The following is a 576,716-nucleotide window of genomic DNA, read 5'->3' on the forward strand; positions in this document are numbered from 1 at the left end:
GGCCGTGGCCTTAATTAAGGTACAGCTCCAGCATTTGCCTGGTGTGAAAATGGAAAACCATCTTCAGGGCTGCCGATAGTGGGGTTCGAACCTACTATCTCCCGAATACTGGATACTGGCCGCAATTAAGCGACTGTAGCTATCGAGCTCGGTGTTTCCCATTTTCATACCCGGCAAATGCTGGGGGTGTACCTTAATTAAGGCCACGGCCGCTTCCTTCCCACTCGTAGCCCTTTCCTGTCCTATCGTCGCCATAAGATCTATCTGTGTCGGTGCGACGTAAAACAACTTGTAAAAAAAAAAAGAAAAAAATGGGAGTTCTACTGCATCTGGTGGTACTTGTACAGAATGTTTATCAGAGCAATATGGCAACTGTTTGGGTCAATCAAGCTATGTCCAGAAACTTCAAAGCAGAAGGTGGTACAAGACAGGGCTGCATTCTCTAACCCATCCTCTTCAATATCTACACTGAACACATAATGGGAAAAGTGACCGAGGACTGAGGAGGAGATATTTCTCTCATGGGTAGGAAAATCAGCAACCTTGGGTATGTTGATGTCACGCTGATTCTTTGAGCTAGTGCACAAGAACTACATTTCTTCTTGGAGAAGCTGATGTTAATTAGTGGTGAATATTGCCTGGAAATCAATAGAAAACAAAAAGACAGTTGATGATTGTCAACAGACAAAAAGCCAACCAATCCAGTGTGAGGGATATTGCTGGTTTTAAGATCGTTCAAAAATTTGTCTACTCAGGCTCCACATGACACCTCATAATCTGCAGGGCTTCAGGCTGAGCAGTGGTCGCTTGATAGGCCAAGGCCCTCCCAGAGCTGTTGTGCCATGGGGTTTGGTTTGGTTTTGAGAGCTATATTTTGATAATGAAGATGGAGAATATATAGGGAGCGATACTGAAATACAAGAAAGTAGTAATTATGAATCTCATGCGGAATTGTCACCCCCTCCTCAGATAAATTATTTTTTCCCCAAATGTCAATGATTTTGATAATGCCAGTTCTTGGATGAACAATTTTGTATTATATTTCAGTAATAGTATCATTGAGCAGAGCAGCTGTGCGTGTTAACATGCTACAGCTATGAGACAATCTCTGCACTTGGCAGGCGAGTGGGTTCGAACCCCACCGTCAGCTCTCCTGAGAATGTTTTTTTTTTTTCCCTTTTGCACTCCCAAGCAAATGCTGGGACAGTTCCTATCATAAGCCACAGCTGATTCCTTCCATTTCTTTAGCCAGTTTCATTCACTACCATTCATTTCATATTCATTATCTTCTCAACTGAGGTTGGCATCAGGAAGGGCGTCCGGTCGTAAAAACATGCTGTAAAATATAATCTCACTTTATCGCCGACACCGTATTGGGCTAAGGGGACTATATGAATTCCATTAATAGTATCAGTAAAAATTATCTGTAAAAGTGCTTCTTCCTTAAAAAAAAAAAAAAAAAAACTGTCCCAGAGGGTTCACCTGGTCAACAAAACTCAGTAGTGAAAAGGTTAATTGCTGTCCTCAGTGACCCGTGTTTGTTTCCCAGTGCTCTCAAAGATTAAAGAATGACAGGAGAGCTGGTATGTGGCTGAAATAGTTCATGCAGCTCACATCCATTGGGGGGGGTGCCTGTTAAGAGCTACACCACCTAAGGAACAGGAATTTACTTTTAGTTTGAGATTAATGGTAGAAATGAGCGAATCTAATCCTTCAAGTCAGTTAATTTTCTTTGCATATTATTGATGCATTGTTCTACAGCCCCATGCAACTTAATTGGAACACAACCAGCTTATATGTTTTATCAATATGTAAAGTAGAATCATTGTATGAATGACCATATCAAATCAAAAATCTATAGCAACATTGTCTGGTATGTCATGCTCTATAGGCCTGAATATTTGCTGGTAGCGAATGAAGTAGAATTTTTTGACTAAGAATCATGAATTTGAAGATTCTCAGATGATCAGCTGGCATTGCTAGATTGGATTGTTTTTACAACGTAATCATAGTCCCAATCCAGGAGAAAATGCATGAAAACCTACCACAGTGGTTTGGACATGCTCAGCGAGCAAAAGCTAATACAATTGCAAAGATACGTTACACACTGTAAGTTGATGGAAAGAGACTACTGTATATGGGTGACCTAAGCAATGATAGCTATATGGTACACAATGATATGAACAACATAAATCTACACTCTTAACTGGTCCATGGTCATATTAAATGACAACAACAGTGTCTCATAGTGGTTCTCTTCTCTACTGAAGGAGAAGATTCATATCAGAAGCTACAGAAAATTGTTTGTTCCAGAAAGTTGGTTATTTGGTATTGAAACCTTCTGATAATTGGAAAGATGGTAGAGAAAGATTTAGGGAACATTCAGCATCAAGAGCAGTTTCCAAAACTGTCAGTAGAAAATTTTCTCATACAATTAAAAACTTATATAGTGTGCAATTAGTCTTCATGCTTTCTAAATGCATGTTTTAGATGTGGTTTCAGTATTCATTGTACACACTTTTAAATTCATTTACATGATAACATTTGATAATATCCTTTGTATTTTAATTTAATTACTATTGACTGATTCACTAGTTGAGCCACGTGTTTTAAATTTTAATCAAGTGTTTTAAATTGTCCTTATTCCAATTACTTTGTCTTTTACTAGTGGCTGATGTCCAAAAATTGACATAACTTGTCCTATTTTATAAAGTATACGTTATCTTGAAATGAATAAAATAACTTTTGTATTATAAAGGTGGAACTTTTTCACTAAAAGCATTATAACACTTATACAAGTGACAATACAGTCTTAACAATGAATTTTGTATCATGCAGTAATTGTGATTTGTCATTTAGTTTTCAATTACGGCAATGAATATTAATAACAGTTTATACAAATGAATTGTGGAGTGTAGGATGATCCTCACATTCTAAATGGAATAATCACCACTGGACATCCTAGATTAAATTAGTTCAACAAAACAGTTAAGTGAGGGATGGAGAGATGACACTATTTCCTTCTACTTGTTATGGTTCAAGTATATAAGTTACCATCCTAATACTTTGCAGTTTAGGTCACTCTTTTTCTACTGGTAAGAACTTCATAACCTTCAACATTCTGGTATCTACTAGGAAGAAGATGGGAATAAGAAGAAGGAATCAACAAACAATAGATCATTTTTTTGAAAAAGTAAAAATATATAATTATAACTTGGCATATCATTGTTCAGGTCAGAAAAGTCCCTCTTGAACTGAACAGTGATTTTTTTTAAGGACAGATTCTATAAATACATAATACTAAGTACAAACAGTACTCCAACTCTGTTACATATACTGTAAATATATATATATATATATATATATATAAATTATGTACAAACAATATACTATTGGCAGTGTTGTCAGCTATGATTAGAAGTTGTCATGAATATGCCTCATGTGTGAAACTGAAAGAAGCACCTTGTTGATTTGATTTAATGCAATGTTTTCTGATCTCTTTGCTTAGAGATTTTGGACCACAAGCAAATACAGAAACAGCTTGCCTGAAACAAAAGAAAAGAAAATCTATTTTACTGACTGGTGCTCAGTGGAAATGAAACATAAACTATAAAAGCATATATTTAATTTCTTGCTGATCTATATTTTGTTTTGTAACACAGAAGTAAGTAACTAACAAAAGACTGATTGATTGTGTTATAGGGGAATTAAAAATTTTACCAGTCCCAAGAAGGGGATGAGAAGGACCCAGGTTTCTCAAAGAATTTTGATATTGGGGTTCTCAAGATGTAGAAAATGAAAGACAAGTTATGATAATGAACAAGATCCGTTAATTATTGATCTTCATACTAGAAAGGCAATAATAATAAATTAACCAAGGGTTGTTGAAGAGGAGATAGAGACTGACTTGAGTTTCAACTTGGCTGACATTTCTGACATGTCTTACATATTATGAGCTCCCAAACACATTCATTTTTTAAATTGTAATTTGTCCAGTCACAAGTCATAATGACCAACTAGAGAAACTTGAAAACACTACTAACTGCAGAAAAGAATAAAGTTTGTTGATTAATGTCCATGATTTTAGAAAAATTTGGAATTCAGCTTTATTCAGAATATATCAAATTTTCCAATTCCCATCACAGCTTGTGAGACACCTGTAGCATTAACAGCACCCCAACGGAGCCTGACATTGCTTGCAAGGGACTCCTCTCTTCCATCCTCTGTCTCCAACCATAAAATTTCCTTTGATAAACTGTTGTTCTTTTTCCAACCCCAGTAGTATTAAGATGGTAGTACCTAGGAATCTTTTCATTTTGCTACTTTTCATTGCTCTTCCCTTTCCTTACCTGAATTCCTTATTCTTCAAGGAATCAGAACTTTTCTTTCTTTACCAGTCAGGGGGTTGTTGACATCAGTGTTAATGCCTTTTAAACTGATCAACAACAAATAACTGAAAGATTTACATCTTGTAAGTTGAGTTCTTTCCCATCGTCTCCTAAGTTGGTCACTCTGCAGAAGCATATTAACCACTTGACGTACTTTGACGGATCTCTCCGTCCTGGCTCTCGACTGCACTCCGGTACAAAGACGGATCTCTCCGTCCGCGCATAGTGTTTATTTCCGGAGCCGCTCCAAGCCGGTTTCCTTTGTGAAAGGATTTGATATTAGTAAGGTAACCTCTTGACAGATGGAAGCACTGTTTTATTACATTGATGTATTTGACAAACACTTCTGTGCATTTATTCTATGTAAAGAATAACCTGTATCTTACAATATTATTATTATTAGAAAAGCGCACGAATGTGCATTACAAAGATTATTGAACCGTTTTAGTCTTTGCTATAATCGCATAGAGATTTGATGTTGTTTTTACATCTTGTGATGTGATATATGTCACAGAACTGATCACACAGGGAACACTCACATTTTTCATTTGGGTCGTGATAAGACATATTTTTACATATTTTATGGTGGTACCTGTATACTGCTAGTTTTATTATTACATGTCTTAGCTTCTGGTTGGCGTTCATCCAATTTCGATCCAACATGGCATCTGTGCTGTAGAACTCTAGCGGAATTTCTTCTCTCTTCTTCCACCTCTCCGCTAGGTGTGCTTCTACATACTTTGTAGAAAGAAGACATACTCCAGAAACTCATGTCCAAAATAGAGGGCATCATGGTAAATAACCCAAAGATAGAAGAACTGATACTCAAGGTGGAATTATTGACGGAATATATACAACAAACTGGATGCAGTTATAGAGCAAAAAGTACAGAAAGCAATCAACCGATATTCAGCAGGGGAACCGGCACCATCTGTGACCAAACAAAAAAATATGAAAACCAATGAAACAACCAATAGGAACAAGGACGCCGTGGATTCCAAACAAGAATTCCCCCCATTCCCAGAAAAAGGAAACGATGAGCAACAACCAAGAAACAATAACACAAATGTACAAACAAGAGCGGATACGGAAGAAGAAAGAAATACACAGCAGCAGCCACAATTAAAATTAAAAGGCACTCAACAACGCCGACCAGCACCTAAAATATTAATTGGCACTGGAACAGTAGAAGATGACCTACAAGCGGCCGACAAGAAAACCTGGCTATTTATTGGGAAATTGAACCAAGAAACGACTATAGAGATGGTGACAAACTATCTGAGGAAGAAAGGAATCCGAGGAAACATCAGTTGTGAAGAGATCACAACAAGAGGAGAAAACAAAGCATATAAAGTTGGAGTCTCATTCGAATGTCTAGAATTAACATCTAATCTATGACTTCTGGCCAAGAAGAGTAACTGTGCGCCGATTTCGATCTCGTTTCTCCAGGAGGAACAAAGGCGTATCTCTTGAATAATCTCATAAGCATGCTCCTTTGGAATGTAGAAGGGCTAAATGGACTACTGAAACTAGCGCCAGAAAACGCTCTACAACCATCAGACATACTAGACCTCACAGAAACATTCCTCACAAAACACATAGATATACAAGGATTCTACTCTGTCCACTCCCTAGCAAGGAAACTAACAGAAGGAAGGCCACCAGGAGGTGTATCTATCTACTACAAACCATGGATAGGACCTATGAAAACCCTACATACAGAAGAAAATCTAATAATTGCAAAAACAATCAAGTTCACTGTAATAGGCATTTATATAAGCCCGAACACCGACATAGAAGAAATAATGGAGCTCCTAACGCTTTCCCTCAGGAAAATTCCAAACACAGAAGAAAACGTCATACTAGCAGGAGATATGAACTGCAGACTAGACAAACCCGACATGAAATGTAGAACTGTCCTCACATTTCTTGATGAAGAAAATTTCAAATTAGTGAATGACCCAAAACATAAAACTTATTTTGCCCACAATGGAAGTAGCACCATCGACCTGGTATTCCATAAAGGAGACGATATACAAATTCTAGAACAAAAGGGATTGTGGACTTCACCAGTAACCCCGCTGAGGAAACACATCCCCATACATACCAAATTCTCACTCAAGATTCCAAATAAAGTTATAACAACAAACGTAAAAATCACCGTATCCAGAAAGATAAATTTGGCAGAACTAGAGAGAGTATTAGGAAATGTAACTGAAGCAGAAAAGGCAGTCAAGGAGAGTGATTTAAACAAAGCCCTAGCAACAATCAACAATATGCTAAAAGCAAGTATAACCCACAAACCGAATACAAGAAAAGCTCAACCGTGATTCGACAAGGAGTGCTACACAGAACGACAAGTCACATTAAATGCGTTGCATAAAGCCAAGATGACGTCAAAACCAGAAGACCTACAAATATACGGCGAAAAACGAAAATATTACAAGAACCTACTAAAAACTCAATACATAGAGAAAGAAAGTGAAAAAACCGCTGAAGAAGCAATAAAAGACCCATATGTAGCCATTCGACCCAGAAGATCATCAAGACCTAGCAACGTAGAAATAGGAAACTGGGAAACACACTTCACTCATATTCTTAACAATGCAAGGAAACAAGCGGCGTACGAAATTAAATACAACAACCAGCTTGAAGCGATACCTCCCATCACCAAAGGAGAGGTGTTAGACACTATCAAAGCTACAAAATGCAAAAAAGCCACTGGACCGGACAAGTTTTATAATGAGCACCTTAAAGAATCCGCGCAGCATCTAGTAGAAATATGGTCCAAACTGTTTAATAAATGCCTAGAATTAGGAAATATTCCCGATGAATGGAGAAAATCAACAATTATAACCCTCTATAAAGGGAAAGGTGTATCTTACAATAGCAACCTCATTGTAAGCGAAATCATGGCTGCCTCCGTGTTGAATGACGAAGCGATTATAAGAGAATTTTTAGAAGAGAGTGACATTGATATAGAAATAAGCAATGAAGAATTTAGTAGAAGTGAAAGTAGTTCATGTGACAGTGACGTGAGCGCTGGTGGGGATGAACAAAGTGCTGTTTTGCCGTCAAATGTGTCACTGAATTTTAGGACAACACCTGATGCCACACGAACGGCTTCTAATCATATTTTACACAATAGGGAATGGAACTGGGAGCACGTAAGTAATACTCCAGACTATCATCATTCATGCATCAAAACTGGTGAAATAAATAGTCTTGTTCAAAGGCACCTAGGACAATGCCCGAATAAACTGCAAGTTGTGAACAAATTTCTAATAGCAGACTTTTGGGAACATCTAACCAAAGAGACAAATGCTTACGGGTAAATGTCTTGTATCAGCTGCCGAGGATATAAATAGGGTAATGTCGTATGAAAAGGAACACTGGTTACCAGTATCTGTGGATGAAATGAAGGCCAGATTACCTTGAAGTGGTGATGTATGATGGCAAGAAGAAGTTCAGGCCCAATCTTGTTTATGACTACAACTGTGGAATGGGCAGTGTTGATTCTCATGACCAAACTCGCATCATTCTCCTTGATGAGAAAGTATGTAAAAGGATTTAAAAAACATATACTTCTACATTCTAGACATGACACTTCTGAATTCCAACATCATTCATTGCCTCCTCAACTCTGACAAGAAGTGAGTAGGCTTTACCAGCTTCCAGATCAATTTGGCTGAACAGCTGTTGGCAAGTGTGACCTTGCCTAACTATCCAAAATGAGGAAGCCCAAGCCCTGGTAATACACCACTGAGACTTCAGGGGAGGCACTGGGGACACTTTCCAATGAAAGTAACCCCAACAATGAAGAAGGTTATCCTATCACGGAGAAAAGTCTGTGTGTCACTGGGTCTGAGGAAGGGATCTTCAATTGAATGCCACCGGTGCAAGGTAGCGCTGCACATAGATGACTGTTTTATGATCTACCATACACATAAAGACTTTACAAAGTGCATCTGACAGTAGTTTGGATATTTCCTCTCATTAGGTTGCTGTAAAGCATGCTTTTTCAGTGTCGGTGATAATATCATGTAAAGTAATGAAAATAAATGGTACACCAATGGCTGAAATCTCGCTCCGTAGCTCACTTCCATGTTACTGGAACCACATGGTGTGGTAGTTAGTTAATGATTTGTGTTCTGAGTGAAGAATCATCAGTGGTAACAAGTGATGCATTCAAAACAGCGTTTGCAGTCAGAAAATATTATACTGATGAATCATGTATTTGCAATTTTGAGGAGGAAGGAAATGTTATTAAAAAGTTACAGTAATTGTAGAACTTTCTGAGGGCAGAGCGCACAGTTTCCTGAAATTGAAGAATGGCTTTATACGTGATGCAAGTGCGATATCAGATATAACTTGAAAACAATATTCTCTCACCGATGGGTAACTATCACAAATATTGAGCTCAAATTATTATTATTATTATTATTATTATTATTATTATTATTATTATTATTATTATTATTATTATTATTATTATTATTATTTTACGATTATGATTATGGTTATTATTATTACTTGTGATGTATAGCTATGAAGTGTACATCCATTTAGTATTAGTATTGTTATTATTTACATAGTTGAATGATCGTATTGTGTGTGAAGTTATGTCATGAAAGTATTAGTATTATTATTATTTACGTAGTCGAATGATCGTATTGTGTGCGAGGCTATGTCATAGAACACGTGTTGTACATAGACATTGATATCAGTTCTGTTAATGTAAATACCTGTAAATTAATATTATAATTTATTCTTACGTGTATAATTATATAAATTGTAATCCATAATTGTGAAACACTCTGTAATTTCCAGAATGGTATAGGCGCTAGAAGGATTGAAAATATTCTGTACATTATGATCCATGTATTGGACACTCTGGAATATTCGAGAAGGCAGTTTTTTTTGTAATGTATCTTTCTGGAAGCCAGGCACATATATATAAAGAGATGATCTTGACAGTGAAGTGAGTTGCTGAGGTCAGTTATTGGTAGTTGTTGGAAGAGAGTTGTAGGTTTGACATGCCGTAAACGCAGTCTCCATATTGAAGTGATATGCTTGTATGCAGTCAACTGTTTTATTTGTGTTCCAAGGTTGTAACCTCTATGTGTTGTGTTGGCAGTTGTTTTTAATAATGACAGCTTTGTTGATAGTCTCTAAGTGAAGTATTATGTTGTGATACAGTGATTAAGGTAAAGTGTGTGTTAATTTGTGGATATATGTAAATAAAATTCATTGTACCAACTGACAGCATCTTGTGTGCCTCTGTGTGGATACATTATACGGTAAATGCGTGAATTAAAGATGTGAACTATGTTATGGTGTATCAACTGAAATGTGTCGACTAAAATCATTAGAGATCCCAAAGAAACTTAAAAAAGAGGGTTTTACTGCAAACCATGGGTGGATAAGGAAACAGATTGTGTATGCGAAGACGTACATCTATTTCACAATGTCTCTCTGTTGTCTATGAAGAAAAGCTGACGTCCTTTCACAGCCACTACATGGGATTGCATCTCCAATGGCATGATGAAGAAAAGACTATGTATGGGAAGGTGACAGTGATCAAAGTTCCAATTGTGGTAGTTCTGATGACAATGAATCATTACTGATTTGTACATTTAACTAGTTTTATTTCTCACTGTGCTGTTTTTATTACTTTTAAAGTGTTTTAAATGAGCAATTTTGTGACACATTTGTAGAAATTTTTAAAATTATTAAGTAAACATGTGATTTACTTTTTCCAAATTTTGTCATTAGAAATTCATGTGTTCGGGTCTTACTCGGTGGCAGGTGGTATTCAGGATTATATGGTAAATGAAAGCTCTGAATGATTCTCTGAAATCAGGACATCATTGTCTGCAAATCTCAAGTTGGATGGTCTTTAGTTACCGTATTGTTGTTAATGTATTTTTCACCCTAGTCCAAGTCTCGTAACACATCTTCCAGTAGACAGGTGAATAGGTTAGGTGATATGAGATCACCTTGGTGGATTCTTCTCCCAATTCTAAATGTCCTTCCAGCTGATTCAAACGTGACTCTTGCTTTACTTTGATGATAGATGATTTTTGGCATTCCTTGCTTGAATAAAGCACTCAAAAGACATATATGTTCAACTGTATCAAAAGCTTAATTAAAGTCAAGAAAGGCTACATACAGTTCCTTTTTATAATCCTTACATTGTGTTTCTTGGTGACCTGAATAACAACATAAAGTTGGGGTTAATAAATCAGCTGATCATTCATAACATGGGTCATCATCATCATCATCATCATCATCATCAGTGTCCCACTACCGTCGCCCGGGTGTGGTTAACAGGCCTCCTCCACTCCTTTCTGTCCTTCCACTTTTCTTGCTCCATTACTTCCGCCACATCCAATCCAGCTTCTCTAATGTCCTTCGAAATCTGATCCATCCACATTCTTCTCAGTCTTCCAACTGGTCTCTTTCCCTTAACTTCTCTTTCTAATTCCCTTCTTGCTACCCGTTCCTTTCCCATTTTTTATACATGTCCGAACCATCTCAGTGTTACTTTCTGTATGTTCTGTACTAATGGTTCTATATTTAGCTCTTGTCTGATTTTAATATTTTGAATTCTATCTCTTCTTGTCTTTTTAACCAATGTTCTTAAAAATTTCATTTCTACTGCTTGGATCTTACTATCTTGTCTCTTATTAGTTACCAGAGTTTCTAGTCCATACGTTACAATTGGTATGAAATACTGTTTATATAATCTTAATTTTGTTCTCTTGGGTACTTTGTCATCCCATAAAAGCTCTCTGACTTGATGATAAAATGTTGTACCTTTACTTAGTCTGTTATTAATTTCAGGGTTGATTTCATTACTTCCATTAATAATGCTGCCCAGATATGTAAACTGTTCTACATTCTCTAACCGTTCTCCTTCTATGTTCACTTGGCTTCTCTTTTTCTCTTTTCCACGGTGTACGACTAGTTTTCTTTTTACTAATTACCATTCCAAACTCCTTCAGATTTTAATTCCAAATGTCCAGTTTCCTTTGTACTTCCTTTTCTCCCTTTCCCCAAATCACCACATCATCTGCAAATACCAAAGCATTCACTTCATCACTACTGATACTCTGTTTTACACATTTTATGATTTCATCCATCAATATAATAAACAATAATGACAACGGTGCACTTCCTTGCTTGAGACCTTTTTTCATATTAAAATGTTTCAGAGTCACCACTCCCCACTTGTGCACTGCTTTTACTCTCATGATACAACATTTTTATCTTGTTAATTAATGATTTTGGTACATTCTTTTTCAGTAGGCATTCCCATACATGTTTTCTGTATCATAAGCTTTTTCCAAATCCAAAAATATGAATATGATTTCCTTGTTCCTTTCCAGATGTTTTTCCATTATCATTTGCACTGTAAATATCAAGTCTATTGTTGATATATTTGGTCTAAAGCCACATTGTTCTTCCTCTGTGTTTCTATTATATCCCTCAGTCTTTTGTCGGTGACTTTCTCCATTATTTTTAGCCCATATGATAATAGGGTTATACCTCTATAATTTTCACATTGCTTCCTATTTCTGTTTTTGAACAGTGATACAATGCTTTCTTGTTGCCAATCTTCAGGTATTCTTTCATCCTTCCATATGGCATTGAGGGCTCTGTATAGCCACTGTAGTCCACTGCTTCCTGCTGCCTTAATCATATCAGCATTGAATTTGCCTCTTCCACTTGCTTTACCTTTGGTCATTGCTTTCACTGCCCTTTCAAGTTCCAACCATGTTATCGAGTTCTCTTCTTTTTTCTCCATCTATTATTTCCATTTTCTTATCTCCTTCTTCCTCCGAACAGTCATCCTCATTATAAAGTTTTTCAAAATACTTTGCCATCACCTTCTGAAGACCCTTTTCGTCATGTACTATGGATGCAGCCTCCCTCTCTAATGCCTTGATTTTTTTCTTGATTTATTCTTTTCGATTTTAATACTCTGTATAATAGTTTCTGATTTCCTCGACTATCTTGCTTAATTTTGTTGGTAAACTCTCCCCAACATTTCTCCTTTTCTTCCTTGATAGTCCTCTTTACTTGTAGTTTCAATCTTTTGTATTCCACATGTAACCTTTCTATCTTATTCTCATCCCTCTGATACGTTTTTTGCTTTTCCTTATCCATTTTTTCTTCACCTTGTTCCTTTCTTTTATTTCTTTATTTTGCCTGTCCACCACCGTGTTTTCTTTCCCTTAACCTTTGCTTTTGTTTTCCTGCATACCTCAATTGCTGCTCCCACAAATGTTTGTCTTAAATTGTCCCACTCTTCTTCTCCACTTTGTATTTCCATGTTAGGCAACTTACTTTTTATACAATCTTGGAACACCATTCTTTTATCCTCCTCCAGTTCCCAAATACTGAAATTTTGTTTCTTCTTCAATACAATTTTAGGGATTTTTACTTGTTTTAATTCCACAATCAATAATCTATGATCACCTTTCATACTTTCACTGGGGATTATCTTCGTATTCATGACTTATCTTCCCCATTCTTGGTCTGTTATTATAAAATTGATGATTGTTCCATACTGTCCATCCCAACTATATTGGCTGATCTTATGGCTATTCCTCTTCATAAACCATGTGTTCTTTATTATCAGGTTATTTCTGATACAAAAGTCCAATAGTTTCTCTCCATCTTCATTTCTATCGCCATTCCCATGTGGGCCTAGAACATTCTCATATCCCATTCTGTCGGTTCCCATATGAGCATTCAGATCTCCCATTATCATGATCCTATCTCCAACAACACGTGTTTCCATTTCATTGAGGAACTCTTCTTTTTCTTCCACACTACATCCTGTCTGTGGAGCATACACCTGTATTATCTTCAGTAGTTCCTTGTTTACATGTATGTGCATTATTAGAGATCGGGCCAGCTAGGAAGACATCTGGGAGCGCATGCGCACTTTGGACTATCTCGCGTAGCGTATCCCCTCCTAACAGAGCTCCTGTTACAAGGACAGTTCAGTGCATAAGTTTACACTCAGCTGCCGCGCTCTGCTTTCTAATTTCCCGTTGAGTAGTAACTGTAGTTAGTAGTGGTGTACGTTAGGCCTATCTGTGACAGTATGGAAGGCGTCAAAAGTACGGTGCATCGTAAGGTGCTAAAGAGTCAGACTTGTGCAGCAATCTTGAATGTTATAGACCTTATGGAAAGGGAGGAAATGGAAGAAAAGTTAGTGACAGATAGTAAAAAAAGTGCAGGAAAGAGTAGCAGCAGCTTTTGGAGTGTCAGAAAGTTCTTTGGTACGGATTAAGAGCGAAAAACGAAAGAATTAGGAAAACATATGGATAGTCAGTTTGAAACACCAAACAAAATCTGAATGCGCACAAAGAATATTACTGGATTGGACGACTTTGACGAAGGTGCCGTATGTCTTATCGTTAGCAATTTTTATTTAGATGAAAAATGTTTAACTTACCTACAATTTCAAAAATTCGTGCAAAGTTAGGTAAAGACTTAAAGTTCAAAGGATCCAATACTAGTGTCAAGCGAATTCTTCGATCATTAGGATATCATCAGAAAAAACTAACACTAACAAGCGCATCCTAATGGAAAAACATGACATAAAATACAAAAGGTTTGTTTATTAAAAAAACTGCCCAGTATCGGGTGGAGGATAGTTGTACATGCTGGCGGTGAAATGGGTTTCATCGAGAACTGTCTGCTAATCTGGAAGTCTGGCAGCAAGAGTGGCGACTACCACGATGACATGAATAGTGGCTTTTTTTAAGAGAATGAAAGATATGAAAGATAAGTTCCACCTCGTGATTGACTACGCGTCATATCACAACAAGGAAGTAGATCGTGCTCCAACCTCCAGCTCACGTAAAGTGACGATGATCTCCTGGCTAGTGAATAGGAACATTCCACACCATGAGACGATGTACAAACACGAGCTTTATGAGCTTATCAAATTGCACAAGCCGGCACACAAAACCTACATCCTAGATGAACTCATGGAACAGTACGGACACTCGGTAATTCGAGTGGGATATACAAGGAAGAGGGAAGGAAGCAGCCGTGGCCTTAAGTTAGGTACCAACCCGGCATTTGCCTGGAGGAGAAGTGGGAAACCATGGAAAACCACTTCCAGGATGGCTGAGGAGGGAATCGAACCCACCTCTACTCAGTTGACCTCCCGAGGCTGAGTGGACCCCGTTCCAGCCCTCGTAACACTTTTCAAATTTCGTGGCAGAGCCGGGAATCGAACCCTGGCTTCTGGGGGTGGCAGCTAATCACGCTAACCACTACACCACAGAGGAGGACATTATTATTATTATTATTATTATTATTATTATTATTATTATTATTATTATTATTATTATTGTTTCGTTTCACCCTCTTTGGGGTATGTTGAATCAATTCTTTCTCTGGGTGTTGTTCTTTTCTTAGTGCCCAGTATTTCTTCATTCTTTCTGATCTTCGTTTCTTCTCGTCTTCCGAGATAATAAATTTGGCTTTTAATGTAGATTTGTTTTGGAACGTTATGTTTTCTTCTTTAGTTATTACTTTAGCTATTCGACCGAATAGTGAATTTTCTGTAATTTATAATTCTACCACATCTTTTTAAGTTTCTTTAAACCTGTTCGGTTTTGTTTTGGGTTACGGAAGAAGTCAAGATTTGTTCGGTTAATCATAGAGTTCATTCTGAGGAGAAGATGACCGTAAAAGTTTATCCTCCTTCTTCGCATAGTTTCTGAGAGTTTTTCGATTTTCTTGTAGATTATTATTATTATTATTATTATTATTATTATTATTATTATTATTATTATTATTATTATTATTATTATTATTATTATTATTGGCATATTCTCCCAATAATGGAAGACGTTAAGCAAACAACTCAATCAAGCTTTCTTTGGGTTCTTCTTGTTCTTCCAATAGGCTTTCATTCTCTCTGAAAAGGCTTGTTTACGTTCTTCCGACCATTTCGGTCTGCACTGTTTTTGCTTTGGTTGCTCTGATGTAACTTCCCACTTGTTGACTTTGTGTCTGAAGGTGTCTCTTTCTAAAATGTCTGTTGCACATATGTTTGCGTTTTTGTGGTCCTTTCGAAGTTCGTCCAGCCAAGGTGTTGAATTCTTAAGTGAGCTAACATAATTTAATATTCTTTTTGACAGTCGATTTTCTGGTAATCTTGTGAGGTGTCCAAAGAATTTCATTCGTCTTTTCTTAATGTCAGTTTCAATGTTTGAAACTTTTTCTGTTGTTTTGATTGATTGTAGCCTGTAACCATCTTGGGTATATCTTACTCCTAGGATTTTCCTCATGATCTTCCTCTCTTGCTTTTTTATTTCTTCTAATTCTTGTTTACTGTTAAGTGACAATGTTTCACTTGCGTAAAGGACTGTTGGTTTTATGACTGTGTTGTAATGCCTAATTTTTGTCTGTCTTGACATGCATTTTTTGTTGTAGATGTCTTGAGCTAACCCTAATGCCTTCTTGACTTTTTGGAGACGGTTTTGCTGTGAGATCTTCTCAAGGCCTGTTGGTTCGATGAATTCTCCGAGGTATTTAAAGTATTTATTATTATTATTATTATTATTATTATTATTATTATTATTATTATTATTATTATTATTATTATTATTATTGAGTTATTTTACATGACGTGGCTCAGGTTATGAAGCCTGGTGTTATAGCAAACCATATTCTACACTGTACATCTACAGTATCGTAAAGTTAATTTTACATCAAATTATAATTTTAAAATAAGGACTACGCAAATTGATACACGGAAACGATTTTGACAGCTACTGTAATAAGAGGTTAAATTATGTTCTAACTCCTTCAATCTATCTGTCATCTGTAACACGTCTAAATGCATTCATTTCAGCTAGGTATGTCTGTAATTTACAGCCGGAAGGGAATTCCACTAACTGAAAATCTGGGGAGTGTTACATGTCAGTTATAACAAATATTTCGGGTCAACTGTACGTCGCCACAACGCTGAGCGAGAAGGGGAAGTCAGCGTTCTCGCTCCCACGGCTCTGCTTTCTCACTCGCACACTTCCCCTCACCGGATGTCATCCTAGCTGGCCCGATCTCTATAATTCTTTCATTTACATACTCAACTTCAGCTATTGGTTCGATATTCTGATTCACTACAAATCTCACTCCATTTCTTTTCTCTTTACTGTTACCCATCCAGTACAAGGTGTAACCCTTTCTTAGTTTCGTCATTCCTTTTCCTTTCCATTTTACTTCACTTATTCCCAGGATGTTGATTACATAACATGGGTATTCTTATAAAAATTCAGTCATGTTACTTCCGCCGATTATTAAAATTGGTACCTATTTTTCCTGTTTTAAACAAAAATATCTCCTTCTTTATTCAATACATAACGCCCATCTTTGTCAACTAGAAAATAATTTGAATTCATTGCCATATCAATATACTTGCATTTTAATATTTTTCACCGCCACCAATGAATGTATTACTGCACATGTCGAGTTAAATCTACCCACCTCTTTACGCGGAGTAAAAAGAGTATACTCTGAGTTAACTCAAATGCATTTTCTGAACACCTTGTAGAGTTAATTCTTTACTTTTGCGAACAGATAGACTGAACTCTGAGTTTACTTGGAGTTGGAGAGTAGTATTTTGTGAACACAACCCAGTGGAAACAGGAGTATAATGTTATAAGTAATAGTAAGTTATAGTAATGTTAGTAACATAGTATATATGGTAATATATAGTAATATATAGTAATATCTATATATAAAATAACTTGTGCTGACTGACTGACTGACTGACTGACTGACTGACTGACTGACTGACTGACTGACTGACTGACTGACTGACTGACTGACTGACTGACTGACTGACTGACTGACTGACTGACTGACTGACTGACTGACTGACTGACTGACTGACTGACTGACTGACTGATACATCATCGCAGAGCCAAAACCACTGGACATAAAGAAATGAAATTTTGGAAATACATTCATATTACAGTGTAGGTGCTCACTAAAGGAGGATTTTTGAATATTCCTTCGCTAAGGGGGTGAGAAGGGAGTGAACTTTTGAAACGAATGGATCTATATCTCGAAAACTGAACAGTTTAAAGACATGAAAATTGGTATTTGGAATCTGTTTTAAAAAATAAACACGTATTTTTGTTTTCGGAAAATCATGTTAAGGGGTGAACAAATTGAAAAAGGGGTTGAATACCTATTATGCGGATACTTATATCTCAAAAACTGAAGATGTTACATTATGAAAATTGGTATTTGGAATCTCCTTTAAAAATAAAGAAACACACATTTTTTGTTTTTGGAAAATCTACTTAAAGGGTGGGGAACAAGAGTGACAAACAGGTTGAATTTTAAAATGAGTACATCTCATAAATGTAACAAGTTACAGATGTGAAAATTTGTATTTGGAATCTCCTGTAAAAGTGAAGGAATATGCACAATTTGTTTTTTTTGAAAATCCACTATAAGCGGAAGTGTTCAAGGGAGTACATTTTTAAAATGAGCATATATACAATATATATAAAAAACTTAACATGTTACAGACATGAAAATTGTTACTTTTAATCTTTTAAAAATGAAACATGTATTTGTTTTCGAAAAAAGAAAAAAACACTTCACTGGGGGGGTAGAAGGACTGAAAAAGGGGTTGAATTCTTTTTATATGGATACTTATATCTCAAAAACTGAAAGATGTTACAAACATGAAAATTAGTATTTAGAATCTCCTTTAAAAATAAACACGTATTATTTTGTTTCCGGAAAATCCACTTAAGTGGGTGAAGTGAGTGAAGAGAAGTGAACTTAGTTGATTTCGTTTTATGGGGATACTTATACATCAAATACTGAAGATGTTACAGACGTGAAAATTGGTATTTAGATTCTCCTTTAAAAATAAGGAAACACACATTTTTTTTTGTTTTCAGAAAAATCCTCTTAAGGGGGAGGAAAAGGTGAGAAAAGAGTTGAATACCTTTTTGAGGATACTTATATCTCAAAAAATGAAGATGTTACAGTCATGAAAAGTTTTATTTGGAATCTCCTTTGAAAATAAAGTAACATGTATTTTTTTATTTAGGAAAATCTACTTGGGGAGGGAATGAACAGGACTGACAAAGGGGGTGAATTTAAAAAATGAGTTATCTCAAAAACGTAATATGTGACAGACGTGAAAATTGGTATTTTTAATCTTTTAAATATAAAGTAACACATACTTTTTTGTTTGTGGAAAAATTACTTGGGGGGTGGGGGGTGTAAAGAGGAGTTGAATTATTTTTATTCGGGTATTGGTATCTCAAAATCTGAAGATATTACAGACATGAAAATTGATATTTGGAATCTCCTTTAAAAATAAAGGAACACTTTTTTTTTTTTTTTGTAAAATCCACTTAAACTGGATGTAAAAAGGACTGAAAATCAGTAGAATCCTTTTTATGAGGATACTTATATCTAAAGACTGAAGATGTTACAGACATGAAAATTTGTATTTGGAATCTTCTTTAAAAATAAGGAAACACGCATTCTTTTGTTTTCGGAACATCCAATTAAGGGTGGGTAAATGAATGAAAAATGAATTTAATTCTTTGTATGAGGATAATATCACAAAAACGAAGGATGTTACGGATGTGAAAATTGTTGGAATCTCCTTTAAAAATAAAGAATCACGCATTTTTTGTTGGAGGGGGGAGGGGAATCAACTTAAGGGGACATAAAAGGAGGATACAAATAAGAAGTGGACTTAATACAATACACCGCTAAGGAGTTTTGACTGGGGGATGAGGAATGATGCGAATTTGTTCCTAGCATGAATTCTATAGTTCGGCTTTGCTGTGCAAACAACAACAGTACTAGTACGTAAAGTGTATGCCAGATGTCCCACGGTGATGCATAAGCAATTCATAGTTTGTGTTTCAAAGGTTGCCAATACGAATCTCGAAGATAACCGAGGTTTACCGATTCAGCACTAGGGAGCCCAGGTATCACTAAAAGTTGCGCGAGTAATATGTATTTATTTATTTATTTATTTATTTATTTATTTATTTATTTATTTATTTATTTATTTATTTATTCAGCCTGAAGGCTGGTTTGATCCTCAAAAGCTCTGCCATCAGCTGTCACGGATGGGATGGCCTAGGTGTCACTGTAGAGGCATTCTAGAGAAATGAGGAGTGAGGTTACTTTTCTCACCAAGCCAGAAGTTGATTACATATCAATCTGCTGAGCCTACTGAAATGCACACACCAGCTAATCTTGTGAGTGACATTTTCATACCATTCGTAACAGGGACTGGCTGCATTACTAACATTGCTCATACCTCAGTCACTTTCATACCATCAATCAATCAATCAATCAATCAATCAATCAATCAATCAATCAATCAATCAATAAATCAATCAATCAATAAATCAATCAAATCAATCAATCAATACTGATCTGCATTTAGGGCAGTTGCCCAGGTGGCAGATTCCCTATCTGTTGCTTTCCTAGCCTTTTCCTAAATGATTTCAAAGAAATTGGAAATTTATTGAACGTCTCCCTTGGTAAGTTATTCCAATCCCTAACTCCCCTTCCTATAAATGAATATTTGCCCCAGTTTGTCCTCTTGAATTCCAACTTTATCTTCATATTGTGATCTTTCCTACTTTTATAAACGCCATTCAAACTTATTCGTCTACTAATGTCATTCCACGCCATCTCTCTGCTGACAGCTCGGAACAAGTATGAGACAGGCAGGTCAATGAAAGTAACAAATTTGATCTAGCCCATACCAGAAGACAAAGTGCACTGTAAACATTAGGTCTCACTGGCTAAGGCAAATCTCAGATGCTGAAATGAGGATAGGAAAATATATCAGGATAAACACAATGATGGATCAGTATGTGATGAGGGACAAAAGAAGAGGGAGAAGGAAACACACATGAACACACAAATGGCCCATTTAAATAGATAGGTTTATGATTTCCTACAAATTGTGCACAAATTCCCTTATGCAAGGAAGGTTTGTTCTGGATGGTTGCCTCATAACTTCATAAAGCAACAAAGTAAGCAAGGATGGAATGGTGTCAGTAAATGGTCTGTTATGATGATAATGAAGGCTTCTGAGTTGTTCACAACTCCATCATGGGCAAAGAAAGTTGACATGGAACCAAAGAGTTGCCAGTTTGGGTCTTCCCAGATTATGGTTCCCCTGTCAATGAAAAATGGTGTTGGACAGTAGGGATAAAGATAGTTGCTGTTTTCTCTATTCTCTGTGAAGGACCTTTACCACGATTTCCCCTTCAGGAATAAAAAGCTGTCACTAATGACTGGTACAGAATATTTGAAAAAGAAAATTATATCCAGATTGCAAGGATTTCTGTTTCACCATGACAATGCCTCTACATACACAAGTATTTAAAAGAATACATTTCTGCAAGAGTCTGGAGTGTTACTGATGAACCATCCACATTACAGAACAGACCTGTTTTACTTTGATATTCTGTCCCCAAAAGAAAATGGAAATCTGAGGGTTATCAATTTGGAGGTACAGAAGTCATTGCATCCCTTAAAGCAGAGATTGGTGCTACCTCTAAAGAAGCATGGTACAGACGCTTCCACGATTGGTTTCAGAGAATTCAGGATTCAGGAAAGTCTGCCTCCTTTGCTGCATTGTGCAGCATTGTGGCCTTTGGTACAATGTCTCCTGTTCGATTCATGGCCAGGTCAGGTATTTTAACCATGTCTGGTTAATTCCTCTGGCTTGGGGGCTAGGTGTCTGTGTTTGTCTTAATACACCTCTCTGTGAATACATGCCTCCACCTAGGGTTGGCGTCAGGAAAGGCATTCTGCCATAAAACTGGACCAAATCCACATGAAGTGCTGACCCCAAGTAATTGGCAAAAAGACCAAGAAGAAGACAACTGAGTGATAGAAGACTGCTTAAAAAGATAATAGACAAAGCTGGTGAGTTATGACTTCAGTTATAACTAAATAGAATCTGAGAAATTAAACAGTCACATCTATTTAAACTGGCTGAACGTTTGTAGATGTAATCCTATGGTGACTTTGAAAATACACTTAATAGTTAAATCTGATGTCAACTGCCTTGAAGAAGTGTAAATTTAAATATATGTAAGTTGCACATTCTCATCAAAATATTTAGTAGAGTTAATAAGATTTGAGAAACCATTGAGATGTTGAAAAATCTCAAATGGCATATGGCTTTTAGTGCCGCGAGTGTCCGAGGACATGTTCGGCTCGCCAGGTGCAGGTCTTTCGATTTCATACCTGTAGGGAACCTGCACGTAGTGATGAGGATGAAATGATGATGAAGACAACATACCCAGCCCCTTGCCAGCGAAATTAACAATGATGGTTAAAATTCCCGACTATGCCGGGAATCGAACCCGTGACCCCTGTGACCAAAGGCCAGCACGTTAACCATTTAGCCACTGAGCTGGAACATTGAGATGTTATTACACAGCAATAAACAAATGATGGTCTCATGGTTATGGCTGATAACACTGACATCACTGAAAGAGAATATTTGAATGCATGCTTATTTATATATTCCTCTATAATACAGAGGTAAACAAAAAGATAATCTCAAAATGTTTTAGTCTCCTGGTCTATTTGTGACTTAACTCTGTTGCCAGCCATCTAATATTACCTATCTCCAACAGTTCGTAGCAGTGGTCATGAAGTAAAAATGCATCTGGATAGATGTGTGCTTATATGACAACAGACAGTTGATACTCACCTGTGATACATTGTTCTCCACTGATGAAACATCTCTATCCAGTTAGGTCTCCCTCGCCACAGACGTTGCCTCAGAATGGAATGCTTGTCTTCCAGTATATTCTGTGTAAGAACCAAACCCAAACATTTTGTTCCATTTATAGTTAAATTTGTTACAGAAATTAAGGTAAAGAATTCAGTAACAATACCTACATTTTATCCTTTAGGTACATGCAAGAGGAAATATAAAAAAATACAGACAAGTTTCATTGCAAATTAAAAATCTAATCTTTTCTATACACCAAGTCAGTTAACATTTCTGTTGTTTTGCTATAGGACTAGACAGTTCCTCATGTATTTGAAACTGAACACAATAAAATAAAATGTGGGATTGGATTCAATGGTATTAGCAATATTTGAGGAAGAGGAGAACAGGATAAAGATATAGGAGTTTATTACAGATTTTTGATGATGCTTGGTGTTTTAAGGGGCCTAACATCGAAGGTCATCGGCCCATTACAGATTTTTTTTAAATCTATAAAAATCTTTTTAAAAAAATACAGATTTTTAAAAGGCATTAAAATGGTAGAGCAAAGAGAAGATTATTCCTTTTCTATGTTTCTAAACAAATTTAAGGAACATAAACTAAAATTATGTATAAATCATTCTTTTTTGCATATAAAATAGTGATAATCAGCAGAAAAAAATCATTTTCAAATCATTGGTGTGGTATTTCTATGATATGCTAACCCATTAGTAATTTCAAAATGTTAGTCTTACATTTAGTGTAGAATATATCTGCTATACACAGAGTTATATTTAGTTCCTTTATTCATTTTTGCCTGTGAGATGATATCATACATGAACTATCTAACAGTATCAATATACAGAATAAAAATATGAAGACCAGTATAAAGTGTATTCAGATGTGAGAGATATGAAAGGGAAAATAGATGAGTCCCTGGACAAAGACAGACCTAAATCTTTAGGATAGTTGTGAATTATTCCTCTGATAAATCATCACCTTGCACAGCTTCCCACAGTTTCTGTCTTCCCACCATCTCTTTGTTGTCACTTTGGTCCGTCATCCACTATTTTCTTCATCCTCTCTTCCACTCCTTTCAGACATCTCTCTCTTGTTCTCCTGCCTTCCACTCCCATCTCATTCGTCTTCCTGGGTATCCTCTTCTTCTCCATTCTCTTCACATGCCCATACCATCTAAGCCTTGATTCCTCTATCCTATTGTGCAGATGTTCCACATACATTTTGTTACCCCTATTCTAACTGAGCAGGTTAGCTCAGTGCATTTCAGCAGGGCCAGTTACAGTTTGCTCACTGTGTACTTGGGAGACAGATGGGTTTAAATCCCTTGTTGGCCATCATTGAAGTGGTTTTCCATGGTTGCCCATTTCAGTTCCAGGCAAAATGCTGGGATGGTACCTTTTTCAAGGCCACTAATGCTTCCTTTCCGTTCCTAGACCATACGATTACACCCACAGACAATACCCTCATACGGCGGTACATGTAACTCACCCTTGTGAGTTCCTGCTTTTCTCTCTGGCCCTAATTACCCAGGTTTGTGAAGCAATGTCAATACTGGGATGTAGTAAGTCTAGTACTGTATATCTGTCTTTTGCTGTTTTGGGAGACATCTTTACTCCACACTAAGCTTCCAACATTTTTGAGGAATGTTTCTGCTCGTCTTTCCCACTCACTTATTTCCTTATAATTTCTTCCACTTTCCTGTATTAAGCTGCCTAGGTCCTTCAAGCTCTCCACATTGCTCAGTGGGTCTCTGGCAATTGTTACGCCAGTTATTGGTCTATCCTTCTTGGCTGTAAGCATCATCTCAGTCGTCTTTCATGTGATGTCCTTGTACTATTTTATCCTGTGCATCCAGCTGCTCCTGGAACTTCCTCCTCTCTATTTCCCCACATCATCAAATCGTTTGCAATCACAATTGCTCGCATCTTTTCTTTTGCAGTTTCCTCCATCACTCTTATCATTATATCATTCATTACTCCCTTGTTTCAACTATTCTTCTGTTCTAGCCAATCAGTTCTTTCTCCTCCCGCTTTCATGCAATTCACACTCCTTTGATTAATCTCCTTTACCCTCCATATAGTCTGTTTTCCAGGGCCTTCCATATTTTGCTTCTGCATACACTATTCCTTTTCAATAAACAAGAAGGCAATCAGAATTTTTCTGTACTCATAATGTCATTCTTGTAGATCTAGAGTGAACCTTCCCTAGTTTTCTCCTCTTTCAGCTTTTGTACTTTTATTTGTGTCTTTTGATTTTGTCTTCCTCTTGTCCTTAGTCCCTCTCTGGTTCATTACCAGCAGTCAAGGGTCACTGTCCAATGACATTGATGGTAGTACTCTGATGTCTGTAATTCCCCTCTTCTTTTTACTGTCAAAGAGCTTTCTAGACCAGTTTGTGCTGTACCAGATTATTTTTAGCCTTTTTGAACCAAGAGCTTCCAACCAACAACCCATTCCTTTTGCAGAAATCCAGCAACTTAATACTTTCCTCATGCCTACTTCTACAATCCTCTATTCCAAGCACAATCCTTGGCCTTCTTTGCCAACATGTGTATTTACATCCCAATACCATCATGTTCATTCCTCCCAGCTGCTTCTGCTTTTTATCTTCGATGTATTTAACAAGATAGGTCTTAATGATTGAGTGACTCCACCTTTGCAGTACAGTACAATGCTGTCCAATGGACACACGAGCCAGCTGAGAGATAAACAGGGAGGAGAAAATCTTTCATACACCAATAATATATGGATCGCACAAATTGTCTGGCTACATAACCAACATATTGAGTAATTCCACCTAAAAACAACCCCTGTTTAACCAGACACAAACATATTCAAGCTTCCAACTTGAGATGACATTGACCTAATTTCAAGATTTAATTCCAATTTTAGAACAGTGTGTATCATCATATTAATTTTATTTTGAGTATCAAAACTCAATGGGACTCTCATCATTTAATAATTGGTCTTAAGACAATTTTAACAACATGAACTGTTTTTAAAACTGTGTTTGCATATGACAGTCGTCTTGACTCTTGAACATTTTAGGGATATGTCATTGTTTTTTAGTGTTAAGAATATCATGTGTTTATCATAATATTGTAGACTGAAGATGTCTCACAAGGGAGACGAAATATGTCCCTTTTTTTAAAATAAAGTGAAAAAGGAATAATATTGTACTGTATTGTAAAGCACTCAATCATTAAGACTTATCTTGTTGAAGCTGGCAATATGGATTAATTATGATATTTATTTCCTGTGGTTCAAAGTATTTGTTTTTCTTGTGATGTGCAGCCTGCCTGTGGGGCATACACTTGCACAATCTCCAAGTTATTTCCCTTTAAGCCATTATAACTATGACGGTGGAAAAGTGCTGCATTCTAAATTATTATTTTTGAACATTTATTTCATTTTATTTTATTTTTCATCGTTTGGTTTTGTATACACTTCTTGAGCACCCTGTGGTATTCATGTTGTTTTCAAAGTCTATCGCATCCAGTTCCATCAGTTTGAAAAGTTTTGAGAAACTTAAATTTAACTGATATCTGCAAGAAAGAACGAACAATATTATTGGTTAGAATAAAATTCAATGTTATTGTTTAATATGTTTCAGCGGGGTCAATCCTGCACACTTATTGGGTATTCAATTTTGATGCTCTAATTTCCTGTTTCCTGACTTGCTTGCTGAGTAATTTATGAGTTTTATATTCTGTATTGAAGGTATGTATAAATATAATATTGGAGGATGTTCCTCCTAATCAATACAAGTTCAATTAGTACACAGTTATAGTACGCGCACCTTTTAGCGATACATAAACATCCTAGTGCTGAAACGGTCGACCTCGGGTATCTTCGAGATTCGTATTGGCAACCTTTGAAACACAAACTATGAATCGCTTATGCATTGCTGCGCGACATCTGGCGTACACTTTACGTACTAGTACTGTTGTTGTTTACACAGCAAATCCAAACTATAGAATTCAAGTTAGGAACAAGATTCACATCGAGAAATGTTATATAATGTTAAATAATGTATGTGTGACACAGTTGTTGGCGTAAGATAATAAATGTTTAGAAAATTCATATCGATCGATCATATTATCGATTCAATTCAGATTTCATTTCCATTCAGTTGGCAGTATAACTGGAACTGGGAGAGCTCCCTCCTTACTCCTCACCCCCGTACAAAATAATACCGCTAAAAGGTGCGTGGACTATATATTATTGTGTACATGGTACTAGTTTTGGCCCTACATTCTGGGCCATCTTCAGCCACAGAACCATAAGATATCTTAAAAAACTAATTAGCCTATGAAAAATGAAAATCCACAGCCTGTTTCCAGCCATACGACCAGGTCAGGAATGGTATGAATGAAGCCCCCATCTAGCTGTGAAGATAGGAATTGTGCTGGCTGCCGAAGCCTCTGGGGCAATGATTAATGACTGACAGATGAAATTATATTGGAGTGTGTTGCTGGAATGAATGATGAGAGAGAAAACCGAAGTACCCAGAGAAAAAACTGTCCCGCCTCCGCTTTGTCCATCACAAATTTCACATGGAGTGACCGGGATTTGAATCACAGAACCCAGCGGTGAGAGGCTGGCGCTCTGCCGCCTGAACCAAAAAAAAAACAAAAAAAAAAACCAACTCTAATTAGCCTATGCATAAAAATATTTCTGAAAGTATACACTTAAAGTCTGTGCTTATGTTGACAACATTATAATAGTTTGCACACGCTTGAATTCTTGCAATGCAGATCACTTGTGGTGTTGAGCTTGATGTTGGCATTTTATAGTTCATGTTGTCCATATTATGATAGATAGATAGATAAAAATTCACAATGTGGTGCAAGCACACATGTAGATATTAACAAGTAGTTCTACATCATTGTGTCGTAAGTGTCTCGTTTCACCCCTTAACCAGGTACTAAATTCTCCACATGCGTAACCTTCCCTGGTTACTTTTTTTTCCCACTTTGTGATATTTAAATATTTCCTTCATAAATGTGTATACAATTAGTTTAATGTAATACGACAATGATTATTATCGTACTTCACTAATGGGTTACTAACATTATTTACATTGTTATGAATCAACATGGGTTACTAATATTATGTACATTATTTACATTGCTATGAATCCAAATGGGTTACTAACACTATTTACATTATTTTCATTGTTATGAATCCAGATCATCACAGGTTTTGTAGATTGTTATCTGCGTGATATAGGTGAAAACAAGGTGTTACACACAAATCCTTTTCACAGTCAGGACACCAGTATGATGTTTCTTTCCTCTTCTCTTTGGACCAACACACAACACATCTTCGGAGAAGTTTTTTCTTTGACGCTGTGCTGGGAATATCTTCTGGGAAGCAACGGCTGAGGAGACGAGATGACCTTGGTGATTTAGAAGGTCGACCCGTTGTTGGCTGCACCACCCCTCAAGACGATGACAATATCTCACCAAGTGTCAATTGGAAATCGAGTCTCTAAAGTTTCCTGCCTTGTTTCTTGTAGAGGACATAGGCATTTAGGCAAACCATATCAATCAAGTATTGGAACATCTTTTGGTAATACTTCTTGAGATGTTCCCGAGCATTTTTATAGCTGTGGAGTTGGCTGTCATTCTTATCCATCCCTCCCATATTCTTATTATAGTCCAGGACTAACAGTGGTTTCTAAGTTATTCCCTTTTTCGAGTATATCTTCTCCATGGATCATGCAGAGTGCTTACAAGAGTGACTTCACACTTATCTTTCCACTTCATGATCATCTGTTTCTTTCGATTGCCTGAAACTCTTTCGCCCTTCTGTAATTTTGCCTTCTTTACAAAGTCTGGAAACTCCTTTCTTTTAGTCCTCATGGTCCCTACAACATCAATTCTTCTTTCACAAAGCGTATCTACCAATGTCAGGCTAGTATACCAGTTGTCACGGTACAAACAATATCCCTTGATAATGTAACTCATGAATGAGTTCAAGAACTATTCTTGCAGTTGTACGGAGTACTCTCTCCTGGATGGTTCTGACCATATACAGTATCCTTACCAGTGTACACAATAAATTTCTAAACAAATCCAGAACTACACTCACACAATTTGTAGAGTTTCATGTCAAATCTGCTGCGTTTTGAGGGTATGAACTGTACCCAACTTAGTCGTCCTCTCCAGAGGAGAAGGTATTCATCAACACAAACATTTTGTTCAAGAGTATAGATGGAGGAAAATTTGTTTAGGAGATGGTCAAGGATTGGCTGTATTTTGTACAGTTTCCTATTGTGCATCTGAGGATCAAACTTGGAATTATCTGCAAAAGTGAAGGAATTTCAAAAGCAGGTAGAATATTTTTCTCAGAAATAATTTTGGAGAAATATGGCATAGCTATACTTTCACGTTTTGTGAAGTAGAGACGGTTTTTCTGTGTTTTGAACAACACCCTGTAGAAGAAGATGTCCAAGGAGAGTTTTCATTTCAGCAGCATTTGTGTCTATCCAGCTTCTCGCTTGGGATCATCGCTTGAGGTTACAGTTAGCAGCTAAAAATTGGCTAGCATACAAGTTAGTCTGCTGAGCTAATAACTGGAATATATCATTATCTACGAATGTGCTGAAATATTTGTGATATTGTGTATGTTACTAAAATCTACATTTATCATATTAACCCCTGTAAAACCAAACCTTGGTCTTGGGGCACCATTCACAACGAACTGAGCCGGCTGAGTTACATTCTGAACTTCATCCGCGTCACTTGCTTTGTTTGGAACCACTTCACTTTCACTTTCAGGTTCACTTTCACTGTCTTCTTCTTCAGTATGTATCCACTCATCATCAGGTAAAGAAGATACCTCATCATCACTCTCTGCTTCTAAAACTGTCAAAATACCCGCACAATCAAGCCGATCCACTTTATGTTTGGAAACCATGCTTCGCGACATAAACGGCTGCGTGAGAGCTTCGTGCAAGGCGCCAATACAAATATATTTTAAGAAGTTGTGACAGCTCTATAAAACAATACACAGTGTGATCTCGTGGAAAACGTATCAAATAATACGATAGATTCCATAGTGACATCATATGCCTTCACTCTCAAGATAAATATGTGATCAATTTTAGATCGACTAATGCCGTCATACTCACCGTAGAAGGTTAGCGTGAAAACGTCTAAAGACGTCATACCCATTTAACCCATATGCATTCACCTGCCCTGTGTACTGACATTGCCAGGAATACGCCAACTTTTTAGTGTGTAACCTTGGTGTTGCAATCTTTCGGTTAAAACAGTGTAGTGGGTGATCAACTGCACGTATTATCACGGGACCTGTTTTATATTATTTGAAATTCCACGCTATTGCTCATGACACAAAAAACAGAACAATACAGAAATATAACACACAAAAAATCCAGGTGCAACTTTCTAAGAGGATTGGAAGTATCAGCTACCTCATTGTTAACCAGATGTAAATATTTGCTCAGTTCGAGAAATCTGCCACGAGGCATGACAGTTCTAAAATAGGGTGTATCAACACTTACATCTTTGCACCAGCAACTATGAATTGTTGGTTTTTGTACCAGTCCCATTTCATTTGAGTTCGTCTGAGAAAAGTTGGGATCAGCACTGGCATACTTATTTAGTTTTGACTGCTTTGAGCTGTACAATGTTGTCATCTAAGTACTTCCTGCAAATGAAATCCCTACTTACATTTCTACATATACCACTACCAGGATTCACTTCATTTGCTCCAGAAAAGTTGTGAATAATTGGAGAATTCTCTCCAGGAGCCCAATTCCATTGAACAGGTTGCTCATCATTTTCACTAAAATCACTTTCACTCTCGCTTGAATCATTCGATATAAAATGCACAGGATCACTAATAACTTCTTCCTCACTATCACTGCTGAAATCAGAGCCTAAAACATCAAGTAAGCCTTGAATTTTGCTATTACTGAGCATATCGCGCAAGCAAGCAACTTCCTTCTCAGCCATCTTGTCAACAACAGAATACCAATTTCTTGATCGATATTTTAATCAATTCTCTTTGTCAAAGAAGCATACCAGAGCACTCTGGTGACACTTTGAGACACCAAGAACAGTTTTCAAGTACATATGTTTCCAGAAAAAGCCAACAGATGTCACAAACGTCTCCAATATGCGACCTTGCACCCCGGCGTATCAGGTCGCTTGTGGAGTCAGGGCCCAACCGCTCGAGCGTATATCAGTCCGGTTACGGGTGCATAGGAATTAAGGGGTTAAATCGGTTAATGGCTAGGAGGGAACATCTTTCTCGGTACTGTTTCATTTAGTTGAATGGAACATGTAATATTAAAATCCAGTTGTCAGGTGTGTATGGCTAGATTGGATGTGCTGCATGTCTGTAAATATTGAAAATTTATGTAAGAAATTGGACTACGTAAGGCTAAGGTAGGAGAGATGTGTTAGGTAATATACTTACTCGCTCTAGTTTGTGCGAATCTTCTGATTACCACGTTAGAGTCACATTGTTAATTGTCATCTGTGGAGATTTGCTGTGTTGTAAGAGGCCTTGAGTGAGGAGAGGGGAGGGTGCGGTAAGCAAGCTTGGAGTTGGAGCTTGAAGTAGTGGTGGGGGTTGATGTATGTTGTTTAGGCTGGATACCTTTTTAAGAAATGTGTTGGCAATTAATGGAATAATGAAATCAAATAAAGATATTTGTTTTTCAGTTTACCTACTCATTTAGATTATGATTTGGATTGGTGTACTGATTGACTTGAATGGAAAATTCCTTGAAATGTTGAGCAGAGTGTCTTTTTGTAAAATTCTTAAGATGTGTAAATCTTGTTTTATCTTGTTGAAATTGTGCTTGAGGTCTGTCATATGCTGGCCCATAGCCAAAAACCTATTGTGTTTGATAGCGTCGGTATGTTCAGCATAATGTGTAGCAAAGTTTCTTCCTGTCTGTCGCATGTAACTCGCTTTACATTCTTTACATTCCAGTCTGTAGATTCCTGGGTTGTGAAATTTATAAGTGGGATTAATTGTATTAGAATTATGAAAAAGTTTTAAATGGTATTTTAACATTTTTTCTTGAACAAGTTAGTTATGTGGTGGATATTGTTGTGGTTGAAAATAAAGACTGAAAATACATTTTTGTTATTTGATTTCTCGACTAATTTTTATTTTTGTTTATTTTTTACTGTAGATAATTACTTGTTGATGAAGTCTTTGTTGAAGCCATTTTTGTTTGCTATAGATCTAACAGTGTTTATTTCTTTGTGTAGATTATATTTTGATACTGGTATGTTATGTGCTCTATAAATCATGCTATAATACGCTGCTCATTTTTGAGATGCAGGATGTATGGAATCTTGTCTTATGGTATTTGCTGTTTGTGTAGGTTTCCCATAGATGTTGTATTCTAAATGGTCATTTATTCTGGTAACTGATAAACCCAAGTAGTTGAGTGATTGATTAATTTCCGTCTCTACTGTGAACTTAATGTGTGGATCCAATGTATTTAGTTTCTCTAATATTTGGTTGCTGTTAGTGAGACGTGTGTCTAGAATTATGAACACGTCATCCACATATCTCGTCCAGTAATAGATGTTATCAATTTTGTTGATCTTAGTGTGCTCAAAATGGTCTGGGTATATTTCAGCTAATATACCAGATACTGACAAACCCATTGTCAATCCTTTTTGTAGGTAGATGTTGTCATTAAATTTGAAATAATAATTATTGAGAATGAACTGGAGAATAGTAATAAACTCACCAATTTCATTTCTGCTAAGTTGACCATGTGATTTGAGATTGTTCTCTGTTAGTGAAATAGTATCTTTAGTTGGTATACCTGGGCACATTTTCTTAATGTGTTATTGAAAAATTCTAATCTGTTTTTAATGGTTTTATTAGCCTTAAAAATGTAGTATTTTTTCAGGAATGTATGTACAAATTGTGCTATTTTGTATGTGGGACTGGATCTGCAGTTTATAATAGCTCTAATGGGTGTGTTGTCTTTATGAATTTTAGGAAATGCTTATGCTGTAGGGATTTTTGGATTCATAGTTATCATTTTATTGGGTTCTTGATCACTTAGTAGAAAGCTGATATTTTTTACAAGCGTTTTTCATTTGTTTTAGATTTTAACAGTTGGGTCTTTTTAAATGGTTATGAACATATCATTGTTAAAAAATTGCATGGTCTTATTAATGTAGTCTAATTTGTCCATAATTGCTGTCGTATTGCCTTTATCGGCCTTGGTTATAATTAGGGTGTTAGTTTTTATTTTATTTTTGAGGTTTGTTATTTGTTGCTTGCTGGAGTTACTAATGGCATTGCTATTATGATTACCGTTTGTTCGATTTTCAGAATTTTTATGTAGTGAGGTAGTTTCCTTTTAACTTCAACTCTAACCTCATCCTGTTGTTCAGTAGGTGATTTATTTATCACTGCTTCTGTTTCAATCAATCAATCAATCAATCAATCAATCAATCAATCAATCAATCAATCAATCATCTGCATTTAGAGCTATCGCCCTATTGGCAGATTCACTATCAATTGTTTACCTGGCTTTTTGTTAAATGTATTCAAAGAAATATTTGTAAGCTGTGCAGAGAACACCTGTGTTAGAATATCTGCAAGAGTAAAAGAAAAGGAGACACCATGGTGGAGACAGTAAAGGAAGTTGTGAAAGAAAATAAGAAAGCAAGCAAGAATGGAACAGAGATAAAAAGGAACAATGTAAAAGGAAGTATCAAGAAATTAAAAAGAGATGTAAAAAATTTAGTAACTGAAGAAGAGGATAGCTGGGAGATATTCACAAGAGAGATACAAGAGGATGTAGAGGGGAGCAAAACAGTGTTACATGGGCTTGTAAGAAGCAAGAGAAAGATTATGCACAAAGATGAGGAACATATCATTGTGTTGTGAGTTACTAACACAGCCAAAAGAGAGAAAGAAAACCTACTATAACAAATTGACAAAACAAATAAAACAAATCTTTTTAAGTTTGTAGGCTACTATTTTAATGCCATCACATAAGCACAGACTTGTTTCATCATCCATTAATATAACAAACTGACAAGACTTTAAGTGTATACTTTTAGAAATATTTTTAGGCATAGGCTAATTAGTTTTTAAGATATCTTATAGTTATATGGCTGAAGATGGCCCAAAATGTAGGGCCAAAACTCGCTCGCCAAGGATGCGCGTTAGTGAGTCTTCTTTCAGATTCGGTTATCTTGGAGAACAGACATGATCCGGGATCACTCTCTCTCAAGTAGGGAGTTCCAGCGTTCCTTGGGGAAGCACTTGCTTTTGTCTTTAAATCATGGTAATGTAACTTAACTTTAAGTGCAGGCATTTTCCCCGCTGAGCTCTATTCACCATATATTCAAATTAAAGTGTCAAGGGAGTGATTTGCAAATTACTGCCATTCCATCTTTGTGGTTGAGGTCTTTTAAACCAGTATCATCTGTGAAGTTGTTTCCCTTCGCCCTTCTACTTTATTTCTTTTTTGTTTAAAAAAATGTAAACTTGAATATTTAACTTTGCTAACATTGGTTTTTAAAATGTAGATTTTAATCATAATCATTTTTCAATTTTAAATGTAGTTATGGGATGAGCTCACTGTAAAACAAATGTTAAACATCTAAGTAGGGTTTCTGATAATTTGCAAGGACCACATAATTTTTATCCTTTTAAGATGTAACTTGTACCGGTAATCAACCTACTTACCTTTGTTATTTGGCATATTTGTAGGTTAAGTGAGACACATACAGAGTTTGTTCTAGGACTATGTAAGTTTTATTTTATCTGTTGATCTTTGTTTTAATCCTTTTAGTTATCTTGGTTAATTTTACACAGTTCTTTATTTTAAAATTTGGTATATTACAGAAAAAAATTGTTCACTTAGCTAATTTCTTTTCTTGAAGTTCAGTTCACAAAAGTCCTTCAATTCATGCCTCATGTCGTTTGATTTGACCTCATGTAATTATTTGTTTTTAATTTGTTTAAATTGCCGCCACATTCCAACAGCGCTGTTGTCTATTCAGAAATTGCTGAACTTTCTTATATTGTGAAAGTTTTATCTTTTGGGACCAGATGTCCCTAGCATCAATTTTCTAGTGCTACCTGGTGTTCAGAAACTCTAACTACCAACGAGAATGTTTGTTTAATCAATGTTCAGTTCTTCATTTGGCTTATTGGAGTTATTGACACTGTGATTAAATTGATCTGCCAATGATACGGCTTAATATCAAAATATTATCAGCCTATTAAATTTGATTTTACTTCATTTATTCTAGAACTCTCTGTCAGCTCCCTGTAAAAGAGGTGTACCTTTTGAATCAAGTGTCTTGCAGCAGTATATTATTGAGTATTCTACGTGAGCAAGAAGATCTCCTTCGGGAGATTGATGGAGCAGGGGGTAGCATGAAAAGGCGGCAATGAACAAAGGTATGGCAGAATTTTAATGATGTGAACTTTGTGAATCTTGCTGCGTGTGAAGATAGGTAAGATTCCAATGTTCATGTAACTGTTAGGTCGTCTGGTGTTTCTTTGACTTTAATGTAGGGCTTTCTGTTTCAACTTTAATTAAATGTAAGTTTATCTGGGCAGTCTTCAAACTTCAAAATTTCTCCCCTAATGGGGATTTTGTAAAATTTGAGGATGCACGAGTGTTTACCCTCATTTCCCTTCTTCTAATTTCATTTTGGGTGAGTAAGTTTTTCAATTTTCAAAATTTATTATCATCTTTTTGGCCTCTTAATTTTTCTTCACTTAATCACCTTGTAGTATGGCTTAGCCCCTGTATCATTGGGCCTTATGTCCAACTAGGTGTTTTCTGTTGGACCTTAACTTTGGAGTGCTTCGGGTTAGAGCCTCCATTCTCATTTTGTTCTCGGCCTTTCAAGTGTAACCTTTCTTTCTTTCTCTCTCTCTCTCTCTCTCTCTCTCTCTCTCTTTTCTAGCCTTATGCCTCTGAATACTTACAGCTCTTTTGATTATTTTTCTTGTTAGATAAGGGTAGTGAAGGTATTGACTGATTACCTAATGAAAACATGGGTATTTTCTGCTTCAAGTGTCTGTGGTATCAGACAACTGCTATTAATGTGGACTACTGGCCCAATAAGGCATTTGTAAAATTTATTGTACAGTGGACTCCAGGGTTCAAGACCTGTTTGATGGAAAGTTGTAATAGAAGCTTCTTTCTCTGTTCTCTATTGACTCTGCCTTCAAATTATGTACAGGCTAGCCTTTTTTTCTGCAAGTGTAAATTTATGAGACCTATGGATCAGAATGTATGACTATTATGAAAAGGGATTTCTCCTCCCCAAAATTGTAAGGTTTCTGAGTTTAAGAGCTCCTCTATGTAAAGTTTTCTGAGCTTATGAGCTCCTCTTGTGTAAATATCAGAACTTCTAAGCTCTTAAGGTGATACTTTCCTTTGGTTATACAGTTGTTGCTGTTGTTGAACAATATCAATCCATAGGAAAAGAAGGGAATACAGTTTTTCATTGATTTTTGTTAGCAGTACTTAAAGTTGGTTTACGCTTTGTCCAGCTATTCACCCTCATGCTTCTTTTTCTGGACCATGTAAATAATCTTAACAGAATTAATAATTTTTATTTTAAATGTTGCTGTTAACTGCTCATGGTTACAATAAATTCTATTATTCTGCCACTTATTCCATTTACTTCTTTTAAACCATCACTATTTCCACTCCTTCCTTCCTTCCTTCCTTCCTTCCTTCCTTCCTTCCTTCCTTCCTTCCTCATCTCCTATCCAGTTTAACTTAAAACCTCATCTCAGTTCATTCCTGCCTTCTCCTTTCCATCTTGTTTCTACCAATCAGAGCATCACATCTATTATCTTCCCTCTTTAACTGTCAGTGTTCTATATTTTGTGTTCCAATCCTCAGTCTTGGAACACTTCTTTTTTATATTTCCCAATCCAGGTGTTACTTCTTTTCATCATTCCCTGGTTTAGCTTCAGGCTCCAAGGAGTCATCATTTGTTCCAAACATATGAGAGGAACTGGTCACAGTCTGTGTTTTTCTAATCATTCCGAGGCTCTGTTTCCTTTTGAAAGCACATTTTTCTCCCTTTCTGCTGATTCACTAGGCCTCTCATAGTCAAAGGTTTTCTCTTAGGGTGAACTACCTTAGCCTTTAATAGTCCTTCATCTCCAAGCCAGGAGATGCATTTTATACCTATTGCCAGGTGTTGAATAAGGCCGTTCCTTTGGAGTACAGATACGTTTTGCAGTCACTTCAGTAAAGTACAGATGCCTCTAGGTCAGGGTCGGCCAACTGGCTGGCGTGTGATGTAAGAGAGACCGTTTGACGTCGGAGAGACCATGTGACGTAACAGCGCAGAAGGTGGGGAGCCGCTGTCGTAGACTGGAGACGAAGAGACAGCCTCGCTTTGTAGTAAACACGTGAAGTGCCATACATGCTGGTGGCTACGGCTTTTAAAGACACTTTTCATAAAAAGCCACACAAATCCTTCTTATTCAAAAATTTATCTCTAGTTCTCTATCACACTGTAAATCTAATAACTCTAACTGTAGGTCTAGATCAACGTTATCTGCAACAACTGAAAATGGCGTGGTTAAAAATTGAATATAAGTTTCCAGACACTCCAAAGTGTTAAATCTAGGATCAAATTCCGATTTAAAAGTTTTTTTAATGATTTTGACATATCTATCAATATCCTCAGCCGTATGGTGTTAGTGGTACAGTACAGTACATAAGTATGGACGAAGCGGGCACATCACGGTGCGAGAAGCTATCCACGCCTCCGATCTTTTTATCTATATGGGAAGATCTATATTTATTTGTTAAAAATGATAGGATTGCTACAGCTAGTTTGTAGAAAAGAGCTACAGTATGTAAAAATATATAATTTACAACGCCACTACTGTTTGTATCACGCTGCAGATTATGATCAGTATCAAGGCGAGGAAAGGGTACGTGTAATTACAGAACTAAAAGGTAAATTAAATAACCATGTCGAGCATTCGATCAGTGAGTCAGCAGTTCGACTGAGTTATAAAATTTCATATTTAATTGCAAAGAAACTTAAACCGTTCAGTGGTGGTGAATTCGTAAAGGAATGTTTAATTCTAGCAGGTGAGGAGTTTTGTCATTCAAGAGTTCGAAGCTACCAGCTTGTCTGTGCACACAGTGTCGACAAAAATTCAAGACCTATCTGATGATGTCCACCTACAATTATTAGAACTGACATAAAGCTTCTGGGCATACACCTTAGCAATTGACGAGGGCACAGATACTTCTGACACGGCCCAGCTAGCCGTTTTCATACGAGGGGTTGACAAAAACTTTACAATTTGGGAGGAAATACTGGATTTAGTGCCTATGAAAAATACCACGAAAGGCATCGAGATTTTCAACTGCATTGTAAGTGTTGTTGAAAATGCTTCTTTGCCATGGAACAAACTAGTTTCAATACCTTCTATGGTAGGGCACAATTCTGGAGTAGTTGGGCTCATAATGTTTTTTAAAAAATGGTTTCCCCGATTGCATAGGTTTGCAGTGAGAATGTTGAGTATATTCGGTTCCACGTATGCCTGTGAATGAATCTTTTCTATTTTAAATCACCAAACCAAAACACTGAAGCCAGTTGTCAGACCACGATTTGAAGTGTGCTCTTAAACTTAGTGTTTCCTCAAACATTAACATTAAATTATTGGTACATCGATGATGACTTAGTGTTTGAGGACGAGTTACCTATTCGTCAACATGTCCAACGAAGTTTACCCATAATTAGTATTAGCATTGGGGGATTCCAAGTATCATCATTAGTGGACTCAGGAGCGCAAGTGTCCCTAATTTCTGACAAACTGATAACATTGATTAAGGATAAATGTGATCTTCTGATTTTGCCCGTTGCACAAGTGAAGATCAAGGGCATTATTCCTGACCGGAATATCAAATGCAAGCAGCAAGTATTCCTTGAGTTCACCATTCATGAGGAAGTGTGTGAACATGTCTTTCTGATAATTTCGCCTATGAAATTCAACCTTATTTTGGGTTCAGACTTTTTGTCTAAATATAAGGCTACAATTGACTACTCTGCCAACACCATTCATCTATGTAGGATTGGATCTGTAGAGTTGCAGCTGGTGGATGGTGAAGATTTTTGGCTTCAAGGGATTGATTTACCCTGTACACAAGTCGATGGTGTGATTAGCGATGCCGCCCCAGTCGACCAGATACTGAAAGAAGAGGGTGATCCCGAGGAAGAAGAGGGACCCGTGTCAGAAGAAGAAGGAGATCCCAATGAAGAGGGACCCATTGATGAAATTTTAAATGACAAAGGGCCCGATTTTCTCACCTACATCTCCAGGGTAACTGAAGCCCCAGATTACCACCCTGACATAGCACCGGCAGAGGAAGAAATCTATCAGGCTTATCCGGACCTCTTTGATGAGAAGCCCGGAGAAATTAAGAATTTTAAACACCACTTCAACGTCAAGGATGCTTCGCCTTATAAACGCAAACCATATCCAGTGCCCGAGAAGTACATCGATGAAACCAGGACACTGATTCGTCAGATGGAGGCTGACGGAATTATCTCAAAATGCGTTACGCCCTATATTAATCCACTTACCATAGTAAGGAAACCCGATGGTAATCTACGTTTGTGTTTGGACGCTCGTGCCTTGAATGACCAACTGGTCCTCGAATATGACCACCCTACTCCACTTAAAGATGTCATTAAGCGATTTTATGGAAAGAAATATTTTTCAGGATTTCTAGATCTTTGGACAACGGTGCTCACGAGATCACAAGATTAGATGGCAACCTTGAAGGCATCTACAATGCTTCCAATCTCAAAAAAATACTTTGAATAAGGTTAACTAAAGAAAATCCTCATCGTATTTTCTTTTCCCTGAGAGGGAGGGATATGTACCGGTTACAACCCGTACACGAGTATTTTTTGAGTATAAATTACATTTAATTATCACGCGTGATGTTCTGAGCACGCCTGGTTTGTTTACCGTCAGCGGGGCAAGCAAGTGAGTGAAGGACAGCTGTGAGCTGTGATGTAGCCACAGGGGCTAGCTAGACCGCCCGCCCGTCACACCACGTGTTCCCAGCCTGGACTCGTATATTCTAGACTCCACGTCACATCTTCTGGATTGTTCGACGGGGAAAATTTTGTAACTCCCGTAATAATTATGCTAGCGGCTTGAGCGATATGTCATCTTGTTTGGGATCACCTGAACGTCGCAATGCTCAAGTTTCAAGTAAATCCATCAAGGGATTCAGGAGATATTTAGTCAAGCCGCATTGTGACGTAGACGTCCCGGATCGAATAAAAGGAGGGCCCACTGTAGCCTGTTCACTCAGTTACAGCTGAGTAGTCAGCGTGGACACTCTCGCTGCTACTATCGTCATGTAGTGACAGTCCCGACGAGGAACTCTGTAATTTTCTAAGTATACATAAAGTGAACTTGTATTTTTTTCGAGTGTGGGAGAACGAATTCTTCCAAGTATTCTCAAGTGGACTTGCAATATTTCGAGTGTTAAAGAACATTTTCTAAGTCTTCATAATTGAACTTACAATATTTACGGGTGTTCGAGACTGAAATTTTTCCAATTATTCATGAAATGGACTTGTATTATTTACGTGTGCTAAATTCATAATTGGACTTGTATTATTTACGTGTGTTAAAGAACGAATTCTTCATAAATTGAACCTGCAATATTTGCGAGTGTTAAGAGACTCATTCCTCTAATAAACAGTGATTTATAACCTTTGCTAGTGATGATCTCTGAATGTGCTTTAAGTTCCTGTAAGCATAAATTTGTGATTTTGCTGGTACTGGATCAAAGACTTATAAACTTTGCCGGTGATGAACTCTAACTTCATTCAACGTCTTTAAAACATAAATTTAGGATTTCACCTGTGTTTATTCAAAGACTTATAAATTTTGCCAGTGATAGACTGTAAATTTATTCATGTGGATGGACTTGTGTTTTTCGTCCATATTCACTCAAAGACTTGTACATTCGCCAGTGTTGATTCAAAGACTTACAAATTTTGCCAGTGATAGACTGTAAATTTATTCATGTGGATGGACTTGTGTTTTTCGTACATGTTCACTCAAAGACTTGTACATTCGACAGTGTTGATTCAAAACTTTATAAATTTCGTCAGTGATGAACTTTAAATCTATTCAGATTTTCATGTGGATGGACTTATGTTTTTCGTCCGTGTTCATTCAAAGACTTGTACCTTCGCCAGTGGTGAACTTAAAATTTGGTCATAGTTTCATGAGAAGGGACTTGTGTTATTTTTGCCAGTATTTATTCAGAGACAAAGACTTTTGCTAGTGGTGAACTTTGAAAGTATTCATAATCCTCGTATACAGAGACATATCATTTTACGAGTGTTAAATTTTGAAAGTCTTGATGAATAATAACCAGTGACTTCACTAATAGGTTAATCACCCAAGGTTTTTATAAACTCAGATTTATCAGTACTGCGAGTGACCTTGGAGACATCAACCCTCTCAGTCACATTGGACTGAGGTAGCAAATGATTATCTGCAACATCACCAGGATCATCGGGGTTCAACCTGGGCCTCGAAAGTTTGAGGCATCTCTACCTTCTACCAACCCAGACAGACCAGCCGCTTCTGTACGGAGTTCCTGGAATCTTCTGGAGCGTGATCCAACCTGCTCGGCTTGGTGAACTGGAGAATCTGAGCCATATTATAGGACTATGTGGAAGACAACTTATATCTACCTGGAGGTGATGTGCAATTTCATGTCTTATATGAATAAACTCATGTTCAGTCAAAGTCAAAGTTTTCTTGTAGATAGGACCCTACCTCCTGTACCGAGCCCTAGCTACTAGTCACCAGTTTTTGCCCTGAGAACTATTTTTTGCCCTGAGAACTATATACTTGCTTACTTTAAAATATAATCTGAGAGTCGGGCTCTTTTACCGGTACTGTGTGTGTGTGTGTTCTTTTTTTTTTTTTTTTCTTCAGCCCAAAGGCTGGTTTGATCCTCCACAGTTCCACTGAAAGCCATCAACAGATAGCCTAGGCGTCACTGAAGAGGCATACTAGGGAAATGAGAAGTGAGGTACTTTCCCGTTGCTTTCCTCACCGAGCCAGTAGTTGCTACTGCATATCAGCCTGTCAAGCCCACTGAAATGCATGCATCAACTGACCCTACGAGCAACATTTTCACACCATTCATAGCAGGAACTTGTTGCATAACGAATGTTATTACTAGCATCGCTCATACCTTGGTCACTTCCATATTGTCAAAGCCAAGGATGAGACTGAGACAGGTCAATGAAAGTAACAAATTGCTCTAGCCCATACCAGATGACATAGTGCAGTGTAAACACGACATCTCACCAGCAGGGGCCTGTCAAAGTAATATGATTATATTTCAATGGATTCAAATGGAAAGTAAAATTTGCTTTTATGAGCTTTCAAAATTTGTTTGGAAAAATAACTGTAGTTTACAGTAATTGTAAAATAAATTAAGCTTAACAACTTACAAAAACCTCATTAACAATGTTTGTTAATAACATTTCATAAATATTTCATTTTTCATGTTAACAGATGTGGTTTGCTAAATAGTTTCTTGATACTTATTATTTTCTACTGTTGTAGTCTCATTTGTTAATTTGCATACCTCAAGGTTTACGGATCGGAAACCCCTTGTCAGGTGTATCCGGAATTCCAGTCGATCAGGATAATTAGCAAACCAAAGCTGAAAGTAATATTAAGTTACAAATTATTAGTATAGGAAAAATCCACTCCAATCAATTTTGTCAAAATTATATTTATAAAAGTAACAAAAAATTAAAAATTAAAATGCACACGCAATGATCAAGTAGACAAAACATTTCAGTAAGCTATCAAGCAAAAGTCATTTGGCCTTTTACTTGATCGTCTCCCACAAGTACAACCCCTTGTCCACATCATGGGAGACGGGCAACGGCATGAAATAGAGAATTGCCTGTGGGGCTGATATACAGTGGGAACTTTGTGTGCCCTGTAACTGCTACGGTAACTATGAGGGCCATACAGGAATCCTGAGAAGTGATGACTAATAGGGTTCCAGCAAGCCGGTGATGGATTAAAAGTCATTTTAAAGAAAAAGGAACATTAAGCTGGACAGATCCATCAGAAGAAGACCTTGGTTGCATAGCCAACAGACTATGATCTGGAAAATTGAACATTATGACACTAACGAACAAAGTGGAGGAAATTGTACATGTGGTGGAGGAAAAGAAATTGGATATGCTAGGTTTGGCAGAGACAAGGTGGAGAGTAATGATGGGATATTCAATTCATTTTACTGAATCAATTAATTTGATTCTGTTCACGTTACTGAATCAATACAGTGATCCAATTCACGGCACATTAGAGTCTGGCAGCCACCTCTTTGCGTCAAATTTTGATGTTACAAAGCCTTTCCCACACAGTGACAACTCCATACAGAATAAGATGAAAAAATATCTGTACGCCCAATCAACAGTGATCTGCATTTAGAGCTGTCGCCCAGATGGGAGATTCCCTATCAATTGTTTGCCTAGTCTTTCTTAAATGATTTCAAAGAACATGGAAATTTCATTGTACGTACAGTAAATACACAATATAAAACAAATAAGTTCAAAATGAAATGTAGGAAAAAATAAGGCACTTGTGCAGTACTATACATGCTTGTTATATTACAGTACAAAACTTACATAGTTAATAATAACAATAATAATAATAATAATAAGAAGAAGAAGAAGAAGAAGAAGAAGAAGAAGAAGAAGAAGAAGAAGAAGAAGCAGAAGAAGCAGAAGAAGAAGAAGAAGAAGAAGACCTGACATAACTCAAATTTTATACACTAACTTATGGTTTTCCCTCAGTTCTCTGAAAGTCATAACTCTATTATATATACAGAATTAGATGTAAAAATACCTGTGTTTGCAATAAGTAGCCTACATATTGAATATAAATCAAATAAGTTGCTTTACCTCGCACCAACACACACAGGCCTTATGGTGACAATGGGCTTGGAGTGGAAAGGAAGCAGCCATGGCCTTAATTAAGGTACAACACCAGCATTTGCCTGGTGTGAAAATAGGAAACCATGGAAAACCATCTTAATGGCTGCCGACGGCAGGATTCGAATCCACCATTCCTTGAATGCAAGCTCATAGTTACGCAACCGTAACCACATGGCCAACTCGCTTGGTCATCTTTGAAAATGTGTCTCTTTCTATCAGCAGAGGATTTTTTAAATTGTCATATTTTGTATAGGCTGCTCAAGATGTAGAGTAGCCCTGTGGTTTTCTGATTCAACATCTTTTTATTTAAGTTATTGCGTAAGTCAGCTCACTTACCCACTGTCCTCGTACACCGGTGATCTCGTGATTCTATTATTGAAGTCTTGTGCAATGATGTGGCATACGAACTGAGAAAATATTGAGCGGTTCTTCCCAATATAAAACAGACAATTTTGAGCGGTTACGAGCATGACTCAGAGGCATAAGCTAGGCTAGATAGTTGAGTTGAATTAATTGTCGAATGTCGACTAAGTTATAATACTGATTCATTACACTAATAAATAGAAGAACCAAATAGCCTATCTATTTACTAGCTACTTACTTTGGAATTACGTTTTGACTACCTTTTTAACACTGCAAATAAATCCATATATTATTTACACCCCCTGTAAGAAGAAGACAGTGAATGAAATTGGGTATTATTTTCAAATGAGCTGAGAGTGAGAGCCCTTCTTAGCGTACGATTCTTTCAGTGTGCTATGGCTCTGTATGTCTCGCCCCAGCAGAAGTTTGGCTGCTCGCCAGTATGCAGTGTGCTGATAATGAACCGTGTGTGTGTGTGTGTGTGTGTTGTGTCTCACTGATCTGTGAGTGAGCCACTCAACACTGTCTGCTGCGAATCAACTGAATCGTGTGCCATGAACTCGCTGTTCCTGTGAATCGATTCACTCCGACACTTGAATTAATCTATGCACTGCTTCAAATCATACACTCAGTAGCCAACACTAGTGGAGAGGAGAAGTTAATAAATAAATAAGGAATGGATTCCAGCTGTACTGGAGTGGAAAGGAAGAATGAAGGGATAGTGGAATGGTAGCAGTAGTGAGAAAGGGACTGAAAATGGAAGTTAAAGGCATAAGTGAGTAAATTATGAAAATGAAAATATTTGTAATATTTGAAATACTTCAGGTGTATGCACCTCAGGTAGGCTGCACTCAACAAGAGAAGGAAGATTTTGGGGATTATTTGCAGAACCAGCTAAATGGCCAGCACATTATAGTTATGGGAGATTTAAATCCCCACATAGGTACGGACAGGATGGGCTATGAGAATGTGCTGGGACCTTAAGGTTGGGGAAAGAGGAATGAGAAAGGAAAGAAACTGCTGGAGTTTTGCAAGAGGAGTGGGTTGGTGGTTAAACTCATGGTTTAAGAAGAAGTAGAGCCACAAGATAACATGGTATAACAGGGATTGGTCACTGAAATCAGTTGTGGCGTATATGCTCTTTGTCTGTGAGATGAAGAGGAGCATCATAGATGTGAAGGTAATACCATCAGTGGCCTTAGAAAGTGATCACCGGCTGCTGATAATGAATTTTCGAATACTGAAAGAAAGAAAAGTACAGAAGACAAAGAAAAGTATGAAAATTGAAAGAGAAGAAAACCAAGGGAGAGTAACTGGAACTAATAAGGAAGGAAGACGAACCAAGGATAGGAGAGGAGGAATGGGAAACATTCAAGAGCACGTTGATAAAAGCTGCAAAAACAACATATGGAAGGACCTGTGGAAGGAATGGAAGAAGATATCATGGTGGAACGACAGAGTGAAAGAAGCAGTAGGGAAGAAAAACAAGGCCTTTTGGGTGTGGTTCCAACAAAGACCACCAGAGTGAAGAGAAGACTATAGATGATGGGGAAAGATAGATAAAGTTGATTAAAAAATATTGTATGGAATGTACGTTGTATGTTGGGTATTCAGTCCGAAGGCTGGTTTGATCCTCCACAGCTCCACCAACAGCTGTCATAGTTAGCCTAGGTGTCACTGAAGAGGCATACTACAGGAATGAGAAGTGAAGTAGTTTCCCATTGCTTTCCTCACTGGGCCAGAAGTTGGAATGGCAAGAAATAAAAAGAAGGTCAGGCAGAGTGAAGTGGAGAGAATAGAGGATAAAAATTGTAACCTAGTGGAGAAAAAGGAGGAAATTAAAATTATCTGGATGGAATACTTTGAGGACCTCCTGTATGTGGTTGGATCAAGTGAAGAAGAGTATCGTATTGAGGAAATTGATGACAAGCGTGAGGAGAAAATGGAAAAGTTCACCTGGATAGAATTGGAGGAAGCCATAAAGAGGATGAAACAGGGAAAACCATCAGGAGAGTATGAGTTAAGTGTGGAGAAGATAAGAGTTGCAGAGGAAGCGGGTACACAGTGGCTATACAGGATGATGCGGTTAGTGTGGAATGAGAAAAAAGTACCGGAAGATTGGAAGAAGTGTGTGATAGTACCCATCTTTAAGAAAGGAGACAGAAGAAAATATCAGAATTACCGTGTCACCCTGATGTGCCACTGTGTCAAGATCTATGAAAAAGTACTGGAAAAGTGAATAGAAAAGTCAGTGGAAAACAAATTCAGAGAAAAACAGTATTGACCTCATATTCACAGTGAGTAGCTACAAGATCGGCTCTAGGAGTATGGGGAAGATTTGGTGATGGCCTTCATGGACATAGAGAAGGCATATGACAGTGTCTGTAGAAACAAGATCTGGGAAGCTGCGAGAGCAAAAGCAGTAAATGAACAGAAAGTGACGAGGGTGAGAAATATGTGATGGAAGTGAAAGCTGTGTCAAAGTTGGAACTGAAGGAATTGGATGGTTTCAGTTAACAAATGCTCTAAAGCAAGGAAGTGCCCTCTCTCCTCTACTATTTATAGTGGTGATGGATGGATGGTATAATATGGAAGGTAGCAAGCACAGACCATTGGGGAGAGAAGAATGAAAGCAGTGCTGTTTGCAGATTATCTACTAATAGTGAGAGCAAAGTGCAGGAACAGCTAAATGTTCGGGAGGAAGTTGTGTCATCTTATGGAATGAAGTCTTGGGACCCAAAATGGTCAAATTTTGTCAAATGCTGGTAACATCACGAAACAAGAATTGAATGCACAATGGCATGACATTAGGAGGAGAGCACTTGAAAAGAGCTGAAAGCTTTAAATACCAGGAAAATGTAATTGAAGGAAATGGAGGAAGCAGGATGGAAATCAGTGAAAGAGGAAGGTGTGCAAATGGATTTCTTAAAAGAGTGTGGGAGGGCTGATACAGAGCAGAGATGTGCCACTGAGATGAGAGGTGTAAAGGAATTATCTACGAGACTTATTTTGTACCGGTGTTTGATGTATGGATCAGAAATGTGACTGATGAAGGAGAGGGACAAAAGTAGAATACAAGCTGTGGAAATGAAGTTTCAAAGGTGTCGAGAAGGTTTAATGAGAATGGACAGAATAAGGAATGAGAGAGTTTGGGAAATGGTAAATGAGGTACCCCTACAGGAAAAGATAGAAAAAACAAGGTTACAGTGATATGGACATGTTAAGAGAATGGGAGAAGAGAGGATACCAAGAAAGATGTTAGAAATGGAGCAGAAGGGATGGAGACCTGGAGGAAAACCAAGGCACAGATGGCGGAAAGGTGTAAAGAAGAGCATTGAGGCAAGAGGAGAGAACTGGATGACAGTGACAGAAAGGAAGTGGTGGATGGACAGAAAACAATGGAGAGGCTTACGTTTCAAGCAGACTCAACTTGTAGTTGGAAACTGTTCCAGATGATGATGACGACAATGATAATGATGATGACTTGATTAAATTTACTGGTATACAACACTTTTGAATTATTTCACTGGAAGTCTGTTTGATATTTAGCTCAAATTTGAATTCAAATAATTTTCACCCTAATAATAAGCTTCTTGGCAAGGCAGGGAAAAAATATCTTCAAAATGTTATAAATTTCTAAAGACAGAAATATATTATAATTGCATGTGTAATTGAAGAGCATTTGTCAGTTAATTTTTGGATTGATCTGTAAGAGGAGGATGGTTGTCCAGTTGTGCTTATTCTTACAACAATAATCACCATAGCCACCACCACCTCCTCTCTGTTAGAAAATACTAAAAAAAATGAACAAGTTTTAAAAATGGCTATATCAAAATGGTTTATATAATAAGACTATCAAGGAGGGAGCCTTGGATTTGGTTTCTGATTCTACCAAACACTTGAAGATTTTGATGTAATCTGTGAAACCAGTTGGGAGCCTATATTATCAGACAGTTTTTTATATACATAGGAGCATTTAATATATATATATGCCAACCCCCTAAAAACTCATTGAAATGAACAGCTTTTGTCACTTCTCTATGGTAGGGAGTCCTCCATATCTTAAAATTCATGACTCACTACTATTAAACAATTATTTGTAATAATAATTTTTGGGATTATCAATGATTTGTAGAACAATTTTGACTCCAAAAACTAGGAAAGATTTTGTCCATTGTAAGTTTAGTAATGTATTGTGAGCTCGTCTCCTAATTTATTTACTTCAAAAGAATTATATGCTGCCAGGACATTCTGCACTGCATTGTTCATGTACCATGTGCGGTTTCTCACTTGGCAAAATATGGAACTGCAAAATGACCTTGATAATGTTGTGAGATGGGCAGTAGGCAATGGTATGATGATAAACGGAGTTAAAAGTCAGAATATGATTGTAAATAAAGGGTACAGATCTCTGCACATGGTTAAGAGGGTATTTAGGGGTTGTAGTAAGAATGTAAAGGAGAGGGCATATAAGTCTCTGGTAAGACCCTATGGGACCCTCACCAGGATTACTAGATTCAAGAACTGAAAAAAATCCAAAGAAAAGCAGCTCGATTTGTTCTGGGTGATTTCCGACAAAAGAGTAGCGTTACAAAAATGTTGCAAGGTTTGGGCTGGGAAGACTTAGGAGAAAGGAGACAAGCTGCTCGACTAAGTGGTATGTGATACAATTCCTTTAGTTTTGCCAATTGCCACCTTTTCAATACAATAAAAATATATTACACAAACTTACATTCGAACTGCAACCACATCATGAAATGTGTTGATATGATATAACTAACATGTACCCTTGCATACCGATCAACGAAACCATTAATATAATCAAAATAAATTTATTCAATCATAGTAAATTAAGTAAATGTGAAATAGAAGAATTCATAAATGTATTAAGATTTACTTTAAATAATAATTACTTCACATTTAATCAAAAGATATATCAGCAAATGTGCTTAGGAATGGGTAACCCTGCATCAGGTATACTAGCTAACATTTATATGGATCATTTAGAACACGTTAAAATTTTAAATAACATAGATGGACTAAACCTTTGGCTGAGATACGTGGATGACATGTTTGTTATAATAGACAGTAAACTGAACAATAGTGATAATATTTTGGATTTCTTAAATAAATTAGACAGTAATATAAAATTCACTAAGGAAGATGAAAGGAACAATTCATTAAGTTTCCTAGATATAAATGTAAAGAGAGCAGGAAACAAATTTGACTTCCAAATTTATAGAAAACCGACGTTTACTCCAGAAACGATCAAAAACGAGTCACTCCACTCCAACTCTCACAAACAGGCAGCATTTTTTAGTTTGGTTTACAGAGCCCTAAAAATTCCACTAACAAACAAGAATTTAAAGAAAGAACTTGATTTTATAAAAGATCTAGCACTCAATAACGGTTACAAAATAGAAATGATTAACAAAATCATTAATAAGGTGAAAATAAAATTGGCCACTAATCTTGTACCAGATAAAAATAAAAAATCCAAATTTGCAACTTTCACATTTACTAACCCAGCTATATACCAAATCACTAATACCATCAAAAAACAAAATATTAACATTGCCTTCAAGACCCAAAACACGAACCAAAACGTTTTCTTCAACCACAATAAAGTTAATGCAAATAGTAATCAATATCAAGGATCTGGAATATATAGGCTCACGTGCGCAGAGTGGAATTTTTCATACGTTGGCCAGACTGGCCGAAGCTTTATAATAAGATATCTTGAACATGTAAATGCAGCCAAACACAGGAAACATTCTGCAATGAGTACACACATGCAAGAAACTGGACACAGTTTTACAACTATTGAAAGGGATTTAAAAATCTTAAGAAGAGTAGAAAAAGGAAAAGAAATGACGGAATTGGAAAACATATACATTCATTTAGATCAACAATACAATAAAAATAAAAACCTAAATGACAAAATAGAAATAAAGAATCCCATCTTATTACAATTACCGGAACTAATACAAATACTCAAATCAGATATAAATAAATTCTATAAACATTTTAATCCGATAAAAGTTAATGGCTTATTGACACAAACAAACTCAACTCCTCCCCTCACTTCCCCTAGACTATCCCCTCCACAGTCTACTGCAGCTACCAATGCGCCGCCTACCTTAACTTCCCCTTCCCGCTCCCCGCCAAAACGTAAACTCATCCACACTCACTCATATAACACAAGAAGTGCAAACAGGAAAACAAGTAGTTCTCAAGAGGCTAGGAGTAACACCAAACAACTACACAGCAGAAAGGAAAGTAAGTGACAATTCTTCCAATAAGATGTTATACAGAAATACAATCAAAACCATAAACATATAATTTTTATCTTTCATTACAGATACACCAACGAGCCATTATGGAACGTTCGAGAACATTTTAAATCCAATATCACATCAAAAAGTGTTTCATCAACAAGTTTGTTCATGAACAATTTTACCCCATTGATAATATAAATTAATACCAATACATTTTATAAATGTTACTCCAGCAATGAGAACAAGTCTATCGACCATAATGACAATTATCAACTGCAGAAAATATTCAGTACTGTTATGAAGTTTTAATGACAATTATACAAGTTAAGCAATGGGAATCAACACAACTAGCCAGATTTCAAAAGTTTTTTATTTTATTCTTATTTTTAAACAATTTTAAAAGATTTTCACTGGATAAGTTTCGGCGATAAAATGTTTGGACTGAAGAAGATTTTAGACAAAAAGTGTTAACTTAAGACATAATTTTATTGTTGTGTGACTTTTAAAATGTTATAAGATTGTCAATTAGTTTTATAGGAGTAATCTTGAACCAAAAGAATTGTTTTATGATCTTACACAATCTTAGATTAATGATAGTTTGGCTGATGATGCTCACGAAAAGGAGCGAAACATGTACCATGTAAACATCATAATAAATATGTAAGTTTGTAATATATTTTTATTGCATTGAAAAGGTGGCAATTGGCAAAACTAAAGGAATTGTATCACAAGTAGATCTTCAATACGGACAAGGAAAATGAAGTTTATAACCTGCAATAAGTGGTATGTTACATGGAATCATTCTCATTGTTGGTCCGTATTGAATTTTATGTTAAGTCCAAGTATCGTGTATATTTATTAAAATCCTCCTATTCAATACAATATAAAGTTCTTATAATTAAGATTTATATCTTGTCATAATATCATTATTGGGACATGTTTCGCCCTCTAGCTGGGCATCATCAGCCTTTATCTTGTACCTCTTAATTATTTATCAGGATCCTGATTTTGTACAAAATGTTACATAGATAATACATTATACAGAGTTAAAGAAGTCCATATTACATGTTCTTAATTAACAGTTTGAGAATTTGTATATTAAAAACATCTAAGAAATCAGCTTGGCTGAGATGGTTAATTACTGTTAAAGAGATCGTATGAATAAAAATTAAAATTTATTGACTGTCTTGTCCATTTTTCCAACTTAGTCTGAATGCCTATGGCTAAAACTCTGTTCCTATGTTGAATTTTAAAAAATACTAGAGAACATTTGCATTTGTTTAGGACACTGAATAAAATCTGGTTAAAAACTTTTCAAACTGGTTGTGGTCGTAATAAACTGTTGCCTTCTCAAAACTTTTTGCAATCTTGAGTACAAATTGTTGATGTTAAAATGTCTCTTGTGCCCGTCCTGTGAATGAGTGTTTGTTTTAAGATATAAGGTTGTTTAAAAATCTAGAAAACGGTATGTTGACATATTATTATTAAAGCATGTATTATTTGAATTCAGCATTCTTCTTAACTTCTGTTGTAAAAGTGAAGAATGGATATTCAACAGAGCAAAACTGGTTGTTTCCTTTCATTGAAATTGCGGTTGCTGCCTCTTGTTATGCTACTGGTTGAAAGGGGACACTCAGTCTTGATATTAGGTGAGGCGTGAGTGTTGATTCTAATTTGTAGGAAAGCATGTTGATAATGTCTACAACGAGAGGGAAAGTGTAAAATTTAGAAATGCTGAAGACTGCTAATATGAGGAAGTTGCTTATATGCATATTACTTGCCCCCTTGGCTATTGTGAAAGAGATTAGTTGTTCTGGCAATATGCTTGTCAATTCTGCCTGTCATTAATCACAATCAAATTGGAAAGAAAAAAATATATCATCAAAATTTAAGAAATTACGGTTATTCGTGACCTTGAGCTTAGCTGGAAAGCGCGCCTGCTGTACAAGTCAAAACGAGTGCGAAATGATACAAACTTTTAAAATGTAATGTGCGCAAATGAAACAGCTGCAGATTTTATAACATTTTAACACAAATAGGTGAAATTTCCAGCCTTATAGTAGGACCAAAACAGTAATAGGCAATCCCAAAACCTGCCATGGCTTTATGTATGTAATGTACAACATCTGTTCTGGTCTCGATAACATACCAGTAATCGTATACTACAATAATATAAAAATACTAAATTTGTGTTAAGAAGGAGCAGTTTCGATTTGCCTGAAAGCCCAGTGACTAAACAGTGCCCTGAAAGAAGTGCCGAAAACAATCGAAAAAAGTAACAAAAATAAACATCTAACCCTGGACATAATGTAGACGTTTTGCAAGTACGAACATTTGACGAAACTCATTCCGTCTTCAAGTAGAGCTGTCAAAATGCGTTCTATCTCCTTCCAATTGTCGTGGCAACACTCTGCTTTATGATTTCTGAGGATTCTCTAAACAATACAACCTGAATGCGATGCTAAGATGTCCCTTATGCAAGTTCACCACCGATCGCTTTTCTAGTACAGTACTTCCTCTGATTATCACAATGATGGGATTTTAACACCGAGATCCATAAGTATGCCGTAGCTGTCCTTTTGTGAGATACAGTTTCTTGAAAAAACACATGATCGAAGATTTAGAGATGATGGGACTGAAATTTCTGGACAGTTGTTCCAGGAAATCATTTCTTTGAAGAACAGATAATGCAGGATCTTTACAATGTGATTTAGTTAGGATGCTCGTGGGACCACATAATCTGAACGAATAATGCGGGGAAACATAGTTTCCGGGAATGTATATTCAAGATTCTACTGTATTATTTCCAGGAGGGGGGGCATGGGGGGGCACAATAACACTTTTTCAAATTAACTTTTCTGCTATAGAGAAGAGATTGATTTCTTCAATTTCATTACTTACTTGTTGCCAGATGATGATGAGATGCCTTTCCCGCTCTTATTTTTTGTTTCATTACTTACTTTCTTTGTTAAATACAGAATTTCACTGCTCTGAAACCAGTGGCTACTTTATGGCAAGAATAGATTAATATTTTGTCTTTGACCATATTTTTGACCACATAAGTTTGCTTTTCCAGTTCTGCAGATCTGCCTTTTTCAGAGTGGGGGAAAAAAAAAAAAATTGATGGTATCTGCTGCATTATTCACAACTAAGAGTTCAATGAGGTCATTAAGTTTATGACTAACACAGTGACAGAAAATAACATTTTGGTACCTATCTTGTACTAATTTTGCAACACCACCTTCATGTTCTGCCATTGTAGCACAGTCGTTGTATCCTTTACTACATAGTTTGGTTAAATCAAGACCACAGCTTGTTAAAAAATTCAAAATTGTGGTTGTGACTGATTTGGCTTTCTTTTCTTCCAAAGGCTGAAACCCAACAAATTCTTCACGTACTTTCAAATCATCACTAGATATATTCTTTATGAACCGAATTCCAGTAGACAGCTGCTCGATTCCAGATATGTCAGCTGTCTCATCAGGAATAACAGAGAAGGCATTCCATGAATTGCTTCTGTAACCAGTATTCTCATAATTCCTGTTCTCAAAATGCTATAATTTCATTTAGAATTCAATAAGAAATGTACTTGGTATTGTTTGCAGGATTTGAGAGATGCTGTTATAGTAGTAATATTATTGTTTTTACATCCCAATGACTACTCTTTCGGAGATTCTGGTGCTGGAATTTTGTCCTGTAGTAGTTCTTCTACATGCCACTAAATCTACTGACATAAGACTCATATATTTGAGCACCTTCGAATGCCACCGGACTGAGCCAGGATTGAACCTGCCAAGTTGAGCTCAGAAGGCCAGCGCTGTACCATCTGAACTACTCAGCCCAACTGTTTTCGTAGTATAACATGTCCTGCTTCCAGGCAGAATTCCAATCAATCATGAAGAAACTCCGCTGTCTTCCCTTGAAGTGAACAGAAAATAGATGGAGACAACTATTGATTTGATCAGCCACTGTGAGTTGCCTTCCTTTTTAGATACCCAGAAATATTTTGCCTTTTCTGATGATTCTCTGTGCCAATTCGATTTTATATGACCTTTGGCACTAACATTGAAGTCCTTGTATTTTGTGAAACGTTTCATAATGAATGGTCCTTGAAGACCTCTTTTAACACTTGGCTTAATCAGAAAACAACACGTTTGACATAAGGCGCCCTTCAGTTTGTGAAAATAGCATAGCCACATTGAATGATCCTTCAACCACTGATGTCTGAAAGCATGGCTGGCTCCAGCTCACAAGTTACCTTTAAAATTGTACGTTAGTTGTGGATGGAGCACATGCTTTTACCAATAATTCATACATATATTTTCCTGCGTTGAGAACATGCCATTGTCTTTTCTGTCACTTTCATCTTTCAGAAACACATTGTTACCAGTTATAAGAGTTGATAGTTGACTGTCAATAACTTCAGTTTCTGAAATAATCTGGTAAGATATGACATTAAACTATCGAATATCAACTTTTCTGGCAGGGGGGATTGGGGGGGGGGGGGGGAAGAGGGAGCCCCGCCCCCTTGCAGGCACCCATGTGAGACAGTACGTACAATAAGCAACTAAGGAAGATTCCTTTCAGATACAACCAACAAAACACAAAATATTTCAATTCCGCACATAATGCTAATGGCAGTAGTAGACTGTTATGATAATAATTAGGGCTCAGATTTTATGTAAATTTTTTTTTTTGCTAGTACTTATGACTTCCATACTTACAGAAAAGCTGAACTGAGACCTCTCAATTCAAAATACCATGTTTCATATCGCATACAAACACTTAACTTCGATCTTTTAAATTTAAATAAATATTTTTGATAAAGTAAATATTATTACATATTTTTACCACAAAAACATTGGTAAACGAATATTTTGACTGTTTTTTTAAGTTCCACCGCATTTAGACACTCCTGTTATGATACCGCTGCTGTTATCCTTCCAGCCAGTGCAACAATGCAGTGCTTGCATCATTATCAGGACTTCCCATCTCTGGAATTCCCTACTTCACATGTATCTCTAGTCCACTGCTTTACCGTTGTACCAGTCAATTCATTTCCAGTAATCACGACAGATGTTCGTGGTTCGGAATGGGAAAAGTAAAGAGTAGCGACGCTGCACGTTTATGACAATATGTAAGTGAATTAAAAGATATATTCAGAACAGATAACAAAATTATTTTCTGTAAGGTATGTGGAAAGAATGTAGTTGCAAAACAACATTCTCAAGTCAATCAACAATTAAGTGGACACAAGCATATAGCCGCAGTGAACCGTTTAAAAAATCAACCAACTAGGCAAACTCTTGTTGGTGAATTGTTAGCTTCCTCCTTGTCTTCTTCAGAACCGTCACAAGTTGCTGAATACTCCACAGATATATGCAGTGTATTTATGTCCACAGACATTCCGCTTTCAAAAATCAGTAATCCAATATTTAGGGAGTTTCCATATGTAAATATAGATCGTCCAGATGAATCAACATTACGTAAGTACTACCTACTAAGTGCTACGAGGAAACAATAAAATTGGAAAACTGTGTGAAAATGAAAACATTTGGGTGTCGTTTGACAAAATAAGTGATAGGAGTGGAAGAAAAATTGTTAATGTTATAATTGGAGTTCTAAAAGATGATGAGGGCTGTCATATAAATTTTTTCTTTCAGCATGTGAAGAAATTTCTGCAGTGAATCACACAATATTGTAGCATGCATCTTCAATGATGCTATGCCTATTCTCTGGTGGAGAGTGGGTGGAATAAAATATGATAATGTGTTGTTACTAGTTACTGACGCTGCTCCTTACATGATTAAAGCTGGAGAGGGTGGAATAAAATATGATAATGTGTTGTTACTAGTTACTGATGCTGCTCCTTACATGATTAAAGCTGGAGAGGGATTTTCAATGAGCTACCCTAAAATGATCCACACTACATGTTTAGCGCACGCTGTGCATAGAGTCTGTGAAACAATTAATGTACTTTATCCAAATGTGGATAAATTGATTGCTAATACAAAAAAGTATTTGTGAAATCATCAAGTAGAAGAGAACTATTTAAAAGCACGGCACCTAATATTCCATTCCCTCCCGCCCCGGTCATTAACCATTGGGGTACTTAGGTAGATGCTGTTAAGTATTATGCAATGAATTTTGTACAGGTTAATTCTGTCATTAATGAACTTGATAGAGAAGATGCATCTTCAATATCAATACTGCAGGCCATATTTCAAACTCCAAGTGAATTAACTGCACTTAAAACTGATTTAACCATCATTAGTGCAAATTTCTGTTTTCCCTCGCACTGCATTACTAAGTTGGAAAAAAAAAAAAATCTACTGTTGACAGAATCATTTTAAAAATCAACAAATTTGAAAACAAACTTAATGAAGTCTATGCTTCAAAAGCAAATAAAATTAAAGTTAAATTTCTTTCATGCCTAAATAAGAAGAAAGTTTACATGTGATACAAAAAATTTCAGATACTTTAATGGGGAAGAATGTGGAAAACTTTGAGCAGACGGAACATCTTAGTGTCAGTGACACTGCATGTTACAAAAATGCAAGGCTAACATCCTGTGATGTTGAATGTACATTTTCAAGATAACTTATAGGACATTGTTCCATGAAAATCGTTACAGCTTTAAGATGCCGAATTTAACCTCTACTTTTGTGATTCACTGCAACAGTTCTTCACTTGCTGACTAGTGGACTAGGTGAGTATTTTTTAAAATTTCATATACTGTAGATAATACAAAGAAAATATTTTTGATTCTGTGGAACATATTTTTGACATTTTAAGCACATAAAAAATAAAATATTTTTCAATTTATAAGCACCTAAAATCCGAGCCCTAATTAATAATATATCAAATCCATTGTCCAAACAAAACATTTATCAAGACTCTTTAATAAATGAATAGAAACATATGCCCATGGCTAATATACCAACACAATAAATAGCAAAGTTTTTATATACATGTAGCTTTACATTTAAAACAGATTATTTCATGATATCAGCATGGCTTAATTTATGGGAAATATTATTTAAGTTACCACTGAGTTAGGAGTAGTTACGGATGTGAAGAAGGAACATCCACCTTCTTTTTACTTTCATGAGACAGCTTTCACTATAATGTCTATGAACCTAGCCTGAACTTTTCTGTGATGTACCTTCTTATGGACAGCACAAAGAAGATCTGCAAACCATACTAGTTGGCGAGGATCTCTCAGCAGCCACACAAGATGCAGATGTTGAGGCCTCTCAGGTAGAGTTGAGCAAGTCCTAAACAAGAATGAAGGAATAGTATGACTTGACGATGAAATTTGGTGGAAAACATGGTACTGCTAAAAGCACTGATTGGAAAATATAAATTGCTTCACATTGTACATATACCAGAGTGTCCAAGCAAAATTTTATCATGATTTTTCCTTTCTTCTAACTTTGTTGAAGATATTATTGCTATTGCATGTAAGAAAATAACAATATTGCTAATGTAGAATATGATATGTTAAATAGCAGTTCATAAAAAATGATTAAATGCATAAAACATTGTATGAGGTTGCATTATCATTTAATTTGTACTTACAGCAAAACAAATAGTACTGGTACGGAAATTACAGACATACTCTGAACATAAAAAAAGTACTGAATATTGCCAGAAACCTACCACTGCAACGACAATGGATGCAGCAAGATGGAGCTACAGCTCACACCATGAAGGTGTCACTTTTTCTTCTGCAACAACACTTTGGAGATCACTTAATTTCCCTTACTCTTCCCACTCCCTGGATCTCTTGCCCCCAAATGCCTACAAATGGAGCATGCTGAAAGAATCCATTTTCCAGTCAGATGACTCATGTAGGAATACTTCCAAATTACTAGAGAAGATACAAAGTCCTTGCAGCAACCTGTGTTCATCAGCTTGTTCGACAGTGTACAGGAATGTTATGAACAATGGACAAGACATGAGAGTGCACATTTTGAACGCATGCTGTATACCAACTCAGTTAAATAGGCCTATGTGTTGCTGTCATCACCTGCAAATGTCACTACATGTTCAGAGCATGATTGTAATTCCAGGCAGTACTGTTTGCTTTACTGCATTCTGTACTTACATTAATGGTGGATCCTGAAATCTAAATATATTAAGAATAATTTTATTATATGTTATATATAGGGTGCAGTAACCATAGGAATTCAATGAACTTGATTTAACATTTAGCAGTTGTGTAAGTTTGGCTGGTTACATAACTTAACTCTTTATTTTTATGGATTTTTATGGATTTTTATGGAAAAGTGTAAATGTATAACTAGAAAGTGGAATATTTTATGGTCATGAATTTAGCAAATTTTGAGGAATCATAGATGACAAAACATAGTTTTATATGTGTAATTACTACTGATATACAACCTCCAAATTATTTTTGAATTATTTGAACTAGCAAAACATCACAAATAATTTCTTACAATCTAATGACTTTGCTATGTTTTTGCAAAAAAAAAAAAAAAATGCAATTTTTGAAGCAATTAGTGATAAGTATATGCAAAATTTCCATTTGGAACAATTTAACAGATTTTTTTATAGTATTGAGTTTGTGTTCAACAATCAATCATTTGTAGAATGCTGGTCATTAAATCTAAATTTATAATCACTGGTTGAAGGAAGACCAAGAATCTGTGAGATGTTGACGTCATAATGGGAACAATCTCCACTTAGTGGGTTGCTTGCAATTAAGGAGCAGTTCATGGTTGCTTCTTGAAGTAGATGGAAGTGATCAAGAAGCATCTCATGCAACTATAGAGGTAGGTATCAGGTTTATGAGCAGTGGTTTGTAGTCTAGTAAATGTTTGTCTATATTTTTCTTTCTATTTCTTTTCTTAATTTCTGTTTCCCAATTCTAGTCTCGGTGGTAAGACTAAGGGAGAATGGCAGCAAGTAGTGAAGACATGGATCTTAAGCCACCTGACACTAATTTAATTGAAGTAGTTTCATTAGATAACAACAAGTGGAATTAGAGAAATTTGTAAAATGAATGCAAGATGATGGCTGTGATGCATGTGAATGAACAATGTGATACAAGAACAGGGAATACAGTAAACAAGTGTAGAATAATAAAACCCCCCAACAACTGAGTGTAGCAAAAAACTTTCATATCTTTTTATATAAGAATGGTGTACCATTAGAAGATAGCAAGGGAAATTCACCTGAAGTTATTGTGGAAAACCGTTTACCAGTATTGAATATGAATGGGAATGTTTCTGAAACTAACATAGTAGTAAAATCAGCTTCATCTTCATTGCTGTGTAACAAAAATTATGCTTTAGCTAACTTTCAACTCCATAGAAAGGAAGAATGACCATCAGAAGTATGAGACCTTCAGTGTGTATTCGATTCAAGCAATCCAGGAATTTAGCCAGAAGTTGTAGGAAAAAGCTAGTTAAGGAAGCCCCTATAGATGTCTGTGATAAGAATGCAATATTTCCTACAGACAAAGAAACCAGACCCTTTCCAGTTGTAAATCAGAAAACATCAATTGAATTCAGAATAATCATATGATTTTCAGAAAATGTCAGATGCAATATAGATTAGTCAAGTGTAATTCAGAATGCATCAGATGTAATTCAGATTTTCAAATGTTATTCAGGAAATGCCATAAGTAATTCAGATTAATCAACTATAATTCAGAAAGCATCACATGTAATTCCTATTAACGACTGTAATTCAGAAAGCATCACATGTATTTCAGAAAACATCAGTAATAAACCATTAGTACTACCTAGAATCATTATTCAAGTAACACACTTTACATTGCACCAACACAGATATAGTATGCGCACTTTTTAGTGATAGATTTTTGTACTCGTTGGAGAAGTAAGAAGGGCTCCGTCAATACTGCCAACTGAATGGAAATGAAATCTGAATTGAATCGATAATATGATTGATCAATATGAATTTTATAAACCTTTATTATTTTAAGCAAAACAACTGTGTCACACACACAATATATAATACTATATAACATTTCCCGTTGCAAAACGTGTTCCTAGCATGAATTCTATAGTTTGGCTTTGCTGTGTAAACAACAACAGTACAAGTACTTAAAGTGTATGCCAGATGTCACACAGCGATGATAAGCGATTCTTAGTTTGTGTTTCAAAGGTTGCCAATACGAATCTCGAAGATAACCGAAGTCGACCACTTCAGCACTAGGGTGTAAATCTATCACTAAAAAGTGCGCAGATAGTAGGTCTTATGGCATCGATGGGATAGTAAAGGGCTAGGACTGGGAAGAAAGTGGCCGTGGCCTTAATTAAAGCCTCAGCATTTCCCTGGTGTGAAAATGGGAACCCCCAGAAAACCATCTTCTGGGCTGCCGACTCATAATTGAATTGAAGCACACTGAATCTTAAAGTATTTTCTTGCATGCCACATAGGCAATCACTCTCTACTGTAGTTTTAATACAGGATAACTATGACAGTATTAAACAGGGATAGGTTTTGAATTACTTTAAAGAATAAATTATGATTTACATAATCATTCTCTTGCAAACAATTCTTAGTTAGGCAGATCTGAAAAGGAAGACATAATACCAAATTCAAAATCCCAATACTATTTATATCTTGCATATTCTTCTTAGGATTTGGTCCTTTCTTCTTTGTAATCCAAAGTTAGTGCACGCCAGTCACTTCCTGTCTACTTACGAGACACTGTTACGTCATCATCATTGCTGCCAACTAACACTTTTCTAAGACACGATCATTGATAAATCCACTCGTTAAAGATACTTGTTGAGTGCTCAGCCCAGAGGCTGGTTTGGACCTCAACAGCTCCGCTATCAGCCGTCGTAGGTGGCCCAGGCGTCACTGAAGAGGCTTACTAGGGAAATGAGGAGTGAGGTACTTCCCGTTGCTTTCCTCGCTGAGCCGGCCCCGCGGTGTAGGGGTAGCGTGCCTGCCTCTTACTTCGAGGCCCCGGGTTTGATTCCCGGCCAGGTCAGGGATTTTTACCTGCATCTGAGAGCTGCTTCGAGGTCCACTCAGCCTTCGTGATTACAATTGAGGAGCTATCTGATGGTGAGATGGCAGCCCCGGTCTAGAAAGCCAAGAATAATGGCCAAGAGGATCTGTCGTGCTGACCACATGACACCTCATAATTTGCAAGCCTTCAGGCTGAGCAGCGGTCGTTTGGTAGGCCAGAAGTTGCTATTACATATCAGTCTGTCAAGCCCACTAAATGCCCACACCAACCAACCCTATCAGCAACATTTTCACATCATTCATAACAGGGACTGGCTGCATAAGGAATGGCACTGCTTGCATCACTCATACCTCGGTCACTTTCATGCTGTCAAAGCCAAGGATGAGACTGAGACAGGTGAATGAAAGTAACAAATTTGTTCTAGCCCACACCAGAAGACATAGTGCAGTGTAAATACTAGGACTTGCCAACAAAGGTATCAAAAGATACTTGCCATGAAGATACTTACATGGAGAAAAATGCAAATTATTCAAAGCTTTTAATAACCTACTGACTTGTTTTCCATTACCGAAGCTGCAGGAGTGGTGAACAGTAGTATGCTGTGCTGCATAACCACAATCTCTCTCCCCCTCCCATAATGATATTTATTGCTTGATCAATAACTTCCTCAAAGTAGACAAGGCTTTGCTCTTGAACTCCAGCAGCTGCAACATGAGGTATTGTGAGATGGGTCTTGATGTAGGATCTTACTTTGGCCCATATCACCTCCATGCGATTGAGCATGAGTGAATATGGCGCTAACCGCTACAGTGCTCTTCGAGTGCTATAAAACTCTGTTTCCAATCTCAAGTGCCATGGTTCGTTATTATTAGAGGAAGGAATTTTAGGTGCAAAATTTGGGTCAAAAAGGTGCAATAATTTAGTTTTAAAAAGTGTGAAAAAAAGGTGAAAATTTAAAATGTATATACTCATTACAAACTGCAACAAAACCAATAACATATATTATGATGCAAATCCACACATATATTAAAAAGGCTGCTAAAAACAGCCCCAAAACACAATCTTTTATTTAATTTTTTTGTACAGTTTGCTTTGCTTTATGGGATAGGAAAGGGCTAAGAGTGGGAAGGAAGCAACCGCAGACCTTTGTAACATACATATCTGAGTGTGTTTAAGTGTATATATTATGACCATTTTGTTGCAATAAAATTTATTATTATATATCTTTTTTGTTCCATAATCTGATTTACAGTTGTTTCCTGAATTACAATTCATGTTTTCTGAAACACATGTGATGCTTTCTTCTGATTAAATTATAAATTAACCCAGGGAGATAATGTACCCATCTATAATGGTCTTAATTAATTGGGAAAAATCATTATTTTATTTGTGGGTACAGTGAACGTGTTCTATATTTGAGAGGCGACCCGGTCAAACAGCTGAAGCAAGTCCTTGAGCCAGGGGGAGGCAGGCTGCAAGGAAGAAGGTCTTACTTCTCTATTTTTGTCGCAAGCCAGTGCTAGCTGCGGATGTCAACCACATGATGAGGAGAGGCAATAACCCATGCTCACGCTGCATTGTTAAGAATAAGAATTCTAGAATTATCCACAGTGCTGGGAATTGAACCAATTATTGGTTAAACTTGAAATATGAGTCAAGAGGAAGTGGTAATTCAAGGAAACACCCACTAAGTGGAGTTATTATACGAGGACGGTTTGAAAAGTTCTCGGAATCAACGCTAGATGTCATTGCTAGAGCAACGAGGTTCCCGCACAATAATCACACATCCTTTGTGAGTGAACACGTGGCGCATCAGTGCTCTAGCTGCAGGAGTGTGGTAGTGACGACTCTTTATTGTTGTTCCCGCGTAGTGATTTGTGACAATGGAAAAAACTGAGATTCAAGCAGTGATTAAATATTTCGTAAAGAAAGGTATGAAAGCAAAGGAAATTCATGCCGACTTTCAGAACACACTGGAGGACTCTGCTCCTTCATTTTCAACTGTTTCCAAGTGGACCAGTGAGTTTAAATTTGGTCGGGAGAGCTTGGATGATAATCCGCGTAGTGGACGGCCAAAAAGTGTTACGACCCCAGAATTTATCGCAAAAGTACATAAAATGGTCATGGAGGATCGTCAACTGAAAGTGCGGGAGATTGCTGAAGCTGTAGGGATGTCTTCTGAATGGGTATATTATATTTTAACTGAAGAATTGGGTATGAAAAAATTATCCGCAAGATGGGTGCCGCGGCTCTTGACAATGGACAATTGGATTGGAAATGTCCGAACAAAGTCTGGCCCGTTTTCAGTGCAACCAACAAGATTTTTTGCGCTGGTTTGTGACTACAGATGAAACTTGGGTCCACTACTATACCCCAGAGACAAAACAGCAGTCAAAGCAGTGGAAACATGCTGATTCACCACCACCAAAGAAAGCAAAGGCAGTGCGTTTGGCCGGAAAGGTCATGGCCTCAGTTTTCTGGGATGCAAAAGGCATTCTGCTGATAGATTATCTTCCTACTGGCCAAACAATTACGGGGCAATACTATGCACACCTCCTAGACCAACTACAGGAAAAGATACGCGAAACAAGGCGTGGTTTGGCAAGGAAAAACGTCATCTTTCATCAGGACAATGCTCCGCCGCACACAAGTGTTATTGCCATGGCAAAACTTCATGAACTGGGGTACGAATTGTTGCCACATCCACCTTATTCACCTGATTTGGCACAATCAGACTTTCAAGTTGAAAATTTTCCTCGCTGGATGGAGATTTTCTACAAGGGAAGAACTGACAGCCGAATTGGAGAGGTATTTTGCAGGCCTGGAGGAATCTCATTTTCGAGATGGGATCAAGGCATTGGAACATCGCTGAACCAAATGCATTAGTCTACAGGGAGACCATGTTGAAAAATAAAAGCAGTTCCACCGAGGTAAGATACTTAATTCTAGTAAATTCCGAGAATTTTTCAAAGAACCTACGTAAGCCATGTAAATTGCTGTACGAAATCTCTTACTTTCTTACTACTATTCTCTTACTCTTATTCTACGAACATTTAACTCTGTTACTACTGTTCTCTTACTCTTATTCTACGAACATTTAACTCTCTTACTACTGTTCTCTTACTTTTATTCTACGAACATTTAACTCTCTTACTACTATTCTCTTACTCTTATTCTACGAACATTTAACTCTCTTTCTACTGTTCTCTTACTCTTATTCTACGAACATTTAACTCTTACTACTGTTCTCTTACTCTTATTCTACGAACATTTAACTCTCTTACTACTATTCTCTTACTTTTATTCTATGAACATTTAACTCTCTTACTACTGTTCTCTTACTCTTATTCTATGAACATTTTTGTGAAGGCACTCTGATTTCAATGAACATTCAGATGTACGTGTAATTTTGAAGGAGTAGTTATTGTCCATAATCTTCAGTACAAGTATTCTATAATTCATCTACAAGGTGGAAGTCTTTTCATGTGTTGAAAGAAGATTGTTAGACAAGAGCAAAACTTAACTCAACAAGGCACCGAAGGAAGCAAGCCATGTTTGATTCAAAAGCTACAGAGAGGACAGCTAAGACAGGAAACTTTGTAGAGATTCAACTCAGCATTATTTAATAGTTAACATTTTTCTCATCATAGTTCAAAGAATCCTGAAAGTCTGTGCGTACAGTGAAGTATTATGTAAAAATTCAGTTCAACTTAATAACCTACATAAAATCAAAGTTTAGTACAATTTACGAACTTCATCGTATAGATCCCTATTGATACAGTTAAAACTAAGAAACAATGTTAGGTTTTGGTCCATCCAATCAATACACGTCACTTTACGAGTGAACTATTTAATTAAAAACATATTAAAAACATTCAGGGACATTTTTTGTCTCTATTTGAGACTTCATCAGCCATAAAATCATGTAGTACATTACCAAACTCAAATCAGAAACTGAACAAAATGTAAATATGGAAGAACTCAATATCTTTTAAAGACTATTTGGGAAATGCAAATATATATATATATATACACATTATTTACACAAATTGACCTCACTTCTTGCAAAAAAAATTTGCCTTCAATGTTAGAAATGAAATTAATTTGAATTCGACAAGCCTGCCATAACGTCTCGTACAGAATCAATGTCCATTTTTGCTGTCTGTATTTGAAACGGAAGTTCCATTTTTAAACTATTGAGAAAACATAGGAGAACAAATTGCATAATATTAAAGAGGTAGCTTAAAACTCTTGCAAACAATCTTACAGCCAAGTTAAATATGAACGATCTTACTCGAAAAATGTTGCAAGCATTGTTAGAATCTGGTAGTTTCAGTGTGTTGACTGGAGAGATCGAAATTCTGGCCTCGGAAATGGATTGGTACTAAATTCATGTCAGAACAATTAAAAGCATAGACTTGTAGAAAATTCATTCAAAATTTAGCTAATTTGGTAGAAGAAATCTGAAGCCTTATGAGACCACCTGTGGTATGGCATGACCACCATTCGAGTTCCGTATCTGTCCTGTGAAAGTGCTGTCTCGATAGTAAGTGATGGATTCAAAACGGCGTCTGCGGTCATTTACTGTGTGTGAGAAACTTAAAGTTATAAGCAAAGCTGAAATATACGGAAATCGTTGACAGAAAGTACGATATTGATGAATCGTGTATTCGTGATAGGCTAAAGAAGAAGGAAAACTTCTAAAAAGTAATGGCGATCGCAGAGCGTTCCGCGGGCAGAGTGCAGTGTTTCCGGAAATTGAAGAACGACTCAACAAATTTTTTATAGAAAAACGTGAGTTAGGATATGGTGTTTCTAGTGAAATGTGTCAATTTTTTTTTTTTTGCTAGGGGTTTTATGTCGCACCGACACAGATAGGTCTTATGGCGACGAGAAATGTGTCAATTGAAAGCACTAGAGATCTCAAAAGAACTCAAAAACACAGGGTTTTACTGCAAGCCACGGATGGATCCCAAACTTTTATTGGAGAAAGGGATTGTGTATTCAGAGACGTACATCTATTTCACAACGTCTCCCTGGGGCATACAACAAAATTAAATTCTTTTCAAGGTCCACCTATTCAATACAATGACGTTTTATTGTGATTTAATCACATGTCAAATAGTCAAATGGTACCAGTTTCGGCATCTATGTGCCATCATCAGCCTTGGGTACAAATTAAAACAAGATATACATTCCTAAAACATCTAAAACACATTTTAACACATTATAAAATAACATACAATTAATGTGGTGATACATGAAATACGATAAAATTATGATACAATTGGTATGATATAAAATTCTTAAAATTCCGGCTGTTCGTTACATAATTCAGTCTGCGTGCATCCGGGTGAATTTTTACAGTTGTATGCTGTCTATGTGAATGACATTTGTTCCTTTAGATATTAGGTGGTTCCAGGGAAGTTTACTTTGATCATGTAAGATCGCGATGTATGTTCAATGGGTACAACAGGCAGTTTATAGAACAAATAATAAACAAATATAGGTACCGGCCTAAAACTAAACTCATAAAAGAAAAAGAAAAAACTCATATTTCAACCACCTTCACTTATAATAATGACGTCCACAAAATCACCAACCTTTTCAGAAAACATAACGTAAGAATTTTATTCAAAACTAACAATAGAACTTCCGAAATTTTACACAACTCTGCATCAATCAATACCCCCAGTATCTACTCCAAATCTGGAATATATAGACTAAAATGCAATGAATGCAGCAGCTCCTACATAGGTCAAACAGGACGCAATTTTATGATTAGATATTCGGAACACGTCAACGCGATGAGACACAATAAGTTCTCCGCCATGGGTGTACATATGCACGACACTAATCACAAATTTACCGACATTGAACAAGATATGGAAGTTCTTCAAACAGTAAACAAGGGACCCACAATGAATATCATTGAAAGTTGTTACATCAACTGCGACCAATATTTTAACCCCAATTATAATTTAAATGAGATTTACGAGAAACCCAATATTCTTTTTGATCTTTTAATCGATTGGCTTAAAAATACCAAACTATCGAAAAACAGTTCGATTTTCCAAGTAATCCGGAATACACACTCCCGTCAATTACCCCCACTACCCCATCCTTCCGCCCCGCCTTAGTTCCATTCCCCCGCAAGCGCTCCGCCTCCTTCCTTCCCCTAGCCTCCTTTACCGTTGCTCACACACTTCGTCCGGCTCCGTCTGTGTAACAACACGTTCACATGCTGCTCAAGGTGAGTCAATCATCATTTAACGATTCTAATGTTTCCAGTAACTTCCATACATTGCTTCCAACATCTAACTTAGCTAATTTCTTCTTCAGGTTCAAATTGAAGTGGGAAGTCATCTCTAAATACATCGCGATCTTACATGATCAAAGTAAACTTCCCTGGAACCACCTAATATCTAAAGGAACAAATGTCATTCACATAGACAGCATACAACTGTAAAAATTCACCCGGATGCACGCAGACTGAATTATGTAACGAACAGCCGGAATTTTAAGAATTTTATATCATACCAATTGTATCATAATTTTATCGTATTTCATGTATCACCACATTAATTGTATGTTATTTTATAATGTGTTAAAATGTGTTTTAGATGTTTTAGGAATGTATATCTTGTTTTAATTTGTACCCAAGGCTGATGATGGCACATAGATGCCGAAACTGGTACCATTTGACTATTTGACATGTGATTAAATCACAATAAAACGTCATTGTATTGAATAGGTGGACCTTGAAAAGAATTTAATTTTGTTGTAATCCCACTTCAATACGGAACCAATGAAATTCATAACTATAAGTCCCTGGGGCATATGAAGAAAAAAAATTAACGGCCTTTCATAGTCACATTATTCATTTGAAGAAGCAAAATTCCTAGTTGCTATCGCAGATTGGGAATGCTGACTAGACACCTGTCTATTTTGAAATGCCATTGGAAAATACAGTGGATACGAAGGGTTCTAAAAGTGTAACCATCAGAACAGGTGGTAACGAAAAGCAACAATGCACGGTAATGTTGTACGTATTAGCAGATGGAACAAACTCCCTCCGTATGTGGTTCTGAAAAGGGAAACACTACCAAAAGGAAACTTGCGTCCGGTGTTATTGTTAGAACACGAGTCCGGCTGGATGGACAGTGCGTTAGTTGAGGATTGGGTGAAGTGCGTTTGGCAATGTCGCTCAGGAGCTCTGTTACAAAAACGAAACATGCTTGTGTTGGACAGTTACCGAGGACATACAACTGACGCCGTAAAGGATATGATGACCGGGCGAGTTAGCCGTGCGCGTAGAGGCGCGCGGCTGTGAACTTGCATCCGGGAGATAGTAGGTTCGATTCCCACTATCGGCAGCCCTGAAAATGGTTTTCCGTGGTTTCCCATTTTCACACCAGGCAAATGCTGGGGCTGTACCTTAATTAAGGCCACGGCCGCTTCCTTCCAACTCCTAGGCCTTTCCTATCCCATCGTCGCCATAAGACCTATCTGTGTCGGTGTGACGTAAAGCCCATAGCAAAGAAAAAAAAAAAAAAGAAAAAAAGGATATGATGAGCAAAGGAAAAAAACGATCTTCTGAATTCCGGGAGATCTCACTTCTATTCTACAGCCATTGGATGTGTGCATGAACCGGCCTTTCAAAACTACAATGAAACACTTGTACACCGAATGGATGTCTGATGGTGATCACACGTTAACCCCAACCGGACGAGTGAAGAGGCCTGAAGTGGGACTAATATGCAGCTGGATCAAGACCGCATGGGCGTGAATTCCCGACGATCTAGTGTCCAAAAGCTTTAAGAAATGTGGAATTTCAAATTCAGTGAACGGTAGTGAGGACGACTATTTGTGGAAAGATGCCAACGGCAAAAATTTCCTATGGTGAAACTTCAGATGACAAATTGTTTGAATTTATATTTGTGGTATATTTGAAGAAATTTAAATAGGTATGTAAGTTATTTGATTTTTAAATTTTTTATTTTTTCCGTATTTTGCTATCTCAAATTTAGGGTGCTGGTCTTATTCGATGGCCGGTTTTATTCGGGATTATATGGCAGTAACTATCAAAAAAAAAAAAAAAAAAATTCAGAATTCGATTGTGGATATGTAATGTTCGATATGGCAGTTTCTTATGTCACACCACCATAACCCTGGTCATCACTTCATTCTATATTATACCCTTTAATATGAAAGTCGTTATGAGAAGAAAACCAGGTTTCCTGTAAGGCTACAATTTGCGGAGTGGTTTCTGCAAGAAGGAACTTTAATTCATACTGCTTATTGAGAACACTCCTGGCGTTCCACTGTGTGATTTTGATCACAGAAGGAGAGAATATTATGTCCACTATCCCGTAATTGATATACAACACTGGAGAGTTAAGGTTTGTCTCCCAGCATTTGGAGGAGGTGTAGTAGGATTTGATGGAGTTCATTTTGTAAATGAACCCTTTGACGACAATGAAATGAAATGGCATATGGCTTTTAGTATCCGAGGACTTTGTCTCGCCAGGTGCAGGTCTTTTGACTTGACTCCCGTAGGCGACCTGCACATCATGATGAGGATGAAATGATGATGAAGGCGACACGTACACCCAGTCCCTGTGCCAGGGGAATTAACCAGTTATGGTTAAAATTTCCCACCGTGCTGGGAATCGAACCCGGGACCCTGTGGCCGAAGGCCAGCGTGCTAAACATTTAGCCATGGAGCCGAACAACCCTTTGACGTACATTATGAACCACTGGAGGGAGAGGAGCACTAGTGGGCATCTCTTGTGCTCTGGATGTGGAAGGGGGGGGGTTGAATGGGGGGCGTGGAATGAGGCTGAGAGAAAGTGGAGTGATATGGAGGCATTGAAGGTGCCCTAAGGAGATTAATGTATCCCTCTCTATCGTATCCAGGTGGGGGAGTAGGCCAGAGGTTTTGCATAATAACCTGAGTAAATTTGCGTTTGCGAGGATTTTTGGCCGGTAGGAGAGGTGTCTCTCGAGTAAATGGTGGAAAGACTTGGGGGTTCTGTTCTGGATAAAATGCTGGAGGATGGATTTTAGAGGCAACTTCCTGAAAAGTGATGTTTTCTGTACTCATTTAGTTTTTTGACAAGTGTCTGATGTTGATGTGCCGGGCTTTCTGGAGATCCAGTTGAATGGGCCCTTTGACAATGTAAACATTTGCGAAAGTTTCAGTACACTCTGCTGTGGGGTGTTGAAGCGAACAGTGTCCGCACCGAGGTGCCATGGCTCTACAGTTTCTGTCAGTGTGTCCATAGCGTTGACATTTCTTGCAAATAAGTGGTGCAAATTTGAATGGTTGGATGTCTAAACGAATGCAATACAATGAAACCTGTTGAGGTAGATTTTATGCATGGAAGACAACTTTAATTGATCCTGTAGGTACATAGTCAATATGGTTTTATCGAGTAACCTTACGATTGAGTCTTTGAGTAGATTTAACTGGTAATGATGATTTAAGATTTTTACATATTTCGGAGTCAGATAAGTCCTTGTCCACTCAACGAATGATACCAACTCTCAAGACGTTGGAAGTAGGAATATAAGCTTTAGCATTGATAGTTGCAAGTATAGGATGGTGCAAAAATTCATTTCCTTGCACAGCATACTGAAAGTCTACCTGTAAGCAGTTGCGGCCTTTTCGTGAAATAGATTTAACACCAATATTAATTTCATAGAAAATGCAACCCAAAGCCATTGGGTGTAAGCGGCCAATGTTCTGAGCACCATTAGATTCTACATATACAATGTAAGGGCCATAATGAGATTATGGGTACTTTTCTTGCTCGACTGGGGTCGTAGGAGGTGTATGATTGCTATCACAGAAATTAGTAGGTGTTTGTATGTACTAGATTATTAGGTACTAGGGGCGTCTTAACTGATGAATCGTCTTCGATACAAACAATTTCTTATCTTCCTACTACTAGTGGCGTAGGATCGGGGGCTTCCTTCTCCCATTGTTGGCTTCCATTTCGCTCACTTTACACTACCAGAATGTGTACGTAGTCACACGAACTGCTTAACACTACTCCACACACGATACTGAACACGGCAATTACTGCACACTCCATGAGACAACCTACTTGATGCGCTTTCAAGCAGGAACTGCTAAGTTCATCACTTTCATGGTCACTATCCATAAATACAATCGAAATTGTCACCAATATATCATCCTCCGGCATGCCGGGCACCGCCACTTTTCCGTGATCGCTTTCCTTTGAGCATATACATCACCAAGGAAAAAGAGTAATATTGCCTTCACATTCTAAAATAAGTTGTCTGAAATTTGTTCTCACAGTGCCCAGAAGGTAGCAGCACTCATTGAATAAAAAATAGAAGTGTCGACCATGAGTGTTAGCGCTACATTACCTATACAATATTCTGATTATTGCCCCCATGTGCTAAACAAGTGCTCATTAGGTTTTATAATAATACTAGCAAGATACCCGTGCTTCGCTACGGTATTATACTGAAATTCATAATTGATGCTTATTGTTTTAGATATATAGTCCGCTGAAATTCGCGATCTGACTCGTTTTCTGCGAGAATACGCAAAATTTGTGATCTGACTTGTTTTCTAATAGATTACGGCAAGATTCCTCCCATTTTTCAATCTTTCTTTCCAGCAAACGATTTCGTACTTCCCGGACTTGGTCCAGGTATTCCACCCGGTCAGTTGGGTCCCTAAATCTTTGCCATTTTTTCCTATAAGAATTTTTAATATGGATCAAATCCTTGAGGAGATCCAGCGTGGTGTCGTCTTGGGTGCCTTGGCGGTACTGAACCCGCGGCCGGACTGCGTTCTTGGTCATTACCCGTCCAGGACCCGTTTCCGGTGCGATCCGCACATTTTATGACGGCCCAGAACATTATTATTATTATTATTATTATTATTATTATTATTATTATTATTATTATTATTATTATTATTATTATTATATGTTCTGGACACCACAGCAAGAACGTTCTCCGAAGGAAAAGATGGCTGTTGAAAACGAACCCAGGAAAGATTAAAAATGATCGATTTATGATCAGAATAAGTACATCGAAAGTCTACAGCCTGTTTCCAGTCATTCAACAGGGTCAGGAATGGAATGAATAAAGCCCCATCTAGTGGCGACAATAGGAATTGTGCCGGCTGCCGAAGCACTCCCCTGGGGCAATGATCGATGAATGACAAATGAAATGAAATATTGGACAGTGTTGCTGGAATGAATGATGACAGGAAAAACCGGAGTATCCGGAGAAAAACCTGCCCCGCCTCCATTTTGTCCAGCACGAATGTCACATGGAGTGACCGGGATTTGAACCATGGAACCCAGCTGTGAGAGGCCGGCGCGCTGAAGCCTGAGAAACGGAGGCTCCTTATAAGTACATTATGAACAGTAAGATCAATTGGTCTCACCTCCTTTTACACCCCACCGCCGTTAAGTTTATTTACCCCCCCCCCCAAAATTTTTTTTAAAGAAGGCGTGTTTCTCTATGTTTAAAGGAGATTCCAAACACCAATGTTCACGTCTATTACCTTCAGTTTTGAGATATAAGTATCCCCATAAAAATTATTCACTTTTTACACTTCTTTTCACACTCCCCCCCCAAGTGAATTTTCCGGCAAAAAATACTTGTTTCTTTAATAGTAAAGGATCTTCTAAATACCAATTATCACGACTCTAACTTCTTCTGTTTTTGATTTATGTGTCCTCTTGAAAGGAATTCAACTCCTTTTCACTCCCACCCCCCAAGATTGCCCACCCCCCACCCCCCGCAACGCGTTTTTCTTTGTTTTTAAAGGAGATCCAAATACCAATTTTCACGCCTGTAATAACTTTAATTTTTATTAGATGTACAGTAGAGTCTCGATTATCCGACCTAAACGGGACCTGGAGTATGTCGGATCAGCGAAAATGTTGGATAATACAGAATACCTTTGAAAATGAACTAAAACAAACAGGAAGGTCATACTGTATTACTAAAACAATGACATGTTTTACGGTACATTATTTATTGAAGTATCAATTGAATTGTACAGTACATGCAGTACTGAACCAAAATATTTCAAATGTCTTACGAAAAGAAACTTGTCAACAATTAAGGATGAAAGGAGTTTCCGCCAACATTTCCTCTTCAGTGTTTCCAGCATACGTTGGAACATGAATTTGATGTCACCACTTCTAAGTTGCTGCTCATTTGGGTGTGATGGAGCGTTGTCTAGTTGAGGAAGAGGTTTGGTAGGGAGATTGTTTGAAGCTGGAAATGTTTCTACATCTGGAACAAACTGTGTAACGAAACAGTCTTTAAAGATGTCAGCAGACATCCAGACAGCCTTCTGATTCGTGTTATGGACTGGAAGAGAAGAAATATTTTTAAATGCCCTAGGCTTCTTTGATTTACCAATCATAAGCAATTTTCCTTTTAAGTTGCCACTAACATTACTACAGCCAAGAACAGTAAATCTGCGAGGGCTGCGAGAGTTTTTGATGGCAGCATCTTGAAATTTCATCCAGTCTCATAACAATTAAAAATCTGATTACCGGTTAATCCTTCAGCAAGTATTATTACTTGACGTTCCTTTTAGAATGTCACAACCTCATCGGAGTTTTTCTCCACAGATATTAAACTGCCTAATGCCGTACCGTGTTTTCCACTGATGAAGCCAACCAGCACTGGCAGGCAGCAAATGTAGGGTCGGTCCCCTTCATTAAACTCCTTCTGGAAATACACTGCCTTTTCTTGCAGAATGGGGCCAGATATTGGCAGGCCCTTTTCCCGGTTTTGAATGAACCAAAGAAACAGTGCTTCACTTACTTTTTCATACACACATTTCTTCATTGTTTTTCTAATTTCCAGTGCTTCACTTGTTGCTCTGGTAGAGCACCATTTTTAAAAACCTTCCCTCTTTATTTTTCCACTCTCCCACTGTAACACGCCCAATACCATATTCTGAAACCACTTTTGAAGAGCTTCCCTTTTGTCCAGTCTCTTTAACGCACTCAGCTTTTCTTCCATAGAAAGAATCACTTTCATCCGTTTACTCGCCATATTCACAGAGGAAATGAAAAGTATAACATTCGCACCCAACCGATACTACACTGAACAATGACTGAAGAATCGCTCCACCTGTTCTTGAGAAAAAATCGGTCCTACCGCCAGCAGTCAGGCCAGTGGTGTTCCCATGGCCGCACCCTCCACACCGGGTGTCCCAGAATTTAGTCTCCATCAAAAGTTCTAAATTAAGTCTACCAGTGTCGGATAACACGGACCGTCGGATAAGCGAAGGTCGGTTGAGCGAGACTCTACTGTATGTATTCTCATACAATTAAGTCAATTAATTTTCAATTCTTTCACCCCCCACCTTCATTGGATTTTTCGAGAATACGTGTTTCTTTATTTTTAAAGCAGATTCCAAATATCAAATTCCATGTCTGTAACATCTTCATTTTTGAGATATCAGTAGCCTAATTAAAAGAATTCAACACCATTTTCAGTCACTTATACCCCCTCCTCCACCCAAGTGGTATTTCCGAAAACTAAAAATACACGTTTCATTATTTTTGATAGAGATAAAAATACCATTTTTCACTTCTGTAACATGTTAAGTTTTTGAGATATACTGTAGAAATTCTCATTTTAAAATTTCACCCCTTTTTAGTTCCCCTTAAGTGGAGTTTCCAAAAACAAATCACCTGTGTTTCTTTACATTTACAGGAGATTCCAAATACCCACTTTTTACGTCGGTAACATTTTACGTTTCTCAGATATTCTGTAAATTTAGATTTTCAAAAAATTCACCCCAATTTGTCACTCCTGTTTAACTGCCATTAATTGGATTTTCCAAACACAAATAATATGTGTTTCTTTGTTTTTAAAGGAGATCACATATACAAATTTTCTGTTTTGTAATATCTTCAGTTTCTGAGATATATGTATCCTCATTAAAGGCATTCAACCCATTATTCACCCTTTTACACCCTTCCTATTGGGATTTTCCGAAAACAAAAGAATAGGTGTTTCTGTATTTTTAAGGGAGATTTTAAATAACCAATTTTTACATCTATAAACTTTTAAAGTTTTGAGATATAGATACATTCATTTTAAAAATTCACCCCCTTTTCATCCCCCGTTAATTGGATTTTCCAAAAACAAAAAAATACGTGTTTCTTTATTTTTAAAGGAGATCCCAAACACCAATTTTCAGGTCTGTAATATCTTCAGGTTCTGAAATATAAGTAACTTAGCCTCTTTAAAGGCATTCACCCCCTTTTCACTCTTTTCCACCCTTCCTATTGGGATTTTCCAAAAACAAAAAAATATGTGTTTCTTTATCTTTAAAGGAGATTCTAAATACCAATTTTTACATCTACAAACTTTAAAAGTTTTGAGATACAGATACACTCATCTTAAAAATTCACCCCCTTCCCTCCCCCATTAGTTGGATTTTCCAAAAACAAAATGTATATATTTCTTTATTTTTAAAGGAGACCCCAAACACCAATTTTCAGGTCTGTAATATCTTCAGTTTCTGAGATATAAGTATCTTCATTAAAGGCATTCAACCACTTTTTCACCCCTTTTCACCCCTCCTATTGGGATTTTCCAAAAACAAAAAAATACGTGTTTCTTTATTTTTAATGAAGATTCTAAATACCAATTTTTACATCTGTAAACTTTAAAAGTTTTGAGATATAGATGCACTCATTTTAAAAATTCACCCCCCTTTTCACTCTCCCATTAATTGAATTTTCCAAAAATAAAAAATACGTGTTTCTTTATTTTTAAAAGAGATCAAAATTACCAATTTTCAGGTCTTTAATATCTTTAGTTTCTGATATTTAAGTACCAGTATCCTGATTAAAGGCTTTCAACCCCTTTTTCACCATTTTTCACCCCTCCTATTGGGATTTTCTGAAAACAAAGAAATATGTGTTTCCTAATTTTTAAAGAAGATTCTAAATACCAATTTTTACATCTGTAAACTTTTAAAGTTTTGAGATATAGATACATTCATTTTAAAAATTCACCCCCTTTTCACCCCCCATTAATTGGATTTTCCAAAAACGAAAAATACGTGTTTCTTTATTTTTAAAGGAGATCCCAAACACCAATTTTCAGGTCTGTAATATCTTCAGGTTCTGAAATATAAGTAACTTAGCCTCTTTAAAGGCATTCACCCCCTTTTCACCCTTTTCCACCCTTCCTATTGGGATTTTCCAAAAACAAAAAAATATGTGTTTCTTTATTTTTAAAGGAGATTCTAAATACCAATTTTTACATCTATAAACTTTAAAAGTTTTGAGATACAGATACACTCATCTTAAAAATTCACCCCCTTCCCTCCCCCATTAGTTGGATTTTCCAAAAACAAAATGTATGTATTTCTTTATTTTTAAAGGAGATCCCAAACACCAATTTTCAGGTCTGTAATATCTTCAGTTTCTGAGATATAAGTATCTTCATTAAAGGCATTCAACCACTTTTTCACCCCTTTTCACCCCTCCTATTGGGATTTTCCAAAAACAAAAAAAAATACGTGTTTCTTTATTTTTAATGAAGATTCTAAATACCAATTTTTACATCTGTAAACTTTAAAAGTTTTGAGATATAGATGCACTCATTTTAAAAATTCACCCCCCTTTTCACTCTCCCATTAACTGAATTTTCCAAAAATAAAAAATACGTGTTTCTTTATTTTTAAAAGAGATCAAAATTACCAATTTTCAGGTCTTTAATATCTTTAGTTTCTGATATTTAAGTACCAGTATCCTGATTAAAGGCTTTCAACCCCTTTTTCACCATTTTTCACCCCTCCTATTGGGATTTTCTGAAAACAAAGAAATATGTGTTTCCTAATTTTTAAAGAAGATTCTAAATACCAATTTTTACATCTGTAAATTTTTAAAGTTTTGAAATATAGATACATTCATTTTAAAAATTCACCCCCTTTTCACCCCCCATTAATTGGATTTTCCAAAAACGAAAAAATACGTGTTTCTTTATTTTTAAAGGAGATCCCAAACACCAATTTTCAGGTCTGTAATATCTTCAGGTTCTGAAATATAAGTAACTTAGCCTCTTTAAAGGCATTCACCCCCTTTTCACCCTTTTCCACCCTTCCTATTGGGATTTTCCAAAAACAAAAAAATATGTGTTTCTTTATTTTTAAAGGAGATTCTAAATACCAATTTTTACATCTATAAACTTTAAAAGTTTTGAGATACAGATACACTCATCTTAAAAATTCACCCCCTTCCCTCCCCCATTAGTTGGATTTTCCAAAAACAAAATGTATGTATTTCTTTATTTTTAAAGGAGATCCCAAACACCAATTTTCAGGTCTGTAATATCTTCAGTTTCTGAGATATAAGTATCTTCATTAAAGGCATTCAACCACTTTTTCACCCCTTTTCACCCCTCCTATTGGGATTTTCCAAAAACAAAAAAATACGTGTTCCTTTATTTTTAATGAAGATTCTAAATACCAATTTTTACATCTGTAAAATTTAAAAGTTTTGAGATATAGATGCACTCATTTTAAAAATTCACCCCCCTTTTCACTCTCCCATTAATTGAATTTTCCAAAAATAAAAAATACGTGTTTCTTTATTTTTAAAAGAGATCAAAATTACCAATTTTCAGGTCTTTAATATCTTTAGTTTCTGATATTTAAGTACCAGTATCCTGATTAAAGGCTTTCAACCCCTTTTTCACCATTTTTCACCCCTCCTATTGGGATTTTCTGAAAACAAAGAAATATGTGTTTCCTAATTTTTAAAGAAGATTCTAAATACCAATTTTTACATCTGTAAACTTTTAAAGTTTTGAGATGTAGATACACTCATTTTAAAATTTCGCCCCCCTTTTCACCCCCTTAGTGATGGAATATCCTAAAATCCTCTCTTAGCGAGCACCTACATCTTAATATGAATATATCCCCTAAATTTCATTTCTTTATGTCCAGTAGTTTTGGCTCAGCGATGATGAATCGAATCAGTCAGTCAGTCAGTCAGTCAGTCAGTCAGGACAAGTTATTTTATATATATATAGATTTTGAAAACCACCCACACACCTGTACAATGGAATTATTTTTTCCTACTTCCCATCCTCAAACCACGCCAGACATCATCTGAACCTAATAGCTATCATGGGATAGTGGTAGGAACATGCCTCCGAAAAACATTTCTAGAAATACTTTTGCAGAGATTTATGTGGGCATTAGAGTATTATAACCTTGTTCCAAAAAATAAATATGCCTATCTTAAAAGGCGGAGCCCTCATGATGCCATTAATACCCTTATCATTGATGTTTTATTAACAAAACGCCGTGAATACAGTACCATATCTATCTTTTCAGATGTCTAAAGAGCATATGATTCTGTGCCACTTTACCTTCTCTGGAACAACCTCACTTTAAGAGGAATCCCAGTTTGTTTTTTGCATATCTTATGACAATATTGCTTATGTACCGTAAACTCATTGTCAAATCGGCACAATACCTTATCCCTAGTCGCCAAACTTCTCATGGTCTGCCTCCAGGAGATATCCTGAGTTGAATATTATTTGCGCTCTATATGAGCGACTTTGAGCCGTTAATTACGCGCTCGGCCCATTTACTTGCCTATGCTGACAATTTTGTCATCTACTACTCTGATGATAGCATAGATACATGTAGAAATCACTTGTCACAAATCATGGTCGAAGCAATAACATGGCTAGATTCGCATGGCTTTTAACTCTCCATTGCAAAATGCTGGCCTATGACTTTTACTCATAAGCATAGTTATAATCGCTCTCCTATTGCTTTTGCTAGGTATGAAATACCCATTTGCACCCACCATAAATACCTCAGATTAATACATACATACATACATACATACATACATTATCATTATAGACTGTTATGTCTTTCAGCGTTCAGTCTGCAAGCCTCTGTGAATTTACTAAACGTCGCCACAATCCTCGATTTTCAACTAGTGTTGTGGCCTCATTTAGTTCTATACCTCTTATCTTTAAATCGTTACAAACCGAGTCTAACCATCGTCGTCTAGGTCTACCTCTACTTCTCTTACCCTCCATAGCAGAGTCCATTATTCTCCTAGATAACCTATCCTCCTCCATTCGCCTCACATGACCCCACCACCACCGAAGCCTACCGGGCGAGTTGGCTGTGCGCGTAGAGGCGCGCGGCTGTGAGCTTGCATCCGGGAGATAGTAGGTTCGAATCCCACTATCGGCAGCCCTGAAAATGGTTTTCCATGGTTTCCCATTTTCACACCAGACAAATGCTGGGGCTGTACCTTAATTAAGGCTACGGCCGCTTCCTTCCAATTCCTAGGCCTTTCCTATCCCATCGTCGCCATAAGACCTATCTGTGTCGGTGCGACATAAAGCCCCTAGCAAAAAAAAAAACACCGAAGCCAGTTTATGCGTACAGCTTCATCCATCGAGTTCATTCCTAAATTAGCCTTTATCTCCTCATTCCGAATACCATCCTGCCATTGTTCCCACCTGTTTGTACCAGCAATCATTCTTGCTACTTTCATGTCTGTTACTTCTAACTTATGAATAAGATATCCTGAGTCCACCCAGCTTTCGCTCCCGTAAAGCAAAGTTGGTCTGAAAACAGACCGATGTAACGATAGTTTCGTCTGGGAGCTCACTTCCTTCTTACAGAATACTGTTGATCGCAACTGCGAGCTCACTGCATTAGCTTTACGACACCTTGATTCAATCTCGCTTACTATATTACCATCCTGGGAGAATACACAACCTAAATACTTCATTAGACAATAAACTAAACTGGAAGCAGCATATCACCCACTTATGTCACAAAGCTGATGTCTATCTCAAAGTACTTAAAACTGTTACACGTCAGCATTGGGGAGTTGATCCAGTTACAGCCATATCATTATACTGTATAAGGCTACAATTAGATAGTATATGGATTACAGTGCGCACATTATCGATACCGCGTCAATCTCCACCTTAATACAATTTCAAGTACTCTGCATTAGTCTGGGAGCACTCAAATCTACCCCGACAAACGCTCTCATTGTAGAGTCAGGTGAACCCCCATTATTAATTCGACAACAAATGCTGGCTAAGAAATACCTTCTTAAAAAATGTGCAATTGCAACCAACTTGCTTGTCCCAAAATTACAATTACTACATGAATATTATCAATTGCAAAGCCCTAGATGACGCCTAGCACCAGCGATATATTTCACTTATCGATCACTACATATCTATCGTGATTCACTATTGAGAACCATTATGCATCCTCCTTACTCCTTTTCCTTAGCTAGTCTATATTTTACACCTCATATCATTACCCCACCAGCTTCCTGTTTTCGATGGACACAACATGGCAAAGCAAATATAGAACCGGCTATGAAGAAATTGAGATTACCCCTTTCCAAATGAGGAATTGATATATACACGGATGGATCTAAAACCCTGCACGGAGTTGTAGCGGCATTCTGTGTATCCAATACACATGTCACTGAACAATATCACTTACAGAATTACTTTTCTATTTATTCAGCTGAATTTATAAGGCAGCCCTTATTTTTATTAAGATGCAGGCTATTACTAAAGTCAGTATCTACACTGATGCTCTAAGTGTGTTACAGTCTCTATCTTCCTTCACTTTCTCACTAAATTAGTGTCTCTATAATGTTAAGTATCTACTCTACACACTGGATCAATCAGGGGTCTGTCTCACATTAGTCTGGGTGCCTGTGCACATCGGTATATATGGCAATGAACAGGCAGATTATTTTGCCACACATGCTGCTTGACTTTTGATGCCTCCCCTTCATGTAGCTGAAGCTCCAACAGATTATTACCCAATTATAAAAGATAGTGCATATTGTTCTTGGTAAGAGGATTGGCACAAAACTGCCAAGAACAAAGGAAGATTTTATTATCATATACAACTTCACATCCCTCCCAAACCTTGCTACATGAGAGGTTCATATTCCCATTGCCACATCACAAATATTATTAGTTTACGTTTCAACCATCCTCTCACACCTCAATACAAATACAGATTTCACATTAACAACCTGCCTAATTGCATATGCGGTGACCGAGATGGGGATGTTAACCATTTATTTTTTCAACGTCCTGTATATTCTTCCGCTCGTCAAATATTTTTGTGCCATCTTGAGCGCCTTAAACTCCCTTTTCCAACCAGGGTTTCCTGTTTGTTACATAATCTGACACCTGTTATGATTGATACAATCAATAAGTTTATTGACGATTCCAAGCTTGTTTTGTAAACTTCCGTATCACATTAACCTTCTGAAGGCCATATGCTCCGGCTTCCACTAGTGTTTTCTGTAATTCATTTTGTTCTCTTTGACACAATCTTATTGGTGTGCAGTTAGAGGCGAGCTGCTGTGAGCTTGCATCCGGGAGATAGTGGGTTCGAATCCCACTGTCAGCAGCCCTGAAAATGGTTTTCCGTGGTTTCCCATTGTCGTACCAGGCAAATGCTGGGGCTGTGCCTTAATTAAGGCCATGGCCGCTTCCTTCCCACTCCTAGGCCTTTCCTATCCCATCATCGCGACGTAAAGCCACTAGCAAAAAATCTTATTGGTGTGTTACTATGTAATGTAGTGTTAGTTGTCTACGTCCTTTGTGAGAGTGTATCCCATAAAACAAGACTTGTGACTGGGCGAAATATAGGAGCCCATAACCAAAAAGAAGAAGAAGAAGAAGGTTAGCGCTGAACGGCGGCTGTTGGCCTGTTGTCAACACGCGAGCGGAAAAAGTTAAGAGAAAGAAATATGGATTATTATTAAAAGTTGTTTGTTATGGTATAAAAGTGCACAGAAAGTTATAATGGTTAATGACAGAAGCAATGTTGAATTGACAGCGTGGTCAAATTTAGAACCATAATTTATGTAGCAGAAATTAAATATTTCTTAACCAAATTTTGTACTCAGTTCAAATATTTGAGAGGTCTAAAACAGGATTTTACCACTGGTAAAATTGATTTTTGTCAATTGAAGGCAAAATATTTATTTGTGAGATTAGTGAAATATTACCACTATTAGAAATTTATCTGTGTCATTTCATTTGTTTAAATCTGTACCTATTTTTCTGATAGAATTTTCAGTTTTATTTAATGGTGGAGTGACCAGCGATGAAGGAGAAACATTTAATAAAATCAGATTTATTGCTCATTTGTATAGATTTACAACATGAGAAGAATTCAATTTTGTCAAATAATTTTATAAATGCAGCAAGAAGAATGATGTTAATTTTGATATTTATTTGTAATAAAATCCACCAGTGTTTTTATATTATCATTTCATTTTTTGCCATGAGCCTAATCAACTACATTCTCCTTATAATATAAATTTCTTTTAAAAAATGTCCTAAATAGTGAATTTGACCTCTCACAAACGTACCACACTGAGGTACCTCATACTTGTTGATTGAGTGACTCCGGAAAGGGAACAATATCGAATGATACTTACAGTAGACTCATACTGACTTCTATAGAAATTTGTCTGTGTCCTTTTATATATTCAAATCTGTATCTTATTTTTCCTTCTTCTCACATTCGTCTGTCAAAATGTTCACTCTAGGATGTATTCCTATCCAAGTTCGTATCATTCAATATATCACTTCATGTATCACGTGTTTGTTCCTTTCCATTACTTATATCAACCCGTTGGGCTCCTTTTCTGTGTGTCACCATTGTTCATAGACTTTTAGTATTTTACTACCTATGTTCATCTTTATAATTTTTTTAAAATTATCTTTTGCTGAGTTTACCAGCTTTCCTTTTATCCCACACCTGAAGGCAATGGCTGCTACTTTCCCATTACTAACCCTTTCCCATCACACCATTATCAAAAACCCATATATGTTAGTGCATCATTAAACCACTCAAAAATAAAGTGTAATAATTCAACAGCCTGTTTCTGTTGGTTGTTGTTTAAAGGGGCCTAACATTTAAGGTCATCGGCCCCAACAGCCTGTTATCAAACTGTATGTACAAAGGATTCAGATTTCTAAGAATCAGATATGTTCAACACAACATGTTTAGCAAAGGTATAGACTACTAATTTTGATAATATAGCTGCTATTACAAGCATGCACACAAAAATAGATCAACACTTGTGTTAGCATTGCTAAAATACTGGATAATTGCTTTAATGTTGTAATAGTTTAAAAAACAGTATTACTTACAACAGGTGGTCTAGTGCTGCAGAAAAAGGTGTGATGCCTACTCCAGCAGCAATGCATACAGCCACAGCAGTATGCAGAACACCTTCCAGGGGGCTTCGGAATGGACCATCCACTAAAAATCTGAAGTACAGATTGTCTGGTTTAGAAATAAAGTGCATAAACAAAATCAAGATTAGTACTAGGTTTTATCAATCAACTGAAAATGCCACTCCATACTTTGTTAACAATATTATACCCTTCTTATTTGTCCCTACTTAACTACATTCACTGAACGCAACCTGGAAAGTTTGACATCATCATTAAAGAAGATAGATGTGTCACTGTGACTGCAGTAGGTCAGTGCAATGCAGGAAATGATTGCAAGCTTAGGCTGTTGAAAAGTTTGTAATCTATGAGTCCTATATCTGTTTGACAGAAGACCACAAGTCAAATATAGAACCAGCTATGAAGAAATTGAGATTACCCCTTTCCAAATGAGGAGAAGTTGGCTGGGAAGTTCTGCAGCATCCTGCCTACAGTCATGAAATGGCACCATCTGACTATTATCTTTTAAGTTTTGTGAAGGACCACTTCAGTTTTACTTGGAATGTCAACCATTTCATAAATTTTATAAATACCACTAGCATTGGTTAAGAATTGAACCACAAGCACCTGATGAGAAGTCAGTGGTAATGTCACTGAGATACTGAAATGAAGGAAATGATTTTTTATTGTGTATTATGACAGGTGATTAAAGCTGGTTCCATAATTATGAACTGGAAACAAAACTGCAAGGCATGGTTGGGCACCACTGGAATTTCCAAAGACAAAGAACGCAAAGGCAGTGCAGTCTGGTAGGAAAGTTATGGGCGATGTCTTCTGGGATGTAGAAGCTTGCATAATTGCCCCCCTTTATTGTTCAAACACTTCACAAGTTTCATTATGCATAATGTGCAATAAACAGCCTGGAAAGAAGTGCAACCTTCAGCACAATAATGTTTGCCCTCACTATGCTCTGTTCACCAAGGAAGTAATTAGGGAAGTTGGCTGGGAAGTTCTGCAGCATCCTGCCTACAGTCATGAAATGGCACCGTCTGACTATTATCTTTTGAGTTTTGTGAAGGACCACATCTAAGACCAATGGTATGTGATGACAGAAGACACACAGGAAGCAGTGTGTCAGTGTCTGTGGACTTCTAGAATGGAGTTCTATTGTAAGGGGACTTCCAAGCTTGCAGAATGGTATGAAAAATTTGTGCAAAGAAATGGAAATATTGTGCTATTGGTATTGTGATCACAGCCGTAGAAACTTCAGTTTTACTTGGAATGTCAACCATTTCATAAATTTTATAAATACCACTAGCATTGGTTAAGAATTGAACCACAAGCACCTGATGAGAAGTCAGTGGTAATGTCACTGGCCTATCTTGCCTGAGTATGATATGGATGTAAATCTAGAACACAGTCAAGTACTGTTTTATCCCTTGTCGCATCTTCTTTCTACAACAAGTTTGCTTCCTTTCTTCTTTTCAGTCATGCAGGAATTTTATTATTTGTAGCCCACATGAAGTTCTCAGATTGAACAAAATTTGCATAAGCAATAAGGCAAATGACATTTAACTTACATTTATAAGCTTTATCTACAATTACAAGAGAATAATAAGTCAAAATGTTTATTTATCTTTCTTTCTTTCTTAATCTGTTTACCCTCCAGGGTTAGTTTTCCCCTCAGACTCAGCGAGGGATCCCACTTCTACCACCTCAAGGGCAGTGTCTTCGAGCATGAAAGTTTGGGTTGTGGGTATACGACCAGGGAGGAGGACCAGGACCTTGCCCAGGCGACCTCATCTGCTATGCTGAACAGGGGCCTTGGTGGGGGGGGGGGGGGAGATTGGAAGGGGAAGAGGGAAGGAAGCAGTCGTGGCCTTAAGTTAGGTACCATCCCGGCATTTGCTTGGAGGAGAAGTGGGAAACCACAGAAAACCACTTTGAGGATGGCTCAGGAGGGAATTGATCCCCCTCTACTCAGTTAACCTCCCGAGGGTGAGTGGATCCCATTCCAGCCCTCATACCACTTTTCAAATTTTCATGGCAGAGCCCGGAATCAAACCCAGGCCTCCAGGAGTGGCAGATAATCACACTAACCACTACACCACAGAGGCGAACATGTTTATTTATACCAAGATAAAAGCTGACTAAGGGAAACATAAGAAATACTGCAGACAGTACAGTAATTGACCAACTAACGCTCAAATGGAGTATTCTATCATCCAATTCTCTGCACGCATGTACTGTAGGAAACCTATAATGATAACTTAAGCAAATGATGAGTTAATTTAACAGTAGCAATGTAGATAATTTAAATTTAACCTGAAAACAAAGAGAAAGAGATAATGGATCAATACAATAAAAAGTAATAATGATACTAGCATTAAAAAAAATCCAGAGCTACCTTGGAAAAATACAGAACCTATTCTCTAGACATTTGGTGGGAGTTTGAATATTTAGAATATCCAGTCATAAAAATAATGTAATCGGATCAAGACAAAATCTCAGTTTCCAAAATGGCTGATGATTATACCTTCCATTACCAGACCCATATTTGCCATATTTCATAACTACAGACGGGCTCAGAAAAATGTAGATACTCTTTGATAGTTAATATCTTTGTAACAAAATGACATATCGTTGCAATTCTTGCACAGTAGCATAGTCCATTGTTTTCTCAACAGATGATGAAGGTCACGTGAATGGTGTGACAATCTTGGCACGCGTTTTCCAGCAGATAACAGTGCAGAAATGAATGAAGTAAGATTGTTGTTTAAGCAATGCAAGGATGTATTGAAGTGGTTCTGGAAGTATGAAAACATGATGGTGTATGACGGCAATGGCATAACGTGTACGGAACTCAGCCACCAACACGTACAACAATTTATCATATTCGGGATAAATTTGAAGCAGATGGTACTTTTCAGGATGTGCATTAAAAAAAGTCTGGCCGACCAAAAACATCAAGTCCAGCTTCTAGCACTGCTGTGTTGCAACACTTTGCTAGGTCACCTCAAAAATCTGTGAATGAGGGTGCATGTGAAAGCGGGTTAAGCCGATCAACCGTACAACAAATTCTGAAGACTGCAAAGTGGGAAGTGTACATTCCAAGATCGCCGCATGCTATGAACGAGGACGTACTGGATTGGAGGATGGAGTATTGCGAGTGGTTTGAAGGCATGCTTCGTGAGGATGAACGGTTTGCAGGGATGGTTATCTGATCTGACGGTACTGTAAACCACCACAACTGCGTGTACTGGGCTCCTGAAAATCCTCATGTTCACGTGGACAAACATGTTAATCTACCCGGTGTTAATGTGTGGTGTGGTCCGTCATTGCGTGGTTTGATTGGCCCATTCTTCTTTGAGGTGTATCTTCATATGCTGCAAACATCTATTTTACCTGCCATCCGAGAGGTTTGGAAAGGAAAGATTTTACCTACAACAAGTTGGCACTCTGCTTCACTACCACAGAGATGTCAGAGCCTACTTGGATGAAAATCTACCTGGAAGATGGATAGGTCAAAGAAGAGCTGTTGAGTACCCACCACATGCTCCAGACCTTACACCTCTTGACTTATACCTATGAGAGACCTTGAAAAATGAAATTTATCAACAGAAGCCAGCTACACTGAACAAGCTACGAGAAACCATCGAAGCGTCCTGTGCGGCTATCACACCGGCAATACTGACAGCCGTAGTTTGGTCAGCAGTTCGGTGGCATCAACATTTTTTGACTACTAATGGGGGTCACTTTGAACACATAAAAATAACCTTCCCCCGTGCAAGGATTGTAACAGTATGCCATTTTGTTCCATTAATACTGACTATCAAAGAGTGTTTACATTTTTCTGAACCCCTCTGTATCATTAGGGCCACTAATTATGAATGACATGAGGATCACAAAGCTGAAAATGGTAATAAAAATCACTAGCATTAGGGGTACTTTTTCCTGCCAGAAACCCACCCTCTGCCATGCCTTGATCAAACATAAACTCCACACTATCTAGGAACAACACTATAAAATGACTACATCACAAGACAACCTCATTACAAATGGTGAAAATGGTGGAGTAAAATGAAAGAAAACTATAAACTAAACACAGGAATTAAATATTGGTAGCATTAAAAAAAATTACAAAACATGTGCAGAACTGTTCCGAATTGCAATGGATAAAGCCAGAATTGCCATGTTGATTGCCAACATCTGAGGCGGACAGGCACGCAAAGAAGAAGAAGAAGAAGAAGAAGAAGAATCCATTATATTAAAAAAAAAATTACAAATGAATGTTTCACAATATGAAATACCTTCATCAAAATAATCATAATAATTGAAGCATAACCAAAAACAAATGTCAATGTTACATTTTGTATGTATTTAGAAAATCAGCAATGTTTGTTGTTGTCAGCAGAGCGTTCACTCATGCACACTTGAATAATGAAATAAATAATGAGGTACTTTCAACCTACTTATAATTTATTCTCTGAAAATTGGTTGCTTTATATATAAAACTTGAATGAACACACACTTATCTGCACTGATTAGAGTGTTTTCAGATTTAAATAGAAACTATGATGCTCCTTCCTTAGGAATTTCACCAATATCTTGCAATTTTTTCTATTCCTCTATGTACTTTGCAAATCATCACCATAACAGAAACAGAGACAAAAATTGAAAATTTCTTACCAGTTGTCACATTTCTTGGTGACAATTCTTGGATAATATTGGAACAGAATTATTGTGTTGTATCCTGGTGTACATGCCACTTAACTTACTTTTGCTTTTCCTGCATCTGTTTTTCATCAGTTTGTTTATTTCACTTGGCAATAATTTTACACTATAATCACCTCTCATGTCTGACTGCATATCCATTTTGCTGAAGAAAATCAAATAAACGTAAATACTTTACAGTTGAAAACGTCAAAATAACCTCTTGATAGAGTCATAATGAGCAGCTGCTGTATTCAAAATAAGATTGTTGTAGCTTGCATGGGAAGTGGATGTAGTATAGACTTTTGTTCCAAGTTTTTAAAAGTGCATTTTTCTTCAGAATTTTGGAATACTGAGACCAACTGTTGCAACATGATCAAACTAACTGCAATTACAGATCAAAGATACATCGTAGATCTTTGTTCTGTAAAAAGTGTCATTTTCACAAAAATGTAACATAAAAGTTTGTTTACGAATATGCTTCAAATGAAGCCTGTCTACTCCATTCATATAAAATCCAATGCATCATCCAAATACCTAAGAAAAAGGGCCTTTTTGAATTTGGTGCCTGCCTGGTGCACTTGTAATTCAAGGACGTTGGGGGATGCAATGAGGGGTCCCTGGGAGGGGCGTCATAGCTCGGGATGTCTCGTCCATGCTGTATTCAGTCACTCTCACGATGAGTGAGAGAGAGGTACACCCGCATGTTGAGGCTCTGGTCATGGCGGATTCCATAGTTAGACATGTGGGAAAAGTGTGTAGAGGAAAGGGAACCAGGGTAGGGTGTTATCCAGGAATTAGGTTAAGGCAGATGTTGAGGAAAGTAAAAGAGAAGGAGGAGGGAAAGGAGAAGGTGGTAGTGTTTCACATTGGTACCAACAACATAAGACAAGCAGGTATAAGTACCAACATAGTTGGGGAGTGTGGGCTCTGGTAAATGTAGCATAGGTGAAGTTTAAGGAAGCGCAGATTGTTATCAGTAGAATACTGTGTAGGAGGGATACTGACTGGAAGGTGACTGGGGATTTAAATGAGAGGATCATGTGGGTATGTGGGAAACTGGGAGTGAGATTTCTTGATCCTAATGGGTGGGTAGGAGATAGGGATCTGCTCTCAAATGGCCTTCACTTAAACCGCAATGGTACATGTAAGTTAGGAAATTTGTATAGAAGGGTTATAGGGAGGTACATTCAGGGAAATGGGGTGGCCTACAGAGCAGTGATAAGGGAACAGGGAACTGGAAGTCAAGTTGGGATGACATAAAAATGTTAGTGTTGAACTGTAGAAGTATTGTAAAGAAAGGAATAGAATTAAGTAATTTAATAGATAAATACTTACTGGATATTGTAATAGGAGTTGAATCATGGCTGGGAAATGATATAATGGATGCAGAAATATTCTCATAGAACTGGAGTGTGTATCGTAGAGATAGGATAGGAATGGTAGGAGGGGGAATATTCATTCTGGTGAAAGAAGTTTGTAAGCTACGAAAAAGTTAAAGATGACAAACATGAAATTCTAAGTGTAAGGCTCACCTCTAAAGATAATAGGCAACTTGATGTCTTTGGAGTGTACAGAGCGGGAGAGGGTAGCGCTGACGCTGATTCAGAATTATTTGATAAGATAATCAGCTATGTGGGAAACGATAAGGAAAGGAACGTGATTGTAGCGGGTGATCTCAATTTACCAAATGCGAATTGGAGAGGTAATACGAATGACAGGTAATACAAATGGTAAATAAGTTAATATAGGAAGAGCAGCTCATTCAGAAAGTGACAGAACCAACTAGAGGGAAGAATATTCTGGATGTGGTACTGGTAAAACCAGATGAGCTCTATAGAGAAATCAAAGTAATAGATGGTATTATAAATGTGAAAGAAAGGAAGATATTAAAATTTGGACTATTAGGCAGTACCATGTGGCTCATAAAACAGGCATGAGGGAGTTTTTAGAAAGCAACTATGATTGGTGGAAAACAGTAAATAAAAAGGTAAACAGACTCTGGAATAGGTTTAAAGCAATTGTTGAGGAATGTGAAAATAGGTTTGTACCTTTAAAGGTGGTAAGGAATGGTAGAGATCCACTATATTATAACAGAGAAGTAAACGGATGAAGAAGAGAGTGCAGGTTGGAAAGAAATAGATTTAGAAATGGCTGTGGAAGTAAGGAGAAATTCAAGGAACTTACTAGGAAATTCAATCTAGCAAAGAAATCAGCTAAGGATAACACGATGGCAAGCATAATTGGCAGTCATACAAATTTTAGTGAAAAATGGAAGAGTATGTATAGGCTTAGGGCAGAAACAGGTTCCAAGAAGGACATTCCAGGAATCATTAATGAACAAGGTAAGTGTGTATGCGAGGATCTTCAAAAGGCAGAAATATTCAGTCAACAGTATGTAAAGATTGTTGGTTACGAGGATAATGTTCAGATAGAGGAGGTGACCAATACTTAAAAAGTATTAAAATTTACCAATGACAACAATGACATTTACAGTAAGATACAAAAGTTAAAAACTAGAAAAACAGCTAGAATTGATAAGGTTTCAGGGGATATACTAAAGACAATGGGTTGGGATACAGTACCATATCTGAAATACTTATTTGATTATTGTTTGCATGAAGGAGCTATACCAAATGAATGGAGAGTTGTTATAGTAGCCCCTGTGTATAAAGGAAAGGGTGATAGACATAAAGCTGAAAATTACAGGCCAGTCAGTTTGACATGCATTGCATGTAAACTTTGGGAAAGCATTCTTTCTGATTACATTAGACATGTTTGCAAAATTAATAACTGATTTGATAGAAGGCAGTTTGTGATTTTATGAAAGGTTATACCACTGAAGCTCAACTTGTAGGATTCCAGCTAGATATAACAGATATTTTGGATTCAGGAGGTCAAATGGACTGTATCGTGATTGATCTGTCTAAGGCGTTTGATAGCGTATATCATAGGAGACTACTGGCAAAAATGAGTCCAATTTAACTTAACAAAAGGGTGACTGAATGGGTGGCTATATTTCTAGAAAGCAGATCTCAGAGAATTAGAGTAGGCGAAGCTTTATCTGACCCTGTAATAATTAAGAGGAGAATTCCTCAAGGTAGTATTATTGGACCTTTTTCTTATATATATAAATGATATGAGTAAAGAAGTGGAATCAGAGAATGCTTTTTGCAGACGATGTCATTCTGTACAGATTAATAATAAGTTACAAGATTGTGAGCAACTGCAAAATGACCTCGATAATGTTGTGAGACAGACAGTAGGCAATGGTATGATGAAAAACGAGGTTAAAAGTCAGGTTGTGAGTTTCACAACTAGGAAAAGTTCTCTCAGTTTTAATTACTGCATTAATGGGGTGAAAGTTCCTTTTGGGGATAATTGTAAGTACCTAGGTATTAATATAAGGAAAGATCTTCATTGGGATAATCACATAAGTATGATTGTAAATAAAGGGTACAGATCTCTACACATGGTTATGAGGGTATTTAGGGGTTGTAGTAAGGATATAAAGGAGAGGGCATATAAGTCTCTCGTAAGACCCCAACTAGAGTATGGTTCCAATGTTTTGGACTCTCAACAGGATTACTTGATTCAAGAACTGGACAAAATCCAAAGAAGAGCAGCTTGATTTGTTCTGGATGAAGTCCAACAAAAGAGTAGCGTTACAAAAATGTTGCCAAGTTTGGGCTGGGAAGACTTGGGAGGAAGGAGACAAGCTGCTCGACTAAGTGGTATGTTCCTAGCTGACAGTGGAGAGATTGCATGGAATGACATCAGTAGATGAATAAGTTTATGTGGTGTCCTTAAAAGTAGGAAAGATCTCAGTATGAAGATAAAGTTGGAATTCAAGAGGACAAATTGGGGCAAATATTCATTTATAGGGAGGGGACTTAGGGATTGAAATAACTTACCAAGGGAGATGTTCAATAAATTTCCAATTTCTTTGCAATCATTTAAGAAAAGGCTAGGAATACAACAGATAGGGAATCTACTACCTGGGTGACTGCCCTAAATGCAGATCAGGATTGATTGATTGATTGATTGATTGATTGATTGATTGATCATCACATTTCTCATCCGAGAAAATGTTAAAGCTGCTGAAACTTGTTGCCAGTTACACGCACAGTTCAGGAACAGAACACTCTTATGGGCCTGGGTGAATTACTGGTGTAATGAGTTCAAGGACGGATGTGAGAGTGTTGGAAACATGCCACACGCAGACCGCCCCCTCACCTCCATCACAACCCAGAACATTGCGGCTGTTCAAGATCTTATTGAAGTTTACACAAAAACAACTGTGCTTCAGATCAGCCAGGAACTTAAGATCAGCCATGAGGATGTTCTGACAATCATCCGATTGGGTTCCAAGGCTGCTGAATGAAGATCAGAAGGCTTGCAATTTCTCGTGAGCTTTTGACAAGGCATGAGGCAGAAGGAGACACCTTTTTGAGATTAATCATCACTTGTGATGAGACCTGGATCCACCATTACACTCTCATGTCAAGGAAGGTGAGTATGAAGTGACAGATGCATGGCGAGAGGCCACCGGTGAAAGCCAAGATGCAGGCAAGGTCTTGAATATGGTCTTCTGGGACTACAGAGGATTAATGCTGGCTGATTTCCTCGAGGAATGTTGGACCAGTACTTTGGCCTACTCCTGCAATCTTCTTTGCCAGGTTCATTTTGCCTACAGGTCAGAAAGGCATGACATCCAATCAAATCTGTATATGCCAAACCCCACACGGCAAGACTAACCCAGAAAACATGTGCACAAATGCACTGGACTGTCCTGCCCAATCCACCCTATAGTCCAGACCTGTCACCATGTGACTTCCACACTTTTGGGCTGCTGAAGGGCACTCTTTGTGGAGAGCGATTTATAAATAATGAGGAGGTGAAACAGTTAGTGTGCAATTGGCTCCAGACACGCCTGGCTACCTTATTTGAAAATGGGATGAAGAAATTGCCTATTCATTGGCAAAAGTGTATTCTCTCATGTTGAAAAGTAACAACAATGTAAAATGTACTTAATTTTGATAAACAAAATAGTTACAACGAAAGGCTAGTTTATATTTTACTTACCTTGGATTAATGACTGGCAAACACTACTACTTGCACGTTATGAATGGGATAAAAGGATATAAAAGAATCTATACTCCACACTGCTTTACTTCTAAATTGATGTTTTGCCGATTTCGGCTCTGTCTGGTGGTTATGTGCTGAAACACACACATTCAACCAGTCCCAAGCTGCATCCAAAGTTTAGTAATCCCTTTGGGACCTAGTGATAGTGGCAGTCATACATCATTGGAGCTTTCCAGTGATTCTGAGATCAGTGGAGCGTTCCCTATATAGACCACACCCTCCTTTCTGTGCCAGTCATTAATGGTGAAGTATCTACGTGGGTTGGAACGGCAATAGTGGCAACACTACTGTGGATGCAAAACAGAATTAATTATTGTCACTTCTACCACATGTTACTCTATGTCTATCCTACCTCACTATAAATGGAATTGCTCACCTGTTGACATGCGACAATGCAGTCCGAGAAAAAGCCAGTCTTGTATGAGTTGTTGCTCTCTTTTATCCTTGTATCTTGTTAGTATTTACTAATACCCTTCATGGCACATAGCTGAATAAGGACCCCAGTTTTCCAAGATGACTGCTGCTCTCCCAAATGGCTTACAGATATTGGAGTGTTACACGGTCAACCTAACAACATCAGTTGTATTGCTTGGCTTTCTTAATCGGATCTATCTTCTATTTGACTCTGTTATATAAACTCCCTGCTTTTCACCATAATGCTCTTATTATACACAAAATATGTTTTGCTGAGGACAACTACTCCAAAATTAGTTGAAAACACTCTAACGAGGTAATACATTGCAGTAAAAAAACAGTAGTGAAGGTGGATAATTCATTATAATTATTGTTACATTATTATTTAATGGAGTCAGTACTGAAGAACTTTATTTATTTATTTATTTCATTTTTCTTAAATTGCCCAGTGTGAAACTTCATGTCTTGGAAGGAAGAGATTATTGAGTGATCTCTTGTAGCACTTTCTCTCTGAAAATAGCTTACCTAACTGGTTGCGGTGAAGGCCAACGGCATAGCTCTACAGTGTGCTGAGTGTGTGAGAATGGTACTAATACTCGACCAAGTAGCTCTTCTGTGGATCAAGAGAATGATATCAGAAAACTGACACGTGTAGAATATAAATAAACTTTGTTAAAGAAATCACAGGTTATCAATACCTGTCCAGTCTCCTCTTGCTCGTATTAAGATGGATAAATTAGGCTGACTAGATGTTGGGCACTGAAACATAGAAAGTTATATTCATATAATGCACTTGACTGAATAGCCTACTCCCTTACTGCAGTAACATATATTAGCATATGGGTATAGCACAAATTAAATTCTCTTTTCTTATTAATTATTAAACAATAACACTTTTCAGTAGTCTATATAAACACAATCTGTCTCTCCATTTTTTTTGGTAACAATTACTTTTTTTGCATGTTTTAAACATATTTAGGTTATGTGGCAGCTAAAAATCAATTCCTGTGTGTCTGTCTATCTGTCTGTCCATTCCATCATAGCACAAAAACTAATAGAGGTATAGAAACTTGGTGATTAGACCAAGCCGCACTGCCAGTCGCTACCAGGGTACATTTTTTTTTTCAAATTCAAATCTGAACATTAAATTATAAGGAAACTTGACTTCAAAAATTTCTAAACATCTTTCTCAATATCATATATCTAAAGAAGTGTAGGAGAACAAAAATGGTTTAAACTTTCACTTATAACAAATTTTGTTCTATGTTAAATTTTTATAGAAAAAAAAAAATTATTTCCAAAGATATATGAGTGGTGCCAAATAGAGTATGCCATACTAGCCAGTGGTAGGACCACTTCTCTTCACTCAGCAGTGGTCTTCCCTTTAAATAATTGGCAACAGCTCAGATTTTTAATTGTTAATTTAAACAGTCAAAGTGCCATTTCTGCATTCCTGAGTTAGCATGTTAATACACTCAACTCTCGATTAACCAGGATAATGTAGGGTCAAGGCTTCCCGGATAAGTAAAATCGCGGTTAACCCGAAAAAAGTTAAAAATAGAACAGGGGTACTGAAAGTACAGTTAAAATTACAATTTTATTAACTTACCCAATATGTGGAAGTAAAAGTAGCACTTAGCACAATTAATAAATGGAAAAATAAACAGCACTTTTGCTGAAAGTAATAAGGCAAAGAAAAATATTCAGACTACCTAACTTTACTGTTTCTGAAAATAATCAGTCATTGTTTACTGCTTTTGTGCTGAGAAACACCTTTTCTTTATTTTGCTTCTAAAGTTTCTCAAAACAAGTTTTTTGGTGATGAGAGATTCATCCTGGCCATCGATGTACTCCAGCAATGACTTGACATTTGCCAAAGCAGCCCCATGCATAACTGTTTGTTCGGCACGAGCAGCTGTATCTCCCTCCTCATCACTTTCACTTCCCGCTTCCTTTGTAATTCCATTATAATTGTAATTCTGACTGGTTAGCAGCAGGCAGTCAGCAGCTTGTTAAAGCTTGAGAGTTAATTCCTCAGCAACAGGGAACATTTGAGTGCCGCTTTACCCCGTGCTTTGGGTTGAGCACTTAGAAAATGCAGGGGTCTATTTAAAAGTTCAGTTACAACAGTTTAGCTAGGGTGGGTGTCCCAAATATCGCCTCTGTTCCTAATATCGCCTACCCGTGTTTGCAAGCTACTATGCACGCCATCTATGAGATTACGTAGTTACCTTGACGTTCTGATGTATTGCCACACACAGCGTCAGCGGCAAGCTTCCTATGAGTGATAATAACAGCAGTATGGCATCTGGTGTGTTTGAGCCTGTGATGAACGTATTCTTTGTCTCCAATCAATCCAGGGAATGACCAGGTAACTGTTTCCAAATCCTAATTTTCCTTATATCACTTGAAAGTGCATTAAATGAGGATTCCAAAGATGTTGTTATTACTTTTAAAAACTGCTTTTAACCTCCGTCATGTGTATGTTTGTGTTGACTGAGCTGTGTTCCTAATATCGCCTACCAACCCGATCCTAATATCGCCCCTAGGCGATATTTGGAGCACCTACTTTCATTCACCTATAAACTTCACTTAATCTGTCTGCTCCAGACTTAAACCCAATTCTGTGTTTTGTTGTTGTTGTTGTTGTTGTAGGGCTCGTACATGAGATCCCAAGAGAATAGAAGAAAAGGCAGACGTGGAGCATGTCCAGTCTTGAGGCTGCATGTCGGGCTGTTCAGAACAAAGAAATGGGAACTCTGAGACCATCAAAAGCATTTGGAGTACCAAAATTAACGATTCGAGACTACATTTAAAAAAGTACCTACAAAAGGGAAAAATGAAGAAGAATTTGCTGTGGTAAGAAGGAAACTTGGAAGGAAACCTGTGCTGACACCTGATTTAGAAAAGGAACTGGTCGAGTACTGCATGGACGTATGTTTTTTTTCGGTTTGACTCGAAATGACGTGAAGCAGATGGCCTTCCAACTTGCCTTAAGGAACAATCTTCCTCATCCCTTCTCAGAAAGAACCAATATCACAGGTCGAAAGTGATTGAACTTGTTTTTGAAAAAGACTTCCCAGCTGACAACAAGAACTCCACAGTCATTGTCAAGAGCCAGAATATTAGGGTTCACTGAAAAAATGTAATTTATTCTCAATATTCTTAGAACAGAACTTGCCAAAATCAAATTCAACTCTGCCAGAACTTTTAATGCAGACAAAACTGGCATCACAACTGTTCAAAGCAAAAATGTACAAGTGATTTGCACAAAAGGGAAACCGGCAGTCTACAAAATGTCATCGGCAGAGCGGGGAAAGCTGAACACCATTGTCATCTGTATGTCTGCTGTCGGCCAGTACGTTCCTCCCATGATAGTTTTTTCCAGAAAGAAACAGGACTTGAAGCTAATGAAGGGGGCTCCTCCTGGAGCTATTTCAGGATTTTACCTATCTACTATATTTACACACTTTTTCAGTTATCTAATAAATTATGAAGCATTTCTGTCTGTCCTCATTTTTAATTTAAGTCCTCTTTTCGTACCAAAAGTTTGAAATTAGTTAACAAATGTAAGTTATGTGTGCTCTACAAACTTAGCAACTCATTTTTAACAAGTGCTCCTAATTTCGCCTGGTGGGTGGTAATAGGAACAGGGGTAGGCGATATTAGGAACACACTCATGCGAAATTGTCTTGGGACATTTTTTGACATTTTGCTAATTAACTTAAACTGGCGTAAGTTATGAAGCGATTTGATCTCTGGGAACCAAAGGAAGATTGTTCCTAGTGATATTCATTTATTTTCCAGATTGATTTCACAACCCAGAAGGTTGACATACAGAGAAATAGTTATTGTAGGCGATATTTGGGACACTCACCCTAAGATTATTTTCAAATGTTTACAGTAGAGGCTCAAAAGAATGTAGTTTATGTTCATTGACTTTATATTTGCATTATATTCTACTAATGGAGAAGAGACCTTCCATATTTTATACGGAATTAAAGTGACGTTCGTGTATTCGCATGGATTGTTTCATAATGCAGTGAAAACTAGGGTAATCATTGCCTCGGGAACTCTGAGCAGAAGAACCGGGAACAATAGTTCAAAGTTTTACTTAGCACAAATCCCAAGTTAATGGGATGATTAGTTCATAAGAAAGAGGGCATGTACTTTGGTGTTCTTCATCATCCATTACTTGGTCTTGTGCACCATGCACTCTCATTTCGTATGTTATGCGTCTACTCTCAATTTGCTCAGTTCAGTCTGGTGTAGTACTCTTATTGTCTGATTTATTAAAACTTAATTACTTCTCTTTCATTTAAACTGCACCGTGCCATGCTCCTGCGCCACGCAATATCATATTTCAAAGTGACAGCAAGTCATAATTACGAGTCGTAAGAGGTTTCAAGGTATTGAAAGAATTATAGGAGTCCTCACCAGAATTAGTCAACATGCATATCAGTGAAAAAATGGTGATTTATACAATCAATCTACATAAGGAAATGTCATGTATTGTTATATACATCTGCTAGAATGCAGCAGAAATTTAAGTCCGTATGCTCCCACATGGAAAGAGGTCAGACTATTTCAAACTCTTTAGAAAGAAAAAAAAAGAAACACTGATTTGGGCTGATTTATACAAGGAAAGCAGAGATGTGCCATTTCCATCTCAACAACTTTAATATTTTACAAGCTAGAACAACATAAAGTTAGGCCTACAGGGCTCTACCCTATGCATGGAGGTTGACAGCATGTGAAGAAAAGGAGTTCTATACGACGTATGGAGGTCAGCATCAAGGGTTTAACTTTAGACTATGACCATCACAGGTTTGACAGTTTGAATGAAATGAAATGACGTATGGCTTTTAGTGCCGGGAGTGTCCGAGGATATCTTCGGCCCGCCAGGTGCAGGTCCTTTGATTTTTGACACTTGTAGGCAACCTGTGCATCATGATGAGGATGAAATGAAGATGAAGATGACACATACACCCAGCTCCCATGCCAGCAAAATTAACCAATGATGGTTAAAATTTCCGACCCTGCCAGGAATTGAACCTGGGCCTCTGAGACCAAAGGCCAGCACACTAACCATTTAGCCATGGAGCTCAACAGCAGTTTGAATCAGTTAAACATTGATTTGACTGTATCACTGCTGATGGAGAGCACTATTCTCTTACCCTTCACCTGGAGCCAGAGGATAGACCTGCCTTGGATGGAGAAGTAGTTCAGTAAACGATCTGTTCCAGAAAGTATACGCTATGGGTAGTTGGTAGACAGCAATATACTGGGTGGTCGGAAACAATGTAAACTGAGCATATGATCATTAGAGTGTTGGTCATACTAATCAGCAATTTTAAAAAATAACATCAATATCTCATGCAGATGTCTTTTTTTTTTTTCCAGCTGCTGATGTTAGCCAATCAGATCACTTTGCGAGTGAATTCAAATGGGCTTTACAAGGCAGTGTTGTTAAATCTGCACGTGGCTTGGTTGGGCTAGTATGGAGGTTCCATACCAGCAACCTCCAGAACTTAAGAGCTGTTGAAGATATAGCTTGAAAAACAACAAAATATTTTTTTGCTATTTGCTTTACATCGCGCCGACACTGATAGGTCTTATGGCGATGATGGAAGAGGAAAGGCTTAGGAATGGGAAGGAAGCAGCCGTGGCCTTAATTAAGGTACAGCCCCAGCATTTGCCTGGTGTGAAAATGGGAAACCACGGAAAACCATCTTCAGGGCTGCCGACAGTGGGGTTCGAACCCCTCTCCCGATTACTGGATACTGGCCGCACTTAAGCGACTGCAACTATCGAGCTTGGTACAACAAAATATGCAGTCCAGATAATATTGTTAATGAATTTCTGAAAGCCACTCTGTCAGTGTTGAAGGAATCATTTACACACCTTTTAAATGAATGCCTGCATCAGTGCATGGTACCAGATAGATGAAAAACATCCACAATAAAAATGTTGCATAAAAAGAAAGGCAACACAGCTGATCCCAGTGCTCTAGAGTATACACTACTTAAGACACTGACAACACTGGTCTGCAAACACTTTTCTGAAATTGTAAGAAACAATCTACTAGAGACACAGTTTAGCTTCAGAAGGGGAAGGTTGACCAATTCAAGTAATCCAATGCCTGCAAAATGACACAGAAGAAACCCTAACACAACTACTGTATGTGGGTAATTACATGCCATCTTCATCGACTACACAGAGGCATTCAACACTGTCAAAAGGACCATTTTATTGGAGAAACAACAGGATTTTAGGGGACCAAGAAATAACCTGCTCCCACTCACAAAGAACTTACTTTCAAATAGCTAGTTAGTAATAAGTGATGGCATCACTAGATCAAATCCTTTAACGCAGACTATAGGCATATTGCAAGGTGATCTTCTAAGTCCACTGCTGTTCATGCTTGCAACTGCAGATGCAATAGAATCAGAAAACATAAAGATACTCAAGTGCACTAATGACATGATACTGACTTCATATTCCTAAACAGACTCGCAGGCCACCTTTGGCCTAGTGACAAAATGGGTAGAAAGGAATGAATTGTGGCTAAATGAATAGAAATATGTATCAATGATTTTCAGATAAGGGGCAAAACATGGGAATTTCCACATTGGAAATAGACAGCTAAAATCAGTGACCCATTTTAAACATCTAGGAGTCTCACCTTCAGACATCGGGCACAGTATTTTTTTCATGTCAGTGATTGACTACAGGTTACTATGAAGGCTATAAGTGACATATTGCACCTAAATGATATATCACTCACAACAGCCATCAAGCTCTCAACCTGAAAGTTAGACCTGTAGTGGCATGGTCTGGAAAATATATGGTTACACCTAAAGAGGAAACTTTGGAAAGGATAAAGAAATTAAAGGCAACCTTGTTAAAGACAGCACTCTGTATATCAATGTACACTCCCTCTTGACTTGTACATGAACTGGCAAGACAGGTATTCCACGTGGAAGAACTCAGATTACAGCTGTGTCTGCCAGCCACACCTCCATATGTGGAACTTCTGGAAGAACACTGACTGCAGGAGGAGTTCTACATGAGCGACACCATGATCAACAAAGAATGGAAACATGGTGACTATGAAATGAGGCATATAATGACAAGGCTTCTGTGCATGGATACAATCAAAAACTGTGTCAGACTAAATGGTTTTTATGAATCAGGCACAGACTATATACAGTATGAACTAGATGTTGGAATCCCTGTGAAAGATACCATGTAGTGAACTCCGACTGGCATACAGAATCTTTTGAGAAATATTGTACTGGAGAATGAAATGTATGCTGATTTGGCTGCAATAAAGAACTTTTTATTAAATATGTGGATGTCAACAACAAGATTCTAACTTAAACCTGCACTGCTTTCTTCTACTTGTGCCAGGCTTAACTTTTAAATAATTCCGGTCTCATCTGTCTATGTCAAACTCCTTCCAAACCCAATATAATGTAAGTGTTTTAATTTTGTCTTTCTCAGACCTATCCTTGTCTCTCCAACATCTTCAATCTTAAAGCAATTATGAGTTATCTTCTTCTTCTTTCATTGAATTCATGTCTTTATACTTGATTGTCCTGTCGACTTATTTTCTACATAGATTAATAGCTGTTTTGATGGTGTGCCTTTTATACTTGTAATTTTCTTTCCTTTCAATTGTGCATTATTATCTTAAGTATTATCTGGCTCCATGGCTAAATGATTAACATACTGGGTTTTATTCCTATCTGGGTCAGGGATTTTAACATTCATTGGTTAATTCCTCTGGCTCAGAGGCTGGTTGTTTGTGGCATCTTTAACATTAGACTTTATCTTAGGTAGGGTCCCATCCTCACAAACAAGCAGGACACCTATAGTGCATCTACTCAAAAGACCTGCACCAAGGCCTCTCAGGAGGCCATATGCAATTATATATATCTGTAGTATCAAAGAAATTATCATAAATGCATTAAGTTTAACACAATATAGATACTTACTGAGCTAACTGTGAAAGGATGCCATTCAATTGTCGAGATGATCGGACACTGGAGCAGAATAAACTGCAACAATTTAAACATAAACTTTCTTTAAATAAAAAGAAATACATAGCTACACAAAATATCTGTCTAAATAAAACTTACTGATCTGTCTATTTTGAGGGGAAAACTCAAACTTCACATACATTTCACACCTATGTAATAAGAGTGATAGTTCAGCCATGGCTCCTCTGCCTGGTCAACAAATTTTGCTGGTTTTATAAGTTTATTGCATGTATGGGCAAAAGGTCCAACACCTAATGGAATGTCCACAGAATGGAGGTAGGAAAATAGATCAATGATGCTTATAACTGATGGATTGAGTCATACATCTCTATTTTATCATACTCTCATAACACATAAAAATCTGCAAAATGGGAATGCCCATGTTTTAAGCTTCAGAAACCAGCACAATGAAGAGACAATAAATAACTCTGGTAAAAAGAAATGGACTTCAAGAATTATTTTGATGGATAAATACAAACAGAAAAGTTCTATTTTATTACAAATAAGTGCACATTTTATAGGAAGTAGATGGTAATGGAAGGCCACTATAAGAAAAGAAAAATAATGCCCTCAAGATCATAGAGAGAATACAACAGGTTGCTTCAATTAAAATGATGGACTCAGCTGGAGGGTGGCCTGACTGAAAGGATAACCTACGAAGATGCAATGTACCAGACAACTTGAGCAATATGCTTTACTATCATGCTACTATTCTGCAAACTTGACTGACCAGAGAGTTGTTTGGAACAAATACTTTTCTGAATAGGTACTCAGAGAATTACAGCAGCAGTAAAATAGTGATGAAATATGCAAGAATCTTTTATTTATCCAAATTTCATATTTTTAGGAAGGCTATCAGTATTACACTTTGGTTTATCACTATCATCTCTTGTATAGTACGCGAACCTTTTCTTGAGCCCTGAACTCCATAGTGCTGAATGGGAACTAGGGCTCAAGAAAAAGTTCGCGTACTATACTTTCCACAAATACTTAAAATATTAATTACTGAAGAGAGACAAATTACAAATACTAAACTTTAACAAATAGTGAAAATATATGGAAAAGAATAATGAAAGAACTGAAGGTTTTGTTTTTTAATATTTTGGTAAGTATAAATAATAACTACCAGATTAAAGCCATCCAGAGAATTTTACACAAATCAAGGTTTACTAGGGTTGTTGTATAAAGCCAAAATTTATTTTGATGCCTGCTTATTGAAATGGTTCAGGAAATTTGGTCCCAAGGGAATTCTGATGAAACCAAACTACTTTCTACATCACTTACTATTTGCAGATGATCAAGTGAAGTGACCTAAAATACTGAAGATGCTTCCTAAATGATGAAGAAATTAATAACTGAGGAATGTAAAATGTCGGGGCTAACTGAATTATAGTGAAATTAAATACAGTACTTCTCAAAGGGGACAAACGCTGACAGGATGTTACAGCTTGGAAATGAGACAATTAAGACAATGAGTAAATTGAAATATTGGGGATCAAAACAGTAATTGAGGCTGATGGAATAAGTTCAAGTGAAATTGAGGGAAGAGTTAGAGTGGACAGGAGAACAACTGGGACCAGAGCTATATTTGAGGAGAGACACATGGGAATGCTTTTCCAGTAAAAAATTTCAATATAACTGTTCCAGTAAAAAATTGTGTTAATTATTTGATTAAACTCTTAAAAGAGGTGGCCAGTTAAAATTCCTGCTTTTTTTTAACAATCTGCTTTATGTTGTACTGAACAGATAGGTCTTTTGGTGAAAATGGTATAGGAAAGGGCTAGGAGTGGGAAGGAAGTGACCATGGCCTTAATTAATTTGCCTGCTGTGAAAATGAGAAACTATGAAAAACCATCTTCAGAACTGCTGATAGTGGGGTTCAAGCTGATGGCTACATGACCCAAACTGCACAGCTATTTGCCTAGTAATTCTCATATTAATTTGAAAATCACCAGAGACCACATATAAAGAGAAAACAGTTCTATGTTCTTTGACCAGACAACATCACATCTGCGAGTCCATAGTTTCTTTTGCTGGATTGATAGTTCTGATAAATTGTTTGTAAAATTTCATTTCATTACAATGTTTATATGTTTATGAATTTACTGTAGCTTTTAAGGAATATATTCTTTGAAGTAGGTATAAAGAGAACATGAGTTTGCTTAACTGCTCAAGCCGGTTCGACATGTACATGTAAGGACGTACAAAACATAAGCCAGGAGTGGTTTGACATTTACCAGTATGGACTAGGCTAGCGATGTTTTAGATGTACATCTGCATGCCATCTGTTGGTTGACAACGTGAACTTTTAGCACGACTCACAGCACAGGGTATCATTCTATGCAGGGGAGTATCTTCTACTGTAATGCGGCATTGTGTTGGCATAAAAAGAATTTGTTTCATCAACATCGATCTTTGTAAACAACATGGCAGCGTCCTCACATGGTCTGTATTTATCTAATGCAGCGAGTGATAATGAAAGTGTTAGTGATGATGATTATGCACAGCAGGAAATTATGTGTGATTTACATAGTGATAGTAATATAACTGAATGCTCACCTGAGTGATCATGGACACCGGTTGATTCAAATTTTATTCCAACAAGATGGTAATTAGGCATTTTTTTATTATGCATGCCATCTTTTTGTATGTAGATACAATATCTGCATAATATGAACTGTGTATCCATTTATTTTGAACAAAATCAGACAAGTCATTTAGCAGTTATAGCAATGTTTGTGACAGCATGTAAAATTGTGATGTTTTTCTAAAATTTATTACTGCTGTACGGTAAAACTTGACCAACTTTTAATACTGGCTTGAAGGGTTAAAAGGTTATCAACAAAGAAGAGTGAGGGTACCTCTGATAATGCAGACGTTAAAAGAAAATTTACCAAAATTATGTAATGCAAATATTGAGGTTACGAAGAGTGTAGAATATGAAAATAATGCTGCCACAGATGGTGATTGTGAGCTTGATGGTGAATTTTCTGGATTCATTGATGACTTAGACCAAGAGTGATGTGACTCAAAAGCTTCTTTTTCAGTCAATAAGAAGGAATATCCTAAGTGCTGGCCACGCTGCTTGTTTTGTAGTAGATATACTGATCAGGGTATGGAAGTCAATCAATCATTACTGATCTACATTTAGGGCCATCGCTCAGGTGGCATTTTCCCTATCATTTGTTTACCTGGCTTTTTCTTAAACATTTTCAAAGAACTTCAAAATTTATTGAACATTTCCCTTGATAATTTATTCCAATCCCTTACTGCTAATCCTATAAATGAATATTTGCATTGATTGATTGATTGATTGATTGATTGATTGATTGATTGATTGATTGATTGATTGATTGATTGATTGATTGATTTTAGTTTTAATGTTAATTGGTGAATTCCAATGGCTCAGAGGCTGGGTGGGTGGTTTCAACATTATAATTCATCACGGCTAGGAACTCATCCTCATAGAAGTGCAGGTTATCTACAGGCATCAACCCAGAAGACTTGCACCAGGCTTCACCGGAGATGACACACCATTAATTAATCACCTAAATGCAGCAAGTGCTTGGCCTGGTGATGGAGCGAAAAAAGAAAACAAACAAACAAGCAAACATGCAATTTTACATGACTGTTGATATTGGTATAATAGCCACTGAGCTTCAAGTTTTCTTTTCTGTTTCTTTTATTTTTATTTTAGTAGAGGTTTAATGTTGCCCTAATGCTGATAAGTTTTCAAAATCCTATGATATTAGAGGGCTAGGGCAGGGAAGGAAGGAGACATGGCATTAACAGAAGTTGCCTAATGTGAAACTGAGAAGCTATGGAAAAGCATTCTCAGGACTGTCGATGGTGACGTGACCCATACCGCATAGGGAACTTGTTCGGTACCTCCAGCCTTATGTGTAATCTGAACCAAAGGAACATGTCTTCTCATTTCAATAATCCCACATGCATTGGTCAGGATTTGAACTGTGGGTAATGGAAGTTCTAGCTAGGGTTAAGGGACAGAAATGGCTTAGATGTGAGCCAATTATTATGGAGGTCTATTGACATGGTATGAGGACAAATGATTTAGTGCTTAGGGTTTTTTTTTGATCAAAGAGAATGCTGAGAATACACAGAAACAGGTCATTATTGACTAAAAGGTTCTGGTTTAACATTTGCCCCAGAGGAGAGTGTATTTCTAAATTGTTTGCTTTAACCGAGCAATTATGGATCAGGAGAACTTTGAAAAAGGTTAGAATGTCTGACAATTGTTCTATATCACCAAGGTTAACGATGACAGTTTCTTCTATGGAAAAGGAAGAAACCTCAAATACAGATTTTCTCAGTAACCCACCTGACCTGGTTGGCAATTGAAATCTCTGCCAGGGCTTTCTAGAACCAGATGAACAGCTGACCCTGGAAGTCGTGTGGCTTGCACTACATACAAATGTTGTCGGTTACGCCTCATTAAACGGAGCAGTTGATCCAGTCCATATAGTATTAGAGGAGGTGTTATCCATAGCCAGCCCTGCAAAATCACATTCAAGATATTTTAATACTAGTCCAAATTATTGACATTTTCAGAATATTAGTCTGAATAATATGTGACTATGCCAAAACAGTCACCTTATAATTGAAATCCTGTTTATAAGAAAAACAGTTTTGGTAACACTGCAAGCCAGTTTGAGCAACCTTTGGCAGTTGGAGATAGTTGTCTGCAATGTTCACATGATAGTCCATGAAAATTGTAAGCCTCATGGTATGTTCTAATATCAATAAGATAGATAATTGTTTGCTTTCAGGAAAGGAATATTATGTTTATATTTTCTGGGCAAATGTTTTCATTATCAAACAAACTGTTTATTAAATTCTGTCAAACAGTAATGTAAGTATTTTTGAAATTTAATTTCTAAACATGTTCAAAGGAATTAATTAAAGATTGATATGCGTATTCTGTTTTGTTACAGAATGGATGAATTTTGTGAAGTTGACATCATTTTGTAAGTGAGTCAAAGAGACTAATGATTCTGATTACAATCCTTCATCAGAAATTTATGCAGAAGATGAACACAAGCAGTCAACTTTATTTAAGCCAGCTGCAACTTTAAGTCTGAGCAAGAGTCAAGCTCATTTAAATTTTCAAGGAACTGACCCAAGTATTGGTCAATCAGTGCATAATTTGTAGGAGGAAGAAACAGTTGATCAGATGCACAAGACTCCTTGCTCCTTGAAATGTACCAAACAAATACCATGAGATGTTTTCATTAGTATGATACGGTCAACATGTCACACTCATTTAAGGTCACCTAATATTTTCTCAGCTCAGCAATCTTTCAAGGTAGAACCAGTAACGATCAGCCAAATAAAGCGAACATTGAACTCTTGCAAATTATCAACTCAGATAAGTACTTATTTACTGGAAAATGTACTTATTCCTCTACAATTTAAGTTTGAAGAAGTACAAGACTACTCAATGGCACTTCACTGAACATGGTGTAAAAGGTCAAGTCCATGAACTAACTGGGAAACCACCAATCCAACCAGGGTGCGAAATCAGAAATGGTGGGGCCGAGAAGGAACATAGGGCTTAACTACTAGTGTTTATTTCAGTCAGTACCCAGCAGGAGAAGGGATATATTCCCCTGTAAGTAAATTAGCCCCTCCCCCAGAAAAATAGTAAATTTTAAATCTTTTTGTTTAAATTCTGTTGTTATACCAAGAATGGGAAACATCAGAAAGTTATTTCTGGGTTTCAGATGGAATTGCCAGAGTGAAAACATGACAAATACACTTCAAGTGCAGAGTTGCCACCACTACTTTGCTTTATTGCTCAAGGTCTGGCAGTCATTCTATTATTTCTATATTATGTGTATTACTACTGATGTTTTTATGAAAGTATGCACAGTAAAAATCATTAATTTCAGTAATATATGTGTTTTACATTTTCCTCATTATTTTATAATTAAAATTTTAATGGGTAGGAACCCTTTTTTTCTTGCTAGTTGTTATACGGCGCACCGACACAGATAGGTCTTATGGCAACGATGGGACATGAAAGGCCTAGGAATGGGAAAGAAGTGACCGTGGCCTTAATTAAGGTACAGCCTTTTGCCTGGTGTGAAAATGGGAAACCACGGAAAACCATCTTCAAGGCTGCCGATAGTGGGGTTCGAACCCACTATCTCCCGGATGCGAGCTCACAGCTGTGCGCTCCTAACTGCTGCCTATGCAGACAAACATGCAGTGCCTCTTCCAGGCAAGCTAACACATTTTAAGGACTATAGAGTCATGAAGCTCCCTTCCCATGAAACAAAAATGAAATGAAATGTCGTATGGCTTTTAGTGCCAGGATATTCCTGTACGGGTTCGGCTCGCCAGGTGCAGGTCTTTCTATTTGACGCCCGTAGGCGACCTGCGTGTCGTGATGAGGATGAAATGATGATGAAGACAACACATATACCCAGCCCCCATGCCATTGGAATTAACCAACTAAGGTTAAAATCCCCGACCCGGCCTGGAATCAAACCCGGGACCCTCTGAACCGAAGGACAGTACGCTGACCATTCAGCCAATGAGTTGGACCATGAAACAAAATTCTAATTGCAAACAAAATACTGCAAATCCTGTGTAATGTTTAGGAAGCCCACGGGAAAACAAGTATTTTTTAAAAATTGGCAAAAATATTGACCTTCAATGAAACCAGCCAGTGCTCTTTATGAGATATGTTAAAATAATATACAAATGAGATGTGCCTAGAACAGTTCAGATGAAAGAAGAAGGTAACAATGGCTGCAGCCATTGAACATTATGAATAAGCCAAAAATTTGGTGCCATCATTATCAAAGTGCCATTGAAGGGACTGAGGAATCTGACAAAGATGCTTGTTATTTCAATGGACTACGCTCAAAATATTTCATAGTCACTGTCCGCACAAGCTGTTGGGGCAGCATACTTCAAATCTGCGTGGAAAGCTTCCTCTTTAGAGTGAACAATTAAAGAGTTGGTCAGCAGTACATTCCTTCTTGATGAGGTGCACTCAACTGGCAAAGGTAAAAGTGTATGTAATTTTCATGCTACACTAAAGTCTTGAAATTGAACAACAAGTTGATGAAATTCATATTTTTTCTGAAAATCACATCACTCAAAATAAGAATAACACCATTTTAGAATATTCGTACTGGCATGTACAGTACACACGAACAGAAATTTAAAAAATAAGGTTAAATTTTGTATTATTGGGCCATAATTATGACATTTAGCCCTGATACGACATTTGGCCTCATTAAACTGCAGTATACAAGATCCATGATTGATACATTTTCTGAGTTTCTGGAATGTGTCATTCAGTGCTGTGTGGTGCCAGTTGCTTTACGTCGCACCGACACAGATAGTCTTATGGCGACGATGGGACAGGGAAGGGCTAGGAGTGGGAAGGAAGCGGCCGTGGCCTTAATTAAGGTACAGCCCCAGCATATGCCTGGTGTGAAAATGGGAAACCACGGAAAACCATTTTCAGGGCTGCCGACAGTGGGGTTCGAACCTACTATCTCCCGAATACTGGATACTGGCCGCACTTAAGTGACTGCGGCTATCGAGCTCGGTATGTGTCATTCAAGCTTCACCATTATGTCTGGTAGTACCAACATACTGTCCACTGACAAAGAAGAAACTCGTATCCTAGCAGATAAGTTTTTGTCACTATTTTACGAACGCCTGTGTGCAATCAATACATTCTACTATTTCACGTATTTTAGCGACAGGAAGAGGCTTACTCTGCCAGACATATACTGAGTCACAACCAGAGCCATTCTGACATGTGTCAGCTGAAGCAGAAGGCGAACCAAAAAACCTACAAGCAGATGGCCTCTCTAATGCATGACAATGGTATTTTTACTGCGAGATCAGAACACTGTGCTGAAATCCAGACAACAGGGACAGGTTCATACTGAAACCTACATTCCTGAGCAGTCTGCAAAGAAAAGAGGATGACCATCCTTACAACAGCTGAAGAAGTCTGCAGAACCTACAGTTCCTGAGCAGCCCGTGAAGAAAAGAGGGCAACCATCAAAACAACTACCAACTGAATCCACGAATCAACTGAAGAAAATCAAGAGATAAATGTTCCAACTTGTAAAACCAAGCAAAATAAAATGATTAATTATACCTATAATCAGAGTTTTCTTTTATATATTTATCTGTATTTTCGTTTTTCTTTGTATAAGACAGTCATTTTAGAAGATAATGGTTTGTGGTAAATTCCATTTCAAAGAGGAGGTTCTAAGCTATAAATCTCATTTTTGTTCCATATTGAAGTGCAATTATAAGAAATAAATTGACTAGAGGGTCCCACCTTTTCAATATAATGTACAGTATCAAGTAAATAATGTTACATCAGTCTTGGGACTAGTTTCAGCCACTTGGTGGCCATCTTCAGCCAAATAAAAATTAAACAGATTATGTGATAACTAAAACATATGTATACCAGACAAAGACAATGTTACAAGAATAATTATAACATTAAAATACATATAATAACAAAAATGATAGTTATGCCACTATGCTGCAATCCAGACAACAGGGACAGGTTTATGCTGAAACCTACATTCCAAATTAAATATGTGGAGAAAACAGGGATGACAAGAAGATCATAACCATAACAGAACAGAGAGCATAGCACAACTAAGCATGATATGACACAGCACTTCAACTACAGTACCTTTCTTAAGCTGAAAATTTGTAAGAATTTATTGAAATCAAATGGTCAATGTTTGGTGTAAAACTGTATGTAGTCTACCTGCTCTCAGAGGTTGAGGGACTTTCTAAACAATAGATGTTAAACTGTTCTTGTGAAAGGTTTTTCATCAGGCTGAAAGCTAATTAGCAGCAGATGATTGACAGTACATAACATGCAATTAATATGCATGGCATTCGGGATTTCCAAGAAGATATAAACAAAGACTTTCACATGGTTATACTGTACTGTACTGTACTCTGTTACAGAGCGACTGGGTGTTACGGAGATACCGTGCTTTACAGAGGTGAAAGAAGGTGCAGGCATGAATGGGTGGGTATAAGACAGTCAGAAGATTGATTTAAAACTTTAAAATTATAGATATATTTCTTTCTCTTCTTTTCTTTTCTTTTCAAATTTTCAATTTTACACTTTGCTAAGAGGGCAACAATTCAGGTACAGAACTATCTTGTTAGCTTAGATACAAAGTGGAGAAAAAAAGGATAATCAACAAACTGCCAATTAACAATCTGAGCTTAAAGCTCCCAAATTTACAGATGATACTTGAGCACTACTGCTCTATTCAATCAACAGTTAAGGAGACAGATCTCCCCATGTCTTTTACACCAATAGTAAGAGCATCTTTGCTTTACAAATTTACATTTAGGAAACTATTTTTTTAAATCCACAGTATCCAGGCCTATCAAAGGCACAACCTACATTTAACAAAATTAAACAGTATTCACTATCTTAACCCAATGAGTGCTACGTACGTCTATAGACGGGCTGACGCAGCCGATCCAGCAGAGCTACGCCCGTCTATAGACGATGCACAAGAACTTCAATTCCTTTGAGTTTCCCCAGTTCACTCTCGAGTGCCGATTCGATCTCTGGCATGCTCTGCCATCTGTTGGGCATTATGTAGAACTAATTGATCATGGCTTATAGCTTGCGATGACAATAGCCCTTGCATAGTTGACAAGGTGGGCTTACTAAGCAAGTAAGATTTACATGCTTTAACCATTTCTCTGATTTTGCTGTCCATACTCTTCCAGATAAACATTTCTCTAATTTTCTCTCTGGTTTTGAAGATGCCTAAGTGCCCCCCTAATGGGGTCTCATGATAATATTTGAAGATTCAAGGGCACAAGAACAGCTGGAACAACTACTTTCATCTCCTGATTGTGCCTCGAAGGGCAGCACAGAACCCCATTCTTTAGCACATAAGGGACAACATGTTCCCAAGAAGAAAGGGTGCCTGTTAAATAGGGGCGTGCGTGTGTGTGTGTGTCTCTCTCTCTCCTCAAGCATAGTTAGTAGCGTGCTGCACATTGGTGCGTGTATGTCTTGTGGCTGTTGTAGTGTTAAGAAAGAGAGGTGGTGGGAAGGGGGAAGCAGCTTGTGGAGGGGGTGGTGTGGAGTAGGGTGTGTCTTTTGGGGTGTGTGTGGGTTTGTGTTTGCTGATTATTTTTTAAATATGTGTCTTTTAGAATGGGTATGGCTGTGTTGAAAAGAACAGGCACTCTCTATCAGTTATTCTAATACCTACCTTCCTTTTCTTCTTTCTCAGATTTTTTAAATTTACCAGAGGGAACACAAGTAGGAAGAGGGGAGCAACCACAACTTACTTTCATTGATTTCAATATGTCGCACACAGCAACGTAAACCTCAACAAGGAAGTCTAATATAAACTAGCATGTTTTCAGCACTGATATAGACTGAGAATGAGCTATGTATCTGTAAACAGGTTACTAGACCCCTTATTCTAATGAACACGATGTCCCCGCATATTTGCGGCCCAACAATGCACTTGGAATCATCTCATAAAACCGTTGGACATAGTGTTGGCATTTAACATTAGATATCCGAGCCTGACACCAGAATGTCAGTGATTCTTCATAAACTCTAAGAATTGTATCCAATTTCAACTTCAACAAATATAATTTTTGAAATATGTAGCAATCATGGGGCCAGGATAAAAGCCCTTTAATCCCAAAACTGTACCATATGTATATATCTTAATGTTAAGTACCGGTATTTTTAAAATAGTGGCCACCAACATGTTTTTCAGCATTGATATAGACTGAGAATAAGCTGTGGGTATCTGTAAATAGGTTACTGAACCTCTTATTCTAATGAACACGACGTCCCCGCATAATTGCGGCCCAACAATGCACTTGGAAACATCTCATAAAACCGTTGGACATAGTGTTGGCATTTAACATAGATATTCGAACTTGACACCAGAATGTCAGAGATTCTTGATAAACTCTTAAGAATTGTATCCAATTTCAACCTCAGCAAATATAATTTTTGAAATATGTAGAAATCATGGGGCCAGGGTAAAGCCCTCTAACCCTCAAAATGGTACCATATGTATATATCTTAATGTTAAGTATTTTTTAGAATAGTGGCATTCATGTTTATTTTAATGGCATTCTTGTTTAATTTTAGTAGTGTTTATTCTGTACAGTCGCTATTAAGCAGGTTCTTCAACAGCCGAAGATGACCTATTTACAGGTCGAAACTGTCGCTGTCCTTTTATGTAAATAATATCGACACTATGTAAAATAAAGTATTGATTAGGTGGAGAACTCATCCTTCATACTTGTATGCTTGAACTATCAATATGGACTATGGAGCTAATAGATTATAGTAAAATTAAATCTAACATTTGAACAAGCTGGGTATACTCAACTGAGAAGCCATTTACAGTTCTCCGATCTTTGTTACCTTCATAAAATAATCAATGGCTATACCAAATGTAATATTCTTCTGATGTACTTCCCTATACCTATAATAATTAAGAAGGGAATTCCTCAAGGCAGTATTACTGGACCTTTATGTTTTCTTATATATATCAATGATATGTGTAAAGAAGTGGAATCAGAGATAAGGCTGTTTGTAGATGATGTTATTCTGTATAGAGTAATAAATAAGTTACAAGATTGTGAGCAGCTGCAGGGTGACCTTGATAGTGTTGCGAGATGGACAGTAGGCAATGGTATGATGATAAACGGGATTAAAAGTCAGGTTGTGAGTTTCACAAATAGAAAAAGGAAAACAACAGATAGAGAATCTGCCACCTGGGTGACTGCCGTAAATGCAGATCAGGGTGGGTGGGTTGGTTGATCGGTCGGTCGGTGGGTGGGTGGGTGGGTGGGTGGGTGGGTCGGTCGGTTTGATATACACGTTTCCCCTCACCCAACACGCAACCGGTATGCTCATCATGTGTCCCGTCCGCGCCTATCCTTACAACAATGGTCTATCTTCCACCGTCTCCCAACTCTTGGTAACTCACTAGCCGATACTGACATATTCACACCTTTCGCATCCTTCAAACACAAAATTAAAAGATTCTTTTGAAGTCCTCTCCGGGTTTCCATTTTCTGCTGTCCATCCAACCCACGCCCTTTCTTCTTCCTAAGTCTGTAACCAAGCCTTGCCAGTTATCGTTGCCATTGTTGTTACATTGTTATTGTTAATAATTTACTGTTGATACTTAATATTGTTGTTTATACTGACTGTTACCTTTTATACTTTTTTAAACATGTTATTATTATTATTATCAGTGTAAAATGGCCCTCCATAGGCTGTATCTAATAATTAAATAAATAAATAAATAAATAAATAAATTCCAAAGCTTACATGCAACACATGTCAAATTGACTGGTCTGGCTTTCTGCCTATCACCTTTTCCTTTATACTCAGGAGCTACTATAGCAACTTTCCATTCATTTGGTATAACTCCTTCCTGCTAACAGTAATCAAATTACTAGCGATATGGTACTATATTCCAACCCACTGTCTTTAGTATATCCCCAGAAATCTTATCAATTTCAGCTGCTTTCCTAGTTTTCAACTTTGTATCTTATTGTGAATGTTGTTGTTATCATAGGTAAATTTCAATAATTCGTTAGTATCAGTCACCTCATCTTTCTGGACATTTTCCCTATAATCAGCAATCTTTACATATTGCTGGCTGAATACTTCTGCCTTTTGTAGATCCTTCATTCTCCACTAAAGTTGGTATGACCACCCATTATGCTGCCGTCATGTTATCCTTAGCTGATTTCGAAATTCAATTTCCTAGTAAGTTACTTCAATTTCTCCTTACTTCCAATGCCATTTCTAACCCGTTTTCTTTCCAACCTGTACCGTCTCCTTAGTCTCTTTCCTTCTCTGTTATAATACAGCAGGTCTTTACCATTCCTTACCGTCTTTAAAGGTACATACCTGTTTTCACATTCCTCGACAATTACTCCCACAGTCTGTTTACATATTTTTAAAATTTTCCACCAATTATAATTACTTTTTAAAACTCTCTGAAGCCTGTCTTATCAGTCATATTGTACTGCCTAATAGTTCCACATTTACGACTGTAACAAGTTGATGACTACTGATAATTAATATCATGAATAAAAATATAATTATAAAATTACTCAAAAACTTAATGAAATTAATAAGCATAATTAACCGAAATGTCCGTAGTATGGGCGCCAGAGTTCACCAGAATGGATCCCTCGAATTTAGATAAGAGCATGGTAAACTTTATATCCCAGGGCGTGTACATAATGCTGCGTACTGGTACATCTGCTGCAGGCCTTACCTAACCTCCTGAAAACGACTAATTAGGTAGGAACTGCACCTAGGTTTATCAATAACACTGATTCTAAAATAGCTAACTATATTCTGAACAAATTCCGTGCATGAGCACCTCATCAACATACAACATTAGACATATAATACACACATAAAATATTGCTGGAAGACTCCATATTTACAACAACAACAACAATAATAATGAAAATCGTGGGAAAACGAAAGTGAGAACTAAGCTACCATTTGCAGATAGTCCGATGAACAATGTACATGTATGAAGATAAATACCCTTCACTGTCTCTATATCAATTCGACTTACCGATTCTCATAATCGGCAGTTATCACTTCACACAGATACTGTACCTTGTACTACTGTGTTCACATATTTTAACACTTGTAAAGATATATACACACGTCTGTCGATCCTCAACATATAAATTTATGGAAAGTCTGAGATAGCTTTCACCAACATATAATGCTAGGCCGCCACAAGTGCTGCAATACTTAATGCGCAAGCACTCTCCACAAACATAACACGACTACGCTCCACGAACGTTTGAAGTCCAGTCCATTGCAGCCATGTCACTCCAGTACCGTGTATCAGCACCACTTCCTTCCCGTACAGTGCCTCAGTTGTAGTTGTAGTTATCTTCCTTCTCGTTCCTTTACAATCACCTCTACAATCACCCTTACAATGTCTCATACAATCTCTCTTACAATCTCCTAATACAATTCACTGGTTGCCGCCGTATCATCAACCTTTATAGACATCAACATCCCCCTCCTCTCAGATGAGACGTCTGGATTGGTGCTTGCCAGCCAATCATGAGTGATCTCAAATCAAGACCAAGCCCTGAACTACTTCTTCCTCCCAAGATAATAACAAACTCTGGGGAGTTTTCATGAATCACCAAACTTTCCCTGGTACAACAACAAGCTCATCTCATCAGGCTGGGATATATACATGACAAATGGAATTCCCTGACACAAGTACATCACAACACACACTGGGATAGCCAGATGACTCATTCAAATTACCAGAGTTATTACAGCAATGTTTTCCCACTGGTGCAAAACAAATTACTCATACCTACATATGTGGATATCTTCCAGCTTACCAATATAAATGACAAAATATACAAATGAAATACTGACAATAAGAATAATAATAATAATAATAATAATAATAATAATAATAAATCGAATACTGACAATAATATCTCTACCTTCTACATATAATTCGGGGGTGTGATATATGTACTATCACACGACTTTCCTTTTTTATCACATTTAGTTTTAACTATAACAAAATCAGTTTCATGATCACTGATACCATCTATTACTTCAGTTTCTCTACAGAGGTTATCTAATTTATTTACTTTTGGACTGTACAATACATTCTGTTTTTGTATTAAGGGTCTGTGATACCTTAAACCTGTACCTTTCTGGGACTAAGTTAATTTCATAACAAAAGAAAAAAGAACACTCAAATACATAGATGGAACTGAACAGTGTCTGTGCAGTTGAGGATATTGCTTTTGAGAAGGTACTTTATAATAATTGTTCACTTTTCAGGATTATAGAACTATATCCTTGATCTGGGTGTTGGAGTGCAGATCTATCAGTTCAAGCTGGAAGTAATGGGAAACATTCTCAGCTAAAAGAGACAAAACAAAACCAAACCAAACCCCATGGCACTACAGCCCTTGAAGGGCCTTGGACTACCAAGCGACCACTGCTCAGCCCGAAGGCCTGCAGATTACGAGGTGTCGTGTGGTCAACACGACGAATCCTCTCGGCCGTTATTCTTGGCTTTCTAGACCGGGGCCACCATCTCACCGTCAGATGGCTCCTCAATTCTAATCACGTAGGATGAGTGGACCTCGAACCAGCCCTCAGGTCTAGGTAAAAATGTCTGACCTGGCCGGGAATCGAACCCGGAGCCTCCGGGTAAGAGGCAGGCACGTTGCCCCTACACCACGGGGCCGGCAAAAGAGAGAAAGATCTGATAAATAAATAGTAGTCAGTCTTAAACTCTTTGAATTCTTGAAACCTCTTTGAAAACAGCCCGGGTGACAGGCTGTCAAGGTAACTGTAATGCTAACCTCCTCATCTCCCTCTCAACACCACGCCACCGTTGCACTCTGCACCCAAGGCAAGAGATCAGATCAAAATCAAAATCTCTTTATTTGCAAATGAGGTGTCTACCTCGGTGGCAAATGGTACATTAAAATACATTATTGTCAAGCACTAAATTTTAAATTAACAAGAGAAAAAGAAAATTTTTCTAGAATACAATAATATACAATTTACGCTAACAATTTTTTCTATTAACAAATAGATCATCCTTAATAAATTTATATTGTTTACAAAATTCTACTTATAATATCTCCTATACTTACAAACATAGTCAACTCATATACAGTATGTGGAATTACTTCAAATAATATTATGCAACTGGTATAAGATTAAAATTTACATTGTATTTATTTACTTTTTTTTTTTTACCCATTTTGGAACCTAAGTAGCATAACAACCTGCTGCGTCTTAACCAGGGCCCCTTTTGCCACCACTTTTCAGAGTTTCTGAAGGGCCTTCACAGCTACCGTAGCGGTCCCAGGCCCTCGAAGTACCCACTGTACTTCACCCCTACAAGCAGTCCCCTACTTTGGCTGTCCAAACTCCATGGACCAGGGGATGGAATTAATTTAATCACACATTTTTTTTATTTACAATAGCTTGCACTGGTCGAATGCCCTCTAAAATTTCATTTATTTTCCCTGTTGCTGTTTATTCTCTTCTTGAATATCTGTACAGATTTTGGAAAAGGATCAAACACTACCCCTGGTAAACTGTTCCACTCCTTCACTCCCTTCCCAATGAATGAAAATTTACCCCAATCGCTTCTGCTGAAATTCCTTCTAATTTTATACTTGTGGTCAGTTCTGCTGATATAATTATTTTCCAACTGAAGCCTCTCACGGATTTCTCTCCATGCTTCTTCTCCTGTATAGGCTCTATGTAATCCTATAAGTCTAGTTTTCTCTCTTCTCTTACTTAAAGTTTCCCACCCAAGTTCCTCTAACATTTCTGATACACTACTGTTTCTCCTGAAATCCCCTGTTACAAATCTTGCTGCTTTCCTCTGCACACTATCTATTTCTTTTATTAGGTATTCTTGGTGAGGATCCCAAACACTGTTTGCATATTCCAATAATGGACGAACCATACTTAAGTAACTTTTTTCCTTTAATTCTTTGTTGCATCCTTTAAGTAGCCTCATTATGACATGTAACGATCTGTATGCTTTCCCAACAATGTCATCAACATGACCCTTCCAGTGCAAATTACTTTCAAATTTCACACCTAAGTATTTGCACTTGCCATCTTTTGGGATAACTACCTCATCCAAAGTATATTCAAATTCAGTTTTAAAGCTCCTGTTTGTAAATGTTGTAACAGTTGATTTGCCTCCATTAACCTTCATATTATTTTCTTCAACCCATTTTTGGATACTCTCAAGGTCCCTTTGTAATTCTGAACAATCCTCAATGTTATTTATTTCCCTATAAACAATTATGTCATCTGCATACAATCTTATTTTTGATGTTGTATTGTTCCCTAAATCATTTGTGTATATTAAGAAAAGTAACAGCCCGATTATACTACCCTGTGCAATTCCCTTTCAAACCTTCTCTTCCTGTGATATATTATTTCCTACTTTGACTTTCTGAACCCTTGAATTTAGAAATGTTCTTATCCAACAGATACATATCACAGAGGTATATTGATGTGATAAGGCTATTTATTGAAGCAAGATGAACAATTTTCCATTTCTTCCTCAAATTATGGTAGTCCTAACTGTAATAATTAAAGATTCCTTACATAATTTTAGAAATCATTGTTACAGAGTAAACTAATGTTACAGCAACCAGGTTCTATTCAAACAGCAAGTAAATTTTCCAACACCATATTATTGTGTGCTATTATTTAGTTAATTTTCTTTGAATTATCCTACATTTCCTTGTATCTGAAATAACAAGGCAGTATATTTGAGATTGGAAAGTGACATGTCTGCCTAGACCCACTTCATGAGGATGAACTTTTTAATTTGCTTGGCTAAAGTAGAGCAGTATTAGAAACAGAGTAAGTATTTCTACCATGCAGCTTTTACATAATAGGACATACAATGAATATCAAACTGCCAGATTTTATACATTTTCTCAATATTCAGGACATACCACTTGATTCAAATCATATGTCAAATCTAAGCAGAGCTATAAAAGAAAAATAGATACCATATAAAGAATTTTTCAGCAGTAAATAAAGATGAGTGTAAAATCATTAACCATCAAAGTGCTATCGTCTCACTATGAGACGAATCGGATCCCAGCTGAAGTGCTATCATCTCGCAGTAAAATCGATATAACTCCTAAAACCGGTATAACAATAAATTTTAGGAATATTCTTGCTGCAAAATTAAATTCTTACGAATCGTCTCACTGCGAGACGATAGCATTTCAGCTGGGATCCGAAGCGTCTCATAGTGAGACGATAGCACTTCAAGGGTTAAACACCATTATTCTCAAACACATTTGATGTGCAGGTCATTTCAATAAAATTTATTTACCCCAAAGATCCATTTTTCTTTCTGTAGTTATACTTCTCTTACTGAAAATTATTTTATAATCCCAGATATTCACCAAACACTATACCTGTGATTTCATTGGTATAAAGACTGGGTCACTGGTACACTGAGGTTTCTCACTGGTATCAGTTCCGTTTAATTTGGACATCATAATGCAGCCAGGAACATGAGTGTCTGGGTTGGCCAACTCTTTCAGAACCTCACTGAAGACAAACAACTTGTTAGAAGCTGTATTTATTTTACTTTCAACTGTTTTCTTTAATTTTCATAACATAAACAACAAAATTATAGCAAAACCCATGCAAATACCAGTTTACATACAGTTTTAGCAAGCGAGCAAACCAGCTAAATTACATTTCATCTGATTTTTTCTTCTTCTTTTTTATATCCAGAAACCATATTATGTGCAAATTAGTATTCCATATCAATTTATTACAACTATTCTGTTGTTATGAGTAATGAAAAGGAACAAACAAGTAACAAATGAACTCATATAGAATAGGAATATGAAAAGGGGCATATGAAAGGATAAAAATATCAGGTCAGTGTGGGAAGAAGAAGCAACAGAAATGAAAGACAAAAACAAACATGAAGATTCAAAAGGTCAAGGATAATCTCCCTATCATCATACACAGCCATCTTCTCATAAATGGGCTCTCACCATATAAATTCTCATTCTTCTACATATATTTATTCTCAGCACCAAACAAGCTTGTTGCCTAGTTGTACTTCCTCTTAAAACAATAATCACCACCACCACCTTTCTGCTTCATCAGGAAGGTGAGTATCACCGGATTGAGTGTCGTTGTGTTTATCTTATTATTTCTCTGTATTCATTTTACTATCTTTCTTTATGTGACTTGATTCATCACTTATTTATGTCTTTCTGTTACTTGCAATGAACCAATGGGTTCTTTTTCTCCTTCTGTGTGTATCCTTTATGCCTCATCTTTTACAACTTATATTCACCTTTACCCATTATTCTCTTCCAAATAGTCCCTCAATGAATATCCATGCCTGCTTACCTGATGAATCTGGAAAGCAAGAACAAGCTTGTTAGGGCTTGGGAAAATGAATGAATGAATGAATGAATGAATGAATGAATGAATGAATGAATGAATGAATGAATGAATGAATGAATGAATGAATGAATGAATGAATTATCCCTGATCTGCATTTAGCACTGTTGCTCAGGTGGTACATCTCCTATCATTTCTTTTCCTAGCCTTTTCTTAAATGACTGTAAAGAAATTGGAAATTTATTGAACATCTCCCTTGGTAAACTATTCCAATCCCTAACTCTCCTACCTATAAACAAATATTTGCCCCAATTTGTTCTCTTGAATTCCAACTTTATCTTCATGTTGTGATCTTTCCTACTTTTAAAAACACCTCTCAAACTTATTCCTCTACTAATCTCATTCCACACCATCTCTCCACGGACAGCTCAGAACATACCGTGTCGAGCAGCTCGTCTCCTTTCTCCCAATTCTTCCCAGCCCAAACTTTACAACATTTTCCACAACGTTACTCTTTTGTCAGAAATCACCCAGAAAAATCAAGCTGCTTTACTTTGGATTTTGTCCAGTTCACAAATCAAGTAATCCTGGTGAAGGTCCCATACACTACAACTGTACTCTTATCTTCAAAGACTTACATGTCCTCTCCTTCACATCATTACTACAATCCCTAAATACCCTCATAACCATGTGAAGAGATCTGTAACCTTTATTTACAGTCCCAGTAATGTGATTACCTGAATAATGTTCTTTCCTTATATTAACTCCTAGGTACTTAAAGTGATCCCTGCGAGGTACTTTCACCCCATCAACACAGTAATGCTGAGAGAACTTTTCCTCTTGGTGAACTTACAGCCTGACTTTTCACTCTGTTTACCATCATATAATTTTCTGCTGTCCTCTCACAATGGATGTGGAAGAAAGCTGGAAGTGAAAGCCCATCTATGGGAAGATGACAGTGTATGAAGATGTCCTTGTCTTGTCTTGTCCTTGTCTCTTCCATCTGTTACTGCCTTTATGTTTATCCTATTACATGTCCCTATTTATGATCCTATCTTTCTATATGTGACTATTTTATTGTTATTGGTTCATGTTTAAATATTTTTGTTTCTTCAACAAGTAAAATTTTCTAGTATTCAAAGAAAATTGACCAGTCACTTAAATGGCACTGAAGTTCCTAACTTCATGGAAATTAACTGGTTAGGTTGCATACAACAACTTTTTGTTTGTTCCGAGCATACTGCCAACATTATGCCAACCACAGCTCTGTGTTCAATACTCAGTGACTCTGCACAATGTTATTATAGGTAGTAATATTGTCTAAAGAGGTATATTAAATGATGGGACAATATCTTTGTGTGTTGGAAGAGTTGCGAGCCCATGGTCTATGAGTAGTGAGCCTGCCTTCTACCCAGAGACCCTAGGTTCGATTCCCAGTCAGTTCAAGAATTTTTACACAGATGTGAGGTCTGGTTTGAGGTCCACTCAGCCTACGTGAGAACAGCTGAGGTGCTATCTCACAGTGAGGTACCAGCCCTAGTTTAGAAGGCCAAGAATAACAGCTGAGAGGATTCATTGTGTTAATGGCATGTCATCTTGTAATCTGCAAGCCTTCAGGCTGTGCAATGGTCGCTTGGTAGTCCAAGGCCCATCAGGGCTGCAGTGTCATGGGCTTGGTTAGAAGAGTCAATATGGAAAGTTTCCATCCTCTCTAAACATAAAATTGTGCTTGAAGGCAAAGAGTTTGTGATATCTTGATCATATGTCCTGTGTATTTAGTGAATATAAGCTTACATCTCATAATATGTCAATTCTGGTGTCTTCTTCTTCCTTTGTTATTTGTTTTATGTTGCACTGACGGTGTGAAAGTGGGCAAACCTCAGAAAACTAGCTCCAGGGCTGCCAAGAGTGAGGTTTGAGCCTGTTATCTCCTGAATGAAAGCTGACAGATACATGACCCAAACTGCATAGCCCACTCACTTTATTATTATTATTATTATTATTATTATTATTATTATTATTATTATTATTATTATTATTATTATTATTATTATTATTACTATTATTATTATTATTATTAGATGTACAATCATTGCCTGCAAACGGGTGTTTTTAGTCCCCGATGGAAAATGGCTCGTTTGGTTCTGATCAGCAAAGGAAAACTTGGTGCTTATAGACCTTTATGTATGCTGGACACAACTGGAAAAGGTCTGGAGAAACTTCTGCAGCCCAGAATCCTCTCGGCAGTTCAACTAGCAGGGGATCTATCTGTTTGCCAACATGGATTTCGGAGAGGACACTCGACGCTAGATGCAGTGTGGGAGGTGGTGAATACAGCAGAAAGGGCACAAACAGGCAACCATCATTCCCGTAAATTGACACTTCTTGTGACCCTGGATGTGAAGAATGCCTTCAATTCGGCAAGATGGAGCGACATGTTGGTAGCTCTTGAAGAAACTTTCAAGCTACCACAATATCTTATGCGCATAATGAGAGATTACTTCAAAGATCGCACTCTGTTGTATGATACGGAAGATGGAGAAAAGACAAAGCGTCTGACGGCTGGTGCAGCGCAGGGATCGATCCTTGGTCCAGATCTTTGGAACATAATGTATGATGGCTTGTTACGTTTGGAGATGCCAGAGGACACGAAGCTTGTGGGCTACGCTGATGATGTGGCCGCCTTGATAGTAGCTCGTAATGTTGAAATGGCTCAAATTAAACTGAACCAGGTGATGCGGCACCTAAAAGAATGGATGATGAGCCACAGTCTAACATTAGCCGAACACAAAACGGAGATAGTTCTTCTGACGAGGAAAAGGATCGAAACTCTTGTACCTATGACTGTTGGAGAGTTAGTGATAGAAACATCTGCGAGCACAAAATATCTAGGAGTGACACTTGACTCCAAGCTCACGTTCTGGACTCATATTCAGAGAGTGACAGACAAGGCAGTAAAATACATGACTGCACTTAGCAGACTAATGGGAAATATTAAAGGTCCGAAATCCAGTAAATGACGTCTTCTCATGTCGACGGTTCAGTCAGTGCTTCTATATGGTTCTGAAATCCGGGCTGAATCCTTGAGATTTGCTTAGTATCGGAGAAGGATAGCTGCCATACAACGGAGAGCGGCTTTACGTATTGCATGTGCATACTGCACTGTTTCCGAACCGGCAATCCTCACGGTGGCAGCAATAGTCCCAATAGACCTACTCGCATTGGAGCGGCATGAAATCTGGCGTACCAAAGGAGATCTGGGAAAGAAATGTGCAAAGAAGCGCGCCTTCAGTCAACTGATGAGGCGATGGCAACTCAGATGGGAAAGTGACCCTCGAGGCAAATGGACCAAGCGACTGATACCACGCTTGGATATCTGGGTTGAAAGGGCCCATGGTGAAGTAAATTACTACCTCACGCAGCTTCTAACAGGACATGGATATTTCCGGAAATTCCTGCATAAAGTGGGCAGAGTGAGTGACGCAGCATGCATATACTGCGATGATATTGACGACATATATCACACCTTTTTTGTATGCAGCCATTGGACGATTCAGAGAAGATGTGTGGAAACTGAACTAGGAGAATTGACAACAGATAATGTTATTTCGGTGATGCTGCGAAACCAGGAATCCTGGGATCGCGTGGCAGTACATGTGGAGGACATCCTTCGTCAGAAGAAGAAGGATTTGGAAGCATACGAACATTCGTAAAGGAGAAATGAAGAAAGAAGACGTCTGAAAGACAAAGCACGATATCACCCTGAAGTAATGCGAGAGCGGTTCCGGGGTGATGACTCACATCGTGGGAAAAGGGTGTGTGGTTTTTAGTGGGTAAGAATCCCACACACTTGTGGAGTGCGGACCCTTCACAAGTGTCTCTTTGAAGATTTTCCACAATCCCTCGTAAAAAAAAAAAAATATATTCTAGTGCTGTTGGAATAATTTTCTATTTATTGTTTCCTGTATAAGAGTTGCTGTATTGATTTGGTGTCTAAAATGCAGTGTATATTTGTAATTAATGGGTCTAGGATTTGGAAGAAAGTGATCGTTGTCTATGTTAGATACCATCCCTACGTTCCACTGAAGTTGAAACGGGAACTTCTAAAATATTTAGGAGTAGAAGTTTACCCAATTTCTCCACTCATTTATGTCACATGAAATTAAATACATATCATCATCATCATCATCATCATCATCAACTCCACCGCTGACTGATCCCAAGTCCGGAATGAAAAAGGAGGAGGGTTGCCTAGGTTAGAAAACAGCTGTAAAATTAACATCGAGTGTTCAGTGATGGGTAATAACCTGACTCCCTACAAGGATCAACAGCTTAGGGCAGATGAACACCTGTAGGAGGGAAAGAGTTCCCTCAGTATAGAAAATGCTACTGAAAACCCTCAAACATGTAGCATCTGTACTCCAGTAGAGTGGCTACAAAAGGTGTCTGTTCACTATGTTAGAAGTGGCCTAAAAATCTCTTCTCAGGCAGCAGCTCTACAATGCTGCAGATTACAGATAATTGTTGAAAGGGTGATAGTTAAAATGCTTAGGAAAAATCTCAGTCCGAATCAGAATGGTTTTGTATCTTGCCCAGGAATTTTTATTAATTCATCAATGTGGCAAGCTGGCCATAAAAACAATTCGTCATGTCCACATACAATGTCATCTCTAGAATTTAGTTACCAAGGCTAGGCCGTCCCCCATAAGCGACGCTTGTCGATCTTGCCTGACTGGCGTGAGAAATGTGCCTATGGACGAGATGGTCCAAAGAAGCGAGTCCAAAATCAACAACTCCGATTGGCTATGATTAACAGCAGTACCCTGACTGAAAGAATTCGCAAGCTCGCTGATACCCTATAGAAACGACATGTTGACATCGCTTGCCTTCAAGAGACCAAATGGACTGGTACTAACGCGCATGATATTGGAGAAGAATACAGGATATTTTATAATGGTCACAAACAAAACCAAAATGGCGTAGCTATTGTTGTTCATGAGAAGCTTCGTGATAGCATTGTTGAAGTTAATCGCATCAATGACCAACTGATCTCAACCAAGATAGACTCTGGAACTACCATGATTTGAGTTGTTTCATGCTATGCTTACCCCACCCGAACCTGCATGCCTGAGTGAGGAAAAGAATGAATTCTGGGACAGCCTTGATACACATCTACGATCCATTGACTTTAATGAACACCTGCTCTTTGGTGGAGATCTAAATGGTCATGTCGGATCAACAAGGGAAGGATACCTACAATGTCATGATGGACAGGGACTTGGAGTGTGTAATAATGAGGGAGAATGAATTTTGGATTGTACTGTAACACATCGTTGCAAGAACATATTTTAAGAAGAGAACCTCACACCATATACAGCAGTAGTGGACAAAACACTCAGGTTGACTATTGGTTGCTTCATTGGTGTGAGCTCAAGAGAGTGTCCAATACCAGAGTCAACTCATCAGACAGCATCGTGCCTCAGCACAGACTTCCCATTTTGGATTTTGACCTTATGCGGAAACCATGACTGAAAATAACAGGACCATGTTGTATCAAATGGTGGAAACTACCTAACCACAAGGAAGATCTAGCAGCTGTCCTCAGCGCACCATATTTAAGTACAGGCCAGCCAGATAATATGGTTTCAGATTTTGCCGAACATATACGTGGTGCTGCATCTAATATCCTGGGAACAACAAAACCAGGAGAACCATATACAAAGTATATATAAACAAACATGATGGTGGAATAATGAGGTGAAGACTGTGATAAGAGAGAACGAACATGCCTACAAAATTTGGCAGCTCACTGGCATTGATGGTGACCTCAAACAATATAGCAGACTTAAGACTGAGGCCAAAAACAGCTGCAGCTATAGTTAAGGCTGCTCATTTCAAGGACCTGTATGAGTGTTTGGATACGTCAGAAGAAGGAAAAGGTATTTACAGACTAGCTCGATCATGCCATTGCCTAAGCCAAGATACTGACCATTTAATGCATATCAAGGATGAAGCAACAATGTACTCCATAAACCTGATGCAGTCCTGCAATGCTGGAAAAGGCACTTTCTCAAGATCTGCAATGAATAATTCCTGTATCCTTCAATACACAGTGCAACAAGAATCTCAGGACCTGTCCCACCTATCCTCTCTTCGAAAGTTCAGGAGGTCATGCAGAAAATGAAAACTGGCAAGGCCACTGGATCTGACAATATTCCAGCTGAAGCATGGAAAATGCTTGGATGACAAGGTGCTGAGCGCATTACAACCTTGTTCAATCAGTTTATCATATAACAAGTGCTACTATCGTTCTGGTCAACAAGCATTACTGTACCTCCTTTGGAAGGGCAAGGGTGATATCAATGTTTGAGCAAACCATCGCCCTATTCGTCTACTATGTCATGCCATGAACGGAAATAATTTAAAAGAAAGTATAAAATGGCTCAAACTTTCAATACTATTAAAATAAGAAATGTAAGTTTACATTCCCATTTAATTAAAATTGGTACCAGTTTCAACCAGTATTTTTGGTCATCATCAGCCGATCACAAATAAGTGTAAACCAATGCACAGATAAATAAATTGTGAAGTATAAAGAATTCTGTAGGTTGCTGATATTGAAGCACTAAAATCTTTAGGGAGTACTGTGTGTTGAAGTATAGTCAATCACAAATAAGATGCACAGGTAAAAATATGAAGTTTAGAATGATACTGTCAGATGCAGTTTTTGAAGCACTATAACACAATGTTATGGTCCGACTCGTTGGCTGAACGGTCAGCGTACTGGCCTTCGGTTCAGGAGGTCCCGGGTTTGATTCCCGGCCGGGCCGGGGATTTTAACCTTAATTGGTTGATTCCTACGGCACGGGGGCTGAGTGTGTGTTGTCTTCATCCTCATTTCATCCTCAGGTTGCCTACGGGTGTCAAATAGAAAGACCTGTACCTGGCGAGCCGAACCTGTGCTGGGATATCCCGGCACTAAAAGCCATACGACATTTCAAGACCGTAACGGGCCACATGGCCCAGTACTTGGAAGGATGATGATGATGATTATGACATAACCTCTCCTGCCCAAAGGCCAACCTCACCTTCCCGAGATGAAAACCTGTTCCCAGCCCTGTTGACAGAGTCACGGCGGTATAACCGTTACATCCATTATGGAGGAAATGCTGTGATTTCAGCTAGTCCATTAGCTGAGAGGTGGCAGCCCCACCAATGGTCTTACTTCCTTCAGGCTAGCAACCCGTCGGAAGGACATTTGACTGCTTTCAAGTCTTGCAAAAAGTAAAATGCAAGACCGTAACGGGTCACATGGCCCAATACTTGGAAGGAAGATGATGATGATGATGACAATGTTATGAAAAAAGTCTAAAATCAAATATGTACTTATCAGTTGCAGTTTATAAGGCAATGTATAATTTTAAGGATCAGCACTGCATGTCAATCATGAAGAAGTCACGGATCAAGAACGTTAGTAAGACATAAGCATTAGAGAGCACTGTATGGGAAGAAGTCTAGAATCAAATACGTATCCAAATATAGTACTGAGCAAATTCTTGAAGAGTTCAATTGCAGTCTATGAGGCACTGTATAATTTTAGGAATTAGCACTGCTTGTCGATAGATCCAAAAATTATGAAGAAAGTTGCATATCAAATATATAAATGTATTACAGAGTAAGTTCATGAAGAGTAGATCGGCACTGTACTTCTAAAAGTCTCTTAAGTTAGATGTGTTAAGAGTACTGTGTGTGAAGAAGTCCAGAATCAAATACATATCTAAAAGTAGCACAAAGTAAATTCTTGAAGAGTTCACCTGCAGTCCATGAGGCACTGTATAATTTTAGGAATTAGCACTGCTTGTTGATAGATCCAAAAATTATGAAGAAAGTCGCAGATCAAATATATAAATGTATTACAGAGCAAGTTCTTGAAGAGTAGATCAGCACTGTGCTTCCAAAAGTTTCATAAGTTAGATCAATAAAGTTATTAAAACATAGGTTATAGAGAAAAAACAAATGTGAAGAGAAAACAATACTAAAAAGCACAATATTGGAACAGTTGAGGAGCGTAATGACATAGCGTGAGATATCTTGAAGGTAAGAGTTGAGGTCGAACTTAGAATAGCGTAAAGTATAAATTTGAATGTTAGAGTGGTCAAAATCATTAGAGATGTTAGAAAATGTAATTCAAATGGGAGAGTAAAAAAAAAAAAAGATGTAAGGAGGAAAGAAAAAGAAGCAAAAAAATAATGAATAAAATAAAGGGAAGAATAGGGAAATAAATGAGGAGTGAAGTAGTTTAAGGTGCATCAGGAGGGTGGGTTATAGGAAGTGGAAAATGTCATTACGTCATCTATCTTGTTTATACCAACACTGCTAACACAACAAGATAGATATACATACGGCGGTTGATTTAATGACACTCTATTCATCGAGGTTCCTACATCTTCTAGAAGACTACACTTTTATGTGAAAATCAAGTATAACCTTCAAAAATACTGATATAATCTCTCCTCATAGCAGCTCCAACCAGTACACTTTCACAACGGTTATATCATAGAGTATCTTAAACCAATCAACTTACTGAAGATACATCATAACATTCACCTTTTCTTAACCTATCTTTTAATGTTTGAATGTATAATATAAACAAAATTCACCCTCTGACCTACGTTAGTAGCTACCGCAGCAAATATATGCTGACTTTCACAACGAAGAGGATCCATTTCAGTTCCAGATACATGCCGTTTTTAGAACTTTATATTTAGACAAGATTTTAAATTAGTCTACAATACTTTTAACATGTGCTTGTACTTCCCAATATCATATTTTTTAACCACTGTTCCATAAATTTTAATATCATAACAAATCTTAGCTCTATTCTTATAAACCACCGAGCTCGATAGCTGCAGTCGCTTAAGTGCGGCCAGTATCCAGTATTCGGGAGATAGTAGGTTCGAACCTCACTGTCGGCAGCCCTGAAAATGGTTTTCCGTGGTTTCCCATTTTCACACCAGGCAAATGCTGGGGCTGTACCTTAATTAAGGCCACGGCCGCTTCCTTCCCACTCCTAGCCCTTCCCTGTCCCATCGTCGCCATAAGGCCTATCTGTGTCGGTGCGACGTAAAGCAACTAGCAAAAAAAAAAATTCTTATAAACCATAAATGTTATCGTCTTTTTAAAAATGTTTGTTTTAAGATTAGTTAATATGCTATAATAATTTCATGTGGCTATTTCTAGCCGAGTGCAGCCCTTTAAAGGCAGACCCTCCGATGAGGGTGGGCGGCATCTGCCATGTGTAGGTAACTGCGTGTTATTGTGGTGGAGGATAGTGTTATGTGTGGTGTGTGAGTTGCAGGGATGTTGGGGACAGCACAAACACCCAGCCCCCGGGCCATTGGAATTAACCAATGAAGGTTAAAATCCCCGACCCGGCCGGGAGTCAAACCCGGGACCCTCTGAACCGAAGGCCAGTATGCTGACCATTCAGCCAATGAGTCGGACAGTTAATATGCTGATGATGCCCAATAAGAAGGGCGAAACATGTCCAAAATATTCACATCTTTTATGTCTAATTAACCACATAACGTGGTACTGTCTGTGTTGAATAGGTTGAATAATAAATGTATACCTTTTGTAAATTAAGTGAGAGCGCTATTTCCAATACGGATCAAAAATGAAAGTAATGACTTGTAACTTGTAAGGGCAGTGCTATTCCCTAAAATTATACAGTTCCTCAAAAACTGCAATTGAACTCTTCAAGAATTTGCTCAGTACTACATTTGGATACGTATTTGATTCTGGACTTCTTCCCATACAGTGTTCTGTAATGCTTATGTCTTACTAATGTTCTTGATCTGTGACTTCTTCATGATTGACATGCAGTGCTGATCCTTAAAATTATACAGTGCCTTATAAACTGCAAATGATAAATACATATTTGATTTTAGACTTTTTTCATAACATTATGTTATAGTGCTTCAAAAACTGCATCTGACGGTACCATTCTAAACTTCATATTTTTACCTGTGCATCTTAATTGTGATTGACTATATTTCAACACACAGTACTCCCTAAAGATTTTAGTGCTTCACTATCAGCAACCAACAGAATTCTTTATACTTTGCAATTTATTTTGTCTGTGCAATGTTTTACACTTATTTGTGATCGGCCTATGATGACCAAAAATACTGGTCAAAACCGGTACCAATTTTAATTAATTAGGAATGTAATCTTATATTTCTTATTTTAATAGTATTGAAATGTTGAACCATTTTATACTTTCTTTTAACTTATTAGTGAACTCACTTCAATACGGAGCAATATGAAATTCTTATCTCTTAATGCCATGAACAGCTCTTTAAACACATCATAGATCAGCACCTGAAGAGTATTGTCAGCGTCACTCTGAACCAGTGTGGATTAATGAAAGGATGTGGAATGATTGATTCCATTCAAGCAGCTCAGTTGCTTATGGAAAGACACTGCAAAAAGAAGAGGCCTCTCCTCATTGCCTTACCGGACCCAAGAAAAGCCTTTGACCACATTCCTCATGAACTGATTTGGCAAGCACTTACATCACACGGCATCCCTGAGGAGTATGTCCACTGGACAAAATTGTTCTATCAAAGCTCTACGAGTGCCGTCCAATGCCCTGTTGAAATTCCACCACCATTCACCATTCTAGTTGGTGTCAACCAGGTATCGGCCCTGTCACCAGTTCTCTTTATATTCTGTATGAAGACAGTCACCTCCGATATCCAGTTGTCACTCCTGTATGCTGATGATGTCCTAGTGGCTGCTGAGGAGTATCAGTAGATTCAAGAGCAGATTCAGAAGTGGAATGAAAGACTAACAGCACATGGACTTCAACTGAATACCAAGAAAATGGAGTACATGGAGTGCGATCCGTAGACAGCTGGAACCAATAAGATAGATGGCCAAGATCTCAATAAACTAGAACAGTTAAAGTAACTTATCTTGGTTCTTTGATCAACGCCAAGTGTGATACTATTCCAGATGCCCGTGCACGACTAAGTGCAGCCTGGATGACGTGGTGGCAAACTACTGGGTTTCTCTGCAACCTTCGGATACCAATCTATTGAAGTCCAAGGTTTATGGGACTGTTGTTTGCCCAGTTGTTCTGTATGGCTCTGAATGCTTGCCAGCAACAGTGAAGCATGAACAAGCACTTCATTTCATGGAGATGTGCATGTTTCACTGGTCACTTGGCCTGGCCCCTGCTAGATCATGTCACCAACATGGAAATCCGGAATATCATGGGCCTTGCCCTTACTGCAGACGAGATATGTGAGACCCAACTTTGGTGGTATGGCCACGTAATGTGTAGAGTATTGTCAGCATCACTCTGAATCAGTGTGGATTTGTGGAAGGATGTGGAATGATTGAATCCATTCAAGCAGTTCACTAAACTAAAAGACAGCACTTTGCATCACATCATTTGGATATCAGCCACATGATCAGCCCAAGAATGGCTTGATCGCCTTCAAGAGGACATGTGCTATGTTCATCTTGTTCCAAATGATGCACTCAATAGAACGAAGTGGAGACTGGCTTGCAAAACAGTGGACCATGCTCCATTGTGGAATAAAAACTAAGAAAGTGATGATGATGATGATGATATTTTTTCTTTTCTGTTTTAATCTACCATTGCAGAGAAAATGGAACACTGTTGGGTGAACTATGGCTGAGTTTTTAATTTTATTTGGTAATCACCAAATGTGTCACCAGAGATCTTCAAGGTGCCAACATCATACTACATTGGAACGCCGAGAGGACTTCTTTCCACCCTTCAAAAATAGGAGTTCGTCTGCCCAGTTTGAACCTGCATTCTTTGTATCCAAAGGCTGACACTCTACCACTGATTCGCAGAGGGAGCTAAATCCAATTTAAAATTTGTTTTATGGCAGGCCAAAATTGAAAGATTTGGATATTGATAAATCAGAATTAAAATATCTAGACAGCAGTTTTGCATATAGCCAACGGCCATAGCCATGTTGAAACACCGGATCCCGTGAGATCTCCGAAGTTAAGCAACACTGGGCGTGGTCAGGAGTTGGATGGGTTGCCACGCGCTGTTGGTGGGGGGTAGGGGAATGGAGGAGCGGAAAGGGACTGGCCGCCCTACCGCACGCAAACTCCGGCTCAGGAAAACCTCTGCGTAGGTTCGGACCTGCCTTCGGGCAGATTAACCCTTACCTAGTTTTGCATATAGGACATGCACTAAACAAATAAGGTTCAGAACTGAGCCAGCCAGCCAGCTTGACACGCTGTATCAGTGAAATGTTAACATTAAAAGGTGGCACTGTTGTAGGATGATGCTTTTGGTTATGGCTGCTTTGAGAGAATAATCTTTCAACCTTTCACTTCTAAGATGGTGAATGTTGTTTAGGAGTCAGTAGCTGATGCAATAGTTCCAATATTTATCCTATCTTTTTGACAATTGAGTTCTTTTCTCATCAGTATGACTCACACATCAAGCATCATAAAAAAGCTAAAATTTATAATTATGCTAGCTGTAATGAAGTTTTTATTTCATTTTTTGGATGAGCAAGGAGGAATTAATTTTGTTATATGATGGAATTTCCAGGTGGCTCATGCACATATTTTTTAGAGTATTGTGAAGTCACACGGGAGAAAATCTTGTTAAGACTTCATTTTTCAAGTAGCAGAAAAGAGTGTTTGCTTCAAATATGCTGATAATATGTCTGGTGTATAGGCCTGTAGCCAGCTAGTCTTGAAGAGTTTAGTGTCTTTCAGAGAAGGGATAGCAGAGGCAAGAAAGGATCACATCTTATTTATGAGTGTGTGTGGTGTTCAGTATAACTGTGAGAACTATCATGATGATGACTGAGATTGCAAAGTGGGGAGTAAATTTTATGACATGTCTGTGAAAGGCAACAAATAAGTTTATAACACTTATCCATGGTATGTGTTAAAAATGTTGGACATGAGCAACTTTGTTCTCTTCCAATGATTCTGTTGGTATCCACTCTATATTTCTTCATATTTACTCATCAATTTGCCTTTACATTATACAAAACTATTAAATAACTATAATTAACTATATTTGTGAATTTCTTGACCATAATTCACTTCCATCAAAAGATGGATAATGGTATTAATAGGTGTGAACTTTCTATCGCTCTAATGTTTTAGAGGTGACCAGGACCACAACTGGAGTGCTTTAAGTGCTTTAAACTAGCATTTAGACTCAGTTCTGATGATGACTAAATTTATGCCAATCATATTTACAGTTCACATCAAGATTCAATAACCATTTCTATCCAGTAGTACTGTACTACTGAGCCTACTAGTCTAATCTTTTAGAACTTTTTCTTCTGCAAACTCTGTTACCCATAACTGTTGAATAAGTTCTCCTATGTTCAATTCAACCAAAATTTAGAACTTTTTTTCTGCCAACTCTGTTACCCATAACTGTGGAATAAGTTCTCTTATGTTCAATTCAACCAAACTTTTTCAATAATCTCTATCTACATTGTATGAAATTAATTAGAAATGATGAAAAGTGTGATGCTGTATTCAATATTTTTGTAAAGTTTATTTTAAATCAACTCTTTCCTAAGGTTTGGAAGAGGAGAGATTCTGTTAAGATACATACCTACCTGAGAGGATGGCACAGAAGGAGCAGTAGAAATGGCAGGAACAGGAAGTGTGTAGCCCAGAAAAGCTGGTAATGAGCACGCCGTACACAACGCAGTGATGTTGATGCTAGCAGTGTTAATACTAATACCATTGCTACTCCAGTCAAACCAGCCACTGAACAGAGCAGAAATATGCACAACTATGTGTCAGTCACATCATTAGTAATAAAAACCCATCATATCAAATTCAGGGACAAATTTCTCTTATATATTTCAAAATTAATTCATTATATCTTTGGTTATGATCAGTGGTGTTTTGTGATAATACATAAATTCATGATTGAAGGCTAAAGTAGTATTGTGCTATAATAGGGATATCTATATGTATCTATAATGACATATGCTGCAGAAACCTAGACAGTGACACAGAGAGATAAGAGTAGAATACAGGCAGATGAAACGAAGTTCTTGAGAAATAGGCTATGATACAGAAGACAAGGAAGGAGAGATTGAGAAAGAAAAAAAAAAAAGTGAAAAAGAAAGAAGAAAAAAAGTGGAGCAATATAGACTGAAATTGTTTGGACATACCAAATGGATAAATTAAGAAAGAATGCTAAAACCAGCACTGGAAGGACAGATGACAGGGAAGACTGAGTGTGATGGATGAACTAGGTGAAGAAAAATATATAAGACTACGAAACCTGTAATGGACTACAATGTTGTATGAGGAATGGTGGAGAGACCGAACAGGGTGGAGGGGAACCATACTTAACCCTACCCAGTATCAGATGGAAAAGGGGAAATTGTGATGATGATGATGATGATCAATTCATCCCATTTAAACCATTTAAATATTTAATATTGAGAACTGTATTTCAATGAAATTCAAATGTCCACAAAAAATACTGTTGGCAGGATAGATATTCACAATTACACAGTTCGCGCTCTCTCTTAGTTCTTAGTGTTCAATTACACTAATTCACACTCAGTCTTCGTCCACTAACACTTACAGTCTCACTCAGTCCCAAAATTACTCTCATTGCCGCTATCATAGTCCTCAGTTCATAGTCCACACAGGACAGTCTCACAGTTCAGTACGACGTACGCTGTCTATACTCTGGTAGACTTCATTCACTGACCCATGCCGATACCCAGTGATCTTTCCTACACTGTTCCAGAGACACAATGCTCACACACAGCAGCTTGCCCAAGAGACTTAACTTCACGATGGCAGACACACAGAACAAACATATAGTTCCACCTGGGTGGCCCTTTGAAATACTGCGCCCATATCCTAAATAGGTGAATTATGATTGAATTCATAAGTTCCTATACATTTTGTATACAGTATTCTGAATACTCAGAACAAAGTACAAGACCACACAGTGATCCAGCAAAAACAATTAAGGACACGGTTTGTTTGCTGTTGTTCTTGATAAGGGTTTTTGCAGCTGTGAAGCAGATAAACTAAACATAAGCAGGGAAACTTTTCATAAAGTTAAAGTGTAGTAAGAGTGACAGAGAAATGGAATTGTGTGAGGAAGAAAGACATATTAGCTACCCTACAAAATAATGAACTGTTCCAGAAAATTTCAATATTAACCATTCAGAACATTTTCAATATTAATTTGTCTGATGACACAGGTCTGGGCTATTTTGTATATTTTCAACTACCGTATAGGCAATAGTTAATAGTAACTTTGAGATCTCAAGAATCGTGTCTAATTATCTGAATTTCTATACCAATCAGGAGGGTTATTACAAAGATGGTTCGATTTATTTCAATAAGTGCGACATACGGTATTTTGGTGTCATAGATATGACTACTTGAGGCCATTAGCATGTGTCTCCACCAGAAGATGAATCACTAGAAATGCACATCAGTTTTTAAACAGATGCTGTGATTGAAAGTGGAAAATTGTAACCTGTGATGTTCTTGCGGATATGTATGATGTGAAAGACACCAGAGTGCAGAACTCGAACCAACTGATCTGCCAGGAAGGACGCTGTGAAGCCCATCCACTCCTGAAAGAAAGTAGTTCTGGCCAAAGGTTTAAATACACGAGGAGCCTCTACTCGGTTCTCATTCGTTCATTCAGTCTTATGATTCTTGCGTGATTGTCCGCGCTCAGTTTATGTTAAAGCCCAGTGACAAAGGAGCTTCACTGAATAGCACTCCAGTTTTCCCTATCGTCTTTCATTCCAGCAACACTCTCCAATATCATTTCCTTTCATCTGTCAGTCATTAATCATTGCCCCAGAGGAGTGCGACAGGCCTCAGCAGCCGGCACAAATCTTATCGTCGCTGTTAGATAGAGGCTTCATTCTTTCCATTCCTGACCTGGTCAAATGACTGGAAACAGGCTGTGAATGTTAATTTTCATTTGATTTTTTCAGTTCTAATTAATTTTGATTTTTCTTGTTAAATAAATTCATCATTCAAAATCAGTCTGGTTTTCTCATTTTGTAGTTTAGCCCATAAATTAGAGTCATTTATGTACCCCAAACAATGATGAAGTGACAGTCGGTCTGCACCCTGGGATGAGAGAAAAAATGGTAGGTATTTGAGTAACACTGAGGTAAAAATCACAAGACTACCTACTCATGCTAGAAGAGGACATTAAGGGTACAATACATTGGGCACTAGAAGCCTGTGGAAGCCTCTGGAGATGGGAGGCTCTCGGTTCAACAGTTCTCATCATTTCTGGTCACCACTAGCAGCTACAGAGACACACTAGAGGGAGACTGGCACATCCCACTACAAGCTCTTCCTTCTTGAGTGAACACGTAGGCGGCGGCCAATGGCCCAGCAGTAAAGTCAACCCCTATCCAGTCCAGGCTCAGCTCTCCTCCCCATGACTCACGATAAAATGGTGGACGCGGTGGCTTTCCACATTGCAATACATACACTATACATCTTCTTTATAGATTGTTGTACCTTTCAGCATTCAATCTGCCAGCCTCAGTGAATTAACTACATGCCTTTACAATCAATCCTCTATTTTCAACTAGTTCTGCTGCTCATTTAGTTCCACATCTCTTATCCCTAAATCATGAAAAATGAGTCTAAGTGTTGGAGCTTTGGTCTCTGCTTCTTTTACCCTCTGTAGTCAAGTCGCATTATTTTCCTAGGCAACCTATCATCTCCCATTCACCTCACATGACCCCATCTCTGAAGCTGGTTTATACACAGCTTCATCTATCAAGTTCATTCCTAACTTAGTCTATATTTCCTCAATGCAAGTATCCTCCTGCCATTATTCCCACCTGTTTGTACCAGCAATCATTCTCACTACTTTCATGTCTATTACTTCCACATTATGAATAAGATATCCTGAGTCCACCCAGCTATCACTCCCGCAGAGCAAAGTTGGTCTGAATTCAAGCCATTGTAAGGGAAGTTTCTTCCAAGAGCTGATGTCTTTCTTATTGAATCCCATTGATCACAACTGTAAGTTCACTACATTTGCTGTGCTACACATTCATTCAATTTCACTTAGTATCCTACCATCCTGGCAGAATACACATCCTAAATACTTGAAATGATCCACCTGTTCCAGTTTTGTATGGCTGACCTAGCTCCCTCTGTGGATCTGTGATAGAGTGTTGACCTCCGAATCGCAAGATTGCTGGTTCAAACCTTGCAGAGGTAGTCGGATTTTTGAAGGGGAGGAAAAGAGTCCATTTGACACTCCATATCGTATAATGTTGGTGTGTAAAAGATCTTTGCTAACACATTTGGTTTCTACCCACAAAATTAATTAAAACTCAGCTATACAGTAGATTACCCAAATAAATAACCTAACTGATGTTATTCCCGGAAAGCATGACTGGATTGTTGATGAGTTTATCGGATAATGTAAACCCAAACAGCCACAGCTTATCCACCTTAACTCTGAATTATATTAGAAATGCTTCTAAAGCACCTCTTAAAATTTAATACTGAAAATTGTAATTCATTACATACATTATGTCCGCCTCTGTGGTGTAGTGGTTAGCGTGATTAGCTGCCACCCCCGGAGGCCCGGGTTCGATTCCCGGCTCTGCCACGAAATTTGAAAAGTGGTACGAGGGCTGGAACGGGGTCCACTCAGCCTCGGGAGGTCAACTGAGTAGAGGTGGGTTCGATTCCCACCTCAGCCATCCTGGAAGTGGTTTTCCGTGGTTTCCCACTTCTCCTCCAGGCAAATGCTGGGATGGTACCTAACTTAAGGCCACGGCCGCTTCCTTCCCTCTTCCTTGCCTATCCCTTCCAATCTTCCCATCCCTCCACAAGGCCCCTGTTCAGCATAGCAGGTGAGGCCGCCTGGGCGAGGTACTGGTCATACTCCCCAGTTGTATCCCCGACCAAGAGTCTGAAGCTCCAGGACACTGCCCTTGAGGCGGTAGAGGTGGGACCCCTCGCTAAGTCCGAGGGAAAAACCGAACCTGGAGGGTAAACAGATGATGATGATGATGATGACATACATTATAAGGATATTTGAGGTTGTAGGCCTAATTCTTTATTGTGTCCGGTCAAAATACATAAACTGCTATGAACCTAAATAACTTATTTATTACAATGTAAATTCAAAATGACGTGGATTTCTGTCCTCTTTCTTTCATTGTTTTCTCCCTCCATTTCAAACTTGGGTATCGCTGCAGTGATCGAGAATGACCGGGATAACTTTGCCCAACCTTCATAGCATCACTGTGGTTAAATAGCAATCTCTCATCGCTTGCCTGCCCGCCCTCGGGATGGAATGCCCAGCATGAGCACCTCTGCTCTAGCAGCACCTATGATATTCATAAACTGTGCTCTAATTACTTTTGTTTCTATTATGACCTAAGAAAAATAACATAATACTGAAGTTACCTGAGGAGAAAATCATTTCAACTGGGTTCTGGAAAAAAAGGAAAGATATAATATTAGTTTTAAACACTGAAACAGGAAGAGAAAAATAAAAGAATGAAAATCATTACAGAAAGCAGCAATTAAAAAAAAAAAAAAAAAAACCAACAAACATCTTGATGCAAAGAGATGCAATAGCAAGGTAAAAGTCATATTAACATATCTTCTGCATCATTCTAGATTAATAAAGTACTTATATTCTCTTTACTCCCCTCTTCATACTTCATATTGCTTTAGTTCCACTGTAATATCTGACATGAGTAGAGAATAATAGAGGAGCAGTCAGTAATTTAGGTCATATTTAAAAATGTTATACTTACTTGACCTTCATATTTTGCCCAGTTAAGTTCCAGATGCTCGTGATCATAGTAGCGGGAGAAATTTATAGCATTTATGACGTGAGCTATTGTGTGCACTACTGTAAAATAAGAAAACCAATTCAAATCAGGAATCTTATTCAAAATGTCATACTTTCTATGCAAGAAAATTTACTAAAGTACAGAATAAGACAGCAAACTTGCTCAATAAACAAATGAAATTAGTAATAATAATAATAATAATAATAATAATAATAATAATAATAATCCCGTGTGGGGATTTGCTGGTTACCTCCATCGGGCGCGTCCCATTGGAATTGGGGAAGCTCGCTGGCTCTGCCGCCAGCAGAGTCAGAGGGTAATAGGGAAATAAAATACCACCGTGAAAAAAAAACTGGTCCCTTGCCAGGGTTACGGCGAAGACTGGTAAATGACCAGAAGCCAGAAAACATCTTGAGGCAACCTCTAGGGCTAACAACCCTAGCTGTAAAAGGATGGGTACCCGTCCAAAGCAAAGTCAAGTCAAAAAGCATGATGGCACAACATTTCAAGAAACATACCCCAGGGGGTAAATCTTCGGATAAATCCCTTGTCGTAAACGCCACGGTGCACGAGTCTCGTTCGGATTCTGGGGGAGACTCGACATCATGCAAGAGACGAGTCGGAGCGTCTCGGTGTACCCTGAAGTGTCAAAAACTCAGGCCAAAATCTAAAACCTTTCTAGCAACTTTCAACATAAATTCACTTACACAAACTGGCAAGCTGAAAACCCTCACCAAAGCTCTTCACGAAAATCAGATATCCATAGTGGCCCTACAGGAAACAAGGTACCCAGATGAAGAGATTTTTTAATCTGAAGGCTACCGATTTTTCAAGAGCAAAGCGCAAAGAGGAATCCTCAATGGAGCTGTGATGCTTGGAACCGCGTTTGCTGTTAGAACCAAGATCCTTAAATCGGTTGCAAATTTCGAACCTGTGAATGACAGATTGTCTATACTCACAATTAAATGCACGAACAAAACCTACGCCCTAGTTAACGCACATGCTCCTACAAACGATAAGAACAAGTCTGATCCAGACGAAGTTGATAATTTCTGGGACCTACTGGATGAAAAATTGAACAAAATCCTCAAACACCATGTCAAGCTTCTTTTGGGTGACTTCAATGCCCAACTAGATCGTGAGCAGAAGTACAAGAAAGTTATAGGAAATTACCCTGCTCACAAAAGAACCAATCCCAACGGCAAAAGACTGGTGACCATTTGCGAAAATCACAACCTGCAGGTCATGTCGACCCACTTTCGCCATCTACCCAGAAAGCAAATGACTTGGCGTTCTCCCGTCCAAGCTCTCGGAGAGTTCCAAATTGATCATGTTGCGATCTCCAGGAGAAACAGCCCTGAGATTATGAATGTCAAGGTAAAGAAAGGCATCAATGTGGCCTCAGATCATTATATGTCTCTTATCAAATTCAAACCAATTCCCGCAAACACAAGGAAGACAACCAAACAGATCACACGCTTCGACAATGATAAACTTCGGCAAAGGGTCGAGGAGTTTCAGGAGAAGGCTAGACCAAATGACTGTGACTTTAACAACGCCAAAAGTCTCCTTGTTGAGGCCGCCAAAGACGTTGCAGAAATCAAGAGAAGCAAAAAGCATGCCTGGTGGAATAGTACCTGTGAATCAGTCCTCCAAGAAAGACTCAATGCGTGGAAACAGTACAACTCTACGAAATCAGAAAATGATTGGGAAACCTACAAAACCCAACGTGCCCAAGCAGCTAGGGTGTTCAGAACTGAGAAACGTAAATACGAAAAATCTCTCATTGAAAAGATAGAACAAAACTTTAGTAAGAATGAAAGCAGAGAGTACTACAGAGCCTTCAAACGCAAACTCACTGGCTATAAACCACCATCTCTATGCTTTGAGCAAACGGACGGCACACTGGCGACGTCAAATGAAGAAAATTGCAGCATTCTGGCAGATTACTTCAAGAATTTACTTAATTGCTCTAAACCGCAAAGCGCCACTGAGACCAAAGAACCCTTACTCAGGTACCCAGATTCCAGACCACCCGACAGAGATGAAATCAAGCGCCACATTGCCCGTCTCAAAAATAACAAAGCGCCGGGGGAAGACTCAGTAGTAGCAGAACTATGGAAATATGCCCCAGAAGAATCACTTGATATCTTGCAAAAGCAAATAGAAGAAATTTGGAACAAGGAGACCCTACCCGAAGATTGGAAAATAGCTTTGATCCATCCATTACACAAAAAAGGCAGCATGAAGAACATCAACAACTACAGAGGAATATCTTTGCTACCCGTGACTTACAAAATTCTATCACTTGCTATCCTGGAGCGTTTGGAAGCACAAGTCGAACATCAAATAGGTGAATACCAAGGAGGGTTCAGAAAAGGTCGCTCAACAGCTGAACAGATCCAAAATCTCAAAACGATCATCAGATATTGTACACTAAGGTCCAAGCAGTATGTGTCTGTCTTTGTGGACTTTAAGAAAGCGTACGACTCCATTGACCGGGAAGTCCTGCTAAACATCTTAAATGAATTTGGAGTTGATTTGAAACTGCTGGCATTAATTAGAGCCACCCTGACCGATACAAAATCCAAAACAGGAGTCCGACAAGGTGATGGGCTATCCCCGATACTCTTCAACTGTGTTCTTGAAAAGACCATCAGAACCTGGTAGGTGAGATTACAGGAAACCAACTACAGTCCATTGAGAATAGGAACCAAATCCAAGGGGATCGCAACAGACTGCTTAGCATTTGCCGATGATATTGCTGTTCTCTCAACCTACATAGAAACCGCTAGAGCTCAAGTTGAAATTTTAAAGGAAATTGCCGAACAAACTGGTTTGCAGATATCGTTTGAGAAAACAGAAGTAATGACTAACATCAAAGAGGCTCCACCAAAACTCCATACAAAATACGGGGACATCACCCGAGTAGACAAATTCAAATACCTGGGTGAGATCATTATGAAAAATGGACTGGACAAAGAAGCACTTCAGGAGCGAGTACGCAAACTGGAAATAGCCTACCAAACATCCCGCACAATCTACAACAAAAAATGCCTTTCCCAAAACATCAAGATACGTCACTATGAAACAGTTCTGAAGCCAGTAGTTCTATATGCAGCCGAAACCCTGTCTCTAAATGCCAACAAAGGAGTCCTTGAAGAACTGGAGAAAAGAGAACGCAAAATTGTGAGAGGAATCTTGGGATCAAAGTACAGAAATGGAATCCATCAAAAGAGATCCAACAAGGAAGTCTACAGCAAAATAGAGAAAATTACCGACACAATCAGAAAAAGACGGGCACGATTTTACAGTCATCTGAAAAGAATGGACAGAAGAAAGTTAACTAAAGAAATCTTTCACTTTTTTGATTCAAACCCCAAAACCACAATTCCCTGGTTTAGAAATACCAAAGAAGACCTGCAAATGCTACATATCTCAGCTGAAGACGCCTTTAACAGAGATCTCTTCCGCAAGAAAATATTGACGAACGGGCTAAACCGAGACGAGCAACCGAAGAGAAGACACGGTGCCCCTTGGACAGAGGAGCGTAAGCAGGCCCACTCACAAAGAATGAGGGAAATTTGGGCTCTAAAGAAGGCCAAGTTCAGTGTCAAATGCAACAAGACTTAACGCGGTCTTTGATGGCCCCAGCGAATTATATATAATAATAATAATAATAATAATAATAATAATAATAATAATAATAATAATAATAATAATAATAATAATAATAATAATAATAATAATAATAATAATAATAACTACCAAGAAAATGGACACTGGAGACTCGCTTCTAATGAAACAGTCTACAAGGAAATGGAACCAGTAATGAGCACAATCAGGAAGAAATGGTTCTCATTCTTTGGACATCTATTCAGAATACCAGAAAACAGGATCATCAGAAAAATCATGGAGCAATAAGAGCAACAATAACCACACCCATGTGACTGGAATGGGACAATGATGATGATGATGATGATGATGATGATGATGATGATGATGATGATGATGATGATGATGATGATGATGAAGAGCAATAATAGATGGATTATGGTACAGAAATCAAGGAAGGTATGAGGGAACTACAAGTTACAAGAGAAGATTTTTAAAAAAACAGACAAAAGACAAAATCACAAAACTCACAAACAAACCAGACTACAGACCAAGATCAATAGACAAGACAATGGGATGGGTGATTTTAGATGAAGAAAGAAAGTTAACATCTGAGAGAATGAAGAGGTACTGGGCTGACAGGAAACTGAAAAACCTTTTTTTATAAAAATTAACTAAAGTGGTCCAATGAAGGCCACAAAATGGAAAAAATAAATAAATAATAGTTTATTGATGGTGTTAAACCATGTTATATTAGATGTGTTTATAACTAAAACATCAATACATATGCTGGATGAGGCTGTGTGTCTGAATAGATAGTCAAGTCATATGAGACAAATAGAGGAAGGTAGGTTGCTTAAGAGGCCAAATGAACGTGGCCACAAAAGGTGCGAAAAACATGGAGATCAAAGAGACTAAGAAGTATAGAAGAAGAATAGGCCACATTACTAGCAGCAAATAGTGGGTTATAAAGAAGCTTAGTCATTCACAGAAATTTGCAGACTAAATATCAATTACTGGATTAATTTTAATCTTTCTAAATAATAAATAATCTTTCAAAATAACAAAGCTTAATGAGTATGAGAAATTATAATACTGAAATATTTAGACTAAGATCTGTAATACATCTTTTTGCCCAAGAACAAGCCTACTTTTATGCTGTTTTCTCTATATGCATCTTACATTTTTCTATTAAGAACACACTATCAATTTCAGAATGATAACCAAGCAGTTTTATTGCTCCTTTGCCCCATGCGTTGTCATTATTATAACATTAAATCATTTGGAAAAATCTGAGGTATCACGAATAGAAGATAATAAGAGCGTAATGCAAAAAATTTGTTTTCAATGTGGTAGTTGTGTATATAGTTGTGTGTAATCTCACCTGATGCAATAACGATGGTGACAGCGCATGCCATATGGATGACTTTTGTCCTCTCAAGCCAGAAGGTAAGGGCACTTCGGGACAGACGACCAAGTATGTGATGCAGAGCACAGCTAACAGACCTGCATACAGGAAGCAGCACCAAACAGCAGCTCAAGTTTAACATTGCTGCAGTTGCTTTGGAAATACACAGCCCTCGCTGAAGAAGAAATGCACTAATTTATCTCAAGATGAACAATATTTAAATATCCATTTAGAACAGATGGAAGCATAAGATCATAATTATAATTTATAATGGACATTATTTTATAATGGAGATATGTAGGTAAAGCAGTGTTTTTTAGTGTATAAATAGCCAACTGCATCTGCATTTTGTAAAGGCATGGAGGACTATAGTTTTCAACAGAATCTGAATTTTTGACCTTCAGAGTCCTAAATATGAATGGCAAAGTAATTCAAAAGTCTTGTAAAAATGTCTAAAATTTTTCCAAAGACATTAAAATTCCTTTCATCCTAATAAGAGATGCAGAGGAAGGAGCACTGGGCATGAAATAATCCTGCACAAGAATTTATTTCATGATAGAGCACTTTTTGGCTAAATGTCAATACGTCAGAAGTTAGACGTACATGTGAATCACTCTGATAACTTCAGTGCTGTACATAATACTGGAGGATTAAATTAATTAAGTGAATAAGTACAATCTTTTATAATAATATTCTATTTGCATTTTTTTTTTGGTGAGAGAGAGAATCCATAGAATCCATATTTCAGGGATGACATCCATGAGGTAAAGAAAACTGAAGATAATAATAATGTTATTATTTTTACATCCCACTAACTAATTTTGACGGTTTTTGGAGATGCTGAGGTACGAGATTTTTGTCTCACAGAAGTTCTCTTAAATGCAAATAAATCTATCAACATGGGGATGATGTATTTGAGCATCTTCAAATACCACCAGACTAAGCCAGGATTAAACCTGCCAAGAAAACTGAAACCAAGAATTCAGTTCCCATGCAAAAACCAACATTTCTTTATCACTGAGAGGAGTAACAATATTAAATAATATTAAAGAATATGCCTAGACACATTCAATAACAGGCGATGCCACCTTCCCTAGTACACTGTGCTTGAAATACAGTAGAAGATTGAGGTGGTAACTAAAAAATTGTTCCATTAATAACAATGTCTAGGGCCCAGATGTTTATGACATGTCATTTTTTCTTTATATTATTTCCATGGAAAATAGAAGTTAAGCATGATTTTATCTATAGTAACTAAACTTATGCAATTTTCATGAGTCATATAAAGTCATATTTTGGCTTTTACAAATTTTTTTTGTCATTTTCCCCTGCAAATTTTTGTATTTTTGTCATATTTTTATCTTTTTTATTCCATTTTCACAAACCTGCTTGCAATCATCTCAAAGATGGATTTTTTTACATCTCCTAATTGTTGTCTGTAATTTCTTACAATTATCTTCCTTAGAAATGTGCATTTGTGTGAATTATGAGAGTAAGCTGTACAGAAAAAGAAAGTGACAGATGCAAAGAAAGCAAAAGGACAGTTTAGAATAGCTACTGTCAGGTTTTGTGCCAAGGACAACTGCTTCTGTAAATAACTAGAATTGTCTTCACGGGGGTTCCAAAGGAGAAGGAGTGATAGAAAGGTAGGTGGGCTCAGTTACTGCACAGATTTTTCTGTATGTGTGTTTGATCGTGAATACTCTCAGTTCATTATGCCTAAAACTGATGGTTTGATAAGTGAAAAATTTGGAGACATGTATTTCAGTACAAATGGCACTATTCTGTTCTATAAACCAAACCAAACCAAACCCCATGGCACTACAGCCCTTGAATGTTAGCCTTTCCAAGACTAAAGTGATGTCAGTAGGCCCACAGTATGATATGAATGTTAGCCTTTCCAAGACTAACGTGATGTCAGTAGGCCCACAGTATGATATGAATGTTAGCCTTTCCAAGACTAAAGTGATGTCAGTAGGCCCACAGTATGATATGAATGTTAGCCTTTCCAAGACTACAATGATGTCAGTAGGCCCACAGTATGATATGAATGTTAGCCTTTCCAAGACTAAAGTGATGTCAGTAGGCCCACAGTATGATATGAATGTTAGCCTTTCCAAGACTAAAGTGATGTCAGTAGGCCCACAGTATGATATGAATGTTAGCCTTTCCAAGACTACAGTGATGTCAGTAGGCCTACAGTATGATATGAATGTTAGCCTTTCCAAGACTAAAGTGATGTCAGTAGGCCCACAGTATGATATGAATGTTAGCCTTTCCAAGACTAAAGTGATGTCAGTATGCCCACAGTATGATATGAATGTTAGCCTTTCCAAGACTAAAGTGATGTCAGTAAGGAAGAAACCTAAGAATACTGAATGTCAGGTTGGGAATACAAAACTCAAACAAGTGGATCATTTCAAGCATTTAGGATGTGTATTCTCCCAGAAGGGTAGTGCATAAGTGAGATTTAGTCAAGGTGCAGTAAAGCTAATGCAGTGAGCTCGCCAAGGATCAACAGTATCTGTAAGGAAAAAGTAAGCTTCCTGATGAAACTATATTTACACTGGTCTGTTTCTGGACCAATTCTGCTGTATGGGAATGATAGCTGAGTGGACTCAGGATACCTTGTGCATAAGTTAGAAGTACCAGACATGAAAGTAGCGAGAATGATCGTTGGTACAAACAGGTGAGAACAATGGCAGGAGGGTACTCAGAATGAGGAGATAAAGGCCAAGTTGAGAATGAACTTGATCGATGAAGCTGTACGCATAAACTGGCTTTGGTGGTGAGGTTATGTGAGGCGAATGGAGGAGGATAGATTACCTGACAGAATAACGGTCTTGGTTAGGGTGGGTAAGAGAAGTAGAGGGAGACCAAGACAATGATGGTTAGACTCAGTTTCTAATGATTAGCAGACTGAATGCTGAAAGGCATAACAGTCTACAATGAAGATGTAGGTTCTATGATTCTTTTATAATTGTTGGTAATCCTGTTATTTTACCCTTTCTCTCCCTTCCTCTCTCTTTCTCTCTCTCTCTCTCTCCCCCCATGTGTGCAAGTAAACATACAGTTCCCAATTTCCAAACAGAATAATTTATGCATACCATTACAACTGAACAAGTATCTGATATACTTCTGTGGCAACACTTACTCCAATCATACTGCGCAGATAGATGTGTTGAGGTTTTTTCTTGAAATTTGTGTAGTTCCACCAGAAGATAGCAAAGTTTACAGCAAACCACAGGGCCTAAAATTGTAAGAAGAGAAAGACTTATCAGGAAGTCTAGTCTCATAAAAAGCATGAATAGAAATAACAGAATATTAATAAACATCATGACATGTCACTGTAGGAAGACAAAGCACCAGAAAGAGGAGACAGGAACAAACATGAAAACATATAGGACAAAGGCAGTCTCCACACTTTCATATACTACCATGTTCACATAGATGGGCTCTCTCCTCCTAAGACCCACTCCTTCTCTATCCATTCTTTTGAAGCTCCCGGTGAGGTCTTTCCTGCTTCCCAGCTTCATCAGGAAGGTGGACATCAACACTAATAATAATGATGTTATTGGATTTATGTCCCGCTATAGTCCAAATATTTAGTAAGTGTCCTGTGCATCAGTGGTGTACGCTGAGTCCAAGATGTGGGCTACCACTTGACTTAGGTTACCCCTTTTCAATAGTTGATTTAGTAAATGCCAAGCCTTTTAAAAGTTTTGAGCTGCAGCCAATAGCCAACTGAGTAGCCTGCTGCGTTGTCAAGGCTGTTTCAGAAGCTACCGTCCTGGCCTCGGCTACTGTCAATATTCAAAACCCGATCAGTGGAGATGGTAGCCTAAGGTTTAGAAAATTAAAGTCCGGTTTTGTGGTTAAATGGATAGAATGCTTGCCTTTGGTCCGATGGCCCCGGTTCAGTTCTCAGAATCAACCCCCTCGTACTGTTAAATCCCCTGGCTTGGGGACTTTTGTTTATGACGTCTTCGTCATTCATTTCATCCTCATTAGGTCACCACCAATCCTACACAGATGCCATGCAACATTATTATTATTATGATTATTATTATTATTATTATTATTATTATTATTATTATTATTATTATTATTATTATTATTAAATAACAATTTTGAATTTTACAGCATTAGCAGAGGTCATACATATCGTTCACTGGTTTATTAACTTCCTCGGGAGATCAGTTGTGCTGTCCGACCCATGATCACGGGTTCGATTCCAACCAACAAAAGAGAACAATACACCTGAAAGATTGCATTTCATTTTAGCAGATCTACCTATAAAAAGAAAACTATATTACTCTTATAACAGCAGCCCTGTAGTGTCTTCTTACAAGGATGTAGACGTAACGGGAGTGAAATGTCAGCACTCTGTTATCTATGAGTATAAGGTGAGGAAGTATATACGATGAGGAATGCATGGCTGTTAGTTAGCAGTGGCGATCTGATAGACCGAAGCCTAGCACACCTATCCCCCTGGTCCCCGCACCTATCGGGCATACATCAGCAAGCCACATGAGGTTAGTCGAGGAGAGAGGGACGCAGAGTCTGGGCTGCAAGATCACTCTCTGATGCCTTGCTCTCAGAAATATGTGCGACGTTTTTTCTCATTGCTTTGAAGTTTTGTAAATGGAACAATGTGTCAAATGCTTACATTAAAATGTGCTTTAGATTTCCATCGTTCTCATTTGAGGTTTGGGCTTCACCGATAGCCTTGGTAGCCCTCAGTATATGCCACTGCTGTGCATGTGGTAAGGGGCAAGGGAGGGGGTCTGCCTCATCTCCCATTCTTCCCGCTGCCCAGTCTTTGTGTACACATTATGCTAAGCTGACATTAGAGTGTGTTGAGTTGGATGATTGATAGACTCCTTGCTTGCTGATAGGTAAAGTTACTTCCTTGCACAGTTTCAATACACATGTTTAGGTCTATATTTTGGTTTGGTAATGATATAAGTTTATACACTGACTGACAGAGCAAATGCAACACCAAGAAGGAGTGGTTCGAAAGGGATGAAAGTTGGGGAAAAAACAGAGACGGCACGGACGAATAATTGATGTTTATTTCAAACCGATATGCAGGTTACACAATGCGCACGGCATCGACTCAGTAGGATGTAGGACCACCACGAGCGGCGATGCACGCAGAAACACGTCGAGGTACAGAGTCAATAAAAGTGCGGATGGTGTCCTGAGGGATGGTTTCCATTCTCTGTCAACCATTTGCCACAGTTGGTCGTCCGTACGAGGCTGGGGCAGAGTTTGCAAACGGCGTCCAATGAGATCCCACACGTGTTCGATTGGTGAGAGATCCGGAGAGTACGCTGGCCACGGAAGCATCTGTACACCTCGTAGAGCCTGTTGGGAGATGCGAGCAGTGTGTGGGCGGGCATTATCCTGCTGAAACAGAGCATTGGGCAGCCCCTGAAGGTACGGGAGTGCCACCGGCCGCAGCACATGCTGCACGTAGCGGTGGGCATTTAACGTGCCTTGAATACGCACTAGAGGTGACGTGGAATCATACGCAATAGCGCCCCAAACCATGATGCCGCGTTGTCTAGCGGTAGGGCGCTCCACAGTTACTGCCGGATTTGACCTTTCTCCACGCCGACGCCACACTCGTCTGCGGTGACTATCACTGACAGAACAGAAGCGTGACTCATCGGAGAACACGACGTTCCGCCATTCCCTCATCCAAGTCACTCTAGCCCGGCACCATGCCAGGCGTGCACGTCTATGCTGTGGAGTCAATGGTAGTCTTCTGAGCGGACGCCGGGAGTGCAGGCCTCCTTCAACCAATCGACGGGAAATTGTTCTGGTCGATATTGGAACAGCCAGGGTGTCTTGCACATGCTGAAGAATGGCGGTTGACGTGGCGTGCGGGGCTGCCACCGCTTGGCAGCGGATGCGCCGATCCTCGCGCGCTGACGTCACTCGGGCTGCGCCTGGACCCGTCGCACGTGCCGCATGTCCCTGTGCCAACCATCTTCGCCACAGGCGCTGCACAGTGGACACATCCCTATGGGTATCGGCTGCGATTTGACGAAGCGACCAACCTGCCCTTCTCAGCCCGATCACCATACCCCTCGTAAAGTCGTCTGTCTGCTGGAAATGCCTCCGTTGACGGCGGCCTGGCATTCTTAGCTATACACGTGTCCTGTGGCACACGACAACACGTTCTACAATGACTGTCGGCTGAGAAATCACGGTACGAAGTGGGCCATTCGCCAACGCCGTGTCCCATTTATCGTTCGCTACGTGCGCAGCACAGCGGCGCATTTCACATCATGAGCATACCTCAGTGACGTCAGTCTACCCTGCAATTGGCATAAAGTTCTGACCACTCCTTCTTGGTGTTGCATTTGCTCTGTCAGTCAGTGTATTTTGTTGTGGTAGACTTTAAACTGTATACTGTTCACCTATTAGACTTTGCATTCAGGAGATAGTGGGTTCAAACCACACTGTTGGCAGCCCTGAAGAAGGTCTTCTGTGATTTCCCATTTTCACACCTTATTTAAGGCCATGGTCACTTCCTTCCATGTCTTAGCCCTTTCTTATCCCCTTGTTACCATAAGACCTATTTGTGTCAGTGAAATGTTAAAAATAACAAAAGCTATTAGACTTGTTAATTGTTCAACTCAATTGGGAAACATAATGTACATGACTTTAAAGTCCTTTCCAAACCTGGGAGGCCTCTGTGAGGGCAGGCATGCGAGATTCTTTACAGAGTACGTGAGCATATGAAAGGTACGAAAAGAGAGTTTGGACTGAAACTAAATGTTGTGCAAACAGTTGCAGAAGCCACAAGCATGGGAACAACATTAGTGAAAACTATAATGAAAAAGGGAGTGTTGAGTAAGGTCAAGGGTGACTGGCAAACAGGGAAAATGAAAGAAACGAATTGCTGTTGATTTCACAACGGCAGCTCTTAGGAGGAAAATCCATTAATTTCATGCTGTATGGAAAATACTCTAAAAGTTCTGTGCACTGCATTAGAAGAGGATGACATGGTGAAGTGCAGTCCATCACATTTGCGTAAATTAATGCATACTTCAACACGCTGTTGGAAAACAATGTCAACCCAAGGTGAAGTTCATACTGTAACTGAGAGACCGGAGATCGCAGAGTGGTGAGTTAATTACTTCAGGCAGTTGAAGACTTTAGGAATGAAGGGAGATGTGTTATATTTATCAAAGAGACCTATCTCCATCTTCACATGTCGCTTCCAAATGCTGGCAAGGGGTCGAAGAATTAGGAGTTTATAGAGAATTCTAATTTTCTCACTGACTGATTGCAAAGCGTGGTGATGTTTGTATATATTGTATATAATGTATATATTGTATATAGTGTATATATTGGTATGTTTATATTGGTTAAAAAGGTCCCAAACCTTGACCTAAAGGTTGTTTACAGGCTGAAGATGCCCAAAATAATGGGTGAAACATGTACCTGACCAAATAAGTCTACATAAAATCAAGTAGATAATAACCACATTAAACGTGGAAAGTATTGAATAGGTGTTTTTTATTAAATTATCCTTGATATCTATGCCTAACATACCACTTAGTCGAGCAGCTCTTCTTCTTTCTTTCAATTCTTCCCAACCCAAACACTGAATGGCGTTTATAAAAGTAGGAAAGATCACGATATGAAGATACAGTTGGAATTCAAGAGGACAAACTGGGGAAAATATTCATTTATAGGAAGGGGAGTTAGGGATTGGAATAACTTACCAAGGGAGATGTTCAATAAATTTCCAATTTCTTTGAAATCATTTCGGAAAAGGCTAGGAAAGCAACAGATAGGGAATCTGCCACCTGGGCGACTGCCCTAAATGCAGATCAGTATTGATTGATTGCAACATTTTTGTAACGCTACTCTTTTGTCGGAAATTACCCAGAACAAATCGAGCTGCTTTTCTTTGGATTTTTTCCAGTTCTTGAATCAGGTAATCCTGGTGAGGGTCCCATACACTGGAACCATACTCTAGTTGGGGGTCTTACCAGAGACTTATATGCACTCTCCTTTACATCCTTACTACAACCCCTAAACACCCTCATAACCATGTGCAGAGATCTGTACCCTTTATTTACAATCCCATTTATGTGATTACCCCAATGAAGATCTTTCCTTATATTAACACCTAGATACTTACAATGATCTCCAAAAGGAACTTTCACCCCATCAATGCAGTAATAAAAACTGAGAGGACTTTTCCTATTTGTGAAACTCACAACCTGACTTTTAACCCCATTTATCAACATACCATTGCCTGCTGTCCATCTCACAACATTTTCGAGGTCACGTTGCAGTTGCTCACAATCTTGTAACTTATTTATCACTCTATAGAGAATAACATCATCCGCAAAAAGCCTTACCTCCGATTCCACTCCTTTACTCATATCATTTATATATATAAGAAAACATAAAGGTCCGATAATACTGCCTTGAGGAATTCCCTTCTTAATTATTACAGGGTCAGATAAAGCTTCACCTACTCTAATTCTCTGAGATCTATTTTCTAGAAATATAGCAACCCATTCAGTCACTCTTTTGTCTAGTCCAATTGCACTCATTTTTGCCAGTAGTCTCCCATGATCCACCCTATCAAATGCTTTAGACAGGTCAATCACGATACAGTCCATTTGACCTCCAGAATCCAAGATATCTGCTACATCTTGCTGGAATCCTACAAGTTGAGCTTCAGTGGAATAACCTTTCCTAAAACCGAATTGCCTTCTATCGAACCAGTTATTAATTTCACAAACATGTCTAATATAATAAGAAATAATGCCTTCCCAAAGCTTACATACAATGCATGTCAAACTTACCGGCCTGTAATTTTCAGCTTTATGTCTATCACCCTTTCCTTTATACACAGGGGCTACTATAGCAACTCTCCATTCATCTGGTATAGCTCCTCCGACCAAACAATAATCAAACAAGTACTTCAGATATGGTACTATATCCCAACCCATTGTCTTTAGTATATCCCCAGAAATCTTATCAATTCCAACCGCTTTTCTAGTTTTCAACTTTTGTATTTTATTGTGAATGTCATTGTTATCATATGTAAATTTTATTACTTCTTTGGCCTTAGTTTCCTCCTCTATCTGGACATTATCCTTGTAACCAACAATCTTTACATACTGCTGACTGAATACTTCTGCCTTTTGAAGATCCTCGCATACACACTCCCCTTGTTCATTAATTATTCCTGGAATGTCCTTCTTGGAACCTGTTTCTGCCTTAAAATACCTATACATACCCTTCCATTTTTCACTAAAATTCGTATGACTGCCAATTATGCTTGCCATCATGTTATCCTTAGCTGCCTTCTTTGCTAGATTCAATTTTCTAGTAAGTTCCTTCAATTTCTCCTTACTTCCACAGCCATTTCTAACTCTATTTCTTTCCAGTCTGCACCTCCTTCTTAGTCTCTTTATTTCTCTATTATAATAAGGTGGGTCTTTACCATTCCTTACCACCCTTAATGGTACAAACCTGTTTTCGCATTCCTCAACAATTTCTTTAAACCCATCCCAGAGTCTGTTTACATTTTTATTTACCGTTTTCCACCGATCATAGTTACTTTTTAGAAACTGCCTCATGCCTGCTTTATCAGCCATATGGTACTGCCTAACAGTCCTACTTTTAAGACCTTCCTTTCTATCACATTTATTTTTAACTACCACAAAAACAGCTTCATGATCACTAATACCATCTATTACTTCAGTTTCCCTATAGAGCTCATCTGGTTTTATCAGCACCACATCCAGGATATTTTTCCCTCTGGTTGGTTCCATCACTTTCTGAATCAGCTGTCCTTCCCATATTAACTTATTTGCCATTTGTTGGTCATGCTTCCTGTCGTTCACATTTCCTTCCCAATCGACATCTTGTAAATTCAGATCTCCCGCTACAATCACATTTCTTTCCATGTCGTTTCCCACATAGCTGACTATCCTATCAAATAATTCCGAATCCGCGTCAGTGCTACCCTTTCCCGATCTGTACACTCCAAATATATCAAGCTGCCTATTATCTTTAGAAATGAGCCTTACACCTAGAATTTCATGTGTCTCATCTTTAACTTTTTCGTAGCTTACAAATTCTTCTTTCACCAGAATGAACACTCCCCCTCCCACCCTTCCTATCCTATCTCTACGATACACACTCCAGTGCCGTGAGAAAATTTCTGCATCCATTATATCATTTCTCAGCCTATCCTATCATGAACACAATACAAGATCTGGTTCCTCTCTTGCCATACCTATAAACCGCACTGCTGTGTACAACCGCTCCTTCATAATCTCTGTGTCTAGGTCATCGAATTCGCTACCTGCGAACATTAGAGAAAATCCTTCTTATCGCAACTTTAAAGTGGCTTGCCGGGAGCATTTGCTGGGTAGATCCCGCTGACTTGCTGGATAATTGTTGAGTGAATGAAGGAATGAATGGGATGAATGAATGGATTACTGCAGTTACATAATTTAAGTGTACGTTATTTTGTGTATTTTAAAATTAAGGATTCTTTCATTATTATTATTATTATTATTATTATTATTATTATTATTATTATTATTATTATTATTATTATTATTATTGCTATTAGTATTATTTGTTTTATTTGTATTCGAAATTATAAGTTATGTATATGTATACTCATCTAGTGGTTAAGTGTAAGAGATGGCCTTGAGCCCTAACTTCGCCACCAATAAAGGCATTATCTATCTATCTACTAGCAGTTACGCGCAGCTTCGCTCGCGTGGATTTCGTAATTCGATAAAAGTAATCGTTCCTCGGCACTGTACTGACACATTATCTGAAAATCCTTAAAGTATACAAATTCACCGAAAAATTGAGTTTCATCTACCGCAGAAACTCTTTGTAAACCACGTTTGTGGTATTACCTTCTGGGGCTAAGACGACCATGCGATATAGAACTGTAGGCCTACATGTGAAAACAGTCTTCTCTCAAGTCGAAAAATTAAATACGTGTTTCTTTATTTTTAAAGGAGATTTCAAATACCAATTTTCACGTCTGTAACATCTTCAGTAATTGAGATATAAGTATTCCCATAAAAAGAATTCAACCCCTTTATCAGTCCTTCCCCCACCTCCATCTAAGCGTATTTTCCAAAAACAAAATATACATGTTTCTTTTTTTTAAAGGAGATTTCAAATACCAATTTTCACGCCTGTAACATCTTCAGTTTTTGAGATATAAGTATCCTAAAAATATTCAACTCATTTTTCATTTCTTTTCACCCCCGTTAAGTGTCTTTTCCGAAAAAAAAGAGGCACATGTTCCTGTATTTTTAAATGAATTTCCAAATATCAAGTTTCTTGTCTGTAACATGTTAAGTTTTTGACACATACTGTAGATATACCGGTACTCATTTTAAAAATTCACTCGCTTTTTCAATTATTTTCAGCCCCTTAAGTGGATTTTCCGAAAACAAAAAAATACGTGTTTCATTATTTTTAAAGTAGATCCCAAATACCAGTTTTCACATCTGTACGTCTGTAACACCCTGAGTTTTTGAGATATATGTATCCTCATAAAATGAATTCAACTTCTTCACTTCCTTCTACCCCTCTCCCCCCTTTAGCGGACTTTCCGAAAAGAAATACGTGTTTGTTTATTTTTAAAGGAAATTCAAAATACCAACTTTCACGTCTGTAACAGCTTCAGTGTTTAAGATGTAACTATCCTCATAAACATAATTCAACTCCTTCTTTACTTATTTTCAACATCGCCCCTGAGTCGCTTTTTCCGAAAACAAAAAGTACGTGTTTCTTTATTTTTAAAGGAGATTCCAAATACCAATTTTCACGTCTGTAACATCTTCAGTTTTTGAGATATAAGTATCCTCATAAAAAGAATTCAACTCCTTTTCCACCCCCACCCCTCCCGTTAAGTTAATTTCCCACCCCACCCCCACCTCCACCCTCAAAAGTGCGTGTTTCTTTATTTTTAAAGGAGATTCTAAATACCAATTTTCACGTCTGTAACCTTCAATTTTTGAGATATAAGTTTCTCCATAAAAAGTTCAATTTTTTCACATTCTTTCACACTCTCCCCTTAAGAGTGAATTTTCCGAAAACAAAACATACTTGTTTCTTTATTTATAAAGGAGCTTCCAAATATCAGTTATCATGACTGTAATTTCTTCAGTTTTTGAGATATATGTATCCTCATAAAAATAGTTCAACTCCTTTTTCACTGCCCCCTCCTCCCAAGTTGATTCCCTCTCCCAAAAATGTGTGTTTCTTTATTTTTAAAGAGATTCCAAATACCAATTTTCACGTCTTTAACATATTAATGTTTTTTGAGATAAGTAACTTCATACAAAGACCTCAACTAATATTTTAATTCATTCACCCCGGCCCCTTAAGTGGATTTTCCGAAGATAAAATAATACGTTTTTCTTTACCTTGAAAGGAGATTCCAAAGCAAATGTTCATGCCTGTGACATCTTCATTTAAGATATAAGTGTCCTCATAAAAATAATTCAACTCCTTTATCACCCCATCCCGCCCCCGTCCCTTAAGTTGATTCCCCTCCCCCACCAAAAGTGAGGGTTTTTTTAAAGGAGATTCCAAATATAAATTTTCACGTCTTAAACCCCAGTTTTTGAAGTTTTTGCATAAAAAGAAATCAATTTTTTCACTTCCTTTCACCCTGCCCCCTTAAGTGAATTTTCCGAAAACAAAAAATACGTTTCTTTATTTATAAAGGAGCTTTCAAATACCAATTATCACGACTGTAACATCTCATGAATATAATTAAACTCCTTTTTCACTGCCCCCCTCCTCGCAAGTTGATTCACCCCCCCCTCCCCGAAATACGTGTTTCTTTATTTTTGAAGGAGATTAGAAATACCAATTATCACATCTGTAACATCTTTAACTTTTGAGATATAAGTATCCTCATACAAATAACTCATTTTTCTATTAAGTGGATTTTCCGAAGACAAAAGAATTCATGTTTCTTTACTTTGAAAAGAGATTCCAAATACAAGTGTTCATGCCTGTAACGTCTTAAGTTTTTGAGATATAAGTGTCCTCATAAAAATAATTCAACTCCTTTTTCACCTCTCCCAACCCCTGCCCCTTAAGTTCATTCTCCCCTCCCACCAAAAATGCTTGTTTCTTTATTTTTAAAGGAGATTCCAAATATAAATTTTCAAGTATGTAACCTCAGTTTTGAGATATAATTTTCTCCATAAAAAGAATTCAATTTTTCATTTCTTTTCACCCTCTCCCCTAAGTGATTTTTCGGAAAACAAAAAATACATGTTTCTTTATTTATAAAGAATCTTCCAAATACCAATTATCACGACTGTAACATCTTCAGGTTTTGAGATATATGTATCCTCATTAAAAGAATTCAACTTCGTTTTCATCCCCCCACCAAGTTGATTCCTCCCTCCCCCCACCCCCACCAAAACGCGTGTTTCTTTATTTTTAAAGGAGATTCCAAATACCAATTTTTTACGTTTGTACATCTTTAGTTTTTTAGATATAAGTATTCTCATGCAAATAATTCACCTCATTTTTCAATTCTTTCACCCCCCTTCCCCGTGAAATGGATTTTCCGAAAACTGAAGAATACGTGTTTCTTTATTTTTAAAGGAGATTTCGAATACCAATTTTCACATCTGCAATGTCTTTAGTTTTTGACTTATAAGTATCCACATACAAAGAATTAAACTAATTTTTCAATTATTTCACCCCCCTTAAGTGGATTTTCCGAAAACAAAAATATTTAATATTTAATATTTTAAAAGAGATTAAAATACCAATTTTCACGTCTGTAATATGTTTTTTTAGATATACTGTTGATATGCTCATTTTAAAAACTCACCCTCTTTTTTCAGTTCCCCTTAAGTCCCCCTTAACTTTTATAGGAGATTCCAAATACCAATTTTCAAGTCTGTAATATGTTGCGTGTCTGAGATAATTTTCACATAATAGTCTTTTTTTAATTCACCTGTTTCTCACTCCTGTTCACCCCCTAGTCATTTAATTTTCCAAAAACACAAAAATACGTGTTTTTTTAAATTTTCAAAGGAGATTCCAAATATCAATTTTCATGTCTGTAACATGTTCAGTTTTTGAGATATAAGTATCCTCATAAAAGGTAATCAACCCCTTTTCCTCATTTTTTCATACCCCCCCCCCCTATGGGATTTTAGGAAAACAAAAAAATACGTGTTTATTTTTAAAGAAGATTCCAAATGCCAATTTTTACGTCTGTAAACTTTCAAGTTTTTAGATATAGATATCCTCATTTTAAAATTCACTCCTCTTTTCAGCCCCTTTTGCGATGGAATATCCAAAAAATACTCTCTTAGCGAGCACCTACACCCTAATATAAATGTATCCCAAAATTTCATTTCTTTGTGTCCAGTAGTTTTGGCTCGGCGATGATGAATCAGTCAGTCAGTCAGGACATGTTATTTTATATAATACAGATTTTCCTTAAGACTGGTCACGCCTCCCAGCCACATATGGATATGCAGTCCATTAGAAAAAATTTCGTTGTGTTCATTTTCCTATGACCTTGTAGTAAAGGAAAATTAACCTTTGTACATAATATTGCACAAGTGCATAGACCTAAATACGTCATGCAAACATACAGAACATTCCTGCAGTGCGGTACGGTAAGGTTCATTTTCCTTTGCACATAAGCATAGGCAGTAGGGGCGTTTAAGGTGGGGGGGGGGGGGCAAGCAACTGACCCCCCCCCCCCACTTTGTAGAGGAAACGTTACATTTTTATTCCATTTTAGCCGGCTGAAACTATGAATTATAGGAAGTATTAAAAAAAATTGTACAAGCTCTGTTGTCTTATCAGCTAGTTCTTTCCTTTATTTTCTTTAAATAACAAAAGTATTAGCGGAAATACGCGCAAAATGCCATTCGCCGTGGCTAACCGATTTGTATAACGCCACAGCAAATAGTGGAGACTTTGCATGTGCTGTGAGGAAGGGTAGCAGGGGTACATTTGTTTGCCAAGATCATGGACACTGACGTATGATTCATCCGCTTGGCGCGCGGATTCGTTAGTCTGGCAGTCTCTTTAGTGTCCGTTAGTTTCTTAGTGCTGTCGGCAGTCTTGAAAATGGCCGTGGTTTCCCATTTTCACACCAGGCAAATGCTGGGGCTGTACCTTAATTAAGGCCACGGTCGCGTCCTTACCACTCCTAGCCCTTTCCTGTCCCATCGTCGCCGTAAGATCTATCTGTGTCGGTGCGACGTAAAAAACTAGCAAAAAGAAGTTTCTTAGTGCGTAGTCAAATACTAAATTATTTTTTATTGTATTATCTCGCCGTACCTTTATTTAAGCGCAATACATGTGTAATGTTGCTCCTTTGGTGAAAGTTCACTGTGTAGCATTGAATCAAAATCTCAACAAACTATTGAGTTATTACCGCACTTAAGTTGGTAAACTGTCAACCTTTACCTCTCTGTCGAAATTCGCTCAGAGAGCATCAAAAAACTTACCACTTTGTAGCTTTTTTTTTTTTTTTTTTTTTTTTCAGATTTGACGTATATACCCTCCCCCCCCCCATGCTACATCCTACAAACCCAGGTACTTTTTTTTACCGGGCCAGTTGGCCGTGCGGTTAGGGGGCGCGGCTGTGAGCTTGCATCCGGGAGATAGTGGGTTCGACCCCCACTGTCGGCAGCCCTGAAGATGGTCTTTCGTGGTTTCCCATTTTCACACCAGGCAAATGCTGGGGCTGTACCTTAATTTAGGCCACGGCCGCTTCCTTTCCACTCCTAAGCCTTTCCTATCCCATCGTCACCGTAAGACCTATCTGTGTCGATGCGATGTAAAACAAATTGTAAAAGAAAAAAATGGTTACTGTCTGTACATATTTTGCCTCCCCCTCCCACTTCTAATTCCCAATCGCCGCTACTGAGCATAGGAAAATGAACTCAACGAAAATTGTTCCGATGGACTGCATATCCGTATGTCGCTGGGAGGCGTGGCCAGTCTTATGGAAAATAATGGATAAGAAGAGCATTGTCAGATACGCAGTACTGTTCGCGCAGCGAAGATATGAAACTTAAATGAATTTTCTTGTTTTGCATATTTGTTATATTTACAGGAACAGAAAATGGTTGATGCACATTAATATTATGTAATTGTTGATGAATATTAATTTAATAGTTGTGCAATATTATATTCTTGACATCATTAATTTAAATAATGACGAGTTGTAAATAAAAATTTTAAGAAAACATGAAATGTATTAAAAATCCAGGCAATACCTCCCCATCCCGATTCTGGCACCCTAAGCGATTGCCTAGTTCAATCAGATCAATCATCACCGATATGCAGCTAGGACTGCCGCCCAGGTGGCAGATTCGTTATGAATTGTTTAACTTATTTTGCCTATATTGGCGCGCGGACCCTGGTTTTTGACATAGAAATCTTACATTGTCGCATTTGTTAATATGGCCGTTAATGGGCAAGCATTTAGACTACAGGACTTTTATACTTTCTTCAATACAGGATCAAGTACTGCAGACAGTTAGGTCTACCATCGCCCTCTACTATGACTGCGGTAGTAGAGGGCATGGGTCTACTGATTGATGAAACTCAGCAGCGATTCAAGGATCATGGTATCGATGTAATACGGCTTCAAAATACACAGCTGTTCTAAGTTCTCTCGCCCACTACACTAACTTGTTTTACGATGAAAATAGTTCAGCTGCCACATTCAGAATGAAGTGGGCCAGACAATGATGTCACCGAGATACGTCAGAAGGCGTCAGCTGACTCATGATCCTTTCTTCAACCAGAACTGTCAGTTACCAATTCGGGTTCAACAGATTGTAAGATCACGGCTTTCTTCGAAAAGCCACAGCATGCAAGGTGCTTTCTTAACTTCGGAGACTATGAAACTTAAAATAGCTCCTATTGAGCTTCTTCTTTTCTTTTTATAACGCTTTTTCGCACAGCTGTAGGGTCGCGGGTGTGATCTGTGTAGCACATACGGATTTGGCCCTGTTTTACGGGCGGATGCCCTTCCTGACGCCAACCCTATTTGGAGGGATGTAATCACTATTTCTGTGGTGGTTGGTAGTGTAGTGTGCTGTCTGAATATGAAGAGTAAAGTGCCAGAAGAATTAATCAAAGGCGATTAAAACCCCCGACACGGCCGGGAATCGAACCTGGAACACTCTGAACCGAAGGCCTCAACGCTGACCATTCAGCCAATGAGTCGACAGCTCTTGAAGAGCATAATGATGTGGAAATGACAAATATTAGTTCAGTGCAGTCGGGGGTTCGTAGGCCATCCTTAATATTTTCCTGGATATTTCCAGAATTTCTCCAGAGAAGTGTAGCGACGATATCCTAATTTCCCCATTTCAGACACAAGAAAGTTGCATGCATTATGTAAACATCACAAATCCATTTCCTATCGAGCTGAATCTAATATTTATTCTGTTCACTTGTCCCGGATTTCTCTCTTTCATAATTATTTTCTATTGTTCCTTGGTCGACTTTACGAGCATTTCTTTTCAAATATCCACATGCCTCTTCAATCTTTCGTACCCTAACATCTTCACTTTCCGTAAATTCGAGTCACTTTCTTCTCTTTACGCTGATGACCTCAATATTAAAACCCTATGACACAAAATCAATTCCCTCTTCCAACCAAACCAAACCAAACCCCATGGCACTACAGCCCTTGAAGGGCCTTGGCCTACCAAGTGACCGCTGCTCAGCCCGAAGGCCTGCAGATTACGAGGTGTCGTGTATCAGCACGACGAATCCTCTCGGCCGTTATTCTTGGCTTTCTAGACCGGGGCCGCTATCTCACCATCAGATAGCTCCTCAATTCTAATCACGTAGGCTGAGTGGACCTCGAACCAGGCCTCAGGTCCAGGTAAAAATCCCTGACCTGGCCGGGAATCGAACCCGGGGCTTCCGGGTAAGAGGCAGGCACGCTACCCCTACACCACGGGGCCGGCACAACCGTGACACTATCCAGACTAAATATCAAGAATATCCTTCATGTGCGTACGTTTTAAAACCTACATTCTCTAATTTTACGAGTTGTAAGTTTTACCGACCGTCTTAAGAAGTAAAGCGCCCCTGAGGTGACATTTCTTACTTCTGTGTGGGAGTTTCACAATGGAGTGTGGTTCTAATATTCTAAAATATACGAATAACACTTATTTTGTAACATTCGAATGAGTATGGAGTCGCAGAATAATCCCAAAATTGGAGTTTTTTTTTTTTTTTTTTTTTTTTGCATCGTACCGATACAGATAGGTCTTATGGCGACGATGGGGCAGGAAAGACCTGGGAATGGGAAGGAAACGACCGTGGCCTTAATTAAGGTACAGCCCAGCATTTGCCTGGTGTGAATGGGAAACCACTGAAACCCATCTTCAGGGCTGCCGACAGTGGGGTTCGAACCCACCATCTCCCGAATGCGAGCTCACAGCTGCGCGCCCCTAACCGCACTTATACTTTTATACTTTATACTTATAGGGACTTTCAGATAATATCTTAGTGCAGTACCGTCCGACTCGTTGGCTGAATGTTCAACGTACTGGACTTAGGTTTAGAGGGTCCCGGGTTCAATTCCCGGCCGGGCCGGGGATTTTAACCTTAACTGGTTAATTCCAATGGCTCGGGGGATGGGTGTGTGTGGCGTATTCAACATTAGAAATCATCCTAGGTAGAGCCCTCATCTTCGCAGATATGCAGGTTGCCTAATAGGCCGTCTACTAGAAAAAGACCTGCACCAGGTCTCTCCGGAGGCCATACGCCATTATTATTAGTGCAGTACCGAAGAACAATTAATTTGTATCAACTTACCAAATCCTCGCGAGCGAAGCCGTGGGTAACAGCTAGTACTTTATAGAAAGAGGAATTAGGGATTGGAATAATTTACTGAGGTAGAGACGATAAAATTGGAATTCAAGAGGGCAAAATTGTAGCAAATATTCGCTCATAGAAAGATAAATTAGGGATTGGAATAATTTGCTAAGGGAGATCTTCAATATATTTCAAACTTATTTAAGAAAAGACTAGGTAAACAAATATTAGGGAATCTGCCACTTAGGCAGATCGGTGATGATTAACGTTCACTTAACGGTGCTAGTAATGGAGAACAACCGAGTTGCAATAACTACAAACTTTTAAAGTTCGACTGTTTGGTTATAGTGAGAAACCTTTACATCAAACACAATCCGAGCAACTGTTGCAATTAGATAAGTTCTTTCTTTCTTTCTTTCTTTCTTTCTTTCTTTCTTTCTTTCTTTCTTTCTTTTTCTGTTATTGGCTTTACGTCGCAACGACACAGATACATCTTATGGCGACGATGGGACAGGAAAGGGCTAGGACTGGGAAGGAAGCGTCCGTGGCCTTAATTAAGGCCATTAAGCCCCAGCATTTGCCTGGTGTGAAAATGGGAAACCACGGAAAACCATCTTCAGGGCTGCCGACAGTGGGGTTCGAACCCACTATCTCCCGAATACTAGATACTGGCCGCACTTAAGCGACTGCAGCTATCGAGCTCGATAGATAAGTTCTTGTCAAGATGCAAATAACTCTGTGTTTTCATAATGAAGCACGAGACAAGTAATATTATTATTCGAGAACAAGTAACGAGTATCACCCCCCCCCCCTTTTTCAGAACGGCTTCCATTCACACACAAAAAGAAGAGTTACTTTCATGAAAGTGAAATGGCGTATGACTTTTTGTGCCGAGAGTGTCCGAGGACATGTTCGGTTCACCAGAGGCAGGTCTTTTGATTTGACACCCGTAGGCGACCCATGCGTCGTGATGAGGATGAAATGATGATGAAGACGATGACACATACACCCAGTCCCCGTGCCAGCGGAATTACCAATTATGGTTAAATTACCGACCCTGCCGGAAATAGAACTCGGGACCCCTGTGACAAAAGACCAGCACTCTAACCATTTAGCCATGGAGCCGGAAATTACTTTCATAATGATTAAGTAATAAAAGAAGTTAAAGCATGAGCCTCTTGTAATAGGGTATTCTTCTCTGTTTCAACGTGGTAAAAATAAATTGCAGAAATCAGGGCAGATGCACGGGTACAGAGAGATTTCGAATCGAGCACGACTGAGTCATACTCTAAGAAAATCAGGCCTGATGACACCATCATTGTTTACCAATCTCACTTAGTTATCGAGAGGGTTGGCTGCGCGTTTTGGATCATGTAGTTGCGAGCTTGCATTCTGGTGATGGTGGGTTCGAACACCATTATTGGCAGTCCTGAGGATGGTTTTCCGTGGTTTCCCATTTTCACACCAGGTAAATGCTAGGGCTGTACCTTATTAATGCAACGTTCACTTCCTATAGCGATCTCTTATTGCATTTTTTTTTTACAATTTGTTTTACGCGCACCGACACAGGTAGGTCTTATGGCGACGGTGGGATAGGAAAGGCCTTGGAATGGGAAGGAAGCGGCCGTGGACTTAATTAAGGTACAGTCCTTGGATTTGTTTGGTGTGAAAATGGGGAAACCACGGAAAACCATCTTCAGGGCTGCTGACAGTGGGGTTCGAAACCACTAATCTCCCGGATGCAAGCTCACAGCTGCGCGCCTCTAACCGCACGGCCAACTCGCCCGGTCTCTTATTGCAAAATCTTTCACAAGTTGTCGCTTATGTCACAACCAGTATGGCAAAGGAAATAACTGTTTATGCGAAGTACAGACTTCGTTTAAAAAGCTTCCTTTCCAGGACAAAGTGGAAAATGATATCACCATTAACTCATGGTCGTCGTTTCCTCCAATAAAATGGGTTGATGGTTATCTCCTTATTCATGTACAGTCTACCCGTCATCTCACCATGGGACCTCCTCTTCCAAATAAATCAGAGGCAAAAGGCTTCGTCTTCCTCAGATTTACTCATTTTCTCACCTATCATCACTTAAAAAATTGTTTTGCTCCAGTGCAAAGCACAGCTTTCCTCCCGAAATTTTTTTGTTTTCAGGGCAGTATTGGTATATAAAGAATTCACTGTAGATTAAAGTAGGGGCCCACTAGATATATTTCTTTTTTGATACTTTACAGAAACGTTTGCAGAAAAGAGTGCCGAAAGAGGATTCACAAAGTGTACTTGTAAGTAACTAACTTAAAAGTTATCACCAGCATTTGCCCAGGCGGCAGATATCTTATCAGTTGTTTATCTACTCTTAAATAATTTCAAAGAGTTTGGAAATTTATCGAACATCTCCCTTGGTAAATTATTCCAATCCCTCTTCCTATAAACCAATGCTTGCCCCACTTTCCTCTTGAATTTCAACTTTATGTTCATATTGTGATATTTTCTACTTTAAACACCACATCAATCACTATCAACATATCAGTCACTACTGATCTGCATTTAGGGTAGTCGCCCAGGTGGCAGATTCCCTATCTGTTGTTTTCCTAGCCTTTTCTTAAATGATTGCAAAGAAATTGGAAATTTATTGAATATCTCCCTTGGTAAGTTATTCCAATCAACGAATATTTGCCCCAATTTGTCCTCTTGAATTCCAACTTTATCTTCATATTATGATCTTTCCTACTTTTAAACACACCATCCAAACTTATTCGTCTACTTATGTCCTCCCACGCCATCTCTCCACTGACAGCTCGGAACATACCACTTAGTCGAGCAGCTCGTCTCCTTTTTCACAAGTCTTCCCAGCCCAAACTTTGCAACATTTTTGTAACGCTACTCTTTTATCGGAAATCGCCCAGAACAAATCGAGCTGTATTTCTTTGGATTCTTTCCAGTTCCTGAATCAAGTAATCCAGGTGAGGGTCCCATACACTGGAACCATACTCTAGTTGGGGTCTCACCAGAGACAAATATGCTCTCTCCTTTACATCCTTACTACAGCCCCTAAATACTCTCATAACCATGTGCAGAGATCTGTACACTTTATTTACAATCATATTTATGTGATTACCCCAATGAAGATCTTTCCTTATATTAATACCTAGGTATTTACAATGATCCCTAAAGGGAACTTTCACCCCATCAACGCAGTAATTAAAACTGAGAGGACTTTTACTATTTGTGAAACTCGCAACCTGACTTTTATCCCCGTTTAACATACCATTGCCTACTGTCCATCTCACAACATTATCGAGGTCATTTTGCAGTCGCACACAATCTTGTAACTTATTTATTACTCTGTACAAAATAACATCATCTGCGAAAAGCCTTATCTCTGATTCCACTTCTTTACACATATCACTGATATACACTGAGAGCAAATGTCATGGGATAGCGGAGCACTGATGCGCAGGTGTGTTGTCTGCGTGCTACACGCCCCCTGTGCTAGCGGCAGTTGTATAGGAGACCTTGTGAGCATTGGCTGTACATGTGACAGGTGTAACATGGAACGTCGTCGTGAGGTGACACCGTTCGAACGGGGTATGGTGGTCGGTGCCCGACCGATGGAAAGTGCGATTTCGGAAGTGATGCGGGAATTCGGCTTCACACGATCAACCATGTTCAGGGTGTAACGTGAATGGTTGAATGCGGGTGACACCGTCCACAACAGATGAACGACAGGCCGTCCAGCCACCCTCGATGACCGTGACCGGCGACATCTGAGACGGATTGTCAATAGTGACAGACGGGCAACCGTGCAACAAATCACGGCTCAATTCAACACAGGCTTTGCTAGACACGTCTCCCAGTTAACAATCCGTAGGAACATGGGTTTTATGGGGTATGGGAGCCGGCGCCGCACACGGGTGCCACTGTTAACCCAACGTCATCGGGCACAACGACGCGCATTTGTCGCCATTCACCAGGGATGGACACTGGAACAATGGCGTAACGTGATGTGGTCGGACGAATCACGATTTCAACTGCACCACGCCGATGGGAGGCACCGTGTATGGCGCAGACCACATGAAGCGATGGATCCCGCCTGCCTCGAAGGTGTGGTCCAGGGCGCTGGTATCTCTGTTATGGTCTGGGGTGCATTTTCCTGGTATGGAATGGGCCCCCTAGTTGTTTTGGAAGAGACTTTGAATGGTACGCGGTATGTTGAGCTGCTCGGAGACCATCTCCACCCAATTTTGGCCTTCCAGCGCCCAGACGGTTCTGCGGTGTGTCAAGATGATAACGCACCGCCACATCGCCCGGGAATGGTCCCAGGAACATGCAGCGGGGGTCCAACGACTGCCATGGCCACCCAGGAGCCCCGATATGAACCATATCGAGCATATCTGGGATGTCCTGGAACGCAGGCTCCGTGCCATGGATCCTGCACCCACGAACACACCAGCATTGGCGGCCGCTCTGCGAACGATTTGGTGTCAGCCGCGTCCGGAGGACTACCAGGGACTTGTCGACTCACTTTCATGGCGTCTCACTGCAGTTCGCAGGGCCAGAGGAGGCCCCACACGCTATTAGGTGACTATCCCATGACATTTGCTAAGTCAGTGTATATAAGAAAACATAACGGTCCAATAATACTGCCTTGAGGAATTCCCCTCTTAATTATTACAGTGACAGATAAAGCTTCGCCCACTCTAATTCTCTGAGTTCTATTTTCTAGAAACAGAGCCACCCAATCAAGTCACTCTTTTGTCAAGATCAATTGCACTCATTTTTGCCAGTAGTCTCCCATGATCTACCCTATCAAATGCCTTAGACAGGTCAATCACGATACAGTCCAACTGACCTCCTGAATCCAGGATATCTGCTATATCTTGCTGGAATCCTACAAGTTGGGCTTCAGTGGAATAACCTTTCCTAAACCCAAACTGCCTTCTATCAAACCAGTCATTAATTTTGCAAACATGTCTTATATAATCATAAAGAATAATGCATGTCAATGTGACTGGCCTGTAATTTTCAGCTTTGTGTCTATCACCCTTTCCTATCACCACTCGGACGTATTTGTCTACTAATGTCATTCCATGCCATCTCTCCAGTGACACCACGGAGCATACCGCTTAGTCGAGTAGCTCGTCTCCTTTCTCCCAAGTCTTTCCAGTCCAACTTCACAACATTTCCGTAACGCTTCTTTTTTTGTCGAAAATCACCCAGAACGAATCGAGCTGCTTTTCTTTGGATTTTTTCTAGTTCTCTAATCAAGTACTCCCTGTGAGGATTCCATACTCTGGAATCATACTCTAATTGTGGTCTTACCAGAGACTCATATGCCCTCTCACTCAAATCTTTAATATAACCCCTAAATACCCTCATAACAATATGAAGAGATTTGTAACCTTCATTTACAATCTCGTTTATGTAACCACCCCGTTGAAGATCTTTCTTTCCTTATATTAACACCTAGGTACTTACAGTAATTCCCGTGAGGAAATTTCACCTCATCAACACAGTAATTAAAACAGAGAGGACTTTTCCTTTTCGTGAAACAACCTGACATTTCATCTCATTTACCATCATACCATTGTCCACTGTCCATCTCACAACATTGTCGAGGACTTCTTGCAGTCGCTTATAATCCTGCAACTTATTTACTACTCTATACAGTATAACATGGTATGCAAAATGTCATATCTGTGATTCTAGTGCCTTCCTCATATAATTTACACACATAAGAAAACATAAATATCGATTAATATTGCACTATGGGACCCCGTTGTTAACTGAGTTTTGTTTTCTAGAAATATAGCCACCCATCCATCCAATCTTATGTCCAGTCCAATCACTTTCGTTAGCAGCCTTCCTTGATCTATGGTATCAAAAGCCTTAGATAGGTAAATTGTGACACAGTCCATTTGAACTTCTGAATCTAAAATATCTGCTGTATCCTGCTGGAATCCTAGAAGTTGAGCTTCACTGGAATAATTTTTCCTAAACCCGAACTCTTTTCTACGAAACCAGTTAATAATTTGGCAAGCATGTCTAACATAATCAGAAATATTGTTTTTCCTAAGCTTACATGCAACACATGTCCAGCTGATTGGCCTGTATTTATCGACTTTATGTGTCTAACCCTTTGCTCTCTACACAGGTGCCTTCATTCACTTGGTATAGCTCCTCCACACAAACAGTAATGAAATAAATACTTTAGGTATGGTACTATATCCCAACCTGTTGCCTTTAGTATATCTCCAGAAATATTAACTCCAGCTGTTTTTCTGTTTTCAAATTTTGTATTTTATTGTAAATGTCTTTTTATAGTAGGTAAATTTCAATGCTTCATTAGTATTAGTCAGCTTCTTTACTTCGACACTATCCTTGTAATCAATAAACTTTACATACTACTGACTGAATACGCCTGCTTTCTGTAAATCCTAACATACGTAGTATATACTCCCCTTGTCCATTGACGATTACCGGGATATATTTCTTGGAACCTGTTTCTGCCTTAAAGTACCTATACATATCACTTCATTTTTCACTAAAATTTGTATGATTGCCATCTGTACTTGCCTTGATGATATTCTCAGCAGACTTCCTCGCTAGATTCAATTTCCTAGTAAGTTACTTCAATGTCTCCATACTATCAGAATCATGTCTAACGCTCTTTCTTTCCAACCTGCACCTCCTCCTTATTCTCTTTACTTCTATGTTGTAATATAGCGGGTCTTTACCATTCATTACCACATTTAAAGATACATACCTCTTTTCACATTCCCCGGCAATTGGTTTAAACCCATCCTTCAGCCCGTTTACATTTTTATTTATCATTTTCTACCTATCATAATTATGTTAAAAAACCCTTCGTGCCCGTCTTATCAACGATATGGTACTACCTAATAGTTCTACTTTTACAACCTTCCTGTGTGAACCTCCCACATGACTACAATGCAGCCTCGATTCACTTGTGTACGAGAAGAGGCACCTTACAGTTTTGCAGTATAACGAAATCTAGGCCGCCACAGCATCAGTACGGCAATACACACACTGTACCTTCAGCACTACCCCTTCATTCCCTTCTCCTTTTCGGTACTGGAATGGCCTTCAACACTACCCCTTCACTCCGTATCCCTCCTTTTCAGTACTGGAGTGGGGTAGTGTGTGGATTGTTTACCTAGGAACACAATTTCTGTGCATGCGTGTACTTCTCTAGAAAATGGAATGTCTTTCAACGTGCTTCATTCACCAGCTATGGACCGCTCTATTCGAATGAGTCACTAACCAGGAGGCCAAGGCACGGGCTACGTGTGGATTATGAGCTGTTGGCATTCAGAATTCCTTCAACTTCTTTCGACAGCTAGGTATTCCCTCCATTGTGGTCGTAAATAAACTGTGATTTAATTTCGTGTGGCTATTTCTAGCCGAGTGCAGCCCTTGTATGGCAGACCCTCCGACGAGGGTGGGCGGCATCTGCCATGTGTAGGTAACTGCGTGTTATTGTGGTAGAGGATAGTGTTATGTGTGGTGTGTGAGTTGCAGGGATGTTGGGGACGGCACAAACACCCAGCCCCCGGGCCACTGGAATTAACCAATGTAGGTTAAAATCCCCGACCCGGCCGGGAATCGAACCCGGGACCCTCTGAACCGAAGGCCAGTACGCTGACCATTCAGCCAACGAGTCGGACAACTGTGATAACATTGTGCGATTTAAAAATTTTGAATATCGTCGTAGACAAAAGGTAAAAGAAAAACATATATAAGACGTCTTCTAAGGAATAATATTACTATCCTTGGTAATAATACTTACATACATCATCATTATAGACCGTTATGCCTTTCAGCGTTCAGTCTGCAAGCCTCTGTGAATTTATAGGTAATAATAATCTATTATATTTTATCTATTATGTACCATATCTATTATTATTATTATTATTATTATTATTATTATTATTATTATTATTATTATTATTATTATTATTATTATTATTATTATTATTATTATCATCTATATAAAGCAGAATGTCTGTCTGTCTGTCTGTCTGTCTGTCTGTCTGTCTGTCTGTCTGTCTGTCTGTCTGTCTGTCTGTCTGTCTGTCTGTCTGTCTGTCTGTCTGTCTGTCTGTCTGTCTGTCTGTCTGTCTGTCTGTCTGTCTGTCTGTCTGTCTGTCTGTCTGTCTGTCCCTTATACAAATCTATACCGCCTCACCAATCTGAACCAATGTTGTATACTTGCCTTTTAGGACTCTGCGGATAACACTGTCTACAAAAAATTGGACAGCTCCCTCTATTCCCTAGATTTAGGTTCTTTGGCACATTAGCATAGGCTAATATAGGCGAACTATCGAATTTGTCGTACAAGCAAGAGAAAAAGTTAATTTTAAGCCTCACGACGCGGAAAACCTTCGGTAAGTCCCTACTGGACCGAAAACCATATTTTAAGAGCCTAAAACCAACCGTTATGGACATACTGGCACCACACTATCGCCTCTCTAGGAATGGGATGAAGAAATGACTGGCCGTAACTAGGGCAATGCCAGTGGAATACAGTAGAATACAGACCTGGTGTTCGAAGTAGACACGTGCGTGAGTGTAAGCTGGCCAAGGAGATATTCTGCTTAAACATTTTAAACTCATAGCTAGCGTTAATCTGCTGAGATACTTACGGCTACTGGATCCACGTCCAGTTACGTCCTTGGTGGCTGGATATTTAAAATAGGTTACAGATCTCTTCACATAGCTATGAGAGTATTTAGAGGTTGTAGTAAGAATGTAAAAGAGAGGGCAAATAAGTCTCTTGTAAGACCGCAGAGTATGGTTCCAGTGTATGGGACCCTCATCAGGACTACTTAATATGAGAACTGGAAAAGTTCAAAGGAAATCAGCACGATTTGTTCTGGGTGATTTCCGACAAAGGAGTTGTGCTACGAAAATGTTGGAAACTTTGGGCTGGGAAGACTTGGGGGTAAGGAGACGAGATACTCGACTGTGTGGTATGTTTCGAGCTGTCAGTGGAGAATTGGCGTGGAATGACTAAGTAGACGAATAAGCTTGAGCGGAGCTTTCAAAAGCAGGAAAAATCGTAATATGAAGATAAAATTGGAATTCAAGAAGACAAATTGGGGCAAATGTCCATTTAGTCTATAGGACGAGGAGTAAGGCATTGGAATAAATTATCAAGGTAAATGTTCAATAAATGCCCAAGTTTTTTTGAAAATGTTTAAGAAAATGCTAAGTGAACAACATAGTGCGACGGCGCTAAATGTAGGTCATTGATGATTTGTTTATTTATTTATTTATTTTATTTATTTATTTATTTATTTATTTATTTATTTATTTATTTATTTATTTATTTATTTATTTATTTATTTATTTATTTATTTATTTATTTATTTATTTCTTGAACTATAGAAAGAAATATTTCAAAAAATAGTCTTAAGAGTCAAAGGATTCCAAGGAAGAACGAAGAGGAAATCCGGTCCAAAGTGGTCTGAGGAGGGAAGAATAAAGCATAATGCAATGATGAAGGAATATTGGAAAGAACGGAAGAGAAAACAACAAGGAAGGAGGAATTTAAATTAATATGTGGTCCTTAGCAGGCCTCATCGTAATTAATAATAATAATAATAATAATAATAATAATAATAATAATAATAATAATAATAATAATAATAATAGTGGTGGTTAAGATGAAGTACAAAGGCCACTAAACTATTTCCTTACAATAAAATAATTATTCTCCTTCCGAACAAAGCCGGCTCGAATGAGGAGCGGGTTGAGCCGTGCCACTGCCCAGGGTAGCAGTTTTAGAGGGCCAAAATTTTTAAAACATGAGCAATAAATACGCGGTTCACAAGGGATTAATTAAACTTAGCAATGGAAGTTTTGTAGGTTATCAATGAAGACGTGAAAATATGACGAAATTTTAAGGAGCCGTCCGTGGCTTAGGCGACAGCGCGCCGGTCTCTCACCGCTGGGTTCCGTGGTTCAAATCCCGGTCACTCCATAAGAGATTTGTGCTGGACAAAGCGGAGGCGGGACAGGTTTTTCTCCGAGTACTCCGGTTTACCCTGTCATATTTCATTCCAGCAATACTTTCCAATATCATTTCATTTCATCTGTCATTCATTAATCATTGCTCCAGGGAAGTGCGACAGGCTTCGGCAGCTGGCACAGTCCTATCCTCGCCTCGAGATGGGGGCTTCATTCATTCCATTCCTGACCCGGTCGAATGACTGGAGACGGGCTGTAGATTTTCATTTTCGTTAAGGAGCCGTGCGGGTACCACATGAATCTGACAATGCTGCCCATCCTTCTATCATGAGTCGCTTATTGCTGTTACTGCTGCTGTTCTTGTTCTTCCTGCTGCAGATTTTGTTTTACACAATTCGTTAGTAAATGCTTGAAAGAATACATTTCGTTGCGCTGTGTGTGTGTGTGTGAAAAAGAGGTTGGGGGAGTGGGAAAGGAGAAATTGTAATTAGGCACGAGGTGGCTAAATTTTTTTTTTTTTTTTTTTTTTTTTTTTTTTTTTTTGCTATTTGCTTTACGTCGCACCGACACAGATAGGTCTTATGGCGACGATGGATGGGAAATGCCTAGGAAGTGGAAGGATGCGGCCGTGGCCTTAATTAAGGTACAGCCCCGGCATTTGCCTGGTGTGAAAATGGGAAACCACGGAAAACCATCTTCAGGGCTGCCGACAGTGGGGCTCGAACCCACGATCTCCCGATTACTGGATACTGGGCTAAATTTCTTTGGGGGTCGGCCCTGTGATAAAAGTATGTCAGAATTGGACGTCCAGAACTTTCTTTCAATGTGGTACTTCTTTCTATGGACCATTCTCTGCAGAGAACTACTTACAGTCCTATAGAACACTCAAATTCCCGAGCAATGTATCACGTCAACGATCTGACCTTTTTCAAACCCAAGTTGACAGTACCGTTTGTCTTTCACGATGACGTGGCATCATTAACGACTTCAACAGAGCACTGAAAAAAAAAAAGAACACTGACAGTTTGATATATTTATTAACTGATTGCTAGTCACTTCATAATGTGACGTTCTATCCGACAGATAATTATGGCATTTTCTTCAGTACTGCATAATAAAATAGTCTTGGGAAAGTTAGAAACTTATACAACTCCTGCATGGTGTTCAAATGTTGTGAACCACGGCGTGTATAAAATTATTTTAGGTCCAGCTCCTTGGCTGAATGGTCAGCGTCCTCGCCATCGGTTCGGAGGTCCCCGGGTTCGATTCTCGGGATTTTATCTGCATATGGTTACTTCCTCTGAATTGGGGACTGGGTATTTGTGTTCGTCATAATAACGTCTCTACATACAACAAAGGACACTACCAACCACCACAGTAACATGATTGTGATAGTGAACACATCCCTCCACTTAGAGTGAGTCGGCGTCAGGAAGGGCACCCGGCCGTAAAACGGTGCCAAATTCACACCCAACGCCCACCCCAATAAATTGGGAATAAGGTCAGGAAGAAGAAAAGTGTAGACCTATATAACATTTCGTAAAAATGAAATTAAACCGTTAGTCTTTTAGGATAATTCTTCGACATTATTTAAACCGTAACCAGCAACGTACCTGGTTATGATACGTGATACGCAAACTATATTTGCAAGGGACAGTACAATGGTAGATTTAATGAGACACAAAAGAAGATTGCTCCACTTGTTGTTTACTGAGTGCGCGAGAATTATAAGCTAAATAACTTCATACCGTATTTAAATGTGCAGCGCAACTCGATCATGTTGCGAGCATACTGAAGCCTACGTTTTATTCCGAGCATAGGTCTGTTCTCCTCTTAAAACGCTATAGGTTTAAATGTCCCGCATCGGGTGGGTTCCTTTCCTATCAGTATCAGGCATAGCAATTGTCCCGTGCTTCGCCATATTTTGAACCTCGAAAGAAATACGCCAGTGTTTCCACCTGATGAATACCATACCTGATGATGATCGAAAGTTGACAAGCCCTGCTGACAGCTGCCTGAGATAGCCTACCCGGAGTTCACCTCGTCCTCGTCCCATTCGATTAATTTCACCAGGCTGAGTGGCTCAGACGGTACAAGAGTTGGCCTTCTGAGCTGAACTGGGTGGGTTCGGTTTCTGCTCAGTTCCGTGGTATTCGAAGGGGCTCAAATATGCCATACTTCTGTCGATAGATTTAACGGCAAATAAAAGAACTTCTGACGAACTAAATTCCTGCACATCGGCGTCTCCGAAAAACCGTAAAAGTAGTTGTAAAACCAATAACATTATTATTGATTAATTTTCAGCACAGAGTAAGGTTATGTTTCCATAGTGGGATGAATCTTGTTTTTGCTTTGATAGAAATAGGCCTAAATTATCGATATAGATAAAACGCAAAATAATAATTTAAGAGGAACGGCAAAATGAGAGTGGATTTCAAGATTGATTACGGTACGTGATACCGACAATCAGTACAAGGCATTATGTAACTATTGTCCGAAGTAAAAAAAATGAAATAGCGTATGACTTTCAGCGCCGGGAGTGTCCGAGGGCATGTTCGGCTCGCCAGGTGCAGGTCTTTTGATTTGACACCCGTAGGTGACTTGCGCGTCGTGATGGTGGATGAAATGATTATGAAGACGACGCATACACCCAGCCCTCGTGCCAGTGAAATTAACCAATGGTGGTTAAAATCCCGACCTTGCCGGGAATCGAACCCAAGACCCCTCTGACCAAAGGCCAGCGCGCTAACCATGTAGCCATGGAGCCGGACATTGTCCGGAGTGTTTCTCAATTAGAAACAAGGAACGAAATGAAATAATAATAATAATAATAATAATAATAATAATAATAATAATAATAATAATATATTATTATATTTATTATTATTGTTCCGGGGATTGGGTGGAACGCAGAGGTTGAAAGAAGGTGCGGGCATGAATGGGTGGATTTTCGCAAGTCAGAAGATTAATTTAAAACTATAAAATTGACAGTTTTATTTCCTTTCTTAACCCTCTTCCTTTTCTTTTCAAATTTGGAATATTTACACTTTGCTGAGCAAATAACAATAGATCAGGAACGAGGCTAGCCCGTAATCTTGCGTAACAAAATAAGAAAAAAACAACAGCTATATACATGAGCTCGAAGCTCCCGAATTACAAACTTTATATGAGCACAACTGCTCCCTTTTAAGCAACAGTCAAGGAGACGGATTTCCCAATTTCTTTTACACCAGAAAGAAAAGCATCTTTGCTCTACAGTTTTACACTTTTCACGCCTATCAGAGGCACAACCTACATTTAAACAAAATTAAACTGTATTCACTGACTTAAAGGCTCAACAGTCTAATATCATTAACATGAAATGAATGAAATAGGGTTTAACAGGGGTAACAAGTGCCCATACTACATGGCCTGTGGTAAAAAACAAAAGGTTAAAGTTGCTGGCTGAAAATCAAAATTGTTAGAAGGCGAACACTTGCACTCCTTGAAATTTATATTGAACCCTTGAACTTACCATTCCATCGTTGGTCGGCCACGGCTGCTACAGTGGAACAATCTAGAACTCTTAAATCATGGGTCGTTGCGGGAATAAATTCGGTCACGATCTTAACCAAACGATGGGGTTCAGAAGAGAGCCTAACTACTTGAAATGAGGAGCAAAATGTGCTTACTAACTTTTATTAAATAGAAATAGCACGATAACATTATGAATTTAATATGCATTCTTGAAAATAAAAAAAATATAAATTATTGATTTTTGAATGTTTCAAACACAGTCACATTACATAGCGTTGATTTGTTTCTTACAATATCGAAGAGTTGCTTCGAAGAAGTTAATATATTAGTGGACAGCGAAACTGAAAAACTGGAAAAGGGAAGACCTGAAAACCGGGCACCTATTATTCCAAACGAGAACTGAGAGTTAATCCACACGATCCGTGGAAAATCTGACTTTCAACAAGTAGAACGCCTGATTTTCTCTCAATTAAGGTTATCCACCAGTCGAATACCCTTAACGGATACGGAACACCCGCCGAATGGACCCTTAATCGAACCAAACTGACTATCAGTTGCTTTGGATAGGTTGCGAAATATTATGGGAAAGCATGGTGTTCACTACGAATTAACAGCATCATTCACAATTGAAATAAAATTCCACCATGTATTTGTCATTCATGACACCCTTAAGTGATAAGGCAATCCCGATGCTAAATGTGCATCACCCAAAACAGCTGTTCGGAAGGAACCAACAACAACATGATCCGTGAGGATCCTACGTTATGTCGTTCTAAAGGAACAAAACTGCGAAATGCAGGAAACACTTATCCATCATGTATTTAGAAGAAATGCCAAACACTGAAGTTAATTAAAAAGTGGAAAGTCACTTGAAAAGTATTATTATCGAACCGATTTTCAGGTTAGAAATGGTTTTGTTATGCTTAATAAAATTACCAGTCCACGTTAAAAATTACTACAACTTTAAGGAATTCTTTCCCTTGAAAAACAATGCTACCAGTACAGATCTATCTATTTACTGTCTGTCCCAACACACTACTTATAAAGTGATTACTTACTTACTTCAACTATGAATAAAAATGAAAGTACGACAAGATTGAAAATAAAATATTGTCACTGGCTGACGAATCGAAACCGCATTCGCAACCCAAGTCTCACACTAATACACTGAGTGTCAATATGCACACTATCAAACGAAACGGACGTCAAAACGATAAAACAATTAAGTCCGTAAAATAAATTAACATATCGAAGTCATTAAAGCTCAACACGCGCGGAGAATTACAGTAAAATATAATTAATCTAGATCAGGTTGATATCCAACATTTGGGCAACCCTCAGCCGCCGAATGCTGTCCCGTTATCTCAAGGAGAGCTACGCATTGACCCTCTTCATAAATCATATCATACTGTAGATGCTACCTTCGTCCAGGCCACTTCAACAAAAAAAACAAAAGAAACATCTAATCTGAGACTTGAGTGTGTACAGCTGCCTTCCCAGACCTATCGTCGGGCTCACTTGAAATCTGTACATCCTAACACTAATCACTATGTACATGATACCTTCCAAATTCTATCGTCGGGCGTGAACTAGGACGTCTCATCATCAGTGACTCCAAGGATAACATGTGACGTCCTAATTCTATCGTCGGGCGTGAAAGTGGGTCGTACTACGCCTCCCTTAACATATCAGGCGAGCTAGCAATTTCAAACAACTCCGACATTCAATACTAAGCCTGGCAAATAACGCACGACGGAACCACGTCTCTTACTATCAAACGAATGCAAGTCAAAAAATACAGTAAGTCTCTACCTCGTTACAATACGTGAATTCGAAAATAAATATACGTGACGAACGATTCTCCACCTCAAACACAATCTCAGCCTGTGCACTGAAGTTTTAGGGAAGCAGTGACAATTCCCAACGCACGTTTACCATAGTGGATGCCTTCAAAATAATAATCATCACTACCGCATTCGAAACTCACAAATCGCCTATCGTCAATTCCAACTATTTATATCAATGACATATCCAGTGAACAAATTCAATACACCCCAACCATGGGTCCAAAATGCTCTTTCATCCTTGAGGTCGCATTATCTTACTATCAAACGGGCTTTAAGTAACACATCGCTGGACGTTTACTACCTAGATTTTAACCTTTTACTAGAGTCCTTTTCACTTGGGGTCTTACTAGAAATTTACGGTGCTTCACACAGTAGTCGTCTCAAATTCGGATTGGTAGCGGAAAACAATACAGCCTGCCTCAATACAGCCTGTTTCTTAAACACTTCCTCTGCAAAAATATAGCCTGTCTCACACTCATTCTCCTCGCTTTATTCCAGCGGTATCACTTAAAATCCAGGCTTCATTTCATCCATCTCTCTCATCTCCACATACATATAAATTCGTCGCTCTCAATCCCTTTCTCTTATATTTCCAAGACCCTTTTTTCATAATTCAATCCCCTGGTGAAAACAACAACCACTGTAAAACACATCTCTTGCTTTAATGTTATTACGACTTTCAAACCTCGAGAATCCAAGAGCACACCGCGACTTTTCGTATCATTGATATACACGATGTCTCAAAATTTTCCTTCCCATGAATAACTGTAACTATACCAAATTTCACTGAGATTATCTAAATATGCCTGCGATCCTTGTAAAAATATACTGGTTAAATGCACTTTAACATAGAAAAATTTCTTTATCCCGCGGTAGACATTATTATTATTATTATTATTATTATTATTATTATTATTATTATTATTATTATTATTATTGACAAACATTTCCGAATTCAACTGATATTTGAAATTTAGGTATTCGCCACGACTAATTTATAACTTATAACTTCCCAAAATTCCACGCTTTGGACAATATCTCATCGAACATTAACACCAAATTTTAAGCGTCGCATTTTACCATTTCTTGACATGAAATTTACACACTGAAAGTTTCACGCGCTGACCAAAAATTACAACACCTTTCGCCTGATAATTATAAATATCAACTCGACAATCATCTGGAAAAATTTGTTGGGACAGAACAGTAGAACTAACTACAACATAATATAAAAATAGACAGACCTGCACAATGGTGACATTCCCAGCATTCTGGTTACATCGTCACCAGCTGACCTCACTCCTTAGCCGTACATTTTCACAAAGAACATTATCATTTCCAACATCTCACTCTTACAAACACTACCCTTCTCACACACGATATTAAAATTATCACATAAACCACGCACTTTTCTCTGTAATTGGCACCACGAACTTCCCTCGTTCTGCAGTCCTCTACGACTGTCTGGATCGTTCCCAGAGTTGTCTCTCTCCGTTACTCCAATAAAACAGGTGTTCAACAGATAAAGGGAGCAGAACTACTCTGAATGGCTTCCCCAACCCTCTTCACTTTCAAACGTACATGAGATGATATAAATAAAATCTGCGGTGTATATTCTAACCAACGCCTACACTTTCCTAGTTCATCGGCAAACGTTCAAACTTTCCAATCACCTTCTCTTCTTAACCAAGTATGTGGACCTTAGCCACGGACATGTATTTAATTATTTGTCGATTAATCTGGCGCGAATTTCCAATGACGACGGGCACTAGCTCCCGCGGCTTCAAGTTCCAGATCGACACTGAAAAATATACGGTGGGGGGTTTCTTTTATAATCTCAGAAGGGACGCTATCCCCACTATTAAGCTTGATTGTGTAATCTGCCAATTTTGCGTCCAATAGACCGATTTTGATGAGACTTGTCCCAGAATTCCGGACAGGCTTGTACTTATTTTAGATGTTAATCTTATAATTTTACCACACTCACAACAGGGGAAATAAATTATTTCTGCCCGTGCGTTTCGCGCGTTTTCTTCATCCCCTGACCTTGGCACGTGTAGCTGGTTCACTGATCTGACGCTAACATGTACTTAGGCTTAACTGCATTTAAGTTTTTCCCTGGGGGCTCTGTCTTCACGTAGGGTTTACGAATATTTTAACTTATTTATTTCTTTATTTACTGTATTGCCAAAATCCCTCGTTGTATAGTATTCCATGAATTTAAAGAATTGTCGGGCACTCGAGTTCCGCCGAGGTGTCCCGGTATTTCACGAGCTTGCCGTGAACGAGATCCTTCCCACGCGACATCGGGGCTCTTAGGAGCGCAACATGGCTGCCCTCAAACATAAAAGTAGTTTCTTGAGACCAAATAAATATTGAGAAAAAAAGTATTTTTTCTCTCCGTAGAATTATGGGTTCAATATGATATATGATTAGGGCCCGGATTTTAAAAAAATGCATATGCGCATATGCAATTGCATATTTTGACATATTTTGAGGGTTAGTGCATATTCTAGACGTAACAGCATATTCTGGTATATAATGTCTGAATTTAAGGATAATTACAAGAACTATTAAAATAAATCTGTTTTGTACATCCCTAACTAGTTGCCTATTTTATGTGCATCCCTCGCTAGTTGGTATTTTCGACTGTCTGTGTAACGGCACTTTACTTTCACAACTGACAATGGCAACAGATAGCTTAGGTGTGGGTAGGCAGGCTGGACTTCCCTGAATTCCTTTCTCTACCACAGCAGATAATAATCACAAGGGGCTGGGCACTTGGTCAGGACAGAAGTATCTTCAGTTCCATCTTCAGTTCCATTTTAATGCCCTGCATCTCATTTCTGCAAGTGTTAGTTTTTAAAAAATGCGTACGGAAAAGAGCAGCAGAAGATATTTACTAAATCAGTGGGTGTCGGGTAATAGGGACTATTCAACAGATGGTGTCATCGTGTACTGTCAAGTTTGCTCAAAGGAAGTGAAATGTGAAAAGAAATTTCAGCTTGAACAGCATTCAAAAACAACTGAACATATTAAAGCAAAGGAGGAGAAGAACAGCACACCACAACAACTACTTCTTACACAGGTAAAGCCCAAGTCCTGTAGTCTTAATACATTTTCAAATGATCATTGTAGGGCTTTCGTATGCAGCAACATTCCATGGAATAAATTAAACAATCCAGTTCTGCGATCATTTCTCGAGAAATATTGCGTAAATCAAAAAATACCACATGAATCAACTCCTAGGAAAAATTACCTACCTCCGCTATATGAATCTACCCTGGAATTGATCCGTTCTGATATCGGAAGGAACTGTGTCTGGATATCGGTGGATGAGACAACGGATTCGTGTGGCCGTTACATAGCAAATTTCGTGGTTGGTAAATTACATCCAGACGAACGTGGTAAGCCACATCTTCTTGCTTGTAAAGTACTAGAGAAAACCAACCATAGCACAATAGAAAGATTTGTAAATGATTCTCTGCGATTATTGTGGCCATCTGAAATTGAGACTAATTGTTGTAAAGTGCTTGTACTGCTCACAGATGCAGCTTCGTATATGTTGAAAGCAGCAAAGGCCCTCCAAGTATTTTATCCAAAACTTATACACGTAACCTGTTTAGCGCACGGATTACACCGCATTGCAGAAGAAATACGCGCGCAGTTTCCAGCTGTTAACAATTTAATTGGATGTGGGAAGAAACTGTTTCTGAAAGCACCAGCTCGTGTCCAGGTCTACAAAGATTGTCTACCTGAAGTTCCTTTGCCACCTGAACCTGTCCTGACTAGGTGGGGGACATGGTTATCTGCAGTATCATTTTATCAGGAACATTTTAATGAAGTGAAAGAAGTGGTTCCAAAACTTGAAGATTAACATATTGCGTGTGTCCGTGATGCAAAAGGTGTGTTTGAAACCGCTACTGTTTATCAAGATGTGAATTTCATTCATGCACATTTTTCTAAACTTCCAAAAGCCATTGAGAGCTTAGAATCTTCTGGTACTCCCCTCCATGAATCACTTGATCTCGTTGAAAAAGCTGCATCTTCGTTGAATTACGCTCCAGGTGAAATTGGAGAGAAGATTAAATGCAAGTTAGAAAAGGTGTTGTATTCGAACCCAGGACTGAAGAAGATTAAGTGAATTAGTCAATACTTGAGTGGAACTAAGGTATCCTTGCCAGATGTATGCTCCGAAACGTTGGTGCCCATGTATAAGTACTGTCCAATTACGTCACTTGATGTAGAACGATCATTTTCAGCCTATAAACTCATTTTGACGGACAACAGTCATAGTTTGTCTCCAGAAAACATTGAAAGACTACTAGTTACCTATTGTGATGCTTCTTTTCGCAATAAATGATACCTGTAAATAGGTAAGTGAATAAAATTGCATGTTTTTAAGAGCATATGTCCTTATTTTCCGTGCATATATTGTAACTTTTTAGTGCATATTTGCATGCATATTTTCAGGTTCTTTAGTGCATATAAATCCGGGCCCTATATATGATATATGGGGGCTTACGGCCCGACGTTACACAGGCTTAAGTTTAAGAATGTACTAGATAGTTTTCAACGGTTACAAAATCATAGTCACTTCAATATCAAGTTGAGAGGGAATACAAGAGGGCACCTCACTCTCTATTCCCTGGTTTCGGTTATGTCCTTTCGACTTGTTTGAAATTTACATTTAGGGTTTGAGGTTTACATTTGAGAAAAGAACAGTTACATTACTAAGGATTGGAAACCTTCCTACCGAGCTAGTTTTCAAAGACCATCACATAGTTATGCTGAATCTGCCATTACCTTGAGCTGGTGGACCTCCCGAAGATGGACGAGGAGCCCCCGCCTCCGTTACGAACACACACTAAGACATCATGGCTCGCCAGCTCTCGGCTTTTATAGCAGAGAGGAAAGTTCCAGAAAACTCTGGGCCAAGGCCCTGACACACCCCCAATTTTCATTGGATAATCAAATAAATATCAACATTTTATCATTAGTGAATAAATACTTATACACAATTTCTCATTGGCCAACATCTTAAGTTGGCGAGAAGAGAAAGAAGTGTTGATGACTTTAGAACATAAAAAAAAAAATCAATAAACAATTCAGTTTAGGAAACCTTAACACACAAAATTTATCTTGAATCTTAATAGTTCATCTTCATCCCAGTGGGCACAGCATAAGTTGACAGTAGCGACATCTGTCGAGAGATGTTCAAACTAATTCCAAAATGCGTTTCACTGTTTTTGCTTTAGATGGCATTCCACAAGGCGCTTCTTTTAAATGCACGGGGCGGGTGTACCTCCGGTATAATAATAATAATAATAATAATAATAATAATAATAATAATAATAATAATAATAATAATAATAATAATAATAATAATAATAATAATAATAATAATGATAATAATAATAATAATAATACATGTGTTAGATTTTCCTTGATGTACCACTGTTCGATCATATATCCCAGCGTTTTCCGAACTCGAATGGATATGTTTGAAATTGCTATAGTGTAGACTTAAAAAGACACCAAACGAGAAGATGATTATAAGGGCAGACTGTCATATTATGGTATCCCCTGTCGTAGGCCTATGTAAAATTATTTTGAACTGGTTTACTCGTATGGTTAATTCCTCTGGCTTGGGGACTGTTCATCTTAATACACATCTCTCCATTACATCCAACACACCATGCTATTAATCACCACAGAAAAAAGCAGAAGCGAACGCATCCCTCTACATCCGGTTTGCGTCAGGAAGGACATCCGGCCGTAAAACTGGGTCGAATACGTGTCAAGTACTGACCTCAATAAATGAGGAAAATATAAGATAGGCTAGAAGGAAAATAATAACCCAGATTATAAGATTCAACGTTTACGAATTAATGAGGTAAATGCCTTCCAGCAACAACGATACCATAGGTGGTGTTACTGAACTCACTGTAAAGTGTAAAGCAAAACAATCTCCCTACTGGCCATGAAGGTCCATGGAGGAGTGGAAGGTAAAGGCTTCTACTAACCATAACCTCGGCCCTAAGAAAGAAAGAAAGAGAGAGAGAGAGTGTTTAGCTCTATTCCCGATCGCCCTTGACCCAGGAATTAACCTATAATTCACTTTTGGTGTAGGCAGAGCCATGTGCCTCTCCAGAAGTGGAAACCTCGCTTCTGAATTTTTCGACTTCTTGACGGACAAACGAACCCACGTGCTTCTGTGTGAATGTTTGTACTACCTCGGCCAGGCAGTCCCTAACCTACTGTAAATACAGTAGAAGAAAATTAGGTAGCAACCCATTTGTCGAACTCTTTGTACATCCAACATACTGGCAATAATTTTCTAGAGCGTCTTCATAATCGCCGCTATATCTACTTTCTGAAGAGATTATATTTTATACTCTTGTACCTAAAGGAGGCCGTTAGGACGACAAGATTTTTTGTTTTTGTTTTTGGTATTTGCTTTACGTCGCACCGACACACATAGGTGTTATGACGACGATGGGAGAGGAAAGGCCTAGGAATGGGAAGGAAGCGGCCGTGGCCTTAATTTAGTCAAGTTTAAAGCAACGTTCGTTGTATACAATATTCTCTACAGAGTCTACCAATGTCGATATTTATTAGGTACATTTATTCTATGTTTGTGACATAAGAAACCATTTTTCCTTTGTTAAATATGCCATAACTTGTTAATATTTCGAGGCGCTGTCGTAATTGTATGTATTATGTATGAGGAAGAGTTACGATATAAGAAGAGGAATGGATAATTCAGTCTTTATTGTCACCTACGTAGCCTAAGCAATAAATAGCTGTTGATGTAACCACGTATTATAATAATTAACACATTGACGATATGAATACATTTTACTTGAATAAGAAATACGACTTTCACTGAAAATTGAGATTTTTGAAGTCTTCGGTGGTGAGAAGAGTAAATTGAACTAGACAAAACTGTATTTTTAAGCTTACTGTTCATAGTTTACATGGATCATTTACTGAAAAGCATAAAATGTCAGGGGGATGGAGGTGGGATTCAGTTTGGTGAAAAAGTAGTAAGCAGTGGCCTATTCCGAACTCGGTCTCATTGAGGGATTGTGTTGAAAGCTTTCAATCTTGGGAGCTTAAACAGAGATGATAATATCAAGATAAGCATTTCCAAGATTAAGGGATGCCAATTGTGTGGAAACCTTAAAATATGAAACTGGAACATACAGATATTTTAAGTACCGGTACCGGTACTGGTACTTAGGATGTGTATTCTCTCAGTATGGTAGTAGAAAAAGTGTAATCGAATAAAGGGGTAGCAAAGTTAATGCAGGGACATTGCAATTACGATTAGCAGTATCCTGTAAGAGTCCACCTCTGTGGTGTAGTGGCTAGTGTGATTAGCTGCCACCCCCAGAGGCCAGGGTTCGATTTCCGGCTCTGCCACGAAATTTGAAAAGTGATACGAGGGCTGGAACGGGGTCCACTCAGCCTCGGGAGGTCAACTGAGTAGAGGTGGGTTCAATTCTCACCTTAGCCATCCTGGAAGTGGTTTTCCGTGGTTTCCCACTTCTCCTCCAGGCAAATGCCAGGATGGCACCTAACTTAAGGCCACAGCCGTTTCCTTCCCTCTTCCTTGTCTATCCTTTCCAATCTTCCCATCCCCCCGCAAGGCCCCTGTTCAGCATAGCAGGTGAGGCCGCCTGGGCGAGGTACTGGTTATCCTCCCCAGTTGTATCCTCCGACCCAGAGTCTGAAGCTCCAGGGCACTGCCCTTGAGGTGGTAGAGGTGGGATCCCTCGCTGAGTCCGAGGGAAAAACCGGCCCTGGAGGGTAAACAGATAAAGAAGAAGAAGAAGAAGAAGAAGAATCATCCTGTAAGAAACAAGTGAATTACCGGACGAAGCTATCCTTACGTCACTTTGTTTTGCTGTGCGATAATGAAAGCTGGGTGGATTCAGGATATCTTTCACATAAGCTGAAAGTAACATAAAGCAGCGAGAAAGAACGCTTTCTTTCTTCCTTCGTGGCCTATTGCATTGATGTAGATTAAGCCCATTTTTACAGTGGATGCCCTTCGCGACGCCAGCCTTATGTGGAGGATGTATTCACTATTCACTATTGCGTGTTTCTATGGATGTGTGATATCTGAAAAGTGGTACGAGAACTGGAATGGGGTCCATTCAGCCTTGAGAGGTCAACTGAGTAGACGCGGGTTCGATTCCCACCTCAGTCATCCTAGAAGTGGGTTTCCGAGCGAGTTGGCCGTCAAAGGCATAACAGTCTACTATGAAGATGTAACCTAGCGTATGTATGTCCACTAACTCAGAGAGGTCTTATAGCAATGATGGGATAGGACAAGCTAGGACTGGGAAGGAAGCGACTGTGGTATTAATTAAGATGTAGTCCCAGCCTTCACTGGTGTGAACATAGGAAATCATGGAAAACCATCTTTAGAGCTGCCGACAGTGACGTTCGAACCCTCCATCTCCCGAACGCAAACCACCAGGTACGTGAACTGAACTGCATAACCAACTCGCTCGGATTGTATGAATGTACAGTATTTGTGTGTGAAGACCTATGTCAGGGATACCAGATACCTGAAATCAAAATACGGGACAGATGCAGTAGAGAAAATCAACGGGGATGGTATTCTACAAGATGTAAGGTTCGTTTCTGAACTTATTTATTTATTTATTTATTTATTTATTTATTTATTTATTTATTTATTTATTTATTTATTTATTTATTTATTTATTTATTTATTTATTTATTAGATGTCTTATTTTACATAGCGGGACTCTGGCTATGAAGCCTGCTGTTCTGTCCGACCGTACATTCACCAGCATTTAATTTTAATTACAATTAAACTTACAATTATTTTCTTATAACTACAATGATCTTATACTAATTGATTTTATCTTAGCATATAAAGTGCGATCCGCTTCTGCGGTATAGTGGTTAGTGTAATTAGCTGCCACCCGCCGGAGGCTCGGGTTCGATTCCCGGCTCTGTCAAGAAATTTGAAAAGTGGTACGAGGAGTAGAACGGCGTCCACTCACCCTCGTAAGGTCAACTGAGTAGAGGGGCGTTCGATTCCCACCTCAGACATCTTCGAAGTGGTTTTTCGTAGTTTCCCACTTCTCCTCCAGGCAAATGCCGGGATGGTACCTAACTTAAGGCCATGACCGCTTCCTTCCCTCTTTCCTATCTATCCCCTCTAATCTTCCCATCCCCTCAAGGTCCCTGTTCAGCATAGCAGGTGAGGCTGCTTGGGCGAGGTGCTGGCCCTCCTCCCCAGTTTTATCCCCGACCCAAAGTCTTACGCACCAGGACAAGACCCTTGAGACGGTAGAGGTGGGATTCCTCGCTGAGTCAAAAAAAAAAAAAAAACCTGGAAGTTAACCGGATAATGAAATGAAACTAAAATATATAGTGTGTTTAAAAACTATTTTATATTAACTTACTGCTTAATCTATTCCACTGCAAGATTCGTACTTTTCAGCATCCATTTCATGTAGTGTTTCTTAAAGTGTAATTCTGTTGACATGTTCCTAATTTCACCAGGTAGGGAATTCCAGGTGCGGCTTTAGTCGCCGCAAACCTGCAATGTGTAAGTGCGACTTTCAAAGTTCCAGTCTCTCTGCCGACTGGTAGAGTAATACGGAACATCGAAACTGACACGCAGGCATCCTAAATATAATAATAATAATAATAATAATAATAATAATAATAATAATAATAATAATAATAATAACTTTTATAACTTCATTGGATCATCCCGTCCGGATCCATGGTTAAATGTTAGCGTGCAGGCCTTTGGTTCAACCGGTCCCGGTTTCGATTCCCCGCCGTGCCGGGGATTTTAACTTTCATTTGTTAATTTCTCTGACTCGAAGTCTGGGTGTTTGTGCTGTATTCATCATTAGAATTCATGTTAGGTAGGGTCCCATCTTCACATATGCGCAGGTCGCCTACAGGGAGTCAACACGAAAGAGCTGCATCTGGCTGCAGTATTGTAAAGGTGGAATTATATAATCCAAATTTTCACAAGTTGACTCTCCAGAGGCCTCACGCCATTATTATTATCGGATCGTCCCGAATTACCCGCATCATTTTCAACCCGATCCCGTCAATTAAGATTATTCTGTAGGCCTACATCACTCTACAGCACAGCGCAACGACATGATCCTGTCTACCAGCTGTAAGAATGCGTCACTCTAGCCGATGTAAATAGGAGCTCGTCACGTATACATTCTCTGATAAGAGTCTGGATATTTATTATACAGCCTGCAGCTTTTATTCTGAAGTGTTTTGTACTTGATCTTTGTAATAAGGTACCGGTACTTGATGACTAATTCTAGCATTCCGAGGATGATGCAGTGTGGAAGTTACGTTTCTTGTCAAGTCTCGCTATAGTCTTACAAGAGATGTCCACATGACAGAACGAATAATGAGTTGAGGGAAACGAAACCGAGGTATGATTTCTCAGTAGTGCTGTCCACATGATATGGAACGTACGACTCGTAATAATATGTATCTTTACCCGTCGTAATGTATGCTACACATTATCTTACAATAAGTGCTATCCCAAACTCAAAGTAACAACCATGTACTGTTACCTATAGGAGGAGATGATGGCAGAAAATTATAAAAGAATGCATTTTTAAGAAAGGTAGAAGCTTTGAGAACATATTTCGAAAATTTCACGCCTGCAATACAACTACCAATGGGCTAATGTCCGACTCGTTGGCTGAATGGTCAGCGTACTGAACTTCGGTTCAGAGGGTCCCGGGTTCGATTCCCGGCCGGGTCGGGGATTTTAACCTTCATTGGTTAATTCCAATGGTCCGGGGACTGGGTGTTTGTGCTGTCCCCAACATCCCTGCAACTCACACACCACACACAACACTATCCTCCACTACAATAACACGCGGTTACCTACACATGGCAGATGCCGCCCACCCTCATCGGAGGGTCTGCCTTACAAGGGCTGCACTCGGCTAGAAATAGTCACACGAAATTATAATGGGCTAATTCATTTAAAATTCGAGGTCTTGCAACAGCCAAGTCCCTGTTATTTTATTTGCTCCGTATTCAGAGAATTTTGACAAGTGATCTATTATTTAGCAGATTCAAAATGGCTGTAATGTTTAAAGAGAAGGCCGTGGCTGTTTATTAGGTTCTAGTGTTAAGCGTGTTCGGTTTGTTTCTGGGTGTTTGGTAATCATTTCTTATGAAAATGGTGACATAATCTTCATTTCACTGAAATAAATTGTTTAGGTATAGTTCAGGTTGACAGGGCTTGGTAGTGTACAAGAAAGTAAAAGATACTACATAGTTCAAAATAATAGATTTGTCAATGCTGAGTGAAGATGCTGAGTGAAGCAATCACTTTACCAGTACGAGATTTGAAGGCAGGGAAGTTTGAATATCCACACAAACTGTATTCTTCCTCAACTTCACGATCCTCTGCATTCCACCTATTCGTTCTCTTCTTCTTTCTTGTTTTTGCAAGTTTTACATTTTTCATTACACAAGTGCTTTTCTTTTTCGAGAACTATGCACAGGGTTTTAATGAAACTGGGCCCACGTTCTCCATTAAGCAATGTCAATTTTGCTGGAAGCTTTCTTTCTCCGATAAGCCAATTGTGTTGGTAACTGGAGTCTCACGAGGAGGAATTGTTAAGGGTAAAAAAGTAGTAAAAATATAAATATATTTTTCCAGCTACTGTAGGTTGTGATGTCACAAACCATGCATACCCCTCTTGTTGTTGAGGAAGGTAGAATACATCCATGGTATCCCCTGGTTGTCGTAAGAGAGGTCTCAGAGGGGACCCCAGGAGCTCTCAACTTGGAAGTATGGGATAGCATTCACAGGGTCCCTAACCGAGTCTGGCACTGCTTCAACTTACTTGAGCTTTACATTCACATTTCCTATCCGACCTTTCTTGCTCAACTCTTGTTCTCTTACAAACGCGACGGAAATAAGATTGCGACACCTAGCGAGTATTTCATTTTCATGCCCTTCGAGAACCTTCCATTTCTTTTGCCGATATCTTAATTCAGGCATCTCATCAAGGTCAAGGGCTGACACTTATGAGTGCATAAAGAACAGCTACTGCGAGCGCTAGCGCAGAACGTTATCAGATAACGCAGTCTTGCAGGGTTGCAGGGTTTACATTGCCGTTCGTAACTACGGTACACCGAACATTACATGTACACTGCCGGGGGGGGGGGGGGGGGAAGACCAAAAACATGCAACATCTTCAAGGACAAGACCATTTTATTTACAAGCCATTTGACAGGTAGTTCATCATTGCACGTGTGGCAGTAAAGGGTGTCCGAACACGCATCAACACATAGTGTACCCCTCTCTGGTGGTAATGCAGGTGTGTATTCGCACATGCGAACGTTCATAAAGGTGCCGAACGGCATCCTCCGATAGACTGTCCCAAGCATCTTGCACTTTTTGATGCAATTGGGCAATGGTTCTTGCAGGCTCTAGAGAACGCGTAAGTTCCCGCTTCATCACGACCCATTCGTGTTCAATTGGCGAGAGATCCAGTGATCTTGCTGGCCAACGCAGTTGTACACCACGCAGAGCACGTTGAGTCTTAGCAGCTGTATGTGGACGTGCATTGTCCTGTTGAAAAAACACATTACTTTCCTGTCGAAGAAATAGCAGTAGCACGGGGACAACAAACTGTGTAATGTAGCGGATCCTGATTACGTTGCCTTGCAGAAACAGCAACTTGACTGCGAGTTTGAACTGATGACCCCCCCTCCACCATGAAGTCTGGGGAGGGACCTGGCTATCGCGGACGAATGCATTCTGGAATAGGCCGCTCAGCAGGTCTACACCGTACGTCTATCACTTGCATAGCCTACAGACAGAACCTACTCTCGTCACTGAAGACAATGGAGCGCCATTCCCCTCTCCAGTCGACTCTTTCACGACACCAGAGCAACCGTGCTTGGCGGTGTCATGCTGTCAGTGGTAGCCTGGCCAGAGGCACATGTGATCGTAATCCTGCTGCAATCAGACGGTTCCAATGGTCCTTGCTGACGCAGCAGGTGCAACATGTGACCGGATTTCGATCCTGGATGATGTTCAGTCGGCCACCGCGGCTTGCACAATGCGTTGACCTTGACTACGCGGACATCCGGAACCTGGTCTACGGATATGGACATGTTCCACAGAAGCAATTCGTCGATACTTCAATCCAGCTTCCCGCAGGCCCACAAATGTGACAGCGCTCAAACGGCTGCAGTTGTTCAACAGGAGCACGTATTCGTCGGGGAGGCATGGTTGTACCCTAGAATTAATGTTGTAAACACTGTTCACCTCTAATCTCAGCAGTTCTGCAGAGTCAAAACAGAGTGCGCACGGACAGGCCTCGTGAGCGCCATCTGATCTCCGATGTCCGTGACAAATGAATCACGAACACAACAACCCCTCATTATGCACATATTATGCCCTGGCGCCACTGAACACAGTCCTTAAGGATCTTGCATGTTTTTATTGTTTCTTTTTTCGGCAGTGTATATAGCCTATTCTTTCATATAAGGGCTTAGATAATTAAATATGTTCAACACGGCGTTTGCATAAGCGCGAATCACCGTGTACCATAAAAATAAATATTTATTACGAGTAATTATTAGTTTAAGGGTTACCATCAGCAGTGAAATACAAAATCAACTATTTATTTGTTAGGGCTTAACGAGCTCAACTCTCCTATGAACAATTGTGAAGAAGAACAATGCCGAATACTATGCCGCTACCACATCGCTTCTGTAGCAAAACGTCATGTTTTTAAACTTAAACAAAATAAAATAGGTTACGGAAGAAGTACCGTCCCTTCAAACAACCGTGTTGATACAAAAGTACACGAGTACAAACACAAACTGACAAATTACTGTGTCAAATCCTTATGTCACAGCCTATGTTACTATATGTTTCAACCATTCTTGCAGAACAATACAGGTAATTGGAGTCTGTCGTCGGTAGGCGTGCACAACCCTGAGTCAGCAAGGTGAGGAAGTATAGTGCAAGGAGCTAAAAAGCAAATATTTCCGCCTTATTCTCATTTTTTAAATGGATCATCACTGCTGCCAACTTGACTATTTATATATTAAAATCGCTAGACTTAACCATAACAAACTAACCTCAACGTAAGCATCGCAGAGATAAGGTTTAAAAAAATTATATTTAAGTCGGTTTTCAAGTTCAGTAAGGAATTACGGAAATAAAAACACTCTCTCACCCTCACTCATTTTAATGTTATATATTTCTACCTTTTTGATGCACGCATTACCGTACTATAACCGTATTCTTAAAAAGAGAGATACATCTTGAACGATGCAATTTATTTAATAAATCTTTTTAGTGTGATTTTCAGAAGTTCCCGAAATTATTTAATGTCTTTCCTTTCTTTTGCGTGAATGTTTTCTTCTCTCTTCAATAAGCAGTAGAGCATATTTTCAGCTTGTAGGCTGGTTATATCTTTAAGCTTATCTAGGAAACGTAGAGGAGCACTAATGAGCAAGTTACATGAACAGAAATTAGGTCAGCTTTCAAGCTCACTAAGGAATTGAGAATAAGAACGTTATTAGTTTAACATCCCACTAACTACTTCTATGGTTTCCGTAGACACCGAGGTGGAAGAATTTCGTCCTGAAGGAGCTCTTTTACGCAGCGGTAAATCTAGAGACACGACAATGGCGTATTTGAACACCATGAAGTCAATACACGGTTAGGTTATGTTAGGCTGATAAATAAATTTCCTTCTATTTCAACAGACTCTCATTATGTCAGAAACTTATCATAGCAACAAGATTAATACAGCAAATTCTTACCCTCGATAATGCTGCAACTCTTGTTATCATTGCCGTATCATTGCGGTATCACTATAAATTACTACTGATCTGTATTTAGGGCAATTGCAAATAAATTGGAAATTTATTGAACATCTCCCTTGGTAACTTATTCCAATGCCTAACTCCCCTTCCTATAAACGAATATGTGCTCCAATTTGTCCTCTTGAATTCCAAATTTGTGTTCATATTGTGATCTTTCCTACTTTTAAAGACCCGATTCAAACTATTCGTCTACTAATGTCATTCCACGCCACTTCTCCACTGACAGCTCGGAACATACCACACAGTCGAGCAGCTCGTCTCCTTTCTCCCAAGTCTTCCCAGCCCAAACTTAGCATCATTTTTGTAACGCAACTTTTTTGTCGGAAATCACACAGAACAAATCAAACTGCCTTTCTTTGGATTTTTTCCAGTTCTTGAATCAAGTAATCCTGGTGATGGGTTCCATACATTGGAACCATACTCTAGTTGGGGTCTTACCAGAGACTTATATGCCCTCTCCTTTACATTCTTACTACAACCCCTAAATACCCTCATAACCATGCGCAGAGATCTCTACCCTTTATTTACAATCATATTTATGTGATTACCCTGCTAGCTGCTTTACGTCGCACCGACACAGACAGGTCTTATGGCGACGATGGGACACGAAAGGCCTAGGAATGGGAAAGGAGCGGCCGTGGCCTTGATTAAGGTACAGCCCCAGTATTTGCCTGGTGTGAAAATGGGAAACCACGAAAAACCATCTTCACAGCTGCGCGCTCCTAACCGCACGGCCAACTCGCCCGATTGTGATTACCCCAATGAAGATCTTTCCTTATATTAACACCTAGGTACTTACAATGATACCCAAAAGGAACTTTCACCCCCATCAAGACAGTAATTAAAACTGAAATGAGTTTTCCTATTTGTGAAACTCGCAACCTGACTTTTAACCGCGTTTGTCATCATACCATTGCCTAGTGTCCATCTCACAACATTATCGAGGTCATTTTGCAGTTGCTCACAATCTTGTAACTTATTTATTAATTATTACTCTATACAGAATAGGGGCTGCCTGGCCGAGGTGGTAAAGGCGTGCTCGGTTAGCCCGGAAGGACGTGAGTTCGAATCCCCGTCAGGAAGTCATAAAATTTAAGAAACGAGATTTCCACTTCCGGAGGTGCACATGGCCCTGAGGTTCACTCAGCCTACACCAAATATGAGTACCAGGTTAATTCCTGGGGGCAAGGGCGGCCGGTCGTACAGCTAACCACTCAACCCCATCAAGTGCCAAGGTTACGGATAGCCCTCCAAGGGCCTTCATGGCCTGTATGGAGATGGCTTTTTTTTCTGTACAGAATAATATTATCCGCAAAAAGTCTTATCTCTGATTCCACTTCTTTACTCATATCATTTATATACAGTACATAAGAAAGGTCCAATAATACTGCTTTTAAGAATTCCCATCTTAATTATTACCGGGCCAGATAAAGATTCGCCTACTGTAATGCTTTAGATAGGTCAATCGCAATACAGTCCATTTGGCCTCCTGAATTCAGGATATCTGCTATATCTTGCTGAAATTCTACAAGCTGAGCTTCAGTGGAATAACCTTTCATAAACCCAAACTGCCTTCTGTCAAACCAGTTATTAATTTCGCAAACATGTATAATATAATCAGAAAGAATGCTTTCCCAAAGCTTACATGCAATGCATGTCAAACTGGCTGGCCTGTAATTTTCAGCTTTATGTCTGTCACCATTTCCTTTATACACAGGGACTACTATAACAACTCTCCATTCATCTGACATAGATCCTTCATAAAAACAACAATCCAATAAGTACTACATGTGAAATAGCCACAAAATCAACGCTGGAACGACATTAGACTACACCCCCTTACAAAGAAGAGTGACCGGGGGTTTGGAGGCGAAGCCCCAACGAGCATAATCGCGTTGCATATACTTTATAAACCTACAGTTAGTCAAGCGGCATATTTATTACTCCCTTCATGCAAACAATAATCAAATAAGTATTTCATATATGGTTCTATATCCCAGCCCATTGTCCATAGTAGATCCCCAGAAATCTTATCAATTCCAGCCACTTTTCAAGTTTTCAACTTTTGTATCTTATTGAAAATGTCGTTGTTACAATTAAATTAACAATATATTATGTTTCAACCTATTCAATTCAATAACACTTAGTAATGCGAGGTTACATCACAAGTCGATAACAGATGGTACCGGTTTCGACCCCAGATCTGGGTCATCATCACCTGATCGTACAAAAGGTACAAGATAAAAGCAATGCACAGATGAATAACAAGTAAGGTAGAAGATATAGAGATTTTTTCAAGACGAAAGTTCGTGTGGAGCTATATAACATTTGAGTGTAAAGCACTAGGTTTTAAATGCCTTGAAAGTCTTGATGTGAAGATGAATAAATAGCTCGATGTTAAATCTTATAATCGTATATTTTGATATATTAAGATGCAAATAGGTAGTTGTCTTGTTATGGAGGAAAGGTGAAATTAAACACCATTGTGAAGAGAAATAAGTAAAACAGAGTGCAATATTAGAATAATTGATATTCACATTTGACAAACGAAGGTATCTTTAAGATAAATACTCGAGTAGTTCTTGAGGTGGCGAAAAGATCAATTTGAAGGTCATATCGTTCTGAACCATGGTTAATTTTAATTCCCAGTTCGATGCGGAAATAGAAAGACGTAATGAGAGTAATAAAAGCCAATTTAGGTGAGGGATAGATTTTAAAGGCAATGAATTGATCGAGAAAAATATAATATAACTCACATTACACTGCGTGATACAGTGAGGGGCTGATTTTGGAAATGTGTAAGAGAGCGGAAAGGGAAAAAGGAGAAAGGGAGAGGGGAAGGAGAAGGTGGGGAAGAGGGAAAGGGGGAAAGGGGAGTGAATTTAAGGCGGGGCAGGTGGATGAGGTAATGGGGGTAAAAGACTTGGATGGGTACTGTGCAAGGCGTGGAAAATCCTTCTTTTTTTTTTTTTTTTTTTTTTTGTTTAAATATGTAACATTTTTAAAAGTGAAGAAAATCGAAAAGAATATTTGATTTCTCTTAAATATCGTTTAAATTGAAATTAGGATTAAAATATTGGTCAAGATGAATGTAACAATTTTCAGTTGTGTTAAGTAGGGGGCCTTTGTTTATTATTTCTAGTATTTGCATGTCCTCTTCTAAGTTAGTGAAATTACGTTTACAATCATGTATATGCTGTCCTACTGCAGAGAATCTATTGTATTTTAAAGCGTTAACTTGTTCTGAATATCTAATAGTAAAATTATGCTCGGTCTGCCTCACATACGAAGAACTGCAGTTGTATTGAAATCTGTAAATTCCGGATTTTGTAAAAAAAGAACATTAGATTTGTTCACCAAGGTAGAGTTATGTAAGATATCTACATTCCTGTTGTTAGTTTTAAAAGTTATTTATACATTATGCTTTTTGAAAATGGTGGTGACTTTATAAACATCTTTATTAAAAGTAAAAGTGGAAAATACGGAGGCGTTGAGTTTTTCGAGCCAGTGGGACGTGTGGGCAGGCGGGGAAGCAACTCCCTTCCCCTCCGCGTGTGTTTCGTTCATTCCAGATATCGTCGTACTTCCGTTTTCTCCACATCCCCTCACTTTTCAGATGTGTGCATGTGTTAACGTGTCTGATGGATGTGACCGATGAAAGAGAGTGTGTAAGCAGGTACTGGGTGGTTCTGAGGGCTGTACTTATTTCTTGCCTGAAATGAATATTTCTGGCCACATACTAAGGATTTCGAGTGTACAATCCGACCGAGGGGAAGAGACTAGCGAGCACTACGCTTACGGCGGGCAAGACTTGACACTCGTGCCTTAATTCTTCGAAGGATCAGACCACTTCCTTTCTTCCTCTGGTATCAGTCGTCCTCGTTTCACAAGCTGGGAATATTTAACCAGAACCAGGATCAACAGTTACGTAATACTATACGATTGCTGGCGTGCTTGCTTGTTAGCTAGCAAAGTTAGGGGACACTGCTGGATAGGCTGAGAAATAGGTAGATAAATTACTTTACCTAGCAAAACAGAAACACTGTTTGATATATATAATACATCCATCCCTCCATGGCGATAAAGCCCTTACGGACCTTGGCCTACCAAGTGACCGCTACTCGGCCTGAAGGCCTGCAGATTACAAGGTAACGCGTTGTCAGCGCGACGAATCCTCACGCCGTAATTTTGGCTTTCTAGACCAGGGTCACCATCTCACCGTCAGATAGCTCCTCAATTGTTTTCTCGTAAGTTGAGTGGACCTCGAACCAACCCTCAGATTCAATTCAAAGTCCTTGATCTGTCGGGAAATCGGATTCACGGCCTCCAGGTTAGAGGTCGACTCGTTACTCCTAGACCGCGGCACTTACTTGTGTCAGGTTCCTCGCCTTCGTCTTTCCTATCCAACCTTCCTTGATCAACTCTTGTTCTCTTCCGACCCCGAAGGTATTGCGTTTCAGAAGCCTAGGGAGTCTCATTTTTACGCCCTTTGGGGACCTTCCCTTTCTTTTTCCAATACCTTCATTTTTCGAAGTGTCGGTCCTCTTCCATTTTCCTTCTGATTAGTGTTAATATAGGATGGTTGCCCTGTCGTATTTCCTCTTAAAAACAATAATCACCACCACCGGCCTAGACCGCGGGGTCGAATATAACTCCTACCATAAGCCTGCTGTACCATATAATATACATAAAATATCTAATATGCTACATAACATCCAAAATAGATGGAAATTTTGCTTCCTACATACAACAGTGATACAATATCTGTGTATGTTGGGTATTCAGCCCGAAGGCTGATTTGATCCTCCACAGTTCCGCCAACAGCTGTCATAGATAACCTAGGCGTCACTGAAGAGGCATACTAGGGAAAAGAGGAGTGAGGTAGTTTCCCGTTGCTAAATATAAATTAATAATAATAATAATAATAATAATAATAATAATGATAATAATAATAATAATAATCGCATGACCTCATCTACCGCGTCTCCCTGTGGGTGGGTAGAATAACATTCAAGATATTCCCTGCCTGTCGTAAGAGGCGACTTAAAGGGGCACCGGGGGCTCTCAACTTGGGAATGTGGGCTGGCGACCACGGTTCCCTGAGTATTGTATTGCTTCCACATATGTCAGACTCCTCACCTTCATCTTTTCTATACAACCTTTCTTGTTATTTTCCGACCACGACGGTTTATATTTTCGAGGCCTAAGGGGTCTCATTTTCACGTCCTTTGTAGCTCTTGTATTTCTTTTACCGATACCTTCATTTTTCGAAGAGTCGGGCCTCTACAATTTTTCCCTCTTATTAGTGTTAATAGAGAATGGTTGCCCAATTGTACTTCTTCGTGAAACAGTAATCACCACCACCTCATCTATCGCGTTCAGGCATTTTAATATGAGGCCATTTAGGTTGCCTTCAACGCTTAATTTTACACCACCAGAGTGGATGAACTTTAATTAATTCCACCGAGCAGAGTGACTTCGGCTAACCGTGGCTTTACAGCTCTGCATTCGAGAGGCGGTGGGCTAGTCCGCCCGTCGACTGGCCCGAAAATGTTTCCGTGTTTTTCTATTTTCCTCGCTAAGGCGAATGCCGGGAAATTTCCTTTTATAGGCCACAACCGCTTCCCTCTCACGTTCTCCCCACCTCAAATCAACGCAACACATCTGAGAGAGGGCGTCACCCTCTGGGAAGCCCCCGTACCCCGAGAGGGTACGGAATGGAAACATTTTGGTAGTAGTAGTTTAATGACCAAATGTGACATGCCCACATCGTATGACAGAGATTGTCGAATGGACCCTTTCTTCCCTTCAAAATCCCGACTATCTCTGCGAGGCCTGAACCCGTGATCTCTGGATCTGGATGCCGACATTCTACCACTGATCCACAGAGGTTTAAAGTTATGTAAGCATTTGAACTTTTCAGATTAAATAAGGTTTCAGTACCCATGTTTATAACTTGCAAATATCATTATACAGTGCATAAACACAAGCGGCACTGGGAGAGTGTCTCACCTCACATAACAATGCAGGTACTGTGACACGTACGTGCATTCACTGAGAATGATAAGAGAACAACCATCAACACTGTGCTATAGGCACTTTCTATAAAAATAAATATGGACAACAGAAACTGGTACTATACCGGTTCGATACTGGTTTGAAGGGGTTGAACCCAGTTTTGAGGGACCAGATCCAAGCAATCGCCCTCCAAAGCCATCGGCGTTAGCAGCCATATTTTAGATGTTCAGTGTTCCACAAGAGCTTTAACCTAGGGAGCGTGGAGTGACAAACACAGGTCCCTTACCTGAGTCTGACATTGCTTCGATTTTATTGTGCAAGGCTTCTTACTACGAGATCTTCTACTTCTTCTCCTTCTTCCTGAACTTTCTGTCAGTAGTCGGTACTAATGTGGATTAAACCCAGTTTTACGGCCGGTTGCCGTTCCTGACGCCAACCCTACTGTATGTGGAGGGATGTATTCAGTATTGTTTGTTTCAGTGGTGATTAGCAGTGTGGTGTACTGTTTATAAATCCAGATGTACTTATATATTAAGACGATCACAAACATCTATGCCTCGAGACAGATGAATGAACTAAACGCGGTTAAAATCACCGGCCTAGTAGGGAACTGAACACAGGATCCTCTGGGCTGAAGGCCACTATTTCAACTTTCTTTTAGGAGAGTCTTGTTCTCTTTAAACCCTGGCAGGCCGGCTCCATGGCTAAATGGTTAGCGTGCTGGCCTTTGGTAACAGGGGTCCTGGGTTCGATTCCCAGCAAGGCCGGGAATTTTAACCATTATTGATTACTTCCGCTGGTATGGGGGCTGGGTATATGTGTCGTCTTCATCATCATTTCATCCTCATCACGACGCGCAGGTCGCCTACGGGAGTCAAAGTAAAAGACCTGCACCTGGCGAGCCGAACATGTTTTCGGACACTCCCGGCACTAAAAGCCATACGCTATTTCATTTCAACCCTGGCAGCAGTACGGTAGTTTCACTCAACCTACACAAAAAATGAGAACCAATTTCATTTGTGGGGACGAAGGCGGCCGGATATAGAGCTAACTACTCCATTCTACTTTGCGCCGATATTGCGGATAGTTGAAGACTTTACCTCCCCCTGAATTACCACCAAACAGGCTTGTACGGAGATGGCTGGTCATATTAAATTAGCACAAATAATATATCACGTTTTTATCGGTCAATAACACTCACTAGGTTGACAAACCTATGGAGGCAGGAAGAGAATGAGTGGGACTGAGTATTTCCGATGGTCCTTCTAAGTTCAAGTTGGCAGGTCCGATCCCGGCTAAGTTCGGTGGTATTTGAAGATACGAAAAAAAAAAAAAAAAGCCTAGTATCGGTAGATCTACTGGCATGTAAAGTAACTCTTTCGTAACAAAAATTCCGACACTTCAGTGTCTAGAAAAAACCGGAAAAGTAGTTAGTGGCACGTAAAATCTATTATTATTATTATTATTATTATTATTATTATTATTATTATTATTATTATTATTATTATTATTATTATTTTATTTGCACAATACCCTTTGTCTTATTTAAACTGTCGTAAGAGGTGACTAAAAGGGCCCCAGGGGTTCTTAACTTGGGAGCGTGGGGTGGCGAACCATGCAGCCCTTAACTGAGTCCTGGCGTTGCTTCCACTTACTTGTGCCAGGATCCTGACTTTCATCTATTCTATCCGACCTCCCTTGGTCATCTCTTGTTCATTTCCGACCCCGACGGTATTAGGTCGCGAGGCCTAAGAAGTCTTTCATTTTCACGCCCTTCACCGGGCGAGTTGGCCGTGCGGTTAGAGGCGCGCGGCTGAAAGCTTGCATTCGGGAGATAGTGGGTTCGAACCCCATTGTCGGCAGCCCTGAATATGGTTCTCCGTGGATTCCCATTTTCACACCGGAGAAATGTACGTTAATTAATGGCACGATCGCTTACTTCCCGCCCCAACCGAGCTGGGTAGCTGCAGTCGCTTAAGTGCGGCCAGTATCCAGTATTCGGGAGATAGTGGATTCGATCCCCACTGTCGGCAGCCCTGAAGATGGTTTTCCGTGGTTTCCCATTTTTACACCAGGCAAATGCTGGGGCTGTACCTTAATTAAGACCACGGCTGCTTCCTTCCCACCCCTAGCTCTTTCCTGTCCCATCGTCGCCATAAGACCTACCTTTGTCGGTGTGACGTAAAGCAACTTGTTTAAAAAAAAAAAAAAAAAAAAAAAAAAAATTCCCACCCCTAGCTCTTTCCTATCCCATCGTCGCCATAAAACCTATCTGTGTCGGTGCGACGTAACGCAGATTTTAAAAAAGAAAGAAAAAGAAAAAGCAGAATAAATTTTTCCATCACTTTTGATTCCCCAATAGTTCCAAGAATTATAAACACAAGGTGTGGTGAAGGGGAGACAATTGTCTTTTTAAGGAGGAAATCGACGCTCGTCGACACTCGAAAGAGAGAGAGGTATGTGCATCGCCCTCGAGGAATGGCGGGTCGTTGAAAGGTGTGAAAATGTAACATCCACTCTTTCGTCTTCTTGTTCTTCTTGTTCTTCTGCCACTGCTTTCCCTACATCCTGGTGGAGTCGGGGGTGTGAACTGTATCATTCATGTAGACATGTGGCTGTTTTACAGCCGGATGCCCTTCCTGACGCCAACACCATGTGGAGGGATTTGACTATTGCGTGCTGTTGTGGTTGGTAACGTGTGGTGCAATGTATTGGACAAACATAAACACCCAGTCCCCGAGTAAGAGGAATTAACTGCTTGCAGTTAAAATCCCCGATTCAGTCGGGAAACGAACCAGGGACTGTCTGAACCGAAGACGTCGAGCTGACCATTCAGCCAATACCATAGAGGTTGGAAGAGAACGAGAATTGTCCTGGAGAGATGCGTCCGGCACTGGTAAGTGGAGCACTGGACCCTGCTTCATACTCATTTATTGCGAAACCCTGGGAAAAGGACACAAATCGGTTCCAATGCCATACGCTTGAAGTTCTTATCGCAATTGATAAAGAAGTCGCTGCCTGTTAAGTATACCGGATGTATTGGGCAGGTTGAGGATTATCATTACCAGCCCGCTGATGAATGGACAGAGCGACCATTGTTTTAGGTTAAACGAGTTCACATTAAGTGTTGTGCCATTGTCTCTCTCCGGGTTAGCAGAACGGCCTTGGCCCAGCCCTCTCCGAGTTACCGCTTCATTGTCTTTCTCCCCAGAGGAAACTAAATGGTTCCCCGATTTTATTTCGGTGGATGATCTACAGTATCAACAGCAGAATGGGTTAAAAAAAAGCTTGTTTTTTTTTATAATTTACTTTACGTCGCACCGACACAGATATGCCTTATGGCGAAAATGGGATAGGAAAGGGTAGAAGTGGGAAGGAAGTGACCGGGGCCTTATTTAATTAAAGCACAGCCCCGGCATTTGCTTGGTGTGAACATGGTAAATTACCGGGCGAGTTGGCCGTGCGGTTAGAGGCGCGCGGCTGTGAGCTTGCATCCGGGAGATAGTGGGTTCGAATCCCACTGTCGGCAGGCCTAAATATGGTTTTCCGTGGTTTCTCGTTTTCACACCAGGCAAATGCTGGGTCTGTACCTTAATTGAGTCCACGGCCCCTTCCATCCAACTACTAGGCTTTTCCTATCCCTTCGTCGCCATAAGACCTAACTGTGTAAAGCCACTAGCAAAAAAAAAAAAAAAAAAAGGGTAAACGACGGAAAACCATCATCAGGGCTGCCGACAGTGGGGTTAGAACCCACTATCTCCCGAATGCAAGCTGATAGCTTTTCTTTCTTTCTTAATCTGCTTAACCTCCAGTGTTGGTTTTTCCTCCGGACTCAGCGAGGGATCCCACCTCTACCGCCTCAAGGGCAGTGTCCTGGAGCTTCAGTCTCTGGGCCGGGGGATACAACTGGGGAGGATGACCAGTACCTCGCCCAGGCGGCCTCGCTTGCTATGCTGAACAGGGGCCTTGCGGAGGGATGGGAAGATTGGAAGGGATAGACAAGGAAGAGGGAAGGAAGCGGCCGAGGCCTTAAGCGGCCTTAGGTACCATCCCGGCATTTGCCTTGAGGAGTAGTGGGAAACCACGGAAAACCACTTCCAGAATGGCTGAGATGGGAATCGAACCCACCTCTACTCATTTGAACTCCCGAGGCTGAGTGGACCCCGTTCCATCTCTTGTACCACTTTTCAAATTTCGTGGCAGAGCCGGGAATCGAACACAGGCCTCTGGGGGTGGCAGCTAATCACACCAACCACTACACCACAGAGGCGGACAAGCTGATAGCTACGGGACCCAAACCGCGCACCCACTTGTTATTGTACGTAAGTGTACGGTAAAAATATTAAATAAAAATGAAATAACTAAGAATGTGATGAAGCAAGTAAACAAACGATGAACATAAGAAGGAAAGACAAAAAGAAAAAAGAGATGATGAAAAACATCCTCATATTTTACATGAATTTTAACTTTATTTCCCCCCGCAAGGCCCCCGTTCAGCATATCAGGTGAGGCCGCCTGGGCGAGGTGCTGGTCATCCTCCCCAGTTGTATCCCGACCCAGAGTCTGAAGCTCCAGGACACTGTCCTTGAGGCGGTAGAGGTGGGATCCCTCGCTGAATCCGAGGGAAAAACCAACCCTGGAGGGTAAGCAGATTAAGAAAGAAAGAAAGATAAGCGATCTTCTTGGTTAGTCTATTGTCGTCCAATCTGTAAATATGTCAATCATCAATCAATACTGATCTGCATTTAGGGCAGTCGCCCAGGTGGCAGATTCCCTATCTGTTGCTTTCCTAGCCTTTTCCTAAATGATTTCAAAGAAATTGGAAATTTATTGCACATCTCCCTTGGTAAGTTATTCCAATCCCTAAATCCCCTTCCTATAAATGAATATTTGCCCCAGTTTGTCCTCTTGAATTCCAACTTTATCTTCATATTGTGATCTTTCCTACTTCTATAAACGCCATTCAAACTTATTCTCTACTAATATCATTCCACGCCATCTCTCCGCTGACAGCACGGAACATACCACTTAGTCGAGCAGCTCTTCTTCTTTCTCTCAATTCTTCCCAACCTAAACATTGCAACATTTTTGTAACGCTACTCTTTTGTCGGAAATCACTCAGAACAAATCGAGCTGCTTTTCTTTGGATATTTTCCAGTTCTTGAATCAGGTAATCCTGGTGAGGGTCCCATACACTGGAACCATACTCTAGTTGGGGCCTTACCAGAGACTTATATGCCCTCTCCTTTACATCCTTACTACAACCCCTAAACACCCTCATAACCATGTGCAGAGATCGGTACCCTTTATTTACAATCCCATTTATGTGATTACCCCAATGAAGATCTTTCCTTATATTAACACCTAGATACTTACAATGATCCCCAAAAGGAACTTTCACCCCATCAACACAGTAATTAAAACTGAGAGGACATTTCCTATTTGTGAAACTCACAACCTGACTTTTAACCCCGTTTATCAACATACCATTGCCTGCTGTCCATCTCACAACATTTTCGAGGTCACGTTGCAGTTGCTCACAATCTTGTAACTTATTTATCACTCTATAGAGAATAACATCATCCGCAAAAAGCCTTACCTCCGATTCCACTCCTTTACTCATATCATTTATATATATAAGAAAACATAAAGGTCGGATAACACTGCCCTAAGGAACTCCCCTCTCAACTATTACAGGGTCAGACAAAGCTTCACCTACCCTAACTCTCTGAGATCTATTTTCTAGAAATATAGCAACCCATTCAGTCACTCTTTTGTCTAGTCCAATTGCACTCATTTTTGCCAGTAGTCTCCCATGATCCACCCTATCAACATTTTGGTCAATTTAGACAGGTCAATCGCGATACAGCCCATTTGACCTTCAGAATCCAAGATATCTGCTATATCTTGCTGGAATCTTACAAGTCGAGCTTCAGTGGAATAACCTTTCCTAAAACCGAATTGCCTTCTATTGAACCAGTTATTAATTTCACAAACATGTCTAATATAATCATAAATAATGCTTTCCCAAAGCTTACATACAAAGCATGTCAAACTTACTGGCCTGTAATTTTCAGCTTTATTTCTATCACCCTTTCCTTTATACACTGGGGCTACTATAGCAACTCCCCATTCATCTGGTATAGCTCCTCCGACCAAACAATAATCAAATAAGTACTTCAGATATGGTACAATATCCCACCCCAATGTCTTTAGTATATCCCCAGAAATCTGATCAATTCCAGCCGCTTTTCTAGTTTTCAACTTTTGTATCTTATTGTAAATGTCATTGTTATCATATGTAAATTTTATTACTTCTTTGGCCTTAGTCTCCTCCTCTATCTCGACATTATCCTTGTAACCAACAATCTTTACATACTGCTGACTGAATACTTCTGCCTTTTGAAGATCCTCACATACACACTCCCCTTGTTCATTAATTATTCCTGGAATGTCCTTCTTGGAACCTGTTTCTGCCTTAAAATACCTAAATATACCCTTCCATTTTTCACTAAAATTTGTATGACTGCCAATTATGCTTGCCATCATGTTATCATTAGCTGCCTTCTTTGCTTGATTCAATTTTCTAGTAAGTTCCTTCAATTTCTCCTTACTTCCACAGCCATTTCTAACTCTATTTCTTTCCAGTCTTCACCTCCTTCATAGTCTCTTTATTTCTTTATTATAATAAGGTGGGTCTTTACTATTCCTTACCACCCTTAAAGGTTTTCGCATTCCTCAACAATTTCTTTAAACCCATCCCAGAGTCTGTTTACATTTTTATTTACCATTTTCCATCGATCATAGTTACTTTTTAGAAACTGCCTCATGCCTGCTTTATCAGCCATATGGTACTGCCTAACAGTCCTACTTTTAAGACCTTCCTTTCTATCACATTTATTTTTAACTACCACAAAAACAGCTTCATGATCACTAATACCATCTATTACTTCAGTTTCCCTATAGAGCTCATCTGGTTTTATCAGCACCACATCCAAAATATTTTTCCCTCTGGTTGGTTCCATCACTTTCTGAATCAGCTGTCCTTCCCATATTAACTTATTTGCCATTTGTTGGTCATGCTTCCTGTCGTTCGCATTTCCTTCCCAATTTACATCTGGCAAATTCAGATCTCCCGCTACAATCACACTTCTTTCCACGTCGTTTCCCACATAGCTGACTATCCTATCAAATAATTCCGAATCCGCGTCAGTGCTACCCTTTTCCGATCTGTATACTCCAAATATATCAAGTTGCCTATTATCTTTAGAACCTTACACCTAGAATTTCATGTGTCTCATCTTTAACTTTTTCGTAGCTTACAAATTCTTCTTTCACCAGAATGAACACTCCCCCTCCCACCATTCCTATCCTATCTCTACGATACACACTCCAGTGCCGTGAGAAAATTTCTGCATCCATTATATCATTTCTCAGCCATGATTCAACTCCTATTACAATATCTGGTAAATATATATCTATTAAATTACTTAATTCCATTCCTTTCTTTACAATACTTCTACAGTTCAACACTAACAATTTTATGTCATCCCTACTTGATTTCCAGTTCCCTGTTCCCTTATCACCGCTCCCTAGGCTACCCTGTTTCCCTGAATGTACCTCCCTATTACCTTTCCAAACAAATTTCCTAACTTATACGTACCACTGCGGTTTAAATGAAGGCCATCCGAGCGCAGATCCCTATCTCCTACCCACCCATTAGGATCTAGAAATTTCACTCCCAGTTTCCCACATACCCACTCCATAGTCTCATTTAAATCCCCAATCACCCTCCAGTCAGTATCCCTCCTACACACTATTCCACTAATAACAATCTCCGCTTTCTTAAACTTCACCCGTGCTGCATTTACCAGATCCCACACATCTCCAACTATTTTGGTACTTATATCAGCTTGCCTTACGTTGCTGGTACCAACGTGAAACACTACCACCTTCTCCTTCCCCTCCTCTCTCTCTTCTACTTTCCTCAACATCTGCCTCAACCTAATTCCTGGATAACATTCTACCCTGGTTCCCTTTCCTCCACACACTTTCCCCACGTGTCTAACGATGGAATCCCCCATGACCGGAGCCTCAACCCTACCCACCTCATTTGATCCCCTCCCCTCCTGGTCAGCCCTATCTTTCCTGATAGCTGCAGAAGCTACTTCCTCCTCCCTTTTCTCCTTCCCATGACCCTCTTCCACCTGCCTTTTCCTATCCTCTACTCTACATTTCCCTTTCCTACCTTTTCCCTTCCTCCTACTTCCACGCATCTCAGCAACAGTTCCCTGTCCCTCATCTTCCCTCTGTTGTTCTACCTGGAGTGACTCGTACCGATTTCGCACAGACACCTGTCCTGAATTCTGATCCTGAATAGAGCCCTTAGCCTGCAATCTCCTTCCCCTTAGAACATTAGACCAGCTGTCTTCTACAACTCCTCCCTTTCCTTCCCCTCCTCTTGTACACCTACTGTAACCTGTACATTGTTTGAGGGAGTCCTATCTTCCTTCCTGTCTTCTGTGAGAATTCTAATTATCTCCCTCAAACTTTCCAACTCCTCCCTCATACCCCTCAATGCCTCACCACACCCACAGTCAGTACACTCGCTCTCCTTAGCCATTCTTTACGGGGAAAAAATTAAATTAAAAATAAAATAACTTATTTCCAAAAAATAAATGAACGGAGGGATATATTATCTGGGATAGTACACGACAATAAGGTAATTAATATAAGACTACACTACAATACTACTTAGTCGTACTCTATTTTTTTATCCTATAACCCCTAACAGGATAAAAACTGCTGTTAATTACTGAATATCGAAAGTAATACACAAGAACTACACAATTCCAAACTGCAATTAAGCCTATCCTAATTACAACAACAGTATTTTAGTAAGAGTTTCTATGGATACCTCTACTACACCAGTACTACACAAATATTTTACAATAATAAAATAAGCACACTAAATTCTAATAGGATCAGTCTCCTCTTCCGTACTGTTATAGATATGTTTTCTATGTTCTGAGAAATTTCGTTATAACTTTTTAATTTCCAAAATTCTGTAGTTTTTAGAGGGCCTAACATTTTTCTTATAATTCTTCTTTCTAGTACTTCCAAAGTGTATAACTGAGTACCAAGTGTTGTATGTCCGGCGCTCCCTTCTCGCTCCGCCAGCCAGCTACACGCGCGCCAGGTGTCATTCTTCTAGCCTCGACGCGCAGCCCTCAGTGCGCGTGCCTGGACCGTCGTGTGTGTACTATAAAGAGGAACTCCCAGCCTGTCCTGATGCCCAATTGCCCCGGTGTCCAGCTCCAGAATACACCCTACGTCGAGCACGGAGGCTACTCCTCTTGAAAATGTGCTTCGGCCAGGTGGACTGAATTTCTGGCAGTACGAGGTCTCACCTCTGGTCACCGCTCCTCTTTCCCATTCCGCTGCCCATGTCCAGTCGTACTATTACATACCGTTATATTTCCCTAATTAATGCAAGCTCCCTTGGTTTCGCCAAGTAAGAATTCTTCCAACATTGAACTTGCTTTTATGAACTCAGCAAGGAAGGACTTTCCAAAACATTTATGTCAGTACTTCTGATAGTTTTCGACTATCGACTTTTCATATCACAAGGACTATCTTTCGAGATAGTAGTGGATGTAAATACTGCAAACTTGTATATAGTGTACAAAAGATAGACTCTTTCTCAAGATTCCTAATTCATTTTGCTTCAAGTTAAATTTCAGTTTTATTTGTGTAAATAGTGTATTTTGCATTTGAAGCGAATAATAAAGTTGTGTTTTGTAAATCTCAACCTTGGTTACAACACAACTCTATGGCGACGAGGTAAAAAAAAAGAACGCAACAAACACTCCAATTCATCGGCCCCAGTCACCAACTCTGTGGCGACAGGATAATAACTTGCAATTCATCCACTCCTTCACAACGAGGTACAGCAAACTCAGTGCCCTCATACACTTAGGCATTGGCGACGAAGTCAATCAGTGCTCAGTGTGTCGCCCACTCAACAGACATTCCACGGCTCTCTGTCGTGCGCTCCACCTGTGTGGCACGCTCCAGCGTGTTTGCTTGCTCTCTCTCTCACTCCCAGCATATACCGGTCAAGGTCGCGCCTACAACCAGTTCTGACACACAGCTCTCCTTGCTCTTTATTGCACGCATCTCGCAATGGCTACAGCTGAGCAACTCGCTACGGTATTCCAAGCCTTACAGCAGCAACAACAACAGTTTATGCACTAACAACAGGCAGCATTAATTCAGGCTATTCAAGCTATTTCTGTCTCTACACAGCCATCAGCTATTCCTCCGTTCTCTGCTTTTGATCCGGCTAAGGAAGAATGGTCAGTTTATTTAGCACGCTTACAACAGCATTTCATCTGCCATTCTGTCACAGATGATCAACGCCGCCGAGCACTATTTCTTAGTTCGGTTGGCAATGCTACGTGTGAATTACTACGTAAATTAGGTCCAGAAGAAAACCTTTCTGAGGTACCATTCGCACAGCTCCTGGCCCGTCTCACTGAACATTATGCCAAAGCTCCTCACATAGTGGCTGCTCGCTATAAATTTTTTCAGAGCAGAAAGCAACCCCATCAGACACATACTGAATGGATAACTGAATTGCGTGGTCTAGCTAAACCCTGCCAGTTCATATGCTCCAAGGACGGTTGTTGTTCACCCTACACTGATTCTCTCATTCGGGACATGGTAATTTTACATACTCCTGAGGACAAGATACGTTTTGACGCTGTCAAGCAGAGTAACCCTTCTTTAGAAGACGTCCAGCGTACTGCTACGGTTTATGAGCTTACTACCAAGACTGCCGCAGCCATAGCTTCTCCCCACGAAGTTGCTCAAGTCTCGACTCAGGCCCGCAAGTCCTCTGCTACAGTGAACCGTCCAGATAAAGCGCTCTCTACCAAGCATTCTCGCCAGGTTCCCTCTCGTAATGCTACAAGGAAGCCCAATTCTAAAAGCACCTCGAAACTCCTGCCTTCCTGCCGAGGCTGTTTCAAGTATCATGAACGTCGTGACTGTCGTTTTTTCAAAGCCACTTGTGAACGATGTAATAAACTTGGACACATTAAGACTGTATGTCGGAGTTCGCTCCGCCCTGCTAAGACTCCTGCAGCACGCCCGAAGCATATACAGCCCCGCCAAGACATGGAAGTTGATCAGATCAATCTTATTCTTCCCACAAGGAATTCTCACAAGATCATCGTTCCTCTCTCATTCTCTACTCGATCCGTCGATTTTCAATTAGACACTGGATCACCTGTCTCTATTATTAACCTGGCTACCTACCATGACTTAGGTTCCCCTTCATGCTCTCCAGCTGACATCCAGCTTGTGACGTTTAACAAAAAGAAAATTGACATTAAAGGTCAAATCCAGCTTCGGGCTAGTTATAAAGGAATTCAGAAGGCCATTCCTCTTCTCGTAGTTAACAACTACACTGCATCCAACATTATGGGCATGGATCTATTTAACTTATTTGGTTTCCAGATACATGACAACATTAACGTTGTATCTACATTGCATCCTACTTCTGACGTTACCGATCTCCTAAAGCAGTTTCCTGAAGTCTTCGACTCTCAGCTCGGAACAGCAAAAGACTATACAGCTCACATACAGCTGAAATCCGGAGCTAAGCCTCGCTTCCTCAAAGCACGTCCAGTACCCCTAGCACTTCAAGACCCGGTCACGAAAGAATTAGAAAGATGGATACAAACTGGCATTGTGGTACCAGTTACTTCTAGTCAATGGGCTACTCCACTAGTGGTAATCAAGAAACCTGATGGTAATGTTCGACTTTGTGGCGATTTTCGATCTACAGTCAACGCACAACTCGACACAGATATCTTTCCTATTCCAGGTCCAGAAGACTTATTCCGTCGTCTCGCTGGTGGACAATTCTTCTCTCGAGTTGATCTTAAAGAAGCATATCTCCAGCTACTTTTAGACGACGACTCTAAGAAATTTCTAACACTCAACACTCCTCTCGGACTGCTCCAGCTCCAGCGGCTCCCATTCGGTGTTTCATCCTCAGCGGCTATTTTTCAGCGCTATTTAGCTCAACTCACTGCCTCCATTCCCGGTTGTGCTAACTACCTGGATGATATTATTGTTACTGGAAAAGATCATCAGGAACATCTAAACAATCTACGCCTCCTTCTCCAGACATTGAAAGACAATGGCCTACGAGCGAATCTCGCTAAATGTACATTCTTTCAGCCTCAAGTTCACTACCTAGGACATATACTTGATAAGACTGGAATTCGCCCTAGTGCACAGAATGTCTCAGATATCGTCAACATGCCAGCACCTCAGAACCTCAAGCAGCTCCAGTCTTTCATAGGCAAAGCGAACTACTATAATAAGTTCATTCCCCGCTTCGCTACAGTGGCAGCTCCATTAAACGCTCTACGTAAAAAAGGTGTTAAATTTCAATGGACTCCGCAATGCCAACAGGCATGGAAAACCATCAACAACGCCTTAATTCAAGCTATACAACTCACTCATTTTCAGCCCGACAAGCTCATCACGCTAGCTACTGACGCTTCAGACTACGGTGTCGGTGCCGTTCTCTCCCAGAAGGATCGTCATGGACGGGAACGCCCCATCGCTTTCGCTTCGAAAACACTTAATGACCATCAACGTCGATACTCACAGATAGAGAAAGAAGCTTTAGCCATCATCTTTGGTATTCGCCGTTTCAATGAATATCTCTATGGCAACCATTTCCTGATCATTACTGATCATAAGCCTCTCGTACACTTATTCCATCCTGGTAATAAGATCCCTGAGAATTCCCTCAGAAAGCTCCAAAGATGGTCCATGTTCCTTTCTGATTATTCCTATCAGATTGTCTATCGAGCCACATCCCAGCATTGTAATGCTGATGCCCTCTCACGCTTACCAGTTAGTCCTGATACTGCCTTCGATTCTCAAGAATCTGAATGTCTTCAGTTGGACATCGAACTTGAAGATACTGTCTCCAGTTTTCCTATTGATGCTACCTGCATAGCTAAAGCTACGGATAAGGACAGTACACTTGCTACTGTGCGTACTTACATCCGCAACGGTTGGCCTCTTCAGAGCAATCTTCCCGCCCACCTTGCACCTTATCATCGTATGCAGCATCGTCTCACGACTCGTGCTGGAGTCGTACTCCTAGAAGCAGGCACCATCTTCCGAGTGGTTATCCCACTTAGCCTACAGAAACAAGTTCTCGAATTATTACACCAAAGCCATTGGGGTATATCCCGAACGAAGCAACTAGCACGTCAACACTGCTACTGGCCCGGTATTGATGCCGCCATTGAAAAGCTCATCCGTCATTGTGAACAATGTCAACTGAATCAGAACGCCCCGTCTTCTGATCTAGCTTCATGGCCTCCTGCTACTACTCCATGGGAACGAGTTCACATCGATTTCGCTGGTCCTTTCCTCAATTCCATGTGGTTAATAGTCATTGATTCACTATCGCACTTTCCATATGTAGTGGATATGCATTCGACTGCTACGACCGAAGCTACCATTCGTGCTCTACAGAAAATATTTACTACAGAAGGCTTACCTCAAGTACTCATTTCGGACAACGGACCTCAATTTACAGCTACTGCTTTTAAGAATTTTTGTACATATAATGGCATTCGTCATATCCTAGCACCGCCTTTTCACCCTCAATCTAATGGTGAAGCTGAACGCTTTGTACAAACATTTAAGAGAAGTATGAAAAAAGCTGTCTCTTCAGGCTTAACTAAAGACCAAGCATTGCTCCAACTCTTAAGCAACTACAGAACTCTGCCCGGCGCTGATAATATCACTCCTGCACAGAAGCTCCATGGACGACCTCACAGAACTTTACTTTCTCTGTTGCAGCCTCTTCCGGCCCAGTCTCAGACCTCACCAACGAAGTTCTCAGTCAACGACAAGGTCTACACCCGGACATTCAGGTCAAACCCACTCTGGATACCTGGAGTCATCTGCAGATCTTTGGGTCATCGTCTCTACGAAATACAGACTACGGAGAAACGTATCTGCCGCCATCAAGACCAGATAAGTCTGCGCTACCGCCCATGTCCAGCTATTGATTCTATTGCTCAGCCAGATAAATCTATTGCTGAACGCGCTTTAGACCATTTAATAACCATGGGTTCCTTTCAGGACGAGACAGCGCCACTCCGCCCGGTCCCAGCTCCGGACAATCCAACAGAGACATCAGCAGCTCCAGCACAGCATCGCAGCCGCCGCCAGCGCCGCCGCCGTTTCACGCCGTACCGGCGTATTTAGGAGGGGAGGGTGTTGTATGTCCGGCGCTCCCTTCTCGCTCCGCCAGCCAGCTACACGCGCGCCAGGTGTCATTCTTCTAGCCTCGACGCGCAGCCCTCAGTGCGCGTGCCTGGACCGTCGTGTGTGTACTATAAAGAGGAACTCCCAGCCTGTCCTGATGCCCAATTGCCCCGGTGTCCAGCTCCAGAATACACCCTACGTCGAGCACGGAGGCTACTCCTCTTGAAAATGTGCTTCGGCCAGGTGGACTGAATTTCTGGCAGTACGAGGTCTCACCTCTGGTCACCGCTCCTCTTTCCCATTCCGCTGCCCATGTCCAGTCGTACTATTACATACCGTTATATTTCCCTAATTAATGCAAGCTCCCTTGGTTTCGCCAAGTAAGAATTCTTCCAACATTGAACTTGCTTTTATGAACTCAGCAAGGAAGGACTTTCCAAAACATTTATGTCAGTACTTCTGATAGTTTTCGACTATCGACTTTTCATATCACAAGGACTATCTTTCGAGATAGTAGTGGATGTAAATACTGCAAACTTGTATATAGTGTACAAAAGATAGACTCTTTCTCAAGATTCCTAATTCATTTTGCTTCAAGTTAAATTTCAGTTTTATTTGTGTAAATAGTGTATTTTGCATTTGAAGCGAATAATAAAGTTGTGTTTTGTAAATCTCAACCTTGGTTACAACACCAAGCATTCACTGGCATATACGCATTCTGGTTTCACAACTGTGTTGTAGTGCTCTATTTTAAGATTTTTAGATAAACCTTTTTTGTTGTATGTATTTTTTGTTATACCATATGCTCTTTCCATTTTGTGTATCCTTGCCTCTATAGCAGAATTTTCGGAACCATTTTCTTGGATTGTTTCCCCCAAATATTTGAAATGCTTTAACCTTTCAACTGAACCAACATCTGTTCCCAGCAATTTTGGAGAATTTTTTATATTTGTCATAAATTTTGTTTTCTCTGCCGAAATTCTAAAGCCTGCCATGTTGGCATTATTCATTTCTACGTAGATATTACTTCTCCATTGTATGTAGGAAGCAAAATGTCCATGTATTATCATTCACATGATCCCACTACCAAAGCTGGTTCCGAATTAAAACTTTCTTTAATTGTTTACGGCATATTTACTTGCCGTCAGCAATATCTATCTGGAGTGTGTCCTAGTAATGCTCCAGGAAGAAAGATGTTAGTTAGTTATTTTATTTTTATTTTTTATTTATTATCAAATATACCGTATATTTTGTGGAAATGGAACTAGGGGTAAACATATGGATTACGAGTGCAATATGTACATACACTGAGTGAACAAAAGTCATGGGAAGACACTGAATGCGATGTTAATAACAAGTTGCTCCTCCGCGAGCTCACAAAACGGCAACAATGCGGCGAAGTATCGAATTTACAAGCGGTTGGAATATTTCTGGAGGGATCTGGACCCATGCAACTTGCACTGCTCCCCACAATTGGTCTTATGTAGTTGGTACGGGGTTCATGGAGCGTACACCAGCATCGACAGCATCCCATAAATCAGGGCCTCTCAGGGTGCATGCACGTGGTGCATGCACTGTGCACGGTGCAAAGACGACTTCGCTTGGTTGACCAGAGTGCAGACCCCTCCACTCCTCTCTCCCCACACCTGTCTCACCCGTTCGGCCTGTCTCCGCGTTCCTCACCTTCACTGCTGTTTCTCCCCCACTGCGAAATGTTTACGTGTGGTGAGCGGAGACGCTCAGTTGTATGGGACAAGGTTACCAGTGTTATTAAAAAAATTAAAAAAAGTGAATTAGAAATACACATACATGTTTGAGAGGAATGTAAACATAATTTTAAAAAATGCAGAACCCGTAACCAAAATGAAAATGCTACAGTACTGGAACAAACCTCATTTGTGGATATAGAATGCTCTTCTTCAAGATGTTTCAACTTCCTTAATTATTTCTCTCTGACGTTTCCTATGATTTCACAATAATTTTCCGAATGTAGTCTGTTGTAGTGTCTTTCAGCAGACGATTTTCTTACGCACGTAACTATCGTCCCTGTCTTCCCACAGATTAAGCATTTGGCGTTATCGTCACGACAGACAAAAAAAAAAAAAAAAAAAAAAAATTACGAAAGTCCCAGTTCGATTGAAATGGACTTTCGGAAGTCTTTGCTTTCTTCGAAACAGGTTGCTCCATTATTATGTTGTTGCCGTGCGCTTATCTATTTCACTGATAAACACGTCGTCTACCACCAAACGCTTCGTCGCTCTCAGCACACTACACCATCCGAGTCAAGCCGAGTTGAGGCGAAGCGTACCGATGCACAGTGCACAGAGCCTATGCACCTCGCTCTGCACGCGTGAGAGTTTGGGCGTTTGAGAGGCCCTGCCATAAATGCTCGACTGGATTAAGATCGGGGAATTTGGAGGGCCAATCCATTGTCGTAAATTCACTGGAGTGCTCCTCCACCTGCGTGCTACCACAGAGCGGTGACATGGCGCATTGTCCTGTTGAAACATGGCATCTCCAACAGCGTATCTAGGGCCAGAAAGGGATGCAGATGGCCTGAAAGAATGTCCACATAATGTGCACCTGTCAGCACTTCCTGCAGCTGATCAATGGGGCCTAATTGCGACCATGAGAACGCCGCCCAGACTAGAACTGAGCCACCTTCCGCCTGGACACAACTTTGTTGACACGCAGGATCCATAGCTTCATTGGGCATACGCCAGATTCTCACACGCCCATCAGCTCGATACAACTGAATGGGATAGGAAAGGGTTAAGAGTGGGAAGGAACAGGCCGTGCCCTTAATTAAGGTACAGCTCCAGCATTTATCTAGTGTGAAACTGGGAAACCACGGGAAAAATATTCAGTGTTGCCGGCAGTAGGGTTCGAGCCTACTATTTTCCAAATGCAAGCCCACAGCTGCGCGACGCCAACCTCATGGCCAACTCACTCGGTATATTATTTTATTGTTTGACAGACTTATATGACAGATAGGATCAACACATTTGGCACGCACATTATCACGTCGTGGCCATACTCAAGTCACATTTCGATATTCTAGCTGCCACATAAGTATGGGAAAACTGAAGTATTGTGTAACAACCGTACACAAATTTCACCCTAATCAAGTTTCTAACTAATTCTAAGGTATAGCCCACCCGACTGAGATACGACAAAACGCAACAGGGTCAAAATTGTAGACCGTTTCATCTTCGATAGGTTTGCCAAGTTTCAAGACTGTAGCTGTCCATTAGGTGGAGAGAATAATTTAACAACCTGTGAAAAAGTACGAAATTTGCCCTAGATCTAAATATAACTCTATCTGAGGTATAAATAGAGAAGATACATCGAAATGTCATAGGACCAGACATACAGAACACCAAAAATGACGTCTGATGGCGTAATCCATTTGTGAATACGACATACCGTTTAACCACAGTAAACCTCCAAATGAAGGTCTGCATATCCCCTCGCGTATCTTCTGTCTATTAAAGACGCATAGTTGACTCACTGACTGATATTAAAGTTTACCCACTTCCAAATGAGCTCGAAACTTGAAATTTGGCAAACTGATAGCTTTTAGCCTGTAATCCACAGAAACATTCTAAAAAGTTCAAACGTTATATTTATACCCCCACCCCCACCAAAAATATCAACATTTGGACGCAGTTTTAAAGACGGTACAGCCCTTTCGTTGGAGGTTCTTTGTGGCTAAATGGTAAGTCGTATCACCAAACGGAATCCTCAATCGTGATCCTAAAAATTTGATCCTATCACCTTTAGTCGTATCTCCATTGGTTATAACTTGCAGAGATCTGGATTTTAAAATATTATGTACATTTTCCGCAATTATTTCATTTTTGACACAGTGATAAGACAAGTAGAACCATCAAATTTGGCAGACATATTGCCACGTCAAACGGCCCTATGCATGCCAGATTTGCTGATTGTAGCTGTTACACAAATATTCAAAAACTAAAATATGTATGAAAGTGCGATGAATGTACTATGATTGCACCAAATCTATGTTTCTCTATCAATATAAGGTACCGCATACGCGATGGAGATAGGACAAAACGTCACAGGACTATGATAGAATTGTACATCGTTTTGTCTTTGTACTGCCTCCGTGGCTCAGGCGGCAGCGCGCCGGCCTCTCACCACTGGGTTCCGTGGCTCAAATCCCGGTCACTACATGTGAGATTTGTGCTGGACAAAGCGGAGGCAGGGCAGTTTTTTTCTCCGGGTACTTCGGTTTTTCCTGTCATCTTTCATCCCGGCAACACTCTCTAATATCATTTCATTTCATTTGTCAGTCATTAATCACTGCCCCAGAGGAGTGCAACAGGCTTCGGCAGCCGGCACAATTTCCTATCTTCGCGACTAGATGGGAGCTTCATTCTTTCTATTCTTGACCCGGTCGAACGACTGGAAACAGTCTGTGGATTTTCATTTCGTCTTCGACAGGTCTGCCAAGATTGAAGCCAGTAGCTGTACATTAGATGTTCAAAATAATTTGCAAAATCATTTACATATATGTGAAATAGCCACAAAATCGACGCTGGAATGACATTAGATTACACCCCCTTACAAAGAAGAGTGACCGGGAATTTGGAGGCGAAGCCCCTAAGGAGCAAAACCGAGTTGCATAAACTTTATAAAGCTACAGTTAGTCAAGCGGTGTATTTATTACTTACATCAAGTAGAACAATGTATTTTAAGAATATTTCTAGTTGAACATTTATTGTGTAAATGAATTTAAATTGTATTTATTGAATAAAAGAGCAGTTATCCTATCCTCGCTTTGTGAGTTAATGGGGAAGTACACCTTTTTAGGTCAAAAACCTACATTTTTGAATTAATTATTTTCTTTATAGAATGCAGGCAGAACATCCCCTTCCTTGACGGGCCACTTGTTGACAGTGTCACCGACTTCTGCTTGTACTAATCGACAATGCGTAAATTGTCATTTTTATGTGACTCGAATGCGTACGTTAACATGTAAATGCACAGTCATCCGGAAAAGCTTTAGAGTTATGAAGAAAATGTATATGACCTTTTCTGCAAAAAAAATATATATATTTAAATGCACACAGTGGGGTTTATTTTATGATAGAACTAAACGTTGACGCATTACTTCAGTTTTTAGCTGATAAATATGCTCAAGTTCAACACATACCTATATATAAATGGTTGCTAAGTCCGGCTCCATGGGTGAATGGTTAGCGTGCTGGCCTTTGGCACAGGAGGTCGCGGGGGCAATTCCCGGCCAGGTCGGGGTTTTTAACTTTCATTGGTTAATTCCAATGGCTCGGGGGCTGGATGTGTGTGTCGTCTTCAACATTAGATTTAATCACAGCTAAGGCCTCACAGACGCGCAGGTACGGCATCAACTCGAAAGACTTGCACCAGGCCTCTTTGAAGGCCACACACTATTGTATTAATCGAAACTATCTTGAAATAGGCTTAGATATTGAAATGAAAATAGGCCTATTTGTTAACCAAAGGTACCAGCTATAAGCTTACCAAACGTGAGCTCGATTGGTCAAGTAGCTTTTATGTGAAAGAAACACAAACAGGGTCCGCCTCTGTGGTGTAGTGGTTAGTGTGATTAGCTGCCACCCCTGAAGGCCCGGGATCCACTCAGCCTCAGGAGGTCAAATGAGTAGCGGTGGGTTCGATTCCCACCTCAGCCATCGTGGAAGTGGTTTTCCGTGGTTTCCCACTTCTCCTGCAGACAAATGCCGGGATGGTACCTAACTTAAGACTACGGCCGCTTCCTTCCCTTTTCCTTGTCTATCCCTTCTTATCTTCCCCCCCCCCCCAAAAGGCCCCTGTTCAGCATAGCACGTGAGGCCGCCTGGGCGAGGTACTGGTCATCCTCCCCAGTTTTACCCCCCGACCCAAAGTCTGAAGCTCCAGGACACTGCCCTTGAATCGGTAGAGGTGGGATCCCTCGCTGAGTCCGAGGGGAAAACCGACCCTGGACGGTAAACAGATAAAGAAAAAGAGGATTATCAATCGCACACGACATTTAAACATACATTTCAATCATGTTATAGGTTTATTTTCGAATTTGCGGTTAATTTGGAGGTCTTTCTCCCTCATGTCCAACGATTTAATTCCGTAACCTTAATCTAATTCCAGAATCATGGCTATAGTTCACGGTTACGCCGTTGGTTATTGGCACTTCCTTTTTCTGGCCTTTTTTCTCATTTATTTGGGTCGTAACGTTATATTAATTGGTCCAGTTTTACGGCCGGATGTCTATCCTGATGCCAACCCTATGTGGAAGGATTTATTCACTATTTCATGTTCCTGTGGTGGTTTGTAGTGAGGTGTGTTGTGAGTATTTGAAGAGAAGTACTGTATAGCAAGACGAACAAAAGCACCTCCCGAACCCCGAGGAATTAACCTAATGCAGTTAAAATGCTCCATCCTGCCGGGAATCGAACCCGGAGCCCCCTTAACCGAAGGCCAGTACCCTCACCATTCAGCCAAGGAATCAGAATGTGAGTTACAGATTGCAACGCTACGAACATATACCGACCTGCAACACATGTCAACATATGTTGAAATAAAGTCGACAAACTGTGGAGATACGCAGTGCGGGTGAGAATTCGTAAACATCGCAAGCGATTGGCAAAACCCGTATCGAGACGACGGAAGTGGGAAATTGGTACCGTACCCGCAAAGAACTGCATATTGTGTCACAGGCAATCACACGTTCGTAAATACTTCAGGTGTTTCTTCCAAGAGACTTACAACCAAGGATGCCTTGCCAGTTTTTTAACTTTCCTTAATAATATACTGTAGCACCTTTGTATCATGAACGCATTAAGTCAGGATGTCCTTCATTGAACTGGTCCTCGATAAACTGTTCACCTTTTTGTTTTACTTGTGTCTTCGTCACCACCGGTGCTATAACGAGGTTGAAATTTGCGTCAAACGTTTTTTATCAGAATCATCTAAAATGAATTCATATTCTCCTTCATTTTTTTTACTCGACGTATCTTTATTTCATTTTATGGTGAACGGTCAGCATCGTGCTCTTCGCTTCAGAGGGTTCCGGGTTCGATTCCCGGCCAGGTCGGAGATTTTAACCTTGAATGGTTAATTCCACTGGCCCGAAGAATGAGTGTTTGCACTGTGCCCAACATCTATATAAAACAGAATGTCTGTCTGTCCGCCTATCTGTTCCTTATAAACATCCATACCATTCCACCAATCCGAACCAAATTTTATATACTTACAGTACCTTTTAGGACCCTGCGAGTAACTCTGTCGACGATAAATTTTAACAGACCTCTCAAGAATGGCGCGTCAGAAGTCAACATACGAGGATCAGTCAATGGATGACCCCAAAAGAGGAACTCCCTCCTGGCCATGTCACAGATTGGGTGAATTGGAGAGCACTGAACAGACTGCGCTCTGGTGTTACGCGGTGCAGGGTAAACCAGAAGAAATGGGGTTTCGAAGTGGACAGTACCTTGTATGTATGTGGAGAAGAGCAGACCACAGCCCATTTGCTGCAATGCAGTTCATGCCCATTCAGCTGCACAACAGAAGACCTGGTTAAAGCAAAGCCAAATGCACTTGGTGTTGCAAGGTTTTGGGCTCACATAGTTTAAACTTATGTATGCTTCTGACACGATATAAATAAATAAATTCCCTAGATCTAGTTCCTTTGGCACATTGACTTGACTTGACTTGAGTTAACTTGACTTATTTCCTGTTGCTCCTTCTGGAGCATAGGGCTTCCGTGAAACACTTCCATCTGTTCCTATTGTTGACTAACCTCTTCACTTCATTCCAAGTTTTTCCCACTGTAGACATTCCTCTTCGATCGTTTTTTTTTTTTTCCAGGTCTTGTTCGGACGGCCGCGCTTTCTAGCGCCTTTGGGGTTCCAGTCGAGCGCTGTCTTTTCAATGGCTCCAGCGGGTTTCCTTAAAGTATGTCCTATCCAACGCCATTTTCTCTCCCTTATCTGCATTTCAATTGGCTGCTGGTTAGTTTCTTCCCATAGATCTTCATTTGAAATAACGAAGACTTGCAGTTGTTTAGTCGTCTTCTGGGTAACTTTCCACGTTTCACAGCTGTAAAGCAGAACGGACTTAACATTTGTGTTAAAAAGTCGCAACTTAGTTTTTCTAGAAATGTTCTTGTTTCTCCAAATATGATACAACTGAACAAAAGCACCATTTGCTTTCCTGATACGATTCTTAATGTCTTCTTCTGCTCCTCTAGTCGTAGTAACCATACTCCCAAGATATATGAAGAAGTCTATTTGTTCTACCTCTTTATCATCTATAGACAATTTATCATCAATCTTGGAATTGACCCTCATCTCCTTGGTCTTATTAATATTTATTTTAAGTCCAGCATCCTCTGCCTCCTCCTTCAACCGCTTAATCTTCCCTTCCATATCTCTGAACCGCTGTGCCAGTAGGCAGATGTCATCTGCAAAAACAAGGTCTTCTAACCTATCTTGTAAGCCCCACTGGATCCCCCTTTTCCGACCTCGATACACTCTCCTCAGCACACTATTCGACACAAGTAGGAAAAACGTCGGAGAAAGAATACAGCCTTGTCGAACTCCCGAGGTCACATCTATTGGTTCAGTAAGATCTCCCATATGCAGAACCTGGCATTTATAACCCTCGTATATATCCTTTATAATATTCAGAATCTTTTGTGGTATACCATATTCTTCAAGTGTTTGCCACATAACACTTTTTACAGAGTCGAAGGCCTTTTCAAAATCAATGAAAGTCAAGTAGAGGGTCTTCTGCCATTCTGCACTTTGTTCCAAGATGATTCGCAGAGTTTTTATGAGATCGACACAGCTACGGTGTTTACGAAAACCAGCCTGTTCCCTGGCCATTAACATAGGCTAATATAGGCGAAATATCGAATTTGTCATACAAGGACGAGACAAAGCTCATTTTGTGCCTCACGACGCGAAGAATAAAACTCGGTAAATCCCTACTGGACCGAAAACCATATGTAAAGGGCCTAAAAGCAACCGTTATGGAAATATCGGCAATACACTACCCCCCCCCCCCCTCTAGGAATCGGATAAACAAATGACCAGCCGTAAGCAGGGCAATGCCAGCTCGAGGATTCTACAGTAGAATACAGGCCTAGTGTTCGAAGTAGGCACGTGCGTGAGTGTAGCAAGGCCAAGGAGACATTCTGCTTAAACATTTTAAACTCGTGGGAAAGGGTGAAAAAATTCCGAAATGGCCGAGATTATAGATGTATATGTTCCAGCATAGCTGTCAACCAACATTGGGACACATATGACTTACTTTCTGGAAAAATACTGAAGAGGGGGGAGGAAGCGGTAAGATGACGCGGGGTGGAAAGGGGGTGAAGTATAAAGGTAATAGGAAACAACCAATATGAATGTAGAATCCATAGTTTTCGGTGTCGCTGAGATGAATAGTGACATTCCAGATTCCGTTTAAGTCTAGTTCAACCTCCATCGTCATGGGGTTCAGAAGGGGTGAAAAAAGAAAATTCCAAAATGGCCGAGAGGAGTGTTGATGCCATAGTTTTCGGAGTCCCTAGGCTGATTGGTGACAGTCCCAAACATACTACTCGCGCACCTTTTAGTGATAGATTTTTGTCCGGGGGTGAGGAGTAAGGAAGGAGCTCTCCCGGTTCCGGTAATACTGCCAACTTAATGGAAATGAAATCTGAATAGAATCGATAATATGATCGATCGATATGAATTTTCTAAACCTTTATTATCTTAAGCCAACAACTGTATCACACACACATTATATAATATTATATAACATTTCTCGATGCGAATCTTGTTCCTAGCATGAATTCAATAGTTTGACTTTGCAGTGTAAACAACAACAGTACTAGTACGTAAAGTGTACGCCAGATGTCTCACGGTGATGCATAATCGATTCATAGTTTGTGTTCAAAGGTTGCCAATACGAATCTCGAACCGGGCGAGTTGGCCGTGAGGGTAGATGCGCGCGGCTGTGAGCTTGCATCCGGGAGATAGTGGGTTCGAATTCCACTGTCGGCAGCCCTGAAGATGGTTTTCCGTGGTTTCCCATTTTCACTCCAGGCAAATGCTGGGGCTGTTCCTTAATTAAGGCCACGACCGCTTCCTTCCAAGTCCTAGCCCTTTCCTGTCCCATCGTCGCCATAAGACATATATGTGTCAGTGCGACGTAAACCCCTAGCAAAAAAAAAGAAGAAGAAAGCGAATCTCCAAGATTGCCGAGGTCTTACCGATTCAGCACTAGGATGTCCATCTATCACTAAAAGGTGCGCGAATAGTAGCTGGAATCGTGTACATCTACAGCGTGACGCTTAAATACATACAGTTTTAACTTTTATTATTGTTTGAAAGGACTAACTTCTTCCCAGACAACCTGGGGCGACACAAGGAAATAGTGTAACGCGAAACTAAATAATCTTAAATTAAAACTTAAAATTATACACATTACAATATTTCTAAATCTACAAAAGAGTTCCTAAACTATCACTGTCACAATAAACCTACAAAAATTCATTTCAAACAGGCAATACAAATCCTAAAAGTAAACATTTAAAAAGTACCCAAGCACAGCCGGGCGAGTTGGCCGCGCGGTTAGGGGCGTGCAGATGTGAGCTAGCATCCGGGAGATGGTTTTCCGTGGTTTCCCCATTTTCACACCAGGCAAATGCTGGGACTGTACCTTAATTAAGGCCACGGCCGCTTTCTTCCTGTTCCTAGGCCTTTCCTGTCCCATCGTCGCCATAAGACCTATCTGTGCCGGTGCGACGTACAGCAAAAAAAGAAAAAAAAGAAAAAAGCTGGTAAGCAATAAATTTGATCAAATCCAACTTGACATACCATATACGTCATCTGCATGGAAATACAGAATCAACACGGACTGTTCCCTTTATATCCAAAAGAGTGTGAAATGGTGAATGTAAGAGAAATGAAGCCTTCATAATAAGTAGAAGAGATATCCTTTCCCCATTATGCGATTCTAATCTTTTTGTTTACTGAGAGTGAATTGAATGTTTTTTTGAAAAGAAGCATTAAGGAGGAAATTGGTAAGATGTAACATCCACCATCGTAAAAGTAAAATTCTATGTTAAAGGAACATTATTCAAAATGGCAAAGAATAACCCCATTCATCCATCGCATTAAAACATCACAGTATCAATCACGTAATATATATAGGTAGGGAAGGAAGCGGCCGTGGCCTTAATTAAGGTACAGCCCCAGCATTTGCCTGGTGTGAAAATGGGAAACCACGGAAAACCATCTTCAGGCCTGCCGACAGTGGGGTTCGAACCTACTATCTCCCGAATACTGGCCGCACTTAAGCGAATGCAGTAATGTATAATAAACACAATCTTATAGTCTAATAAATGACAGGATGGTTAGGAATTCAAGGCAAACTTTGGAAAAATATTGAGGTGCTGAAAATATTAAAGCATGAAATAATGCGATAATAATAAACATCAAGTTCAAATAAATAAACTATAGTCAAGCAAACAATGTTATGACGAATACGGAAATACATCTATGACACTGCAAAAGAACCGTATCATATTATCGAAGGGTTCTTTAGGGTGCGAACACAGTTTCCTCCTACGGCACGGAGCAAAGAAGACTTTCACGACTAATGGCAGCTAGAGTGAACTAAAACGACGCATACGGTGCGCCATCTACAATAAACAGGTCATTCACTACTACACAGAAAACCATAAACTCCTCTAAATATAATCAGTTAATCAACCAATCTGTATCTAGATGAGCAAAGTCGAGACTTGAAAATACCAACGACGTGGGAATAAACTATCCGTTCTTATTATTATTATTCTTCTTCTTCTTCTTCTTCTCCTCCTTCTTCTTCTTCTTCTTCGACTTCTTATTGACCTTTTTCCAATTACTAGGGTTTGGCGCTATGCATGGATTAAGCCCATTTTTTGGCAGGAAGTCTTTCCTGACGACAATTGTATGTGGAGTGATATATTCACTATGGTAAGTTTCTGTGGTGAACTGTAGTGTGATGTGTTGTTCGTAAACAATCTTTCTTGAGACGAATACACACACTGGACCCCTGAGCTAAAGAAATGAACTAGATGCGGTTAAAATCCCCGACCCGGCCTGGAATCGAATACGGGGCACTCTGAACCTAAGACTACAACGCTAACCATTCAGCCAAGGGCATAAACACAAAAAAAATCTAACAGAAACACATAAATAGTTTGTACAGCAGCATGGTTTCCGTCATTCATGTTCTTAATTAAGAAGCAGGAAATTATTAATTCCGACGTAATTAAAGATCATTTGGAGTCAAGAGTATACTGCTGTTCTACAGAAGAATACCAGTACTGTCTTTATTAGTGTTCGATTGCGGGAAGTGGATAATATATACGCTACTAAGAAACGTAGAGCACTTGCCCTTTATCTCAGGTCAAGAATAGGCTGGATGTCTTCGGTACTTTAAATGACACAGATGTGCTGTCGGCACTTGCATCACTCTAACCTAAGGCCCAGAGCTTCTGAAATTAATTAGCTTCTAATGTTATTTACATACACTTCTGTAAAATTTGAATGAACGGATTTAAGAATTCCTGCAATTCATGAACGCTGTTCAGTTTTTATCGTCGAACTCATATTTAACAGTCATCGAAGAACTTAGATGTCAAGTTACATTGTAGAGAATGCTTGAGGAAGAATTTGAACGATCTGGGGAATTGTTTTCTTGAATCATTGGGTATTGATTGAAACCAACAAGCTTCTATCGAAAAGCATGCATGTATGTATTCGACAAATTAGGAAGGGCTGACTAAATCCTATCTTTCTTTAACAAAGGGCATTAGTACGGAAACTTTTTATTTATTTTAAATGCATTAAACAAAACACAGTGTTCACAGAAAAATGTATCAAATTAAGTGTTCAAAAAATCTACTAAACTCTTTTCTGTTTAAAATTTGCTTTACGTCGCACTGACACAGATAGGTCTTAACGGCGATGAGATAGGAAAGGGCTAGGAATGGGAAGGAAACGTCCGTGGCCTTAATAGGGGTACTCTTTCGGCAGCCCTGAGGATGGTTTTCCGTGGTTTCCCATTTTCCAACCAGGCAAATGCTAGTGCTGCACTCCTAGCCTTTTCCTATCCCATCGTCGCCCTAAGACCTATCTGTGTCGGTGCGACATAAAGCAGATTGTTAAACAAATGAATGGAGGAATGCCATGTTTGTAGATGAAACACGGATACACGATGGCGAAGGGTGTGAGTACGAAAAAGTCGCGGTGGAAAATGTCAGCATGTTCAAGAGTTGCATGCATTCGGAGGTGGTGTTATAATGTTGCCATTAATGCTTTCACGGCCCGTACTTAAAAACATGATACCGTATAGGCTTTAGGGCTTATGCCGTGTCAAGAAAATAAGGTGAAATTCTTAATGTTTCGCAGAGAACTGTGCTCTGCGTCCTCAGAAGTAAACTCGACTGTCCACGAGAAAGGCTTCTTAAACAATGACACTTTAAATTGGACGTTATAATAGAAGTGAAAAATGGTACGTTCAATCGCCACTAGATGGCCCCCAGGACGTGGCAACGCTAGCGTTCGAAGCTCACTATTGTCATCTCGTCTCGGTGTTTTCCAAATTCGTACGTTCCTCGTCAGCAGATGTTTCATTCCAGGGTTGTGTCTATGCCATACACCTGCCAATGTGATGTGTTACGCAAACACGTTATGTGAACCACTTAAGACTGATTGTGATGGTTCGGTCAGCTTCCGCTTGGAACGCTAGCGTTGCCACGTCTTGGGGGCCATCTAGTGGTGATTAAACGTACCCTTTTCCACTTCTATTATAACGTCCAATTTAAAGCGTCATTGTTTTAGAAGCCTTTCTCGTGGACAGTCGAGATTTCTTCTGAGGACGCAGAGCACAGTTCCCTGCGAAACGTTAAGAATTTCACCTTATTTTCTTGACACGGCATGAGCCCAAAAGCCTATACAGTATCATGTTTTTGGTGTAATAATGTTTTGGGACCGGGCGAGTTGGCCGTGCGCGTAGAGGCGCGCGGCTGTGAGCTTGCATCCGGGAGATAGTAGGTTCGAATCCCACTATAGGCAGCCCTGAAGATGGTTTTCCGTGGTTTCCCATTTTCACACCAGGAAAATGCTGGGGCTGTACCTTAATTAAGGCCACGGCCGCTTCCTTCCAACTCCTAGGCCTTTCCTATCCCATCGTCGCCATAAGACCTATCTGTGTCGGTGCGACGTAAAGCCCCTACCAAAAAAAAAAGTTTTGGGAAGACCTTCGGTACCAATTCGGGGAACGTTAACTGCCCAGCGGTGTACCGATGCAATTCTGAGACCATTTATATAACCCTTTAGGGATGATTATGGTACGCAATTAATTTTCTTCGGCGACAATACTCGCCCTCATCGAGGTGCATCGGTGAGTAAGGCGGGTATCAACCATATGAACTGGCCAGCTAATTCACCGGACATGAACTGCATTGAGCATGCATGGGGCACGTTGAAAACGGCTCTTTTGGATCGCCCACCACCTCTATCTAATCAAAGTTGCTCGGATAGAATGGGATCTTTTTCTTCACTTTGACGTCATTCAACTGATCCCAAGCACGCACACAGCGTGTCAGAGACCTGAACAATGACAGAGGAGGTCATACACGGTACTAAAGCAGTGTGAGGCAGGGACCAAATTCACTTTTTTTAAATGTGACTTTTTCAGCGGTGTACATATTATATGTACCGCCTGTGTAGCGTTTTCTTTTTTAAGTTTTACAAGTTGCTTTACGTCGCACCGACAGAGACAGGTCTTATGGCGACGATGGGATAGGAAAGGGCTAGGAGTGGGAAGGAAGCGGCCGTGGCCTTAATTCAGGTACAGTCCCAGCATTTTCCTGGTGTGAAAATGGGAAACCACGGAAAACCATCTTCAGGGATGCCGACAGTGGGGTTCGAACCCACTATCTCCCGAATACTGGATACTGGCCGCACTTAAGCGATTGCAGCTATCGAACTCGATCCTCTGTAGTGTAGTGGTTAATGTGATTAGCTTCCAACCCCGGAAGACCGGGTTCGAGTGGTACGAGAGCTGGAATGGGGTTGACTCAGCCTCGGTAGGTCAACGGAGTAGAGATGGATTCGATACCCACCTCAGCCATCCTTGAAGTGGTTTTCCGTGGTTTCCCACTTCTCCTCCTCCTAACTTAAGGCCACGGCCGCTTCCTTCTCTCTTCCTTGTCTATCCCTTCCAATCTTCCCATCCCCCTCCAAGCCCCTGATCAGCATATCAAGTGAGGCCGCCTAGGAGAAGTACTGGTCCTCGTCCCCAGCTGTATCCCCAACCCAAAGTCTCACGCTTCAGGACACTGCCCTTGAGGCGGTAAGGTGGGATCCCTCGCTGAGTCCGAGGGAAAACCAACCCTGGAGGGTAAACGGATTAAGAAAGAAAGGAAAGAGATTATATGCCAAGTTGAGTAGCTGCCTTTCTGAGCCCAACTCCAAGATAGCAAATTCGATCCCGGCGCAGTCCAGTGATATTTGAAGGAGCTCAAATACCCCATCCTCGAGTCAATAATCCAGTGGCATAGCCATGTTGAAACATCTGATCCCTGAGATCTTCGAACTTAAGCAACACTGGGTGTGGTCGTCACTTGGATGGTTGGCTACAGGAGGAACGGAAAGAGACTGGCCAACCTACCCAAGTAAACTCCCAGTTTATCTGATCAGTGTCCGCTCTGTGGTGTAGTGGTTAGCCACCCCCGGAGGTCCGGGTTCGATTCCCGGCTCTGCCACGAAATTTGAAAAGTGGTACGAGGGCTGGAACCGGGTCCACTCAGCCTCGGGAGGTCAACTGAGTAGAGGTGGGTTCGATCTTCCCATCCCTCCACAAGGCCCCTGTTCAGCATAGCAGGTGAGGCCGCCTGGGCGAGGTACTGGTCATTCTACCCTGTTGTATCCCACGACCAAGAGTCTGAAGCTCCAGGACACTGCCCTTGAGGCGGAAGAGGTGGGATCACTCGCTGAGTCCGAGGGAAAAACCGAACCTGGAGGGTAAACAGATGATGATGATGATGATGATGATGATATCTGATCAGAAGCCTATGGTTAGCTGGAGGCAATGACTAGGTTATCAACCTCCAGGTTTGTATAAGGTACTGGGTTATTTTTATATTACACTACAGGAGAACGTAACCGTGCTTGACGGACCGATAGTTGGCGATGTCATTGACTTCTGCTTGTAAAATTTGTTCACATGTAATTTTTAAGCAGCAACCTTCGTACACTCTGGTGTTCAGTCTAAATTAGCTGGACCTAGAAACCAATGTTTTAAGACATAAAAGACGAATTTCCTGGAGAACCATTATAGTTACATAGAAAATATATAGTCTTTTTGTTGTTTCAGAAAACAGATTTTACGTAAACGTGTTGGGCTTTATTTTTTTATAGGACTAACCCTTTGCCCATTATTTGGATTTTAGCGGATAAAACATGCGCATTTCAGTAAATACCTATAGCTTTATTATTGGCTGCCATTTCGAGCAGGTTAATTATTGAAAACTTGGAATAGACTTGCATTTGAACTGAATATCTGAGGTATAACTATAGAAAATTCAGCTCGATTGGTCCAGTAGTTTAAGCGTGATTGAGTGTCAAATGTTATATTTTCTGGCCATTATCGTGAAACAATAACCCTCCGTAGCTCAGTTGGCAACGCGCCGGACTCACACCGCCGGGTTCCATGGTTCAAATCCCGCTCACTCCGTGTAAGATTCCTCCTGGATAAAGCGGAGGAGGAACAGGTTTTTCTCTGGATACTTCGGTTTTCCAACTTTTATTCCAGCAATACTCTCCAGTATAATTTCATATATCAGTCATTAATCCCTGCTCCAGAGGAGTGCGACAGGCTTCGGCAGTCGGCACAGTTCCTATCCTCGCCGCTAGATTGAGGCTTCATTCATTCTTTTCCTGGCCCGGTCGAATAACTGTCTGTGGATATGCATTGCCATCTTGAATTTAAATCACTAAAAATTGAGTCTAACCATCGTCGCCTTGGTCTCCCTCTAGTTCTCTTACCCTTCAAGGCCCAGTCCATTATTCTCCTAGGTAATGTATCCTCCCCCATTCGTCTCACATGACCCCATCACCGACGCCAGCCGATACGTACACCTTCAACCATCGAGTTTATTCCTAACTTAGCCTCTATCTCCTCATTTCGAGTACCCTCCTGCCATTCTCCCCACATGTTTGTATCAGCAATCATTCTCGCTACTCTCATGTCTGCTACTTCTAACTTATGAATAAGATACCCCGAGTTCACCCAACTTTCACTGCCATACAGCAAAGTCACTCTGGAAGGAATCCTATGGAAATATATCGACGCTGCACTGGCAAAACCTCGTATCACACAACGCCATTCCTATGCATTATTCTCCCGGTTCTCTCATTTTCGTATCCCAATGAAAATGAAAATCCACAACCTGTTTCCAATCATTCGACCTGGTCAGGAATGGAATGAATGAAGCCCCCATCTAGCGGCGAGGATAGGACTCGTGCCGGCTGCCGAAGCCTGTCACACTTCTCTGGGGCGATTAATGACTGACAGATGAAATGAAATGATATTGGAGAGTGTTACTGGAGTGAAATATGACAGGGAAAACCAGAGTACCCGGAGAAAAACCTGCCCCGCCTCCGCTTTGTCCAGCACAAATCTCAAATGGAGTGACCGGGATTTGAACCACGGAATCCGGCGGTGAGAGGCCGGCGCGCTGCCGCCTGAGCCATGGAAAGGAAACTGAACCTTACCGTGCCGCGCTGTAGGAGTGTGTATTTGAATGAAGTATAATGCATTTAAGGTTCATGTTTGTTTAGCCGTCAGCATAGGAAAACGAACACAAGGAAAATTGTTCTGATGGAATGCATATGGATGTATGTCTGGGATGCGTGGCCCGTCTTAAGGGGAATAATGGAGAGGAAGAGCACTGTGGGATACGAGGTTTTGCCGGTGCAGTGACGATATTTTGGTCCGATAGTCCGGCAGTCGCTTGTTTGCTCTCTCTCCTCAGTCGATCTGTTCATGTCTGAGCATTGTGACCCAGCTTCCATTAGTCGCCGTCACTCCATTTCATCTTGTGCTTTACGGACAGTAACTCTCCATGGCAAATTAATTACGTCCTTAATCTGTTCAACCCATCCTTTTGCCGCACGTCCTCGTGATCTTTTCTCAATAAATGCCCCGTGAACGATTACTTTCTCCAGGTTTTCATCTTTCTTCCGCATGATGTGACCAAAGAACTGTAGGATTCACTGGTAACAAAGCTAAAGAGACGGGATTTTACTTCAACATCGAGAGTGGAAACGTGTGTTAGCCTGACTGCCCACGGTATTCTGTGTATCCTGCGCCAACACAACATTTCAAACGCATCGATGTTTTCTATCCACAACCCTGTCCGGCGCCATGGCTAAATGGTTAGTGTGCCGGCCTTTGGTCCAGAGGGTCTAGAGTTCGATTTCCGGCCGGGTCGGAGATTTTAACCATAAAGGGTTAATTCCCTTGGCTCGGGGACTGAATGTTTGTGCTGTTCCCAACATCCCTGCAATTCACACACCACACATAACACTATCCTCCACCACAATAACACGCAGTTACCTACACATCGCAGATGCCGCCCACTCTCATCGGAGGATCTGCCTTACAAGGGCTGCACCCGGCTAGAAATACCCACAGGAAATTAATTAATTAATTAATGCACAACCCTTATGGTCCGGGTACCACTTCCATAAGGGAGCACACAGAAGATGAGTTACTGGACAAGTCTTTCTTTCGTGCTGGTAGTAATTGCTCTATTTTGTCATGTCTTCTGCATTTGTTGCAATGCCGACACTTGCAATTATCGTCTATTACTGAACTCAGATAAGTAAATTGGTGAGCTCTCTGGAGCTGTTTTAGGTCCAGAGTGAGCACAAAATCCGTATACCCTTATATTAAATTTAACTCAAACACATGATATAAAAGTAAATTATATATACTCATTATTAATTTACTTCTACTTACATCTTACATCTTAGGAATCTAAAAATGTGTATGTGTCCCTCCATGGTCTCTGTACAGCTGAATATGCAGCCATGTTCTGATGCGCATATCAAGTAACATCCTTGGGGTCACTGTCTGGAAAGCTTCGCGCACCGCATTTTTCAGGTCCTCAATTCCAACATACCGCTGCTTTCTCACCTGTTTCATGATGTAACCCCAGAGTGCGTTATCGGGTATTGCAAGATCAGGGCTCCTTGGTGGCCATGGAAGAGGAGCTGGATCACTGTCCGATCCTCGACCGATCTAGCAATTTCCAAAGACTGCGTTCAGACATGTAGAACAGCCACTGCGAAGTGAGCCAGCTCCTCATCGTGTTCAAATTAAACAGCGTCTAAGAATCCCGCATTTTTCAGTTGCAGGATGAGCCAGTGATTAATCATCTGGAGGTAACTGTTTTGATTAACAGAACGATCAAAAAATATGGGCCAAACGGATGTTTTGTGTTATACCGGCCGAGATCATGACGTGCGGTGGGTTTCGCTCGATTTCTTGAAAAAAATGTCCATTTAATGAGTAGGCCTATATGTATTTATACCGGGTGGTTCACCAGCCCCTTATTTTTTTCGGAGGTGAGTAACAAAACTAACGCGTAAGTCATCCGAAAAACATTAGTACCTGCTTCTTTATGGCCTTAGTACATATATACCGTTTATATAATGTCGCGAATATGGTAGAAATCATTAGAGGCAGTGATATTTCTATTACTTAAACTATAACGAACGTGTAAAACGATCACAGCTGCAAATAACACTATCTTTCGTTTGGACAGGAAGTGTCTAAAGGACTACAACGTGGTACCTACACACCACGCCTCGCGCTAGCGAAGGTGGCTAAATCACGCATGACTGCTATTGTATCAGCCAAGCTGTCTGGTAGTAGGTTCTATTCATTGGCTAGAACACTTTTTTTCAATTAACGCCGTTTACAGTGACTGTAATATGACCACATGTCATCGTGTTCCTAAGAGTGAATTTTTTACTTGGTCCTGAAAAAGACCGTCTTTATCCGATGTTACGTAGCCAGGAAGGACTACGACATGATGATACGTAGGTAGGAAGTAGGGTACCCTACATTTTCAGTGTAACAAGTGTTCGAAATGTTGACCACCTTGGTATATGTAGATTTCAGCACGGCGTTTTAAAGACATTCTTACATGTTGTAACATGTCAAGTGTAACAGCTTGGCATGTCTCGGTGATCAGTTGCCGAAGGTGACCAGAATCTTCAGGCTTCTGTGCATACACTACCTGCTTTAAGTGACCCCAAGAATAAGTCAAATGGCATTAGATCGGGTGATCTGGCGGGCCAGTGAACGGGTCCGCCTCTTTCTTCTTCTTCCTTCTTCTTCTTCTTCTTTATCACTTTACCCTCCAGCGTTGGTTTTTCCCTCGGACTCAGCGAGGGGTCCCACCCCTACTGCCACAAGGGCAGTGAGGATCCTGGAGCTTCAGACTCTGGGTCGGGAGGATGACCAGTACCTCGCCCGGGCGGTCTCACCTGCTATGCTAAACAAGGGCCTTGCGGGGGGGGGGGGGGGGGGGGGGGGGGCGGGAGACTGGAACGGATAGACAAGGAAGATGGAAGGAAGCGGCCGTGGCCTTAAGTTAGGTGCCATCCCGGCATTTGCCTGGAGGAGAAGTGGGAAACCACGGAAAACCACTTCCAGGCTGGCTGAATCGAACCCACCTCTACTCAGTTGACCTCCCGAGGCTGAGTGGACCCCGTTCCAGCCTTCGTACCACTTTTCAAATTTTGTGGCAGAGCCGGGAATCGAACCCGGGTCTCCGGGGGTGGCAGCCAATCACACTAACCACTACACCACAGAAGCGGACCCACCCCTTCCTATTTATTTTAGACTAGCTGATGTACCCGTGCTTCGCTACGGGATTCTCAGAAAGACTGTCTTTGTGGTTTTCCTACCTGAAGTCGTCAGAAGGAATGTAGTGATTAAAAGCAATGTTATATAAAATAATCAAAATTAATAAACCGCATATTTTCTCACTTTTAACGAACAGTACTACGGTGCCGATCTAACAGTCCAAAGTTCCAGACCGCAGACAGCCGTGAACACTTCTCTGCCATTATTCCTTTAAATATGTACACTGCTTATTCCAATCAGTGCCTCAGAGTAGGAACTGAATAGCTCGAATGCTATGATAAACCAGTTTGTTACGTATCAGTAGTATCAGAAATTTATCTAACTCCCCAGCTACTTCCCGCCAATTTTTAGGCAGTCTGTTATACTCGGTACGACCGGATGAGTTGGCTGTGCGGTTAGGGGCGCATAGCTGTGAGCTTGGATCCAGGAGGTAGTGGGTTTGAACTCCACTGTCGACAGCCCTGAAGATGGTTTTCCGTGGTCTCCAATTTTCACACCAGGAAAATGCTGGGGCTGTAACGTATTTAACATAGGGGCAGCTTCCTTCCCACTCCTAGCCCTTTCGCATCCCATCGTCGCCATGAGTCCTATCTGTGTCGGCGCGACGTAGAGCAGATTTAAAAAAAACTCGGTATACATCAGTAATCCCATCTATCGGAGATGAATGGCAACAGACACACAAAGCAAATCACAACAAACAATGGTATATATATAATATAATTTCGTGTGGCTATTTCCAGCCGAGTGCAGCCCTTCTAAGGCAGACCCTTCGATGAGGGTGGGCGGCATCTGCCATGTGTAGGTAACTGCGTGTTATTGTGGTGGAGGATAGTGTTATGTGTGGTGTGTGAGTTGCAGTGATGTTGGGGACAGCACAAACACCCAGCCCTCGGGCCACTGGAATTAACCAATGAAGGTTAAAATCCCCGACCCGGCCGGGAACCGAACCCGGGACCCTCTGAACCGAAGGCCAGTACACTGACCATTCAGCCAACGAGTCGGACAACAAACAATGGTCAATGTAATGTTATTGTTGATCAATGTTATGAGATTCTGTATTGTAGGCCTTCACATTCAGTTTTCTTTCGACTATGTAATATAACGCCGTCTTATAAAATTAATTACAGCGTAGACTGTAGTTCCTTATTCCCCGACTTTACGTACCGATTTTCATTCAATTCTGTTTACCCATTTTCTTGTGACGGCGCTGATATGATCTTGGCAACAAAAATCCATATTCATGAATATCTCAGTTATCATAGCCGGTACGGTCAAAATGTATAAGACATAAATGATCGGAAATTTAATACTATGTAACTTTACTTATATAGTAATTGTCACTAAGACCACTAATAACACAAATATTCGAGAATCACATTTTGGGCCTTCCCCTAAACTACCATTTCGCTCAGCGTGAATAAAGTTATTTATGGCCTAGATTGTAGTGACTTATTCCCCGAATTCGCATACCGATTTTATTTACGATGGGACAACTAATAACAAATATTTGAGAATTAAATTTTAGGCCTTCCGCTAAACTACCATTTCTTTCAGAGTGAATATATATTATTTATAGTTTATATCGTAGCAACTTATTTTAGAACTTTACATACCAGTTTTCATTAAGATAGGACCACTAATAACATAAATATTTGAGAATTAATTTTCAGGCCTTCCCCTAAACTACCATTTCACTCAGCGTATTTAAAATAATTTATAGCCTAGATTGTAGCGGTTCATCACCCGACTTTACATTCCGATTTTCAATAAATTCTCTTCACCCGTTTTCTCGTGATGCGTGTACATACATACAGACAGACAGACAGACAGACATTACGGAAAAGTAAAAAAATGCATTTTCTTGGTACTGTGGACATGACCGATACAGAAATACCATTCTTTTCAAATTCTGAGCAATGTACAGACAAAACTCTTATTTTATATATATAGATATGAAGCATGAAGATGGTTCCGGACGACTACTGATCCGTGAGGTGGAGCCCTGTCCTGTTGAAACCGCGTTCGTAATCGCTCGCGCAGTGGCATGTTCTCCAGCAACTGTGGGAGTTCATTTTGAAGAAAATGAAGGTAGTGTTCTCCCGTTAGATGTCTGTCGAAGAAATATGGTCCGATGAGATAGTCACCCAAGATCCCACAGCAGACATTTACTACATTTCACCCAAGATCCCACACCAGACATTTACTACCCACTGCACTTGAAATGGGCCCTGTCTTATCCAATGGGGATTCTCTGCGCTCCAGTGCCGATTCACGGCGCCATTGTTGTGAAATCGTGATTCGTCTTAAAACAGGACTGTTGACAAGAAAAGGCTGCATCATTGGTCACCCTGCGTAATGCCTGTTACTCTAGCATCGAAATCACGTCCGTGGAGCAGCTGGTGTAACAGCAGATGGTATGGGTGAAATTTATTGTTATGCAGAACACACATGACTGATGACCGGCTGATGTTGGTCTGTTGTGCAAGTATCCGTGTACTAATATGCGGGTTATTATGGACAGCGTCCAAAACAGCCTCTTCATTTGGCAAGACGTTATAGGAACATCCCTAAGGGAAGTTATTCTTCCAAACGTCCCACTTGACCGCAATCTTCATTCAAGGTTTTGGAACGTATTGTAGTCGGTAGCCTTCTCTCAGTAAAATGCTCGTGATAAAGATGTTGCGACTGGATGGCGTTCTGTTTAGTTTACCCGTAAATGAGCAACATATCAACGTACTCGTCACTGAAATACATCGTGAGTGAATGAATACGTGCTGTGATGTGACCTGGTAAGTGTGAATAAACATTGTGTGTCCTTTAAAATGGGGCACGCTCCGTCAGTCAAAAGTGAGAAAACAAGCATAAGGTGGGAATCGAACCACTGCGTAACCGGTAATCAGACACCTTGTGTCACTGGCCCTCCACCAACTCGCCCACAAACGCAAGACGTACAAGACGCTCGCTAAAGGATCATTACTTAAGTATGGCCGTTCGACATCGAAAGTTAATATCCATGTCAAAGTCTTCAATAATGCTTTACAGTGTTTGTTTAACTTTTTACCGTTACGGAGCATGTGGCATACATATTAATTCGACCGTACTTCATCCATAAATTAGCAACATCTCAACGTACTCTTCATAGGAATAGATCGTGAGGAAATGAATAAGTGCTGTGATGTGACCTTGTGATGTGTGGATCCTTATCTGTGTGCGTTGGACTCGGGAGGATGTGGAATCGAATACCATGCTGGCCGTGTTGAAAATGGTTTTCCTCGGTTTCCCATTTTTACCACCAGGCAAATACCGGGACGGTACATTGGTAGAGGACCAAGGCCGATTTCCTTCCCAATCTTTTCCCCACCCTTATTTAAGGGAAATATGCCGTATCAGAGCGCATCCCTTAAAACCTATAGGAAAAGTAATATTGATTATTATTGTATCCACGCTAAAACGGAGCACCTCTGTCGTTCAAAAATTTGTCTTATGCTGGATTCGAACCACTACACTGCCGATACTCACACACTTCGTGCTCCAGCCCTTAACCATTTCGGTCACGAAGTCAACATAAACAGTACTTGCTAGAGGTTTAGCACTTAAGTATGGCCTTTCCACCTCGAAAGATAATATCCGTGTATTTGAAGGTGTTCAGTTAACTTCATTACAGAACACGTGGCATAGCCTATTAATTCGATCGTATTATGGATATCTGTGTTATTTCAAGGCGCAAAAAGTCACATGTTTGCAGAAGGGTCCTTAATATTTGGCGCGGAATTGTGCATAGTAGTTTTTCCTTTGCTAGGTCTTCTTCTTCTTAATCTGTTTACCCTCCAGGGTCGGTTTTTCCCTCGGCCTCAGCGAGGGATCCCACCTCTACCGCCTCAAAGGCAGTGTACCTCGCCCAGGCGGCCTCACCTGCTATGCTGAACGGGGGCCTTGCGGGGGGATGGGAAGATTGGAAGGGATAGACAAGGAAGAGGGAAGGAAGCGGCCGTGGCCTTAAGTTAGGTACCATCCCGGCATTTGCCTGGAGGAGAAGTGGGAAACCACGGAAAACCACTTCCAGGATGCCTGAGGTGGGAATCGAACCGACCTCTACTCATTTGACCTCCCGAGGCTGAGTGGACCCCGTTCCAGCCCTGGTACCATTTTTCAAATTTCGTGGCAGAGCCGGGAATCGAAACCGGGCCTCCGGGTGTGGCAGCTAATCACACTAACCACTACACCACAGAAGCGGACACCATGGAAATTTTACAAAATAAAATAAACGGAAACTGACAATGAACAAGTGAAAGTCGACTCAATGTTTTGGCTCTTCTGAACATTCAAAAACTGTTGACCTTGATCACATGGTTTTCGTTCTGTATTTTAATGTAACATTTTGTAGTGTACTGCAATATGAATATCAACACAATTCACTTGTATCAGTGTCCTTATAAAGTCACTCACGCATGCGCGCGCACACACACACACACACACACACACACACAAGCACCGTCATTATGTTCTATCATCATTTCGTAACTACACACCCCCCCCCATCGGTCGATTCTGTCTAAGCTACTGCTGTCAGTTGAACATTTGCAGCTTTGTTCACGGTCATTAGTTTGGTTTTACTACAGTTTATCCCCACGCCAAGCCTGCAGCTTTCATGTTCAACAAGTTTTATTATTTCATAGTGCCCTTGTGGACTCAAAACAACAAATGTGGTGTCATCTACAAAACGTAGATTATTTGTTTTCTTTCCGCTAACCGAAACTCCCCCTTCATAGTTATCCAAGACACACCGCATGATCTATTCCATTTAAATGTTAAAAAGCTGTGGTGATAGAAGACTGTTTCGTATTACGCCTTTTGAAATATTAAAGTCTCATGACAAGTCACCATAAATTATTATTTTGTTCGTGTTGTTATTGCAAAGGCCTTTTATTAGTAAGATGGGGATGGAACTCCCATTTCTTCCAGAACAGACCACAAAGTTGTCCACAGTGCACAGTTGAAAAGAGGAGTAATGTAATATTGAACTCACGTGCCTTCTCGATGAATATTATGAAGGCAATAGCCGACATATTGATAGTCTATGGCTTGCCGCGTGTTGTGAAAGTAAGTCAACCTTTGTAGAAGTTTCCTACAATAAAAGTATTCCTTACTAAATTATCTTTCCTACTTGACCTCTGATTTTTAACATGACAAATTCAGGAGCGCGTAAAGCTCCTAAACTGATCAAACGTCGGGAGAAATGTAATGAAAATTAAGGACTTTTGTTATATTTATAGTTTATAATTTTAAAACGCAATTGAATTTGAAATTCGAGCCGTATTTCATACAACTGGGGTAAATTTGGAAATTGATACCAAGCACATACCTGTAGAATTTAAAATAACCCCGATTTAAATCGTTACACGAAAGTTCACAGCGCGCGGCAAGCCACAGACTATGAAACGGGACCTATGCGGAAGGCTCAACGTCTGCTGTACCAAGTTCGACCTGGTTGAAGTCATCAACATTCGACGGGAAGGTGCCATGGAGTACGTACCTGCGGCAGTTCGAGGCGGCCTCTTCTGCAACCCGCTGAAGCGGAAGGAATATAGCTACAGCCCTCGTCGTGGCTCTAGGAGGGGACGCACGAAACGTTCTACAAGGTATGCCAGAAGGCGCTCGGAGCAACTACTAGCCCACATGGACGTCCGATATGGAGATCGCCAACTCCAACAGGCCTACCAGATATAGCTTTGGACTAGGACTTAGAAGAATACGGAGATACTCCAAAAGTTCTGCCTAGCCTACCCGTCAGCACCAGAAGAGGCAGACTGTCATAAATGGTCTACGCAATCCAGATACCCAACAGGCCCTTTGTGTCGCCCGCCACAAGAGCCCATGAGACGCTCTCGGCCATGCCTTGGAGTTCGAGGCCACGAAAGCGGCGTCGAGACTACAGACTATAATGCCTGGAAGTGGACGAAATTCCGGGGCCCACAGGAAGGTAAGTCCCGGAAAAACTTCCTTGAAGCCGTAGGAAGGTTCTGTGAAGCCAGGCGAAATCTAGCGAACGAAGCAACGGAACATATTCAAGCCAGCAGAGGCTCCGAGGATCTGCCACCTGCTGGAATTGTGGTAACAGGGGCCGCTTATAACGGAACTAGGAAGACCGCGAAGACGAAAGCCTCCATGTGATGTCAGGACGGCCAAGAGCATATCAGTCATGGAAACGAAAATCAGCCAGCCTTACGGGGCAAAAGTTGGCTTGTAGCATTGCTATGCTCATGTAAACATGGTACCTAGTCTGAGAGAAACCCATTACGCGATTTTTCGCAAATAATGTGTTTTCAGTCTATATTTGTAAATATAACATAGTTAGTCATATGACAGATCCCTCTGAGAATGTTTGTGCAACATGTCATTAAATTCCGTCCAGCGGTTTAGAGTAATGCCGTTTCGGAAGGGATGCAAACAGACAGACTGACGTCACTTAATTTATATATAGCGAGGTTATATTATTATCAATGAACACTTGCGGGGCAACATTTCCAGCACGTCCATTTCTCAATATACCTTAAAAATGTTTAGCGGGACGTAAAACCAATAATATTATCATATTATTACTGTATACATTATTTTGCTCTACGAGTCCTCGATAGTAGCTTGGAACACAAGGAATTCAAAGAATGATCGTCTCATTCTTCGTGGAATGCTCCGCTGCAGCTGGTAGCGGTGATCGTTATTTCAAGGAGCAAAACTACAGCTTTGTCAACTGTTCTTTACACTGATCACAGGAGAAAGGATTTATTTTTTTCTATTTACAATTGGCTTTACGTCACACCGACACAGGAATGTCTTCTGGCGACGATAGACAGGAAAGGGCTAGGAGAGGGAAGGAAGCGGCCGTGGCCTTAATTCAGGTACAGCCTGGTGTGAAAATGGGAAACCATGAAAACCATCTTCGGGGCTGCCGACAGTGGGGTTCGAACTCACTATCTCCCGAATACAAGCTCTCACAGCTGCGCGCCCCTAACCACACGGCCAACTCCCTCGGTGAGAAAGGATAAGAGGTTCGTTTATTAAAAGCATGAGACTTTCGGCTAAAGAAAGACAACAGTTATATAAGGCATGAGAATAAAATACTTCCTAGAAGTCACAAGTGCTAACATAATGTCCCACTAACAACTTATACGACTTTTGGAGACACCGAGATTCCGAAATTTTCTCCCGCCGGAGTTCTATGTGCCGGTAAATATATCATCACGAGGCTGATTTGAACAGCTTCAAATATCAGCAGAGTAAGCTGGGATCGAAAGGGGCAAAATGTTAACAAAGTTGTTCGGCTAGGAAAGAAGAAAACAGGAGCATAGTGCATTTAAGTGAAGGGAATACCAGACCCATATGAAGGTCTATCCTCATCATCCTACTCTCACAAATTGTGAGCATCTGGATAACATCTAAATATTTTTTTAAAAATAACTTACTGTACATTCAATGCGGCAAACAGTGCGTAATCCAGTCTCCCCCACCCATAAAATTATAAATTTTTCAGTTATATTCATGCCGTTCTCGTAACGTTTTAACTTTCACCTCACCATCTACTACAGAAAAGCAAAACTATCTCCGTACAGGCCACGAAGGCCCTTGGAGGAGTGGAAGATGAAGGCTCGCCACTAACAAGGAGAGGCCACAGCTATGGGGTCACCGATTTCGTTCAAACTTCCGGAGATCAGACTACGTTAAAAATCGTATCGTCTCAAAACTCACGAGTCTCAAAGCTCACGAGTCCCAAAACTCACGAATTCCAGGAAGAGGATTAGTAAGAACAGGTTTCTCTACCTGGACCAGTCTCTAAACTTACGAGCAGGGCCAGTTCTTCTTTGAATGGATAAATGTCCACCCTATTAGTCATGGGATAATGGAATACTTTTAATAATCGAATAACTTCCATCCGATTATTTAAATAATCGAATGAGTTTCAAATATCATTCAGTTATATCGCACAGAATAATCGGATGCGTAATGAGTATTTTTTTTTTTTTCCGGTTTACGTGTGTCGGGTAGAAAATCTAGCCTACTGAAATAAGCGAATGGATGAACTCTTACTTAAAAAAAAAAAAAAACACGCCTTTTTCCTGAATGAATCTGCAAGTGTTGAAACTAAATGAATGAATTAACTGTTTTGACCTTTAATATCTCTAAATAAAATTCCTTATTCAAGTAAATGCCGCCTTCTGGCTGCATAATGGAACTAAGTCCCAGTACTACCAACTGACAGTTTCTTTTAACTAGCAATGGGCAATATACCTACTTTAATTTTATGTCGTCCGTCTGCATGCATAAATTGTTAGTATGCTGGCCTTTGGTCCAAGGGGTCCAGGGGGTCCCGGATTCGATTTCCGGTCGGGTCGGAAATTTTAACTTTCATTAGGTAATTCCTATGGCTCGGGAACTGGGTGTTCGTGCCGTCTTCAGCATTAGCCTTCATCTTAGGAAGGGCCTCATCCTCACAGACGTACAGGTTACCTATACGGCGCCAACTCCAAAGACCTGCACCAGACCTCCGCGGAAGCCACACGTCATTATTATAAATTTATGTGAAAGGTAAAAAATGCATTATATTAGCTTTAAGACAACAGCAAAATATTTTAATAATAATAATAATAATAATAATAATAATAATAATAATAATAATAATAATAATAATAATAATAATAATAATACACCTCGGTCTCTTTCATTCACCAGCCATTATTCTTCCCTTGTGGGTTGGGGTGGCAGAATAACATCCACAGTATCCCCTGCCTGTCGTAAGGGAAGCGTGAGTCACCGCGCAACTCATCCCTCATGCGGTCATCGCAAGCACCTGCTGTCCGGAGTCATGAATTTTGAGACTCGTTAGAATGTTTACTTTAGCAACCAGTTTTCAGTCGTGAGTTTTGATACTATTTGTAACTAATTTTAATAATAATTAATTAATGTTATTTGCTTTACGTCCCACTAACTACTTTTTAAGGTCTTCGGAAACGCCGAGGTGCCGGAATTTAGTCCCGCAGGAGTTCTTTTACGTGCCAGTAAATCTACCGACATGGGGCTGTCGTATTTCAGCACCTTCAAATACCACTGGACTGAGCCAGGATCGAACCTGCCAAGTTGGGGTTAGAAGGCCAGCGCCTTAACCGTCTGAGCCACTCAGCCCGGCGTAACTAATTTTAGCCCGTGAGTTTTGAAACTCGTGAGTTTTGAGACGTAACCGTTAAAAACAAACAGACATGTGCCCTGAGGGTTTGTGCCATTTGCCCTTATTTAACGAGAGTTCATAGTAAGACTTTTGCCGCTTGAGACTTAATAACTCAGTGTTCTATGCTCCTAAACCTTTTTACAGTATTTTTCTATGGGAGTCAAGATGATTTATCCAAAGCCCTTCGGACACATTCCTCTTGTATATATTTCATTGCATAACCCAATCAAGACATCCCTTCGTTCTCTGTAAAGCTTTCTACTGTTCCACAGGAATCTCACATTTCCAGTCACGTTACCTCTCTTCATATCTTTCTGTGACAGCTCTTGTCTCGCTTCTCAGAATAGTACTTCCCCTGTCATCCTCTGTAACTATATCGTCCTGTGTTTTTCATCCATCGGTCGACTGGCCCAGTCACACAAACACTCCGTATAATCTTTTCATTACTTCTTTAGAACCACTCACCATTTTACCATATCAGGTCTCTATTGCCTTGTAGCCGTTGTTGCTACTCTTTCTCTTGCATACTGGATCCATTGCTTCTTTGTACACTAAGTCATACTTCTCTTCTCTCTCTAGTATTTCTATATACAGTATATTCGCACTTTGCAATCAGCCATACAGATTTCACCTGCACGATCCGTTTCTCTTCTTACTCCATTATTTAACTTTCTGTAGTTACGTCTTCCTTCCTGAATGTCTACATTTTTCAATTTCCTGCACTAATCCATCTTGTTTAATATATATTTTGAGTGTTACATATTTTTTTCTCTGATTCCAGACATTTCCTTAGCTGCTTCCATTATGTTAGGCCTACGTTTAAAGTTGTCACGCCTCTTACCTATACATATCACGTCTCACCAACATATTTTTATTAAATGCATTCTTTACTTCTACACACTCACTTTTATCATTCAATTTCTACTAATTAAATTATTTTCTCCTCTATGTTTCCAGGCATATTAAGTTTGAATAGCTCTTCTACTCCGACTAAATATGGTCTGTGCAGATATTTGCTCCCGAGTAAAAGTAAGAGATTACAATATCAGATCAAAATGATAATGTATTGCTGAAAAACAAACAGTGGTATTCTGTTCATACACCTTTATCTTGGATACAAGATGTGATACGAGCGGGTAAGGAAACGTATAGTTTTCGTATGGCATATCTCTTCATGTTTAGTGCAACTGGGTCTCTAGATCTTCTAAATTCCTAGGCTGCTGAAATAGGCGCCCCAGATTGTACGTGACATGTTCGATGGCTGATAAATCTGCCGATTGGGCAGGCTACCAAATTGTTGGAATATTGCGAAGGCATTCCTGTGATAACCTTTCTCTACACGGCCGAGGATTAATCTGCTGTAAAGTTCCTCTTTAGAAGCCCTGTTATGAAGGGCAACACTTGCGGCTGCAGTATGTCCAGCACATATCACTGGCTGTCAATGTCCCTCGTGTCACTGCTGGGGGTGACCGACTTGTATCAAAAGCCCGCGCCACAGTAAAAGAAAGATTGAGGCACTCACCACGAAGCCTTGAGACACGAATACGACCGTCGTCAGTGCACATTTCATTTTTACATTTTTGGATGTTATTAATTCTCTTTAACTCTCTTTGATTCTGCTTTCTTTACGCTATGTTTATAGTTGTCCCATCTCCTGTCTATACTCTATACATCTCGTTCCTTGTCTCACCAACACCTTTCCATTAAATGCATTCTCTAGTTCTACACACTTCCTTTTTATCTTTCAATTTCTCCAAAATAAATTGTTTTCTCTTCCCTACCGTAGATATACGGTTCTAAAACCAATGGGTTGGGATATAGTACCGTGTCTAAAGTACCTACTCAATTGATTACTGTTTGCATGAAGAAGATATGAGAAATGAATGGAAAGTTGCTATAGTGCAAAGGAAATAGTGATAAACATAAAACGGATGGATAACTACAGGCCAGTCAGCTTGACATGTGTTGCATGTAAGCTCTGGGAAAGTAATCTTTCTTATTACATTAGATAAGTTTGAGAAATTACTAACTGGTTTAGTAGAAAGCAGTTCGAGTTTGGGAAAGATTATTCCAGTGCGGCTCAACTTGCAGGATTCCACCAAGATATAGCAATTATCTTGCATTCATGAGGCCAAATGAACTATATCGCTTTTGATGTGATAGATCTTGGGAGACTACTGACGAAATTGAAGGATATTGTACTAGACAAAAGAGTGATTTAATTGGTGGTTATATTTGTAGAAAATAAAACTCAAGGAATTAAAATTAGTGAAGCATCATCTGATCCTTTAGTGATTAAGACAGGGGTTACGCAAGTCAGTGTTATTGGACCTTCATGTTATACAACCTTGGACAATAAAGTTCGGTGAATAGTCCTGTACTATCAACATAGATGAACAATGCACGATAGTGACCTTACTGTCCTTCGAAATAGTCCCCGCCCATAACTATGCACTGCTAAGATCGGTGATACATGTCCTGGAAACTTTGCACGAAGGCTTCCTTTGTGATTGTGTTCAAAAGCCTCGTCACGTTCCGTTGGATGTCAGGAATATCGCCAAATCTCTTTCCTTTCAAAGTGAGTTTGATGCGTGACTTTTTGGCTCTGACCTTTTTCCGACGAGGAGATCCCGGAGAACGCCATTCCATGTTGTGCCGTTTCTTTTCAGGGTCGTACCTGAGACACCAGGTTACATCCTCGGTGACAATACAGTTCAAGAAATTAGTGTCGCATCCGCCGTTTCGACAAAATCCTGTGAAGCCTCCAATCGTGCCTGCTTCTGATCGTCAGTCAAGTGATGTGGCACAAGACGAGAACACGTTTTCCTCTTCCCTAACTTCTGTGTAACGATTTGTCGCACGGATTCACGGTTAACCTGCAGTTAATCCACTATCATGCGCACAGTTAATCGCCGATCGTTCGTGATTAATGTCCTCACCTTCTCAATGTTTTCGTCACTGACGGCGGTCGCCGGTCTTCCGCTACGGGGGTTGTCAGAAACACTTTCCTGGCCTCCTCGAAAAGGGGCGAACCACTCGTACACACACTTCAAGGACAGTGCTTGATCTTCATAAACACGTACCAGCACCGCATGCGTTTCTTTCGGTGTCTTGCCAAGCTTAAAACAAAACTGTGCATTGATCTTTTGGTCGTTCATGTTCCTGTACGCAGTTCAGAACCAACGCACTAAACACGCACTGTGTCAAACAGGTCTTACACGGTACACACACGATGCTCAACTGAACAACTTTGGGTGCAGGTGGTCAAAATATACTGCTACGCAGGTGCAGCGTTGTGTGTCGCCAGTGTTGCCGGATCGATCGTTCTGACGTCATTCACCGAACTTTATAGTCACAGGTTTATATAAATGATATGGGTAAAGATCTGGAATCACAGATAAGGCTGTTTGCGGTTGATGTTATACTGTATAGAGTAGTACACTGACTGACAGAGCAAATGCAACACCAAGAAGGAGTGGTCAGAACTTTATGCCAACTGCAGGGTAGACTGACGTCACTGAGGTATGCTCATGATGTGAAATGCGCCGCTGTGCTGCGCACGTAGCGAACGATAAATGGGACACGGCGTTGGCGAATGGCCCACTTCGAACCGTGATTTCTCAGCCGACAGTCATTGTAGAACGTATTGTCGTGTGCCACAGGACACGTGTATAGCTAAGAATGCCAGGCCGCCGTCAACGGAGGCATTTCCAGCAGACAGACGACTTTACGAGGGGTATGGTGATCGGGCTGAGAAGGGCAGGTTGGTCGCTTCGTCAAATCGCAGCCGATACCCATAGGGATGTGTCCACGGTGCAGCGCCTGTGGCGAAGATGGTTGGCGCAGGGACATGTGGCACGTGCGAGGGGTCCAGGCGCAGCCCGAGTGACGTCAGCACGCGAGGATCGGCGCCTCCGCTGCCAAGCGGTGGCAGCCCCGCACGCCACGTCAACCGCCATTCTTCAGCATGTGCAAGACACACTGGCTGTTCCAATATCGACCAGAACAATTTCCCGTCGATTGGTTGAAGGAGGCCTGCACTCCCGGCGCCCGCTCAGAAGACTACCATTGACTCCACAGCATAGACGTGCACGCCTGGCATGGTGCTGGGCTAGAGCGACTTGGATGAGGGAATGGCGGAACGTCGTGTTCTCCAATGAGTCACGCTTCTGTTCTGTCAGTGATAGTCACCGCAGACGAGTGTGGCGTCGGCGTGGAGAAAGGTCAAATCCGGCAGTAACTGTGGAGCGCTCTACCGCCTACCGCTAGACAACGCGGCATCATGGTTTGGGGCGCTATTGCGTATGATTCCACGTCACCTCTAGTGCGTATTCAAGGCACGTTAAATGCCCACCGCTACGTGCAGCATGTGCTGCGGCCGGTGGCACTCCCGTACCTTTAGGGGCTGCCCAATGCTCTGTTTCAGCAGGATAATGCCCGCCCACACACTGCTCGCATCTCCCAACAGGCTCTACGAGGTGTACAGATGCTTCCGTGGCCAGCGTACTCTCCGGATCTCTCACCAATCGAACACGTGTGGGATCTCATTGGACGCCGTTTGCAAACTCTGCCCCAGCCTCGTACGGACGACCAACTGTGGCAAATGGTTGACAGAGAATGGAGAACCATCCCTCAGGACACCATCCGCACTCTTATTGACTCTGTACCTCGACGTGTTTCTGCGTGCATCGCCGCTCGCGGTGGTCCTACATCCTACTGAGTCGATGCCGTGCGCATTGTGTAACCTGCATATCGGTTTGAAATAAACATCAATTATTCGTCCGTGCCGTCTCTGTTTTTTCCCCAACTTTCATCCCTTTCGAACCACTCCTTCTTGGTGTTGCATTTGCTCTGTCAGTCAGTGTAAATAAGTTGCAGGATTGTGAGCGACTGCGAAAAGACCTGGACAAAATTGTGAGATGGACAGCAGACAATGGTATGATGGGAAACAGGGTTAAAAGGGATAGCGTATTCAGAGGTTGTTGTAAAAATGTAAAGGAGAGGGCGTATAAGTCACTGGTAAGACCCCAATTAGAGTATGGTTCCAGTGTGTGGGATCCTTACCAGGAATACTTAATTCGAGAACCTGCTTTATGATAGGTATTTGTTATCCATGTGATAAGAAGCATTCACAATAGTCCTTAAGACTTTGTTTTGGTAGTTCTGGAGTTTCTTTAAGCTTCTGGAAGCCTTTATATAAGTCCCAGGTGGCAGTACGTTCTCGGTATTTGGTGGCAAGCCGTTCAACTAATCACGTTAATACGCTAACCGTTTGACTACCTTTCTATAGACTTCGTCAGTATGTTAACTGGTTAGTTTTACCGAGCAAGCTGGCCGTGCGCTTAGGAGCACGCAGCTGTGAGCTTGAATTTGGGAGATCGTGGGTTCGAACCCCACTATCGGCAGCCCCGAAGATGGTTTTCCGTGGTTTCCCATTTCACACCAGGCAAATACTGGAGCTGTACCTTAATTAATACCACGACCGTTACCTTCCCAATCCTAAAAAAAACCAAACCAAACCCCATGGCACGACAGCCCTTGCAGGGCCTTGGCCTACCAAACGACCGCTGCTCACCCTGAAGGCCTGCAGATTACGAGGTGTCGTGTATTCAGCATGACGAATCCTCTCGGCCGTTATTCTTGGCTTTCTAGACCGGGGCCGCTATCTCGCCGTCAGATAGCTCCTCAATTCTAATCACGTAGGCTGAGCGGACCTCGAACCAGCCCTCAGGTCCAGGCAAAATCCCTGACCTGGCCAGGAATCGAACCCGGGCCCTCCGGGTAAGAGGCAGCCACGCTACCCCTACACCACGGGGCCTTTTTCTAATTTTATCGTCCCTATAAGACCTATCTGTGTCGGTGCGACGTAAAGCAACATAAAAAATTAAAAAAACTCACTGGATATAAACTGACTCTGTCTTTTTCCCTCCAATCACACCATCATCAGTCTCTCGCTTGTGTATTACAACTTTACAACTTTACTTTTCAGTCTTTTCCACATCAGTATTCCAACACCATACTTTCGACTTATCTTTTTCACCGAATATTATAGTCTGAAATCACTGCTTTCCAATTCTGCATAGCCACCCCTTCTTAAAAAGCTCATTCCGTGGAAGTCCAGTTTTTTCATCATTTCATGTGTAGCGTTTCCCATTTTGTCACCCCCCCCCCCCCCCCAATCGTAAGAGAGTTTAATCATTCTGTGTCCCTATTCGTAATAGTTCTTCTGTCTTCTATCTTTTCTTTTCACCCTGCTGTTAATAACAAGGCTCACTGTATTCCACTCCCGCATATCTGACTGATTATTTTTTTTTTACAAAGAGGTTCATCCCCTGAACATCTAGAGAGAGAATGACAATGATGGTTTGCGTTCCTTTGCCCCTTAAATGATCGTCGGTTCAAGTCCTGTTAGATACTCTGGTGGGGCGGGAAAACCCATTTAGCTTTCATGTTGCATGATGTTGGTTTGTAAATGGTATCGGAAGACAATTTCGAAGCTTACTCGACAAAGTTTATGAGGAACTCATCACTAGGTCACCCTAAAGGAGTATGGTTTCTCGACCATCTGGTCGCAGGCAACCTAAATGACGTCATGTCAAAATGCTTGCGCACGGTAGCTGATTCCATGTGGTTGTTATAATTTCGGATTTCATACCGTGTTCCATTACAATCCAAGTATCTTTCGGATGTAAACAGAAGTTCAAATAGACAGACAGACAGACAGACAGACAGACAGGGTGATCCTATGAAACGACTTCCTATTTTGGAAAGTACTGTCGGCTCATGAATGACGACACGCGCACTGTGTAGCATCTTCAGTGAACGTGTTGCCTACGGCGAAAGAGAAAAAAGCAGCTCCTTGGTAACTTGATTACCTCACATCCTCCAGAGTATGGGAAGTTCTCAGCGTCACTGACTCACAGAGCTATACCGAGAGATGAAGGCAGCAAACAAAGAAGATGACCATTCCTTATTTATTCAACAAGTATTAAGTTCAAGACATGGATTATAACTTTACTCTATACGGTATGTATATCTGACCGGACACCGTTCGATCAACTGAAAACGAAACACTGCAATAATAATAATAATAATAATAATAATAATAATAATAATAATAATAATAATAATAATAATAATAATAATAATAATATTTTTTTGCTAGGGGCTTTACGTCGCACCGACACAGATAGGTCTTATGGCGACGATGGGATAGGAAAGGCCTAGGAGTTGGAAGGAAACGGCCGTGGCCTTAATTAAGGTACAGCCCCAGCATTTGCCTGGTGTGAAAATGGGAAACCACGGAAAACCATCTTCAGGGCTGCCGATAGTGGGATTCGAACCTACTATCTCCCGGATGCAAGCTCACAGCCGCGCGCCTCTACGCGCACGGCCAACTCGCCCGGTAATAAGAAGAAGAAGAAGAAGAAGAAGAAGAAGAAGAAGAAGAAGAAGAGGAAGAAAGTGCACTCGAAAGGCCATTATTGCATTTGTCAGTATTTTTTTTACTGTTATTCTAGCTTTCCAGTATGACAGAGGCAAGATTATTCCTGTACCTGAGGGTTAAACCAATGTGTCACATTTTTTTTTATGAAACTTAGAACCATATAAACGTAAGTCCATTGTCATTTTATTTTTATGGCAATAAAATAATAGCTAACCATTTTAAGTGTAAATTATGTTATTGAATATGTTCAGTGATCAATATTACACAAAATACCTATACATCAAGAACAATGATGAACATTTATTGACTAAGTCATAATGCAGCAGAAAAGCTCTACAACTTACGTTTTCCCTCCCTCTTGTAAAATGACTAAAATGTGGCTTACGATGGTTTACATCTCAGGTACACAATGTACAGATCTGCCTAGAGTGGGATTTGAACCCACCATCTCCCGAATGGGAGCTGACAGTTACGTGACCCAAACATTATTATTATTATTATTATTATTATTATTATTATTATTATTATTATTATTATTATTATTATTATTATTATTATTATTATTATTAAAGAAGAGAGAAACTAAACACTTGTATAGATCTGTACATGAGATGTTTTTTCCTCTACTTCTATTAGCATAGGGAATAGTTAAAATGTGACGTGTTTTTCTATAAACAGTTTCCAAATCTTGACAATAGTTCATATATATTTCTACAAAGGAAAACAATTTCAAATAATACGTTAAGTATAAACATAATGATACTATCACTCCGAATTAGGGGTGAATGTTAAACACTCCACTTTTATTTTCATCCTGCATCAAGCATAACCTAGTAATACGCAATTCCCAGCAGCTTCAACGGAGTTTATTATCTGCAGAATTATTTCTGCGAAGAGATGACGTCACTAACACCATTAAATGGGTTCGAACACTTGACCGACACGCTCTAGATAAGAACTTCCTATATTCATGTTGATCTGGTAATCCTTCATCACTGCAATACAGGAGTAAAAATTCGGAATAATAATAATAATAATAATAATAATAATAATAATAATAATAATAATAATAATAATAATAATAATAATAATAATAATCCATGGTCTCAGCAACCGTGTGCAGGCATTTTGATTTGTAGCCATTTAGGGTATCTGCATGTAAATTTCAACGTTCCGTTTTATTCTGAGCTGACTATTTACCACTATTTACCACCGAGGGAGCTATTTAGACAATAACACAATTTTAATTTTCTTTACGTTGCACCAACACAGATACGTCTTATTGCGACGATGGGACAGGGAAGGGCTAGGAGTGGGAAGGAAGCGGCCGTGACCTTATTTAAGGTACAGCCCCAGCATTTGCCTGGTGTGAAAATGGGAAACCACGGGAAAAACCATTTTCAGGGCTGCCGACAGTGGGGTTCGAACCTACTATCTCCCGAATACTGGATACTGGCCGCACTTAAGCGACTGCAGCTATCGAGCTCGGTAGGAAAGGATTAGGAGTGGGAAGGAAGTGGCCGTGGCTTTAATTAAGGTACAGTATTTGCCTGGTGTGAAAATGGGAAAGCACGGAAAACCATCTTCAGGGCTGCCGACAGTGGGGTTCGAACCCACTGTATCCCGGATGCAAGCTCATAGATGCGCACCGCTAACCGCAGGGCCAACTCGGCCGGTAGCCAATAACAAAACTAAAGTCTACACATGAAATGTATTAGACTTAAATCTATTTTTCGTTCATCGGAACCAGACACTGAACTTAAAATAAAATGACAGTGCTTATGTCAGTAAGAGATTTGGTATAAAAAATGCTGTTATATGAGATACAGTACTCAAACCTGGTGGGCTAATATCTCACGAGCCAGGTACCGGAAACTATGCAAACCCTTGTGACAGGTCAGTAGATTGTGACTGTTTGGGTCGACGTACGGGGCATTCCACATGAGATCGGACAGAAAAATAAGTATTTGAAAAGTTTTGTAATAACTTATAATTCTTGTTTTTCAAGTTGCTTACGTCGCACCGACATGGCAGCAATGGGATAGCAAAGGCCTATAAACAGTTTCCAAATCTTGACAATAGTTCATATATATTTCTACAAAGGAAAACAATTTCAAATAATACGTTAAGTATAAACATAATGATACTATCACTTTCTTAAGAAAGCTCTTCCTTGCTTGTGCTAGTCTGCATTTTATGTCCTCCTTACTTCTGCCATCGTTAGTTATTTGCCTGGTGTGAAAATGGAAAACCACGAAACAACATTTTCAGGACTGCCGACAGTGGGATTCGAACCCACTATCTCCCGAATTTAAGCACACAGCTACGCGCCTCTAACCGCACGGCCAACTCGCTCGATTACGGAAATACTATGAACAAACAACTGAAGATAGCACCTTCATTTATTTACGATTGTAAAGATGACAAGTACTAGGCTACATGTTGTTGTTTGAGTCATCAGTTCATAGACGGTTTGATGCAGCTCTCCATGCCACCCTATCCTGTGTTAACCATTTCATTTCTACGTAACTAATGCATTCTACATCTGCTCTAACCTGCTTGTTATTCATACCATGGTCTACCCCCACCGTTCTTACAACCTACACTCCCTAAAACCCAACTAAACAAGTCCTGGGTGTCTTAAGATGTGTCCTATCATTCTATCTCTTCTTTTCGTCAAATTTAGCCAAATCGATCTCCTTTCACCAATTCGATTCACTATCTTTTCATTCGTGATTCGATCTATCCATCTCACCTTCAGCATTCTTCTGTAACACCACATTTCAAAAGCTTCTTTCTTTCTGAGCTAGTTATCGTCCATGTTTCACTTCCATACAATGCCACTCTCCATACAAAAGTCTTCAACATCTTTCTAATTCCTACATCAATGTTTGAAATGAGCACATTTCTTTTCTTAAGAAAGCTCTTCCTTGCTTGTACTAGTCTGCATTTTATGTCCTCCTTACTTCTGCCATCGTTAGTTATTTTACTACGCAAGTAACAATATTCATCTACTTCTTTTAAGACTTCATTTCCTAATCTAATATTTCCTGCATCACCTGCCTTCGTTCGACTGCACTCCATTACTTTTGTTTTGGACTTATTTACTGTATTTTCATCTTGTACTCCTTACCCAAGACTTCGTCCATACCATTCAGCAGCTTCTCGAGATCTTCTGCAGTCTCAGATAAAATAACAATATCATCGGCAAATCTCAACGTTTTGATTTCCTCTCCTTGGATTGTGATTCCCTTTCCAAATTCCTCTTTTATTTCCTTTATGCCGGTTCTATGTAAACACTGAAAAGGAGGGGGGATAAACTGCAGCCTTGCCTCACTCCTTTCTGGATTGCTGCTTCTTATTCAAAGCCCGCGATTCTTATCAGAGCAGACTGAATTTTATACAGACTGTAGATAATTCTTCGTTCTCTGTATCTGATCCTAATCACCTTCAGAATCTTAAATAGCTTGGTCCAGTCAACATAACCGAATGCCTTTTCTAGATCTACGAATGCCATGTACGTGGGCTTGTCCTTCTTGATTCGATTCTCTAAGATCAGACGTAAAGTCAGGATTGCTTCACATGTTCCTACATTTCTTCTGAAGCCAAACTGATCTTCTCCCAACTCAGCTTCAACTCGTCTTTCCATTCTTCTGTAAATAATACGTGTTAAAATTTTGCAGGCATGAGATACAAAACTAACTGTGCGATAGTTTTCACACCTGTCAGCACCGGCTTTCTTGGGAATAAGTATAACAACATTCTGCCGAAAATAGGATGGAACTTCTCCTGTCTCATACATCTTACACACTAAATGGAATAACCTTGCCATGCTGGTTTCTCCTAAGACAGTCAGTATTTCACAGGGAATGTCATCAATTCCAGGTGTATTGTTCCTATTTAGGTCGCTCGCAGCTCTGGTCAAACTCTGACCTGAAAATTGGGTCTTCCATTTCATCAGCATCAACAACCTCTTCTTGTTCCAGAACCAAATTATATACATCTTTACCTTGATACAACTGTTGGATATGTTCCTGCCATCTTTCTGCTTTGTCTTCTTTCCCTAGAAGTGGCTTTCCATCTGAGCTCTTAATATTCATACACCTAGATTTCCTTTCTCCAAAGGTTTCCTTGATTTTCCTGTATACAGCACCTACCTTTCCTAGGACCATACAGCCTTCAACATCCTTGCACTTCTCCTTCAGCCATTCTTCCTTAGCTACCTTGCACTTTCTCTCTCTCTTATGAAATCAGTTTTAGTTGTTGTTCCGGAAACATGTTTATTAAAATGACTTGCTCCCCCACATTGAAATAATATTTTAAAAGTTATTGCGTATCCCTCTTTAAAGCAGGAAACGGACCGTGTTTATAAAACTTTGGGGGTTTGCATGTAATTGTAGGAAAATAAGTTATTTGTTCAGTTTGAACTCACACCTTAACTGTATGCAACCCTAAACCAACTGCAGCCGACGGGGTATTGCAAGCTCCGTTCACTCCAGCTGAACACGCGCTGCGTTGCTGCTCGCTTCTAGAGTAACTACGTTCGTCTAGCGTAGAGGATTCGATCCCGGGATCCTGGTTTTCGGGATCCCGGGATCCCGACCGCTTTTCAATCCCGTAGATTTCGGGATTACGTTTTCAGGATCCCGGGATTTTCGGGATTGACATCATTTTTAAAAATTTGCAAAATAGACTGCGTGAAGCGAAACTCTCAGTGCGTTATTTATGCGTCTTTTCGGTGTGTAAATGCCTGTTCTCGTTTAACGCATGAGTTCATCCCCTATGTGCGTGAAAGTCTGACCACAATTGCGTGCATTGGTACATTACCTCTCCCGTGTGAGTGAGATGAGTGAGTGCCTTCTTGAAATTTAGCGTCAACAAGGCGCTTATAGCTTTGAATAATCCAGTGCAGTTGGAAGAGTCCGATTTCGAGCTCATCGATGAAATCATTAAAGTTTCAGCTCCAGTCAAATTAACTGTAGAAGCACTCTGTCGCACTGATGCGTATTTATGCACAACTGGTGCTGCCCTAAAGTTACTTTTTAAGCAGTTAAATGACAATAGCTCCGAGTTGACTTCTAAATTCAAGATACATTTACAAAAGTGCATGAAAGATCGCCGAAGAAATGAGTTGAGTGGCGTATCATGCTACCTACAAAATCCTCATAGTGACAATGTGGCGGTGGCGTGCGATGATGAAATAAAGCGTACATTTTCAAGTCTGAGCAAAGTCCTGATAAAAAACACATTGTTTCTTTAATTGAGAGATTAAATGGTTAAAAAAAGACGAAGAGAAAGAACAAAATATGCAAGTCGAGCCTACAAATACAGAAAAAAGTGATTTGACGCTCAAAGAAAAACTTCAGCTGGAAATAGAAAACAGCATGAAAATTATGTCTCCTGAAGCATTAAATGAAAATGAATTTTCCAGAATTGTTAAGAAAGAAATGAACCTATACGAGTCTTCAAATTCTACTCGGAGATATAACCTAGAGCAGGGTTATAAGTATTTACTAACGATTCCCCCAACTTCCATCGAACCTGAACGCGCTCTCTCAGCAGCTGCATATATGTGCAACAAATTGAGAAGCAGGTTTGGTGATGAGACACTGGACGCGTTGTTATTTCTCAGATCATATTTTCCCAATTCAAACTAGAATGTTGCTATTAAATTAGTTTTCTTTATATTTACGAGAAATGTGAAATGTGACTGGTTAATGTTATTTTTAAATACTTTTTGCTAAGAAACTTTCTACCTACTTATTATGTTGTTACATGAAAGTCGTCTATTTAGTCTAGGTTCAGAGAGACTGTTGTTAATTTCTAAAGTTTATTTGCATAGTTTGTTACATACGGGTTTTTTTAACTTTGTGTAAGTTTCAAGAGATCTCACTGATTCTTGGAAAAGAATAATTTTAACATAGAGAATGAGTGATTTTAAATCTGGTTAGTCTGACTCTAAGTCTGATTAGTTAGAGTGATTAGATTAGCTAGGTGTATACCGTAAAATATGTTTATTTTGTCTAAATTTTGATTTTCTGATTAAACAGCTGATTTCTGTGAGAATATCTTGTTTCTTTATTTGTAATTTTCAATCCCGGGATCCCGGGACTGACCAAGTGTAATCCCGAAATCCCGGGATTAGAAATAAGGGCCGGGATCGAATTCCCTAGTCTAGCGGGAGCTGTATCTCAACATAGTAACCATTGCAATGTAATAAACAATGAGAGAATAAAACCTTCTTCAAATGAGTAAACGACCATCAGACTTACAGATAGCGAAATTTTCTGTCTATCACCCCAATGAAGATTTTATTCAAACTATAAGCATTAATGTATTCCGATATGTTTTCCATATTGAAAAAATTAAATAAATTAATGATTATTTTATTAATGCCATGAACAACCCACATGATTTACATAACATTAAAAAGCCTATATTGCTTGTGTGAAAATAAAACCTCATTAGATTTTCTGTATATAAGGATAACCGAAATATTGGCCTCAGAATATTAAAATAAAATATAATTTATTCTTCTATGACCGCTATTACTGTTATGAACGTAATTTTACATAAGTTTGATTTTGACACTTTTCTATAACTATTCTTCAATATTCGACATTTTTAAAAAATACCATAGTAAATTTGTGGGGATTTTTTTGTCTGATTTGGTGTGAAATGTACAGTACTCTATTTTGGCGGTCACTCATAAATCTAAGATTCAATCTTAAGATATTACCTACATGTAAACAGGCAAGCAAACATGTAGATATCGTGATCATAGCCACGGAATCTCTAATTTGGGAATCCGATCAACAGGGACATGACTTTTCGTTTCAAAACTCCCATATGTCTTGTCCACGATTCGAACCCCAGTTATCCTGGTGAAAAACCTTTTCTACGTGTGCCCATTCATCAACAGCATAAGTGCTACACTACTGCTTGCTTCATTCATTGTAATCGTGTAAGAAATTATTACAAACAGTCTATGCATGTAATTTTATGCTTTGCCTTTTTAAGATGTTATTTGCTTTACGTCCCACTAACTACTTTTTAAGATTTTCGGAGACGCCAAGGTGCCGGAATTTAGTCCCGCAGGAGTAACTGTAATCACGTAGGTTGAGTGGACCTAGAATCAACCCTCAGAACCAGGTAAATATCCCTCACCTGACCGGAAATCGAACCTGGGTCCTCCGGGTGAGAAGCAGAATAAACAAAGTAAAAAATGGAAAAGACAGCTCCGTAACATTCCAAATTCAAGTATATGGGATCGAGTGTTCAGAGGGTTGCATGACTGAACAGTCCGGCTCCATGGCTAAACGATTAGCGTGCTGGCCTTTGGTCACAGGGGTCCCGGGTTCGATTCCTGGCAGGGTCTGGAATTGTAACGATAATCATGGTTAATTCCTCTGGCACGGGAGCTGGGCTGGGTGTATGTATCGTCTTCATCATCCTTTCATCCTTATCTCGACGCGCAGGTCACCTACTGGCGTCAAGTCAAAAGACCTGCATCTGGCGAGACGAACTTGTCCTCGGACACTCCCGGCACTAAAAACCATACACCAGTTTCATTTCATGGCTGAACACAAAGATAAAGCACAGCGCCCAGTGTGGCTGGCTGAACTAAAGAATGCTGAGTGGGGTACTATATGGTAAGACAGCAAGCTGCCAAATGAAAGTCCTGCTATTTCATATCGTGTTGAAACTTGGGCGATTATAAGGGGCCAAGAAAGGAAGATGAAAGTGGCCGAAATCAGAATGTAAAGATGGATGTGTGGTGTGACAACGAAGTACAGAATCCGAAATTACTACATCAGAGGTATAGAAAAGGTAGGACCCATGAGCCGGAACATTCAGGAACATAGGCTGAGATGGTTTGGTCATGTAAAGCGGAGGAACGAACAGTACGTGGGCAGGAAAGTGTGAGTGGTAACTGTCGCCGGAAGGAGGAGGAGAGAAAGGCCGAAGCTGAGGAGGAAGGGTCTGAGAGAGAGAGAAGACAGACATGGAGGAAAAAGATGAAAGAAGAAAAATATTAGCCCTGAACATCAAACTGAAAAGAAGTAAACAGCTATCTTGTGAGGAGGGTTATCTAGTTATCAGAAGCAATAGTTTACGAACTCGACGCATATGGGCATGGGTTTCATATCTTATACTACGACTTAAAACAATCTTTACTGGTTTTATAAGTTACGGCCAGAATTAAGAGAATTCTGCACAAAATGTTCGGTATTGCTTCTGATATAATATCATTGTGGTCACATATTAAGTAAGGTTGGTATGATATTAACCGGCCCTGCAGTGAAAGTGCGAACTTACCGGGGAAATATCAAGGTCAATTCAAAGATGCAGTACGGCAGATGTTTTATAACGCTAAAAACTATGATGTAGGCGGCATCGAGTGGGACTGAATGTGAAGAAAATACCGTGGGCTCGTTACTCAATTGTGTCACTGTAGATTGGCACCCACGATAATATCTAACCGAGTGCCGTATCATTCAAAATGGCATGCTCCATATTTATTTCTTCGTTCAACTTACTGCCGAGAAACATCCTTGTCGCACATACCGGAAGTGGTAAGGTGAAGCGCAGCACTTGTTGGGATTGTGATCGAAGATGCTCATCTCAAAGTAAGTAAGCAAGCAAGCTTGTAGTTTTAACTCATTGTTGATATCGTTCCGCATGTTTCCCTTTCTTGATAAATGGCATCTTCCATTTGTCTCTTGGCACAGGTCGGAACAAAATGTAGCTCCCTCCGAAGTCTCAGTCTCATTCATGGAAAGCTGCTGAGGTATGAAAAACTGCTTTACGTTGCACCCACACAGATAGGTCTTATGGCGACGATGAGACAGGAAAGTGCTAGGAGTAGGAAGGAAGCGGCCGTGGCCTGAATTAAGGTACAGCCCCAGGATTTGCCTGGTGTGAAAATAGGAAACCACGAAAAACCATCTACAGGGCTGTCAACAGTGGGGTTCGAACCCAATATCTCCCGAATACTGGATACTGGCCGCACTTAAGAGACTGCAGCTATCGAGCTCGGTGCTGAGGTATGGACGGTGCTGAGTAAAGCTATACGGAACACGACTCGCTTTAGTGCAACTGAATGTTATGAATAATGCACTCCTCTACAGTCCACCGCGCTTCAGTAGCTCACTCTGACCCAGTGAAGAAAGCAATGGAAAACTACATCACTTCTCCTCATGCCTTGTACGCCTAATTATGACGCCGCAATAGGATATCACGGTTTCTCTATAACTAGAACAGACAGTTGATATCGTGATCATAGCTAGAAGATCGCCAGGTTTACACTAAATCCGAACAGGGAAGTGACTTTTCATATCGAAAATCCCACATGCATTGGCCGTGATAGAACTGTGGCCACGTTGTTGAGAAGCCAGATGATGTAACTTGGCTACCACGCCCTCTCATCATAAAATGTAAACTCTTGACAAATGAAACCCGTGTCTAATTCCCAGATAAATTTGCAGATATTGGAGTACCACGTGGTCAGCGTAACATCCTCAGCCTACTGTTTGGCAGAGTCGTGTTTCATATCAGACAGCTCCTCAGTTGGTCTCACTGAGCTGAGCGTTGGTAGTGTGATGTATTTATGTATATGGAGAAGTGCATATCAACACAGAAAGTAATTAGTGCCCTGACCCGTCCGGGAATAGAACTCAAGATCCTCTGAATCAAAGGCCACAACGCTAACCATTTAGCCATGCAGCCGGATCCACCAAACTGAGATATGAAGTTGGTATATTTAAACCATCGTTCGATTCGTTGGCTGAATGGTCAGCGTACTGGCCTTCGGTTCAGAGGGTCCCGGGTTCGATTCCCGGCCGGGTCGGGGATTTTAACCATCATTGGTTAATTCCAATGGCCCGGGAGCTGGGTGTTTGTGCTGTCCCCAACATCCCTGCAACTCACACACCACACATGACACTATCCTCCACCACAATAACACGCAGTTACCTAAACATGGCAGATGCCGCCCACCCTCATCGGAGGGTCTGCCTTACAAGGGCTGCACTCGGCTAGAAATAACCATACGAAATTATTATTATTTAAACCATCTATAACGTTAGTCCTGTTTCTGTCTGACATTTCCTTTCGAGGCGTATTACGATATTATTTAAAGGAGTTAATGGCAATTTCAAACTGGCAATCTTCTTTTAAATTTACGCTACTGCCTGCTACTACCACTTACACACTCAACCATTGGTCAGTCATTTCCAAGCACCCCATAGACTATATACTAGCTGTATTATAGTTAGTGTCTACCTCCGTAGTACATCGGTTATCGCTGTTAGTTGTACTCGGAGTGTCCAGTTCGATTCTCGGGACTGTCAGAGATTTAATATCAGCAGAGGCGTTGGTATGTAGCTAAAATAAAAGGTACATGCAGCTCACCTCTCTTGGGAGTGTGTCTGAAAAGAGCTGCACCACCTTACGTAATATGAAAACAAGAGTTTTCTTTACAGTAGTTATGGTCGGATATGTGTTCAATTTAGGAACGAGGTTTAAACTATTCCAAAAACGAATAATGTAGTTATTTGTTTAACCTGTTAAAAGTTCTTCATTTTCAGCCCGCAGTGAGTCAATTCTGTCCTTGAAGAGTTTTTAAATGTGTCAGAAGTCAACGACTCGAAGTTATGACATTTGAACTACCTTCAATGTCGCCGGCAACAACCAGCGCCGGATTACCCAATAGGCAAATCAAATTTAGCCCCCATATAGTAATTTGCAGTATGTGGCTATGCGAACTGCGGTTAAGTTAGGAAGAAACAAGTAGTTTCTGAATTAACAACGACGATGTGAGTTTCTTCAAAATATTTTTTGTCGTGCGAATAACACTTATCTTTCACACATTTCATGAAGCATGCAGCTGTTACTATAGTTGACTTAGGATGTCCGTAGTGACAAATTTTACGGTTCAAATTTCCTTCATTGTCATACATTCTCATTGTTTAAAACAAAGTGAAATCAGTATTTCCAAATGTCATCAGAGCATTGAGGAGTTATAGGAGACTCATGTTAATATACGCTTCTACTGAACGGACATTCTTCAGTATTAAAACTACTTAAGGGTTGTCATCAAAATGAAGTCGTACAAGAATGACTAAATTCTCTTGCTAATATTTCTAGTGAATATGATATCTTGGCAAAAAAAAAATCAAGATTATCTGAATAATTCCATTGCAAAAAAGTAAGAAAAGAAAATATTGAATAAATTGATATTAGTTTGTTTAGATGTAACATGTTCGTTTCTGTTTTGTAGTGCTGTATTATACTTCTTAACCATGTTAGTATTATGTAATACTCTTTTCCTCTGAAGTAACTGCAATTTTAACGAAAACTTAATGATATGATAATGTTTAGCTTGTTTTATTATTTCGCGGTGAAATTAAATATTTGGTAGGAGGTATTTGTTAAGACCTCAGCTGCCTATGGGCCCATACAGAGTTTAATCCGACACTGACAACAACCGGCATCGAGCCCGTAATCTGGGGGATATACGATCAATGATAACCGCGTGCATCTTGAGGTCGAGCATTCCATGAACTGATCCAAAATGTAGAAATCGATACCACTACTGATGACGTTGACAAAAGCAAAGTAGTCCAGCTTCTACACAGATATTATTTAGCACGTTATTACCCACGTCTCAGATTACTGCACAGCGGGTACTTGGAATGTAGACCTAATGATGTAATCGCCTTTAGTCATCCGCATGCGCGCCACTTCAAGTGCTACAACAAGAATTTCATGAACTCGATCACACTGGTCCATGTACGGTCATCCATGGCTCCAAATACGAACTTTTCCCTTAGGATAATGTTGTGGAACAGGGCTCGTTCAAGTTCAGCAGAACTGAAGGGAAACTGACACGAAAAGATAGCGATAACCGATATCATTTGTTCTAAAATGTGGTTCGTTGAACGAATGATATCAAATAGACTTTGGCTCTCTGGACACCTATTGCGCCAAGAGTACTTCATTTCTTTCAGTACAGGTAATGGTATTAGTGGGCTCGGTTACCTTCGTATGTGAGTTCGATTCCTGGGACAGTCAGAGATGTGATAATAATAATAATAATAATAATAATAATAATAATAATAATAATAATAATAATAATAATAATAATAATAATAATAATAACAATAATGCAAAATGCAAACTCGTGTCCTCATCCCGAGGTGGTGCAGCTCTGCATGTACCATTTCAACCACATACCAGCCCTCCTGCCATTCTTAAATTTCTGGCAGTACCGGGAATCGAACCCGGGCCCCCAGGACGGCAACTAATAACATTAACCGTTACGCTACAGAGGCGGATGATGATGATGATGATGATAATAATAATAATAAGAAGAAGAAGAAGAAGAAGAAGAATATATAGGTCTTATGGCGACGATCGGATAGGAAAGGGTTGGGAGTGGGAAGGAAACGACCGTGACCTTAAATTAGGTACAGCCCTAGCATTTGCCTGTGTGAAAATGAGAAACCACGCAAAACCATCTTCAGTGCTTCCGACAGTGGGGTTCGAACCCACTACCTCCCGAATGCAAGCTGACAGCTACGTGACCGAAACCTCGCAGCCACTCGCTCGAAATAATAATAATAATAATAATAATAATAATAATAATAATAATAATAATAATAATAATAATAATAATAATAATAATAATAATAATAATACATGTTACGGAGTTTTCCGTGGTAGTTAGAGGTGAAAGAAGGTGCGGGGTGGTGAATAGGTCTCAGGCTACGAAATTAAAGTGAATTTAAAATTTAACAAGGTTATATTTTCTTTTCAAAATCAAGAAATAACAAATATGGCAGGTACAGAGTAGCAAGGCAACAAAAGTACAATTACAGTATTTACAGGATTTGGGCTTCGAGCCCCGCGATCACAATCCTTGAGCAATCAGCTCAGTTTTACCCCAAACACAAGTGTCAACAGAGAGGGGAGAACCCCATTCATACCTAGGAGCACTTGCTCCAAAATACACAGTAAGGCCTCCTTGAGGCGCGCAGAAAACAAAATTTTCGGGAAAAGAGCAACTTGCTCTCAAAATTCAGGCCTGTCAAAGGCCACACCTAATTCTACTTTCAAGCTGTCCTCTCAGGACATATACACAGGGGTAAAATACCCAACCTACTGAGGTCTGTTAAATGACAAGAAGGTTAATTACATGACCTCTAAATCAACAATTTGAGAGGAGGCGATTTGCACTCCTAATGTATTTGTTTCAAAACCTAATTTGGCTCTAGGCCACTGATGCAAGGGCTAATCCCATACTAAAGAGGTGACTTTAGAAATTGACAAATTTACATAATGTTAAGGAAGAATAGGTTGAGAAAACAAGTTCACCTCAAAACAATATGAGCGGGAGCTCGAGAGGGTTAAGCACTCTCTATCCCAATATGTAGTTTAAAAGATAGAATAGATACAAGTTCCTTTACATTTAAGGAAGGTTACATAATGTAAAAACTTCGGACCCGCCCCGAGAGTTAAACTGCTGAGCAAGCAAGAAAAGAAGTAATTAATCGGCCATTACCTGGTTGTTGACTGCCGCCGAAGAAAGAGGCGCTTCCCGCCCCCTGCTATGTACTTTACACACGAAAAGATGGAACAGAAGTGGCCCGGAGACCCTAAAATCAGCAGTTTATATACTCTCGCGGAAAGTTCGAGGCGTTAGGGGAATGAGAACACCCTCCCACAAACTCTTTATTGGGTAGGATACAGCAACATATTCAAGTTGGGGGAAGATACATCCGATTGGTCAGAAATTAATAAAAGAAATTCGGGATTGGCTAAATACAAAACAAGGGGAAAGAGAGGGGTATACAGCCAACTTAAACAATAACAGAAAGAAATTTAACAAGAAACAAACTTTTGAAATAAAAATTTCTCCAAAAAAATAGTTCTTTCACGTCGCACTAGGGTGCACCATTGTAGTTTTTCAGTAGTGTCCTCTAGAAGAGAAAGTTCACACTTCTTACTACAAGCAAAACAAAAATACGTCGAAAATGACACAGTTCAAAAACTCCAAAATTTCCAGGTAGTGACATCTTCTGATAAAGTAGAAAATTAATACCGTAGATAAAGTTCAGACTTCCTCCAGCAGAGGAGTTTCAAGTGGCGCACATTTTTAAACTAGCGGCGTGGAGGTGTACCGCCTGGTACAGACCTCCCCCCCCCCCCCAAAAGTTCCTCCAGGGGTGACACTGGCAATTTGTTTGGAAACAAGTTTCAAGTTTTGATGTTGATATGGAGATTAATTGTAGAAGTATTTATAGGATTTTCTTAATGTGGTTTGATTCAGTTTCAAAATTTTTGTTGTGACAGGCGAAGTAAAGTCTTTATGTTTGTAGAAGTTGAATTCAGAAGGAAAACTTTAGTTTTTAAAGTTGAGGAAAATTTTCTAAGTCCACCAAATATTGCAGTAGAATACCCAAGAAAAGGTAGTAAAGTTGATCTGGAATGTCCATATAGTTGATGTTGATTAAGTTGGATGGCCAGACCGGCCGTTGCAGCTTGCGTCCAAAGGCGGCCGCTCGGACCCCACAAGTACCCTGAGATACCGCTCGCCCGCACTATGAGGGGAGCAGTGGTGTTGAAGCACGCCGCGCCCGCGGTGAACATATACAGGCTGCGGGCAAGTAGCAGGTCGTGCGCCGCACATCAGCCTTGGCCGGGAGGAGGGCTCCGGCTCGCCGTGCACATGTCGTCCTCGCTGGGGCCGAGGGGGCCCTTCCTTTAACCCAGTCGCGGCACGGCGCCGCGCGGCTGCGGGGGCACAGAAACATTAAAACTAGGCGGCAGAATTTGTTGGACCATCATCTTTTTTTTCTAGGGCACAGGCTTGTGGAGAGGTTGAGGGGCCAGCGGCGTGCAAATATCCATGGCATTAATTAAGCCACTGTATAGAGTGGAGCAGGAGACGGGAGCGTGGTAATGGCCGTGGCAAGTACAGGATGGCAGTTTAACGGTTCGGGGCAGGTTTCACAAAAATGCTTACATATAAAACAAAATACTATAGAAGGGGCAGAAAGCCTTAAAAGTGAAACTCAAAAAAAAAAAATATATATATATAACCTTCATATTCCTTTCAAGATAATATGAGGCAAGTTAGCACAGAATTTATACAGGTTTCACCTGCGACAAGTGAACCCTAAATATCCTCTCGGTGGCTGGATTGCTTAATAACAACGTAACCGGCATAAGGAAATCGAGAATGACGCACGGCCCATGGAATCTGGGGGCAAGCTTGCCCGCGGGAACAAAATTCTTGACCATTACTTGGTCACCTACCTTCAAAGGGGTGGGTCTCCGTCCACGATCATACCTTTCCCTAACCTTTTCATGAGACACTTTAAGATTGGCTTTAGCCTTCTTCCAAAGATCTTTAATGTTGTCCGGATCTATTGTCTCGGGTAGAATGTCACTCAGAGACCAGAGGTTAGAGAGCGGCGTGTTGGGAACAAACTTGAACATCAAAGAGGCTGGAGTAAATTTATGTGATTCATGAACCGCCGAATTCAAAGCAAAAGCTAACCAATGCAGGGACGTGTCCCACCTGGAATGATCTTCATGATGATAGGCAATAAGCGCGGACCTGAGATTACGGTTAACCCGTTCAGCCAGAGATGGTTGAGGGTAATAAGCAGAAGTAGTTACATGAGAGATGGACAAGTCAAAACAGAATTTACGAAAAAGATTTGATGTGAACGCCTTAGCATTATCAGACACAATATATTGGCACGGACCAAAAGAAGCAAAAATAGAATTTAGGCAAGTAATGGTGGACTGAGCGGTAGCCAGCTTAGTCGGAAATAACCAGGAAAATCTTGTAAAACCATCTACGCATACAAAGATGAACTTGTTGGCATTTCCCTTTGACTGGGGGAAGGGTCCTACATAATCAATATACAGGCGTTCCATGGGGCGCGACGCTTGATGCGAAGACAAAAGGCCTACCTTGGTGGACATGGTTGGTTTACTAAGCAAACAAGATTTACAAGCTTTTACTAGTTCACGGATTTCACCGTCCATACCTTTCCAGATGAACCTTTCACGAATCTTTTCACGAGTTTTAAAGATTCCAAGATGCCCCCTAATGGGGTCTCATGATAGTATTTGAAGATCATAGGCACAAGAACAGCTGGACGACAACCTTCATCATCTTATCATGCCTCGATGGGCAACATAAAACACCATTCCTCAGAACATAAGGGACAACATGTTCCCCAGAAGAAAGGGTTTCCATTATCGGAGCCAGCGTCCGATCTTCACGTTGGTATTTCTCGATATCCCTAAAGAGCATGGGAGCATCTGTTAAGATGGCATTAACATCAGATAGTATGGACTCGGAAGGTGATGAACTGTCGACCGGTTCATGGGTCTCGACGTCATTGGAAAACATACGGCTGAGTCCATCAGCAACAACATTTTCGGTACCTCTGATATGCCTGACATCGAATTGGAAGGCAGAAATACGGATGGCCCAACGGGCTATACGGCCAGTACGACGCGGCCTACCTAAGACCCAGCTTAAGGCTTGATTATCTGTCTCCAGGTCGAATTTGACATGTTCAAGATAGAGACGGAACTTTTCTAAGGCAAATAAGACTGCCAAACCTTCGAGCTCGTAGATAGAATACTTGGCTTCTTGAGCCGACAAGGTCCTAGATGCATAGGCGATGGGTCGCCTCCCTAGTTCAGTCTCTTGATGAAGGACTGCAGCTACTGCTGACGACGACGCGTCGGTTTGGACAATGAATTTCTTTGAGAAATCAGGCATAGCAAGTACAGGGGCATTACAGAGAGCTAATTTAAGATCTTCAAAAGTGGCTTGTTGAGAAGGTCCCCACTCGAATTTGATGCCTTTCCTACGAAGAAGGTTTAAGGGCGCCGCTCTATTAGCGAAGTTAGGAATAAACTTCCTGAAGAAATTCACCATACCAATGAACCTGGCGATACCTTTAATGTCCTTGGGAGGTTTAAAATCACGGATGGCCTGTGTTCTAGAATGATCGACTGCTACACCATCAGGTGATACAATATGCCCTAGGAATGACATAGAGGGCTTAGCAAAGGCAACCTTGGACAACTTGACAGTTAACCCAGCCTTACGAAGGCGATCGAGAACTTCTCGCAGATGATCTAGATGTTCTTCAAAAGTCTCTGAAAATACGACATCATCCAAGTAGTGATATAAGTACTCAAATTTGATGTCGGAGAAGACCCTATCTAGTAGCCTAGTGAGTACAGCTGCTCCCGTGGGGAGCCCGAAAGGCACGCGGTTGTACTCGTATAAGTTCCAGTCCGTGGCAAACGCTGTAAGATGTTTAGACTCTTCGGCAAGGGGAATTTGATTATAGGCCTGATTCAAGTCCAAGATAGTAAAGAACTTGGCCTTACGAAACCATGAAAAACAAGAATGAAGGTCAGGAAGGGGCACGGATTGCAACACCACCTTCCGATTGAGAGCCCTATAATCAATGACAGGCCTGAAGCCCCCCTGGGGTTTCGGGACTAGAAAAATAGGCGACGAATACGCCGACTTAGAGGGCCTAATAATACCATCCTTCAACATCTGATCGATGATTTCTTTCAGAGCCTTCATTTTAGGTGGAGATAGCCTATAAGGTGGAAAACGGACAGGAATCGAATCCGTGACCTCAATTTTGTATTCAATAAGGTCAGTAACACCAAGAGTATCAGAGAACACCTCTGGAAACGACTGACACAACTTACGAATACTATCAGCCTGCTCCTCAGGTAGATGTCTAAGGTCTAACAACATCTCATTCTGGGTAGGCGAAATAGATGAACATGATACAGAATTACACTTTAACAAGGGAATTTTACAATTGGACGCAAATTTGAATGTGCACGACCTGCTCTGGAGATCGAGCACAAAACCAGTGTAGGAAATGAAGTCAGCTCCCAATATAATGGGGCAAGACAAGTGCTTGGCCACAAACAATTTAATTTTCCATGTAAATTTAAAAATACGAATTTTGACATGTAAAGAACCTAGAATTTCTAATGGAGATGAATTAGCCGAAACATATTGAACAGGAGATGAGACATAGTCAGGTAGTTTACAAACAGATTTCAATTTAGAATACCATTCAGCCGAAATAATCGAACAAACACTGCCTGAATCTAAGAGAGCTGTTACAGGTTCATTATTTAACTCAATCTTAAGAAAAGGAACAGGCGCGGGGGAACCCGCCGCAATCCTAAGACACTCTTTAGGGCATTCAAAAGACGAATTTGAAGACTGATCGTTCCCTGAATTTACAACCTGTTTACCCGGGGCTGAGTCTCGGGAAGATGGATTAGTTGACTCAGCCGAAGCCACTAGTCACTTTTGATTCTTGTTGGAAGTTGCACCAGAAGTTGAGCAGGAGGGGGTGCTATTTGAATTTGGGCAATTTTTGGCGATATGTGAGAAAGCCCCACATTTAAAACAGCCTTGTGATGAACCAGCCCCATTCCTTGTCCCACTCGACTTGATCAGTGGACAATAATTGCGAAGATGGTCAGGCGACCCGCAAGCATAACATTTACGGGGATTGACTGGTCGGCGAGGTGGAGGCCGAGGATTACTAAAATAAGGAGGGGGTTCTTTCGCGACACGCAAAGAATCGGCGTATCTAACTCCTTCCGCTGAGACGGCCAATGCTTCAAGTTCAGAGAAAGTTTGCGGGCACGCCGCGAAACACAAATATGACCTATAGGATGGTGAGATACCTTCCACAATGGCTTGTACAATCTGATCCTCAGGGAAGTGAAGAGCAAACACCCTAGTATAAAACTTAATGTCCTGTATGAAATCAGCCAAGTTTTCATCCAAGCGCTGTACACGATAATAGTACTTCTGAATCAGAGATGACCTCGCGCGAGCAGGAATAAAATTTGCAAGCAAGTGTGCGTGAAAATCTTCAATAGATGACTGTTCAGCTATGGCTCTTACTATTTTGTCGGAGAGAATACCAATTGCATAAGGATAGGTGATTTGCAAAATTTGACATGGGGAAAGAGAAAACACAAGGGCATGATCCTGAAATTCAACTAGAAATCTTAAAAATGAAATTACTTCACTGGTGGTATTAACGGAAAACTTCGATATACCTCTGAGCAACATTGCCAATGGATGAGGCAAGCTGCTGAACCCGGGTGACATAGTAGGTAAAGGTTTCAGTGGCAAGGAAGTTAATTCAGAACGTATATTATTCAATGAGTTACGGCGTTCAGACTCGTTGTCCAATGGGGCAGAGATAGTTTGAGCAGCAACGGTTATCCTATTGACTTCTCCCTTAGGAGGCTCTTCCTCGCTACCTACATTCATCGTGACGGGTTGATCAGTTTTGGGAGGAACCTCCCCAGTTAACAATTGAGTGACCTTGCTAGATAATTCAGAAATATTTTCAAGCAGCGTACTAGCTTCCTTCCTCTGAACGTCATTCAACTTTAGAGACAACAGATCGTTAACTCTATTTGAAAAATGAAACAGCCTGGCTTGCACACGTTTGATTTGATTAGGAGAAGGATCATTTTCATCAAAAAAACTAACTACAGATGCTAGCCCAGTAATATTCTCGACGATCGTGGAAAGAGAGTCGTCAATTTCTTTCTCTCCCAAAGCGGGGATGGAAATGGGCAAGTCAAGGGACTCTCTAAGCTTGTTGGAGTCTATCGCAACCGTGCCTCCAGATTGCACATTTCTGATAGTTAACTCATAGATCAACTCCTCCTTGCGCAAATAGTTAAGATGGAGAACATCGCGAGGGCCGGGCATGATGACAGAACAATTTTGAAAAAGAATAAATCAAAAAAAATTCCAGCAACTGAGAAAATAGTTAAAGTTGTAATCAAAGCAATGTTTAGCCGTCAAAAGGGGCTAAAATGAGACCCATTCAACCACGCTCTGCTACCACTTGTTACGGAGTTTTCCGTGGTAGTTAGAGGTGAAAGAAGGTGCGGGGTGGTGAATAGGTCTCAGGCTACGAAATTAAAGTGAATTTAAAATTTAACAAGGTTATATTTTCTTTTCAAAATCAAGAAATAACAAATATGGCAGGTACAGAGTAGCAAGGCAACAAAAGTACAATTACAGTATTTACAGGATTTGGGCTTCGAGCCCCGCGATCACAATCCTTGAGCAATCAGCTCAGTTTTACCCCAAACACAAGTGTCAACAGAGAGGGGAGAACCCCATTCATACCTAGGAGCACTTGCTCCAAAATACACAGTAAGGCCTCCTTGAGGCGCGCAGAAAACAAAATTTTCGGGAAAAGAGCAACTTGCTCTCAAAATTCAGGCCTGTCAAAGGCCACACCTAATTCTACTTTCAAGCTGTCCTCTCAGGACATATACACAGGGGTAAAATACCCAACCTACTGAGGTCTGTTAAATGACAAGAAGGTTAATTACATGACCTCTAAATCAACAATTTGAGAGGAGGCGATTTGCACTCCTAATGTATTTGTTTCAAAACCTAATTTGGCTCTAGGCCACTGATGCAAGGGCTAATCCCATACTAAAGAGGTGACTTTAGAAATTGACAAATTTACATAATGTTAAGGAAGAATAGGTTGAGAAAACAAGTTCACCTCAAAACAATATGAGCGGGAGCTCGAGAGGGTTAAGCACTCTCTATCCCAATATGTAGTTTAAAAGATAGAATAGATACAAGTTCCTTTACATTTAAGGAAGGTTACATAATGGAAAAACTTCGGACCCGCCCCGAGAGTTAAACTGCTGAGCAAGCAAGAAAAGAAGTAATTAATCGGCCATTACCTGGTTGTTGACTGCCGCCGAAGAAAGAGGCGCTTCCCGCCCCCTGCTATGTACTTTACACACGAAAAGGTGGAACAGAAGTGGCCCGGAGACCCTAAAATCAGCAGTTTATATACTCTCGCGGAAAGTTCGAGGCGTTAGGGGAATGAGAACACCCTCCCATAAACTCTTTATTGGGTAGGATACAGCAACATATTCAAGTTGGGGGAAGATACATCCGATTGGTCAGAAATTAATAAAAGAAATTCGGGATTGGCTAAATACAAAACAAGGGGAAAGAGAGGGGTATACAGCCAACTTAAACAACAACAGAAAGAAATTTAACAAGAAACAAACTTTTGAAATAAAAATTTCTCCAAAAAAATAGTTCTTTCACGTCGCACTAGGGTGCACCATTGTAGTTTTTCAGTAGTGTCCTCTAGAAGAGAAAGTTCACACTTCTTACTACAAGCAAAACAAAAATACGTCGAAAATGACACAGTTCAAAAACTCCAAAATTTCCAGGTAGTGACATCTTCTGATAAAGTAGAAAATTAATACCGTAGATAAAGTTCAGACTTCCTCCAGCAGAGGAGTTTCAAGTGGCGCATATTTTTAAACTAGCGGCGTGGAGGTGTACCGCCCGGTACACTAATAATATACGGCATGAATTGTTGATGCTTTTAAAGCCACACTGCAAATCTACAGACCAAGTACTTTACGATGTCATTCGGTTCAGCCGTTCTCTCGAGCTCGCGGTAATAAAAGTCAGCCTAATGTTTTAAATACAAAGCTTCCCTCAGTTGAAGGTTGCCACAATGGACAAAGCATAACGAAACAAATGAAATTATAATTTTGTTGATTGCATTATTCTCATAATGCCCTTGAACTATAAGAGTTATAACATGCAGCAATGATTTCTCAGTAATGAAATGGAACATCGTATAGCTAACAAAGACATAGTTTGTAGTACCGGAATCTCTAAATTAATCAGCTTCCAAAAATTCACAATGATTCGAGGAATAAGTCCCTCGAGCTCCTTCAGTCCAAATGTATCTTTATAGTAAACTATGGTCGGCTGATAGATAAGCTTCTTCTCCCTATCAATATCTTCTGGCTGGTCTGTGGAGATTTCAAAACGAGCTGTAGGATCTGTTCTGATTCTTTGTAGGCTATGATGTCATTTCTCCTACTGCCACCGTTATCGGCAAGGCCGGATACCGCTTCGGCGACCCTATATTTTTTTCTTTCTGAGGCTCATTTTGGTTTCGGTCGGGGGTTTAAGACCGGATGCACTTTCTGGCGTCATGTGATTCTTGAGATAGCTCCAGAGACCCCAGAAATAACTGAGATAAGCTGAAGAAAGTTTGTGTACAGGCACTGGAGTAAATTAAACTCAAGTCATCGGTGAATTTTTATACTTCAGTAATTTTCAGATAATGTTCTAGTGCAGTACCGAGGAACGATTACTTTTATCAGATTAAGAAATCCACGCAAGCGAAGCCTCGGGTAACAGCTGGTATTATAATAAACCTGCCTGTTGTAAAATAGAAGAACATGGATAGCTTTCTTCCCAATCTGCTGATGTAAACCGCATTTGTGGTATTTTCTTTTGGGACTAAGATAACCAGGCTTCTGGCAGAGCTAACGCTGGAACATGCCAGAAAAAGTCCTCGCTCAAGTATCCTCAAAAAAAAAAAAAAAAAAAAAAAAGAATTCAAACTCTTTTAACACCCCCGTTAAGTGGATTTCCGGAAACAAAAGAAATACGTGTTTCTTTATTTGTAAAGGAGATTCCAAATATCAATGTTCACGTCTGTGACATCTTCAGTTTTTTAGATATAAGTATCCCCATAAAAACAATTCAATTCCTTTTTCATTCCTTTTCATCTCCTCTTAAGTCGATTTTCCGAAAACAAAAAAGAAACGTGTTTCTTTATTTTTTAAAGGGGATTCCAAATACTAATATTCACATCTGTAATATCTTCAGTTTCTGAGATATACTGTAGATATACTCATTTTTAAAATATATCCCCTTTAGACTTCTATCACCCCCCCATTTTTCAAGTGGATTTTCCGGAAATAAAAAAATACGTGTTACTTTATTTTTAAAGCAGATTCAAAATACCGATTTTTACGCCTGTATCATATTCAGTTTTTGGAATATAAGTATCATCATAAAGAGAATTACATCTTTTTCACTTCTTTTCATCCTCCCACCCTTTAAGTGGATATTCCGAAGAAAAAAGACTTGTTTCTGTATATTTAAAGGGGATTCCAGATACCTATTTCCACGTCCGTAACATCTTCGGTTTATTTATATATATGTAGACTATCCCCATAAAATCGTTCCAGTCCTTTTCACCGCACCCGGCTAAGTAGACTTCACGAAAATAAAGAAATACGTGTTTCTTTATTTTTACGGGAGATTCCAAACACCAATTTCGTGTCTGGAACATGTTTAAGTTTTTGAGATTTATTTATTTATTTATTTATTTATTTATTTATTTATTTATTTATTTATTTATTTATTTATTTATTTATTTATTTATTTATTTATTTATTTATTTATTTTAAACGTTACGACTTTTCACTTCTCTTAACCCCCTTAAGTGGACTTTCTGAAAACAAAACATACGTCTTTTTTTACTTTAAGGAGATTCCAAATACCAATTTTCACGTCTTGTAACCTTTAGTTTTTTAGGTATAGGCCTAAGTATCCTCATAAAAAATTTCAAAATACCAATGTTCACGTCTGTAAGCTGTTAAATTTTTGAGATATAGATATCTTAATTTAAATAATTCCCCGCCCCCCTTTTCATCCCCTTAGCGACGGAATATCCAAGAACCCTTCCTTAGTGAGCACCTACACTGGATAATATAAATGTATCCCCAATATTTTATTTCTTTATGTCCACTAGTTTTGGCTCGACGATGATGAATCGGCCGGTCAGGAAATGTTATTATATATAAGTTCGATATAGATTGCTTTTGCATTTCTCTTAGTAAAGGATATTTTACGTTGAGTTTGAGTTAGTTGTTCCCCTAACTATGCTTCACACTAAAGACCAATGTTGATGAGCATATTATTACTAGGAGTCGGATGTTGTTGAGATGTCATCTCTTATCGCTCTGTATTAGGACGTTGCTCAGTAGCATAGAAATCCATTCTGCGGCATAACAAAGAAATATAACACGTTTTTATTTTGCATTCTTTTGCATTGTTTGATGATTTGGGATGATCAGCCATTATATCAACTTTCAAGCAGGTTTTAGATCAATATACGAATGCAGCATTTTGAAGAATTTGTGATCATCATTTTAAAATGTTATTCTTAATTTATGCATGCATTGCTTATTGTCAGACTGATAAAATTCCGCAAGTGACAACATAAAAATGTACATATTTGTCTTACATACAGTTAATTTGCTAAATGTCTTTCACGACCCGCAGTTGTTGCTGACCAAGGTCGGGTAAGGAAAGGATTTGTACCTGTGAGCCTTGTGTTCGTCCGCCTCTGTGGTGTAGTGGTTAGTGTTGAACCCATGACCTTTGTGCCCTAAGAATATTATGTATTAAATTGTCAATTGGAATAAGAAGTTCGATTTCTTGATAGCACGGGAGTGACACGTGGCATTGGGGTGGCTACCTTCTGTCCCACGCTCTGGGATACGTGACGTCATTCGCACGTGTCGACTGCGGAAGAATCTAAGTCATTTCGGTGGATTATTTCAGAAGGACGCGCGTGTATCGCATACCCACGCCAAGTCAACAAAATATAGTGCCTATCAAATGAGGTCATTTATCCAGCTAATTGAATATGTATAAATTTTAAATGTCCATGAACACTACCACCGGCAATGTAGCAAGTATGTGTTTACCTTCAAAACTCTTGTAATTACAGTTCAGTTAAGTCAGAAAAGTTACGGAAATTTTCTTGGCGGCAAAGGGAGATGCCCGGAGAGAGGGGGTAGTTTCTATAAATAAGAAGGGACGCCATGATGAAGCCCCTGCATTTTGTATCACGAGGCTGAAGACGGAGGGTTGAACTGCACAGTAAAATCGAACGACAAAGTAGACTAAGTCCAACCAATAGATTTTAGCTGATGTGGCTGGGGTCTTGACTCCATGTGGAGATAGTTTTTCTTGAGTGGAAATAATTGTACAAAAAGGACGGTCAAGGTACCGAATAAATTTGTATTAAGTGTGTGTGGTAAAGGAAGTAATTCGTGTGCGGGAAATAATTACAGTCCGTCGTGTGCGATCAACAAGAACAAGTGAAGGGTATTTTCTTTTTTTAATGCTTTATTTCCAGGAAACCGGAAGACAAAAATTATCTGTACAGACAGAAATGTAAAAATGGCTAAATAAAAATGCCAGGGTCACAGATGAGCCCTTAGATGAATGCTGGCGTGACTTAAGGTATGTGACTTAGCATCTTACCACCTATTATATCTTGTTTCATGATGTCTAAATTATATGTATTTGAAGGGGGTATATACGACGCAGTTGGTCGCCCCTGTGTGGTTTTTGTAAATGTCAGAATACGACGAAAAAGGGTCATTTGTTTTATTTTCCACTTGGATAAATTTTTGAAGTCTTGCGAGTGTCGTATGGTGTTGTAAAAAGGTTATTGAATAAGGTTTCGAAGGGATATCGCGTCTAATGTAGATCGTCATTTCCGTGTGTTTATTGCCTATACTTTGTGATGTCAAATTAAGATGTTCATTCGACGTAAACATTTTCTGTCTGAAATTTTGACGTAAATAATATAAGAAATCCATGGTTACCCATTTTCAATCGAGTGGAAGCGCGTTGTCGGGTGAGAGTATAGAGTGATGAATTTGGTCACGGAGTGAAACGTTTTTTTAGGCCCATTTAAACTGTGTCTGACTGACAATAAAAAAAATTTAGTAGAATTTTACAGTCACTTTGTAAAGTCCAGTTTTGGAAATATACGAGATCATTATGCGAAGCGTTCATTAGTGAGGTATTTGTACGAATTAGGCGTCGTGGATTCCAAGTATTTTTATTCCAGTCTTGTTTGTCAGTGAGAGCCGTCCAGAGGAGACGAGAGTTCAGAGTTGTCGTATTGAGTTGAGATGGAATTTGTGAATCCGGGATAGGCATAAGCCCGAGGAAGATTTCGTATAATGTTTGGGGATGGAAAGTAGAATTGAGAATCCATGCCGGTATTAATTTGCGACGTGTGCAATTAGTGTGGGCATTTTGAAGTATAATCTATGTGCATTTTGTTGGTTAGTAATATCGTATTTGTTTGATTATGTCGGCAGAGTTTAAAGGTTGCATTCTGAGAGGCCAGTCCGGCAGAACGAACAGATGTCTCATATCACTGCCAAGCGAGGGTTGGGGCGAAATGCCGTCAACTGATAGGGGTTCGCCGCTCGAATAACGGAACATGCAGAGTGTGTTACGCATTGAATTGAGATTGCATTTCTCGGCAGGGGATAACGTTAAATGTTGGATTTAGTTGAAATTTTTATCCGGGAATAACGTGTGTGTTATTAGATACTGTAAATTTGTTTAACTGAGATCGTAATGTACATTTGAGACCAAGAACTTAGAGTATAATGAGTAAGGTTAGCCAATTTCAGGGTTGTCCAAAATATGGAGCGATGGTAATGATGATTGTTTGTCTGTGAGGGGTGCGCAAACTTGATGAAATGTTATGACGAGATATGACATCGTAATTGGGTTACATTATACGGTGAACTTGGTTTGTACGTAATTATTAGGGTTATCCAAGTGTTAATAATGGCTAGGGTTAGATTAGATTTTAAAGTGTGAGGTCATGAAACAAGATATAAACGGGACATGAATGTTGTAATATTTCTTTTCCAGCAATAGGAATCAACAGATAAACATCAAACATGATAAAAATGAACTACGCCAAGACTTGTGAAGAAACCATTCGTCCGTGGAAATAGAATTTGTCGTTCTTTAAGATTTCATTAAATCATTTACATTTATGTAATTATTAAATTCAGTGAAAACCGTATTTTGAAATAACTTTAAATCAAGCGAATAACTTGGAGATGCATTCTGGAAATCTTAGTTTGTTTTCTGGGGAATGTGTAAAGGTTAACGTAACGGTTAAGGGGACATATCCGAAGGTAATGGATTTTACTGCCACAAAGTATTGTGAGCATTGTTGTTGTTGTATTATTTAACTTTGATTGATTGAGCAGTGAATGTGCTGGGCTTAGTAAAGTGGAAACTTTGGTCATCAACCGATGTAACTTAACTGTGTTTAGCTTTCAGCTTGGATGGTCGTGGGGTCATCAACCTCAGTGACTTAGAGTAGGGCCATATGCCACTGTAGCATCATTTTCCTTGCGGTCATCATCCACAATGACTTTAAAGTAACTTAGAAGTTTAGATGTCGGTCCATGACATAGTCGCAGGTCACATCGATTCAATTAAGGGTCCATGCCGTATAACCAGCGTGTGGCACGCACCGATTGGACTGCCTTAATTATACCCAGAGTCCAGAGTTCGTGTTACGAGGTCTGGACCATAAAGAATCACTATGATGGTACATGTAGTCTCACATGGAAGCCGAATTTAAGGATTTCCAGACTTTCCTTTCTTTAATTAATAATTGAGACAATGGTTTCTAGTAAGAATGCCCATCAGGCAGTTACGTCAAAGGCTCACACCAGTGTTCTGACCTTCTATGTAAAAATGATTGTCCAGTGGACACGATTGAGTTAAATGATACCGTTGATAAATCAGGAATGCTTCAGGAATTACTTGAATAAATAGAAACATTTTTTAAATAAACCTTTCATTTGAGTAGATAGATTAGAATTACTGAACCCTACCTTTACATCAGCAAGTGACGAAGAACCCGATACGACCCAAGAGATAGATCTCATGAACTTTTGCTGATAGGTAAGAAGATAAGTATCCGTCCGTATGGACCAAAGGGTTCAGTGTGATTAGCTGCAACTCCCGGAGGGCCGGGTTCGATTCCTCGCTCTGCCACGGAATTTGAAAAGTGGTACGAGGGCTGGAACGGGGTCCACTCAGCCTCGGGAGGTCAAATGACTAGAGGGAGGCTCTATTCCCTCCTCAGCCATTCCCGAAATTATTTCCCATGGTACCGAGCTCGATAGCTGCAATCGCTTAAGTGCGGCCAGTGTCCAGTATTCGGGAGATAATGGATTCAAACCCCCACTGTCGGCAGCCCTGAAAATGGTTCTCCGTGGTTTCCCCATTTTCACACCAGGCAAATGCTGGGGCTGTACCTTAATTAAGGCCACGGCCGCTTCCTTCCCACTCCTAGGCATTTCCTATCCCTCCGTCGCCATAAGACCCATCTGTGTCGGTGCGACGTAAAACAAATAGCAAAAAAAAAAAAAAAAAATGTCCATGGTACCTAACTTAAGCCTACGGCCGCTTCCTTACCTCTTCCTTGTCCATCCCTTCCAATCTTTCCATCCCCTCACAAGGCCCCCGTTCAGCATAGCAGGTGAGGCCGCCTGGGCACTGGGCCTCCTCCCCAGTTGTATCCCCACCGACCCAAAGTCTCACGCTCCAGGCCACTGCCCTTGAGGCGATAGAGGTGAGATCCCTCGCTGAGTCCGAGGGAAAAACCGACCCTGGACGGTAAACAGATTAAGAAAGAAAGAAAGAAAGAAAGAAAGAACGAAAGAAGAGCCCTATGTTTCAGGCGTGTCGTCTCAAAACTCACGAGTCTCAAAACTCACGAGTCCCAAATCTCACGAATTCCAGGGGCCTGTTCCACAAAAGTATGGTCTTGTACATTACAAGTAAATTCTCTAGTAACTTGTACAAATACCAGAGTTTCTGTTCCACAAAAGAATTCTCTACAGTTGTACTTTACTACTCCATACTTACAAATTACTAGTGAATTTTTATAGGCGTGTTCCACAAAAGTACTAGTACTTGTAACTTACTAGCGAATTGAGAAGGATTCTCTACCAGTGAAAGGATAATAATATATAAATGTACTAGTGCTATTTAAATACGCTTATTTTGGATACATTTTGATAAATATGTGGTCTAGCAGTAGTGATAGTGATGGTGATGAAAATGAAAACTATCGTCTGTACAGGGAAAGAATAAACTTCCAGTTTAACACTGTATTTGAATAAAATGAACGTTTTAGGTTAAGCACAGTACAAGTGGAAGAACTTTTGATAGATATTGGCTATAGCTTAAAATATCCTACGAACAGAAATAAATCTCTCTCTGCTAAACAACATTTACTAACAACATTACATTGGCTTGGGATGGCAAAATCTTCAGTCTGTGGTAGCTGCAATAAATGATATAAAATTTCCTCAAATTGTTTGTTGGCCTGAAAATACTGAAAAAAACATATTCCAAGAAGGACATTCCTGGAATCATTAATGAGCAGAATATCTCTTACATACGTCCAACTTTTCCCCTCAAAAGCTCCATGAGCTTTTCCCAAGTCAAATATTTCCATCCAACCATTTATTTTGTCTTGTTTTTTCAGACTCTCGCTGAATCCACCGAAACAAATATCTTTCCTACCTTCTATTTCCTTCAAAATGAATAACTTTGTTTCTCTTGACATCATTTTAACAATTCATGCAGAGTTTGCAATTTCGTAACAATTAAGTTTGGCGGCCGAATATCGGTATTAGCGGCATCTGATTCCTAATGACAGACCAAGGTATAATAGGTATGTTAGACTCTCGTAGAATATACGCGAGGATCGCGGAAGAACAGAATGGGTGATAATAACGGAGTAATTTCCTATCATCAAAGAAATAAACTGAAAAATAACATCGTAGCATTAAAAAATTCACAGGAATATTAGTTCTTTCAATCTTTGCTGCATAAGTTACAGTAAAATACGATATTACGATAAATGAGGCAAGCATAACCTAATTCAACGAATGGAATACGAAGATAAACAGCTGATTCATGCTATGACGTAGTATGTTTATTGATATGTCGTCACTTGTAAAACTTGTAACAATTCACTGGTAATATACAAGAGACTATCAATCTTTTGTGGAACAGAAATGTACAACTCCATACATTACAAGAACCCACACTAGTAACTTGTAATGTACAAGACCATACTTTTGTGGAATAGGCCCGGGAAGGGGATTGAACAGGTTTCTCTACCTGGGTCAGTCTCAAAACTCACGAGCAGGGCCAGTTCTTCTTTGAATGGTTAAATGTCCAACCTATTAGTGATGGGATAATGGAATACTTCTAATAATCGAATAACTTCTATCCGATTATTTAAATAATCGAATGAATAATCAAATCAAATAATAGAATGAGTTTCAGATATATCAGTTATATCACGCAGAATAATCGGACGCGACATGAATATATTTTTCGGTGTAAGTGTGTCGGGTAGACAATCGATTGAGGTTAATAGATGAACTCTTATGAAAAATAGAAAGATGCTTTTTTTTTTTTTCAAATGAATCTCCTAATGTTGAAACTAAATGAGTGAAGTAATTGTCTTGATCTCTGATCTTACTTAATCTGTTTACCCTCCAGGGTTGGCTTTTCCCTCGGACTCAGCGAGGGTTCCCACCTCTACCGCCTCAAGGGCAGTGTCCTGGAGCGTGAGACTTTGTGTCGGGGATACAACTGGGGAGAATGACCAGTACCTCGCCCAGGCCGCCTTGTCGGGAGTGGGACGATGGGAAGGGATAGACAAGGAAGAGGGAAGGAAGCGGCCGTGGCCTTAAGGTAGGTCCCATCCCGGCATTCGCCTGGAGAAGTGGGAAACCACGGAAAACCACTTCGAGGATGGCTGAGGAGGGAATCGAACCTCCCTCTACTCAGTTGACCTCCCGAGGCTGAGTGGATCCCGTTCCAGCCCTCGTACCAATTCTCAAATGTCGTGGCAGAGCCGGGAATCGAACCAGGGCCTCCGGGGATGGCAGCTAATCACACTAACCACTACACCACAGAGACGGACCTTGATCTCTAATCTCTAAATAAAATTCCTTCCTCAAGTAAATGCGGCGTTCTGGCAGCATAATGGAGCTAAACCCCAGTACTACCAACTGACAGTTTCTTGTAACTAGCAGCGGGCAATATACCTACTTTAATTTTATGTCGTCCGGCTGCATGCATAAATGGTTAGCATGCTGGCCTTTAGTTCAAGGGGTCCAGGAGGTCCTGGGTTCGGTTTCCGGTCGGGTGGGAAATTGTAACTTTCATTAGTTAATTCCTATGGCTCGGGGACTGGGGGTTCATGCTGTCTTCAGCATTAGCCTTCATCTTAGCTACAGCCTCTTCCTCACAGACGTGCAGGTCACCTATACGGCGTCAAAGACCTGCACCAGACCTCTCCGGAAGCCACACGTCATTACTATAAATTTATGTTAAAGGGAAAAAAATACATTATATTAGCTTTAAGACAACAGCAAAATATTTTTAAAATAATAATACACCTCGGTCTCTTTCATTCACTAACCATTATTTTTCTTCTGTGGATTGGGGTGGCAGAATAACATTCACAGTATCCCTTGCCTGCCGTAAGAAGCGACTAAAAAGGGGCCCCAGGGGCTCTTAAATTATTGAAGAAAAGACTAGATAAACAACTGATAGGCAATCTTCTGCCTGGGTGACTGCCCTAAGTCGGTGGAAAAACGTGGGTTGAAGGGAAGCGTGAGTCACCGCGCACCTCATCCTTCCTGCAGTCATCGCAAGCACCTGCTGTTCGGATTCTTGAATTTTGAGACTCATTAGAATGTTTACTTCAGCTACCAGTTTGGAGTCGTGAGTTTTGATACTATTTGTTACTAATTATAGCCCGTGAGTTTTGAGACGTAACCGTTTCAGGAGCACAGTACAGAGCTCTGATAATTACGAGAAAGTTTTTCCTAACGTGTCTCAAGCACAAGGAATGCACCGACCGTCGTACCCGCCCCTACAGTCACTCATTCACCCTCGCGTACCTCAAGACCATCCAGTAAATCATTACGTCCATATTTATATACATACACTTCCAAGTATATTAGGAGATAATTATTCTGTAAAAACAAGAGCTGTGTAGCGAAAAGAACAGGGACATATTATTTATAAAACTATTGTTACACAGTCACCAGAATTCAGTTCGATAAAAATGTTTTAAAGTGTTTTTTTTTACTTATTTTGTAGCATTTTCCCATGTATTTAAGGACATTTTATTGAATATTTTCAGTGATGTTTAGGTTAACACCCGGCCCCTAATTATTACTATTTGCTATCACTCTTAGCCATCCTTTGTCCTAATCTAGGGGCTGCCTGGCCGAGGCGGTAAAGGCGTGCTCGGTTCGCCCGGAGGGTCGTGGGTTCGAATCCCGGTCAGGAAGTCGTAAAATTTAAGAAACGAGAATTCCACTTCCGGAGGTGCATATGGCCCTGAGGTTCACTCAGCCTACACCAAAAATGAGTACCAGGTTAATTCCTGGGGGCAAAGGCGGCCGGGCGTAGAGCTAACCACTCTACCCCATCACGTGCCGAGGTTAACAATGGTGGAAGCCTTTACCTTCCACTCCTCCAAGGACCTTCATGGCCTGTACGGAGGTGACTTTGCTTTGCTTTTCTGTCCTAATTTAATGCTCACAAAAATGATCTCCATCTCCATTCAAATATACCGCCATTCTCGAAAATCAATGTTGCCGAGCGAGTTGGCTATGCGGCTGGGGTCGCGCAGCTGTGGGGTTGCATTCGGGAAATTGTAGGTTCAAACCTCGCCGTCGGCGGCCCTGAAGATAGTTTGCCGTGGTTTCCCATTTTCACACCAGGCAAGTGCTGGGGCTGTACCTTAATTAAGGCCACGGCCGCTTCCTTCCCACTCCCAGCCCTTTTGTATCCCATCGTCGCCGTAAGACCTGTCTGTGTCGCTGTGACGTAACCAAGTTTTTAAAGAAAAGATAATTATTTGATTTCCAGTTACGTCAAAGATTTAGGACTACGACTGTACAAGGTTGTAGGGGTGGTGGTGGTGGTGATTATTATTTTAAGGGGTACTACAACTAGGCAAATATACCCTGTCAAAACTAATAGAAGGATTCTGATCCTTCGACGAATGAAAGTGTCACCAATCCATTCTCCCAAATTAAGAACCTCTGCGTATACTGTAAATCCCTTTTATGGACAGGCAGGGATTAACATGGATGTATTCTATGACTTCACCCATAGACTGAAAAAAATGCATGTAACTCATCTTCATTGGTAGCGTGTCCACCTTCATGGCTAAGTTGTCAGCGTCTTGACCTTCGGTCCTCGAAGCGCTGAATTCGGTTCCTGACCGGATCGATGGATTTTAATCGTAAACGGTTAATTCCCTTGACTATGGGATTGGATGTCTGTACTGTACTCAAAATTCATGACACACACACAAAACACTAGACTCCACCACACTAACATGCAATTTCTCACACGCAGCAGGTGCCGCCCACCCTCGTCGGAGGGTCCGCATTACAAGGGCTGCGCCAGGCTAGCAGTTGCTACATTAATTTGTTATAATTTTCTGACAGAGTACCTGACAATAGCAGCAACAAATCTGGTACCGGTAACAGGGATATGAAACGTATATTCAAATAAAATGAAGAGAGGAGAGGCTTGTGAACACTTTGATCAGAAGAAAATGACATCTCAACAGATGTCACTGGTAATTGGTAGAATAACAATGGACACTCTTATAGCTGAATTATTCCAAGATATAAGGTCAACGGTTATAGTTGTGATTGTTATTTAAAGGAGCAGATGATAATATCCTGATAATTCTTCTTCTTCTTATATTATTTAATAATATTATAATTATAATATCATATAATTGAGGCGTCTAGTATCAAAACCGGCCAAGTCACAAAATTTACGAAAATGAGTTAAGGTTATAAATTTGAAGTAGAAGTATAACACTATCAGGTGAAACAAGAATATGCTTTAATTAAAATCGTCCATGTCTTCATGTTATAGAGCACTGAAATCTCGGTCGTGCAACAGAATCGGCCAAGTCATGCAGCCAGTGAATTCAAAACCGGCCAATCAATGAGCGACAATCTTTATGATGCAGCATTATTATCTGGAATCTTGTGTTGTTACATTAAGCAACAATGTGATAATATCAGTAGGCAAAATCGTTCCTTGTATATTCTTTGAAGTCATAATATTTTGCTTTTGTTCGTTTGCAACACTGATTTACGTATTTGCGGGCTTCTTACCGTCATTACCGAGCTCGATAGCTGCAGTCGCTTAAGTGCGGCCAGTATCCAGTATTCGGGAGATAGTAGGTTCGAACCCCACTATCGGCAGCCCTGAAAATGGTTTTCCGTGGTTTCCCATTTTCACACCAGGCAAATGCTGGGGCTGTACCTTAATTAAGGCCACGGCCGCTTCCTTCCCACTCCTAGCCCTTCCCTGTCCCATTGTCGCCATAAGACCTATCTGTGTCGGTGCGACGTAAAGCAACTAGCAAAAAAAAAAAAACTTACCGTCATTGGCGCCAAAGCAATCCCATTTCCGGTGTGCTCGTATTTTGTCATTATTGTATGCTGTAACGTGGATATTGTTCCGAGTGGTGAACTGAAAGATTTACTTTCATACCTTGTGAAATTTTACAAAATTGCTACAAAAACGGCCAAGTCAAAATTTTAATTAACAAAAAAGATGGGTTAATTATGAGTTAGATTTCTCAAAACAGCGGAACTTAAATATTAAACCATTAAGGATATAATTGTGAAAAAAAAATATTTTCTGACCATCATTGCTTTGTCTCTACAGGTTTTTCGTCCGTATTGAAAAATATGCCTTGAGTGACTTGGCCGGTTTTGATACTAGACGCCTCAATTATTTAATAATATAATAATAATAATCAATCATCATCATCATCTGTTTACACTCCAGGTTCGGTTTTCCCTCGGACTTAGCGAGGGATCCCACCTCTACCGCCTCAAGGGCAGTGCCCTGGAGCTTCAGACTCTTTGTCGTGGGATACAACTGGGGAGTATGACCAGTGCCTCGCCCAGGCGGCCTCACCTGCTATGCTGAACAGGGGCCTTGTGGAGGGATGGGAAGATTGGAAGGGATAGGCAAGGAAGAGGGAAGGAAGCGGCCGTGGCCTTAAGTTAGGTACCATCCCGGCATTCGCCTGGAGGAGAAGTGGGGAAACCACGGAAAACCACTTCTAGGATGGCTGAGATGGGAATCGAACCCACCTCTACTCATTTGACCTCCCGAGGCTGAGTGGACCCCGTTCCAGCCCTCGCACCACTTTTCAAATTTTCGTGGCAGAGCCGGGAATCGAACCCGGACCTCCGGGGGTGGCAGCTAATCACACTAACCACTACACCACAGAGGCGGATATTATTATTATTATTATTATTATTATTATTATTATTATTAAAGGGATAGTATATTGAGACCTGTGAGGGCTGCCTGGCCGAGACGGTAAAGGAGTGCTCGGTTCGCCCGGAAGGACGTGGGTTCGAATCCCCGTCAGGAAGTCGTAAAATTTAAGAAACGAGATTTCCACTTCTGGAGGTGCACATGGCCCTGAGGTTCAGTCTGCATACACCAAAAATGAGTGCCAGATTAATTCCTGGGGGAAAAGGCGGCCGGGCGTAGGGCTAACCACTCTATCCCATCACGTGCCGAGGTTACGAAAGGTGGAAGCCTTTACCTTCCACCCCTCCAAGGGCCTTCATGGCCTGTACGGAGATGACTTTGCTTTGCTTTTTATATTGAGGACTGTGGCAGTGAAAGCGTGCTCAGTTCACCAAAAATGACGTGGGTTCGATTTCCAGTCTGGAATCGGAACCTTTAGAAAAGAGATTTCTACTTTTGGAGAGGCACATATCCTAGGGTTCACTCAGCCTACACCACAAATGAGTACTGGTCCAGGTGAAATCTTGGAGACAAAGGAAGCCGGACATAGAATTCGCCACTCAATCCCACATAGTGTAGAGGTTACCGAAAGGGCCTCCATAATCTGTATAGAGATGATTGGCCTGCTTTGTTTCGTAGCCGACAATTCCGTGTAGGCCTACTCACTGTGTGTGTGTGTGTGTGTGTGTGTGTGTGTGTGGAAGGAGGAGGGGGAGGGGTGTCTGCTGTGTTGTTACTTGTATCAGCGAGTGTAGCTAAAACTCTACCAAATATCACATGGTGTGAGTGAAGTTGTTACTGCCTATTGAGATATGTTTCAATCTATAATAATAATATTCCATGCCACGCCAGAAGGTACATGTGTTGTGTTGTATCTTTTCTACATATTCTCAGAAATTACTTCCCTGTTTAATGTATGTATAATACTGCGAAGCTACAAATAAATGGACAAACATCTTTCCCTACAAAATTGTGGCCAGTCGATGTGTGATGACGATCTAAATCTAAAAGGTTTAGGATCTAGATTGTTATTGTTGTTACTGTTAGTTTATTTACCAGGGTTGTGAAATCGTGATCAATACTCCCATATACTTAATGTGACATGTAGCCTATATGCTGTGCTTTCACTTACAATTACTTGGAAGGGTTTAACGCCATTAATTTAGATAGCAAAACAGTATTTGCCATCATTTTAAGGAAGAGGGAGGGAGAAGGGGCATGACTGAGTGCGCAGTATTTGAGCCGATCCCTCAAATCTGTATAATTATGATAGATTATATTTTCAGAACAGATTGCTATACACGTCAGTATATCGCAGTCTCACATTATATTACCTAGACGCAATCGGTTACCGGTACTCATTCTTTTTCCGTCCTCAAGTTAACGGGTTCGATGTCGGTTGAAGTTGGTCGCAATTAAAGGTGTTTAAGTGCAACAACTCCTTGACATTTAAGAACTCCTGTAGGACAAAGTTCCAATACCTTGGCTCTCAAAATCAACAGCAATTGAAGGGACGTTAAATACATGCTATTATTATTATTATTATTATTATTATTATTATTATTATTATTATTATTATTATTATTATTATTATTATTATTATTCAGCATTCCACTTATGTTGACATGATCGAAATAATGAGTTGGCCGTGCGGTTAGGGGCGCGCAGCTGTGAGCTTGCATCCGGGAGGTAGTGGGTTCGAACCCCACTGTCGACAGCCCTGAAGAGGGTTTTCCATGGTTTCCCATCTTCACACCAGGCAAATGCTGGGGCTGTACCTTAATTAAGGCCACGGCCACTTCCTTCCCACTCCTAGTCCTTTCCTATTCCATCGTCGCCATAAGACCTATTTGTGTCGGTGCGACCGAAAGCAAGTTGTAAACAAAATGAAATAATGAGCTTTCTGAAATGTAACATTCAACGACTGCTTGGCGAGGAGCCGAATTTATTTTGTATTTCTGGGGTAGTTCAAGGCAATTCCTTGTTTCATTGTCTTCCTGGACTATAATAATACAGTATTTGTATTCGAACTGCACATTTCTCGGTTGGTGCTATAGGCATGAGCGTTTCAGAAAGCTCGTTTATTCGCATATTTGTAAGTTAAACATACTATCAATTAAACGTACAATCAGTATGATATTGGAAACCGAAGCTGCTTATGATGGCTTCCCTGGGAGCAGTTTACCTCTGATAGTGTTCACATTCACTAGTATATAATATGAAAGTGCCTTCTTTCATCGCGCCTTGTTAACTACCGTATATAACACCCCCATCCCCACCATATCCCCTCAAAAAGTACGTTTGGAGGACAAAGAATTGATAGTTGACTATCACTATCATTCTCCGGTCCCGCGGTGTAGGGGGCAACGCGTCCGCCTATCACCTGGCAGTCCCGAGTTCAATCCCCGGCCGGGTCAGGGGTTTTTAATTGTAAATCCGTCATTTACATAATACACTCAGGTTCCTCACATACGGTGCAAGTAGGGACAAAAGATCTTACTTAGGTCGACTCCCCGAACAAATAGCATTTTTTTAAATCACTATCATTTCTTCGAATTTTTTTAGCGAACAACTCTATGGGTAAAAAATGAGATACTACTCCTAATAATAATATAAATAACAATACATTTCTCAATAATTTCTTTATAGAATATACTTGCCTTTTTAATCTGGTGGAATTATGTTTAATGATCTCCACTACTTTAAAAGTTATGTCTGTAAATGTCCATGTATGTCACTTACTCTGTCCTTTATGTAGCTCATTTTCCGAAACTTAAAATTTACACATGGTTTACATCATAATTCAGGAACTATTGAAGGTATCTGTAAGAAATTTCGCAACATATGCTGTGTACTTTTCTTTGACACTAGTACTTCTACATTAAAAATAATTAGCCTGGTAGTGCAAATAGAAAAGGTAGTTTGTATGTATGAAATGTATGATTAGGAAGGAATAACTTAGTAATTCTTGAGTATGTGGTTGGTATAGGTATTTAAAGCATTTCAGTAAATGATCCATGTAAATCTTCATTTTTTTTCAATTTAAATTTCTATTTCAATTACCACTGATTTGCATTTAGTGATGTCGCTCACTTAACAGATCCCCTATCAGTTTTTACTTAGTCTTTCCTTAATTGATTTCAACGAAGTTGGAAAAGTATCGAACATCTCCTTTGGTAAATTATTCTAATCCCTAAATCCTCTTCCTATAAACTAATATTTTTCCCAATTTGTTCTTTTCAATTCCAACATTATCTTCCTACTTTAAAAAGCTGTATTCAAGCTTATTCGTCTACAATTGTCATTCCACGCCATCTCTCAACTGACAGTACAGACCGTAGGCCTACCGCTTATTCAAGCATCTCGTCTCGTTACTCCGAAGCCTTCCCAGTCCGAAGTCTGCCAACATTTTCGTAACACTACTGCTTTGTCGGAAATCTCCCAGAACAAATCGTGCTGCTTTCCTTTGGATCGTTTCCAGATCTCGAATCAAGTAATCCTGATAAGAGGGTACCATACACTGGAACCGTACTGTAATCGAGGTCTTACCAGAGATTTATACGCCCTTATAATTTATAACCTTCAATGAATTATAGTATCCACTGTAAAATGGATAACTCAATTTCACTGCAAAAATAGATTAACATGCAAATTTGTTCAAACATTTTAACAAACGACTACGGTGCCGGTATTTAAAAATCTGGATGCTATTTCATAATAACAATGAATGTATATTCGGCATGCGAAATTTTGCCTAAGTATCTTTTGGTGTTGCTAAGCTATAAAAATTGAATTTTACCGAAGGGTGTGTGTTCCAACATAAGAGACACCGAGGTGTGGAGCTTTTGTCCTGAAACAAGTTCTTTGAGTGTCGGTAGATTGCTGATATATATCGCTCATATACAAGCACTCCACCCTACATAGCCGGGACTGATCCCGTAATCTTGAACACAGTGAGTGCTAACATAACTACGCTATACTCAACTGGTCTCAGTCCATATAGTAATTACTGAGACAATAGTCACAACCATCGGATGCTTTTAGATTTTTCAATATCCCTTTCTTAATAGTGAACATTTTAAGCATAAAAATACGCACGTAAAAGGAAACTTCAGGCCCTCCATGACCGCGCCTAACAAGGAGCCTACATACAAGACGAGGAGTGGTTGACTGAGAAAAGACAGCCGTGTACTCACCGGCAGCCAGTGAAGAACAAAAGCCACGCGCAGCCTCCCGGCACACCGGGACCAGCCTCCCGCCATGGGTCCCTGCAGTCTACTGGCTCTACTCTCACTGGCCTGCCTGGGCACGCACAGCTCAGGGGTGTCCCAACCGAAGCAGATATCTCTTTGCAATTGTGTGCAGTTTTTTACACGTGAATCTGGATCTTCGCATTGGAGACAGAAGTGATGTAATACAGAATCAAGTACTTCTTAAAGAAACAACTAACAAAGGATCAGTTTTCTGGGAAGAAAAGAGCCGTCTTTGGGCAGAATTGGGCATTGTTCGGTCAGCGCGATTGATCTCGCCGCTGTTTATACCTACTTCTGAGGCAGAGGTGTTTCTCCTGTATCTTACAAAAGAATATATGGTTATCTGGAATGAGAGCAAAGGCGTAGCCAAGTGAGGTCGGGGGGGGGGGGGACTGGGAGTTAGAACCCTCCATGGAATTTACAAAAATAAATTAAACAGAAACTGACAATCTATATATATAATAAGAGTTCTGTCCGTACATTGCTCAGAATTTAAAAAGGATGCTATTTATGTATCGGTCGTGTCAAAAGTAGCAAGGAAATGCACTTTTTAATTTTCCGTAATTTCTGTCCGTCTGTCTGTCTGTATGTATGTATGTATGTATGTATGTATGTACACGCATCATGAGAAAATGGCCGAAGAGAATTTATTGAAAATCGGTATGTAGTGTCCGAGAATAAGTCTCTACAATCTAGGCCATAAATAATCTTATTCACGCTGAGAGAAATGGTAGTTTAGGGGAAGGCCTTAAATTTAATTCTCAAATATTTATGTTATTAGTGGTTCTATCTTAATGCAAATCGGTATGTAAAGTCGGGAAATAAGTCGCTACAATCTAGGTTATAAATAATCTTATTCACTCTGAAAGAAATGGTAGTTTAGGAGAAGGCTTTAAATTCTCAAATTTTTATGTTATTAGTGGTCCTATCTTAATGAAAATCGGTATGCAAAGTCGGAAAATAAGTCGCTATAATCTAGGCCATAAACAACTTTATTCACGCTGAGTGGAATGGTAGTTTAGGGGAAGGCCTAAAACATAATTCTCAAATATTTGTGCTATTAGTGGTCCTATCGACAAATACTGCATTACTAAAGTTATATAGTATTACATTTCCGATCATTTATGTCTTATACATTTTTACCATACCAGCTATGATAACAGAGATATTTATGAATTTGGATTTTTGTTGCTAAGCCCATATCAGCGCCAAGTCACTAGAAAATGGGTAAACAGAATTTAATGACAATCGTTATGTAAAGTCGGGGAATAAGGAACTACAGTCTACAGTATAAATAATTTCGTAAGACACCCTAATATCACAGAGTCGAAAGAAAACTAAATGTGAAGGCCTACAATACAGAAAGCTCATAACATTAAACAACAATAACATTACATGGACCATTGTTTGTTGTGATGTGCTTTGTGTCTTCTGTTGCCAGTCATGTCCGATAGATGGGATTACTGCTGTATACCGAGTTTTTTTTTTTTAAATTTGCTTTACATCGCTCGGTAGTTGCAGTCGCTTAAGTGCGGCCAGTATTCAGTAATCGGGAGATAGTGGGTTCGAGCCCCACTATCGGCAGCCCTGAAGATGGTTTTTCCGTGGTTTCCCATTTTCACACCAGGCAAATGCCCGGGCTGTACCTTAATTAAGGCCACCGCCGCTTACTTCCTCTTCTAGGCCTTTCCTATCCCATCGTCGCACCGACACAAACAGGTATTATGATAGCTTTACGTCGCACCGACACAGATAGGTATTATGGCGACGATGGGATACGAAAGGACTAGGAGTGGAAAGGAAGCGGTCCTGGCGTTAATTACGGTACAGCCCCAGCATTTGCCTGATATGAAAATGGGAGACCATGGAAAACCATCTTCAGGGCTGTCGACAGTGGTATTCGAACCCACTACCTCCCGGATGTAAACTTACAGTTGCGCGCCCCTACCGCACGGCCAACTCGCCCGGTCGTACCGAGTATAACAGCCTGCCTGAATATTGGCGGGAAGTAGCTGGGGAGTTAGATATCTTTCTTCTTAAGCATGCCATTCCTCTTGTTCATACATTTTCTGATACTACTGGTACGTAACAAACTGGTTTATCATAGCATTCGAGCTATTCAATCCCTATCCTGAGGCACTGATTGGAATGAGCAGTGTGTATATTTAATAGAACAATGGCAGAGGAGTATTCATGGCTGTCTGCAGCCTGGTCATTCCAGCACTGGAACTTTGGACTGTTAGATCGGCACCGTAGTACTGTTCGTTAAAAGTGAGAAAATGTGCGGTTTTTCATTTGATCGAGTATTTTATATGATAACATTGCTTTTAATCCCTACATTCCTACTGACGTTTTTGTAATGGCCTAATTTAACTGTGGTTAGGTAAACCACAAAGACAGTCTTTCTGAGAATCCCGTAGCGAAGCACGGGTACACAAGCTAGTATATATATACTGTATATAAATAATAAGAGTTCTGTCTGTACATTGCTCAGAATTTAAAAAGAATGGTATTTCTGTATCGGTCGTGTCCACAGTAACATGAAAACACAATTTTTAATTTTCCGTAATTTCTGTCTGTCTGTACCCACATCACGAGAAAAAGGTTAAAGAGAATTTAATGAAAATCGGTATGTAAAGTCGGGGAATAAGTCCCTACAATCTAAGCTGAGTGAAATGGTAGTTTAGGGAAAGGCCTAAAATTTAATTCTCAAATATTTATGTTATTAGTGATACTATCGATAACTAAAGTTATATAGTATTATTAAATTTCCGATCATTTATATCTTACACATTTTTAGTGTGCGGGCTATGATAACAGATATATTCATGAATTAGGAATGTTGTTACTAAGTCTATATCAGCGCCGAGTCACGAGAGAATGGGTTAACAGAATTTAATCAAAATTGATATGTATAGTCGGGGAATAAGGAACTACAGTCTACGCTATAAATAATTTTATAAGATGCTCTAATATCACAGAGTCGGAAGAAAACTAAATGTGAAGGCCTACAATATAGAAAGCTCATAAAATTGATCAACAGTACATTACATTGACCATTGTTTGTTGTGATGTGCTTTGTGCCTTCTGCTGCCACTCTTCTCCGATAGATGGAGTTACTGCTGCGATCCGAGTATAACAGCCTGCCTAAATATGGGCGGAAAGTAGCTGGGAAGTTAGATCTCTCTCACATTCTTCTTTTTTTTTTTTTTTACGTCGCACCGACACAGATAAGGCATATGGCAACGATGGGTCAGGAAAAGGCTAGGAGTAGTAAGAAAGCGGCCGTGGCCTTAATTAAGGTACAGCCCAAGCATTTGTCTGGTGTGAAAATGGGAAACCATGGAAAACCATCTTCAGGGTTGCCAACGGTGGGGCTCGAATCCACTATCTCCCGATTACTGGGTACCGGCCGCATTGTCCTCGGACACTCCCGGCACTAAAAGCCATACGCCATTTCATTTTTTCATTAATTAAATTGTCAGACTCGTTGGCTGAATGGTCAGCGTACTGGCCTTCGGTTCAGAGGGTCCCGGGTTCGATTCCCGGCCGGGTCGGGGATTTTAACCTTCATTTGTTAATTCCAGTGGCCCGGGGACTGGGTGTTTGTGCTGTCCCCAACATCCCTGGAACTCACACACCACACATGACACTATTCTCCACCACAATAACACGCAGTTACCTATACACGGCAGATCCCGCCCACCCTCATCGGAGGGTCTGCCTTACAAGGGCTGCACTCGGCTAGAAATAGCCACACTAAATTAAGTTAATTAAATTAAACATACAAATACAAATTATGAACGAAATATACATTTTAACAGTTATGGAACTATAAACATTGATTCCACTATGAAAAGCTACACAAAGAAGGACGCATGACTTGGCCTTCTGACCCCAACTTGGCAGGTTCGATCCTAGCTTAGTCCGGTGGTATTTTAAGGCGCTCAAGGAAACAGGGTGGTCAAGGGAGCGGTGAAAAGGGTACGGGGATCTGGAAGTCAAGTAGGGATGACATAAAAATGTTAGTGTTGAACTGTAGAAGTATTGTAAAGAAAGGAATAGACCTAAGAAATTTAACAGATATATACTTACCAGATATTGTAAAAGGAGTTGAATCATGGCTAGGAAATGATATAATGGATGCAGAAATTTTCTCACGGAACTGGAGTGTGTCTCGTAGATATAGGAAAGGAATGGTAGGAGGGGGAGTATTATTTCTGGTCTAAGAAGAATTTGTAAGCTACACGAAATTCTAGGACGTGTAAGGCTCATTTCTAAAGATAATAGGCAACTTGATGTCTTTGGAGTGTACAGACCAGGAAGCGGTAGCGCTGACGCTGATTCAGAACTATTAGATAAGATAATCAGCTATGTGGGAAACGACATGAAAAGGGATGTGATTGTATCGGGAGATCTGAATTTACCAAATGTCAACTGGGAAGGTAATGCGAACGACAGGAAGCATGGCCAACAAATGGCAAATAAGTTAATATAGGAGGGCCAGCTGATTAAGAAGGTGATGGAAACCAAATAGAGGGAAGAATATTCTGGACGTGGTGCTGATAAAACCAGCTGAGCTCTATAGAGAAACCGAAGTAATATATGGTATTAATGATCAGGAAGCTGTTTTTGTCGTGGTTAAAAATAAATGTGATAGAAAGGAAGGTATTAAAATTAGGACTATTAGGCAGTACCATATGGCTTATGAAGCAGAGATGAGGGGGTTTAAAAAAAGTAACTATGATCGGTGGAAAACGGTAAATAAAAATGTAAACAGACTCTGGGATGGGTTTAAAGCAATAGCTGAGGAATGTTAAAACAGGTTTGTACCTTTAAAGGTGGTAAGGAATGGTAAAGACCCACCTTATTATATTAGAAAAATAAAGAAACTAAGAAGCAGGTGCAGATTGAAAAGAAATAGAGTTAGAAATGGCTGTGGAAGTAAGGAGAAATTAAAGAAACTTACTAGGAAACTGAATCTATCAAAGAAGTCAGCTAAAGATAACATAATGGCAAGCATAATTGGCAGTCATACAGATTTTAGTGAAAAATGGAAGGTTATGTATAGGTACTTTAAGGCAGAAACAGGTGCCAAGAAGGATATTCCAGGAATAATTAATGAACAAGGGGAGTGTGTATGTGAGGATCTTCAAAATGCAGAAGTATTCAGTCAGAAGTATGTACAGATTGTTGGTTACAAGGATAATGTCCAGATAGAGGAGGTGACTAATGATAAAGAGGTATTAAAATTTACGTAACTGTACCGAGAGGTACACCTCAATGCTGCGCATTTAAAACTAGCACCTAAATGAACTCCTCCATTGGTGAAACTGTGAAACTGAAACTGCACCAACTTGGATCTTTAATCAGAAGATGTCACCACCTAAATATTGAGTAATTTTGTCATTGTGAAGTTTCCTGAACTGACTGAATTTCTACTAGTTTTGTCTGCTATCCATCAAGAAGTTTGGACATTCTTCCACATATGACAAAAAACTATGATCATGCACCCTGGTGCGAGGCGTAAGAACTTATAATTCAAAGAAGTTTTGTATTCATAAGGTTTTTTTTTTACCGATTGATGTTCATTTATTTTTGGGTTGGCAATATTTCCTTTTTATTTCCGCCAGTTTTGAATCTAGCCAATCCCTAATTTCTGTAATTAATTTTCCACCTATCACCGGCTTCTTCTTCGATTCTGAGTGTAACTTTGAAATTAACCAATAAACTTGAGAGGGTGCGTCTAGTTTAATCTTGAATGGTCTCGAAATTTCCTTGAGGGTTTATAAAGCGGATTTTCACGTTTCTTGGCCAATTGGTCGTCATCTTACCGAGTGTGTGTGTCAAAGCAGGAGGCGGGCGGCCTTTTCGTCGGCAGCTAGAACTGCTACCAGGTATGGCCACATAATTCCACTTTCTTGTTGTAGCTACCTCCGCAGTTTAACCCGATGGAAAGTTCCGAATAGTTAACTATGTAACCTTCTTTTCTAAAAATGTAACTTTCTGCCGGCAAATGTAAAAACAAATTTTTTACTGTAAATCGGGGATAGAGAGTGATGTACCCTCTCGAGCTCCCCTTCATCTTGGTTTGAGGTGATTACGTTTTGTAACTGTTTTTCTTCCTTTCCGTAATGCATTATTTTATCCTTATACGAGTCACCTCAGTTGTTTGGGAATAGCCTCTGTTTCATAGGCCTAGTGCCCGTTAAGTTTTAAGTGTTCATATCTAGGAGTGCATGTATTCGCCTCCATTCATTTTGTGTTCGGGCCATTAATTTAACCTGTTATTCTTATCCCACGAAGGCCCAGTAGGGTGGGTATTTAATACCCCTGTAAAAATAAGTTCCATTTGTAAATGGTGCCTGAGAGGCCTGTAATTGTAACATGAGGTTGCCTCGAGTAGGCTGGGAAAACTGAGAGCCTGTTCGCTCTTTTTTTCTTTTTTTTTGAAAGTTTTGTAAGATTTATGAATGCCTCTTGAAGGCTAGATGTTGTAATTTTGGGAGCAAGTGCTCTTTTAAATTAGGGGATTTCTGCCCTTGTATAAATTTCTGCTCTTTTGTAAATTTGAGCTAGGAGCTCAGGAAATGTAAAGCGAGGGCTTGAAGCCCAGGATCTGTTAAAACCACTAATCTAGACTTGTTTATGATTATCACTGTACCTAATGTTTCATTTTATGATAAAAAATTGTTAAGTTTGAAATTCTGAAAATATAACCTTCAGTTAAGTTACAATTAATTTTGATTTGGTAGTTAGACCCATTCCAGCCCGCACCTTCTTTAACCTCTTTCTGCTCCACGGGTAACCCCGTAACAGTAACAATGACATTTACAATATAAGATACAAAAGTTGAAAACTTGAAAAACAGCTGGAATTGATAAGATTTCTGGGGATATACTAAAGACAACGGGTTGGGATATAGTACCCTATCTGCAGTACTTATTTGATTATTGTTTGCATGAAGGAGCTATACCAAAAGAATGTAGAGTGGATATAGTAGCTCCTGCGTATAAAGGAAAGGGTGATATACATAAAGCTGAAAATTACAGGCCAGTAAGTTTGACAGGCATTGCATGTAAGCTTTGGGAAGTCATTCTTCCTGTTTGTGAAATTAATAACTATTTCGATAGAAGGCAGTTCGGGTTTAGGAAAGGTTATTCCACTGAAGCTCAGCTTGTAGGATTCCAGGAAGATATAGCAGATATCTTGGATTCAGGAGGTCAATGGACTGTATCGCGATTGACCTGCCAAACCATTTGATAGGGTGGATCATAGGAGACTACTGGCAAAAATTATTGCAATTGGACTAGACAAAAGAGTGATTGAATGGGTTGCTATATTTCTAAAAACTAGATCTCAGAGAATTAGAGTAGGCGAAGCTTTATCTGGCCCTGTAATAATTAAGAGGGGTATTCCTCAAGGCAGTATTATTGCACCTTTATATTTTCTTATATATATATCAATGATATGAGTAAAGGAGTGGAATCAGAGATAAGGCTTTTTGCAGATGATGTTAGGGTAATTAATAAATTACAATATTGTGAGCAACTGCAAAATGACCTCGATAATATTGTAAGATGGACTGCAGGCAATGGTATGATGATAAACGGGGTTAAAAGTCAGGTTGTGATTTCACAAATAGGAAAAGTCCTTTCAGTTTTAATTACTGCGTTGATGGGGTGAAAGTACCTTATGGCGATCACTGTAAGTACCTGGGTGTTAATATAAGGTAAGGACTTCATTGGGGTATTCACATAAATGGGATTGTAAATAAAGGGTACAGATCTCTGCACATGGTTAAGAGGATGCTTAGGGATGGTAGTAAAGATGTAAAGGAGAGGGCATATAAGTCTCTGGTAAGACCCCAACTAGAGTATGGTTCCAGTGTATGGGACCCTCACCAGGATTACTTGATTCAAGAACTGGAAAAATCCAAAGAAAAGCAGCTCGATTTGTTCTGGGTGATTTCCGACAAAAGAATAGAGTTACAAAAATGTTGCAAAGTTTGGGCTGGGAAGAACTGGGAGTAAGGAGACGAGCTGCTCGACAAAGTGGTATGTTCAGAGCTGTCAGTGGAGAGATGGCGTGGAATGACATTAGTAGACGAATAAGTGTGAGTGGCGTCTTTAAAAGTAGGAAAGATCACAATATGAAGATAAAGTTGGAATTCAAGAGGACAAATTGGGGCAAATATTCGTTTATAGGAAGGGGAGTTAGGAATTAGAATAACTTACCAAGTGAGATGTTCAATAAGTATTCAATTTCTTTGAAATCATTTAAGAAAAGGCTAGGAAAACAACAGATAGGGAATCTGTCACCTGGGCGACGGTCCTAAATGGAGATCAGTATCGATTGACTGATTGATTGATTGATTGATTGATTGATTGATTGATTGATTGATTGATTGATTGATTGATTGATTGATTGATTGATTGATTGATTGATTGATTGATTGACTGAATACGCCAGCCTCGTGTCGGTAGATTTACAGGCACGTAAAGGAACTCCTTCGGGACTAAATTCCGGCACCTCAGTGTCTCCGAAAACCTTAAGAAGGTAGTTAATGGGACGTAAAGCCAATAAAATTATTAATATGAATTCATGAATTCTATTATCCTGGTCGGTACGGCAAAACTGTCTACGACATAAATGATCGGAAATTGTATTCTCTATAACTTTTCTTACGCATTATTTTTCGATAGGACCAATGACATAGATATTTAAAAATTAAATTTTGGCGCCTTCCCCTAAACTGCCATTTTATTCAGCGTGAATACATTTATTTATAGCCTAGACTGTAGTGCCTTATTCCCCGACTTTACAAACGGATTTTCACTACATTCTGTTCACTTATTTCCTCGTGGTCTGGCGCTGATATGGACTTAGCATAAAATATCGAAAATGTTAAATATCTGTGTTATCATAGCCGGTACGGTAAAAATGCCTAAGACATAAATGATCAGAAATTTAATTCTATACAACTTTAGTTATGCAATATTTATCGACAGGACTGCTAATGACATATATTTTTGAGAATTGCATTTTATGCTCTCCCATAAACTACCATTTCACTAAGCGTGAATAGAATTATTCATAGCCTAGACTGAAGTGCCTTATTCCTCGACTTAACATACTGATTTTCATTAATTTCTCTTCAGCCATTTTCTCATGATGCGCTTGCATACATACATACATACATACATACATACATACATCAGTCTTGCCTAAGCCACGGACGAGTGAGGTCGCGTTGAGCGGAGGGTCCCGGGAGTGGGAGGTGTGGGTGAAAGTGCCGAGAGCTGGAAGGTTGTGGAGAAGTGTGCCGACTATGATTAGTATAGAGCAGTACAGGGCGACGGTAGGAGGATGGCAGAGAAGAATGAAGAAAGAAGAAATGAAATTAGGAAGGTGTTATATGGATTTGGAGAGAAAAGGTGAATTATTGCTATCAGCGGCGGTGATTTTAATTTTGCTATGTATTGGGGGGGTCGAATTGAACCCAGGCCCGACCCCTAGTAGAAATGAAGAAAGGGAAAATATGGACGCATTCAAAAGAGCTGTAAAAGAGGCGGTGGAAGAAGTTGGCCCTTTTGAGCAAATTAAAAATATGATTAAGGAACAAACCAGGAAATTTGAAAGAATGGAGGTATGGTTAAGAGAGAAAACGGAAGGCATAACAGTACAAGTGAGACATAACACCGGAGAAGTGGCAGCATTAAGGGAGGAAATAGGACGAATAGAAAAGGAAAACTTGAAGCTGAAAATAGAAGTGGAAGCAAATACTTTACATCGAAGAAAGAAGTGCTTATTTATCTATGGTGTGCCTGAAGAGTTGAGAGAAGACAAAGTACTGACAACTTACAAAGTTGTGGATTTAATACAGGGGAAGTTGAAACTTAATTTTAGTGAAGTAGATATAGATGATGTGCAGAGGGTGGGAAAAATTAGGGGCAAAAGGCCTATCAAACTAGAACTGTTTTCTACGTTGATGGCTGATGCTGTGGTAAGAAATGCGAGTAACATGCAGAGAGAGAAAATATGGATCAAGAGAGACGTTGGATGGGAGACGATTAGGAACGAGAAAATACTTAGAAAACATAAGTTTCGTGCAATAAATCAAGGTTTGAGAGCGACTATTAAAGGGCAAGAGCTAGTGGTAGCAGGCAGAAATTGGAAGAAAATTTGGACTGTAAATGGACTGATTGACTTAGACAGGAGGATAAAAGAAGACGAAGAAAAAGTGAGTAGTGCAACGAAAGGTAGGAAAGTGAGGAGTGATATCAGTATTAGTATGGACTTAGAGATGAAGGCAAAGCGGACTGAAGAAGAAGGGAGCAGTGCAGCGAGTAGTGGAGAGAATAGGCAAAATACAAGAAGTAACAGTGTAAGTGTAATTATAGGAAGTAGTTCTGAAAAGTGTCAAGAGAGACAGAGCGAGGTGCTAAGTGGAAGTACGAACAACGGTAAGGAAAGAGCAGTGGACGGACAATGCAGGAGAGAGGCTGAAGAACAAAGGGGTATTGAGGGAAAGGAGAACGAGCAACAAGAAGCCGAGAGAGCTGGGTGTAGTGGTGTAGTTAGACAAGATCAGGGTATAAAAGTAAGACCAAAGTTAACCTATGAGTACCTCGCACAGAATTTGAGTTTGAGCATAGGGAGAGATAGAAGATATACGGACAATATGATGAGAGCTAGGTTAAAAGTAGTAAAAAAACAATAATATAGTGAGTAAGTAAGTAATTAAGGGCGTGGAGGCTGAAATGTTGTGATGGAGAAGTGGTATACAAGTTATGATATGTTAAAGGGTTGAAAGATGGTGTTGGAGAAGTGGTGGTATAATATGGTGGATGGCAGTTTGTTGTTATTTGGAGCTGGAGGAGTGATGATAAATGTGGTGTTGGATAAGTGTTGTAATTTGGCTATTGGTAAATTTGGGTTCGGTGGAAGATGGAGTTTTCGGGAGGTAATTATGATGGGTAATAGGATGAATATGAGTGTATGGCAAATTGAGCAAATTATGATATGTTACAGAGTTTAAATGTGGTGTGGGAGAAATGGTGGTATAAGAGGGTGAAGTGTAGTGTTGGAAGTATTGAAGGCTTAGTATTTAAGTTATGCTATGTTATAGGGTTGAAATGTGGTGTTGATGGCTATTTAATTTTTGGAGCTGGAAACAGGTGAGTTTATTATCATTTTGTATTGTATTGGTGACTGGTATAAATGCGGAGTGATGGCAGACGAGTGTGTGTTAGGGCTGATAGCCTAGTATTTATGATTAGGTGATGTATGGTTTGCTATTATGTGTATTGAGATGGTTTATTTACGGATGATTGCGTGGGAGTTGGGAGGTGGTATATTGTATTGGTGTTTGAAATTTTTGGTTTGTTTGTAATATAGCGAGTAAGTAAGTTATTAAATGTTGTGATGACGAGTGTGTGCTAGGGCTGAAATGTGATGTTGGAAGTAGAGGTGGTAAATGTGGAAATGTGCTGTTGGAAAGGTATGGAGAAGTGGGGGTGTACTCGTGATGATGTTGAAATGTGGTGTTGGAAAAGTATGAAGTTGTAGTAATGTAATTTGGCTATTTGTAAATTTTGGTTTGGTGGAAGATGGAGTTTTCGGTAGGTAATTATGATGGGTAATAGGAGGAGTATGAGTGTATGGTAAATTGATTAAGTTATGATATGTGATATGTCTGTTAAATAGATTGAAATTAGAGAAGTTGGAAGTGGTGATATAAGATAGTGGAAAGCAGAAGGTGAGTGTAATTGTCGGAGAAGTAGAAGTGGTATATATGGAAAGGAGGTGTTGGAAATGTGGTTATGAGGTGATGCATGGTTTGGTATTGAGATGGTTTTTTTACGGCTGAATTCGTAGGAGTTAGGAGGTGGTATTGATGATTGAGGATCATTTTGTAAATTTTGGTTTGTTGGTGCAGAAGGGTCGAAGGAATATGTTGTTGGAGAGGTGTCGAAATTTCAATGTTATTATGGAGTGGTATGACGGAATGAAATGAAATGAAGCAATATTACCGAGGTTTTGTGAAAGTTGTGGTATGGTGGATTGGAATGTAATGACGGAATATTGTTGTTATTTTGGCTGGTTTGGTATGTATTCGTGTAATGTTGCTGTGGTAGTTTATTTTGGAGTAGGTCAGGGAACAATAAAGCTGATGTAAATGCTGAAGGTAAACATAGGCATGGTTGGCCTGAGCACACCAAAGCAGAGTAGGTCAAACAGAAAAAAAAAAAAACAATGGCGGTGTGGGAATGTGCTGAGTAAGAAAGGACAGTTGGTGGAAGGTGTAATCTTGCTACGGGATCACATATGTGAGATATTGCAAGTAAGGCAAACGGCTCATAGAGGGAATCTACCGTTGGCCAGTTGATTATTAATATTATTATTCCTTTATTATTATTTTATTATATTATTATTATTATTATTATTATTATTATTCCCGTATTATTATTATTTTATTATATTATTATTATTATTATTATTATTATATTATTTGTTTATTTATTCAGCTATTTATTTAGTTGTAGGGTGGCTTAGGTAAGACTCTATTGTGAACATGTATTGGGGCTAAACGCCTGTGTTGTTCATCAATAAATACTGTAGTAGTAGTACATACATACATACATACATACATACATACATACATACATACATACATACATACATACATAATACATACAGATATGACGAAAAATTAAAAAGTTCATTTCCTTATTACTGTGGACACGACCGATTCATAAATACCATTCTCTTCCAATTCTGGGCAATGTTCAGACAAAACTGCTATAGATATATCTATGTCCAAGTCATAACTCAAGAAAGGCGGGAGCAGAGATATTCACATAATACTGTAATCAGTCTAGGCTGTGACATTCTAAGTGGCCAGCGTCATAAATTCCACCGAAGAATACATAAGTAACACTTACACCGATTTTAGGCTATAACCCTTCAAGACAAATGGTTGATCTTCAATCCAAGCTCGTAACCGATGTTACTCGAGCCGCCCAGTACTCAGTGCTTTCTAGAATAAATATCTTACGTTTATAGATTGTAATGACAAAAGTGCTCTAACTACTTGCTTCTCGACCCCGGGCAATGAAAAAAAAATATAAAAGAAGGCGTTATCCTCCCGCAGGAACAGCCCACGTTTCAAAATAGAGTCAAGAAGGGAAGATTGGAAGAGCCTGTCAAAAGATACAACTCCTCTCCTCGGTGTTCAGAAGAAAATTGTTATGCCATATCGTGTGACCAATGAATGTTATTGTTTTGTTTACACATTAGAGCTACATGTAGTACAACTATATTTGTTTTCCTCTCTGCTCTGTTTGTCCTCTTTCCCCGACTTCCAGCTCTCAGCACTGTACAACAAAGTGCTCCAAACAAAGTGTTTTCTACTTTCAAATGCATTCTCCATATTCATGTGACTGATGGGCAATAATAATAATAATAATAATAATAATAATAATAATAATAATAATAATAATAATAATAATAATAATAATAATAATAATAATAATAATAATAATAATAATAATAATAATGTATCATTATTGCAAGTCCTCTGAATTAAGACCACCTGAGTGTTTTGTCTGTCTTTTAATTGATGTGAAAATGGGAAACCACGGAAATCCATTTTCAGGGTTGTCGACAGTGGGGTTCAAACCCACTATCTCCTGAATGCGAGCTGATAGCTACCTGATTCAAACCGCGCATCCACCTGTTCGGTAACACATAATGTATTCATTAGGGCTCTGATATGGACGTCATGGCGTTCTATGGATTCACCTTTCCGTATAGGGTTGGCGACAGGAAGGACAACGGGCCGAAAATCTGGACGAAATCCACATTTTGCCTACTCCAGATAACTGGGGAAAAGGCCGAGGAGAAGAAGAAGGCGTACTATAGTATTTTCCTGTCTTCAAACATCCACTAAATTGAAGGTACGATCGTTAATACAAGAAGCTAGTATGCCAAACACCCGATTAGTGATCCGATATACTGTATACCTCCTGTCTAAGGGCACATCAAAGACGTTCAAACCTAATGCGTCACGCAGGGCCAACATCCCGACGTAACACTCAGTCCTGAGGCAAAATCTGAAATAGAGGTACGGAAGCTTTCAGAGTCACGCACAGAAATAACAAACATTACCATGGTATTTCTATCACACATAAGCCTTCAGCTGTCTACCACAAATTCTTGGTCCCTAAATAAAACAGCACCAATAAGTCAATTTGACGTATAATAACAATAGCGTGTGGCCTCCGTAGGGGCCTGATGGTCTTTCGAGTTGACGCCTAACAGGCGACCTACGCGACTGTCAGGATGGGGGCCCTACCTATGATGAATTCTAATTATGAAGGCGGCACACACATCCAGCCTCTGAGCCATTGGAATTAAACCAATGAAGGTTAAAATCCCTGATCGGGTCGGAAATCGAACCCGGGACCTCTTGGACCAAAGGCCGGCATGCTAACCATTTAGTCATGGAGCCGGACAAACTCGTATCCTCTGCCCGAGGTGGTGCAGCTCTTTTCAGGCTGCCGGGCTGAGTGGCTCAGACGGTTGAGGCGCTGGCCTTCTGACCCTAACTTGGCAGGTTCGATCCTGGCTCCGTCCGGTGGTATTTGAAGGTGTTCAAATACGTCAGCCTCGTGTCGGTAGATTTACTGGCACGTAAAAGAACTCCTGCGGGACTAAATTCCAGCACCTCGGCGTCTCCGAAAACCGTAAAAGAGTAGTTAGTGGGACGTAAAGCAAATAACATTTTTATTACTTTTCAGGCTGAGCCGAGTGTGCCATTTTAACCACATGAATCGCTAGAAAGGACAACAAGCAGGCAGTGTTGGTTCTTGAAGTTTGATGATAGGGGGATTCAAGCAGTTACTTTTAAAATTTAACAACATTCCTATGGCCATTGGGTTGCTGCCTTCTCAAAAGGCTTGATTTCAAGTTGTTTGTTAATGGAAGACTTGAAAAGTTGATTTCCCACAGAACAGTAACACTGTTTTTCGCCAGTGTAATACACACTTTTTGGCTGTTACTGTTACATACATACTGTGACAAAGTAAGACGAGACTGCAGGGGGACTGGCAAGGCTGCAATGTCGCCGTGAAGCTACAATACCGGCGCAGTAACGACAATGTGCACGGGTGAATTTACCGTGCCCAAAAAAACAAACAAAGATAATTAATTTTCTCAATTTCTATGGAATAAGCAATTCATCACATTTTCGAAGTCTAGCTAAGGGAATGGCATGTTAGCCATCTTTATGACTTCACACATCGCATGGTTAATATATCTACATGAAAGAAAGGTAGCCGTATTGTTCTATGACGTCACACATAATAGCAAAATGTCGCAGTAGGCACTAAATATAAAGGCGTTTTAAAGCAATTAAACCACACACATAGTCCTCTAAACTAATATCGTGACCCCAGAAAGTCGTGAAGAAATACTGCCCAAAGTAGAATTATACTCAGCTGATTTCGACTCACTCGTTCAGAACAGCCAAATTTTTAACACTTTAACACTTTAAAACGATTCGAGATTAAAAATAGTAGTTCTAAACTACTTGGTAAAATAAATTGTAATATAATACTCAAAATAACTTACGCTGGACGTTTGAATTCTTATTAAAGATATAGTTGCCTGCAGTGATAAATGACACTCTTTCTTTTCATTTCATATGCACTCGAAATGAATTACACCACACAAAGTTACGTATTTACACGACAATTCCACGACGTTTCAATTCCAACACTGCATATCGACAAACCACGTATTCGAACTGTCAAAGCTTCAAAATTGAAAAAAAAAAGTGACAAACGTACATGCATAAAACAGTACCGACAGTAGTACCAAAAGTATTTAACAACACACCACCTGTTTTCATGGTATTTCAGTCACTTTTAATATAATGCATTTTTGGCAACACTGTTAAATATAAATTGCCAATTGTTGAGTTTAAAAACGTATGTAAACATGGTTGACATGTGCTCTCGTAGTCGTATATAGCGTACTATTTAAATCATATCTTGCTTGAGTAATAGTACAAGAACGCAGGGTTTTCGTACCTTATCTCGTTCCTCGCATCTTAATAAATATATCTAATAACATTTAAGAGCCCCTACAAGTGAACTGGTGATGGTCCGCTTCTTTACCGTAACCCGCGGAGCAAAACGCTGAGGGTCGCGATAAAGAGATTCCTAGAAGTTGAAAGCTAATACAAATGGAACAGGTGCGCAGAATGATCTGGAAGAGGAAACTACGAGAATATTCTGCAGGCCTACATAAAGAACGAAACCGGCACGGGTGAGTCAGTGCCAGTTTCTTACATACCCGGCCTCTCCTGGAGAAACGTTTCCGGAATGCAGTAGTCAGGGAACTGCATTCTCCCCAGGACCCCAATGAAATCAAAACCGACCTTATCTCCTTGGTTACGACATTGCGTCCGCAACACAACTTACTTCGTTCCGGCCAAAACAGAAAATACCACTGTTCATAGCTACAACAGCACTAACACACACCGCTATCTTCTCGAAATCACGATACTGCGGCTAACAAGGTCTGGTACAATGCTACCAACCTCAAAGGTATGGACATCGCTCCTCAGGGTGCCACTGTTACGTAAAGTGCGTGCTTTTGTAGCGACAACAACGGAGCTGCAGAGTGTCCTACGCGATGAAAGGAGCAGCGGCGAGTCTCACAGAGCCTTCAGAGGCTGTAGTGTTTACCGCCGCATTATAGAATCCGGCTACCAGCGACTTCCTGACACCACGGAAGGAGAATCCTCTCCAAAAAGTCCTGTGACAGGCTTGGAGAACGGGTGGAAACTTCTCACAAGAACCCTTCATCAAAACGCTCATTTGTCATTTCCCTCCTCCGCTCCACCCTATCCATCGATTCCAGGTCGCCTCCAACAAAGTTGAACACATGGAGGCCCTAATTAGTGTAGTATTCCCAATTGTTCAGTGATGGAATGTGAACTCGATTCTTAACGATGTGGCAGATCTCATCCTTGTCAGTTAAATCAAACTAAAATCCATTAAATGGATTTTCTTATCCAATTACACTCCTGCATACCTACTCCCGAAGCCACCCTCGCTGAGGTTGAGACCAATAAAGGGCCATGCACTGTTGTGTCATGCAATTTACTGCCATAAGTAGAATTATACTCAGCTGACTTCGACTCAGTCATGAGCAGAAGACCTAGAATCATCCTCACTGGAGATTTTAATGGGAAGAACCTGAGATGGAGGAGCTGAGTTTTCAACACCGGAGGGAGATTCTAGCGAGGTACTGCGACAGGCGCCAAATCCTTACACCCTACCCCCGATAAACCCACACACTACTCCTACAAAACAGAGTCCTTCCTGACTCTTTATATGTATTCTAACCTGTATACCCAAGATCCCATCGGCTACGACCACCGACCAGTCTTACTCATTCTCTACACCACGCCCCATTTAGACCCTCTATATTCCTCTACATAAACTGCACATAGACTGGCAACTGCATTGCAATACCATCTCCCATCTCCACCAGCATCACGGAAAATCCCAGCATTCGCTATCCTGAGGACATACAGTAGACGTTCAGGCTGAATTATTAACCTCAGCCATTAGGAACGCAGCTGAAACTCGCCCGTGGGATCGGAGACCAATCGCCTGTACGGATCTCTCCCTCCAGAAGTTCTCCAACTCCAGTTAAGAATAGGGTGCATAGACTCTGGAGTCGAACCAGAGACCACTATCTCAAAACTCTATGAAAATGTTCTGGTGAAAAGACAGGCATACCCCCTCCCCCACCAATTCATGGACCTCGTGAAGTGGTCCACTTAGAAAGTGATAAGGCAGAAGCAATCGCAGACACGTTTGAAACCATGCGCTCTGCGAATGACGAGCCAGCGAACGAAGACTTTATCGACGAGGTTGAGAAAAGCCATCAACAACCTGACGATAATGACCTTCGTAGGGATTTTAAATTTGTTACTTCGGCGGAGGGAATACGCTATATCAAACACCTTTTAAAATACGGCATTGATGGGATTTCAGTCTCCTTTCTGAAAAGAATGTTATTGTTTTTACGTCCCATTGACTACTTTTGAAGGTTTTCGGAGACGCCAAGGTACCGGAATTTTGTCCCGCAGAAGTTATTTTACGTGCTAGTACATCTACCGACATGAGGCTGACGTATTTGAGCACCTTCAAATACCACTGGACTGAGCCAGGAGCAGACCTGCCAAGTTGGGGTCAGAAAGCCAGCGCCTCAACCGCCTCCCTAAGAAAGCCATTACCTTCCCGACTAAGCTTTTCAATGCAAAATTTCATTTTGCTCGCTTTCCAGCCTGCTGGAAAGAGGCGAAGGCTGTAATGCTGCGAAAAGGCATGACTGACCCTATGTTCCCACAGAATTACCGATCCATTAGCCTTCTCTTAGTTATCTCAAAACTGTTTGGCCTACCTCTCCCATCTAGAATCTTAAATTAATGACTTAAACCTGGAAACGAAACGAGCATTTCAGCTTCAGGATAGGCCACGCCACTGCTCACCAACTCTTAAGACTACTGAGGACATCACGAAAATCTGTAAAGACACGCACTCGATTAGGTCTGGCATGACGGACTCATTTCTAAGATGAAAGCCTTTGGTTTCTCTGAGTACTTAACGGCTTTAATTGCCAATTACTTAAAAATGAGCGTAGCTGTTCCGAATTTCTATAAATAAGGAGCTATCAGTGGCCCATCATATCACAGCCGGTGAACCGCAAGGTGGGGTTGTCTTCCAGAAGTGGCGAATTAAAATTAAAGTTGCCAAATGCCAGACTACGCTCTTCACGAAGAGATGTGGTAGACTGCAGCTCAATGGCTTAGCTGTTTGCTTCCCACCCTGAAGGCTGAGGTCCGAATCCTGGTAGATCCTGGGTCGAGATTTTCATCTCAAGAATCATGTGGCATCAGGAAGAGCATCCGGTTTCAAACCCCCGGTCTAAACCAAAATGAGCCTGGGTGGCTCCAGCGACCCCAGAAATAACTGGGACCTGAAGTTCTTTGGAGAAGTAATCGTCTTGTGTAATCGGTCGGGTGTCGCCCTAGACGACGAATTGGCCTACCGTCAGCATATAACAAAATATTTCAGGCACCGCCAACGGAAGGGTTTCAAAATGATTTACTGTGATAACAGTCTTTCTCCAGTAAGCTGGCTCCTGTATACGATGATGATTAGGCTCTATATTATCCTATCTGGGATGTTGTTGTCAATTGCCATTTGCTCAAGGTGCAGTCCGTAAAATACCAGCCCTGCAGCTTGTTACAGGTTGCGCTAGGAACTCACGTATCGCCCACCTGCATGATCTGCGTCAAGTTGGCACTGTTAGGATGAGAATTGCCATTCTCTCCAAAACAATTTATAACAGGGCTCCACTGTGTGGTAACCCCTGGTCAGCTCACTGGCTCCCGCGAGACCCAACGCCTAAAGTTCAAAAGGCCGCGGATATTCATAGACTAACACAAGCGCCTAGCGCACTCACACCCCACATAAATAGCTATAGCGCCCAGTCACACTCAGGCCAGTGGTTGTCAACAGAGTACAAATTATCACCCTAATCAGCAAAATTATAGCCACGGGACAACATTTTTTGGCTAGTGGTTTAACGTGGCACTAACGGAGTGAAGTTTTCGGCGACGCAAGGATAGGAAAGGGGAGTGGGAAGGTAGCGGCCGTGGCCTTAATTAAGGTGCAGCCCCAGTATAAGCCTGGCGTGAAAATGGGGAAACCACGGAAAACCATCTTCAGGGTTGCCAATGGTGGGATTCGAACTCACCATCTCCCGAATGCAAACTCACAGCTACGCGACCCTAACCGCACGGTCAACTCGCTCGGGCGGGTTAACATCATTAAGATTTAGTGCTCAAGACCAGTACCTGTCGACAGACAAAAATTTTCTTAGCATTGAGCCTCGCGGCGGACGAAGGGCATGATTGGCTGGCGAGCGAGTCAGTCTCGACTGAATCAGTCGCTAAATGCAAGAAGTTACGAGATGGCAGCGCGTCCAGAGTCAATCAAACGGCTACGCGGATGTCAGTACAAATTGTTAGTTGCAAAGGGCGGAATGATACTGTGCTATGATTAGGCCACTACTTGAGTACCTATGTTATCCTATCTGGGGTGTTGCTGTCAACTGCCAACTGCTCAAGGTGCAGTCCGTACAAAACCGAGCCCTGCAGCTTGTTACAGGTTGCGCTAGGAACTCACGTATCGCCCACCTGCATGATCTGCATCAAATTGGCACTATTAGGGTGAGAATTGCCAATTGCCAACAATAATTTGTCGCACCACCGAGTTGTGTGTTCGAGTGCGTTTCAGAAAAAAATATGTCGAGTGGAACTTACACGCGAGTGAACTTGTGCTTAGAGTGCGTGGTCTAGTCCCGGTTGGGGACTGGTCCTGAGTTGAGTAGGAGCCAGTAAATACTCTTCAGAGAACAGACTGGGATGTGGGACCTCAACCCCGACACGGCGCGTCCCAATGGCTGATAGGGGAAGTTCCTGTAGATATGCAGGACAGGTGCGAATAAGGTTATACCAAATAAGCACCCGCGAATCAACTGAGGCAATCCACTGTCTTGTGGATAGGGTTTTGACCCAAAAGCTATGGGCGTAAACCCAGAAAGGAAATCAAGCAAGGACAGAGGCTTTAATGGAGCAGCCCTCTCACCGTCCCAGCTCCATCACAGGGTTATTTACCCGTATGGAGTGAATTACAAAACAATTCAGAGAAATACCACATTTGAAGCCGGACGGATCACAAGACGACTAATTGGTGAGAAATGGAGTATGAGAATCGGAACCTGGAATATTACCTCTATGACAGGCGAGGACGTGGAAGTGGTAGAGGAGACGAAGAAGTACAAACTCGAAATTCTCGGGATCAGTGAAATGAAGAAAAAGGGAACAGGGGAGATGGAACTGGACCAGGGATATGTTTTGAGATATTCAGGAGTAGAGAAGAGAAGTAGAGTTAAGGAAGGAGTCGGAATTATCACAAGTGAACAATTGAGTAATAAAGTGGTGGATTGGAAGGCAGTAAGCTCAAGGATAATGAGATTAGATCTGGATCTGGAAAATAACCGAAAAGTTGTTCTCATACAAATATATGCTCCTACTGAAGATACTGATGAGATAGAAAAGGAGATATTTTACTCTGCCCGCCTGAGGACATTAGATAAAGCTAGAGATACCACAGAATCGGTGATAATAATGGGGGATTGGAATGCTAGAGTTGGGAATAAGATGAGTTCCGGCCACGGAAGCTTGGGTAGCTACAGGGCAGAGAGAAGTCTGAACAGCAATGGGAAGATAATTCTTGAGTTATGTATAGATAATGAAATGCGAATAGGGAATTATTTCCTCCGTCATAAACAGATCCACCAAATTACCTTCGAGGCAATAAGCAGAAATGTACGAAGTACAATAGACTACTATGTGTACGAAAAGAATGTAATGGATGTAATGGATGTGAGGGTGTTCCGCAGTGCGGAACTCAACACCGAACATCGTTTATTGGTAATGGAAACCCGGTTCAGATATATACTAGAATGAACAAAAATTATGTCAAAGTGTAAGTATCTGACTTAGAGGATATCTCCAAGCGACGGGAGTATGAAAATAAGATGAGCGAAAAACGCATACAGAAGGAGCAAAATCACAGAGGTATATGGAACGTGGAAGGAAAATGGAAGGTGATGGGAAGAGACGATTAACCAGGTAGCTACAGAGGTGTGTGGGATCAGCAGAGTCAAAGGAAATAGGAGACAGACAAGGTGGTGGAGTGAAACAGTAAAGGAAGCAACTGCAGCCAAGAAGCTCTTTTTGCTAGTGGCTTTACGTCGCACCGGCACAGATAGGTCTTATGGCGACGATGGGATAGGAAAGACATAGGAGTTAGAAGAAAGTGGCCGTGGCCTTCATTAAGGTACAGCCCCAGCATTTGCCTGGTGTGAAAATGGAAAACCACTGAAAACCATCTTCAGGGCTGCCCACTATCTCCCGGATGCAAGCTCACAGCCGCGCGCCCCTGACCGCACGGCAAACTCGCCTGGTGCAGCAAAGAAGAAAGCATGGAAAAGATATATGAAATCGAAAAGTCAGGAAGACAAGGGAACATATATACAACTAAGAAATGTAGCAGGGAGAGCAGCCAAGAAAGCTAAAAAGGAATCCTGGGAACGGTTCGGAAGGGAAAATGAAGAAAGTTATATGGAAAATTAAAGAAAGTTCTAGCATGTGGTGAAAAGCTTGAAGGGAAAAAGGGGGAAGAAAATCAGAAACATTAAGAATAAAAATAACAGGCTGAAAACCAACATAAAGGACATCCTGGAAGTGTGGAGCGAATGTTACTCAGAAACCTTCAAGGTAAGCAATAAAATGGCGGGCATGACACCAATGGAAGAGAATAACAGCGGAGAGAGGGGAAAGCAAGAAGATATTAGATTGAAGGAAGTTCATGAGGCAATTAAGGCAATCAAGACTGGTAAAGCAGCAGGCTGGGATAATATTCACCCGGAGTTTGTGAAATTCGGAGGAAGAGAATTAGGGAAATGGATCTGGGAGCGGAACATCCTAGTTCCCATTCACAAGAAGGGAAGCTCAACTGACTGTCATAATAATTATAGAGCGATATGCTTAGCATCAGTTCTCCAGAAGTTATATTCAACTATAATAGAGAACAGACTTAGAGAGCAAGTGGAGGAAGAACGGAAGAACAGGCTGGATTTAGACCCCGTTGGCAAACTCAACATTGAATCTTCTGTTTGAGAAATGCAGCAGAAAAGATCCTAAATTCGGAAAGGAGAACTATTTGCAGCATTTATCGATTTGAAGTCGCCATTTGACAGAGTACCGAGAGAAAAGTTATGGATGGCTTTCCAGAAGGCACATATTACTCCCAAACTGACTAGGGTGATTACTAGTATATACAGGAGGGCTATAGGTAAAGTGAGGAATTTAAAATGGAAAGAGGTTCAGCAGTTTGAATATTTAGGCAGCATCATAACAGCAGATGGGAAAGTGTATTCTGAAATAAATCACAAAATCCATAAAGCTAACAATCTATATTATAATATTAATAATACCATCATAGGAAAGAGAGAAGTTACCAGGAAAACAAAAATGAGAATATACAAATCAGTGTATTTTCCAGTGCTGACGTACAGATCTGAAAGCTGGACACTGAAGAGTAATTTAGAGAGCAGACTCACTGCCACAGAAATGAAGTATTTGCGTAAAACAGTTGGAAGGACAAGGTGAGGTATGGTTAGAAATATTACTGTAGTATAAGGGAAGAGTGTCTTAACCAAGAACCACTGATCAGTTTAATTGAAAAGAAGGAACTTAGATTGTTAGGGCACCTGGTGAGGATATATTCCAAGCAAGACCAGAGGGAAAAAGAGGGAGAGGACGACCGAGGCTGGAGTGGGACACCTATGGTTTTGACCTGGCTGGAAAGAGGGGAAAGACTCCAGCAGAATGGAGAAGATTGGCACTGGACCGGACTTCATATGGGAAGTGGCTGAAGGACCCGACGCCTGCGAGGGCATAAATAGAAAAGAGAAAGAAGAAGAAGAAGAAGAAGAAGAAGAACTTGCGATCAACAGTAAATAGTAGTTTAATACATTTAGTGGATAGTGAAACAAGTTAACTCTCTGCGTAATAATTTTGGTTTTAAGGACCCTGATTTACCGCCACAACTGGTATCAGAAGTGGATCAAACAGGTAGCTTGTTTAGTACGAGGAAATTTTTAGAATAATTAACGAGATGAAGTCTGGTTTCCAGGTCCACTCAGATAAGCTCTGTGTAATAGAACGACGATTTCAAACCAATCAGGATGAACCTAAGGTAGAGTTTAAAGGTAATCCGGACGTACTTAAGATAGATCTTAAAGCCGAATTGAACGAACTTAAGGGTAAACGATACAAGTTAGAGAAGGGAGTGCACGATGAAGCAAGATTAAAAAGTGGCCTTAAGCAAGACGTAAGTGAAACTGTAGAAAAACAGTTCAAGGCAATCTTCAGATTGTAGAGTCCAGCGTTCCGGACTAAACGCAAGAGACGAATGAAGTGGTTGATAAGTAATTCAAGATTATAGCTCAGATGGGGTCCGATGTTCAAAGCTGATGGAACAGATGAGTGAAATGGAAAAACAGTTCAAGAAAATACCTCCCATTTTGGAGTCTAGCGTTCGAGACTTGGCAAAAGATGAATGATCTACGGGGCAGGCTGACAGCCCTAGAAACCAGACCGAGCTCTACCAGTGGCGGTACCAGCGTCGCCAAAGTGGAAGTTCCGCGCTTCGACGAGAGTACATCTTGGGTTACGTTTCGAACCCAGTTCGAGACTGGTGAACCAAAATGAGTGAAGGTCGGAGGAGAGGGCTGCATAACCAATCGCCGGGCTGCCACGCAAGCATTACACATAGCCCGGCCGAGTACTATGTACGAAGAGATCATGCAGACGCCCAAGGGACACTACGGCGACCACCAGGCAATCGCCTACCGTATCCAACTGAGGAAGAGGACACAGTGCGCAGGCGAATCGCTTCCGGAATTCACTGCGGAGGTAGAACAACTGGCCCATAAAGCGTTAGGAGGCTTACCATGGGACCACATTCAGAAGGAGACCGCATCCACCTTCATCGACGGGCTTTGCAATGCCGAGATCCGCCAACACCTGGTGATCGGTGGGGCCCATTGACTTAAGGAGGCCCTCATATCACTCTAAGGATGGAAGTGGCGAAAAGGACAGCAACTTCGACATCATCGGCGAGGGTACGAGCCGTCAGCGGTGAAGAGAAAACGCAGGTCTACTCGGCGACACCAACGCTCGCCGACGCCCAGGCTCTAGAGCAATCGCCTGTTTGAAAAACAGTGAGCATAACCATCTTAGAAAGAGTAGCGCGGCCGTCAGTGGGTATGCGCCATCAGGAGAAAAGAGAACTCGAAGATCCACTTGTCACCACCAGAGCGATGTTCACTGCTGCTGGAACACCGAGGTTCCAGAAGAATCATCTTCTGGCAATGGGGTGAGCGGAGCAGTCTGAGGAAGAACTGCCGGCAGGAGGCAGCCCCCACCCCTTCTAGGTAATCAAGTAGTGGAGCCCAGGCTGACAGCTAGCGAACGTGGACTTTACCCGGCCAGCAAGATGCGTGTGCAACACAGACGCCCTGTCCTGGAAACCGTACTCTGAGAACTGCATACACTGTCCGAAGATTGGAGGCAGGCTGGTGCAGTGGACGAACGAACCCTGATAGTTGTGGCAGCGGAAAGCTGTAATTGCACCGCCATGAGGAGGAACTTTTGGACAACGACGTTGGACAGATTCTGCTGAAAGTAGAGTCGGGACAGTGACCAGCATTGAAGGACATCGCCGATAGCCCAACATACAAGGCATACCAGGCTCACTGGAAATTCCTAGGAGTCAACAATGGTTTGTTGACGCATGTATGGGAGTAGGCCGACGGCAAGAAGAAGCAGACTTAGAAAAAGTATCGAATATTCTCATTAGAAGTGGTCACTAGTCTGTTCTCGGTCATTGTCTCGATGAGAATTGAGAACAGATTGTTCTCGGGAGATAATACAAATTGTGCTGCTCTAAACAGGAAGTTAGTTGAGGAAGTGTAAGTGCCAGGTTATGGGAAATTTGTCTAGTGTTCAGCAGTCACCCACGGAGTATATTTATAGATATTTCTGGTAGAACGTCGGCCTCCAGATTCCAAGATCACGAGTTCGAATCCAGCAGAGGTAGTTGAACATTTGAAGGGCGGAAAAAGTTCATCCGACACTCCATGTCGTACGATATCGGCATGCAAGAGATCTCTGGTAACATATTTGGTATTTGTCCATCAACATTAATTAAACCTAAACCACACATCGCCAAACAGACATCCAGTTTACTGTACCATGTGGTACATTAAAACGAAACGTCAATATTGACGTACAGACAGTCGAAATGCGTCAAATTGAAATTTCTGCACCCGGTAGCTGAGGCTATACGATTATTATTATTATTATTATTATTATTATTATTATTATTATTATTATTATTATTATTATTATTATACATAGAATATTTATTACTGTACATATATTTCACTCTCGAAACACGAGGTAGATTTCATTAGAATAAATATGATCTGTTTTTCTTCGTTTTCTAATTTAATAAAATAGATCTGAAACATAAGCACCCAATCCGACAGCGAAATTACTTCGAATATTTATCTTCTTGTATGTTTGGTTACATTTGGTCAGTTTCTTTAAGTCTTGTTCCGAATAAATTATATTACTACGTGCACAAATATTATATTTAACTGCATTTACCTACCGTATGTACGCAAATAATTAGCCTATTTTAATTTGTAACTATGAGGATATGAGCATGTATTCCTCCAGTTACTATTGCTTGATGGATGCAATATCTCCCTTGACACAGACCGGAGTAAAATGTATCATTTATGGCTGTGACAGTTTGGTAGCTGCTAAGAGTAATAACTTTCGGAGCACGACTCTTGCGTCTGGATGTTATGAGCCGGTCGTTTTTCAATAGAACTTTCCGGTCCAGTGAGGAAAGCAATGGCAAAATACATCACTGCTCATTTTGCCTTGTATGTCTCATTATGGTGCTTCTATACTTGTTTGCGGTTTCTCATAATCGCACAACCTTTGATGGTTAGATTTCAGGATCTAACTAGCGTTCAGGCTGAGGACTTAACAGACATGATCATTGGTTATTAAATGTCAACTATCGTTTTAGTTCACCTGGCATGACAATTCTGTTCCAGCCCCTTGATGTAGGAGTAGAGTGTCTGCCATTTACCTGGTCGCCGCGGTTTCGATTCCCATCCAGTGTAAGGATTTTAATTCTGGACTGATGTTTGGAACGGAGTTAACTCAGCCTCATGAGACCAACAGAGAAGCTGTCTCATACGAGAGGCAGCGGATCAGGTCGCGGAAACCAAGCTATACGGCTGCGAATGTCGTTGCGCTGACCACGTGGCAATCCAGTAAGTGTAGGCCATCACTCGTCTTGACAGGCCAAGGCTTTTGTGCCACGCATATGTTGAACTAGTAAGTTTATTTTAAATATAGCAACTTACTATACATACTGTAAAAGTGAAATTACAACAAGTGAACTCCTCTAAGAACGTCAAGCTGGTACAAAAAGTTCAAGTAAGAAATCACGAGAACGAACATAACATTCGAGAGACTAATCCTAATGCCGAAGAAGGCAAATAATAATAATAATAATAATAATAATAATAATAATAATAATAATAATAATAATAATAATAATAATAATAATTGTACCGGGGGTACACTTTCTCCGTCCAATTAAACTGCGCGCCTTCTATAAGGCCATATATGTAATTGAACTTGAACACTAATGTAACGAAAGATACTTGGGGTTGCAACTGTTACATGTCTCTACTGTCGGCCTAAGTGGCCCCTCTGGAGGGATTAAGGGCAATTAATTCTTAAGGGATTTTCAATTTTCTATGCTGGTTAACCTTAGTTTGTGAAGACTGTTTTGTTCATGTACCAAAAGTTGTCAACACTACTACTGCTTCCTTCTTCCTTAGTTAGCAACCAATCAAGAAATGTGTGTATGTTTTCTCTAGCCAATTAAAATTGGGGGTGTGTACAGGCATCCAGCCTATCTGTAAAGAGTTCTGGAAATTTCCTCTCGAAATACTATAAAAACTGGGCGCTTTAGGGCGTATTGTCATCTTCATCGCTCCAGGTTAGTGAGTGCGGCGTGTTATTGGGAGGCAGGGGCCGTAGGTCGGCGTTCGGAAGGCCCAGTTAAACAAAGTAATGGCAGAATTTTCTTAAACACGTGATAGGTCCGGCAGATAACTTGAGGGGAAAGTTTCAAACCTCTTTCATTTTATGTAAATTTAACGTTCTAAATATAGATTTTCGGCAGGTCTGAGGACTCTGTTCAAATCCCGGTTTGGGAAACGTGTAAATTAAGGGAACAAAGTGTGATCACCCTCTGTTGATTCCCATTCAACTTGGTATGGGGTGACTAAAATTTTCGAAACCTCTAAACAGTTTTGGCATTTGATATTTCTCGTTTAGTCACCTCTCTGTAGAATAAGCTTAGCCTCTGCAACTTCGAGCCATAAGTCCACTTAGGGTTTTAAGAGTTTTCTAAAAGGAGGGCAAGTGTTTCGCTTCCTAGACTTTTTTCAGGGCCGATCATGTCAAACCCCTTCTTTTATCATTAAGGCCATTTAGAATGGGCACTCATTGACCCTGCTTAAATTGTATAGACCAATGTTTAACGAACTGTTGGCCAGAAGTGACTGTAAAGTTTGTCAGGCATAACTTTGTAAGAAACTTGTGCCTCTGAGAGGCTGAACTATAGTAACTTTTGGAGCTCAAACTCCTAGGCTATGTGAATTAGTGGAGCAAACATGCTCTTATAAATAATGTAACTCTTCAGTGATACAATGCTCATCCCCTTGTACATAATCTTGTTGATAAATCTCTCTAATTTGGTACGTGTTTTTGGACTTTAAGTCATTGTTGTGGGAGCTGATGAGCTCATTTGTTATTGTTTATTCGGATTTTCTATCAATCAAATTTTAAACTTAAAAAAAGGGAAGAAATAAAATTTCAAAATTTAGTACCTTAACTTATGCTCTGGTCATTTCCTTGTCCACCCTTTCCCCCGGCGCCTTCTTACACCTCTGCATTCCACGAAATCCCCGGAACAATAATAATAATAATAATAATAATAATAATAATAATAATAATAATAATAATAATAAAATTATATCTCCCGGGCATGACGTTAAACTGCGTCCACAAACCGAGTGACCACCGGTATAAGTGGTCCTCCTCTACCAAGTGCCAACGGCCTCTTCGGAGGGCGGATGAGCGGGTAGAGGTTCAGCGCACTCTCTTGCCCTTGGGGTGGGAAACTGCCCCTAAAGGCGGAAGAGCCACTGGATGGCCAATGGCATAGGATAACAATACATCCAGTAGCGTCTATTCACCTGTTTGGTGCGGCAACTGGTCACCGTCTGTACTCCGAGTCGGAGCGGCTGCCTCAGAAAACCTTCAGGAACTCACCCACCTGATTGTACACCGATCCCTCGGGATCAACCCAATCGCTTGAGAACATGCACACCATGATTCGTGCAAGTAAGAACAACAGGTGGTAACCAATCCACCCGCCAACTGAAAACGAAGGCGGCAACCGGCCACTCGGATTCTGGAGGAGCCGGGCTGACACGAAAGAGAGAGTCGGAGCTCTCTGGCAAACTTCCCACTAAAACGCCCTTCTACATCGGCACGCTAAACATAAACACACTCCTACAAGTAGGCAAACTTCTCTGATTAACATCAAAATTAGATCAGCAAAAAATCCAGCTACTCGCCGTACAAGAGACCAGACTCACTGAGTCGGAGACATCAGAATATGGTAACTACCGCATTTTCAAGAGCAAAACTACACGAACAGTAGGAAAAGCCACATCAATGTTAGGCATGGCCTTTTTCGTGCACAAAGAGATCGTGAACTCTGTAGAAGAGATCACACCCATAAACAACAGACTAATGACCTTGCGACTTCGCTGTGCAAATCGCACAACACCTTTGAAAATGCCCATGCACCCACCAACGACTGCAAAGATCAGAAACAAACAGAAAACTTCTGGAACAAACTTGAAACCACACTCATCAAAATGCCTGAAAAAGACGCAATCATTCTCCTCGGCGATTTCAACGCTAAAATTGGTAAAGAAGTGGTACAGAAAAACCGCAGGAAGATTCTCAGCACACGAAAAGACCAAAAAAACGGCAAACGCCTCATCGAACTCTGTCAACAACACGACCTGAAAATCATGTCAACATCCCTACGGAAAAACCCCAATAAGCTCTTCACATGGGAATCACCCAACACCCGCTGCGGCAAACACCAGATCGATCATGTCACCATCTCCTTCCCAGCACAAAAAGAAGTACACAACGTCCAAGTCCGCAGAGGAGCCAACATTGACTCACGAGAATCAAAGTGAAATTTACCCCAAAACGCTTCTACCAGACATCCAAGGCAAACAAAAAATTGGACACAACACAAATAAAAACATCAAATCTCAGGGAAACGTGGGAAAAAATCCCAGCCAAAACTTGGAACGAATTCCACGACAAAATCATGAAGAGTGCATCAGAGAAAATCCCACTACAGAAAAAGAGCAGACACCCGTTTTGGAACACCGAATGTGACCAAGTCATATTGAATAGAAAAAATGCATACCAGAAGTTCATCAGTAACCGTACACCTGAAAACGAAGAAAAATTCCGTGAAGTCCGCAGACAGACCTTTAAACTCATCAGACAAACCAAGAGGAAATACCTGGAGGACCAACTGAAGTTGGCCGAACAGAACTTCCGCAACTACAACGCCAGAGATTTTTACGGCGTCTTCCAAAACAGATTAAATAGTACACGCCAAGAACCTCTGCTTCAGAAAACAAAACGGAAAATTGGCACTCACACATGACGAAAACACCAAGGAACTCGCGAAATACTTCGAGTCACTACTCAACTGCCCAGAACCAACGGAAAGGTTTACAAATAAACCCCACCCGAACCCAACCCCAGACTCATCCCCACCTACACAAGAGGAAATACACCGACACATACAACGACTGAAAAACAACAAGGCATCCGGGGACGACGCCGTTGTTGCAGAGCTTCTTAAACATCTAGGAAAGAATTCTCTCCAAGAACTCACACAAATCATACAAGAAATTTGGACAACGGAAAAACTACCAGAAAATTGGACAAACGCCCTCCTCGTTCCACTTCACATAAAAGGTGACCGAACAGATGTGAACAATTACAGGGGTGGTGCAAGTCACATACAAAATCCTATCCGCAGCCCTCCTCCATAGAACACAGGAACAACTAGAACCACTCATAGGCGAATACCAAGCAGGCTTTAGGCCCCACAGATCCTGTGCAGAACTGATACTCAACCTGAAAACCATCTTGAAACTACGACACACAAGAAAACAACCCACAATCTGCACGTTCGTGGACTTCCAGAAAGCATACGACTCCATTGACCGGCAATCCCTCTTCCAAACACTGAGTGAATACGGACTGGACAACAAGACTCAAAAAATCATCAGATTAACTCTCACCAACACAACCTCCCAAGTAAAATCTATGGGAAATATATCTGAAAAATTTCAGATAAAAACCGGTGTCCGACAAGGAGATGGACTTTCCCCGCTACTCTTTAACATACCCCTGGACAAAATCATGAGAGAATGGGAACAAGCTCTAAAAGCTCAAGGAAATTGGCAACCATTAAGTATGACAAGAGAACATGTAAAATCTCCTGTCTCGCTTTCGCAGATGATCTCGCGATCCTCGCAACAAACGAACAACAGGCAATCAGCCAAATCGAAACCCTCAAGAAATGCTCAGAAAAATTCGGCCTACAAATCTCCTTCTCAAAAACCAAGGTCAAGTGCAACCACTGCAGCCTCCAGAATTTGAACGCGAAATTTTGCACAATCGAAAAAGTAACTGAGTTCCGATATCTCGGAGAAATTATAGTACCAACAGGAAAAGAACAGAAGGCCCTGGAGGTCCGCGTCCAGAAAATGAAGAGAGCCCTCGGCCGAACGCAAAACATTTACAACAAAAAATGCCTTTCAACCTTCACCAAAATTCGACATTACAACACTGTGATCAAACCTGAAATACTATACGCGAGTGAAACACTGGATCTCCACAGAACAACAGTACGCGAAGACATCCTGAAAGAGGGACGAAGGATATAGACTGCAATCTCGTACAAAAACCGAGGAGCTCTTAAACCTTGCAGCCGACATCAGCAAAAGACGCTTGAAATTTTACGGACATATCAAACGCCTTCCTGAAAACAGACTGATAAGAATCTTACTTGAGGCAACAGAAAACATCAAAACATATAGGCGGATAACGGAAATCCGCCAAGACCTGGAAAAATTAAGAATCAAAGTGGCCGACATCGCTGACCGAACCTGCTACACAACGAAAATCAACAAGTGGGAAGTAGAGTCAGAGAGAAACCACAAGAAGAAGACAGGAGCTAAGTGGACAGAAGAAAGAAGAACCACGATGAGAGAAAAATTGAAGGCTGCCTGGCAAAGAAGGAAATGCACAACTTCTAAGTGAGCTGGTCTTTTTCACATCTAATAATAATAATAATAATAATAATAATAATAATAATAATAATGATAATAATAATAATAATAATATATTTCTCTCCTTCTTGCTGATCTAGTTCAACAGTTGAATTGAGATAAGACCTATGTCCTCAAGAACAGACAATGATAATCAAGGAGGTCAGATGTGAATACCCCGCTCTTTCAAGTCTTGGCTTATCAACTAAATAATCCTGTGCCAAACAATCTTCAGAGAGTGCTAATTTCAGCCAATCATAATAAAGGTGCAAAAGTAAATACAAATCTGACGAGATAAGATAAAAGTAAAACATGATATTTACACTACCCAGAATTTGGAATCTGCCAAACCCTCAATCAATCAATCAATCAATCAATCAATCAATCAATCAATCAATCAATCAATCAATCAATCAATCAATCAATCAATCAATCAATCAATCAATCAATCAATCAATCAATCAATCAATCAATCAATCAATCAATCAATCAATCAATCAATCAATCAATCAATCAATCAATCAATCAATCAATCAATCAATCAATCAATCAATCAATCAATCAATCAATCAATCAATCAATCAATCAATCAATCAATCAATCAATCAATCAATCAATCAATCAATCAATCAATCAATCAATCAATCAATCAATCAATCAATCAATCAATCAATCAATCAATCAATCAATCAATCAATCAATCAATCAATCAATCAATCAATCAATCAATCAATCAATCAATCAATCAATCAATCAATCAATCAATCAATCAATCAATCAATCAATCAATCAATCAATCAATCAATCAATCAATCAATCAATCAATCAATCAATCAATCAATCAATCAATCAATCAATCAATCAATCAATCAATCAATCAATCAATCAATCAATCAATCAATCAATCAATCAATCAATCAATCAATCAATCAATCAATCAATCAATCAATCAATCAATCAATCAATCAATCAATCAATCAATCAATCAATCAATCAATCAATCAATCAATCAATCAATCAATCAATCAATCAATCAATCAATCAATCAATCAATCAATCAATCAATCAATCAATCAATCAATCAATCAATCAATCAATCAATCAATCAATCAATCAATCAATCAATCAATCAATCAATCAATCAATCAATCAATCAATCAATCAATCAATCAATCAATCAATCAATCAATCAATCAATCAATCAATCAATCAATCAATCAATCAATCAATCAATCAATCAATCAATCAATCAATCAATCAATCAATCAATCAATCAATCAATCAATCAATCAATCAATCAATCAATCAATCAATCAATCAATCAATCAATCAATCAATCAATCAATCAATCAATCAATCAATCAATCAATCAATCAATCAATCAATCAATCAATCAATCAATCAATCAATCAATCAATCAATCAATCAATCAATCAATCAATCAATCAATCAATCAATCAATCAATCAATCAATCAATCAATCAATCAATCAATCAATCAATCAATCAATCAATCAATCAATCAATCAATCAATCAATCAATCAATCAATCAATCAATCAATCAATCAATCAATCATCTACGACCTGCATTTGGGACTGGCTCCTTCAGTACATTCCAAGCATGGAACCAGCACAACTGCCAGATCATATTACTACATGCATACGCCCTGCTGGATTCCATCTAGCTAGACGTCAGTAGACGGCGGTAAATCGAATGAGGACTGGTCGAGATAGATGTGGTGCTTTACTCAACAAACGGGGATGGCTGATACCCCCCCCCCCCCCGCCTCCCACTCTACCTGTAATGAACAACTGCAAAGTATGGATGACATAGTGTTCCAGTGTTCTCACCGATTTTTCCAGTGTAATATGACAGGTCTCCGCCTCGTGATTGATGGAGATGTTCAGTAGATTCATCAACTGGATTTAGAGCTGTAATTTTATTGTAAACTTCAGTTCAGTGGTTTTGCAAATATGTAAGTACTAGCAGTTACCCGCGGCTTCGCTTACATGGATTTCGTAATTTGATAAAAAGTAATCGTTCCGCGGTACTGTATTAAGACATTATCTGAAAATCCCTAAGAATAAAACCTCACCGAAGAATTGAGTTTCATTTACCCCAGAAACTCTTTGTAAACCACGTCTGTGGTATTGACTTTTTGGGCTAAGATGACCATGACCAGTTCTATAACAACTGTACAAGTGTGAAACAGTCTTCTCTCAAGTAAAAAAAAAAAGTCTTTATTTTTAAAGAAAATTTCAAATACTTATTTCCAAATCTGTAACATCTTCAGGTTTTGATATATAAACACCCCCATAAATTCAACCCCTTTATCAGTTCTTCCCCCACACCACCCCCACTTAAGTGGATTTTCAGAAAACAAAAAAATACATGTTTCTTTATTTTTAAAGGAGATTCCAAACACCGAAATTCACGTCTGTACTTCCGGTTTTGAGATATAACTATCCTCATAAAAGATAATTCAACTCTGATTGCACTTCTTTTCACCCCCGTCAAGTGCCTTTTAAGAAAACAAAAACATGTTTATTTTGAAAGGAGATTCCAAATACCAGTTTTCACGTCTGTAATATCTTTAGTTTTTGAGATATAAGTATCCTCATAAAAATAATTAAATTTCTTCTTCACTTTTTTACCCCCTGCCCCTCAAGTGGACTTTCCGAAAACAAAAGAATGCGTGTTTCTTTATTTTTAAAAGAGATTCAAAAGACCAACTTTGACGTCTTGTAACATCCTCAGGTTTTGAAATATAAGTGTCATCATAAACAGAATTCAGCTCATTCTTTACTTATTTTCACTTCCTCTTAAGTCAATACCAATGTTCACTTTAACATCTTTAGATTTTTTTGAGATGTAAGTATCCTCGTAGAAAGAATTTAACTATTTTTTCTATTCATTCATTCGCCTCCCCAAGTAGATTTTCCGAAAACAAAATGCGTGTTTCTTTACTTTGAAAGTAGAATCCAATTTTGCCCGCTTGGTCATGATCGTTAAGGCGTTGAAGTCTAAACGGTCTGACACCGAAGTTAGCCGGTCGGTCGAAAAAATGTTCACCATCAGAATTGAGTGCCAGAAGCCTGGATTAAATTCAAACCTCTCCGTAGTGCTCATATGGAGTGAGGGCATGTGACGCTGTTGATGGTGATTCGTCCGTCGGATGGAGACGTTAAGCCTTGAGCAGACCCCTTGGTGCTATTCGACAGGAGTAGGCTACGTGCCGGCACCGGGTTTCACCCTCTCTTTTCCTAGTATCATATATCACATCATTCATTTCATCTCATTAACTCCTCTGATGAGGTTGACGTCACGAAGGACATCCGGCCAAAAAAAAAAAAAAAAAAACGCCACGCCAGATTCATCTCACCTCATCCCCGACCCCGTAGAGAAACGTGACAAGGGTTGGACAAAAAAAAACAAAGAAGATTACGAATTTTAAAAAATTCATGTCTCTAACACCTTCAGTTTTTGAGATATAAGAATCCTCCTAAAGTAATTTAACACTTTTTCATCACCACCCCCACCCCCCATTAAGTTCACTTCCCCCTCAAAAATGCGCGTTTCTTTATTTTTAAAGGAGATTCCAAATACTTATTTTCACGTCTGTAACATTTTCAGTTTTTGAAATATAAGTATCCTCATACAAAGAGTTCAACTAATTTTTCAATTCTTTCACTCCGCCCCCATTTAAGTGGATTTTCCGAAAACAAAATACGTATTCCTTTATCTTTAAAGGAGACCCAAACACTGATTTTTCACGTCTGTAGTATCTTCAGTTTTTGATGTATCAGTGTCCTAATAAAAATAATTCAAGCCCCTTTTCAGCCCTTTTTACCCCCTTAAACGTTTTTCCGAAAACAAAAATACATGTTTCTTTATTTTTTAAAGATTAAAAATACCAAATTTCACATCTGTAACATGATAAGTTTTTTAGATATACTGTAGAAATGCTCATCTTAATAATTCTCCCCAACCCAATTTTCAGCCCCCCCCCCCCAAGTGGTTTTCCCGAAAACAAAAAATACATATTTCTTAATTTTTAAAAGAGATTAAAACACCATTTCACGTCTGTAACACGTTCAATTTTTGAGATATAAATTTTAAAAATACACCCCTTTTTTCAGTTCCCCTTAAGTGGATTTTCCGAAAACAAATTATCTATGTTTTTTTACTTTTGCAGGGTAATCCAAATACCAATTTTCACGTCTGTAACATGTTACGTTTCTAAAATGTGCTGTAGATATAGTCATTTTTTTTAAATTCGCCCCCTTTGTCACTCCTGTTCACACCCCATTAATTGGATTTTCTAAAAACAATATATGTATTTCTTTATTTTTAAAGGAGATTCCAAATACCAATTTTCATGTCCGTAACATCTTCAGTTTTTGATATAAAGGTATTCTCATAAAAGGTATTCAACCCCTTTTTCACGTTTTTTCACCCCCCCCCCCTGATGAACTCAAGTTGGCGGGTTCAATCCCGGCTCGGTCCGGGGTATTGGAAGGTGCTCATATACGTTAGCTTCGTATCGGTAGATTTACCGGCACGTTAAAGAACTCCTTAGGGACAACATTCCGGCACCTCGGCGTTTCCTAAAGTAAACGTAGTTAGTGGAACGTAAATCCAATGTCATTATTAAATAAATAAGTACATAAATAAATAAATAAATAAATAAATAAATAAATAAATAAATAAATAAATAAATAAATAAATAAATAAATAAATAAATAAATAAATAAATACATTCATTGTACTTTTAGAATACATATTATGGCATTCTCTGTAATACAGTAGATATCATTTGCATACATTTAGTACTGGAAACTGTTGATTGCGTCATTCCGAAACCTTACAATAATGAAAAAAATAACTATTTTCCTTTAATAAGAAAATATGGTGAAAATTACAATTTACATTGTTTTGCATCTCAGTTCAAACAGACTATCTCCACTTGAAATTTGTTTTTATATGACAACGTGTGACATATACCTGTCCCGCGAAGGTCGTGGACATCATTATGTTTTGGATGCAAAGGAGACGTAAAATGCTTGATAAAACAGCAAAGAAGTGAAAAAATTGCCTCCTCTTTTGAAGTAGCTCATCTTAATATTTAAGTTCCAATCAAGTAGGAATTACATACTGGTACAGTACGTCCAATATAAAGATCTCTTAAGCAAGAAGCTACTGTGCAACGTTGCCAAATGTGTAGTTCTGAAGCAAAAATGATCGCTTCCTTGTCCCACGAGGAATCCATGTATCACACTGTTGTATAAACTCTACCCTTTTAACAATTTCAGCGCCAGGCTTGTTCTCGGTAATTTTTCCAAGTGAACCAGAGCGCAGTTTTTATAAATAGGAACAGTGTATTTAAAGAAATCGGTTAATCATCTGCGTATTTTATGAGACCAGGGTTTTTTAACTGTGAGTCATATCTATACAGGTGCATATGAAAGGATTTTGGGCCAGATGATACCAAAACTTTATGCAATGGACCATGTGTATAAATATTGTTACGTGCCAGGCCTGCGGTAGCCCCTTTAGGCACTTCCTGGAAGGGACTATTGAATCAGCCGACCTGGGAGCTCCCAGCGGACCTGGAGGACATGGCTGGTACTTCCGTGCATTGGTCTCGTCGCCTGGGTTACCTGTGAGTTTCTTGTAGATTCAACGGGTATGTTCCGCCTCTAGCCACCTCTTGAATATTCTGGTCCATATCACCCGAGCTATAAAAAGAGAGGCTAGTCGCGGACAGTCGGTCAGATTTGGACTCCGTGGTGGAGCTATAGTCAGTATTGGTGCTGGACTCGGAGGCAGTGTTGGACTCGGTGGTGGAGGCAATGTGAAACTCAGTGTGTTGGTTTGGTGGCAGAGGTGTTGGCTGTCGCTAGTATCCCACCGTGGTCTGAACGAGGAGCTGTTGCTGGTGTGTCGGAGTGTCAAGCGAGTAGCTGGACTGGAGACGACGTGCGGAATGGAAAACTGTGTACTACCTGAGAGTACTGTGTGTATCTGTGGACTGAGGATCGCCGTGACTCAGCGAGGGAAGTCGCTATAGCGAGTGTGAAGGTAAATAGACTTGTGTTAATATTCGCTGTTGTGAGTATCGTCTTGCTGTTGAATACTGTTCAGCTGTCGCTGTTTGGTTGTTCATTGCATGTGACTCTGTGAATTACTAGACTGTCCCTGGAGTCGAACCAACGAACAGTAATCGTGTGTCGAGTGGCCCGTAGCCCTGTGTTCAGATCCAGTGGTCTACACACAACTGCTGTATGAGGTGACTGGACTTGGGCAAGTGAAAGTAAGGATTAGCCGTCGAAGGAATAGCAACGGACCGGACAGCCCGCTGTGTCATAAGGAAGAGTGACATGTAAATAGACAGTAATTAGTAAGTGTGGCCATTTCTAGCTGAATAGACTTGTCTGTGTATGTACATTTATTGGGTCATCCTGAAATAAATTAAGATAATAAATCAGATGGTGGTTTCTTCGTAACAATATAAGTCGCATACAGCTTATAAAACATCATAACGATTATTTCCATATATTAAATATCTGTATAAATTGAAAAAGTTAAATACAGTTGAAAGGGATATCTCATTAGAGGTAGGCTACATAGGTCATTTCTTGGTTACGTGCATTTGCATAATACACATTAGGGCGAAAAATGTTTTATTTAAGTTATATGTAGGCCTATAGTAATATACTTGGTCACGAATATATGAAAATGTAATCAAAAACTGCTTTACATTATAAAGCAGAAATAGGAAAATACTTCATGCTGTCCTTTTTAGTGAGTTACGTGTTTTGATAAAGCAGGTATAATTATAATAATTTCGTGTGGCTATTTCTAGCCGGGTGCAGCCCTTGTAAGGCAAACCCTCCGATAAGGGTGGGCGGCATCTACCATGTGTAGGTAACTGCGTGTTATTGTGGTGGAGGATAGTGTTATGTGTGGTGTGTGAGTTTCAGGGATGTTGGGGACAGCACAAACACCCAGCCCCCGAGCTAGTGGAATTAATCAATGAAGGTTAAAATCCCCGACCCGGCCGGGAATCGAACCCGGGACCTTCTGAACCGAAGGCCAGTTCGCTGACCATTCAGCCAACGAGTCGGACATAAAGCAGGTCATACACATAAACTTTTGTTCACCACATCCAAGACGTTTCAAGAGAACTTGTTATGTCTTTATTGATGCATACTGTCTACCATGTTGATCAGCAAAGTGAGCATCGTCCTTTATTTGGAGTTTCTTCTGCGAAAGAGAAAACATCTCATTTTACTGGCACCCTGGGAAAGATAGCAAGTATCTGTGAATATTCTCATGAACCATCATCATCATCATCTGTTTACCCTCCAGGTTCGGTTTTTCCCTCGGACTTAGCGAGGGATCCCACCTCTACCGCCTCAAGGGCAGTGTCCTGGAGCTTCAGACTCTTGGTCGGGGGATACAACTGGGGAGTATGACCAGTACCTCGCCCAGGCGGCCTCACCTGCTATGCTGAACAGGGGCCTTGTGGAGGGATGGGAAGATTGGAAGAGAAAGGCAAGGAAGAGGGAAGGAAGCGGCCGTGGCCTTAAGTTAGGTACCATCCCGGCATTCGCCTGGAGGAGAAGTGGGAAACCACGGAAAACCACTTCCAGGATGGCTGAGATGGGAATCGAACCCACCTCTACTCAGTTGACCTCCCGAGGCTGAGTGGACCCCGTTCCAGCCCTCGTACCACTTTTCAAATTTCGTGGCAGAGCCGGGAATCGAACCCGGACCTCCGGGGGTGGCAGCTAATCACGCTAACCACTACACCACAGAGGCGACCTCATGAACCATGCAAGATGTTATTCACCAGAGAGCAGACGTTCCTCCCACCCTCTACCAAAAAATCGCATACGTCAGTAGAAATTGAGAGACTGGGTTATAAACGTTGTTTCGAATACGAAAAATACGGTATACGTGAGTCAATTTGATACGCATGGCTCACTGATAGAAACGAACTGTGTAATTTATTTAAGTAATTGGAAACTTTTATAGTTGTGAGTGAATTTGTATGTAATTGTCTTGTAGCTATTATTGTGATACACTACTCCTAATGGAATATTTTATACATTTTTGGTGAAATTATAAATGTCTGCGCTCTAATTATGTTACGCTACGTGTAAGGGCATATTTTAAGTAATCTTCCACAAATTTCGTATTAATTTATTTGAGATTGATTTTAATTATTATGTTAGACTACTCGTATGTCGTTTTTAATTGTCAGTTCTTTTATTTTTTTCTCGTTTTAATATACTTCCTTTTGGTTCTTTTGTTATCATGATACACTGACTGACAGAGCAAATGCAACACCAAGAAGGAGTGGTCAGAACTTTATGCCAATTGCAGGGTAGACTGACGTCACTGAGGTATGCTCATGATGTGAAATGCGCCGCTGTGCTGCGCACGTAGCAAATGATAAATGGGACACGGCGTTGGCGAATGGCCCACTTCGTACCGTGATTTCACAGCCGACAGTCATTGTAGAACGTGTTGTCGTGTGCCACAGGACACGTGTATAGCTAAGAATGCCAGGCCGCCGTCAACGGAGGCATTTCCAGCAGACAGACGACTTTACGAGGGGTATGGTGATCGGGCTGAGAAGGGCAGGTTGGTCGCTTCGTCAAATCGCAGCCGATACCCATAGGGATGTGTCCACGGTGCAGCGCCTGTGGCGAAGATGGTTGGCGCAGGGACATGTGGCACGTCCGAGGGGTCCAGGCGCAGCCCGAGTGACGTCAGCACGCGAGGATCGGCGCATCCGCCGCCAAGCGGTGGCAGCCCCGCACGCCACGTCAACCGCCATTCTTCAGCATGTGCAAGGCACCCTGGCTGTTCCAATATCGACCAGAACAATTTCCCGTCGATTGGTTGAAGGAGGCCTGCACTCCCGGCGTCCGCTCAGAAGACTACCATTGACTCCACAGCATAGACGTGCACGCCTGGCATGGTGCCGGGCTAGAGCGACTTGGATGAGGGAATGGCGGAACGTCGTGTTCTCCGATGAGTCACGCTTCTGTTCTGTCAGTGATAGTCACCGCAGACGAGTGTGGCGTCGGCGTGGAGAAAGGTCAAATCCGGCAGTAACTGTGGAGTGCCCTACCGCTAGACAACGCGGCATCATGGTTTGGGGCGGTATTGCGTATTATTCCACGTCACATCTAGTGCGTATTCAAGGCACGTTAAATGTCCACCGCTACGTGCAGCATGTGCTGCGGCCGGTGGCACTCCCGTACCTTCAGGGGCTGCCCAATGCTCTGTTTCAGCAGGATAATGCCCGCCCACACACTGCTCGCATCTCCCAACAGGCTCTACGAGGTGTACAGATGCTTCCGTGGCCAGCGTACTCTCCGGATCTCTCACCAATCGAACACGTGTGGGATCTCATTGGACGCCGTTTGCAAACTCTGCCCCAGCCTCGTACGGACGACCAACTGTGACAAATGGTTGACAGAGAATGGAGAACCATCCCTCAGGACACCATCCGCACTCTTATTGACTCTGTACCTCGACGTGTTTCTGCGTGCATCGCCGCTCGCGGTGGTCCTACATCCTACTGAGTCGATGCCGTGCGCATTGTGTAACCTGCATATCGGTTTGAAATAAACATCAATTATTCGTCCGTGCCGTCTCTGTTTTTTCCCCAACTTTCATCCCTTTCGAACCACTCCTTCTTGGTGTTGCATTTGCTCTGTCAGTCAGTGTATTTCTTTCTTTCTTAATCTGCTTACCCTCCAGGGTTAGTTTTTCCCTCGGACTCACGAGGGATCCCACCTCTAGCGCTTCAAGGACAGTGTCCTGGAGCTTCAGACTCTGCGTCGAGGGATACAAGTGGGGAGGATGACCAGTACCTCGCCCAGGCGGTCTCACCTCCTAAACTGAACAGGGGCCTTGCGGGGGTGATGGGAAGATTGGAAGGGATAGACAAGGAAGAGAGAAGGAAGCGGCCGTGGTCTTTAGGTACCATCCCGACATTTGCCTGGAGGAGAAGTGGGAAACCACGGAAAACCACTTCCAGGATGGCTGAGGTGGGAATCGAACCTGCCTCTTCTCAGTTGACCTCCCGAGACTGAGTGAACCTCGTTCGATCCCTCGTACCACTTTTCAAATTTCGTGGCAGAGCCGAGAATCGAACCCGGGCTTCCGGGGGTGGCAGCTAATCACACTAACCACTACACCACATAGGCGGACGATATTTATTTTTTTTTCCGTTATAATTTCTTGTAATATTTGGTTTTCTAGCAGTTATTTGTTGTATTGTTGTTGTTATTATACAATTTATGTTTTATTGGGTCGATGCATAAGTTTGTTCGGTTCTTATATTTTATATTATTTTACTGTACTGTCACGCACTGTAAATCACAATCACTCAGTGATGTATTCACCTCCACTCTCTATGACCTGCCAACGTTCAGGTAGCAGTTGAATGCCTCGCCTGTAGAACTGTTTTGGTTTTGACTGGAAGAAATCTGTTATCCACTGGTCAAGAGCAGCTTCCTCAGGAAACACTTGCCGCTGAATGTGGTTAGAAAGAAGGCGGAAAAGATGGAAATCTGAGAGGGGAAGGTCAGGCAATACGGAGGATGGGGAAGACGTTCCCAGCCAAGTTCAGCAATCACACCTTTAGTCAATTGCGCTGTATGCGGACGAGCATTATCATGGAGTAATAAGACTGGTTGTTGTCTTTTGTTGTCAATAGCAACGGCAAGCCGTCTTACCTGGTCACTATTCACAGCAGAGGTAATCGTTACATTTTTCGGAAGAAATTCATTGTGAAGAATGCCATCTTTGTTCCACTAAACACACAACATGTTTTTCTGTGGATGGGTACTATCCTTGGCACGGGGAGTTGCCTATTCTGATGGCCAGAGCCACTCTTTCCTCTTCTTCATGTTGACATGCAGGCACCATTTCTCGTCACCGGAATGCTCCGTGCCTATCACAGGCCAACCGGTTCCGGGCAAGCAATGACGAACAGATGTTTTCTCGTTAAGATTTGTTACTGTCATTTAGCACATGTGGTACCCATATAGGCCCTACCCAATTTCTGTACCTTACCCATCGAATGCAAAATGCAAATGGCGTACAATGGTTGACTGATCACATTCAAAAAGTTGTTTGACGAGGATTCTAATGTTGTAACTCATTCAAGCGATTTTCGTCAAAATCTGAAGGTCTTCCAGAACGTGGGTCATCAGACCCGTCAAACCGTCCTGCTCGAAAGAGGGAAAACTATTTTTGTGTTGTTCTTTCAGCAATTGTTTCATTCCCGTACACTTCACAAATATTGTTCTCGCAGCTCCTGCTGCACTGGATCCTCGGTTAAACTCAAAGAGTAAAATGTGTTGGAAATGCTCACTTTTCTCAACTTGATATTCCATATCCGTTCATCTGAAATATACACAAATAATGCGCTCACAATCAAGAAAACGTGTGTTTCACAACATACAAACTCCAAACTCAGTTAAAACCACGGAATAACGATAAGCAATCCCTTCACGCCGCATTGTTGCCAACCTAAACGAATACCGCACGAACTTATGCATCGACCCTATAATTTTACATCCTTGTCATACTACTGTAAGTAAGCATTACCACCGGGATTTTTTCCACTTGCAATGTATTTGTTAATAATAATATTGTTGCACACGGCGCTAAAAATGCTAGTACATTCTACGTAGGCTACCGTAAAGACACCACTTTGGTCCCTTAAAAGCACTGATGAGGTAACAGCATTGCGTTCTACTGATATAATTGCATCAACCTACAAGAAGTATTTTTTAATTTTTTTTAAATAGATCGTTGCTTTATTCATAAGGATTTATTTTAACGCTTATCTCCGTGACAAAGCAGCTCCAGTCCACTGTGTTAAGCTTTCAGTCCCGTTATGTAACTGTTGATCTCAAATAGAACGAAATCATGTTGATGAAAATATTTAATAATATACTTTACTACATAACTTATAATTGCAATGATACTGTACAGTCAGGGTGCGAAATCGCGGGGGGGGGGGGAGGGGGGAGGGAGGGATTTCCCCCCCCCCACCGACGATTTTATCTCAAAGGTTCCCCTCCATTAAAATTGCCCGGGGGGGGGGGAATTCTTTCATTATAAAATAATGAGGAAAATGCAGAACACATACAATTTATTACTGAAATTCATGATTTTTACTGTACATATTTTCATAAAAACATCAGCAGTAATTCAAATGGCTGCCAGACCTTGAGCAATAAAACAAAGCAGCAGTGGCAATCCGCACCTGCAGCCCATTGTTCATGTTACACTCTGGCAAGTCCATCTGAAACCCGGGCAAAAATATAAATTACCGAGCTCGATAGCTGCAGTCGCTTAATTGCGGCCAGTATCCAGTATTCGGGAGATAGTAGGTTCGAACCCCACTGTCGGCAGCCCTGAAAATGGTTTTCCGTGGTTTCCCATTTTCACACCAGGCAAATGCTGGGGCTGTACCTTAATTAAGGCCACGGCCGCTTCCTTCCCACTCCTAGCCCTTCCCTGTCCCATCGTCGCCATAAGACCTATCTGTGTCGGTGCGACGTAAAGCAACTAGCAAAATAAATAAATAAATAAATAAATAAATAAATAAATAAATAAATAAATAAATAAATAAATAAATAAATAAATAAATAAATTACTTGAAGCCCTCCTTTGTCATTGCTCTAAGTAGCTCGAGCTTACACCTCTCCTGTAATTCTTGGAGAGGGTGTATTTCCGATAGGTAGCCAATAGAAAAATATTCACTTAAGCAGTGTACAAACCGACAAATTTGTTCAGTCGAAACTTAACCCTGATAGAGGAAGGTTCCACTAATAAAGGAATAGATCAGGACAAATCGCGCTTCGCCTGGCCTTTCTTAAGAAAGCGACAGTCTCTTATATACTTCTCAGCTGATTGGAATAACGTTCTAATACTTATCATTCTCATTATAACAACAAAATTCAAACAAAAAGATCTTACATTTCCATTTTTTGGGGGAGGGGTAATTAAATTACAGGGGAAGTTTATACCACCCCCCAGCGAAATACTACCTGAAATAAACACTAGTAGTTAATCCCTATGTTCCTCCTCCCCCCCACCATTTCTTTCTGATTTCGCACCCTGTGTACAGATTAATGCAAATCCCCCAGATCGTTACACAAATCATCGAAGTTTGAAGCAGCATTTACGAAACAAAGAGCACTCAGGTGTCTGAAAAAATCCCGTGCGACGTGTCTGATGATAGTAAGATGTTCAACTAGACATTTTACCCTGATTAACACTAATCATAGAAAAAAATAAAAGAGTTCCGATCCTTCGAGTGCCGGAAGAAGAAAGGAAAGAACCACGAAGAACGTGAAAATTAAGGTTAACCTAGGCCTGGCAAATCTAATACCGTCGGGTTCGGAAGAGAACAAGAGCTGATCAAAAGAGGTCACGCACTGATACAACTAAGTGGTAGCAATCTCATACTCAGGTAGGGGTCCCTTGGTCGCCAACCCATGTTACCAATTTGAAGGCCCCTTTTAGTGGTATGTAAAGCATGCCGTAGATGCATTCTGTATTCCAACTTACGGACAGTTGTCGACGTGTCTCTATAAACAATAAGGAATGACCTACCCGGTATTCAAGGTAGGCCTTCGGACTTCTATCTTACAAATATTATTGACGTCAAGAGTCCCAATTCAGTCTGGTAAAGCTCCGATTTATTTTTGTCAGGTTCTTCTCCTTCACCTTTCCAGTCCGACCTTCGTTGATCAAAAGAGTGGGATAGCCTAGTGGCATCATCCATCACTGGTTTCTAACTATGGTGGTTGCGGTTCGAATCCTGGTCATTGCATGAAGGGTTTTTAAAAAGAAAATGGGGTTCAGATTCGACGTAAAACTGGAGGTCTCGTGGATATGATCACGATATCAATAGCCATGTAAAACTTGTATGAATGCTTGCTTCCTTAACCAGTTCTTGTCATTTACGATCACGAGTGTAGATTTATGAGGCCCAAGTATTCTTCCATTTCCCTTCGTTTTAGTCGCTTTCCTTTCATAAACTGGTAACATCTCTTTTCAAAAGGCCAGACTTCATCTGCCACCAATTAATGTTAAGAGAAATTTAAGCTTTTCGTTACCCTCTCGCTCTTTAAATAACAATCGTCTCCCCTGCGAGTTTTAGGAGGGACAAGACAAAAAGGTTGGCATAGACTAACATAAAAAATCAGGACATTATGATGCGACAAGTCTACCGATGTTTTTACGTACCTCCAATTACATAAACAATATTAATTACAATTTGAGGGTAGTATATTGATAGCGCGCCAAAATTAACATAAAAGTGGATTTATTTCGTACAGCTACTTATTGTTCTTACTTGTATTAAACCTACCTACTCTTTCGAGTACCAGTCACACTTACTGTATCAGATTGTGATCTTTATTAATAAAGCATCCTTATTTATGGGGTAATCATGAAATGTAACACACGTCATGTCTGGAAATAATAATAATTTCGCGTGGCTATTTCTAGTCTGGTGCAGTCCTTGTAAGGCAGACCCTCCAACAAGGGTGGGTGGCATCGGCCGTGTATAGGAAACTGAGTGTTATTACAGTGGAGGATAGTGTTATGTGTGGTATGTGAGTTGTAGGGATGTTGAGGACAGCACAAACACCCAGTCCCCGGGCCAATGGAGCTGGACATGTCCGGAAATGTAACACTAAAACTAACTTTTCAGAAGTCATTTATTGAATAGATTAACAAGCACAGAGAATACAAACCTCAACAGCATAAATGAACTAGTAGGATTTATCGATATCTCTCGATTCAAAATCAAGTATACATAAAGGAGAAATCGACATTCTTGCGACTGTGAAACAACTATGTGGTTGGTTTTTTTTTTTTTTTTTTTTTTTTGAAAACATCATTCTCCCATGTACTTTACTGAAGACATTTTATAAATAAATATTAAACTGACTTTGAAAGTTACTTAAACTGAAAAACCATCAAATTTTGTTTTACAGAGAGGGTTTTTAATAATTGTTTCTCAGAGATAGTAAAAATTGAAGACATTTACATGAAATTAAACGTTCAGATGGGACATCGTTTTCGAAACTTAAATATAGGACAATTCCACTTTTTCAGGACGTATGGCAATCCTACATGCATGGTACAGGACTTAACTGGTGTAATTCTTCTGAATAAGGACACAACATTCGAACGAGAGGTCGGTAGACCAGCGAAGAACACAGGACCACGTCACCGATAGGCCTAAATGTAGTGTTACCTCTTACATTACACCTGACCTTCATCTCTTTACTATGATAAATTGTAAGTTTAAAATACGTCCGCCTGTGTGGTGCAGTGGTTAGTGTGCTTAGCTGCCACCCTCGGAGGCCGGGTTCCATTCCTGGCTCTGCCACGAACGTGGTACGAGGACTGGAACGGGCTCCACTCAGCCTCGGGAGGTCAACTTAAGGCCACGGCCGCTTCCTTCCCTCTTCCTTATCTATACTTTCCAATCTTCCATTCCTCCACAAGGCCTCTGGTCAACATAGCAGGTGAGGCCGCGTGGGCAAGGTATTGGCCATTCTCCCCAATTGTGTCCCTCGACCCAAAGTCTTACGCTTCAGGTCAATGCCCTTGAGGCGGTAGAGGTGGGATCCCTCGCCGAGTCCGAGAGGAAAACCTCCCCTGGAGGGTAAACGGATTAAGAAAGAAAGAAAGAGAAAGAAAGAAATAAAGAAAGAAAGAAAGAAAGAAAGAAAGAAAGATGAAATCAATTTGTTCATATTGAAAGATTGAACTGCTGCACACATGATTATTATACGATGAAAAGTAAACGACTGATCACAGGCCTTCTACATGTCCAGATTTAAGTAAGCCAGCGGTCCTACGGAATTATCAAAGAAATGTGAAGATAAAATTAAATCTGCTAAGATTTTACTTTAATGGTTTAATTTAATTGTACTAAACTACTGAACTGAAAAGTAACACTAATGTTGAAATAGCAGTTATCTCTTAGTATTTGTACTACTACTACTACTAAAGTGTTTTCATTCCTCCCTTGAAAGGGGAGGCGGGGCTCTTGGACGGTGACGCCGTCTCTGGGGTCGGAAGATTTGTTACGGTGAAGGAGATGCACGGAGAAGGTGAGGGGGTTGGCGGCCGTGGTCTATACTAGGAACTGTACCGGCATTCACCTTAGTGCAGGACAATGGAAAACCACGGAAAACCGTTCTCAGGACAGCCGACGGTTGGGGTCAGCCGTGAAGCCTCGAATGCAGAGGCGCAGAGCCACGGTAGAGCCGTGGCCACCCGTCCTCTGCTCGGTTGGCCGGTCAGAGAGCAAAGCTGTTGGACCACGGACCAGCCGTGGCCACTTATGGGCCGAGACCCACTCGGCATCTACCGACGTAGTATTTTTATTCTATTCTATTCCAAAGTTTTCATTTCCCACCCTGAAGGGGTGGGGCGGGCCACATAGAGGGTTACGCCCTCTCTCTGGCCAAGAGATGCAGGCGGGTCAAGAAGATGTAATGGAGAAGGAAGGTGGGCAAACGAATTGAGAAATGATAGGAGATGTGTGCGAAACGGGAAGGTTAGTTGAGGGTTCCAGGGCAGAGATGCAGGGTTAAAAGGTGGAGGGTGGCGGTGAGATTACTAAGGGAAGTGGTGAGGAGTCGAAAGAGATCTGGCGTCGAAAAGATTTGTGGGAAAACATTAGTTGGGGGAAGGGGTGGACAGACGGGTTGACGAGGTTGAAAGGTAGGAGGAGCTGGCCGGGGGCGACAGTAAGCAGTGGTGGAAGGATAACGAATAGGTCGGGGTGGGGAACGAGAAGGCTCCACTCGGTAATGGTGGCGGTAAATATGGGTGCCGTTGTCGATCAGGTGTTGGACGTCTGCTGGCGTTGGAAGGTGGAGGCGAACCATGTAGGTAGGGCCGGAGCTGTTCTGAATCCGGGACGCACTCGGGCGGGGATTCCTGTTGCTCGTAGTTCACGACGTATGTCCTGGTCAGAGATGCTGGGGTCTATGCCACGGAGCACGCAGCTAGGCATACCGTGGAGAGATGTAGGCGGCGGCTGTGATGTTGACGATGTGGTGGCGGCTGCTTTGGCGTTGTCTGGTGGAGATTGTAGAGTCGATGACCGTGCTGCTGTGGTCGAATCCAATGGGGTGGCGGGGAGTTTTTGGAGACTAGGTTGAGCGGGAGTCGAGGAAAGAGGGAGAGATGATGACGTTATAGGTGAAGGGTGGCAAGGTGTGATCGTAGTGACGGGAATATAGGAAGGGGTATGGGCGGATGTCGTAGTGGTAGTGGTGGTGGCGGCGGTTGTAGTGGTGAGGTAAATGGAAATGGAAGGCGATGAAGGTTGTGACGATGTATGAAGTTGAGTAGAGGTTACGACGGGCAGAGTAGTTGGATCTGCAGCGATTTGGGCCAAGATGGGTGGAGGAGTAGGTTCCACGAAGTAGAAGTGGTGATGTATGCTGACTTCGGTGGCGAGGAGGCGCTTCCAGTCGTCCCGCGTTGGTAGGTATAGGAGAATCTGTGATGACGGTGTTAAGCTGGAGACATCCAACAGCCCGTAAACATCGTGGACTGCGTAGTTGGCTGAACGGAGTGCACAGGAAACGTCTTCCTCTGAGATGGTAGGTTCAATATCGGGAATGATGCAGGTGAACATGGTTGGGGTGGCCGACTTCCTTCTTGGCGTCTGGCTGATATGCTTTGTTATGGCCGCCTAGGTGCGTAATATAGGTGAGGCGTCACCCGGCCAGGAAAAAAATAAGATTAAGGTGTTGGCGGTGTTGTTGTCCTCGTTGAGATCGAGAAGCGATGTGTGGTTCCCTAGTATTTGTAAATATAAATTGAAACAGAATATACCGTAATTGTAATTCGAAACCGAGTTATTACCTTAATATCTGAGACAACCTTGTAAATTGCGTACGTTTTGAAAAGCACGCGTTGAAGTTTCGGTACCATGTTCATTCTTAAAAATTATAACGAATCATAGGGTAAATCAAATTCTTTTCGATGACTCCAATCCTGGTCAAAACATTATTTAGGCACCGAGACTGAGATAGAAGTAAATTGGGTGGCCTAGATTAAAGTTCTATAGGCATCAGGTGCGTTGCCTATTCAAGCATGAATAGGTGAGGCATATGCATTATATTTTTACCGGCCCCGCGGTGTAAGGCTAGCGTTCCTGCCTCTTACCCGAAAGCCCCGGGTTCGATTCCCGGCCGAGGATTTTTTACTGAATTCGAGGAGTGGTTCGAGGTCCACTCAGCCTACGTGAGGAGCTATCTGACGGTGAGTTAGCGACCCTGGTCTAGAAAGCCAAGAATAACGGCCAAGAGGATTCGTCGCGTCGACCACACGGAACCTTGTAATCTGCAGGTCTTCGGACTGAGGAGCGGTCGCTTCGTAGGCCATGGCCCTTCGAGGCTGTTGCGCCATGCGCTTTGGTTTCGGATTTTCATTATACAATATTTCATATTCATTTTAACATATCTAAAGAGGATACTTAGACGATCACATCTGTACACTGTTACCGGGAGACAGGAATGACTTGCTGGCAAAGAACAGAAAAAGAGAAGCCACCTCATCTTTCATGCTGTTAAGATGCCATGAAATTTGATGAGGGTGACAGCGTTATACATAGAATAATATAGATCTTAATTTTTAATATTTTTGCATTTGTTACATTTGTTTTTTATACAGTTGCTACATTTACTGATGCTTATCGCTGGAAACATAACCGTTGTGTTCGAAGCATAAGGCTTCGTCATTGAATGTAATGCGCTATTCTAACCACTGTTGTTTCCACAGCAGCTAGTCATCAATACCGGCTCATCAACACCAGTAAAATTTATTTTCAATTATCGTGGAGTACAGCCTATATAAGTCCCTGTTTTTCTGTAAAAACCTAGTATTTCTGTTTTTCTTTTATGTTATGTTTTTATTTTATAAATGTTTCAGGAATTAACACGTAACGTATTAACAAGTGGAGAGGACAGAATGTTGTAGTTACGGTAGATATAACTCAACAGGAGTTCCTGAAGGAACTCACAATCAGATCAAAGCTCAGTATAAGTCTTATGTATCAAATATTTACAATGCTAACCTGAATTCATCAGAGTAGGTAAATAATAATAATAATAATAATAATAATAATAATAATAATAATAATAATAATAATAATAATAATAATAATAATAATAATAGTAATACACTTAAGAAAATGGAAATTGCAACGCCATGAAGGCATTGGTCGTTTGTGTTGATTTTCAAGATATGGAACGATGCCATGTAGGTATGTAAACGATCAAAGTTACAGACCCATCGGATTGTTGCTACAGGTCTCCCTACGTGATTGGTCGCGGAGGAATCAACTCCAGTATACGGACTCTGGTGTAGCGTAGTTGACTTGCAGTCTGTGCAGTGAAGTGTTCCCCGTCAAACATGCCTCGACGACAGAGAAGAGCACGCTATCAACAACTGTCGCCGTTTGAGAGGGCTCGGATAATTGGGCTGTGTGAAGCTGGATTATCGCTAAGGATTGTCGCTGCACGTGTTAGCCGACAGGCATCTATGGTACAACGTGTATGGCAGCAGTGGTCAAATGAAGGTACCCACACTCGTAGACCTGGCACAGGCCCAGCGCGACAGACAACTGTGAGAGAGGATCGCCGCATCATTCGGATGGCCCGGATGGAACACCATACAACAGCAGCGCAAATTCGAGCAGCTGTGGCACCCCACGTTACACAACAAACAGTTAGTAATCGCCTGCGTGCAGCTGGCTTACGAGCTCGTGTCCCTGCAGAAGGTGTTCCATTGACCCAGCGACGTGTAAGGCTGACCTGGTGTCGAGAAAGATCGACGTGGGTCGACGAATGGCATAGGGTCGTCTTTAGTGATGAATAGCGCTTCTGTCTTGCCCGCAGTGATCGCCGGAATCGTGTGCGCCGACGTACCGGGGAGAGGGGCCGCCCAGATCTTATTGTCGATAGGCACACAGGGCCAACACCAAGCATTATGGTCTGGGGAGCTATTGGCTTTAATGTGAAATCACAATTAGTGCTTGTTGAGGGCACTATGAATGCTCGACAGTACGTTGATAGGGTACTCAACCCAGTGGTTGTCCCTATGATGGCGAACATTGTTAATGGGATGTTTCAGCAGGACAATGCCCGGATTCACACTGCACGCATCTCCAGAGAAGCTCTCCTCGACATCACAACCTTAGAATGGCCTGCCAGATCCCCGGACCTCAGTGCTATTGAGCAAGTGTGGGACATGATGGGTCGACAACTGGCCAACCGTCCTCAGCCACCCACAACTCTGGAACAACTGACCCGTGCAGTGCAGCAAGCATGGGCCACAATTCCTCAGGAAGCGATCCAGGGCCTTATTGACTCCATGCCTCGACGAATTCATCAATGTATTGCAGCTCGTGGTGGGCACATCCTGTATTGATTGTTGTCCAAACTTACGGTCAGAGGGACCTGAAAGTGTAATCATTGAAGCACAACCAAACACTCATCCTGCATGTTCAATTGCAGCACTGTAGCACCACTCTTTCTGGGTGTTGCAATTTCCATTTTCTTCAGTGTAATAATAATAATAATAATAATAATAATAATAATAATAATAATAATAATAATAATAATAATAATAATAATAATTGTACCGGGCGGTACACCTCCACTCCGCTAATTTAAAATGTGCGCCAGTTGAAACTCCTCTGCTGGAGGAAGTCTGAACTTTATCTACGCTATTAATTCTCTACTTTCTCAGAAGATGTCACCACGTGGAAAATTTTGAGTTTTTGAACTGTGTCATTTTTGTTGTGGTTTTGTTTCACTTGAAGTAAGAAGTGTGAACTTTCTCTTCTAGAGGACACTACTGAAGATCTACAATAGTGCAACCTAGTGCGGAGTCAAAGAACTATTTTTTTGGAGAAAATTTAATTTCAAGAGTTTGTTCTTTGTTAAATTTCTTTCTGTCATTGTTTAAGTTGGCAATATTTACCCCTTTCTTCCCCTTGTTATGAATGTATCCAATCCCGAATTTCTTCTATTAATTTCTGACCAATCTGGTGTATCTTCCCCCAACTTGAATCTGTTGCGGGGTCCTACCCAATAAAGAGTTTGTGGGAGGGTGTTTTCTTTCCCCTAACGCCTAGAACCTTCCGCGAGAGGATATAAACTGCTGATTTTCGGGTCTCCGGGCCACTTCTGTTCCATCTTTCAGTGTGTTAAGTACATAGCAGGGGGCGGGAAGCGCCTCTTTCTTCGGCAGCGGTCAACAACAAGGTAATGGCCGATTAATACTTCTTTCTTTGCTAGCTCAGCAGTTTAACTTTCGGGGCGGGTTCTAAGCGTTCAACCATGTAACCTTTTCCTAAAATGTAACTACTCTTTTCATATATTCTCTTTTAAAACGACATATCGGGATAGAGAGTGCTTAACCCTCTCGAGCTCCCACTCACATCGTCTTGAGGTGAACTTATTTTTCTCAACCAATTCTTCCGTAATGTAATGTAAATTGCTATTAAGTCACCTCTGTAGTATGGGATTAGCCCTTGTATTAACGGCCTAGTGCCAAGTAGGTCTTAAGCAAAGTGTATTAGGAGTGCAAGTTCGCCTCCTCTCAAATTGTATTTTAGAGGTCATGTATTAACCTTCTTGTTATTTAACAGACCTCAGTAGGTTGGGTATTTTACCCCTGTGTATACGTCCTTGGAGGACAGCTTAAAAGTGGAGTTTGGAGTGGCCTATGATAGGCTTGTATTTTAGGGGGAAGTTGCCCTTTCTTGAAAATTGTGCTTCTGCCTCAAGGAGGCTTTTGGGTGTAATTGGAAGCAAATGTTTCTGGCATGTTTGGGGGTTTTCGGCCCCTTTGTTGTATGGTGTTCATTGTAAGGTTGGGCTCATTGCTCAAGAATTATGTTTCTGACTTTTGAAGCCCCAAATGGGGTACCTATGTAAATGTATTTTTCAATCGTGTTTCGGCTACTAAGTACCTGTTCTATTTGTTGTTACCTAATTTTGAAAAGAAAATATAACCTTGTTAAATTTTAAAATTAATTTCACTTTAGTAGCTTGTTGTATGGTGTTCATTGTAAGGTTGGGCTCATTGCTCAAGAATTATGTTTCTGACTTTTGAAGCCCCAAATGGGGTACCTATGTAAATGTATTTTTCAATCGTGTTTCGGCTACTAAGTACCTGTTCTATTTGTTGTTACCTAATTTTGAAAAGAAAATATAACCTTGTTAAATTTTAAAATTAATTTCACTTTAGTAGCTTGAGACCTATTCACCACCCAGCACCTTCTTTCATGCATAACTACCACAAAAACACGGTAACAAGTGGTAGCAGAGCGTGGTTGAATGGGTCTCAATTTAGCCCCTTTTGACGGCTAAACATTGTTTGTTCCGAACTCTAACTATTTTCCCAGTTGCTGGAATTTTTTGAGTTTTTCAAAATTGTTCTGTCACCATGCCCGGCCCTCGCGATGTTCTTCATCTTAACTATTTGCGCAAGGAGGAGTTGATCTATGAATTAACTATCAGAAATGTGCAATCTGGAGGCACGGTTGCAGTAGACACTAACAAGCTTAGAGAGTCCCTAGATTTGCCCATTTCCATCCCCAATTTGGGAGAGAAAGAAATTGATGACTCTCTTTCCACGATCGTCGAGAATATTACTGGGCTAGCTTCTGTAGTTAGTTTTTTGATGAAAATAATCCGTCTCCGAATCAAATTAAGCGTGTGCAAGGCAGGCTATATCATTTTTCGAATAGGGTTAACGATCTGTTGTCTCTAAAACTGAATGACGTTCAGAGGAAGGAAGCTAGTACGCTCCTGGAAAATATTTCCGAATTATCTAGTAAGGTCACTCAATTGTTAACTGGGGAAGTTCCTCCCAAATCTGATCAACCCACCATAGTGAATTCTGGTAGTGAGGAAGCGCCTCCCAAGGGAGAAGTTAATAGGATAACCGTTGCTGCTCAAACTATCCCTGCCCCATTGGACAACGAGCCTGAACGCCGTGCATCGTTGAGTAACATCCGTTCTGAATTAACTTCCTTGCCATTGAAACCTTTACCTACTATGTCACCTGGGTTTAGCAGCTTGCCTCATCCATTGGCAATGTTGCTCAGAGGTATTTCTAAGTTTTCTGTTAATACCACCAGTGATGTAATTTCATTTTTAAGATTTCTAGTTGAATTTCAGGATCATGCCCTTGTGTTTTCTCTTTCTCCATGTCAAATTTTGCAAATCATCTATCCGTATGCTATTGGTATTCTCTCAGATAAAATCGTAAGAGCCATTGCCGAGCAATCATCTATTGAGGATTTCCATGCCCATTTGCTAGCTAATTTCATCCCGGCTAGGGCCAGGTCCTCCCTTATTCAGAAGTACTATTATCGTGTACAGCGCTTGGATGAAAACTTGGCTGATTTCATACAGGACATTAAGTTTTACACTAGGGTGTTTGCCCTTCATTTTCCTGAAGATCAGATTGTACAGGCTATTGTAGAAGGCATTTCACCATCTTATAGGTCATACTTGTGTTTCGCGGCGTGCCCGCAAACTTTCTCTGAACTTGAAGCGTTGGCCGTCTCAGCGGAAGGAGTTAGGTACGCCGATTCCTTGCGTGTGGCAAAAGAACCCCCTCCTTCGTTTAGTAATACTCGGCCTCCACCTCGCCGACCAGTCACACCCCGTAAATGTTATGCTTGCGGGTCGCCTGACCATCTTCGCAATAAATGTCCATTGGTCAAAAGTAGTAGGGCAAATAATGGAGCTGGTTCAGCACAAGGCTGTTTTAAATGTGGGGCCTTCTCACATATCGCCAAGAATTGCCCAAACTCGAATAGCACCCCCTCCTGCTCAACTTCTGGTGCAAATTCTACCTGTGCCAATAATAAAAAGTGACTAGTGGCTTCGGCTGAGTCGACTAATCCATCTTCCCGAGACTCAGCCCCTGGTAAACAGGTTGTAAATTTAGAGAACGATCAGCCTTCAAATTCATCTTTTGAATGCCCTAAAGAATGTCTTAGGATTGCGGCGGATACCCCCGCACCTGTTCCTTTTCTTAAGATTGAATTAAATAACGAGCCTATAACAGCTCTCTTAGATTCAGGAAGTGTTTGTTCGATTATTTCGGCTGAATGGTATTCTAAATTGAAAACGGTTTGTAAACTTCCTGACTATGTCTCTTCTGCTGTTCAATACGTATCGGCTAATTCATCTCCATTAGAAATTCTAGGTTCCTTACTGGTCAAAATTCGTATTTTTAAGTTTACATGGAAAGTTAAATTGTTTGTGGCCAAGCAATTGTCTTGCCCCATTATATTGGGAGCTGACTTTATTTCTCACACTGGTCTTGTGCTCGATCTCCAGTCTAGGTCGTGCACATTCAAATTTGCTTCTAGTTGTAAAATACCACTATTAAAGTGTAATTCTGTGTCATGTTCTTCTATTTCGCCTACCCAGGATGAGATGTTGTTAGACCTTAGACATCTACCTGAGGAGCAGGCTGATAGTATTCGCAAATTGTGTCAGTCGTTTCCCGAGGTGTTCTCTGATACTCTTGGTGTTACTGACCTTATTGAATACAAAACTGAGGTCACGGATTCGATTCCGGTCCGTTTTCCACCTTATAGGCTATCTCCACCTAAAATGAAGGCTCTAAAAGAAATTATCGATCAGATGTTGAAGGATGGTATTATTAGGCCCTCTAAGTCGGCGTACTCATCGCCTATTTTCCTAGTCCCGAAACCCCAAGGAGGCTTCAGGCCTGTCATTGATTACAGGGCTCTCAATCGGAAGGTGGTGTTACAATCTGTGCCCCTTCCCGACCTTCATTCTTGTTTTTCATGGTTTCGTAAGGCCAAGTTCTTTACTATCTTGGACTTGAATCAGGCCTATAATCAAATTCCCCTTGCCGAAGAGTCTAAACATCTTACAGCGTTTGCTACGGACTGGAATTTATACGAATACAACCGCGTGCCTTTCGGGCTCCCCACCGGAGCAGCTGTACTCACTAGGCTACTAGATAGGGTCTTCTCCGACATCAAATTTGAGTACTTATATCACTACTTGGATGATGTCGTCGTATTTTCAGAGACTTTTGAAGAACATCTAGATCATCTGCGAGAAGATCTCGATCGCCTTCGTAAGGCTGGGTTAACTGTTAAGTTGTCCAAGGTTGCCTTTGCTAAGCCCTCTATGTCATTCCTAGGGCATATTGTGTCACCCGATGGTGTAGCAGTCGATCATTCTAGAACACAGGCCATCCGTGATTTTAAACCTCCCAGGGACATTAAAGGTATCGCCAGGTTCATTGGTATGGTGAATTTCTTCAGAAAGTTCATTCCTAACCTTGCTAATAGAGCGGTGCCCTTAAACCTTCTTCGTAGGAAAGGCATCAAATTCGAGTGGGGATCTTCTCAACAAGCCGCTTTTGAAGATCTGAAATTAGCTCTCTGTAATGCCCCTGTCCTTGCTATGCCTGATTTCTCAAAGAAATTCATCGTCCAAACGGACGCGTCATCGTCAGCTGTAGCTGCAGTCCTTCTTCAAGAGACTGAACTAGGGAGGCGACCCATCGCCTATGCATCTAGGACTCTATCGGCTCAAGAAGCCAAGTATTCCATCTATGAGCTCGAAGGGTTGGCAGTCTTATTTGCCTTAGAAAAGTTCCGTCTCTATCTGGAACATGTCAAATTCGACCTGGAGACAGATAATCAAGCCTTAAGCTGGGTCTTAGGTAGGCCGCGTCGTACTGGTCGTATAGCCCGTTGGGCCATCCGTATTTCTGCCTTCCAATTCGATGTCAGGCATATCAGAGGTACTGAAAATGTTGTTGCTGATGGACTCAGCCGTATGTTTTCAAACGACGTTGAGGACCATGAACCGGTCGACCGTTCATCACCTCCCGAGTCCACACTATTTGATGTTAATGCCATTTTAACTGATGCCCCCATGCTCTTTAGGGATATCGAGAAATACCAACATGAAGATCCGACGCTGGCTCCGATAATGGAAACCCTTTCTTCTGGGGAACATGTTGTCCCTTATGTTCTGAGGAATGGTGTTTTATGTTGCCCTTCGAGGCATGACAAGATGATGAAGGTTGTCGTTCCAGCTGTTCTTGTGCCTATGATCTTCAAGTACTATCATGAGACCCCATTAGGGGGGCATCTTGGAATCTTTAAAACTCGTGAAAAGATTCGTGAAATGTTCATCTGGAAAGGTATGGACGGTGAAATCCGTGAACTAGTAAAGGCTTGTAAATCCTGTTTGATTAGTAAACCCACCATGTCCACCAAGGTAGGCCTTTTGTCTTCGCATCAAGCATCGCGCCCCATGGAACGCCTGTATATTGATTATGTAGGACCCTTCCCCCAGTCGAAGGGAAATGCCAACAAATTCATCCTTGTATGTGTAGATGGTTTTACCAGATTTTCTTGGTTATTTCCGACTAAGCTGGCTACCGCTCAGTCTACCATTACTTGCCTAAATTCTATTTTTGCTTCTTTTGGTCCGTGCCAATATATTGTATCTGATAATGCTAAGGCTTTTACATCTAATTTATTTCGTAAATTCTGTTTTGACTTATCCATCTCTCATGTAACTACATCTGCGTATTACCCTCAACCATCTCTGGCTGAACGGGTTAATCGTAACCTCAGGTCCGCACTGATTGCCTATCATCATGATGATCATTCCAGGTGGGACACGTCCCTGCATTGGTTAGCTTTTGCTTTGAATTCGGCGGTTCATGAATCACATAAATTCACTCCAGCTTCTTTGATGTTCAAGTTTGTTCCCAACTCGCCGCTCTCTAACCTCTGGTCTCTGAGTGACATTCTACCCGAGACAATAGATCCGGATAATATTAAAGATCTTTGGAAGAAGGCTAAAGCCAATCTTAAGGTATCTCATGAAAAGGTTAGGGAAAAGTATGATCGTGGACGGAGACCCACCACTTTGAAGGTAGGTGACCAGGTGATGGTCAAGAATTTTGTTCCCGCGGGCAAGCTTGCCCCCAGATTTCATGGGCCATGCATCATTCTCGATTTTCTTACTCCGGTTACATTGTTAGTAAGCAATCCAGCCACCGAGAGGATATTTAGGGTTCACCTGTCACAGGTGAAACCAGTGTAAATTTTGTGTCAACTTGCTTCATATAATTTGAAAGGAATATGAAGGTTATATTTTTTTTTTGAGTTCAACCTTTAAGGCTTTCTGCCCCTTCTATAATATTTTTGTATTATATGTAAGCCTCGTGTAAAACCTTCCCCGATCCGTTAAACTGCCATTCTGTCCTTGCCTCGGCCATTACCACGCTCCCGTCTCCTGCTTCAATACACACTGTGGCTTGATTTGAGTAAATGCCATGGATATCTGCACGCCGCTGACCCCTCAACCTCCTCACCAAGCCTGTGCCCTCAAAACAATGATGATGGTCCAACACAATTCTGCCGCCAAGCTTTAATGTTTCAGTGCCCCCGCAGCCGCGCGGCGCCGTGCAGCAACTGGAGCAGAGGACGGGCCCCCTCGGCCCCAGCGAGGACGACGTGTGCACGGCGAGCCGGAGCTCTCCTCCCGGCCAAGGCTGATGTGCGGCGCACGACCTGCTACTTGCCCGCAGCCTGTATATGTTCACCGCGGGCGCGGCGTGCTTCAACACCTCTGCTCCCCTCATAGTGCGGGCGAGCGGTATCTCAGGGTAATTGAGGGGTCCGAGCGGCCTCCTTTGGACGCAAGCCGCAACGGCCGGTCTGGCCATCCCACTTCATCACCATCTACTACATGAACAGTTACTATAAGTAATGACTACACTTGGGAATTCAACTGCAATATTTGGTGGACTTTGAAAAATTTTTTTTTCCTTCACTTTCAAGTATAAAAAGTTATCTTCAGAAATTCAACTTCTACAAACAGAAAGACTTTACTTCACTTGCAACAACGAAATTTTGAAACTGAAACAAACTAAATTTAGAAAATCTCATAAATGCTTCTGCAATCTATCTTCATATTCACATCAAAACTTGGACTTTGTTTTCAAACAATTTCATGTGTCACCCCGGGAGGAACTTTTGGGGGGGGGGGGAGGTCTGTACCGGGCGGTACACCTCCACTCCGCTAATTTAAAATGTGCGCCAGTTGAAACTCCTCTGCTGGAGGAAGTCTGAACTTTATCTACGCTATTAATTCTCTACTTTCTCAGAAGATGTCACCACGTGGAAAATTTTGAGTTTTTGAACTGTGTCATTTTTGTTGTGGTTTTGTTTCACTTGAAGTAAGAAGTGTGAACTTTCTCTTCTAGAGGACACTACTGAAGATCTACAATAGTGCAACCTAGTGCGGAGTCAAAGAACTATTTTTTTGGAGAAAATTTAATTTCAAGAGTTTGTTCTTTGTTAAATTTCTTTCTGTCATTGTTTAAGTTGGCAATATTTACCCCTTTCTTCCCCTTGTTATGAATGTATCCAATCCCGAATTTCTTCTATTAATTTCTGACCAATCTGGTGTATCTTCCCCCAACTTGAATCTGTTGCGGGGTCCTACCCAATAAAGAGTTTGTGGGAGGGTGTTTTCTTTCCCCTAACGCCTAGAACCTTCCGCGAGAGGATATAAACTGCTGATTTTCGGGTCTCCGGGCCACTTCTGTTCCATCTTTCAGTGTGTTAAGTACATAGCAGGGGGCGGGAAGCGCCTCTTTCTTCGGCAGCGGTCAACAACAAGGTAATGGCCGATTAATACTTCTTTCTTTGCTAGCTCAGCAGTTTAACTTTCGGGGCGGGTTCTAAGCGTTCAACCATGTAACCTTTTCCTAAAATGTAACTACTCTTTTCATATATTCTCTTTTAAAACGACATATCGGGATAGAGAGTGCTTAACCCTCTCGAGCTCCCACTCACATCGTCTTGAGGTGAACTTATTTTTCTCAACCAATTCTTCCGTAATGTAATGTAAATTGCTATTAAGTCACCTCTGTAGTATGGGATTAGCCCTTGTATTAACGGCCTAGTGCCAAGTAGGTCTTAAGCAAAGTGTATTAGGAGTGCAAGTTCGCCTCCTCTCAAATTGTATTTTAGAGGTCATGTATTAACCTTCTTGTTATTTAACAGACCTCAGTAGGTTGGGTATTTTACCCCTGTGTATACGTCCTTGGAGGACAGCTTAAAAGTGGAGTTTGGAGTGGCCTATGATAGGCTTGTATTTTAGGGGGAAGTTGCCCTTTCTTGAAAATTGTGCTTCTGCCTCAAGGAGGCTTTTGGGTGTAATTGGAAGCAAATGTTTCTGGCATGTTTGGGGGTTTTCGGCCCCTTTGTTGTATGGTGTTCATTGTAAGGTTGGGCTCATTGCTCAAGAATTATGTTTCTGACTTTTGAAGCCCCAAATGGGGTACCTATGTAAATGTATTTTTCAATCGTGTTTCGGCTACTAAGTACCTGTTCTATTTGTTGTTACCTAATTTTGAAAAGAAAATATAACCTTGTTAAATTTTAAAATTAATTTCACTTTAGTAGCTTGAGACCTATTCACCACCCAGCACCTTCTTTCATGCATAACTACCACAAAAACACGGTAACAATAATAATAATAATAATAATAATAATAATAATAATAATAATAATAATAATAATAATAATAACGTAGATACAATATTCGAGGCTCAACGATAGCTTAAGCGAATGACAGTGATGTCATTACGTTTCGGACATCGTCTGGATAACGTCCAGAGCTCGGATTTGTATGCATGTTACTTTTATAAATTATTTCATAGGCATACAGTAATGATCTAATTTATAAGTCACGCCTCCATGGGAGTTTGACCAGTGTTTGCGTTGCTTATATTCCGGAGAGAAACGCATACTCACAGCTTTTTGATTAAATGTTATCATATTCTAATTAATAGTAATTCATTAATAAAATCTTAGCGACCAATTGGGTAATAAAAAAGTAGCGTGTGCCTGTTTAACAGGAAAAAAACATAATATTACGTAGATCTATTGTCTTAAAAACGCATGGTATTGCAAAAACTGCATTCATTAAGCCTAGTCAGGTATTAAAAATATAAATCCCATAAAAATACAATCTGTTAAATTAACAAAACTCTGTCTGGTGAAAGAGGAATTGTGGTGTTAAACAAAACCATGTTTTATGTGACTGATGACAGTTTTAATTATTCATAAAGGAAAAAAATGTGATGTTTATCATATGGACCTGTGACAATGTAAGTTATTGTAGAAAGAATATTTTAAATTCATAAAACACTCTTAACTGACAGATACACGAGCTTCACACATGAAAATATCAGGATAACATTCCCTATGTTATACTGTAACGGCCACAAATAAGGTGAGATTTCCAAGAAAATGAATAGTTTATTTGATTTTTGGTAATTTGGTTTAGCATATTATGATTCATATTCGAGCATATTGCGTGCATATTGTACTATGTCATTGTGCATAGGAATCCGAGGCCTAATAATGTCAATGAATTTTGCGTACAGGAGGGCAGATCAGTATGACGCTGGAAAATGTTATAGAGTAGAAAATGAAATGGCGTAATGGCTTTTAGTGCCGGGAGTGTCCGAGGACAAAGTTCGGCTCGCCAGGTGCAGATCTTTTGATTTGACTCCCGTAGGCGACCTGCGCGTCGTGATGAAGATGAAATGATGATGAAGACGACACGTACACCCAGCCCCCTTGCCAGCGAAATTAACCAATTATGGTTAAAATTCCCGACCCTGCCAGGAATCGAACCCGGGACCCCTGTGACCAAAGGTCAGCACGCTAACCATTTAGCCATGGAGCCGGAGTTAAAGAGTAGAAAATGAGCCAACAGTGAGGGTAAGTAATGATGACTGATTCTATCGTGACGATTGAAAATAGAGATGTGATAGATTACTTTGGTTAAAATATGCAAGCTAACAAAACAGAGACATGTTTATTGAATTTCTGCCCTATCATGAATTAACTTCCTCAAATCTACCCGCCGGACAAAACATATTCACCGATTTATTTCCATAGGAATATAATTTGACTGTGTTTTTACATTTGATTCATTACCGAATCCAATAAATCTGATATGAATAATAATTTCGCGTGGCTTTTTTAAACCCGGTTCAGCCCTTGTAAGGCAGACCCTCCGACGAGGGTGGGCAGCATCTGCCGCGTATAGGAAACTGCGTGTTAATGTGATAGAGGATAGTGTTGTGTATAATGTATGAGTTACAAGAATGTTGGGGACAGCACAAACACCCAATCCCTGAGCCAATTTAAGATCAAATCCCTCAAACTGCCCGGGGAATCGAACCTAGAGTCCCGAGACCGAAGATCAAGATGCTGACAATTCAGTCATGGAACCGGACGACATGAATGAGACTTTTCTATTAACGTGTACAGGAGTCTTATTGTGCTCGTTATTGTAACTCATATACAATGAATATCAGACCTCATTAAACCAAAAAAAGAGAAAACACCTTCTCTTACGATGAAGATCTTACGAGAAGGTATATGTAGTATGAGCCCCGAAGTGTAGCATGCATGTCTCTTACCTTAAGGCCCTGGCTTGGATCTCTGTCAGTCCAGGTATTTTAATTCTGGACTGCGGGCTAGAACGGGTTTTCTAAAACCAACTGAGGAGCTGAGTGATACGAGAGGTAGCGGACCTGATCAATAAGCCGAGGACGTCGCCGCTGGTCACGTGGAACTCCAGTACCTACATGCTATCAGGCTGGGCAGCAGTCGTCTTGACAGGCTATGGCCTTAATAGGCTGTTGCTCCGCGGATTCGCTTATGTATAATATGAAGCAAATTATGTGGATAAGCGAAAAATAGGATGAGATGTGAGCAGTAGACGATATTTTTTAACACTGCATCAAAACTGAACATAGTTATAGCTCAGATGTAAGTGCCCAGGTAAGCGAACTCTGCTCAGAACACTGATTATCCCCGTACAAACGTTGGTCACAGCGGTGTGGTATCTTATTTCCTTACGCCCAATTAAATGAGAGCGTCTCTACTTCTTCTCCGTTTCAAAGGAGGCATCGTTAAAGGACTACTATTTGTTCACAAAACCGCTGAGCTATTCTAAGCACGTCATGACGATCAGCTCTTAAAATACGGGAGATTTATCAGTGACAGCCAGGAGGATGTATGTTTATCAAACAAGACATGTTTAATCTACACTTACAAGTTCATTGATCTTCAAGGAAACTGGTTTAACCCCATTTTTTGTGGAAGAAAGCGAGCGGCAAACACCAAACCTATTTCCGAACATAAAGCAGCCATACATTACAACCGAAACCAACCCTACAACTTTTTACCTGCACATGATGTTAGGCTGGTGCAGCAATATTTGTCAAACGGCTGTGAAGAATTTCATTAAAATCTGATGATGGAAATATCTGAGAAGTATAGGCCTACATTAAACCAATTTATCAAATGCAATGTAAAGGTGTAAAGACTGGCCGACTGTGGATTTCATAAACTCTGAAATATTCTGATAATATTAATTTATTATGTATAATATATTGTCCGCCTCTGTGGTGTAGTGGTTAGTGTGATTAGCTGCCACCCCCAGAGGCCTGGGTTCGATTCCCGGCTCTGCCACGTAATTTGAAAGTGGTACGAGGGCTGGAACGGGGTCCACTCAGCCTCGGGAGGTCAACTGAGTAGAGAGGGGTTCGATTCCCTCCTCAGCCATCCTGGAAGTGGTTTTCCGTGGTTTCCCACTTTTCCTCCAGGCAAATACCGGGATGGTACCTAACTTAAGGCCACGGCCGCTTCCTTCCCTCTTCCTTATCTATCCTTTCCAAACTTCCCATCCCCCACAATGCCCCTGTTCAGCATAGCAGGTGAGGCCGCCTGGGCGAGGTACTAGTCATCCTCCCCAGTTGTATCCCCAGACCCAGAGTCTGAAGCTTCAGGACACTACCCTTGAGGCGGTAGAGGTGCGATCCCTCGCTGAGTCCGAGAGAAAAACCGACCCTGGAGGGTAAACCGATTACGAACGAACGATGTATAATATTAATTTATTATGTATAAAATCCCTTAAAAGAAAGATAACGTGATATTACTGTAACACCCTTTCCGTCACCGAGCGAATTCGCTACGCGGAGCGAGTTGTGTAGCTAAAAACCTCCACTTGCGAGATTATGGGTTCGAGCTGCATCGTGATTGGGAAGTTTTTCCGAGGTTTTCCATGCTGGGTATGTTGAATATTCAGCCCGAAGGCTAGTTGGAACCTCAGCAGCTCCGCCGTCAGCTGTCCGATGGCTCAGGTATCACCGAAAAGGTGTACCAGGGAAATGAGGAGTGGTGTAGTTTCCAGTTGCTTTCCTCGCCGAGCCAGAAGTTGCTATTACATATCAGTCTACCAAGCCCACTGAACTGCACGCACCAACAGATCCTATGAACAACATTTTCACACCATTCATAGCAGGGACTGGCTGCACAAGAAATGGCATTACTAGGATCGCTCATAGCCTGGTCACTTTCATATCGTCAAAGTCAAGATTACGACTGAGACGCCGGGCTGAGAGGCTCAGACGGTTAAGGCGCTGGCCTTCTGACCCCAACTTGGCAGGTTCGATCCTGACTCAGTCTGGTGGTATTTGAAGGTGCTCAAATACGTCAGCCTCGTGTCGGTAGATTTACTGGCACGTAAAAGAACTCCTGCGGGACTAAATTCCGGCACCTCGGCGTCTCCGAAAACCGTAGAAGAGTAGTTAGTGGGACTTAAAACAAATAACATTATTATTATTATTACGACTGAGACAGGTCAATGAAAGTAACAAATTTGTTCTAACTCAAACTACAAGACACAATACACTGCAAACACTACGTCCCGTCAGCAGAGGCATTTCCTGCTCATACCAGGCAAATACCGGGCTATGCCACGGCCATTCTCTTCCCCACCAACCACAGCGGGTAAAGGCGTAAAATACATCTACGGCACACTCTGCCTGTCGTAAGAGGCGACAAAATGGGCCCTCAACTTAGTGACCAGGGGCCCCTAGCATTTCCTCCAGTATCCTCAGATTCATCTTTACCGAGCTCGATAGCTGCAGTGGCTTCAGTGCGGCCAGTATCCAGTATTCGGGAGATAGCGGGTTCGAACCCCACGGACGGCAGCCCTGAAGATGGTTTTCCGGGTTTCCCATTTTCACACCATGCAAATGCTGGGACCGTAACTTATTAAGGCCACCACCTCTTATTTCCCGCTCCTAGCCCTTTCATTTCCTATCTTCGCTATAAGACCTTGTGTCGGTGCGACGTAAAACAACTTGTAACATTCATCTCTTCTATCCGACTTCTTTCGTCAACCCTTTTTCATTCCCTGCTCCGATGGTATTCGATTTTTCAGGCCTAGGGAGTCTTTCATTTTCATACCCTTTGGATCCCCCCTTTTTTAAAGATATTTTCATTTTTCTAAGTGTCGGACATCTTCTATTCTTCTCGTCTGATTAGTGTTAATAGAGGAAATAGAGGATGGTTGCTTAAATGAACTTCCTCTTAAAACAGTAATCGCCACCATCGTTTCCCACCCTTAGACCTTCTCTTTATATGCGTCACCGACAACATTAAAGTTAAGCAGCTAACCAAAAATTAATAAAACCATCATATGTTTGCAATAACATGAAAGTGCGTAGTAATGAAGGCCTCTGGAGGAGTAAATGGTTAAGTCTGTTATCTGTTATAAAGTTGCAGAAAATGGATTTTCTTTCGGTGTAGGTGAAAATTCTTTGCCAGTAGCGATAGTGTTACGTCTTACGATAAAACCGTATCCGGCGTGTCGTTGAAAATTTAAGTGAGAATTCAGCATAAAAGTCAAGGGAATGCAATATTTATGTTAGTGATATTTCAGCACTGAGTGATTTTGAAATTTATGTTAATGACACATCACAACACATTGATTTTGAAACTGAGTGCAAAAAATGTAATTGGCACTCATCATGGTTAGTTAAATGAAGATCTGAAATTAAAAATTCGTGATCTTTCAATGTAAAAGAGTTCAATCAATCAATCAATCAATCAATCAATCAATCAATCAATCAATCAATCAATCAATCAATCCTGATCTGCACTTAGGGAAGTCACCCAGGTGGCAGATTTCCTATCTGTTGTTTTCCAAGCCTTTTCTTAAATGATTTCAAACAAATTGAATACTTATTGAACATCTCCCTTGGTAAGTTATTCCAATCCCCAACTCCCCTTCCTATAAATGAATATTTGCCCCAGTCTGTCCTCTTGAATTCCAACTTTATCTTCATATATTATGATCTTTACTACTTTTATAAACACCACTCGAACTTATTCGTCTACTAACGTCATTCCACGCCATCTCTCCGCTGACAGCTCGGAACATACCACTTAGTCGAGCAGCTCGTCTTCTTTCTCCCAATTCTTCCCAGCCCAAATTTTGCAACATTTTTGTAACGCTACTCTTTTGTCGGAAATCACTCAGAACAAATCGAGCTGCTTTCCTTTTGGATTTTGCTTTTCTTTCTTTGGCCGAACTTCTGATAGTACAAAACTCCGTCATTGCTTGTAGTGTCCCTGATTAGTGTACAATGTTGCACCTTTATCTCACTTTACTGGTCACCACAACATCCGCCGAGCGATCGTTCAGGAAATTAAATAAAATTTATAAAAACGTACCTGCGCAGTACCATGTCACAGAGGAGGTTAAATTCATAGGTTTTACTCTCCACTGAAAGTGATGAAACCAGCAGTATTAATGTGGAAAGTGTGGTCAACGAGTTTCTGTCAGCGAAACAATGACGCTTCGGAAAATTATGATGGATTCTGGTTAGTATGAGTTAATTATAAAATATTTCTAGTATGTAAGGATGCAGTGATTTGAGCGAAACATTATTCTCACAGACTTGAGGTATCTGAGGAAGAGGCCCAAAATATTATGTTGTGGGTGGGCCCATACTTTCTTAGTTACGCCACTGGTAACAGTAGCAGCAGCAACAGTAGTAGTAATAGTAGTAGTATGCAGTGCCGAGTAGATTTTGGCCTGCAAGTGGCCACGGCTGAACTATGGTCCGATAGTTCTGCATTCGGGAGATGGACAGGGGCCGGTCCCCACCCTCGGCTATCCTGAGAATGCTTCTCCGTGGTTTTAGCCGGCAGCCGGTGGTATCTTAACTCCTCCCTCCTCCTGCTCGCACACAATCGAGCTCGATAGCTGCAGTCGCTTAAGTGCGGCCAGTATCCAGTATTCGGGAGATAGTAGGTTCGAACCCCACTGTCGGCAGCCCTGAAAATGGTTTTCCGTGGTTTCCCATTTTCACACCAGGCAAATGCTGGGGCTGTACCTTAATTACTATAAGGCCACGGCCGCTTCCTTCCCACTCCTAGCCTTTTCCTGTCCCATCGTCGCCATAAGGCCTATCTGTGTCGGTGCACTTAAGTCAGTCTCGTGCGGCTCTTGACACGAAGCTTAGAGTAAAATTAATTGATATAATTAATGGAAACTAACAACATCTCGCGGTCGGCGGCAGTCAGTATCAGCGATGTGCGGCTTAACGTTATTAACGCTGTAGGTCAGTGGTGAGAGATGGGAGGTGAAGATAGTTCCGGGGCCTTCCGTTAGATAATGCTTTGAGTGTGAGAGTGTGTCTGTGAGTCAGTGTCGTGAGGTGAAGCCAGTCGCGTTCACGTGTAAAGAGTAGCAAGTGCCGATACTTTTCTGTGTGCAGGTGTTGTGTGCTGTTTGAGTACAGTTGTGGCCTGGTGTCCGAACAGTTACGATGCTGTCTAAGAAGCGTAAATATGAAGAAGAGAATCGAGCTTTTAATACCGACTGGGAGGAAGAATTTGTTTTTGTAGAAAGAAACGGTAAGGCAATGTGTCTTTTGTGTCAAATAACTTTGTCACCGTTCAAGGCCAGTAATCTAAAACGCCATCCTGACACTAACCACAGCGGTTTCAATAAAGATTTTTCCCGTTGGCTCCCGGTTAAGGAAAACCAAACTGAAATCACTAAAGAAAAAACTTCATGGTCAGAGTAGGGTTATGTCAATTTTTACCAAGGAAGCAGATTTGGAAAACGAAGCTGGCTTCATCTTGGCTTTTAATATTGCAAAAGCAAACAAGCCTTACACAGAGGAGGAGTTTATTAAGAACACGACACAAGTTATTTCTGCCTTAGAACCCGAAAATATTAAATTACAGAAACTGATCAACGAAATTCCCGCTGCTAGACACACGCAATAGAGAGGCGAGTTTCTGTTATTAGTGCGGATATTTTAAATAATTTACAAAAAATCTAAGTGAGTGCTCAGCAGTAAGCCTGGCTCTGGACGAGTCTACTCATATCAAAGATAAACCACAACTACCCATATTTTTGAGATATGTGTCAAAGGACTTAAAGGTGGTTGAAGAACTTTTAGACCTGGTTACTTTGAAGGATACTACTCGTGGTTGTGACATTAAAGAAGCCCTGGATGGTGTTTTACAGAAAAACTCAATGTCTATCGGTAATATTGTCAGCATTTCTACCGATGGTGCACCATCTATGACTGGCACAAAGCCAGGGCTTATTGGGCTTTTAAATGCTGACACATCATTTCCAGATTTCCTACCTGTACATTGTATTATTCACATAGAACATTTGACAGCAATTTTTTTTTTCAACACGGTACCCGCATATTATGCAGGTAGTTCTAAAAATTGTGAACTGTATTCGCTCAGGTGCCAAAACGCACCGACAGTTCAAATCTATTATAGAAGATATGAACAATGATGAGCTTCCTGATGAAGTATCATGGAACTGCTTAGTAAGATGGCTATCAGTAAGCAATTTTCTTGGCAGATTTTTTGAATTACTTGATCCAATCAAACAGTTTATGGAAGAAAAAGGAATATCCTTCCCTGAACCTAATGTCCCCCAGTGGTTGTTAGATTTGGCTTTTTTAATTTTTTTTACACATGTGGTCCAGCATTTAAAAACACTAAACATATCTTTACAAGGAAGAGAAAAACTTCTTTCTGATTTGGCCTAGACTGTATTTAGCTTTCATAGCAAGTTAAAGCTTTTGGGAAAGACCTTCATACTAAAACATTTGCTCACTTCAAATGTTTGAAGAAAGTTACTGAAAGCCTTCCTGACGTTCAGGTGGAAACTGAAGATTACAGAGTAAAATGTCTGGTCTTGTTGAAGAAATCAATGGCAGATTTAATGATTTGAGTACACTTAAACCTTGATTTTCATTCCTGGAAAATCCTTTTGCTGTTGATGTTGTGGGCGATGGCTGTCCTGTTTCATCACCAATAACAAAGCATACAGCAGTTGTAGAGTTGGAGTTACTAGAACTGCAAGAGGACGAAGGATTAAAATGACTCAAACGAAGTAGCGTTTCTACCATAGAATTTTGGAAGAATATTCCAGAAGAAAATTACCCACTAACTAAAGAGTGTGCTAAGAGACTTATCTCAGTCATTGGGACTACTTTTGTGTGTGAATCACTGTACTCAACGATTAAATTCATTAAACCTAAATATCGAGTTGAACTAACTGACAAACATTTAAGTGAACTTGTACGAACTGCGCTTACCGATTATCAGCCAGATTTCAAAAAACTAACAGCAAAAAAAGAAAACTCAAAAAAGCACTTCTCAAAAGTAAAATCACATTCCTTAATGTGTACCTGAACAATAATGTTCCGATAGTGTAGACAATAAATGTTCCTTCATTTGTTATAAAATGAAAAACCTGTCTTCATTTTATAAATCATTTTCTAAACATGCTCCCAATTTTGTCTCCTAAATTTGCGGCTCCCAAAATTAAGGTTAGTGGCCACCTCTGCCCTATAACCTACGGCTTCTCCAGCTAGGCATCCATAGCCCATTATAACCCCAACATTTACCGCCCTCTCTTCTCCATAGAACGCCATACTGTACGTCATGCACTCCGGCTCCCATTCTACTACCACTCCTCTGATTTGTATATCTTTCCCTTTCCTAAACTCGACTCCTATGTCCTAATTCATTTCCAACGTGCCATCCTTCGAGCTCTCAACCGGGATTACCCCTCCCTGAACCAACTCTTTCGTGGTCCACCTCTTCTTCCTCCGCACTTTATCCAAAGCGCCCTACATCTGTATCGGTCCCTTACCCAGCCAACCTTAAGGTGATGCCCATCTGAGATCTGTAAATGAACTCCCTCCACGATCTTCTCTTCCTCTTGCCCATGACCAAACACGCATCTGCCAATCTCTCTCTCTCTCTCTCTCTCTCTCTCTCTCTCTCTCTCTCTCTCTCTCTCTCTCTCTCTCTCTCTATATATATATATATATATAATGCTTAATTCTGTCTGTCATTCACAGCGATATTGAGAAAACGAGAAGGTTTGAACAGATTTCTGGGTCTTCTTTACAAAAAAAAGAACCTCTCACGAACATGACTTGTACTTTTATAAAGAAAAATTTGTTTCTGTCAGCGAAGTTATTGTCTCATCGCCATGATGACGTATGTACACAGCTATATGTATCGGCATGAGTTGGAACTATGTACATCCTAACTTCTGTTGCCTTCCAACTGGTACCAGATATGGGCCATAAGAATAATGCACTGTTGACCATCATACTGTTTAGTGAAAAATGCTATATTTCAGTAACATAAATGAATCATTTTTTCCTATTCTGGGGTATGAAAACACATTATCTCCATCGATAAGCACGAAAGTGAACAAGCCTGTCTGTGGCCATGGTCGTTAAGGCGTTCGATTTAAAGTTAAACTAGCATACCTGTTTTGATTCCATTCGAATGCGGCATAAAACCTGGAAAGTGTAACATATTCATAAGATATATTAATAGCCCATTTAAAATTTCCAATTACTTAATATATAGTAATTTTGACTGTCGTAGACGGGCTTATATACTAGTTTAACGTAATTCTACTAACCCAGCAAAAGTCAAAATATTCAATGTACTCGCGAGTTGTCGTCGACGCCCTCAATATACAGTTTCAAATTCAATTTCCTCCCATAGGTTGAAAAAAGTTACCATCAGAATGTTAGCCGGAAAGGTAAGGGAGGTGGTGATACACAATTTCTAATCACTAAAATGCGTGCCAAAAGCCTGGATTAAATTCCAAACCTCTCCGCAATGCTCATATGGAGTGAAGGCAACTCTCTTATCTATCTATCTGCTCTGATTGAATTTACTTGTTAGAATTAGTTGCAGTGTTTCTGAATAGTTTGTGATTAGGTTATTTAGTGACAGCGTTGATTATTGGTTAGTAGGGATACTCAAGTTGTTAGATAGATAGTTAATTCATGCGCTGAGTCATAACATTGGTGGAATATAGGAAGATAAAATCTTGGACTAATGAGTGACAAATACGAGTGAAAATACTAAATATTTCTCATTTTAATTCTATGATTGGCGGACAATGAAAAAATAATAACTTAATGTATCGTGATAAATAAGCCTTCAGCAAGTTCCATGTTGGATTTGTTACAAGTCAAGTTTTGAATTTAAAATAGTTTATTACCAACATGTAATTAATTATATTATGATTCAAACCAACAAAGACTTCAATATACATTTCATTATTATTTTCCAATCATGTTGTAATGTAAATATTATTGTTATTTTATTTCCATTTACATATGACTAATTAAATTGGAATATCCTTCCAAGAAACTAGGACTCTCGATATTTTCATTTCGTTGAAATAAGAATTAGAATATCCTTACGTGGTTAAGTGGAATGAATTCTTTCTATAGTAATAAGAACCTAATGTTAAGTAAAAAAAAAAAAAAGATATAACCGGTTCTCGTCGAATGTTCATACCCATGAGTGAACTCTCATGTAACTCCGTTGACACCAGCCGAGGCGTACTTACACCATCTTCGAACCCTTAATTGAATCGACGCACGGACGGTTAGATAATAATGTTATTGAGTTTATGTCATATTAACTGATTTTTAGATACACCTAAGTGCCGGAATTTAGTCCCGCATTCGTTCTTCTCCTATTCAAGGGAGTCCCAGGTTCGATCTCTGTTTGGGTCAACTATTGATAATTGTACCGGGAGATACACCCCAAAGCCTCGCATTCAAATTCAGCGCCTAAACGAACTCCTCTATTGGTAAAACAGTGAAACCGAAACTACACCAACTTAGAACTTTACTCAGAAGATGTCACCACAAAAATATTGAGTAATTTTGTTATTGTGCAGTTGCCTAACCTGAGTGAATTTCTACTTGTTTTGTTCGACATTCATCAAGAAGTTTGGACATTTTTTCACAGAGGACACCACTAAAAACTATGATCATGTACTCTGGTGCGAGTTGTAAGAAGTTATAATTTAAAGAAGTTTTGTATTTCTATGTTTTTGTAACTGAATGATGTTCATTTATTTTTGGGTTGGCAATATTTCCTGTTTCTTTCCGCCAGTTTTGAATCTAGCCAATCCCTAATTTTTGTATTTAATTTTCAACCAATCACAGGCTTCTTGTTTGATTCGAAGTGTAACTTTTGAATTTATCCAATAAAATTGAGAGGGTGTGGCTAGTTTAATCTTGAATGATCTCGAACCTTCCCTGAGGGTTTATACACTGCGGTTTTTCTCGTTTCTTGGCCAATTGATTGTCATCTTACTGAGTGTGTGTGTCAAAGCAAGAGGCGGGCGGCCTCTTCCATCGATCAGCAGAACATCTACCACGTAATGGCCACATAACTTATTTCTTCTTGCTACCTCCGCAGTTTAACCCGAGAGAAAGGTCCGACTCTTTACACTCTCGAGCTCCCCTTCATCTTGGTTTGAGGTGACTACGTTTTTACAACTGTTTTTCATTCTGTAATATGGTAAAGTCATTTCTATACGAGTCACCTCCGTAGTTTGGGAATAGCCCCTGTTTCATCGGCCTAGAGCCCCTTAGGTTGTTTTAGTGCTCATATCTAGGAGTGCAAGTATCCGCCTCCATTCAGTTTGTGTTTCGGGCCATTTACTTAACCTGTTCTTTTCCGCAAAGGCCCTGCAGGTTGGGTACAAGATATCCCAGGGGCGGCCGAACCTTATGTGCTGAAGTGCTGCAGCACACTGCCTGTTGGAAAAATAAATTAGTTTAAAAATATTATCTACAATCAAATACAGTGCATTGAAAAAGACGTCAGCCAAAGAATAGGACATTTTTCAACTCCCCTCACAACCTGGTAACTACTGGTGCGCTCCACGGCGGGTGCTGTGCGACCACAGCTCAGCGAGAATTTCTAAGCTTTTAGCCAGAAACCAGGAACTCTGCCTTTTGCGCATGCGTGCCCAACTTTTCCGATACAAAGATAATGTGTTCCGATAGGCTGTGGAAACAACAGCCAAGACATCACTTCACAACGATTCTTCGTTCGACCACAGAGAGGCAGCACTAGCACTAGTCACACTTGCATTACGACCGAAATGAGAACGCGGCAGGTATCACCCTCTTGACTCAGTTTTTAAGAGGAGATCGCTCAAAGCAAACGGGAAAACAAAATACTGTAGAGCTGTTTCACCAGGTCTTTTAATACCAAAGACGATAGAATACTACCAACTTGCCTATTCCATAGCCACATTTGTAAATCGATGAACTATAAAAATTGTACTTTTTATGTTGTCAAAATAAGGACATGATATTGTGATTTTCTTCAATTAAAAATGTCTAGTTTATAAATGTCACTATAAAAGCATAACATGTAATTTTGCATTACGCCGTTGTTGGTTTTATTTCAATGATGTTGGTTGCATTGGGAAGTTCTGTTTTTGCGTGCTCACACCAAGTGTTTGAGTTCGTGAATATGTTTCCATTGCAGGTGTTATGTGTTTATTTATATAGTTTTTATGAGGAATGTGTATATATGTTGGGGTTGTTTGCGTGTTTGTTCGATGTGGAAAACTAAGTGGAGAGCCTCTTGAAAACCACATACCGGTATGTTTCTAAGTATTTTTCATTTTTGGAGTGGGGATGGGTTACAGCACACAACTGATTTTCTGCACCAGCCACCACTGAGATATCCCTGTTTCAAATTGTAAGTTGGGCCATGGAAGGCCAGAGAGTGTACGATTTTTGATATTGCCTCGAGGAGGCTGAAAGGAAATGGAGAGCCGGTTAGCTCTTTCTCAAATTTTGTAATTGTAAAGTGTGCTCTTTGAATTAGGAGATTTCTGCCCTTTACTAAAGTTGTCCTTTTTTGAATTGTAAATTTGAGCTGGGAGCTCAAGAATTGTAAAGCGAGGGGCTTGAAGCCCAGGACCTGTCGAATTCACTAATATTGTATTTTCCTTGACTTGTACCAAAATTGCTAATTGTACCTGTTATATTGTTATTTGTTGATTTTTGAAGTTCTAAAGAAATATAACCTTTGTTAAAGTTTTAAATTAATTTTGAGACTGTAGTTAGACCCATTCAAGCCCGCACCTTCTTTAACCTCTTTCTGCTCCACGGCTATCCCCGTAACAATAATAATATTGGCTTTACGTCCTACTAAATACGTTTTAGCGTCGCCGAAGTGCTGGAGTTTAGTCCCGCTGCAGTACCTTTTTAGTTCAAGGGAGTCTCAAACTCGATTTCCATTTTAGGTTAAAGTCCAAGTTTCAGACACTAAAAATATGAATAAAGTACATGTATTAAGCCTTACACCATCTCCCTCGTCCCTTTGTGCAGCCGCCATCTTGTTCCCAGTTCAGCTCTGCGCCCCCGAAGTCACCTTCCGACAATACGCCCCTATGAATAAAGCATATGTATTAAGCGTTATAGCCGCCATCTTGTTCCAAGTTCAGCTCCAAGCTACCTTAAGTCGCTTTCCAATGTTACGCCCCTATGAATAAAGCACACGTATTAAGCCTTATAGCCGCCATGTTGTTTCAAGTTCATCTCCAAGTCCTGGGAGGTTAAGTTAGGTTAACGCGTGGTCAGTGTAACGTTAGGCCTGCAGTTAGCCCGGGTATCGAACTTGGAGTCTGAAAGCATACGTATTAAGCCTTATAGCTGCCATCTTGTTCCAAGTTCAGCTCCAAGTCTGGGAGGTTAAGTTAGGTTAACGCGTGGTCAGCGTAACGTTAGGTCTGCAGTTAGCCCGGGTATCGAACTTGAAGTCTGTTAGGTTAAGCTAGCACTCTTATGCGGTTAGCCGGGGTGTTGAACTTTGAATCTCTTAGGTTAAACTAATACTCTTAGGCTTCGAACTAGGGTCTGTACGGTTGACACCCTTAGGCCTGTGGTCGAACCCGAGGTCTGTAAGGTTAAACCTGAACACGTAGTCAGCGTAAGGTTATGTGAAGTTACGAGCGCGCTCTTAGCTAGGAGCCTGCACCACGCTGTGACGTCAGTCACCGGATCAGGCCTCGTCCAGGGGCCGGAGGTGGTAGGTGAACCACCTAAAAGTATACTACTTAAATAGTGTTCTTGAGCACCGCACTTAACTTTGAACTCCTACCCATGTCCATCACAGATATACTAGGAAGGAGACTAACGCACTTGACCAGTCGAATGCCGTCACTGAGACTATTCCGTGCATCGCAAATAAACGGTATGCATCATCCTGTCCATGTGTACGAATACAACTGGTACACCAGTTTGTTGATGCCGGCACATTCATATCAAATCTTCCTGTCTGTATGTAAGTAAGTATGGTTTTGACTAACGAATTATCATTGACAAACCATGTTTTTACCCGTAGTGTACGTTTTATTTCAGGTTTTCGATCGTGAATGTGAATATACGAGACTTGATAAAACATTGAAGCCTGTGCGAATAACAGAGCCACATACTGTACTGAACCATACAATTCATGGTAAGAGATAAATAATATAACGCATCAGAAATGTGGTCTCAGAGAGTCGAATGCATAAAGGCGCCAAATGCATCTGAGTGTGCAAGGGAGACAGCACGGGCGTGGCACGCTGAGAGACAGAGCAAGGAGATCGCGTGTAGAGGATAGAACGACTCGAAGACTGTTAGGAGATTTAAAGGTGGCACCATGATAAGAAGAAAGGCGGCAGAAAGCAGGACTGGCAAGTTATGAAACAAGGATAATATCTCTGCTTATGGTCCAAATCCAGGAAAATTAAAACTACAAAAAATTTGTCATAATTTTCTGAGTGCTATGAACGGATTTGTGGCATTAGTAGTTATTGCCTTCCATTATACAACTTGCGCGGTATAAGCGTGGGAACCAAACTCTTCTCTGCACAAAGAAGTGAAGTGTGTATCTCGGTGGTTTCCCTGGCGTGATGTCCCTGTCTGGACCAATAAATAGAGCGTGCTAAGTGAAGAGGGCATCACTCGTTCCTTCAATCTCGCCCGTTGTGGATGCCAACTATGTAGGAGGCTGCGGCGCGAATTTGCATTATACACAAGGACATAATCATTCATATATTCGGTCTTGCCCGTTGTGGAAGTCAACTACGTAGGAGGCTGCGTCATGATTTTGCAAGCCGCACAGAGACATAACCATTTGCTTATTTGCTAGTATCCGAACTAGGAAGGGAACAATTTATAGACTTCAGCTCATAGTTCGTGTGAGGTTGAGCACTAAGCAATGCTTTTAGCCCTAACGAGTTAATAGAATTCAGCTCATAGTCCGTGTGGGGTTGAGCACTAAGAATTTGTCAAGTAACTGTCGATTGCAATAGGCAATACTTTCAGCCCTAACGAGTTAATAGACTTCCACTCATAGTTCGTGTGCTGTTGAGCACTAAGAATTTGTCAAATCATTTTTCGACTAAGTTAGGCAGCACTCACAGCCCTAATGAATTAATAGAGATATAGGAGTGAATGGAATGCACCAGCAGACGTTTAACTGAATGTCTAATTGCAGTCAGTGTGGTGTGGAAACTACGACAAGAGCTGCCAATAGCACGAGACCATCCAACAATCGCATCAAGTAGACGGCATCGCAATGAACCAAAGTCAGGAGCCGAGCCGAGGACCAGCGGCCCAGAACGTCGATAGAGTGATATCGGGCTAAGTCCAATAACTAAGTCCAACATGGAAGAGCCGTGAGGTCATCACGACAAGATTTTTAAAAAAAATATTTGTTCGTGGCGTCGACCTCTGCAGATCTTTTGCCACTACCTTCACCATATGATAGGAACCTGCGTGTAAGTGTAATTGCGGAAGTGTATAGTGTTGAATGTGAGGAAAGGAACGTTAAGGATGACAACAAACACCCAGTCCCCAGGCCAGGGATATTAATCATCTGCAATTAAAAACCCCTGACCCGGCCGGGCCGGATGTCGTTCCAGGGAGGGCGGCTCCTTTTTTCCTCACCAGGGGGGGGGGTCGGTACGGCCAGACAGTTAGGTAGTTATAAGGGTGACGCTCACATGTGGATAGGTTTCCCGCCGATGTGAGCGTTCACATAGTAGATTTAGTTTATTTTTATGTTTTAAGGGTGGAGCTTGCTTGTGGCCCGGTTATCCGCCCATGTGAGCGTCCACACTGTAGACATAGTAGATTTAGTTCATACTTTTTATCTTTTTCTCTTTGCAACGGGAACATGTATTTGGGCCGAAAGCCTGTAAAGTTGTGCGGAAGGCCCTAGTGGCTATGCAAGGCCCGCTCTAGTCACTGCAGCGCCCAGACGGACTGATCCCTTGATAACTGGACTGGCGAGATTATGGATCATGGCTGGTGCATGATACCTTTTCTCAACTAACACAAACAGCTGGACCTATCCAGAAACCACATATTTGAATGTGCTATCAAAATTCGTTAGGTTTTACATGTAGGCTCTTTCTTTCCCGCCTATGTGGTTTTCCTTGACCCTTAATACCACGCCTCAACACCGCCTTACCAACACAAACCTTGCCTGGTCGTGCGTCTGACGTGCAAACAGGCAGGTACTCCAGTAGTTCCTTTCCAACTCCACCCTGGTATCTCTTTTTTCCTTAGAAATTAATAGCATGTCGGAGGCAGTGTAGATTAGTGTCGATTCCCGCGCAGCGGAAGCGGGATTCGGGGGCGACCCCAAAGGAAAAAAGACTAGACACACAGAGGACGAGATTGGCATTCAAAGCGAGAGGACGTACTTGCTTCACGCTGACTCACTCTCCTCGCCAGGCTATTTGTACTTTCCAAGTACTAGGCAGGCTACCTGTACGTCTTGACGTAAACAGAAAAGGAGCAGCATTTGTCTGTGCCAGTGCACTTCTCAGTGCATAGCATATTGTGTTCTATGTACGAAAATAGAGCGTTGTCTACCAGCTACTCAGCGCTACTTTTTAAGTGTTTCAGGCACCGATGGAAGCGATGGCGGACAACGGCGAGAGCAGCCAGGTGAAGAAGATGACTGCTACGGAGGCAATCTGCGAGTTTGGGCGCCTCATCCAGGAGGCCCTACGACCACCTGTATCGGCGATGGACAACACGGAGCCGAAGACGCCGTCATCAGAAACGGAGCCGAAGACGCCGTCATCAGAACCGGAGCCTGTGCAGAAGGTGCCGGAAATCGAGGTGGAGACGGAGCCGTACAGGGACAGGTGTGACACCCTAACGGAGCCGGAGTGCAAGGCACTGCTCGTTTACTATAGGCCGGGGCGCCCTGTACCTTTTGAACGGGGCCTAGACCTGGACAGAATGTGGCGCACTCTCCACGGAGGCAGGAAAATCTCGACAACCATGTCTGTCGAGAGCCTTCTATCAGGAGGCCTCATCATCAGGCATCACGACCAGGAGCGGATGCGCGACGTGGAGGAGCTCTCTACCCATTTCCAGGTCGTCCGACTACCGAGGAGGGACGGCGTGCCAGGGACGAACGCCGGCGCCCTCAGGAGGGGGCCGAGACGGAGACAATCACGCAGACGCCGAGTAGTCTGAGGCATAAGATGGTTAAAACAGACTTACTCCAAGCCACCCAGCCGCAGACCAACGACGCCACCACTCAGGTGGTGCGAGCCGCCCCCAGAGCAGCGACTGTGTGACCAGGGCCGAGCGGTTCGGCTCTGCCAGGTGGACGCAGAGGGAGGTCCCGAGGCCCACTACGGTGAAGTGGACGCAGACCAAGGCCTACTAGGAAGGGCCTATCACCCGGGCGCAATCCCGGAAAGCGTCCCAGATGGCGGACGGCAACACAGCAGTGGACAAGGACGCCCCCCAGCGTTCGGAGGCTGCTATCCAGGCCCAGCTGCCAGCGTGTCTGTCGAGGTGGAGATATCGATGTGCACCCCACAGAACAGGGAAAGCAATCGGGTGTCAGCATCGACCGACGCAACCGCCGTCAGCCAGGAGGAGGGAGACGCCGCCTCTACAGCGGGACCACCCGCTATCCCAGGGTCACCAGGCCGGGAGGAGGGCCGCCAGGAAGAGACCTCTTCCCCTCCCGAGAAGAAATCCCCACCGCCGGGAAGAAGACGCCGCCGCCGGACCAGGAGGAAGAAGACGACGCCAGTCGACCAGGAGAGGGCCGCCCAGCCGCAACTCAGGACAGCAGTCAACCGAGGAGCCAAACAGGAGAGGACCTCAGTGGTTGCAGCAGTCAGGTGAGATCTGTGCGTCCCCCTCGGCAGCTCTTGCAGTGTTTCCGCTGCCTGAGGTGGGACCACCCGGCCCGGTGTCATGCCCCACGGGAGGCCCCCGCCTCGGCGGGCTTGGCCTCATTCTCCGGGATCGGAGTCTGGGTACGAGGACCCCATGGCTCCGCAACCGGCTAGGCCGCGCTAGTCACGGCAGTGCCCAGGCGGACTGATCTCCTGATAACTGGACTGGCGAGATTATGGATCATGGCTGGTGCATGATACATTTTCTCAACTAACACAAACACCTGGACCTATCCAGCAACCACATCCTTGCATGTGCTATCAAAATTTGTCAGGTTTTACATGTAGGTTTTACCTTTTTCCGCCTAAGTATTTTTTCCCTGACCTACCTTACAACACAAACCATGCCTGGTAACGCGTCTGACGTGCAAACAGGCAGGTACTCCTGTAGTACCTTTCCCACTCCTCCCTGTTCTCTCTTTTCTTCTTAGAAATTAATAGCATGTCGAAGGCAGTGTAGATTAGTGTCGACTGCCATGCGGTGGGAGCGGGCTTCGCCGCCCCCCCCCTTCCACCGAAGAAAAAAAGACTAGATACACAACAGGTGAACAAAGCTGAAAATGGAACCTCTGCCGCTCAGTGCCAATTTATCCGCACCGAACTTAAGGTAGTTACGGTATATAACTCGAATACTTTGTTCATATTTGTGATATAAACATTGATAATATCAGTTTGACTGTTAGGATGATTCTTTTAACGTAGGAAATAATTGAAAATAGTACCAATTATCGACAGATGCCGGTAGCATTTGTAAGAAGGCAATGTGCCTGGGTCTGCACTTTTAATGTTTCATACGGCGAGACTTCGTCACATGTGGAGGAGACCGAGTCAGCGTAACGATCCCTAGACGACCTAAGACAACGATTTCCGGGAGTGCCATGTTTGATACTCGCGAAGCGCGTCGGGTCGCATAGTGTGATACTTCGTCGCTAGTATCAATAGTTCCTATTGCGGGCAGGAACGAAGAGTGTCAGTGAAGGCACACAGAGGTCAGAATATGTATATATTCTTGTATAAATATTAGTTTACGATATGTATGTATGATGTAGCAGCGCACAGGATTAATTGAGCTCCATTTCCTGATGGCCTACACCATGTCAGAGAAAGACGGGTGGGGGCCTGTAGCCCTTTGTCTGTCCAACGCAAGACGTCTACACGGTGATGAGTACCATATTTTGATTAATCATGTGGGAATGTTATCACGATAAAATGGGGAAATAAACAGATCAATAATGGTTACTTAACGTAACACATGGACCGCTTCTCGGTTCCATGATTTAATTAAGATGAGACGAAGGGAAATAATTAGATTAAGTGTAAATATGGGTTAAATCATTTAATTAAAATTTGTTGCTGTACATACATTTAATATGGGTTAAATACTTTAATTAACGCTTTTTTTGTACATAAATTTGCGTTGGGTTTATTAATTTGTTTATTGTTCTTTTTCGGAGAGTGTTACGCTCACCCATGAATTTAAGTGAATTTCTCGACCACTTTGGTCAATGTTATGTTTTAGTATTAGGAATTAGGCATGTTGTTACGATAAATCCAGAGATATTAATGTGCCAGTGTACTTGAATGTGTAGTTTACGTATGGAAGGTTGGATAATAATAATACCGAAATGCCAAGATTTTGCCGGTAGTTATAAATGGATTAAATTATCGGGATTAAAATATGATATTAAAATGTAAAGAGCGTTAAATTTTGAACCTTAAATGTATAAAATACTAAAATGACTAGGAATTACTAATGGCCATGTTTAGGATTATTAGGTGCAAATTTAAGATGAAACAAGGAAGGGAAAAGGTGCTCAAATAAGATAAAAAGGGACAAAACGGTGCTAGTTTATTCAACTAATTCAAAGATTTCTCTTTCCTATATTCTAGTTTATTGAATTACAGATAAGTACGTCAAATTATCACTCATCAAAAGAAGGAAAAAACATGAAGTCTTGTACTTCAAGACATTGAGCATCTCTATATTTTTAAAAGTAAGTCTCTTTCTATTAAGAGAAATAATGTCTTTGTAGATGCTAAAGCTTCTTTTGACATCCACAGAAACCAGTGGGGCAAACCTTGTATTCACTCGGAATGGCAACTCTACAGATGTGGCGAATTCCTCAACGTCTGGATACTTCTGAAGAATAGACTCAAGTTTGTCTTTGGCAAAGCCATCTAACTGCTCCCTCACGGAAGTAAAAATATCCCATTGGTTTTCCTTTTCCAGACCTTGTTCTTCTAATCGTTTAACAACTGCAGTCAGTTACTTGTAACTATGGACAGAATATAGTTATGTCTGCAAATTATGTATTTTCTTCGGTAACAGAAGTTGCTGTGCCTTGGAAATTGCACCTACGTCGGCTGGATCCAAAGAAAGCACAAACTCTCTAATTTTGTCAAATTCTCACACAACACAGTAACTCATTCAATCCACGATCCCCAGCGAGTAACGACCAGGAAATTTGGCAGGGGCAGGCCAGTGGTTTCCCTGTAGGCAACAACATGACTCGGAGCTTTCAGTAGAATCTTCTTCAGGGCAGAGAGGAATTGATTTGCGATGCCGTATTCGTTCCTTATGGATTCACAAACACTGTGAAGGGCATGAACCAAGCATGTCACATGCTTCAACTTAGGAAATAAAGGTTTCAATTGGTTAACAGATGAAATCATGTATGGAGCTTGGTCCGTAAGCACAAGAAGAAGTTTTTCAAACTCGGTATCAGTAGAACAGAGTTTTTGGCAGAAGTTCATAATTGAAGGCATTACTGTACTGGAATTGGCTTTCTGCAGTTCATACATTTTTAACAACATGGGCTTAACGTTCTCCCCTGCTAAGGGAAAAACTAAAATGTTCAAAACATATTGTTCCACTGAGTATATGGTTTCATCCACAATGATTCCTACATCGCAATCGGACACTTTCTCCTTGATTCTTTGTATGGTTTCTTGGTAAACAGGCTCCATGTAGTTTTTTCTTACAGTACTCTCATCGGGCATTGACATCTTTGGGTATTTTTCAAGAAATCCCTTGAAGACTGGATGGCAGTAGCGTAGCCAGGATTTCAGTTTGGGGGGGGGGCATTCATCCAGAATTTTATTTTGATAGGTGTCCAAACTTCCATAGTTTAGGTGGTGTAGAATACCGAAAAAGGAAATGGGTGCCCTTGGATCCAAGTAAGAGTGGTGGATTCGTGCGGATTCCGGAAGCCAATAGTAATTTTCTTCTTCTTTTTCTCCTTCTTCCCCCGCTTTTCCCACGTCGCACATGTGGATTTGGCCCTGTTTTACGGCCGGATGTCCTTCCCGACGCCAACCCTATATAGAAGGATGTAATCAGTGTTGTGTGATTCTTTGGTGGTTGGTAGTGTAGTATGTTGTCCGAATGTGAATATGTTGGGGCAAACACCTAGTCCCCAGCCAGAAGAATTAATCAGACGCGATTCAAATCCCCGACCCAGCCGAGAATCGAACCTGGGACCGTCTTAACCGATGGCCTCAACACTGATCATTCAGCCAATGAGTCGGACTCCGTAAGCTAATATTAATGAACATTATATATAAAATGCTCAATAAAAGTACATTCGTTAAAACTCCTGGGGTGTCTGGACTTCTTGGGCGACAACCATCTCCCCCCCCCGGCCCTCGGCTACCACTGTTACTCCCATCCCAAAGATATACACACACACGCGCGTCGAATACAGCTCTTCGTTCTTGTCCATGGCTAGATGATGAAGGCAAGAGAATGATGGCCCACCGTGACTCGTTATTTCGACATTATAAACAAACCCTAGATGACACAGATTTCGAATCTAACCGCATCTTAAGAAATCGCAACATAAATTTTAAAAAATGTATATATTTTCGGAATTTAGCTAACAACTTAAATTCTAATCGCGCACGGGACCAGCTTAGAGCTCTGGGAATAGGAAAACATCAACAGAGATAGACAACTCCTGATATTCCACTTGACAAACCGAACGATTACTTTAGTAGAATAAATAATCAACCTACCCAAATTAACTGCACCGACTCACCGCCCTCTCCTCCAGCCAATCCACCATTCACATTTCACAGTGTCACAGAAAATCAGGTTAAAAGGCTTTGTACTCGATTAAATCAAAGACTACAGGTGTAGATGATGTTCCTATTACTTTTATACATAGCATTATGGGTGCTATCTCGCCTATACTGACGCACATACTGAACTACTGTTTACTAAATGGAACTTTCCCTACTGTCTGGAAAACAGCCAATATTATATCGGTACCTAAGAGTTTAGACCAACAATCACACAGTACCGCGACAGCACTTTTGAAGGTTACTGAAGACATTAGAACGCTATGGACAAACGACTGCTCACTATAAGTATCCTTCTTGACTTCAGTAGCGCCTTTGACCCTATAGTAATTCCGACTAATATAAAGAAAATGGAACTGCTAAATTTCGACCTGGCTGTGCTTAAGGTTTTTAGTTCTTATTTGAGTAACCGTCAACAGCAGCGTGTAACAGCCTCTAAATGGAAAATGAAACTTAGTGTTGCCCCACAGGGCAGTATTCCACGGCCCCTAATTTTCTGTATTTTTATCAGTGACATACCATCTGTGACAGGAAATAACACACATGACCTCTGTGCTGACGATCTTCAAATATATCGACACTGCAAGACAAGATACTAACAGGGACCTCCGACGACTCAGTGTACTGTATATGCACAACGAAGCTCTCTTATACTAAACTGCGAAAGAACTCAGACAATTATAATTGGATCACGTAAATTACTGAGCTGCTCAAACAATGTCGCAATCCCGCCTATCCTACTGAATTATTCCCTACAGTAAAACGGTTTAAAATCCCGGCGTAATGATGAATGAAGCAGCTGATTGGTCTGATCACACGAAACAAATACGTAAAAAGATTTTTGGAGTTCTTCACCCTCTTAAACGGCAGAGGGATGTATTTCCATTTGAGCTACAGGCCAAACGAATACAGACACTCATTCTCCCTATTCTTGATTATTGTGTCGTTGTTTTAGTTGACATGACGAAGGAAGAAACACTTAAACTTCAACGAACACTGAATTCCTGCCTGCGATTTATTTACAATATCGGGTACGATGTTCATATCACCCCATACTATCAGGTTGTCACATGGCTGAAGCCTGATAAACGTCGGCAGCTACACACTTTAACGATGGTGATCAGAGTGGTAGCTGAAAGTCAGCCAATGTATATTTCTTCTAAATTCATCTTTTTATCATCATTTCACAACTTAATTACACGTTCTAGATTCATTCTTTCTATTTCACTGCACCGCACAAATAAAATTAATAGACAATTTGTGGTGACTGTCGCCAGATTATGTAATTCCCTGCCAGTTCAGGTCAGAGAAACTAGCTTTTTTTAATCACGATTTAAGGTCACCTGCCGAGACTACCTGCTGAGGACAGCTGACTGAATGGTTGAAGTACGAATGTGTGCATTCCTGAGGATTAGCCATTTTCAAGAGTTTTTAATATTAATTAGTTCTAATATTAATTTAGTAAGTAATTGATTTAAATGTATTTTCAATTCTATTAATTTATGTAGTTTTAACTATTTTAAGTATCTCAGTATTTTATTTAAGATTCTGATTAGTATGTGGTTAAGTGTACGAGAGGGCCTGGAGCCCTAACTTCGCCACTGTACTGAAGGCACTAATAAATAAATAAATAAATAAATAAATAAATAAATAAATAAATAAATAAATAAATAAATAATGTAAAGCGTATGGGTATAGATATGTTGTTAGTTGGTAAGGAAAAACACGCGTTACAACATATGCTATGTAGGGTTTACCTTGTCCTACTAGTTTCCAACGCGGTTATGGCCACGCAGCTGTGAGCATGCATCCGGGAGATAGTGGATTCGAACCCCACTGTCGGCAGCCCTGAAAATGTCTTCCCGTGGTTTCACACCAGGCAAATGCTGGAGCTGTACCTTAATTAAGGCCACGGCCGCTTCCTTCCCAGTCCTAAGCCTTTCCTATCCCACCGTCGCCATAAGACCTATCTGTGTCGGTACGACGTAAAGTAAATTGTTAATTACTTTCCTCGCAAGCCTGGGATACAGAATACAGTAGTATAAAGTTAGAGTTTTGTGACGCTAATATTCGCATGTATAATTTTTATTAACGTGTCAGAAACCAACGACACTGATCTGTTGCCATTTCAACACCGTTTTAAGGGTTACAGATCCAAGCCAGGATTTGAACTTGCGAACTCGGACTCAGAAGGACAGAGACACAACCAACTGAGCCACATAAAAAGAAGGCGTTTGTGATTATTGTTATAAATAGATGCAGTTAGTATTTTTACAAAGGTTTTATGAGGAGCATTTATTAAGGCGTACGTTTTCTTACTGTCCTAAATGCACGAGGCCGGACAGAAGAACTAGTTGGAAGCTAAGGAGCCTTGCAGGGGTGTCGCTTCCTTCTCTGTTCACTTTTCCAAACCAAACTCCATGACGTAACAGCCCCGAAGCGCCATCGCCTACCAAGCGACGGCTGTTCAGCCCGGAGGCCTGCAGATTACGAGGTGTCGTGTGGTCAGAACGACGAATCCTCTCCACCGTTATTCTTAGCTTTCTAGACCGGGGCCGCCATCTCACCGTCAGATAGCTCCTGAATTATAAACACGTGGGCTGAGTGTACCTCAAACCAGCCCTCAGATCCAGGTAAACGTCCTTGACCTGGCCGGGAATCGAACCCGGGGCCTCCGGTAAGAGGCAGGCACGCTACCCCTACACCGTGGGGCCGGCTGGTTACTTTTAGGTCTCCTTATTTTCGAATTTTACTTAAGGCATTCTGCATTCGATTCCCGGCACTGACAGAGTTAAGAAAGGCATGGGATCGGGAGGATACAACCTTGTTTTTGGGTGCAGTAGAGTTTTCCTTGAGTCTCCCGTAATAGAAATATCTACGGCCTGGAAGTTAGTCACCTTCACGGAGTGTAGTAGCGAAGTGGTTCCTTTTTTTAAGAAGACAAATTAAATAAAGATTCTACTTCCTCACAAACGAACGATATTATCAATTTTACGAACAGTTTCAATAATGCAGCCGGTGTATGTTAAGAGTACAAAAGCTATGATTGTACATGGTAACAATCAAAACCAACAATATCTACTGAAGATCCGTAGGACCAGCTTTCTTTTTATATCCACCGGGCGAGTTGGCCGTGCGGTTAGGGGCGCACAGCTGTGTGCTTGCATCCGGAAGATAGTGGGTTCAAACACCACTATCGGCAGCCCTAAAGATGGTTTTCTGTATTTTCCCATTTTCACACCAGGCAAATGCTGGGGCTGTACCTTATTTAAGGCCACGGCCGCTTCTTCCCGCTCTCAGCCCTTTCCTTTCCCATCGTCGCCATAAGACCTACGGTGTGACGTAAAGCAAATTCTAAATAAAAATATAAAAAATCTTTTCACACCCCCTTCCAAGGAAAAGTTGTATCCACACTACTGGCCTGGACTTACACCCCACCCACTGAAATTATTTTGTGGGTACACCACTCCATCCACTCACCATTTAAGGTACAAGGTAAGTCCGAAGAATGGTTGGATACTCAAAATACGCCACCATATATTTTGTTGTTCTGGCTCAAAAGTGTAAGGAAACGTAAGGGACGGGATCTGTGTTTTAAGTAGAATCCTTATCAATGGAACGTTACTTCCCATTTTAAAAATGTTTCATGTATCGACTGCGATTCAAGCCTGGGCCGTCCTGATGAGAAGATAGAACCATTGGAACCGAGTTATCACGTTACCCGCACTTTTGATGGTGCCATTTGAGGTTCCAATCAGTCCCCGGCATTTGACAAAATATATAGGCCTACCTATCGAAATTAGGCACGACTCCACGATTGTCTTGCTATTTTAAAAGTAAAAATACTTTTTTATAACTTACCGAGGATGCACATGGTGTTGGCTTCTCAGTGACAGAACGGTCCCTCTTCAAAAAAGTTACTTATATGGCACAAAATGAGGAACTAACGTGCAGCTCACAATCCTGTCGCAGTCTTCCCAGCGCTGCAACTTAAACACAGCACATCTCTCAACCACGGTACAACCCGAGGATCTCTAGGACATTGTTGTTTCCTGGAACCGATATGCAAAAGCTGACACGATGTTGTAAGCTTGCAACTGTTTCTGGACGTGGCCCCCCGTTATCTCGGTGGTCAAGTTCCGGCCCCCTACTGAGTAATCACTTGCTAATTGCCCCTTTCTTCATGTCTTGACATTTGTCAACACACGGTTACATTCTCAATACTGAGGCCTCTACAGGGAAATATCCCCGCGCATCACAATCCTAAGTGTCTTCCTTTCATTCAAGCAGTACAAATATGGAGAATTATGTATGGCCTTATTGAGCCCTGCTAGTAGATTCTTGTCGCTACGTTAACATTTCGGCGTACGTTTTTAAGATGTTCGTACCGTACGTAAAACAACGGCTGATCATCGCTCTGGCTACGCCAGTGCTGGATGGTTCACCTTATCGAGTGGAATTCCTGCTTGTGTAAGAGCTGCACACAGATCAATGTTTAATTCCTTCAAATTTTGGTTTTTTGAAGTATTCTGTTGAAACGCATTTCGTAATAGAGGTTGCCGCGATTTGTTTGCTTCAAGGGTCTTATTCATTTGATGCTTAGAGCGGGAAATGTGTTGTTTGATGCGGTCTCGCTGGTGTTTTTCATCTAACAAAATTCTTGAATAACAAATAGTATATAGCACAACAGTTTCATCAGTGTTTATGAAATCTTGTTTGAATTCCTGAGCCAGAGCAATAAATCGGGCAATAGATACCTTTGACATGGTAAAATTTAGTAGTACACTCTTTTAGTAATGTAATAAAATGCTAACACCAGTTCACTTGTTAACTCAATGCGACTTTCGCACAACTCACTCTTGCGCTCACTCGCTCACTTGCTGTCCACACTCTCTTATAACACCACGACAGTTACCAGAATGTTCTCATTCATGCTGGAACTGCAGTCGCAGTGATTTCTAGTAGCTTCGAGCAGAACCCAGTCTCAATTCTCGGAACTACGCGGGTGCGGTTGCTGACATCTCTGCGTCACCAGTTTCCGCCTCCATGCGAACCTATGACGTCTCTCACAGTAACAAACTCACATTCACGAACAGCAGGCTACTGATTCTGGTGGGATAGAATCAGTCATTGTCAATTGCATTATTGCGGGCTACAGTATAGCGGTGAAGCGAGAGAAAGAGGTTTTGTCGAACACACAATTACATTCCATTGTTTCAGGTGTGCTTTCAACTCCCGCGCGGTGTTTACTGAAAGAGGTAGACTTACTATTCCCACGTACACAGCAAGCTGGGAAGACGTTAATTGAAAGTTAAATATTTTATACTGATTAGAAATCTTATAGAATAAATTGGAATTAAACTTCAAAGAAAAAAGGGGGAAAGGGGATTAAGAGCATGGTTAGGGGAAAAAGGCTTGGTCCCAAAAAATGGAAAATGGTGCATGATAAATGCCTCTTTTAGTAACTAGAAACAATATTTCGCAGTGTGATATCATTCCGAACAGCTTTAATTTACCCTATCAAGAAAGGTGCACACCTAAAAATACTTACCCTGCTAATGACATACTAAAATTTCTGATTGGGTTCCTAATGATGTGTTAATTAAATTGGTGTTAATTAACGAGTCATAATGATGTCGCCGGTTATAATGAACGCTAAATAATGGTATAAACGCATTGTTTAAATTACGGTTCTAATGAATTATAAATAATGGTCTAAATTATATTGTGCTAATAGTGGTTTGGGACCACGTAATCAATCAATCAATACTGATCTGGATTTAGGGCAGTCGCCCAGGTGGCAGATTCCCTGTCTGTTGTTTTCCTAGCCTTTTCCTAAATGATTTCAAAGAAATTGGAAATTTATTGAACGTCTCCCTTGGTAAGTTATTCCAATCCCTAACTCCCCTTCCTATAAATGAATATTTGCCCCAGTTTGTCCTCTTGAATTCCAACTTTATCTTCATATTGTGATCTTTCCTACTTTTATAAATGCCACTCAAACTTATCCGTCTACTAATGTCATTCCACGCCATCTTTCCGCTGACAGCTCGGAACATACCACTTAGTCGAGTAGCTCGTCCTCTTTCTCCCAATTCTTCCCAACCCAAGAATTCCAATGCTGAAGACGGAAACGAAAAACGAGCCCCCGAGCCAGAGGAATTAACCATTGAAAGTTTAAATCCCTGATCAGACCGGGAATCGAACCCGGGACCCCTCGGATCAAAGGCCAACATGCCATGGAGAAGCGAAGTCAGGTGATATAGAAAATGACGTAAAATTTTATTAACGAAGTAATAGGTAGTAGAATAATCAATGAAGGTGGACTCCTAGTCCTTTCCAGGCCCATCGTCGCCATAAGACCTATTTGGGTCGGTACGATGCAACACAACTTGAAAAAAGTAATATAATTTAAAGTTAACATAAAATAAGCTACATTTTGCCTTGGCCTGTGTCAAGAAACAAATGCGAAATTAGCAGCATCCGTCAAGAAATGGCAACAGGCGACCCTACAGTAGTAGAAGTACATAAATACTCTTCGTTTACAGTGTCATTGATTCAAAAGGTTTTCTACCATCTTTGTAGCTGGTTAATACAGGTACATGCAATCGATTTCTCTTGAGCCTGAGTGACAAAAAGTGTAGAGAGAATTACAAGGGTAAGCGAAAGAGGGTGAAGAGAGCATGAGCTGTAAATAGTGTAAATTGCAGCAAATAAGTCGTATATCAGACAAAAATAATCTGAAAAGTGCCTCGCTACATTCTCTTAATTTATCTAGATTCATTTTCATATGTCCGGTTTTATATTGAACCGTGCCGCCTTCAGTCAATCCACACATGACCGAAGATGTGGGCATGGTCTTTCACTCTAAATGACACACACGCAGCCTTTCTTCTGTATGTATGCCAACGGATCACTCGTTAACACAACCCCCAGGAGCTGTTTTTGGAAGCATAAGGGGACTTTAGCTAAGCTACTGCTTCCCCTATCTCTTACCGAGCAAGTCGTCTACGCGACCCAGGTCGTGTACCTACAAGCTTGCACTCGGGAGATGATGCGATTGAGCCCAACCGTGAACAACACTGACGATGGTGTTCCATAGTTTCGCATTTTTCAAACCAGCCAAGTATCGCAGCTATTCGTTAATGAAGGCCACGACCGCTACCTTCCCAGACCTGACCTCCTTTCGTACTGTCGCCGACTGTGCTAAGCTCCTTATTTTCCTTTTCTCGTTCCACCTTCTTTGCTCGACTCTGGTTCTCTGGTTCTCCTCCTATCAGAGGGGCCGAGTGATACAGACATTGGTTTCTTACCAGGCATGTCGGCGTCCAGTAACCATGATCATGGGATCAATGTTCCTTCTCTTCCGACCCGGACAGTAACAGGTTTGTGATCTTCGGAGTCTTTCACTTTCACGCCTATCATTGCCCTTCCTTTTCTTTTGCCGACACTTTATTGTTCGAAGGGTCACATATCTTTATCTTAGTCCGATTCCTTGGCTGAATGGTCAACGTTGAGGCCTTCGGTAGAGAGGGTCCCGGAATCGATTCCCGGCCGGGTCGGAGATTTTATCTCGTCTGATTAATTCTTATGACTCGGGGACTGGCTGTTTATGATTGTCCCAACACTCTCCTCTTCATATTCAGACAACACACCACACCACACTACCAACCGCCACAGAAAGACGCAATAGTGATTACATCCCTCCACATGGGGTTGGCCATAAAACAGGGCCAAATCCATATGCAACACAGTTCGCACCCGCGACCCCACAGGTGTGGGAAACGCTGTACAGGAAGAAGGATAAGAAGAAAACGGGGAGACTCCTTTCTCCTTCGATTCGAATTTATAATAATTTCGCGTGGCTATTGCTAGCCTGGTGCAGCCCTTGTACGGCTGTTCCTCCGGTGGATGTGGGCGGCGTCTACCGTTTGTAGGAAACGACATGTTACTGTGGTGGAAGAAGCGTTGTGTGTGATATATGGCTTGCAGGAATGTTAAGGACAGCACGCATACCGAATACCCGAGCCAAGGGAATTTAACAGTTTACGTTAAAAATCCATCGAACCTGAGGTCCCGAGGATGGAAGGCCAAGGCATTGACCACTCAGCGATGGAACCGGATACGATTAAAGGAAAGAGGGGATTTGTCTCGTACTTCTTAAAATAATCACCACCAGCAGCACCACATACATTCTTTCGTGCCTTTGTTTCACTGAGATCAAAGCTTCCAGGAGTGATCCAAATAGATCATTGCACTTTCCTTTCCTAAATTAGATTGTTAGTTTGTGTGAAGTGGTCACTTTACCGACTCTGTGCAGCCCTGTGATGTCCACTGAGGAGCGGCAACATCGCGGCGAGCCCCATTCTCTCTGCCTTAGCAAGCACGGCAGCTAAGCCTCCCTTGGTCACTACACTTAGTTTACTAATTAAAATGATATGTATTTTTTCATCGAGCAAACGCTTACCAGCTCCTTGTTGGAGTCTAAACGTTCTTGGCTGTTTCCTTAGATTCGATCCCTATTTCGTAATAATAATTTATACGAGTAGGAGATTTCAAAACGACAGCCTCTGCGAACACCAACTTGTAATATTTTCAAAATACGAATACTACCGTCGCCTACCTTTATACAGTATGTCTACTCAGTCTTACATCAACTTCGTCTCGAAGAGAAAAAAGCTAGGAAGTCACTTATTTTCTAAATAATAGAATAAAAGATACAAAAACAGTTTTGCAGAGAAATTATAGCTGCGAGCTCGCATTCGGAAGATGGTGGGTTCGAATCCCATCGTCGGCAGCCCTGAAAATGGCTTTCCGTGGTTTCCCATTTCACACCACGCAAATGCTGGGGGTAGTAGGCCTACCTTAATAATAAAATAAAGCCATGGCTGCTACCTTCCCCTCTCCCATCCTTGCGTCGCCGAAAACCTTCGATGTGTTAGTGGGACATTAAACCACTAGCAAATAAATACAGACACATTCTAGAAACTGAATGGCATTCCTGAATAACTCGACATCTGCAGCCATTTATGAAAAATCGTATTTCAGATATGAGGTTAAGAGGGGATTTGACTCGTTAAAATAATAACAAATCATCATCACCACTACCACCGGCACATAAATGTATAAGGGGCATTCTAATCCCATTGTGTTCCTACTTAAAACACAACCACCACACTCGAACTTAACTATCGCCATATTACGTTAATGAAAGAGTATCTTTCGCTAGTTTGAATTGAAATATAGTGAAAGTCTGATTACGCTGTCCTCTTTACAGGCATATCTGAAATGTGTACTAATGACTTTTTCAACAAACTACAATGTTTCAATACGATTTCTTCAGAATGTATTGCAGAGGCGGGATTGATTGTTACTAATATTGTTCATATACTGTACCTTCGAAGCTAAGAAACATTTTTACATTAGAAGGATCGATTGAAGCTGATCGACGTGATGAGCACCCATAAAACGTACAGTAAACTCGTGTCTTTGTCCCGAGGTGGTGCTTTTCAGGCAAATCCCCACTGGAAGGGAGCTGCATGTAGGCTTACCATTTTAGCTAACTGGCCACATACCGGCCTTTCTGTCATTCTTGAATCTCTGGCAATCCGTGGACTAATATTCTATTGATAGTCATCCTTGAAATAATTCCCCATTTCGATCTTATTTCCCAGAAAAATGCTGCGATGATAGGGTCGCTCTTTCCAAAATTCTAGCTTGAATTAATGACTAATTCACATACGCCTACCTAGGCTACTACAACAGACCCATAACAATATAAGCGTTCACATACAGAACACACATGCGCCAATTATATAAATGAATGGATTACGAGGTTCCAAACTCTTAACACGAAGGAACAACAATTGGAATCACCCATCTGACTTGTGAAATGTGCGGTGGAGACCACGGGCCCGCACTGAGTTCGTATTGGTTCCACTAATCATCCGTGACGGACTCCTATCCTTCATGTTTTTAACCAGTGGTGAGATAATCGAGTACTTTTAATAATCAAATAACCTCCATCCGATTATTTAATCAAATGAGTTTCAAATATCATTCAGTATAGTGATGGCCTCGTAATCGAATATTTTAATATTTGAATGAGTTTCAAATATAATTCAGTTGTATCGCATAGAATAATCGGATGCGTCATGAATACATTTTTCGGTTTAAGTGTGTCGGATGGATAATTGATTGAAACAAGCGGATAGATGAACTCTTACGAAAAACAGAAATAGGCTACGCCTTTTTTCCAAATGTAGAAACTGAATGAATGAATTAGCTGTCTTAATCTTTAATATCTGTAAAACAAAGTTCCTTATTTAAGTAAATGTCGTCTTCTGGCCACACAATGGAATTAAGCCCCAGTACTATCAAATGACAATTCCTTTTAACTAGCAGCAGGCAATATACCTATTTTAATGTTGTCGTCCGGCTCCATGGATGAATAGTTAGCATGCTGGCGTTAGGTCCAAAACCCGGATTCGATTCCAGGTCGGGTCGGGGATTTTAACTTTCATTAGTTAATTCCTACGGCTCGGTGAGTGGGCGTTTTTGACGTCTTCAGCATTAGACTTCATCTTAGGTAGGGCCCCATCATCACAGACCCACAGGTCACATACACGGCGTCAGCTTGAAAGACGTGCACCAGGCCCCTCCAGAGACCAAATTCCATTATTATAAATTTATGTCAAAGGAAAAGAATACATTATATTAACTTTAGGACCACAGCAAAATATTTTGATGACGATGATGATGATGATAATAATAATAATAATAATAATAATAATAATAATAATAATAATAATAATAATAATAATAATAATACACCTCTTGTCTCTTTCATTCACCATTATCTTCACCTGCGGGATGGAGTACTAGAATAACATCCACGGTATCCCCTGCCTGTCATAAGAGGTGAGCTAGTTGCTTTACGTCGCACCTACACAGACAGGTCTTATGGCGACGATGGGACAAGGAAGGGCTAGGAGTGGGAATGAAGCGGCCGTGGCCTTAATGAAGGTACAGCCCCACCATTTGCCTGGTGTGAAAATGGGAAACCTCGGAAAACCATTTTTAGGGCTGCCGACAGTGGGGTTCGAACCTACTATCTCTCGGACACTGGCCGCACTTAAGCGACTGCAGCTATCGAGCTCGGTCATAAGAGGTGACTAAAAGGGGCCCTAGGGGCTCTTAAACTATTTAATAAAGACTAAGTAAACAACTGATAGGCAATCTGACACCTGGGTGACTGCCCGAAATGCATATCAGTGGTGATTAAGTGAGCGAGGGAGGTTTGGTGACCCCGGGTCCCTTAGCTGAGTGCAGACATAGCTTCCACTCACTAGCGCCAGACTCCTTGCTTTCATTTAACCGACCTCCCTTAAGGTAATCGCCCATTGCAGGGAACCGCGCCGCGCCGCGCTGAACAAGCTTGTGGAACATTCCACGGGCCATTTTCCGAGACTTCGCCCATACAGCACACCTCAACGCGCCGCCTCTCTCCAGTGGGGAATTGCAGCTCACACAGAAATATGAGTTCCAGTTCCGAGGAGGACTTATTATTTGCGGTTGCGATATTTGCAAATGAGGAAGAAGAAAAACGCGAAAGAAAAGTTTGGGTCCACAACATTTATGAGAAAAGGGAAACGTACGGAGAGTTTCACCATTTATTTCCTGATCTACTAAAGAACCGAAGTAAATTTTCCCACTGCTTTCGTATGTCCCAAGAAAAATTCTATGAACTATTGAACCTAGTTAAGCCGTGTGTACCGAGTTCGATAGCTGCAGTCGCTTAAGTGCGGCCAGTATCTAGTGTTTGGGAGATAGTAGGTTCGAACCCCACTGTCGGCAGCCCTAAAATGGTTTTCCGTGGTTTCCCATTTTCACACCAGGCAAATGCTGGGGCTGTGCCTTAATTAAGGCCACTTCCTTCCTACTCCTAGCCCTTTCCTGTCCCATCGTCGCCATAAGACCTATCTGTGTCGGTGCGACGTGAAGCAACTAGCAAATAAAAAAAGCCGTGTGTAGAGCAAGAAAACAATATCACCTTTCGCCGAGAAAGGCGTACAGTGCACAATACCACTAACCGCGTGAAGGTACGAGCGTGCTGGCACTAGTCGAGGACTCACGAAGACTGCCGAAACGCCACGAAACCACATTCTTTCCGTTATTCCTTCCTTCTACCCTCGCCCATACAAGCGCGCCGAAAGGAAAAAGTTCCGTTCCAGAAACCTGGGGGCTTCTGGTGCGGAAATTCCACAAGCTTGTTCCGCGCGGCGCGGCGCGGCTCCCTGCAGTGGGCGTTAAGCCATTTCATTTCACAAGAAGCAGACCACGGAAATTTCTTCTCGGCTGCGCGGCGCGGCGCGGCGCGGTGTAGTGGGCGATTACCTTTAGTCAACTCTTGTTCCTTTTCGACTCCGACACTATTAGGTTTCGAAGGCCTAGGGAGTCTCATTTTCCACTCTTTGTGGCCCTTGTCTTTCTTTGCTCGAAATCTTCATTTTAAGAACTGTCGGCACCTTCCATTTTCCCCCTCTCATTAGTATTAAAAGACGATGATTGCCCAGTAAACAGCTAAAACAGTAATCACCACCACCACCACCACCTTTTCCTTAATTGTTTTCGACCCTTATTGTATTGACCAATATTACACATTTTCTTGGCGGGAGAAATTTCCACTAGCCTAATATAATCACATCATCATCATTATCAATCTAGAGTTTTTTTGAAGTTATTTCGTGACTGAATTTCAAAGATAGCAACTTCGCCATATTTTAGAAAAAAATTCTGACGAATTTTAATTTATGACAATAAATTTGTTGAGTCAAGTAGTCAATACTATACAGCATTACGCTTCGCGTAACCGCGTGGGAGCGTGATGCAATATATTAATCTATGCATTTTACAGTATGTAATGGCATCTGAATGCATGATTCATTCTTACGTGTGGAGCACGAGTTCTTATTAATTTCGAGAGGTTTATCAAAGATTGTTGGTCCTACCCACACACTTCCCGTAAGGAAATGGAGAAGGGTAAATTTAATTTCCCTATGATGAGATTGATGAGTTAATTAAGATTACTTTTCATTCGATTATTTTGAAAGCATTCACTATTCAATTGCCCCGATCATTCGAATGGAAATTCAAATGAATTAATCGAAAAATAATCGAATAACCGAAAAGAGTAATCGAATGAAAAAATGAAATGAAATGGCGTATGGCTTTTAGTGCCGGGAGTGTCCGAATACAAGTTCGGCTCGCCAGTTGCAGGTCTTTCGATTTGACACCCGTAGGCGACCTGCGCGTCATGAGGAGGATGAAATGATGATGAAGACGACACATACACCCAGTCCCCGTGCCAGCGAAATTAACCAATTAAGGGTAAAATTCCCGACCCTGCCGGGAATCGAACCCGGGACCCCTGTGACCAAAGGCCAGCACGCTAACCATTTAGCCATGGAGCCGGACATCGAATAAAATGAAATAATCGAACAAGCGATTGGTCCGACTCGTTGGCTGAATTGTCAGCGTACTGCCCTTCGGTTCAGAGGGTCCCGATTCCCGGCCGGGTAGGGGATTTTAAATCACTTCTGGTTAATTCTTCTGGCTCGGGGACTGGGTGTTTGTGTGTCCCAATACTCTCCTCTTCATATATAGACAACACACCACACTTCCAACCACCATAGAAACACGCAATAGTGATTACATCTCTCCATATAGAGTTGACGTCAGGAAGGGCATCCGGACGTAAAATAGGGCCAAATCCATATGTGCTACGTAGTTCGCACCCACGACCCCACAGGTGTGGGAAAACGCAGTATAAAGAAAAGAAGAAGAAGAATCCAACAAGCGATAATTTTGTACTCGATTATCCCATCACTATTTTTAACCGACCCCTCTTGTCTCATCCACTCCAAATATCAGATAGCCGGGCTGAGTGGCTCAGACGGTTGAGGGGCTGGTCTTCTGACCCCAACTTGGCAGGTTCGATCCTGGTTCAGTTCGGTGGTATTTGAAGGTGCTCAAATACGTCAGCCTCGTGCCGGTAGATTTACTAGCACGTAAAAGAACTCCTGCGGGACTTAATTCCGGCACCTCGGCGTCTCCGAAAACCGTAAAAGTAGTTAGTGGAACGTAAAGCAAATAACATTATTTAGATATCAGATATGCGAGTCTTAGGGAGAATTTAATCCTCTCTTCTTTCATGGCAATGCTCTTTCTTTAGTCGATACCCTCACTGCTCGAAATTCGGCATTATTCCTGTTCCTCCTATGATTAGCGTTAAGGAGCAACGAGATCCCATTGTCTTCCCCCTTAAAACACGACCACCACCAATCACAATCGAAATGACCAACTATCGCTATAATGAAAGCGTATCTCCCGCTAGCCTAAATTGAAATAGGCCTGTGTTGTAATCCTGATTACGCTGTACTGAATAAAATGGAGACAGAACTGTGGAAATGTTCTGACAATGCAGTGCATTACTATTGATGCAAACAGGTCACTACCCCGAGACTTCTTAGTGTAAACACAGGTAACGGTAGGCGGCTATTTTTAATAGTGTTTAATGTTGTATATCTGAGGGATAAGTTGAGCGTAAGAATAGAATGATTGACATTTGAAGGCGAACCAGCGCGACGCTGTGACAACCAAAAATGCTATCCCTAATTCCGAAGGATAATGTCCAAAGTAGGAGATATTGGAGAAGAGCGAACGGAAACGACGGCCCCATATATAGATCGAAGAAAGGCTACGTAGAAGTGTTTCAATGTTGTACTAACTTGGATAGGTTTCCGGCGGCAATGGAAAAAGAAAGGGTTAGGATTGGGAAGGAAGCGGCCGTGGTCTTTATTAAGGTACGGCCCCAGCATATGCTTGGTGTGAAAATGGGACACCACGGAAAACCATCTTCACGGCTGCCGACAGTGGGGCTCGAACCCACTATCTCTCGAATGCAAGCTCACAGCTGCGTGCCCCTAAATGCACGGCCAACTCGGTTGGTTCATTATTGTTTATCGCAGTGTGTAGATGATAGCGGAGTGAGCAGCGGAGAGTATAGTCATCGTATTACCGACAGGACAGGTTGGATTTTAAAGTATACCGGTAATTTGAGTGTTCAATGCAAAAATAACAGCCCACCTGGTAGCCATGATTGTTAATTTCTGTTGATTTCTGGGATATACTAAAGACAATGGGTTGGGATATAGTACCATATCTTAAGTACTTCTTTGAAAATCTATATCATCTGATGGCCGGGCAGGCATCCATTTTTGGTAATGAGACAAAGTCTCTCATAGTGCATTGGCACTGCCGGTGGCTCCAAGTAGTCTACGCAGTGGCCTCCACGGTATGCACTAGCCATGCGTCTTGGTGAGTGTGCTATTTACCAACTGATGAGCCCAACTCAGCACACTGGTGTAAAACACTGGCAACCAGGAATGAGTTAGCTGGAAAATTTATAATGTCCAATAACAGACCATTTATATTGGTATTATAAATTTACTCATTCGGGATAAATATTTCTGTTTCCCTATGGGAATCAACATCTATATCATCTGATGGCCGGGCAGGCATCAATTTTTGGTAATGAGACAAAGTCTCTCATAGTGCACTGGCACTGCCGGTGCCTCCAAGTAGCCTACACAGTGGCCTCCACGGTATGCACTAGCCATGCGCCTTGGTGGGTGTGCTATTTACCAACTGATGAGGCCAACTTAGCACAGTGGGGCGAAATGCTGGCAACCAGGAATGAGTTAGCTGGAAAATTTATAATGTCCAATAACAGACCATTTATATTGGTATTAGGAGTAGGCTATGCGCTGGCACTGGGTTTCACACTCTCCCACCCTACTGTCATATATATCACGTCATTCATTTCATCTTATTAACTCCTCTAACGAGGCTGACGTCAGAAAAAGTGTAGGCTGTATCACAGTATGTATGGCCGTGGATGCTACAGGCACGACAACGTCTGCCCGCGATGAAAAGAATGAAACACTATTACAATTCAATCGAACTGATAACAAGAAAATAGGCTTTGCATGATTAGTACCCTTCAAAGTTCTTATGTTAGAAATAGGTTTGACATATAAATAATGTAAATATTGCATACTAAATCAACTTTAATCAACCGTTTATGTTTTTCTTGTGCGTTTGATACATGCCTTAGTGGCCCTCTCTCGCAGCACTGAAGACGCAGCGGTGTCGTGGGATTGACTTACCAGCACGGCAGCTACTAACTTTGTAGCGTAACTTTTGATTGGATGGAGATATCTTCGCGATTCTTTCACTGTTGTGTTTGTTTCACCGAGCTCTCTCCATAATAGATAATTTGATCAGAGAGTATGGAATGGTTACCGATACAGAAACCACGAAAGGAAATTTAGTGGTAAATTTTTAATGTTCACAGTCACTTAAAAATTGTTCTCGTATTCACTATAACGTCACTTTCATTTCTTAACTTGTCTAATTGTGAACAAAACAAGATCAGAATTTCTTAAATAGGTTGATATGTTCACTCGCTACAAGGCCCTGAAATGTATATAATCAAGCGCACAAGGCACGAGGCCCCAGCAGGGAGAGGTTGCATATTGCGCTAAATGTATTGTGATTGCATTTAGCTGAGACCATGCAATTCTAGTGACGTCGGAAATTCGAATGTATCATTTACAGTTTGCCAGAAACAGCCTGTGGTAAAACAGGCTGATTTTTTAACGCCAAATTTCCGTGTAAGCAGGCCTGCAGAGCGAGACGTCCCATCAAAACTGTCCATATATTACAATGGAAGGAATAATGAAGAAAAGCATCGCATTAGAGACAAATCACAACAGAATCTACAAATATTCCCTGTATCAGAACATGTATTTTTTGTCACAATGATTTTACAAACAGAAAAATATTACACATTAAACATCACATTCTATCAACAGTGATTCCAAAATTAAGGAGAACATGTTTAGAAAATTCTTCCCGAACCACATTTTTGGCTTCACCATTCTTTTTTTAAATCACGGGGTCTACCTTCATTTAAACATTAAACATTGTGGAATGAAATTGAGTGCATTATTTAATATTTAAGCATTACTAAATCATAACATTTACTGGTATATTCATAGAGTAACAAATGAATAAAATAAGATATTCAACAAAGTAGCCTACAGATTTCTGGAAAGGTAAAAAACAAATCAAACCATAAAAATATATACAAAAACAAGTATACAACTTCATAGCTTGATAACTTCTCAAGCAAATGAATGTATTGAAGTCTTACAATAACAAAAGTCTTTATAGGTCATTAGACTCCGTGTTGAAGATATGTGCCATGAGTCAATGCAATACATCAGCTGAAATTGGAGAAACATGTGTCCATAGTTGAGCGACTGTTTATTTAAAATACAAAACAACAATGTTATCAGCCTTGCATTAACTTTACCTTAATTCTTCTCTTGTGGGGATAGAAAAATGTTCACAGTCCAGCAGAATAACATGCTGTGTTAGACTTTCACAACCTCGTTACAACTTCAATAGAGATATTAGCATTCAACTACAAGTCAAAATTGAACTTTAGACTAATTGGGGCTGATAACCTTGATGTTTGGCCTCTTTAAACAATAATCACCATCTCATCAACAAATTAAATGAGTCCAAAATATTAATCAGTCAAATTATTAGCTAAATATAATATCTAGTTCTGTGTATGATATAAACAACAATTACAGGCAGGCCTACATATTAAAGAGCATTGACTCTGATTCATATATAGGTATTATAACAGCGTCAACATGTTACAATATGAAATATCAAGAATAACTTCTATCAAGAGTATGAAGCTGGGTAGCAGAAACAAGCCTGTCCATAACTCCTTCCTTGCTTCCTATATTTCACATATACAGCTGAATCACATTACTGTTATTATGGCTAGTGGCTTAACATTGCACAAACGCATCAAAGTTTTTGGCAATGCAAGGGTGGGAAGTGACTAGGATTAGAAAGGTAGCAGCTGTGGCCTTAATTAAGGTATAGCCCCAGCATTTGCATGGTGTGAAATTAAGAAACCACAGAAAACCATCTTCAGGGCTACCGATGGTGGGATTCGAACCCACCATCTCCCGAATGCAAGTCCACAGCTATGCGCCCCTAACTGCGTGGCCAACTCGATCAGTAATCACATTATTATGACCACCAGCAAGTATCCTAAGTAACCGTCCTTCGCAGAATGTACAGCAGCTAGACATGTTCGCAGTGACTCAGGTGCTAACAAGTTTCCACAGGTATCTAGAGCTACGCTGTCTGCAGTGCCTCTCACAACTGTTGAAGGATGCATGGCGGAGGACACAGACAGTACACAACAATCGAGGTGGTCCCGCAAATGTTCAATTGGATAGAAATTGGGCTGTTTAGGCACCACGGAAGAACTTTGAAGGCTTGATCATGCTTTTTCAGCCGTGGCAAGGTCATCTTCCCAAGCAAAGACAATCAAAGTACAGGTGGACGCGATTGCCAAGGATGGATTCATAAACAAATCAATCAAGTGTCTTCCACATGGATGATGGGACCTAGAGAATACCACGAGAACATTCCCCAGACCATAAAACTGGCCCTACCGCCTTGTGTCCATTCAACAATGGCTGCAGAGTATTGGTTCTCCAACGTTTCTCCCCGGAGACACTGATGTCCATCTGTTCTACGCAGTTGAAAACTCGACTCATTGAAGAAGGTTACCCGTCCCAAACAACAGCGGTTCAGTCACCATATTACTGAGCAAATTCCAGTCGTTTACGCTGATGCACCTGTGTTAGGATGGATGCAGTCACTGCCCAAAGTTATGACTAGTCATGCCAAGAAATTAATATGAAGACTATTCATCCCAAACTACTTAGTTCCATGTACCCACACTATTACGGTCCTCTGAAGAGAAGTCGCGTGGATGCGGGGTAAGAGGTGCGAGGGTTAAACATGGCTGCCGTGCATGTGCCTATTTAAAGTATCGAGGCCTGATAATAAACATCTGTTCCAACCGTGAGGACTCTAGCAAACTGAGGTGCTGTCAAGAAGTTTCAAAGTGGTAGTGCCATTGTACCTTTGTTACACATTTACCATATGTACTGCATAACGAGCAGGTTTTTTTTGCAAGCTGCTTTACATCACACTGACACAGATAGGTATGGCGACAATGGGATAGGAAAGGGCTAGGAATGGGAAGGAAGCGTCCGTGGCCTTAATTAAGGTACAGCTCCAGCATTTGCCTGGTGTGAAAATGGGAAACCAAGGAAAACCATCTTCAGGGCTGCCGACAGTGGGGTTTGAACCCACTATCTCCCGAATACTGGATACTGGCCGCACTTAAGCAACTGCAGCTATCGAGCTCGGTAATGAACAGTTTGATAATGGATATGCATTGATTCATTGATTGTCGGTCACGACTGATGTTTGTATCTTAAGAATGTAATATCTGTTACTTATGCTGTACCTACAAACTCCTGTGACTTCTCGTCAGACGCAGATAGTATTTGTGTGTCACGTTTTAAAAATATGTCCCAAATGTTTTTTTCAAAACGTTACATAACATTTCAGTACATCCAAAATTGATTTCTTCATAATTTTAGAGATCAGTAAAATTGTGCTTTCAAAAACTACAATTTTGCCATTATTTTTATATTCATAATAACGATCTACAACATGCTCAATTTGTCGGTCCTCTGCAGCATATTTTCTTTTCTTCCTCTTCACTCTGTAGCTCAGCCAGGTATTTAGTAAACAAAGGATGTTACTTCCCCCATTAGAAGATTTAGTCTATAAATGCCAGTCATCAATGGTATTAGTGGTCCTCAACAATCCCGCTACAACAGATTGATAACAGTTCCCCACTTCCAAAAGGAATAGAGGAGTCTGGTGACCACAACCTCTGCGGCAACCAAGTATACAGTTCTCCTCAAGGCGTTGAAATACTGGCTATAAATCACGTAAACAGTTTTGTCTCTGCAGCTGGAAGGCTTCTTTGATGTCTTTTCAATCATTATCTTGTTATATGATATGAAAGCTAGTGCTACAGCAGTGTGGAATTTGTCTCGTAACTCCACTTGTTCTTGTATGTAAAAATGTGCTAGACCTTAATGCACAAAATCTGTCTGAAATGAAAGTGGCAGCCAGCCAGCCAGCCAGCCAGCCAGCTTACACAGTGGGAAAACTTCTCTGATAGCATTTATTAAGGCGATTTCATAATCAGTAGAAATACGACTTGCTGCCATATCAACTGTTAATTGTTCAAGCCTTGTCAAATAAAAAACTTTGGAACATGTTCTTGTACATATTCTGGCTTTTATCTTCTGTGAGAGACATAACCAATGGAAACCATTCGCCGCACACATTCCCATGAATTATATATAACTGGCTCATGATATGTGGTGCAGTTTGAACGTGTCACCACAAATTCAATACAAAAATTTGAAGATTTCGTAACTAACTTTGATTCTTCATGAAATTCTAGAAGCACTGACATCCATTCTTGTTTGTATCTGGTATATCTGTCAGGCTTCCGAAATTTCTTGGATTTCGTGACAAGTGCCGACCAGTTTTACAAATTATTTGAGTCTTAGGAAGCTTCAGATAAGTCTGACTTCTTGTATCTGCCACATGCCGATTTATTATAGACTAGCTGAAGTACCCATCGTTGACGGGATAATTACTTAGAACGTCCATTCCTCATGTTGTTCCCCAGATTCTGAGGAGCATAATGTGGACATGCCTCTCCCTGTCAGCGACTTATGGCGTACCCACTTCCTTGCTCTCTGCGGTATATTGTAGTTTAATATTGTTTGCTATTATTGCTGATCTTGATTTGATCTCTTCCTTCCGGTATAAAAGAAAGCCCAAGCATTGGATTCCAATATTGTAGACCTTCACATCTAGTTTTCTTTTGACTGTGATACTAGGGCACCAAATGTAAATGGAGTCCTTCTTCCTCCTTTCATTATGTTCCTTCACAAACTTTTCTCATTTCTATAGTCTTTACAATTTTCCTCACTGTAACTAGCTGTAGTACCTGTTGGAGATGAGTAGCAACAGAAGAGACAAACACGCAACAATAATGGTCAATGTAATTTTATTGTTGATCAGTTTTTTGAACTTTCCATATTGTAGGCACTCATATTTAGTTTTCTTCCGACTCAGAGATATTAGTGCACCTAATGTAAAGAGAGTTCTTCCTTCTTTCACGACTCCCTATTGTCTTATTCTTCAAGTGAACGTTCTTTAACTATTTTTTCTATTTTTTTACAATCATCTTCATAATTTTCCTTGTTGATATGGACCGATGACCGCGCAGTTTTACACCTCAAGACAATCATGACAAAAACCATCGCTGCAGTTAACATGACGGAACATATTTCCATGTTAGCAATGCTCGGCGTTGACATGAACTAAGCAAGAATCTAAATTAATGAATTCTGTTATCACAGTTCGTACAGTAAAACTGTATAAATCATAAATGATAGGAAATTATATTTTCTATAACTTTCGTTATGTAGCATTTTTTGACAGAACCAATAACATAGGTATTTAAAAATTAAATTTTAAGCACCTTCCCCCAAACTAACATTTCATCCATTGTGAGAAAATTATTTATAGCCTAGCCTGGAGTGCCTCGTTCCCTGATTTTACTTACCGCTTTTCATTAAATTCTAGTCACCCATTTTCTTGTGGTTTGGCGTTGATATGGACTTGGCAACAAAAATGTAAAACTCTGCAGAGTAGGGTTAAGGAGGAGGATACACCACAATAGAGGAACATCTTAGTAAAACCCGGGTATTGTGTGCAGTATGCAAAATACTGATATTCAACTACCAAAGGCAATTTTGCAGTGAGGACTCAAACATGTTTTTGTTCTAGATGAAAACTAAGTAAACAGTAACCGCATATTCAGATGATGTTGGCAGAGCGAGGAAGTGGCAAACATTTGGGTTTCTTGAAATCCAGCTATGGACAGCTAGTTAGGTGAAAGGAATGAAGACCGGGCGAGTTGGCCGTGCGCTTAGAGGCACGCGACTGTGAGGTTGCATCCGGGAGATCGTGGGTTTGAATCCCACTGTCAGCAGCCCTGAAGATGGTTTTCTGTGGTTTCCCATTTTCACACCAGACAAATGCTGGGGCTGTACCTTAATTAAGGCCACGGCCGCTTCCTTCCCATTCCTAGGCCTTTCCTATACCATCGTTGCCATAAGACCTATCTGAGTCGGTACGACGTAAAGCCCGTAAGCAAAAAAAGGACTGAAGGGACCACTTCACCCTCTCTGAAAGTATGAAAATGATATCTATATTGAACCATTCAGTTCATGTTCAAATAGTCTGGATTTTAGCCTTAGATATTGGAATTGCATGATACCACCATGAAAGTCACTGTATAGCAGTTTATCATATAAGAGAGTATGGATTGAGCATTTCTCATGGGAACATAGCAGCAGTATCATTATGAAAATTCCAGAGACTCATAAAAGGAATTTATTACCCAAGCGAAGCTTCTTTATTAATAGTGTTGGACACGCACCACTTCATGAATCCCGCGGGCTGATTGTGCTTTGGAGGGAAGAAGAAATTAATTTAATATCTCCGGCTACAGAAGAGATGCACGGGATTTGATAGGAGAATTGCAACCTGCATAATTTCCTGTAAATTTTGATATGCGGCACAGCTATAATTATAAGTGCATACATTAAGCGAGATACTTGTCACTCTTTGTGCGGGAGAAGCTTCCAGTCGCGGGCGTGGGTAATACAGACGTCATCGTCGCCAAAAGACCTATCTGTGTCGGTGCGACGTAAAACAAATAGCAAAAAAAAAATTTAAAAAAATATAAAATATACAGACTTCCCACACTGCAGCATGCTAACGCCATCACAAGCCTGATTATAAATACACGACCGCCGAGCGCGTCAGATTCATTCATTGACTGTAAGGCTGCCAGAACGAGGTCATTACGCTGTGAGTTGGCATACAGAGGAGCGTCTTTATCTTCGAGCTGCATACGCCTAGCACAATTGAATCTGGGGAAAAGTAAGTAATCAACATGGATAATTAAGCTGAATTATTGAAATTACATGCGCTGATCTGCTGTCATGAGAGGATGTGCTGCTAATAATTAGACTGTTTGACTAGTAGCTTCATATTACTTGAGGTTCACATTGTAACAAACGAACTACACGTATTAGTGTAGGCTCAGGTTATCGACTGTGTCAGAAAGTTCGGTCAGTGTGAAAGTCTAACACGAAACTGTTATGTCTTATGAAGGGAACATTTATGTATCAAGTCTATACTCTGAAAGTGACTTGGTCAAACGACCGCATGAGGTATGGTGGTAGTGGAAACAGGCATCGAATACGGACTGTGTGTAATAGACATTTCTTTACAGTTTTCCCTACATCAACCCAGTACGAGATACTGCCCATTTATATTGGGGGAGCGGTAACGGGAGCTGAAGAAGACAAGGAGTCTTCATGACATCGGGAGTCGACCCAGGAACATCAGGCGCACCTACTCATCACGACACCGAAGGGGAAATCCTCCAACCACTCGAGAAGCTGCAGGAAATGTTGTCGCCAGCCAGAATGTCTCCAGTCATCAGCCCATATATGCCACCAGCATCGAAGCCTGTCATGATGCAGTAACTCCATCTGTCCAATGAGGGGCCGTTCCGATATGTTCACCGATCAAATTTCAGGTCAGAGCTTTCCAATTTATAAGAAGCATGCAATGTTAAACTCCACAGGATAGGAACAAGGTTGGCCGTCAGCCAACATGTAAATTATGTTAGGGTAGATCGTTGTGTACAGTATAGCTATGCCCAGGACTCGAACTCAGTTAAATTTATTGTAGGTTGCATGTCGTTTATTCCTTGTTAGTGTGATAACTTTTCCATACGGTATTATTATGATTGAGTACTTGTTGTCTATATTTCTCATGTCGGACCATCATGATCATTATGGCGATGTAAGGCAGGCAGATATTGTTGATAGAGCAGTGTCAGGTACATATCTTTGAGGTCTTATGTAATTCATTGGAGATTGTGACTTATCCCTTAAAACTTACTCAGGTTAACGTGTCAGGGGGTGCGTGTCATCATGTTTGAGATATATGAGCATTATGTAATTAGCTGACTGTGCAAATTGATGTAGAGAAAGCCTTAGCACAGATCAATAATGTGTTAAATGAGTTTGATATGCCTTGTAATGGCCAAGTAGTGATAGCGCAGTGGATTGCACCTTTGTACAGTAATGGATAAGCCCAGTGGAGGTAGCAGCGAGATTATGTTGTATTGATAATGAAATAGATACGATGGCATGTAGCCCATGCATAATTACGAGAGCGCTAGTGGGCCAGTGAAAGCAAAATTCTCCCTGCAGTCAGCTGGAAGCTATTTTTAGAGAATAAAGTATGGCCGGCTCCTGTCACGTGCCGAGAGCGAGTAAGGGAAGGAAGGTGTATGATGTCACGACCCAGGAATGCGGCAGTAAAGGCAGAATGCTGTCTGTCAAGTGTTTTTAGGGAGACAATGACCTTATTGTTACGGTACTAGTAGAGATTGCATTTCCGTTCGTATTTGTCACTTTATACGACTAGCCCTTTATTTGTTGGTCATAGGACGGCACAGTTGAGTTCCTGTTATTTTAATGTTTATGTTAGGTGCCTTGCTCTTAGCTGGCCCAGAGATCGATGCTCTGTCAGAGCACTGTATAGTGTGTGTCTATATTAGTCCGGTAGAGGGTTCTGAGTACTGTGGCATAGAATAAAGAGGAGTAGGAGGATGCTGTTAGACTAGTATTTGCACAGATATCCATTTCATACTCCATTACTTACCCTATTGTTACATGCTTGTTACAGCAATGAAGTTACGTGAAGGTGTTTTCTCGACCGCTATGTTGAACTGGTTATCGACGGCTCCATATTTTATTAATCCCATGTATCTTTGGACAGCTCTTATATTTGTATTTCATCAATATTGATTTTACTGTAATAAACCCCTTATTGTAAAACTTTGAATGCAGCAAAGTTTTCAGTTATTTTTAGTTGGATCTACTCTTTACCTTGCACTTTTTGGTATCCTCTTTATTTATCTAATTAGACCCTTGTTTATACCCATATCCCCTGAATCATGTTCTCCTGAGCTACTGAGAGTGGATACGCATCGCAAGGTAAGCTATGTGCCATGAATACCCACTTTGGTGGACTATTGGTCACTATAATGCACTTGGTTCGATCTCGGCGCTTGCCTGATGGGGACCAGGGCATAATAGGGCACAATATATATAAAATTGGATGTTGGTATGTTTGAAGCTAATAGACTCAAAAACTACTGGACTGATTTCGCTGAAATATAAAAATAAGGGAAGATAAGCAAACCGCAAGACAAGTCCGATCAGTGGGTTGCCTACCCAACAGTATGTGAAGATTATGATGTGTTCCTTAAAACTTATTTCTGCTTTTATCAAATAGTATGGGGGCAGGACACCCCTCCCAGCCCAAGGAGAGAGGATGAAATGTAAAAGTAATTGAAAGCGACCGATATTAGTGTCGTATCCTTAGTTTGCGGGATCACTGGGATGAACTATGACACTCAAAATGTTGTTTAAGTCAAGTTTTTCCCAAATAGCACCCCTAGGGGTGTATTTGAAAGGGGGGTGAAATATTAACATAGAGTCCATAGCTTTCGGGGTCGCTGAGATAAATAACCTGAGCTCAAAAATGCTCCCAAATCAGTTATGAAATTCCATTCTAATAGTAATCACCTAGGTAGGGCCTATGTCCCTAGAGCCCATGACAAGTGCACATCTTGCACTCCTTGAAGAACGTCTTGTTACTTATAATACTCAAACATATATTTCAAATTTTGGTTTGCAAGGTCATCCACATTATTTCTGTACATGATCACAATGCCTCTGAATTCACTGCTAGAACAATGTCTGTTTTTTTGGGTAGAAAGGATCAGAGCTATTTGTACCCTTGTCCTCTTTCCCTCTCATTCTATACCTGGCTTGCTTGGATTGGAGATGGGACGTGACAACCTGGTTTCCATTAGTTTCTCTCCATTAAGACGACTTTAACCAGTTTGTTGCTATGGCAACCATGTCATATTTCCTCAAGAATGTTTTCCTTGAAAAGCCATACAACTGAGTGAAGAGACAGTTTCACAAACCACTCGTTGCATTATTCCTTTCTTAATCCTCTACATTACTTGTAGGTGAAGGCCACCTTGTCCTCCCACAACTTTTCTGTTTTATTCTTGGTTCAATTGCTGGCCAGTTTCATTGAAATTTCTGTATTGTGTATGGGTTCTTGAGAGACTATAGTGAGTTATAATTGCAACGTGCTGCACATAGTTCGTAAATGATATGTGACAGAATATTATGAATGCAGTTAATGGCATGGCGAGTGTTTTGTACACCAGAAACACAATATCACAAGAACGCCTCATGGCGTTTGCTAGTACCATCATCCACTTTGAACTGATCAAGAAACAGCTGTTTTACTGTATGAGAGCTTTATGGATGGCCTTGCTGCTGTCAAGGTTAGGAGGATTGATTTAGTACATAAACAATACGGAAGTTATACATTCTGGAAAATTTATTGGCATATGTAATCTGAAGGATGGTTCGGCTGTTCCATCGTACTAGACGAAATGTATTTGCATGTTCAATTGTGGCTGTAATCTAGGAGAAGGTATCAGCTTTCATTTAAGAGTGATTCTAAGTTTCATTCTGCCGGGCTGAGTGGCTCAGATGGTTGAGGCGCTGGCCTTCTGACCCCAACTTGGCAGGTTCGATCCTGGCTCAGTCCGGTGGTATTTGAAGGTGCTCAAATACGTCAGCCTCGTGTCGGTAGATTTACTGGCACGTAAAAGAACTCCTGTGGGACTAAATTCCGGCACCTCGGCGTCTCCAAAAACCGTAAAAGAGTAGTTAGTGGGACGTAAAGCAAATAGCATTATTTTCATTCTGACAAAGTGCATTTTTCCTACGCGTATTGGCAAGAAATGGTGTTCATTCAGTCTTGTGGTGTCAATATCGAGATGATATGGAATAGGTTTGGGCACTATGTCCCTGTTTCGTCACACTGTACCAGTGCACAATTACGTTCCGCTGTTTCAGAACACCGAGTGTCAATTGTTCTGAAACATTCTTAAGCGAGACCGAGACAGTGACTCGCTGTCCCGTCGGAAACGCCACTATGCAACGCCTACTAGCTGACTGTTTATACCGGCTGTGTGCCGCCCTGTGCCGGAGTGTTCCGTCACATACTCTTTGTTCTGTGAGTTCCGTTGCACCGGCAACGTAATGTGTTCTGTTTTATTTTCATCTGTTTTGTAAGTGTTTTCATTGAAGCCTGCGAAAAAACTGTAAACTTTGCATAATGTCGCATCGGAGTCCTGTTCAGGACTTTCTTACTAGAATAAAACCGGACAGAGTGAAATGTGATTTATGTTCTTCTATTTTGTCTGCAAAGGGATCTTCAACCAGCACAATGACAAGGCATTTCAAACTTAAACATCCTACAGTTTTTATTTTTGTGTTCTACTTGTATACAGTATTGTGTTTAAGTTTTATTTTCATGTTTTGCTTGTATAGTTTTATTTTTAATCTCCTGTCCCGCTTAATTTTTATCTTCGTGTTTTGCTTGTATGGGTTAATTTTTATTTTCGTGTTCCGCTTGTACATTGTGTACTTAAATAGGGTACTGACGAATCTTTCTTCAACTGTGCGAGTATATTTTTAATTGGTGAAAATAACATTGTGACATTTCTAAACACATGTACTGCCAGTGTAATTGTGATAGGTGTATTTCAGAATGAATGAAAACATTCTTATCCTAAAAACAACATTTAGACATGATTTTTTGGGTGCGTATTTCATCCAGAGTTCCGACTGCTTTTTCACATTCCGTGAAGTTTTATCCTGGCCCTAATTACTCACAATACAGGCCAATACATTCAACTGGTGAAAATATCCTTGGATTAGTTACTTTTAAACACCTGTACTTCCATTGTAACCATGTTATGCGTATTTCATATAGACCGAAAAGAATCTTAACCGAAAAGCAGCCTTTAAACGTAATTGTTGGGCGCAAATTTCAGTATTCCGACTGTTCCTTCACGTTCCGTGTAGCTTTACGCTGGCCGTAACTACACACAGCACGTCTGGTACAGCAGCACTTTCCCGCTAACGCAGAGCATGTCACACTGTACTTTTAAAACACCTTTACTGCCACTGTAACCGTGTTATGTGTATTTCATATTGACCGAAAAAATCTTAACAGGAAAGCAGCCTTTAAACGTGATTATTTACAAAGCAGGCACCACCACATATGACCATTATGGGCAAAGGATTAGTGCAGGGAAGAAACCGACTGTTCTGGTCTACCCAACCCTAATATGGAAGGGTAGCATTCCTGGATACAATACCAGGCATATATGGTATTAGGCGCTGTTAGGCTGCTACTGCCGATCATCGTTACCATTATCATAACAACAATAAATTAAATTTTGAGTGGTTACTGCTAGCTTGGTGTAGCTCTTGTAAAGCAGACCTCTCCCCAATGAAGGTGGATCTGCATCTGCCATAATGGGTAACTGCGTGTTACTGTGGAAAAGGTAGTGTTGTGTGTGGTGTATGAATTACAAAGATGTCCTTGAATTGAAAATAAAACATATTAAAAATTCCCGACCTGGCCAGGAATTGAACCAGGGACGCTCTGAACCGAAGGTCTCAATGATGACCATTCAGCCCAGGAGCTGGACATACTAACAAAAATACTGAAATAATTTAGCTTCTTTGGAAATTTATTTTGTTTTCTTTGGTTATAATCACATCATTGATTTCATCAACTTGACAGGTCAAGAGCATCACTGAATCTACTATAGCTAGCACACTGATAGCCATTCACATGGGATCAAGAGCTGGGTTTCTTAAAGATGCTGCTATTATTTACAAAGCAGGCACCATCACATATGGCCATTATGGGCAAAGGATCAGTGCAGGAAGAAACTGATTTAAGAGTCTTCCCAACTCTGCTGTGGTTATGGACAACACAATATAAATTGTAAAAGAAAACACTGTTCCATTCAAGTATGCTGTAAAATTACATTCAGACTCTTTGGTTACAGCAACAAGGTGTGTCTGGAGTAATGTAAATGAGGAAAGAATGTATGAAATGCTTCTTTAAAAAAATTAGAATAGATCAACTGGTGCAAGTACACATGCACTCTTCAGGACCTGGAGACCATTATCAGTGATTGCAGAATGTAAGCATAACTACTGTCATGTGGAAAAGCTTGAAGACCGATACTGGTACTGTGATAAGATCCTCAGCGATGTGACTAATTCCATTATCGATGATGATGAATCTTCCTTCCAAGAGTTGTAAAGATATATTTTATGATCCTTCCAATATTTCTGAAGAGATATTTTATGACATTAAGTACAGCTAGCCTTAGTTTGGAAAATCATTAATTTTGTTTCTTAGGGCCAGTTCTAGCGCCTACAATTAGCACGTAACTTGCCCCCCATGTAAAATAATATTTCCGTTTGACCAATCCCGTGTAGTGCTATCGGCAGCATAAATTGTAGGTACCTAGCGCATAATTTATCGGCCACTTCGAGGGTCCATGACTTTACCTGCTGGGCAAGGTTTGAGAAGTGAACGTTATTAATTGTATTTTTGGTGACATACAGCTTAAATTAGCTTAGTATGTTCATAAAAGCAAGATACCGTAATAGTAATCAGTATTGTTTTTAAACATGAATGCTTCCCCTGAGTTGCAACGGTCAAACCATCCTCTCGCAACCACAGCATTGGGAACATATATGTCAAGCTTTCACAAAGAAACTTTACAAGGATACAAAATCAAAACCTATTTGGAAATCACCTCAAATGGGCTTTAATTTTCCAATTTTAATTTTTCAGTTTGCAGACACCAGGTATAAATTACTATATGTATCTGAGTTATCCCAAGCATTCTCGTAGAGTAGTGGCTTTGGCGTTCACTTCATAATATGAGATACGCAGGTTTGAGTCATTACTGTGAATTTTATTTTCATAATTAGCTGTTATTGTCAATTTTATTTTCATCTGCATGCCTCTTTTCATGCGTTCTTTTGTTGATACAGTAGAACCCCTAATTAACGTTTTTACAGGGACCTAATTTTTAAAACCTTAAATGGGGTTTTACCTTAAATCGAGGTTTCAGTAAAAAGCACATCTTTGCCTGTATTAACATAAATTGTACCATCATATATTATTTTCACAGTGACAGCAATAAAACAAGGAAATATCTACCCTACACACTGTACTGTAGTTACGGTCTGTGCTTCATTTTGACAGATTTTTGTCAGTGAACGCAAAACCGCTTCGGTTCAAGGTTGTTCTTATAACGTTAAACACAAATTTCCATAAAAGTTGAGAAAGATACCAAACTCGCACAAAAACACATTAAAATAGGTATGAAACAGCAATAGTTTAAAAAATATATTTTCGCGGATGTTTTCCAAGCAGCAGCTTACAGAACACGCATATTCAACTTCATTCTTAAAAACTGTAATAGCATCACTCCAGAGGCTTGTGGAAAACATTTCTATTTTCTTACGTTAAACGGCGTCACCTAACCTAGGTTTACCGCGCACGTATTATGAAAATATATTTCAAGCTCCCTGTAGAACAATGATAATATTTTCACTATAAATTTACATGGGTATGGCCTTTCTGAAATTTAACAAGACACAAAAGTACATAACCTAACCTCTGAAATTAGTTATGCACACCGCTGTATCTTGAGGAGGAGAAGTATCACATTCTTATTTTATTTCAGTACATAGTATTAAAATTAAGGAATCTTTTACTACAGCCTTTATTTCTAAGGAGTTAACAACTGTTGTCATTGCACTTATTGTGAAAACACGTTATACCGATGTTTGTTTACACCAGTCGGAGTTGTGCGGAGACCAGAGGCTCGCTCAAGATTGACTCGCTCGCGCGTTGCGAGGAATCGATAATGAAGATGGTCGATCGCATTCAATATACCGTATTTACTTGCGTATTAGACCCCTTTTTCCCCACTTTTACAGCCAAAAAATGTAAAGAGGGGTCCAATATGCAATAACCTCAAATTTTGTTCAGTGAACACATGACTTTTAAGCTATAAAGAACTATAAATTGTACATGTAAACATTCTACACTGTTCTTTAAGAAACCTATGAATGTATTTGAGTTATACTGGCTATTTTAGTTGGAAGGTTGTATTTCTAAATGTAAAAAGTCAATAAATGATGAACACGACTCTTAGGCCTAGATATAAAGTAAACATAATCCATTTTAGTTACTCATATCACGTCATTCGTTTCATCTCATTAATTTATCTGATGAGGTTGAGGTCAGGAAGGGCATACAGTCGTAAAAACTCGCTACAAAGATTCATTTCACTTCATACTCGACCCCATAGAGAAAAGGGATAAGGGTATCTTATTATGCAATATTGATAAAAATAACTCAGTAGCCAGTCATTTGTCTCTGTCAGTTGAGCAGTAGGCCTATCGCACAGTAAATCTATCACTGCTTTCATTTTAATTGTCTTGCGCCGCTAACATCCCTGCTACCACCGTGTTGTCATTCCAAGTGATGTCATCTTCACTACCATCTCGTCAGCCATGCACTGCAATCGAGACCAAGAGCATTCGAGGTCCCGTCTTTTCGAACCTTTTAAAAATAGTTTTGTTCCCAACTATAGAGTCCAAACTGTGTGAAGCTATTTCCAAATGGTTTCTGGAGATGGTCATTGATATTCCCAGCTGGTGTATGTGTAGCAGAAGCCACTCCTTCTGAATAAAGCCGTGTTGTTGAAAGCATGCTAAACCACCAGTTGACAACTAGCGTATGTTACGAGTTGTATTTCCGAAAGTAATACATAGTGACTGGAAGCATTCTTTTGATAACTGCGGCTGTTGAAAAACCAGACCCTTATTTTTAAGTATATTTCATGTTTGTTCTCTACATTTATCAAATCAGGATTTACCTAAACAATTAATTAATGTTATTGGCTTTACGTCACACCAACTACTTTTACGGTTTTCAGAGATGCTGAGATGCCGGAATTTAGTCCTGCAGGAGTTCTTTTACGTGCCGGTAAATCTACCGACATGAGGCTGACGTATTTGTGGGCCTTCAAATACCAACCGACTGAGCCAGGATTGAACCTGCCAAGTTGGGGTCAGAAGGCCAGCGCCTCAACTGCCTGAGCCACTCAGCCCGGCGATTTACCTAAACGGCTGTAAATGAGATAAGAGAGACCGCATTGTTTAGGTTAGGTATAGTATCACCCGGATAGTGCCAATAGTTTCACGACAGAAAGAATAAAAATAAATAACAGGAAAGTTCTCTGCATTTATTGATATTTACAGGTGTGGCGGTAATGAGTTTTATTATCATAATGTTTAATTTCACATGTTTGTCATTTCCCACTTTTTATGGATGCATACCCTAGTACATTTTGTTTGGCACCTCTAAAAATCGTTGAAAGTGGGGACATAAAAAAATCAATAATATTATTATCTGTTAGGTACGTTGGCGAGTAAAACAATTGTGTCTGGACTGTTTTCATCATGTTTTAAACCTACTTCTCTCCCAAAAAAAACCCTATATTGGCCTGAGTTGCGAGATATTAAACAATCACTTTGTTAATGATCTCGTCTGCCTATATTAATAGCCCTAGCAATTGTGAATACTTCTTAACTAAAGTAAACTTGTTTCCTCATCCCGAGGTGGTACAGCTCTTTATTAGACAGGCCCCTAGTGGAAGGGAGTTGCATGTACCATTTTGACCGCAAATCAACCTTCCTGCCATTCGTAAATCTCTGGCAATATGGTACCGGGAATCAAACTCAGGCTCCCAAGAATGGCAGCTACAGTAATTGTGCTAACCATTAAGCTGCTGGCAGACATTCTTAACTACAAAACACAGACATATATACACGACTGATGTGTGCTTGCAATGCGCGGGTCGGACACGAAACTATTCATCTACTTGTGCGACGTCATCAAAGCTGCAGTAAGCTTACGCTATGGAGGCAGACATTTCTTAACTACGAAACACAGATGTACCGCATTACTTTGACACGTTTTCATTGCGTGGGTCGTACGGACAAAACTATTCATAAATTTGTGTGATGTAATCAGAGCTCCATAAGGCTTGTAGCCGCTTCGAAGCGGAAATGTTGTTCTTCTCTGACGAATTACGTTGGGGGTCTTGTATGCAAGATTTATTTTTTTCATTTTCTTCGCCTCGAAAATCCAAGAGAGTCTAATACGCGAGGGGGTCTAATACACAAGTAAATATGGTAAACGCTGGAGTAGAGTGTATGAATATTTATAACTGATTGAAACTAACACACCCGAATATGCCCGTAATAACAGATGAATCAGTAAAAGGGTTCTCATTGTAACTCGAAGGATAATACACAGATAAATATAGGAATTTTTTAAGGTTATAGTAACAGTGTTATTAAAACGGGGGTTCTCTTCTACTACAGCAGCCGCAGTCGGATATGTATCCGAGTCCGAGATCTCACTTCAGCCCTAAGTGCCTGCGCTCTAAATTCCTCTTCTGCCTTGAATCATCCTTACCAGGCTTTTTCATAGGTTCTTAATGTCCTGTAACCAAAACGAATAGAAATAAATATTTGAGAATTTTAACATTTCCTTAACGCTAAATGCAGGTTTTGCTCTATTGTTACTTACGTTAAATCGAATATAAAATTGCATTGCTCTTATGGAATAATATTCGGGACTAGAATTTTCTTCTGTTAAATATGGGTTTATGCTAAATCGAGGTCATGCACATTTGGGGTTATACTGTAATATATTTCATTGAAATGTTTAATCACAATATTATGTTTACTATGAAAATGTTTTTTAATGTGTGCTACTTACAGAGAGTGATATTATGATTAATTCCAGTCATCACTGATCTGCATTTAGGACTGTCACCCAGGTGGCAATTCCCTATCAATTGTTTACCTAGTCTTCTCGTAAATGATTTCAAAGAATTTGGAAATCTATCGAATATTTCCCTTGATAAACTATTCCATCTCCAAATTTCTCTTCCTATAAATGGATATTTACCCCAATTTGTCCTTCATCTTCCAACTTTAGCTTCATAAAGTTAAACATCAGAATGAAATATACTATCAATAAATGGAAGCACGTGGACCTAAACAAGGTCACAGGGCTAGTTGCATATAGAGGTTTGTGGAGGTAATCAATTCACAGAAGCCTGCAGAAAGAATGCTCAAAGTCCATAAAGAAGATGTGTGTATATAAGTATATGGAAGCACGTAAAAGAGAGTTAAGAATGACAGGGAATGAAACCTGCGTACGTTCTAGTTTGGAGCAACCGCCTGGATCACTGTACTTAGAGAATACCTTCCGAAATGCTGCCTACATGACGGCTTATAACTGGCGTTAAGAAACTGTAAACATTATTAAAATCTCATGATTTTAAACCCAATTAGGTATTGATTTTTGAACCTCATAGATTAACCTCACGAAAGCTTGACATAAATTGTTGTACGTAACACTACAGCCTCCCCTTAGTAGGCTTGTTGGTGACAATCAGCAGATGCAAGCACAGGAAAATAAGATAATCGAAATGAGATTCATACATCTAATGATAGACAGCACTTCAGTTGAAAGCGAGAAGTCGCTCAAAATAAGTCTAGCCAACCCCGTATATTGGTGTCTAGCCCCGGGTAGCTACCTAGCGCTTATGCGGAGGCGGTAGCACGCATGCCAAAGTACCAGCTGATTTACACCCCCAGGTAGTTTACCTCCTATGTAGCTGTCATCTAGCTTACCAGCAGATGGCTGAACTGGCCCATAGTTACAGTGACCAGACGTCCCGTTCTGAACGGGACAGTACCGTTTTTCAACCTGTTGTCCCGGTGTCCCTCTTTGTTCCGTTTTGTTAGAAAATGAATTTTAATTTTAATCTCTATTTTCGTCAACGTAATATTTTAAATTATTATAGATACTGAAATTCGTCTAATGCAAGGTATATGAGCAACAACAAATATGGCAACCCTACTACTCTGCCTGCATTTGTTTTCCTTGCTTGAAGCGCGTCCCTGGTTAATTCTCTAAACAACAGCAGTTGGAGTGTCGTATGATGCAGGATTAAAGATGCCGAAACGAAAATGTATGTTCACTACTGCGTTGCAAGAAAGGTAAGTGCCTTATTAACTTAGAATTTATAGCGAATTTAATGCAATTCAACTCCCAGTAATTATGTATAGATCAACAAGTACTTATCTTCTATCGTAGGTACACATTCATAAAGAAAACACTGACCGATTGTGATTGTGATGTTCGTTGCACCATTTGTAACACCGAATTCTCTGCGTCCCATGGAGGAAAAAGCGACATTGAACAACATCTAAAATCAAGGAAGCATAAAAACGCAGAAATTGCAACATCGTTATCCAAAAGTGTAACTTCATTTTATCGGCCAACTTCACCAACAGACCGTGAACTGCACTTGGTTGCAATTGAAGGAGCCTGGACTTACCACATGGTTGAAGAAAATCATAGCTTTCGCTGAAATGACTGTGCTTCGAAACTAATAAGAAATTGGTTTGAACAGAAATTCTCTTGTGGTCGTACGAAGTGTGAAGCCATTGTTGTGAACGTACTTGCACCTCATTCTTATGAAATATTGCAGAAGGAATTGAATGAAGTCAGGTTTGTTACAGTGTTTACAGATGCTTCTAATCATGGGGAGAAAAAGATTTTTCCTGTTATGGTTAGGTACTTTTTTTTACCACTACAGGGTGTCCGTGTTCAAATTTTGGAAATTGATGAACGTCCTGGCGAAACAGCAGATATTGTTACCGATTATCTGACTGATGTGTTTCCAAAAACAGGATAACAACAGGATAATTGCATTCTGGGGTGACAATACTAATAGTAATTTTGGTGGGGAGCATGTAATCCAGAAATATTTTCCACAAACTTAGGATGTTATTACATTGTGAAATCCTTGGCGTTGGATGTGCAGCGCATATAGTCCACAACACAATTAAGACTGCTGCTGATTGTTTACCTATCGATGCAGAACTTGTTATTCACAAAATATATTACCATACACTATTAGAGTAGAATCACTAAAGGATTTCTACAATTTTGCTGAGACTGAGTACAGGAAATTGTTAGGTTATAGTAACACCAGGTGGTTAGCGTTGATGCCAGCACTTGGAAGAGTTCTAGCAATTTTTGAAGGACTGAGATCATATTTTCTGAGTGAGGAAAAATGTCCAATGATAATGGAAGCTTTTTTTGAAAACCCACAGGCGAAAATTGTTCTTCTTTTCTGCACAACCAAGCTACAACTTTCCACCAGGCAGTTCTCCAGGTAGAAGGTGAGTTAACAACAGGAGTTGAAGTAGCCATGGCACTTTCTATGTTGAAAGCAAATATAACTCAGAAAAGGAGAACAATTTCATCCCAGATGTTGTAAAATGTGCTTTGCAAGAACTACAAGATGAGGGTAAGGTGAAAATAGAGGATTTCCAAAAAATTGCTAATAGTTTCTATGATTAATGTATTCAGTACTTAAAAGTCTGGACTGACCGATTTGAAGTATATAAGAAATTTGAATGGATCTTGCATAACAATGTCCTGAAATGAAATGATGTTGAAATATGTATACCTACGATTAAAATTGTATCTGGAGAATCAAATGTTGATAATAATGCTATTTTCAGTGAATTTCTTTATGTTAGGCAATTTGCTACTGCAGACAAAATCAATCAATGGAATATTGAAGGAAAAGAAGCCCATCTGAGATGGGTAGAAATGTTTCAGTATTACCCTTCTCAAAACTATCATTCAGTACTTTTTCTAAGGTTGTAGAATTTGGGTTATCTTTGCCAGGTACTAATGCACCTGTAGAGAGAGGTTTTGCAAGTATGAACAAAATATGGACATCAGAAAAAAAATAAAAAAAATTAAAAGTTGCAATGCTGAAAGCATTGTTGCTTACCAAAGTCAATCTAAAATACAGTTGCTTTGAGTTTTGCAATTACTTCAAGCAAAATGAGAAACTTCTGAAGAAAATCCATTGTTCAGAAAAATATGTCCTCTAGGCTAACGTGATTTTTATAGTAATTGTAATGCTTTAAATGTTCCGTATTCATTAGGCCTATTGCAATAATTTTGCCTTATGTTTGTAACAAATAGATAAACAGGCTTATAGTTTTCTATTTGCTTTAACTTATAGACCAAATAATACTTTTTTTAAAGTCAGTTGATAAGTGTCCTGTTTTCAGCTTGAGAAAATATGGTCACATCACCTCAGTTAAAGAGTATTCCAACACTTTTAGGTCTAGTCTTTCCTATGCTAAGAACAACATACTGTACGAACATAAAAGCTATACAGTCAAGTAGTCTACTCCTTAAAAATATATTCAAAGGTTTTCTTGACACTTTTCTCACTGTGGTCTCATATAAGGTAAAAAATAAAAAACAAGAGAGGTTCTACGAGAATTACTTTTTGATATTGCAGATGGAAAAACAAACATGTTACTGCATATTTTAATCTTTGATACATTTTGTATGGTTATAAGTTTCACTTGTATAATTTCCCTGATTGGTGTAATGACAATGAGGAAAGAATGTAATAAAGGTTTATTTTCAAAAAATCACAACTGATCAAATGGTGCAAGAACACATGCATTCTTCAGAGACCTTGAGATGTTATCAGCGACTGAGAATGTGAGTGTAATAATAATTCTGCTTCATCTGCTATAAAAATTGTGATAGGATTGAATCATTATTTCAGAAGTCATTACATGATACATTTTGGCTTAGCAACTACAGTAGCTTCCCAGCCAGAAGGCAGAGTATGAATCCCGGTCGATTTTCGATTAAAATTTTCATCTTAAAATTTACGTGGCATCAGAAAAGGCATCAAGCCTTAAATCTCTGGCCAAAACCAAAATGAGCTTGGATGGTTCCAGCAACCCCAGAAATAAGTAAGATAAGCAGAGGAAAGAATTACATGGTACATTTAGAAGTACAGAATAAATTGTTGTGAATGAAACTGCAGTATCTGTGTTTTTTTGATCATAGATTTCCTTCACAATATTAAAACTTAAATCTCCTTAGACGCAGATGAAAAGTGGTGGTGGTCTTTGTTTTGAGAGGAAATACCTAGGTAATCATCCTCACTGAACAAATTAAATGGAGACAAAAATAAAAATAATATACATTTATTTATTCAACAGAGGAATTTAAAAATGAATTTTTAAAAATGATTTTATTAAGCTGAAAAGGTAAAAAAGTCATCAAAAGGGAATACACATTCCCCGACTAACAGAACACTTGAAATTTAAATGCCCTTGATTAATCCACTCTCACACACAAAGCAAATGTCAATATCAGCAATATTTGCGTCATCAGCTAGTATGAGTTTGAGTGTCCCCTGCAGGCCAAGGTTTTGTCACAGGCCAGAGAGATCAGCGCACTCTGTGAGGATGTCGACCACGGTGAACTCGACACTACAAGAACACACTGGGGGATGGGGTCTTCCCTCTTTAGAAAGATAAGAGTGCATAGATCTTCCATGCATATCGTAGTTAGTAGTGTAAAACTATTTTAGGCAGCCACATTCCTTTTACACTCCGCACAGACTTTAGTACGCCTTAAAAAAAAAAAAAATTTTTTACAGAATACAACAGCTTGTATTTTTCTTATGATCCAGAAGGATCCAGAATTAATTTCATACTGTTTATTAAACTGTGATAAAATGAGGGATTCTAATGCAATTTAATTTGCCAATGACTACAATTAATAAAATGACTTTATATACATGTGATTTGGCTTAGAATGACCAATTTTAAGCATCCACTGTTACCTAGCTCTAATATTCTGAGATTTGTACTTGTTGTATTCAACACTTATTATCTGCAAAACAATTAACTTCTTTTTTTTCTTTTTTAGTTAAACTCCACTGACTATTTTACTATCCTAAGCATGACTTAAATACATTTGTATGATCATAATCTCAGCAATACTGCTGTAGAAAACTAAATTTGTGGTTCAGACAGATGCACATAGGCACATGTACAGTGGAGCTGCCTGAAATTTGTGGACAGAAGGGCAAGGTGGAGCAAGAAGCTGACTGGCTTCTTTAAAGGACAGTTATGGTTACCTAGGCAATACCGTATTTACCCGCATATTAAGGTGCGTCCACACCAAGATGTTTTCGTTAACTTTGTTAATAAACACTGTTAATGAACAATGTTCATGAACATTTTTATATGTTGATAAACAAAATAGCGTGTTCATTAACTTTTCAAGCACGTTGATAAACAAGAGTTCTTTAACTTTTGTGAATGAAACTTTTCATTAACATTTTGTGTTTTTGTTAACATTTCGGTTCGCACATGCGCAAGGACGCAATTAGAGCATGCAGATTTGTAGCGTGGAATTCGATGATTTCTTATTTCTTCTAAAAATTGACAATCAAATCGCAAGCAAAAGTTCTAATATACAGTACCTTTAATTCTGTATGATATTTTTTTTATCTGTGTTCTAATTTAGTTTCATTTCCAGCTTCGCTCCTCGCTCAATAACCTAACCTCTCATAATTGCTTGTATATCATCAAAATAATACTATCCTAACTAGGTAGGTTAAATGAAGATTTTCTTTACTTCGTACCTTTACCAATTCCTTGATATTGTTGTATAAAGCTCCAAAAACCTCATATACAATAACAGAAACTGCTTGTTTTGATACTCTACACAAATACGTATATAAGTGAAATGTCATCAGTTGCTAGGAATCTTTTTAAGTTACAGCCTATCTATAAAAAAATTTTAAAAAATAGCCTGTCATTAGTGGAGCTGGCTTTCTGATGATCTGTATCATTACTTGCAATTTCAGACCCAATTAATGTCAACAAGAACTGAAAGTCACATGCGGGCATTCTCAAGAGAATTCTGAAAGCCTGCTACATCATGAATTAAAAGTTTTGACATAAGTGTTCTTTCCAAACTTAATTGTACTCGCTTTTCCAGTATTTTTGCCACACTTCGCGTCTGCGCTTTTCTCTAATTGTACTAACTAAAATAATGAAAGCTGCAGCTGTAAGTATTTTCTTCTTCCTGACCCTAACAACTGTTACCTCGCAATCAGCTATTTTGGTATGGACACAATGTTGAAGAAGTCTGTTAACAAAAGTTTATTAACATGTGGAGAAATGTTTTCATTAACATTGTTTATTAACTTTGGTGTGGACTAACCATTAAACCCCCTTTTTACATCCAAAAGAAAAAAAAAGTGGTGGTCCAATATGCGATAACCTCAAATTTTGGGCAGTGAACACATGACTTCTAGGCTACAAAGAGCTATAAATTGTACATGTAAACATTCTACACTATTCTTTAACAAACTTATGAATGTATTCTGAGTTTTACTGGCTATTTTTGTTGGAAGGCAGTATTTCTAAATTTAAAAAGACAATAAATGTTGAACACATGACTTTTAGACCTACATATGAAGTAAATGTTGTTAGTTTTAGTTACTCTGATATCACGTCATTCGTTTCATCCCTAACTCCTCTTTAAAAGCAATCAATCAATCAATCAATCAATCAATCAATCAATCAATCAATACTGATCTGCATTTAGGGCAGTCGCCCAGGTGGCAGATTCCCTATCTGTTGCTTTCCTAGCCTTTTCCGAAATGATTTCAAAGAAATTGGAAATTTATTGAACATCTCCCTTGGTAAGTTATTCCAATCCCTAACTCCCCTTCCTATAAATGAATATTTGCCCCAGTTTGTCCTCTTGAATTCCAACTTTATCTTCATATTGTGATCTTTCCTACTTTTATAGACGCCATTCAAACCTATTCGTCTACTAATGTCATTCCACGCCATCTCTCCGCTGACAGCTCGGAACATACCACTTAGTCGAGCAGCTCTTCTTCTTTCTCTCAATTCTTCCCAACCCAAACATTGCAACATTTTTGTAACGCTACTCTTTTGTCGGAAATCACCCAGAACAAATCGAGCTGCTTTTCTTTGGATTTTTTCCAGTTCTTGAATCAGGTAATCCTGGTGAGGGTCCCATACACTGGAACCATACTCTAGTTGGGGTCTTACCAGAGACTTATATGCACTCTCCTTTACATCCTTACTACAACCCCTAAACACTCTCATAACCATGTGCAGAGATCGGTACCCTTTATTTACAATCCCATTTATGTGATTACCCCAGTGAAGATCTTTCCTTATATTAACACCTAGATACTTACAATGATCCCCAAAAGGAACTTTCACCCCATCAACGCAGTAATTAAAACTGAGAGGACTTTTCCTATTTGTGAAACTCACAACCTGACTTTTAGCCCCGTTTATCAACATACCATTGCCTGCTGTCCATCCCACAATATTTTCGAGGTCACGTTGCAGTTGCTGACAATCTTGTAACTTATTTATCACTCTATAGAGAATAACATCATCCGCAAAAAGCCTTACCTCCGATTCCACTCCTTTACTCATATCATTTATATATATAAGAAAACATAAAAGTCCGATAACACTGCCCTGAGGAACTCCCCTTTCAACTATTACAGGGTCAGACAAAGCTTCACCTACTCTAACTCTCTGAGATCTATTTTCTAGAAATATAGCAACCCATTCAGTCACTCTTTTGTCTAGTCCAATTGCACTCATTTTTGCCAGTAGTCTCCCATGATCCACCCTATCAAATGCTTTAGACATGTCAATCGCGATACAGTCCATTTGACCTCCAGAATCCAAGATATCTGCTATATCTTGCTGGAATCCTACAAGTCGAGCTTCAGTGGAATAACCTTTCCTAAAAACGAATTGCCTTCTATCGAACCAGTTATTAATTTCACAAACATGTCTAATATAATCAGAAAGAATGCCTTCCCAAAGCTTACATACAATGCATGTCAAACTTACTGGCCTGTAATTTTCAGCTTTATGTCTATCACCCTTTCCTTTATACACAGGAGCTACTATAGCAACTCTCCATTCATCTGGTATAACTCCTTCGGTCAAACAATAATCAAATAAGTACTTCAGATATGGTACTATATCCCAACCCATTGTCTTTAGTATATCCCCAGAAATCTGATCAATTCCAGCTGCTTTTCTAGTTTTCAACTTTTGTATCTTATTGTAAATGTCATTGTTATCATATGTAAATTTTATTACTTCTTTGGCCTTAGTCTCTTCCTCTATCTCGACATTATCCTTGTAACCAACAATCTTTACATACTGCTGACTGAATACTTCTGCCTTTTGAAGATCCTCACATACACACTCCCCTTGTTCATTAATTATTCCTGGAATGTCCTTCTTCGAACCTGTTTCTGCCTTAAAATACCTATACATACCCTTCCATTTTTCACTAAAATTTGTATGACTGCCAATTATGCTTGCCATCATGTTATCCTTAGCTGCCTTCTTTGCTAGATTCAATTTTCTAGTAAGTTCCTTCAATTTCTCCTTACTTCCACAGCCATTTCTAACTCTATTTCTTTCCAGTCTGCACCTCCTTCTTAGTCTCTTTATTTCTCTATTATAATAAGGTGGGTCTTTACCATTCCTTACCACCCTTAAAGGTACAAACCTGTATTCGCATTCCTCAACAATTTCTTTAAACCCATCCCAGAGTCTGTTTACATTTTTATTTACCGTTTTCCACCGATCATAGTTACTTTTTAGAAACTGCCTCATACCTGCTTTATCAGCCATATGGTACTGCCTAACAGTCCTACTTTTAAAACCTTCCTTTCTATCACATTTATTTTTAACTACCACAAAAACAGCTTCATGATCACTAATACCATCTATTACTTCAGTTTCCCTATAGAGCTCATCTGGTTTTATCAGCACCACATCCAAAATATTTTTTCCTCTGGTTGGTTCCATCACTTTCTGAATCAGCTGTCCTTCCCATATTAACTTATTTGCCATTTGTTGGTCATGCTTCCTGTCGTTCGCATTTCCTTCCCAAATGACATCTGGCAAATTCAGATCTCCCGCTACAATCACATTTCTTTCCATGTTATTTCCCACATAGCTGACTATCCTATCAAATAATTCCAAATCCGCATCAGTGCTACCCTTTCCCGATCTGTACACTCCAAATATATCAAGTTGCCTATTATCTTTAGAAATGAGCCTTACACCTAGAATTTCATGTGTCTCATCTTTAACTTTTTCGTAGCTTACAAATTCTTCTTTCACCAGAATGAAAACTCCCCCTCCCACCTTTCCTATCCTATCTCTACGATACACACTCCAGTGCCGTGAGAAAATTTCTGCATCCATTATATCATTTCTCAGCCATGATTCAACTCCTATTACAATATCTGGTAAATAAATATCTATTAAATTACTTAATTCTATTCCTTTCTTTACAATACTTCTACAGTTCAACACTAACAATTTTATGTCATCCCTACTTGATTTCCAGTTCCCTGTTCCCTTATCACCGCTCCCTAGGCCATCCCGTTTCCCTGAATGTACCTCCCTATTACCCTTACAAACAAATTTCCTAACTTATACGTACCACTGATGAGGTTGACATCGGGAAGGGCATCCGGTCATAAAAACTCGCTATGAAGATTCATCTCACTTCATAATCAACCCCGTAGAGAAAAGGGATAAGGGTATTGTATTATGTAATATTAATACAAAAGAACATAACGGCCAGTCATTTGTCTCTGTCACTTGAACAGTAGGCCTACTACACAGTAAACCCGATCACTGATTTCATTTGAATTATCGTCATCTTGTGCCGCCAACTTCCCTGCTAATGGCTTGTCATCATTCCAAATGATGTCGTCTTCACCGTCATGCACTACCATCAAGAGCATTCGAGATCATGTCTTTTTGAAACTTTTAAAAAATAGTTCCGTTCCTGACTCGAGTCTATACAGTGAGAATCTATTCGCAAATGGTTTCTGGAGATGGTCTCTGTTATTCCCAGCTGGTGCATGTGTAGCAGAAGCCACCCCATCCGAATAAAGCTGTGCTGTAGAAAGCATGCCAACCCACCAGCTGATAACTAGTGTATGTTTCGACTCGTACTTCTAAATGTAATGCATAGTGACTGGAAGCATTCTTTGGATAACTGCAGCTGTAGAAAGCTAGACCTTCATTTTTAAGTACACTTCATGCTTGTTCTCTATATTTATCATATTAGGATTTACCTAAACAGCTGTAACTGAGATAAGAGAGACCACATTGTTTAGGTTAGGTATGCTATCAAGTGCCTGAATAGTGCCAGAAGTTCCACGATGGAAAAAATAAAAATAAATAACAGGAAATTTGCCGCATTTATGGATATCTACAGGTGTGGCGGTAATGCGTTTTATCAGCATAACATTTAATTTTATACGTTCGTTATCTCCATTTTAAAAATTAACACACAGTATGTTTTGTTTGGCATCTCCAAAAATCTTAGAAGTAGTTAGTGGGAACATAAAATCAATAACATTATTATTATTATTTGTTAGATATATTGGCAAGTAAAACAATTGTTATGATTGGATTGTTTTTATCACGCTTTAAATCCACTTCTCTTAAAAAATGACCTATAGTGGCCCAAATTAAGAGATATTAAACAATAACTTTGTAAATGATCTCGCCTGCTATATTATAGCAACAACCGCAAATATTTCTTAACTAAAGTAAACTAGTTTTCTAATCCCGAGGTGGTGCTGCTCTTCTTAGGCATGCCCCCAATGGAGGAGAGCTGCACGTACCATTTTTACTGCGTATCAACCTTCCTGCAATTCTTTCATCTCTGGCAGGGGGTACCGGGCATCTAACTCAGGCCCCCGAGAATGCCAGCTAATTGTGCTAACCATTATGCTAGCGGACATTCCTAACTACAAAACACAGATATATAGCATGACATGCATACTTGCAATGCGCGGGTCGGACACTAAACTATTCACCTATTTGTGCAACGTCATCAGAGCTGCAGCAGGCCTACGCTACGGAGGCAGACATTTCTTAACTACGAAACACAGATGTACTGCATGACTTTGACGCGGGTTGTACAAACACAACTATTCACAAATTTGTGTGATGTCATCGGAGCTGCAATAAGGCTTGTACCCGCTCTGAAGCAGAATCGTTGTTTGAATTAAGTTGAGGGGTCTTGTATGAAAGATATATTTTTTTCATTTTCTTTGTCTCGAAAAGCCAGGGAGGTCTAATACACAAGTAAATACGGTACTTCACTTTCACCTACAGTAGGGTTATATCAGGATCACAATTTGTTTTAGAGAAATATTAAAACTACGCATTAACTTCTACTACTGATCCACTGACAAGCTTGAAGAAGTAAGAAAGCAATCCTGGTAAATGGTTCCTTACATAATTTGCAAATCACAATACTGCAATGTATTTTCCACTTTCATGCACAGAGCCCATGTAATATCATTTATGAATTTTGGCAATCCTGTTCTCCATCTTTTCAAACTTACGCAAGTATTAGGAAATAAACCAAATACTTATAACAGGATTACATTTTTAAAAAAAGAGTATTAATTTAAACAGAGAACTGTGAAACCAGATGACTGGGAAACACTACTCTACGACTCAGGTACAAAATTTCTCCAAGTCTGGAGAGGGTGTCCAAAAAGGTATAGTAAAAAAACAGAAGAGGTTCTTTGTGATAAACTGAACCAACCAACTGACGCTGTCTGAGCAGTCTGACCAACACAACTGAACACAATCAGCAAAAAAAGTTTACAAAAACCAGCATTCCTCGAGTACAGTTATTTCCTTCTTCACGCATGTCTTCATAAGTCTTGAATGGTATTGGTTCCTCTCAATGGCTATGGCTGTAATTGCAACGATACCTGAAAATTAACAGATAGTATACATGCAGTTTTACAACATTTATATGCTGATTCATTAGGTCAACAGCTAGTAGAATCTTCAGAATGCAGTGTTAGCAAGCCAATATAAGCAAGAGGATGAACAGGATACGGTATATATTAACGTTCGTACAGTAAATATTTACTAGCCTAAGAAGTACAGGAATATATATGCACAATGCAATTTGAGGCACATTGTCAAGTAAGATATACCTATTGTCTGACAACAAATGTATAAGCCAGATCTTGTACATATCAAGCCAGTTCAAATAATATCTATAAATGTTGCTAAGACTGACTATGGTATTTCTGAGACATATACAGTCTTTAGTTTCAAAATTAATGAAAGAGTAGTATTTTTAATATATCTTCACACAAAAGATGACTAGCGAATAATAATAAAGATGTTGCCATTGATGCTTTCATGGCCTGTACTTATAGACATGATATTGGCTTTTGGACTTATGCCGTGTCAAGAAAATAAGCTGAAATTCTTTACATTTCGCAGAGAACTTTGCTCCGCGCCATCAGAAGTAATCTCGAGAGCCTATATCATGTTAATAATATCAAACATTTCAATTTTGTCCGACTCGTTGGCCGAATGGTCAGCGTACTGGCCTTTGGTTCAAAGGGTCCCGGGTTTGATTCCCAGCTGGGTCGGGGATTTTTAACCTTCATTGGTTAATTCCAAAGGCTCGGGGGTTGGGTGTTTGTGCTGTCCCCAACATCCCTGCAACTTACGCACTACACGTAACCTATCCTCTACCACAATAACACGCAGTTACCTGCACATAGCAGATGCCGCCCACCCTCCTCGGAGGGTCTGCCTTACAAGGGCTGCACCCAGCTAGAAACAGCCACACAAAATTATTATTAATTTGAATTATTTAAAAAAAGCTAAGGTTGTTGTTTTAGGGTGATTGACAACACTCTCCGACTTCGTAATCTATAATCTCTGACTTGACGTATTCTTGGCTTGTTTTGAAAGTATGAGTGCCATGCATCTTTGCACAGCCTTTGCGTCTTACAAAAGTGTTTTTAAATGCTTTAAGATGAAATACATTCACCTCTTGCTGTTTTGGAAGGTGCTGTATCGACTAAATATTATGGATTCAAGGTAAACGGCATCTTTTCATAGTTATATTATTATTCTCCTGTGTTTGGTTTCTCATAACTCCTGTCTGGGAGATTATTTATGTATAATGATCTGGGTTTGGTCTGTTATACCCGCTGTTCCGGTGTGTGCCAGTGTGATTACGTATATTGTTATACTACGGCATGATGGTCACCGATTTTATTACATGTATGCATTCATTTCAGAACTCCATCTTCTGTACAAGTCGAATGCGTGTCAACGCGAGACTATGCTCTGATATTTCGAATGCGTGTCAACGCGAGACTATGCTCTGATATTTTATTATGGCGGGCATGCTTACGTTATTTTGTTCCTTTCCTTTCTGTGTTGTGCGCATGCTCTTTTTGTCCCCTTACCTTTTTTATTTTTTGCTGTAGTTGGGTTTTGGGTACCTTTTATCTGCTCCTTGTATAACAATACTTTGAACAATGGTTTTAACTGATGGTCTATGATGCGTGGGAGACTTTTTGTTACCATGGTGTCTTCTTTGTGTTATGTGAGATAAATGGATCTGTTTGAAAGATCAACCTATTGTTTTGAGTATGAAAGATGTTATTTTTGCTAATTACAATTTGAATACGTCAATATATTGATAATCTTGCTGCTTGTAAAGAGGTATGTTCTGTTACAAAAAGGTATGAAATAATTATATTTCCCAAAGACTTGTTCAAGCTTGACTACAATTATATTTTCACACACTCATATTTTACTTTCTCCTTGCAATGATTTATTTTTATCCTCTGGGTTTTCTTGGCTTATTGTATAAACCAACCTATATACTAATGTACATTTGGGTTTTATTGTGTTCGTAGATTAGTCTCTTAATAGCCTTCACTTCACTTCACTTCACTTCACTTCACTTCACTTCACCTCACCTTTAGCTCATGGATCACTACTTGGCTATTCCCAGTCATGATCTGGACTTCGACGTTTAGTTTATGTCTTAAGGGGTGGGTTACACATGTGAAGGAATATAGCCATAAAGAAGGTGATTTTCACTTTTTACGGGCTTAGTTTTCTCCTGGCACACTGTAACTTCCCTTTTAATCAAACGTGGAAATATTCCAGCCAGTTGTTGTACTTTGTCACTTGGTGTTGGTCTGAGGCAGCCTGTAACAATCTTGCACAACTCATTTAGAGCCGTATCTACCAACTTTGTGTGCGTGGATCGGCACCATCCAGGGCAGTGGAGAAACATAAAAACAAAGCAGTTGTCTGCAAAATTTGTGCAGATTCACCCATCTTGAACTGACCTGCTTGCACAATATCTTGTTACCTGCCTACTTTGTCAATAAGCCATTTTCTACAATTAATAATAATTTCAAAAAGTTATTATTCTGTTGACACTTAGCAACAATTCTCAAACGTTTTAATTCTGCTGCCTTCAGAATTTGAGCTAACATGTTCATGGACAGCGGAAACTTCATCTCTAGCCACATAACAGATCTTATCAAGCAGGCATCAATTTTTATAAGACACTCGCTGCAAGTTGTTTTACGTTGCACCGACACAGATAGGTCTTATGGCGACGATGGGATAGGAAAGGGCTAGGAATGGGAAGGAAGTGGCCTTAATTAAGGTACAGCCCAGCATTTGCCTGGTGTGAAAATGGGAAAATATGGAAACCATCTTCAGGGCTGAATGCAAGTTCACAGCTGCACGCTCCTGACCGCATGGCCAACTCGCTCGGTAGGGAAATGACTGATAATATCCATTGAAAGTTTCTGGAATGAATTAATGAATTGGTATTGTGGTTAATGCTGATGAAGACATGTCTTTTGGAACATTTCTTTTTTTCTTTCTTCTTTTTTTACAACTTGCTTTACATCACACCGACATAGATAGGTCTTATGGCGAAGATGGGATAGGAAAGGGCGAAGAGTGGGAAGGAAGCGGCCATGGCCTTAATTAAGGTACAGCCCCAGCATTTGCCTGGCGTAAAAATGGCAAACCACGGAAAACCATGTTCAGGGCTGCCAACAGTGGGGCTCGAACCCACTATCTCCCAGATGCAAGCTCAAAGCTGCACGCTCCTAACTGCACGGCCAACTTGCCCAGTGGAACATGGTTTTGTCCTACACATTGAGGATGTAGCTTCTGAGGAACTTAGTACAAGCATTTAGTACACTATATTTTGAACATTAAAAAAAAAAAAAAAAAAAAAAAAGATCAAGTGAATGTTCTTTCCAGATGAGCCATGAGGTGCTATGGGGTCATGTGTTATAAATTTTTTTTTTTTTTTCAGATTTCAGATATAGATGCATATTACTGGTAAATGTTTTGCAGCACTTAAAGCAATTCTTGGTGCCTAATGACTACCTACATAGTTTGAGTTTACAAAAATGTGTGTGTGTATGTATAAGAAATCCATAGCCAGTGTTACTGTGGTGTCTGTAGCAATGTGTTTATCATACAGACAACATAAATTTGATAAGAGAGGGAGTATTCATACTGGTTAAAGAAGAATTCTAAGCTATGAATAAGGTTAAGGACCAGAAATATGAAATTCTAGGTATAAGGGTCATCTCTAAAGATAATAGGCAATAGAAGAATTTGTAAGCTATGAAAAAGGTTAAGGACAAGAAATATGAAATTCTCGGTTCACCTCTAAAGATAACAGGCAACTTGATGTTTTTGGGGGTGTACAGAACTGGAAAGGGTGATGAGGATGCAGAGTTATCTGATAAGATAGTTAGCTATATGGCAAATGACACAAAAAAAAATAATGTGATTGTAGAGGACAATCTCAATTGACCAAATGTTATCAGGAAAGGTACAGTTAACCCCTGATATATTACCACCCTCAATTATTGCCGACGATGAGCAACAAACAGATATTCCTGATGAAAGAAGCATAGTAATATAATGCCACCCCCACCTACTGCCATACAATGTTAAAAGTGTACTCGATATATCGCCTACTGTTGATTTAAAATAATTGGCAGGAACTCTGAGAATTTACCTAATCCTGTAGAAATGAGAATTTACCTAATCCTGTAGAAATGTGAACAGGCTGGATGCTACTGACCCTCATTAGTAAATAATTATCTTGAGTGGCGTAGTGCAAAGGATTCACTGTACCTGCTCTGAAAGAATGATCATGGCATATAATGTGAATTTTCTTATGGCTTATCATTGTGGACTGTTTCTGAGAATAGTTTTGGAACCCTGAACAAAGCAATCTGAGGGTAAAGAGCTTGGCAGCAGCTCACCTTGACCTGTTATGCACTTGTCATGTCTGTTTTATGTGCCCTGTATGCACAAGTTTCTACAATGAATAAACGAACAACATTAAGTGTAAGAGAGAAACAGGAATTGTAAGCTTATAAAAACAGTTATCCTCCTGCTACTCAGCAGAACATTGCAAAAGATTATTCATTCTTACGGGGGGAAAACGTTAAGCAGACGAATTGTTGGGGACATTCTAATTGAAAAATTTAAGTGGACTGATCAAACATCTCTGTCAGGTAAAAAACAGTAAAATGTGAGAAGCATACAGCAGAAGTTGAGCTGATGGTTGTACAAGAGGGCAGCGAAAATCTTCCAGCAATCATTAAAAATGACAATGAAAATGCTTTATTTTATCATATGCAACCTGATAATACAGTGTCAAAGCTACTGTAAGGGGTTGCAAGAAATCCAAGGACAGAATAACCATTGTGTTTTGAACTAATGCTAGGGGAAGTGATAAAAGAGAGGTGATAGTGAGTGAAAAGTCTCCTGAATCTCGGTGTAACTAAACTTTTAACCCATTGGTTTACGTTGTGTACAGGAACAACAGAAATGCATGGATGACCACTGTCAAATTCGACAAATGGATCAAAGATTTCTCTAGTAACATGAGAATCAAGATAACTGTATAAAAGTTGCACGTACCATCTGTCACGATATTGTACGAATACAAAATACCTACATAAATTAAATGTTGAATTAAGTGACTTTGGGAAGTTTATAAACGACACACTGCAAGATAAACTTGAAAGCCGAGTTTAGAGCGAGGATGTGCGTCAAAATGTTTTGGTGCAACTAGACTTAACCTTCAGTTTCATCTCTTAGCGAAGCACATTTTTCAAAAATATTTCAAAAATTTGGTTAAAATATAAAAATGTAAAATATCCTTAACGACTGCATCAAATATTTTTTTTAATGTAACAGGTCAAGCAACTGCTAAATAGATAAAGTGAGCGATACTTGTTAAAAGTCATTATTGTTCAGAACTGTTTACCTGTTCCATTGCTGGGCCAGAATTAGCTGAACATATTGTTTACAAAATGGAAACAATTTATTTGCTGTAAACCTTGTTAGAGAGGAAACAGAGATTACTGATATTCTAACAGATTTACAAAACTTCTTTACAATTTGCTTTACATTGCACTGATACAGATAAGTCTTATAGCGACAATAGGATAGGAAAGGGCTAGGAGTGGGAAGGAAGCAGTCGTGGCCTTAATTAAGGTACAGCCCCAGCATATACCTGGTATGAAAATAGAAAACCATGGAAAACTATATTCAGGGCTGCCGACAGTGGGGTTCGAACCCACTACCTCCCAAATTTCAAAAGTTCTGTCACATGATTCGTCTTCATGTATTAATGATTTTGTGGCACATATTCCTTTACAGGAAGCAGTGGTTCCAATTTATAAGACATAAAACAACATACCTTACAGCATGATATTTAAAGTTAGTGAGCAAAAATTATTACTTCAGTTGAATATGGATTATGGACTGAAGATAGATCCAGTGAGTGGGAATCTCTGCTTGTAGTGATATCAAAGAAGGGCATGGAAGAAGATTCTCTTAGATTATGCAATACCATAGTTTACTGCAATGTAAACTGTATAGAATAGCTAAGGACTACAAACTAATTCTCAAATGATTGACTGCTTTCTGCAGAACAGAAGATTTTTGTTGAATTTCAAGGCCAGCACAGCAGATGGAGGGAATTGAAGAATGGTCTTTCACAAAGAGGTGTGCTAGCTCCTCTACTTTTTTAACACCTATACTAATGATCAGCCCCACCCACAAGGAATGAAGAGTTGTATTTATGATTTATCAACCTGCGAGGAACAGGGCTAATAAAGGTCTGCCTGTCGATACAACTGATTATACAATTAGTATATACTGGTTACTAATTTAATTCATACCACCAATTGTACATGTTTCAAGAAATAGATCTATTCTCTTCTTCAGTGATAATAAAAAAACATGACAAAATCCCTAAGGAGATGCTTAAATTTACAACACATAAACATCCATACATACATCATCATTATATGGGTAGACCGTTACCCCTTTCAGCGTGCGAGTCTGCAAGCCTCTGTGAATTTACTAAATGTCGCCACAATCATAGAGTTAGTAAACGATTCACTAGAGGTAGCATTGGCGCCACCGTCTACGAGAGAAACAGTGTAGCGAACGGAGTATGTTGAAATCGCAGCTGTTTGGCAAAAAGCTCATTCCGCCGTACTCATCAATGTAAATCGGGGCCTTTTAAAACTGTGTGGATATACATAAGGTTTAAAATTCTTACATGTCAATATTTTCAGATACTACAGTATACATGTGATGCTTCTCTCCAGTAAAAAAGAAAGCCCAAAAAGCATGAATACAGGATTAAATGCGTAATAAAAGAGGATGGTGTTCAGGTGCAGTTAAGTAACAAAAATCAATTTACGGTTCATATTAAGGCTTGTAACAACATACGTTTAGAAGGAGGGCTCGTATATTTCGCTATTTTTTGTGTAAATGACCAGAATTTTGGTATAATTCTGCCCAACGACCGAAAATGTCCTCTCTCGTACGAAGCGGATGAGCGAGATTTTAGGCCTAAAAATGTTGGCGAGATTTTGGGGTAAAGTAGACAAAATATTATCATCGCCGGTTTAGCCCCTAGCTTTCTGAGTCCAAGTTGGCAGGTTCGAGCTTGGCTCAGTCCAGTGATACTTGAAGGTGCTCAAATAAGTCAGCCTCTTGTAAATATATAGATTTAGCGGCACATGAAGGAACTCCCATAGGAAAAAATTCTGACACCTCAGCGTCTCCGAAAACCGTGCAAGTATGTAGTGGGACGTAAAGCCATTTTTATTATCATCATCACCATTATTGTTTTTATTATTATTAGTATTATTAGTATTATTATTATTACTGTTGATGTTTTCTAAACGTGATTTAAAGTGAAAATATGAGACTCGGTTGTGGTTTCGGCCTATTATGGAGTTTTTATTTAGCTTTTCCTGAAATATATGATTTGCTTTAAGATTTTAACTTGTAAAATGATTTCCGTTAATGGAAAGGAAGTGTGGTAAATTATATGATTGAAGAGAATTGAAGAAATACGTACAATATTTTTTACAATTTGATTTATATTGCACCGACACAGATAGGCCTTACGGCGATGATAGGTTAGGAAAGGGAAGGAAGCGTCCGTGGGCTTAATTAAGGTACTGTCCCAGCATTTGCCTGGTGTAAAAATGGGAAACCACAGAAAACCATCTTCGGGGCTGCCTAGAGTAGGGTTTTAACCCATTTCCCGAAAGCAAGCTTACAGCTGCGTGGCCCTAACCGCACCGCCAACTCGTTCAGTCAATAATACATTATGCTTGCATATAGTCCTATGTGACATTTAAAGGAATAATAATATTGACGAAAGTAAAGGACTCAGATGTTCACACGGTGTTGCACATCTAGTCTCTAAATTGGAAAATGTGGTAAGGTATGAACGGGGACTGCTACACGTATTGTAGGAAAGGAAAGCAACAAACTGTATATACAGAAAATATATTCAATAGCTTTTAATAGGCCTACTATAAATACACACAAAAAGTGACAAACGGACCACAATTCCGGGCTATCATGCACATCTTTCCTTATTTTCTTTTTTGTACCAATTTGCTTTACGTCACACCGACACATAGGTCTAAATTTAAATTGAACTGAAGTACATAAGGAATCTTGCTCAACTCAATGGGTTTAAAATAGATATGGTCAACCGTTTGATTAATAAAATCAAAATTAAATTGTCCACTAATCTCGTCCCAGAAAAACCTAAATAAACTAGTTTCGCCACATTTACATATAACAACCCAGCCATCCATCAGATCGCAAATACTTTAAAGAAGCACAATATTAATATAGCCTTCAGGACAGTTAACACCAATCGAAACATACTTTTTAACCACAACAAGGTCAATCACAATAGCAACTATTATTCAAGGTCCGGCATATATAAACTAATATGTACACAATGTGAATTTTCTTATATCGGTCAAACTGGCCGGAGCTTTAACACGAGATATCTGGAATATTATAACGCTCAAAAACACAATAAGTACTCAGCGATGAGCCAACATATGAGAGAAACGGGCCATCACTTTACATCCATAGAGAAAGATCTTACCATCATTAGAAGCATAGGTAAAGGGAAATTAATGAATGAACTGGAAAATCTACACATCTTTTTAGACCAAACCTACAATAAAAATAAAAATCTCAACGATGTCAATGAAATTAAAAATCCTTTGTACGAATTAACACCTAGATTAATTAATATCGTGAATTCAAATCAAAACAAATCCCTCAATTTTTTAAATCTCCACACTCAAATGTTTCATCCACCATGCCAAAAGTTAAACCCGCCCATATCGCTTCTAGAAACTCCCCTCCAGCAATAGCACACACGCCCATAGACCAGCCTACCCCCACTCTCCCTCCATGCCCCGCCCCTCCATTACCGCACCAGTACAACACCAGGAGTAGAAATGTTGATAAGACAGGCGCTGCCAGAACAGACAGGTCCATCTAGTATGAATTGAACAACTAAGTCATTTTACAGTTAAGAGGTGTTAGTTTAACACATTTTATCACAACACGTGCTCTAAATTTTTAATTCAATATTACTTTTCTACTTCATTACAGATATTCTTAAGATCCCTCCCAAAGACCAAGCAACACATCAACGGGAACAATATTCATACAAGACTGTATCAAGTGTCTAGGATGTTGCTTCTCAATTAAGCAGCAGCCGAAAACTAAGAAACAGCTTAATATTGTACTCTTGTCAATTCCTTGACGTTACATGAGACCCAATGTCAAGACGCTAACAGTTTCATTCACAACAACGTTCTCGACCAGTCTACCTATAACAATCCACTTGTGCATGACAACACATTTAAATATTAGTTACGTCAAGAACATGAAAATGAAAATCATGGGTCAAATAAGCCCCAGTTTTAATATCATCCTTTCTCAAGACTTATGATAAAAAAAGAAGATCCATTTCATTTTATTTTTGAACCTTTTAAGTTAACCAGAATAGAACTGCCAAGTTAAAACACATTTAATTTAAATTTATATTTTCAATCTTGACCAACCTACAATCAACAATCAGTTCAAATCTCCACTTGTTGTTGACGACACATCCTGTCAACAGACACGGTACGTCAAGAACATGATTCGATATAGGGGTCACATAAACCCTGGTATGTAATCCTCTTTACCAAAAGGAAAATCCATTTTAGTTTTGGACATTTTTCAAATTAGATAGATTAGGACCAAAAAACTTAACTGTATTAACTTATGTTACCCGTCTTAAGAGTTCATTAATGTTTGTATATATTGTATATATTGGTATGTTTATATTGGTTAAAAAGGTCCCAAACCTTGACCTAAAGGTTGTATACAGGCTGAAGATGCCCAAAATAATGGGTGAAACATGTACCTGATCTAAATACTGTAAGTCTACATAAAATCATGTAGATAATAACCACATTAAACGTGGAAAGTATTGAATAGGTGGTTTTTTATTAAATTATCCTTTATATCTATGCCTAACACATAGGTCTTATGATGACTATAGGACAGGAAGGGGCTAGGAGTGGGAAGAAAACGACTGTGGCCTTAATTAAGGTACAGCTCCAGCATTTGCCTGGTGTGAGAATTGGAAACAATCTTCAGGGCTGCCGACAGTGGGGTTCAAACCCACTATGTCCTGAATGTAAACTGACAGCTACGTGACCTAAAGCCTGCAGCCACTCGCTCGGTATCATGCACATGGCCATTCAGTGAAAGGAAAATGTTATCCCTTATATTTCGTAAAACATTAATTTCAGTCTTCAAGGTAAGAACCAAAGAATCTCATTCACGCCGACAGGGGAATCAGTCGCGAAGTCAGCCCAAGTAGGCCAATTCACATGACAATGAGTGTAATGCAAAGTATTATTTTATACGTACAGAAATGAATTTCAAGGAAAATACCTGTGAAATGATATGCTATGGCCTTTTGTGAACCTCTTTATGCAGCCATAAGCTGCACAGGAGGCTGACATTTTCCTTCAAAGAAGTATACACTTCAATTTATCGGGAAGCGTCAGTAGTGACAGTGCCAAACAATCCAGCTCATTCAACTTCGCGACTGCAGCGCCAATGCTACCTCTAGTGTTTCATTTACTAACTCTATGGCCACAATCCTCTATTTGCAACTAGTGCTGTGGCCTCATATAGTTCTATACCTCTTATCTTTAAATCGTTAGAAACTGAGTCTAACCATTGTTGTCTTGGTCTCCCTCTACTTCTCTTACTCTCCATAAGTCCATTATTCTCCTAGGTAACCTATCCTCCTCCATTCGCCTCACATGAATCCACCACAGAAGCCTGTTTATGCGTACAGCTTAAACTTAACTTTTATTCCCTCAATCCGAGTACCCTCCTGCAATTGTTCCCACCTGTTTGTACCAGCAATCATTCTCGCTACTTTCATGTCTGTTACTTCTAACTTATGAATAAGATATCCTGAGTCCACCTAGCTTTCACTCCCATAAAGCAAAGTTGGTCTGAAAGCAGACTGATGTAAAGATAGTTTCATCCGGGAGCTGATTTCCTTCTTACAGAATACTGTTGATCGCAACTGCAAGCTCACTGCATTAGCTTTACTGCACTTGATTCAATCTCGCTTGCTATATTACCATCCTGGGAGAACACACATCCTAAATACTTGAAATTATCTACCCGTTCCAGCTTTGTATCACCAATCTGACATCAATTCTGTTAAATTTCTTACCTACCGATATCAATTTAGTCTTCGAAAGGCTAATTTTTATACCACACTCATTACACCTATTTTCAAGTTGCAAGGTATTAGACTGCAGCCTTTCAGCACAATCTGCCATTAAGACCAAGTTGTCAGTATAGACCAGACAGCTTACTACATTTCCACCTAACTCAATCCCTCCCTGCCACTTTATACCTTTCAGCAGATGATCCATGTAAACTACGAACAACAAAGGTGAAAGATTGATGATGATGATGATGATGATGATGCTTGTTGTTTAAAGGGGCCTAACATCTAGGTTATCGGCCCCTAATGGTACAAAATGAGATGAAATGCAATGAAAATTTTAAAGTCCAAAATTCATCCACTGACCAGAATTCAAAACGCAATGATGAATAATGAATGGATGAATATGAATTTAAAACAATCAGTGAATCCGACCCACAATGGTGCACCTCACATGGGTGTACTAATCACAGGGACTCATACTATCCCGTGGTGTTCCTCACATAGTGGGTACATATCACAGGCAACGCACATCAACAGTGTCGCTCATATAGTGGTATTAATCACAGGCAATGCCCAGACCCGTGGTGTTCCCAGAAACTATATGACTGACCGAGGGACTATTTCCAAAGAACAATCCTGAATCGATGATGCTCATTGTCTAAAGGTGTTCAATATCCACGTCAACGGTCTCTCATAATGGCATTTATCGCTAGTAAGTAGAACCATGGTACTTCTCAAGTTGCGGTACTAATCAAAGGCAGCGTAAACTCACGGTGTTCCAAATATTATGGTACTACTCACAAGTTTGTACGTCGTACAGGTAACGCAGACCTATGGTGTTTCTCACATAATGGTGCCACTTGTAGGCAAAGCGAACCCAGGGTGCACCTCACATGGGTGTACTAATCACAGGAACTCGTACTATCCCGTGGTGTTCCTCACATAGCGGGTACATATCACAGGCAACGCACACCAACAGTGTCGAACAGTGTCGTTCATATAGTGGTATTAATCACAGCAATGCCCAGACCCGTGGTGTTTCTCACTTAATGGTACAAATCACAGGCAATGTAAGCCTGTTATGTACCGCATATAGTGGTACTACAACATAAGATTGATACTGAAGCCTCCACCTTATCAATACATTTATTTACATACTATCATTCACAGTACCGGTTTCGACCCTTTAAGGGTCATCCTCAGCTGACAATTATAAATATAGTTCTTAAAACATCACAGTGGAAAATGTTGTACATTCGTGACAATTGTCCAATTCAACAGACTGTCTAAAACAAATGATACAATTAAAATAGTAAAATAAGTCCTCTCTTCTTGGATTGTAAAAGGGTTACGTAGTATAAAAGGACATGTCATTTGCAAATATTTTTGTTGTTTTGATCAGCGTAAAAATTAAAACTTGCAATGCTATGTACGCACTGATAGTAGTATTCTTGAAGTGTCCACTATTTTGCGTTAATTTTTTGCTAGGGGCTTTACGTCGCACCGACACAGATAGGTCTTATGGCGACGATGGGATAGGAAAGGCTTAGGAGTTGGAAGGAAGCAGCCGTGGCCTTAATTAAGGTACAGCCCCAGCATTTGCCTGGTGTGAAAATGGGAAACCACGGAAAACCATTTTCAGGGCTGCCGATAGTGGGATTCGAACCTACTATCTCCCGGATGCAAGCTCACAGCCGCGCGCCTCTACGTGCACGGCCAACTCGCCCGGTATTTTGCGTTAAAACATATGGCTAATTGGTTAAAACATTTCGAGGGTTTATTCTTGTAATAACTATATTGTTTGTTTCACCGTGTTCTTCTGCTGGTAGTATGGGCGTCTTGAAGTGACTTGGACACTGTTTTGAAGAATTGGGTAGCTGTCTAGCATTCAATTTGAGGCATATTCAATATATATGTACAAGACTCATAATATAAACCAATGCCGAGTTGATAGTAACAATAAAAATTGTTTTTGCGACGTGCTCCTTAATTTGGTGTTGTATAATATTATCAAGTGTCAATTTGTTTTACAATACTTAATATCTTGATTTTGAAAGATAGCGTGAAGGCTTCTTCCTTTTATGTTGTAGGCCGTATTTATCTGTAAGTAGAAAACGAAGTGTGTGAGAAGTTGCGTCTATTAGGTTTTTTGTTAGAGGTGTAAGAGTGTGTGTTGTACTTACTCTGTATGTTGACACTGTTGTGCATTACACGGCAGCACGTCGAGTACTGTTGCGTGTTTGTCTAGAGCTGCTGCTTGTGGCTGCAGAGGGGAAGTCTGAAGGGGTAGAGGGAGCGGCTACTGGGGGAGTGAGACTGGAGTGGGGGGTGTCTCTGGGGGTGTTGCTTCTTAACTCTTTTTAGGTAATTGTTTTTTAGAAGGGGGATGACGGCATCAAAATGAATGTTGGTTTTTTCTGTAATTTCGTTCAAATTAAAGTTTGGGTTGACATATTGATCTAGATTTATATAAAATTCTTCCATTATACTGAGTAAGGGGCTCTTGGGGTTAGTACTTAGTATTTGCATGTCATTTTCAATATTTGTAAATTTGTGTTTGTAATCTTCGATATGTTGTCCTATGGCTGAAAAATGTCTATGTTTTATTGCATTGATATGCTCATTGTAACGTATCTGGAAGTTCCTCCCAGTATGTCCAATGTAACTGGCTTCACAGTCATTACATTTCATGCGATAGACTCCTGAGTGGCTATATTGATTTTTATTGTTAATGGATTTGGAATTATGTAGGATGCTGGCATTACTGTATGTAGTTTTATAAGCTATTTTTAGGCCTCGTTTCTTGAAGATGTTCGTTATGGTATATATATTGGTGTTGTAGGTGAACAGTATGCAATCTTTCTTGGTTTTTTCAGTTCTGATTAATTTGGATTTGGGTTGATTTTTTATTTTGTATATGATTTTGTTGATCATTTCTTTTTATATCCGTTCTGTCTGGCTATTTCATGGATCAAGTTGAATTCTTTGTTTAGTTCTTCCTTTGTTAGTGGTATATTAAAGGCTCTATATATCATACTATAGTATGCTGCTTTCTTGTGTGCGTTATGGTGGGTGGAATCTATGTTTATTGTGTTGGATGTATGTGTGGGCTTTCTGTACATTTTGTATGTTAGATGATTATCGTGCCTGGTTATAGATATGTCTAGGTAGTTTATGGTGTGATTATTTTCTGTTTCCATGGTGAATTTTATATGCGGATCTCTTTCATTTAATTGTTCTAAAATTCTGGTTTCATTAGTGTATCTATTATGACAAATACATCATCAACAAATCTACACCAGAAAAGAATCTTGTCTATTTTTTTTTTGATTTCTTGATGTTCTATATAGTCTATATAGATGTCAGCTAATATACCTGATGTTGGGGATCCCATTGGTAAACCTTGCTGGTGATATATGGTGTCATGAAATTTAAAATAATTGTTATTGATAGCAAAATGGAGTAATTTTATGAACTCTTCTATTTCTAGGGTACTGAGTTTGCTGTGGTTTTTGAGATTAGATTCCATTATTTTTATGTTTTTTTGCGTGGGTATATTCGGGTATATGTTTATTATGTCATATGATGCTAGTCTATGGTGTTGTTCTATTTTTATTTCTTTTGTAGTGTTGCAGAATTCTATTGAATTTCATATTGATTTTTTGGCTAAAAATACGTAGTGTTTTTTGAGGAATGTTTGGGTAAATTGTGACAGTTTGTAAGTTGGACTCGGTCTGTAGTTTATTATAGGTCTCATCGGGACGTTGTCCTTATGAATTTTCGGGTATGCTCTAGCGGTTGGTAGTCCTGGGTTCATTGTAATGAGTTTTGCAGTTTCTTGTTCGTTTAGAAGAAAATGGGTGTTTTTTTTAGTAATGTTTTTAGATTTCTTTGGATGCTGTTAGTAGGGTCTTTACTTTTGATTTGAAAAGTTTCATCTTGGAAACAGATTTTGGTTTTGGCTATGTACTCGTCTTTGTCCATGATGACAGTTTTGTGTTGCCTTTATCTGCTTTAGTTATTAGTAAATTGTTCTGTTTGATTTTGTTTTTGAGTTTTTTAATCTGTATATTGTTCTTGGTACCTTGGTTGCTGTTCTCCTTACTGATTTCGTTAATATACTGTGGTAATCTTTTCCTAATTTCGTATCTAATTTCATCGCATTGTTCATGAGGTATTTTATTTACGGCGTTTTCAGTTTCTGTAATGACTGTAGTGATATTTTGAAAGACTGAATTGTTTCCCCAATTATGTTTGGGTCCCTTACTCAGTATAAGAACTATATTTGTAATTGTCAGCTGAGGATGACCCTTAAAGGGTCGAAACCGGTACTGTGAATGATAGTATGTAAATAAATGTATTGATATAGTGGTACTAATAACAGGTACTGGAAACCCACAGTGAACCACTCACTGTTGCTACTAATCACAAACCTATTGTGTACCTAACATAGTGGTACTAGTCGCAAGTAAAGGCGACCCACGGCTGTCCCCATGTGATGGTACTAACCACAAGTAATTTTATGGTTTTAATTCAATCATTCCTTGGTCGTCCCTTTTAGTCACCTCTTACGACAGGCAGGGGAAACTGTGGATGTATTCTTCGTCTGCGACCCTCACCCACAGGGGGTAGAGAGAGAAAAAGAAGTAAAAGAAGGGATCCGTCACTTCAAAAAATGAAAGATTCCCTAGGCCTCAAATGCTCTAATACCGCCGGGGTCGGAAAAGAACAAGAGTTGACCAAGGGAGGTTGGATAGGATCGAAGAAAGTGAGAAGTCGGACACAAGTAAGTGGAAGCAATGCCACGACTCAGCTAAGGGCCCCGTGATCGTTAAACCACCCAAGTTGAGACCCCCTGGGGCGCCTTTTAGTCACCTCTTACGACATGCGGGGGATACCGTGGGTGTATTTTTCATCTGCGTCCCCCACCCACAGGGGGTAAGGTGAAAGATTACAGCCTTATCTAACCCCTGTAAGTACCCTGAACCAAGAACTCGTGCAACCGTCAATTGTCACTGCAGCCCAATTGTCAACATAATTGCCATTGATTGATTTTAATAATCTATCCTCTAACCCACAGTCCCCCAGTATGGTGAAAACTTTTTCCTCGGTACACTGTCATATGCTTTCTCTAGATCTATGAAACATAAACACAACTCTCTATTCCTCTCGTAGCATTTTTCAATTACCTGGTGCATACTGAAAATCTGATTCTGACAGCCCCTCTGTGGTCTGAAACCACACTGGTTTTCATCTAACTTCCTCTCAACCACTGATCGCACCCTCCCTTTCAAGATGCCAGTGAATACCTTGCCTGGTATACTAATCAACGAGATACCTCGATAGATATTGCAATCCTTCCAGTTCCCTTGCTTATAGATAGGTGCAATTACTGCTTTTGACCAATCTGGGAATTACCTTACCAACACTCCATGCTAAACTTATTATTCTATGAAGCACTTTTATCCCTGCCTTCCCACTACACTTCACCATTTCAGGTCAAATTTTATCTATTCCTGCTGCTTTGTGACAATGGAGTTTATTTACTATCCCTTCCACTTCCTCAAGCGTAATTTCACCGACACCATTTTCCAACTCCACATGAGTTCCGTTGTTCGCGACACCACCATGAAGATTGCCTTTTACGTTGAGAATATTTTCAAAATATTCCTTCCACCTGCACAGTGATTCCCTGGGATCTATTATGAGTTCACCTGCATTACCCAAAACACTGTTCATTTCCTTTTTCCCTCCCTTCCTTTCTTTATTACTGTCCAGAAAGGTTTCCCTGCTGCCTGACCTAGCCTTTGCAGGTTATTACCAAAATTTCCCACGACTTCTTTTTGGATTCAACAACTATTTGTTTCGCTCTGTTTCATTCATCTACTACTATTCCTTGTCAGCATCAGCCCTTGTTTGGAGCCATTTTTGATAAGCCTTCTTTTTACGTTTGCAAGCTGCTCTCACTTCATTATTCCACCAAGATCTTCACTTTTTTCCATCTTTACACATAGTTGTTCCTAGATATTCCCTTGCTGTTACTACTACAGCATCCCTGTATACCACCCATTCACTTTCTATATCCTGAACCTGTTCACTGTTCGGAACTTCTCACTAATTATATCCATGTACTTCTGTCTAACTTCCTCGTCCTGGATATTTTCTACCCTTATTCGTTTGCAGACAGATTTCACTTTCTCTATCCTAGACATAGAGATACTTAGTTAACTGCAGATCAGATAACTGGTCTATTTCATCCTGAATTCGAAGTCGGTTAAAATATAGTCTATTATGGATCTGGTACCTCTAGCCTCTCGTGTGTAGCGGTGAATAGCCTTATGCCTAAAGAATGTATTCGTAACTGCTAAACCTATACCAGCACAACAAGTCCAGCAAAAGCTTCCCATTCCTATTAGCTTCCATACCTTCCCCACATTTACCAATCATCCTTTCATATCCTTCAGTTCTATTTCCAACTCTCGCATTGAAAATCACCCATTAGCACTATCCTATCCTTGGTTTTGACCCTGACTACGATGTCACTCAATGCTTCATAAAACTTGTCAATTTCATCCTCATCTGCACCCTCACATGGTCAATACACCGAGACAATTCTTATCCTAATTCCTCCAACTGCCAAATCTACCCACATCATCACCCGTTTACATGCCTAACAGAAACTATGCTGCATGAAATAGTGTTCCTGATGAACAGCCCTACCCCAGACTCTGCCCTTCCCTTTTTAACACCCGTCAAGTACACTTTATAATCTCCTATCTATTCCTAGTTATCTCCCCTTACCCGAATATCACTTACTCCTAGCACATCTCGATGCATCCTCTTTGCTGACTCAGCCAGTTATACTGTCTTTCTTCCATAAGCCCCATTAATATTGATAACTCCCCATCGAATTCCATTTCGTTCGCCAAGTTGTTTCCAAGGAGTCCCTCGCCTGTAAAATGGGAGTGGGACTCCATTACTCCCATAGGTCCGAGGCTTGCTTAAAATGTTCTGAGCTCGGTAAATTCATGAAGCAGGATGCTACCCTACTCACACGTAGTCCAACTGAGGACCTCTCCTCTAATGGGTTAGGGACCACCGGTGCATTGTGTAGCCCTAGCCGCCTAAGCATAAGGCAGGCCATGATTGAGAATATGTCTGAGATGCCCACTCCCATTCCGTAACAACTGGTATCCCGACTCTCAGGACTACTTACTAGGCCACTCAGCCGTTGCCCATGGTTCACGAACTAGGACGTGACTACAGTAACCCACACCATGAACCATGAACCATGAACCACATAAAACCTTAAAATAAAATAATTACTTTAAAAAGCACTTTAAAATCTCAACAGTTCTATTTCTGGCATCGTCTAAGATATACCTTTTTTTTTTTTTTTCCTTGAGGAAAATTGTTTCAATATTAAAATCCTATCACTATGTGAATGCAGTGAGGAGCATGAACCATCTCCTTGTTCACAAGTTGTGCCCAACTTTATGTTCTCCTCGGAACTTGACTGATGTCACAAAGGATGCGTGCGAATTGGCTAGATACTAACAACATTACATTTAAATTTTATATGTGTAGAGTAGGGCCATATGATGTGATATTACCCAGTTTCCAGAAATGATATGCTTGTAGTATGTACAGGTAAACCCCGTTATACGCGGATTCGTTATCCGCGATTTTGCATATACGCGATTTTGGTTTTAAGCCTAGTGCTATCATCTGTTAACAGTATGGGGAAGCTGTAATTCCTTAAGGCGGGTACAGACATGCGTGCTGAACTCTGTAACGTACACTACGTCGCGCGCCGGGGTTAAACGGGGCAAGCGCATATCTACGCGCATCTTCTGTCGTGTTTGTCGAGACGTGAATCGTCAGTTCCGGTCAGTAGAGCTGTGAAGTTGCACTTGACAAGTTTCGTACTTAATATGCCACGTAAAAGGAAAGGAAGTGTGTCCGTCGAAGGAAAGAAGCGTGTACCAAAGTCGTATTCCTTAAAAACAAAGAAGTTTTTGATCACTGTGAGAAAGTTGAGCGTATTGTTGACATTTAGCAAGCTTCGGGACTTAGTGAGTCCACTGTGAGAACAATTCGTGACAATGCGGAATTAATTCCAAAAACTGCTCAATCATCTACTAACTTAAGTGTGACTACTGTGACCAAGTCTCGCTCGGAAGCGATGGGAAGAATGGTTTGGATTCAGCATCACAACCAACAACACGTGCCTCTCTCTGGAGCTGCTATTCAAACTAAAGCTAAGAAGTTGTAGGTAGAGTATAGTTTATTATTGTGTTTTTCAGTGTTAAACTTTTAAGTGTATAAAGTTTGCATTAAAATGCATTTCATAAACATGATAATGGTTATTTTTGGTAAAAATACTAAAAATCTCTGCCATTTTACTTAATATGTGAGTAAACGGAAACCTAACCCTATATTTTACATATGAAATTACTCTCGATTTACGCGAATTCGGTATCCGCGGCAATTCCGCGGAACGTAACTATCGCGTATAACGAGGTCTACCTGTACCAGTTTTTGGATGTACCGTATTTACATGAATAATCCCCGCCGCTGAATAATCCCTGCACCCTAATTTTAGGAAGGCTCATTTTGAAGAAAATAAATGAACTAAAATTCGTAATCTATAATCTTCATTTCCATATTGACAATTGCACAATTAAAAATAGGAGAGGATTTCCACCAATCAATACTTATTTATTGTATATATTAAACTACAGGACCGGTTTCGACCTCATATTCAAGGTCATCTTCAGCTGAACCATATATACATATTAATATAATGAAGCTTTGATTAAGATTGTGGTGTTGAAGGAATGCCATATGATGATGATGTACATTTAGTTACATACAAATGGGGCACGTCTTAGCGTGAGCTGGCGTATATGTCATTCTGTGCAATATTGCAACTGTATGTCTAAAATGTTGAAGGTCTTAAAACTAGTGTATAAAACACGTCTTTTCCTAAACTAACTTATATATATGTACAAGATAAAAACAATACATAAAAACACTTCATGTACATGAACATTCGTTCTTGCTTGGTGGTCAATACATCGACTAACTTCCGTATTTAAGTCTTATTCACAGTTGTACACTTCAGCTGCTATTCATAGAGTTTGTAAAATTGCATGGATAAAAGTTTTGTCTTCCTGTGCGTATGTGAGATAAAACACTTTCAATTTAAAAAGGGTGCCAAATGTATGGATGAAATTCAAGTAAAATATGTTCAGCTCTGCTGTGTGTGTTGCCCTTTTATAAGAACCAGTTCATGTTTACTTATTGGCGTCCGTAAATTTGGGTGACATTGGTTTCAAAGTAGTGGCTCCTTTCCCATTTGTAGCTGTGCAATGATGTTATGTTTATTGTTGTTGGTGTAGCTGAGTTGTGTTTGACATGTGAGCTTGTAATGTACATGTCAAACACAACTCAGCTACACCAACAACAATAAACATAACATCATTGCACAGCTACAAATGGGAAAGGAGCCACTACTTTGAAACCAATGTCACCCAAATTTACGGACGCCAATAAGTAAACATGAACTGGTTCTTATAAAAGGGCAACACACACAGCAGAGCTGAACATATTTTACTTGAATTTCATCCATACATTTGGCACCCTTTTTAAATTGAAAGTGTTTTATCTCACATACGCACAGGAAGACAAAACTTTTATCCATGCAATTTTACAAACTCTATGAATAGCAGCTGAAGTGTACAACTGTGAATAAGACTTAAATACGGAAGTTAGTCGATGTATTGACCACCAAGCAAGAACGAATGTTCATGTACATGAAGTGTTTTTATGTATTGTTTTTATCTTGTACATATATATAAGTTAGTTTAGGAAAAGACGTGTTTTATACACTAGTTTTAAGACCTTCAACATTTTAGACATACAGTTGCAATATTGCACAGAATGACATATACGCCAGCTCACGCTAAGACGTGCCCCATTTGTATGTAACTAAATGTACATCATCATCATATGGCATTCCTTCAACACCACAATCTTAATCAAAGCTTCATTATATTAATATGTATATATGGTTCAGCTGAAGATGACCTTGAATATGAGGTCGAAACCGGTCCTGTAGTTTAATATATACAATAAATAAGTATTGATTGGTGGAAATCCTCTCCTATTTTTAATTGAACTAAAATCCCTTCCATTGAAAGAGTAATGTAGGCATAAACAAACATTTCGTATCACTCCGAGAGATCCACGTGGTCTTTACGCAAATATGAACGTGTAAATTTACGTATGTAGCTGCTTTGCCTGAACATGTTTGAGAAATACACTATCGCTGCTATAAAATATATTTGCCACGAAGATTATCAAGTAGGTCTAGGTATTTCATTAATCTGAACTTGCAGTAGGCTCGATTCCCTGTAGATCGAAAAATTAGTAGTCTCTTGCATCACTATTATCCTCTCCTAAATTACTTACAAATTTGTTACACACCATGCCTAAAACACTTTTCACAAACGGTCTTTTCTTTACACGGATATTAACACGGCCAGGGGTAGATAATTCTTTTTCGTGCAATGTAAACAGTTGAAAAACACACACCGGCAAACTCGGATGTTAGTTTTGCGATATGGTAAAACCTCATTAATTCAATGTCGTTGGGATGCAGAAATCGGACTTCAAATTAACCGCCAACTTGTACCTCAGAAATGCCAACCCTTGCCGCGTCAAAAAATATTCTTTTGTTTTTTGTTTTCTTTGTTTGCTAGTGGCTTTACGTCACACCGACACAGATAGGTCTTATGGCGACGAAAAAAAAATATTCTAAGATCCGTTAATATGCAACTAACATTGATTCACACTTTAAACCTTTAGAATGCAATGGAAAAGAACTATTTCCAAAATGTATCCAACAAGGTGCATTGACAGTATTAAAATAATGCACTTGGATAACTCATCGACAAACATAACCTCATGCAACGAAAGAAATTAAAGACAAGTAGTCTATGCTGGCTCCCCTGTGCAAGTACTTTATTCACTGGATTACTGTACTGTATGCATTTTTAGATGCCTCGTATTTGCATGGAAAGTATCCAATGCCCTTAAAACATCGTGGCTTATCGAACTTTCCTATGATGAGGGGAGGATGTCTTTCAGTTCCGTCTGCATTCCAACACAGTACAGTGACCCCATTTCCTTTTAAAAAGTCAGTTTGGGCTAGGCATAAAAAAAATTCAGTTTCATTGGCATTGACAATATTGTTTGTTGTGTACGAATTGATTATAATTATGAGCCACGCTTTTTCGTCAAATGTCGGCATCGTCAAAGTGAATCGCCAGTGTTCGTGGATTCTGCTTCTTCGCACACTGACTGTTACATGATACTGGGGCGTTCCTTAAAACTCGGAATACAAAAGAATTACGATTTCACTTGAACTTAGCAGCTATGAAACAAACTGTCAACACACCGAAGTGAGTGAAAGTGTGGAAAACTACCCCTCTACGTTCCACAAGATGCATTCTATCATGACACGGAGAAATTTTGAATTTAAATTACTGTGTATAGTACTATTTTTTAAAAGTAAAGGCAGTTTTAAATTAAAAGTCTGAATTGCTTTCCACTTAAATATGACATATGGGGGCAGTTTTCTTCCATCTGCGGTTACACAAAGCATAACTGTACATCCAATATGGAAAACAAGGTGAGTCAGGAGCGTGTTGCCAACATTGGCGCAAATAAAACCTGCACCCCAACTTCGTGCCTCAATTTTTTTTTCAAAATATGCGGGAATTATTCGCGTATATGGTATTTTATTTTAATATCTTTGCTTTCATATATTATGTTTCTAACATAATTAAATAAATAAAATGCAATGATTATAAGAATACAGTAACTCAGAGTAGAGTACATGACAGGTATCCACTTCCTCGTTTAGCTGATATTTCTAATTTGCGGGACTTTTTGCAGGTTATCGTTCTACGTTGCGATTTTATTTTATGTAAATAAATAGCACAGGAGAACACGTTCGTTTCCTTACATATATTACTTTATTTACACTGTACGTCACAACACACAATTATACACAGTCGCAAATGATACTATATACAACACTCAATAGCGGATTACCCTGACGTCGATTTTGACCAGTACAGATATCAACAACACTGACTCGCGCATTATAACATGCACTCTCTTGAATTCACAGCCTCACTCACTCGAGTCCAATACTCAGACTCCACCTCGGAGCCCAACAGTCACTCCCAGTCCATCACTTGCCTGAGTCCTAAGAACTCACTTCACTGACTGACAGCTGTTCGATCAACCATCTAGAATGATCGACTTCTGGAAGAGTTCTTACAACACTCTAATGGAACACGCTCGAAACATCGATCGACCAGCTAGTCTAATGGGTACTCGAACTTTCCTCTAATATTTACAAATGTACATGGAAATATCTACAACATTCGTAATGTCTCTACATGTATCTGGATAATAAAACCTTACAGTAAGTTTGCAGAACCCTTCATTTATACCAAATTATAGTACAATAAGTCTAACATACGAACATTATGGAATTTTCTACCGCTTTCGACTCTATAGATTTAGAGGTTAACCTTATACACAATACGTATTTGAGGTTATACAATTCTATACTACATATTTACAAGGAAATCATACCGGTATATTACTCATATATAACATTTAATAAAAGATAATTTAGCATTAAATAAACTATACTTAAAATATATTAAACACAATAATTGAAGTTTTTACACGAATTACGATGTCGTACCTGCGACAAGGTTAGATTTATCCATAGCTTACATGTCATCAAAATTATCAGATAGTAAGAAAAAAAAGTGAATGGTAGATACTCAGAGGGTTATTTGCAATTAATCATCTCCCATTCGGTGTTACCAGTGCACAGGGAATTTTTCAGTCTGTAATATGGACAGTATTTTGAAAGGGCTTCCTAAAGTTTGCAGTTACCTGGATGATTTAATTGTTTCTGGAACAAATTTACAGGATTGTAAGCATAATTTACTTCAAGCATTAGACTAGAACAGCTCAACATATGCATTAATATAGGTAAGAGCAAATTAAAGAAAAATCAGTTGAATACTAAGGTCATATATGGATAGAAAGGTGCCATAATAGTTGGGATGTGAGTAAAAGTAATCCAATTACTTGTAATTGATATTTTTACTTGCAATTTACTTACTGAAATATAATTGTAATTGTTACATTCTAGGAATAGATATATAGCATTGAAAAAATTATGTGATAACTTTTTCAGTTCTACTACAGCAGAACCAGTAGCTTCACCAGTGCTAGATGAAGTGCTTTCTTATCTCTTTCCAGCACTGGTGAGCTACTGGTTCTAATGTAGTAGAACCGAAAAGTTATCTTCATCATCACATAATTTTTTCTTCCATTTCTGCTTCCATGCATCTTATATCTAATACTAGGATATAATGATTACAATTATATTTCAAGAAGTAAATGCAAATATATATTTTTATTTAGCAATGAGAATTTCAAGAACCATTTATTTTGTAAAGTATATTACAAATTCTGCCTGCTGTCATTTCTTGATGGATACAGTACTTTTGCATCCATCTCTTGGCACAGGCCAGAGTAAAGTGTAGCTTCCACCGAAGTCCCAGTCAACATCCATGGCTGTGACAATATGGAAGTTGCTGGGGTATGGGTAGTGCTGAGTAATGACATTCAGAGCATGACTAGTGCATCTGAGTGTTATGAAAGGTGCTGCTCATAGGGTCAGTTGTGCTGCAATAGTACTTTCTGACCCAGTGAGGAAAGCAATGGCAAACTACCTCACTCCTCATCTTGCCTAGTATGCCTCATTTTGGTGCTGCCATTGGTTTTTGGGGTTTCCTTATAACCGCATAACCTTTGGTGGTGCTATTTGAGGATCCAACCAGCCTCTCGGCTGATGACCTAACAGACAGACTGACAGACAGACAGACAGACAGACAGACAGACAGACAGACAGACAGACAGACAGACAGACAGATATTACAAATTATTTAAAATTCTAAAAGTCACTAAAATAATAATTCTGGGAAACATAATTTAGGAAGTTCCAAAGTATCGTTCTCAGTCTCACTTAGTGATGATAGCCACTTATTATCTCTATGGAGAAAAAATAAACAATCCACAAACAAAATTAAGATATATACGGTACATAATCTTTGGAAACTTTGGTATCATTGCAGCCCCCTGCAGAAAAGAATGTCAATGGTCTTCTTAAAACAGCCGTTCTGTGAAGTAATCAATACTGCAATTTTATTGATTACTTGTTGAAAAAAGTAATTTGTAACTGTAACTGAGCAAGATATTTCTCAGGTAACTGTAATCCACCTCAGCTACTATTTTCTTGTACTCTGCCAATTACTGGTAGCCATATAGGAATGTCCAGAACCAACTAATATTACACAGCTGAAGTCTTATTTGGGAATGTTCAAATGTTACGAAAAGATTTGTACCAAATTTGAGTGCACAGTTACAACCAATATATCAACTGCTATGAACAGATGTAATGTTTGAATGGGATATGTGCTCTAAAATAGCTTTTCAATTAAGCAAACAATTGTTATGTGAAAATAATATCCTTACCAGTACGCATTATGACCCAAGTAATCCAATTGACGAGGGTTGGAACTTAAATAGTGGTAACACTGCTGTGGAGACGCTATGCAACGTAATCTAACATTGTCGCTGATAGCACACGTTGGTTACATATCTACCTTAACTCAGAGCAAATGGACTCGCCCTTCCCACATCATCTGCGTGCGCACAAGTGAGAGAAACACAGTCACTTGTGAACTAGCGGTCTAACGTAACGTCACTATGTTTTCCAAACAGGAACAATGGAGTTGGATCAAGATTGAATGTGCCAGAGGTCGTACAGCACAACAGTGTCATCAAGATCTTCAAGAGGCTTGCGGGGAATCTGCATTGCCTTACAGAACAGTGGCACGTTGGGTCAAAGCCTTCAACGGTGGTCGGCAAACTGTAGCGGACATTCATCGGGCAGGTCGTCCTACGAGCGTCAGTGAAGAATAAGCGCATGCTCTTGCCGCATTATCGGACAGTGATCGAAACCAGACGATTCGTGAGCTCAGAACTGTTGCAGAGATTCAACAGGCAGTAGATCGCTCCATTCGCACCATCAACAGAACAGGCTCTCCTAAAGGTATACTATGACTTCCACATCGCTGGCAACGGGTTATACACAAAGCTGGTGACTACACTGAAGGACAGTAAAGTTTGCTAACATGTAACTCTTTTGTATATGTTGTAAATAAATAGTTGCCACTATTTAAGTTCCAACCTTCGTATGTTATATCAGGTGTTAGTGGTAGGTGTGTTATTTACCAACTGACGTGCCCAAATTAACACACTGGGGCGAAACGCTGGCAACAGGAATGAGTTAGCCTGAAAATGTATAATGTCTAATAACGGGCCCATTATATTGGTAGCTATTATAAATTTTCTCATTTGGGACAAATAATTCAGGTTCCCTAAGGGAATCTATATCCATATCATATAATCGGTATGTTCCAATCTGTCAGTGGAATGACACTGATACAGACGAATAAGCTTGAATGGAGTTTTTAAAAGTAAGAAAGATCCTATTACAGAAATAAAGTTGGAATTCAAGAGGAGAAATTAGGACAAATACTTATTTATAGAAAGAGGAATTATGGTCTGGAATAACTCACCAAGGAAGATGTTCGATAAATTTCCAACTTCTTTGAAACTATTTCAGAAAAGACTAGGTAAACAACTAATAGGACATCTGCCACCTGAACGACAGCCCTAAATACAGATCAGTGGCAACTGATTGATTGACTGAATGAATGTATCATTGTAATTATTTTGGTCCTGCTGGGTTTGTACACATGAAAGCAAGTTAATCCTTATAGTTTCTGCAACAATGATGCTCATGTTAGAAATGTTGAGAGAGACATCTCATTCCTTTATCCTGGACAATTGGACCTGCAGTCAAGGCAATCCTGCCTCTTACAGGAGGGCCCAAGTTTGATTCCTAGACAGGTCAGGGATTTTACCTGGAACCGAGGGCTGGTTGGAGGTCCACTCAGCCTATGTGAGAACAACTAAGGAGCCCGTACGGGCTGTAGCATCATGGGATTTGTTTCTTGGTTTGTCTTTCCTGGAGCAGGCCACCATGACTAGGGTACAAAGGGCTCAACACTTGCCTATGCAAGCCCTGAAATGCTCGATGTGCTTGTCATAAACAACAATCATCACCACAACAAAAAAGACAAGTGACAAACTTACACACTCACCATTATGTCTTAAGTGTTGTTGTTCTTAGTAGGCTTCCCTCCAGATACCAGCTCATATACCACTCCCACACGACTATGCGCGACAAGTGCTTGGAGGCGTCCTTGCAGTGAGATAGCATCACTAAAGCTACTGGGAAGAGTCTGCAGTTTAGAAATTCGGCTTTCTTTCTCTTCTATTAAAAGAGCTCGACCAGCTCGCTGATATGAGGATGATGCCATATCTGCTGCCTTTGTTCGTGCATTTATCATTGCCATTCTCAATGCACGCTGCCTGCAAATTAAACAATAGGCTGGAGTAAGTATTAAAATGTAAATACTCTTAAAACAGCTATAAGACTGATAATGTATATTTCTATAATTTCAATTGTGTTATTCATAACAAAACAATATGACAAACAAATTAGCAAGAACATTTACTATACATATCTAGGAAACAGACAGTGCACAGCAATTTAATAGTTGAAATCCAGTTTTCCAATGAGAGGCAAATTTATTGGGATGCCAGAAACAAAATGGATTAGTTTCCAAGGAGCCATAGAACTAACCAGATTGTAAATAAAATACACAAAAGAATCCCTCCCTGGATATTTTTGACAGTAAGTTGTAATGACTTGTTGGGACATACTGCCATGGTGCCATGGCAATTTAGCCATGATCTCAACTTCATCGTAATGTCCTGTGTCTGTATCTTATATTTCTTCTCTTTTCCTGTATTCATATGGCTTTCTTCTAATCCTACACTTCCTGCATCAAGACCGAGATCTGTGAAGATGGCCTCTTAATGAATGTTAATGTCTGCCCATCTAATAAAGCTGGGAAACAGAAACAAGTAAGCTGGGAAACAGAAACAAGTTTGCCAGGGGCTGGAAAGAGATGTAAGTAGAACAAAAGGGAATGAGGAGGAAACATCCATCTATTTAAAGATGGCAGTTTATGAAAATTGTTCTTGTCCTTTTGTTTTTCAAGTTCGTTCTTGTCTCCTCTTTCTATTGTTCCTTCTTCCCACACTGACCTGTCATTGTATTCATCCTATTTTGTTTTCCGTTTCATGTTCCTATCTCTACACAACTTGGTTGCACAGTTTTGTTGCTCTGGGTCATGCTAGAATGTATAGATGTAAACTGTTGTAAAGCATGTACTGCTGATGAGTTTGATATGTCTAGAAAAAAACTTGTTCAGATCAGGGCCTGGCGGTGCTTAGAAGCAAGGAATTCTCCCTCAAGTTTCCCATGAGAAGTTGGTACAAAACCACAGCACAAGTAAAATTTGTAGCTGAAATCATGTTAGTAGGCCCAGCAAATACAAGGGGATGACTCTTCATTTCAAAGATCTCCAATACACTGGTTAGGTTTCAAATCACTCCTGCCTTGCTGAGATGTCGGTGATGATATTACTATCACACTCATTTGGCATGAGAGTGCAGCCATTCTAATGTCTATAATATTGCAATACATCTGATGAAAATTCTTGGTACAATGTTCACCAATTTTCACTTTCAATCTGGTTACTTCGTATGGTTTATATGGAGAGGAGAAAGTGGAAGGAAAGAAGACTGCACCGGAAATGTTGGCCTATGTATTGTTTCTTTTTCTGTGCCATTTTATTTATTTATTTACATAGTTTACGCCCACATTGGAGCACTTAAATCAAACTTCAATACATTTATGTTAACAAAGAATTAACTGAAGATTTAGCTTGCATCATCATCTTCCTTTCCCAAAACCTCTTCATTCTGGCTGACCTGGCTGCCCTTTCTTCATCAGATATGACATATTGTTTGTGTTGTACAGTTTTTAATGACAATCTTATTTGTTTGTTCATGAGAATCTTCTTTTTCTATATTTTCAATTTGCTTCACTGTAATATTCAGCTCTTCTAAATCATTCTGAACTTCTTTAAACCAATTATTTTTTGTTTTACTGTATATTTACTTTACTTTTTATTTTATTTTATTGCAACTTACAAGGAAAGGGCGCGTACCGGGGAATCACGGATCTTACGTAAATTTTGCACACACGTTAACCCTTTCACTCCCAGCATCCGTATATACGGACACTGGTGGTATGTGCAAGAAATCCCAACGTCTGTCCATACGGACGTTTCATAAATAATTTTTTGAAAATTAATACACTCTCAAATATACACGTAACATACATAAAATTAATCGGGAAGAAATGTACTACACATATCAACCACTTAAACAAACTTTAGTATAGTATACAGTGCCTAAAGAGCGAGCGACATCTAGAATGCATTGACCTTGTGCACCAGCTGACTATGTTGTTGGAGGGAAGTGAACGGTGTTGATGCCAGTAGGCGTGCTGTAGGGAAAGAGTTTGTTGAAAAATTCCTTCTCAAAAAGGAAAGAAACTACTGTGTATGTAGTGCAGCTAGCAACAAATCTGGAGGCAAAAGAAAAAAAATCTACTTTTATATACTCAAAGTGCAAAAAGGGATTGCACCCTTTATGCTACCCTCTGCAGAAATGTAAAAAGTTATTGGCATATATATGTTTGTACATATATACTGTAAATATGCTGTATGCTGGGTATTCAGCCCGAAGGCTGGTTTGAGCCTCCACAGCTCCACCAAAAGCTATCATAGATCGCCCAGGCATCAATGAAGAGGGCTACCAGGGAAATGAAGAGCGAGGTAGTTTTCCGTTGCTTTCCTCACCGAGCCAGAAGTTGCAATTGCACATCAGTCTGCCAAGCCCACTGAAATGCATGCACCAACTGACCCTATGAGCGATATTTTCACACCATTCATAACAGGGAATGGCTGTAATTGTAAATATATGAACTGTAAATAAGTGTAATTTTCATGAACAGTGACATTTTTGTGGGTTTTCTTATTATTTACTACTGTTATTTTGAACATATGAAATTTATGTACCAAGAAATACAAATTGCTAGTTTATATTTAATCTTCAATAACTATATTATTTTCTCAAATAAACTTTTGAAATTTTGTGGTTTTGTTCATTTTTAAATGTTCTTTTAAGTGATATGGATGGTTGGAGGCCAGCTATTTTTTAATTTGAAATTTTGAAGAAATGTGACAAAAATATAAAAACTTTCTGATTTGGTCAGTAGATTTTGGAAAATTACATCTTTTTTGCATAACTACCGGTATTTACTTTTAGAGTATGTATTTACAAATAAAACGATAAAAAATTATTCAATTTGGACAATAAATAAGTGAAATATGCATATTTTAGTAAAATACTACAATAAAGCAAGAAAAAGGCCTGGGATTTCTTGCACATACCCTGCCAAAATGTCTGGGAGCAAAGGGGTTAAATGAGCCAAGAATAACACAACGGCTAAAATATTTATTTTGGAAATTAACTTATGCGACCTACAGAGAGCTTTAAAGTTCACATGTTTGAATTAGCACGCTTAGCTACGCAGGACTGCAGCGCATACTGGGTTCGCTCATCGAACGAACACGCCACTGATCTTCTTTCTTATTCCATTGGTAACTGCATAGCATGTTGCAAAGATGATGTACTCACATTGAGAAATAATTTAATTCCTGCATTGTTATGGGTCAATAAAGGCAATAGAATGATTGCTATGGTGCAAATAAAGGTTAATCAGTATAACAAGAGATGTTACACATGGAAGCAAGTTCCTCCTTACAGTTTCTGCAACAATGATGATCATGTTAGAAATGTTGAAAGCACACAGCGGATGTACACCAATCACGCCTAACGAAGCAAGGATAAGGGCAAGTGGAACTTTTCAAGTTGCTGCTGTCAAAACAATATTGTACAGGATGCTTGAAGACTACCAGAGATTGAATTTTCAAGATGGTGTACTAAACTATTCCATACTCTCACCTTGTATATATCTAGTGGTGGACAGTAAGCTGTGGCACCAAGAGGGATCACCATCAGTTGTACAGTATCTTCATTTTGGGTAGTCTTTAATGTCCAGAAAAGGAATCTAGAATGAGTGCAACTTTACCAAACGGTGTATTTTGCTTGAATATGCCATTAAACCTTTCATTCACTTGTATATATCATATTTTTCTGGATTTAGTGCCTGTCTGTCTGTCTGTTAGGTCATCAACCCAGAGGCTGGTTGGATCCTCAAATAGCACCACCAAAGGCTATGCAATTATAGGAAAACCACAAAAACCAATGGCAGTACCTAAATGAGGCGTACTACGTAAGACGAGGAGTGAGATAGTTTGCCATTGCTTTCCTCACTGGGCCAGACAGTGCTATTGTAGCACGACTGACCCTACGAGCAACACCTTTCATAACACACTGGTTGTGCTCTGAATGCCATTACTCAGCACGACCCACACCCCAGCAGCTTCCATATTGTCACAGCCATGGGTGAGACTGGGACTTCAGTGGAAGCTACACTTTACTCTGGCCTGTGCCAAGAGATGGATGCAAAAGTACTGCATCCATCAAGAAATGACAGCAGGCCTGGATTTAGTGCAACCACATGAATATTTTCATGCATAACATGTTCTTTTTTCACCGTCTTATGAAACACGCCTTTCGACTCTATTAAAGTGATGCATAGAGGCCCCAAAAGTTTTGCCACTTGAGGTAACTCTCGCAATTATGGTGTAAGTGTGTGTAGTGGACACCGCAGACTTCACTGCGGCGGTAACTGATCTTTACCTCTTTATAGTCAAATGTCCTTCCCGTACACATCTCCAGGCTGAACCCACTCCGATCACTGTTACACACATTTTTGGGGGCGTAGGATTCTTAACACATTTAACTTCTTCAATGAATATATCTGCTGCTGCCATGGTTTCTACTTCTTTGTAGGTCTGCTTTTTTTGTCGTTACAGATGTTATTTTCCACGACACAATACCATTGCACTTCTTAAAGCTATGTACCCACGTGCTGCATGCTTTAAACCCCGCGCATTGTTCTTCATGAATAACTTGCATAGTACCAATATAGTTGGTCCGTTATTGGGCATTATAAATTTTCCAGCTAACTCATTCCTGGTTGCCAGCGTTTCGCACCAGTGTGCTAAGTTGGGCTCATCAGTTGGTAAATACCACACCCACCAAGATGCATGGCTAGCGCATACCGTGGAGGCCACTGCGTAGGCTACTTGGAGCCACCGGCAGTGCCAATGCACTATGAGAGGCCTTGTCTCATTTTCAAAAAATGATGCCTGCCTGGCCATCAGACGATATGGACATTATAAACTTTCCAGCTAACTCATTCCTGGTTGCCAGCGTTTTGCCCCAGTGTGCTAAGTTGGGCTCATCAGTTGGTAAATATCACACCCACCAAGATGCATGGCTGGTGCATACCGTGGAGGCCACCGCATAGGCTACTTGGAGCCACCGGCAGTGCCAATGCATCATTTTCAAAAAACGATGCCTGATGATGATGATATAGATGTTGATTCCCATAGGGAATCTGAAATATTAGTCCCGAATGAGTAAATTTATAATACCAATATAGTTGGTCCGTTATTGGACATAAATTTTCCAGCTAACTCACTCCCGGTTGCCAGCGTTTTGCCCGAGTGTGCTAAGTTGGGCTCATCAGTTGGTAAATAGCACACCCACCAAGACGCATGGCTAGTGCATACCGTGGAGGCCACTGCATAGGCTTCTTGGAGCCACCAGCAGTGCCAGTGCACTATGAGATACTTTGTCTCATTTTCAAAAAATGATGCCTGCCTGGCCATCAGATGATATAGATGTTGATTCCCATAGGGAGTCTGCAATATTTTTCCCAAATGAGTAAATTTATAATACCAATACAGTTGGTCCATTATTGGACGTTATAAAATTTCCAGCTAACTCATTCCTGGTTAAACGCTGGCAATTATCACTGATCATCTTTTTGAGAGCATGTATTTGCTTTTGTATAAGAATCGAATCCCTGTAGCTATTGTTGTTATGAGCAGTAAGGGGTGAATTAGGGGAGTTAATATTGTTTTCTGGGTTAAAAATGTTGTTTAATTTTATTTTTACTTCAATTCCTTCTTCATCCTGTTTTTCTGCTGGCAATTTGCTAATGGCTAATTCTGCTTCTACTGTTGTAGTGATGGCTGTATTCAGTGTGTTAAAATTAGGCTAATTGTGTTCAGGACCCCTGGCTAAAATGGAACTTTCGTCATCATTCAATGATACTTTGGACAAATCTATGATTGGAGGGTGAAACTGGTTGGGCACATTAAGTGTTTTTGCTGGTCATTTTTATTTTGCCAGTTATTTAACCATATCTTTGTGTGCTGTCCATGACTGAACCACTGACAATGTCCAACAGAGGAACTTTTCAGCATTTTCATGATATTTTAACAAGCACTAATGGATCATTTTAACATGATGCAACGCATCTAAGAATTTTAGAGCCTGATTTTAATTTCGTCATATTTTACGTGTTGTGCACATAGTTCATCCCAGATGTTTTTAGCACTTTTTAATGTCATTTGTGTTTGTACATTTATTTTAGTTATTGGATGTGTTTGGACAGTTTTGCATTAAGGCTGATGATGGCCAGCCAAGGCCGAAACTAGTTCCTAGATTAGAAATGTAATGTAAACATTGCATAATATAGTATTGAAAAGGTGGACTTTTACGACACAAGTTTAATTATTATTGTGATCACAATTCAGTATCGTGAAGTTTATATCCTATGTTAGGGACCTCAAGACAGGAGCAGCACATCAGGTGAAGAGTGAAAAGCCACTTCCCCACCTTCTTCTCAAGTATATAAATGAAATTACGGATGATATAGCCAAACATATCGTTATGTGCCAGCCACCATATCGTAGACCCCTTCAGTATTTTCTGGAAGGAACTAGTGAGTCAACTGAGAGCTTCCAACCTGACTGCATGGCCGGTCTCATCCTGTATTCTTATCTTTGTCTGGTTTCTCTGTGCGCTTTCTGAAAGGTGAAACAAGGATGTTCCGTCTCTAGCCAAGTCCAAAATATTTCACTAACTTACCACCACGATATAAAAAGGAGGCTAGACATGAACAGGGAGTCAGTATTGGAGTTCAGTCATTGCAGTGGGGCGACAGCAGTGCTGGCTTACATAAAATCAGCTTCATGGTCCGTATCTCACTTAAACAGATTCACAACTAAGTATTTTTTATTTTCCACCTTGTCGATACACTAAATTGCTTAATGCAACTTATTGTTTAAAAGTGGTACATGATTCATATATTATCAACAACTGCTGGAGTCTGAACAAGTTGCTGATGTGTCAGAATGTTTAGCATCGTGTTGGGAATATGGCGTACGGAGTACTGTGTGTGTACTTCCATGAAGTACTGTCTGTGTAGCGTCGTGGAGCGAGTGACTGGAGCTTAATGGCAGTAGTGCTAGTTGCCGTATGTGCTTGTCTGGAGTTAGAACATCGTCACGAATCACGCACAACAAACAGAATGAACCAGGAATAATTCTCTCTTTTTTTCTTCTCTCCTCCCTTGTTTTGCCATAAAGTTATGAATCTTTCTCAAGGGCCTTTTAACAAATCACTAATTTTGACATTAACCAATCACTAATTCCCTACCTTAATGAACATTATTCCTGCAGTACATGCAACTACAGGCACTTACTCAAGAAAGGGAGAAAAGTAGATTTTTAGAAAAAGGATGAGCAAACTATCATGTGTGCAAATCATGAACTACTTCAGCCTTCTCCTGATCTCCAGGATAGCATGATATAAACACCCTGCAATCCATGTGACAATGCCGCGGTAGAGAGTCTTATGCATCCCCTTGAAACAGATAGCTGAGCCGCAGGTGCAACCATATCAGATGGGTATCTGTCAAGAGACCAGACTAATGAATGGTTCATCGAAAGTGGGGTAGCAGGCTTTGGAAGTTGCAAGGGCAGCAGTCTAGATGATTGACTGATATGGCCTTGTAATAATACTTAACATGTAGACATGATGAAAAGCTTTTAGGCTCGTCGCCATAAGACCTATCTGTGTCGGTGCGACGTAAAGCCCCTAGAAAAAAAAAGCTTTTAGGCTTTTGCCACATCAAGAAAACAAGGTGAAATTCTTTACATTTCACAGAGACCTTTGCTCCACCTCTTCAGAAGAAAATCTTGACTCTTCACAAGGAAGACTTCTCCAAAAATGAAGGTTTGAATTTAAAAATGCTTTACCATTGGTCTACAGCAAGTGGTACTCTCATTCATCACTAGATGGCTCGTTGTAGCTTAGATGGTGTCATCAGCTCCCACTTGGAAGGTCAGCATACTGAGCAAGGGAGATCAAATAGGAAGGTTGACAAGGGAGATCAAATAGGAAGGTTGAAGGGGTTTCCCCCCTTCAGTCGTCTATTACCAAAGGCAGGCATACTATGTATGCATTCTACAGCTCCCAACTACAGTGATAAAGATAACTGGTGTCTGCCAGTTTTATACAAAAGAAAAGGCATAGTGAGCATCACCAGCAAATGACTGAATTTTGTTGTGGACAGCAGGAAGTCCTATAAATTACAGCAAAACAATAAGTACCCAGGCAGGACTACAGACAACTACCACTGTTAATACCATGGAATTAAGACAATACTGCTTATGTCTTGGAATGTACCATGAATCTGACACCGAAGGTAATCATGTTTACTCATTCAATGAATACATGTGGTTTGTGAGCTTAAAGAAGAGGCAGAAAAATGCAACTACCTTAACAGATCAGACTTAATCTTTGCTATCTACTTCCACCACTTCCTTTAAAAGTGTATACCGACAGCATACCTCTAATATTTTGATATTTAAAAAGTACCGTATATAACTACATAAATGTATGCAGAACAAGTTTTGCATGGTACAATGGCATAAAACTGCAAGACACTGGGTTAGTGAAAGGAAGTACTGTATTAGACAGAAATGTAAGTTTATATTTTATGACTGTCAGATCAGAAATACTGCACCACCATAGATGAACGAGGACTGAACAGTACTAGTAACAGATAATTATGAAAGAAGGGGAAGAGGATAACAAGGTACCAGTAACTCTTAAAAGAGATGTTGTTTCTCCGCTGTTGCTTCACAACAACAACTCACTGGAAGCAATTGTGAAACTGCAACAAATGAAAGCATCAGTTAATAATGCATATAAAACACTGTTGGAAAACTAAGATGCTGCTGTAACACACTTTAACTAGCCTATTACAAAGAGCAATTAAGATTGTTGCTGAGGATTGATTAGGGACAAAGAATGAGCAGGAAATGCTTTGCTATATATCAAATAAGAGATACAAGGGTATATCTGCAAAAGGTGGTGGTGGTGATAATTGTTTTAAGAGGAAGTACAACTAGGCAACCATTCTCTATTAACACCAATCAAGAGAAAAAATTGAAGGAATCCGACACTTTAAAAAAAATGAAGGTATCAGCCAAAGACGAGGGTCATGAAGGGTGTGAAAATTAAAGACTCCCTAGGTCTCGACACCTAACACAGGATTGAAAAGAACAAGAGATGACCAAGGGAGGTGAGATAGGATAGATGAAAGTGAGAAGCCTGGCACAAGTAAGTGGAAGCAATGCCAGGACTTAGCTAAAGGCCCCATAGTCACAAACCCACGCTCCCAAGCTGAGCCCCTTTTAGCCACCCCTTACGACAGGCAGGGGATACCGTGGCTGTTATTCTACCACACCCACACACAGGGAGACCAGTGGGGGATAAGCTCATTGCAAAAGTCTTTACAATTTGCTTTACATTGTACCGACAGAAATAGGTCCTATGGTGACGATGGGATAGGAAAGGGCTAAGAATCGGAAGGAAGTGACTGTGGCCTTAATTAAGGTACAGCCTGGTGTGAAAATGGGAAACCACAGAAAACCGCCTTCAGGGCTGCCAACAGTGGGCTTTGAACCCACTATGGCGAGGATCTGAGGTGCTGCTGTAACACACTTTAACTAGCCTATTACAAAGAGCAATTAAGATTGTTGCTGAGGATTGATTAGGGACAAAGAATGAGCAGGAAATGCTTTACATTGTATCGACAGAAATAGGTCCTATGGTGACGATGGGATAGGAAGGCTAAAAATCGGAAGGAAGCGACTGTGGCCTTAATTAAGGTACAGCCTCTTGTTCTTTTCAATTCTGACAGTATTAGGTGTTGAGGCCTAGGGAGTCTTTCATTTTCACACCCTTCATGACCCTCGTCTTTCTTTGGAGGATTCAATGTGGACACAATGGACAAGTACCGTATATCCCACTAAATAATCATGCATTGTGGCACAATTTCCAGGGTGACATACTTTTGAGCAAATGAAGGGGAAATGTCTGCCTCACTTGAGTGAAAATGACTGTACTACTTTGTAGTCTGTCTGTCTCGAATATCTGGAATATCTGGAAAGAACAAGTCCCTTGTTAGCTGGTGATCCATTGGTTGTTCCACACATCTTGTGTATACTCTCTCAGTTCCGTTTTTACTAAAAACACCGGGCACTTTTCATACATCAACAAAGCATCAGAAGAAGTAGTAGCTGCTTTGGCAAGTTCCATCAGCTCTCTCATTTCCTTCTACATCATGACCTTGGATCCATTTCATGCCGATATGTTTACTATAATCTAATATGTGTGATCTCATATTAACAGCTACCAGATGAAAGTTATATTTTTCTTGGATTACTGCTGTTATATGACTCCCACCCAATAAAATTGTTTGTCAAACATTGTTAAATGGTACTAATGCTAGTATTTCATCTCTACAAATAGATGACTTAAAGAACATTCATTTAGCATTTGTACAGAGCTAGAAAGAAGCACATACCAACAGCTCCGCGATCAGCACAAGAGGCATTACAGCAGTTGCAACTCTTTGCTTTGTATAGAGACCACAGATGAATATACCCTATTTTTACAAAATAGAAATTCATAGTATCTATATATACCAGTAGGCCCTATATAAAAAAAGAGTTTTGTCTACATTGCTCAGAATTTAAAAAGAATGATTTTTCTGTATCGGTCGTGTCCACAGTAACAAGGAAATGCACTTTTAAATTTTCCGTAATTTCTGTCTGTCTGTATGTATGTACACGCATAACGAGAAAACGGCTGAAGAGAATTTAATGAAAATCGGTATGTGAAGTCGAGGGATGAGCCACTACAATCTAGGCTATAAATCATTTTATTCACGCTCAGTGAAATGGTAGTTTAGAGGAAGGCCTAAAATTTAATTCTCAAATATTTACATTATTAGTGGTCCTATTGATAAATACTACATAACTTAAATTACATAGAATTAAATTTCTGACCATTTATATCATACATTGTTACCGTACAGGCTATGATAACACGGATATTCATGAATTTGTATTTTTGTTGTAAGTCCATATCAACGCCGAGCTACGAGAAAATAGGTTAACAGAACTTAATGAAAATCGGTATATAGAGTCAGGGAATAAGAAACTACAGTCTGAATTATAAACAATTTTATTCACCCTGGATGAAATTTTAGTTCAGGTGAAGGCGCCTAAAATTTAACTTCTAAATACCTATGTTATTGGTCCTATCGAAAAGTATTACATAACAAAAGTTATAGAGAATAGATTTTCCAATCATTTAAGTTTTATTCAGTTTTACCGTACCGACTATGATAAGAGTGGTATTTCGGAGTCGGAAGAAAACTAAATGTGAAGGCCTACAGTATCAAAAGCGCATAATATTGATCAACAATAACATTACACTGACCATTGTTTGTTGTGATGTTCTTTGTCTCTTATGCTGCCGCTCAACTCCGATAGATGGGATTACTGCTGCGTACCGAGTGTAATAGCCTGACTGAATATTGGCGGTAAATAGTTGGGGAGTTAGAAAACTTTCTTCTTTAGCATTCAATTCCTCTGGTTTATACATTTCTAATACTGCTGGTACGTAACAAACTGGTTCATCATAGTATTCCAGCTATTCCATCCCTATTCTGACGCGCTGTTTTTCTTGCTCGATGATGCTTGTATTCTATAAAGAGGGGAAAAGTGTAGGCTACTGAATGAGAGACAGGAATGAACCTATGGGAAGAGCCCATCTTAGGTCAATTTAATACCAAATCTAAGAACAGGCTTATCAGATTTTCCAATTGTTGTCTTTTCTTTATATACTGAATTAGCAAATGGTTTATTATTAATTCAACCCAACTGTCAAGATTTCCACACCCGCGAAATGATTGTAGTTTGTTTACACGCTCGCGGCCTTCTCGGGAAGGATGTTGTCAAACGGTGCTCAGTGCTGACAACCTCTGTACTTAGTAACTAATGAATGAGTGGTGCTTCGATAGCTGGAGGGACAAGCAAAGGGTATTTGGTTAGAAGCCGCGAAGCGGCCCTAGGCCTTTAGTTTCATGTGGAAACACGATTGGTCTGGACTGGTTCTTGCTGTGCGGACGGTTAGGATAGGACCTGGACAAGACCACTGGTCTGGAGTGGTTCTTGCCATGCGGACGGTTAGGATAGGATCTGGACAAGAACAGTGATATAGGGACAAGCAAAGGGGGTCTGGGGGCATAAGCCCCCAGGTTAGAAGCTGCCCTAGGCCTCTACTTTCGTGTGAAAACACGACTGGTCTGGACTGGTTCTTGCTGTGCGGACAGTTAGGACAGGACATGGACAAGACTATTGGTCGGGGTTGGTAACTGATTATGATTAACATTAATGACGGGAACGAGATCACATGCCACTTCACACTGGCCAATAGGAAAGCAAGTAGCTACTTCAGAAATGAAAATGGCGTGTAACAGTCTTCATTAGGTTATAAAAGTAAATGTACTTCTTGGTGCAGGATGGTGGATTCCTGGCCAACGCAATGAACACATCTCTTCTCTGAGATGCTCTCCAAGTAAGATTTCATTAATTTCCAATTAATATAACATTACAAATATGATGACAGCCTGGCTGAAGTAATACCAATGGTTTACAAGCAGTAACAATTCAACAATTAGAGATTCTATATAGAAACATAGGTGATGACATACCGTATCTTGATTAGGGCCTAAGCTGTTGAACAAGGATGAATGAGAGGACATGAAGGAGTAGGCTTTTGTTAAGCAGGTACAGCATACACAGCTTATCTGAGATTTGCAGGCAAGGAACCTGTGACATAGCAAATGCCCTGATTGCAGTTTGAACATCAGTTGGGTTCTTGTTTTTTACCTGCCTTCCTGAGTGCATTTAGGAGAATGGGAATAATGTGGCTCACTGATTAAAACACTCCCCTCCAATTTCTCAACGATGATATTGACGATATCCTCGTATTTATGCACAGAGTCACATTTGACTAGAACTTCGCCAACCATACGAAACTGGCCGTCAACACGAGACAGGCTGTGATGTACAGAAATTGGTCTCTCGCCCTGAAATGCCAGGGAAAAAAAATATATATATATTACCGTTTAAGATATGCCTAAATTAAAATAAATCTGAACAAATACAAGCTACACAGAAACTATATTCTCATTTTACCGGAGTTACCCTTATTTTGAAGTTTTTTATTGTCTGTACCAAATAATCAATGCGTTTCGAAACACTGCTTTTCGCATCCTCAGCCTTTTCTTTCGTACTTTCAACTTTAAATACAAACTCGATAACATCGGGCTCTAATATAACTTCGCCATAACCTTCAACTTTAGTTATATGGACATTGCAACCATCTCCACCTCCAAAAGTAGATATATCAGGACTACATTTTTCTCTGGAGTCATTACACTGTAATTCTAATACTTTACTGGTTATGTTGTCCATTATTTACGAATACAAACACAAAGAAACACTCCGCAGATTCATATGGTTACGCGGGCAGGTATACAAAATCTTCTTCTTCTTCCTCTTCTCTTCTTCTTCTACTTTTGCTTCTCCTTTAGAGTGGGTCGTTCATGAACTAACTACCGGTAGTTCATGTGAACGATCTTTTATTTGAACTGGCGTCTTATGTTAACAACAAAATACCTCTTCAAGAAATTTGCCATTATCGCTACTCCCTTCATTCCAAAATTAGAACAATTGTTCGAAATTTCTTTCCCTCCCTGTCACCGTCTTCTGAAAATGCCGGCACTATATCACGCATATACTGTACTGTAGTTATTTACATGGATAGTGATGCTCTTTTGCTCTTGCCTACACTGCCATATTACACTTTTCTAGTGAATGTTTCATTCATCGCCCTTGTATTATTCTCCCTACTGCTTCTAATTATTGCCGCGATGACACTCAGACCTGAACACAAGTACAGCTTCACAAAGAATTACGTGTGTCCCCCTTTACCAGTAGGCTACTGTCGATATACACAGATGGCTCTAAGTCATCGACAGGCGTTGGAGCGGCCTTTTTTGCTGTTCAACCTCAGTTTGCCCAACAAATTCGATTACCTAATCACTTCTCCATTTAGTTTGCTGAACTTTTCTCCGTACGCTAAGCTCTCCTTTATGTTACACAACATAATTATGCAAAAGCAACCATCTACACTGATTCTATGAGCGTATTACAATTACTCTCCTCCACCTCCTTCTCATACAATTGGTATCTATATAACGTAACCGGAATCTCTACCCGTCGACAGTCTTACGTCTACATATCGGGAAGTTTCTGGAAGTTACGCGATGACTCCTTCACCGCCGCCATCACCTGCGCGATCACGTTTGCCCAGGTCGCCACCAAAGAACATGGAAGCTACTCAAATAAAACAACCTCGTCGTTTATCGGAGTCTGGTTCGGGAAGTCCTGACGGAGAAAGGAAAATAATTTGTCCGACGCAATCCCTGATACAACGTTTTCCAGGCTCTGTCGAAACCTCACCGGGATCTAATGCTCGTCTGGAATCTTCTGGAACGGACCTTGGGATCCATTTGCTGGGCCCTGGACCATCGACCGCCCACCAACTGCCCAACCTGTTGGACCAACCTGCACCGTACATGCCTGCACATGTACGTAGTTATGCTCAGGCGGCGCAAAACCCAGCAATACCACCTAACATTAGCCAGCGCAGTATTGTTACTCCATCGCTCCAGCCAACTGTTCAATCGCCTTTCTATCTGATAAAGCTCACAAATCTAGACATCACCAAGGCCAACGTCAGGTGCATCTATCAACTAATTGCAAAATTCATGCCAATTCTTCAGGATTATAAACTGGAAATCCAACGGACGAGAGATGGTTATAATCTTAAAACCTCCCAACCATTTTACCATCACTTCACGAGTAACATCGGAGTTCATCAACTGGGGCCACATGGACGGGTCACTAATGTCACCACACAGCGTCCAGCACAACGCCCTGCACCGCCCACCCGACCAGCAACAATTCTATTTGCGGTTGCTTATGGAGTCGACCGAGACTACGCCGACGATGAGGTGGCTGCTCAACTCCAACTCGAGGGCCACCACATCTACTGAGTCATCCGTATTCGGAATGCTCAAGGACCCACTTCATTCGTTCGCATTCTATCACGCGACGTCTCCACGCTCGACGCCCTGCTCCGTGACGGCGCCATGATCTACGCCCGGTGCCATCGGGTGGAAGCCTCCAGAACATCACCGCCTCAGAAGATCCGCTGCGGGACATGCCAGAGGTTCGACCACACCCCAGAAACACCACGTGTTCATCCGGAGGTATGTGCCATCTGTTCACGCGAGGAGCATCCTACTCATGCTTGTCCCAATAAGTCGAATCCAAACTGTGTTAATTGTAATCAAAATAATCCTGCTTTCAGTTATAAGTGTCGTTCCAAACCTGCTCCTGAACCTCATCACCCTGAAACCGTTGTCCCTGTTCAATCTCAAGACCTACCTACCCCTGCCTCTTCCTCCTCCCTCCCCTCCCCGAGTTCTGAGAACATCATTCGTTTTATTACGATGGTGTTACAGAATGTCCTCCCCTTCCATCGCCCACACATCCTAAATCAGATCCATCTAGCGGCTCGATTGGTTTTGAACACTCATGTCGATGTGGCGTACTCGGGGACTAAAATGCATTCTGCATTTGTCCCCTCACTACTGTTCACTTTATGCGTTAGCGTATTGAAGCTCTACTATGCCAACATAAGATCTCTTAAGTCCAATCGGCCGCTGCTGGACACCTCCCTTTCATTGTATGCCCCGGATATTTATGTTCTGAATGAGACATTTCTGACGCCGGCCCAAATGCCTCAATTTCCCCGGTTTACTTTCTATCGCGCTGATCGTCCGACTCAAGGCCGTGGTGGCGGGGCTATCGGCGTCAGACGGGATTTTACTGTTATTCAGCATTACTTTCACTTCCCTACTAATTTCTCTGAATATCTGATACTAGAAGTAATTACTCCTCAGAAAACTATTATGGTGGCTACTATCTACATACCGTCTAAACCTTTCATTCCCTCTGATTTTATTAAATACATAGACGCTAAATTTTCTGAATATATTATAGTTGCAGATCTTAATGTTACTTCTTATACCCCTGCTCAAATCTCCGAGTTCACTAATTTATGTACGTCTCTCCGGGGCATGCGCTTCCATTTTCCTTTCCACACCCTCCCAGCCAATAATTCCACCCCTGATGCTCTCCTTCTTTCTCTCTCCCTTGCAACATCCATCACCATCCAGCAGCTCGTTTCTATAGGTAGCGATCACGTCCCAGCCCTTCTCAACTTTCCTGGTATTCTTCCCCGTCCTCCCGCTACTCGTCATTTCAATCACACTAATTGGAATGCTTATCGCACTACTCTCACTAACTTACTCAGTGATGCTGTACCACCTACTAATATTCCCACTCTATTCGCCCTAATTTCTAAAATAGAGCGAGCTATCCTCACCGCAGATTCTCTTCATATTCCTCGTCACTCCTACCACCCTTCCAAACATCCTATACCCCCCAAAGCTCTCCGTTTATTGCAGCTAGCTCATGACTACTTTACTGCATATACTCGAACCAAGGACCCCACTACGCTTCAACAACACCGCCGAACTTTACGCCACGCGCGCTCATATATTAAAGCTATCAAACGTAAAATGTGGATGGACAAGTGTACTGAGCTAGCTGATTATCACGACCTTCGACGTTTTTGGACGACTTTTCGACAACTAACCAAAACTACCAACCCTCTTCCTCGCTACCCTATTACACATCCCCCCAATCATCCACAAACTGACCAAGACAAGACTAATCTTTTCGCTGACTACTATCAAACAGTGTTTTCCCCCTTCCACGCCCCTAATTTCCATCATCCTCACGAACCCACCATCATTGCTTACTCTGATCCTAACCTCCCTGAACTTCAACCTTCATTCCTTCATTTTCCCATGTTGATAATACTCATCCATTATATGCTCCCATTAGACCCAATGATATCTGGCTTTTCCTGAAACATCGGAAAAACACCTCACCTGGCTCAGATACCATCTCATATCGTCATATTCAAGAAGCCCCTTCTATTCTTTTTATCTTCTTAGCATTATTTACACCTACATTCTCTATACTGGCGCATACCCCGATCATTGGGGTAACGCCAATCTTCTCTTATTCCTAAAACCCCATAAACTCCCATCTGACATTCGGTCTTATCGCCCAGTCTCCTTACTCCCTGTCCTCAGCAAGATCCTAGAAGGGATTCTGAGTAGGAGACGTTCCTCCTATCTCGACTCTCTAGGTCTTATTCCATCCTCTCAAGCCGGTTTTCGATCCCATCATTCCACTCAAGATCACCTCTTTCACATCTCCTCTTCTCTCAACGCCTATCTTCGCCCCCGTAAATCTGCCGCTTTAGTTTGCCTCGATGTGAATAAGGCTTTTGATTCAGTCTGGCATGCTGGGTTGTTTTTTAAGTTACGCCATCTTCCCATTACTATCACTATCATTCAATTTATTTTTAACTATCTTCAACATCGATCAGCACAGATCCTCATCCGTGGTAGCCGTTCCTATTCCTTTCGTATGACTGCGGGCGTAGCCCAAGGTCCCCCCCCTTTCCCCACTTCTATATATTTTATATATGATATCCCACATCCCGACCCCCCTTTAAGAATCTGTCAATATGCCGATGATTTGGCTATCCTTGCACTTACACCTACTACTGTTACTCTTACCCGTTATTTACAGACCTACCTCTCCCTTCTTGAATCCTGGTTCGACGCCTGGCATATTGCTATTAATCCCACCAAGATCCAATTTATTGTGTTTCGGAAAAAGTCCCGCCTCTCTAGACCACGTCACCGAGTTCTTTTAACGTTGTATAATACCGGTACTCCACTAACAGAAACTAGTACCATAATCTACCTTGGTATTCAATTCCAGAACAACCTTCATTGGAAACATCATTTAACACAAGTCTACAAACGTGCCCTTCAACGCTTCCGAGCCCTACGTACTCTTACTGGTAAAACGCGGGGCCTCCGTCCTTCCCAAATCTTCACAGTTTATAAATCTTTTATCCTATCTGTCGTAACATACAGTTCATTGACCTGGCTCACAGCTGACAGAGAACAATACGTGACCTTGCTTAAACTTGACAGACATGCTATAAGTATTGCATACCATCTCCCCTTTGATACCCCTTCTGCTGACTTCCAACCTCTTTATTCTTTCCCCACCATCCTTACTCATGTCCATGATCTTCGTCTCAAATACTTACAATCTGCCCTAGCCATCAATCATTCTGCGATTAAAGAAGCCCTCAACCTTTCTCCTTTTGCCACCGCTATCCTTAATAATGACCGCTCTCCTGCTATATCTTACCTTTTCCCCACCCCTATCACGTAACTTCTCCCTCTGTCCCACTGCCTTTTTACTCTAACTTTTCTATTACTGGATATTATGATGCTCCTCGCGGCACTGGTACCGGCCTTCAATATCTGTGTCTGAGTGCTTTACGACACTACCAGGGTCATCTCTATTCGTGTTCATTTTCCATCATTCTGTGTTTTTCGCGTCCTCATTGTTTCACCAGTGTTCGTTCGTTTTCTTCTGCTTCCACCATAGTGTTTTTCGTATCGTACGTCAAGATGAACTGAAGACATTTCTCTCTCAGTACGATGTGTTGTGTGTTTATATTTTGTGTGCCAACCGAAATCAATGAAAAATAGATTGACATGGAAGAAATCACATACTATTTCCTTGTTATATACTTGTGTATGTTTTACATTTTCTCTGTTTCAATCTGTATTTGACTATGTTTCATTTTCAGTATGTACGAGACATACTTTTATGTACGTGTTCCAAAATTCTACTTGTATGTACTCACTCAACGGCCTAAGAGCTACATGTTTAGCTGGTGGCCCGCCTGCCCCTTACCGGGCAGGAATGAAATAAGTATTTGAATAAAGAATGAATAAGTTCACCTGCATACACCCCAGCGTCAGTGATTATGGTACGGTAACGTAAGGTTTGACTATGGTACTGGAAACAATATTTCCAACCTACTTTTTTTTTCTGGTAGTGTTGATGCTGGACATCATAGTGTTTTGGGTTTCCATTCTAATGTTTCGTAACGTTCAGCACCAATCGTAGTATATTATACTGTTCAAAAACACATACGAAGAGAGAGACACTGATTGGCTGTAGGGAAAGTGTAGCGTGGCGTCTAGCACTCGAACGGCGGCAGAATTCCCCTATTTTACGTGCCACATCCTAAACTATGCATAGGTCTAATGCTGTGCAAGACATAGCGCCCACGGGATTGGAGAGTGGTCATGAGAAATTAAAAAGGGAGAATAGTTCTTGAGCGGACGAAGGGAAAGAAAAGTTCGGCGTATACATTTCCAAAGTCGATAGACTTTTAAAATTCAATATAAATGTGCTTTTTCAAATACAACACGTGAGATAAATTCTTTCAACTTGGCCTATTTAAGTAATAAATGCAGTTACTACTCCGCGTTGTGCTTCTCAGCTGAAACATCGCCTGGCTATTTTGTCTATGCTGTTCAAATACAAAACTGAAATTCCCTAAGAGTCGTATTCCTGTTGACTTAAAACATTTATTTAAAGGGTATAATGAACATTCCAACAATTCCAGGGTTAACATTCGTCAATATAAAAACGCAATGTCCTTTGTCTGATTTGGAGCAAATATAAAATTACCTCCGGGTCATGGACCTTATTGCTTTAAAATGCAAGGCGCAGAACATCTGTATATTTCATCTCTATACTCTCACAATGCAAGAAACCCTTCCGATGGGCAGATATATGTTTTTGAATTTTCCGAAGCTAACCAATTCCGACTTGGGAATGCACCAAAATAGCTCCTTGATAGATGACATTCTTGAAATAATACTCCGGATTTTAAGTCAATTTAACCCTTACATTCGGTCTTACAAATCTATTTATGCATCAAAATATACGCGAGGAACAAGAAGTAACTTAGCTTCCAGACAAAATTGTGCAGCGGCAAACTTAGTGATGGGCTTCTATCATGAACCTCAGTCTGATTCCCGGAGATATAACTACCCTACGTGTTCAGAGTTAGAGGCTGTTTTCGAGTCATCCGATGGCGCTCCACACTCTCACAGACACATTGCCGTTTATGCTAAACATAATGGACTTACGAATACAAATTTCGACAGTGTGCATTGCGTTCCTATTACTGCGTACATATTTGGCCATGTGGAGAAACAGGATGGCATATTTCAATGCCAGAGTGAGGAGAGCGGAAAACTAAATTCCGCCAGAATATTACTATGAGAGATTATATTTCATACAGACTTCAAGTCACTGGTCATTCCCATTAGGAGACTTTAATATAGAATAGAGGATAGGAAAAGACAGGTGGAACAGAGTCATGGGAGGGAGAAAAGGGAGGAGGAAGTAGCTTCTGCAACTGTCAGAAAAGATAGGGCTGACCAGGAGGGGAGTGGATCAAATTAGGTGGGTAGCTTTGAGGCTCTGGTCATGGGGGATTCCATTGTTAGATATGTGAGGAACGTGTATGGATGAAAGGGAACCAGGGTTGAGTGTTATCCAAGAATTATGTTGAGGCAGATGTTGAGGAAGGTAGAAGAGTTGGAGGAGGGAAAAGAGAAGGTTGTAGTGTCTCACGTTGGTACTAACAACGTAAGACAAGCAGGTATAAATACCACCATACTTGAGGATGTGTGAGATCTGGTAAATACAGCACGGGTGAAGTTTAAGGAAGCAGATATTGTTATCAGTGGAATACGGTGTAGAAGGGATACTGACTGGATGGTGATTGCGTACCTAAATAAGACCATGTAGTGGGTATTTGGAACTGGTAGTGAGATTTTTTAGGTCCTAATGGGTGGGTAGGAGATAGGGATCTGCGCGCAGTTGGCCTTCACTTAAACCGCAATGGTACATATAAGTTAGGAAATTTCTTTCGAAGGATTATAGGGAGGTACATTCAGGGAAACGGGGTGACCTGGGAGCGGTGATAAGGGTACAGGGAACTGGAAGTCTTATAGGGATGACATACGGAAGCGGAGATTGTTATCAGTGGAATATTGTGTAGAATGGATACTGACTGAAAGGTGATTGGAAATTTAAATTAGACTATGGAGTGGGTTTGTGGGAAATTGGCAGTAAGATTTCTCGATCCTAATGGGTGGGTAGGTGACAGGGATCTGCGCTCAGATGGCCTTCATTTAAACCGTAGTGGTACAAATAAGTTAGGAAATTTCTTTAGAAGGGATATAGGGAGGTGCATTCAGGGAAACGGGGTGGCCTAGGAAGCGGTGACAAGGATACAGGGAACTGGAAGTGAAGTAGGCATGACATAGAAATGTTAGTGCTCAAATGTAGAAATATTGTTGCCATTGAAGCTTTCACGGCCCGTACTTATAGGCATGATATAGGCTTTTGGACTATGCCGTGTCAAAAAAATAAGGTGAAATTCTTTACATTTCGCTCAGAATTTTGATCTGTGTCATCAGAAGGAAATCTCGACTGCCCTCGAGAAAGGCTTCTAAAATAATGAGCATTGAATTTAGGCGTTACCCAATAGAATTGGAAATGGTACATTCATTCGTCACCAGATGGCTTATCGGACGCGGTACAGCGCTACCGTTCGAAGCGGACGCTGACGGAACCATCAGAATTAGTCTGAGAGGGTCACATAACATAACAGGCGCACGTACATATGAAGGTACGACATTGACACAAGTCTGGAATGAAACATCTGTCGATGAGGAACGTTCGAATTTTAAAACACCGAAACGAAATAATAGCAGTGAAGAGACAGGGAAGCATGTTGTAGCGCGGAATTTAAAATCTAACAATTGAACATCGTTAACCTCACTGCTGCTATCTTCTAAAGTTCAGTGTTACAAACACTTAAAACAATCAAGCAGATACCGGTACGGATTTCTGTTAGGGAAACGCAACTCATCGCACAACTAATAGGTCGGTGATTTTATTCTTCATTAGGTACCGGTAATTCTGATAAGACGTGACCCTTGGGATCCATTCCCTGTTATGTGTGGTATGAATGTCTTCGGTTCTGAACACAAACTCATTTACCAATAGAGATTAATTTGCTACATTTAACAAAGTAGAAGCGTTCTTGCTGATAACAATCGATGAGGGTGTTGCTGCTGTTAAAAATGTACCAACTTCAGCTAACTCCTTCCGGGAGGAGGAGGGCGTGGTGAGGTGGTGGAGGAGCCCTTTGGCCCTTTAGCCCATTAGCCCTTTAACCCATTAGCCCTTTAGCTCATTAGCGATAGGAGGAGGAGGAGGAGGACGCAGTCAGGAGGAGGTGGTGGAGGAAGTGTCCCTTCATCCTTTTACTCTTCTGATAAGACGTAACCCCTGGGTTCCATTCCCTACAATATGTGCAGTACGATTATTTTTTCGGTTCAGCATTTTACATAGTAGCTCTCGCCTGCACAAGCTACATGCTTGTAACCCATGCCAACAGATTCCGAACCGATATTTCATATCGCATGTTTATGCGATAACTTGTTAAATGTAAGCAGCGTATTTCTTATAGCACTAGGCGTTCTGTTTAATTTTCACTTCCCGCATAAGTTACATGCTTGTAACCCATGCCAACAGATTGAAACAATATGTTTCCGAACCGATATTTCATGTTACATGTTTATGTGATAACTTGTTCAACAGCTAGAGACTTAAATGTAAGCAGTGTATTTCTTATAGCACTAGCGTTCTGTTTAATTTTACTTTCCGCATGAGCTACATGCTTGTAACCCATGCCAACAGATTGAAAGAATATGTTTCCGAACCGATATTTCATGTTACATGTTTATGTGATAACTTGTTCAACAGCTGGGGACTTAAATGTAAGCAGTGTATTTCTTACAGCACTAGCGTTCTGTTTAATTTTACGTTCCGCATGAGCTATAATGCTTGTAGCCATGCCAACAGTTTGACTGATATTTCATGTCACATGTTTATGCGATAACTTGTTCGACTGCTAGGGGCTTAAATGTAACCAATGTATTTCTTGTAGCTCCAATCGTTCTGTTTAATTTCACTTTCCGTGTCTGCGATAATAGAACAGGGCTCAAATCTATGCTTTTTCTATTGTAACTAAATCAGATTATCGTTTACCGAGCGAGTTGGCTATGCAGTATAGTTTTTTCTGTAGTTTTTTTAATTTTCGCACAAGACAAATGATAGAAGGTATATCATTTTAAGTTGTACTTTTGTTGTATTCATATTATCGTTTACAGAGCGAGTTGGCTACGCAGTATGAGCACTGCCTCATGCATAAGATCGCGTTGTATGTTCGATAAAGCTATGCCTTAACCGAGCGGGAAGAGGAGGAGGACGTTATAACAGCCGCTATCTTGCATAAGCTGTACAGAATTCTTATTATTTTTTTCTCTGTTCGAATGCGTCATCTTAGAACAAAGCTACCCCTGACATGTTATGAACACATGTTGTATCGAGTACAGTGTTCTATTCTAGTCTTGATCATTTATTTAGTGTTCTGAACTCATCAATCAATGTTCTGATTACATGTTGAAGTTAACGACATCGAGTACAGTGTTCGATTCTAGTCTTAATCACTTCTTTTGTGATCTGATCTTCTTAGAACAAAGGTATCCCCTGACATGTTCTGAACACATATTGTATCGAGTATAGTGTTCGATTCTAGTCTTGATCACTTATGTAGTGACCTGAACACACCAAACAATGTTCTGAACGCATGTACAGTGTTTAATTCTAGTCTTGTTATGTTTCTTTTGTGATCTTCAAGTCTAAACAAGCACAATGATGTTATCGCTGCACACTCTTGCCTTCGCGATGCAGGTTTAAACTTGTTTGATAGAGATATAAAGCTATGCCTTGACATAGGAGGAGGAGGTGGAGGAGGAGAAGGAAGAGGCCTTAACAGCCTATGTATAGCCGCCATTGTTTAAAGCTGACAGCTGTCAAAAAAGCACGTAGAATTTTCTAAATTACCCGCCACCATATTTCAAAGGTATGAGGTTTAGTGCTGTAAAGATAGCAGCCCTATGCTCTGCTGATTAAAGATGGGAGCTGTCACAAAAGCATATGAAAGTTAAATTACCCGCCACCACATGTATAAGGATGAGGTTTAGTGTCATAAAGATAGCGGCACGATGCGTTGTTGTTTAAAGATGGTGGTCGACAGCTATCAAAACCACGCAGAATGTTTTCAAATTGCCGCCACCACATTTCAAAGGTAGTAGCTAAAGATAGCAGCAAGGTGCTCTGTTGATTAAAGATGGCGGATGACAGCTGTCACGTGGATTTTGGCGCCACCACATTTCAAAGGTAGTAGCTAAAGATGGCAGCACGGTGCTCTGTTGATTAAAGATGGCCGCTGTCAAAAAACGTAGCTTTGAAGAGCACGTAGAATCTCAAATTAGCCTCTACCGCATGCATAACAGCAACCGCCATCTTGCGCAGTAGCCTCTAAGCTAGCTTTCTTCATAAGAGCCGCCACCATCTTGTGCGAGCACCCCTAGGCCGTCTCATAAGGAGCTGTGTATAGCCGCCATCTTGCGGAAGCATCCCTAGGGCGTCCCATTAGAGCAGCAGTCATCTTGTGCAAACACCCTTAAGCAGTCTCATAAGAAGCTATGTATAGCTGCCATTTTGTGTGCGCCATCTTGCGCAAGCATCCATAGGAAGTCTCATAAAAGCAGCAGCCATCTTGAGCAAGTACCCTTAAGCAGTCTCATAAGAAGCTATGTATAGCCGCCATCTTGTAGAATTAGATAGCTATCAATGCCAAAGGGCCTAAGTAGGAACCGAACCGTTGATCCCATCAATAGACTACTTTTTTCTTATGCTATCATGTTCCTGATACTGCGAACCTACGTACTGGGCAGAAAAATTTTGTCCGTTTTGCTCTACCACGCACTGCTTTTGAGATATTTAACATTTTGCATTTAAGCCCCAAATTTAATGAATCGAACCAGCACAGCATGTTATAATTTCTACCATAGAAAGACCTAATCAAGTTACGAAAACTTGCTTCAATACAAGCTAAAACTGACTAAATGCCAAAGGGCTTAAGTAGGAACCGAACCGTTGATCTCATCATTAGACTACTTTTTCTTATGCTATCATGTTCATTATACTGCGAACCGAGGTATTAGGCAGAAAAATTTTGTCCGTTTTGCTCTATGACGCACCGTTTTCGATATATTTAACATTTTGTATTTAAGCCCCAGATTTAATAAATCGAACCAGCACGGCACGTTAGCCTCTACGCTAGCTTTCTTGATAATAGCAGCAGCCATCTTGCGCAAGCACTCTTAAGGTGTCTCATAAGGAGCCGTGTATAGCCACCATCTTGTGTCCGCCCTCTTGCGCAACCATCCTTAGGGCGTCTCAAGCCATCTTGTGCAAGCACCCTTAAGCCGTCTCATAAGAGAAGCCGCCATCTTGCTCAAGCACCCTTAAGGAGTCTCATAAGGAGCCATGTATAGCCGCCATCTTGTAGCCGCCATCTTACGCAAGCATCCCAAGGGAATCTCATAAGAGCCTATGTATAGCAGCCATCCTGCAGCCACCATCTTGCGTAAGCACCCTTAAGGAGTCATGTATAGCCGCCATCTTGTGCAACTGACGTCGAGAAGGGCATTCGGCCGTAAAACTGAGGTTAGGTCCTTCTATGAGGTTAGGCTTGCTGTCTTGCGTGTCAAAAGTTACTGCGCAAGCACCCTTAAGGCGTTTCATACGGAGTCATGTATAGCCGCTATCTTGTGCAATTAACGTCGGGAAGGGCATCCGGCCCTAAAACTGAGGTTAGGCCCTCCCATGAGGTTAGGCTTGCTGTCTTGTGCGTTAAATGTTAGGTTAAGCCCCTCTAAGATAGCGGATGTGAGGTTAGGCGGTGTCTCATAAGAAACCATGTATAGCCGCCATCTTGAGTAATTGGGCCGGGAAGGGCATCCAGCCGTAAAACTGAGGTTAGGCCCTTCCATGAGGTTAGGCTTGCTGTCTTGTGCGTCAAACGTTAGGTTAAGCCCCTCCAAGATAGCAGATGTAAGGTTAATCTCACTCTCTTAGGCGTCAGGAAGGGCATCCGGCCGTAAAACTGAGGTTAGGCTAGCTCTCTTACGCATAAAAAGTTAGGTTAAGCCCCTCCAAGATGGCGGATGTGAGATTAGGGTCGCGCTCTTAGCCAGCGTGGGGATGAGGTCTCTCCCGAGAGCGTCTGGAGGAGGAGGTGGAGGAGGGCTCTCTCGAGAGCGTGAGGAGGAGGTGGAGGAGGAGGCGTCTGCGGAGGGCCTGAGGCGGAGGTGGCAGCCGAACTGTCCACTTATACTACTGTCACTTACAACGTACAACAAAGATTCATCATTGATGAAATTATTCTTCACGCTATGCAAGAGAACAATACGAATAAAGGTAATGCATACTTTATAGATGTACCTGGCGGTCAGTAGCGGCGATTGGGAATTAAAAGTGTGGGGGACAAAAAATATACAGACAACAAACAGTACCCGGGTTTGTTGGATATAGCGGGCGGGGGTAAAATTGTTTATATTTTGTGTGTGTGTGTGTGTGTGTGTGTGTGTGTGTGTGTGTGTTGCATTTAGTGCTATTTATATATTGGTGTTAATTGCTTATTGGTAGAAATTGGGAATAGTGATATTTATTTGAATTTTATAACAAGTAATTCAGTTGATGTTCAGTAGATTACGTTTTCTAGGTTAAGTAGGCTAGCTAGGTGTATCGTGTTTCGAATTTAGGTTTAGAAAATACTTTAGGTAATAATATTAACTTTTAAAACAATATTTTTAAATATCTGTAGGTTCGTTGGTAAAATACTTACAAAGGCATATTATCATAAGGAGTTGTAACTCATTGTAACTTCCGCCGCAACTTTTCCGATACTTCATATAGATATCCCTTCAATCGAAGGTAATAATTTATTAAATTAAATAACACGATACGCTTGTAGACTTCGATTTATAAAGAATTTAAAGAGAATACACAGCAATTTCACTGGATAATTACGGTATTTAACAGTCTTTGGATTGTTGACGATTCTATTAGAATTCTATTAGAACTGTTGACGATTGTTGCTACATGCACATGGTAGTTGTGTAAATAAATACAAAATCAGCTTACTTTAAACCAATAATTTGTAGCCTTAGTTCCCTGCATAGTTGTACTTTCCACCTTCGTTTATTCATCGAGGGAAAGTTAATAATCGAATTCCTATATCCCAAGCCCCCGGCGTAGTTTTGACAGAAATTATTGTAGACAACCTCTTATTTTTCAGCATTTAAGGACACTTTTATTCACTGTCGCGCGCAGTAGGGAAAATTATAGTAATCCACCAGAGGTAAAAAATTCATATAACCACATTTCAGCTGAGAATTGTAGTGTGGATACGGTATATTTAGATAGTACCGTACCTTGCCTGCTATTATTGTGTGTAACTCTCGTGTGTATTTATTAGAGCATAGTACTAATAATAACCTGTCGAAGCATTTAGCTTCGTTAGTAATCTTTGAGTACAGTAGTTCTTGCAAAATTCAAACTTGCAATTTTCATTTCTGTTTGTGCTTAGTAGTGACATACGGTACCGGTATTATGATTAGGATACGTCTGAACGTAGTTTAAAATTATAGTAGATTACTAACGAAGCTAAATGCTTCGACAGGTTGTTATTATTAGTACTATGCTCTAGTAGTGTACTCGTACAGTAGTATACGAGTGATATTACAATTTAGCGTGCTTATTTTATTATTGTAAAATATTTGTGTAGTACCGGTATAGAAGAGGTATCCGTAGAAAATCTCTTACTGAAATTCTGTTGTTGTAATTAGGATAGGCTTAATTGCAGTTTAGAATAGTGTAATTCTTGTGTTTTCCTTTCGGTATTCAGTAATTACCAGCAGTTTTTATCCTGTTATTGTGTTGTAGGATAAAAATAGAGTTAGACTGAGTAGTATAGTAATGTAGTCGTATATTAATTACCTTATTGTTGTGTGATCTTTGAGTACTATCCCAGACAATATATCCATCCATTCATTTTTTTGCACATAAGTTATTCTATTTCTCCTTTTCTTTTCAATTTTTTCGTAAAAATGACTAAGGAAGGCAAGTGTAGGAACTGTGGGTGTGGCGAGGAATTGAAGGATATGAGGGAGGAGTTGAAGAGATTGAGGGAAATAATTAGGTTTCTCACAGAAGACAGGAAGGAAGATAGGCTTCCCCGAAACAAAGTACAGGTTACAGTAGGTAAACAAGAGGGAGAGGAAGAAGGGGGAATTGTAGAAGACAGGTGATCTTATGTTCTAAGGGGAAGGAGATTGCAGGCTAAGGGCTTTATTCAGGGTCAAAATTCAGGACAGATGTCTGTGCTAAATCGGTACGAATCACTCCAGGTAGAAAAACTGAGGGAAGATGAGGAACAGGGAACTGTTGCTGAGATGTGTGGAAGTAGGAGGAAGTGAAACGGTAGGAAAGAGAAATGTAGAGTAGAGGATAGGAAAAGACAAGTGGAACAGGAACATGGGAAGGAGGAAAGGTAGGAGGAAGTAGCCTCTGCAGCTATAAGGAAAGGTAGGGCTGACCAGGAGGGGAGGGGATCAAATGAGGTGGGTAGGGTTGAGGCTCTGGTCATGGGGAATTCTATCGTTAGACATGTGGGGAAAGTATGTGGAGGAAAGGGAACCAGGATAGAGTGTTATCCAGGAATTAGGTTGAGGCAGCTGTTGAGGAAAGTAGAAGAGAAGGAGGAGGGGAAGGAGAAGATGGTAGTGTTTCACGTTGGTACCAACAACGTAAGGCAAGCTGATATAAGCACCAACATATTTGGGGATGTGTGGGATCTGGTAAATGCAGCACGGGTGAAGTTTAAGGAAGCGGAGATTGTTATAAGTGGAATAGTGTGTAGGAGGGATACTGACTGGAGGGTGAATGGGGATTTAAATGAGATTATGGAGTGGGTATGTGGGAAACTGGGAGTGAAATTTCTAGATCCTAATAGGTGGGTAGGAGATAGGTATCTGCGCTCAGATGGCCTTCACATAAACCGCAGTGGTACGTATAAGTAAGGACATTTGTTGGGAAGCGTAATCGTAGGTACATTCAGGGAAACGAGGTGGTCTAGGGAGCGGTGATGAGGGTACAGAGATCTGGATGTTAATTAGGGATGACATAAATATGTTAGTGTTGAACTGTAGAAGTATTGTAAAGAAAGGAAAATTAAGTTATTTAATAGATATATATTTAACAGATATTGTAACAGGAGTTGAATCATGGCTGAGAAATGATATAATGGATGCAGAAATTATCTCACGGAACTGGAGAGTATATCGTAGAGATAGGATAGAAATGATGGGAGGAGGAGTATTCATTCTGGTGAAAGAAGAACTTGTAAGCTACGAAAAAGTTTAAGATAAGAAACATGAAATTCTAGGTGTAAGGCTCATTTCTAAAGATAATAGGCAACTTGATGTGTTTGGAGTGTACAGACCGGGAAAGGGTAGCGCTGAAACGGATTCAGAATTATTGATAAGAAAATAAGCGATGTGGGAAACAGCATGGAAGGGAATGTGATTGTAGCGGGAGATCTGAACTTACCAAACGTCAACTGGGAAGGAACTGCGAATACAGGATGCATGGCCAACAAATGGCAAATACGCTAAGATGTGAAGGACAGTTGATTCAGAAAGTGATGGAACCAACTAGAGGGGAAAATATCCTGGATGTGGTGGTGGTAAAACCAGATAAACTCTATAGAGAAACCGAAGTAATACATGGCATTAGTGATCATAAAGCTGCTTTTGTCGTAGTTAAAATAAATAAGATAGAAAGGAAGGTCTTAAAAATAGGACATTAGGCAGTACCATACGGCTGATAAAGCAGGCATAAGGCAGTTTATAAAAAGTAAATATGATCGGTGGAAAACGGTAAATAAAAATATAAACAGACTCTGGGATGGGTTTAAAGCAATTGTTGCGGAATGTGAAAACAGGTTTGTACCTTTAAAGGTGGTAAGGAATGGTAAAGACCCACTTTATTATAATGGAGAATTAAAAGACTCAGAAGGAGGTGCGGATTGGAAAGAAATAGAGTTAGAAATGACTGTGGCAGTAAGGAGAAATTGAAGGAACTTACCAGGACATTGAATCTAGCAAAAAAGTCAGCTAAGGATAACATCATGGCAAGCATAATTGGCAGTCATACAAATATTAGCGTATGTATAGGTATTTTAAGGCAGAAACAGGTTCCAAGAAGGACATTCCAAGAATAAATAATGAACAAGGGGAGTGTGCATGTTAGGATCTTCAAACAGGAGAAGTATTCAGTCAGCAGTATGTAAAGATTGTTGGTTACAAGGATAATGTAGAGATAGAGAAGGAGACCAATGCTAAAGAAGTATTAAAATTTACCTATGATTACAATGACATTTACAATAAGGTACAAAAGTTGAAAACTAGAAAAGTGGCTGGAATTGATTAGATTTCTGGGGTATAATAAAGAAAATGGGTTGGGATATAGTACCATATCTGAAGTACTTATTTGATTATTGTTTGCTTGAAGGAGCTATACCAAATGGATGGGGAGTTGCTATAGTAGCCCCTGTGTGTAAAAGAAGCGGTAATAGACATAAAGCTGAAAATTACAGGCCATTAAGTTCGACATGCGTTGCATGTAGGCTTTGGGAAGGCATTCTTTCTGATTATATTAGACATGTTTGCGAAATTAATAACTGTTTCGATAGAAGGCAGTTCGGTTTTAGGAAAGGTTATTCCACTGAAGCTCAACTTGTAGGATTCCAGCATGATAAAGCAGATATCATGAATTCAGGAGGTCAAATGAACTGTATCGCGATTGACCTGTCTAAAGCATTTGCTAGGGTTGATCATGGGAGACTACTGGCCAAAATGAGTGGAATTGGACTAGACCAGGGATGGCGAACCTATGCCACGCGTGTCACCAGGTGACACGCGAACACGATTTCGGTGGCACACCACATGAACATAATAATATTTGATATATACGTCTTGCACTGCAGACAATACATATAAAGTTTCACGTGTAAGAAATAAATATCGAAAATCTAAATACTAGTTCCATTCGGACGTGCAATATGGCAACACTGCTACACTGATAGGTCCGAAAGTCAAGCGAGATAGTGTCGTTTTCTGGTGGTTTTGTATACAGGCATCGCAAACATGTTTTCGGTGCCGAAAATAGCAGAAACTTAACAAAGGTGGTGACCGTATTTTTCAAGAACTCTGGCCAAGGAAATTCGGATTGATAAATAGATGTGTTGCCTGTGTTCGAAAACAATTGTATCCTTCACATTTAATGTAAAGCGCGACTTCCAGACTGATCATTCGAATATTTGTTCCATTTCCAGTGAAGAAAGAAGAGAGTTCGTTTAACAAAATATCGAACATTGCACAAAACAAACTAATTCTTTTGTATCATCTTTTCGGCCAAGGAATAGTATCAGTGCGGCTGTTTCCATCTGTCTCACTGCATAGTACAGCATGCATGGGAAAACGATTTCTGATGGTGAGTTGTTGAAACAAAGTTTCTTATTGACGTCCGACACATTAAAGGAATGCCAGCCAGCTGAACTGCTGTCAAGGATAGAATATTAAAAATGAGTGAAGGAGTTTCGGAGCAGTTGAAAGCTAATTTGGATAACTCCCACATGTATGCAGTATGTTTTGATGAAAGCAGAATGTGACCTTACAAAAAAGGATACCTGTTTTTTTTAATTTTAGATTTCGTTATGGAAATGTAATGAGGGAGAAATTAGTTTAATTGTTGAGCATACAAACTACAACATGAAATGATAATGAAACTAATGGAGGAAGTTAAGTCCACTCGCAATATTAGTACTTTTGAATTTTGTATCTAATAACTATTTTTTTACAATTTGTTTTACGTCGCACCGACATAGATAGGTCTTGTGGCGAAAATGGGATTGGCGTACAAGTGGGAAGGAAACCGCCGTGGCCATAATTGAGGCACAGCCCCACGGAACATGCAGTCAAATGTATTTACCAGATATATGTATAATAAATAAATAAATAAATAAATAAATAAATCTGTAAATGAATAAATAAATGACATATTATGAAACATAATCGGGAATTTATAAAGGAAGTCCCCGGGGGGGGGGGGTTCTAGGTTGTAGACATCCCCTAATAGAAAATAACAAGTGGCACAGTCAACAGATGATAGTAATAAACCAGACTTAAAATGGCACACTAGTTGGAAAAGGTTCGCCATCCCTGGACTAGACAAAAGAGTGACTGAATGGGTTGCTATATTTCTAGAAAATAGTTCTCAGAGAATTAGAGTAGGCGAAGCTTTATCTGAGATCTCAGAGAATTAGAGTAGGCGAAGCTTTATCTGACCCTGTAATAATTAAGAGGGGAATTACTCAAGGCAGTATTATTGGACCTTTATATTTTCTTATATATAAATGGTATGAGTAAACGTGTGGAATCAGAGGTAAGTCTTTTTGCGGATGACGTTATTCCGTATAGAGTAATAAATAAGTTACAAGATTGTGAGCAACTGCAACGTGACCTCGATAATGTTGTGAGATGGACAGCCGTCAATGGTATGTTGATAAACTGGGTTAAAAGTCAGGTTGTGAGTTCCACAAACAGGAGAAGTCCTCTCAGATTTAGTTACTGCGTTTATGGGGGTGAAAGTTCCTTTTGGGAATCATTGTAAATACCTAGGTATAAATATAAGGAAAGATCTTCATTGGGGTAATCACATAAATGGGATTGTTAACAAAGGGTACAGATCTCTGTACATGTTTATGAGGGTGTTTAGGGGATGTAGTAAGGATATATAAGAGAGGACATATAAGTCTCTGGTAAGGCCCCAACTAGAGTATGGTTCCAGTGTGTGGGACCCTCATCAGGTTTACCTGATTCAAGAACTGGAAAGAGTCCAAAGAAAGCAGCTCGATTTGTTCTGGGTGATTTCCGACAAAAGAGTAGCGTTACAAAAATATTGCAAATTTTGGGCTGGAAAGAATTGGGAGAAAGAAGACGAGCTGCTCGACTAAGTGGTATGTTCCGAGCTGTCAGCGGAGGGATGGCGTGGAATGACATTAGTAGGCGAATACATTTGAGTGGCGTCTTTAAACGTTGGAGAGATTACAATATGAAGATAAAGTTGGGATTCAAGGGGACAAATTGGGGCAAATATTCATTTATAGGAAGGGGAGTTAGGGATTGGGATAACTGTCTATGAGAGATGTTCAATAAATTTCCAATTTCTTTGAAAATATTTAAGAAAAGTCTAGGAAAACCACAGATAGGGAATCTGCCACCTGGGCGACTGCCCTAAATGAAGATCAGTATTGATTGATTGAAAGGAACAATATGACGCATTTATTACAATTAAATAAAAGTACGGCGTTATTATACTATTAATATCACTTAGTATTTGACTACACACTAGAAACTAACAGACACTGAAGAGAATGCCAGACTGACGAATGCGCGTAGCAAGTGGTACCTGTGTCCATGGCCTTGGCAAGAAAAAAGTATGTATATATATAACCCTGCTACCCTTCCTCACAGCATTCGCAAAATCTGCACTACTTGCTGTGGCGCTATTCAATTGGTTAGCCAGGGCCAACGATATTTTGTGCGTATTTCCGCTAATGATATTGCTTATAATTAAAGAAAATGAAGGAAAGAATTCGCGGATAAGAGAACAGGGCTTGTACAAATTGCTTGTTTAAATAATTCTGATAATTCCTAGTTTCAGCCGGCTAAAATGCGAATAAAAATATAATTTCTCCAAAATGCTTGTTTGGGGGGGGGGCAACTGCCCCCACTCGCCCCCCCCCTAATCGCCGCTACTGCTGGTGGTACTGGCAAGATATTACTACTACTAAAAATGTTTTCATTCCTCCCCTCATGGGGAGGTGGGCAACCTACTAGACGGTGACGCCATCTCTCAGGCCGGGAGATTTGTTATGGTGAAGGAGATGCTCCGACAAGGTGAGGTGGTTGGCGGCCGTAGCCTATACTAGGTACTCTCCCGGCATTTGCCTTCGTGCAGGAGAAGGGAAAAACCACGGAAAACCATGTGACGGTTGGGGCCAGACGTGAGGTCTAGCCCTGTCCCGTCTCCCGAATGCAGAGGCGTAGAGCCGCGGTAGAGCCGCGGTAGAGCCGCGATAGAGCCGCGGTAGAGCCGCGGTAGAGCCGTGGCCACCCCTCCTCTGATCGGTTGGCCAGGCTGAGTGCAGAGCTGTTGGACCACGGACCAGCCGTGGCCACTTATGAGCCGAGACCCACTCTGCATCTACTGACCGCAAGACATCAATTAATCAAAATGGTAATTTCATTCCCACACCTCGATGAGGGATGGGCGAGCCGACTGCTGTACGCGTAGCTCTTAGGCCTTAGGAGAGGGAGGAGAGTTGTGAGAGTGAAATACACTTATATTCATATGTATGTCTTGTATATACCGTAAAAGGAAAATGATATGTTTGAAACCTGTAAGCGCAGAGGGATAATCGCGACAAGACGGACCGCAAGGGAAGCCCGCAGAGCACCCCGCCCAGGACATAGACCCCCAAATACCCAGTTTATTGATCAGAAAACACAATACATAATAGACATGAGACAATATTTACAAACAGAGTATGGGTATGTAAACAAAAACAAACATAGAAGTGGTTGGCCTTGAACTTGCTGTGGCCGTGAAACAAGTACTGAATCCAGAGAGAAACATAAACAAAGAATGAGGTCATTGGCCACACTGCACACTGAAGTCTATAAGTGTCTGTTAAAGCAGATAGGTACCGTATATTACAAGGCCAAACGGAATGAATACACAGAGACGAATATTACGCTGTGACACAGAAACTAAAACGGCAGATACAGTGTACTGCAGAAGATAAAATACAGCCTATAGAACAGGCTTGAGGCACGAACACAGTGACAAACGAAACACTACAGTACACGACACGTACACGTCAAGAATAGCTGTGTCACATAATGCTAATTAAGTAGTTTAAATGAAAGGAAAGTGGATATTCTTAACATAAGAAATAATAAGAACTAAAAATAACTAAAGCTAAAGAAAATAAGAATAAGTACCGTACAAACATAATAATAATAATAATAATAATAATAATAATAATAATAATAATAATAATAATAATAATAATAATAATAGTATAAGAATAGGGATAAAATAGTAGTAAGTAGCCGGAAAGAGTATTGATAATAATAATAATAATAATAATAATAATAATAATAATAATAATAATAATAATAATAATAATAATAAACGAAAATCACGAAGTACTACAAGTATGGTGTGCACCACTGCACTCAGGAGCAGAGACGAAGTTATAGAAAAATAAACCTATATAAATATAAAGTGACAGTGGCGGCAAAGTGTGGAAGCTAAGTGATGGGAGGGGGGAAGAGATGAGAAGTAGCAGGGGTACGGGCATTATTCAGAATGGCCATGGCGAGGGGGAAAGGGATAGTGATTCAGTAATAAGAGGATGATTGTTGAGTTGTCCTGTGGTGAGGATTTCAAGCGAAGAGAATGGAGATGTTCGAGAATGCTAGGCAGGGAATAAAGGGGAGTGAAATTGGCGGAGGGCGTATCAAGCGGAAGTCGATGAGCGATGCCTAAAGCGTGGCGGTCAAGTTTGAGTAGTTGTGTATACTGTCGTGCGTTGGCTGTAATCCAAGTGAGGGAGGCGTATGAAATGATGGGACGTATGAAGGATTTTTAAATGTTTATGATATGAGTGGGTTTAAGACCCCAGGTACGCCCTGTGAGCATACGCAGGGCACGGAAATGGGAGTAGGCTCTCTTATAAATAGCTGTAAGGTGATGATTCCAGCGGAGATTATTCCGGAAAAAGATACCAAGGTATATTAATGTGTTAGTTTCCGGTAAAGGGGTGTTATATAGTGTAAGTGGGACGCGATTACGAGGAAGGCAGAGACGGGATTTTTTTTTACGAAAAACGATAAATTGAGTTTTAACAGGATTGATGGAGATGTGCCAGGAATTGAACCAGGATTCGAGGACGTCAAGGTAGGATTACAGAGTGCAAGAATCGCGAGGTCATCCGCGTATTGATATAGGCGGAGGTGAGGATCAGGATATGGAATGTCAAGGGTGAAGAGAAGATTGAGGATCGGAGATAAAGGGCTACCTTGTGCAACACCAGAAGTGATAGGACAGAAATATGACGGGGTATGATGAATAATAATGCAAGCAGTTCGGGAGTGCAGAAAGCTATAAATAAATCGAATGAGCGTAGTAGGGAGGGGGAGTAGGCGAAGTTTGAAGAGTAGGCCCGGATGCCAAACCGAGTCAAAAGCCCGATTGATATCCAGGCATACCAACGCAGCGGACTTGCGAGGGCGAAGGAAAGTATGTAGAGATGATGTAATATGGAAAAGATGATCATGAGTAGAGAAATGAGATCGGAATCCGACTTGAGAAGATGGGAGAAGGTTTAAGGAGGTAAGATAAGGGGAAATTCTGCGGGCGAGCATCCCTTCAAAGGTTTTAGAAATAATGTTTAACAGACTGATGGGGCGATAGGAAGTAATGTCAGAAAGGAGCTTACCAGGTTTAAGAAACAGAAGAATATTTGCTTTACCCCAATGTTCAGGAAAGAAACCGGTGTAAAGCATAGTATTATAGAGTATACTGAGTAAGTCGAAGAGAAGGGAGTCTAGATTTACGGATATGACGATACATAATTTTATCAGAGCCAGGAGCGGTGTTACGACGATTGTGAAGGAAGGAACGAATATCAACAGGAGTAATGGGAGCGTTAAGAGGATGAGTATAGTCAATGTTAGCATAGTGCGAGAAGGATAGTTGTAAATCAGGGCGATTGGGGTTGGCGAATTCGTTAATGTGTGGTTCTTTGGGATGATGAAAATTGGGAGAATAAGTGGGGGAGTAAACAGTAGAAAAATATTGGGCAAAAGTGTCGGCTTTCTCTTTGTTAGTGGTGGGGGCATTATTATGGTGGTGAATAGGGGTATGTAGGAAGAGATTTGGTGGTTTGAGTAAGGCGCTTAAGGGTAGTCCAAAATGTACGCGGGCCAGGAGTCAGAAAGATCAGTACAGGCGATAGTCCATTGTTTACGACAAGTAGCTTTGATATAAGAACGTGCATGTCGGAGCGTACGTCTGTGTTGTAGTAAAGTGTCTGGGTCACGAGTACGAATATATTCACGATATAAGTCATGGGCGAGTCGAAGTAATTGGAGTCCTTTGGGTGCAATATTGGGATTGAGTGGGGTATATGAGTGGCAGGGAACATGAAGAATATCTGCTGTTAGTAAAGCGTGTTCTGTTTTAGTAACTAGGGAGAAAAGGTTAGTGGGAGAGGTGGGGAAAGGGGAATCGCGAAGTAGAGTAGTAATAGTCTGATGGTATGCAGTCCAATTGGTATGATTATATCGACGAGTACGGGGAGGGCGGGAAGGGTAAGTATGAGTATGGGAAAGAAAACCGGGAATTGTAATAAGTGCGGGAGCATGATCGCTACCAAGCATGAAAGAGGGTTTGATCTTAAGAATATTGGAAAAGGAAGGAGAGACTATGAGGACATCAGGAGTGGTATTGTGTGCGGGTAAAGTGGGGAAGGGGAAGGGATAATGTATACCCTGGATATTATGACAAACAGCAGTAAAAAGCGACAGATCATGTAGGGTATAAGAAGTAATATTAAGGTCGTTGACGAAAATATAATCACGAAAAGTACTGTCAATATGTTTGATAAAAGCCGTAGGAGGGGGCTTGCGAGCCGGAAGATAAAGTGTGACTAAGGCAAATGACTGGGTAGGAGTGAAAATTTCTAAAATAAGATATTCTTGAAAATCTGTAGGAAAATGATAGTAATATTGCCGAACTGTGACATCCCTCCTGACGCCAATTGCCACGCCACCACAAGATTTATGAGGTCGATCAGCGCGAAATAAATAGGCTGTTGACGGTGCGTCAGGAAGGTTTCATTTAGAACGAAAAAATCCAGGGCATACAAGGAAAGTGAGGTTTTAAGAAGGGCACGGTTGGCATTAACAGACCTAATATTTAAATAGTAAAGTTTAATGCTAGACTATTAACGAAAAATGGAGATGGTGTTTAGGGGAAGAATGCTAAAGTGCATTCTATTCCCCGTATATGCCACATCCACGTGAGTGTTTAAAACCAACCGTGCCGCAAGTTGGACTTGTTTTAGGATCTGTTGACGACGGAAGGGAAGGACGTTCTGGAGAACCATCATCATAAAACGGACGATGCTCTCCGTACTAGGGGAGGGGAGGGTAGAGGAGGGGCGGGGGTAAGAAGGTCCTGAGAGATGACAAGTACAGCAGTTTCAGGGTGGTTAGGAACGGGCAGAGGTTTCAATTTACATTTATAACTGAAAGAAGGGTGTGACTCAGTACAATTAACGCACTTAGGAGATTGTTAGTACAAGAGAAAGTTGGATGCTACTGAGCACAAATGGCACATACCTCAGGGTGCACGCAGGGTGTGCCTGGAAAGTGGTCAAAACGCTGGCAGCGGTCACAGCGAACTCGACGAGGTGGGGCTGATCGTAGTGCCTCGACACGATGACGGCGAGCATAGATCAAGGCGCCGTCCCTCAGGAGGTTGTCCAGGGTAGTCACGTCCCGAGAGAGGATCCGCACGAAATATGTTGGACCTCATTCGTTCTAGATCCGGACAACTCTGTAGATATGGTGGCCCCCGAGATGGAGTTGGACTGCCACTTCCAGGTCGGAGTAATCACGCTCGACCCCATACGCTACCACAGATAGTATGGGGGTGGGCCATGAGGGAGCAGATTGACGAGGCGCTGGTCGCTGCTGCGTAAGGTTGGTGGCTCTGGCGTGCTTACCCAGTTGGCGGACACCAATGGCCAATGTGAAGTGGTTGTAGAAGGAGACTGATGTTTTAAGGTTGAAACCTTCTCGCGTACGTTGGATTTTGAGGTTATATTGGGCAAGTTCTGAGGTAAAGCGGAAGATAAGTTGATAAATAGTACGGGTATTGGCGAGATGAGGATCGATATTCGTGAGTTTAATGACGTGGAACTGGGGAGGTGGAAGGGGTAAGGGAACTACACTGGCGGACCTGCTTCGGAAGAGCAGGGTTCTTCGCTGCTTCAGAGTAGTTACGGACATTTCCTGGCATGTACAGCGCTGGCGAGGGTGAAATAGACGTGGATGGTGTGGGCACAGTAGAGAGGTCCGGTAGGCGGTTGATTCCGACGACTGAGGACGGCGTGCCTGCTCGCTCAGTGTCGCTGCTACCGGTATAGACAGATCCAGAAGACTCGTCGTCAGATACAAGTTTTGTCTGTTGTTCTGCATGCTTCCAAGCAAGCTATTGTTCAGACCTGTATTACATTTTCTCTTCTTTGTTCAGAATTTGAAATAATTCACCTTTAAAAAACCACGAGCAAGGCCAGAAGAATTTGACTTCGCTGATTTTTTGCTGAAAATTAATAATGGAGATTATCCTACAGTGTATTATGAATCGACAGAGCAATCTGTTATTGATTTACCACCCTCTATCATCGCGAAGCAAGACATCGTCTCCGAAATCTACGATAATAAATTTGGGACACCAGAAGTTGATATAAGTTTGTCCAATATTGCCATTCTTGAACCTAAAAAGGAACACTGTGATCAAATCAATTCTGAAGTTATAGGACTTCTACCCGGAACGGCCAGAACTTACATCAGTGTAAATAACTTCATTACTGAAGATGAAATAATGAAACTCTCCAATTTCCCATAGAGTTTGTGAACAACTTAGAATTAAGTGGCTTGCTTCATCATGTCGTCAAGTTAATTGTAATGTTATTAATAAGCTATATTACGAAGATCAGATAGAATGAAAAAATACTGGAAGAACAGAAAGGAAAAACCCTAAAACATCATAGAAGACCGGAGAGAAATTGACTACAGAGGTCCAATGCGGCCATAAAAATGCAATAATAAGAATAATAAGAAGAAGAAACTTAAACGCTACAAAGGGGCCTCTAAATGGAACGAAATTAATTGTACGAAAAATGTATGACAGTAGTTTGGACCTCGACCTTCGATGTTAGGCCCCTTAAAACAACAAGCATCGAAATCATTACAAGGGTTAAGTGTTGAACAGAGGGTTTTGATTCCTAGAATTAATTTAACACCATCCCACACTGAAAATGAAAACCTACAACCTGTTTTCCAGTCATTGACCGGGTCAGAGTTGTAATGAATGAAGCAGATATAGGCTGTTAGTACGATGGAGTCGCCACTCCCAAAGTGATGTATTAATGACTGATAGATGCTATGAAATGAGAATGGAGAGTGTTGCTGGAATGAAGGATGACAGGGAAAACCGGAGTACACGGAGAAAAACCTGTCCCACCTCCGCTTTGTCCAGCACAAATCTCACATGGAGTGACCGGTATTTGAACCACGGTATCCAGCGGTGAGAGGCCGACGCGCTGCCGTCTGAGCCACGGAGGCACCATTCCACACTACTCTTCCATTTACTTTTAAAAGACACCAGTTTTCTACTCGCCTTGCATTCAGTATGACGGCTAACAAAGCTCAAGGACAGATTTTAGGCCGTGTTGGTGTATATTTACCCAGCCTGTATTTAGCCATGGCTAGCTGTAGTGATGAGATATTCGATTTCTTTTACTGAATCGATTAATTTGATTCTGTTCACGTTACTGAATCGATGCAGTGATCCGATTCACGGCACATTAGAGTCACCGTTCCTATTGCATCTGTGTACTGTGTACTGATAAGACAGCAGCAACAACATTCAATGCTCGCTCCCGCCATCTGGTCTTTATTCTGTGAACTGCCTTCCTACACGTCATCTAGCTTTCAGATTCAGGTTCCTCCTGCAGCCACCTCTTCGCATCAAACTTTGATACTACAAAGCCTTCCCCCAAAGTGACAACTCCATTAAATAAGGATTACATAATTAGATGAAAAAATATCTGTACACACAATCATCAGTGATATGCATTTAGGGCTGTGGGTAATGCTTAGTCTTTTCTTAAATGATCTCAAAGAACATGGAAATTTCATTTGTATTCACGGCAAGTACACAATACAAAACAAGTAAGTTAAAAAATGAAATGCAGGAAAAAGTATGTACTTGTGCAGTAGTATATGTTCCTTATATTACAGTACAAAACTCGCGAAGTTAATAATAATAATAATAATAATAATAATAATAATAATAATAATAATAATAATAATAATAATAATAATAATAATAATACGAAGAACTGACATCACTCACATTTTATACACTAACTTATGGTTTTCCCACAGTTCTCTGTAAGTCACAAATCTATTATAGATACAGAATTAGATGTAAAAATACCTGTGTTCGCAATAAGTAGCCTACACCAACACAGACAGGCCTTATTGCGACGATGGTCTGGGAGTGGAGAGGAAGCGGCTGTGGCCTTACTTAAGGTATAACACCAGCATTTGCCTGGTGTGAAAATGGGAAACACCGAAAAACCGTTTTGACGGCTGCCGACGGCAGGATTCAAACCCCACCATCGCCCGAACTCAAGCTCATACCTATGCGACCCTAACCGCATGGTCAACTCGTTCGGTCATCATTGCAAATATGTCTCTATCAGCAGAGGATTTTTTTAATCGTAGCCCTGTGTTTTCTGATTCAACATCTTTTTATTTAAGTTATTGCGTTAGTCGGCTCACTTACGTCCACATACACCGGTGATCTCGTTATTCGATTATTGAAGTCTTATGGAATGACAATTTCGAGTGGTCATGAGCATGACTGTTAGTCATATGGTAGGCTGAAGATTTGAGTTGAATTAATTGTTATAATACTGATTCATTTATATTTCTCAAATATGTCACCCGCTTGAAAGCATACAATTTAGAGCGTTAGAACCAAATTAGATGAATAGATGAATAGATAAAATACATACATCAGTAACAATTAAATAATCCCATTATGAATATCGTGGTCGTCTATAATTCTCATTTCTCAAATTCTCGTTCAATAACTTAGCCTTGACCAAAGCTTGCCCAGTAATATACCTTTTCAATTGGGTGTGTAGTTCGGATGTGCTTGGAAAACAAATTTAAAAGGGGCTCTTTAGAGTTCATGGTCGTATGTTTGACGTAGAATACGTGCCGCGCGATAATTATGGTCGAAATAAATTTTCTAGTCAGCATGGGTTTGAAATGTTATTGTTCATATATTTTTATGTTCGTGATAACTACACCGGGGCCTCTTCAGCATCTCCGCTACGGTTATGAGTATCGACATCCATGTGTTCCAAATAATATTCTACCACTGGGGCTGTAGACGTGCTTGACTGGGGCTCCAACTGCGCGGAATTCACCCCCACGACGCTCCGGCGCCTTAAATTTCAGACTCTCACGATCAGTCGCTAGACTCATTTTTTCCATCCATGCGACTGTAGCGCTTCACGTGGCCAGCAAGCCACCTATCTACTGCGATGTGTAAGTTGTACGTTTTGCGAGGTGAGTGTGTGGTAATTCCATTATAGATGTTCGGTTTTCTATTAAATTAACAAGGTATTTACGAAAGGAGATGCGTGTGGCGCAATAAGCTGCTCAATTACAAGAAGACACCAGAGCTATCATTTTTTAGGTTTTCTAAAGCAATTTTCTACACATTGAAAATTAAAACACAGCTACGTGTTAGATGTTACGATTACGTTACGTTACGTTACGTTACGTTACGTTACGTTCTGTTGTACAGAAAAGCTTGAACTACTGTTTACATTTTCGGACACTATAACAATATTGTGAATATTCAGAAAAGTAAGTTCAGATAAGTAGGTATATCGTTTATCAATGATTCAGGAATGTAGCTCAAAGGGAAATCCATCCAATGATGCAACTGAATAACGTTTTAACGTAATCGTAACATCTAACACGTAACTGTGTTTTAATTTTCAATGTGTAGAAAATTGCTTGACCGGCTCTGTGGTGTAGTGGTTGGTGTGATTAGCTGCCACCTCCGGAGGTCCAGATTTGATTCCCGGCTCTACCACGAAATTTGAAAAGTGGTATCTACGAGGGCTGGAATGAGGTCCACTCAGTCTCGGGAGGTCGGGGGAGGTCAACTGGAGTAGAGGAGGGTTCAATTCCCACCTCAACTATCCTCGAAGTGGTTTTCCGTTGTTTACCACTTCCCCAGGCAAATGCAGGGATGGTACCTAACTTAAAACCGCGGCCGCTTCCTTCCCTTTCCTTTGCCTATCCCTTCCAATCTTCCCATCCCCACAAGGCCCCTTTTGAGCATAGCAGATGAGGCCGCCTGGACGAGGTACTGGTTCTCCTTCCCAGTCTCACGCTCCAGGACATTGCCCATGAAGTGGTAGAGTTAGGAGCCCTCGCTGAGTCCAAGGTAAAATCTAACCCGGGAGGGTAAACGGATTAAGAAAGAAAGAAAACAAATTGCTTGTAAATAGTAAGAGGGCTGATTTATTGAACTAAATGTGTGAACTGTCTGTACAATAACACAAAGTTATGTTCGAATCATTTTGAAGACAGCCATTTTATGTAAGCAGAGAAGAAGCAATTACTACGGAATGCAGTTCCCTTCCAAATAAACCTCTACAGATTTCTTCAAAAGGAAAGTTTTGATACAGGATGATCAACCCGTGTCAAAGGAGCACAACACTCAGTTATATGTCGCACCGACACAGATAGGCCTTTTGACAACGGTGGGATAGGAAAGGGTTTGAAGTGGGAAGGAAGCGACCTTGGCCTTAATGAAGGTACAGCCTGGTGTGACAATGGGAAACCAGGGCTGCCGACAGTGGGGTTCGAACCCACTATCTCCGGAATGTAAGCTGATAGCTACGTGACTGCGCGGCTTCTTGCTCGATTTTCAGAGGAGCAGAAATTATCTTGTAGGAAGTCGAGGAGAACAGGGACTGTTGTTAGGAATTTCCTGTATGTTTAAGAAGAATGCTCAAGAGCTTGGATGTGGTGTAGTGTTAATTCCCTAATGTGAATACCTGATTTTCCACATTCATGCTGTGAAGGTACGTACTAAGCCATTAGAGTTGAAATTATTTGTGAAACTAAGATTAGCTTACATTGTTAAGTTTTGCGTGAATGTTTTCAGTGCCATAGAACAAAAAACTCAAAGCACTTAAAATTCAGTCATTAAGGTTGTGCATATCTTTAAATATTATTTAAATTGTGTTTTGAGTTAATACTATTTGGATGATTTATGTGAAATTACCAAATTAAGTTCAATAATAGGATTTCAAAAATGGCTGAGTCTTTCTACAGTGATGTGGTCAATTCCTTCGAAAATAAACTACTGTTTTCTTTCTTCGGTATTATTACCACGGTCTAGCAATAAGCAGTCTTGTGTATCAACGTGTTTTCTTAACATTTACGATTAATATAGTTGTTGAGGTGGTAATAGTTTATAATTTACGTGGGAAGGTGTAGTCAGCTGTTGGGTAGAGAATTGTTCCTGACAGTTAGAGCTTGCTGGCCGCTGCGAGTGCTTGCGTCGTTCCGCCTGTCAACAGGATGCCATAACATCACTAAGGTGCTTCGCGACTGCGTATATTAGACTGTGCTCCTGATAAGCTTCTTGACGCTTGGCATTGGTCATTTTGGACTTTTGGAAATTCTGGTAAGCAGCTCTAATTTTTGGAATGCACTTCCGAAAATTTTGAAACCACTTATTGCCCATATGTCACGACATTCTGTGAAACATTTGTTCACATATCTTACCACTACAATATTTTTAAATATGCATTATTTGATATGTTTTTGCCGCATATTTATAGAACTCACTGAGAATAATCAAACAATACCTCACAGGACGTGCTACCACACCGTAGTACAGAGCTACACACTAAATCTTAACCATACGGCACGACGATTTAAGACCAAAAAACGGCAGCACTATTTCATCGTCTAATGACGTCATATCGAGGCCAGACTTTTGTTATTAGGTACACTGATCCTTCCTCTTTACAGAGAGCCTTATACATGTTGTGTGGAAATTATATCGATTTTAAAATTTCCACGTTTTCATTTCACTTACCCACCAAAGTACGGTACCCAAACTATAGACGTATTCTACGCACAAAAGTAGAAATATAAAATTCAAATTCACATGCAAACGTGAAATACAATAATACAGTATCAGTTTTAGGGGCGGTGATGTTTAGCGATTTGAAATCGAAAATTTAGCACTTCGATTAGTACATTTACCCTTCTGTAGCGGTTATACATTTGACATTTGGCGTTTTATTGCGTTTTGAATAGAAACGTAGAATACGAGTTAATTCTGGTAAATAGGTAAAGTCTTTAAACTTAAAATCGCATTTGCATAGAGATAAGAATAAAAAAATAAAATAATACATTTCAAATTAGCCTACAGCGTAACATATCAAAAAGAACAAATTTACGAAATTGATGCAAAATCAGAATAACGACTTAAATCAACTTGAATCATGTTCATTAATCAGTGACACTGTTCAGGGGAAACGCAGAATTACCTACATATTTTCTTCTGACATTCGCGTTCTTCTGCCACTTGTCTGCTTAGTCAAAGGCTGTGTACATGTGTTTACTACCAACAACATTCTCCGGTTTAAGTTTCCTTATGAAGAATAAGAATCGAACTGTAAATGTAGTTTACTTGAAAACGTTCCTTCTCATTCACATCGCATTTTAATATAAATTTCACCTTTTATCGTGTTTTCAAAACACCTTAAAAAGTGGTTTATATGTCGTTAAAAATTAAAGGTTTTATAATCATTTCACGTAATATCACTGGGGAAAATCATCACTCTTAAGTAAGATCAAACGAATTTGCATATTAAACCAAACGTTGTGATTCAAAATGTTTATTAGTACTATACAGCACATTCTGAAATTTGCAAATAACACAAAACGATAACAATGGAAAATCACGGACATTAGCGCAATAACACTGGAACATTTCATTATCCTATTTCGAAGTAAATTCTTAATTTTAGTAGCCTGACTGAAATATTCATATACATTTGAATACGAAAAATATTTTTCTTGCAGTAGTTAAGTATCATTGCTTGAATAAAATGAATTCAACCTGTATGAACCTATGTTCGAGATTTTCTACTTGCAGTGCGTAAACACTTAAGTTATCTTTGCTATCGGATATTAATAAGCTTGCAGGAGGTGGTTAGGTCTGGGTACTTTTACTCGTATTGGGACATACAAGTTCATATTTAGGTCTGTTGTTCTTTACCAGCGGTCGTCTTGCTTCTTCACTTTCATTTTCCTCTGTTTGTGACTGGGGATTATTAGAACCGATCTGCTTCCGGACGTACTCCAACGGAAGCTCCACTAGATATGAATATATCAGTTTGTAGTCTATGAGCATCGCTGCGATAGGATCGAACTCCTGATTTGTTATAAGTGGGAAATGTTTAGCATGCCTCTCAATACACAACGTATCCAAGTAGAAGTATAAATACACCAAGAGTAAGAGACCATAAAACTTATAACCTTTAAATGTCTGCATTCCTTTAGTTAGGGATGGCACTGATGGAAGTAACATTACACCTAAGCCGTCGGCAACCATTGTACCAAGAATAAAGCCGATGGGTAACGTGTTCAAAAATGTGTCTTCGTTTGGCGAAGTTATTGCTAAGAGAGATACGGCCTCCAAAGCACCGAATGTATACCAGAGAAGACGGTACATTACAGGTCCCCCAATAAGGCATAGCGTAGCGATCACAACTCCTTGTAGGAGAAAATGTTCACAAAAATGTGAAAGCTTTCCTGGACACCCATCATCATATTCGTGAACCTGAAGCAAAGTTCCAGTGCCAATCAGTCCAGCCAATCCAGCTAATAGCAAACCATAATGGTATCTTGCCACGAGAATTTTAAACTTCCTAAACCGTAATGCAACAGCTGCCCCGAACAAAGCGAATAGCATGGATTTGCCATAAAATGAGAAAATAGTTTGCATCCTCTTTTCGATGTAATCTGGCCAGAGTGCTTCTTTGTCGTTTTCTGCTCGACGGTCCTTGGTATACTTCATACCGTAAAAACAAAGTGATCCCAGACACATGCCAGTCCCTACGGCCATTAACGTTGCACTTACGTATGGATGAGGAATCTCATGGGCTTGAGGACGGGCTGAAATCATACTTTCTCTTCTGCAGAGCTCTTCGTGTATCAATATCGCATCTCGCAGTTTTTGGTTGATAGCTTCTTGTCGGAGTTTAATCTCTAGTTTCAAGTTTGGGATATCTATCTCGTTGACTTTGGTATGACTGTAAATAGATTTTGTTGGCCATAACCGCTGCTTAAGGAGATTCAGTGGTTCTTTGCCTTTATAAGACTTTTTGGGAACATCCTTCTTGTTGACACAGTCCACTTGGCGGGCATCGTCTTCAAACAGCTGGTGGTGAAAATCTCCGCGACTTTGTTTGCCGTATTTCCGGGTGTGTGAGGAAGGTTTAGAAATATATTTCGCATTTGAAGATTTGTTTATTGCTCTTAGGGATAACTGGTATACTCTGATTCTGAACATAATTTCCACTTGTCTCCAGTCAAGAGATATGGCATTAGGGAGGCAATCCCTTCACAGCACCACAAAGACACCGACTGACCATGGGGTCGGTACCAACACATTGCTGACTGAATTTATTCACATTTTTAATGTTATCTCCACGAAAGTAGGAAAAAAGTGAAATCTCAGTTTCTAAGCTACGGTAACAATATATCTTATTGGAAAACATCGTAGTAGTATTATATCCTTGGATACAAATCAGTAACTTTTGATTGACTAATATGGTTGCAGTTCTCAGAAAAACAAGCTCCAGCTTTTAATTCTGTCAGTAAGAATTAATAAGTGAAAATGAAAACCTACAACCTGTTTTCCAATCAATTACCGGTTCAGGGATGGAATGAATGAAGCCCCATCTTGCGGCGAGGATAGGAATTTTGCCAGCTGCCGAAGTCTGTCGCACTACTCTGGGGCAATGAATTAATGACTGACAGAGGAAATTCAATGATAGTGGAGAGTGTTGCTGGAATGAAAGATGACAGGGAAAACTGGAGTACCCGGAGAAAAACCTGTCCCGCCTCCGCTTTGTCCCGCACAAGTCTCACATGGACTGACTGGGATTTCAACCACAGAACCCAGCGGTGAGAGGCTGACACGCTGCCATCTGAGCCACGGAGGCTTTAGTAAGACCAAAAACAAAAAGACAAAGCATGTGAAATATTATTTCTTGGAAAGTTAGAAACTTTATATTAATTTTAAATGGGACCACTAAACTAGGGTTTAAGGGAACTCAAGCGAGGCTTGCACAGAGAGCTCACGGGTAGGACAGACTGCGTTCTTCCATTCAAGGAACGAGCAAGCAGCTATCTGACGGGAGAACAATTTTCTAGTACAACCCTCTGTCTTGTAAGGCTCGGTAGAGATCTGAACTTGTGCTAGGGAGATTCGTGATTTACTTGACGTACCCATTAAGTGTGACTGTGAGGTGCACAGTAACAATTATAAAACATTGAGCAACGCGTATTTATTGTTGAACCATATATTTTAAAAAATTAAATCATAATAGGCTATTGGTGTGTATGGATCTATTGCAAACCATTTCCATAAAGTCATATCCCATCAAAACCATATATGCGAGCTTTGTTTGGAAACTGGCACGCAACTGGTTCCGTCTTAAGTAGAAACAGGTATTGTAACAGAGAGAGTCTTAACTGACAGAAAACATACGCGAGCCAAACTCAGATTAGCCCTCGTAAATCGTCCAAATGTTTAGCACAGGAGTGGTAGGAGTGGTAGTATCTCACACACGTGAGTGATGAGAGAGCTTACAATTCGGAAATTTTTCCCTATAAAGTTTCTGTAGTGCATAAGTTAAATGTTGCAGATCCTGTCACTCTTGTTAACCTGCTGGTGGGTGCAACAATCCTCAGTATGTGTGACTTATTTGTTGAGAAATTTGAGACAGAAAGTCTATCGGAACAATTTGCACACAGCTGAGGCCCTAGAAACGAAATTCTCAACATATCGGTATTGATAAGACGAATTACGACGACTGCCACAGAATTTCATTTGAAGATGCCAGGTTTGCATATACAACAGCTGCTACCACATTAAGATAAGTAAACGAAAAGCATTGCTTGCGTTTCATTTCTTTCCAGTTTATGAATGGTAGTGAGATCAATTTATAATTCTTTCTCGTCGAAGAACATCAGCAGTATTCGGCGGGTAGGTCTGTTATATTGTTCTGGAGGAATGCAGAGTGTTCTTCCCGTCAGCTCACTGTGCCCACCTCATTTGCTGTAAATGCTTGTTTAGTGGTCACTGTCCAGTGATAACGGTAGGTATAAATTGTTACATTGCCCGGTGAGGATTCTTTCATTATAAAATAACGAGGAAAACGCAGAACACATGCATTCCTGAAATCACCCAGCCAAAATCATTACTTATTTCAAGCCCTCCACCCATGACATCGCTCTAACTAGCTCGAGCCAAATACAGTAGAGACAATACGCGACACCTCCGGATTTAGCCTTTTTTAAATGGGAGACAAGTCGCAAGTGGCGCTCCTAGTGACTTGACCTGAAAAGTAGCGCTAAATTCAAATATCAATGGAAATCTGTATACGGAAATGGATAAATAATTTACGTCTAGAAATAAAGTGTTACTAAGATATTAACTTCAAAGTTGCTAAAGCAATTCTGGATAAATGAATGAAGAATTATTTAACAGGTTATTATTTAAAGACTGAAATTAGACATATAATCAAGATGTGAAATGGACTGCTGTGAAAGGACTTGATCTATCATTTATGCATTACTTTTTTTAACTTTAGAATTGCTGCCTGAACGTTCACGGCTAGATTTTTCTTTTTTTCATTTAAAAGCATTGTATCATCATATTAAAACACGTGTCAACAAAAATATCGGCACATTCCTTACACACAGGATTCAATGAATTTACATTTAAGAGCTGGACAATTTTCCTTTTAACTGAAGCCAACTAACAGGCAGAAAATCTATAAATTTAGCCTCAAAAACATTCAAACTTTCCCTATAAGCAATACTTGCCATAGTGCCATTACATTAGGGTAAAGCAAATTTGCATCATCATATTGTTTCAACAAAATATGTATATTTCGTAAATCACCCATATTTTCTTCAGTGCTTGACAACGCATTACGGCATTCCAAATGGGGTAACTTGCAACACAGCCAGCCACACACATATGCATATGTATTTTCCTGAATTAAATCAAACCCACAGATCACACCCACAACAACACATCGGTATTGAAGGTTAACTGCTGCACTATACAATAAAATATGCGTATTATATTTTAAGCCAGTTAAAATATGGGTCGAGCAGGTCAGAAGATTATGAAGTACTATAAAAATATCTTTGTCACTGGAAGAATATATATGCAAACATAATATTACTTACATTTTCTTGTCACGAGGGAAACGGAAGAAAGACCGCGTATTATTCTCTACTTCATAGTTACTGCAGCCAAACACAGCACATACCTTTCCCCTCATGTTGAGAGGAGATATCAAGAAATGACACACGCTACAATTTGATTATATCAGCTCACTGAAAACGCATAAATAACGCCAAAAACTTCACACACAAATACACGTGCTCTTATGACAGAATCAGCAGTCCTCAGGTCAATCCGCTAGAGAGAGCTCTAATAGCTGTCCCTCAATCTCGCTGGGTGTCGCGTATTTTCTCTACTGTATTTGCTCGAGCTTACATCAAATACGCTATAGAGAATACGTACCAGTTTGCGAGATGTCGTAAGACATTGATTGCCAGTGCACCTAGCGGGACGGCCGTGAAACTGAGTGTAGTAGTAATACCGAACAGCTGATTTAGTGTGAAATTTTGTCCTTGGATTTGCGTTAAGAAGAACATTTTCGTGAAAATTTAATTTATCCGGTGACAAAAGTTTTTGGGTTTACAATCATACAAGCATTGAACCATGTCTGGTAAGGTTTGTGCAGTTTTTGGCTGCAATAACCTCAAACTTGTTCGGCTATCGAAATCTTTCTTCCACTTTCCTCGAGACAAAACAGTGGGGTCTTTCTTAATAATGGTGAATTTCTTACCTGTGGAAAAATGCTGTCTTCTATATGTGTTCAGTTTTATCCATGAATAGCAAATGTACCCCTGCTTCGCTACGGTATTCTACAATGTATACGGATATCGAAGTAAATTGCTGTACATGAAGTGAATAAGAATTTTTTAATTGCATGTCTCTTGGCGTTATCCGAGAAAAAGCATAGGGAGGTCCGCACACGTTGTTTCCAATGTGAAGTGCGAGTTGCAGAGTTGTGATGATAACGACAGGACCAATTGTCTGCCCCAATTCACTATGCGTAACGTCAGTCACATTTTGATGGGTAAATTTGTTTATAATCGGGGGCACCTATACCTAATGATAAAGAGAATCAGGTAAGAGAGTTTTAAAAAAAATGCACGCTCCCTTGCCTTCTGCTAGTCAAATCAAGAAGGGAATTATACATTACAATAGTACATAGGCGTTGGAGAAGGACCCCATTCCTATTGCTAGTTAAAGTCGATGTGGGGAGTACTGATTACAACACCAAAGCCCTCCTGCTGACAGCCACTATTGATTTGTAAAGTATTAATTACAATGTAAGACACACCCCCTTCTAGATCGCTACATATCGACATACGGAAGTATATGCAAGTTCACCTTCATTTACAGAATAACTGCTGCTAAACGGTGCATTCATATTGAAAAACGGATTGTATGAAAAGACGCCTCTGGCCTCATTTAGTGATCTAAATGGCTAGCCCTATGATATTTCCTCGTATCTCGTCTATTTAAAGGCAAAATTATTTTAGAAACGTTGAATAAGGTGAAATTTGTGTAAGGTTTTCACACAGTGAATTACTTTTCAGATACATAAACGACAGCTTCAAACATAGAATTTGGCTGGGTGGGCCAATATTCGTGTAGAATTTGATGATCCCATCTTTCCTATAAGTGAATCAAACCATCATTTATACGTGTACAAAGTGCAAAATTTATGTAAATCCAGAAATAGAGCCAAATTTAACATAACGGATAGAGAAACGACCAAAAATCATAGGACCAAAGTTGTAGATCACTCCAAATTGAACGGAGACTGTGCCATCCGTTTTGTGATACGACTTACCGTTTAGCCACCAAATACCTCGAAAGGAAGGTCTGCAACGTCATTAAAATTGCCTCCATATTTCGATATTTTCCGGGAGTTAAAAATAAAATGTTTAATCATCTTGTAAATTTTCCGTCGGTTACAGGCTAAAATCTACAATTTTGCCAAATTTCAATTTTCTAACTCGTCTGGGAGATTGTGCTGCCATCTTGAAATGGGGAGGGGATTAAAAATTAGGACTTTCAGGAAACTTTTAATCTCATGAAACCTATAGGTTATCGTTCTGGATAAATATCACCGACTGTGTTCTTATGCAGATTTGAAACTCCCCCTCTCAGAGAATTTTGAGAATTTTAGATTTTCTAGGGATCCTGAAGTCATCAGGCTGTCTGGTACCAAGTTTTAAGTTTCTAGGATGGCTAGAATGGTCTCATTAATTCACGTCTGTTTTCATTTTTATGCCTTAATTTATATATATACATACATAGTACAGTATATACAGATCGCGCCAAACTGACTTCTATGTATTAATATGGATTATATATCACCCGCTTCCGTAGTGGCTCTAGGGGCGTCTTAATCCCACAGTATGTTTTCCAGGTAGTAAGTCATACTTGAAAGTCATACTGGAACATACACACGTCTATTATCTCGGGCATTTTTGACAATTTATTTTTGGGTCCGATGACCTTCGATGTTAGCCCCTTAACCCCTTCAGTCCCGAATTATCTTCTGGCGTTGAAAAAAATTATTTTTGCTGCCTAGCAGACCCCTCGGGGTTCTTTTAAGCCATATTAGAACAAAAATAGTGTTTTTGCCATTGCTTCAAAAAATATTTTCTTGTCCAATATATTGGACACTGGGTCTGGGAGGTTGTAAGATCATGAAATCTTAAGTGACTAAAATGCGGGTTTAAAATACTTTTTTTATTGCAGAATATGACTACACATCGTTAATATCAATGATATGTATACATAAATCGCAAAATAACCAAGACTGGCTTTCTACTTCAAAAGAAATACTCCCGAGAAACAAAATAACTTGGATTGACTTCACATTTTTACATTTCTTCCTAGAAATTAAACCTGTTTGATGTCTGTATACCTGTAAAAAGGAGGTACTGGTATTTCTCTTTGGGAAAATCGAATGACCATAAATATGTCCTTCAATAAAATGTGTATTGTGATGTAACCTAGCAACCGTGCAGGCTGTGTTGTGACGTATTGATGGATGGCCATGACATAGAGATCTACGGACTGTGCAGCTTCCTGTATACAAGTCCATGACTTATTCCCTACAGCTCAGTGTAGGCAAATCAGTGCTTTAATTTTACTGTCACTGGTACTTTTGAAATTTGTTTTACCAGACTACAGGGCATAAATATTTGTATATTTTGCAAAATTTTCAAAATCATTATCTGTGATATACTTGATGAGGAAATCAATAGGATAATCTTGAAAACCTTGAACGTCACTGAAATCATGTTGGAAACGAATAAAAGAGAGAAAAAACAACGCCTGTATTGATTTTCAGTGGTTTTTTTTTGTAGTTTTTCAGCGAGATAATCCTACAGGTGGCCATTGTTTGTTATAGTTGTCTCACCAGTCCCTAACTATATAAGTAAACCTACAGCTTCTTCCCCACCTTCTTCCATTAGTTGATCTGTCACAACACGTTCACATCCAATATCATCTGCCAGTCCTGTGAATCCCATTTAGGTTTCATGTCGTCCGTGACTGAAAGATTTGTACTTCGTATCCTGACGCCTTGGCCAACAGCAGCTGGAATATCTTCAAAATTATCCCTTTCATCTGACATATCAGTATCAAACAGATCTCCGTCATCGAGCATGTCCAGTGTTCCCTTGGCATGCATTCATTCAGAACACTGATTTTTTCCTGGGTCCTAGAAGTAAAACAAAATATTACATAATTTCTAAAAATAACCTCACATTTATATTGTTGAAGGGCAAAACCTAATTATTATACATTTTGGAAGAATTATTGTATAATTTAAGCCTGTAATAATTTGTAAAAGATTCACAAGTTGCGAATTCTCATCAGCATCCAGGTCATGAACTTCAGAAGAAGTACTACCATTGTGACCTGATGTCCAAAATTTTGGACATTGAATTCCTTCGCTTAGGAAGCTCAAGTAAACTTGCTTTTCAGTTATCATATTATAAAGGTGAAGCTTGTGTTACTCTCTTCCACACACACAATTTTCGGAAGTCATATGAAGCAAATTGCTTAAGTAATTAATACAGAAATGTGACTTACCTGATGATCCTGGCAATGAGTCTGCCATCTTGCATGTTTTGATGTTTACTTCATAACTCTGTCAACAGAAGGCAGAGATATTCGATGCCTTGCACTAGTCAAACGTCCAAAATAATGATCATGAGGTTTAAATGGTAATTGAGACAGTTTGCTGCGTTTAAAATAGGATAAAAGTTAGTGTCCAATATATTGGACACCAGGTCTGAAAGGGTTAAAGAGTTTGTCATATTCAGGGTCACCAGGTGGTTTCTGTTCAATATTATTAGCAACATGAAAATAATTATTTAATGTGTTAAATCTATTTCTACTCATAACATCTGCAATGGGAGAATATCTGCAGTGTGTTGACCGATAGAGTTTTGTACTCGGCATTTTTACGACTTCCATCATGAGAAAGATTCCTGTGAGTTGCTCAATTTCCTTGCTGTCTGTGCCCAGAATTTTCCCATCCTTTTGGTGAGCATACAAATTAGACTGTTCTGCTAATAAGTCAAATGCCTCCGAAGTAAAGCACATTTTGAAATACTCATAGGGACTGCTGTCAACCTGCGGTGGTTGGAAAATTTCTGATTGAAATGTAACAGTAAGGGGTGTAAATTCCACATTCCTAAAACGATACTTGGGACGTTCTTTCTTTTCTTGGACATGTTCACTTATGTTGTTGTCTAAACTTCCTCCAGCAGATTGTTCTCCATAATCTGGACTTGAATCTGTGACCTACAGAACAAATTATTAAATCAAGGTGAGTATGACGTTCATAATACACTATTTATATATAGGCCTGTATAGTTACAAAGGGGACTAGCATTATAATATCTATATTAGTACGGCTATTCAAAAGGAATTGCATTTTAAATTCATATTTTATGGGCAACATTCAAAACTGAAGGATGCTTTATCATTCACCTCTACTTCCTGTATTTCATTATTACTGCATAACAATGTCTCATCATCTAATTCATCACCTGAATCACTATCTTCGAAGTCAGATATTGTTCCGTCAACAAGTTTCTCGAGAATATCCTCTATTTCTGTCTCTTTCAGTGCCCTACCAAAACGCTTCATCTTGCTCATTATTGTTTTGAGGTTAGAATATGGTAACACAGTTTACCCATTGAGTTCCAATGTTGCTTTAGATTAACATCAACATCAAGTCTATTTAAAACAAAATAATATTTCTAAATTCAAGTATATGTGATACACACAGTATTTTGGAAGCTTTTTACACTAAACAAAATAAACACACTCGTAATTCAACACACTTTCACTTATAAAATGCAGAAAGTAAACATCAAGATATAATCCTCCATGACCATGGAGTGCACCACTGTCAACTTTTTTTATCTAAGAGAAATTATATTCGAATTTCCTGCCATCTCTTGACTGATTATGGAAGCTTACATCTGTAGTTAATTCACAGCAACATTGGGACTTATGGGAAAGAAATACACTTAGTGCATTTATGTACTGAATATCATGTTAACCTAAAGCAACATTGGGACTGAAAGGGTTAAAACAACAAGCATCATCATCATCATCATCATCATCATCATCATCATCATCATCATCAATTTATTTTTTCACCCTTTCTCACCCTCTATGCCAAAGGGGGCTGAAGTTGGACTTTAAAAATCCGGAATGTTACTATTCATCTCATCGACCCGGAAAACTATGGATTAGGCAGTATATTCGATTATTATTATAATATCTCACTCCCCCCGCCCCCTCCCGCCTAAAGGGGTTAAACTTTGAGTTTTAAAAAATCGGGAGTGTTACTATTCATCTCAGCGACTCCGAAAACTTTGGCTTCGACACTATTTTCGATTATTTTTAAATTCACCAGAAAGGGGGATGAACTTGGACTTATAAAATATCCGTGGTCTCACCATTCATCTCAGCGACCCCGACAACTATGTATTCAACATTATTTTCGTTTATTTTTGTATATCACTCTCCCATTGCCACCCACCACGAAGAGGGCTGAACTTTAAAAATTCCAGAGTGCCATTATTCATCTCAGCGACCCCGAAAAGTATGGATTCGATACTACATTCGATGATTTTTATATCTCAGCCCCATCGCCCCCCTCGCCCCCCGACCCCGCCCCTAAGGGTTCCTGGGGTGTCCTACCCCCACGTGGTTTGTCTCCTGATATTAAAATTTCGAAGTGTACAATTCACCTTGGCGACCCCGAAAACTATGTATTCGACACTATTTTCTATTAATTTTATACATCACTCGCCCCCGATCCCAAAGAGGGATGAACTTGGACTGATAAAATAACCGGAGTCTCACTATTCATCTTAGCGACCCCGACAACTATGGATTCGACACTATTTTCGATTATTTTTATATATCATTCTCCCATCTCCTCCACCACGATGGGGGCTGAAATTGGACTTAAAAAATTCCGGAGTGTCACTATTCATCTCAGCGACCCAAAAAAGTATGGATTCGACACTACATTAGATGATTTGTATATCACAGCCCCCTCGCCCCCCGCCCCTAATGTTTCCTGGGGTGTATTACCCCCACGTGGTTTGTCTCCTGACACTAAAATTCCGGAGTGTCATTATTCATCTCAACGACCCCGAAGACTACGTATTCGACAGTATTTTCTATTACTTCTATATATCACTCCTCCCCCCAACGAAGTGGGCTGAACTTGGACATTAAAAAATTCCGGAGTGTAGCTATTAATTTCAGCGAGCCCGAAAAGTATTGATTCGACACTACTTTGATATTTATATCTCACCCCACGCTCACCCCCGCCCCTAAGCGTTCCTGGGGTGTCCTACCCCCACGTGGTTTGTCACCTGATACAAAAAGTCCGAAGTGTACAATTCAACTCGGCGACCCCGAAAACTATGTATTTGACATTATTTTCGATTAATTTCATATATCACTTGCCCCCACCCCAAAGGGGGATGAACTTATAAAATATCGGGAGTCTCACTATTCATCTTAGCGACCCCGACAATAATGAGTTCGACACTCTTTTCGATTATTTTTATATATCACTCTCCCATTGCCCCTACCACGAAGGGGGCTGAACTTGGACTTAAAAAATCCGGAGTGTGACTATTCATCTCAGTGACCACGAAAAGTATGGATTCAACACTATTTTTGGTGATTTTTGTATCTCATCCCCCTTGCCCCCTCCCCCTAAGGTTTCTCGTTGTGTATTACCCCCACGTGGTTTGTCTCCTGATACTAAAAATCCGGAGTGTCACTATTCATCTCAGCGACCCGGAAACTGTGGAGTCGGCACTATTTTATATTATTTTTATATATTACTCCCCCATCGCCCCCACCCCAAAAGGGGCTGAATTTGGACATTTGAAAATTCCGGAGTGTCACTATTCGTTTCAGCGAGCCCGAAAAGTATGGATTCGACACTACTATCGATGATTTTAATATCTCACCACCCTCGCCCCCCGCCCCTAAGGTTTCCTGGGCTGTCTTACCCCCACGTGGTTTGTCTCTTGATACTAAAAATCCGGAGTGTACAATTCACCTCGGCAACCCCGAAAACTATGTATTCGGCACTATTTTCGCTTAATTTTATATATCACTCGCCCCCACCCCAAAGGGGGCTGAACTTGGACTTTAAAAAATCCGGAGTGTCACTATTCATCTCAGCGACCACGAAAAGATTGAACATTACTTTTGATGATTTATTTTTCTCAGCCCCCTTGCCCCCACTGCCCCTAATGTTTCTTGGGGTGTATTATCCACACGTGGTTTGTCTCTTGATACTAAAAATCCGTAATGTCACTATTCATCTCAGCGACCCCGAAAACTGTGGATTCGACACTATTTTCTATTATTTTTATATATTACTCCCCCATCGCCCCCCACCCCGAAAGGGGCTGAACTTTGATATTTAAAAATTCCGGAATGTCACTATTCGATTCAGCGAGCCCGAAAAGTATGGATTCTACACTATTTTCGTTAATTTGTATATCTGACCCCCTCACACCCGCTCCTAAGGGTTTCTGTGCTGTATTACCCCCACACGGTTTATCTCCTGATACTAAAAATCCGAAGTGTACAATTCACCTTGACGACCCCGAAAACTATGTATTTGACACTATTTTCGTTTAATTTTATATATCACTCCCCCCTCACCCCCACCCCAAAGGGGGCTGAACTTGGACTTTAAAAAATTCAGAGTGTCCCTATTTTCTCAACGACCCCGAAAAGTATGGATTCGACACTATTTTCGTTAATTTGTATATCTGACCCCCTCACCCTCCGCCCCTAAGGGTTCTTGTGCTGTCTTACCCCCACGTGGTTTATCTCCTGATAGTAAAAATCCGAAGTGTACAATTCACCTCGGCGACCCCGAAAACTATGTATTCGGCACTATTTTCGCTTAATCTTATATATCACTCGCCCCCACCCCAAAGGGGGCTGAACTTGGACTTTAAAAATCCGGAGTGTCACTATTCATCTCAGCGACCAACATTACTTTTGATGATTTTTTATCTCAGCCCCCTTTACCCCCCCCCCTGCTCCTAAGGTTTCTTGGGGGTGTATTACCCACACGTGGTTTGTCTCTTGATACTAAAAATCCGGAGTGTCACTATTCATCTCAGCGACCCCGAAAACTGTGGATTCGACACTATTTTCTATTATTTTTATATATTACTTCCCCATCGCCCCCCACCCCGAAAGAGGCTGAACTTGGACATTTAAAAATTCCGGAGTGTCACTCTTCGATTCAGCGAGCCCGAAAAGTATGGATTCGACACTATTTTCGTTAATTTCTATATCTGACCCCTCACCCCCGCCCCTAAGTGTTTCTGTGCTGTCTTATCCCCACGTTGTTTATCTCCTGATACTAAAAATCCGAAGTGTACAATTCACCTTGGCGACCCCGAAAACTATGTATTTGACACTATTTTCGTTTAATTTTATATATCACTCCCCCCTCGCCACCACCCCAAAGGGGGCTGAACTTGGACTTAAAAAAATCCGGAGTGTTCCTATTCATCTCAACGACCCCGAAAAGTATGGATTTGACACTATTTTCGTTCATTTGTATATCTGACCCCCTAAGGTTTCCTGGGCTGTCTCACCCCCACGTGGTTTGTCTCCTGACACTAAACATCCGGAGTGTACAATTCACCCCGACGACCCCGAAAACTATGTATTCGACACTATTTTCGTTTAATTTTATATATCAGTCCCCCCTCGCCCCCCACCCAAATGGGAGCAGAAATTTGACCTTTAAAAAATCGGGAGTGTCACTACTCACCTCAGCGACCCCATAAACTATGGATTCGACACTATTTTCGATTATTTTTTTACCTAATCCCCTAACCCCCACCCCTAAGGGGGCTAAAGGTGGCTTACCCCCACAGTGTTCGTCTCCAGATAGCAAATAATAAGTGTTCGAAATTTTCTTGTAATTGCTCTAGTTGTTTAGGAGATGTGTCATTTACACACATACATCCATCCATTTTTGTATACAGTATAGATATAGATTACTGTCCAATAGTATTGCCTTTATCTGTGTTGGTGAACATTAAGTTGTCTTTGATTTTTGTTTTAGGTTGTTAAATTGTTTGTTAGCTTATCAGCTGTTGTTATTATTATTATTATTGTCCTATTGTTTGTGAATAGTAAGAAATTTATGTTAATATATTGTTATTTGATGAAGAAGATTAAAACAAAATACATAAAACAAAGGTCTTCCTCTTATTCTACCGCTTTTCCCACATCCGTGGGGTCGCGAATACGAGCTGTGTAGCACATGTGGATACGGCCGGATGACCTTCCTAACGTTGACCCAATATGGAGGGATGTAATCGCTAGACCTCGGATTTTAAGGAAATACGTATTTAATTCCTGAAAAGATAACTTAAAATGAAGTTATCACCTTGGCCTCCGTTGCACGTTGCCAAACTTACATGACTTGTAACTGTAGTTGGCTTTGCTTTCACCCCAACGGAATACAGATTTTACGACGTTTTCGTCGTTCTTGTAACGTAATATAGGTAATGAAAAATGTGGATGTTGACCTGAATGGACCAGTAATAAAACAAATATATTATCAAATTAAAACATTAGATCGTCATGTCATGACTAGGGCATACAGTCTGCAAAAACAAATCACACAGGCAATATATTTTTCAACTTGGTATTTCTTCTTCTTCTTCTTCTTTCCCTTTGTGCCGTTAGGCGTCGGGACATTTCAGCCATTTACTAAACTTTCTTCTATCGTGCGCCATTCTCTGAACCTCACCCAGGGTCTTCCCTCGCTTCCTGATCAGTCCCAAGATGTACTCCTCCCATTCAATCCGTGGCCTCCCTCGTGTTCTTCTTCCTGTTGGTCTGGCTCGTCACACCTGCTTCGCTTTCCTTTCATCTTCCATTCTTTCTAGGTGACCAATCCAGCCCAATCCTCTCCTCTCAATGACATCCATTATTGGCTCCTGCTGAAGCTCATCTCTTACTGTGGTGTTTCTAATATGATCGCTTCGGGTTTTCCCGGCAACTTTCCGCAAATACCTCATCTCAGCGGCAACCAGACGGCTCTCGAGTTTTTTATGCATTGTCCAACTCTCAGCACCATACAGGAGGGTTGGCAGGTACACGGCATGATATACCCGCATTTTTGTGTTTCTAATAATTTCTTTCTTCCCTATGATTGTGTTGTTTATACCATAGTAAACTTGATTAGCTTTTCTAATTCTGTTGTTTATTTCTGCATTTAATTTTCCGTCCTCTCTGAAAATGGTGCCCAGATACTCAATTTGTTCTACTTGTTCAATATCCTCATTGTTCCACTTGATTTGAAGCTGTACTTTTTCTCCTTTGGTGAACTGCATGAACTTGGTTTTACTCGCATTCACTTCCATCCCACGGTCCTGGAAGGCATAAGTCCATTCAGTAAGAGCTTGTTGGAAATCCTCCTCTTTCCCAGCCAAAATCAGAATGTCGTCTGCATAGACCAGGGATTGGACATATATTGGTCTCATGTTCCAGTTGCCAACCTTAATTCTTTTAGTTCTTCTTTTACACAGCTTAATGACTTGGTTCATGAAGATCACAAAGAGAAGAGGACTCAAGCTGTCATCCTGCTTTACACCCTTCACTATTTCGAATTCCCTAGAGCATTCACCAGCTATTCTCACAACTCCTTGGACTCTGTTGTACATGCTCCTAATGCGGCATAAGAGAGTCTTTGTTACCTTTTCGTCTTCAAGTGCTGCCCAAAGCTGTTCCCTGGGGACCGAGTCAAATGCGGCCTTTAGGTCGACAAATGCAGCTAGAACATCCTTCCCTCGACTAAGTCGTTTCTCTGTAACAGTTCTTAGGCCGCGTGCACACCGAGCGCGCTTCGCATAGTGTGTCGCGTGTTGCTCAACGCTAAGCGTCACGCTAAGCATAACTAGTGCTTTGTTCGTAATCCAGGTGTTCACACCGTCCGCGCTCTGCTGCGCTGAACGCCTATCTTACAGCTAAGCGAAGCGCCAGACAACGCGCAGTGTTGGTTAATTGCTTAGCGTTACCTAGATGGTTCTGAATCTATGGAAGAAGAAATTATTCATGCAGTGTTTCAAAGAGAAGAAATATGTAACCCAAGACACAGAAACTATAAAAATGTAACTGTTTTGCAAAATAAGTGGACTTAAGTATCTACAACAGTTGTATCGCATTCCTACAGTAAACATATACAGTAATATTACTTCTACTGTCACACTTTACTGGGCTTAGCATTGTGACATGATGAAATTGGGTATGGATTTTAGTGCGGAAGTGTCCAAGGAGAAGTTCGGCTTGCCAGGTGCAGGTCTTTTGAATTGACTCCCGTAGATGACCTGCATCATGATGAGGATGAAATGATTATAAATACACACATACACCCAGCCCCCGTGCCAATGCAATTTACTAATTATGATTACAATTCCCGACTCTGCCTGGAATCGAACCCGGGACTCTGTGACCAAAGGCCAGTACGGTAACCATTTAGCCATGTAGCCGGACACTTTGTGACAAAGTGCATAGAATCTCCCAGACTCTGTCATATCGGTTTATAATTTTGCCAATGGACGGTGGTACTCTGCAGGATAGTAGTGGGCTTGGAAGTAAATATTTCTGTTTATTAATTATATTTGTCACACATTTACTCTATTTTTGTTACGATGATTGTGTATGCTAATTGTAACAATATTGCAAAATAATATTTATAATTACTATATAAAGAGCGCGATTTAGCCGGAAATTTAATTTCCACGTGTTTGCTTCACGGTGCTCCTAGATAATTTGGAAAATTGAATTTCTCCCAATACTTCTCTGCTACTTGACGCTACATTTCAGTTGCAGGGTTTGGAAGGTCAAAGGTATTTTTTGTCATTCTTAAGTAATCATAAAATTTATCGCGATAAAGTCTTGCATCTCTGTGCAAACGATGGAATTCTCTGAAAGTACCGTAATTCGTTCTTCATTAAATTCATGAACCCACTTTCGATTCTTTTTCCTAATTTTCAATTTTAGGTAACTGTTATCCATCAATAAACTGTTCCCAGTGTACTTGGATAACGGCATTAGTTTGTGACGACCCTAAAACGCCTCGCACCAAACTAAGTTGAGAGCACAGCGTAGAGTTTTCGGTGTGAACAGCAAGCACGCCTTGCGCTATGCATAGCATTTCACGCTACACGCGACACACTATGCGAAGCGCGCTCGGTGTGCACGCGGCCTTAGTGTATATATATATATATATATGGTCGGGTGTTTGTCGACTTGGCCTGAAAGCACACTGTTCTTCTTCCAATTTTTCCTCTACTTCTTGTCTCAACCTCCTCTCCAATATGCGAGAGTATATCTTTTCGGCCACACTGGAAAGACAAATTGCTCGATAGTTTGCACAGTCCAGAGTGCTGCCCTTCTTATGGATAGTAACAATAATGTTCTTCTCCCAATCCTTTGGAATCTTCTGAATGCTCCATGCTTGTTGGCATATTTTTGTCATCCATTTCACCACTGCCTCTCCTCCATACTTCATAAATTCTGGTGAAATTCCATCCCAACCAGCTGCCTTGCCCACCTTCATTTCAGTGATAGCCTCTCTTACTTCACTCTGCATAATTATCTCCCCTTCTTCTAGTTCTTCTTCTGCCCCATTACCGGCGTCATCTTGCAAATTCTGGTCTGCGCGGAACACATCCTCATAGTACGTGCTCCATGTATCAAGGATGTCCCGTGGCCTCGTTTGGATCTTCTGGTTCCTATCTTTAATGTTCCTGATTCTCTTTCCAGTTTTGCCTTGGAGGGATCTTAGTATCTTCCAAAACTTCTTCTGATTATTTCTGTATTCTGAATCCATTTCTTCACCAAATTCCTGCCAGTTCCTTTCTTTTGCCTCTTGTACTTGCCGCTTTGCTTCATTACGTGCTTCAACATAGTTCCTCCAATCCTCTACCCTTCTTGTTCTCATGTACTCCTTCCAAGCTAACTTTTTCCTCCTTACAACTTCCTTGACTTCGGCAGTCCACCACTTTGTTCGTTTCCTTCGTGTAGTTACTGTAGTTTTCCCCACAGACTTCTTCTGCTACTTTAATAATATTCGTCTTAAATTCACTCCATCTCTCTTCTAAGTTCCAACGCCTCTCAGGTTCTTCTCTTTCTCTTTGCTGAAGTATTTCCCCCAACTTCTGAGCATAATTCTGCCTTACCTCTTCCTCTCTAAATGCAGACATTCTTATTTTCTCAAATCGAAGATGAGAGGGTGTGGGTGTAGCCTTGAACCTTGTTTTCATAACCAGAAGCCGATGTTCTGTACTCATTTCTGCACTGCGGAAGACCCTTATATCTAGTGCTGCATAAGTCATGTTCTTAGTGTAACAAAAGTAGTCAGTACAACTCTTTGCTCCTCGGCCTACTGCCTCAAAAGTTATTTTATGGATACTTTTATGGGGGAAGAAGGTGTTACCAATCCTTAACTCATTATCAATACAGAATTCCAGCATTCTTTCACCATTGGTATTGATGGTTCGTTCTGCTCCATGTTGACCCATACATCCATGTCCTCGACGTAACCTATTTCCGATCCTAGCATTCCAGTCCCCCATCACAATAACATGTCTACTTCTTTCCCTAGCTTTGTCTATAGCTTTTTGCATTTGAACATAGAATTGATCCGTATCTACTTCTTGCATATTTTCAGTGGGGGCATAGATCTGCAATAGCGTAATACATTCTTCTAGTTCCAGATCCACTGTGATAAGTCTGGAGTTAATAGGTTCCCATCCTGTCACTTTGTCTTCCACTGCTTTGGACATAATGATGGCCACACCTTCTTTTGCCCGTTCATTCCTGCTGACTCCTGAGTATCTCATTACATATCCCTTATCCAAATTTATTTGGCCATTACCTTTTCTCTTGGTTTCACTGACTCCAAGTATGGCAAGCTTGTACTTTTCCATTTCTTCGACTATTTATACCCCTTCCCTGACAGAGAGGTCACATTCCAAGTACCAATTCTCATACACCTTTTCGCGCCAGGTTGTTCCTTTGTTATCCGTCCGGCTACTCTCATGTTTCTCTGAATAGTTAATTTCGCTCCACGTGGGTTATTAGCCCTACGGAAGCTAGCATGATGAGGGGGCTGCCCTCTTAACTGTCATGCCAGCCCGTTTTCTGTCAGGGTATCTTCCCTTAGCCTATGGGGTCAACTCCCAATCTGCAAGGCAGCAGTTTGTGGTTCGCAGTTCCTCTGCCTACTCTGCCGTTGAGGTGTTTACAAAATTCCTTCTTCCGCCTTCGTAGCCATTGACTGCCAACTTCTGATGAATTTATGTGCCATTTCCTGCACACAGGCATCATATGGCCTCCAAAAGGAGAACTCCTACGCCCGTAGCCGTTGGCCCCCCCTTCTGGTTGTCAGGTTTGGTAATGGCCGCCTGACCCTCGGCCAGACAGTCGCAGGTTGTACCGTCTACTGTCACATACGGTAGCAGGATATTTCCTGACCTGACGGCCAACTTGGTATTTTTACAGGCAATATCATTCACTGTTGAGTTATTGGTTCTGTTCACATATGCCTTTAAAGGACTTTAACAACTTGTTAATCAGCAATTTTATACACCTGTTACATATGCCTAGACTACATTCATTGACAAGAACTTATCAGTTAATTTTCTTCTAATTCCATGCGTGCTTTCTAACAAAAACTGACAAATACCATCTTCAAATGTTCCTAATATTTTAGCACCCAACTTTCCCCCTCAAATATTTCGAAACGTCATTTTAGAACTGTCATACTTTTTCATTTCTAAGTGCAAGTTTCCCATGCTATAATCATGATCATAAAATAACAATACATCCCTACACTCAGCATGGGGAAATTTGCTATATGCCCAGCCCATGACACAATGGTCTGAATTTTCCTGTATTGTATCATGTTATGGTCATAATCAGGACCTGATCATTTAACTCACTATGTTGAGTGATATTAACATCAAAATTGCCCTTCATCATATCATTATGAGACAGTAGAAAGTCTGAAACATCGGATTCATAATTGCTGTCATCAGAAGTACACAGCAATTGATTTATCATGACACTCCTTATGGCACTGCGAAATTTTGTTGCATCTGGGGTTGCATTGTTACCTTCTCTTGCTCTGATGATGGAAAACATGCTTTCAATGCAGTCCTGTGTGAGCCTCCTTGTTAGCAAATAATGAAAACCATAATCACTATATAATTAGGACCACAATATTTTCAGTGCAGAAATATTGTCTATCCTACCCTGAAAACAAAGAGGATTGCCTTTGAGTTGCTTTAGACAATCACAATTTTCATCCAGCTTTTTCATGTGTCGTGAGTAATTACTTAAAGGTCTCCTGTACTCTTTGAGGCTACTGAGGCCTGAAGAATTAAAAATATCAGACAAAGTATCATACATTTCTATAAACTCTGCAGTGTTTGCAGCACTTGATTGCAAATAAATGAATGACATATGAACAAGCAATCCAGAAGCTACAGAATGGCTGAGGACCCTGGTGGCTAAACATGCCCTTATATTTGAAAATGGGAGAAGTGTGGTACATTTCTTTGTTAACTTTGACACCTCGTGTGTCTTAATTTGCCTATCGCGCGAACCTTGTGTTAGATACTTCTCATTTCTACGGAATACTGTGTCCTTTATATTGAGGCAGTCTGTTTTGGTAACCCGGCATGATGGGGAGACCGTTGTGTGTGAAATTACCCCCTTGGACGGACCGATGACCTCGCGCCACATATTTATTATTGTGTTCGGCTGGTTGGTTGTGCGTGGGTGTTGTATGTATGGATTGGACGAAGTAGAAGCCGCACTGTATTATGTATATTTTGCCCTTATTAATTAATGTGATGTTTTTATATTGCTCTTTCATTTTGGCTCGTACCTGACCGGGCTTTGTATTTGACTTATTTTTGATTCCTATGGCCGTCATTTTATTTCTCATTCCCAGTTCCTTTTTCTCTTTCTTCTGCGATATCTGACTGCTGATGTGCGCAATCGTTTTGACGCATGTTTTTTATTCCGTTCTGATGGGTCATCTAATGACTTCTATAATGAACCAAGAGTAATTATACATGTAAGTGAACGTCGACCTGTGTGGGTGTTTTGGGAACAATTGAGAGAGAAGCCTGAGAGTACTGTAGAAATGAACGTTTGGATTTGAGCTTTATTCCCGTTCGCAATTTGGTGGAAAGCTTGGCCGAGAAAAACTTGCATGTTATGCTCAGTGTGTATGTATTTTTTTTTAACATTTTCTTTTCAATATCCTACTTGCATGTTTCATTGATGAATTTACTCTTTCAATAAACTGGCAATTTGTGTGCTAATTTTCTTTTGATTCATAGTAGCATTAGTTATTTAGTATTATTACTACTATTAAAGGGCTGATATCCAGTTCAAGGCAGATATGTTGTCGCCTTTCCCTACCGCGATCGCGGGACCTCGTGTTATTTGTGCACTAGTTTCCTCGCGTTTCCCGTATTAATTCTCTTCTTTGTCCTCTTTTTCCGGGATACGAGTGCGGGTATCAGTTCAGTAGTTCCTGATGTACGTAATGCCAAAATATTTAAAGTTGTTTACGTTTGGCATGTTTTCCCGTCCGTTCTAATAGTAAATTTTCTCTGTTAATGCTGTTCTGTCTCCCTTGCGGAAGATCATCTGTACCGTCTTCTGTCGATTAATTCTGAATTTATTGTCCTCTGCCCAAATGTTCAGCTTGTTGAAATCAGCCTATAGTTTTTCGTGTGTTTGTGATATGAGTACCATAGCATTTGCATACATGTATATATTTACCTCGTCGCCTTCGACCTTTATAGTGGATATTAGGTCTGAGACCACTATATTGAAGACTATAGAGCTCATTGGATCGCCCCATAATACTCCGTTCATCTGCATTATGGGGTTCGAGGTAGAGACGTCATCTTTTACAGTGATGTAATTATAAGCAAGAATGGTCCTAATGATGTTCGTTAAAGGATTAATATATCCTGTTATGTTTCCCAGTTTCTTTAGTAGCTTCCCCTGCCCACCAGGTCAAACGCTTTGTTGTAGTCTACGAAGATCGAGAAAAGTTTCCCTTTTTGATGCCTGAGGGCATCCGCTATGTAATCAATCAGATTCTTTATCGCATTCATTGTAGATCTCACAGGTCGAAAGACGAATTGCTCTTCCGGTAAGGCGTGGTCTATGTCTTATATCAGTTTCGTTGCTGTAGTAAACTGGTAAAGAGTTTAAAGATATTGCTTTCTAAGGCAATTCCACGGTATGAATCAAGGCAACTCGTGTTTCCATTTCCTTTATATAAGATATTCATCACTGAGTGTTGCCAGATGTCTGGGATTTCGTTCACTTCCACGTACTTATTGAAGAGTGATGTACACATTGTTAGTAGTATATTTTCTGTAGTTTGTACATTTTCGTTGAAAATCCTTTTCTGAGGAGTGGTCCGAGCATACTGCATAGATTTTATTTAAATGTTCTGGTCCTTTGGTCCTCAGAATTGCATCTGAATCTGCCCTTCTGCTCTTCACAATCCACTGAGTACACCTAAAAATCGATTAAATGCATAGGTTTAAACATTGCAATATTTTGAAGAAAGTATGTTCACATAAATAGAAAATAAATACAAACATGTAAACTTTAACAGGTAGGCCTATACACACAGCACTTTGTTCTTAAGAAATCTGTAAAATGACATGCGGTCGCTTTTTCTTTTGTAATTAAAACACCCATACATGGCACAAATATCACCTCTTCCTGCCATTTCCAGAATCGCGATACATAACAAGCACAATGCTATCATCATCATCATCCTAAACCATCTCCAGTTTCCCGGGTGTGATATATGAGCCTCCTCCATCTCATCCTGTCCTTGTACCATTCTTCCTCCACCAAGTTGTCCCAATCATGATCTCTCGGCAGTAAATCGTTCTTAACTAAATCTATCTATATCCTTCGTGGCCTTCCTACGGGTCGTATTCCTTTGTTCTTTTCTGTCAAATTCCTTCCTTGCAGTTCTGTTTACTGGCGCCCTCTTCCTGTGGCCAAACCACTTCAGCCTTTACTGTATCTTATTGAGGAGAGAATCATCTATTCCTAATTATTCTCTAATTTTCTCATTCCTAATCTTGTCTTTCCTAGTTTTCTGGATCATAGTGCGTAGGAATTTCAAACACAAAGCTATCTGAAGTACAAATGAGACCCTTGAAACATACACAGCTAACAGCAGTAGCAAGAGTAGTTAGCCCCTCTAACTGCTAGATGGCACGATGGAACGGTGTCACCAGTTTCTCGCAGGAGTTTCTAATATCATCATATCAAGCTATTAGAGCCTTCTCATTACTCTGTGTTTTAGACCTATCACCCTAAAAGATAAAGAGCAGGTATGTAGGGGTAAACCACAGAATTTGCATTGCTAAGGAGCCAAGGAGTAGGGGCTGCGAAGAATGTTACGTTCCTGTTAGTATCAATCAATCAATCAATCAATCAATCAATCAATCAATCAATCAATCAATCAATCAATCAATCAATCAATCAATCAATCAATCAATCAATCAATCAATCAATCAATCAATCAATCAATCAATCAATCAATCAATCAATCAATCAATCAATCAATCAATCAATCAATCAATCAATCAATCAATCAATCAATCAATCAATCAATCAATCAATCACTATCTGCATTTAAGGCAGTCGCCCAGGTGGCAGATTTCCTATATGATGTTTTCCTAGCCTTTTCTTAGATGATTGCAAAGAAATTGGAAATGTATTGAACATCTCCCTTGGTAAGTTATTCCAGTCCCTAACTCCCCTTCCTATAAACGAATATTTGGCTCAATTTGTACGCTTTAATTCCAACTTCATCTTTATATTGTATCTTTCCTACATTTAAAGACAAACAGCTCACTCGTCTACAAACGTCATTCCACGCCATCTCTCCACTGACGGCTTGGAACATATCACTTAGTCGAGCAGCCCGTCTCCTTTCTCCCAAGTCTTCCCAGGCCAAACTTTGCAACATTTATATAACGCTACTCTTGTCTAAAGCTGCCCAGAACAAATCGAGGTGCTTTTCTTTGTTTTTGTTTTCATTTCTTGAATCAAGTAATCCTGATGAGGGTCCCATACACTGAAAACATACTCCTCTAGCCCTCTCCTTTACATCCTTAGTACAACCCCTATATACCCTTCTGTGTGCAGAGACCTGTACCTTTTATTTACAATCCCATTTATGTGATTACCCCAATGAAGATCTTTCTTTATATTAAAACCTAGGTACTTACAATGATCCCCAAAAGAAACTTTCACTCCATCAACGCGGTAATTAAAACTGCGAGGACTTTTCCTATTTGTGAAACTCACAACCTGACCTTTAACCCCGCTTATCGGCCATTGCCTACTGTCCATTTCACAATATTATCGAGGTCATTTTGTAGTTTCTTCCAATCTTGTAAATTATGTAGGTATTACTCTATACAGAATAACATCATCCGCAAAAATAAAAATTAACGGCAAAAACTAGAACAAATTAAGGTGGATACCGGTGTCTACTGCGGTCTGTTGGGAAACTTACGTGGGCTGGGGCCAAGGCGGTCACGGTAGTGGACCCAGTAATGTGCTGAATGTGTACAACACAACACTTCAAATAGCGCCATACAAATTCAGCATATTACTGATCGCGCGCGCTAATGTCCACTAGCGTGACCGCCTTGGCCCCAGCCGACGTGAGTTTCCTAACATGCCACATAAGACACCAGGGTCTGGCTTAATTTATTATAGTTTATGACGTTAATTTTTACTTTTGCGTTAAAAGCGTGGTAGAATGTTGCTACTGTAACACCAGAGAGAAAAAATGCAGTTTTGGCCCACAGAGCAAAATTTCAAAACTTTGCTTGGCGTTCAACGTGTTAATAATTTTTTTTATCACAATCACCATTCTCACTTCTCACAATCACGACAAAACACCAATCTATGATATTTAGATTGATGCTTTCACGGCCCTTCAACCTTTCATTCCCACATTATGAATTGAGGTGTGGAAACGTTTTTAATTCAGTATTTTCTGTATGAGTAAAACGCACTAAACACAAAAAAATGTTGTTTAATATTTTTTATCAAATAATTGATTTTTTACATAATTTTGTTCAGGAACAACAATGGGACTCGACGGTCAAATGAAATGTGAAACATAACACTAACACAACAGATGGAAAATATTTAAAATCTGAAATAAGTAAACGCATTATTTGGTGAAATATTCACTCTTAGTCATACTAAGTACAAAAATGAAAGGAATTATGCAAAATAACAATGCAAACATTATGAAGCAATTACAACCAAAATAAAGACACCAACGTTTTCTCAACATGCAGCGACTACTTCTTGTGATAGTCACTGAAGCAATTCTTCTTTGCTGTCAAACACAAATGAACACAACATTTTCTGCACATGATATGTGCAAAGCCCTTTGTGCAACGTTTTCAACGGCATTGCTGCACAACGTATTCCGGCCAACGGTCAATTTTCTCACACGTCAAAAGGAAAAAAGCTTATTAATATGTCTACAATCAACATAAAGGTCCAAAAATAGACCTTGAACCTCCAAATATCATATGGGACAGTTACTCGTTCCTAGACCTCAGATTTAAAGCTGTTATATACAGTATTATGTTCATCAATCCTTAAAATCTCCTTGTTGTTGAGGGACAACAAGCTTCTAGTATGATATTTTGCCACTTGGTGGTGCATCAATCTACTTCAGCTGTATTAATCTCTTTGACTTGGATGTCCGGTTATGTTGCTGTTTAGAGATGGTTGTTTGTGTGGTGTATTTACAATCTTTATTCCTGTGGTGAAGGTTATGCCTGCATTATTGCTGTGACATAGTAATTATCAACTAAATAGGATCTGAATTGACAATATAGTTAACGAACGTGTATGTTGTCCGTGAACAACATTGGGACTTCAAGGTTAGTAAATATCAAAATCAAAATAATAATATATATTTTGCTGTTTAGATTGATAAGTGGAGATTCAATTATTACGGGTATTTCATTTTCTTTATTTCAGGAGGTGCTATTACCGGACTACTAGATGGGTTTAAATTGTAGGCTAAAACTACGAAAAGTTGTGTATATTTATAATGTTTGGTAAGCTAAGAACAGTTTTACGATGGGACATTTGGATTTAGAAGAAATTCATGAACTTGTTTTGGGTGTAAATGATGGAAATTTATAAGAAACTAGTGATTTCTCAGACGGTAATGATGATGATGATGAGCTCTTCCGAATATGTGATGAAGTGTGTGGTACTAATAAAGCTCAGAATGTTCATACCAATAGTGGTGTTTATTTACAGGAGTCTCTTTCATATATCCCTGAAATAACTACCAGAAGTGTGTCTGATGTAAATTCGTCTTCACCAGAGACTACTATAACCTCATATGTATCCAGTGGTGCTTCACCTTCTAAGAAAATAAGTGCAGAACTTAAAAACAGTGTCGCCAACAAAACAAATAAACGTAAAGATGAGTGGAGATTTCAAGAAATAGATCTTGAACCTCCGAACATCATATGTGGCAATTACTTACCCTCGCCTCTAACATATTTGGAAACTCCTCTAATGTATTTTAAGACCGTTATTACAAACGGTATTATAAAAGCAATTTGTATGCTCATCAAAAATATGGAGAAGTACTCAGCTGTACTGAGGTTGAAACTGAACAGCTCCGGGGATTTTGTTCCATATGGGAATGGTAAAAATGGCAGCAACCAAAATGAACTGGTCTTCATCGTGTAGCTACTCTCCGATTGCAGATATAATGAGTCGAATTAGGTTCCAAAAACTTATGAAACATGTTCATATATTGGATAACACTAATCAAAAACCAAGCACTGATCCAGAACACGATATATTATTTAAAATAAGACCATTGCTTGACATTATTTTTCAAGGTATGAATGCAATTCCGGTCGAAAAATACAATCTTGTCGACGAACAGATTGTGGCATTCAAAGGCCGCAGCTACTTGAAACAGTATATTTGAAGCAATCTCCACAAATGGGGATGCAAAATTTTCATGCGAGTAGGTTTATCTGGAATTGTGATGTTTCCTTATGTGGGCAAAGGTACCTGTGGTGATTTCGGAATTTGTTTTTTGGGACAAAATTTCAAAGTTTACTTTCATAACTGGTTCTCATCCCTGCAACTTGCAGTAGCACTAAAAGCTAGGGATGTACTCTGCGTTGGAACAATTAGACAGGATAAAATGAGAAAATGTCCTTTGGCAAAGGAGCAAGATCTGAAGAAAATGGGACGTGGTAGTAAAGACTAGAGAGTTGAAACCAAGTCTAACCTTTTCCTGATCCGGTGGTTCGATCGGAAAACCATCAATTTCATATCATCATATGCTGCCGTAGAGCATGAATCGAAATGCAAGAGGTGGTGTGCTACAGAAAGAAAGGCTGTAAAGGTGGATCGACCATTTGTTGTAAAAGAGTACAACACGTTCATGGATGGGCTCGATAAAGCTGACATGCTTCTGGAGCTTTGTAGAATTGACATACGATCTAAGAAGTGGTATATTTGACTGGTATTCTGGTGTCTGGAGGTAGCAGTCGTAAACAGCTGGCTGTTGTACAGACGACATAAAGAGCAACTAGGGGAAAAATATGAGTACTCAGTGGTGCAATTTCAGGCTGATATATCAACAGGCCTGACAAAGAGTGGAAAAGTCGATGTGAAAAGGAAAGGGAGACCCAAAAGTAGTGAGAATAATCCGAAGAAGATGAAAGTGCAAGTATCAAGAAATCCGATTGCTGACGTCAGATACGACAATATTGACCGTTGGCCAGAATACGATGTGAAGCAATGCCGGTGCAAATTTTGGCGCCCAGTAATGTGCTGAATGTGTATGGCGCTATTTGAAGTGTTATATTGTACACATTCAGCACATTACTGGGTCTATTAGCGTGACCACCTTGGCCCCACCCGACGTAAGTTTCCCAACAGGCCGCAGCGGACACCGGTGTCCGCCTTAATTTATTGTAGCTCTTGACGTTCATTTTTATTTTGTTTTAAAATAGTGGTATGATGTTGCTACTGTAACACCAAAGAGCAAAAATACAGTTTGTCCCAAAAATTTCGCTTTAAGTTATCACTTATGAGTCAGCGGACACCCGTGCCCTTGTAAATAAAATAAAATTTATTGTACCTGGATGTATAATTTTGAAGCCTGGTGCGTGAATTATAACCGAATGGGATCTGACTGATATTCTATATGGTCAAATTCGGGATAAAGTCGGAAAAGGGCGGACTTTACCAATTTTGAGCTAGCGGACACCCGTGTCCGCTGTGGCCTAGCAGGAATTCCAAATATAGACACCGGTGTCCGCTTTGGAGCTCAACTTGTTAATGAAAGACGGACTACAAAAACATTGAAATATATTTAACATTCATTTAACATTTGCTTAATATTCACACAGTTATTTTCATTTTATAATCTTAATATCTAGAGTATGCTGTGCCAAAATATAAGTTTATTCATATATATATGCAGTTTTTAGTAATGCATACCTAATCGAAATATGTCATATCTATGTTATGGCAGTAGCGAAACCAGGATCGGCCAATGGGGAGGTTTTATAGTTACAACATGATAATAGAACACAATGACTTGTCATTACAAGGGCACCGATATAAGTGAATTACAGATCTGCTGGTTCTACAATAATTATGTCTCTGAATGTTTATTTATTTACAGTTTATTGTTCATTACCGTTTATTTTCCTTTGTAAAATTTCCATGGGGTTTAAGCTCCCTCCCTGGCTGCATCCATGGCTTTCGCTATGGGCTATTCAGTGAACCACCATACAACTAATATTTCTGAAGAACAAGGATATTGTTTCAAGCTTAATATTCAGAGTAAAAAAATCCTAATTCCAGTGACAAAAGGACAAGAGAAATCTTTTAAAGAAACTCGTGTTACATCTAACTGAAAATCAAACTAGACCTTCCGAACATACGCTAAACAGCAAGCAGGATATCTGCGGTGTCAGAAGAAGTAGAACGTTAGAACGCAGAAAATAAAAGAGAACAGTGTACATACTGTAGAGACGCTGCTCTTGCTGTATGTTCAACAATTTCTAATTTTGAAACTCCGTATTTGTGTGCAGTGGATATCAAGCTGGAATATTAGTGTTTCAGTAAACTGTACGGATACTGAAAATTGAAGTATGATGATTTAATACATTTTTGACTTTATAAATTCTGAATTTGGTACTCAAATAAAATGGTGAGTGTAAATTTTCAGTGTTTACAGTAACGAATTGTGAAATGTTAAGCAAGTGTTAATCATCAACGGTTTTGTGATAATATGTTTATGATGTTACCAGCATAGGAGAGAATGAATAGACATATATACTATACACATATATCTATTAATATATATATATTAAGAGTTTTGTCTGTACATTGCTCAGAATTTAAAAAGGATGGTATTCCTTTACCGGTCATGTCCATAGTATTAAGAAAATGCACATTTTATTTTCCGTAATGTCTGTCTGTCTGTCTGTCTGTATGTATGTATGTATGTATGTATGTATGTATGTATGTATGTATGTATGTATGTATGTATGTATGTATGTATGTACACGCATCACGAGAAACCGGCTCAAGAGAATTTTATTAAAATCGATATGTAAAGTCCGGGGATAAGTCGCTACAATCTAGGCCATAAATAATCCTATTCACGCTGAGAAAAATGGTAGTTTAGGGGAAGGCCTAAAATTAATTTCTTAAATATTTATGTTATTAGTGGTTCTATCTTAATGAAAATCGGTATGCGAAATCAGGGAATAAGTCGCTACTATTTAGGCCGTAAATAATTTTATTCACGCTGAGAGAAATGGTAGTTTAGGGAGAGGAATAAAATTTAAATCTCAAATGTTTATATTAGTGGTCCTATCTTAATGTAAATCGGTATGCAAAGTCGGGGAATACGTCGCTCCAATCTAGGCCGTAAAATCTTATTCACGCTTATTGAAATGGTACTTTAGTGGAAAGCATAAAATTTAATTCTCAAATAAGTTATATGAATCAATCAATCAATCAATCACTACTGATCTGCATTTAGGGTAGTCGCTCAGGTGGCATATTCCCTATTTGTTGTTTTCCTAGAATTTTCTTAAGTGATCGCAAATAAATTGGAAAATTATTGAACATTTCCCTTGGTAAGTTATTCCAATCCCTAACTCCCCTTCCTATAAACGAATATTTGCCCCAATTTGTCCTCTTGAATTCCAACTTTACCTTCATATTGTCATTTTTCCTACTTCTAAAGACACCACTCAAACTCATTCGTCTACTGATGTCTTCCCACGCCATCTCTCCACTGACAGCTCGGAACATACCACTTAATCGAGCAGCTCGTCTCCTTTCTCCCAAGACTACACAGCCCAAACATTGCAACAATTTTGTAACGCTACCCTTTTGTCGGAAATCACGCAGAACAAATCGAGCTGCTTTTCTTTGGATTTTTTCCAGTTCTTGAATCAAGTAATCCTGGTGAGGGTCCCATACACTGGAACCATACTCTAGTTGGGGTCTTACCAGAGACTTATATGCCCTCTCCATTACATCCTTACTACAACCCCTAAATACACTCATAACCATGTGCAGAGATCTGTACCCTTTATTAATAGTCATATTTATGTGATTACCCCAATGAAGGTCTTTTATTATATTAATACTTAGATACTTACAATGATTCCCAAAAGGAACTTTCACCCGTCAACGCAGTAATTACAACTGAGAGGATTTCTCCTATTTGTGAAACTCACAACCTGACTTTTAACCCCGTTTATCAACATACCATTGACCACCGTCCATCTCACAACACTATCGAGGTCACAATCTTGTAACTTTTTTATTACTCTGTACAAAATAACATCACCTGCAAACAGCCTTATCTCTGATTCCATTTCTTTACACATATCATCGATATATATAAGAAAACATAAAGGTCCAATAATACTACCTTGAGGAATTCACCTCTTAATTATTACAGGGTCAGATAAAGCTTCGCCTACTCTAATTCTCTGAGTTCTATTTTCTAAAAATATAGCCATCCATTCAGTCAAATCTTTTTTTCTAGTCCAATAGCACTAGTTTTGCCAGTAGTCTTCCATGATCTACCCTATCAAATGCCTTAGATAGGTCAATCGCAATACTGTCCATTTAGCCTCCTGAATCCAACATATCTGCTATATCTTGCTGAAATCTTACAAGCTGAGCTTCAGTGGAATAACCTTTCCTAAACCCAAACTGCCTTCTGTCAAACTAGTTATTAATTTCGAAAAAAGATGTCTAATTTAATCAGAAAGAATGCTTTCCCAAAGCTTACATACAATGCATGTCAAACTGACTGGCCTGTAATTTTCAGCTTTATGTCTATCACCCTTTCCTTTATACACAGGGGCTACTATAGAAACTCTCCATTCATTTGGTATAGCTCCTTCAACCAAACAATAATCAAACAAGTACTTCAGATATGGTACTAAATCCCAACCCATTGTCTTTAGTATATCCACAGAAATCTTATCAATTCCAGTTGCTTTTTTAGTATTCGCCTTTTGTATCTTACTGTAAACGTCATTGTTATCATAGGTAAATTTTAATACTTCTGTAGTATTACTCACCTCCCCTATCTGGACATTATCCTTGTAACCAACAACCTTTACATACTGCTGACTTAATACTTCTTCCTTTTGAAGATCCTCACATGCACACTCCCCTTGTTCATTAATGATTCCTGGAATGTCCTTCTTTGAACCTGTTTCTACTTTAAAGTACCTATACATACCCTACCCTTTTCACTAAAATTTGTATGACCACCAATTAAGCTTGCCATAATTTTATCCTTAGCTGACTTTTTTGCTAAATTCAATTTCCTAGTAGGTTCCTTCAATTTCTCCTTACTTCCATAACCATTTCTATTTCGTTCCAACCTGCACCTCCTTCTTAGTCTCTTTACTTCTCTGTTATAATATAGTGGATCCTTACCATTCCTTACCACCTTTAAAGGTACAAACCTCTTTTCACATTCCTCAACAATTGCTTTAAACCCATCCTAGAGTCTGTTTACATTTTTATTTACCATTTTCCAGCGATCATAGTGATTTTTTTAAAAACTCCCTCATGCCTGTTTTAGCAGCCATATGGTACTGCCTAATAGTCCTAATTTTAATACTTTCCTTTCTATCACATTTATTTTTAACTACGACAAAAACAGCTTCTTGATCATTAAAACCATCTATTACTTCGGTTTCGCTATAGAGCTCATCTGGTTTTATCAGCACCACATCCAAAATATTCTTCCCTCTGGTTGGTTCCATCACTTTCTGAATCACCTGTCCTTCCCATATTAACTTATTTGCCATTTGTTGGTGATGCTTCCTGTCATCGCAATACCTTCCCAATTGATATTTGGTAAATTGAGATCACCTGCCACTATAACATTCCTTTCCATATCATTTCCAACATAGCTAATTATCTTATCAAATAATTCTGAATGAGCGTCAGCGCTACCTTTCCCCGGTCTGTACACTCCAAAGACATCAAGTTGCGTATTATCTTTAGAGAAGAGTCTTACATCCAGGATTTCATGTTTTTCATCCATAACTTTTTCGTAGCTTACTAATTCTTCTTTCAACAGAATGAATACTCCCCCTCCTACCAGCCCTATCCTATCTCTACGATACACACTCCAGTTCCATGAGAATATTTCTGCATCAATTATATATTTTCTCAGCCATGATTCAACTCCTATAACAATATCTGTTAAGTATATATCTATTACTTTACTTAATTGGATTCCTTTGTTTACAATGCTTCTACAGTTGAGCACTAACATTTTATGTCATCCCTACTTGATTTCCAGTTCCCTGTTCGCTTAACACCGCTCCCTAGGCCACCCCGTTTCCATGAATGTACCTGCCTATAACACTTCTAAACAAGTTTACTAACTTATATGTACCACTGCGGTTTAAGTGAAGGCCATCTGGACGCAGATCCCTGTCTCGTACCCACCCATTAGGATCTAGAAATCTCACTCCCAGTTTCCCATATACCCACTCCATAGTCTCATTTAAATCCCTAATCACCTTCCAGTCAGTGTCCCTCCTACACAGTATTCCACTGATAACAATCTCCGCTTCCTTAAACTGTATCCGTGCTGTATTTACCAGATCCCACACATCCCCAACTATGTTGGTACTTATACTTGCTTGCCTTACGTTGTTAGTACCAACGTGAAACACTACCACCTTCTCCTTTCCCTCTTCCTTCCCTTCTACTTTCCTCAACATCTGCCTCAACCTAATTCCTGGATAACAGTCTACCCAGGTTCCCTTTCCTCCACACACTTTCCCCACAAGTCTAACGATGGAATCCCCCATGACCAGAGCCTCAATCCTACCCACCTCATTTGATTACCTTCCCCCTGGTCAGCCCTATCTTCTCTCACTGTTGCAGAAGCTACTTCCTCCTCCCTTTTCTCCCTCCCATGACCCTGTTCCAACTGTGTTTTCCTTTCCACTACACTACATTTCCCTTTCCTACCTTTTCCCTGCCTCCTACTTCCACACATCTCAGGAACAGTTCCCTGTTCCTCATCTTCCCTCGGTTGTTCTACCTGCAGTGACTCGTACCGATTTCTAACAGACACCTGTTCTGAATTCTGATCCTGAACAGAGCCCTTAGCCTGCAATCTCTTTCCCCTTAAATCATTAGACCACCTGTCTTCTACAATTCCCCCATTTCCTTCCCATCCCTCCTTTACACTTACTGTATCCTGTACATTATTTGAGGGAGGCTTACTTTCCTTCCTGTCCTCTGAGAGAACCCTAATTATCTCCTTCAAACTCTCCAACTCCTCCCTCATACTACTTAATGCCTCGCCACACCCACAGTTCCTACAGTTGCACTATTTAGCCATTATTTACGGAATAACGGGAATAAAAGAAAAAATAAAATAACTTATTCCGTGCAAATAAAAATAAAAGGAAAGAAATATTGCCTATAAAAGTGATAGGAAAGAAATATTGTCTAGGACAAGGTAATTAATATAAGCTACTACTACACTACAATACTACTTAGTTGTACGAATTCCTTCTACAACACCCTAACAGGATGAAAATTGCTGTTAATTACTGAAAACCGAAAGTAATACACAAGAATTAGGTCCACACTCTTCTAAACTGCAGTTAAGTCTGCCCTAATTACTGCAACAGAATTCTAGTAAGAGAGTTAATACAGATACCGCAGATACTATAGATACTTCAGATACTATAGATACTTCAGATACTATACTACACAAATATTTCATAGTAATAGAATAAACACACTACTTTATAATAAGACACCTACTATAATACTCTACAATGATTTTAAACTACGTTCAGACGTATCCTAATTATAATACAACTAGTTATTACTAAGCACAGACTGAAATGGAAATTACAATTAAAGTTTGAAATTCGCAAGATTACTCAAAATAATAGAATAAGCACTCCAAATTCTAATAAGTCACTACAATACACTACAACAGTTTTTAAACTACGTTCAGACGTATCCTAATTACAATAGTTTATTATTAAGCACAAATAGAAATAAAAATTGCAATTAGGCCTAAAGTTTGAAATTCACAAGAACTACCGTACTCAAGGATTGCCAACAAAGTTAAACGCATAGACAGAAGATTATTTCTTTAGTATTACTTTATCCTACTATATTCTAATAGAAATGAAATACGAATATAACAGGCAAGATACTATCTAATATACCTTATCTTCACTACAATTCTCAACTGAAATGTGGTTATGTGATTATTACAGCTGGTGGATTACTATTATTTTCCCTACTTCACGGGACGGAGAATAAAAGTGTCCTTAATTAGGCCTCCTGAAAAATACATGGTTGTCTATAATAATTTATCAAAAATATTTCTGTCAAAAGTACTCCTACTACTCCAGGGACTTGAACTGCAATTACTGGGATATATGAAATTTATTATTATTATTATTATTATTATTATTATTATTATTATTATTATTATTATTATTATTATTATTATTAGCTAACTGCTCATAAATACTGAAAGATCGAGGGAGCGAAATATAAATTACGGATACTTTAACTACCTACTCAGAACTACAAATGATTGATCCTACAGACAATTACTACATAACTAAACTTATACATGATTAAATTTTCAATCATTTATGTCTTATACATTTTACCGTATCGGTTATGATAACAGACATATTCGTGTATTTGGATTTTGTTGCTAAGTCCATATCAGCGCCGAGTTATGAGAAAATGGGTAAACAGAATTATTTTAATGAAAATCGGTGTGTAAAATCGGGGTATAAGGAACTACAGACTACGCTATAAATAATTTTGTAAGACGCCCTTATACCATAGAGCCGAAAGAAATCTAAATGTGAAAGCCTACAATATAGAAAGCTCATAACATTGATCAAAAATAATATTACATTGACCATTGTTTGTTGTTATGTGCTTTGTGTCTTCTGTTGCCACTCTTTCAATCAATCAAAACTGATCTGCATTTAGGCAGTCGCTCAGGTGAGATAGATGGGGATTGCAGCTGTATACCGAGGTTTTTATCGAATTTGATTTACGTCGCACCGACACAGATAGGTCTTATGGCGAGGATGGGATAGGAAAGGGCTAAGAGTGGGAAGGAAGTGGCCCTGGCCTTAATTACGGTACATTCACAGCATTTGCCTGGTGTGAAAATGGGAGACCACGGAAAACCATCTTCACGGCTGTCGACAGTGGGGTTCGAACCCACTACCTCCCAGATGCAAGCTCATAGCTGCGCTCCCCTAACCTCACGACCAACTCGCCTGGTCGTACCGAGTTTAACAGCCTGCCTGAATATTGGCAGGAAGTAACTAGGGAGCTAGATAACTTTCTTCTTTAGCATGCCATTCCTCTGGTTCATAAATTTTCTGATACTACTGGTACGTAACAAGCTGATTCATCATGGCATTCGAGCTGTTCAATCCCTACTCTGAGGCACTGATTGGAATGAGCAGTGTGCATATTTAACAAAATAATGCCAGATGAGTGTTCACGGCTGTCTGCGGCCTGGGCATTCCAGCTCTGGAACTTTGGACTATTAGATCGGCACCGTTAAAAGTGAGAAAATGTGCGGTTTTACAGTTGACCGAGTATTTTATATGATAACATTGCTTTTAATTACTACATTCCTATTGACGTTTTTATAATGGCCTAAGTTGACTTCAGTTAGGAAAACCATAAAGAAAGTATTTCCGAGAATCCCGTAGCGAAGCACGGGTACATCAGCTAGTGCATACTATAAAACGTTATTTCATGGTGGGTCTGTGAGACCTAACACACTCATAACTTTTTATGACTCTTGCACTGGCGGCTTAAATTAATACAAAATGCACAATACCTTCCAGAGGATAGTGCAAAGATCTGTGGCGAACATACATTATATCTTAAGTGCTATTGTGATGTCATAAGTATTGTTCTGTAGATCAGCTATTTCGCACAAGAGAGAGTGAACCTATCTTAACTCACGACATCTAACAATAGTCACCAATCTAGCAGTGCCGATAAAGTCGGGTTATAAACTGATGAGATATAAAACGTAAGATATACAAGAATCGTATCAATGAAGACAATGTTAGAACACATATGATCCGGCAGCATTGAGTACTTACTGTCATCTATCTTACTACAAGTGAGTAAGTATAAGTAGATATGTGATGACAGCACCAATGTATGTGAGAAACAGTGACACGTGAAGCGTAATTCCTAGAGTGGAGAAAATCACAGGATTGTCCCCCACTTGTTGACATAGCAACTGAACTTCTTCAGCAATTTCAGCTCTCATTGAAGACAGTCTCAACAGAATACGTCGTCCTAGGGTTTTGGTACGTGCAGCCTCCGGACTTGTCACACCGCTGAAAAAAGTTACGAGTGCGAGAGACACTACGTCGTTAATGACAACGATGAATGATAGCATATATAAGATACCGGTAGTCTCTTCTGATTTCACGGTGTACATAACAGTAAAGTACAATGTGGAAAGATCTGTGGCGAACATACATAATATCCTAAGTGCTATTTTGATATCGTAAGTTTTGTTCAGTAGGTCAACTATTTCGCACAAGACAGAGTGAACCCATCTTAACTCACGACACTTAACGGTTGCAGCCGTTTCTTCGTTGAGGGATACACTTCGTGAAAAATAATTCTGTCTTACTTCTCCAACAGCGCTAGTGAACAGCCTTGAGAATCTAGTCGTACGACGAAAGGCATCATTCCTGGGACGGACACAGAACTTATCTAGAAGGTGTTCTATTTCTATCAGCTGGTGTAGTTCAGTATTTACTGCTGCAAATCGATTATTCAGCAACATAACAAACAATATAAATTCCAGAGTGCTTATAGAATGTATTATTTCAGTAAGACAAGAAGTTCCGAGGACAAACAGGGAAGGGAAAGAGTTGTACTGAAAACATTGCACAATGAGTGTGAGTGTAAGCAACGAGAACTGAACAAAGATGACGATTCTCATACACAGAGTAATTTTTCCCACTTGCAGTGCGATAACTCGGTCTACTTCCACTAGCTTTTGTAAGATTATCTTTACATTATAGATATGAGTAGTACAATTAATAATCAATATAACCAAAGCTGTAATATGCTTTGTGATTAATACAAATATATAGACAATTATGTAGGTTAAAATTTCGATAATATTGACCTTGTTGGTATTCTCAAGCAACATATACCAGCAAAGAGTGTATATTATACCAAGAACTATTAGCAATATCATCATTATTGTATAACAAATTGTTGTTTTTGATAGCTGCTTCTTCCCACAATGCCTGTTTATTTTGCAGGGTCCTTTCCCACATAGCACAGATACATAATGAACTGGAGCTATGAGAGCGTACATCTCCTGAAATGATGGCATTTTCTATTGTTCAAATATTAATATGCCACGCACCAATTTCGTCCTCAATAACCACCACAAACTGCAAACAGTGACTGGAGAGTAACAGAGTATTGAGTTGGAAAGTGCATTTTCAACCAATGGTCCTTCATTACAATGCAGAATTCAATTCTCCTTACGATTCTACACCATCGAGTGAGTAGTAACTCGTATGTTCCTTTCATTTTTTCGTCCATGCAAATATGCATACCGGTAATGAACAAACCTACCGTCTTGATTGAGCTGTAGACTTAATGTGTTCGCTGGCAATTCAATCAATTTGCTTAGCATACACGAATAGCTCAAAAATGAAAGTTAAGAGCATCTAATTGATTATCCTGTCAAGCCTACTTATCATGATGAAACAAACAATTTAATGATGGAAAATGAATTCGATTTAATTTATTAAAAGTGACACTGTTGAACTATAAAGAGAATCAATATGTCTGGTTACTCTGTATGAAAATAAATGCTGAACTTCGAATATTCTGAATTGAAAATGAACTAACATTCTAGTCGGAAGAAATATACACATGTAAATATAATAAGATAATATGATTATAGTTACTGAATTATGGTTTGTAACCGGTATTGTATTTTATTTCATCCAACTGATCAGTGATATGGGACATGCCAATAAACATACGTCACAAAGGATAAAAAAGTAATACACATGCCATGAGAAATAAAGAGAAATATACAATCTAGTAAAGAAGCACAGATAAACAACAGGCGATACATAACTTTCAAGAGCTAAGTATTCTTCAATAGGATGAAAACAATGGTTAGAAACAAATTTGAATATTTTTTCTTAAATTTTGAACATTCTTTTATACGCTTAATGAAGTCTGGCAATTTATTAAACAAATGCACTCCTGCATAACTCAAACTTGATTCATAAAGCTTAGTTTTGGTCGCTGTATGTGCAGACCGTGTCTATTTCTAGTATTATACCTATATACATCTGGGTTTATGGTGAATCTGATTACATTATTTTATGTATACAATATTATATTTTATTGCACATATTAGCATGGTATGAGGAACATTGATTATTGCACAGTTCACATAGACAGACATAGGTTATGGTGAAAGCCATGCACTGCAAATCGCGTGATGATGTGTCTCAGTTATAGTTGCCTGTTTTCAGTCGTTTGTCAGTATGATATCTGGTATGTACAACTCGCTCCAAATGGCGTTCCTTTTCTCAAGTTATATTTCATAGGTTTTTCATATGCCTTTGTATTTGGAAGATGTAACTGCAATCTCATATCTTGTATGAAAAAGTTTTCTTTAATCATAATATAAGTCAGTCTTGATAGTGCTGTTATTCCTACTCCGAACACTCTTTCATTAATGGGGCCTTAATTTTTCTAGCGTTAATAGCTCCTTAACTGTAAGAATGTCCCATATTATGCTAAGTCCATAGGTGAGTATTGGCATTACTACAGTTTGAAAAAGACATTCCAGTTTTAGTTCAAAGTTATTGTTGTTCTTGATGTTGTATGTTGCATTTTTGCAGCAGCTCTCTTTCTTGCAAATGTATTCTGAATGAAGTCAGTGTTGTTTGGAGAGTAACACCCAAGTACTTCAGTTTTGAAACAACTTCTAATGGTTCATCATGTAGTGCCAGAGTGTCTTTTGGTGTTATCCTTCCTCCTTTCCTGAAAGTTATCTGTTTGGTTTTATGTTGATTTATCTGTAGACTATTTGTTTCTGCCCCAATTTCAAGTTTAACACCAATTCTTATCATTCTTTTATATCAGCTGATCCTAATACCATGCCGTCGGCGTACGTTATCGTCGTGGTTGAGATGTTTTCGATTATTGAGGAGATACGGTATCTGTTGTCATAATATTGAAGAGTATAGGACTCATCGGATCTACTTGAAGAACGCTATTTGTCTATACTTTTTTGATAATGTGACTCCATCGTCTATTTCGATGTAGACCTAGTTATGGCTCATCGTATTCATTATTATATCCACAAGTGGATTAGTCTCTCCTATCATTAGCCTAAGTTTGTGGATGTGTGTCTCTCTTAATGTTGTCATGTTGTCAAAAGCTTTCCTACACTCTTTTAACGCCGCATGGTATTTCCCTCTAGGGTATCTTAGGGTACCTTGTGCCTGTTCTATCATATAAGCGTTTGTTTGTTGGGTGTTTCTTCCCGTCGTAAAACCGAACTGGTTTTCTGGGAGTGCTGAATCTATAGTTTCCACAAGTCTGTTTGTTAAGATATTCGAATATTTATAAATGACATTTTCAAGGCAGGCATTTGTACAAATGGAGGCATATGCTTCCCCTAGCGCACCGTGACTGCATCGCCCTCCATAGGAGGCTTGTAGTGGTGTCTCCACGGCGGACTAGCCGTCAGCGTCATGGAAAGGTGTAGCAAACCAACTGTTGAGCTCACTGCTACACTGAGGCGAAACGCTGGCAATTTCTCGATTGGAAAGGCCTAAAGAGCTGAAATTATTTGAACATTTTCAATCATAACCAAAAACCAAAACTCCATGGCACTACAGCCGTTGAAGGGCCTTGACCTACCAAGCGACCGCTGCCCAGCCCGAAGGCCTACAGATTACGAGGTGTCATGTGGTCAGCACGACGAATCCTCTCGGGCGTTATTCTTGGCTTTCTAGACCGGGGCCGTCATCTTACCGTCAGATAGCTCCTCAATTCTAATTACGTAGGCTGAGTGGATCTCGAACCAGCCCGCAGGTCCAGATAAAAATCCCTGACCTGGCCGGAATCGAACCCGAGGCCTCTATGTAAGAGGCAGGGACGCTACCCCTACACCACGGGGCCGGCTACATTTTCAATCGATGAAATTAATTTATGGTTTGTTGCTGGCAATTTAATTGTTGATATATAGGCTAAAGGCAGGCTTTTATACAGGTGGAGGCACATGCATCCCCTAGTGCACCGTCACTGCATTGTCCTACATAGGAGGGTTGTAGTGGTGTCTGAACCGCGCACTAGCCGCCAGCGTCTTGGAAAAGTGTAGGTACAAGTGATAAAAATCATTGTTGTCCGTATTGAAGATACTGAATGTAAGATGCTAAATGGTTTATTTTGTCACCTATTCAATACATATAAATTTTACATTTAGGAATTTATTATTAATTCCGCTTGAGATATGTTTCGCCCTTCATTGAGGGCATCATCAGTCAAATTACCTCCTCAAGGCAAAACCTCAACCCAAGAAAAAATCACTACGCGGGTTCAGGTATTTACAGACTCACCTGTTTACAATGCAATGTCTCGTACATCAGACAAACTGGCCGAAGCTTCCAAACCCGTTATTTAGAACACTACAATGCCCAAAAACATAAATTTTCCGCAATGAGCACCCACATGAGGGACACTGGCCACCACTTCACCACAATAGAACAAGACCTAAAAATCCTAAAAAGAGTTTAGAAAGGTAAACTAATGACTGAGTTTGAGAACCTATACATCTTTCTAGACCAACACTTCAATAAAGACAAAAATCTCAACGAGATAATAGATATAAAAAACCCTTTATGAACAAATTCCCACCTTACTACAAAAAATGAATTTTCAAGGCAACAACTTGTCTAAAATCTTTAATACCACATTAACTAACTACCCAGCACGTCGACAGTTACACCTCTCCCCCCCACCTCCCCCATTTCCACCAATTCCCCCACACGCAATGACAGCAAGCCCATACCTCCTCCCACCCAAGCACTTCCCCTCCACTAGCACCCCATCGATACAACACGAGAAATAAAAGCCACTCGATCAACAAAAACACTACAACACCCAACACAAGCGAATAACATTCAACCGCATTAATAAAAAGACATCAATACTATCCACGTAATTTTTCGAGTCCGTACATTCCCCCGCCCGCGAAGCGATCTGATTGGCTATAGCAGCTGATAAAATTACAAGGGCGCGAGATATCGATGTATTTTTTTCAAATTACCATCAGTATGACATCGCTCATATAGGCCTACTAGGTTCACGTTGTTTCCAGTTATCCTGTATACTGTATATGTTACTGTAGACGTGGAAGAAGTATTAAGCATCCAAAATCATGCAAACCACGACTAGCAACTATGTTACAGTATTCCCCTATTTTGGTCATGTGTGCATTTCCTTGCCAATGTGATATACACACAAACCCACTTCAAGGTGTTGATTTCAGCTCTGGACACAGAGAAAATACAGCGTACCGAGCGAGTGGCTGCATGGTTTGACTCACGTAGCTGTCAACATGCATTTGGGAGATAGTGGGTTCGAACCCCACTGTCGGCAGCCCTGAAATGGTTTTCCGTGGTTTCCCATTTTTACACCAGGCAAATGCTGGGGTGATACCTTAATTAAGGTGACAGTCGCTTCCATCCTGCTCCTAGATCTTTCCCATCCCATCGTCGCCATAAAACCTATGTGTCGGTGTGACATAAAACAAATTGTAAAAAAAATCATAATACTAAAAATACTTCGTTCATGCAATTATCCCCGCAACGAGCACGGACGAGCCGACAAGCGCAAGCAGTTCTTATACAATTTCTTTTCAAAATTATGACCTAAAGTTTTAACGGGCTTAACGTCCTCCTCCGTAGCGTAGCGGTTAACACTGTTAGCTGCCGTCCTCTTAGGACTGGGTTAGATTCCCGATACTGCCAGTTGCCTAATTTAAGAATGGCAGGAGGGCTGGTATGTGGTTGAAATGGTACATGCAGCTCACCTCCATTGGGGGTGTGCCTGAAAGGAGCTGCACCACCTCGGGATAAGGACACGAGTTTACTTACTAATGGGCTTAAGTGTTTAAGCGATAGTGTTGACGAAAATTTCCAAGAAACTTCTGCGCCAGTACCACTTCTACTCTCACTGCGTAAATAAGATAATTGTATACGCACTATTACTCATCCTCACCAGAAACTAGCCATTATATTTTATCCTGTTCCTCATCCTTATGATCCATGACAAGCCACCCCAATCGCGGAAGTTCCATCTCTTTGCCGTTAATCACAAATTTATCAGCCTTAATAATGTAAGGTACTTGTCATGAAAATGAACATCACACACAGAACTTTGCAGTGAGATTTTTGTCTTTCCGAGGAATAGCATTTTTCCACTTCAAAAAAAAGTGTGTTTCTATTTTTTGGGTGGTGTAAAGAAATGTCTTGCCTCGTCACTGCTCCTTGAAACTCACCGTATAACCCGTCACAATACAACAAGGCATGCCTCCTTCACAGCAATATGAATGTACTCGCAGAATGCAGAAACTCATCAAAATGCCGTGCTGACTAACATCGAAAGAGCAAGCTACACGAAATATCTAATAATTACGTTGTCAAAGCGCCATATCTAGTGTTATCAATGTGAGCGGTATTTTGACAAATGTAGTCTTTTGAAAAAATAAAAGGTCGTAAAGGTAAAATTAATTCATCACCATTACTACGGTACTGAAAATTCTCGACGTTTTTGGGTGGTGAGGAGGCGTTTGTAACAGTAGCGGCGATTGGGAATTACAAATGAGGGGGTAAAAATGTACAGATAACAAAAACACACGGGTGTGTGGGATATAGCGTCGTGGGGAGATGGCGGCGGGATATGTGCATCAAAACCAAAAAAAACTACATTATGGCAAGTTTTTTATGCGCTCTGAGCAAATTTCGACAGAGGTAAAGGTTGACAGTTCACTAACTTAAGTGCGGTATTTGATTCAATACTACTACGTATATAATAAAACTTTCACCAGAGGAACAATAGACCTACTACACATTTATTACAATTAAATAGAAGTACGGTACGGCGTAATTATAAGTACAAGTACAATTAAAAAACATTTAGTATTTGACTACATAGGGCCCTATTAAGAAACTAACAGACACTGAAGAGACGGCCAGACTGACGAATACGCGCGGCAAGCGAGTGAAACATACCTTAGTGTCCACGTGTCCATGGCCTAAGTTCCTCGCTGCACATGCAAACAGCAGTCCTACTGCTGGCTGTGGCGCGGAGGCCCCGGGTTCGATTCCCGGCCAGGACAGGGATTTTTCTCTCGACCTGAGGGCTGGTTCGATGTCCACTCAGCCTACGTGATTAGAATTTAGAAGCTATCTGACGGTGAGATGGCGGCCCCGGTCAACGGCCGAGAGGATGCGTCATGCTGACCACACGGCCCCTCGTAATCTGCAGGCCTTCGGGATGAGCAGCGGTCGCTGGGCAGGCCAAAGCCTTTTCAAGGGCGTTAAGTCCTGTGGGGTTTATTTATTTTTGCCGTTAACAGTGGTGAAGTTCGGGCTGGTGGCCCTCTTTTACACTTAACCAAGTAAATTACAGGATAATACATATAAAAATACCGTATACCGGTAATATTCCATTATAAAATCGAAGATAGCCTAACTATGCCAAATAACAGATATGGAGAACATTTAATGAAGGAAGAAAGCGAAACTCAACAAATAAAAGGAAAGAAAATACATCAGCAGCATAATACATTATATTGTAAACTTTAAAATTTAACTATGGAGGGAGAAAGGCACTAAAGCTTTAGTCCTGCTCTGGATTCGCCTCTGGTCCATTACGAAGCATTAGTACATCGAACGACCATAGATGGTTGATTTTAACATATTTTAGAATATATTAATTTTTTATTTCAAAAGAGGCACCTGAGCCAAGGCTCATAACGGTGCAGTACATTACAAAACTGGTAGACCATTATGGTTGGTGTTAAGGTGGATAAGTTGAAGAGTATTTTCAGTGCTCTTTTCTGCAAGAGACTGACTTTTTAAAATTGTTCTTTATTGCAACGTGCTCAGATATGAAAAATGTAATTCAGGTGGCTTTCAATTAGAGCAAGATAAATACTTTTCAACAGTCCACGAGAAACTTTGTATTATAATCGGCTAAGTACACCAATATCAGGCGTTATTCTATCACAAGGCATTGTGATGTGATTCTTCCACGTTAGCGACTCATCTATGCTAAGTCCTAGAAATTTGGTTGCTTGAACTCGTATCACCTGGTTGTAGAAACTTCAGGTGAAGTCCAGAGGAATATTTATTAAACGAAACAATTGGAAGACGACAAATGAAAAGTAAAATTATTTGGAATTGTGCAACACTGCAACAATACCACGCGCTGTCCCTGGTAGTGGTAAATACCTTATTGTCGACATACAAATTCAGTCAGATAATCCATTCCTTTTCAGAATCGAGAAAACTATTTACGTATCTATCCCCTGTCAATCTGAAATGAAAAAAAAGTTAAAGGAAGAAGTCGCAGTATAGAATTTTCTTGATCTTCATAACAACGGATGTAATTTGTGTTGCAATACTTTTCTTTGATCAATCTCCTCCCTTCATCGTTAACCTCATTCATAACGGAAGCTCCGTCATATGTTTGGCAGATGAAATTGTCGGGACATATTTCTTTACCATCTTCACTCAATTATTGTAATATTATAGCTGCTATCATAGCAGCACATCTGTTAATGATGGTGGTAGTGGTGGTTGTGATTATTGTTTTAAGAGGAAGTACAACTGGTCAACCATCCTCTTATAACACCAATCAGAGGAAAAAATCAAAGGAGTCCGACACTTCAAAAAATTAAGGTATCGGCCAAAGAAAGACAAGGGCCACAAAGGCCATGAAAATTAATGACTTCTTAGCCTGGATACCTAATACTGTCGAGGGCAAAAAAGAACAACAATTGACCAAGGGAAGTCGTATAGGATAGATGAAAGGGTGTTGCCGGCACAAATACAGGTAAGAGGAAGCTTTTTTTTCTATTTGCTATTTTGCTATTTTTCTATTTTTCTATTTTTCTATTTCTTGCTGCAAAAACTAACGGGCTACGGAATTAATGGGCCTCTCCTCTCATGGTTTGAATCGTATCTTAAAAATCGCCTGCAGATTGTTAAAATAAGGAATCATTTTTCTGCGCCTATTATTGTTACCAGTGGAGTTCCTCAAGGGTCTCACCTTGCGTCCTTATTTTTTACTCTCTACATAAATGACATTAAAAATATACTTAAGAATTCTGAATTGCTTTTATTTGCTGACGATGCAAAAAAAATATGCAAATTAGTTGTCCACATGATTGTTTAAAACTTCAAGAAGGTTTACATCCTCTGGAAAAGTACTGTATTCAAAATGGGTTGAAACTTAATCATGAGAAATGTAAAATAATATCGTTTTTTAAAAACAAGAATATATCATTTCAGTACAAATTTAGTAATAACAACATTCTAACTCCTGTTTCACAAGTTAATGACCTTGGTGTTTTATTCACTTATAACCTATCGTTTAATGAACATACCGAAAAGCATTTCAAAGATTGGGTTGCATTACTAGATATTCTAGAGAATTTTCAAACTTAGCTACCGGTACCTATCGATTACTGTATGTATCTATGGTATGCCCTATACTTGAATACTGTACACCTGTTTGGAACCCTTATCATCAGACCTCTATCCATAGATTAGATTCAGTACAAAAAGTTCTTCGTCTATATTCATTTAGAGCAGGATTCTCATATGATACCTAATGTTGATTATACACCCCTACAACAGTCCTTAAATCTGCATAGCCTGTCACAACGCCGTGAATTATTGGATACTCTCTTCATTTTTAAATTGCTTCATTCCTTGGTAAATTTTCCACAACTCCTTGCAAAAATTAACGTACATGTACCAGACAGACGCACAAGGTTCAAGAATACATTGTCTACAAATTGGCATAGAAACTACGCATTCAATGGGCCAATTGAACGAATGTCATGATATCTAAACAAAGTGGATATTGATATATTATTTAACTGCTCATTGTCAAAATTTAGAAATCACTTACATAATCTCCAGAATTGACTATTACTTTCCTGTGCTTACTTGTAATATAACCTGTGTACCGGTATATCTCTATCTCTATATAATTATAAAAGGAAGTGTTTGTCTGTCTGTCTGTCTGTGCGCGATGCCCAGCAAAATCTACAGCACGTAGAGATCTGAAAATTTGAACATAGGTAGATGGAAAGGGGTCTGAATGCACCTCGAAGCCGGAATTTTCATTTTCGCTTTCGTTGGTGAGTTATGAACGAAAAACCATCGGAAAACGTGCATTGGGATATGACAATCCAACGTGCTGTCACCAAGATTAAATGCATCGAGTCGCTGTCGCTAGGCAACGTACATAGAGATAGGTAGAGAACACAATATTCAAGGAGCCATTTTACGTCCAGGACGTAGGAAGCTGTTTTTGGTCTTATATGGTGTGAGGGCATATGACGGTGTTGATGATGATTCGTCCGTCGGATCGGGACGTTAAGTCTTGAGCTATTCGAGAGGAGTGGGCATATGTGCCGGCGCCAGGTTTCATCCTCATCATTCTTGCTATCATGCCATTCATTTCTTTCAACAAGCAACTTTTATAAGAATTACCCGATGTTCTACACATTTACAAGTCAATCGACTACACGGCAGAGCTTCGAAAGACTTGGAGTCACCTGGAGTACCCTCGAACATCTTAGAGCGGACGATTGTGGCACCAATTATCCTTCTTAAGAATAAGAATCCTGCCCTCTGCAATGAACACGACTCTGAAACTGATGACTAATATTATTGAAGCCATTCTCATGATTGGGCATGCCGCGAGCGAAGTAATATTCATTCCTCGGATTCGAATAATTTCTTCGGATATACAGTTTAAGTTTAGATCTCTGCAGTGTTCAAAATAAAATATCTCTGTGTAATAATAAAGCAAGCATGATCTTCTTCTTCTTCTTCTTCTTCTGCTTCTTACTACTAAAAATAAAAATAGATGTATGCATGTACAGTATGTGTGTGTGTGTGTGTGTGTGTGTGTGTGTGTGTGTGTGTGTGTGTAAATGACATATCTCCTCCTAACCACTGGAGCAATTTCATGCAAACTTGGTACACTTATGACTTTTTATCTGGAGACGAGCACTGAGGGGGTAAGCCATCCGTAGCTCCCTTAGGGGTGGGGGGTCAGGGGGGGCAAGGTATAAAAATAATCGAAAAAAGTGCCGAATCCACAGTTTTCGGGGTCGCTGAGATGAACAGTGACACTCCCCATTTTTCAAATGTCAAAGTTCAGCTCCCTTTCGCATGGGGGCGGGGGGGGGAGTGATATATAAAATTAAACGAAAATAGTGTCGAATACATAGTTTTCGGGGCTCGCCGAAGTGAATTGTATACTCTGGATTTTTAGTATCAGGAGACAAACAACGTGGGGGTATGAAAGCCCAGGAACCCTTAGGGGCGGGGGGGGGGCGAGGGGCTGAGATATAAAAATCATCGAAAATAGTGTCGAATCCATACTTTTCGGGGTCGCTGAGATGAACAGTGCACTCCGGAATTTTTTAAAGTCCAAGTTCAGCTCCCTTTCGCATGGGGGCGGGGGGGGGGGTGAGTGATATATAAAATTAAACGAAAACAGTGTCGAATACATAGTTTTCGGGGTCGCCGAGGTGAATTGTACACTCCGGATTTTTAGTATCAGGAGACAAACAACGTGGGGTTAAGACAGCCCAGGAACCCTTAGGGGCATGGGGGGGGGGGCGAGGGGCTGAGATATAAAAAATCATCGAAAATAGTGTCGAATCCATACTTTTCGGGGTCGCTGAGATGAACAGTGACACTCCGGAATTTTTTAAAGTCCAAGTTCAGCTCCCTTTCGCATAGGGGCGGGGGGGGGGGGGGTGAGTGATATATAAAATTAAACGAAAATAATGTCGAATACATAGTTTTCTGGGGTCGCCGAAGTGAATTGTATACTCTGGATTTTTAGTATCAGGAGACAAACAATGTGGGGGTAAGAAAGCCCAGGAACCCTTACGGGTGGGGGGCCGAGGGGGGTGAGATAAACAAATTAACGAAAATACTGTCGAATCCATACTTTTTGGGGTCGCTGAGATGAATATTGACACTCCGGAATTGTTTTTAAAGTTCAAGTTCAACCCCGTTTGGGGTGGGGGCGAGGGGGAGTGATATATAAAATTAAACGAAAATAGTGTCGAATACATAGTTTTCGGGGTCGCCGAGGAGAATTGTACACTCCGGATTTTTAGTATCAGGGGACAAACCACGTGGGGGTAAGACAGCCCAGGAACCCTTAGGGGCAGGGGAGGGCGAGGGGCTGAGATATAAAAGTCATCGAAAATAGTGTCGAATCCATACTTTCCGGGGTCGCTGAGATGAACAGTGACACTCCGGAATTTTTTAAAGTCCAAGTTCAGCTCCCTTTCGCGTGGGGGCGGGGGGGCAGTGATATTTAAAATTAAACGAAAATAATGTCGAATACATAGTTTTCTGGGGTCGCCGAAGTGAATTGTATACTCTGGATTTTTAGTATCAGGAGACAAACAACGTGGGGGTAAGAAAGCCCAGGAACCCTTGGGGGGGGGCGAGGGGGTCAGATAAACAAATTAAACGAAAATACTGTCGAATCCATACTTTTTCGGGTCGCTGAGATGAATATTGACACTCCGGAATTGTTTTTAAAGTTCAAGTTCAACCCCGTTTGGGGTGGGGGCGAGGGGGAGTGATATATAAAATTAAACGAAAATAGTGTCGAATACATAGTTTTCGGGGTCGCCGAGGAGAATTGTACACTTCGGATTTTTAGTATCAGGAGAAAAACCACGTGGGAGTAAGACAGCCCAGGAACCCTTCGGGGCAGGGGGGGGGGCGTGGGGCTGAGATATTAAAATCATCGAAAATAGTGTCGAATCCATACTTTTCGGGGTCGCTGAGATGAACAGTGACACTCCGCAATTTTTTAAAGTCGAAGTTCAGCTCCCTTTCGCATGGGGGCGGGGGGAGTGATATATAAAATTAAACGAAAGTAATTTCGAATACATAGTTTTCGGGGTCGCCGAGGTGAATTGCACACTCCGGATTTTTAGTATTAGGAGACAAACCACGTGGGGGTAAGACAGCCCAGGAACCCTTAGGGGCAGGGGGGGGGGCGAGGGGCTGAGATATAAAAATCATCGAAAATAGTCTCGAATCCATACTTTTCGGGGTCGCTGAGATGAACAGTGACACTCCGGAATTTTTTAAAGTCCTAGTTCAGCCCCCTTCGTGGTGGGGGGCGTTGGGAGAGTTATATATAGGAATAATGATGATATATAGAAATAATAGTGTCGAATACATAGTCGCTGAGATGAATAGTAACATTCCGGATGTTTAAAGTATAACTTCAGCCCCCATTGGCATAGGGGGTGAGAAAGGGCGAAAAAATAAATTGTTAGAAATGACCGAGATAATGGACGTGTGTATGTTCCAGTATGACTTTCAAGTATGACTTACTACCTGGAAAACGTACTGTGGGAGTAAGACGCCCCTAGAACCACTAGGGAAGCGGGTAAAATATTATCCACACTAATAAATGGAAGTCTGTTTGGCGCGATCTATATATACTGTACTATATGTAACTTATACACATAAATTAAGGCATAAAAATGAAACCAGATGTAAATTAGTGAGACCATTCTAGGCATGTTAGAAATTTAAAACTTGGTACCAGACAACCTGATGACTTCAGGATCCCTAGAAAAATCTCAGATTCTCATAATTCTCTGAGGGGTACATGTTGGGAGTTTCAAACCTGCATAAGAACACAGTCGGTGATATTTATCCAGAACCTACAGGTTTTATGGGCTTAAAAGCTTCCTTAAGGTCCTGATTTTTAACCCATATCAAGATAGCAACACAATCTCCCAGACAATTTAGAAAATTAAAATTTGGCAAAATTATAGCTTTTAGCATGTAACCGATGGAAAATTTACGAGATGTTTAAAAATTTTATTTTTTACCCCCGAAAAAATATCGAAATATGGAGGCAATTTTAATGACGGTGCAGTCCTTCCTCTCGATGTATTTCGTGGCTAAACGGTAAGTCGTATCACAAAACGGATGGCACAATCTCCGTTCAATTAGAGTGAACTACAACTTCGGTCCTAGGACCTTTTGTCGTATCTCTATCTCTTATACATTAAATTTTTCTCTATTTCTGGATTTACCTACATTTTGCACTTTGTACGCGTACAATTGATGGATTGATTCACTTATAGGAAACATGGGATCATCAAATTCTACACGAATATTGGCCCACCCAGTAGCCATATGTGAGCCAAATTCTATGTTTGAAGCTGTAGCATAAGTATCTGAAAAGTAATGCACTGTGTGAAAATCTTACACAAATTTCACCCTATTCAACGTTTCTAAAACATAATGAATTGTGGTAGACAAGTGCACCTGTCGTTATCATCACAACTCCACAACTCGCACTTTACATTGGAAACATAGTCTGCGGAACTCTTTATGCTTTTTCTCGGATAACGCCAATTTACATGCAATTTAAAAATTATTATTCATTTCATGTACAGTAATTTACTTCGATATCCGTATACAATCTGGAATACCGTAGCGAAGCACGGGTACAATTGCTAGTATCTATATATATAAAATAAGTGTTTTGCCTGTACATTGCTCAGAATTTGAAATGAATGGTATTTCTGTATCTGTCATGTCCACAGTAACAAGGAAATGCATTTTTTACTTTTCCGTAATGTCTGCCTGTCTGTCTGTCTGTACACGCATCAATACAAAACGGCTGAAGAAATTTAATGAAAATCGGTATGTAATGACGGGTGATGAACCACTGCAATCTAGGCTACAAATTACTTTTATTCACACTGAGTGAAATGGTAGTTTAGGGGAAGGTCTGAAATGTAATTCTCAAATAAGTTATTTATGTTATTAGTGGTCGTATCGATAAACACTACATAACTAACCTAACTTTAGTTATGTCTTAAGTTAGTAGTAGTTATGTAAGAAGTTATTAAATTTCCGATCACTTATGTCTTATACATTGTTACCGTACCGCATATAATCGGAGATATTCATGAATTTGGATTTTTGTTACTAAGTCCATATCAGCACCGAGTTACGAGAAAATGGGTAAACAGAATTTAGTGAAAATCGGTACGTAAAGTCTGAGAATAAGGAACTACAGTCTACGATATAAATAATTTTGTAAGACACCCTAATATCACAGAGTCGAAAGAAAACTAATGTGAAGGCCTTCAATATAGAAAGCTCATACATTTTATCAACAATAACACTACATTGACCATTGTTTGTTGTGATGTGCTTTTTGTCTTCTGTTTCCTCTCATCCCCGATAAATAGGATTACTGCAGCGTACAGAGGTTTTTTAAAAATTTGATTGACGTCGCACCGACACAGGTAGGTCTTATGGCGACGATGGGATAGGAAATGAATAGTGGTGTGAAGGAAGTGGCCTTGGCTTTAAGGTACAGCCTGGTGTGACTGGTGTTAAAATGGGAAACTATGTAATACCATCTTTTTTTTTCTTAACGTCGCACCGACACAGATATGTCTTATGGCGACGATGGGATAGGAAAGGTCTAGGAAGTGGAAGGAAGCGGCCATGGCTTTAATTAAGGTACAGTCCAGGCATTTGCCTGGTGTGAAAATGGGAAACCACGGAAAACCATCGTCAGGGCTGCCGGCAGTGGGGCTCGAACCCACCATCTCCCGAATACCATCTTCAGGGTTGTCCGGCAATGGGGTTCGAATCCACTATCTCCCGGATGCAAGCTCACAGCTGCGCGCCCCTAACCACATGGCCAACTCGCTTGGTCGTACTGACTGTAACAGCCTGCCTGTATATTGGTGGGAAGTAGCTGGGGTGTAAGATAACTTTCTTCTTTAGCATGCCATTCCTCTGGTTCATACATTTTCTGATATATCTGGTATGTAACACACTGGTTCATCATAGTATTCGAGCTATACAATCCCTACTCTGAGCCACTGATTGGAATGAGTAGTGTGCATATTTAACGGAATAATGACAGAGGAGTGTTCACGGCAGTCTGCGACCTGGTTATTCCAGCTCTGGAATTTTGGACTCTTAGATCGGCACCGTAGTACTGTTCGTTGAAAGTGAGAAAGTGTGCGGTTTTTCATTTGATCGAATATTTTATATCATAACATTGCTTTCAATCGCTACATTCCTACTGACGTTTTTGTAATGACCTATGTTGAATTCAGTTAGGAAATCCACCAAGTCAGTCTTTCTGAGAATCCTGTAGCGAAGCACGGGTACATCAGCTAGTCTGTACATATTTTTCTACTTATACTCCATTGAACTTTCTTTTTAGTGTGTTTTGTTTTGTTTATTCTTCTCTATTGTTATAAAATGGTATTACCGTTAATAAAGTATTATTATTATTATTATTACGTCGCACTGTCACAGATAGGTCTTATGGCGATGATGAGACAGGAAAGGCCTAGGAATGAGAAGGAAGCGGTCGTGGCCTTAATTAAGGTACAGCCCCAGTCAGCATTTGCCTGGTGTGAAAACGGGAAGCCACGGATAACCATCTTCAGGGCTGCCGACAGTGGGAAGCAATGTTGGGACTCAGCTAAGAACCCCGTGATCGCTAACCCATGCTACCAAGTTGATAACCCTGTGGCTCCTTTAAGTCGCCTCTTACAATGGGAGGAGGATACCGTATGTGCTATTCTACCGCCACCACCCACAGGGGGAGCACATCTATTAGACACTTCAAAATAACAACTAAAATATTACAATAATTTTACCCTTGATCTGATACCTTAAAATTAATTACTATAGGGATTTATTAGGCTGTTCACGAATGGTCCTTCATCCGTATGAATGGAATAGAACATTAATTTCGGATAAAATTTGTTCTTAATATTAACAAAATATCGTCTAAAATTTAATTCGGAAGACACTGAAATTTTTAAAATGGTCTTTTAACATATGGTAATTACGTATTAGGCTACCTAGTGTCGCGGTGAGATTAATCAATCCTTCAAGAATGCCTGGGTTGCTGAAGTGTTCAGTTTCATTGTGACCACGCAAGGCCAATGGAATTCAGCACAGCATTTAAGTTTAATAGTGTCCATCATGCGTGATATTATTAGAGAAACCTCCGTGGTTCAGGCAGCAGCATGCCAGCCTCTCACCGCTGGGTTCCATAGTTCAAATCCCGGCCTTTCCATGAGAGAGCGCGCCGTCCTCTTACCGCTGAGTTCCGTGGTTCAAATCCTGGCCCCTCCATGTGAGATTTGTGCTGAACAAAGCGGAGGTGGGACAGGTTTTTTCTCCGAGTACCGGTACCTCGGTTTTCCCTGTCATCTTACATTCCAGCAACACTCTCCAATATCATTTCATTTCATCGGTCAGTCATTAATAATTGCCCTAGAGGAGTGCGACAGGCTTCGGCAGCCGGCACAGTTCCTATCTTCGGTGCTAGATGAGGGCTTCATTCATTCCATTCCTGAACCGGTTAAATGACTGGAAACAGGCTGGGGATTTTGATTTTCATGCGTGACATTATGTACTGGTACTGTAAGTTTTACCGCTTTTGTACTCAAGCTTGTTATAGCTATGAACAGATGATTTATGTATACCTCGTTCAGTTTGACTCAGATACAAGTTAGATTTTTCCCAAAAGTGCGAAACTCATTTCATTATCTAAATGGTTTTTAAATGAACAATGCTTCTTACTCTTTCCTAACAAATGCCAATTTTAGTCCATATGTTTTCTCTACCGGAAAGAATACATGGAAAACAAAACAGTAAATAATTCAAAGGACACAAGCATATCCAGACTCATTTCTTCGATTAATCTTTCGATTAAAAGCCTGGTTTGTCGTCTCTGAAAATTTGACTGAAGCAAATACAATATACTTTTCAGACTCCCACACTGTCAGTGACATGAAAAATTCCAGGATGAAGGACGTGTCATTGACAGATGATAACAGTACTATGCAGTACTATGACTGACTGCGCTGAGTCATAAACGAAAGTGTTGATTGCTGTGTCACCTATTCTCTATCAAATAAAATTCAATATAAAATCAAATCATCGATCCAAGTTTTCCGTACTGTAATTGCAAATCACTAATTGGAACGCTTGTAACAACGCTTAGTATCAGTATGAATTTGTCTGGGTTCCCTGTGCTGAGAAAATGTTTTATCACTAAATTGATAATGTTTTTATTTTTTTAATTTCACACTCTTAATAGGAACACTTGGAGCTACGTTGAATTAAAATCCGGTTATGATCGAGTGGAAAGGTTTTATTGTATGAGGTAAATGAAATGGCGTATGGTTCTTAGTGCTGGGAGGTGTTCGAGGACTTATTCGGCTCGCCAGGTGCACGTTTTTTGATTTGACACCCGTAGGCGACATATGTGTCGTGATGAGGATGAAATGATGAATTGTTTGTGGTCTTAAAGAGGAGGTTCGTCCGTAGGAAGTCTTAGGTTCTTTTTCTGAACCCGTCAAAATATCTGAAGCATTAAATACAAAAGAAAATATTCTCTACCAATTTTAAACAAAGAAAGAAAGGAGATATATTTTGGTAGGCTTATAGGTCTACTATAATTTGAGGTCGGCCAACTAGTAATATTTATGGAGGTTTACACTCGAGTCTACACAATTTTTAATACAACGGTAATACCGTCAAAGTCGGAAAAGAGCAAGAATTGACCAAGGGAGGTCAGAGTGGGGTGGTGATTATTGTTTTAAGAGGAAGTGCAACTGGGCAACCATCCTCTATTAACATTAATCAGAAGAATGGAAGAGGTCCAACACTTCGAAGAATGAAAGTATCAGCAAAAGCAAGGGAAAGGTCACAAAGGTCATGAAAATGAAATAGTTTAGTTTAGTTTATTGCCTTTCTTATATGGCGGGGTTTAGGCTATGAGCCTGCTGTTATGCCAAACCATATTGTACAACATCGTTATACAATTTATAGAATCATGTGAATAGTGTACATGTAATCATTAGTTACACATATTTCTAAATATCACTAAAATTAATTAAACCTTTATAATTTTCTATCCTTATTGATATTTAAGAACAAAATATTACTTTTTTTTAATGTTAGTGAAATCTCCATTCTACAGATTTGAGCACCACATTAACCATTTCCTTTTAAATAGCCTCAGATTGCCTATGCCTCTAATTTCAGCTGGGACTGAGTCCCAGGAACGTATGGTAGCAAGTATAAATGAGTTGTTGTACGAGTTACTGTGATGAATGGGAATGGACAAGAGGGATCATGTGGATGACCTCGAGGGAGCTCTATCGGAAGGGGAGAGGTATTTAAAGTCTGTTCTAAGATAGTCTGGTTTGTTTGTTTGCAGAACACTGTGGAGAAGGGAAACAGCATAGTATTTATGTCGTTCAGTCAATTTTAGCCATGACAGCTGAGAGAGGAAAGAGCTAATATGAGTTTGGACTGGAATCGAGCACAAGCATTGTAGGCTCGTTGTAGTCGACATGAAAGTGTTTTGCTCATACTATTATAAACTATATCTCCATAATCAAATATTGGGAATATTAGACTCTGAGCTAATAATCTTCCTGTGCTTCTTGGAAGTTAGTCCCTCATCCTTTTTGCAGGGTGTAATGAATAGAATATTCTTTGACAAATTTTTGTGACATGTTCTGACCAACTTAAATATTTATTGAATACTATTGCAAGGTTCCTTACATTATCGCTAAATGTTATTGGTATTCCACTGAGTGTAACACTGGGTATAGATGTGTTTTGTAGTTTAGCATGAGATTTATAAGTACCAATTATGATGGCCTGTGATTTTGATGGGTTCACTTTCAGGTCATGTCTGCTAGTCCAGTCTTTCACATTTGCTAGGTCCGTTTAACTTAGTGATTTAATTGTTTAAGTCATTAGGCTGTGTGTGAATCTATAATTGAATATCATCTGCATACAGGTGATATTTACAATTGGTCAACATCTCAGATAAGTCGCTCATGTATAACGAGAACAGAAGAGGCGACAACACTCCACCCTGTGCCACGCCCACATTAGTGGTTTGCCATGAAGATCTATCATTTCTCACTAATACATGCTGCTGATGACCACCAAGATAGGATTGTACCCAGGTTAGAGTGCTGTAAGAAAATTTCAGCGTCTTGAGTTTAGCGAGTAATATGTCACTGTCTACACACTCGAAGGCTTTGCTTAAGTCCAAGAGAACATATATAGTCATTTATCCTTTATCTATCGCTAGTTGCATGTCATTTGTCACTTTAACAGTTATCTAGGCCTTGTAAACCTAATACAATCAGGATTTGAAGAGAACAAGAGTTGATTAAGGGAGGCAGGACAGGAAAGTGAAAGCGAAAAGCCTGACAAAAGTAAGTGGAATCAATGCCAGACTCAGCTAGGGGAACTGTGATTACCAATCCACACTTGAAAGTTCAGAGCCCCTGGTCCCCCTTTCAGCCACCTCTTATGACAGGCAGGGGATACCGTGGATATAATATACCGTCCCCACCCATAGCGGGAATTCAGCTAGGGGACCGGTGGTCACCAACCCAACCCTCTTTTTGTTCTTTTTTACAACAGGCAGGGGTTAAGGTGGATATATTCTACCATTCTCACCCACAGTGGGAATAAGCAAAACATTCAGCATTTTCTACTGGAACTGCATATTTTTTAAATTATGGTATTAGCTCAGAAAACAGTAGTGACAGATTATAAATATTGAAATGAATGAGCCCTAATGCTGCTTCCATGTTGAAAAAGTACTTTTCCAGCTGTCTTCTCGTATGGCTCTTAAAATCTAAAACAATCAGAATAAGAAAGAGTCCCACTGTGAAACAAAAACAAAAAAATAGAATGGTTACGTGCATTTCTATGCACACTGCCTCATTCCAGTTGTAGCATCACTCCAAAGGAAAGGGTGACTTTAAAATAGACCATACATTGATGGCCTAGTTCACTTAGGATTTTGGATTTTAAAAAAGTTTACAACATATAACATATAATCAAAAACAAATGAGAACAATATTTTATCTACGAATGCATTTCATAGTTGGGGACAGGAAATAAAGCAACTTGTAGGTGAGGAAACTTATAACTCAGCTAAATGTTCATGAAGGAAGGTCGAGGCTTTATAAACTGAGAATGTGAATGCAAGAAATGTAGAACTGATCAACATAAAACTGAGATTATCCATTTCTTCTCTGCCCCATCTGTTGACTCTAATTGCTTGGCTCCTCACCAGCCCTATATTTATACCCTAACAAGGAAGTCCAGAAGGCATTGCTTTGCACCTTCATCAGCGGGGAAGCTATCAGTATGGTAGAGATATTGGGAGTGATTAGGAAAGGGCTTATCTATGTGAAGATAACACATAACAGTGTATGAAAATGTGAGGACAGCCCTTGTCATTCTGTGTTTTCATGTTGATCCTTGTCTCCTCTTTCTGTTGCTCCCTCTTGCCACAGTGACCTATCATTACATTGATCCTATTATGTTTTGAGGTGATAAAGTCTTATAATTCAGTGTAAGCTAGAAAGGTTGGTGCAATAAAATATGGTGGGATTTTGAATCCGTTGTCCAGTAGGAAGTTACTGATGGGTTTCGTTCATTTAGGTATCCCTATTATGCGACTATCTGGGAGAGGTGCTGAACACAAGTGGGGGTGTAGATAACTGGAGTACAATTTCACGTGCACAGTCAGCTCCGAGAAGGCACTGTGATTACACATGTTATCTGATTTAGATGTAAGAAATTGTCATTCTCTTAATTTACTTTATTTTCATGGACAAATAGTGATATTCAATCAGGAGTTTTGGTGTGGGTGTACAGATGAGTAAGGGATAAAGATATTAATTAGAAAGGCAGTATGTAAACTTCGGAAGATATACTGAAAATGGTTTACTTGCTTGTGGTTCAGACAGTGACCAACTACAATATTAGGATTATACTTATCTTGAAGTATGCAGCTCTTCCGTTTACAATATTAATACTTAATATTCTTCTTAAAATGAGTGAGGTCGCCTAACTGACAAAGAATTTCACACAATATAAATTTAGTAATCTAATAAAAGATAAACAATAATTCTAATGATAATGTAGAGAAAACAATCCTTAGTGACAAAGAAGAAGCAGATAAAATACTTTTGATTTAATTAAATGGGTGGAGAGTAGAGGTGATGCCTCAAGATCGACATTGAGGTATTCTGGTCTCATTCGGCACACCAAAATGTCGTGAGTAGGTGACCAGTAGCTTAGGAATGGTACCCCTTGCACCCAGCATGAGCCCTATGACCTCGTACTTATTGCACCCAGCATGAGCCTTATGACCTCGATGTCCTCAAGGTTGTACTTATTGAGGTAATAGGGAACGGTTGGTGAATATGTCCTCTTTTTGTCTTCGTCAACTTCAGCGGGCTGTCGTGCATATGATTCAGATCCGATTGTCGGATCAAGAATGAAACTTTTTTTGCTTCTGGGTTTGAAGGCGATCGTGTCAATTAATCTTGTTCTACTGTCAACTGTCAACTGTCAACTGTAAAGCCATGGACCTCTTCATGTACTAGATACCCTTTATCACATAGTGTATCAGCCATGGATGACAGGATATGATGTTTTCTGGTGTTTCGTAGCTATTTGCCGAATGGACAAGATCCTAAGACGTGTGCCAAAGTTTGAATCTCACTGCATCGTCTGCAGTGGTTACTGTTTTTGGATCTGCCTGGTATGGGGTGGACAGAGGCTATATTTGCTGTCATCTTGAGAGCATTTTTCCACTCAGTGCTTGTGAGTTCATTCGTCAAATGGCTGGAGTAAACTCTTGATATAGGTATACAACTTTGCATTTCTGGTTTTCATTTTTTTTACATTCTTGGTCTCCGAGAGATCTCCTGAGTGTCGGCAGTTTAGCAGCACTTTTGGTAAGACATTTTATGTTAAGAGTGGACGTGCAATGTGCAGTTTCAACATCAAGGTTTCTCGTTGCTATAATGTTCTTAATTGCCAGCTTTGCGGAGTGTGTTACTGTTGTAAGTTTGCTTCCCGCCTTGCATGAAAAAGACCCATACCTTTAACCACTTTGGCAGAATACATCATTACATCCGATGTGTCAGATGGAAGCGATAAAATCTTCTCGAGAGTTCTCTTAATCATTTTGTCGGCATCATCTACAAATTGTTGGGGAATTTTTTCCATTGGGGTGGAAAGGAACTGATATATCAATGTGGGACAAAGGGATGAATTTATGATGATCAGGATGTAGCCAAGGAGAAGTTTCCAGGACATTTTCTCTTGCAGTAATATGATAGATTGCATAGGATCAAATACAATAGTGTCAGCGAAGTTAACTCCCAGGTATTTAATGCATTCAGATCCAGAAATGCACTGTATAGTTATTCCACTTGATATGCATAAGTTCCCACTGCTGATTATGTTGATAGCTACTGATTTGTTTGCATTAATTTCCAAACCCTAATTCCTGAAATCTCTCAATTGCTAAGTTAGTGATTTAGAGCAGGTAATATACCACAGCGGTTTTTGGAAGATGCTTATAAACTTGTTAAGAGTACACTAAAGGAGATCTTATCCCTTCTTACTGACACTCCTGATTCTGTGATTTACTCAGATAAATGGTACGAAGGGTTAGGTGTTTTTAGGGCAAGCTGGGAAGCCTTACTTCAGAATATAAACAGCTTCAACATTCTGAAATAGGAGGGGAACCAATATATTGAAGTCACTAGAAACCCAGATGAAGAAATTAACAGATGCTTAACTAAGTTAAACGTAAATGATAAAACTGAGGGTATGAAGAACAGGCACAGTGAGTATAACACCAAGAAACTCAGAAATAAATTACGAGAATCTGAATTTGAGAAATGGTGCCAGTTGAGAAGCAAAGGTCAGGGAGTGTGTCTGTACAAGGACTTCTCTTCTGCAAACCGCTGGGTTAAAAACCACAATAGCCTTTCTAGCACGGAGTGGAGAGATGCGCTGAAAATCGCATGTAACTTTGCACCTGTAAGAGCTGTACTGGGAAGGTCCCTGGATGGTAAACACTGCAGAAGATGTAGTGAAACTGAAACATTACCTCAGTCTTGGATTACTGTGCCTTCAATGAAGCTCTTCGAAACACCAGACATCACAACATCAGGTCATCCATAGCACAGACGCTCCATGAGAAAGGATTTCAAGTGCATGAGGAAGTAAATGGCAGTACGAGAAAGATAGATATTATCACAATTAAAGGGAAGAAAGGATATATATTGACCCCACAGTAAGATTTGAAACATACTCCGACCAACCAGACGAAGTGTACCGAGAAAAGAAGTCTATCTACCTGCATACAGTGCCATGTTACAAGAATAAATATGAACTGGATGACATAGAAATGAGGGATCTCATGATCGGTGCGAGAGGGACAGTCCCTAAGAAGACAATAGAGCTGATGAAGGCATTCGACATCAGTATCAAGGAGTTCATCGACTGGGGGCCAAAAGCTCTCAGGGGTTCTCTTTTGATACTCAGACACCACTTGTATTTGCCAGACTAAGACATAATTTGCTTATTTTTTTAAATTTTTGAATGAAATTGTATGTGTATTCTTTGTCTTAGGCAGCCTCTGAGTGAAGGAAGATTTTGAAAATAAAAATCAGCAAAGCCCTGAATTATCAGTGGAATTAACCCATCACCCATAGTGTATCCATATTCATTAGATACATTGTCTTCATAGAGTTCTCTACAGATATATTGTTTTTTTTTTCCTTCTTTTTTTTTGCTTTACGTCGCACCGACACAGATAGGTCTTATGGCGACGATGGGACGGGAAAGGGCTAGGAGTTGGAAGGAAGCAGCCGTGGCCTTAATTAAGGTACAGCCCCAGCATTTGCCTGGTGTGAAAATGGGAAACCACGGAAAACCATTTTCAGGGCTGCCGACAGTGAGGTTCGAACCTACTATCTCCCGAATACTGGATACTAGCCGCACTTAAGCGACTGCAGCTATCGAGCTCGGTCAGAGATATTGTATGAGATAGGTGACAGTGAGGACCCTTTCATTACACCAGAGTGCAAAACAATATGTTTAGTCCTTCTCAGATTGACCTGAAAAAGAGATGGAATTCTTTTCTTGACATTACAAATTATTCTTGTTAATTGAGAGGTGCATTCAGAAGAATGAAGAGTATGTCTTAGATGTAAGTGCCTGACATTGTTAAAGGTTTTACTTTACGTTAAAGAAAATCAGGGTTATGTCATGCTTTCTATGTTTAGCATATTGAAGGATGGATCTCAGAATAGCAGTATTGATGAGACAACCAGGTGATCTAGTGAAACAGATAATCACTGAATTGCACAAAAAGCCTTTAACCTGGCGTTGAAAACCCTCTCTAAAATACATCGTAATATGGAACATGTCGATCTCCAATTTGAAGGATTTAGCGGCAAGACTGTATGAGCCTAATGGAAAAGTGCTGAAATAAACTTGGTATTCAATATTATCATAGCGATTTTTTCAATTATGATAGATACCAGGTAATCGTTGACTGCTTGGACTATAACATTGTCAGGAACCGGCAGCTGTGTCAACTGCTATTTTATTTGTCACATGAGTTACTTCTTTTATCGTTGTCTCACAAGAGTCGTTGAGAGCTATCCGCTGTGCTTCATCCATGCAGTCTGGATACTCCTCCCGTATGCAATTATTGGGATTGGAAAAGATGGAAGAGAAATGGTTATCAGTATCTTGAACACTTAAATTAAAAGTTGGCATTTGTTTCCTTTGTTTTCTTATAACTGGCTTCAAAGTATTTTCTGGAGGGGTGTTTTTGACCTGGAAAATGGCTTATTGATATGGACAGGAATTCGACAAATCCATTTACAGCTGTGTCAAAATCATCAAGTGCAATCCCATTATACAAGCATATATGCCATTATGTAAGGTCTTCTTTATACTGGTGCATGGGACTGTGCTCATTCACTGAGCCTACTTCTTGCAGTTCAAGTGTCTGGTATCTGTTCACATTCTATACTTCTGTACTTCCAGAGCATGGTTTCTAGCAGGCTGTCTGGATGCAATAATTTGTCTATATGCCTCAGGATGAGCCCGGCTTATATGTGTATTGACAATGAGATACAGCTTTCTCCAATGGGCATAGAGAAATCGGTTATTATCAGTACATACAATGCTAATAGGCTCACCATTGTAACTGATCTTTGTGGATTGCTCGGTAGTTTTTGTTGAGAATTGGGCCATGGTGGTTAAAGTCAGTTATGGTGCCTAGTATTGAATAACTGGAAAGAAATAGAGTTAGAAATGGCTGTGGAAGTAAGGAGAAATTGAAGGAACTTACTAGAAAATTGAATCTAGCAAAGAAGGCAGCTAAGGATAACATGATGGCAAGCATAATTGGCAGTCATACAAATTTTAGTGAAAAATGGAAGGGTATGTATAGGTATTTTAAGGCAGAAACAGGTTCCAAGAAGGACATTCCAGGAATAATTAATGAACAAGGGGAGTGTGTATGTGAGGATCTTCAAAAGGCAGAAGTATTCAGTCAGCAGTATGTAAAGATTGTTGGTTACAAGGAAAATGTTGAGATAGAGGAGGAGACTAAGGCCAAAGAAGTAATAAAATTTACATATGATAACAATGACATTTACAATAAGATACAAAAGTTGAAAACTAGAAAAGCGGCTGGAATTGATCAGATTTCTGGGGATATGCTAAAGACAATGGGTTGGGATATAGTACCATATCTGAAGTACTTATTTGATTATTGTTTGGTCGAAGGAGCTATACCAGATGAATGGAGAGTTGATATAGTAGCCCCTGTGTATAAAGGAAAGGGTCAATCAATACTGATCTGCATTTAGGGCAGTCGCCCAGGTGGCAGATTCCCTATCTGTTGCTTTCCTAGCCTTTTCCAAAATGATTTCAAAGAAATTGGAAATTTATTGAACATCTCCCTTGGTAAGTTATTCCAATCCCTAACTCCCTTTCGTATAAATGAATATTTGCCCCAGTTTGTCCTCTTGAATTCCAAATTTTATCTTCATATTGTGATCTTTCCTACTTTTATAGACGCCATTCAAACCTATTCGTCTACTAATGTCAATCCACGCCATCTCTCCGCTGATAGCTCGGAACATACCACTTAGTCGAGCAGCTCTTCTTCTTTCTCTCAATTCTTCCCAACCCAAACATTGCAACATTTTAGTAACGCTACTCTTTTGTCGGAAATCACCCAGAACAAATCGAGCTGCTTTTCTTTGGATTTTTTCCAGTTCTTGAATCAGGTAATCCTGGTGAGGGTCCCATACACTGGAACCATACTCTAGTTGAGGTCTTACCAGAGACTTATATGCACTCTCCTTTACATCCTTACTACAACCCCAAAACACCCTCATAACCATGTGCAGAGATCGGTACCCTTTATTTACAATCCCATTTATGTGATTACCCCAGTGAAGATCTTTCCTTATATTAACACCTAGATACTTACAATGATCCCCAAAAGGAACTTTCACCCCATCAACGCAGTAATTAAAACTGAGAGACTTTTCCTATTTGTGAAACTCACAACCTGACTTTTAGCCCCGTTTATCAACATACCGTTGCCTGCTGTCCATCTCACAATATTTTCGAGGTCACGTTGCAGTTGCTCACAATCTTGTAACTTATTTATCACTCTATAGAGAATAAGATCATCCGCAAAAAGCCTTACCTCCGATTCCACTCCTTTACTCAAATCATTTATATATATAAGAAAACATAAAGGTCCGATAACACTGCCCTGAGGAACTCCCCTCTCAACTATTACAGGGTCAGACAAAGCTTCACCTACTCTAACTCTCTGAGATCTATTTTCTAGAAATATAGCAACCCATTCAGTCACTCTTTTGTCTAGTCCAATTGCATTCATTTTTGTCAGTAGTCTCCCATGATCCACCCTATCAAATGCTTTAGACATGTCAATCGCGATACAGTCCATTTGACCTCCAGAATCCAAGATATCTGCTATATCTTGCTGGAATCCAACAAGTTGAGCTTCAGTGGAATAACCTTTCCTAAAACCGAATTGCCTTCTATCGAACCAGTTATTAATTTCACAAACATGTCTAATATAATCAGACAGAATGCCTTCCCAAAGCTTACATACAATGCATGTCAAACTTACTGGCCTGTAATTTTCAGCTTTATGTCTATCACCCTTTCCTTTATACACAGGGGCTACTATAGCAACTCTCCATTCATCTGGTATAGCTACTTCGGCCAAACAATAATCAAATAAGTACTTCAGATATGGTACTATATCCCAACCCATTGTCTTTAGTATATCCCCAGAAATCTGATCAATTCCAGCCGCTTTTCTAGTTTTCAACTTTTGTATCTTATTGTAAATGTCATTGTTATCATATGTAAATTTTATTACTTCTTTGACCTTAGTCTCTTCCTCTATCTCGACATTATCCTTGTAACCAACAATCTTTACATACTGTTGACTGAATACTTCTGCCTTTTGAAGATCCTCACATACACACTCCCCTTGTTCATTAATTATTCCTGGAATGTCCTTCTTGGAACCTGTTTCTGCCTTAAAATACCTATATATACCCTTCCATTTTTCACTAAAATTTGTATGACTGCCAATTATGCTTGCCATCATGTTATCCTTAGCTGCCTTCTTTGCTAGATTCAATTTTCTAGTAAGTTCCTTCAATTTCTCCTTACTTCCACAGCCATTTCTAACTCTATTTCTTTCCAGTCTGCACCTCCTTCTTAGTCTCTTTATTTCTCTATTATAATAAGGTGGGTCTTTACCATTCCTTACCACCCTTAAAGGTACAAACCTGTTTTCGCATTCCTCAACAATTTCTTTAAACCCATCCCAGAGTCTGTTTACATTTTTATTTACCGTTTTCCACCGATCATAGTTACTTTTTAGAAACTGCCTCATACCTGCTTTATCAGCCATATGGTACTGCCTAACAGTCCTACTTTTAAGACCTTCCTTTCTATCACATTTATTTTTAACTACCACAAAAACAGCTTCATGATCACTAATACCATCTATTACTTCAGTTTCCCTATAGAGCTCATCTGGTTTTATCAGCACCACATCCAAAATATTTTTCCCTCTGGTTGGTTCCATCACTTTCTGAATCAGCTGTCCTTCCCATATTAACTTATTTGCCATTTGTTGGTCATGCTTCCTGTCGTTCGCATTTCCTTCAAAATTGACATCTGGCAAATTCAGATCTCCCGCTACAATCACATTTCTTTCCATGTCGTTTCCCACATAGCTGACTATCCTATCAAATAATTCCGAATCCGCATCAGTGCTACCCTTTCCCTATCTGTACACTCCAAATATATCAAGTTGCCTATTATCTTTAGAAATGAGCCTTACACCTAGAATTTCATGTGTCTCATCTTTAACTTTTTCGTAGCTTACAAATTCTTCTTTCACCAGAATGAAAACTCCCCCTCCCACCTTTCCTATCCTATCTCTACGATACACACTCCAGTGCCGTGAGAAAATTTCTGCATCCATTATATCATTTCTCAGCCATGATTCAACTCCTATTACAATATCTGGTAAATATATATCTATTAAATTACTTAATTCTATTCCTTTCTTTACAATACTTCTACAGTTCAACACTAACAATTTTATGTCATCCCTACTTGATTTCCAGTTCCCTGTTCCCTTATCACCGCTCCCTAGGCCATCCCGTTTCCCTGAATGTACCTCCCTATTACCCTTCCAAACAAATTTCCTAACTTATACGTACCACTGCGGTTTAAGGGTGATAGACATAAAGCTGAAAATTACAGGCCAGTAAGTTTGACATGCATTGTATGTAAGCTTTGGGAAGGCATTCTTTCTGATTATATTAGACATGTTTGCGAAATTAATAACTGGTTCGATAGAAGGCAATTCGGTTTTAGGAAAGGTTATTCCACTGAAGCTTAACTTGTAGGATTCCAGCAAGCTATAGCAGATATCTTGGATTCTGGAGGTCAAATGGACTGTATCGCGATTGACCTGTCTAAAGCATTTGATAGGGTGGATCATGGGAGACTACTGGCAAAAATGAGTGCAATTGGACTAGACAAAAGAGTGACTGAATGGGTTGCTATATTTCTAGAAAATAGATCTCAGAGAATTAGGGTAGGTGAAGCTTTAACTGACCCTGTAATAATTAAGAGGGGAATTCCTCAAGGCAGTATTATCGGACCTTTATGTTTTCTTATATATATAAATGATATGAGTAAAGGAGTGGAATCCGAGGTAAGGCTTTTTGCGGATGATGTTATTCTCTACAGAGTGATAAATAAGTTACAAGATTGTGAGCAACTGCAGCGTGACCTCGAAAATGTTGTGAGATGGACAGTAGGCAATGGTATGATGATAAACGGGGTTAAAAGTCAGGTTGTGAGTTTCACAAATAGGAAAAGTCCTCTCAGTTTTAATTACTGCGTTGATGGGGTGAAAATTCCTTTTGGGGATCATTGTAAATATCTAGATGTTAATATAAGGAAAGATCTTCATTGGGGTAATCACATAAATGGGATTGTAAATAAAGGGTACAGATCTCTGCACATGGTTATGAGGGTGTTTAGGGGTTGTAGTAAGGATGTATCAAGATTACCAGACATCAGGATATTGAAACAACTATTTGATTACTTTTTGAAAAATAAAATCAATAATAATTGGTTCAAAGAAGTTCAGGATGATTTGGAAGAATTGGGTATAACTCGGCAACAAATCAAAGACAGAAGAGGATTTTGAAGAACAAAAGCATAAGTCTCAAACTAAAAACAGTTGAACGGAAACAATATACTATATCAGACACACAAAGGGCTTCCAGGTCGGAGAGGATGAGAAAGTTCTGGGAGAAGAAAAAGAAGAAATTAACTCAAATGTATTGATTTAAGTGCTCCAATGTGGGCGTAAAATATGTAAATAATAATAAATAATAATAATATTATTATTTATTTATTTATTTATTTATTTATTTATTTATTTATTTATTTATTTATTTATTTATTTATTTTATTTTATTTTGGATGTTATGGCCTACATTGGACTACTCTAGCCAATTATACAAAGAATTTCTTGATTTCCTATCAGCCCAATATTTTTTCATTCTGAGAGATGCTGCCTTCCTTTGTTCTGTTGAAAATACTGTCACTGGGCTGAGTGGCTCAGACGGTTGAGGCACTGGCCTTCTGACCCCAACTTGGCAGGTTCGATTCGGGCTCAGCCTGGTGATATTTGAAGGTGCTCAAATACGTCAATCTCATGTCGGTAGATTTACTGGCACATAAAAGTACTCCTGCGGGGCTAAATTCTGGCACCTCGGCGTCTCCGAAAACCATAAAAGTAGTTAGTGGGACGTAAAGCCAATAACATTATTATTATTAAAATTCTCTCCATTAGACCTTTTATTGATCTTGGTCTGTAGCCTGGTGTGTGTGTGTGTCTTGAAGTATCTTAATTTTTTCTGTTTTGTTTTTGAGATCGTCTGTTGTTATTTGTAGTTCTTTTATATCCTCCTTAATTTCCGTGATCCATTTAATGTTGGTCTTGCTATTCCATAATTTTTCAATTATTCTTCTGCTAATTCTGGTGTCAGGTGTTGCGATAAGATGTCCAAAGAATGACATACTTTTTTCCTGATCGTGCTCAATACTGGTTCAATTTCCTTATAAACTGTTTTATTTGATGCTATTCTCCATTGTCCATTAACTTGATACTGTTTATTTATACATGGTCTAATTCTTCTTCTTTCTGTCTTAAGTATTTCATCTGTTTCAGCTGTATTAGTAGTTTTAAATGGTTTCACTAGCATAAGTTAATTTGTGGCTGTGTGACTGTTTTACAATGTCTTAATTTTGCTGCTATCAATAAGCGGTTTTTACTGTATGTAGTCTTGGTAATATAATTTGCTTTGTTTAATTTATTTATTCTGTTATGCCAAGCTAGTTTCTCATTAAGATTACAAGTTATGATTTCTTCTAAATACTTAAATTTATCAACAATTTTGATTTCTTGTCCATCAATTGTTATTTTATTTACCAGTGGGGGATGTGTAACCATGATCTCAGTTTTTCAAAGGATATTGTAATACCTATTTTTTGTGCCATTTCCTGTAGATATTTAATTTGGTGTCGAGTTTCCTGAATATTGTTAGACAATGGAACAAGGTTATCAGCAAATCCTAAACAGTTTAAACTTAAATTTTGTTTGGAGCTTCCAACTTTTATGTTCTTTGGGTTGACTTTGTACCATTTCCTTATTATAAATTCTAATGCATGATTAAATAGTCATGGCGATAAACAGTTTTCTTGTCTTAAACCTGTTTTAATCAAAAACTTAGTGATGGTTTTTATGGACATCGAGAAGGTCTATGATAGTGTGCATGGAGAGATAATCTGTGAATGCCCAGAAGGTAATAGGTGTGGCAAACTTCCTGATCAATAAAGTAAAGATGCTCTGTCAAATGTGCTTAAGCTGTGTCCAAGTAGGGGATGGAAGATCAGATTGGTCTGAAACCAAAAGAGGAGTCCAGCAGGGAAGTGCCTTGTCACCACCCCTGTTCATCATTTTATTATGATCGGATTGTAAAGTCCATCAAAGAACATTGCAAAGAGCCTAACACTCTAATATTTGTGGATGGTGTTCTGATCTGGGGAGAAAATGAAGCAGAAGTACAGGAGAAACTAAATCTTTGGAATGGAAGAATATGGACTAAACATCATTAAAATAAAAAATAAAAAAACTGTTGAAATGACTATCAACAGGAAAGGCACAGATTCAAACATTTTCCTGGAGGTAACTCTATTGCAGTCTGTTTCTAACTTCAAATATCTTGGAAGTATCATTAAAAAAGATAACATAGTAAACCAGAAATACTCAATAGGACTCAGAAAGCTTCCCAATTTTATTTTCAGGTGGGAAATCAACTCTGGGATGATAAAATACCCCAGAAAGCAAAACTGACAATATTTTATACCTACTTCATTCCAGTTCTCACATATGGTCTCGAAACATGTACCCTTCATAACAAGGCAAATAGTAAAATTCAGTCAACAGAAATGGAATTCATCAGAACAAATGAACCAAAGACCAGGAAGGACAAGATTAGAAATGCAGCAAACAGGAAGGAGGCTGGCATCAAAATACCTGTTACCGGAACAGAGTTTCTAGGAAGACGCAGGCTACAATTGTTTGGACATGTTATGAGGATGGACGGAATGAGAACAGCAAAGCATTACTTTGACAGAAATGAAAGGGGAGAGGCCAGTTGAGAGACCAAGGAATAGATGGATAGACCCAGTGAAATCGGAGATCAGCAAGAGGAATGCCAAGCGGGAGGACGTAGAGGAACAGAAACTATACTTTGACAGGAAGAAGTGGCGAGCACTTGTACACCACACCTGGGAAACTGGAGCTGGAAGATGATGATGATGATGATGATGATGATGATGATGATGATGATGATGATGATGATGTATATATTTCAAATATTAACAATGTTTAATCCCAACAATGGAACTGAAAAACATAATCTATTTTTCCATTTCCTGACAACAATATTGATGAGACTAAGAGTAATGAAAGTACCAAGGTCTCTAATCAAGAACCTTTACAACCTACTCCTAGACCCTGTGGCAATGCGAAGTATCCACTTTTGCAGAGGCAAATTCAGGTTGAACAATAATGAGGATAAATCTGAGATTTAATTTGTGCAGTACAGGTATGATTAAATTTGGAAACAACTTACCTTTGACTTTTATCTGAATATTGAGAAAGTAGTCATCATCATCATCATCATCATCATCATCATCATCATCATCATCATCATCATCACTCCCTGACAAAAAACTGAAGCACCCAAAAGAAATGGTCGGATGTCAATGTAACTTTGTACACATACACATCATTGGCATGATTAGAGTTGCAATTCTCTGTAACAGGTAGAACAGTCACCAGAGTGCATTAGTGTTGTTCATGTTTAGCGTTGCTGCCAGGCCTGGAAAGGTATATAAGGGGGTGGACAGTGTCAGATGTTGAGTGATAACCATGAAGGACTTGGAGATGCTGTGTACTCATGTGAGACAGTGTTATCAGCACCTGATAGAGTTCAAAAGGGGCCTCATTGTGGGTCTCCATTTGCCCAGCCTGTTGAATAGTGCAATATCCAGATCTGTGGGGCATTCAGATGTGACAGTAGTCCGATGTTTGACTGCACGGGAATGTGAAGACAGACATACTTTTTGTCAAGGTTCTAGTCAACCACGTCTGACCACCACAAGGGAGGATTGCTGTATTGTGCACCAAGCACATGGTAACCCTTCACATCTGGTCTGCCATCCAAGAACAAGTAATGGACTCCTTGTAACATTCTGTGTCATACCACACCATTGGTCGGAGACTATCAGCAGCCAAACTAAGGAATTACTGTTCCAAGCATAGGCTGCGGTTAACACCACAACACAAATGGCTGAGTTTGGAGTGATGCCCTGACTGGGAAGCATGAACCGTTGATCAATGGCACAGCATTATGGTCAGCAATGAATAATGGTTCTGCACTACCCTGGATGACCATCATCTGCAAGTATGATGGTGACCTGGGGAGAGGTCCCATTCTTACAATGTTTTGGAGAGGCACAGCGGTATTACTCCTGGCATCATGGTGTGGGGAGTCATCGGGAATGACTTCAGGTTATAGCAGGTTGTGACTGAGGGAACTCTGACGACACACTGGTACGTCACAGACATCCTGCATCCTCATATGTTACCTCTTATGCGGCAGTATCGTGGTGCCATTTTTCAATATGACAATGCTCGTCCTCACACGGCACATGTCTTTATGAACTGTGCATGATTTTGAGGTACTCCCATTGGCAGCAAGATCCCTAGATCTGTCCCCAATAGAACATGTGTGGGACCAGCTCGGACATCAACTCCATTCACGTGCTGAATATCCAGGATATCGAGGACCAGTTATAACAGTCATGAGCCAGCTTGCCTCAGGAAAGGTTACAACAGCTTTATGATACCCTGTGATAGTACATATATCACACCCCCGAATTATATGTAGAAGTTAGAGATATTATTGTCAGTATTCAATTTATTATTATTATTATTATCATTATTATTATCAGTATTTCATTTGTATATTTAGCCATTTATATTGGTAAGCTTGAAGATATCCACATATGTATGTATGAGTAATTTGTTTTGCACGAGTGGGAAAACATTGCTTTAATAACTCTGGTAATTTGGTTGAGTCATGTGGCTACCCCAGTGTTTGTTGTGATGTACTTGTGTCGGGATATTCCATGAGTCATGTAAATATCCCAGTGTCTGATGAGATGTGTTTGTTGATGTTGTTGTACTAGGGAAGTTCGGTGAGTCATTTAATAAACCCGAGTGTTTGTTATTGTCTTGGAACCTAGTATGAGTTCAGGGCATGGTATTGACCAGTAGAGATCACTCATGATTGGCGGGCAAGCACCAATCCAGACGTATCATCTGAGCGGAGGGGGATGTTGATGTCTATAAAGGTTGATCATACGGCGGCAACCGGGTACATTGTAATGTAACTACTACAACTACAAGCAGTAACACTGTATGAAGGAATGACAACTGACACTGTACGGGAAGGAAGTGGTGCTGATACACGGTACTGGAGTGGCACGGCTGCAATGGACTGGACTTAAAACGTTCGTGGAGCGTAGTCTTGTTATGTTCGTGGAAAGTGGCTGATTGTGGAGAGTGCTTGCGCATTAAGTATTGTAGCACTTGTGGCGGCCTAGCATTATATGTTGGTGAAAGTTATCTCAAACTTTCCATAATTTATATCTCTACAACAAGTGTTAAAATATGTGAACACAGTAGTACAAGGTACAGTATCTGTGTGATGTGATAACTGCCGATTATGAGAATCGGTAAGTCGAATTGATATAGAGACAGTGAAGGGTATTTATCTTCATACATGTACATTGTTCATCGGACTATCTACAAATGGTAGCTTAGTTCTCGCTTTCGTTTTCCCACGATTTTCATTATTGTTGTTGTTGTAAATATGGAGTCTTCCAGTAATATTTTATGTGTGTATTATATGTATAATGTTGTATGTTGATGAGGTGCTCATGCACGGAATTTGTTAAGAATATAGTTAGCTATTTTAGAATCAGTATTATTGATGAACCTAGGTGCAGTTCCTACCTAATTAGTCGTTTTCAGGAGGTTAGGTAAGGCCTGCAGCAGATGTACCAGTACGCAGCATTATGTACACGCCCTGGGATATACAGTTTATCATGCTCTTATCTAAATTCGAGGGATCCATTCTGGTGAACTCTGGCGCCCATACTACGGACATTTTGGTTAATTATGCTTATTAATTTTATTAAGTTTTTGAGTAATTTTATTTATATATTTTTATTCATGATTTATTTATCAGTAGTCATCAAAATGTTACAACCCTTCCAAACCAAATCAGTGCATACATCCAGGCCAGAGGGGGTTCAATGTCGTACTGATAAGTGGGTTCGTACTGCCAATTTCTTTGTAAATTTGACTTAATTTTCTAATTAATAAAAGAACATCACATACCCTCTCAACACATGAAATTTCATTTCATTTTGTTTCCTCCTCCCCTTCTCAGTGCTTTAATTTTTTTGTCAGGCAGTGTAAATAAATTAATAATAATAATAATAATAATAATAATAATAATAATAATAATAATAATAATAATTATCATCATCATCATCATCATCATCATCATCATCATCTTCTTCTTCTTCTTCTTCTTCTTCTTCTTCTTCTTCTTCTTCTTCTTCTTCTTCTTCTTCTTCTTCTTCTTCTTCTTCTTCATAAATGTAGTTTCTTCATCAGTACTCCAGCAAAATGTTCCCTGGTATTTTGAAGAAAAAACTAGTTATGTTTGAATAGATGTGAACTGGCTTGGTTTGAAATTACAAAGAAGTTTTCAGAAATAGTTTTCCCTTAAGTGCTAGGGAACTGAAGAAATCTATCGTAGGGATACACATGTTTATATTTTGTTTAGGGGGGGAGGGTATAGGACAGAAAACAAAGGAGAAAGATATGGGTTTCTATCAGCAGTCAATGACACTTTGAAATTAGGCTCTTACTAGAGTTGAGAGCAGAAGATTTCAAGTAATAGAAATTTTATATACAAGTGTATGCGTAAACTCATTAAATATAGGGTGTTATGAATAAAGTGGAGTAAAATGAGTTTCCTCCATATTTTGAAGAGCTACCTCTATTTTCAATGAATAAACGTGAGGTACCTCTAAGACCCACTCCATTCGCAAGCTAGGAGTTGGCATGTACAAGCTGCCTCAAGAATCTTACGATTAAAACGTAGAGCTTGCTCTCGTTCATAACAGCATGCTCCAAAAAACTGGAGGTTGGTTATTAAGTGACTCAGACCTCTTGAGTTAGGGTGCTTTTTCAAAATGGCTGCATTTATGAATATTCAGAGATGCCATAAAATATATAAGGAGCAGAGAGATTAATTTCCAGACAATTACAGAACTATGTACAGATTTAATGAGGAAAATGTGCATTGGTTAGCCGATCATTTTTTGGGTGAAAGCATTGAAACTAGAGGTGGCACATTAACAAACAGAGAATGAGAATATTTCTATGATAATTAAGTGATCCAGGGTTTCAAAGCGGAGTGGCAGAAGACATTGGTGTGAACCAAAGTACTGTATCAATTGCATTTTCTGAAGTCCTAGATGAAGTGGTTTGAAAGACACATGTATGGATAAAATTTCCATGAATTTCAGCTGAACAGCAGGTGGCAATGAATGAGTGGCATCAGCGATATGGATTTCCTTTCACGATTGAAGTCATTGATTGCACCCACTTTGAAATTCAACATCCTTGTCCACACGGGGACGAATATATCAACCAGAAAGGACAACACACCTTCACTGTTCAGGCTACATGTAATAGTAAAGAAATTTTACAAGTGTTCAGGCATCCTGGCAAGGTTCTCTGCATGACTCACGCATATGGACAAATTAAGATATCTACAGGGTGATGGCAGAAACTCAGGCAAGAGCCTTACTATTGAGCGATTTAGGGTACTCTACAGCTCCTTGGCTGATGATTCCTTTCTGTGTTCCCATTACTCCTGCAGAAATAGCCTATAACTACTGCTTCACTAGAGAACACATGATTGAAAGATGCTTTGGCCAGGTTAAACAACGGTTTCCCATTTTGAGAAATAAAATAAAGCTTCTGACAAGGAAGATTCCGTCAATAATAAAAGCATAATTTGTTCTGCACAATGGGGCAAAATATTTGAAGGATAAATATTTTCAATTTTTTAAGACAGAAGGTGAGGATGATGACATAATTCCAGAACATGTGGCACAACATGAGAAGCAACGAAGGCAACAGGTGAGAAGAGAGATTGCAGAAATAATATCTGATAATAATTGATGTTGAAACAGTGAGACTTAAAAACTGTACTTCTGTAATCATCTGAGTGTCAAAGAATTTGTTCCTTTGTTCCTATTGTGTTTATATTTTTGTATTTTTAAATTTTTAATTAATAATATTTAAGTGATTTTTAATTTTATTTCCAGTGAATGGTTCAGAAAAGGAAACAATTACTAATTGTAAAAAAAGAACTCTTCTTAATATCAATCAGAATAATTACATAAATACAACAGCATGTTGTAACTGATATGTTCACATACTACAGCAAAAATCACCATGCTTTTAAATGATATTTAATTATTTCTTTCAAATTATAATCTAACATTGAAGTACCCTCTTCTACTCTGTCCAGACAGGACTGCTCCATCATCATGATGTATGTAAATAATGCCCGGCTACAATGACATCAGAATTTTGCAGTTTAAAATGCTACAATTACAAACATGATCAACAGCAGCATTTTTTATTCCAACAAAGTTACCAAGTTTGTGAAATATATTTACAAGTATACCTAAGTGTTTATAAATATTAACTATCAAAGATGATCAACAAAAGCGTTATTTTATCCAAATGAAGTTTTAAGACAATAACACAAATGTCAGGTGCACCTAAGTGTTCATTTTATGTAAATGTTGTGCATTTTTATGATAGTTCTTTCAATGTCACAAGCCATTTTATATAGTGTTTTAAGCATAGCCTAAGGACTAGTTAACCATTTTAATTTTACTATTAAGACAACACGACTAAAGATGTCTAATATATTTAGGCAAAACATGTCCCGTTATTCCATTATGTAACATTGGTTTTGATTTCTAATTTGTCACAAATTGTATTGAAAAGGTGGACTTCTATGAGATAATTCTTTCATGAGCTTATACATAGTTCAATAGGGATCCCAATATGAAATTTATAACTTGCTTAAAATTAAGGTTTGAGATTATTACGTTTATTGTTTATTTACTTCATATTCTTAAGTACAATAATATATCATACAATCAGCACAAAAATATGGGCATATTGAACAATCTGCAAGGTTACTTTTGCACAGCAATGCATAATTACTTTTGTCAATTTTTAAGATTTATGTTTATTGTTTATTATTTACTTTCTTACTTAATAAAGAGTGAAATGGAAGTAATATTATATTTCTTTGCTTTTCTACAACAGTAAAAGATGTTCGGAACATTTGGTAATGATAAAGTTTATTTATAACTCTGTAAATCTTTGATAAAGAATAGTACCAACTTCATCCATAAAGCTATTATTAGTTGTGTCATTGTTTGTGTTTGTGTTGATAAATCCTGCAAGTCTTTCACGCTTTTCTTTGTAGTAATTTTTCTATTCCCTTAACGTCAATAATTGTTCCAATAATAACAGCCTTTGCAATTCAGGTACTGTCAATGAAGAGCTCCTTCGGTCTCGTATTTCTCCAGTATTGCCGAACCAATGTGACTGCAACTGCGATGGTGTGGTGGTGATCAAGGGACTGACAGGAAATACAGTTATTATGCTGATTAAAGTTTTAACTAATACAACTTAAATATCAAAGATCTAAGGCATTAACTACATTAGCAAGTTCACAGAAAACTAGTAACATGAAAATTGAAACAGGCAACTCAGTAGCATACCATTAACATGTACATAGTCTATTTAATAACCTTAACATTGGATATTATGACTTTTCTCTTTTAGTTGCTTTACGTCGCACCAACACAGATAAGTCTTATGGCGATGATGGGACAGGAAAGGGCTAGGAGTGGGAAGGAAGCGGCCGTGGCCTTAATTAAGGTACAGCCCCAGCATTTGCCTGATGTAAAAATGGGAAACCATAGAAAACCATCTTCAGGGCTGCCGATAGTAGGGTACAAACCCACTATCTCCTGAATACTGGATACTGACCACACTTAAGCGACTGCAGCTACCGAGGTCGGTGATTATTATTATTATTATTATTATTATTATTATTATTATTATTATTATTATTATTATTATTATATATAATTCGCTGGGGCCATCAAGGACCACGTTAAGTCTTGTTGTATTTGACACTGAACTTGGCCTTCTTTAGAGCCCAAATTTCCCTCATTCTTTGTGAGTGGACCTGCTTACGCTCCTCTGTCCAAGGGGCACTGTGTCTTCTCTTCGGTTGCTCGTCTCAGTTTAGCCCGTTCGTCAATATTTTCTTGCGGAAGAGATCTCTGTTAAGGGCGTCTTCAGCTGAGATATGTAGCATTTGCAGGTCTTCTTTGGTATTTCTAAACCAGGGAATTGTAGTTTTGGGGTTTGAATCAAAAAAGTGAAAGATTTCTTTAGTTAACTTTCTTCCATCCATTCTTTTCAGATGACCGTAAAATCGTGCCCGTCCTTTTCTGATTGTGTCGGTAATTTTCTCTATTTTGCTGTAGACTTCCTCGTTGGATCTCTTTTGATGGATTCCATTTCTGTACTTTGATCCCAAGATTCCTCTCACAATTTTTGTTCTCTTTTCTCCAGTTCTTCAAGGAGTCCTTTATTGGCATTTAGAGACAGGGTTTCGGCTGCATATAGAACTACTGGCTTCAGAACTGTTTCATAGTGACGTATCTTGGTGTTTTGGGAAAGGCATTTTTTGTTGTAGATTGTGCGGGATGTTTGGTAGGCTATTTCCAGTTTGCGTACTCGCTCCTGAAGTGCTTCTTTGTCCAGTCCATTTTTCATGATGATCTCACCCAGGTATTTGAATTTGTCTACTCGGGTGATGTCCCCGTATTTTGTATGGAGTTTTGGTGGAGCCTCTTTGATGTTAGTCATTACTTCTGTTTTCTCAAACGATATCTGCAAACCAGTTTGTTCAGCAATTTCCTTTAAAATGTCAACTTGAGCTCTAGCGGTTTCTATGTCATTATTATTATTATTATTATTATTATTATTATTATTATTATTATTATTATTATTATTATTATTATTATTTACATTAATAATCATTTCTTACCTTCTGCTCTGTTGATAACAGGATTTGTTTCTTCCTCCATCAACTTACACAACTTTGGTTCCCATTCGCTCAAATTTATAGGCTTGTTCCTTGTCTTTTTTAGTTCTATATTCTTTTTGAGCCTTGTATTCATCTTTGACAATTTTTTATTTAATTGTGCTTCATTTATTGGGATCCCAAATCCATTTTCATACCTCTCTCTTATAGTTAAGAATGCGGAAGATTTTATATCTTACTTCTGGTAGCATCTTTAATATATTATGTCCCCAAATGCTGATAAATCCTACCCCACTTTCTCAGCATTGTCTTCTGTATCACTCATTTTTGTCTTTCGCTTGTACTTTACGATCGAAAACCACTAAACAACATATCGCTGAGAGTGCCGTGTGTGAATACTATCAAGCAATTGTCTAATTTGGAATTGTTTTATTTTGGATAAAAATGTGTTTAAAGTCATGCCAAATACATATAGGCCTACAGAAGATCTCCAAGATCTCAGTGTTCAGTTGAAACTTTAAAAGAGGCTGCTACCAAACAACTGTAAATGAAGGATCGTGATGGCATTGGCTGGCAAAGAAAAAATGAACAAAAAGTTGTCTGTATACAATTCTACAACAAATTACAACAATGCAGGGGATATAAACAACTCTGTTGAGTGCTGGAAAAATCACTTCCATTCCTCATTTAGGAGAATGTGAGACAGAAACACATTAAAAAACAGAAGTGACAGTTTGAAGCGTCTTAGCTGAAACTGTAGCTCCCCTCCTCTCATGTGTCTGAAGTGACAAAGTGCATCATTTCATTTTTGTAACATACATACATACATACATACATACATACATTACCATTATAGACTGTTATGCCTTTCAGCGTTCAGTCTGCAAGCCTCTGAGAATTTACTAAACGTCGCCACAATCCTCGATTTGCAACTAGTGTTGTGGCCACATTTAGTTCTATACCTCTTATCTTTAAATCGTTGGAAACCAAATCTAACCATCGTCGTCTTGGTCTCCCTCTACTTCTCTTACCCTCCATTGCAGAGTCCATTATTCTCCTAGGTAACCTATCCTCCTCCATTCGCCTCACATGACCCCACCATCAAAGGCGGTTTATGCGTACAGCTTCATCCATCGAGTTCATTGCTAAATTAGCCTTTATCTCCTCATTCCGAGTACCCTCCTGCCATTGTTCCCACCTGTTTGTACCAGCAATCATTCTTGCTACTTTCATGTCTGTTACTTCTAACTTATGAATAAGATATCCTGAGTCCACCCAACTTTCGCTCCCGTAAAGCAAAGTTGGTCTGAAAACAGACCAATGTAAAGATAGTTTTGTCTGGGAACTGACTTCCTTCTTACAAAATACTGCTGATCGCAACTGCGAGCTCACTGCATTAGCTTTACTACACCTTGATTCAATCTCACTTACTATATTACCATCCTGGGAGAACACACAACCTAAATACTAGAAATTATCAACCTGTTCTAGCTTTGTATCACCAATCTGACATTCAATTCTGTTGAATTTCTTACCTACTGACATCAATTTAGTCTTTGAGAGGCTAATTTTCATATCATACTCATTGCACCTATTTTCAAGTTCCAAGATATTACACTGCAGGCTTTCGGCACAGTCTGCCATTAAGACCAAGTCGTCAGCATAGGCCAAACTGCTTACTATATTTCCACCTAACTGAATCCCTCCCTGCCATTTTATACCTTTCAGCAGATGATCCATGTAAACTACGAACAGCAAAGGTGAAAGATTACAGCCTTGTCTAACCCCTGTAAGTACCCTGAACCAAGAACTCATTCTACCATCGATTCTCACTGAAGCCCAATTGTCAACATAAATGCCTTTGATTGATTTTAATAATCTACCTTTAATTCCGTAGTCCCCCAGTATAGTGAACATCTTTTCCCTCGGTACCCTGTCATATGCTTTCTCTAGATCTACGAGACATAAACACAACTGCCTATTCCTCTCGTAGCATTTTTCAATTACCTGGCGCATACTGAAAATCTGATCCTGACAGCCTCTCTGTGGTCTGAAACCACACTGGTTTTCATCCAACTTCCTCTCAACGACTGATCGCACCCTCCCTTCCAAGATGCCAGAGAATACTTTGCCTGGTATACTAATCAATGAGATACCCCGATAGTTGCTGTAATCCTTCCTGTTCCCTTGCTTATAGATAGGTGCAATTACTGCTTTTTTCCAATCTGAAGGTACCTTACCAAAACTCCACGCTAATTTTACTACTCTATGAAGCCATTTCATCCCTGCCTTCCCACTATACTTCAAGATTTCAGGTCTAATTTCAACTATTCCTGCTTCCTTATGACAATGGAGTTTATTTACCATCCTTTCCACTTCTTCAAGCATAATTTCACCAACATCACTTTCCTCCTCCTCATGAGCTTGGCTGTTTGCAACACCACCAGGATGATTTCCTTTTACATTGAGAAGATTTTCTAAATATTCCCTCCACCTCTCCAGTGATTCCCTGGAATCTATTATGAGTTCACCTGTATTACTCAAAACACTGTTCATTTCCTTTTTTCCTCCCTTCTTACGATTCTTTATTATTGTCCAGAAAGGTTTCCCTGCTGCTTGACCTAGCCTTTCCAGGTTATTACCAAAATCTTCCCATGACTTCTTTTTGGATTCAACAACTATTTGTTTTGCTCTGTTTCTTTCATCTACGTACAAATCCCTGTCTACCTCGCC

The 576,716-nt window shown here is 39.9% G+C and overlaps 2 protein-coding genes across 8 annotated transcripts; both read right to left on the reverse strand.

Annotated features, from left to right (window-relative positions):
- Nucleotides 1-3,353: 3,353 nt before the first annotated feature.
- Nucleotides 3,354-290,817, reverse strand: LOC136856782 (NADPH oxidase 4). 3 transcript variants are annotated; one of them, XM_068224960.1, is made up of 16 exons: nucleotides 290,751-290,817; nucleotides 147,441-147,536; nucleotides 144,263-144,461; nucleotides 139,225-139,319; nucleotides 138,869-138,896; nucleotides 134,035-134,188; nucleotides 119,437-119,572; nucleotides 105,743-105,916; nucleotides 101,359-101,421; nucleotides 94,057-94,117; nucleotides 93,884-93,971; nucleotides 83,060-83,179; nucleotides 57,020-57,131; nucleotides 41,845-41,922; nucleotides 22,159-22,259; nucleotides 3,354-3,545 (listed from the first exon to the last, which is right to left on the reverse strand). In XM_068224960.1, the coding sequence occupies exons 1-16, from the start codon at nucleotides 290,814-290,816 to the stop codon at nucleotides 3,425-3,427; spliced, it is 1,692 nt and encodes a 563-aa protein (XP_068081061.1). In that variant the 5' UTR covers nucleotide 290,817; the 3' UTR covers nucleotides 3,354-3,424. The 3 variants fall into 3 exon arrangements, with proteins under 3 accessions (XP_068081061.1, XP_066990989.2, XP_066990990.2); XM_067134888.2 differs by having other exon boundaries at nucleotides 139,225-139,322; XM_067134889.2 differs by lacking the exon at nucleotides 290,751-290,817 and having other exon boundaries at nucleotides 139,225-139,322; nucleotides 144,263-144,384; nucleotides 147,441-147,537.
- A 101,795-nt stretch (nucleotides 290,818-392,612) lies between these two features.
- On the reverse strand, nucleotides 392,613-463,000 carry LOC136856783 (interleukin-1 receptor-associated kinase 1-binding protein 1). Of its 5 annotated transcripts, XR_011017513.1 has the most exons (5): nucleotides 462,671-463,000; nucleotides 462,362-462,561; nucleotides 449,249-449,519; nucleotides 419,403-421,707; nucleotides 413,379-416,409 (listed from the first exon to the last, which is right to left on the reverse strand). XR_011017513.1 is itself a non-coding variant. In XM_067134892.2 (4 exons), exons 1-3 carry the CDS (start codon nucleotides 462,947-462,949, stop codon nucleotides 449,258-449,260), a joined length of 741 nt encoding a protein of 246 aa, XP_066990993.1. In that variant the 5' UTR covers nucleotides 462,950-463,000; the 3' UTR covers nucleotides 392,613-393,106; nucleotides 449,249-449,257. The 5 variants fall into 5 exon arrangements, 4 of the variants coding, with proteins under 4 accessions (XP_066990993.1, XP_066990995.1, XP_066990991.1 ...); XM_067134892.2 differs by lacking the exons at nucleotides 413,379-416,409; nucleotides 419,403-421,707 and adding an exon at nucleotides 392,613-393,106; XM_067134894.2 differs by lacking the exons at nucleotides 413,379-416,409; nucleotides 419,403-421,707 and adding an exon at nucleotides 404,660-409,445 and having other exon boundaries at nucleotides 462,680-463,000.
- Nucleotides 463,001-576,716: the final 113,716 nt, after the last annotated feature.

The sequence above is a fragment of the Anabrus simplex genome, chromosome 1, assembly GCF_040414725.1.
Source record: "Anabrus simplex isolate iqAnaSimp1 chromosome 1, ASM4041472v1, whole genome shotgun sequence".
Lineage (NCBI taxonomy): Eukaryota > Metazoa > Arthropoda > Insecta > Orthoptera > Tettigoniidae > Anabrus > Anabrus simplex.

Coding starts and splice junctions, on each gene's coding strand:
- LOC136856782 (XM_067134888.2), bottom strand. CDS start 290,816: ATGGCGGGAGGCTGGTCCCGGTGTGCCGGGAGGCTGCGCGTGGCTTTT. Junction 119,573..134,034: donor CTTCTGTGCCATCCTCTCAG/GTAGGTATGTAT, acceptor GTTTGTCTTCAG/TGAGGTTCTGAAAGAGTTGG. Junction 94,118..101,358: donor ATCCTTTCACAGTTAGCTCA/GTAAGTATCTAT, acceptor TCTATGTTTCAG/TGCCCAACATCTAGTCAGCC.
- LOC136856783 (XM_067134892.2), bottom strand. CDS start 462,949: ATGGACAACATAACCAGTAAAGTATTAGAATTACAGTGTAATGACTCC. Junction 462,562..462,670: donor TCAAAATAAGGGTAACTCCG/GTAAAATGAGAA, acceptor CTGGCATTTCAG/GGCGAGAGACCAATTTCTGT. Junction 449,520..462,361: donor AAATGCACTCAGGAAGGCAG/GTAAAAAACAAG, acceptor TTTAATTTGCAG/GCAGCGTGCATTGAGAATGG.